Genomic DNA, 562,126 nt, shown 5'->3' with positions numbered 1-562,126 from the left:
TTCGTGTAGATACGACCATGAAATGTGATACTTTACAATGAGATCATTTAAATGCATTGTGAAATTTTTTAAAATCAGTTCTAGTGGCTTTTGATGCAAAAAATTCTTGATAGATATAAATTGCAGTAATCAAAGTTTAATACTTTGAAGGAAATCTGATGTAATTGGTTTGTAGAATATTAGTATTTTTTAAAGATGTTGAGTTGGCTTTTGACATTGCTGGGGCAGGAAAAGGCTAGTGAGAATATTAATCAGGTGCCTAATATCATGCGGTAGGCCAAAGAACTCATGAAAAAAGCTGTCGATAGAGATAGTATCGCATTTGGTATTTTCAATTGGACAACGGGCGTCAATTGAGGAAGGCCATGGATCACACTTGATCTTACCCGTCATCGAAGTAACCTTGACAGTTCTTCGCTGGATATACAAATCAATTGAGATCCATGGCTCAAATGGATTCTAAAGCTGACTCTTTCACTGCTTTCCGTCTGCTAATTTTCAATATCAAGTACAATGTTGGTTACATCTGGTACTTTTGTCCGTTTGCTCTTTTACCACCTATAAAGTCGGATTTGAAGATCTTATTTAATGAAGCTTTTCTGCAGGTCTTGTGATAACATGGCTAACCCATCTAAGCCTTTTTACTTGGAGCATCTAATGATATCAGACTTCCAATAAATTTGTTACAATTCAGCGTTGCTTCCTGTTTGAGAATCAATCCTCTTCCACCTTTCCTTCATTTTATTGGGATCAAAACCACTCCTTTGATGACGCTTTTATCACCTTATCGTCTCTAGATTGCAAATGAAGACTGTGAGCCGCGTTTTCACTAAATATGATCCGGAAAAGGAAACCAAGTTAAGAACAACGAGTTAAAAATGACACGTGAAATATATCCCATGCCGAGTTTCGAACCCATGATCGCTGGATTGGCGTAGCAATAATAATGTCCTGAAATACTAAACCATTCTGCCACCGAGCCACTTCAACTCACCAGCAAACGGCAAGTTATTTCACCATGATAACCGATAGCACCCACCAAGCAATTGGACTAGATACTCGATGATTATTTTATATTGTTCTACTATGAATCATTGCAATGCTTGCATGAATAACAATTCTAAAATTCATTATATCCACTACACACAATCATAAATCAGTGTTTAACAAAACAACTCCCATTTATTATCTTAATTAAAAACTACATAAATATTCCCATTCACTCATCATTATCACTTGTTATATTATTTTAATTTATATTGTTTAATTTTATGCGTATCGGATTCTTGGGATTGTTTTAATAACTTTATATCAGCAACATAGTTACATAAAAAATGATTATTTTTTTAAAAAAAAAAGTAAAATTTTTTTATATTTATTGCCTCAACTTTATTTATATTTGCCTGATATAAATTACAATTATTAACGTTGGAACATCATCAATTTTGAAAGGGAATTGTGTGTATGAAAATGAGAACATTTATCTGTTCATATGAGCGAATATTAAAATGCAATTTGTTGTGGATTAAAATTAATTCCGTTTAATACTTTTATTATACCGTATACGATCTACGAGAATATGATGTGCCTGAATCAATATTTTCATTTTATATTTTTTTCTTTCTTCATATGTGATATCATGTGTATGACTACATACGTTCAAGGAGAACACAGAAAAAAAGTTGTATAATTTTTTGTGTATTTCAATCTACAATGAATGAATAATCTTTTAATGAAAAATGAGTAAATCCATTTAAATTATTAAGACAACCGAATGTGTTTGGTGATGAGAGGTAAATGATGGAGGGGGGCAGGATGGATGTGAGGAAACGATGAAGTGAACAGAGATTTATAATGTTTACATTCAATTAAATTATTGCTGGGAAAAATTTTTCAAAAGTCAATAATTTTATTACAGCTGGATGAAGAGATTTAAATGTTGTAATGGAATGATGTGCAGGCTTAAGGGAATTAATGGAATTTTTTATGAATAAATTGTCTTTTACCTTGGGTCGTATGAGTAGCAATTAAGTTTTATTGCTTTCCGATTAATTTGCATGCATTTTTATTGATGATTGATTTTGGAAAGTTTTGCGGTTTTGTGGCATTTTTATGATTTAATGTGTTGGATAGAAAGTTGAACTCATTGCAACAGTTGCGAATCATAAAAACTTACAATCCACACAACAGTTGTTAGATAAGATAATTCTCTGTGACAAATATTATCTCACATTCAACAGTTGTGTGACACATAAAATAATTCTTTATGCAAAGATTGCGAACCAAATCAAATTATATGCCACATAAAATTTTGTTCGCACAACAGTTGTGTGCCATATGAAACATGTTTCACACAACAGTTGCTTACCACATAAAGCTATGCTCAGAATACCACAGTTGTACGTCACACGAAATTATCCTTAGCATATAGCAGTTGCACGTTACATAAATTTATTCTCAAAATACAACAGTTACATGCCATTTACAGTTTTTTTTTCCACAACAGTTGTTCGCCATTAAAAAATTATTCATACAACGGTTTTGCATCTCATAAAATTAATCTCAACAAACAACAGTTGCGTGTCAAATAAAACTTTTCCCATTATCCAACAATTTTGCATTGAATAAAATTCTTTTAGACATATAACAATTGATTAATCATATGCATAAAAGAATGATTATCGGCATACAACAGTTGCACGTCTCATGAAATTATTTTGTTCATACAACAGTTGCACGTCACATGAAATTATTTTCGGCATACAACAGTTGCACGTCACATGAAACTATTTTCGGTACACAACAGTTGCACATCACATGAATTTATTTACAGTATACAAAATTTTTGCATTACATAAAATTATTCATATGACAACAGTTGCTCGTCACTTAAAATAATTCTCACCATCCAATAGTTGCTTGCTATAAAAACATTAATGCATCTAGTCAATATTTCAACTTATTTACTCTCAGATCACCATAGAAACTAATCATCTAGTTTCACATGTACATCAATAATGAATCATAACCCTAACAGTATCGAACAGATTATTACCTTCACATCCGATAGTAAAATATACAACAAAAAGTTTATCGGTTTGTTATGAAATATAATAATAAAAAAATATATATATCTTGATACTTAACATCTTCATCCTCTTCAACTCATATCTCGATTTACAAAAACATCCACATCTACATAAGTGCATGAATTAAATGATTAAATTGCACTTAATCATCTAGAAACAAGAGAATATAAAGAAGAAAAATATATAGACGAGAGGGTATGCAGCAATAAATGAAAGAAAACACTTTACATATGAATAATAATGATCAATTATTTCTTCATCATCAAACTAATAACCAGCGCAAACAATATTGGTAATAATCTTGATATAATGAGTAGCTCATTTTATACTATTTTCCATAATTTATAATGAGATGAATTAAAAGTTTGAAGTATAAAAGCAAACAATGCTAGTGATATGAATAGTGTATGGAAAGCTGTGCGAGAAAAGGGATGGAAAATTAATATTGAGGCTGTGTTTTGGTGGTTTTTTGAGAATTTTCTGGTAGCTTGTGTCTTTTTAAATTTGCATAAATAAAATTGCATAAAATAGTTTCAATTTGATCCTGGAGGAAGGTTTGACCACCAAACCTCCTCTCCTTGAACACGTGCATTGTAGTGTATTGAAGCACACGAAGAAGATTCTGCCTATGCGAGAAGAAAATCTTTGTGACTGACCGGGTTGGCATCAAACCGGAAATCAGTAGATATTTTTTCTTGAGTACTTGGGTTCGATTCCTTCCATAAGTTAGTCTCTTAAACATAATAAAGAGTTTTGTCAATGATAGGACATTCACTTCGAATGATGAATGCTAGAGAAAAGGTCATTGATGGGAAAGAATTACAAGTTAGCAACACCACCCTACGACCTAGGAAAATTCCGAAAAAAATATTTTCAGTTCTGGGCTTGAACCTGAACCTTTAAAAGGAAAATGTTCAAAATTTATCAAAAATTCCAAAATGTGTATGAAATTTTCAACATGCCGAAAATTCGGGACATAACAGCATGGATGAAGAGTATAGCAGCGTTTTGGCAAAAATACAGCAGATGGCCGCCCTACCCTAAGTTTAAATTTGCAAGGGAAATGGCAAACAGGAGCACCAAAAGCCCACTTGGTGCAGAACAGAGATGAAAGAATGCAGACACATTTTGAATTTTTTGAGTTAATTGACTTTGGATTCATAATTGTCGATTTCATCGTGCAGACAGAGAGTTTGTACAAACTGAGTGACAGAATCAGCATCCCGTGTGACCTATGGTTGCAGTAAGTAAGGTGTCAGAGCCAGCAACAGAATCAGAAGGAAAGCCTTTTGCAGCAACCTAATCTCTACTTTCGAAGAATAGTTCCAGAAAATAAGTAAGGTTTTTGTCAATAATTCACAAAATGTTCAGGACATTGCCATCATCCCTCAACAAAGAATAATTCCATCGAATGTCCCTAACAATCCAGCAAAAATCGACAATTATGAATCCACAATCAATTGACTCAAAAAATTCAACAAAATGTGTCTGCATTTAATTCATCCATTGACTCATTTCATTTCAATCTGCAATGCCATTCTATTCAATTTAGATTCTTCGAACTATTGCAATTTATGCTGGTATATAATCTGGCAAAACAGAAAAAGCAGGCAACAAAAGTGTCAAGCGTGTGTGCATGATAATGCATCATTAACATTGATTATTAATGAAAAATTCATTTTCTAATTGCTGATTTAATTTGTCACAGATAATTTAATCTGCTGGCTGATTGCTGGACAATTATTGATACAAAAATAATTTTGACCAGCATGAATTACATCAGATCATGGAAAGGAAGTAAATTTTTTTGAAATATCCGAATTTTTGATTTTTATTTCCAATTCCTCTACAGATTGATTTTTTTTTCTTGTGTATTCTCACACACAGTGCTGTATGTTTGTGTGTTTTTATGCATTTTTATGCTTACTGCTTCGTGGCAGTGAAAAATTCTCTCTGAGTAAGAATGAGCAATTCTCGAGTGAGAATGTCTCTCGATAAGAATGCCGGCATTGTCTCTGTACAGCACGTAAAAAAAGTGGTTTTTCTCTCAGAGTCGAATAAAAAACTGACAGCATTTACGCTCAGCGGTTCTCTCGCCGGAGATGAGAAAACATTCCAAAGCGATTATTCAATGAAGAATTTAACTTCAGTTCAAAATTCTTACGGTTTGATATCGGAGTAAAATCAGTTGTTCTAGTAGTGTCTGTAAGTAACTGAACAACAAGCAAGAATCTTCGTAATTTCATATATATTTTGTGTTGTTGTTGCTTCTCCTCCCGATGAATGACGATGACGATGATGATGATGACGTAAGGAAAGTGCAAGCAAGCAAAATTTTTTTTTTATTTCCATCGGTTTCTTCCTACATGAATATAAAAAGATAACTCGCAGGCAGTGTTGGGTAATAAAAATTTATTCTTGTGTGTGGTGATAACTTGACAAAAATGACATTGAATAACAGAAATTATCATGCTTTGTCATTAAAAATGAGCAGTTTGAAAGTTTTCGGTATTTTTTGTGTGGTTTAAAGCCATTCAAAGCAATATTAATTTAAAAATATTGGGGAATTTTTTTCGGTGCTAATTGATTTGGTTGAGTAATTTGTGAATTTTTAAACCTCGATAAATTTGCAAACATTTGAAATTGTTCATGACATTTTAAAAAGTTCAAAAACCTACGTGAAATTGTGTCATGAGTTGATGTCTTATTTCTGTGGGTGATTCATATTTGTGATACATGACGATAATTTGATTTAGATTTTATCAAGATTTTCATGTTTCATTATATTTTTGAAATGCAATAAAGTTGGAAATAATGACAACGTGACGAGCCCCTTTACAACTTCATAGTCATTATCCCGAGTGACACAAATGAAGAAGGGTCTGCCACGGAGCTCATAAGACTCTGGTAAATCTCTATTATTAATGCCAATTGGAAGCCGCCTATTTTTGGCGTCCATATGACTGCCAGAAATGGACGACTTTTATAAAAGAGGTTTAGTGGAGCCATGTGTAAGACGGTAAGACGGAAAGACGTATGACGGTAATGAAGAAATGCCAGTTAGATGTCAAAACTAAGAATTTGTACAAGCTTTGTAATTTGACCCCTAGGCTTCAAGTCATAGTATGGTTCCAGTTAGTAAGCAAGTGGAACCTAAAAACCTCCATCGCGGAGTATTCTTCATTTGTGTTGCTCGGGATCCTCATTAAATGTCTCCCGGAAATTCAGGAAGTAGATTTTTTATTATGAAAATCTACTTATGCTTACCAAAATTACCAAATTTGCATTAAATGAATTTTAAAAAAATTTTAGTAATTTTTTACAGCCAACCCCACACAAAACTAACCTTATCTTCCATATACATCACTGAATTCTGACTCATAAAATTAAACCCGACAGCATAACTGAATCAATAAATTTTCTTACCCTTGAAACTTCAAAAAATTCTCATTCAACTCCCCCTATTAATTTCTGCTGTATATATATTTTTTTTTGCATTATTATGACATTGAAAATAAATAAAACTGAAAATATAAAATTTTGAATAAAAACAAAAATTTATTGCCATCATTCAATAAAAAAAAACAAAATCAAATTGTGTTTCATTTCATTTTAAATCAGAGTGGGGATGTGGGTAGAAGAGATAGGCTGAAGTCCACTGAATCAGGTGTTTTGCAGGTGACCCCTTCCGCAGGTTGTTACTCTACACCATTGGTCCCATCCACAGGTTTTAACCCTACGTCATTGACTAGCAATAGAGACAAATAGAAGGTCTTTTGTAGCAATCTAGGCTCCAAGTCGGATTGTGGCTCATGTAAGTAAGTATAGGTCCCTTCCGCAGGGTATCGTCTTCTGCAGATACCCCCTGGTGTTCCGATATCCGCAAACTTCCATCTGTAGAAGACGGCAACATGCTGAAGAGGTCATTGTCGGAAGGTCCGTCCATCCGTGGAAGGTTTCATCATCGGAAAATGGACCAGTAGACGACAAAACCCAACTCTGTTCCAAATTCAACTCTTTTTCATAATTTTTTTCAACAATTCCGATTTTCATTATATTTTAAACGATCTCGCAGCACGAAATCGGAATTCTTTTCATCATCGAGTGAATTTTCATGTACAGTCATTTTTCATACAGCTCTTTTTTTTTTGTTTTTTGTTGAAGGTCATGGTAAGTACAATAAATTCATTTGTCGGCGAAATAAAAAAATGCAGAATAAAAAGCTTGTTTGAAGTCTACATGGATGTAATTGTATGTGTGTAACTGACTCAAAGCAGTCGTTTTTTTTATGAAGCTGAAAAAGGAAGACTGGAAAATAATTAATATTAAAAATGCAGGCCCGAGTGACAGGAATGGAGAAGGGTATGACATGGAGCCTTTTAAGGTCCGTTAAATGTCGTTTATTGGCACCAAATGGAAGTAGTCAATTTTCAGAAGTCATATTGTCGCCAAACGAAGGCGTCTTTCATTTGGTGTTATGCTTACTACTCACTTAGGCGCACGAAGACCCATTGCTGCGCGTAGGGAATGTCTAAAGACAGTTCTAATCTTCCAGAACTTCTGCCAGTTCAGGATATTAAGTACTCTAGTTCCTAGAGATTTAACAGAGTCTTCCAGGAAGGGCGCTGTCGATAGCTACAGTTAGGCATTTGATATTGGTAATTGGCAGACGGAATTCACCGATAAAGCCAGCTTTAGACGTCTTTTGAGTGAGGCCATGCCACAGTTGATTTGTATGGCCAGCAAAGTATGTAAGTAAGTTAACGGAGCCATAGAAGCTTCATGATGAAGCCTTCTCCATATGTGTCACCCGGGAATGAGAACAGCTACTACAAGCTGGATGGTGAATGAAACAGTACAGCAACAAAAAATATCATCGCCATAAATAAATAAAAGAAAAGCAAATTTAATTAATTAATGAAGGCACAAGCAGTAAGAGAAGCACACACAGAAGTTTATATTAATACTAAAATAAACTACAGAATCTCTCTGGCGAACGTTCACAAAATAGCACAGAAAAAAAAGTAATTTATAATTCAGTATCGTAATTTTCGGATAAAACAATTAGAAGTTAAGGAACAGGCCTTGGTAACAATAAAATTAAATAAAACTTTATCGCTGGGAAATGAAAAACTTTCTCGCATGAACGCAAAATTTTATTTCTTATTTCTTTTTTTTGTGTCATGAGTAATGACTAAAGCCATATGAAAACTTTTGAGTCGCATTCTGTGAATATTCAAGCAGAATTTTTGTGCGTTACTCCCCGTCAAAAAACTCAAGTAGAAAGTCAAACAGAAAAAGGATTTCAAAGAGGATTTCATGCTGAAATGTTGGAATCTTAATAAAGGAGAAAAAAATGTTTTTTGAGTTTAGGATGGATTGGGGGTTGAAACTGTTTCGGAATGAAGGCGTTTGCTTCAGTTTTCAAAGAATCTGTTGATGCTTTTAGAATGAACGAGATCGAGAGGTGTACTTGGGTGTTTTTGTATCTAATGATGACTTGATGAGTTAGCCTTAGCCAAGCAATCTAGATTTTCAGATTGAAATAGGATCTAAGCCCAAGGACAATACAGTCATTTCAAAAATGTACTATTATTAGCCATTTTTACATGTTTTTGCTTCAAATTCATCAACCCTCTAGCTACACACATAGATTAGTGCCTAAACTTTCTCTCGAATTATACTCGAATAGTACAATACAATTAATCGATTCAGAATCTGGCACCAGATATTGACATAATCCCATATTTAAAAGGAATCCAAGGGCAGAGTAACGCCGGCATGCTTTTCAATTCTGGGATTATCAAATTGTAGTGAATGCCAGGATTGATCCTGAGAACACATTCAATTCAATCCAGAGAATGTAAACTCTTCATGCTTGCCTAAGACCGGGTTTTTGATCAATTAGTCGAGTTGTTCTTTACGCGACATCTGAGGGAGATCATGGATCACAGTTGATCTATACGGCCATCGAAGTAAGTAAGTAATCGATTTGTGCTATTCGGATATTAATTGATGACCGATATTTCATGTTAAATGGAACCATAAATGCCATTAGTATGACGTGGGAACGTCATTACGACTTGATGTGAATTTAGTTCTAGGTCACACCAAATCAATCGTTCTGATGTCATCCTAGTGCCCCGAAAAGTATGAGAAAAGTATGTCGGGCTTCAAATTCATGATTGGAGCATCGATGCTGTAATCAGGTAGCTCAATACAAAATCTATACCTCAACAGCCTACGGTCAGCTCATTAGTCCCCAATAGCCAGTTCTCTTAAACTACGTCACAAACCTTCCTTTGAAAATTTAATGAAGACATTAAAATTGATAATTCTGTATAAAAATTATGTAAATGCCTTAAAAATGTTTTAAAATACATCCTTGAACTACTTAAAAATTCTCGTAAATTTGATTTAAAAATAGCTGTAAATGTCGAGTAATTGATGAAAAATTCATGAGTTAGAAATAAATTTAGACGAAGAAGAATGAACAATTTTTTGTACCTTAAACAAACTTTTTAAGCCAATCAAAAGAAGAGTGAAGAATTTTTAAAAGAAGATTAGAAGGCATTTCTTCAGGTTCTGAAAGCCTTAAAAAAGGCCAGTACAACTTTTTTGCATTTTTATAAAAAAAGAAAAGTTCAAGAAAAAAGTTAGTTCCAGATAAAAGAGTTCTTGAAGCTTCAAACAGGCAGATTCCGATGAAAATTCATTCAGACATGTCCAAATGTACACAAAATGAATTTTGAAACAGCCAAAAAATTTAATCTAATAAAAAAATATTTCCAGTCTCATTTTATTGTTATGAAGCTATTCACACATGCACAGAGGCGTAGTTAGCAATTTATGAGGGTTTTTTGGATTTTTTTCATAAAAAACCCCAGAAAATTGAAGTTTTTTGTTCAAAAAAGGGACATGAGGTTTGGGAGGGGGACCTGGGTTGACCCCAAAGCCCCCTCCTGACTACCCCCTGGCACATGACCCTCAACTTAAATTCATTCAGTAATTTTACGCTTCACATTTTTTTTTATCGAGAATTCTATTGTAATTTTCAAGCACATGACATGCTGACTGTCACTTTTCATTATCGCATTATAAAAACGAGTCAACGAAGTGTCATGCTGTGAATGAAGGTAAAAGAATGTATTTTAATGCTCGTTAGTGGTGAATGAAAGGAATAATAAGTATTTGCACTGTTGAGGTTTTGTAGGTTAAAAGAAAAAAAGAAATGTGGTGCTGTAAATATTTTCATTTGTTTTTATTACAGTCAAGCCGAATGACATTATGTAGGTATGGTTATTGTTTTGATTGAATTAAAATGTTATTAAGGTCTTTGAGATTTTTTTGCAGAGATTTTTTTGAGATTAAGATAATTTTAGCAGAATTGTAATCAGGTTTTTCTGAAAATTCAATCTGATAGCATCAATGTTGATGCCTGGATGTTCTCTGAACTCTCGATTTATGCAAATCTAGAGACTGAGACTCAGAGACAGTTGCATCGATACTGGAAAATCTAAATTTTGGTCTTAAAAGTCCTTAGTTTTGAGGGACAAAACCATTTCTCATTCTGTTTTGATTCCATTGAGATCTACAAGTGGTAAACTGCTCGAATGACATGTTGTGCCAATGGCAGTTTTCTTGAACGGCACTAAACGTAAAATTTAATTTTTGGCGTAAAAATGAGTCCATAAACAGCTGTAATAGTTCCAAGAATGCATCTTCCCATGATACTGTGACATACCGAGTATCTAAAAACTACATTAGTGACTGTCACTACACACTGAATGCAGTGCTATTCAATTAGGGTGGCCAGAGAATTTTCGCAAAATATCCGGCTTGAACCAGGACCTTAGAAGAAAATATTCAAATTTTGTCAAAAATATCAATATTTGAATGGATTTTTCGACTTGTTGAAGAATCCGGTCATTTTGAGGCTTTATCGGGACACAGCAGTAAGGTAGATTGATGTCTTTCAAAATTTAGTCGTGCTGATGACATATGACTATCACGGAACTAAGAAGGGTTTTTGGAGTCAAATAACTTCTTTTAGTTCCAAAATTTCATCAAGTTGTCAGAGTTTTATAGCAAATTCAATAAAATATCCGAGTACAGCTTGACTACAGCCTTGACTACAGCTCTGATGATCTTCAATATTCGAGACAAAATTCAAGATAATTCAATCCAAACGAAGTTAGGACAGTGCATAATATTCTCAGATTTTTATCAATTTAAGCTGCCCTCAAGTGGAAGCATTTACAGCACTGTACACAAATATGAATATAGAGCTCAAAATTTCAGCAATAAAATGTACAAACCACTTAGTCCATGCCTAAAGTGTATTGAAAATACAATAAATATCCACAAAATAAAAATTTTTATCTGCTCTGAGGCTGTCACTGCCTAATAAAAAATTTCTGCTGTGATTTATGTAAATTTTTTTATTATTTCAGATAAATTCTTCATGATGACTCAAATTTTCTAATAAAAGTCAGTCAAAAATGTCAAGCTCATTAAATTTCAATTCTATATTCTCAATTTTATAATGCACTTAAACAATCATAAGCTGTTAAACTTTTATTTTTATGAATATTTAATGTGAAATAAATGCACTTATTTTATCTAATACACAAAAAAACTAAAGTTTGTTAGTATTTTCACACTTGAAACACACTACATGCTTAATGACTTAATATTTTCTCTATGACATGAGAATAATGCGAGTTATGAATAAATGTAAATAACATGTAACCTGTTGTGCACGTCACGTAAAATGTCATCACTTAAAAGTTCATACTGACATAATGACTTTAAAGGAACTATATCTCGGTAAATAATTTTTATCAGCACATCTGCAGAAATTTTGTTTTAATTTCTTGTTTCTTGTAAGAGATTCTTTTTTTTCGAGAGCTTTTGTTGCTATTTCCATTCCAGGAGAGAAACGAGAAATGCATCAAGAAATGTGAGGAATTGAAATTCTATGTTGAAGTTGAAGAACTGGAAATAGCGCAGTTTTTTTTATTGCGATTGAAAGGTGAAGTGCTTGTACATAGTTGAAAGGCTAGACACTTGACGATGTTTGATTTGGTTGGATGGATTGATGAGGTTTGGCTTTGCTATTAATGGAACTGAAATAAATTCTGGAAATTGAAGGAGGACTTTGCTTTTGTATGAAGGTGAAACAACCTAGAGGTCAAGTAAGGTGTTGTTATGTTAGGAACAGGAGCGTAGCCAGAAATTTTTAAGGACGGGGCTCAAGCTCCCAAAATCTTCTTCCTTGGCTGAACTCCTGGTTAGTGCAGTGCTTCTGAAACTTGACTCGGCGACTCATTATTGTTCAAAACCTTGAGATGTGTCTGAAAATGAAGAGTGCCATACTTAACTTATTCATAGAGTTCGTCCAAAACTGCAAGCCTTTAAACAAGAAATGGAAGCCTGCAACCTTGAACGACCTAAAAGTTACAGCCGAAAATTGCAGTCCTGTGCATCTAAAAAGCAGTTTTTTTGTCCAATGGACATTTTGCTTTCCCCAACTCTGCACGTTGCATGACTGAATGACCCAGGGTATATCAATGTAACATACCTAGCCATAATTTGTGTGTCGCGAATCACACAAACCGAGTTGGTGTGACTAGAACAGCGAAAAAGCATCCGAATCCAACTAGACTTTCCCTGAAATTGAACCCGGATCGTTAAAACGGAAGTTCGATGCTCTAATCACTTGACCATTGCCGCTTTTCCGGTGCTATGTGTTGATCTATATTATGCTCATAAAATTTTGAGACTGTTTTAGCACAAGGGACGCAGTCAGAAATTGTGGAAGAGAAATCTTGTGCTCCTTCCAAGCTATGCTCTCCACAGAGTCAAGAAGTTATTTTTGGATTAAGTGCTACACCTGATTTTGGCATTTGTAGATCTATTTTGAGAGTGATATCAAAGTTGAGGAAACTTGAACGTTTCCCCGAGGCGCCACTTGAGGTTTTCCTAGAGAAAATGCTTATTCCTTGCTCAGGTACACTAAATATAGGCTTATACTTTGCAAAACATCCCAACTGATAGATCTTATCTTCGAGCTCATCCAAAAAACTGCCGAGTAACCGGAAATAAAAATATCACAAAATCTTCTTGTAAAACACTCAAAAATATTCTCAAATTAAATTTTCACTTAACAGCAAAACCTCCATCATTTCCGACATATTTCGAGCATCAGCACTTTTCCTTAATTTTATTTTTCAAAAAAATGTACTAGAGATAAATTGAATGACATGTAGCAAGGCAAGACGAAGCATGTAGCAAGGCAACTCAAGTATCATGATGAGAATTGTGTAAAGGGAATCTCCTTTTTTTTCGTTAATTAGAAAATGTGCTATTCGTAGCTTCTTATTTTCATCATGATCTTGTCACTTTCCTCTAGAGGAAAATTCTCCATTCAAAAATGCTTTCGCATTTCAATTTTTTTTTCTCTCCTTTCTTTCTATTTTCTTACTCACTATAAAGATTAAAAAGAGATTCCTTTTTGTCCATGTCCATTCTGTTCAATTGGAATGTGAAAAAAAAGTTTCCTTGCTGATGATGACAATGACATTGAGGAGATTTTCATTAAGTTAATTAAATAGAACGTTTTGTATCTCTTTTTTGTCTTGTGCTACCCTTGAAATTAGTTTCTGTTCTTAGTCACATGCAAAAGTAGCAGTGATTATAGAGTTGGTATTCTGGTCGTTCCAACTGACTTAGTTGCTTCTCTGGTTTTATAGGTCAATAGTGATCATGACCTCCCGTAGGTGTCTTCTGAAGCTGCCTCTTACGCTGGGTCCTTTGTTGGTTTCTACTTGCCAATTTCCAATGCCAAATACAACACTATTAACTATAGAGCTATAATTAATAGCGTAGAAGGCAGCTGAATACTATCCGCATGCATGGATGGCTTTAGGTGACCTACGGCAGGTGTCAGGTGTGTGCTATAGCTATTCAAGAATAATTATCAGGAATATATCCTAAAAATTGGATTTTTCATGCTATGTTGGTTCAAAAATTGCATATTTTACATTACAGACCTCCTATATTTGCTAAATTTTGTCTGTATAGTCAATTATTAACAATCCTGCATAGCACAATTTGGTCAACTGATCAAAAATCAAGCATCAGTCTGCCATGGCATTGGTGTGATCACGGTTTATTTTCGGCACCATGGAAAAGTAATGACGGTCTTTTTGATCGATTAACCGACATTTGCTTCTTGAGAATGCTCTGAACCCCTCAAACAGTATGACAGCAGTTGGCAAGATGACATTTCTAGTCGTAAGGGTAGTTGTTGAGTCACCGTGTAAGTGTAGACATGATGGCCCTCTGCTGACTATTCCAATCTATTTGACGGTGGCCGCTCAGATTAATGATTATCAATAAAACTTAGAATTGTATAGATAATTTAGGCCACTGATATCCACCATCTTCAAGGATTATCGATGGACACACTTAATATTAATCCGAACTCATAAACCATTAAATTTTCCCAATTATCAACTCTGCACACTAATCCTTAATATCTCTATTCTTATTATTTAACTATACATTGTATTATCAAGATTTTTGCTCTTTTTAGAAATTTTAATTTTATTTAATTGCTTGCTTCTGGCGCCTGATTTCAGCTAACAGACAATAAATTAATTAGTTGATTTATAAAAATTTCATACTTAAACTTAGTCTTAAACACTGTTTTGACTTATTTCAATTACAATACCTGAACAAAAAATCATTTTAATTGAATTCCTTATTTTTTTCAGCTTTGACTTAAAACAATCCTGGGGCAATTTGTGGTAGTCAAGGTAGTTTTAAAGAGTGAAGGAACTCAATTTTGTAATATTATCTGACATCTTTAGTTGATGAGATGACTTTAAGCGTCTTAAAATTGAAGACTAATGAACTAAGATGTTGCAATTTTAAGAATGATGACTTTTGCTTACATGCTGAAGTTTGTAAGACTGTTTATGAGTTCAGAGTGATACATCATAGTCATTAGAGTATTAATTTGTTGATGTTTGGATGGGAAAACTTGAAAATGATGTGAAGGGGTCAGTGACTGCTGTTTTTGGGGTATTTTAAGGGGAAAAATGAAATTTAAGGCACGGGAGCAAAGGTAAATGCTGAATTAAAACAGAATGATGCATCGATTGTTATGAAAAAATGCTTGTAGGCTCCTTGCAGTCAATGACATCGATTTCTGGTGAATTAAGACTCAATTTTCTCACTCACTGATTTTTTCCATCAACCAGAGCTCGAAATCAACTCAGATTCTTATAGAAAGGACGATTTAAGTCAACCCATCTTCATCAAGGATTACTCGAGTCGATTCAACTTCATCGAAGTCGACTCGAGTCGATTCAACTTCATCGAAGTCAACTGGAGTCGATTCAACTTCATTAAAGTCAACTCGAGTCGATTAAACCTCAACGAAGTCGACCCAGAATTTACATTGAGTCGAGTCAACTTTTCCATACAAAATCCAACTCAACTTCGAGCTGCTCTTCCATCAACCAAGCTAATTTGAATCCCCATTCCCAAATAACGATGATCATTCAAACTCAATTTATCAATGGACATCACTCGTTAGCATCATCACATAATTCAGTATATAACCAGTATAAAATCTCAACTGATGACACTCATACGTCAACAAATAAAACTTTAATCCCACTTCCAACAAAAATCACTCTTAATTCAATAATTTCTTCTTGATTTATTCATACATTCATCGGGTTGGAATTGGAAGAGATGATGAAGATGGATGAAGAAAAAAAAGATGTTGTTGACCTCGCGTAATAAATAATCGGAAGAAAAAGAGGAACCAGCACACAAAAAATTAAAATTTCGTACACACATGCCATGAATTCTTTAAGAAAGAAACTTTATTTTTTGGCAGTGCTGAAGCTTTGAAGTAGAAACACAAAATACACAGAGATAAATGAGACAGACAGACAGAAAAAAGTGAGAGAATATCATAGTTTTGGGCGTGTCACGACTTAATAGATTGAAGATGCTGGATGTGAAAACAGTTATTCGGCATGAAGGCATTGAAGCCTCTTCTTAATCACTTCTAAATTTATACAATGAAAGCCAGTCATGGAAATTTAGTCTATAGTTTTGATTCTCACATGAGATGCTGATGATATGCATGCAATAAGAAGACACAACACGAGTAGATGCTTGGCATAAAAAGCAACTTTGTAAGACGACAAAAGAGCTGAAATGAAAAAAATGAAAATTTATTTTGTCGTCAGAGTGTCTGATGATCTCACATGCTCACATACTGAATGTGTCATCATCATTATCTGACTGACTATTTGAATCTATAAAACCTCGAGCATAACTGAGTGGATGAATATGAATAGAGAGTTGGACATGACGCAGGAAATGATTTTTTTATTGCCAAAAGTGAGAATATCCATCCACAAAAAAGTCTCTGAAATATCAAATTTATGATGACTTTAGGCAGTGATAAATTGTCAATCTATTCATTTATATTTGATGTATTCATGAGACATTTTGATGCTTAATTGGTTTTCTTCCTTTCATATTCCTCGCATCCCTAACAAATTTGCTCCTTTTTTGTGTTTGATTTTCTTATCATTGGAACTAAAATGGAGATGAAGACATGAATTGAGATAAAAGTTTTTCTTCTTTATTGAATTGTTCGGCAATTGAGTGCCTGTGGGTTATTGATATTGATACTTTTTTTTCCTTTGATTGTGGATAGAGTTTAGAACTCTTTTGTGCTGGTTTATTTTAGTTTTGAGTGGGTTTTGGGATTGCTTTTTGGCAGTTCTTGGGTTTGGGGTGCTTGAACTTATTAGAGGTTGTGTTGTTATGTGATTCAGACAGCTAGGCACACATTTTGTGTGATTCTGGAAGACACTCAGCATATTCATTGATTTATAGAGAATATAAAGTCAAATATGCAGCTATAAAAGTCAAAAACATAGTTTTTCAGTCAGATGACTTCCAACTCAGCTCAATACATCCACAACCATCAAAATAGCACTCAAAAGTCACTTAACTTCAATCTGCTTCCATGATTAATTGACAATAGAAATTGAAATCTTTTTATTCTATTCAAAAAACTTCTTGTTCCTCCATAAACATCTTGAAGCACCAATTTGAAGCTGAATTATTAATTTGTATGAGCATGAAATTGAAATTTTCACACATATTGGCCATTTCTAATTTATTTATGAGCAGCAATTTGTTGTATAAATGCTCAACAAATTTAAATTCAATTATGTGCTATTAATATTTAATCATAATGAGATGTTGTCGCTGATTTTAAGGCTGTGTACTTGAAAATTCATTTTTGTCAACTTTTTCATTAATTTCACTTTAGAAACAAATGGAACTGAAAAGGAAGAAGATGGCTATAAATTAGATTTTTGAGCGTCTTTTTACTTCTTCGAATTTTGTGAAAATTCTGAAAATTTAAGGAAAAATAAATTTCCATCTTCATGACTGTCGCATTTGCGTGACGATAAAATAACAGAATTAAATTCCTAGAAATGTCTTTTGCCATGTTTTTGACTTCTTTTCCCTTCCTATTCTTACATAATATATTTTTCTGTAATTCAATGAAGTTGGCGGAATCGAGAAACTTTGAAGTTCATGGAAGGTGAAAGAAGGAAAAACAAGGAAAAAAGGGGAAACAAAAGAGAGATTTTTTTGTCACATAATCAATTTTTCATACACGCCAGAATAAGACACAAGCACACACAAAAAGTGTGACAGCTTCTGTTGATTTGATGCACGCACAATTTTCCACTGATACTCTCACTCAGTATATCTGAGTCGAACATGACAAAATGTGTCGCATCGCATGTTTGTTTTTTTGTTCCGACTACATGAGAATTGGCATTAAATTCACAGTTCCTCCTCTTTTCTCTCATTTTAATGTCAGTCGAAAATCCATTCACGTGAAATTGACATATCTCATGAATCTCAATCTCTACATCTGTGTGTCTGTTTATGAGTTTTTTTGTGCTGGATGGAACTGATAATGTTACATTGATTGGAGATGGAAGTGGATCACATTTGGTTGATGGGAAATGATATTAGTTGATTTTGGAGGAAGTTTGTAGTGATTCAAGCATTACTTGCTACTTACTTCTTTGGTTGGGGTGTACGTGGGTCCGTTGCTGCGAGAAGAGAATTTTAGGTTTTGTGGCTATTGATTGTTTAAGAAGGATGGTTCGCCAGACCTCACACTCACAATTAACCATCTCCGCACTGATTGGACGGTTTGGCACAGCCAGAATGCACCAAAGGGAGGTAGAGTAGGTGCATGTGAGTGAGAGGCTGAAGAGTGCATCAATATCCTTTCCTGTTTCAAGCATTAATCCTCAAATATCCAAGGAAATCAATTTTCCATCATTAAAAAAGCAATAAAAATTTTCCTACAACTTCGATGTCTGTCAGTGTGTCTGTTTGCAACTCGCAGAAGCAGAATTTCTCACATTCCTGTTCCTTTGATACAAGAATGTTTTGCGACTGTCTGGATTTTCTTAATATTATTTTCATCGAAGTCACAATATAAATATTGTAGGATATTGCTGCATGCAGACAATCTGATATCAAATTTGAATTTTTTGTTCTCAGGAACACCACATGATGTATGCTAAAATATTCTTTATTATTTATTGTGCATGCACGTTAAGTGAGTAAAAAATGTGAATGAGAAGAACAATAACAACGACGAAAAAAGATGGAATGATATGCGAAAGTGTGTCAACTGAGCTGAATTCCATTCCAATTTGTTGTTTCAATATTCTTTTTTGCTCATATTTGCGATATGTTTACTCATACACACACGCACGTAAGCATTTATTTTTTCAATTTTGTTGTGGCAGGTTGATACCAAAAAAATTGGTAAAAATATTAAAAAACCCAGCAATATCAACAAAAAAGCACACACAGGGAACATGAAAGGGAATAATAAGAAGAACAGGCAGAAGAGATTAAGAACAAATAAATCAGAAACCTTGCAAAAAATTTTATGCTTGTTCTGAATTAATTGGAATTTAAAAGTGTTTGCCGACAGGTTTGAGGGAATCCCATCCAATTTATATGGAATTTTTTAAGGTTCTTTGGTTTGATTCGTGCTGTTTGAAGTTTGAAATTTAAGCCTGCAATGGAAATTCACTGAATTTTGGCATTTCTTAATAAACAAATTTTGACGATTATTGCCAAATGACTTTCATGATTATTAAGCCATAGACGGTGTCTAAAGCTGCATTACACACCAAACATCAATCCCGACACTCAAATGAACCTCCATAGCATCATAAACCATCTTCATTCCCACCTTCTTAATTAAACAGCTCAAAATCAAGCAAATTTAACATCTTGTGTAAATGAAATAATTAAAGAACGTTTTCTGTTATCATATTCCGAACTTTTAAACTGTTTAATGAGTCAATTAAGCTTAATGATGGTCGATAAACCTTTTTCCCATTCTCTGTTTGTCTGTTTTTTTTATTTTTAAACGTGTGGTTTTGCTTTATTACCATTTCATGAATATAAATAAGTAAGTGAGAAAGAAAGCCGCAAAATATGGCAATGAAAAAGATTATGAAATTCCGGTAAAATGAGTGACGTGAGAGCAGCGACACTAAAATTAGAAAGTTTGATTCTCATGACATTTTGCATTGCGATTCTCAACTTGCAATTTCATTTCTAATGCTTCTATTCGTTGCTATGTGAAGTGCTGTAAGGAATGTTTCATGTGACTATGATGGAAGACTTTCAGTGGAATTGTCGCTTAATTTATAAACTGTATCACATCTTTTGAAGTCTATCTAATGAGTCATACGATGTTAAGGCTGTAATCAAGACTTTATATCCATCACATGAGCTATTAGTCTACATATTTCAATTAAATTTCGACCTTAAACTGTTCAGAATCACAGAAAAATCACTACAAAAATGACTAAGTCAGCAAACATAAGACAGATTCACATGACATCTGATATTTATGCGAAGTATCTCTTAAAGAAGTAATTACTGCTTTTAAAATGAGGAATTTTCTTTGCCTCACATAATGATGATGATGATGAAATATCAAATTTCAATGCAGTGTTTGTCATTTATCGATTCTCTTAAAGAATAAGATAAAATTTCCCTCATCGATGCCGTAAAAAAATATATTTTCTTTTTTCCGATAAATGAACATGACATCCTTCATGCTGCGCTTCTCTTATGAGATGTTTTTTTTTTCGTTCCACTCAATAAAAACAAAATTTGATTGCTGCTGCCATTTCATTGATAAATATGCAATAATGTTGCTGTCATTTGTTTATCATATCATCATCTCCTATATATGTTGATAACAACCTAAAAAGCATGAATTGATAAAAATATCATATTGACGTCATTTTTACTGGAATGAGACTATTTATGACAAAAGTTGAAGGAGTGCTTCTTAAATTATGTTCACAAGTACACTAGTGTGCTCGGTACTAGCTTAGCACTAGAGTGACAAATCAATTTGGTATATAGCGAAAGTATGACGACACAACAAATTTAATCAAGTCGATCAGGCTGCGATTAGTCAAACCTGTGCCTAGGAATAAGTCTGACATTTGTGGAACTTGCTACTCGACCTGTTCCACTACGGTACACTTGATATATGGTCTACTGCATCGTACTCAAAAAAGTTTCAAAAATACTGAGTTAAAGGCTGCAATAGATGAAAAAGAAATAAACTTTAACTGTTCAGACCTTAAGGTCCATAGCTGCGCGTTTATATGCGTTTTATGGCTATTGATAGTTCAACGAGTGAGAATTCACTAGATCTCTCGCTCAAATAGTTGAAAATCCCGAGTAGAACCATATAATCGCAAGACGGCGCGTTGATGACAAAACATGATTGGTGACCTGAAGCCAAAAAGATGGCTGATTTTGACTCATTATTATGACGAACAATAAAATCAGCCAAAGAAGTACAATGCGGCATAATCACACTTTTTGTAAGCAAAATGGTTCTAAATTAGCCGAATTGGTGCCGTTAGAGCAACTTTGCGTTTCACTTCACAGTCCAGCAACGTAGCGGTGCCCTTACTAAAAATGGGATGTTGTGGAAGTTGTGTTTGTTGAGGAGTCACCTCGTGCTGTTCGGGAACATTAGTTTATGACAAGTTTATGGATATTTGATCTATTTTAAGAAGATGAGGTTTCCTTGTTGCAGAACTCAGCTTTTAGGAGACTAAACAATGACGTTACCAAGCAACAGGTTTGCGAGGATTTCAATAGCAATTCCAAACTGCAAAATTAGTTGGGAAGCGATACGTAAGTCATTGGATAATTAAACCATTGCTTATGGGCAAAAATATTATAGTTTAAGAGTCCGTTTAGGAGTCTTAAAAGTCCTTAGAAGTCCTAGGAGTCTTAAACACAAAAATACACACCAAAATAAGACAGGAACTGATACTACATGCTGCATTCATAACAATTCCATTTTACAGTTCCTTCATACATATGTTAAATTTCACTTCATAACATCACCATAATTGCTCCTGTCGTAAGTGATGATGCAAAAACATGTAAATACAGCAAACTTCTTACCTTATATTTTTTTGACAAACAAAAAGAAGCAACAGAGATGCTTCAACATTAAAATTCACTGTGAAATAAAGTAATTTGCAGTGTGTGTAGGATAAAAAAAATGAGAAGCAGAAGCAGCAGCAAGAAAAATAAATTGGCAAAAAAAAAAATAAGCTGAGAGAGAGAAAATAATCGAGTGAGCGTGTGATGGAACAAGTGCAAGGTTAACGAACGAACCACACGCATTTCAGCACCGGCTTTTTTATGAGCGCTTATGCCATAAAAAAAGTATTTTCTCTGATGTTTGTTGTTGTTGTTGACCTCGAAAATTATCTCAGTTTTTTTTTGTGTGTTGTTGGTTAATTGAAATAAGTGTTTAAAGTTAATGAATTGGAATCGATGATGATTTTTGATGATTGTAAATTTTTTTTTTAAAAATTGAGAATATTTTTAATTTAACAACAGCTATTGTAATTTCGAAATTTTGCTGTATTTTGTGTGTCAAGCGATACACGTGAAAGAAATTTGTGGAAGTATGTAGCACAATGGTCAGGTGGTCCAATGTCAAATGTCGAGATTAATATTATTATTGGCGAAATTGTAATTGAGAAAATAATGAAATAATATTTTGAATTTTAAATTGGAAATTTGATTATTGAGAATCATTGTCGATGAATTGACTTGGACACAATTTTGAGGAGGAGGCTGGGATAATTTAAACTCTGTTCTGTCTCAAAAACTCATTGAAAGACGCCACCAAAAATCTAAATTTGAGAAAATTATTAAACTGATTGAATAGCAGACCCAAATAGCAAAAATCGTTAAATCGATCTTATATTCGACCGGCACAAGGCTGGCTTCACTGTGACTTGGTGCTGAATTTGGTTTAAATCACCCTCGATCAATGAGCAGACTTGTGCTTCTCGAGGGAGACATATTTAAGCTAAATTAAGGTTGTCCACTGATTTTCAACATGTTTTCTATACTTTTTACCTTAGCGGCATTTTAGAGTTGTCCGGACCCTTAGGTGTCACCGTTTTAATATCATGATATCAATAAGTGTGCCTAAAAGAGTACAGTTACATACCAGGAGCGTATACAAGAAGATTATTGTCTTGCCACTGTTCAATTTTCGGACCCAATTCTGTAATTTACTACAGTTTTTCAAGACAAATTATTTGCGTTCCATACTTTCCCGTGGCACAACAAATTCTTATTATATATTTGGCTTACTGAGAAGCATTCTTACAAAGTTAAAAACAACGTTCAAAATCAATTTGTCTGTAAAAAAATCAATTTGCTGAATCATGTCGCTCGGGTTAATTGCATCTCAACATTCAGTAATCACCAATCATCTGCAATATTCATAAAAGTTATAAGTTGCAGGTCATTACAGCATGTAAACTTACAAAAATACATTCATTTAATGACAGACAAGTAAGCCTTAATCGCCGATAATACACAGTATGTGTGTGGTATCATCATCATAATTTTCTGTAAAAGATACATCACATTTTGCTAAATTTTAAGCCAAAGCCAGCCATCAAGCAACCGTTACGTACCGTAAAATTATTGCAAATATTCCATAAACATCCATTTGCAGACTTGACGATGTTCACGTATGCTCGTCTTCTTCTTTAATGAATTGTTTACCATTTCAAGTAAGTAGCATGAAAAAAATAATTCAACCTTACCCGTTTGTTGCTTTACAATTATAATTAATAGAGTTCTTGATGCTCATTATATGAAGAAAATATCGAAATAAATTAAACAATATTCAGTCCTGGACGGACGAGCTGCTAGACAAATCCTCCCTCGTACAAATGATATATTGAGGAAGTAACAAGCAATTAACATTACTCATAATTCATTACATTATTTGTTTATGCTTATCTCATCAAGCTCTATAAAGCTGAAAGGTATTCAAGCACCATCAAAAAGTAGTTGTTCAATTATTTTCCCCTCAAGTTGCAAACTAATTAAAATGTTTGCCAGTTTGAAGCACAACAGAGAATGAATAATAATAAAAAAATATACAAATTGCACGTACTAACTTCTGTTGCTGTTTTTTTTTGTAGCATTAACAAGAAGAAGTTGTAGTGAAAAAAAAATTATTCATTCCGTTAATCAGCAACTAGCTACGTACGTAGTCAAGTCTATAAATATACCTTAGTAGGTAAAGAGCTTGTTTTTGAGAGCATGCTTACTTTCTTCGTTGGCCGGACCGGTCGACTGTAATCCATGGCCTCCCTTATATGACGTCTAAAGCTGGTTCTATCGCTGGCTTTCTTCTTTTAACTTCAATTTAGAGAGGTTGCTCACCCTAAATATACTAGATCAGCATGCTAGTATGGTATCCGTAAGGTGTGAGAATGAGGGACCTATGCAGTCACACACTGCATTTAGCCTTACAACACAACGTACCACCCGCACCTTATGTCGGTGGAGACCGTCAATCTAAGCCAGGGGGTGGAGTCAAAAGAGGCTTTGGTTAACACAGGGTGTGCTGACTTAGCATGCAGCCATAATTGAACCAAAAGCTTAAAGACCCGTCAATCCATGCCATAAAGAGGGGCGGAGTCAAACGAGGCGCTGGTTAATACAGGTTTGATTGGCCAAGCAGGCCGTCATCCTTAAACTAAACACTTAAAGACCCAAAAAGAGAGCCGGAATGGAACTAACAACGATAACCAAAGCTAGACGGAAAAGAACTAACGATTTGAAGCTGAACAGTTTGAACTTGTGGGCGTTTTTAGAACCGGGAGCGTTGTCAGCATTGGTGCTAAAGCTTGGACACTTCAAGTGCAATATCTCAGTGTTAGGCGTCATCTGAGAGGAGCCATGGATAACAGATGATTAACTGAGAGAAGTGAGTAAGTAAGTAAGAGCATACCCAGCTTACTCTACTCTTGAAAGCACGCTCACTGCCAACTTGGGTCAAAAAACTATATCTATATATAACAAAAGATGTTGAAAAATAATTGCAGTAAATGTATTTGTGATAATGTGAAGCATAAAATCAGACAACTGAAGAGAGTTCTTTTTTTATGTACCGTTAAAGAAATTAATTGCAGTCATTGATGGACTTCAATTCATTGACTTTTTGATTCCTTTATGAAAATTATCATATTCACACAAAATTGTGTGAATATATTGTTTTTTGTTTTACAGAAATCTACTTTTTTCGATTTACTGCCTCAGCCTTGCCGAATTATAAAAAAGTTCGGTCATTCAAAGTTTGTGCTTCGTATTACCTATCAAATGGTAAAAACTACTTCATGATTGGTGCTTCCAATGCCGAGAAATCGCAAAAAATCACGTTCTGTCCTTTAGCAAGTTAGTTAGTTTCCGCGAAAACTCAATTTTAACACAAAGTTAAGACTTCCGGTTTTTTCTATCGATAGATATTGGTTATCACACGAGCTGTATAGTTTTTGGGGTCATGAGATGCATCCACTGAGGCACAAAATGCAAAAAACTGAAATTTTTTCCCTAAATATTAGCCGCTTATTCCAAAACACGTGTTTCAAAAAAATGCGGCCTTGCTTCGCTCGGCCGCAGACAATTAAGTGTATTTCTTCTATATTTTTCATGATCTAAAAATCATTAATTTATATACATGTTTTATCCAAATTATTAATAATAAATTTTATTGAGATATGGCTGATTGCATTTGGTTACAAGTAATTGAAATCTTCAGGTTGTTAGATCGAATTCTATGAAATTCTGGATTTTTTTTTTTTCATTTTTTTTTCATTTTTTTTTGAGTAATTGAAATATACACAAAAAAAATGTAAATAATAAATGTAGATATTAGAAATATCTATCCATTAATGTGCTTAATTATTAGAAAACAAAAGCGAAGTGAACAAGTTTAAATCAAAATACTCCTTAAGAATCAATACATTTAGCCTAGTTCGTATATACACAATACGAATATAATTACTCAGCCGAGCTCGTATAGTGATCTATATAAGTACTGTAATCTACCCAAGTCGGGCGAGCGAAGCTCAGCCCGGCTCGTAGAGTGATCTATATAAGTACTGTAATCTACCCAAGTCGGGCGAGCGAAGCTCAGCCCGGCTCGTATAGTGATCTATATAAGTACTGTAATCTACCCAAGTCGGGCGAGCGAAGCTCAGCCCGGCTCGTATAGTGATCTATATAAGTACTGTAATCTACCCAAGTCGGGCGAGCGAAGCTCAGCCCGGCTCGTATAGTGATCTATATAAGTACTGTAATCTACCAATGTCGGGCGAGCGAAGCTCAGCCCGGCTCGTAGAGTGACCTATATAAGTACTGTAATCTACCCAAGTCGGGCGAGCGAAGCTCAGCCCGGCTCGTATAGTGATCTATATAAGTACTGTAATCTACCCATGTCGGGCGAGCGAAGCTCAACCCGGTTCGTATAGTGATCTATATAAATACTGTATTTTCTCAAACATTAGAAACTGCATATCTATGAAAATATGTTGCCGTGAGTAGACAAACAGTTCGAGCGAAGCTCGAACATCAATAGTTCGAACGCAGTTCGAAGTTGAAGGCGTGACAATTTTCTCAAACATTAGAAACTGCATATCTATGAAAATATGTTGCCGTGAGAAAAAAAACAGTTCGAGCGAAGCTCGAACATTAACAGTTCGAACGCAGTTCGGACTTGGTTGAGCGAAGCTCCAAAATTTTTGCGTGAAAATTTTCTCAAACATTAGAAACTGCATATCTATGAAAACATGTTGCCGTGAGAAAAAAAACAGTTCGAGCGAAGCTCGAACATTAATAGTTCGAACGCAGTTCGGACTTGGTTGAGCGAAGCTCACAAATTTTTGCGACCTGAACGGAGCGAAGCGAGTGAAGGCGTGAAAATTTTCTCAAACATTAGAAACTTTATTTCTATGAAAATATGTTGCCGTAAGTAGAAAAATTGTTCGAGTGAAGCTCGAACTTTAAAAGTTCGAACGTAGTAACTGTACATGTTATACTCCATCTAAATAATTTTAGTTAATGTGCAAGTAATCATTATTTATTTCATAAATCTCTTATTTTGTTCAAGTTGTTTTATTTTTATTTATTCCTTTTCTGTACAGTTTTCTGATCTACGTATTGTGTGAATATTCTCATGAAGCGTGATCCGCTTCATTACTAGTTTTCTTTTGTTTTTTTTTCGTTGCATTAGTCCATAACAACAGTCTGTGTCTATCCGACGAAAATAAAAAAAGAGAAAGGATGGTTATCGAAACAATAATACACGTGACTGACTTCATAAAGTGCAGTTAAATTCAAAGAAAAAAATCTATGGCGATAAAAAGTAGTGTGATGGAATGTGCTTGATTGAATTAAATGGAGTTGTTAACAATGTTGCAAGTCTATCTTGTTGTGTTTTACAGTTTTTTAATGAATAAGTTAGAAAAATTTCAGGTTGTCGTACATTTATTGGAACTTGCTGCACTCGTTTTAGCTGTTTTTGAACATTTCTGGGCTACTTGAAGCACGTAGGAGGCAACTGAATCTAAAAGATGATACAATGATGCAGGAACCGTAAGAAATACTGTGAAGTATCAAGGAAATGGCACTAAAATAGTCATGCTCAATTTTAGTGACAGAACTCTTAAGCACGTTCATCCAAATGAGCATGTTCTTTATTTCTTAGAGTTTAACCATTCCTAAGATAGTCAATTTCCTGTTGTGGAGCAGATTCAACACCTTAAATTCACCTTAGGAGCCTTAAACTGTCCCTACATCTTTTTCACCCCTAATCTTCCAGTCTAGCTTCTTAGACAATCCCTAATGCACATCCAAAACTATCTCAGCCCTTCCCCAACAAAAACAAACCAAAAGCATGAATTTAACGAGCAAAAAAGATTGAGGGCGACTTAGATAGAAACCAACAAGAACAGCAGAGATGACACTGGAGATGTAAAAAAAAAATTATTTTCGTCTGAATGCACAGAATGAAATAAATTACGTAACTATTGTAGTGTGTCAGGCAGTGCTATAATGCATAAAGCATAGCACAGCTCATTATTTCCTTCTCAATTGTTTCTTTCTCTATTTCTACTGCTGCTTCTGCTTCTTCTTGTGTTACTGAAAATCTTTTGCACTCACATTTAATTAGCTGCTTTAAAACAATTAGACGAGATTTGCAGAGCAGAAGTAGCAAGCTAAATGGGAATGTTTTCGATGTATGGGTTTAAGACAAAGCTATTAATGCTCACAAACTTCTTCTGCCATTTATTTACTCAAAACGATATCTTTCTTCCGTTTTCAACATTACATAACATACAGAATGAATTAATTTCATTTGAATGAGCAATTGCTGGTAATTGAAAGAGCTCAAAAAAAGCTTCCTTTCCTTCTTTCATATTCGTACTCGCACATATTCAGTTACCACAAGAATGCTTAATTAATGCATCTCATAACTCTCTTTATGTTCTGTTACGTTTCTAATTTTTTTATGTGTTGATTTTCAAAGAAACAATACAGCTATAGACATTTTTATAGAGTCTATAGAGTTTGGTGTAGTTACTGTTTGCTAGTGACACTTAATTGAATCAGGGTTGGGTGTGGATGTTGATTTAAGAGCTGAATGTGCTTGATATTGAGTTGGAATTGTATTATATTGGGATTATGTGGCTAAGTTCATGAAGTGTTAAGGTTAGGGCGACTTTTAAGGTTATAAGACTCAGTATTCATTCTAAATCGAAGCTTCTTAAGCCTAATCCACCCGTTGCACACTTAGAATCATTGAATATCTTCTGGACTGATCCATGATGTTCCTAAAGTACCCAAGTACCTCAAAACACTCATTTAAGTACCTCAACTTCAACATCAGAATAGTTACCCAAAAATACCCCTCCATAGTCACCCATTACAGTCACCCATCCAACTATCTAGTCACCCATGACTCCAACACCCCTGAACCTCCATGAAATTCTCTACAACTTTAATAAATATTAACGAAGTGAAGTGAAATGGAAGCAGAAAAAATGTCATAATTGCATGATTGATTGTGTTAAATGCTATAAAGTACATGAACGTAATGGAAGTGCAGGAAATGAATTAAAGCTGAAAAAATGCAGAGACAATGAAAATCAATTCGAGAATCTTTAATTTATTTCAAAGATAATCAAATGAAGAAGCTGAATGGATTGAACAATTTTAATTGACAGCTGTTATCTTTTGAAGATTTTATGAAAATATTCTCATTGATTTGTGCCGCAAGAACTTCTACTTCCGTTTTTATAAAGAGTTTTTGTTGTTGATTCTAAAATTCTGATTCTGTCAGTTCTGAAAATGGAAATTCTGCTTTTATCAGTTCTATTTTGAGAATTTCTGTAAATTCAATTAATTTTTTGAATAGAAACAGTTTTGAGTCAATCAGTTCCTATTGTTAAAGACTTCAGAATTTCAACAGACACAAAAGATATTCAGCTAAGATTAAAATTCTTGCATGTAAAATTCGTCTAAAAATAGATCGACCATGACAAGATTCATAAAAGATTTGAAATAATTTTCAATACATTTTTTTTACCTTTTAAAGAGCAAGAAGCAAGACGGAGTGGAGATGGAAGTAAAAAATCGATAGACATGAAACTATTTTTTTCACAAGAGAAACACGAAAAATTTTGCGGAACTAGTCTTGAGATTTTATTTTGAGCTCATTTCTGGAGCAAAAAATAACATTTTGTGGTCATTGAACCTAAACTGATCTGTTGGCGGTTCCAATACGAAATCAAATTTAAATTTCAATGAAAATTGCCATTTTAAGGTTCAATTCTTCGTCATTAAATTCCAATTTTTTGTTCATTCATTCATCGACAATACAAAAAGAAATGACGAAGAAGCAGTTCCAATGATGCAAATGATGACAATGACAAGATAAAGGCAATAAAAGAAACGGAATTGTAAATTTTTAATTTATGGCAAATGACATGAAACAGAAACTTTTGAATAATTATTTGACTTTTGTCTCAATTTTTGTGAGAACTAAGAAGATAAAAGAAAAGAACTGAAAATGAAATTAAGCAGCACAGCATCAAAGTTGCAACAGCAGTTAAATTAAGTTGTAAAAAGTAATAAAATTGTGGAAAAATTCATTCAATGTCGATCACATTCTCATTCGTCTTCTCATAAGCCAGATGCTGTTGCTGAGATGCTCTCATGCTGCATATTTCCAAAGTAATTGAGATTGATGCTCTTACGATAAATTTAATGACTTTTTATTCCATTTCTTAGAAGCTGTGCACTTCTATTTAATCTATAACATCTTAAGAATCTTGTTTTTATGATTATAATGTGAATGGAATGAGAGGAACTAAGCAGTTCCTGAGGATATTGGAGAATTTAATTGTGGATGTGCACATGATTGCATGGAAATTGATATAGCGAATATAAAGAGTTTATTTGCAATAATTAGGTTGGGGATTAGATTTTTTAGAGTTTGTTGACTGATTGGGATTCGAACTGTTGACTTAGACATGAATTTGTGGAATTTTGGTTTAAATGTGGTACCTGGACCACCTTTTTGACATTTTTATTCCTCTTTGCAATTTTCTACAAAACATTCAAGATTTTCCATGCAGATTCAAAAAATTACTCATAATATGCTAAGTATCATCATCACAAGAACTCAAACTTCCACCAAAGACATCCCACAGAATCTCATCACAACATTGTCAGCTTAAAGCACAGACTAAGAAAAAAAATTTAAAAATATTTTCCCATAATTCTTTCATTGCTTGATTAAAATTTCACAAGGCAGTGTCTGCAGATGAGAGAGAAAGCATTGTGGATTGCCGCGCACAGCACATCCAGCACACACAAAAAAGAATAAATGCAATGAAAATATTTTTGCTCTCTCAATTGACTTAAGTATGTTTTCGTTAACGAGATGAACACGATGAAGAAGATGAAAAAAATCCTTAAAGCCACAAAGCGTATTAATTCATGCAAATTTTCCATCTTTTGCTTCCTTTCTTCCTTCACATCCTCATCCCCAATTTTCATCACTTACTTCCTTTTGTTACAATGTAAATTGTTATTATTTCTGTGAGTGAGAAAAAAAATTTAAAATTATAATTTTTTTTATCAATTTTGTTCTTTCTTATTATGGCTTGATGTTATTGCTCTTATTCCCATATTGCAAATTTTCACATTGTTTGAAGTCAAGTTGAATGACTAAAAGTGGTGCGTATGGCAAATAATAATATAGGGAAATATGAATTACAATGCAAAAAGAAGTGGAACTTAATGACGATGATGATAAGGAAATAATGAAATATTGAGATCATTCTTAACACAATGTCATGCAAATTGAGTCGCGGAAGGGGATGGAAAAAATGTAGAAAATTTTTTAATTTAAAGACGTAAAAATGAAGACTGTTGGATGGGGAACGGCAACAAAATATGCTCAGTGAATGACGTGCACACACATTGAATTAAATTTTCATAATCTGATTAACTTCTCGTCACTTTCTTTCGTACCTTACTTCTTCCTACATCTCATCACTTCTACTTTGTCGTTTTTCATTCATTTCAGCATTCAAATCCGAATGCATTTGACACTTTTTTCTTGTTACTTACTTCTGATTTGTGTTGAAATTCTTTTAATAATTTAAAGATTTTTCAGCTATTGATTCGATGCAGCTACAAGTATTTTGGTTAATGCTGATAAATTTTAATTGAAAATCGTAATTTTAAATGTCAATTAGGGACAAATTAGTAAGAATTTTGTGGATAATGTTGAATTAACTTCGGTATTCAAGATATGGATGACTAGTCACTCTTATTGTCAATTAATTGGTAGATTCTTAATTGATTTGCATTGTTGGATGAACATAGATCCGTAAAATAGTGAAATAAATTAGAATTTTACATAAATTCATTGAATTTTGTTAACTGAGCAGCACAATGTAGTCGCTAGAGCACTGGTCAATTGATGCGTTGACGAAAAGATGTAAAAGTAGCTTAGCATCACTTTTTGGATCATTTTACCTTGAAACAGAGGAGAGCAGAGTTGCCAGGACTCCATGGAAGCTTTTCCGTAATAGATAATCCAGCCCCAGTTCCTCAGTGCCTGTACCAAGTCACCAAATAAGATAAATTACTGTAAATTACAAAGAATGGTACTGTACTCAATTTGGTCCACAAAATGAAAAGTTTACTTTAAAAATCCACACCAAAATTCTCATAAAATTCAAAATCGATGATGCCTCATCCTCTACATCCATCTCAAGAACCTTGTTGCATTAGTAGCTGTATCTGCCCACCAATAAATAATTTTACGATCAAAACTTGTTTCACTTACCAAGAATAAGCTGAGAAGAAAAATAGGTAAAAAGTTGCGTAACGAGCATTATCGATTCCAGTTCTGATGCCATAAATTTTCATCAATTTTCCTCCTTCTTCTCGTTGCCTTCTTCGTACTTTTTAAGAGAAAAATTTATGAGATTGATAAAAAAATATTTTTTTGAAGAAGCATTAAAGGAGAATGTTTACCTTTTCATCCCGACATCGCATCCACTTACCAACAATTTTCTTCTCTATTTGAGTACATTTTTTATATCTTTTCAATTGAGATCCCCAAAAACAACCTTTTTTCAGCAGCAATAAATTCTTCATTCCTTAAATTTTTCCATTTTTTGAGGATCTTATGAACTCAAAACCTTGAAGTGGAATCGAATAAATTCATCATTTTGAGAAGACATAAAGCATATAGTCACAATATGTGACCATAAATGAGACAGACAAGCAAGTTGAATGGACTAGAAGAAGCAATAGAAGCAACACATACAAAAACTGAGAAATTAACATGTCAAATTACAATGAATGTACTTAATATGACTGTTGCCAATCAGATTGTCGTCAGTTTTTTATGCAGGAAGTTTACTTCCGTCTCGCGAAATTCAATTTTTTCAGTCTCAGTTGTTGCTTGATTTCAGCACTTCTGACTGTATTTGTTGGATGTAAAAAAAGTCATTCTTTAAATTTCTTGAAAAATAATCGAAATTGGAAGCGACAGAAAGTGATCAAAAATTTATGACAATAAAAGTTAGTGTCTAGAATAAGAGCCACAAAAAATTGGCAATAAATTCACGCTTTATTTATGTATTTAAAATGATATGATAATAAATATTTATGACCCTCCGGCACTAAATGTGTAATTTTCGTCTCACTCACATTACTGTCTTACATTTCACTGCTTGACGCCTCTGATGTCATCTCTGCAAAATCATTTACATTATGTACTCATTATGGACGATACTTTTTGTGTATTTGTGTTAGTTCCAGTCATCAACTGACGTCATTGTCACGCACAATTATGAAGTTTCGTGTTCTTAGTAAGGCATTCATGATGATCATGATGATGATAAACTTATGAAGTTGTAGATTCATGACTAGTCTAAATAAATTTAAGGGTGATTTAGTTCCTGTCATGGATGATGCAAGGATGGAAGTAGGAAGTATTTTAAGGGAAGTTCATGGATTGGTCAAGTGTGTTTTGGGTCAATTATTCCAATTTCAGGCAATCTTGCAAATCATCTCTTCTTACTGCATGCCCTTAATGCTATGTGTAGCTCTACTAAGGATCAACAACAAAAATCAGCAATATCAATAATTACATTACATTAATTCCAATTCCACATGCTTTAATAGCATTGCATGACGCACTTTTATTCACCTGACTGTGATTTCAGATTCATTAGACAATGAACAATTACAGTCAGCAAATAAAGCATTAAAGCTACACGATTTAGAGTTTCATGATTAATTTGGAATAATGATGATGAAATCCCAAAAATAGCTTGCATTTAGATAAGATATGGACATGAGAATATCAATTAATTTAATGAAAATATGTAAGCGAGCAGCACAAGCTTCTTCACCTCCTTAAATTTTCCATTCCATTCACTTCCTCATTTCCTTTCAATTTATTTCACCGCATAATGAAAATTGATCTTAGGTCATTGACAATGCTAATAATGTTTATGGCATTGGCAACTGTGTGATTTATCTTGAATGATGTTCATTCTACGCCTTTTGATTCTCATTCTCATTACCAATTTTCCATCCTGAATAAAATTCATTTTGGTCCATCAAGTCAGACACAAGTTAATGAAAGTAAATGGCTCTTATTAAGAATCGATAAATATTTGCTGGAAAATTTTACTTTTTTTCCTGCTCCGTCTTCAATTATTGTTACTGTTTACCGCACTCAGTCTGTGTACATGAGAAGAGGGCATGAAAAATTGCCAGACATAGAATATCATCAGCAGCAGTAGAAGCAGCAAAAAATGATTAATTAGACACACGAAGTAAGAAATATTGAACGAGGGATGCGACGAGCGTGAAATGGCATCAAATTTTTAATGAGGCATTGAATATCATTTTCATTTAATGGATATTTTGAGGAAAGTTCTTCTCATGTTTCTACAGCCATTGTCATTCTGTTCCCGTTGACTTCCAAGTCTTATTATCATGCAAACATTGTAATTTATTGGGTATTTAACTTTCACCATTTTTATTTACCAAGCAACAGCATCCAGCCATACTTACATTTTCCGATGCATGCATAAGATGATGTCGAAAGTGTCGATCAAGTTAAGCCACCATCATCAATAGCTTGTGAATGTTCTTGTTCCATTCCAAGTAGTCGAAAACAACAGAAATTCAATTCGATTCTTGTCACGTCCTTTAGTCTGTTAACATTATGATAGTATTAAAGCGTCAGTTCTTGGTCTTTTCAGCTATCTCCTATACCACGAAAATTTTCATCCCTTTTGTCGTACAAGTCAAAGTACTTTCTCTGTCTTTATGTCGTCTAAAAATAAGACTTCATGTCTCGGTTGCAGCTATTGCTGATAGCAAGGAATACAAAAATAATTTTATTTGATGCCGACAAAGCATTTTGAACATAAATCTTCCATCATAAAGCATATTCATATTTAATGGATATGAAACATTGGATATAATGGCAGAATTTGCAGTAAATTTGATGACATTTCCCCTTACTACTGATGTTATTGAAGCTTGCAATAAAATAAGAGCTGCAACATTCTTTTTATGATCTTAAAGACCCGCAATACAGTTTTCAGTTCCGTTTCATGTTTTTGAAGGGATGGAATTGCTTGTTGTGTACGGCAGGCATGGAACTAGGGAGGTATGGTCTTGTAGATCCTGACTTTTTCCCAAATTCCCTATATAGGAACCTAATTTAGCTCCAAATTGCTGGCACACCGTACCATGTGCCATCCATGCTCCCATAACTCAACCTACATCCCTGACTACGTGGATCCAAAAAGCAAACAAAAAGGATTTCGCAATACTTTCTTGTAGATTTTTTTAAAAAGAATTTTCTTCTTTTTTGTTGCCGTTTTTAAGTTCAGGAATTGCTAAGGGTCGACAACAGCAAAAAAGATAAACTTTTTTTTGTTCCTTTTTTTCCTTTCGCATGCTTTGAATTCTGAACTGAATTGTGAGCTATGGAAAAAGTTTATGAATGAGTAAAAGATATCACACAAGTTTGCTGCTTCTGCAAAGTCTTCAGGCGTGGTCATTAGTGAATCAAGATGAATCGTGTATAGATTCGAATGAGCAGCATAAAGGAAAATTTCTTTCCTTCATTATTATCGGGCAGCTTATGTGAGATGAATGAATTAATGGATGAATGCAGCATTAAGCATGCATTAAGGAATTTTACTATCAGTAGACATGTGAATGTGTGCGGATGACTGCAAAGTTATTAAATTTTTTCGTTCCTTTTGGTTCCTTTTGTGAAGAATTGTTGATCCATTGTGGACATTTTGTGCGATTTTTCATAGCAATCTTTGGAATTTTTAAAGATTTTAGTTTGAATTTTCAGTGAAATTTTGTTCAAAATTGTGGAATCTCCAGCCTTAGTTCCAATAAAAATTCATCACAAGGGAACTTTTCCTTCCTTAAAAACTTTCCCTTCAACACTGAATATGAAAATAAATAGATGGAAATAACGGATAAACTTTTTTTTTCGGGTTAAAGAATTTGATTAATCTCTGCTGACTGCATCCAAAATCATTTTATATAGAATAAATATGGAAGAGATGAAAACTGAAAAAATGCATAAAACATTTTATATTTTTTGAGGAAAGTGAGGAATAAGAAGATGATGATGAGGATGCAGCAACAACAAAAAAGTTCACTTCTGCATATTTTATTGCAGTCGACCGAAAAGCGAGAGGGTGCAGTTCATAAATTAGATTTTCAGAGATTTCAATTTAAATTTTCACAGAAAAAGTTTTGGAACTAATGAATTTTTATATCCTTATTATCTATTTATAAGGCAATTCAGGACCTCGTAACAGTTATCCTAGTGGAACTCCCCCTCAATTAAAGGGGACTCTACAAAGACCAAGCGGTCCAACTATGTCAAGTCCAGCAGGTGCAATTACAGGCGCTCAATATCGAGGTGCTAGTTGGGCACCAAGCTACGCACCGGCACAGCAAGCTTACAGATACACTACACCATTAGCACAACCGGCTTATGCATATACAACCACACAGCATACGACAGCAACTGTGAGTACCAAATTTTATTTGATTTTTGAGGCAGTCAGTGCTGTTGCTGATGCGACAGTCAATAAGAATTTGAAATAATCCCAAATCATCCATCATTGATTAATCTCTGGCTGGATTTAAATTGAATTCTGATGCTCATGTTCCTTACTGTCTTATTTACTGCATCAAGGGCAATAATGAAGGATTTCATGGTCTAGAACTTGAATGCACACATCACAACAATTGTCATTACATTGACTAAATGACTGACTTCATACAATGTCTTCATGTATTGAGTGTCCATGAGTGGATGTAGAAAAAATCAGTTACAAATGGCACTTGTCGTTCTTCTTCCTATTATTATTTTTCAATTTCATTTATCTTATTTGTCAATAATCATGTGGAAGTGAAAACAATGTTTGATGCTGGACTATGAGAATATTCAGAGGATATAACTGATTATACTCAGATTTGCAACCATACTCATCAACATGCTTCTTGTCAGTTCGGATATATTAAGAACAAGTTCCAATTTTGATGTAATCCATAAAGATGAAGAAGAAATGAGATTTACAAGAGATCAAGAAATAAATTGATGACATCTTTCTGCCTCAATTCCAGAAAGATGTTTGGAACCAATTTTGGAAACTGTGTGGATTCACAGTACAGCACACAGTGATTGCACAGTGATTGAACATTCAAAACATCAATTTCCAATATTTTAGATTCATTCCACAGTACAAATTTTTTTAAAAGAACTGACAAGTTCCATAAATTCATTTCAATCGATCAATATACATTCAATAAATCAGAACCATCCATATAGGCATAAGGAGAACAAAAACAAAAATATTAGGTGTTCTCGCTCGGAAACAGCCTCTTATGGCAAATCATTTGTGAACTTATCGATGATATTCCTTCATCTTGCCATGTAACACACAAACATGTTGTTCAATTTTCTTTTGATTTCATTCCTTCCTTATCTTGATACAATAAATCACATTCATTGATTCATTTTTATCTCATTCATTGCCATATATGTTCATACATCCATATAATATTTTGTAAGTATGAGATATATGCCTTTTAAAATGATTGATATATTCATTCCTTATCCTCACAATTTCTTCTACTTCATTCGTTCCTATAAATCCACAATATATCTTTATCTAATGGAATTTTACTGTTTTGTAACTATTTTTTACCATTGGATGTTATATGGATGTGTGAGGAAAACAATATAAGTCAAAATTTTGTATAAAAGAAAAGTGATAAAGAACTAACAGCTTGATATTCATCAAATACACACGAAAATAAATTTTCTTATTCTATCTTATAACATCCAATTCAATAAGAAGAAGTTTGTGAAATCTCAGCAGAAAAATGGAAACTTTACACATAAAGTATCAAGTATAAGAAGCAAAGCAATAATGCAATGGCATTAAAATGTGTCTCTGTCATGTTCTTATGTCATCATCAACATTTCAAGTCATGTGCATCGCGATGAGAAATATCTTAGATTCTATAAAAAGCATTTTTATTGCATATCAATTGATGGATGTGAATGTTCAATTGTTTATGATGCTTAGTGTCTGTTCTGCTCATTTGTGGATTCAAATTATGAACAATTTTCAAATCAATTTCAATTAATTACTGATGAATAAATTATTTTTTGTGTGTGGATTGTGGCACATAAAAGAAATACAGCATAAATGAGTAGAAGAAACGGAAGTTGAAAGTAATCAATGAGAATGAAGTGGATGAAGAAGTAGAAAAATTAACCGGCCGGAGATTAAGAATCTGAGAAGAGGAACTTCATTTGTTTGTATTGAGTAGTAAGAAGATTGGATGAATAATAAGCAATTATTATTGCTGTTGCTACTTAACTGCTGATGATGAATCTGTGAATGTAAAGTAAATAACTTTGGGGACGTTCGTAAATTACGTAATGCTGAAAATAGCATTTTTTGAGCCTTTTTCTCAACCAAGAAGCGTATCATGCTCTTTAGTTCTCTAGCTGACAGTCAGCATACTCACATCATATCTTGATGCCATCATACTCATTGTCTGCGACCAAATTAACATCCTATATCCTCCATACCTTAGCAAACAGTGAGCATACTCACCTAAATGAGTGTCAATCAATCAATATAGCTGAGTATGCTCAATTTTGTGTGCATATTATGTCAATGCTCAATGTCTATTCGGAATATCCAAGTCACTGTCATTATGTAATCCAAAACCTCAATCTAGCATCCAAAAACTCTTTAAATTCTCTCCAAAAAGTCTCTCTCAAAAGTACAAAACCACAAAACGATATCCAACCTTTAAGTCACTCACATCAAGTCAATAACTTTTAATAACAATTTTCTATTGCTGATGATGTAAAAGAAATAAAAAAAAACTCGCACAAAACTCAATGAAGGATGAAAGAAAGCAAGTAAATCTGATTATTGTGATCGATTTTATACATTCGTGTGTCTTAATGTAGCATGCCAGTTTCATTGAAACAACGCACATGTAAACGCAACTTTTTATATTATTGAAAATAAGGAAAAGAAAGGAAAAGTGAGAAAATGGCAGTAAGAAGGGGAAAAATGTATGGAAAGCAAAATGAGCAATAAATCCTAAAGCATCAACCTTATAGACACAAATTCACATAAAATGAATGAAGTTTCCTTCTTATATGAATACGACAAGGCATAGTCGATGTATAGGCAGCAGAAAGCTATAAATGTTGAGCTTATTATTTTGACACATCTCTTTAACATCTCCTCAATGGCATGTCGTAGATGTAGAGGGTTGGGGTATGAAAGGTAACTTTATGTCAATGCCGTACATGTTGACGTTAAGACGTTCCTCATATTCCGCATGTCATAAAAAATGGAAGCAAAAATGCACGTTTTCTTTCAATGATAAATTGATGTTTATGTTTCGAGTGCAAATGCCTGAAATAATTCAAAGTCGACTTGAGGAAGAATTATGAACAACAGTACGAAAAAAAGGAAGGAACCGAGATGATAAGAACATAAAAATTATCTTTTATATTTGCATTCCGCGTTATGCGTTATTTATTTACTTGCTGATTTACTTCTGCATGCATGAACACGACGACTGATGATGAAAAGGAATGAATCAAACATAAATATAAGGAACGCCTGGTTGCATCCATAAAACTGGATGTTATTACATCCTTTAATGTTATTTTTTGGTGGAAGAGATAATGCTCTAATCTTCATCCCCAACACGTTTTCTTGTCTAAAGCTTTAAACGACTTGTAGCATTTAAAAGTCATTTTCCTGAATGAAGCTTTGGCTTACTTTACAATTGGTCTAAAAATAGAAATGTCAATTCCGGATCCAATTTTTTTGGAGACCATCGGATTACTTACGTCAATGAATCTGTGCATTTACATTTGCCAAGCATTTTTACATGGAAAAGTTCTCATATTTGAAGTTCATGTGTAGGCGTCTGTTGCGTCATCATACTTACTTCCAATGATACATGAGTCACTAAAATTTTTCCAATTTATCATTTTCGCTCATTTTTCTTCCATTTTCATGTGATTTACGATTGAAAACAATTTCCTATTGATGTGAAGTGCTGCTTTTCGATTAATGAAATCATGTGACTTCTGTGCTTTGATGTAGCATGAATATGGCATGGGATGTGGAAGTGAAATGAAGGATTCAAGGAAATTTTAAAAGTTTTTATGGATTTTTATCAGAATTAAAATTAAATTGGATCATTTTCCGCTATTTTTGTACATTCAAGCTGTTACTTTCTCAAAACTCATGCCAAAATCATCAAATAACTTCAATTTCTAAGCACTAAAAATTCCATTTAAATCCAAAAATGTTTTAAAATTTTGAAAAAGTTTTATCGATGTTAAGCATCGAATTCCTTGTAGCATAAAATAAAGTTATGGACATCATTTTAAAAATTTGTTCCATATGTGAGCGATTGTGCTGAACGGCAAAGCTATTCCGAATATTAGCATCGCTTCATACAAAAAATGTTCAACATTGTCTTATGTATGTACAGCATTAAATTGTATGTAAGATGAGAAGCATGAAGAACATGATGAAAGAAAATGGAATAAAAGTGAGGAGGAGAAGCAGTAGCAGAAACAGAAGCTGAACAGCAGCATTTTGTGAAAATTGTTTCATGAGCTCCGAAACAATAAAGATTCATCGTATTTTGATATTATAGTAATCCTTTTTGCTTTAAACTTCATCTCCATCTCGTGCTTGCTTCCTTTTTTCACTTCAATTCCATCCATCCACTTACATTCGTTTCATTTTCCATTTATTATTGTGTTATTGTAATGTAATGGATGATAAAAAAATTGTGAATGATAAAAACAAGAATAAGAAGGAACAAAATTGGGAATGGGATGCAAAAATTGCTTTCTTGTGCTGTAAATGATGTCTCTTGTGTAACTTCATATCATGTTTTGGCTTTTTTTGTGTGTTTTGTTTCCAACATGCTGCATAAATTATGCAATTTTACATCTAAAGAAATTTTCTTATCATCATCATGCACATTAAAAAGGATAGTAAGGCAGAACAGCATCCACAGCAGCAAGCAACATGAAAAACTTTCATGCCGCGATGCACAAAAATAAGAAATCATTTTCTTTTAATTATTTAATGAATCAAGGAAGTCTGCGTAGTAATTTTCACATTTTTATTTCTGTTCCTTAATTTTTCATTGCTTTGATAACGACCAGTGAAAATATTTTCATCCTGACTTGTTTCCTGTGACTAGATTTGGGGTTGTTTGTCATTTTGTCTGTTGTGGAACTTGAAGTTGACTTGGATTTGGTATGAAGAGCTCTTGTCTGCTGAATCTTGAGCTTTAAACTCAAATCATCAGAATAAATGACCAAAAATGCGCTGCAGCCACTCCAAACTCAAAATCAGCCCCTCAAACTCACATTTTATTATCATAAAAATTACAAAATTAAAATATCAACTTTTTTATGCTGCCCAGCTCGTGCCTGTGTCTTGTTTTTTCCTTCTCATTATTTTCCATCATCATCCGTTCATTCACATACAGTCATACAGCCATAAAAGTAACAATAAGAGGACGAACAGAAACATAAAGCAGTCCTCAAATTACGATGCTGAGCCTCAAACAATTTTTCTTCCTTATCAAAGTTTTGTTTTTTAAGGCATAATTATTATTTACGTAGCAATGAAAACCTTTTTTTTGTGTGACTGTTGACTGTCTATTTCTCTCATTGGCTTATGTAAATAGAAAATATTTATAAATACGTAGTCAGCCACAACCTCATACCCTTCTTGCTCGTGCCATTACATGATGCTTAATTACAGTAAAATAAAGATGAGAATGATAGTCAGCTAGTGAGTGCGATAAAAAGGGGGAAAAAAAGTTTTTTGGTCGGAAAATTTTACAAAACTTTTCATTTTCCTTCCTTTTTTGCTCTGTGCATCAACATTAATGAAATGAAAATTGTTGGTTACATCAAAAGAAGTAGGAGATAATGTTTATGGCCCATTGAAGCCATTAAAAATGAGAAATTTTTTATAAGATAATTTTCAAGTGTCTTGGCTATTTTTAGAGGCTATAAAATGAAGTCACAAAGGATATTCATGACATGTCATGCACAATTGTTGGCATTTAAAGCTTTTAATTGAAATTCCACAAAAGTATTCAGTCAACAAAACATGAAAAGGACGGGAATGTAAACGCGACACAATAAGAATGTTCTTTATGAATGGAAAGATGCCCAAGAGGAAAATAAAAAAGAAAGGAAGTGCTTCACACTTTTTTTTCATTCCGTGTTGTGTTTTCCACCAAAAAAAATTGTGTTGACAATCATTTAACGTGGAATTATGATGATTATGGAAGTTGTTGTTATGTGCTTGTTTTGGTCTAGATGTTGATGCTTTAAGGCTGACTTCATTTATTGAGAATTTAGTCAATTCCACCCACACACACATCAGTCAATATCATATTAAATTGTAAGGCACAGAAATAAATCTCAATTTTCCATCAATTTTCAAATGTTTAGAGGCATTGCCAATATGAATCATGTCAAAAGCACAAAAAGAGCTTACAAAGGATTTTTCACAAATTAATTAAACAAAATTTTTCATTCGAAATTTTCATAATTTGTACAAGTTTAATTGAAAATTAATGCCATTATTGTCAGTTCTTAATGCCTACAGATTATGACACATTAAATTTTTGGTTGATATGGAATTTTTCAACTGATTTGCTAGTATATCATGTGCTGCATAACATGAAATCAATAAAATCCCTAATAATTCATGTCAGTAAATGCAATTTTACATAAAAATGCAAGAGGAAATGGAAGTAAATTTATGCCTGTGCGTGTAGAGCTATAAAGTGTGTAATGCAAGTGAATAAGTGATGAGCTGAAAGAAGAACTGCTTATAATTCATTAATTTCCTTTCTTCAGTGCATCTTCATGCAATTCCGCAATAATTTTCCATCCAATTCCTATTTCGATATGCAATTTATAAGTTCTTGTAGAAAATATTAGGCATGGCATGGCATTTGATGTAATTTATGGATGTGCATTCGCTTATATCTTTCTCGGTTCTTATCTAAGACATAATAAAATAGAAAAAGAAGAAGTAAGGAAGAAGAAGAAGCCACAGAATGTAATTTGTGCCAATGGCATTGCACTTAAGAACGTTAATTACTAAAGTCTTAAGTTCTGAATGTGCGACATGCACCACTTCCAATTCCATACATTTATTTACAATAGAATCATTTGGTGGTAGTTTGAGGCACACGGAAATAAGCACGGATGGAGATGAACAGGCAAGAATAAATCTCATTTGGTGGTTGCTTTAATTTACAGCTGCACATTTCACCCCATTCTCGAATGCAATCGCATTAAATACAATTTTTCTTATTAGTCTAAAGATATACGAGCATCAGTGGCACTAGAAATAGTTTGTAAAATAAGAAGTATAGAAATAGAGGAAGCAAAGACAATTAAAATGACTGCAAAAAGATATTACTATGTGTATGAAAAGGAATTTAAAGTAAAATAAAAATTATGGACTCAAATATATATCTAGTCCGAGAAGTATACATCAATAAACAGCATAAAGTATTCGTAAATACAGAAGAATTTAATTGAAATGTAAAACCTTAATTGATAATTAAAAACTACACAACAATTTCATTAAATTTCTCACTCCAAGCACTTCAAAAAAAGTGAACAGCACAAAGCATATCAATTAACGTTTCATTATTGCTGTTCTGTATGGAAACGTCTTTGTTCTCCTTTGGCGCTCTTTAAATTGGACGATTTTTGAGGAATTTATTTCAATTTTCTTTGTTTTGTGGGTGGATGAACTTCTTATTGTCATTTAAGATGATGCAAGCTTGTTCCTTGGATTTCAAGGACAGGGGATATGAGAAGGACATCTTACAAATTCACATCAAACCCTTTCCAAATTCCAAACATCGCCAGAAACTCTATTTAACCCAAAAAAGCTTCATCACCGCCATCATAAGCAGCTTTCTTGGTCATTCAATACGCCATCATATTTTGCCATGTCACCAGCTTTCGTCTACTAATGACATACTTACACAGCAATCGCAAAAACATGCGTTGATGTAAAATCAATATCTGATGATGATCATTAAATCGTAAACGTAATTCCATTTTCAGCATATACAAAATTTTTGTCGCGACTTTCATCATTGACTGTGTAATGCAGAAAGTTCTATTTTTTCAATGTCAAGTGACTTTTTATTGATCCAAAAATATTTTAAATGTAGAAATTCTGTGGCTAAATATGAAATCTATTATTTTTTGGTGGTGAATGTAGCATATGGAATTGGAGATGAGCATAGGAAAATCCATTAAATGAGTAATGAATCAAAATTTTCCTTACAAATAATAAGAATGGAGGAAAAGGATCAAGTAACAAAGACGCTAACATGAATGCAATATGGAATGTAAAGTGGGATTTGAAAGGAACATGCCACAATAAATATCCTATCCATATGCTACACACACGCTACTACTCTTCTGTATTTATACTCAATTCCATATGGCTCAATGTATTTAGTAATGTAACTGTTCAGTTCCTTCATCCACTAAAGCCAGAAGAGGAAAATCCCATTAAACATTGTTCCTTAAACTTTAAACTGCATCTAATACCTGACAATAGTCTTCTATGCATGCTACAATAATAAGAAGCAGGAGAAGAATTTTTGGGAGACAAAGATGGAAAGAATTTCATTCACGTTCCTTCATAAAGGATTTTAAAAGCACATTCGGTTCTAACAATTTTGGGAATTGCTGTGAATAATCCTCTTTTGATGTTGTGAATTACATACTTAGTTGTCTAATTTAGGGAGTTCTAGACCGATTTTATTGCATTATTTTGATGTAGTTCCATTTTGTCTTTTAATCATTTTTGCAGCATTTTCACACATGATGAATTTTCATAGACATTATGACCAGGTGTGGGCAACCTGTGTGTCGCGGCACACTAATGTGCAGTCTAAAATATTCGGAAATTCATGAACCCTATGTCGTGTGCTATTTCAATCGAGGCTTACTATCAAGGTATACAGCGATGAATAAAGCATTGTCCAGCACTGCCATAGACCTTTATGTTAACTATGCCTCACTTCCTCACCAATTTTTTATTATCAATCAAAATATGATTTACTATCACAATCATTTTCTTATTTTCTTGTGCTGTTCTTTATTGCTTTCCATTCTTCTATGCTGTATATTTTTATTATAAAATACTCAGCACAATTCATACCATCAATTATTGAGAGGAACCGCCATCGAATTCATTCAATCAATAGGCCATTTTAATTTCTGTTTGCCTGCCTCAAGTCAGCAGCTTTTTTCAAATGAATTATTTATTTATCATTAAATTGAATAATCATTTTATTATGAGCAGTAACTGAGCCATTTATGACAAGTGCCAAATCTACGAAAAATTTAATCTACAAAAGTCGAGGAAGTATGTTGAGACATTTGCAACATGCCAGAAAATGTATTACAACATCTGGAAAATTTATTTATTTTAAGATTCCTACAAAAGATTCTCCAGTGGCAGAAAATAAACATTTTATTTTGAAGGGTATTAGGTTCTCGACTTGAAAATCGATTCTTGCAATAAATTTATATTCTGACATCATATTTTCATTTATGTAGGCGGAGACGATAGCATTACTATGAGGGATTTTTCTTTTATTTTATTGTTCTTCACAATCATGAGGCACATAATGTAGGATAATAGCAATGGTATGCGTAAAGGATTGAAGGTTTTATGTTATGATATGTCTTATGTCTGTATAAATATGCACTTTATATCCCACACCCGAAAACAAAAGAAAAAGGGATGTTTGGTTTACTAGAGTTTTGACAGGTCTTATGGCTTGTAAATATAATAAAGGTCATTTATTTTGAACTGTATGTAAGGACAATCGCTTCGATAATTTGAGTATATAGGCATTCTTTTATTTTGGGTGCTTTATTGGATTTTATTAAGATCAGAATTTTAACAGGAAGGTCGAATTGTTGCCTGCTGTAAAGGTTAAGATATGTCTTTATTATTATGTTCATCTAGCAATAAAAATTTATTTTTTGTGTAATTTTTTTTTTTTGCAGCATTTATTAGGGATGTTTATGAATAATGCCGGAAGGAGGTGGGGGACCCCATGTTGTCAATTTTTTCATAAATATTTCTTTATTATTTGTATGGAGAAAACTTTTTATATCGGGCAAAACCATTTTGCTGCGAATTCTATACAGAGCAAAACCGTTTTGCCGGGAATTTTATATAGTGCAAAACCGTTTTGCTGGGAATGAACATCCCCTTGGTACAAGTAAAATTTCGTAGGACGACTCTAAGAGAATGCCAGTTAGATGGAAAAATGGACAATTTGTATAAAATTTGGGATAAGGCAAGCAATTTAGTCAGATGGAAAGTTTTTTTTTAGAAGATTCCAAGCAAGTAAGTAAGTAAGCGCCCTGGTACCCGAGTAACACAAATGAAGAAGGCTCTGCTCAAGTTAGTTTTGTAACAGAAAATGAAAGACACCTAAATTTGACAGTCAAATGGATGTTATGGTGTCAAAGCAGAAGCCAGCGATACAACTTGTTTTAGATGGCATTTAAAGGAGACCAAAGACCACAATTGACATGTACGGCCAACGAAGTAAATATGTAAGAATGGACACTAAACCTCTTAATTTGATGTGGTAATTTGATGGTCGTCAGTTCGAATTTTCAGCCATTTCTAAATGTGTGCTGTTTCAGATGTTTAGACGGCTTAAATGCTTAATGGTTGCAAAATTTAGGCAGTTTTCATTTGATGTTTAAAACAGAGGTTTAGTGAAGCCTTTAAAGTTCCGTGAAGGAGTCTGTTTCATTTGTGTCATTGGAGGTAGCATCATTTGAATAAGAAGCACAGATCAGCAAAGAGACCTGCACTTGAGAGCGGAGTAAGCTGAGAGCAACGCTCCTAAGCATGCATATCTAGAATATTTAAGGCAAGAAAGCTTATGAGAGCATGGACTGTTCATTTTAGGGTATCGATAGGATATCATCTACAGTGCATCATGACCTCAACATATGAGCCTCTAATTCTATACAAAGTAAAATTCAATTCCATCCATTTTTTACGACTTACTCCAAAAACATCTAAAGTAGCAAATTCCACAAAAAAGCACTTCAGTCCTTTAAATTAAATCATTTCCACCCTCTAAATCAGCAACACACACAACAATCCAACATAGAGACACATTTATTTATCCATCAGACATATAAAAATGTGTACATCATGGCAGTTTATTCTCATCATAAGTAGAACACGATATTTATCCAGCTACAAATCAAACAAAATGTAGTTACAAATTCAGTAGAACCATATGGATGTCTATCGTTGTAAAAATGAAATTATATTTTTTTAAGGTTCAAGTGCGTCAATTTTATGTGAATTTCTTATTTTATGATGTTCTTTCATATACATTCCTTATTTGAATTTGCCATAAAAAGTACAAACAACTGCAAATTACAAGGATGAAGACAATGTTTTTGTGGAGGCAGGAATGAAGCATGTTGAGGGGGGTAAGACAGTCTCTTTTTATTATTCTTTTATCTCTTCGAAATCCGCCTTTATTTGTATCCTTTTCATCTGTCATGCGATACTTCATACTTCATGCGAAATACCAGATCAGCTATAGGCATCAGTGCACTTGTCTATCATCATACAACCCCACATTTGTGTACATACATTGTCATCATCAAAAATTCTTTTGAGAAATGCTTAATTTGCTTATAAGAAACACATTTAGATGATGCCGCTTCCGTTTTTTTAGTTTGGTTCCCTTTCTGATTCAGTTATGTTAAGTTAGTCAATTTGATTAATGTGCCTTTATAGGGGAATGAAGCAAATGGAGAAGAAGTGAATTGAATTTGGTTTTACAATATATGCAAATTATGTTCTGTGAATGCGGATACAACAAGAAACAAGAAATTATGTCGACATGGCACATAAAAAATTGCTTCACGAATCCTTTCAGCAGTTCCTTCTCGCCAAATAATTTTCTTGTACTTCTCGCTATAAATATAATCATTTTGTATTGTATGTGAATACATAAGTGTGTAAATTTCACATACATAGTCAGCTATCAAAAATGAGAACCATTTATATCCTATTATAATAGCATCAAGCTCCTTCTTGCTTGTTTTCGATTCTGGTATTCTGAAAAAGGCAGAAATTACAACTCCCAGTGGATTTTATGTCGACTCAATTGAATGGAAATGGAAAGTCGGGGAAATGAACCTCGCGCCTTCATATTTTCCATCCGTATAACATATTGGATTTACTGATAAGCAAATGTGTGCCTCTTTTATGGATAAAAATTCTTATCATTATCGCACACCAAAAATGAGAACGTGTAGCAATGGAATTTAATGTTAAATTGGAAGTTAAAAGCATCTCATATCACAATATACTTCATGCACATGTGAATGTTAGATATGGGATAGATAGAAAAATTTAGATAAATAGATGAATGTGCGTGTGTGGATGTGAAAATATTTACAAAAAAATGCCTCTTCGTGTTCTGCACTGTAAATGTCTCTTTTATTCAAATATTCTCGAAAAATTTATTTTTTTTTGTCGTTCTATTTCAAATTTTAAGGAAAATTCTTGCGTATAAATGATGAGGAAATTCTTGTTCTGGTTGAATGCGTTGAATTTGTATTGATGGTGATGATGATGAATATTGAAATGCTTACTGGTGCTGGAGGAAATTGTTTATAGTTTTAAGAAATAAGTAGGATTTAGGAAGGGAAATTGTTTAATTTATCAGGAACCAAGTGAGCAATTTCCTCTGTTGGATCTTATGTCTTGATTTAATGCAACGATATAAGCTATGCAATGAGCATTTCATAGAAAATAAGGTTAAAGTGTGCTTTGTGCCACACTTTTTAATAATCGTCGATATCTCAGTAGGAAAGAGCACTAGACATATAATTAAGAGGGCTCGGGTTTGAGTCTCAATCTGACTATGTTATGGGTAAATTTCTCTAGAATCACGCACGATCCCTGCCGGTCACGAGTGACTACGTCGATACTATTTACAGTTTTCTAGGGTTCGGAAAACACATTCAAAAGCAGGATTTCTTAGATTGTAGACGTGCAGGCTTATAGTTTTTGGCTGTACCTTATAATTCGCCCGAGGTTTCAAGTCTACAGTTTTGGACAAACTCGACAATTTTAAAATAAGGGTCTGTGCCTTGGTAGAAGAGAAGTGATGCAAGAAACCCGAATTATAAAGCCCGAAAAACACATCGAGTTTCTTAAGGCTTCGCTTCATCACCGTATGTACGGTATGACACCAATTGGCGCTGACGACACCCACACAGCTGATTTAGATTCATTATTAAGCCAAAAAAATGTAGATCATTGTACTCATCTACTCAAGTAAATGAATCCTACTCTGAGTTTTTTTTCTAATCATTCAAACCAGACCTTAAAATGTTTCAACACGAAAATGTGCTAAAAATATCAATAACTCAACCTTGAATCATCTTCAATTGTATTTTATGTTCCCAACTCCAGGTATAATTTTCTTTTTTTCTGCAGCATTAACTGTCAGTAGCAATAAAATATAGAAAAATGAAAATTTTCTTCAACTCGATTGTTGCGTAATAAAATTTATAACGTTACGATGAGATAAGATGAAGCCTAGAACTTTTCAATTGTTCAAACAATAGGAAAAAAAAGTGTAATAACGCATGAAATATTTTACAATGCATTATGAGCAGAAGTTGCCACATTTTATTCCCATTAATATTCCCAACGTTACTTTATTACATTGCTGCTTAGATGAAGAAGGAAACGAAAAACTCCACCAATGTCAATTTCTCATGGTTGTAGGAAGAGAGAACATAGAACAAGCACTTTTGAAAGATTGTCGGTCGTAAATCATAAAACATTAATATTCACAGAAAAGAGAGAAAAAAGAAGAAAATACGGAAGAATGTCTTTTCATCCTTACACATAATCTTTTCCTAAATCGATTTTTTTTTTTCCTTGCCATATTCCTTCCATTCTTTCCATCATTTTTCTCTATTTACGTTAATTTACATTTAGATGGAATTACATTGCTTTCGAAATATAAATATGTTTATCATCAGCTTAACATCATCAGATGCTGAGAAGAATCTATATGTAGATATAGTAATGAGATATGTTTGTTAAAAATATATATAATTTTTGGATGAGGAAAAATGAAACTTCAAAAAGATCTTTTTTTGCTGATTTTTCTGGATTTTTTGCTTCTAATTAAAGTACATATATGCACAGATAAGTGATGTGAGGGTGTTGGAAATGATAGAATTTTGCTGATTTATGCTTCCTTAATTTGTAGTTAATATACAAATCAGGATTTAAACTTTTTTTCTGATTCTAAATGCTATGATCATGTTTTACTTAGAAACTGGGGATTCGGGTGCATCTGGTAGACTGAATATTCTGTAAAATATTGTTTCAGAAATCTAAAGAATTCTGCAGAATATTCGGTTGACCAGATGCACCGCAGCCAAACTGTGGCTTAACGATGTAAATGGCATCCTCATTCATTTAAGAGTTTGGTTAGATTCCTAAGATTATAAAGTTGGATTTGAGTTCACTTTCACTGTTCTAGTATGGGAGTGGATCATCTGGAAGAATCCATGGATTCCACGAATTACTCCATAATTTTCATGGATTCCATTGATTCCACCAAAAAATCCATAAATTCTATGACTTCCATAAATTTTTCCATGAATTCCACAAAATCCATGGATACAATGTAGAGTTGTCAATTATTTGGGTTTTTACTATTTGTACAAATACCAAATACCCAAATATCGAGACCCCCAAATATTGTACAAATACCAAATATTTACAAAAGTATGGATATGACCCTAAAAACATCTGATTTTTCAAAAAATTGCCTGTATATTCTCTAAAAGTAATAACAATCAACTTAGAAGTAATGAAATTAATTGTTTTCAAAAGAATAATAATGAAAAATAACTAAAATATTAACTTCTTTTAAGTCATATGATTAGGAAACTTCGACTTAAAACATTATATGCAGAGAAGGTTCGTTCAACCCTTGTTAACGTAGGTTGAATGGATTTCAATTTAATAAACCACACCTTTAACTTCAGTGCTGTTTTTAGTATTTTTGAATGACCGAATGTCTAGATCTAAGTCTATTCATGAATACAGCCATTCTAATGATAAGGACATGAAGTGCGATTTTCATTCTCTTGTTCTCGAAACCACAACATGTAATAAATTTTTATATTCACTTGATATTAAACCAAAAAATCGCTCCCAAATTCAAAAAAGGACTAAAAAACATTTCTAAAACGATAACAAATTTTATTCTTGAAGATTTTCAGGAAAAATTTTATACTTGCTGTGCATTTAACTCTTATATTGGTAGAAACAAATTATTTGGTTTGAAAATACAAATTATTTGGGGGCCCAAATAGTTTCAAATTGGACCAAATACCCAAATATTGGTATTTGTAATTGACAACCCTAATACAATGGAATCCATAGTTTCTGCTAGATGATCAGGACTCTTCTAGTATCACCATCTAAGACAGGGATGAGCAACCTATGTCTTACGGTACAATAGTGTATAGTAGAGGATGGCTCAGGTGTGCCGTGATATTTTCAAATCCTAGAAATATGTTGTTGCATCAAAAGTTCCACCAAATAGGCAAGGAGTATGATTTCATATTATAAAAATTCCACTACGGTACCTTTTTGCCTGTACACTACCAATTTTAGCTGAAGAATCTAAGTCATGCTTCATTTTTGTGCTATAAAGTGTCGAAGAATACCATGGCATAGTATAGATTGGATTCCAAGAGCTCTGTCAACATACAGTTCATGCTATATTCTACGCTATATTGCGAACATTAACTTGTCACCCCGTATAAAACATTGTAATAAGCTCTTCTGAGCACTAAGTGAATAACACTAATTTAAATCCAAAAATTTCAATGACATATTCTTATATATCATTGTCATAATTCAAATTTATTCATCAAAATAATAGTAGATTAGCAGATTTTACAAGTAAAAATTATAATATTTTAAAATCTACTCCTTATGCACAAGGATTATGTGATGTTTGAATACATCGCATATTCTATAACATTCATTTTTATCGTTCATATTCCATACTGTAAGGATAATAAACTTACATTAGATCTAAAATAAATTTATGAAGAATTAATTAAATGAAAATGATATTTGACACTGGCAGATGATGTCGGGGAGATGATGAAAATGATGATAAACGGAATCTTTATAGAATATTCTATAAATTTCTTGTAGATGTGCTGTATTTATTTTTATTAATCTTATTATTAAGTATGGCGAAAGAGTTGATGAGTTGAAGGGTTTTTAGGGCGCATTTAGAGATGTATGCATTGTCCTCTTAAAGTGGCTTCAGAAGTTCTCTGCAACTTGCCAATATCCAGTACTGTCGATTTTGCTGTTAGGACATGAATCCAGGTTATATGATTTTGGATCGCATACTTCTATCACTGAGTTTTCGAGGGTTACTTGACTATATAGCAAAGTATCATGTATTTAGGCGACATAATGCGGTTAACAGTAAAAATGAGTCGAAATCAGCCGTCATGGTGCTGTTAGGGCAACTTCCTGCCTTACCGTTGATACAGCAACGTAGCAGTGTCATACCAAACACGTTGTGCTGTTCGGGATATTGATTTAAAGCTTTCTGTGTCTCCTTACTGCAGCACTCCCAATAATACACTGTAAATCTCCCAATAATACAGGCCATTACAGAAATCCTATCCCAACAAGTCCTAATTTTTACACTTCCTCAATAAACAGCTCCATTCCACAAGTTCATCGGCCGTCCTAGTGATCTCTTGTCACTTAAAATGTCAAAATTATAAACCAATAACTTAATGGACCTTCCAATGCTCTACTAAAAATAAAAAAAGCTCCAAATCAGATAAAAATGAACCCAATATTCCGGTTCATATTTACAAACATCCCACGCTAAGGTTGTGTTTATAAAGTAAATGAATGAAAAAACCCCCAAACATAAACAGAATAAAAGCAACACATACATTATTCTCAGAATAAAGACGAACGACCCTGTTCAAACTGATTCATATCAATTCATTTGCTATCAATAAGGAAGAACGAGAATATATTCATGACTCATATTTAATCAGAGACAGCAAGCACAAAAAAAGAAGAATAAAAATAAATTTTCATTGAAATTTGACGATGATGATAAAGGCAAAAAAAAGAGACGAAAGTGATTTCTGCCTTCTGTTTCCGTATCTGTTATTGCGAGAGACGAGAGATGAAAATAAAAAAAAAATGTATATAAAAATTCAGCAATGATGATGCAGAAAAACATGAAAATCAACAGGTAAATATAAATCGGATTATTGCCATCAACACAAAACCAACCATTTTCTCTGTTCTGTTGAATGGGAAAATGAAATAGGAAGAAAAAAAGCTTGGATAGAATACAGACAGAGACTTTTGCTCTTACGCTTTAATTATTGAATTCGAATACGAGAACATTTATGTAAAATAGGCACATACATCGGTATATGTGGTACAATTTTATATCATGTTGTGTGTATGCTGTACACATTAAGTCATATAAATGTGCACAACAAAATTGTTCTCAATCCTGTACCCAAAAAAAAAGAAATAAAACCAAACATGTGTGGTTACAGATGACAACATTGTTTTGTCATTGTACACGTTCTCAAAATGCCTCCTTTTTTATCATTTTTCGAAAAAAAAAAAAATTATATGCTTCATAGTCAGCAATTAATTGGTTTCTGCCATGTCACAATTTACATAATTTATGGGCATCTCATATTCTCGTTATGTGTATTTAAATGCAGATTCTTCGTGCTCATTCTACTCTCTATTTTATATGTATGTCTCCTTTAAAATTCACAATTACCATTATTGTGGTGATATAAAATGCTAAAAATGTTTACTGTGAGGAAGAGAGCTTTTAGAGTCGGTAAATGAACTTGGAAATTTTTTTAAATTATTGTTAGGGTATGGGCATGAACCGCAGGTTTGCATTTCCTGATATTTAGATGAATAATCCTGCAGGTTTCGGTTGTAACTAATAGTTCATCCAAGGGTACAGAACTGTGCTTTTTGGCGCCAGACCTGCAATTTCGGACGAATCCTATTGAATTATTCTGTCTTGAGCCATTGATGTGGAAAATTTGGGTCGAAAAAGGCTTGACTCCCTGAATACACCCTTGCCATCAAACCCCTACGTAAATACTTCAAGAACATTTTCAGAACCTAAATTATCACTAAGAAGAGATTCCTTTTCCATCCTACACTTTCACATTTCAAAAGCAGATTTCACCACCTCTTCGTTTTTTATTTTGATGCTGTTCGTTTAATTATGATTTTTTCTAAAAATATGCAAAAAACTAGGTTGCAGGCTTAAAGCTTTTTGATTTGTTTAAAGCTTTTGGAATATTTACTTTTTAGTGGGGGTAGGAGATAGGGCAATGATCATATTGCTAGGGTGGCTAGAGAATTTTCGCAAAATATCGGGACAGTTTTGGAAAAAAAAAATCGGGACACTCCTAAGTTGAGCAATATTGGGGATCTTTTGGACTATTTTGAGTCTTATTATTCAAAGGACTAGTCAAAAACTTGCAAAAAAGTGTATAAAATAATTGAAAATTCGAAAAAAAATATTTTCAGTTCTAAACCTTTCAAAAGTTACAATCAAAAACTTGATTTTAACAATTCTTTAAAGTATTAAAAAAATGGATTTTTTGGAAAAATTGAAGTCAAATCTTTAACATTTTTTTTTCATCAACATGAAATTTGAAATGTCAAGTTCAAGTAAATGTTTACATTGTGTTTACATCTTAAATTCCTGCAAATAGTCTTTTCTTATATAAGACTTATTACATTTACCGAAAAATTGATTTTTATTTGTTTTAAAGCCATTGTTGTTGCTTTTTGTAACCTTATAAATATTTACAAATGAGAGGAAATGTTTACGGAATTATCGGAATTATCGGAAATTATGTAACGCTTAGGGGATGGAGGGAAAGGTAGCAATTTTGGTTTGGAGCTCAAAATTTGATACAAAGCATTGCGATAGGGGAGGGGGTATAAAATGTTGCTTCTTATTGTCAATCAATTGACATTTGTAGAAAATTACTTTAAAAAATTGAAAAAAATGCATCAAAAATTCCAAAAGTCTTTAAAACAGAACCTTAAGCGGTACCAAAAATAGCTCAGTATTTCTGACATCCTCAGAATCATTTCCAATCCAATTGATTCTTTCCCCCACAGCAACATCGAATAATGAAATTAATACAAAAAAATGTGGGTGTTGATAGCATTAAAAAAAGGAACAAAAAAAAACATTTTCCAATGTGCTATATTCGGTACTTACATCAAATAAGCATCTGTCAATTCCATATTGATTTCCAAAATTAAAAACTTTTTTTTTAGTTCCGCATTTTTTTTTTACTTCTTTAATTTCTATCCAATTTAAATCGAATTAAAACAGAGTGACTGAATATGCTGGGTAATACATGTGGGTGGAAATTGTTATATTGCAGGATGAAGGAAGAAGCATAAAAATTTATTTTACATTTCATTATATCAATAAAAGTGAATAAAGTGCTTAACCAAGCGAAATGAAGTAAAAAATTGCGAAATTAAATTGTTGTGGGTGGGTTGACTCACACCCCGTACCCAGTTCTCTGCGTTGTATATACTATATACACACAAAACAGTGGCACGAGAATTGGGAGGGGGAAAAATTTGTAGAAAGCTTGTTATGAGTAGCTGTAGCAGCCTCACAATACAAAAAAAATATACAACAAAGTCGAAAATTAATTTCTTTTCCACATCCGCTTTTTGTTAATCTCATACAAATTAAAAAAAGCAAATCATTTGACAGAGAAATAATGCGAAATGAAAATATTTTTCAGCAGCGTACGGAAGTGCTTTTGTAGTTGAAATTACGAAGGGTACTCGAGAGGATGGAAGAGGCAGGCGGGGAGGGTGGAGGAATAAGAAGGAATTAATAGGAAACAGTCTGATGGAAATTACAAAATAAAAGCAATGTAAAAGTGACCAGAAAGAATAAAATAAGAGCGAGTAAGGAAAGTTTGTTGTGGGGAAATGGCTTCGTGCGCTGGGAAATTTTGGAAATTTGGGGATAGGGGGATTAATAGGATCAGTAGACACGTTTGTTGATATAAATTTGGGGTCGACCTAGAGTTCTCTGCTTAGTTTCTTACTAAGTTGAGTTTATTGTACTATACTGCAAGATCCTAGACAATTTATTACTCAAACGTTACCCAAAAGCTACTTAGCACAGAACAGTAATGAAAGAATGTCAGCTCAACGGGCGAACAAAGAATTTGTGTCAGATAGAAACCCTGCTATTGTAACCTAAACTCCACAAGGGAACATGTTTGCAGTAAGTAAGCAAGTAAGTTACCCAAAGCATCAATTTCGACTTGGTCTTGTCCATTATATGGTAGTTTACTTATTTGGTGCATGGGAGGAATTTTTGAGGAAAGTTCATATTCTTCATGGAAGTGAATAGCTTTTAAGTTCAAATTTGAAACTACCTTAGCTTCTGAAGAAGCACAATTTTAGAAATAACAAGATTCAAACTGACGACCCTTTGAATTATCACAAGAGTCTGCTGGTTACTCCACAGAGGCACTTAACTGCTGCATCATCATTTTTGAAATGAAAAGTCCATTTCCATCATCAACTTCATTTAATGAATTTGTTGGCAACATCCACAAAACAAAGCTTCATTCAAATGACATAAATGTGCTTCAGAAGACCATCAACATACCCTCAGTCCATCCATAAAAATCCGCCAACTTTCCAACACACTCTGGTCGCATAAAATCACGCTAAAAAAAGACTTTTTTCAAATTTCCTGACCCACAATTACGTTTTAATAGCAGTCGTTCCTTTTGATATAATCTCTAACAAGGATAATTTTCAAGTGTTCAACAACAGCAGTAGGAAGACTGAGCATAGGGTGTAGAATTATTATTGCAAGTAATAATCATTCCATTCTTGCTCTTTCCGTTCTCACTTTCTTTATTTCTTATTTTTTTTTTTTATTCTGGTAATTCCTAAGGATAAGTTATAAACTTCTTCATGAAAATGCCCAAAGAAATAAAAAGTTGTGCGGAAAAGCTATTAACACAACGAAAAATATCCCACGAGACACGCAAAACGAGAAACGAGAAACTTTTGCCCTTTTTTTCCTCCTTCTGCCTTCTGTGTTCCATTTTTTTTGTTAAGACTTTTTCCATTCTTTTTTCTGATCTCAGATTAAGATCGCTTTAAATCTAAGCCTGTCATGCACTTAGGAACTGAGATTATATGGCCGTTCCATTATGTTTCCTTTACGCATTTCCTTTTCTTTTTTTGGCTTTTTTTTATTTTTGGGGGATATTCATGGAATTAAAATGTGGTCGGATGAATTTTTGTTACGAAAATTAGGATTGACTTAGATTTTGGAGGATTTTGAATTGGAAATTTACATTGACTGACTTTAACAGGCAATGTGATTGCTTTTAGATATTGTAGAGGTCTTTATGCACTATTAACAGATGCTTTTAACCCAATGGTGGCGGATAGAAAAGTCAACGTTACAACAAATATTTTTTTGAAAAGAAACTTGTTACAAATTTACATCAAATTTTTTGGATTTTAAAATATTTTTGACCGTTATTTTGAAGATAAATAAATTCAGTTATTTTGTGACGCAAATTCATTTCTTTTGTGAATTTGACGACAATGACGACTTAATAAACAGTGTCCATTTCGATTGCAACTATTATAATTGGAAAAACAGCATTAATTTAATATTTTCATTTCATTAAAAAACGGTATTTAAAAATTCAAATATTTTGTTCTATAAATTTAGTACTTGAGTTCTACGTTTGTTCTAAGTATAAGGCCCTTAGTTCTAAGTATAAGGCCCTAAACTTTTCTCTCCGCCACCATTGGCTTTTAACCTGTTAGGGTTATCTTGACTTTTGACTCATTAAAGTCGAATTAGACTCGATACTCGGGGACTCTTGAGACTCTTGACTGAATTTTTAGCCAGATGAGAACCAAAAATGAGGCATAGAATCAATATCAGGATGGCTTGGAACCAGATCTTCAAATAATTCGAGTTTACATCGGCCTGAGATCGAACTCGTGCCTGATTTTCTCTTAAATTCTGTTTTCCAGGGATTATCCAAGGATTTAAAGCGGTTGCTTGAAGTCTATTTACTTACTAACTTAGGGCGGCCATCTGCTGTATTTTTGCCGGGACACTTCTGTACTTTTCACCCTTGCTGCTGTGTCCCGACAAAGACCCAAAATGTTCCGATTTTTTCCAAAAGTGTCCCGATTTTTTGCGAAAATCCTCTGACCACCCTAGACTAACTCCACAGGTTTCCCTGCAGCACGTCCTGCCCATAAGAACCTTGATTTCCCTTGATTCTTCTCACGATATCAGGTTCCTTAATTTACTGATATATTTCTTAGTTACTCCTACATTTTCAAAGATCTCGTTCCTTCTTTGATCCAAAGAGCTTGAATTCGACTTGGCACTAACTTTCTGTCATCCCTATCTTCAATTCTCCCTTCACGTTCCCCAAACTAAGCGTAAATAACGCGAAACCCCACCACACAGCAACATTAAATATTGAAAGCTTGATTTTGTTTCTTAAGAATTTATGAACATTGAAGTATTTTACGCTGTGCCATTATTATAATATTCTAAAATGTCTTCATTACGATCTAAACACATTCAGTTGTCGCAACAATAGTTGAAAAGGGAGATATTGTGTGTGTGGAAGGAAGAGAAAAGGCATGAAATGCGATTATGTGAACATTATTTGCTCATTTCAATATAAATTTAAACATACTTAAAGAAAGCTCTTCGCTGTTGAATTGTAGGGTTGTCAATTACAAATACCAATATTTGGGTATTTGGTCCATTTTGAAACTATTTGGGTCACCAAATAATTTGTATTTTCAAACCAAATAATTTGTATCAACCAATATAAGAGTTAAATGTAAAGCAAGTATGAAATTTTTCCTAAAAATCTTCAAGTATAAAATTTTGCAATATTTTTTTAGAATTTTTGAGCATTGTTTTGATTAAAAATGTAATGAATACAAAAATTTAACACATGTGAAAGTCAGGATGAAAAGATAGAAAATCGCACTTTATGTCCTTATGATTAGAATGGCTGTATTCATGAATAGACTTAGATCTAGATATAAAGTCATTCAAAAATACTAAAAGCATAACTGAGAAGTTAGAGGTGTGGTATAATTCATTGAAGTCCATTCAACCTACGTTAACAAGGGTTGAACGAACCTTCTCAGCATAGAATGTTTTAAGTGACATTTCCTAATCAGAGGTTAATATTTTAGTAATTTTTTATTATTTTTCTTTGGAAAATAATTAATTTCATTACTTCTAAGTTGATTGTTACTACTAATAATACACTAAGCGTGAATATACAGGCAAATTTTTGAAAATTCAGATGTTTTTAGAGTCATGTCCATACTTTCGCAAATATTTGGTATTTGTACAATATTTGGGGGTCTCGATATTTGGGTATTTGGTATTTGTACAAATAGTAAAAACCCAAATAATTGACAACTCTATTGAATTGTTAAGTGTACTTACAATTTTAATCTCAAAAATGTCACAATTGTTGTATGTTGAAAGAGGCAGGCAGCAGCAGAGAATTCTTTCATTTCTTTTTTTCTCGTTTTTTTATTTAACTTTAAACTGCATGAATACACAATTTTATTCTCTTTTTCAAGCCTTAATCTGATGAAGCATAGGAATTTATGGATGGAGTATTCCCGAGCGATACATAATTGTAATAACACGTGTAGAGAAATAAAATTAAGAATGGGTTTATGGAAGCTTTGTTATGTGGTATTATTTATGAGGTATGAACATTTTTGTTTGAGAATTTGTATTTGTTGTTTGCACTGGGAATGGCTATATATTCGAATTCATATATTGTGCTTCATTTTGCTTATTTGTAATGGGATAGATAATATTTTTAGACTGGATATTAAAGCTAGTGTGTTAGTTTCAATATGTATCTGTATTTAGATTAAAGATTGTTTTATTTATTTTAAGGAGAATTATCATTTGTTCGAGTGAGAATGGATAATAATCAAAATGGCGAACGGCAGTAAAAACGCAAAAAACTTGGCGTAAAGACAGGGTGTTGTCAACTTGGATCATTCATGTGACAAATCTGGCTTTAAATCGACATAAATGTAACCAGATACAGAATTCCTTTCAACTTTTGCTTTCCAATGAAACGTTCTTTGAAGATTATAGAGATGTACACTCAAATGAACAGAATAGTTGCTTAATTTGACTTAATTAGACAATATGTCTAGTTCCTAGAACGAATAATGCCGTCATAATGCAATTGCCGTTGTTTAGAACAAGAATAACTTTGAACTAAATAATCGCGACACAATGACATTACTCGTCTCTAGAACTAGATATACTATTAGTCAAATAAACATCTGTTCACTCTGTTTATTGGAAAAGAGTTAAAATGCCTGCATGTTGAGTAACTGTTGCATTTGCTTGACATTGCTTTCTTTAGCTCCTCTTTTTCTAATTCAGGGGTTTATATCTCGGTACACACCTTACTTTTACGCACTCTTGCTTAATGTATACATTTACCCTTCCTCAAGGCATACACTTATCCTTTCTCCTACCCTAATGCTATTCCCTAGGGTATGCACCAAGTGAGGGTGTAGGGGTAAGTGTATACCAAGAAACCAATCCCCAGGGCATATCAAGGAATATTTTGGGATCAAAATTATCCCCCTTGAAAAAATTTCTTCAATTTTCAAAAGACATTTCCATATTTTGATTTGTTCCCAAAAAATCCTTAGTCATCCACTCTAAATTAAATTTTCACTTGATTTTCACTCAAAAATCGTCATCAACTCAACAGATAAAAAATGACATATTCATGACCCTTTCTGCAAATAAACTTGCACCTTTTTTCATTTGCCATGACATACCTAAATCAACATTCGTCGCTCGGGTACCGAAGCAAATATGAAACGGCACAGTTTTTCTATTGTATTGCATATATTCACAAACCGTAGGCATAATATTAGAAGCGAGAAAAAATAAATGTTGGGGATGATGTGAAGTATTATATTTTGACATATTTCTTCGTCTTATTCCAATCCCTTTCATGCCTTTTCCATCTTCTCTGCCTTTAATGTGATTACGAATTTTTCAGACTCTTTCTTTTTTGTGCTGCTGCTTCTCCAAATCGATCCCATATTCTTTCAATGTCATTTTTTATCCATTTAGGATCTCCTTTTTATGCTTTTAGTTTTCTTACGAATATTTAACATGATGACCGTAGTCAAATGTATGCAGAACAAGAAGTTCCTCTTATTTATTCAATTTTCTATTCATTTCGAATGTGAATTGAATTTTTTTTCCTTTTTTTTTTTTATTCAAATGCAAAAATTTTCGTACTCAAGTCAAGCTATTTCCATGGATGTTGGATCACATGCTGTGTTATGACATGACAATTGTCTAAATTTCTTGTAATAATTTTTTTTTCACTTCCATTGCTATTTATATCACCACCTTGTGCTCGTGTTTATTGATTACATAATTTTGATGTACGTAATTGACATCTTGGTGATGTTGACTGGATAAATGTTTATTTCTTTGGTGACAGAAGTAAAATGAATGAATTGTTAGCTGAATACATTTTTGTTATAGCATTTAAGCTCATCTGCAGGTATTTATGAATGAAAATGTCTTGAAGGCTTTGTCGTCAATGAAATTTTGGAATTGAGTGAGGATTTTGTGAAATTTGCGTCATAGAATGTGGATTTTTGGATGTTTTGGAATGTCCTTGGAATTTTTATTGACTGGATAACTGGCTCTTAACTTTACTAGAACGAAGGTTCAAGAAATAAAGGAAACTTCTCCACAACATAGTCTGAGTCCTCCTCAAATCTACGCCCTCTTAATTACATGTCAAGTGCTCTTACTTACTTACTGATCTGTCGATGATTGCTAGAAAGTGTGACGCAATGCTTACTTAGCCTTGATGTTTACCTTCTTATTTATACAAAGCTCATTGCAAAGCCTTAACTGTTGTATTTGACCAAGATTCAAAATCAGAGCTCGAATTTGGATTGAAGTACGGAGTTGAGTCAACTTGAGCCGACATAAAGCTCTGCTCAAAATTCAACTTACTTACTCACTTCGCTGGTCGTACCGATCAACTGTGATCCATGGCCACCCTTAGATGTCGCCTAAAGATGGTTCTTTCGTAAGTTTCCGCTTGTTAATTGTCAATGTCAACTGACAAAATTCAACAATATCCTTAAAAAACTGAACTGTGAATTAATATTTAACTTAATCCTGTAACTCAGCCTATAAATAAATCCAAGATACATAAAATAATCAGCATACAAATTTAATTTCTAAAAACATACCTTAAGTATAAACATCATTCATCTTTTAACGTCAATATCTTTATCTATTTTAAGAATTTTTTAGAAATATAAATTTTGACATGTATGATAAAATGACGTGATTGAAAATGATGGATCATCACACAAGCTACAGCATTATCACTTATTTATAGGCTAAAGCATTAAGCTTTAAAAATTTCAACTGTAAACCTTTAAAATATTCCATTAAATCACACCTTTTAAAGTAACAATTTATTCTGTCAATTTTACCCCGATAGAGCAGCAATGCTTCCATTTCCAACAGTAAAGTCATTTAAATTCAATAAATTTCGAGAATAAATTCAGAATTTAAATTCAATAAAACTACCTTTTTTGTTACGAGAGTAAAAAAACCCTTATTGAATATCATTCACTATTGATACCCACTGTTTTATGGTTCTGTCAGTTCCTATGCAAATAAATGTCATCTTTCTGTGTGAATATCTCGTCTTGAAACTCTCCCACTCACACGATATGTTGAATTTATTTTTTTATTTTCCTTCTCAAAAAAAGTTCTCTCCAAATCCTGAATTTATCAACCGAGAGGATATGGAGCCAAGATGTATGGTAGTGTAAATACAAAACAGTATAAATGAATCAATGTCAAAATGATTTGGGATTGAGCTTACAAAGTAAATAAACAAGAAGAAGGATACACTCAATAATTTAAATATCGATTTGAATCATCGACATTAAAAATAAGTTTTTTTTTTAAGGCAGTAAGTAAGGAGACTTGGATGGAATTGTTCGGTAATGATGTTCAATAGTTAGTAGTGGATTTTCATCATTTTAGTGAGGTCGAAGCCTTAATAGAAGGAACTAAGTAGAACAATTTTTATTTGAATTGGTCAAAATCTTTAAATTTTCTTCAACTTACTTCATTGTTCAGTCCCCGAACAGCACAAAGAGATTGCTATGGCACCATTACGTCACTGTATAAACGTTTCGAAGTGAAATTGTCTGAATGGCACCTTAACGACTGATTTCCATTCATTTTTATTACAATTATAATTGACTCTCTTCCTATGATGGTGCCTGACTTTAACGGGCAAAAAGCATGCTCTCGACAGCTTACTTACTTACTTCACTGGCCGTACAGATCAAGTGTGATCCATGGTTTCCCTCAGTTGGCTCCTGAAGCAGGCTTTGGCTTACCAATTACTGTCGACAACTTGCTCACCTTAAATATGCTAGAAAAACATGATCACGAGCGTTGTTCTCAGTTTACTCTGCTCTTGATCGAACGCCCTTTGTCTAATCGGGCTTGATTTAGCGCTGCAAATCCCAAAAAACACAATCTACTTACTAGGGTCCCGCTTCGTTGCTGTGTTGTCAACAAGACATGAGGAAACCCTGAATTACTGCCACGACCATCCATTTTCAGCCGATTTTTACAGTGAAAAATAATTTATCGCATGGTGCTGTTCAGATAAATTAGTGTTGCCTTGAAGCTGAATCAGAAACAACCCAACTGATTCTCAAATTCACTCCAAAACCGGCCAAAACCACATTACAATCAACCCCATTCACAAACAATCCCTTATACTCTTACATCAAATAATTGAATCGTTGAAATTTTAAGCTCGTTGAAGAGCAGCAACAAAAAAAGAATTATCTCCTTTTGTGCCAAGCACGTTGCTTACTTTTTTTCTCATCTCACTACCTACTTCTTTTCGATGAAAACTTTTTCTTACTTAACTTTGTTAGCACATTGCTGCTTTACTGAAGAGAGAATATTCATTTGGGAAAACATGTTGATTTTTCATCTCAATTCTTTTTTTCGTCTGTGCTTTACTTTTTTTTAGATGTAGCTGTAGCTGTAATTTCTGGCTGATTGAGTTATTTTTGTTCTCTTGGACGTGTCTTGATAGGAAATGGGATGTTTTGAAGAATGAAATGGGTGACTCGAATAGATAATTCAAATTTAATATGTTGTGAATATTTAGGACATTAAGTCTGTAAGGGACCAGAAATTTCGATATTTTTAGGTATCTAAAGCATCAATAAGCTTGAGTATTCTGGGATTCTTGGAAGGTAAACAGGATTATTAATTTATCGAGAATCGAAGATAAGTTCCAATATGAAGTGTTGGACTTATAGCTTTGGTATTCAAAACTGACAAGTGATACGGCATATATAAAGCCAGCTGCAGGCATCATCAAAGCGAATGTCATGGATCTTATATGATCTGTATACTTACTAAAGTAAGTAAGTAAGAGAGACCGAGAAATCTATAGGTATTGTATAGGAAGTCTACCAGAAACAGGATAATTGTGAATAGTTGCAGATTCTAAATGGGTCTCGAACACGCGTCCTATGATTTTTGATGGCATGCTCTTATCACTGAGCAATTGGAGATCATTCGAATTTATGGCAAGGCGCCTTATATAAATTGCAAACCAACTGCATCCCTATTACCTACTCCAACTCATTGATATGTCATGGACATGCTATTACAAGTACCTAGGTTTATTCCCAAGAATATTCTCAAGATTTAGCCATGATCGATTTACTCTAAAAATTTAGACCATACAAAAATTCCATTTAAAATGTGTCAATATCCATCAAAATCAAAACAATCAATTTACCAAAAAAGAATATCCCTTTTTCGATCAAAAGCAATGAAATTCACTTAATCCTTCTAAACTAAAGTAAAATAAAAGCAAAAAAATTTCAAATTTTTTTCCTCACTCGTTCACAAAAAAAAAAAATCTAGAAAGAAGTGTCTGATTGTGTTAAATGGATAGTACTGTAACATTGCATAGCTTCGCTTGAAAATCCTCAAATGGGATTAAATAAACATTAAACTTTACATTCCCATGATAAAGCTCTTCGTTGGTTCTCTCCTTCATCATCGTGATTACATGTATATACATACAGTTCTGTATAGCCTAGGGGATGAAACTTATTTTTTTACGTACAGTATGTAATTTTATGTATCGTATTAAATTATTAAAAAATTATTCGTGGAATTTTTATTTTTTTTTGGGGAGCATATGAATAGATTAAAAAGTTTTATGGACTGATTTATTTTTGGTCGGTTGTAGGATTTCTGAGAATTGGTTGAAAATTTGAGAATGAGAATGATGTTTTTGGAAGTAGAACAATACATATGTATGCGATTAGTGTGCAATTGCTGTGGGCTGTAGGTTAAATCTCGAGCGACACAAAGGAGATAAAGGTTGCTGGGATATGGTTGCGATATGAAATCTAGAATATATGGGGGCTTGTGACTGATACAAGATTGATATATCTCGGGATTGTGTCTATCTCGACAAATTTATCAAAGTCCAGACATGAGGAAGACAAGTAGTATCATCCAGGACTACATCATCGTCTATTTTATCTTGAAGATCTTGTAAATATACTATCCATTAGTTCCGTTCCCAAATAATACAAGTCAGTTAGTCATGAATCACACTAGGATGACGTGAATCAGACTTTAAACCGGATTTGAGACCAATCCGACACCAATCAAGAATTATGCTGACTTGGGCTGGATTTTTGATCGATTATCTGATGGGCTATTCGAGATTTTATCTGATTATTAGCAAAACTTTTGTTTAAGTCCCTTTTTGAGGTTTTATAGTCTCCCATGTAGGTACAAAAGGACATTTGGGCTGACATGGGTTCATGAAACCTATTTGGCTGGGTTCATGAAAAATAGGATATAGAAAGTACTGCTCATGGAATCAGGAATTTGCAATCGGTAGCCAGCGATAAAACTAAACTTACTTACATACTTACTGAACTTTATTGCTGGCTCTGTCACCTAAATTGTATAAATTCTCTGTCTACACATTCACTTGACACTCTTTTATCACTATGTATGTCCAATTCTGCCTTACTACCTCAAAAATAAGCTTAGTTGACATTTATGGCAGGTCATTTATCACCAATAATCTGTACGACTAAGAAAGGAGTCCTTACAGGCAAATATCATGCTTTCATGGTACAAAAATACCACTTTAATACCTAAAAGAGGTCTCTGTGCCTGTTAGAATAAGTAAGTAAGCAAGTAAGTAAGCATAGTCTCCCAAAATCCTTTCTAACTCCATCTTATTATTACTTTATCCAAAAAACAAACTTCCGGCTTCAACATTTCTCAACAACCCTCCTTTTTTTTACAATAGTTTAATTCCCTAGACATTGAGTACCAATTCGAAAATGTGTACACATACCAGAAACACAGCACAGAAAGAGTGAAATGAAAAAAAAAAAGTTTTCAATGAAATTGTAACACAAAAATAAATATTCTCTGAGCTCAACTGAGCGGATGAAGAGCTCGCAGCAACAGCAACAGTAAATATAAACAGTGGAAATCAGGTAAAATATGTAAAGCAAGCAAATGGTGGAAGATGGGTAAAAATATAAAAAAAATATGGGAATGAGATTGAGCAGTAACTCGTGCATCAATAATATTCGACAGAAGTAAGTTTATTATACTCGGATAATAATGAAATGGATGGAATTGTTAGATGAACATGGCAAATGAGTGAACGTGAATGTAGAAATATTTGAGTTAAATTAATTAAAAAGTTTATATTAAGCCTTTAGTTCCCTCCGTTTATGGATTAACTTTTAGTCGGTAATATTGTAAATGGTTTTATTTTTTTTTTGTATTATTTTACCAATGGAATGTTACTGCTTGTTGAAAATAGATAGCAGAATCGAATCAAAAATATCTGAAATATCCGGAGATGATTATGAAAGTTTTATGAAATGGAAGGAACAAAAAAAAAATCTTTTTTTTGCCTTATTTCATTCAACAAATGCCAATTCAATTGAATTCAATTCAATATTGCGGTATTTTCTTTTTAAACGGTACCGTACTCGACTCAATAAAAATTTGTTGAAATGATAAATTAGATGCGGAAGGAAGGATGCTATTCATAGCAAATGATAAAAAAAGAAGAAAAATCTTGTATTTTTATTCAATAGAATTAATTTCTATGAAACTGCTGACTGTAGAGTTATTATGTTTGAGTGATTTTTTTTTTCTCTTTGAAGGTAGTTGAATGGGTTCAATTTTGTATTAGAATTCTTGAATATTCTTGAGGAACTCAATATTCAATATGTTGTGGGCGGCATGAGTTCTTGATGTGTCTTGCTTCAACACTTTTTGGGGGTTGAAATTTACTTTACTCACTTCGCTGGCCATACAGATCTTTCTATAAGTTCTTGGGACATCCACGAGATGGCTTGCCTTCTATAAAATTGGACTTAAAGTCTTCATTAATTCGAGCTTCGACTTCGAATTCGATTAATTCGAAGTCTCCTACAACAGAGATTGAGGCAATCCTGATGTCATCAGCAGCAATTTTATTCCTTTCAATTATTATTAGTAAATATATTTTTCAATAAGCCTGAAATTGCAGTTTTTATTGGGAGATCAAAATACAACTGAAGTCGCCATGACACTTGGGTTAATTCTCATTTAAGTCTCGTAAAACTGTACCGATAGGCACGTTTTAATTATTCACTGTCAAATGGGTTGAACACAATTATCACGACACCGTCCCCAACCAAGTATGCATGAGAGCAATACACTCACTTCTACTCTCTGTTCTTGGTCAGGGCAGAAATGATCAGCTTCTATTTTCTACCAGCAATAAGAAAGAGTTGTTAAAGAGAATTTCTATTGCTGTATGACTAGATTCAATTTTTTCTGTATTTACTCGTTATTGCGTCGCCATTTGACTCAAAGTAATATCCTAAAAATCACAAATCGGTTAATCAGTCTAATTCTAGAAGCATACCGTCTTGACTTTGGGGTGGTTCCGGATAAATCGAATACGACGTCAAGTCCAAGTCTCACTTGTCTCGAACCAAATTTCGGATCGATTCACAAAAATTGATATTCAAGTATGATCATGCTAATCCTAAAATTGAGCCTTGATGAGTGTCTGAGCCTTGGCACCAAATAATATAACCGCTTTTCAACTCTAAAAGCGAATAATTTACTAAAAACAAACTTAATGCTCCACTGCATATAATTATGAACTTTGATCGTAAACAATCCTCAATATATGCTCAATGATGGCAGATAACATACGGAAAAATTCAATATCCATATTTTAAAGCAAACTTCAAAAACCAATAAATTCTCACACCAAAAATAGTTCCTTCATATAAGCGCTTCACTCAATTTAATACAGCAAAAAAATTTATTCCATACGTGTATTTATAAGCATATGACATGAAAATAATAATCGAGTATAATCAAATACATGGAAGCATACGATGTGAAATAGAGAAAGACATAGAAACGTGCTCATCGTTTGGTTTAGTTGAATTTAATTACACATATAGTGAGTCTTACCAAAGCTAGAACTGTTTATCATTCAATGAAACATTTCCTATGCTCTATGCTCCCGTTCCGTATATATCTCGGTTTATTTTATTTTTTCCACCGACCAACAGTAACGATTAAAAACTTTCCTTACCAACCGACATCTACTCAATATCATTCTACATCATTCACATTATACCATAGGACAGAATAAATGTCAAAAAGAGCTTAGCATGAATAACTTGATAACTGTCGTTATGTGCTTATGAGAATTGTTGCCCGTTATGTGGCTATGCAAAAATACAATAATAATAATGGACGTAAAGCAAGTAAAGACAGAGAGAGTGAAGGGAAAGAGATGAAAAGTTATTCTATGAGGCAGTGGGCAGAGATGTAATGAGGAAGGGTTGTTGATATCTTGGATGCTAGAGATGTTGAGACTTGGCTTAGTCACACAGAGGAGTCACTAGGGTACCGTTACTTAGCCATGTTGACGGTAATTCATGAAGTGGCTCGACGACATAATTACACAACGTGCTTATCGAAGTCCCTTGAAAGTCTCGGGAACTTTAAGGATCAAAATGATAAGTTCAAATTCAGCAGTAATGAAATTTTTGGATCTAGTTGGAGTCACCGTTGTAAGATGTAGCAAATTACAATTTTTGCCTTAAAAATCAGCCAAAATCATTCATCACGTAGTCGTAAGGACCATAATGACTATAATGTGCCAATACTTGGGCCTGTATAGCATAATCTGTGGTCAGACCCACAAAATTGTGTCTGATTTAGAGACTAGTTGAGCTAGTTGACCTCCATATATAATATAATGCTCTAAGGGCCCAGCCCTATGAGATGAGGGCACTGCGATTAGTTAGTTCACCTCCATACCTTACCCCTCCATACAACCCTGCCCCGAAGTCATTCCAACGAATTAAAATTTACCATAAAAAATAATGATGACAATCATGGAAATTTTTTTACACACAGTAAAATACAGACTTAAATAAAGGAATGGAAAAACTTTATTCCCATCAAAAAAAAATTGTCACTTTTAAGTGTCCCCCAGTGGTGAGTGTCGGTCATGATTTAATTACATTTTATTCTTCAAATAGGAAATATTGAAAGCAATTTAACAAATTAAAGTTCCGGAAAAAAGGGTTAAATTCTATTTGAATGTCACATGTGTGATGACGATGAATGTTAAGTAAATGAATTTTTTGAGTGGGTTAATGTGGAAAATCTCATTATGATTTTTATTCTCTATTTGATGTCTCTCTTTTTTTGTGTTATGAGGTATGATAAGCTTGAATTTGTCTACCCTCATGTCTCACTCATTTACTATTTATTGAGTGAGAACAATGAGTTTGAATGCTGGAAGGAAGGGAGGTTTAAGATGATATTTTAATTTTAGTTCTTAGACATGCTTTGTGTGGGACATTAAAGCAAATTAATTTTATTAAATTAAATTATTAAAAAATGAATTCAAATTTATACACAAGCCATGAGTTTCAGCACTTTAAGTTTTAGGCAATCATCAGACCAGAATTAACAAGGCGCAATTGATGAGGTCTCTTTTTGGACTTTTAGAGCCCGGACTCTCAACTAGGGTTTCTGGAAGCGGTTTTCTGAAAACTGCATATCCGCATATAGGCTTTTGAAAGAAAAAACCGCAGTTTTAAAACTTTATATGGAAAATATTCACTTAAATCCACAAAAAGTAAGGTTTTTCAGAAAACCTAATCTCAAGGTCCTTTTAGCTCTGCATCAAGCATGATCGAAAAAAAAAATCAATTTTCACAATTTTAATGTTTTCAGGAAATTTTGAAATTTTTGATTTTAAACAGTTCAAATTTACTAAATTTTGAAATAATCTTTGAAATAAATTTTGAATTTTTTTTTGTGGAGTTTTGAAAATTTAAATTTATCTTTTAAATTTATAGAAAAAAATTATAATTTTTCTAAAACAGATTAAAAAATTTTTAATTCAAGATTTAAAGTTATCCAAAACTTTTTAATCCTTTTTAAAATTTTGAAATTTTTCTAAGAATGTAATTAAACCTTAAATTATTCACAAAACCACAATTGATATCTCTTTAAAAAATTAAATATTAAAAACACTCAAAACATTAAATTTCCTTAACAATTTCCTTTAGATTCAGTTCATTAAACTCAAAGTTAAAGTACGTAATTAAAATGCAGGTTTTTGCTCATTATTGAGATTTTGGAAGCTCATAAAATTATGAAATTTAATTTTCTCATAATTATCATTTCCATCAACGTTTCTAGGAAAACAGGCTCAATTCTGTTATTTAATGGAAAAATCTCTTCCTTTCCATATTTTGATAATAATTAAGTCTAAAAAAGGTTTTTGATTGGCTTTCTTTTCAAATTATTCAAAATTGACCTTTAAGGCATTTCCATAATTTTACAGTAATTTTCATGAATCAAAAGCAGAATAAATTTTTTTTTTATTTTTAGAGATTTGTTGATTTCGTCTAATTTTGTTTATTTAAGAAACACTTTATGTTGATTTTTTACTTGAACTTGCTGAATATAAATAAATTATTTCTTATTAAAATGTGACGCAGGATCTAAAACTTTTCAATCTAAAAGTTGCCAGAGTTACAATTTAATTACGTCATGAGAATTAATAATTACGTTGTATTCAATCTTTTTGGAGCTGTTTGGAATGGATTTTTTAATAAATTGAAGATTTAGGTTTGGATGGGATGTCTGGTCATTTGTTGAACTGAGGTGAAGGGTCAGACATGAATGTAAAAAATTTTAAAGTCCTCGAACAAAAAATCGTAAAAAATTACAATTTTTGAAAAAATATTTAAAATAATAAAAAAAAAAGATTCAAAATTTAAATTCAAGCAGAACCCGAAATTCTCGTCAATTCTTCGAAAATCTAAATTTAGAAATTGGATCCATTTTCACTACTTTTGTAGCATAATATATACCTTTTCAAAATAAACACAACTTTAAAAGAATTCTCCAAAAAAATTCAATTTCTTATTTAAACTTAACCCAAAAAACCTAAGTGAAAAGAACTAAAAACTGAATTTTTTGATTACATCTTATCAGTGGTGTATTCAGAGAGGAGGAATGGGGTATAAGGTATGAATTTGGGGTTCCTTTTTTGAAAAAAATGTCAATTTGTTAGGATTTTTCGTGAAAAAATTAAAAATTTCTTTAAATTTGTAAGATGCTTACAAAATCTTCAAAATCTGACCCCCTCCTCCTTCTCCCACCTTCTAGGAAAATTCTGACTACACCCCTTTCACCGCAACTCACTCTTACTTCCGATCCTAAAATGACAAAAACCCATACGCAAGAAAAAAAAAACTTTTTTTCTTTATCCTCTTAACCGATCTAAAAGTAAAAATGTAAATTCTTTTAAATTGTAAATTTGCGTCACACAACAGCTACGACTCCTTTTTGCATTGAGTGAAACCCAAAAGTACATAATTAAACAATGAATGGAAAACATAATCAAAAGAGTAAAGAATGAACCTGAAAAAAAAGGGGATGAAAAGAGAAAAATCAATTGTATAAATTGAAAATTTTGTTTCAAGATCATCTCTCGTACAGGCAAAAAGTAAATCAATCCTTTAACATGTTGAGTGAGCTGAAAGGTTCTGCCAACAACAACGATGAATTCTTCTTATTTTAGTGGGTTTTTTTGTTGTTACTATCAACAATAAACAGCAACAGAGAACCATGCAAACAACTCGAATGTGAAGAAGAGATGAGAAAAAATTGATTGAAAGCTAAATCAAATGTAAAAATTTTTTTTTATTTGAGATGTAAAGTCAATCAAATGAATGAAAATAATGTGGATGCTGTGGGGTATTTTTTGGAATTTTCAAATTTGTTTGACGCAAATTTTAAAAATTTCAAAATTGCAATTTTGACAAAAGTTGAAAAAATTGAAAAAAGTTGAAAAAGTTGAAAAAGTTGAAAAAGTTGAAAAAGTTGAAAAAGTTGAAAAAGTTGAAAAAGTTGAAAAAGTTGAAAAAGTTGAAAAAGTTGAAAAAGTTGAAAAAGTTGAAAAAGTTGAAAAAGTTGAAAAAGTTGAAAAAGTTGAAAAAGTTGAAAAAGTTGAAAAAGTTGAAAAAGTTGAAAAAGTTGAAAAAGTTGAAAAAGTTGAAAAAGTTGAAAAAGTTGAAAAAGTTGAAAAAGTTGAAAAAGTTGAAAAAGTTGAAAAAGTTGAAAAAGTTGAAAAAGTTGAAAAAGTTGAAAAAGTTGAAAAAGTTGAAAAAGTTGAAAAAGTTGAAAAAGTTGAAAAAGTTGAAAAAGTTGAAAAAGTTGAAAAAGTTGAAAAAGTTGAAAAAGTTGAAAAAGTTGAAAAAGTTGAAAAAGTTGAAAAAGTTGAAAAAGTTGAAAAAGTTGAAAAAGTTGAAAAAGTTGAAAAAGTTGAAAAAGTTGAAAAAGTTGAAAAAGTTGAAAAAGTTGAAAAAGTTGAAAAAGTTGAAAAAGTTGAAAAAGTTGAAAAAGTTGAAAAAGTTGAAAAAGTTGAAAAAGTTGAAAAAGTTGAAAAAGTTGAAAAAGTTGAAAAAGTTGAAAAAGTTGAAAAAGTTGAAAAAGTTAAAAAAGTTGAAAAAGTTGAAAAAGTTGAAAAAGTTGAAAAAGTTGAAAAAGTTGAAAAAGTTGAAAAAGTTGAAAAAGTTGAAAAAGTTGAAAAAGTTGAAAAAGTTGAAAAAGTTGAAAAAGTTGAAAAAGTTGAAAAAGTTGAAAAAGTTGAAAAAGTTGAAAAAGTTGAAAAAGTTGAAAAAGTTGAAAAAGTTGAAAAAGTTGAAAAAGTTGAAAAAGTTGAAAAATTTAAAAAAAAATAAAAATCAGCCCTGAAAAATAAAAACAAAATTAAAAACAGTTTTTGACATACCACACAATAAAATATCCTAAAAATCCAAATTTTACCATCAACAAACAAACCACTGAAAATCGGAAGTCAAGTAAAAACCACAAAAAAACAATTTTTTTTATCCATTTTTTGGAATTTTTATTCGATTTTTGAAATTTTTTTATTTTGATGACCTTAAAAATTACAAAAAAAGCATTTCATCAAAATAAAGTGTTTTCACATTTTCTAAAAAAAAAAAACCAAGAAAAACGAAAAACAATTTTTCTCTTTTTTCATCATTTTCATTTCATTTTTTTTAAACATTTTAAATCTTAAATCTGAGAGGACTTAAATACTAAAAAAATTTTCATCATTTTCATTTATTTTTCTCTTTTCTTTGAAAGAATTTTCCTTTCACTTCCGCAAAAAACTTATTTTTTCTTTATCATCATTCAATATCTGAACCAGATTTTATTCTCATCTGAATGCAAAATCATTTCAACCTTTTTTCGATCAATTTTCTCGATTTTCATTGCCATGAATGTTTATCGCACTTATCGTCCCTTATTCCTTCTCTTTTTTTCATTGAAATCGCAAATTATTGAGCATGGAAATTGTTGAAGCCTTTTGAGTATCAATATTGATATTGATATTCCATCTTGATTTAGTATTGATAATGACAAATGTAGCCTGTACGCAACACACAACCCCAAATCACTTTAACTGTGTTTTCTACTTATTGTGAGGTGATTTTGTGGATTGATGGAATTTTTTCAGGTTGATGAGTACATGATGGTTAGGTTTGGGGGTTGTTTGGTTGGTATGGACACAATTTTGGGGTGGGAGGGTGAATTAAGGGAGATTATAAGGGGAAAGTAGTGAATTTAGGATGATTTAGAGACAGGATCAAAAATCCTCCATTTTTGAGTTAAATACCAACCAAATGACCCCTTTCCCGAGCAAACAAGGAGCATACTCAGCTATAATGATTTAGCATGATCATTTTACCATTAGAATCCACTAGGATCATGTCCCTTACCCTCCATCACCTCACAAATCATCCAATACTTTTTTTTACAATAATTTATCATCATTTTCCAGCATGAAAAACTACACGATGGATGGAAAAAGAATGAAAAATGGCTGAAAAATTTCCACCATTATCCATCGCCATAGTTCTTCATCCTTGAAAATTTATTATTATTTTTATTTTTTGTCTTATTTATGTGAATAACATGATTCTTTATCATTTCAATACAAAAATAGAAATATATATTTTTCAATAATAATCTCATATATTCATATTTTTAATAAATATTTTTTGTTAGGTTCACCGTATTTATTTTAAATGTTTTTTTGTTTTTGTTCTCATCAGTGGCAGTTTTTAAGGCCCTCTTTTATTAGTATTTTTAATAACTTAATTACTCATGCATGCGTATATGAATATTGTTTAGTTATGCTTTTATGAGATAGCTTTTTAAATTAATGTTGACGATAATAATTTTTTTGGGTCAAATCTAAATTTTTGGGGGTGTTTTTGGGGGGTTCTTTGACTCTCTCGGTAAGTTGTTGGAGAATTTCGGTTTTTTGATGTTTTGCGTAGCTTTGATGGGTGCTTATCTCGATTGTAGTCAACAGAAATTATGGAATCAGTTATGTATAGCAATATATCCTAACAGACAGTGAGGATACACATGTAAATGAGTTTAATCATGAGAATAATCAATAAATGTACATAACTAAGCTTGCTCAATTTTGTGAGCTTTTTCCTTGTCTGTTTAGGATTTAATACCGTCATATAGCTTTGGGGGTTGCGTATATTGACTGTCGTAAATAGAAATTAGTAGAATAAACAACATTTGAAACAAGTTGGATGAAACATAACAAAGTATACAGAACAAGCTACATATTCTGCACAACCGGATTCTTACTCGAATGACACAAATCGACAGTAGGTCGGCATGATTCTGGCTTGGTGTTGGATCAAACTGAATCGGGTACCAAGTAAGAGTCACAGCTGCCTGTGTCAGATTTTGATCGATCTACCGATATATATTATTCGGTTAAACAGCTTTTAAAGGAGATTATGTTGAATTTTCCTAATATTGCTGTCATCATGGAACTATTCTTTAATAAAATTCAATAATGTGCATCCACAGAGCTTACAAGAGCTTGTCATAGGATTTACAAAACTTTCCTGATTGAAATTTATTCAAATCTTCAACTAAATTAAAGAACATATCGATCTTTATCAACAAAATATCTCAAACTGTCCTATTCAATAACATCTCATCTCCCCAATCTCCCAACTAGTTCAAGAGAATCAACTATATCCAATTTTTATATTTTTTGCAAGCATAAAAAAGGAATTCCTATGAAGTTTCTTTATCTAAAATTGAAAATAAATGTCTATCGCCTATATACTGAGCATGGATTTTTTATAGGGATTCTTATTCTTATTTTTATACAAAAAAAACCATAAAATTTTCTTCTTTTGTGAAGGAGAAAATTGAATGATTTTTTTTTCTCATTTGATTGATGATTTTTTTTCAGCCTTCGAAAGATTGTTCCGATTTCCCATGAATTTTTCTATTTTTTATGAAGAAAACAGCGCGATTTTCTCGTCGATAGTGATGAATATTTTGGGGATTATGTGCTGGAGAGGTCAAAGTTGACTTGAATGTTGTATGGACAACGTCTATTCAACTCCATTTGAAATAAGTCAAGTTGACTCTAGCAAACTTGATCCTAATAAAATTGATTCTAGTCAATGTAATCTAATTCAAATTGATTTAGGTCCATTTAACTCAAATCAACTTGATTTAAGTCCACTTGACTCAAGTCAACTTGATTTAAATCTACTTGACTCAAGTCAACTTGATTAAAGTTAATTTGTCTCAAGCTGACTTGATTCAAGATGACTTAACCCTATATTAAAACCCGAGTAGACTACGATCTAGTCCTGCCAACTTTGAGGCTCGATATGAGCTGATTGATGTTATTTGATTGCATTTTTGAGGTACATAGAAATGCAAAATGAGTTCTTTGGAATTTTCCAGACATCAAGGTTGCAAATTACATCATGGCTACTTTTCATCAAGATGAATCTCATTTAATAGTAAGATATGGAGCAAAATTATTCTTAATTTAAGTTACTTATCAATTAATTCAACGATTTCAATGAAAAAAATGTCAGCAAATCTTCAAATTTCAATCCTCATGGCACGAACATTCAATCTTTAATATATATTCTTTTTTGGTTGATTCCAGCTTATTTTGCATTCACTTTCAATTTTTCACCATTTTTCAAAAAAAACTCTTTTCGCTCATTTTTTTTCTTACTTTTCTTTTGAAATTTAAACCTAACTACTTAATAACTAAATTGTTGATTTTTTTCATCTTCATTTTCATCTCTTATCATCAGACTACCTATAACCTAAGCATCTTGTCGTAATCTTAAGATTTTTTTTTTCTTAAATTTTTGTTCTCAATTTGATGAGAACTTAAAAATAAACAAATTTTAAAAACTTTAAAAATAGAAAAAAAAAATGTTCAGGTTTTTGGGAGATTTTTGAGGAATTTTCTTTTTTTAAATAAAAAATTTCCTCAAAATTCAAAAATTTCAAATTTTTTGGAAAAAGTTTTCTTTATAAATTTTGAATTTAAATTCAAAAACCTTTCAAGATTTGAAAGGTTTCAAAAATTTTGACAAAAATTTTCAACTTAAATTCAAAAAATCTTTCAGAATTCAAAATTTTAATAAATTTTGACATTCAATTTAAATTAAAAATTTCAATCAAAATTCAAAAAATTTCCCAATCCTGAAAAAGCAATAAAAAAATTAGCAAAAAACAATTATTTTTTTATCATAATTTCTATTCAAGTTTTAAAAACAAAAATAATTAAAAATTAAGGAAAATCGATTAATTTTCCATTTTTCATTTCTACATACTTAACTTACATTTTCAAAAATTAATTTTCATCTAACATTTTTTTCCAGCGTTTCATCTTTTTTTTCATCATTTTTAAATATAAAACTAAAGTCCTACAATTTCTTCATCATTTACTAATAACTATGAATCCTAAATATTACTCACTAGATTTTTCTCTTTTTTTTGAGTGTCTAAATGTGTCAAATGACACCAGACAATGCTTAATATGGATTTCAAAAATCTTCTTTTTTTAATACTTAAATCCTATAAAAAAGACTTTTCTTACTTTTTTCAATCATTCTCTAAATTTTTTTTATTTTCATCATCTTAAAAAATAGATTTTTTTTTTTTTTTTTCATTTTTACTTTCTTTTCATTTCCTTTTATCATTATCAGAATTGTGAATGGATGGACAGACGGTGGTAGATGGACAGTGAGCTGTGGATTTCTATTTTGCACCAAATTTTCAATTTTAGTGAATATTTTAAGGTTTATAAATTCTGTTTCTTGACTTTTGGTGGATTTTTGGATATTTTTAGAAACCCTCATTCATCTTCCTCCTCCAAATAAAATGTTCATTGTATGAAGCCTCTATTTACCTAAGATCGTTACATTTTAAACGAATCTATGATTTTTTAAGGATTTTTCTGTGGATTATGTGCAGTTTAGATTTGTTTTTGAGTGTCAATATCAAACTGTGCTACCGAAACGGCTGTAAGGAGTCGCTTCGATGCCATAAGACTCCTAAACGCAAGACAAGCTTTACTGCTTTAAGATAATTTAAAATCAATTTTACATCAATTTTGTACCATTTTACATTAACTTTTTTTGATAAAAATGATGTAAAATCTTGATAAAATTTGAGAAAATTCAGTCAAAATTGTTTTAAAATCAGATTTTCCTTTGCCAAAACGTCATTTTTGACAATTCATGATGATATAAGCTCTATAGACGAGATCAACATCAAAATATGCTGGAATTGTCAAAAACCCTTGAGCAACTTTGTTGTACCACTCGGTTAAAGCCTTGCTGTGCTTTTTTGAACTCATTCTAAAGAATTATTGTAAATTTTCAAGATTAATTCAGGAATTTCCATCAAATTTCCTTGAATTCCCCATCCTGGCCCTGTCTCCCGTCTCTCACAAATCTCACGAGACTCCAGATTCATGGAACCTCCTTTCAATTTCCCACAGCCAGACTCCAAATGATTTAATTCCATTTATCCTTATTCCCACATCAAATGAATGATTCCTTAATCCCAATTTCCAAGAATTCATAAAGCAAGTAAACAAAATGTTCATCCTTAAAATTCACACAGCTTCTCCATCCACCTCATCCCTTCATCCTTCCATTTACAACTCAGAATAATTTATTTCTTGGTGAATTTCATTTTCTATTTTTTTATTTCATTAGGTATGTAGTGTGTGTATTTTCTCAGTGACAGTTCTCTTATTAACTTTCATCTCTTTTGTTGTTATTTCTTTTATGCTTTTTTTTTTTTTTTTGGAAAATTGAGAAGAAGAATAGAGGATGTGAGGAAAAGAAATTTTGTGTTTTATGTTTATTTCATTTCGGCTTTGACGAATAAAGAAGAAAATTTTATTCCTTATTATTTTGTTATTTCCTACAATTTTTTTTATTTTACTTCCATCTAAACGCAAAACGATGAATTTTTTCTTTTGTCTCCTCTTTTTTATGATGATTATGAATTTTTTTTAGTGTGTGTGCAGTGGTGTAGTTAAGGTTTAGTGATGTCTGTCCGGAAGACACACATAGTAGACAGTACGTCAGACTGGCTAGTGTCTGATCTGGGGTTGAAATTTTGATGAAGTCCAGTCTCTGCACTGATTCACATCAATTAAGGATCAAATATTCTGCATTTTCTACGACTTGTGTCTTCCGGATTAGAATCAAATTGCAAATTTTGAGCCTTTAAATTCAAAAATTTTAGCTTTTACCCCAGGCGACTCAAAACGACTTCATTGGACAGCCATTTGGAAATTTTATGGAATTCGAAGCTCATTTTGAATCATCATAGATAACATTTGAACTCATTCCTCTCTGTGAATCTAGGATAAGTTGCACAAAAGCCTGTGAAATTGCACCTTTTACCACAGGTGGTACAAAGCTCCATTTGGCAGTCCATTTAAAAGTCACATGGAGTATGAAGGTCATTTTGGATCTGTATGAACAAATTATAGACTCCTTCTCTTTTGTGTTTTTACGGGTAAGTTGCACAAAGAACAAAGAAATTGCGGTTTTTACTCCAGGTAACACCTGGGTCCATTTGACAACCATTTGGAAGCACCATGGAGCATAACGCTTATTCGGGATCTGTATGGACAAATTAAAGACTCATTTTCCTTTGTGTATCACGGATAAGTTACATAAAGGACTATAAAATTGCACCTTTTACCCCAGGCGACAGATGGCTTGATTTGATGGCCTTTTGGATGACACAAGGAGTTTGAAAGTGCATTTGGAATCCATATGAGCAACATATTAGCTCATTCTACCATGAGTAAATCGGATTAATTGCCAAAAAATCATGGAAATTAAATATTTTACCCCAGGCAACACAAGGGTCGATTTTGTGGCTGTTTGGAAGTCACATGAAGCTTGTGTCTCTATAATAATCAGTCTTAAACCTTAGCTTAACGCACTCAACCCTCACCACACCTCTGCATATTTATTTATCATATTTCTCAGACATCAATGATGATTTGTATGAATAATGATGATTTATCCATGAGGAAAAGAAAAAGCTGATAACAGAAAGACACAGTTTTCCTCTCACATTGAGTTTTGAATTTCATTTTTTTAAAAAATATTTCTTTTTCATCTCTTTTTTTTTGTGTTTACTTTGAAGGTGGAAGCCCGCGCGCATATTTTTCATGAACAACAAACGGAGAAAGCAAAAAGTCATAAAAATTATTTTTTTTTCTCTTTTTTTTTCGTGGGGCATAAAAATTTTACTTCTGCTTAATTTATCAAAGCCAATCTCTTTAAACACTCTTCTTGTAAACTTCTATATAAGAGTTTGTTGTTGTGTATATAAGTGTGTATACTCACTAACGAGGACCAAAAAAATATTTTTTTTAGCTTCTTTCAATATTATCATTTTTTTTTGTATCTTTTACTTTGGAAAATGTCAAAAAGGGAAAATGCTGCCGAAAGGTTTTTCTTCTATTTGAAAATTTTTTCGAAGAAATTCGATGACTGAGATAAAGTTGGATTTTTGGATTTTAAAAGGATTAGAGTTTTTGGCTGAAATTTTATTCCTATTTGTTGAGAATTAGGTGTTTACTGTTAAAATCGTATCGTTAGGTTAAAAAAAATCAGTTGATTCTCTTATGTGTCATACATTCTTATGTGTTAAACATTCCGATAGTAGAATATGCCTACGTCTTGTCAATGCCAAAGCTATGAATCAGGAAATTGTATAAATTTTACAAAAATCAAATGAATTTTGAACAAGATTTAGCTTTACTTTAGCCTTAGATATCAATACTAAGAAACGAGCCATTAGTTTCGCTGAATACATTATTCTGAAAGGGCAATGATTTATTTAGATAAATTGGATATTTTCGATACTGAAAAACGGTAATCTGTGTTGATGTTGAAGCTTTGCTTAAAATTAACTAGACTGAATTAATTTATAGCAGTTATATTGACTAATTTCAGTTTTCTACAGTTGATAATCTTCAGCAGTCGACTGCTGGTAGATGTCAACTTCCTGAATAGCATAAATAGGTTAATCGATCGAAAATCCAGCTTTTTGATTTGGTTAAAATCCGGTAACAATATTAATCTATTAACCGACGTATTATATTCAAGGTTTAGTTAGCAACATTAGTCAAGGATTCTTTAGAATGGATTAAAATCAAGATGATATCGAAATATCGCAAGAATTTGTCAAAGTCGAGATATCGCGAACTTTACTGTTTTTAAGGGCTCCTTTATAATCGAATGGAATAATTTGTCTGTTTAAAATAAAGAATTAACCATTCGAGATGACACGATGCGACATATTTCATTTCTAGCTGTAATATTGGGCCCAAAATAGCCATCGAGATGCCGTCCGGATATCTCACGTCTTACCATCAATATAGTGGCATAGGAGTTGCTTAGTTGTTCTGCACAGGGGATACTAATCTTACGTACCTACTCATTTGCTTTAGTTAATGCATTGTAAATGATACTTAACCGGATTTTCGTTAATTACCGTCTTTAACATATTAAACTCTGATTAAAAGTTACTAGAATGAGCTGAAAATCAACTAATTTTGAACAAGAATTTAGAAAAATTTTAACATATTTTTGAGAATAATCTCAGAATCATACACTTTTAAGTAACGTATTTTAAGGATCTTTTTTTTATTCTTTTTAAAAAGCATCAGCCAAAAACTGTTTTACCTAAAAATAAAACCAATAAAGCCAACTTCACACCAGTCAGAGAATGGATTTTTTCATCTCAAAAAAATTAGTTTTTTTCTCATCATTGGTTTTTTTGTTCCTTAACATCTAAAAAAGAGTTTTTTTTCTTCCTTAATTCTATAGCAAAAAAATTTTTATTTAATCAAAAAAGTTTTTTTTTTCATCTGAAATCTTTCAAACACTAAATTTCATTTTTAAATCACTAATTTTTAATTTCTAAAGGTTTTTTTCATCTTAAAGATCTAAGAAAATTTCTTACAACGCTATAAAAATTGTTTTTTTCTTTTCTTTCTTATCATTTTTTTTTCACTTTTCTTATTCTTTCCCATCAATATATATGAAAATTAATGGATGTGTATGCATTTTATGAATGATTCTTTTTTGTTCTACTTTCTTCACTTATACTTGTAAAACTTCATTTATTATGTTTTTTTTTTTTTTGTTGTAAAATTCAGTTTCATCAGTGATTCAATGTGGATTTTGACTCTTCTTTTCTTAAAGAGACTTCTCTTTTTTATATATGTCTAAAGATTCTTTTTAGGAAGTCATAAATGAAAAATATAGTTTTTATATATGAAGCATGACAGTCAGTGTTTTGTGAAAGAAAATGCTTTGACAATAAATATAAAATTTATTTGAGTTGGTTTTGAATAAAAAATTACTTTTGTCAGCTATTTTGTGACTTGAAACATCAAATTTGTCATTATTCAATTTTTATGGGTGTTCATTTGGTCTTGTTTGAACTGTCACTTAGAGACAATGATCAAACTCAGCTACATAAGCGTTCGTATGACGTATACTTTATTTGTAAGCATACTAATGAGCATGCTCTTTGTATTTTTGGGTGTGTTGACTAAATTTGAATTTATAGGGTCCAATTTTTGATGCTTTTCGGTTTTTTTGGGATCTGATGTCTAGGTCAAGCCTTTTTTGATCCAGACTAGTCGAAATCAAGACTTTCGGGAGCTTTGAGACCTTCTGATAGCTGTGTAGCATATATATTAGACTTAAAGACTAAATATAGCTTTTAATTAAGATTTCAATTATGTTAGCCATCCATTGGTTATCTTATTGACCCTTATTGACCAACAGAATCCACATAATCTCAACAATCATCCAATTTTCATTCAATTCAAAGTTGTGGATCATTGTTCCAATTGGCACATATCGAAATCTCTTCGAAACGACAATGGGCAAGGTAGTATATAGTTCTAAGTGACAGCCAATTGACAAATTTGGATGTTTTCACCAATTGATTCTTAGCAGCACTAAGAATAGCCTATTGCTAGTTAAAGGCGACATCTGATGGAGGCCATGCATCACAATTGATCTGTATCAATCAAGTAAGATTGTTAGCAGTACTCAAACTTGAGGGAAGTCAACTCGAGTCGGCTGTGGTACCAAGTTTGCTGTTGTTTCGTCAACGTGTTTGCAAAAATTCAATGTGTGCCGTTCGGATGGAATCAGTTGATGATCAAAATTGATCAAAATTTACCAAAAAGTCATCAAAATACGGTTGATCATTTCAACACTTTTAATTCAATCAAGCCTTGTCAAATTAATCAATTTCATCAACTCAAACTCCTTTCCTTCCCACAAAACACCAACTCATCACATTATGCAATCAAACAGAAACAAGTGTTCAATTCCGAAATATCTAATGACTCATATTGATAACAGAATTTAAAATTAAAATAAAAGAGAATAAAAAAATCACATAAATTCTCAATAACAGCTTTTTTGATTATACAATTGAAAGGAAACGTTTTTTTAAAAATAAATAAATTTGTGCTAATCATTTTGCGATGCAACAAAATAGAAAAAATTTATTTATCTGACACTAAATTAAAGAAAATGACCAGAATTTTATGATTTAGATGATTTCTATGCATTTTTTCTTCTTAAATATCCTTTTTTAAATCGTTTTGCAATTGCAAAATTGTCAATTGCATAACATTTATTTTTAGTTTATAGTTTTTTTTTTGTTTTTAAATTTCTCAGTCATTTTTCACTTTTTTAAATTTTTTTTATTTAGTTTCTTATTGTATACAATTTTTTTCATCATTTTTTTTTAAACTTTTCACTTCATTTATTGATAAAAATTATCAGCAATTTCATATTAACAGAAAATATACCATCTTTTTTTATTATTTCTCAATTTTTTATTATGTTTCACATTCAATAGATATTTTATTTCATCTTCATAAAATAGATTTTTTTTTTGTTTTTATTTCTTCATGATTAATGCACGTTCACGCGGTAGCTTGTCGCTTGCTCGCCTGCTCATTGCATGTGCAAATATAAATTAAGTTTCTTTTTTCTTTATTTCTTTGCAAAATGAATTAATTAAATTAAATATAAGAATCAGAAAATGGCAAAATAGACTTTCATATCAAACTCAATTGTCCTTCCTACCTCCCCTTAATGCCTTTATTTTTATAAATTTCATCTCAAAATTAATTTAGACTAAATTATTTATAAAGAGGTAATTTGCAATTAAAAATGAACTAAATTTTTTAAATTAAGGAAATTTTTGATGATTTTTCAATTTACATTCCTGGAACAGCTTCTTTTAAGTCATAATTTTTCATATTATTCATGTAGTCGATGGATGATTCTGTGTGTGGAATGCGTGAATTTCAAATTTACTTTTACTTTAAGAATTTTGTTTATTTCTTAATGATTTCACGGAACTGGATTGATTATTCAGAGTGAGATTCAAATTTATCTTTTCTATGAATGGCTTATGAGTTCTGAGAATTTGTGAGTTTGCGGATTTGGAAGATGATTATTTTGTGAAGATTTAGAAGAAAGCAGGGACGTGGTATGGAATTTTTAAAGTTTGATTTTAGACTTTCTGCACAAAAATTCTCATTTATTTTGACTGTTAGAGAATCGCAAGAAAAAGGAGTTCCTGGATTGATTGTGTAGAATAGGATGACTAGAGCCGTTAACATATTGAACTTGAAGAAGTTGTACACGAACAGGGAAAGCTTTAAACGTTCTAGATGCGCGGCAAATGTCCCAGATAATGCTTAACAGATGAAATAAAGAGCGTAAATATACAACTAATTTGTGAACAGGTTTCAGACGTTCTTCATGAGCAATTGTGCACCTAAATGGTTTAGAAGCTTGCAAATCTTAAATTCAACTCAAATTTCATATGCAGTAGAGTTACATCGAGTCTACTGTTCCATATTTAATCTTAGAATTCCAAATCGATACGATTTTGTGTGGAGAAGTAGACTCAAAGAAACTCGACTCTAGTCAACTTCGAGATTTTGTTGCAAAGATCTTAATCATTCTTGGTTAAATCAAGCATTCGACAACCTTCGAAAATGTTAGTTTATGCACTTTAATGCCCAATCGTCTTCTGAATGCACACTTTAATACACTCCTTAAGAAACCCCTTAATACACCCCTTAAATAACCAAATTTCAGAATTTTGTTTCCTATAATCTGAAAAAATTATTCATAGAATTTTTACCAACTCTAAATCGTGAATGAATTTGAATATTTCGATCGATTTTTCCTTATTAAATTCAAAGCAAAGAATGAATTTGGAATGAATGTCAATATCTCGTCCCTTTAAACTACTTCACAAAAAAATGTCCCATTATCATCAATTCAATCCTCAAAACCTAAATTTAAATGCGAATCAATAGAAAAACCCCAAAAAATAAAAATCTTCATTCAATTTTTTGACGTCCTTTATCTTCAATCAATAAAACATGAAACATCTTCCCTTCTCAATTCCTAAAAAAACCCTCATAAGAGCCATTGATTTCTCATTTTCAATTATTATTTAAATATTTGGCAAACATTTCGAGAGTTTGAATGGCACTCGAAAAAAGAAGAAAAATCCATTCCGTAAATCAAATGAAGTTTGCTATTTTTCCACATGATGAAATGTCAATGAATGTCGATGATTTTTTTACTTTTTTCTTTTCATCTAAATTTGATTTATAAAAAATCTACAGATTTTGTGTCGCTTTCGGAATCGCCTTTTGAAAAATCAAAAAAAGGAAAATTGTTTGTTGATTTTCCATCACTTTTTACTTCATTTCCTTTAGTCAATAGTCATAATTAAATATCTTTTTTTTATATTCTGGTGTTGATGCATCTCATCATTTATTGTTACATCGTCCTGTTTTTTTTGTCAATTTAATTTCTTAGATACAGCTTAAATGTGTAATATTTTTTTTTGGGTTTGAGAAAATTTGTGAAAAGGCACAAATTTTTTATCTCATTTTCAAAAATCCACCTGGTTGTTTTACATCGATTATCATCATTATTTCGTGTATATTTTTTGTAGAGTGTGGGAAAAACATCATCGTGTACTTTTATTTAAATTCATGTTGTCTTATTTCTTATCGATTGAGATTCAGGGTTGGAATGATTTGATGGGATTTGATGATTTGGGCGCTTTCAATACCGGGATTGAATTATATGAGATTCCGAGAAGAATCTCGAGAATCAGTGCATATTATTTAGAGGATTAAAGTCCTAAATGTTGACATTTTGGACAATTTTTAATGCAAAAATGTTGAAAATTTTTGATTTTTTGCATTTTTAGCTCTTAAAATCTTTAATTATTAATCAGATCTTTAAAACAGAACAGCAAACGTTCCCGAGCGACACATTGGTGATAATGGTTAGTTGGGCGACGTCAACTTGATAAAATTAACCAACTTGAAGTTGATTCATCATGACGTCTTGACAACGTTGTGAAGGGTATTTCAACATTTTGATGAATTTGGTCTATCGTATGATGGTCATTTGATCATCATATGATGTCTTGGTGTCACTCAAGATTCATCAATGAACAATTAGTGCACAGTGATGCAACCACAATGCCTTATGACTGCACTTATTGTCTATTAGAGATTGTAGTGTCCTAAAAATCAAATTGAGACTTCTTTAGATTTTGCACTGATTAAACCCAGTGCCTGTCTCTTATCAAGACCTCCAGAGCCTCTTTTCTACCCAACTAATGCATTAAGCGTCAATCCTTATTAAAATTCATCATAAAGAATCATATAATATCCATCATATCACTCCCCAAACCCTGTCACAATAACAATAAAGTGAAAATTTCTTCTGAATGAGTTCATTTGCTTGAATACTTTAACCAAAATCATCTCAACAGCTTAAGTTCATTCACCCATAAGTCTGCAATCTACTTAAAAAGCTGCAAATTCATCTACAGACGAAAAAAGTCTTTTGACAATATGAAAATCAGCTTCAAATGCAAATATTCTTTAATTTTTCATCTTTTTTTCTGTTGAACTGACACCCGCATAATTTAGTTATATCCTTTGTTGGTCAGAAATGTGATGGAAAAATTGATTAAATTTTTTGAAAAAATGTTCTTTTGATCTTTCGGGCAAGTGCGTCATTACGATAAAAAAATAAGAAATTTTCACTTTCTATATGGATATCTGATTTGGTGGTAGAAATAACAGTGAAAAGTTTTGAGCGCATTTCATATAAAAAACTTCTCGATAATCAAGAATTCAAAGGATGCTTCTTCAATATATGTAGATATATACGCGTGGTATTCGTGGGAATAACGACTGTATCATGTTGAATAATTCATACATTTTTATTGCACTTTATTTGAAATTGAGCAAAAATATTCACAAAACGTGAAGTTTTTTGAAATAGAAGTTCGATATCGTAGATGTAAAGTTTAAAAGTTTATTGATCCGATTGATCGTGAAACAGAGGAAATATATGATTTTATATATATTTTACATTAGAGTACGATTGCATTAAAATAAGGAGAAATTGATGAGAAAATTCATAACTTTTCTTTTAAAAGAAGAGCATAAATTTATTTTAAAAAAAGTGGAATGTGATGTTCGTCTACGCGATGTGATGTAAAATAAAGTCAATCAATATAAAAAAAAAACATTAAATTATGAATTTTTTTGATGTTAATGACTATCATCATTTGTGAATTTTATGCGCGAATCATAAATAATATAAAATTAAATTAAGGTCAATTTTAATGACGTTTTGTGAACTGACATAAATTATGTAATATTCAGAAATTATTAATGGACGTTTTTTGAGGTTTTATGACGTCAATTAAAATGTTTGGAAAATTTTTTAGATATAAAATTTGGGCAGTCTTGAAAATTGATCAATTTTAGGGCAGTTTTGTTTAAAATAGAGGATTTTTGTGGTCTAATGTCTCCTGATTGTATCTTATCAGGCAACCATTAATTAGTCGAGACTTGCTTTGAAAATCTGAGAAATTTCCCTGATTCCATGAAATTTGAAGCTATTACGCATTTGATCAAAAATTGACTAAATTCGCCAATTGGTTGCTAACTGGTGGGTATATTGTAAGTGTTCCCGAGACTGAGACCAAGACTTCACAATCTTAAGATCGGGAAATCCCTTTTAGTCTCGGCCTCGATCTTGAAATAACGTGGAAAATGAAAATTTGTTATTGAGATAACATTTCAATGTGTGCATATGAGGTTAGCAATTGACGTAACCTTAATAGACAAAAATGCAAACAAATCATCCTCTAATGAAGCTTAAACAACCACAAATGCTATTATAGTCTAGAGACATATCTCTGCAATTCATCCTGAATAGCAAAAAGTAGCCAAAAAGCGACAAATTTTGCCAAAAAGCGACAAAAATGAGACTAAACTAGTCATAACGTGGCCATTAGAACACCACCAAGTCTTTCAGTCGTCATGGCGACATTTTATCTCCCTAGCAACTCTCAGGTGCTGCTCAGGAACTCATCTCATCAGTCAGAGTGTTGCAAAATGTCACACAAGTCTCAAATCAATAATCAAAATGGAAAAAAATTTCCCGCTAAGTGGTGAAAAAGAAAAACTTTCATATTTTCCCGCACACAGCAACATGTTCAATGTAAAGTATGTCACATAAATAATTCATTTTTATTTCGCACAAAAGTGCACATGATGTAAAAAATTTTATTTATCTTTATTTCACGTCTTCATCTTTAATTTCTTTCAAATTTTATTTAATTTTTGTTGGAGATAAAATAAACACAAGAAAAATAGGCAAAGAAAAATGAAAATCAACAGCTTGATGAGAAAATAAAATTTGTCACATGAAAATTTATACTTCCATCCGATCGCAATATTTTTTTTTTAATTAAACATGAATCACATACACAAAAAAAAGTAAAAACATTAAAAAGAGATAAAGGAAGAAGAAATAAACTGAAAATTAATTTGCTCTTTCTTCTCTCATTTTTCATAATAAATTGTTTTTCGAATACATTCACATATGTCAAATACACACATATGTCAAGTCATATAGCATACCGAACCAGATATATACTCATATATATACCAAAAAAAAAAAAACAAAAAAAAAATTGTTTTAATTAAAAAACTTTCTTTTCATCGCAATTTCATTCATTTTACTCAATTTATTCTCCTATATTATTATGTGTATATACTTATAATGTATAATTAAATCCAGCACTTAAACTTAATGTTTTCTTCTCATTCTTCTTCTCTGTTGCTGTTTTTTAAAATTAAAATAAAAAAAATTGTTTAGCCTAATTAAATGTTTCATTTCATCATCAAAATTGTTTCTTTTTTGGATGTACATGAATATGGTTGATTGCAAATGACGTCCAAGTCAGATTTGACAGACATTTGAAGGTTTTTTGAACTCACATTTGAAGATATGATCAAATGTTTTATCACAAATAGGTTAATAAGCATGCTCGTGATTAAACTTACTGGAATGGGCATCCTATCTGCATGTTAGGGATGACAATATGTAGATCAAATTTTCATTCACATTGGGTCTCAGTTTTGCATTGTTATTGGTGATTGAAATTGTAATCACAACTTTTAAAAATCGTAATTTTTGATGACCAATGCCTTAAATTGACTGCGTTAAGCTTAAACGTTTCACGAGAATGGGACGAATAAAAGAAGAATTGAACAAGAAAACATCTCCTTTTTGATGAAGGTCATTGAAGAATAATGCCTTAGAAGCCTTAAAGCTGCGGCATAAGAATACGACATGATGTCGTAAGGTCAATTTCGCATATTACAGTTAATAAGGAGACGTAATGCCTAACAAACAAAGAACTTGCTCTCGAGATCTTATTAGCATCTAATACTCTATATGAGCATGATCATAACCGATGCTCTCAGCTTACTCAGCTCTTGAGGGCACGCTCTATGCTTAGTAGGGAAGCATTATCGAATACGTTGTATTGTTCTGGGAAGTCAGAAATGCATATCGTGCTCCAATAATTTTTCAATTTTTAAGAGAGACTCTAGCAATTTCAAGATTTTCTTGTCAATGAAAGGCTTTAATCCCAAAAATTCAATTTATGCTTACAAATCTGCTCTCAAACCATTTTTACAATAGTTTTACTCAAGATTCTTATTTGATGCATCATCCATCTCTTGAACTCTTATATTTTCTTGACATCATTTGCAATCAACCCTCTCATGTACTTTATAATGAATTGAAAATAATAAAAACAAACAAACCACAATAAAAAAACAAAACAAACAAAAAAAAATTATATTATATTAAATTTGATAGGACTAGAATTCAACTGCTTTATATAATTTTTTATATCCCTCTCTTTTTTTCACAATATGTACGTATCTTTTATTTATCTCCCATATTGGACATTTCACTATATCACATGGACTCACACGTAACTTTTTACCTTCCCAATTTTCCTTCTTCTTCCTTTTTATTCTCGTGTGTTTTCCCATGAAACTAATGATAATAAATTTTGACCGGAATGAAAAAAATAAGGGGGGATTTTTTTTTGCTTTATTCTTATGTATATGTTGGGGATGATATGAGTGAGGGTAGCTTTGTGGTGTTGTATTTCATGGATTAGACACTTATGGTGTTTTTTATGGAATTTTTCTACATTTTTTAGATGTGCTGAAAATTGATGGAAATGGAAAATTTGATGAAAAATCAAGGAATGAAGTTTCTAAACTAAACTACTTGCTGGAATTTCAAAAGAAGCTTAATAAAGTTTCAAAACTCACCTAAAATATTGAATTTTCTCATCAAATTCTGCTAAAAAATCCTTAAATTTCCTTAAAGATTCAAAAGAATATTCACTGTCTAATATGGATTGCCAATGTCTCAGATAAGACTGAATGTAAGTCACGATACACGAACAATCTAAAAACCAGAAAGTGTCTAATCCTCCTCACCATTTTCCCAACATATTCTCCATATCAGACGCAACAAAAAAAGAGGCTTAATGTACTTTAACGCTCTTTTTCCAATCGCCATCTTCCTTCTTTTTTTTTGCTCAACATTATCTGTATAACTACATCATCAACTTTACTTTTACTACACACATATCTCTCTTTGCGTTCATTCTACCGTATAAAATACAATAAACATTATCACGTGCAAACCGCAATCATTTCTGCTTTTTTTTTTTACTCTCCTTATGTGTGTCGATTGCTGTTGTTGTTGTAGCTTTTATTTTGTCGATCCTAACAAATCAATATTCCCAGTTGGCAAGATTTGCTTTCGATTTGGTCTTGTTGAGATTTGAATCGAATTTAATATGGCCGCAAAATTCAGGTCGAATTCAAAATTGAGAGATTCTTGGGTCATTTTGATCGAGAATTCATTTAGAATTATTTTGATTCTTTTAGAAAATATTCAAAAATGTTTCAGAAATTTTAAAAAAGGCACCAAAATTTCTATTTTATCTAGATTATAGTTGATTGGCTAGGGTCTACTTGTAGTGAAATATTTAGATTTGAGTATAATTTCAATCTCAAATTCTTTACAAACAGCCATCTAGCGTAGCTATCAAAATGACCAAGTATCACTCAATATAGCCAGGATGAAGCAGACGAATGAAATAAGACCTAAGTGCAAAGACTTCTCTAATTGATTCAAATTCAATGACCGTCATTTGATATCCGAAAATCAAATTGAACAAATTTTGTCACCAGGCTGACTTAAGTTTGGCTTAAAGTTCGCTTAAACGTGCTCAAGCTCGCTTTAAACCAAACTTAAGTTCGCTTAAACGTGCTCAAGCTCGCTTTAAACCAAACTTAAGTCAGCCTAGTGCCAAATTTGTTCAATTTGATTTCCGTATATTAAATGGGCTAAACCACGCATCTGAAAACTGTAAAAATTGAACAATTTCAATTTAAATTCTCAAATGGCAGTCTGATTCTTAGGCATACATTTGAAAAAGTTTTGAATTTTCGGATTTCAATTCAAAAGATTGAAATTTTTTAGAATTTAATCAAAAATTCAAATTCAAAATTTTTTTTCTCAAATCTACAGCAATATTTCACAAAAGATATCCAGCATAATCTTGCCCACTGGTTCAATTTTCACCCCAAATTCATCATTCCCACCCTCTTCATACGTAAAAAGTATATAAAGCACTGCAAAAAAAATGTTTCAAAAAACATAAAAAAAAAATCATTTTCGTAAAGAAACAAAAAATGACTTTCAATTAAACGAATTTGTTTTCAGTTTTTATGGATTTTTGTTTTTCCTCTTCGTGTTGTTCTGTTGTGTGTGTGTTTGTGTGTGCATTTCAAGGTTGGCTCTTCACATAATTGAATCAATCTCATCCTCATATATATTTTATATATCTGTTTCGAAAAAAAATTTATTGTATCCTGATTTTAAAGTCAAATCCTTCGATAATTTTTCTTTTTTTTCCATCTTTTATTTTCTCATTCATTTTCTTTTTTTTTTATATTTTTCTGAACAAAAACACGACTTGACGTTTAATTTATGGCAGCATCTATTAACTTTTCTTTCTCATTTCTCTCTCTTTCATTCATTTTATTGGCATTCAATAAAACAATTTATTTTTACTTCATTTTGTTCTTCTTTTTTTCACTTTCGGTTATTTTAGGCGCCGCCAGATGAATTTTATGGACAATAAATTATAATTAAAAAATTATTATTATTAATAATAAAAATAAAAAAAAACATGAATTGGTTTCTTTTGGTAACAGAGTTCAGAGAAATTTTGACAATAATTAAAAAACATAAAAAAATTAAAAATTTTGCTAACAAAAAAAAAATTGTGAAAAATTTTCCAAAATAAAAATTACAAAAAAAGATTGAGGAAAAAATTGAACAGAATTGCACAAATCCCATGTTTTGATAGGTCTTTTATGATCTATGAAAAGTTGAAAAAATTATTAGTTGGGGTGAGGGGGGTCGTGGCTCTTAATTTTCTTTGAAATATTTGCTTGATACCCTTACAGGCTCTCGAGAGCTTGCTCATCTTTAACAAAGTAGATGAGCATGCTTAACAGATTACTCTGCTCATGAAAATACAATCTTTGCCTGCTAGGGATTGTCATGAAGATTCAAAGGAGCTTATTAAGGTAAGTTTGATGTAAATATTTCTGATTAGGCACAGATGCTCAATCTTGATTGATTTTTATGAAACATATGCAAATTATTGTGATGTATCTGCCTTAATAAACGTCCTTAATTCTTCATGACATTAGGTAATGATCAGAGCTCGAAGTTGACTCAAATCGAGTCGACTTGAGCCGATTTATGGATACAAAAATTATCCGTATTTTAGGTTAAACCCAAAAATACGCTCAATTCAAGGCTACATCATAGTTTACAGCAAGAAACTAACCTCAAATGAATGACCTACACCTAACAAACAAGAAACATCCTCACAAAATTGAGCATCCTCAATTATATTGATTGAAATTAATCATGGACGCCCTCATTTATGTGACAATCCACATTGTCTGTTAAGGTTAAAAATCCACCTTTCACAAATATTCCAGAAAAAAACTCAGAGACACACTTAAAAAAGATCCACAAATTTAATGGATTCAATAGAAATCCATAATGAATTTTAATAACATCCGTCCTCACCCACATGCTCGCCATCTCCTCATGTTACTTTAATATTTATTATTCGCAAAAAAAAATACTTTCATGTATTGTTTCTCATTTATTTTTGTTAAACTTCCACACCTAAATCATGGGAAGCTTAAGTTTTTTATTTTTAATTTTAAACACTTTGCCCTATGAAATTCGTAACACTAAATTTTCTACATTCCACATCATTTTTTTTTATTTCTTCTTATGTGTGTGATTTTTCATTCTAAATTTTTTTCATTTTCTCATCTAAATTAATCTTAAAAAAATTAAACAGAAAAAACTTTCTCAATTTTTCACTTTCTTTAAATTCCTAAATTTCATTTAGCGTCTTAACGATTCATCTCTTTTATCCGTTTCCTTATTCACTCTTTTTTTTTTGCACAATACAATTTTCTATCATCTCAATTTTTTTTTAACTGTATGTCTATTTACAAGCTCACAAGCGCAAAAAAACAAAAAAATTTAATTTTTTTTTTATTCATTCTTTTCAAGTTTTTTTTGTCTATCCTTAATTAATCTTCTCATTTTCATTTTTTTCACTTAAATCTTTATCTTATGATTAATCTCTAAAGAAAAAAAAATGTTCTTCTTTGACGAAGGGTAAGAGGGGAAATTTTGGATGTTAGGGATGGAGGAATTCTAGCAATAAAAAACGATTTTTCATTGTTCATGGAAAATGAACAGAAAAATGCTCTACTAAATTCTACGATCATTCTTTCTTCATCTTTTCTTTTTTTTAATATATATTTCTCTTATATCCTAATGCATTTTCCGATTTTTCATCTTCTTCTCTTCACTTCTTCTTCTTTTTTTTATATCCTATTTTCAATTTTCATTTTTTTTTTCACTTACACACTAAAGTTCATCATCAGAAAAAAAAACCTAATAATAAAAAAAAACAACGACAAGAAAATGTTTTTTTTTCTTTCTTTTCATTTCTTAACAACTATAGAAAAAAATCTTAACCTCAAAAATTTTTTTTTTCATGATTTTTTCAATATTTTTTTTTTATTCTCAAATACCTCGCTGCTGGCACCGGCAGAATGGACAAAAAATCCATAGATATTCCACCAGTCAGATGTGTTTTTTTATTTTTTTTCTCTTAAATCATTTTACTTTTTTTTTGATAGTTTGCAAATGGGCGAATGCAAAAATGCATCTTTTTTCACATTTCTAAATTTTTTTCTAAATTTTTTATTTTTTCTCATGAAATTTTCACCTTTTTTTTCTCTTTGTTTTGAAGAATAGAACGTAATGTGAGGTATCGTTTTGGCCAATCCTGTTTGAAGATAAAAGAAAAGAATTTTGGTTAGTTTCGAAATTTTTTGGTTATTTAAGGAACTTAATTAGCTTTATTGGCCGTATAATTGGAGTTATATTAGGAGTTCTTGTAACCGAGACCTAGGCTCGCTTTCTTGAGATTTGACGAGACCGAGACTTCGAAAAATTCGCTTGTAGTCTCGATTTCAGTCCAAATCTCCATATTAATCGGAGTGGACAAGAGTTGACTTCAAGCCGACTCCAGTTGAACTTATTGATTAGGAGTTGATTGAAATTAATTTGATCGTCTAAACGATTCTTGACTTGTCTATTCAGAGTTTTTGCAGACATTTTTTGTATGCAGTCGACTTAGAATCGAGTTAAATTTTATTTTACTCAAAATTTATTTGAAGAAATCAAAACGATTTCTTTAACTCAAGATTGACTCAAAAACAGTTTGATCAACTTTAAGTCGTTAAACTTCGATCTGAACTCAGATTTATACATAGATCAGTGCAACCAATAAAGCTCATATTTTGTCCCTTTAAAAAAGATTTAATTTAAATTGTAAGTGATGTGATGTCATTAACTTCTGTGATACTTGTAAAATTGGAGTCTGAAAATGTTGTTACAAAGCACTAGTTATGTTCTATGTAACTTAGTTAATTTTTCAAGATTATTTACAATAATTCTTAAACGCAATAAAAAGTTTGAAATTTTGAAAATTATGAAAATTCTCGGAAATTGTGAAAACTTTTTCGAATTAAGATTTTTTTTTTTTAATTTACAGAAATTATTCAAAATCATGAAAAAAACTTGAAAATTGTTGAAATTCTTCAAAATTATGAAAATTCTATAAAGTTAAGGAAGGATAAATCCCTTTAAATTATCAAAATTATTACAGAATCAAAAAATCTTTAAAAATTCTTAAATTTCTTCAAATCCATAAATTCAAATTGCTTCAATAATCTACCAATTAACCTTCTATGTATCTTCGAAATTTAAAATTTTCTCAAAAAAGAAACCTATTAATAAAATAGATTCAAGCTATCTAAAAATATCTCGATAGTACAAAAATATGTAAACAATCTTAAATTATTCGATAAACAAAAACATAATCTTATTTTCATACTATTCATAAAGCGGAGCCAAAGCCTTGAAAATTTCAATTTTCATTAATTTTCCTATATTTTTAACATCTATTCGAAAATATTTTTCCTCTACCTTTAAATTTTCTTCTTCTATTTTTACAAATATTTACTTCCTCTAGATTATGATTATTCAGCGTGAAACTTTTACAATCTAATAATAATTAAAATTAATATTCAACAATGAAAATTCAATAAAAAAGCAATTATCATAACAGCAAATATTTTACTAAGGAGGATTGTTAAAGTCACATAGAGTCACAGGCAGATTTGCTTGTATAATCTAACATAATCAGAATGTAAATTATCATAAAATACCCCAAAAAGTATCCCATGGGCTTAGACTTAATATTATACAATATTGTAGCTACAGCAGTTTTCAGTTTAAATTATAGCTACATGCTGACGAGGATATTGCTTTATCTATGAGGATTGAGAATTTCTATCTCTTTTTTTTTTGGATAACAAATTTTCTTGGTAGGTATGTAAAATTAAAGTTGATTGTGCTCGTGAGGCAGGCTAGATTGTCTTGTGAAATTGAATAATTTGTTAAAGGACTCCTAACAATCAAAGATATCGCATTTAGGGACTATAGTGAATTATCCTGAATTCTTGGAAAGAGACTGTTGATAGAGACAGCGAGGCATTTGATATTGATAATTGGCAAAGGATAGCTATTAAAAGAGCCAGCTTTAGACACCAATTAAGAGAGGCCATGGATCACAGTTGATCTGTACCGTCAGCGAAGTAAGTTAGTAAGTGACTTTCTATTTAGACGAAGCCTTACAAGATTTTAGTTGATTAAAAGTTGTCTCAACACCAATATGTAGTCAGGAACCTCATCGCAATGACGAGAACAAATTTGAATTTGACTGATATACAGTCTACATGTTTACTTATGTCTAAAGATTATAAGTTCTGATTAAAAGTTCCGGTTATGAAAAAAATGCACAATTGAAGGGTTTAAACTCTAGCATGACGTTGCATTTAATCGATTTCAAATTCATCTCGAACTCAGATTCACGCAAGGGGAAAGTATTTGACTCTCAAACTTTCTCTTTCCCTCTGACTACGCCTATGGGTCAAGTTGACCTGAGGAGACTATTTTCCGACGATTTTACGCCGTGTGCACTTTGGTTTTCTTCTATCACGCTTAATTTAGATACTTTTAATGAGAATTCGAAGTTTACTCCAATTCTGTGTGGAGTCTAGTCACCTTAAGTTGACTTTTTCCAAACTTTTTCATGTAAAATCCGCGTCGACTTCGAGTTCTGCTTTTAATTCAATCAAATCAAGCTTCTAGAGCTAATTTCATGTATTTATAGTCACTGACATCACATCACTTTAATAAATATTCAGTTAAAACATCGTACTTACCATTATACCTATAGGTTTGACTGCCTATAGCGCCTTAACTCTCTTTTTATTAATTTTTTTTTTTTGGTTTAAACGTATGTTTTTTTTTCTTAAAGATTTAAAGATTTTTTTTTTTCAAAATTTTGAAGACAAAAGAAGAGTTCTTTTGAGACAAATTCAATTTTTTTGTTTGTCATTTGATGTTATATATGGTTTTTTTTTAAATCGAAATAATACGAAAAAACAAAATTTCCGCATTTGAAATTTGTTGTTGTGATTTTTTTGTTTTTATGAAGAAAAAAAAAAGCAAAAGAAGCATCATTATGTAATGTTTATTTTGTGTTGAAATGATTTTGAGATGATTTATTTTGGCGCATGCTGATATTGAGTAGTGTAAGCCTCATCTGGCGATGCTGCGTTGCTCGCTTGATCTGATTCGCCCATTGGCATTGTGTGAATGATTGATGGCGGATAATAAGGATAAGGAGGACTGATGTACTGCTTTTTTATTAGACAAATAAATGAAGATAAAAGATTTTTTAAATTATTAAAAATGTTCAGGCATTAAGAAAAATGGAATAGAAAATGACTGTGATTCATAACTTACCGGTGAGCCAATTTGTAAAGTAGAAAATTGTGGGACCATTCCATATGGAACAGCTGTGGCTGAATCGCTGCTCATTATCATTGATACGCCTCGTGGCTGTACGGAATCTTGCTTGTAGGCTGTGCCAACGCTCAATGGTGGTGCAACATGCATATACTGCTAATTATTTTAAAATTAAGAAACATAAAATTGACTGTTAACATCGACGATAAGTCGTGTAAATTAGTTGCAATTGGGGCATTCAGAAATTTATTTTTGTTTTTTGGAAAATATCCCTAAATCTTTCTTAGGGACCGTTCACTTATTACGTCATACTTTTTCTAATTTTCAAAATTCACCCCCCTTTCCCAAGGTTAACAACAAGTGAACAGCCCCTTATAAAATTTATATCTAATAAAGTTCAGAATATCCACGAGCATTTTATCACAATAAATTAACCTCATATTGTCGGTATACAGATCCACCAACCTGTTCGTCAACTTGTTGAATTGGTTGTGCTGCCATCATGTAACCGGGAACATATCCAGGCATAGCGAAGCCTCCAACGGGTGGTGCACCATAACGTCCATAAGCTGGCATACCAATATGTGCGCCAACATTAACACCAATTCCATTTTGTTGCATGCCTGGATCGTAAGTAACGGAAACGCCTTCTGGAACTTCACGCCATGCTCGGGCATTTGGATCGGGACTCTTGAAGTTATTTTTCTTCTTTGATCCACCATCAGCGAATTTAACAAGCAATGGATCTTTGGCACCTTGCAATTGTGTACCATTGAAAATCTGAATGATTTGTTCGCATTTTTCGCGTGATTCCATGCGAGCAAAACCGACACCTGTTGGAAATTGGAATTTAATTAATGACATGTGTGTGGATTTTAACCTGAGCAGACAAGGAGCATCCTCTTGAGTATGGGTATTGGGTGTATTCATGGGTATGCTCAATTAAGTGAGTATGCTCAATAAGGTGAGTATACGCTCAATTAGGTGAGTATACTCAATTAGGTGAGCATACTCAATTAGGTGAGTGTGCTCAATTAGGTGAATATACTCAATTAGGTGAGTATGCTCAATTAGGTGAGTGTGCTCAATTAGGTGAATATACTCAATTAGGTGAGTAAACTCAATTAGGTGAACATACTCAATTAGGTGAGTGTGCTCAATTAGGTGAATATACTCAATTAGGTGAGTATGCTCAATTAGGTGAGTATGCTCAATAAGGTGAGTATGCTCAATTAGGTGAGTATACTCAATTAGGTGAGTGTGCTCAATTAGGTGAATATACTCAATTAGGTGAGTATGCTCAATAAGGTGAGTATGCTCAATTAGGTGAGTATACTCAATTAGGTGAACATACTCAATTAGGTGAGTGCGCTCAATTAGGTGAATATACTCAATTAGGTGATTATGCTCAAATAGGTGAGTATGCTCAAAATGGTGAATATGCTCATTGTCTGATAGGGTTCATGAATATGTAAATTACCTTTAGATGTGCCTTGCTGATCACGTAATATTCTGGTAGAAATGACTTGTCCATATTTTGATAACATTGCCTCAACATCCGTTTCCTTGAAATTCAATGGCAAATTAGCCAAATACAAATTGGTGGGATCTTGTTCTTGTTGCTGCTTTTTAACATTCATCAAGTTCGGACATCATTAAAAAATATTAACATATTTTTTTTTTTGGTGATGATGATGAAAATACCAAAAATATTTTCAAAGTGTAATTTATGCATGAAAAAGTAGAAGAAAATTTTTTTTATGGAAAAAAAAGAGAGAGAAAAAGGGAAACATAATTAGTAAAGTTTATAGTCAATTTTATAATGTTTCTCATAACGACTTTCTTCACTTTCTGGTTTTTCTTTATTTTTTGCACATTGCCTCACATCCTTTTCGACTCTAACTCGATAATTATGACTCAAAAATTAAAAAATAAAATAAAGTTTGAGCACTCAACATTGTGAGGAGCTCATCACGAGTGCAATTGAGGATGGAGGCACGAGAAACAGAGAAAAAACTTGTATAAATAAATCCTGAACATATTTTTTTTGTATTATTTCCTTCTCAGCACTTTTATGTCATCAAGAATTTTGCATAATTAGTTTCTTTTGAAATTGCAATTTGTTAAAAAATTTGAAAAAAAACTTTTTATTTTTTATGTGCCTTTAGCAATGTTTAAACAAAAATAAAGTAGCAGGATTCATACTGCTTATGCTGGAGGGGACAATTTTTTAAATCACTTGATGAAAAGAATTTTTTTTTTTACTTTTTTTTATAAAGAGCTTAATTTTTATAAAAAAGAGACAACGACATCGGCGTTGAGATGAAGAGACGATGGAGACGAAAAATTAGAGAGTGTGCGAGATTAAATGAGATGATAATGATGATGGGTATGAGAAAGGTAGATAGAGGATTTTTGCTGGAAAGTCATAGTTGATTGTTAGAAAAGCGCATTTTTTTGCTCTCAATTACTACATGAGTATTTTATTTTGAGGTTATGAATTTTTGAAAAAATTTCTTCTAATTATTAGCCTAAAGAAAAGCACTTTTTGTAAGGTTAACAGCAGAGCTTGAAGTCAATTTTAATTATAATTGGAGTCAAGTCGATTTGATTCGACTTTTTCATACGACATCTGAGTCGACTCCGAGGTCTGGTTTACAGTTTAAGTCAATATTGAGCTGTTCAAATTGACTAGATAGCAATAAGCTTAAGAGGAGAGCTTGGCATGTCTACATTGCTCGTTTAGGATTAAAATGTAAAAAGAGCTTAATAATGTTTCGAAATTTAAAGAATTCAAATTGAAAGGCATTTCAGAGGAGCGTATCTTGGTTTTGATCTTCTTCTCCATTTTGAACAAAATTCTTCAATTTGTTCCATTTGATTCACTACTGAAACTTGTATTCTTTCCCAAAATTAAGAAAATACTCAACAAAGGCATAAATCTGTCTTTTGACGTCATGAGAAAGTTCTTCTAATCCACACCCGACCCCATCTTTAAATCATTCCTTCTGCTCCTTGTTACGTCATCATATCATGGTACAATTATACCCCCACGACACTTAAAAGCATTTTCTTTGTCTGTTGAGGTGAGATTATGGTTTTCAATCCCGGAATTGATTTGTGTGTAATCCCAGGATTGAACTCCGAATTCAGTACATTTAGATCCCATGATTGAGAACCCTAGGTAGGACATTATTATCTGAAGACACATTATGAAGATAATCCAGTTACTTTTTTCCCAAATTGTATGCATCTAAGCTTTTTAATGAAACTAAATTGTCTTCAGGTTTCAGCGTAAAACTAGATTCGAAGTGCTACTTGCACAAAGTCGTAACTATTACAGCCTCATAGAAAAATCATAAATTGTCTAAATATTGAGGCACTTTTGCTAAGATTTCGTGACAAAACCTAAATTATGTCGCTTTTAAAAATAAAATTGAAATTATAGCTTTTAAAGTCTCCAAAATTCCCTCCTACATTTCCATCATAACCTCAAAATCAGCCTTATAATTCATCTTCCAAAGCGACATCAAGTACAACTCTAAATCATAATGACTATCATCAAAATCTCAATTCAATCTCATAAAATTACAGACTAACAAGTCATCCGGCATGCCCCATCATCAATAAATATATAGCCAAACTGCATCCCTATCTGTCCTCATTAAAATCTTCTTCAAACAAAATTTTTGTAGCAAAAAATGAGAGATGCGCCAACAAAAAATAGAAATAAAAAAAGACATCAGGGAGATAGTGCGATAGAGAGTGGATGAAATAAGCTCTTGATGAGATAAGAAGAAGCTATCGAGCATTATTCACAAAAGTTTAATTAAGGTTCGTCTAATTTATGCAATTTTTTCTCTTATTATCATTTAAGTTTCAATTATTTCATCACCAGTTTTTTCTCATAGAATTTCATTTTTTTTCCAGTTCCTTCATTTTTTTTTGGATGTACTCGAATTATTAAAAAAAAAGGTTTCTCAAAAAGTGATGATAAGATCTAATAATGAGCAATAAAAAAATATATAATAAATAGTTTATATCCGGCCGGCGCACGTCACGATGTTGATTATTGATTAATTATTTGTAATTTTGTTCCTTAAAGGTTATTCAAACTACCTTTCATTATCTGCTTACTGTACTGTATAAATAATTTTTTTTTTTGTCTAGCTATAAAAATTAATTAATTAATTAATTTTCTCCTCATTTAACTACTTTTTTTTAATTTACACAAAAAATTAAATTAAATATGAGATTAATTAAGATTCCTTATTATTATGTATATATGTATACTGTACAAAACTGGAACTGCTTTATTTTATATATTGGAAAAATGAGTAAAAAGGTAAGTCTAACTACTTTTTTCGGAATATAAAAAGATATTAACTATGTATATAATGTACAACATCACTAAAATTATTAATGTTATTATTATTTTTTATATATTTTAAGGTTATATTATTTATAATGATAAAGGATTTTACTCATTCGACTAAAAAGTTCTCTCATACTGGTGGAATTGATTATGATATAAATTTATGTATATATATATTTCATATATTAAGGTAAAATACCAAGGAAAATAAGAAGTTAATTAGATATAAATTGTATGTTTATGCCACTAATTAGTAGGTAATTCATACATCGTTGATGTTAAGGTTTTTTAAACTAATATACTTAAATACTTTACAACATGACAACATTAATTTTAACCCCATCAATTTTTATGATTAAATAATTTTTCATTTGATCTTTACAACCCACATAATGACAGGAGTTCTAGACGTAGACAATCTTATTTTTGATTAAAATTTTGAGGATTTTGAGGTTTGCCAATTTTATAGGAATTTAAGGTTATGTTAATTATATGAAATGAATTATTTCAATTAAATGTTTAGTTTTAATTTGAAATTTTCTATGTAAATTGAATTTTTTCATTAATAAATCGAGTTCGTATAGCTTGAATCGAGGGATAATTTTTGAAGGTAAGCTTAAAAAGCCAAAATTCTAAACCAATGCTTCACAATATATGCTCTGCAACACAGTTCTATGTCAAGACACGATCCGTATACCGTGAAAAGCACAAAGACCACACAAAAAATTTAAATTTTTTACCAAACTTTATCCTAAGAATTTTGTTGAAAAATTGTCAGGAGCGAGGCTCGAAGTGACGACCTTTTAGACAATAGGCGAATTTGTATGGTTTTAAGGAATGTATCTTCGTATTTGTATGGTTTTCATAGTTTTAAATTAGCAGAGTTCGTGAAGATCGAAAAAATCTTTGATTTTCCAAAATCATTTTTTTTTGTGATCTAAAAAAATCATGATTTTTTCGATCTTACGTAAATCATTACGTATGATTTTTTTTACGTAACGAAGATTATTTTCAAAATGATCTTTTCTACGTAAAATCATTTTGTTTACAAATTATGTTAATGAACAACTATGCTCATTAGTACATTAATACTTAACATGATTTGTTTCTACAGCATTTTTAGATGATTATTAAGTCGTTTTGAATCTATTTACACTACTTTAAGTACTAAAATTAGCTGAATTTTCATTCAAAGTGATATGTTCTGGATCATATATTTAGTTACATTAAGCACCTAAAACCGTGTAAATAAATTATAGATAGAGATTTCAGTTGATTATTAAGTCATTTTAAATTGAATCAAACCTTTTAAAGCGATTAATTTAACTAAAAATATGATCCAGAGCATATCACTTTGAATGAAAATTCAGCTAATTTTAGTACTTAAAGTAGTGTAAATAGATTCAAAAAGACTTAATAATCATCTAAAAATGCTGTAGAAACAAATCATGTTAAGTATTAATGTACTAATGAGCATAGTTGTTCATTAAAATAATTTGTAAACAAAATGATTTTACGTAGAAAAGATCATTTTGAAAATGATCTTCGTTACGTAAAAAATTACAAAAGTCCTCGTGTTATTGATCGAGGGACTTAAGCGCATTTTTGTCCCAGCGATCAGTAATTGATTAAAAAGTCACTTCCAGACCTAAAACACAAGATCCAGTAAGATCCAGGTCACTTCCAGACCTAAAAACCAAGATCCAGTAAGATCCAGGTCACTTCCAGACCTAAAAACCAAGATCCAGTAAGATAAAGGTCACTTCCAGATCTTAAAAACAAGATCCATATAAAACTTCCACAAATTTAAGAACTTCATCATTTAACGGATTTTCTTAATTCAAACCTCATAACGGTCAAAAAAAAAATTCAAACATTGTTCAGTAAATACTGTAAAAACATCGACAAACATTGAAAAACACTGTAAAACAATGAAAAAACGTGTTGTTGTTTTTGTTGTTGTTGTATATGAAAATGAAAAACTGTTAATTATAGTATTTATGCGTTGATTTGAAACTTCTAAATGACCGATAACCCAATAACTTGATTGAACGAAGCTATTAAAACAAACCAGAGCTCTCTACGATGTCTAGTTTTCGAGATCTCGCGTTCCAGCCGAACAGCCGAACAGCCGAACGAACGAACAAAGTGCATTATTAAGCTCCCTTTTGTAAACAAGTTTACAAAAATGCGCTAAAAAATCATACGTAATGATTTACGTAAGATCGAAAAAATCATGATTTTTTTAGATCACAAAAAAAAATGATTTTGGAAAATCAAAGATTTTTTCGATCTTCACGAACTCTGTAAATTAGCGTTAATTTAATTCAGTTTTATGTGAAATCTCAAAAAATGTTACAAATATTTGCATAATTTTGTAAAATTCATAATAATTTCCAACATAAATATGCAAAACCTCAACATAATCAATTAAACTTTCATCATCATGCCTTTATAAAGCTCTCAAAAGCACCTCTAAAAGCTTAATATACACATTTAAGCCATTGACCCTCATTAACGGTCAATTGTCCCATTAGCGCAGAGGATAGCGCGCTGGACTTCTAATGTTGTACAATAGAAGCGATCCAGAGGTCCTGGGTTCGATCCCCAGATGGGATGTGATTTTAGACCACATGTGAAATTTTTGATAAAAATTGAATTTTTTGCATTTCTTTTTGTTGAAAAAACTGTTAAATTAATTTATTTTTTTGCAGGTTCAAGGTTCAAAACCTTACAACAGATGACATAACCTTTTAAATTCTCAAAAAATTAAATCAAAACTTCGAGTCTACGCCTGGATTAATACAAAAAATATTTACAAACATTTTAATTTTGACTCCATTAAATCTAAAGCATCGAAAGCCAAAGAAAACTCAATCTTTTCCTTAGATATAATCCCAATATTATTCGTAACCAAAGAAATTATCAAATAAGCCTCATTTCAGCGCTTCCGCATGACTAAAAATTCATCTCAATTTCTCCGCTAATTCAAATAGAAAACCGAGATATACGAAAATTATATTATGTTTTTTTATTCCCATCCGTGAATCGAATTGTAAGAAACATAAGCCATAAGCATTGATAGCAGATATTTGTAATTAAATTTAACCATATCATACGACGAACACGTCTTCTCTCTTTCTATTTGTATGATTTTCATTTGATTGTTCTTGATTATTATTGTCATGTCGTATGTTTCTTTTCAATTTCTTATTTCTTCTTCTTATTCCATCTCTCTTTCCCATTGCTATGAATAGCATCCTTCCTTCCGTATCTAATTTATCATTTCAAAACAGCAACTGGGTGACAGATAATAGTAAAGAAGAGAATTCATTGAATTATGAAGGAAAATTCTTATTTTTTTTTTTTTTTTTTTTTAAAGATGACAGCAGGGGATGTAAAATGAGAAAGAAGGAAGAAATGAAATGAAAAGACTGTAAAGGTAGGTTCATTTTGAGCAACAAGAGTGGAGGTAAGGAAAAAAAAAGGTAAATTGAATTTTCACTGATTACATTTTCGTCACAAAATATCACAAAGTTATGAAAGAGATGAGAAGCTCAATGTCTAGCTATTTTTAGAGGGATACTGTAGATACTTGGGTGACACCACTCACCCTTGAAGTGGGGAGGTGAGAACTTGAACTTTCTTGAATGAGAGGGGGAGAGTTTGGATGTTGTGTAAATGGTAAATGTTGCTGTTGTGGACGATTTGGGAAGTTTAGTATTGCATTTTGTGTTTTAGAATATTTGAAATTTGTGAATGTTCAAGATTTATGGTCGACACATCCAAATGCTTGCTTTTTAAGGCTTCTACAACTTCCCTAGACTTGACATCAATGATTTGAGGAAAGTCGGTATTGAAAATGGCATTCAAAAGCCACATGACGTAGAAACAACAATGAACAAACGCCAGCTTGTCGAGCTGTGACAAGTCAAAGTGATACCAATGAAGCTTTAAGTAGGTTTAAGCATTTAGGCAGCTCAGGAGGGTTTTCTGGCTACACTCCTTAGGCAACTTCACAGAAGCATCAAATAGACAGTCCCAAATGCCTGATAATCACATAAAAAGCCTTTTTTGGAACTTTGTACTAGTTTTTAGTTCCCTGAAAGAACTCGACCTTGATCAGTCATCATTTCCTGGTAGTAGCTCTTATGTTCCTACATTTAAAAGTTACAAAAGTGATTCCAACAAAGAAAAACACTCAAGTCAATTCTTAACCCTCCTTCCATACCCCCACAGCCCATAACCTAACCTCCAAACAAACCCTTCCATCCAATTTTATCATCATGTAAACTTTTTGCTCGTTCAATTAGCAAGTTTTTCATTCATAACCTCCAGAAAACATCAAAACTCTGTTGTTAGGTGGTTATATTAAGTTACAATTTATTTTTGTTCCTACTTTTTTTTACGTACTTATACTTATACTTATACACATATGCATGAAAACATTTGTTCAAGGATGAAAAGTTTTCTTTACTCGCATGTAATTTAAAGTTTTTGTACGAAAGATCGCTTCTGTAGCAGAATAAGACAAAGTATTATGGTGAAAGTTTTTGAGAAACTGCATTGAAACGTGTCTGCAATATTAAAAAAGAATATGAATTTTATTGCCATTTATACTGTGTATAAATTCATATATTGATCGTAATGCGTGTTCTATTATCCCCTTAATATGGATTCTGTTTCACGGATCCCTTTTATGGAATTGATACCTTTATTATTGTCTTTTTTTGCTTGTTTCTAACTTCTTAAATGCTTTATTTAGCGTTATTATTTGCTATGGTTATGGATAGTTGCGAAAAATGGGAGATTCTTATTGGATTTAGGGAGTTTTGAAGTACTGGATCTTGAAATTTTGTATATTGTGGCTGAATCCATTCTTTCGAGTAACACTGAGTGATCCCGATTGACATCAAGAGATTCTAAGGGACACCGAGTGATTCCGAGTGACACCGAGTGATCCCGAGTGATTCCGAGTGACACCGAGTGATCCCGAATGACACCGAGTATTTCCGAAAGGCTCCAAATGATTCCGAGTGACACCGAGTTATGTCAAACCGCATTTTTCTTCACAAAATAAGTCAGAATCCATCGTAACAGGACCGTCAAGGCAACTTTACGTTTTTCTGTTAATACAGCGACACAGGAGTTCCCTACCGAGCATGGTGTATTGTTTGGGTCTAAAACTCTTGAAAATTGCACAAAATCTTCCTCAACTGCTCTTCAAATTGATACTTAAGCTAGCAATACCTCATATCCAAAGCTCAAACAAATCATAAGCCTTAAATGCTTACAACAAACTTCAAATTTATTGCCTTAATATTCAATTAATCTGCAACAAAACTTCAAATTCAACTTCCGAATATTTTGATAAAGTATGACACATGTTACATTCACTCATAATTCCATCAAACTTTCCAGTTTTGATAAGTCTGACACTACTTGAGAAAATTGAAATCAATTAAATTCCTTAATTGCTCACAAATCCACAAATTTGTGGTTAAATAATAAATTCTTCTTAAACGATTTTAAACCATATTTTTGGCACAAATTGCCAACTAATGTGAACTGTTGAGCATGTTCATGTTTGTAGATCTGTTACAGAGATTAGAAAACCATAAATAATGATTTATTGACATGGTAAATCTTGCAGATAGTTCAATTGTAATAATTGAATTTTATGGATGAATAAGCAATTTAAATTGAAGTTTTAATTAGGATATTTCAAAGTTTTGGTTATGATTGTTGGGCATGTATTAAGGAAGAGTGAAGTGACATTGCTGGAAGTTACAGAGTAGCTTTTCATCAATTAAAAAATTGAAAATTTTAGTCAGATTTTAATATTTTTTCTGATTTTTCAGAACTTTTCCATAAATTTTGAAGAAATTTTGTCATAAAGAGCACTTTAATCCTCAAACTACATCCTTGATGCTGAAAACTCTTCAAGCAATTACATTAAATTCTTAATGTTTAGCATCGAAAGTTTCAAAACAGATTTTAAAGTTTCTATAATTTTTTTTACAACGACACGTTTATGTTTTTATGATTATTTATAACATAATAAGTTTTAAACATGAAAAATCTTTCAATTTTTAAAGCAAAACTTTATTTTTTGCTCTGAAGCAATTTTAAATTTTTCAGACTTGTTCTTGTCATTCTGGATTCTTGTAATTTTAATGCTTTATGCTTGAATGGTCGTTTGTGTCAATCAGAAAATGGAACTTTTGAGTCTTTAGATACAAAATTTAAGATTTTCAAGTTCTCGGAACTTTGGAGCTGTTATCCAGCATGCAACTATCCCTAGCAACGCGATGAAGTCAACAGGATATCGCTAAGTTACCCTGTTACCTCTTAAAAAGTGAGGTATGGACTAAATCTTAAAATCAACAAAATTATCTCGAACAGCACAATGCAGTTGCCAGGACGCCTTGTCGTCGTGTTGATGGCAAGACTTGAAATTGCGCTGACGACTACATGACGACTTATTTTGGCTTAATTTGACGAAAGTTCAGAAAAATTTGAAATTTAAGAATATTTGAACGAATATTCTAGAATTTTAAGATTTCGGATATGAATTCCCGATGTCCGAATTTCGACAAATTCTCTAGACAGTCCGAAACATTCCTCCCATCTCAAGAATCCATCCCATAATCAGTGAACCACCCATGTTCTTCAGATGCAAATAAATTTATCTATTTTCCTGCATATATATTCTTCCATATTGTCGCTCTTTATGTTTACAGTTCAGGCAAAAGACGAAAACTTTCTAAAAAGAAATAGAAAAAAAAACTTTTTCCTTCTCACTTTGCAGTAACAAATGGAATCAAAGAAGACAGAACAAGTTTGTTCCTTTTAATGTTATATATCTATTCGCATTCATTTTAGGCATATACACTTAAAGTAGATGGAGGAAAAATGGATGTTTCAAACGAGACATAAAAGAAAAGTTTTCTTCCTCTAACACTTTTCAATAATGACGAAAGATGAGATTAATAGGCCATATAATATGTTAGAAGTTTTTTTTTTATATATTTGCAATCACACTTTATTCTATTTGAGCAGTAATGAAAGACATTTTACGTTGGTGTGACAAAAGAGGTGTAAAAGATGAACACAAGTTTTTATGTAGACTAAATGAAGGAGATAAAGTTTGTTGGCGGGTGTAGAGTTCTTGGATGCTGGAGGTGAGAAAGTTTTCGGAGGGTTGGTATGGAATTTTGAGTCTTGTGGGATGAGAAGGTTGAAGTTATTGAGAAGATTTGATTTAGAAGTTCGGATGACCATCAATTTTTAAGAGATTAAATTGGTTCAAGTAGCAAAAATTAGAAGAAGTTTTGGGTTTGTGATTTGATAAACTCAGTTAGTGAAGGGTATTCAGGCTGTAAAACTCAACACCCCCACCCACCTAGATCCAACAATTGTGGAATCAGCTCACCGAACGACAGAAATTAAAAAGGCTCCACCACGGAGCTTTTAAGGCTCCGATAAAGCTCTTTCATTTAAACCAAATGACACCAAAATGAAACTAAATAAATTTGGCATCATAATTAGCATCAGTGGCCATAATAGCCTCTGAGAGACTCTAATTGAAGTTCAGAATAAAATTCGACAATTTTTCTGGAATTTTCCAATTCTAGCCTTCACTTTCATCCCAAAATGCTTGAACATCTAGCCTTAAATCAGATCAGAACCCCAAAATTCCCAATCAATAACACAAAAATAATCAAGAAGATCTCAAAAAACTTTTTTCATCTTTCTAACTCATCCAAATGCATCTCAAATTACTCTAATTGAGAATTTCATCAGAAAATCCAATTCCAATGAACTTTAACTCGAGCTCATCATTCGAATGTCAGCAATCTGATATCAATTTCAAACCTATCAATGACATTTTGCTCAATAAAAAATTATTTCAATGACATTTGAAAAGGAATTTTAATTCAGTCGATGGATGGAGGTTGAAAAACTTTCTTTCTTACTTTTCACTGATGGAAAATTTTTTGTTTTCAATTTCACTTCCTTCGTCGCTTTTGATATCTAAGGAGACGACAAAATTCTTCATAAAGAAACGGAAGTTTGTAAAAATGGCAACCAAACACGTATCACTTTTGGATTTTGTTCCTAGTTTCATTCGGTTGCTGTGTGTAAAAGTTTTGTACAGTTCCCGCATTCATAAAATTTTTGGGTGTATATATGGGAGAGACAGGGGCTTATTAAGGGGATTAAGAGATTGAGGAGTTGTTGGGCATTATGTGTGTGTGGTGGGTACTCCAAAATTTGGCATAGGAATGAAAGGAAGTAAATATTTCATGAAAATGTCATTCGCTCATTCGAGCGACACAATATGGTCGAGAGAGACTCGATGGAAAAAGCCGAAATGATCTGTCTTGTCCCGGCATGAGTCTGGATTGCGTCTAAATCTCATACCGGCTTGTTGATGAATTTTTGGACATTATTAAGCCTTATTCTATCCATAATAGTCGAACTAGGACCCAACCAAGTCAGTATGTTCGCAATATGACTACAAGATTGTCTGATTGCACCATGACAATTAGTCATTGACCCATTTTGACACCAAAATGTGGAATTTGTCACATACCGCCCAGACCATCCCCAAAACACTTCCAACTACATCCCTGAACACCTGCAAATCCCCAACTTTTAATACATACACCTAAAAAAAAATTTTATTTCTAAGTTATGTACTCTGATACTTTAATTTTACTTAATTGGATTCATGCAGCAAACAGGGAACTTTCTCTGTATTTTCAACAAAAAAATGAAAAAAAATTCTCTGAACTTTAAATGTAAAGTATTTGCAGTAATTATGTTACGCTGTTTCGTACGTGACGCTACATTTTGTACTGCGCATTTCGCGGCAATTCTAAAAAAAAAACTCAGGAAGACAAAAATAATCAAATTTTCTTATAACCCCAACGTAAATCCCTCGCGCTTAAAAAATGATAATTTTCATAGCGTTATTAAAAAAAGCACACGTATTTAATTAGAGTTAATCAGATTTTCACTTTGCTGGCTTTTTTACTTTGTGTATGGAATAACCACATGCACATTTTTTTCAGTTCCTTCTTATTTTTTTCAAAATTTTGCATTCCAAAAACGTTTTCATCATAAAAATAAAAATAAGAAAATTTTTAGCGGAGTTACTTATTTGTATGGATGTTGAATATACACGCATAGCGACATAATCATCACAATTATGTAATGTCATTATCGCTATCGCATAAGCAAAAAGTACTATGCATGGTATATACTTATAAAATGAGATACTTGTAGAGGTTCTTAATGAGAATGAACAATTTTTTTTTCACTTTAGGCGAGATTTTTTTATGGGAAAAATTTTCCTTATGATTCATGATTTTTTTAAGGATACTTTACAAGATCTGGGGGATTTTTTTTTTTGTGTGACTAAATTAACATTTTTAGTGGCTTATTTTTGGGGAAATTTTATTAAATCTTGAAGTGGCATTAGGAATATTTAATGGAAATTGTCTTTTATTAATTTAATTTTTTTTTGTGGGAAATTTTGAATGTTTTTTAGACATTTTGAAATGTAATCTACTTAGTTGCAACTTTGTTGTGTTGCTTTGTGGTATTTTAGGTATCTAAGAGTACCAGGCAACATTGAAATCGGTTTTGAAGATTGACTAGCTGTAGCCAGCAATAAAAAAAACTTTAGGCGCCATCTAAGGGATTTCATGCCATCTAAGTGAGATATTTATGGAAATTACAATATTTAACCCTTGGTTAAGACTTAACAGACGGTAGCCAGCGATATAGACAACTTGGGTACAATCTATTAGAGGTCATGAACCACAATGGATCGGTACATCCACTTAAGCAAGTAGGTAACCCCTAGTTAAGCCCAAAACTGAAAGAATCCATCAAAATCCACCAGAACCTCTACACAGTAACACTCCAAGAACATTTACTGTCTCTAATGGCATCAAAGTAAATATGAATGAGTGAGAGAAGTTTCTTAATCTTCCTGTCGTTGAATTTTACCACTAATTACAGTAAAAATCCATTATAACACATAAAAAAAATCTATCTATGTTGCTATCTATCTATCTTATTGTCGCATAACTCTCTATGGAATGGAAATATACTAAAGATATTAAAGGAGAGGAGGAATATATATATATAAAAAAAAGTTTTCTATTAAAATACTTTCTACATGACTTTCCATTAAAATGAAGGATTATGAAACGCATACAAAAAATATAAATTTTTTTTTCTCTTATACAATAATTTTTGCTTTTTTTTTTCTTTTCATTCTATGACTATAATCTATCTATAGATACGTATATAATATAATATATTATTCACTCTTCTATGTTGGATGGTAACGGAATAATTTTTTTTTTCTCTTTCAATCTTTTCTGCATTATCATATTATAAAACCAGAACAAGGAAGTCTTTTATATATAATGAAAAAGGAATTTCTACTAAGACTACATGTAGATTGAGAAAATTGTTTCACAGACACATAATGAGTGAGTTTGAGTTGAGCTTTTGAGAAGTTTATAAATTGTGTGGCCAATGTCTCGTTTTTTTTAAACATTTTTTTTTTGCTGTCCTCATACAATAAATTTTAAGTCTTGCATGTATGGGAGTCATTGGGTGATTTAAGGGGACTGGGTATATTAAATAGCGCATTTTTTCACTTTTAATGGCAATTTTACAAGTTGTTTAATGGAACTGAATAATAGAATCTGTTTTAGGTGATGTCTAAGCCATGCTTAAAGTCACAAAGAAGCTGTATGGCCAACAAAGTAAGATGTAATATGTAATTACATCAATTGAATTCAAAATGAGAGATTAAGGCTCTATTTTTGGAAAAATGATCATTTCTGAGTTGATAACTAGACACAATGTCTCCGAGCAGGAAAGTTGATCTGAAAAATAGCTCGATATCAGCCATTCTATTCCCGTCAGAGTAATATCACGTCAAACCGTTACAACAGTGACATTAAAAACGTAAATGAAGAAGTTAAAGGACTAAAAGTTTATGTTAGACCTCAGATTGAGAACAAACGCCAAAATGACTAGGAGCTTCCATGGAGCCAAAGTTATGGCGTTTTTTAACCTAAAACTAACATTTTTAAGAGCTTTCTGCTCAATAGAATTACTCATGACTCAATGTGTAGACAAGAACGCATCAACTCCTTCAAATGCTTTAATCCACCCAAATTTACAGCAATAAACTCATTTATTACAAGACATTCAGTTCCTGCATCAATTAAAATGCGCTAAAACAATGAGTCTATAATTAAAAGCTCCTCAGTGCCTCACTCAAAAGGAATTTTCATAAAAGTACTGTGATGACAATTTTCAGCTCTTTCTATTCTAGAGTCTATTCTATTCTATTTTTTTTATATATTATATAATTTTTTTTGTCTATAATGAAGGGAGGAAGGAAAATTAATGAAAAATAAAAGAAAAGAATTAAAAAAAAGGAAATTTTCTTTTATGGATTTTAAAAAATTAAAAAAAAGGGAAGAATATTAAATTTCACACACAAAAAAGTATAATAATAGAATAACAGAAGAGAGAATAGAGTGTAGTAGTGGAAAACAAAAGGCATTATCATTTATACTGCAGCATAAGGAAGTACTTTCAATGCGATAAAAATTGTTCAAAAAGGAGAGAAATTAAAAAAAAATAGAAATGAAATGAGGGAAAGAAATGTTTTATAATGATTTGTGAAGTTTAAATTAATTAAAATGAAATTTTCATCAAAATTGCATTTCTGAATTTATTTTTATCATGTTGATGAAATGGAGATAGACAACAGAGTAAAAAAAAGCTTGACTAGATGTGAAAAATTAAATAATGGAAAATAAAAATTCCTCTCAAGAGTTATTTTCAAGCTGGATAGCTTGATGGAGATTTTATGCTTAAATTGAATTATTTCTGAAATGAAATTTTTATGTTGTTGGGAGATGGATACATCGAATGGAGTTAGAAAAATGGAGAATCATCATTGTAATTATTTACTGGATATTTAAGATTTATTGGAAATCTTTTAAAGATATTCAAGATAGAATTTTAAGAATTATTAATGATGACAATTCACATTGTAAGCAATTTTGAAATGAAGTCTAACAAATTTAAATTTCATGTAATTATTTTGATGAGGATTTTTGTAATTTTATAGATTCTAAATCGAGACAATTATTTAATTTTCAAATATCCTCGCGAATGAGAATTGTTGAAAAATTTAATAAATTTGTTTGAAAAATTTGAACTCAATTTTAAAATTTATGACTCATTAATCATATTTTTGGATCCTAAGGATTAGATAGAGCTCGATTGAAACTCGAATTTTATGCAGAGTTGACTCAACTCAAGGGCATGTATTTTGGCGTCAAACCCCCTTTTTCGAAGAAAACCTTCGATTTGTTAAGGTTTTTCGTGAAAAAATTTAAAATCTTCTTTGTGATTCTAACAAGAAAACGTCAAAATCTGCTTTCAAATAATTTCTGACTTTGAACCTAACTCAATTTTATTTTACTTCAAGTTCTAGAATCTGAAATTAAAATCACATGAATTCTTAAAAACGCCTAACATTATGAGCTATTTTAATTAATTTTCCACAAAATTTGTAAATAATTAATTAAATTTCCATCTGTAAAATTTCATAATTCAAAATCTTTCATCTCAAAACAACACAATTCAAAATAATTCAATTTCTGTATATTTTTAAAATCCTATTTTGAGCATTTGCATGAGCAAATAAAGAAATAAAAAATCTGCAGCGAAACATAATAAAAAAAAATTCACCGTAAAGAATTAAAAATATAAAAAACATACAAAAAAAGCTCATTGCCGTGAGGGAGGAAATGAGAATGAAATAAATTCAAAAAGATTAAATTTCACACTGATACTAATGCTTTTGTTTTGTCTATGCTGCTGTTGTTGTTGTTGTTTTTCGTGTGAATTAAAATGAGAAAAGAAAAGATTCTAAAATCGGATGCAAATCGATCCTTTTTTCAGCACATAAAGAAAGAAAAATGTTTTTTTTTGTTCTTCTTCCTTTGCATATTCATAAGTTTAAATCATGAGGCATCACATAACACCAACACAATCTTTTAGTTGGAAATGTGAGGTGGAAGAATTAAAAAGAGTGAAAAAAGGATAAACAAATAAATTATTTGATAGAATCGAGAAACAGAATGGCTTTTATTTTTATTATTAGCGCGATTTTTGGAGACAATTTTAAAACTTTGGAGGGCAAACTAGAGCGACGGATTTAAATTGAGTCAGTATTTACATGGAAATGTCGACTCGACGATTTGATTCAATTTGAAGTCTACTCAAGGATTTGAGTTGATTTCTAGGAATTATTGCTTATTTGCTCAGAGATGCTCAAGGATTTTTGAAATATTTTAGAATTAATCCTGTGTTTCTATGTTGTATTAGCCCAACAATATATAAGAATCTATTAATATGATCCAGGATATGACCGAAATTGGAATAGTAACAAATATGAAGCACAAATCAAAAAATCGGTATAAAATCTGACCTCAGACCGGGATGACTCTGACTTGTTGAAGGGTTCGGTTTTATCCGACACTATACTAAAGTCACGATAAACTTGTGCCGGTTTTTGCATTGATTAACTAACTTTTACTCTTCGGGCAATTAAAGACAATAAACAGGCTCACTTAAATGGGCGTGCTAATGAGTTAACTCAATCAATATAAGTGAAAATGCTTAATTTAGTGAACATTTTGATGGGTATGCTCCAGAGTTCAATGCTGATTCGTAGTCAAGTCGACTTTTTCATAAAAAGTTCTAGTCGTCATCGAACTCTTGTTCTTTGTCTGTTCATGGGGAGTCAAGACAATTCAAAATAAAATTATCTAACTAAACTCTCAATTTTCCCAAAACTCATCAGAAAATTGACAAAATTGTCATCCATATCAACTAAAATGCGCTGCATTTACATCCTCCAAAATCCACTTCATATGCCAAGCTTTTCAATTCTACCTGACTTTATTTTTTTTTATATTTTTGCCAAAATAAACAAACACACTTTTAGACTCGAAAATTTATGAACAAAAAATACTCGACTATTGAAAAAATATTGTGAAATGCCATAGAAAAAATATTCATCTAAAAGAATAAAATATGGATTAACTTTATCAAGAAACAAAGAACAATAAATTAGTATTGATATATGTATACATAATGCCGTAATACCTAGCAACTATTTTTTTTTTTCAAATATGAATGAAAAAACAACAACAACAACAGAATGCAAAGTCTCTTGTGTGTAGTCGATGTGGGCAATACTCTCAAAAGGATCATAAATTAAAATGAATATAAAATAGACGTAGAAAAAAGGCTATTTTTTGTGTATAAAGTTCCCCTTTCATATTTCACGCACACACGTACTATTAATTGACAACTAATTGTGGGCCATTGTTTGGGAGTTTTAAAGCTCATCAGTTACTATTATCAGTTATCTTGTCGTTATATTGTTCATGAATATTGACGTATATTGTTATGTATTTTTGTTTACAGAATATAAAAAAAGTTATTATATATTTACATGAATAGGGAGGGTTTTAAAGAGCATAACAGAGCAGACACATTGAATGGAAAGGTCTTTATTGTTAAATTTGATATCAATGAATGGGCTTTTATAGGAACCAAATTGTGGAGAAAAATTTATGGAATTTTGATACTATTTTTAGAGATTTTTGATATAATATTGAGGAATTTTGGTTCACTTATTGATTTTTATCAAGTTTTTATAAGATATTGTATGTACATTTAGTAAGATGGACATTGATTTGAATGTGGAGACTCCTGCTGGTCGTATTGACAGCTATTCGAGATCCTGACGTTTTAGGAAATCTGGCTATCGATCTCAATATCTATCTTGAATTTAATATGGACTGAAGTCGAATTTAGTCAAGTCTAGGTCGAGTCTAGGTCGAGTTTAGGTAGAGTCTAGGTCGAGTCTAGGTCGAGTCTAGGTCGAGTCTAGGTCGAGTCTAGGTCGAGTCTAGGTCGAGTCTAGGTCGAGTCTAGATCGAGTCTAGGTCGAGTCTAGTCGAGTCTAGGTCGAGTCTAGGTCGAGTCTAGGTCGAGTCTAGGTCGAGTCTAGGTCGAGTCTAGGTCGAGTCTAGGTCGAGTCTAGGTCGAGTCTAGGTCGAGTCTAGGTCGAGTCTAGGTCGAGTCTAGGTCGAGTCTAGGTCGAGTCTAGGTCGAGTCTAGGTCCAGTCTAGGTCGATTCAAGGTCGAGTATAGGTCGAGTCAAGGTCGAGTCTAGGTTGAGTCTAGGTCGAGTCTAGGTCCAGTCTAGGTCGAGTCTAGGTCGAGTCTAGGTCGAGTCTAGGTCCAGTCTAGGTCGAGTCTAGGTCGAGTCTAGGTCAAGTCTAGGTCGAGTCTAGGTCGAGTCTAGTAGAGTCTAGGTCGAGTCTAGGTCGAGTCTAGGTCGAGTGTAGGTCGAGTCTAGGTCGAGTCTAGGTCAAGTCTTGGTCGAGTCTAGGTCGAGTCTAGGTCAAGTCTAGGCCGAGTCTAGGTCGAGTCTAGTAGAGCTCTCTATAATATTATTCATTACTAAGCCTCTCAAGCAGCATATCGCAATCATTGGGATGCCACAATGTCCATTTGCATGAAAAATTAAATTCGCGAATAGTACTGTGCTGCTCATGAGCCTCATCCCCTCCCATCTTAACAAATTCCCATAACTAAATTGTCAGTTTACAGTACAATGCGTGTACAACAATATACACATAACTAATAAATGTACAATAATAATAATGACCAGGGAACGCAAAAAAGTTATTTTGTCCGGATTCAATTCGAAAAATTCCTCCAAATAATTTATACATATTCTCGACTGAATATTATAGCGAGAAGCCAAAATCATAGTAAAAAATAAATAAAAAATTAAACAAAAATTTCCCTCAATTAATTATGCTCATTATAAATTAGTAATTAAATTAGACTCAAAAATACTAAATTAAAATTATTATGTCCAAAAATTTATACAAGCAATTTTTTGTCCATTGAAAATAATAAGTTAAATATGTAGGTTTTAGTATTATTATGTTATGATTAAAAGTAATTTTCTAATTAAAACTTTTTGTTATTTAATATAAAAAAAATTGTTAATAATCAAAAATAATAGAGATAATAGGATAGAGATAGTGAAGGGATCTTTTGTTATGGGTCAGTATTACTTGCATGCAATAAAAAACGTACAATGGCCGGCCGATGAAGTACCCAGATACCCACTTTGGCCATCTGAGCTTGAATTCCCTTTGATAGGAGCCCTTTTACAGCTCCTTCTGCACATGCTGGCGACTCAAAGTCGACGAAGCCATAACCTGAAATTAATGCACAAATAAAAAAAAATATTTCCACATTTAGTTTTTGTTGTAGACTAAATTGTTGTTCTTTTCAGTTCTAATTTTTTCTGATTTTTTTCTAGTTTTTTTTTTTTCTTTTTTTTTGTTTCTCAAAAATGCAATTAAATACCTTTACATTTATTGGTTGTTTTATCTAAAATGGCTTTAGTTGAGATGATGGTTCCATATCTGTAATGAAAAAAGAAACAAAGAGAAAAAAACATTTAGTCACAGATGCTTGTTTTTGGTATGTTGATGTAAATGCATAAGCACATAAAAGTAGATTAAAATTTTCTGATAGTGGTTCTTGATGTAATATTGTTGTTTAGTCGGGGGGTTTATGGTAGATGTAGAATATGGGTTGTGTTGAGTATACTTGAGTATGTTTTGGAACGACTGTAGATGGTTTAAATAGATTTTACTTAGAATTATTATAAATTGTTGAAATTTTGTGAGTTTTCTAGACATTTTTAGGTTATATCAGAATCACAATTGTTCTGGATGGCCAGCAAATTAAGAGAACGATCGGAAATTACATAATGCTAAAAATGGCAGTTTTAGACCCCCTTCCTTCATCGTAACGCTTTATAACAAAACCATGGACTAAAGTTTGGGGAGTGACTTTTTACGTCGACAGAAGTTCTGCAGAACTTCTGCAGGATTTCTGCAGAATTTCTGCAGAACTTTTGCAGAATTTCTGCAGAACTTCTGCAGAACTTTTGCAGAAATCCTGCAGAATATTTTTCATAATTTTCACACTTTATCAAAAAAAAAATTCGCTCATGCCAAGACTTGAACTCATGACCTCATTGTTACAATATCCTTTACCTAAACCATTGCGCTACCAAGACATATTATTTCATATTTAAATGGTGGCAATTTTTCATATATATAGATATATAAATATTTATTTGATATAATTATTTTAATTATGATAAATATCAAGAAACTTTAATTTTTTTTCACATGATTAAAGAATAAATTTCACGAAATTATATACTTTATAAAAGGGTAGTTTATCAAAAATTTTGTATGAAATTATATACTTCACAAGAGGATATTATTTCGTAAATTTTGTATGAAATTATATACTTCACAAGAGGATATTATTTCGTAAATTTTGTATGAAATTATATACTTCACAAGAGGAAATTTTTAAGGTTTTAACTGTAATTTTTCCTTCTACAAAAATTCCTCTAGTGAAGTACATAATTTCATACAAAATTTCAGAAATTAATAATGAGAATTTAATTTATTTATCAATTCTTTAATCATGTGAAAAAAAATTAAAATTTCTTGATATTTATCATAATTAAAATAATTATATCAAATAAATATTTATATATCTATATATATGAAAAATTGCCACCAGTCAAATATGAAATAATATGTCTTGGTAGCGCAATGGTTTAGGTTAAGGTTATTGTAACAATAAGGTCATGAGTTCAAGTCTTGGCATGAGCGAATTTTTTTTTTTTTTTGATAAAGTGTGAAAATTATGAAAAATATTCTGCAGAATTTCTGCAGAATTTCTACAGAAGTTCTGCAGAAGTTCTGCAGAAATTCTGCAAAAGTTCTGCAGAAGTTCTGCAGAAATTCTGCAGAAATCCTGCAGAAGTTCTGCAGAACTTCTGTCGACGTAAAAAGTCACAATCTAAAGTTTGAATTTCGTAGCCTAACTGTCGATCATTCTCTCAACCCTTCTCCTTCTTAGCATAAGTTTGATTGAAATGTAGCTAAAGGAAATCAAAAGCAATCTTAGCATGGATTTATGGACCCCAAATCGACTCTAGTTTAACAAAATTTGATCATTTCAATCATCAGACACTTCATGATGGGTAACTCGTCAATTTGGAGAGTCAAACACCAGCCTGGCTTTGGAATATTCCCTTAAAAATCCGAAAAACCTTTAAATTGTGTCAATATTAATAGCAAGTCAACTCTAAGGGTCAAATCCAAGTCCTACATTCACATATGATATCAAATCCTTCAAAATCATCCAATTCTGTCAAGATTCTCATAACAGACAAATAACATGATTTCATGGTAATTAAATACCACTACGGAACCTAAAAACGGTATCTTTGCCTGCTTAGGTTCGTACTTATTCCAGCTCATCATGTAATTTTCAATCCCAACTTTTAACTATACTCATTATGATTGACCAACAAAACTCAAAACTCAACACAAAGTCTGCAAACTTTTTTTTATCCCAGACAACCTCCAATTCCATTCATTTACACCTCAATCAATACCTCCAATCCTCAATACCCAGGAAAAAAAAACAAGCAAAATATTAAATTTAATTCCCTCGAACTACTCACATTCATTCCACCGTACACAAACAGATTACTAAACTAAATTCGAAGCTTAAAACAAACTTTTTAATTAATTAAATTTCAACAGTTGCATGTGCTGGCTTGTGTTGAAAAATTCTACACTGAGCATCCATAAATAAAGTATATTTTTCTATGGAATTCTATTTTTAAATAAAATAGTAAACCTGAAAATGCTTTTTTTTATGGCCAAGTCCTGTTCGTACACTGACAGATGTAAAATTACACTTTAAATAAAAAAGTATTTTTTTTTATCGATTCGACTCAATGGCACTGATTGCATGTCAGCAATGCATCAACAGCCTATGGCATGATATCGAATGATTTTCACACAATGTGAATATGTTCGATGATTGAGTTAAAAGTAAAAAATATTTTATATATTTTTTTTGATTTATTTTTGGATAGCACGAAATAGGACACAAAAGATAAGGGACGGGTCAAATGAATGGGATGAGCTGTAATGTTTTGTAGATTATTTGTTAGAATATGAAAGGGTAAAAGGCAAATATTTGTTGTAATTGCATGTTGGTTAGGCTTTTATGTTGGCGGTAAGTATTATGGATTGTATGGTATGTGTTGCTTGATGTTCTAAAAATATCTTTAATCTATTTCTGACTTTTGTGTGTCAGATTCATTGCATTAGACATGTGATTGGAAGGATGAATTAGAATTGAGGATGTAGGACAAATGCAGAATGAAATCTGAGATATTGAGATGTATGTAGGTATAGCTGTCAGTTTGAGAATAGGGGCTTTGTGGTCGGGTGGCTAGAGAACGTACTGGAAAGCTGTAGTTCTGGCATTTGAACGGACTTGAGGTTGATTCCGAACAGATATCGATTTCTTGGACATTTCATGATATACTGTCGATATTCTCAGGATTCTCATGACATTATAGAGGATTCACTTCTGTTTTGGACTGAACATATTCAGTTTATAAAGTGAACAGAGCTAGAAGTCCACTTGACTCCAAATTAAATTAAATTCGACCCTGACTTTTACTTTTAACTCAGTATGCAGCATTCAATTGCATCCTAAAGACTTCCAAATCATCCACACACAAAACCAACAAATTCTCCATAAACTTGCCTCAGATTTCCATAAATTTCATCTCCACACACACATCTCATACATTAACCTCAACACAAATTTATGTCACTTAGAACCAAATCCGACAAAACACAAAAACCTCTTTTCTTTCCTCTCCTTAATTTGCAATTCATTTCGTCTTATTTAGTCAGCAGAGCATAGCAACAATCAATAAAAAAAATATATAAAGAAAAGAACATGAGAAATGAAGAGAATCTCATTGTGAAGGCGCCACACTGTATAAGTACTTTGCGGATATTCATGTGAATTTTTTTTCTTATTCACTTTTTTGTCTTCTACTTCTCAGTTTTTTTGTGTGTGTGTATGTCTTGCCTCCTTCCTCTGTGTCATACATAAACATAAAATTGAGAGTGGAAAATCTACATGTTGAAGACTTCTTTTTATTATTTAGTGGAAATGCCAAAATATATTTCGGCTGAAATTGAAGAAGCATGAAAAATATGAGGCCAATGTATGGATGCTGAGTCACTTTTTAATAATTCTTAGTGATGCGGATGAATTTTTGAGATTAAATGACGCATTTTTGGTCGATTTTTGGGGCTTTTGAGGGTTCGGCCAACTTTAAGTGAGTCAAAAATGAGGCAAACCCAATTTATATCTGATTACAGCCATCCCTGCAAGACTAATACCATTCTATAGCTCAAATCCTAGTCTAAACTCACTCAGGGGTCGTTAACTTCCTCAAAATTAGTATTCACCATTGAATAATTCTCAAATTAATATTCAATAATTTAATACAATATCCAATTTGTAATTAAAAATCAGAGGAAGTGCTCAAATATTTATTTAAAGCATATTATAATTGAATTCATTAACAAAATTATCGACGAATTAACAATACATAATTTCATTATTATTCACACAAAAATTGCAATATACAGGAAACAATTTAATCAGATAATTGAATTAAAGTAATTTTCAATTAAATGAGGATAAAGGATTACAATGAGCAGTGAATATACTTTATAGCAACACTGTTTGTCTGTTTTCATATTCACACAAATAAATTGTGTGAATATATTGTTTTTTGTTTTACAGAAATCTACTTTTTTCGATTTCCTGCTTCAGTCTTGCCGAATTATGAAAAAAGTTCGGTCATTCAAAGTTTGTGCTTCGTATTAGCTATCTAATGGTAAAAACAGTTTCATGATTGGTACTTCCAGTGCCGAGAAATCGCAAAAAATCACGTTCTGTCCTTTAGCAAGTTAGTTAGTTTCCGCGAAAACTCAATTTTAACACAAAGTTAAGACTTCCGGTTTTTTCTATCGATAGATATTGGTTATCACACGAGCTGTATAGTTTTTGGGGTCATGAGATGCATCCACTGAGGCACAAAATGCAAAAAACTGAAATTTTTTCACCAAATATTAGCCGATTATTCCAAAACATTAACACGTGTTATCCGATTATTTCGAAACAATTTTTTTTTTGTAAACAAATAAAAAATTCAGTGAACTGGATCTTACGATCTCATTTTTAAGGTCGGGATCCTGCTGGATCTTGTTTTTATAGGTCTGGGAGTTATATAGATCCTACTGGATCACGTTTTTTTAGAATGGAAGTTATATGGATCCTACTGGATCCTATTAATGGTCTGGAAATGAACTGGATCCTACTGGATCTTGTTTTTATGGGTCTGGAAGTGAACTGAATCCTACTGGATCTCATTAAGGGTCTGGAAGTGAACTGAATCCTACTGGATCTCATTTTAAAGGTCTGAAAGTATCCTGGATTCTACTGGATCTCGTTTTTATGGATCTGGGAGTTATATAGATCCTTCTGGATCACGTTTTCTTTGGTATGGAAGTTATATGGATCCTACTGGATCTTATTAATGGTCTGGAAGTGAACTGGATCCAACTGGATCTTGTTTTTATGTGTCTGGAAGTTGTATGGATCCTACTGGATCTCATTTTAATGGTCTGGAAGTGACCTGGATCCTACTGGATCTTGTTTTTATGTGTCTGGAAGTTGTATGGATCCTACTGGATCTCATTTTAATGGTCTGGAAGTGACCTGGATCCTACTGGATCTTGTTTTTATGTGTCTGGAAGTTGTATGGATCCTCCTGGATCTCATTTTAATGGTCTGGAAGTGACCTGGATCCTACTGGATCTTGTTTTTATGTGTCTGGAAGTTGTATGGATCCTACTGGATCTCATTTTAATGGTCTGGAAGTGACCTGGATCCTACTGGATCTTGTTTTTATGTGTCTGGAAGTTGTATGGATCCTCCTGGATCTCATTTTAATGGTCTGGAAGCGACCTGGATCCTACTGGATCTTGTTTTTATGTGTCTGGAAGTTGTATGGATCCTACTGGATCTCATTTTAATGGTCTGGAAGTGACCTGGATCCTACTGGATCTTGTTTTTATGTGTCTGGAAGTTGTATGGATCCTACTGGATCTCATTTTAATGGTCTGGAAGTGACCTGGATCCTACTGGATCTTGTTTTTATGTGTCTGGAAGTTGTATGGATCCTACTGGATCTCATTTTAATGGTCTGGAAGTGACCTGGATCCTACTGGATCTTGTTTTTATGTGTCTGGAAGTTGTATGGATCCTACTGGATCTCATTTTAATGGTCTGGAAGTGACCTGGATCCTACTGGATCTTGTTTTTATGTGTCTGGAAGTTGTATGGATCCTCCTGGATCTCATTTTAATGGTCTGGAAGCGACCTGGATCCTACTGGATCTTGTTTTTATGTGTCTGGAAGTTGTATGGATCCTACTGGATCTCATTTTAATGGTCTGGAAGTGACCTGGATCCTACTGGATCTTGTTTTTATGTGTCTGGAAGTTGTATGGATCCTACTGGATCTCATTTTAATGGTCTGGAAGTGACCTGGATCCTACTGGATCTTGTTTTTATGTGTCTGGAAGTTGTATGGATCCTACTGGATCTCATTTTAATGGTCTGGAAGTGACCTGGATCCTACTGGATCTTGTTTTTATGTGTCTGGAAGTTGTATGGATCCTACTGGATCTCATTTTAATGGTCTGGAAGTGACCTGGATCCTACTGGATCTTGTTTTTATGTGTCTGGAAGTTGTATGGATCCTACTGGATCTCATTTAATGGTCTGGAAGTGAACTGGATCCTACTGGATCTCGTTTTAAAGGTCTAAAAGTATTCTGGATCTCATTTTTATGGGCCCAGCTCGTATAGTGATCTATAAAAGTCCTGTAATCTGCCCAAGTCGGGCGAGCGAAGCTCAGCCCGGCTCGTATAGTGATCTATAAAAGTACTGTAATCTATCCAAGTCGGGCGAGCGAAGCTCAGCCCGGCTCGTATAGTGATCTATAAAAGTACTGTAATCTACCCAAGTCGGGCGAGCGAAGCTCAGCTCGGCTCGTATAGTGATCTATAAAAGTACTGCAATCTACCCAAGTCGGGCGAGCGAAGCTCAGCCCGGCTCGTATAGTGATCTATAAAAGTACTGTAATCTATCCAAGTCGGGCGAGCGAAGCTCAGCCCGGCTCGTATAGTGATCTATAAAAGTACTGTAATCTACCCAAGTCGGGCGAGCGAAGCTCAGCTCGGCTCGTATAGTGATCTATAAAAGTACTGCAATCTACCCAAGTCGGGCGAGCGAAGCTCAGCCCGGCTCGTATAGTGATCTATAAAAGTACTGTAATCTATCCAAGTCGGGCGAGCGAAGCTCAGCCCGGCTCGTATAGTGATCTATAAAAGTACTGTAATCTACCCAAGTCGGGCGAGCGAAGCTCAGCTCGGCTCGTATAGTGATCTATAAAAGTACTGTAATCTACCCAAGTCGGGCGAGCGAAGCTCGAACATTAATAGTTCGAACGTAGTTCGGACTTGGTTGAGCGAAGCTCACAAATTTTTGCGACCTGAACGGAGCGAAGCGAGTGAAGGCGTGAAAATTTTCTCAAACAATAAAAACTGCATATCTATGAAAATTTGTTGCCGTCAGTAAAGAAATAGTTCGAGCGAAGCTCGAACATTAACTGTTCGAACGTAGTTCGGACTTGGTTGAGCGAAGCTCACAAATTTTTGCGACCTGAACGGAGCGAAGCGAGTGAAGGCGTGAAAATTTTCTCAAGCCGTAGAAACTGCACATGGTATACTCCTTTTAAATAATTTTAGTTACTGTTCAAGTAATCTATTTTTTTGTTCGTGTTGATTTTTTTTTTAATTTTTACTTTTCTGTACAGTTTTCTGATCTGCGTATTGTGTGAATATTCTCATGAAGCGTGATCCGCTTCATTACTAGTTTTGGGTATGGAAAGGATTGTAGCCGAGTGACAAGAGTTTGAAATGGTCTGTTATGGGGATGTTGACCCGAGTGACATAAATGAAGAAGGCTTCATCAAAATTCTGTCATTAAGCCTATTTAGGAGCCATATAGATGCCACTAGATGTGCAGTGGTGTCATGAAAGGACGTCAAATGGAGTCATCTTCCATTTGACATTAACAAAAGGGCTGTGACAGAGCCTTATTCATTCATGTCGCTCGGAGTATGCTTAGAAGCCACATGGTGACCACATGGAAGCGACGGATATTTAAAGATTGAAGCAAAGCTTAAATTCGACTCAAATTTTATTTGAAATCGAGTCAACTTGAGTTGACTTTTCGATACAAAATCTGTGTCGACTTCGAGTCATTTTGTAGCAATAAGTGTATCCGATACTGAACCTTAAATGAGACAGTACCGAAGCATTTCCACCTATGCCGCTCGGAACCCTCAATTAAAGCTGTGGGTATTGTTGCTATTGTATAAATTTACTACAGCATATTCACAAAATTTGGATTCATTTTGATGAAAATGTATTGTTTCGAGGGTATTGGAAGTTTTGAATAGTTTCGAGATATTAAGGAACAATAGCGTGACATGTAAATTATATAAAATTAGTAACTAAAGTTTGGAATAATTTTGACTAGACATCAAACTGACAAATTTATCGATTTTATGTTAAATCATCCCTAAAGCTCTAAATTGCTGACTTTACATTGACCTACTTAACATCAAAATTCAAAATTTCTCAACATCCATACTGCAAAACATCTCCACTCTCAAAGTCATTTACAAAGATTATCCGATCCTCAAAAAACTCCATAGTCACCGCCAACAATCAGCTTTGAACAAGCAAAAAAATAATGGAAATTGATTCCAAGAATTTTGCCTAAGACTCATCTTCAATTTAAAAAGAAAAACAAGAATAAGAAGCATAACAAGAAAATTTGGGGAGACATCAAAGCTGTTACCAAGCAATTCAAAAAAAAATTCTCAGTTAATTCAATCAAAAATGTTCAAGCCATCAGTTAAGCAAACAACTTCAATTTTTGCAACTGTTTCTTATTCTTGTTATGTAATTGAGGACATGTTGTAAGTAAGTAAGTGAGTAAAGGCAATGAAGAATAATATCTAGGATGGATTTATTCTGTGAATAATTTTGAATATCATATTAGATTGTCACACAACATCCAAAGAATGGAAATGAAGAAGAAATACACAAAAAAACAAAAAATCTTTTCTGTATAATATCCAGTAAGACAGCAAGCAAAAGGCAAATTGGATTAAATATTTTGATCCCTTAATATTGCCGAAAAAAATAAAAAGAAAACCTTTTTTTTCTGCCGACATATCAGCATATCATGTGAAAGGCACAGTACCCACATTTCATCATCACCATACGTAACTTTTGATAAACGGAAGCATATGAAGATGGATACCAGGAGAATTTTTTTTCGGTAAGTGGATTAAATTAAACGCAATTTTGTTTGGATGATGGAGATGTTGAGAAAATTGGAAAATTGATTTGATTTCTATTTGATTGACCTAGTTTTTTTGGCTTTCAATCATAAATTTTTTGGGGTTGCTAGGTTGAATTTTTGAAATTTAATTTAATGTTGTATGGATGATTTTTGCTAGGGGTTAGTTTTGAGCAGAACTTGGAATTGATTCAGATTTCTTATGAAGTTCTGTCGACTTGAATCCACTTTTCTGACTCAAATTCGAGAATTGATGTCCTAATTTAGTCCTTATGGATTCTATGAGCTTCAAGATAAGGTCAAAATATAGTCTGTGGACAACGTTGAGCCAACTTGATGCTTTGCTCAAGCTGAACCCAGTTTGACATCAAATGGACGGATTGGCGTCCAATTTTTGAGTCCGGGTGGTCGAGCTTGCAAATTCGGTCTCTGGCAGGTGCATATCTGACTTTAAACTGGATTTGACATCAAATCGACTTGACTTGTATTCGAATTGACTTGAAGCTCAGTTCAGCATCTTAAAATTTTGACACTTATTAGCAGCTAGATAGCTTAATTAAATAAATAAACCCTAAAAAGTCAATTCAAGTGTCTCAATTTATTAAATTCTCCTTGATTAAATTCCAAACTTCTCCATCAACTTACTTTAAAATTTCAATTCTTTAAGCCTACCACGCAACATATGGATGAACAATACAAACAGATTATTACAAATTATTCTCGCAAAACATGCCTCAAAAATTCAAAAAATTCCTCTCGAAATATACACAAAAATTCTCATATACAAGGCATGATTTCTCTTAAATTAAATTAATTTAATTTATTCCATACCGAACAGTAAAAAAAATACATAATTTTTTGTTAATCCTACCACCAAAATTCATTCCAACCCTATGTGATGCCTTGATTCTTGTTAAGAACGCTTATCGTCAGAGTTGTCAAAATAAAGCTTGAAATTTTTAAGGGATTTTTTTAATTATTTCATATTTGACATATTTTATCATTCCAGATTTTAAGGCTGGATGGAAAAAGGATGTCCAGAAAGATAAAGCCTGAAATCCGCTTACTGCCCATCCCCACCAACCCTGATAAAATCGGTTGCCTTGATCACATTAGACAAAACATTTTACATAATTATGAAGCACTCATACAGCCATAAACATGTGCGTGTATTAATGCTGTAAAAAATTACAATTTTTTTGTGAAAAGGTTAAATCCTTCAACTTGCTGTACACATTAAAATAAAATTTATTTTTTTCAACTTGTTGGCATAAAAAAAAAGTCTTTTAATTATGCCTACATGCTTACTGCCTTTCATGACATAGGGGGAAGCAAGTATGGAGACGAAGAAATAACAGATTTATCTTTTTCGATGTGTTGCAATCATTTAAAGGATTATTAAACACCACATAACATAGAATTATGTTTACACACCCTCATACTAAATTAATGACGAAAGAAAAGTTTCCTTCTGATAAACTTTGTGAGTTTTTTGAGTGGCGGTTCCAGATTTCGAAGATTTTTATACTGAATAAGTAGTTAAGTGGAATTGTGGAGATTTTAAGAGAATCTTGAAGATTTTTTGGAGATTTGAATCTTGATGGGAAGTTTTGAATTTCAATGTAGGAGGACACGTGAGCACTTGATGATGAAACTTGAGAAGTTAGTATGATTAATGGAGGGTATTTTCTGAGAATTGAAGTGTTGCTGTGGTTACTCTAGTCAGGGTTTAGTTTAATATGATGATTAACAGAGTTTTTAGAATATTGGAAAGGTTTCATGATTTAAGATGAGTATTAAGCAGCTGGAAAGGGTTCTGAAGGTCAATGACATTTTCAGAGAGCAACTACACAGATTTTAAATCATAACTTTGTAATAGGATACTGAAAAAATCCAGTTTAATTAATTTTCATTATAAAGTGACCTAAAGAATGACTTCTGTTAAATTTGATGCCAGAAATGAGGCTTGGATCCGGTTCCAAGTGCACCATAGAGCAATATACCCACAAACTGAATTATGTTTTCACGAAAAGCCATTGTAAATTGAAGGATTTTATTCCAAAAAAAGAGGGAGGGGTTCACAACTTTCTTGATTACACCTACTTACCTACTACTTACTAGGGTTAAGGATACCCTAAGTAAATTGATGAACCGACCCCCAACGGGCGTTTTCGGGATCATAACCTACTCATTGATCTAAGTTTATCTATTTGCTTTAGCATTTGAGGAACAAATTAAAAAATTCCTATAAAAACTTAGAAAAAAACCCCGGAAAAACTAATTTTCCAAATATTTACTGCCTCCAACCCTCCTCATTGACACCATGCTCAATAATTCCACAGTCAAAAAGCCATTCAAACTTTAATAATTCATAAAATCAACACTCAAGATACTTCAACAACTACCCTCATGTACATATGAATTATTTTATCCACTCAGAACCCCTAAACACATTATTTAAAATGTAGCAAAAAAGAGAAAATCAAGAAAATTTCTACATGATAATAATAAAATTTGTGGGACTAAAACACGCACATCTAACATTAATAAATGTTTAATTTAGTCACTAAGTATATAGCGCGTGTGAGACAAAAACAAATTATGCAATAAAACTTTAAAAAGACATTTATAAATATTTAAAAGTTTGAATTTAACTTACTGTGAACACATATTATGTAAATCTTTATCAGTCGTTCCCTGTTGTAAACCTCTAATATATAAATTTGTTTTCGATAGTTGTTCTGTTTGTTGGGGCGTAGTACTGGGACCCATTGTATTATTTGTATTTGTGTTACTCAAACTTGTGCTCAATGTGCCACTCTGTGATCCTGTATTTGATGAGCTGCTTGAATTGGTATTACTAGGTGATGCGGCTGTTGGAACACGTTGTCCGTACTGTAAATAATAAAGAAAGATATAACAACATTAAATATACAGAATAAATAGACACAATGAAGATGAAAATGAAAGGAGGATCGACAGTCGTTTCGCATTAATTTCACAGCTCTAGATAAATGATTCACTTTTACTGTCATCAATCAATGTGCTCCTTTCATTTTTACCGTGCGTATAACACACACATATATTTTAGTTCTATAGCGAGAGGCAAGTCAGTGGGTAAATAAGTAAGTAATAATACCATTGTAAGTAAGAATAATAATCTGAAGGAGGTGTGCGTATATATTTTTATCAGACATAGAATATAAAAACACCATTCGCATACACTGATATAAGGAGGATATCAACAAAAGCTTTATGGGTGATTTATAACAATAAAATATATAAAAGTAAATGAAATCTGAAGGATGAAAAATCGTCGTCTTTTGTAGAAAAAGATGATGAAAATTAATCGTGTCAATAAAAGGACAATGGCACAATGGTTGTGTGGTGACAAGAGACAGGTAGACCGTAAATTCTCTCTTTTTTGACGACTGACAATGAATTGGGCGAATATGTTTGGAGATTTTTATCGACTAAATATTTATCTCGTAAACATAAAAAAAATTATGGTGGCATTTTTGGTGGGGGTTATTTTGTGTTTGATGGAATTGAATGATTAGTAGTTGGTCAGGTGGGGTGCTGTCCTGAATTTTGCAGTGTCATTTGAAAAAATAGAAAATGACAAACCCCAATGGACAAGATTTTACTGACTAATTGTAAGTTCAGCACTAAAAACAGTTAATTCTTTTCGTAACGTGGTTTGAAGTCCTTAACACTAGTCAAGGTCGTGTCCAGAGATGGATTTTGACTCCAAAATTCTTAATCTGAAATCTTATTTCAAGTAATAAGTCTTGCTAAGCTTCTGATACCAGAAAAATCAAGTTAGACATCATAACTAGTCAAGGCATAAAACTAGTCAGGACATACAGCTAGTAAGGGATCTTGAACCCCGAAAACCCCATGTCAACTCCCTATAATTAGTCAATTTTAAGTTACATCACTCAAAACTGTGACTTTTGGACTCAATTCCTGAATCACTTCATACAAGACTTCCATACGCTGATACACATCACCAGCCTCACTACCTAATCTCTTAAATGCTGAACATCAAACCAGCAATAACAATCACATCAACAATTCATTAGACATTTGCATTGCACACTCAAAAAATCATCAAAATACCGCCAAATTCCACCACAATCACTTCCATAAAATCTCTAATTCTCCACAAATCCGACGACAAAAAATTTCCAAGTTGTTCCTTAATAGGCAGCGATATGAAAAAAAAGCAGCAAAAGAGCAAAGTCTATTGCAATGGTAGCCTTAATTAGTACATCTTATGGCTCACATTTCCTTAAGAACTTCCTTCTCTCTAATAAGTATTTCACTTAAACTCTTATCATCAATCTTATTTCCACTTTTTTTTCATTCTTGCGAAAAAGTTTACTTCCTGCATGAACAAATCTCGTTTACTTATTTATCAAGCATTTCAAGTAAATTACAGAACAAATTAATGAACTCATTCCAACATTTCTTTTTTTCGTTTCCACAATCGAGATTATCTTTTCGTCTCTCGTTTCACTTCGTACTTATTTTTTGCATCCCTGGAGGAACTGAGAAAATTTTTATTTCCATTTCATAGATTAAAAAAAAATTCGTCATCAATTTCTTTTTTTGTAACTGCTTTGTTGCTAAGGTGCAGGTGGGAGCTGTTTGATTGTTAGATAAAATGTAAAATGACCATGTTGTTGGTCAGAGGGGAGGTCGGGGGATTGAGATTTTGAATTCTGGGAAAAGCGAATGAGGTTTTTGTCTAGAAGCACCTGAGCTGATTGAAGAATGTTGTCCAATTAGGAGGGTTGAGTGCAAAATTCCTCCTTTATATCTCCTACTATGTCATTTGTACAACAACATCCATGTGTATTGCTTGTGTCTTTAGAGCAGTGATGGGCAATCTTACTTTTTAAAACGGCACACCTTGGTGGTAAGCTTCGACCAAAACTGCTCAAGGTATATGGTTCGTGGCAATTCCAACAATTTTTAAAGACACACTAATGAGTCATGACACTCATGTTCCCCACCACTGATTTAGAGGCACCGGAACTATAAGTCAAAGTCAATTAAAATTGATTCGCATCGGATTCATCTGACTTAAACTAAGCTTTAGCTTGAATACTTCTACAATCTTTGAATGAATCCTCTGACCTCCACAAGACTTCTAGTTCCCTGTACCCTCTAATCCCATAAATTACATCCATAACATATGAACATCCCAACTTATTTGAGCAAATGTATAAATCATCAAACAATTTTTTTTTATTAGACAAGAACCAATTCCAATTTGTGACATACAAAAAAAAGAACTACAATAGGTATCGAATGCCCCACAGTAAAACCACATCGCATACATTTTTATTGTGTGTATTAAATATGAAATTCATCTCTCCGGCCAAAAGTACGACCAATAAAAAATAATTCCTTTTTTTATATTATTAAATTGGATGAATTTTAATTGGAATCGTGTCAAGCGATAAATTTTTAAATATTCATGATTATGAAATCTGATACAATTAGCCTGCGGGGACATTGATGGAAATATACATGCAAAATGATGAAAAACAACGAATTGTTCCAATTTTCATCCTCATTTTGGTTCGCTGTATTAAAACTTATTCGTTCATTGATATTAATACCCAAGTGGGAGGCAAATAAGAGTCCCAAATGCCGTTGGATGAATTCGTGCGCGTACATCAATGCATAAATTCCATTTCATTATACAATTTTTTTTTTGTGTGTGTGTGGATAAAATTGTTCCTTTTTTTTGTCCTCGTCACTTTTACATTGTGTGCTGAAGCTTTCATGGTGATGAAAATCTCTTTTTTTGTTTTTATTCTGCATTTTAATAACATTAATGTGCATTTAATTTCGTGACAAATTTAATTTTAATAAACAACGTTGAATGGGAGAAAAAAAAAATTATTACGGATTGTAAGTTTATCGAGTATTGTGGGTGGGTTGGCATTTAAAACGCATTTGAGTTGCACGATGCAGTGACATTCATTTTATGTCATGAAAATGAATCAAAATTGCTGTCATCATCTCTATTCGGCAAAGAGCATGTTTTCATGATACAAAAGTACCAGTACATTACCTCGAAGCAGTCTCTATGTCTCTAAGGGTATAGTGTCAACTTCATGCCTTGCCGTTAACATGATGACCTAGTGGTACTCCCAGCAATTGCATTGTGCTGATCAGGGCACTTTGTAATGCAAAAATTTAATTGAATTTTCATATTTATTCAAATTTATCCTAAATCATGTTATGTCCAACAAGCATTTTATGTGAAAACTTAATTTAATAAACAGAATAAAATATCAGAATTTGAGTGACTGTTTCTCAGAATTATTCATTGAGGATGATGATTTTGCTAAGCTTCATAGCTGGAAATTTCGAAATTAAATCAGCAACAGATCGCAACATCCTCAAGCATTTGCAAATCATATCCAAAAAGCATAAATTAAAAATTATTCGAGCAAAAATCCAGTCCTACGGTGGCTTAAGTCTGGGAAGGTGACGGTATCGAATCAAATCTTACTCCAAGTCAGGGTCATATCAAGCTGATGTCGAATTTAAATCGAATCCGACATCAAGTCAGAGTCACACTGGCCTAATATCGAACATAAGTCGAATTCAACAACAAGTCAAAGTCAAACCAGCCTGGTACCAGATTTCAGACCAATCAACCAACTTGTGCTACTCAAAATACTGAAAATTGCTCAACAAACCCGAAAATCATTCATAAAATCCAAATTACAACTTGATGAGCTAGCAAACTACACTAATAAACAAAATTTAATCCACAACATGTTCATACCGTTAACAGAAAATTAACGAAAAATTTTCTAACAATTCATGATTTATTAAATGCATTCCGCTATATTAAGTCATCATCAAAAAAATTCTATCATGTTCGTCTTCATCATCCACAAAATTGAGCCAAAATGACCATAACAACTCATTTGCTACGTTGTAAATTTGTTAATATGAAAGCATACATATGAGTGAATGGATGGATGAATAAAAATTAATGAATCATAAGTTTCGATGCAGAAAACTTAATGAAATACCTCAATATTTTCACGTTCATATACATAAAACGTTGAATGTTGTATTCGAAAAATATCATGCGGAAAAATAATTTTTTTTTCTTCCTCCCATGCTTCTTTTTTTCATATTTCCCATTCAATTCGAGGTCAAGTGGATAAAGTTCCATTCAAAAAATTATATTAAGATATTGAATATGTCATAAACATTACCATTGATATTATTATGTTGTGTATCTCATTAAATTTAAATTGATTTCAATTATGAAGATAAGCACCAATGTTAATTCGGTGATTGGTCGAGTTCTGAGTTCTATTTCAGATGATAAACTATTTTTGGTATAGAGCATAAGTATGGTATAGATAAGTGGTATGGAGGAGGTAAGTTATGAGCCATAGTTTATTAAAGATACAAAACTATCATAGTTTGAAGTCTGAAGTCAAAATATGATCCAAAATATTGAAAATGCAGCATTAGTTTGTGAGTTTCGGATGCTTTTGATGAGCTTATTTTGGTAGTACAGAAGATTGCAAGCTTAAAGACTCATGAGACCTTTAATTTATGAGATTCTTTACCCCAAAAACTAAAAACCCTCTAACAGGTAAATGGCATGTTTTTATGATTCAAAACGACTACTATGGTACCTTAAAAGTATCAGAGGCGGAGTTAGGCGATAGAATCAGATTTAGGCTACATCTGAGGTAGGCTATGGATCACATTTGATCTGTACGGCCATAGAAACAAGTAAAGTACGATACCTAAAAGCGGTTTCTTTGCCTTTTAAGGACCATAACCTAAAGTAACCCTTATTCATGTTCAATCTTAGATATAAAGTCTTTTGTTGTAACCTAAGCTCCACATAGGAACATGGTTGCAGTAAGTTAAGAAATATCTAAACAAGTTGAAAAATTGAGGCATTGGAATTTTTTTCAGCAATTTCTAACGAGGTGCTGAGAAATTTATTTAAAGAATATAAATAGAGTACCGACAGCTGCTTGTTAATTAATTAGTGAAATTTCGTGACATATGTTAAGTGAATCTGTGGTTTTTAAATTTTCTGAAAGCAGTGACGACTTTGGATGTGGATGTTTAGTAATGCTTAGTGAATCGTTTGAAGTTTTATATTGATTAGAGGCTTCAATGATGACAATATAGAAGTTTTTCTAGATGGCATACGACTCTAAAAATACAGAACATGTGAAGGCAGTGATATGATAAATTGGTGCCTGTTCTTTATCCAAATCGCTTAAATGAGCGTCCTCATAAGTAAACTCAATCTACATAATTGAACCTGCTCAATTTTTTGAGGATACTCATGAGCATATTCCTTGTCTAATCGAGGCCGAAACCTTCTTCATATGAGTCCCAATCTAAATCCTCTACAATTTCAAAAATGTCATCCCAAACAACAGCAATCCCCATCCCAAAAAACTCACACTCAAACCCATATTATCCATTGTACATTAAATATAATGATTATTATGGAACAAGAAGCAAGGAATGAATTTTTTTTATGCCTCAACAGATAACATGTGTATGCTAATCTCTCATTCGACTCCCTCTTCTTCTCCTATCTCTGTCATGTTATCGCTAGTCGTATGGCAAATACTGCTGTTAATACTCATGATGCCTATGCCATCCTAAAAAATTTTTTTCATAAGAATCGAGATATTATTGATATTCTTATTATTTTTTTTAGTGTCGTTACAAAAATAATATTTTTTAAATACAACAGCAGCAACAGAAGCAGCTCAAAAGAGAAAAAAATCTTTTTCTGATAGCAAAAAAAAACCAATTTGTTGATAATACAAGTAGGAAGACGTAAGATAACAAATACCATCATTATTCGAACATATTTTCGCTCTTTTTTTTTAATTCAAGAGTATGCGATGTAAGATAGGAAAGAGAATGAGAGCATTTATATATTTGTGTATAAAATGCTGGGTCTGGATAATATCAGAGTAGCAACATTGATATCAGCAAAAATAGCATATTTTTCATATTACATCTTTTTCCGATAAATGTACGACACATACGCAAGCCATAAAAGTGGTTCCAATGTTTTGAGATTCTTCCTTACTTTTTTTTTGTGTCAGAAGCATCGGAAGGATGGAAAGAAAAGTTGAACGAGATAAGTGTCGGAAAAGCCTTGAGGCTTCACAACAGTGAGCAGAGAGAGTAAAAATATTATTATTTTTAGCTTCAATTACTGTGTGCATGATGGAAATTTCATTTTATGTATACAGTTACTGTGAATGTTAAATTGAGTTTGTGATTTTCTGATTAAAGCTGAATGAGTCATATGATTTTAGAATTTTAAATTATATTGATGATGTTGCAGAAATCTGGATAATCTAGTTTATGGTTTGAATGTGGAATTATGAAGAATTTTGATAACAGATTTGAATGATTTTTGGAATAATAGCTGTTGTAAAATTAATGCGGATGATGAAATTGTTTTTTGGATGAAGAATTAAACAAGAATTTCCATCCGGCAGGCGTGACTCAGAGTTAGTGTCGAATTCGGTTTAAATCCGGCAACATGCTAGAATCATATTGCTCTTGTAACGGATTCTGGATTGATAAACCAAAAATTCCTTAAAATTTGGCGAATTCCACACAAAATATCCAGAAAACTCATTTAGATCATACTTTTTATACTTGATTACCTAATACATTACATCATAAAGTAATATATTCAAGTGACTCACAATCACATAATTTTGATTGCACAAACGTAATACATCATAAAAAAATATGATTTTGGGGCAATAAAAAGTTTATTACCAAACTATTATTTCTAAGTGAGGCTTATATGTATAGTGAAAATTAAGGATTGGACGCTTAGGATTTGTAGAAGAAGCTGTCATATTTAGAATCCTAACTACTAAAATCCTTAAAATTCTGGATACGATTGCACTTGAATCATAAAAAATGCGGGAATTCAATTTTCACGCAGCCATCAAGACACCTACAACTCTTACTGCCAACTTAGAATGTGGTGTTGCCCTAGAAGGACCATAGCCAAAAATATTCAAGAATTTTGTGATTTTTTTCTTTAAAAATTTAAGAAAATCGAATAATTTTGTTCAAATAGTAGATAGTGGGTAGGGGTAGTAGATAGTAGGTAGTAGGTTGGAGATTTTGACACCAAACCTTGATAAACCCTGCGCCCTAGTGACTGCCTTATGATTCTCAGGTTTAACATTTGCCAGAGCTCTTAGTCGACTCCAATTTGATGTGAAGTCAAGTAGACTTTAAGCTTTTCCATTTGATCTGATTTTGTGATAAACCCTGAGCAATGAAGCTTAGGCAGGATTCTTAATTACCTTTTTTGATACAAAAGTCCCCGACCGAATCTCATTTGAAAAACCTTAACTTGCGCAAAACAAGAAATTCCTGACTTTGCCCCTAATCCCGAGTTTCTACACCACGATTTCATCAACATTAATAAAAATTAGAACTGGATATAAAAATAAAAACAACAATAAAAGTAAGAGTTTTTTCTAATTAAAAATAACTTGGGCGTAAAGCTCATTTCAAAAGATTAAAAAAAATTGAACAATCACAAAAAAGGCTGATAAAGTTTTTGATGGAAAGCATTTTTTAGACGCCAGCCTTTTTTTAGTTCCTATACACGTTATTGATTCGATAACAGAAAAAAATATAACTTTTTATACACCGAGCAATGTGTATCTATTTCTATTTTTAGTCACATGCGGATGTCGAGCGCTTGCATCATTTCAAATCACGCAATTTTTTTGCGAGCCATTAAAAATTGCTTCTTTTTAATTTTTTCTATTAATTAAGATGAAAGCAGCACACAAAAATCTCTCATTTTTCATCATAATTTTTCGTGTGTTTGTACAAAAAAACTTTTTAATTTTTTCTCTAAACATTCATGCAAGAGGTCTTTCTGTGCTCGAACGCTCGGTGAATATACAAACTTGTTCCTTATGAAATAATTAAGAATTGTAAAAATAAAAGTTTTTTGTATACCTCAAAAATATCCGAAAAATGTCACGTATTTCACCTCATACAACAATGTTCAAATGCATTTCATTCTCAAACTTAAAAATTGCACAAAACACTTCAACTTTAACTACTTTTGCTACTTCAATTAAGTTCCTCTAATTGAAATTTTCTTCTTACAACACAATGCTACACATAATGCTCAGGTGTTTCAAGCATTTCTATTAAGTTTTTTTTTCTTCTTTTTTTTTCGTTAATTGCTTTAGCTCACAGCTCTCTTTTACTGCATATTTCTATTTCACTTCCTTTTTTTCACTCGTCAACAAAAGCGCAGATTTTTTTTCTGTTCCTTATTTTTTGCTACTTTGTTTCACTCCACTTATAGCTGTGTTAAATAATTAAAAATTGAAGCTTAACAACCGTTTAGCTTTATATGCTTAAATGAGCAAGGGTTGGATAGACAAATTTTGGGTGGTATGAATAAAATAGAGAATAAAATTCCGGTGTAGACACAAATACGTTATAACTTGTTGATGGCAAGTTAATGTCTAGTTCAAACGTGTTTTTATCCACTCGGGATTGAGATAATTTTGTGATTTTTGGGTCGATGTATTCTTGTTATCTAGATCTGGAATTGATAATCTGCAGCTTTGTTCGGATTCTTTGTTGGATAAGGAACTAAGGTCATTTGATTATAATCTTAAAGCCGCGTTCTTACTCTTATGACTAGTTAAGGTTAATTTAATTAAAGCGAAACCACTATGGAGCAACCTATGTACAATAAAATCTGGACTTCAATGAAGTTGAATCCAAATTGGAGTCCTGTCAATTCTGATTTAAATCTCATGATTCCCTATTTGTATTGATATTTAAAGTGTTTGCAGAATCCTGTCCGTCACAGTTGAAGAAGGCTCCGATACCGAGCCATGTGGACGCCAAACGGAGGCGACATCCATTCGGTATTAATAAAAGAGGTTAAGCGGAGCCTTAAAAGCTCCGTTGAAAAGCCTTCTTCAAAATCTTAGTTCAAATGATTCAAATAAGCAACAAGTTTTCATTCTAGAGCTCAAATTACATCATTGTAGCAACATCCAGATACTAAAGGATAAAATCACTATACGACCATGGTACCAGATCACATGAGTTCACAATAGTTCAAAACAATCCATAAATTTACTAAATTCCACCCACAAAAACAAGTAAATCACTTTCAAAATCACAAAAAAAGTCTCAATAAATTCACCACTTAGTAACCCAATTTGTCAACAAAAAAAAGAATAAATATCCAAACCTTGAACTCAATTCAGATCAACACTTTTTTTTCTCGCTCTGTGTGTTCACACCAATTGAGTATTTTCACTTTTAAATTGAACAATACGCCACTTTTCATAAAACAATAAAATAAATATATATATTTATTAAAAAGTCAATGAATCACATAAAATTATTTTTATTGCTATTATTGTTTGCAATTTATCGAAGTATTTTTATATGCACGAAAAACAGCTCATACAATTTCGGACACCGAGGAAGCAAAAAAAAATATAAAAATTGAAATAAATTACACTTTTTTCATTGTTTGAACATTCCAAAAAAAAATAATAATATGGAAGAGTAAGTGAAGAATGTCACGAAAACATTACAAGGTTGAATGCACTTCTGAGCGACGTTTTGTGGCTATTACGAGAATGGAGCGAGTGTGTGAGAGAGTGAGAAACTACACCGAAAAAAAAATGAAAAAAATTCAATTAGTGAATAAAAAAAAAAGTTTTTTTTTGTGTACAAGTGCGCGTCAAATCCAAACGGACTGAATTGGATAAATGGCAAAATAACTCTCTGCACAACTCACTCAATGCATTTGTATTTCCATTCTACAACAATACACCGAATGTTGGCTGTAACGATGGGTTTTTTTTCTGTTTTGTTATCGCAAATGATTCTTTTTTTTTTGGTGGGCGTCTTATCGCAGAAAAGTCTCTCATTCTCTATTTTTTTTTTCATTCTTTTTTTAGCTGAGATTTACGAAAGGAAGTATTAGTTCCGGTTGTCTGTCTGTCGAAAAAAATAAACTTCTAAGTTTTTGCGGGGAGGAAGTTACTTTTAAAGACAATTTACATATCTTTAAAGTTTGTGCTGGAAAGTTAGTGAAGTTCCGGTAGTTAATGTAAATTTTATGTCGAATTGTTGAGAGGTTTTATGATGTTTTTGAGTATAGAAATAATCGGGCTAGACTGTTAGACTTGAGATTTATTGAATAGACTAGAAGTCGCTTAGTGAGTGGCTTTCAACACTTAAGAGGGGTTAGAAGTTGGAAAATGGATTTTGATAGAAATATCTTTTGATAAGAAGGTGCAATAGACACTTTGGACTGATGTATGTTGCACTATCTCGAGCATTTATCTCCAAAATATAGAATTTGTAACAGTTAAGCAAAGTTCAATCGAAAGTGATGAAAATTTCATTGAAATCCGTGTAATTATTTCATTTTACAGTAGTATTGTCTTAATCATGCCTATAGATTACAATTTGCACTACCTTGAAGACCACGTAAGGTGGAAAACCGGCATCAGGTCAACTAGATGCTGGTGTAATGTCGAAAATCTTGTTAAGCTAGCTTATTGAGCTGGACACGCCGAACAAGGCGTTGAATTGGCAATAAGATGACTCAACACAGAAATTATCCCATATTTTCAACATTTAAGGTGCTCCCCTTTTGAAAATTGCCCTTTTGTGAAGGCATCTTGTTGATCATTTTGAATCCGATCTCACCAAAGACCTCCAAACTCTCATTTATGCCTTAAATGACTATGAGTTTGATTCCCTTATCTCTACCCTCAAGTCATGTAAAATCCCCATTTTCTCGACCAATGTAAGTAAGCAAGTACTACGAAACTCCCCTGATGGCAAATGACTCATACCTAATCAAATCTAAAACACAAATATTCATTATCAATTCTCAAAATTTACACAAATCAGATCCTTTTAAAAATCAAACAAAACTTATCATTACTCTCCATATCGACATCGATTCTAAACTTGACATCACAATACCCTCACAGAAAATATTCGTCATCAATATTTCACAAAATTACGAATTTACCTTATCTTATCAATCGTCATACCACCTGACAATCAATAAGAAAACCCATAAAAAAAATTTCATAGAAAAAAAAGTCAATTTATAATCTCAAAATTCATATAAAAAAATTGGTCTGAAATCACTGCACAAACACATCCATTTAACCTGAGCAGACAATGATATGATCCATATGTTACCGCTGTATTTGACATTAATCAACAAAAGAGATAGCATAAATAGGTTAATCGATCCAAAAATCCGGGTTAGAATGGGGTGAGTCTGAGTTGTTGGTGTAAATCTGATGATAGAGGCACGTCGGCTTGGTGACGGATTTTAGATCGATTAGCCAACTTGTGATTTTTGGGGATATTTTCACTAGAAATGACAAGAATCATTAATCTCTGATCTTCATGGATTAAAATCCAAAAACCCATAAATGCGCCTCACTCATCACTTAAATCCCACCGAAATCAGAAACCTCCAAACTTTTGTGCCATAATGTGATTGTTGCTAATGTGTATGGAATTCATTTTACATAAACAATCCACATGACTCAGGGAATTATGACGAGTGTGAGAGAAAAGAGCACAAAAAAAGTTTTATTTTTGTTATTTAAACGCAAATTTTTCAAAGCCTTTTAACTGCACAAATGTAAATGAGAGATTTTATGCCGTTTTTTTGTCTTGAATAGATTACATGCGAGATGAATAAATTCATGCAATTATTATTTTTTATAGAAAACAAACAATAGTGACGGAGCTGTAAACCAACACATTTGTCAAGCTTAGACATTTTAATTGATAAGTCATTTACAAACACGACTCGATATTTATGATTTATGATTATGTTGAGAAATTGGCTTGTTGATGACTCACACTGGAAATTTTCCTTTCGATAATTTATAACTTAATCTATATCACTATTCTAAGTATTATAACTAAAATAATTTTAACTATTTATTTCTAAAATCACTTCCAAGTTAACGTACAAATGGTCACTCACAGAATGAATTTTAGAAATAAAAAGCAAAAGTCACAAAAAAAGCATCATGTGAAGTACATATTTAAGCAGTTTAGCTTGTTTTTGTGAAGTAGGATGAAGTGAAGGTGATGCATATTGTCTGAATTTTGGGTTTTCTGATTTTTATGAATAAGCATATTGCAGGGAGAGGACAAGTCAGGTGACAAGTGACAATATAGTGACAAACTGGGTCGCCTGAGTTGTCCGTCCCCGGCATCTTGATTATCATAATCTGAGGCTCTAGTTAAGGCAGAATTAGCCTCCATCTCATTTTTAGGTGGTTTAACGCTGCCCTTGGGCTGGCAACAAATTCTTGGAAAGAGGCTGTTGACAGAGAGACATTGTAACATTTAGAATTGGTAATTGACAAGGGGTAGCTAGCGATAGAGCCAATTTTATATGCCAACGAAGAGAGGTCATCGATCAAAGCTGATTTGTACAGCCAGCGAAGTAAGAGACTAAGTAAGGCTGTCCATGACAATACGCTAAATACACATGGTTTAGGAAAGATGCTCAGAATCAGAATTCCAGGTGGCATTTGCATATTTATGGAAGTTTCTTTGAAAATTATCATACAGGAAGTAACGGAACTGTGCAATTCCCAATCATATGTACATATCATTCAGCATATAAAACCCATAAACCGCCCATCAATTCCACAAAACTCATTAGAAATCTAAAACCAACTTTCATAATTCACCACAAATTTTGCATGCTCTACAATCTAATATATCCAAAACACAATTTTTTTTTCCAATAAAGTCATAAAACGCCCTCAATAACTTTATATTTCACATTATTGTAATATCGCCACGTACTTACATTCAATCATTAATCCAAAAATAACTCAACGCACAGAATATCCATCATGGTATGAAAAATATAGTCCTCATTATTACCATACATTAATTACAATTAAATATAATCTGATGTCGTTTACAGATAGCATCAACATGTAAGTTGAAACTGAGAAATGCGTAAGTTGAAATTCAACGCACATATTTTGTGTTTTTTTTTGGATATCTCATACCATATATCATAAATAATCATATGGTCGCAAAAAGTCTAATTAATATTCTCATGGAATAATTTTGCATCATCAACTGGAAGGCTGAAAAATATCATGATTAATTATATGGCTTGGTTGGTGGCTTGGAACATGGGTGATGATTAATATTTTTGATAAGTTAGATGCAAGGGCTGATTGTGGGTGGATTTGATGGTTGATTGGTATTTTATGGAAATTCTTATTAGAATTTTTGGGGTCGTTTAGTAGTCAGGAGCATACTAAGAGGGTGTGAAACATGGAAAATTGCAGTTCGTGCCTTAAGCATAAGAAAATAGGCAGCAATTGACATTTTGCTTAGTAGTGTGCCTATATTCCATTTAGGATGTAGAAAGAGGATGAGCCTAGACAAAAGTAACAGCAAGCATGGCTGTTGGATGGGGCCTGATTTAAACCGAAGCCAGAATAACGCCAGCCAGTTGCCAGACTTACCGGCTCAATCACCCAACTCGTGCTATTCAACATCATACCATAAATGCGCTTCTGACCTCCCACAAAACTCTCTCAAATCTCGTCACAGACTTTTATTTTTTTCTTCAATACAGACAAGATAACCATTCACAAATAGAATATAATGAAACAACATCATGCTCAGTGTTTGCGATAACCGATAAGAAAGCAATTTAAGTCAATTATCATTTGTAACTGTATTCATATGTGTGTAGGTCTTAAATTACTACGTATGTGCATGATAAAATTCCTCAGTTCTCTCATTTCTCTCATTTTTTTGGTATTCAATTAATGTTTGACTGAGTTTTGCTTTCTCAAACAGCCAAAAAACAAAGAAGAAATGAATAAAAGTAAGTTGAACGTCACGTCACCGGCACATGCCACAATTGAGAATTAGAAGGGAAATAAAAAGATGGAAATTCTTATTTCTTTTTATGTTATTGTTAATTAATGTTGTCAAATCAATTTTTCAAGTCTGTATAAAACAGCACAAAAAAATTCTCATTATCAAAGCATTTTGTAGGCTTTAAATTACACAGAAAACTGAAAATAATAATGTTGACAGTGATTCATTGCTTACTATGCCTTTTCTTATTCTTTACATTTTGTGCATTTTAATTTCACAAAACCTAGAAATAAAGTCTAAAGTATTTTTACGAGAAAATTTTTGTAGTGACGACTAGAAAATATTTTATTTTTGTGAAAATGATAAAGAAGGGAACTGAAATGTTGAAATATTCAACATTGTTTTGTATAGTACTTTTTTTATTTTTTGAAGGAAGTAATAAAAGATATCGGATTTTAATTGTTGTTACGCATTGGACGGTTTTTTTTGGGGCTTGATTTTAAATGGGATATTGTTGAAATTAGTTAGATAAGCTATGTTGAGTGTAGGGTTGCTAAATTATTAGTTTTTAAGTGGAATGGGCTTCATTTTGAGAGGATATTTGGCATTTTGAGGTTTTTTACAAACTAGGGTTGAATATGATCTGAGCATTGATTTAAATTTGAAGTGGCTCTAACTACAGAACTAAAACTATGTTGAAATTAACCTACTGTAGAACTACAACAGAATCACAAGATTCAAAGCACCTAGATGCACTAATAATCTTCCTGAATTGCACAAATCGATCTTAAACTCGACTCGAAGTCGGCATTACTTTGAATTAGATTCAAAATAAATCCGACATCATGCTAGAGTCAAGCCGGCCTAGTTTCAAATTCTGGATCGATTTTTCGACTTCTATTCTGGCCTGATCTTGCTAATTGTCCTAAGAACAAAGCTTTGATACCAAACAACTCCAACTTATTTCCATCAATGACTCGCAAATTCCACCATTTTTAAATTACACGTTCACAAAAATTTCACCTAACAACATCCAAAAAAATTATCATTTTCAGTTAGCCGCAAAAATTATATTCAATCATTATTTACTCACTCATCCAGTCAAATTTCATTCTTAGCTGTATTTATTCCTCAAAAAAAAGAGTGTGTTTTTTTTCGCATTTCATTTTCAAAATTGCTGCTGCTTTTTCATTGTTACTAACGATAAAAATGAAGGAATTTCAATGAAAAAAAAAATTATTTTCGTTTACATAAATTAAATTTCATTTCGACTGTGTGCTTTCTTCTTTCCATTTCAATCGGTTTTCATGAAATTACAAGGTTAAAAAGTGTTTTGCTTCTTTACCCTTCTCAACGTTAGACATATCCTACATTCTAGATTCTCTAATAAATTCATGTTACACGATTTACAATCCCATGTGGAAAAATAACCATTACATCTTGATGGTTATGACTAGTTGTAAGGTTAGATTGCCTATAAGGGTATAATAACTATACAGAATAGCTATATTAGTCTATTATATGAGCCAGTATTTAAATTATACCATAGTAGTTATTAGAACTATTTACTTGTGCTACTAATAGCTATGTAAACATCAAGTGTAGCAGTACTTCCAACATAGTAAGTCACAAAGTAAACTAAAAGTGAGCAAACTAACTTAAATATTCATTAAAGGCAAATAATGTTGACATAAAACGGAATTGATTGAAATTAATGTAAAATTTAGTCACTGTGATTTTTTGCTGTTAAGTATGTTGACACATGCGATGTTTGGATATGACAGTTGACTACTAAATTAGTTGTTGACTGATCAACACTTTGTAAATGATTGAATTTCATTTGAAATTCCTTTGAACTTTGATTTTAAGATAAATTAGCATTAGTGGGAAGGATGGGGAGTCGTTCATTGGTTATGGGACGTTAATATAGGGCATTGGGGTCGGTTCACTTGTCATGTAGTATATATTGCGGTGATGGAAGCTGAGGAATTCATGAAAGTCCTCAAACAATTCAAATTGACATTCATCTACACAATTTAGCACTCCACCCCTAAAATCCAAACACCCACTGTCCAAAAAATCAATAAATTCAACAATTTCAAGCCCAATACGCTCAGTCACACTACCAAGAATCCATAAAACAATCGAAATAAATTCACAGTCACTCAAAATTGAATGAAATTCCAAAAATTAAGATTCAATAACCTCAGGCGAGGATAAGGCACAACTAATACTATTAAATCTCATTAAAGTTACATGAACCATTCATCTGCCCACAAGGCATTCACATCCACAAAAAAAAATTTGTGTCACCCTCTCAAAATACACCTTTATATTCAGAGTTATAATGACATCATCCAAAATAAAATGTGAAGTAAACAAGCAAAGTGTGAGAAAAAGCAAAGTCAAAAGTTTAAACAATTGTCATGTCATGAGCATGAACAGCATGTGATTCGATTATTATTAACAGAAAAAACTTTATTTTTCGTTGCTCTACGGAACTTTGGAATTTTATTTTATTTTTCTTCCATACCATAACTCCAATTGAATTTCATATACATAATTTTATTTCCAAAGAAATAAGGACATGCGAAGAAGAATGAAGGCAAAGAAAAAAAAGTTTAGCGATGTACAAAAAATTGAGTTGGAAAAAATTCAATTCACATTCGAATCGAAAAAATAGAAAATTGAATAAGCAGGACGACATACATGTGTATACGGTCATCAATGTGAGACTAACTGCGATCGGAAATATAGTAAGATGAACAGCACATACATTAGATATGTACATATATATATTCTATGCTATCTAACTGAAAAGGACGGCTTTGAAATTGAAAGAATATGGAATCGATTTTCGAATATCGTAATCGCATTAAAAAAATATTTTTTTTTGTTCTTCCTTTTCTGTGACTTCTTTTTTAGCGTATTTTATGAACTTTTCTGCTTGGTTTTGGTGAATTTTTTGTTTGTCTTATGAATTGGTATATTGACTGGTGTGGTAAGGATTTAAGCATTAATTCTTGTTCGTTCTACATTGCCTTTAGAGTCTGTATGGTTTCTATTGATTTTTGGAAGCTAAGGGTTCTTAAGTTTGGTGTCAGTACTGTAGGATCTGCTGTTGAAAGTGACAATATTGTTGAATAGCCCAAGTTGAACCAAAATCCGACACTAAATTCGGTTTTAATTCGACATTCAGCCAAAGTCACTAAAAAGTCAAGTCGATTGAGAGTTTCGCAACAGATTAGGTTTAAGTCCGGCTCTATGCCAGAGTGACACTAGTCTGGAGCTGCATTTTGGATCGATTAAAAAACTTGCTCCATTCTAGGTACTTTTAAATGTTGTCCTTCCACTGATTTTCCCCATAAAACCCAAAATCTCATTATGCAAGCCATAAAATACCTTCAACTCATGTTCCCATTCATACCCCTACTCATAAACCCCCCAACGACCTCCCATCCAACCACCCTCAAGCCCAATTTTTCAACATCACAAAATGCGCATTCTTGTCATGTCAACAACAGACATTTTTCACCAGTCATCCTTTTGTACCAAGTATAAAATTTTCACAATTGAAAGATGGAATTCAATGCAATGTTCCCTTTTTTTTAGTTGATCTCATTGTTTGTCGCCTTCAGCTATGTAAGCAGACATTCCGTTTTCATTCTGATATCTCCTCAGAGATAAGTTCTCAGTTCACTTAACATTTATAGTGTATATATATACCACGTACATACGATATGGTACGATAAGGTAAAGGAAGGGAAAAGAAAAAGGAATTTTTGGAATAAGGAAAGGAAAAAAATGTGGAAGAATTTTCGTGATAAATCAGCAGTTTGGTGGAAGCATGAAATTTTTTACTTCCTTCTAAGTAGAACCAGTCGATTATTGCGCTAATGCGAGAAATATTAAAGAAAAGGAAATTACATTTTTTGGATCGATAATAATATACATAAACATTAATGTACATGTTCTTTGACTCGTTTCTCTTTTTTCCTATTTATTGTTGTTGTTGTTGTCGTCTCCATATTTAGTTATTTTCATGTATTATCACTAACGTCACCATATTTAGTGAACACAAAAAGTATTAAGTAATCAATACGACGACAAAAAAATTTTTCCATTTAATATTCTATATATGAGTGTGTACATGAAGCTAAGCATGGATATAATATCTGTAAATATGTGAAAGTTTTCAGGGGGAAGGGAAAATATGTATTAGAAAGGGCTTCTTTGTGCACATATTTGTTGAATACCTGATTAAAATGTGAATGAAGAGCATGAAAATCGTTAAAGAATTTTGGGGATTTGGTAGCGATGAGACAATTTGGAGTTATTGAGGATTTATGGGAATGTAAACTCAAACGGCAGTATGTTGTTGATTGTAAGCAGATAAGGAAGTCGTAAAGTGTAGTAAAAGTGTTTTAAAACAGGCAAAATTTCTGTCGGAGCTCAAAATCGACTTGGATTTTCTAAAGCGAAGTCTACTCGAGTCGACTCGACTCGAGCTCTAGATTTGAGTTCTGGATACAGCTTGAAATTCAAACTTAGACTTATATGCTTCACATTTGCTAAATAATTGACCAAACCAAAACTTATAGCTTACTGAATCTAAAAATGTAGCAGAAAAGCCGGATTCACTCTCTGATTGTAAGGCAACTCATGATAATGAAGATGAATTGACCTTATATGCCTTAGAAATCAGCCCGAGCAGTAAATTGAAGCAAATTCAACTTCTTGTTGTCAATTAAAACAATATTTTGATGATTTACCATCAATGGGACAAAGCAGTGTAGCTTAGGCTTCTCAAAACCGAGTCTAAAACTTTGTGGTTCTGATTTCGATCTATATCTCTAGAATTTCGATCGGGAAAGCCCTAAGCAGTGCCCCAATGACTAAATTGTGTCATGAGTTGAAAATCATACAAAATATATCTCCATACCCCACTCTATACCAACTTATCATCATTTCAGCACAGAAATTAACATTAAGGTCACTAAGAGCTCTTTGCTTTGTTAATTTATTACTCGCAAAATATACCAGCTACATAATTTAACCAGCACATTTGCCAAAAATACAAGAAATCTACCCCTATGCTTTTCTTCTCATTTAATTTGCATAAAACCAATAATTCTTAACTAAAGCTTTTCATTTCATAAATTATTCAATATGGTCGTAGTCAAAAAAAATTTGCTAGAATAATCAAATGGATCTTATGGATGTTTCATTCATGAATTATGATTCCGAATATAGAACATTTTCTACAAAGTCATTCAGCAAAAGCAATTATAATTCTTACATAAATTTCGCCAAATATGGTAGGAGTTATGAATATAATATATGATCATATGTGTAGACACTTATATGCTTTTAATGAAAAGGCAAAAAAAATCTGTAAAACCAGCAGCAAAATTCCTTCAAAGATTAATAAATCATTTCATGCAATGTCATTATAGAATGGAAAATTTATGTAATTGTTTTCTTTTCTTCTCGCTTCTTTTTTGGCATCTCTTATGTGTTTATGTACATAAAATATCATTTATTCATCCAGTCTATGAAAAAATAATCACCCCCACCTCCCTCATACCCCCAGCCACTTAACTAAAACTTTCATTGTCATACGGAAGCTTTTATCGATTCCGAAATGGGATAATGGAAGTGAGGATAGAAAAAAAAATCCGATTAATTATAATCATTGAGCACAAAATATTTTATATCCGCCCACAAATTGACTTCACTCACACTCTCGGATGTTATCTTGCTTCTTAACCAATATTAGAATTTAATTAAAAGTTCATCATCGCCAAAAAAAGGCATCTTTCATTTTAAATTTACACCGGCAACGACAGTTGATGGGTGAGGAAAAAAATAAAAACTTTTTTTTCTGACATTCACTCTTATTGACATCGCTTGTTCTCGTCCTATAATATAATGATTTTTTTTGCTTGTCGTTGACTCTCACACTAACTTTGTTTTTTGTTTGAATCTTTGGATTGGAGCGGAGTTTGAGAAGATTGAGTGTGGTGTTGAGGTGTCAGTTTGACTGAGTTGTGGGAATTTAGGGAAGAAGTATGGCATTGATAGTCTCGGAAAGCACAAATTGGTTTATCGCTCAAAAATTCAGTCGCGGAATGGCGTGACTCTGTCTTGATGCCGGATTCAACCGGCAGCTGAAATACTCAATTTGGTTAGTTGATCCAAAATACGACCCCAGGGTGGGAAGAATCTGACTTGATACGCAAGACTCGAGTTTGGTACAAGATTCGGTTTTAATCCAATCCTAGGTTGGCAAGACTCTAATTTGATACTGGACTCGAATTAAATCCGGTTCCAGGTGGACAAGACTCTGACTTGGAACCAGATTCGTTTTAAATCCGGTATCATGCCAGAGTCACATCGGTCAGGTGTCATATTTTGGACAGGTTAACCAGTTTGTGCAATTCAGGAAAGATATTGAAGCAGGACACTCTGGCACCATAGAATAAAGTAAGTTAAACTCACAAAAATGGACAAAAAATGCGACTTTGTTAAGAAAACTTGCTCAAAGCGATAAATTTGGGGATTAATGAAGCTACAACTGAATGTTTTTGATCTCACAGTCTCATAATGTTGCTATGGACTTACAGTAACCCACTTCAAGCAAGTAAGTAGAATTATCCACCGACAAACCCCTCAAAATTCCATTCTCTTCTATGTTAAAGTCGTCAAGACACAAAAATTCACAACATAAGGTCATAGCACCAAAGATGACCATTTAAGATCAACGTCTACAAACTTTTTTTATGTTTTCCATGAAGGATTGGGCTACTTTTGCACAAAAATATCAAAATTCACCAAAAAACACCATCAAGATTGATCTCAAAACTGAAGTCAAGACATCATCGACAATTTATCTCAGACAGAATCCAATAAAACTTGCACAAAAAATGCTTACTTTTCTAGATGGTTATCTCCACACAACGAAATAACCCTCCAATAAATTCTCAAGTTTTATGTCAAATCCATAAAACTTTTTCTAATGTCAATAAAAAAAAATATTTGAATGCGCCTCATTAAATATTCAGCCACAAAAAATAAAGAACTGGCCATATTGTTTCTATTCGGATTTATTGGCCTATTCTTCAGCGACTTTATGACTTATTTCTTCTTTATATCGTCATAGTGAAGAGATTCTGAGACAAAACAATGTCGAGATAATTTTATGAACAACGACAATGAGGAGAAATTAAGGAAAAAGTCAGAAAAGTCTCATTAATCAGCAAAAAAGCGATTAATTTCATTTTCAATTTTTTTTATATCCTCCATCCCCACTCTATCGACTATTACTTTTATGCCACCCTCATTACCCTCATACCACTATTATCCGGTTGCCATCATTAAATGTTAGAGGAAATACCGCAACATAATTGTGCTCCGCTATTGTTCCTAAATGCCATTTTGAGGATTGTTAATGTGGTTTTATTTCAGTAATTAATTTGAATTTTTTTTTATTATTCGCTTTTCATGCTTTCATATTTTTTTCTCGTCTAAGCTTTAACTTTTGGGGGTTATTTGGTTGATACGTAACATGAATCCACCAACCATCCCTTCCGTTACTCTTCTCTCTCTGTAACAATCCCTAACAGGCAAAGAATATGCTTAAATGATACAGAAAGACATCTAGAGTACCTACAAGTGGTCCATTAGTCTTTTAGGGAATGTATCTACTATTTGAGACGCTTAACACCTCCTGTTCCCCATCCTAAGAGTGATACGTGACCAAACAAGTGAACAGACCATTAGCTCATACAGCAAGAACTCTATGGCACCTACAAATGGTCCATTAGCCTTTTAGGGAATGCATCTACTATTTAAGACGATTAACACCCCTGCCCTTGCTCCTCCTAAGAGCATTACGTCACCTAACAAGGAAACATCCCCTTAAGCTCTATATATCCATCTGCTTCCCATTCACCCCCCGAAAAAAGCATAATTGTCAATTTTATTCTTCTTTGATTTTTAAACTCTCTTAATTTTTATTGAGGTTATGGCACATAAAAGACGAAAAGGAAGAATATTTTTGTATTTAAATATGAAAATTGCTTCCACTTTGATGACTATGACTTCCATATAATACGGGAAACCGTTATTGCCTTAATAAATGAGCAATAGAGACACAACAACACAAAAAAACTGTATCTCAATGCTGAAAGCAATTTGCGCGTGATGAACTTAATTACTATAATTAAAATTCTTGTTCATTGTGAGTCATTAAACAACAAAAATTGGATTTGTTTGCTTGATATTGTTGTCGACATGATGTCGAAATATTAATGACTACTTATTGATAAATATAATTCTTATTTAAATGCATGAAACATAAATAGTCAGCATATCAAATTTTAAATAATGACATTTTTTTTTTGTTGTTGTGTGCTTGTTGTCAGTGCGTCAGTCCGTAAATAATTTATGGAGTCTATATATAAATAAAGTAAATAAAAATTTTGAGGCGATAAGGCTGATGATTTGTGGGGAAATGAAGGCTTTTTTCTGTGAGTGAAATTATTTTGCAGACTTAGATAAAATAATGGCACACAAAAAAAAAGTTGTGATGGAAATCAAGGTTGTTTGACATGATGTATGTTGATAAAAAGATAGTCGATGTTTATTGATTAAAATTTGAGGTTTTTTCGGTAGCTTTGTATTGTAGAACCGGAACCAGACAGAAATTGTTTGCAAAAGAATTGAGGAACATAAATTTTCCGAGAAGGTCGGTCAGTTCCTAATATTTTCAATTGATCTTAAAAGGTATCTTGGTAATAAAGTCAATAAATAAATATCTTAAGATCAACTTTTGCTTGCCGAATCTAGTGCAATACTGACTGTAATAACAGAGTTCATCCACGAGTTCATTGACTGTCCTACGCGAATGGTCCTTTAAATTCTTAATTTGACAATAACTCTGTACCCGATCGGCACATATTGAAATGTTGCCACCACGGCAACGAGGCGGCAGTATACTTATAAACAAATGGCAGTCATTTGGCAAAAACAACCGGATTTGCTGATCGGGGGTAGTATCAGAATGAAGATATATCAGACGTACCTAGCCATATGTAGGAAAATCTATCAGACTGAGATTAAAGTCTAGTAATTAATCAACAGACCGTAAATCTGAAAGTTTCTCTTTCTATTCCCCGAATAGACAAGATGTTCATACTCATGAGCATTTATTGAATGTACTCATAAGCACACTCAATTACCTGAGTATCCTAATTGTCTGTTAGAATATGGTCATAAGTTCGATTCCCATTAGCACTTAATCTCTCAATCACTACATATATTCCAGTCAATATAACAACTTTTCACACAATACCCACGAAATTCCCTAGAATTCCATCAATTCAGATTTCCAAAGAGCTACACGGATACAAAAAGCCAATCAAAAGACTCCCTGAAGCATATCAATTTTCATGACATTTTCCACAAAAGCCTTTTCAATAAAATTCGAAATAATCGAACTGTGTTTTAAATCCCCCAGATCTTCCAAGAATCAATTAGTTATTAATTGCTCAAAGGAAATGCCATTAATTTGAAATCAATAGCCAAGTTCCAGCAAGAAATAAAAAAAAATCGTTCAATCAATTACAAATAAATTGTCAGTTCCTGTTTGAGATTTCCTTGACATAAATTTCCATTTAAACTACCTCAAGGTCTCCTCCCATCCGTAATTTGCTATTGATTCTCGAGTTGCTCAACTAAGTCACAAATGCAGCCCAAAAAGTCGGAGACATTTTACATAAAAAACGATCAATAAATATGGAAATTATGACTTGAAAGCATGCGACCGAAAAATATAAAATAGAATATCATGTTTGAGGCATATAAACATTGATTCCAATTAAATTTGTATTGGCACATATCGTCAATGTCTCCCTCAATCATTTCGCATTGAGAAACAACAAATAAAAATTCATGTTTTTTGCCATTTTAGTTTTGTGGGCTTCAGCATGAAAATTAAATGCCTTGTTAAACGTAATCCGATTTGTTTTTCACCTGTTGATCACTTTTGTGCTTTTCGATTTTATGTCTGTCTTTTTTTTGTGTGTGTTTTGTCATGGAGAGGAACTTTTTTGGAATGAAATGAAGAATATTTTGGGGAATGTGGGACATTTTTGGGGGTCGTTTGTGAATGATGTTAATCGGAAAATGAGGTTTTGGGTCCTATTTTGCTGACAATGATGATTATTGGAATATAAATTAAGGGATAACAATAAAGGAGACCGCAAAAGAGCTTTAAATTCTCTATCACGAATACATTAAGCCTTCATTTGACTTTTCTACAGAGGTGGCTTCTATTTTGTCATCGTGACGTCATGATGATATATTTCCAATAGTGCAAAACTGCTTAAAATTATCAAAATGAGATTTAAAAGTTCAACGCTTTATACTTGCGTTTATAACCACATTAAGGTCATATGCACGTCATTCATGATGGTGACGAATATGAAAAGACGGTTATGTGACGCATTTGAATCGTTGGGGTTCAAAATTTGCAGGATTTGTTCCAGAAAATTCTGGAAAGTGCCTTTAAAAAATCCAGATTAGTGACCAAGCAAAAAACTTCAGTTTTTGAGAAGATATTTTGGATGGCACATAAGAGATGCAACCTAGAATTATCTGGATCCTCAATTTGCTAGACTTCTGCATCTTACTCACCACAGATAGGCTGCATTAGCTTAGAAAGTCGCCAGCCTTAAGCTAAGAAACTCATATTAAAGCGAAATGAACATTCCAGCATAAAAAATCATAACCCTATATAATTGGGCTAAATAGTGTCTAGAAGTGAGTTCCTCAATTTTGAACTTTTGGCAACATAATGTCCAGAATTGATGATGGTGATAATGATCAGTTCCTATTGATCCACTGTGAATCATAGGACGTTAATAAAGCGATTGAACAAATTTTTGTTCCTGGCCAGAACGGCTACTTCAAGAAGTCCAGAGCTGCACTTACTTAACTACACCACTGTTCATAACCTCCCAGTCATCTACAAGCAATCGACCCGACCCCGTACAAGGATTATAAAAATCATGAATTATGTCTCTAACGCTCAATTATTATATGCTTCACATAATTCATATTTTTATTTCCATAATATTATTTTTTTTCTGTTTGATTAAAAAAGCTTCTACATTCATCCACACGCATTCAAACAGAGGCATTTCTAATAATAGCATGATTTTCATCTAAATGTAAATCAACCATGAATAAAATGAATGAGATGAATAAAAATATGTGTATAAAGATACTGAAAGACTATGATGAGAATTTCTCTCATTTTTTTTTTTTCTACTGAATATTAATGACTTGATGGCTGATGATTCGCAGAGGCGGATGTTTATAGCATGGCTTAGCATAAGTATGTATTTTTGTGGATCGGAATATATATTGGAGTTGAGCAAAAAATTATGTTTAGCTTGAGATTAAGAGACAGTTTTGACTTTTACCACAAAAATGTTAGTCAACATATAGGCATACGAAATTTAAATGCTATGATAATATGAACAATATGTACGCAAAAAATAAGAAAACAACATTGACATTCTATTGTTGTTTACGTATATACAAGCAGCATGGATGAAATGCGCACTAACAAGGCTTTGTTCCTTCCTATTTGATAAGATGAAGACGACGACGAATGAAAATATTTTATTCGTTCATAATGTGGAATTATTGATAGATCAAGGCTAAATTTCTAATGAGAATTATGAGTGATATATTTTTTGAAGGAGGGGGATTTTCATATCCATTTTATTGAAAATATTTTTTTTTTGTTTCTGCTTTGAGGGGATTTGGAAATTTTTGAAGATTTTTGTTCAGAGAAAATATAAATTATTGGCATATTTTGAATTTATAATGAAATGTGTTCTTGGAAATATTTTTGGATGGAAATTGGAAATTTTCTTCTGTTTAACTTATTTTCAATCTAGGATTTGAATTTGGGAAGCGCACGTGGTAAAATTGAACATGGCAAAGCCATACGGCGAAAAATATGGCTCTAAGGTAGGTCTGGCTTCAGTTTATGACTGAATTTCACCAATAAGGGTCTCTCAACGTGCAAAAATAACTCTTAACAAGCATGTCCTTGATAGCTTACTCTACATAATTATACTAGATGAGCAGGTTGATGAGCGTTGCTCTCAGCCAATCCTGTTCTTGACAGCACACCCTTTGCTTGCTAAATTTCTACATTGTTCGTCTTTTTTATTCCTTGTATTTTGGAACTGTACCTCGAAAATTCGATTTTTAACTCCCTAAGAGCGTTACGCAATACATGAATTGCTCCAACAAAACGTCAAGTCATTGTAACTTTATAGCTATGCAACTTGAAAAGTGACCAAGGCGCTTACTAATTATCTTCAATTATTCGTAATCACACAGTAAATCATTAGAAACTAATCATCATCAAGTCATCCAATTAAATTACAATTAAGTCTATAATTTAGTAGAAAGGAAAAAGATTCAATTTCGACTTTATACTTGCATTTCTCGAAGTTACGGTCTTGATGAATTTTTGAGATCGAAACTGAGATTGATACTAAGACCGAGACCAAGACTGTAACCATGACTTAGACCAAGACCAAAACTGGGACTGAGACCAAAAAAAGAATACAAGGGTATTCTTCATAGTCTCGATTAGAGTTAGCAGTACTCCAATGCAGAGGCACTTTTTGAGACGTTTGGAGAAGTTCAAACTCCTAAAGTCCTGCAAATTCTAGTCTCAAACTAAAATCTTAGTCTAGACCTCCAGAATCTTTATTTTGAAGACGATATCTTACTCATGCTTCCAAAACAACCTCATAACCGATTGTTAGCACCAATACAGCCATGTATGTATAATACCCACCCCAGCCAACCTGTCTATACCTCACTCAAACTCGTCTCAATTTTCCAAGAACACCATACCAAAAATAAAACAATTCTAAAAACAGATAATAAATTTACCATAAAATGTTTAGCCTCAATACATTGGCACTTCTTATTTTATCTGTTAACAGACACAAAAAAAGTAACAACCAGCACAGAAAATATAAAACAGTACCATTTAAAGGACACACGAACCCTTTTTCAATTCACAAAAATAAAGTAAGTATCTTTCAGTAAAATAAAGTATCGAATCACAACAATGCTTAATTAAATTAAAACAATTTCTATCACTGACTGTGCGACGCGTGGGTATTACGTATTTTTTTACACCCTCAACGTGCCAACATAATTCTTTTGTTTTTACATTCACATAAAAAATTCGATCTAAAAAAATGTTTATGCTTATGTACAGCACAAATGAATTTATATTCGGATGTCCTAAGGTCATTGGTAAATCTTTTTTGTGTCCACTGGAGTCAAACTTATTTTCGTATATAAACTTGTAAACAGCTTGTAACTTGATATAGCCTCATAAACTGATGAATGAGCAATTTACGTCAATCTTTGAATTTTTAATGTAGTATTAATGTCGCCTGTGTGCAAAGAGCTTTTTTTTCTGTACGTAAAATGTAAGAAGGATTTTTGTGGTTTTTATTCGTGAAAGCTGAGATGAAGCTTGTTGTAATATGAAGAAAATGTTTGCGGTAAAATGGGTTTTGTGATTTTCGTAAACAAGTGGGAATTAAGTTGAGAATTTCAATGGAAATTCCTTAATAATATTCAAGTGAGATTTAATTTTGAAATTTCATAACACAAAAGCCATTCATTTCTAGCCACATGAATTCAATAGTCTCATTAGGGAGTTGTTTGTAAGTGATGTCAAATTGATTGATTAATTATTTGAGTCAATTTCTAGCTTTGAGTTGATTATTTCATGGGAAAACCTGGGAAAATTGTTTTGAACTATAACAAGGTACAGTAACAAACATGTGGCATGAGGACTGCTGTATGCACATTATGTGTGTGTTCTACGCTGAATTATGCTTTATACCGACCAAAATTGACATCATTCCAAGAGATTCTATCTTCTTTGACGTCATGATTGACCCATTTCGTCAGCTCTTCTTATACTAAGCTTAATGACACACGACAATGTCGTCAGAATCTCCGTTGCGTCACGAATTTGCCAAAATTTGATCTAACAAGAAATCATTACTGAGTTTTCAAGGACTCCGTGCTAAAATCCTTTAAAACTCAGTAATTACCTCTTGCTAGGTCAAATTTAGGCAAATTCGTGACACAACGTAGATTGAAAGATTTGAGCACGGAGTGTGGTACAGCAAATTTAAAATCGCAGTGCCTCCAGTTCATAAGGCTGGGCCCTTCAAGCATTATATATTAGCACGGAGAGAATACGAAGCATGGTTCTGACTTGGGACCGGAGTCTGGGGTCTCAGAATGATCGTAGGTCAGACTCACGTCAGTCTGGAGCCGGATTTTTCTACATCTAAGTAATGAAAGATGAATTTTTTAATAGGTTTGTTGAGGCTGATCAGAAATGACTTGTCATGAAATTTTGGTACTTTTGGCTTTTGTCTACATTCAGGTAACACAAACCTACCCAAAAGCCATAAATTTCCACACAACTTAATACAATGACATCATTTACAAACGCCTAATTTCAACCATAAATCTTAAAATTCCTCAAATACTCAGGATAAATCAATTAACTGAATACATGTAAATACCAAAGATAAATAACCCAAACAATAAGACCTCAAGCTCTTCTCATCTCAATTCATTTTCTCTCAGCAGCAAAAATTCTTTCTTCCTCTTATCTACACAACCAGCTAATAAATTTTCATTGCGCAATTTACAGGAATTGAAAAACATAAAAGAAGAAAATGAGAACAAAAGCGAAAATATGGATATAAATTTTCTCGAGAATATTTGAATAAAAGAGACATTTACAGTGCAGAACACGAAGAGGCATTTTTTGTAAATATTTTCACATCCACACACGCACATTCATCTATTTATCTAAATTTTTCTATCTATCCCATATCTAACATTCACATGTGCATGAAGTATATTGTGATATGAGATGCTTATAACTTCCAATTTAACATTAAATTCAATTGCTACACGTTCTCATTTTTGGTGTGCGATAATGATAAGAATTTTTATCCATAAAAGAGGCACACATTTGCTTATCAGTAAATCCAATATGTTGTACGGATGGAAAATATGAAGGCACGAGGTTCATTTCCTCGACTTTTCCATTTCCATTCAATTGAGTCGACATGAAATCCACTGGGAGTTGTAATTTCTGCCTTTTTTCAGAATATCAGAATCGAAAACAAGCAAGAAGGAGCTTGATGCTATTATAATAGGATATAAATGGTTCTCATTTTTGATAGCTGACTATGTATGTGAAATTTACACACTTATGTATTCACATACAATACAAAATGATTATATTTATAGCGAGAAGCACAAGAAAATTATTTGGCGAGAAGGAACTGCGGAAAGGATTCGTGAAGCAATTTTTTATGTGCCATGTCGACATAATTTCTTGTTTCTTGTTGTATCCGCATTCACAGAACATAATTTGCATATATTGTAAAACCAAATTCAATTCACTTCTTCTCCATTTGCCAGGCTGAGAAACTAGGCGGTATCGGCGGTATTTATATGAAATACCGCGGTATTTGGCGGTATTTCGCGGTATTTTGCGGTATTTCGCGGTATCGCATTTATAAGGTTTTATCTTTTTAATATGGGAAAACCGAGATGGAAAATAGTATTTTCCGGTAGTTTTTCACCCTGGTAAAAGAAAATTTATACAAAAATAGTCATTCCCGAGAGTTTTGAACCCTAATATTGAATATTTGAAGCGAAACTTTGCTTTTTTGAGGGGTTTTCACACTAATTTTGGAAAACTGAAAGGAAATTATAGTTTTTCAAATTTTTTTCGCCTTAACATGAAAAAATTGAGGCAAAATTCGACTTTTCCGAGAAATTTTCACCAAAATATAGGAAAATTGTGGTAAAACTTGGCTTTTCCGAGTGTTTTTCGACAGAATAAAGGAAAATTGAGACAAAATTTGGATTTTCCAAGAGTTTTTCATCATAATATAGGAAAATTGAGGTAAATTTGGACTTTTCCAAGAGATTTTCACCACAATATGGAAAATTGAAACAAAATTTGGATTTTCCAATAGTTTTTCATCATAATATAGGAAAATTGAGGCAAATTTGGACTTTTCCAAGAGATTTTCACCACAATATAGGAAAATTGAAACAAAATTTGGATTTTCCAAGAGTTTTTCATCATAATATAGGAAAATTGAGGCAAAATTCGACTTTTCCGAGAGATTTTCACCACAATATAGCAAAATTGAGGTAAAACTAGGCTTTTTTGAGAGTTTTTCGACATAATACAGGAAAATTTGGATTTTTTAAAGAATTTTTACCAAAAAAATTGGAAAATTGTGTTAAAACTTTTCTTTTTTAAGTGTTTTTCGATAATATTGAAAAATTTAGACAAAATTTGGATTTTCCGAAGAATTTTAACCATATTATAGGAAAATCGAGGCAATGTTCGACTTTTCCGAGGAATTTTTATCATAATATACAAAAATTAAGGCAAAGTTTGACTTTTTAAAGAAATTTTCATTATAATTTAGGAAAATTGGGACAAAATTCGACTATTCCGAGAGATTTTTATCCAAAAATAAGAAATATGAGGAAAAATTCGACTTTTCCGAGGTTTATTCACTTAGGATTGAGCAAACTATGGTGAAATTAGACTTTTTCCAAAGTGAAAATAGAATTTTCACAATTTTCTATTTAAGTGTTTGAGTTATAAATGATCGGCGGTATTTATATGAAATACCGCGGTATTTGGCGGTATTTATATGGAATACCGCGGTATTTTGCGGTATTTAGCGGTATTTATATGGAATACCGCGGTATTTTGCGGTATTTAGCGGTATTTGTATGAATACCGCGGTATTACCGCGGAGTTTCTCAGCCTGGTCCATTTGCTTCATTCCCCTATAAAGGCACATTAATCAAATTGACTAACTTAACATAACATGAAAGAAGCAGCATAGCATAGCTAGATGTACCAACAGCATTAAAAAGGAATTTTTATTATAAGCAAATCAAGCATTTCTGTTGTCTCAAAAGAATTTCTTTTTTTCTGATGTCAACAACGCAAATCGTGGGGATGAAAAGGATACAAATAAGGCGGATTGGATGCATCATTGTACGGTTCAAATGATGAAAATAAAGGAGGATGAAGAAGGTTTTTTTTTATATATTTACTGAAAAATCCTTCTTATGCTTCCTTTTTTGTTTTCCTCCTTTTTTTATCTGTCTTTCAAATATTTATGTTTGCTGCGTTTGTAGTTTACTGCTGTCTGAGTTGTCTTCGTTAGACAACATGGCAATGGAGGATGAAAAATCAAGAAGAAATGCAAATAAGAGATGAAAATTAAGTATGTTTATTAATAGGATGGGGGTGGGCTTAAGCGCTTGTTATTTATTGTGATGAAGTGGATGACTTGATTGGAGATGTTAAGGGTTGAAAGTATGTCATGTGATTGGAATATAGAAGTGCTATTTTCGAGTTCTGGATCAGAAATCAATCATTATCACTAGATCAACTCCAAAAGTTCAAATTTGTGATGGTTAAACTGTGAAATTCAGCATTAAAATTGCCACATGACTTGATATTGATTTTAATGGAAGTTTATTGCTTCTATGGATAAAGAACCCCCCTACGTGCGACAATGGGTCCTCGTGCCTACCAGCCAAGTAAGTAAGTAAGCAAGTATGGATGTAGAACTCATTATTCAAGAATTAGAACTGCAATGTCACGAACATGATGTGAGTTCTTGTCACACCGAGTGCTGTAAATGATTGAAACATCAGCCTATAATGGGAATCGAGCCCATGTCCTCATTAATGATAGAATTTCAGATATTCGGTTTGCCGCTTAACAACTCGGTCACAGAAGTCTTCCTATTGCTATGGCAGAGTCGCCTTTATATGGCTCGATACCCTAGATGCATCCCTAATCCACCACCTCTCATACTTAGTCCTAATATGCCACATCAGCCAGAAAAACTGAACCTCTTCCAAAAAATCCTATTCTCAAACCACAAAAAAACAGCTTCAACATTCATAAACATCCTTCTTTATTTGCCTAACATGTCTACAACTTATTCTTCTAAAGAAATCTTTCCTTTGCCCACATATTTGCTTCCTTCATCTCATTTTCATTGAATGAGACAAATCTCAAATAATTTTTTGCAAAATATGAACATGAGGAAATTTATGAGTTGAGATATTGAACCCAATTTTCATGGAAATTTCCTACACACAAGTAAATGTCGCATATACATCAATATACATAAATATTGACACGACTTTTGCTGTTTTTTTTTCTCTCCTACAAATTTTTTTTTCTTCTGCCTTCTTCTATGTATTCCATAAATTCTCATTTGTATGAATGTATTTTGGGGGTTGTTCGGCTGTTGTGTGACGTGGAAAATTGGATTTTTGGATTGAAGTGCTAGTTTGTGGTCGTAGGCTTTTGTGTGCTCCCAGGAAGGCTATAATGCTTATGCAGGTCGATGTTACTTTGGGATGAAGTCGAATTTGACCGATTTCGGGTACATGCCAGAATAATGCAGGCTTAGAGCTGTATTTGCTGTCTTTTTTCTGTCAGTATGCTTTCCAGGCTGTCACACATCCGCTTTTAGGTACCTTAGCGATCTACCTAAATAGAGCTGTCTGCAAACGTTCTCCAAACCCGGCAATGGGTCTTTAGTGCGCCATAGCAAAAAAAAAGTTCATAATCATAAAAGCATGCTCTTTGCCTTTTTAGTACACCCTCAATATGACACAAAATGGACAATTCTAGATAAAATATGCAACCCTAATATCCGATCGACCCCACAAGCATTGAAACATTTTTTTATACCCTGTCGAATATTTTACTGGAGATTCTTTTTTTGGATATAAAATAAATAAATTTTCCAGATGTTGTGTTATTTTTGGCATGTTGCAAATGCTTCTACACATATTTCTTCTTCGTGACTCAATTTTTTTTTATAACTGCGTGAAGTGAGTTTTTCCGCTCATTTCCTCAAATTTGACACTTGTCATAATTTCAGCAACTGCTCATAATAAAATGATTATTCAATCTAATGATAAACAAATAATTCATTTGGATATGCTGCTGACTTGTGCCTGGCAGTCAAAAAATTAAAAATGGTCAAATTGATTGAATGAATTTGATGCCGGTTCCTCTCAATAATTGATGGCATAAATTGTGCTGAGTATTTTATAATAAAAATATACAGCATAGAAGAATGGAAAGCAATAAAGAACAGCACAAGAAAATAAGAAAATGATTGTGATAGTAAATCATATTTTGATTGATAATAAAAAATATGGGTGAGGAAGTGAGGCATAGCCAACAACAACAAAAAAAATTAAATATGTCTATAGACGAGAGAATTTATCATGTGTGATGGAAAGGCTGCAAAAATGTTTGATTGATAAAATGGAACTCCATAAAAAAATAGCGATAAAAAATGTAAAATTTCATACCATATGGTAGAACATCAAGTCAGTGTAACAACTCATTTTCCCTCGATTCTCGCATTTTTCACCGACTTTTTTCACTACAAATTATCACAAAATAATTTCACTTCCGATAACAGTCAACAAGCTTTTTATTTAAGTTCAATTAAATATTAATTATTTTAAATAATATTTTCTATATATATACACAGCAGCGCACGCACAATGTCCGATGCCGAATGTAAATAGGAAGGAAGTGTGTCTCACAGAAGGAAAAAAAAATCGAGTAGATATATATGAATGAATGGATACAGGAGAGGAAATTCTTCACACTCAGTAAAGTTTGAAAATGAATGAGTTTTGGTGAGTAAGGAAGAAGTTATGAACAGAAAAAAAAATGATATAAATTTCTGCTTGACTTAATCGTGGTTGGAACTGCAAACAACACAACAGTCTAATAACGACTACAATGACATTGATAATATGAATCGTCGTTGTACAACAATCATTTCGCATATCGTCGTCTTCTTCGTATCCACATTCTCTCTCTCTCCCCTCATAGCAATGGATGTCGTTGTGTGAGCTATAAGCTTGCATTTGAAATTGCCATATTGCTTTATACTCTCGATAAGTGCTAATGTGACTGATATTGACATTTTGATGATATGGAATTTTAAGTCATTTTTTGGATATAGTTTTGTTAATTTTCAAGTCATTGAGACTTAGTAGACTGTAAAGAAGTTGGTGTTTAATCAAAATTGACTCAACATCCACCAAAACTTCAAAAAAAATGTTTCTATAAAATGAAGAAAAATTGATAATAAACATTTATTTTTATTGTCATTGCCAGTCTCGCGCGATTTAGCAACATTATTTCTCTCTTTCCCTACAATTTCACATTTTTTCCATCCATCCACACTGAAATTTCATCTCTCAACGTTCCTATGTGTGCGGGGCGTAAAAGAAAAAGCGCACGCGTTAAAGTCTCTTCTTTTTTTATATTTACTTTCCTTACTGTTGTTTAAGTTTCGTGCGGAACACAAAAAAAAATATATAAATGATAGAAAAAAATGAGACTTTTGCATTCACACATTCAAATAAATTCACTGCTCCTTTTTGATTCTTATTTTTTTTCTCCCTCGACATAGATATTGGAATTGTCAAGACATTTGTGCCTAACTTCCTCATCTTATTTCTATGTCACAAAAAAAGGGGAGCATGGATTCTTTAATTTAGAAAGACGACATGACATGAAAGCATGCATTTATATTATTTATGTGTGTGTGTTAGTGATACTGTGAGACGGAAGAGACTACTAAGTATGTAATTCGCAACATCAAAAGAGGATTCTTTTCGTTCACAATAAATTCCAAAATTATTGTGCTTTTAAAATCCTTTTTATATTCATTTTATGAAGGAACGTGAATGAAATTCTTTCCAAAAATTCTTCTACTGCTTCTTATTATTGTAGCATGCATGGAAGACTATTGTCAGGCATTAGATGCAGTTTAAAGTTTAAGGAACAATGTTTAATGGGATTTTCTCTTCTGGCTTTGGTGGATGAAGGAACTGAACAGTTACATTACTAAATACATTGAGCCATATGGAATTGAGTATAAATACAGAAGAGTAGTAGCGTGTGTGTAGCATATGGATAGGATATTTATTGTGGCATGTTCCTTTCAAATCCCACTTTACATTCCATATTGCATTCATGTTAGCGTCTTTGTTACTTGATCCTTTTCCTCCATTCTTATTATTTGTAAGGAAAATTTTGATTCATTACTCATTTAATGGATTTTCCTATGCTCATCTCCAATTCCATATGCTACATCCACCACCAAAAAATAATAGATTCCATATTAAGCCACAAGAATTTCTTTCATTTTAAATATTTTTTTGGATCAATAAAAAGTCACTTGACATTGAAAAAGGAACTTTCTGCATTACACAGTCAATGATGAAAGTCGCGACGACAAAATTTTGTATATGCTGAAAATGGAATTACGTTTACGATTTAATGATCATCATCAGATATTGATTTTACATCAACGCATGTTTTTGCGATTGCTGTGTAAGTATGTCATTAGTAGACGAAAGCTGGTGACATGGCAAAATATGATGGCGTATTGAATGACCAAGAAAGCTGTTTATGATGGCGGTGATGAAGCTTTTTTGGGTTAAATAGAGTTTCTGGCAATGTTTGGAATTTGGAAATTGTTTGACATGAATTTGCAAGATTTCCTCCAATATCTACTGCTTAAGGATTCAAGGAACAAGCTTGCATCATTTTAACATCAATAAAAAGTTCATCCACCCACAAAACAAAGAAAATTGAAATAAATTCCTCAAAAATCGTCCAATTTAAAGAGCGCCAAAGGAGAACAAAGACGTTTCCATACAGAACAGCAATAATGAAACGTTAATTGATATGCTTTGTGCTGTTCACTTTTTTTGAAGTGCTTGGAGTGAGAAATTTAATGAAATTGTTGTGTAGTTTTTAATTATCAATTAAGGTTTTACATTTCAATTAAATTCTTCTGTATTTACGAATACTTTATGCTGTTTATTGCTGTATACTTCTTGGACTAGATATATATTTGAGTCCATAATTCTTATTTTACTTTAAATTCCTTTTCATTCACATAGTAATATTTTTTTGCAGTCATTTTAATTGTCTTTGCTTCCTCTATTCTATACTTCTTATTTTACAAACTATTTCTAGTGCCACTGATGCTCGTATATCTTTAGACTAATAAGAAAAATTGTATTTAATGCGATTGCATTCGAGAATGGGGTGAAATGTGCAGCTGTAAATTAAAGCAACCACCAAATGAGATTTATTCTTGCCTGTTCATCTCCATCCGTGCTTATTTCCGTGTGCCTCAAACTACCACCAAATGATTCTATTGTAAATAAATGTATGGAATTGGAAGTGGTGCATGTCGCACATTCAGAACTTAAGACTTTAGTAATTAACGTTCTTAAGTGCAATGCCATTGGCACAAATTACATTCTGTGGCTTCTTATTCTTCCTTACTTCTTCTTCTTTTTCTATTTTATTATGTCTTAGATAAGAACCGAGAAAGATATAAGCGAATGCACATCCATAAATTACATCAAATGCCATGCCATGCCTAATATTTTCTACAAGAACTTATAAATTGCATATCGAAATAGGAATTGGATGGAAAATTATTGCGGAATTGCATGAAGATGCACTGAAGAAAGGAAATTAATGAATTATAAGCAGTTCTTCTTTCAGCTCATCACTTATTCACTTGCATTACACACTTTATAGCTCTACACGCACAGACATAAATTTACTTCCATTTCCTCTTGCATTTTTATGTAAAATTGCATTTACTGACATGAATTATTAGGGATTTTATTGATTTCATGTTAAGTAGCACATGATTTACTAGCAAATCAGTTGAAAAATTCCACATTTCATCAACCCAAAATTGAATGTGTTATAATCTGCAGGCATTAAGAACTGACAATAATGGCATTAATATTCAATTAAACTTGTACAAATTATGAAAATTTCGAATGAAAAATTTTGTTTAATTAATTTGTGAAAAATCCTTTGTAAGCTCTTTTTGTGCTTTTGACATGATTCATATTGGCAATGCCTCTAAACATTTGAAAATTGATGGAAAATTGAGATTTATTTCTGTGCCTTACAATTTAATATGATATTGACTGATGTGTGTGTGGGTGGAATTGACTAAATTCTCAATAAATGAAGTCAGCCTTACATCAACATCTAGCACATAACAACAACTTCCATAATCATCATAATTCCACATTAAATGATTGTCAACACAATTTTTTTGGTGGAAAACACAACACGGAATGAAAAAAAAAGTGTGAAGCACTTCCTTTCTTTTTTATTTTCCTCTTGGGCATCTTTCCATTCATAAAGAACATGCTTATTGTGTCGCGTTTACATTCCCGTCCTTTTCATGTTTTGTTGACTGAATACTTTTGTGGAATTTCAATTAAAAGCTTTAAATGTCAACAATTGTGCATGACATGTCATGAATATCCTTTGTGACTTCATTTTATAGTCTCTAAAAAGTAGCCAAGACACTTGAAAATTATCTTATAAAAAATTTCTCATTTTTAATGGCTTCAATGGGCCATAAACATTATCTCCTACTTCTTTTGATGTAACCAACAATTTTCATTTCATTAATGTTGATGCACAGAGTAAAAAAGGAAGGAAAATGAAAAGTTTTGTAAAATTTTCCGACCAAAAAACTTTTTTCCCCCTTTTTATCGCACTCACTAGCTGACTATCATTCTCATCTTTATTTTACTGTAATTAAGCATCATGTAATGGCACGAGCAAGAAGGGTATGAGGTTGTGGCTGACTACGTATTTATAAATATTTTCTATTTACATAAGCCAATGAGAGAAATAGACAGTCAACAGTCACAAAAAAAGGTTTCATTGCTACGTAAATAATAATTATGCCTTAAAAAACAAAACTTTGATAAGGAAGAAAAATTGTTTGAGGCTCAGCATCGTAATTTGAGGACTGCTTTATGTTTCTGTTCGTCCTCTTATTGTTACTTTTATGGCTGTATGACTGTATGTGAATGAACGGATGATGATGGAAAATAATGAGAAGGAAAAAACAAGGCACAGACACGAGCTGGGCAGCACAAAAAAGTTGATATTTTAATTTTGTAATTTTTATGATAATAAAATGTGAGTTTGAGGGGCTGAATTTGAGTTTGGAGGGGCTGTAGCGCATTTTTGGACATTAATTCTGATAAATTGGATTTAAAGCTCAAGATCGAGCAGACAAGAGCTCTTCATACCAAATTCGAGTCAACTTCAAGTTCCGCAACAGACAAAATGACAAACAACCTCAACTCTAGCCACAGGAAACAAGTCAGGATGAAAATATTTTCACTGGTCGTTATCAAAGCAATGAAAAATTAAGGAACAGAAATAAAAATGTGAAAATTACTACGCAGACTTCCTTGATTCATTAAATAATTAAAAGAAAATGATTTCTTATTTTTGTGCATCGCGGCATGAAAGTTTTTCATGTTGCTTGCTGCTGTGGATGCTGTTCTGCCTTACATTCTTATTTAATGTGCATGATGATGATAAGAAAATTTCTTTAGATGTAAAATTGCATAATTTATGCAGCATGTTGGAAACAAAACACACAAAAAAGCCAAAACATGATATGAAGTTACACAAGAGACATCATTTACAGCACAAGAAAGCAATTTTTGCATCCCATTCCCAATTTTGTTCCTTCTTATTCTTGTTTTTATCATTCACAATTTTTTTATCATCCATTACATTACAATAACACAATAATAAATGGAAAATGAAACGAATGTAAGTGGATGGATGGAATTGAAGTGAAAAAAGGAAGCAAGCACGAGATGGAGATGAAGTTTAAAGCAAAAAGGATTACTATAATATCAAAATACGATGAATCTTTATTGTTTCGGAGCTCATGAAACAATTTTCACAAAATGCTGCTGTTCAGCTTCTGTTTCTGCTACTGCTTCTCCTCCTCACTTTTATTCCATTTTCTTTCATCATGTTCTTCTTGCTTCTCATCTTACATACAATTTAATGCTGTACATACATAAGACAATGTTGAACATTTTTTGTATGAAGCGATGCTAATATTCGGAATAGCTTTGCCGTTCAGCACAATCGCTCACATATGGAACACAATTTTTAAAATGATGTCCATAACTTTATTTTATGCTACAAGGAATTCGATGCTTAACATCGATAAAACTTTTTCAAAATTTTAAAACATTTTCGGATTTAAATGGAATTTTTAGTGCTTAGAAATTGAAGTTATTTGATGATTTTGGCATGAGTTTTGAGGAAGTAACAGCTTGAATGTACAAAAATAGCGGAAAATGATCCAATTTAATTTTAATTCTGATAAAAATCCATAAAAACTATCAAAATTCTGTTGAATCCTTCATTTCACTTCCACATCCCATTCCATATTCATGCTACATCAAAGCAGCAAAGTCACATGATTTCATTAATCGAAAAGCAGCACTTCACATCAATAGGAAATTGTTTTCAATCGTAAATCACATGAAAATGGAAGAAAAATGAGCGAAAATGATAAATTGGAAAAATTTTAGTGACTCATGTATCATTGGAAGTAAGTATGATGACGCAACAGACGCCTACACATGAACTTCAAATATGAGAACTTTTCCATGTAAAAATGCTTGGCAAATGTAAATGCACAGATTCATTGACGTAAGTAATCCGATGGTCTCCAAAAAAATTGGATCCGGAATTGACATTTCTATTTTTAGACCAATTGTAAAGTAAGCCAAAGCTTCATTCAGAAAAATGACTTTTAAATGCTACAAGTCGTTTAAAGCTTTAGACAAGAAAACGTGTTGGGGATGAAGATTAGAGCATTATCTCTTCCACCAACGCACAATGTACAAAGAATCTCAAAAAATAACATTAAAGGATGTAATAACATCCAGTTTTATGGATGCAACCAGGCGTTCCTTATATTTATGTTTGATTCATTCCTTTTCATCATCAGTCGTCGTGTTCATGCATGCAGAAGTAAATCAGCAAGTAAATAAATAACGCATAACGCGGAATGCAAATATAAAAGATAATTTTTATGTTCTTATCATCTCGGTTCCTTCCTTTTTTCGTGCTGTTGTTCATAATTCTTCCTCAAGTCGACTTTGAATTATTTCAGGCATTTGCACTCGAAACATAAACATCAATTTATCATTGAAAGAAAACGTGCATTTTTGCTTCCATTTTTTATGACATGCGGAATATGAGGAACGTCTTAACGTCAACATGTACGGCATTGACATAAAGTTACCTTTCATACCCCAACACTCTACATCTACGACATGCCATTGAGGAGATGTTAAAGAGATGTGTCAAAATAATAAGCTCAACATTTATAGCTTTCTGCTGCCTATACATCGACTATGCCTTGTCGTATTCATATAAGAAGGAAACTTCATTCATTTTATGTGAATTTGTGTCTATAAGGTTGATGCTTTAGGATTTATTGCTCATTTTGCTTTCCATACATTTTTCCCCTTCTTACTGCCATTTTCTCACTTTTCCTTTCTTTTCCTTATTTTCAATAATATAAAAAAGTTGCGTTTACATGTGCGTTGTTTCAATGAAACTGGCATGCTACATTAAGACACACGAATGTAAGGAATTGAAAAAAAATCGATCACAATAATCAGATTTACTTGCTTTCTTTCATCCTTCATTGAGTTTTGTGCGAGTTTTCTTTTTTATTTCTTTTACATCATCAGCAATAGAAAATTGTTATTAAAAGTTATTGACTTGATGTGAGTGACTTAAAGGTTGGATATCGTTTTGTGGTTTTGTACTTTTGAGTGCTTTTTGAGAGAATTTAAAGACTTTTTGGATGTTAGATTGAGGTTTTGGAATAGATAATATAAGTGACTTAAGTATCTTGATCAGAAAAGGAGCATGGACATCAATATGCACACAATATTGAGCATACTCAATTATATTGATTGATTGACACTCATTTAGGTGAGTATGCTCACTGTTTGCTAAGGTATGGAGGATATAGGATGTTAATTTGGTCACAGACAATGAGTATGATAGCATCAAGGTATAATTTGAGTATGCTGACTATCAGCTAGAGCAAAATAAGCTTCTCGGAAGGGAAAAAGGCTCTAAAAATGCAATTTTCAGCATTACGTAGTTAACGAACGTTCCCAAAGTTATTTACTCTACAATCACAGATTCATCATCAGCAGTTAAGTAGCAACAGCAATAATAATTGCTTATTATTCAGTCTCAATCTTCTTCCTACTCAATACAAACAAATGAAGTTCCTCTTCTCAGATTCTTAATCTCCGGCCGGTTAATTTTTCTCCTTCTTCATCCATCCATTCGCCCATTCTCATTGATTACTTTCAACTTCCGTTTCTTCTACTCATTTATGCTGTATTTCTTTTATGTGCCACAATCCACACACAAAAAATAATTTATTCATCAGTAATTAATTGAAATTGATTTGAAAATTGTTCATAATTTGAATCCACAAATGAGCAGAACAGACATTAAGCATCATAAACAATTGAAGATTCATATCCATCAATTGATATGCAATAAAAATGCTTTTTATAGAATCTAAGATTTTTCTCATCGCGATGCACATGACTTGAAATGTTGATGATGACATAAGAACATGACAGAGACACATTTTAATGCCATTGCATTATTGCTTTGCTTCTTTTTACTTGATACTTTATGTGTAAAGTTTCCATTTTTTTTTTGCTGAGATTTCACAAACTTCTTCTTATTGAATTGGATGTTATAAGATAGAATAAGAAAATTTATTTTCGTGTGTATTTGATGAATATCAAGCTGTTAGTTCTTTATCACTTTTCTTTTATACAAAATTTTGACTTATATTGTTTTCCTCACACATGAAGTTTTGAGCTCACATAAAAAAAAAGACGAGCAATAAAAGTTATAACTTATAAGTGTATGTAAGAGTAGATGGGAATATATGTATATTTATTGAAGATAGGAAGCGATGTATCAATCATGATTGAGAGCACATATCTCATGTATTTATATAAGGGAATGGGAGGAAGAAGAAGAAAAATGAAATGAATATGAAATCAGAAGGCAAAGAAGAAAGCAATTGGAAGTAATGAAAGAACACGGCAGTGAAAACAAAGGAAGTGGAATTTTTGGAAGTATTTAGAGGTTAAGCGCATTTTTTGGGGTAATATCACCCTGAATGGACAAAAATACGTCCACTCGATCATTTTAAACGCCTAAAAGGCATACTTGAGTCAGTTACTGACTAACTGTAGCCATTTTCTTAGGTGGAGCTTAGGCAACAAGGCCATTATTTGTTTTTTTGTACAAATGACTTCGGAAATGGTCGGCAGAAAACATTACCATTTCTAGCCTAATTGTAGGGCTGCTACCTTTCAGAAAAGGTGCTTTGAATAGGCTTTTACCCTTTATCGTACTTATCTCGGCACATAGCTCATTCAGTTGCCAGCAATGTATTAAGCGGTAATAGAAGGAGCCACAAGAATGTATACACTTGACATTTGGTCAATAGAGACAATAGCTAAGATTTATCCAACAATATACACGATAACCTGGTGTCTGATGCTCTGCCGTCTTTCTCATGGCCTCTCATTATGCCCAATAGAACAACTACTCAAATCTATACTAATTTGGGGCGCAACCTATGGACGAGGTCATCGGCAAAAGCTGGTAATTTGCGGGAAGGGTCCTCAGTGAAAGTTAGCAATTTGCGGAAGAGCAATCGACGTTAAGGGAGACTGATAACCGCCAAAACCCGGCTTTTACCAACACTGATTCCCAAACTGCCTCCAATCATTCCCAATTCTCCTCGAAAAACCAATAACCTCTCATCAAAATAAAACAGGAACATGAAAGAAAGTACAGCAACAACAAAAAAAGTCATCGATAACATACAAAAAAACAGTTCACAAATGATTGCCATGAGAGATTGTTTCCTGCAACAAACAATATTTTTATTCCATTCATCCGTGATACATTTATGGCATCTCGTATATTATTCCTCGATATGTAATCTCATAAAACTTTAGAAGGAAAAAAAGAAGAAAATGACAATCAAATTACGATGTGCTTCAAAAATAGGAGAGTATGATGATGATAATATCTCAAAAAAATATGTAAGGAGATATAATTTTGGATATGTCGTGACATAACATGAGTGATTTTTGTGTTTTGGCAATAAGACAAGATTTTGGAACTGAGGCAGAAAAATGTTATCAATTTATTTCTTGATCCGCCTGCAAATCTCATTTTCTTCTTTATCTTTATCGATGACATCGAACATAAGAAACTTGTTCTTAATATACAGACAGACGAAATCTGTGAAAGTTCCCAATGTTTTCACTTTTTACATGTTTATTGACAAATAAGATAAATGAAAATTGAAAAATATGGACGACAAGTGCCATTTGTGACTGATTTTTTTTCTACATCCACTCATGGACAAAACATGAAGACATTGTATGAAGTCAATGTAATGACAATTGTTGTGATGTGTGCATTCAAGTTCTATACCATGAAATCCTTCATTATTGCCCTTGATGCAGTAAATAAGTAAGGAACATGAGCATCAGAATTCAATTTAAATCCAGCCAGAGATTAATCAATGATGGATGATTTGGGATTATTTCAAATTCTTATTGACTGTCGCATTAGCAACAGCACTGACTGCCTCAAAAAATTCAAATAAAATTTGGTACTCACAGTTGCTGTCGTATGCTGTGTGGTTGTATATGCATAAGCCGGTTGTGCTAATGGTGTAGTGTATCTGTAAGCTTGCTGTGCCGGTGCGTAGCTTGGTGCCCAACTAGCACCTCGATATTGAGCGCCTGTAATTGCACCTGCTGGACTTGTCATAGTTGGACCGCTTGGTCTTTGTTGAGTCCCCTTTAATTGAGGGGGAGCTCCACTAGGATAACTGTTACGAGGTCCTGAATTGCCCTGTAAATAGATAATAAGGATATAAAAATTCATTAGTTCCAAAACTTTTTTTATGATTTCATAAAAATTTAAATTGAAATCTCTGAAAATCTAATTTATGAACTGCACCCTCTCGCTTTTCGGTCGACTGCAATAAAATATGCAGAAGTGAACTTTTTTTGTTGTTGCTGCATCCTCATCATCATCTTCTTATTCCTCAAAAAATATAAAATGTTTTATGCATTTTTTCAGTTTTCATCTCTTCCATATTTATTCTATATAAAATGATTTTGGATGCAGTCAGCAGAGATTAATCAAATTCTTTAACCCGAAAAAAAAGTTTATCCGTTATTTCCATCTATTTATTTTCATATTCAGTGTTGAAGGGAAAGTTTTTAAGGAAGCAAAAGTTCCCTTGCGATTTTTAGTGGAACTAAGGCTTGATATTCCGAAATTATTGAACAAAATTCTCCGAAAATTCAAACTAATATCTTCAAAAATTTCCAAAGATTGCTATGAAAAATCTTCAAAATCACCAAAAATCACACAAAATGTCCACAATGGATCTAAAATCCTTCACAAAAGGAACCAAAAAGAAAGAAAAAATTTAATAACTTTGCAGTCATCCGCACACATTCACATGTCTACTGATAGTAAAATTCCTTAATGCATGCTTAATGCTGCATTCATCCATTAATTCATTCATCTCACATAAGCTGCCCGATAATAATGAAGGAAAGAAATTTTCCTTTATGCTGCTCATTCGAATCTATACACGATTCATCTTGATTCACTAATGACCACGCCTGAAGACTTTGCAGAAGCAGCAAACTTGTGTGATATCTTTTACTCATTCATAAACTTTTTCCATAGCTCACAATTCAGTTCAGAATTCAAAACATGCGAAAGGAAAAAAAGGAACAAAAAAAAAGTTTATCTTTTTTGCTGTTGTCGACCCTTAGCAATTCCTGAACTTAAAAACGGCAACAAAAAAGAAAAAAATTCTTTTTAAAAAAAATCTACAAGAAAGTATTGCGAAATCCTTTTTGTTTGCTTTTTGGATCCACGTAGTCAGGGATGTAGTGTATGTTATGGAAGCATGGATGACACATGCTGTCGTGTGGCAGTCAACTAAAGCTCAAGTAGGTTCCATATCCTTACTTAAATGTGGCTTTAGTGAGAAAACTAGGTTATACATGCCCATACTTCCTAGTTCCATGCCTGCCGTACAAAACAAGCAATTCATCCCCTTCAAAAATAAAACGGAACTAAAAAGTTGTATTGCGGGTCTTTAAGATCATAACAAGAATGTTGCAGCTCTTATTTTATTGCAAGCTTCAATAACATCAGTAGTAAGGGGAAATGTCATCAAATTTACTGCAAATTCTGCCATTATATCCAATGTTTCATATCCATTAAATATGAATATGCTTTATGATGGAAGATTTATGTTCAAAATGCTTTGTCGGCATCAAATAAAATTATTTTTGTATTCCTTGCTATCAGCAATAGCTGCAACCGAGACATGAAGTCTTATTTTTAGACGACATAAAGACAGAGAAAGTACTTTGACTTGTACGACAAAAGGGATGAAAATTTTTCGTGGTATAGGAGATAGCTGGAAAGACCAAGAACTGACGCTTTAATACTATCATAATGTTAACAGACTAAAGGACGTGACAAGAATCGAATTGAATTTCTGTTGTTTTCGACTACTTGGAATGGAACAAGAACATTCACAAGCTATTGATGATGGTGGCTTAACTTGATCGACACTTTCGACATCATCTTATGCATGCATCGGAAAAAGTAAGTATGGCTGGATGCTGTTGCTTGGTAAATAAAAATGGTGAAAGTTAAATACCCAATAAATTACAATGTTTGCATGATAATAAGACTTGGAAGTCAACGGGAACAGAATGACAATGGCTGTAGAAACATGAGAAGAACTTTCCTCAAAATATCCATTAAATGAAAATGATATTCAATGCCTCATTAAAAATTTGATGCCATTTCACGCTCGTCGCATCCCTCGTTCAATATTTCTTACTTCGTGTGTCTAATTAATCATTTTTTGCTGCTTCTACTGCTGCTGATGATATTCTATGTCTGGCAATTTTTCATGCCCTCTTCTCATGTACACAGACTGAGTGCGGTAAACAGTAACAATAATTGAAGACGGAGCAGGAAAAAAAGTAAAATTTTTCAGCAAATATTTATCGATTCTTAATAAGAGCCATTTACTTTCATTAACTTGTGTCTGACTTGATGGACCAAAATGAATTTTATTCAGGATGGAAAATTGGTAATGAGAATGAGAATCAAAAGGCGTAGAATGAACATCATTCAAGATAAATCACACAGTTGCCAATGCCATAAACATTATTAGCATTGTCAATGACCTAAGATCAATTTTCATTATGCGGTGAAATAAATTGAAAGGAAATGAGGAAGTGAATGGAATGGAAAATTTAAGGAGGTGAAGAAGCTTGTGCTGCTCGCTTACATATTTTCATTAAATTAATTGATATTCTCATGTCCATATCTTATCTAAATGCAAGCTATTTTTGGGATTTCATCATCATTATTCCAAATTAATCATGAAACTCCAAGTGTGTGTAGCTTTAATGCTTTATTTGCTGACTGTAATTGTTCATTGTCTAATGAATCTGAAATCACAGTCAGGTGAATAAAAGTGCGTCATGCAATGCTATTAAAGCACATGGAATTGGAATTAATGTAATGTAATTATTGATATTGCTGATTTCTGTTGTTGATCCTTATGGCTACATATAGCATTAAGGGCATGCAGGAAGAGAAGATGATTTGCAAGATTGAGCATATTAAATCCTATCTTGATTGAAATAGAAGCAATTGACCCAAAACACACTTGACCAATCCATGAACTCCCTTCAATAACCTTCCTACTTCCACCCCTGAACCATCCATGACAGGAACTAAATCACCCTTAAATTTATTTAGACTAGTCATGAATCTACAACTTCATAAGTTTATCATCATCATGATCATCATGAATGCCTTGCTATGAACACGAAACTTCATAATTGTGCGTGACAATGACGTCAGTTGATGACTGGAACTAACACAAATACATAAAAAGTATCGTCCATAATGAGTACATAATGTAAATGATTTTGCAGAGATGACATCAGAGGCGTCAAGCAGTGAAATGTAAGACAGTAATGTGAGTGAGACGAAAATTACACATTTAGTGCCGGAGGGTCATAAATATTTATTATCATATCATTTTAAATACATAAATAAAGCGTGAATTTATTGCCAATTTTTTGTGGCTCTTATTCTAGACACTAACTTTTATTGTCATAAATTTTTGATCACTTTCTGTCGCTTCCAATTTCGATTATTTTTCAAGAAATTTAAAGAATGACTTTTTTTACATCCAACAAACACAGTCAGATGTGCTGAAATCAAGCAACAACTGAGACTGAAAAAATTGAATTTCGCGAGACGGAAGTAAACTTCCTGCATAAAAAACTGACGACAATCTGATTGGCAACAGTCATATTAAGTACATTCATTGTAATTTGACATGTTAATTTCTCAGTTTTTGTATGTGTTGCTTCTATTGCTTCTTCTAGTCCATTCAACTTGCTTGTCTGTCTCATTTATGGTCACATATTGTGACTATATGCTTTATGTCTTCTCAAAATGATGAATTTATTCAATTCCACTTCAAGGTTTTGAGTTCCTCAAAAAAGATGGAAAAATTTAAGGAATGAAGAATTTATTGCTGCTGAAAAAAAGGTTGTTTTTGGGGATCTCAATTGAAAAGATATAAAAAATGTACTCAAATAGAGAAGAAAATTGTTGGTAAGTGGATGCGATGTCGGGATGAAAAGGTAAACATTCTCCTTTAATGCTTCTTCAAAAAAATATTTTTTTATCAATCTCATAAATTTTTCTCTTAAAAAGTACGAAGAAGGCAACGAGAAGAAGGAGGAAAATTGATGAAAATTTATGGCATCAGAACTGGAATCGATAATGCTCGTTACGCAACTTTTTACCTATTTTTCTTCTCAGCTTATTCTTGGTAAGTGAAACAAGTTTTGATCGTAAAATTATTTATTGGTGGGCAGAAACAGCTACTAATGCAACAAGGTTCTTGAGATGGATATAGAGGATGAGGCATCATCGATTTTGAATTTTATGAGAATTTTGGTGTGGATTCTTTAAAGAAATCTTTTCATTTTCTGGAGCAAATTGAGTACAGTACCATTCTATGTAATTTACAGTAATTTATTTTGAATGGTGACTTGGTACAGGTACTGAGGAACGGGGGCAGGTTTATCCATTACGAAAAAGCCTCCATGAAGTTCTGCCAACTCTGTTCTAGTCTTTTCCAAGTTAAAATGATCCAAAAAAGTGCTGCTAGGCTACTTTTGCATCTTACCATCAACGCGACAACAGATCAGTGCTCTACCGACTACATTGTGCTGCTTAGCCAACAAAATTCAATGAATTTTCAGATATTTCCAATTTTTTTCACAATTTTACGGATCTATGTTCATCCAACAATGCAAATCAATTTAGAATCCACCAATTAATTGACAATAAGAGTGACTAGTCATCCATATCTTGAATACCGAAGTTAATTCAACATTATCCACAAAATTCTTACTAATTTGTCCCTAATTGACATTTAAAATTACGATTTTCAATTAAAATTTATCAGCATTAACCAAAATACTTGTAGCTGCATCGAATCAATAGCTGAAAAATCTTTAAATTATTAAAAGAATTTCAACACAAATCAGAACTAAGCGACAAGAAAAAAAGTGTCAAATGCATTCGGATTTGAATACTGAAATGAAATAAAAACGACAAAGTAGATGTGATGAGATGTAGCAAGAAGTAAGGTACAAAAGAAAGTGACGAGAAGTTAATCAGATTATGAAAATTTAATTCAATGTGTGTGCACGTCATTCACTGAGCATATTTTGTTGCCGTTCCCCATCCAACAGTCTTCATTTTTACGTCTTTAAATTAAAAAATTTTCTACATTTTTTCCATCCCCTTCCACGACTCAATTTGCATGACATTGTGTTAAGAATGATCTCAATATTTCATTATTTCCTTATCATCATCGTCATTAAGTTCCACTTCTTTTTGCATTGTAATTCATATTTCCCTATATTATTATTTGCCATACGCACCACTTTTAGTCATTCAACTTGACTTCAAACAATGTGAAAATTTGCAATATGGGAATAAGAGCAATAACATCAAGTCATAATAAGAAGGAACAAAATTGATAAAAAAATTATAATTTTAAATTTTTTTCTCACTCACAGAAATAATAACAATTTACATTGTAACAAAAGGAAGTAAGTGATGAAAATTGGGGATGAGAATGTGAAGGAAGAAAGGAAGCAAAAGATGGGAAAATTTGCATGAATTAATACGCTTTGTGGCTTTAAGGATTTTTTTTCATCTTCTTCTTCGTGTTCATCTCGTTAACGAAAACATACTTAAGTCAATTGAGAGAGCAAAAATATTTTCATTGCATTTATTCTTTTTTGTGTGTGCTGAATGTGCTGTGCGCGGAAATCCACAATGCTTTCTCTCTCATCTGCAGACACTGCCTTGTGAAATTTTAATCAAGCAATGAAAGAATTATGGGAAAATATTTTATAATTTTTCTTAGTCTGTGCTTTAAGCTGACAATGTTGTGATGAGATTCTGTGGGATATCTTTGGTGGAAATTTTGAGTCCTTGTGATGATGATACTTAGCATATTATGAGTAATTTCATGAATTTGTGGGGAAAATCTTGAATGTTTTGTAGTAAATTAACTAAATTGCATAGACAGATAAGGACGCCCAAAAGGTTTTCCAGATTCCACACTTAAACCAAAATTCCACAAATGCATGTCTAAGTCATCAGTTCGAATCCCAATCAGTCAACAAACTCTAAAAAATCTAATCCCCAACCTAATTATTGCAAATAAAAACTCTTCATATCCGCTATATCAATTTCCATGCAATCATGTGCACATCCACAATTAAATTCTCCAATATCCTCAGGAACTGCTTAGTTCCTCTTCTTCCATTCACATTATAATCATAAAAACAAGATTCTTAAGATGTTATAGATTAAATAGAAGTGCACAGCTTCTAAGAAATGGAATAAAAAGTCATTAAATTTATCGTAAGAGCATCAATCTCAATTACTTTGAAAATATGCAGCATGAGAGCATCTCAGCAACAGCATCTGGCTTATGAGAAGACGATGAGAATGTGATCGACATTGAATGAATTTTTCCACAATTTTATTACTTTTTACAACTTAATTTAACTGCTGTTGCAACTTTGATGCTGTGCTGCTTAATTTAATTTTCGGTTCTTTTTCTTTTATCTTCTTAGTTCTCACAAAAATTGAGACAAAAGTCAAATAATTATTCAAAAGTTTCTGTTTCATGTCATTTGCCATAAATTAAAAATTTACAATTCCGTTTCTTTTATTGCCTTTATCTTGTTATTGTCATCATTTGCATCATTGGAACTGCTTCTTCGTCATTTCTTTTTGTGTCTTGTCGATGAATGAATGAACAAAAAATTGGAATTTAATGACGAAGAATTGAACCTTAAAATGGCAATTTTCATTGAAATTTAAATTTGATTTCGTATTGGAACCGCCAACAGATCAGTTTAGGTTCAATGACCACAAAATGTTTTTTTTTTGCTCCAGAAATGAGCTCAAAATAAAATCTCAAGATTAGTTCCGCAAAATTTTTCGTGTTTCTCTTGTGAAAAAAATAGTTTCATGTCTATCGATTTTTTACTTCCATCTCCACTCCGTCTTGCTTCTTGCTCTTTAAAAGGTAAAAAATTGTATTGGAAAGTATTTCAAATCTTTTATGAATCTTGTCATGGTCGATCTATTTTTAGACGAATTTTACATGCAAGAATTTTAATCTTAGCTGAATATCTTTTGTGTCTGTTGAAATTCTGAAGTCTTTAACAATAGGAACTGATTGACTCAAAACAGTTTCTATTCAAAAAATTAATTGAATTTACAGAAATTCTCAAAATAGAACTGATAATAGCGGAATTTCAATTTTCAGAACTGACAGAATCAGAATTTAAGAATCAACATCAAAAACTCTTTATAAAAACGGAAGTAGAAGTTCTTGCGGCACAAATCAATCAGAATATTTTCATAAAATCTTCAAAAGATAACAGCTGTCAATTAAAATTGTTCAGACCATTCAGCTTCTTCATTTGATTATCTTTGAAATAAATTAAAGATTCTGATTTTTCATTGTCTCTGCATTTTTTCAGCTTTAATTCATTTCCTGCACTTCCATTACCGTTCATGTACTTTATAGCATTTAACACAATCAATCATGCAATTATGACATTTTTTTCTGCTTCCATTTCACTTCACTTCGTTAATATTTATTAAAGTTGTAGAGAATTTTATAGAGTCAGGGGTGTCATGGAGGCATGGGTGACTAGTTAGTTGGATGGGTAACTGTAATGGGTTACTATTTAGTTTTTCTTGGTGTTACTATTCAGATCTTGTAGTTTTGATACTGAAATTAGTGTTTTGAGGTACCTAAGTGCTATAGGAACATCATGTATCAGTCCAGTAGTTATTTTAATGATTCTTAATGTGCAGCGGGTGGATTAGGCTTAAGAAGCTTCGATTTAGAATGAATAATGAGTCTTATAACCTTAATAGTCGCCTTAACCCTAACACTACATGAACCTTAACACATAATGCCTCAAAACTACAATTCTAACTCAATACCAAGCACATACAGCTCTAAAATCAACATCCACACCCAACTCTGATTCAATTAAGTGCCACTAGCAAACAGTAACTACACCAAACTCTATAGACTCTATAAAAATGTCTATAGCTGTATTGTTTCTTTGAAAATCAACACATAAAAAAATTAGAAACGTAACAGAACATAAAGAGAGTTATGAGATGCATTAATTAAGCATTCTTGTGGTAACTGAATATGTGCGAGTACAAATATGAAAGAAGGAAAGGAAGCTTTTTTTGAGCTCTTTCAATTACCAGCAATTGCTCATTCAAATGAAATTAATTCATTCTGTATGTTATGTAATGTTAAAAAACGGAAGAAAGATATCGTTTTGAGTAAATAAATGGCAGAAGTAGTTTGTGAGCTTTAATAGCTTTGTCTTAAACCCATACATCGAAAACATTCCCATTTAGCTTGCTACTTCTGCTCTGCAAATCTCGTCTAATTGTTTTAAAGCAGCTAATTAAATGTGAGTGCAAAAGATTTTCAGTAACACAAGAAGAAGAAGCAGAAGCAGCAGTAGAAATAGAGAAAGAAACAATTGAGAAGGAAATAATGAGCTGTGCTATGCTTTATGCATTATTATACTGCCTGACACACTACAATAGTTACGTAATTTATTTTCATTCTGTGCATTCGGACGAAAATAATTTTTTTTTTCTTTTTTTGCCTTTTTATTCTTTGCTTGCCCTCAAACTCATCTCATCGTCTCGTCTACACTTAAAGTTAATGAAACTAAATGTAATGAATAAAATAAAAATAAAAATCAAAAATTCAGTACAAGAATCACAAAAGAAGGGGAGAAGTTGGAATAAAGCATCAAGAAAGAAAGTATTAAAGCATTAGAAGTCAATGAATTGAGGCAGTCAATGTTGGCAATTAATTTCTTTAACGGTACAAAGCTCTCTTTTGCTCCACCATCCGTCTATACATTTGTGCTTCATCTCATCACACACATTCTCGATTAAAACTTTTTTTTTTTTTATTTTATTTTTCATTCTCTTAACATCTTTTGTTATGTTTATGTTTATGGACTGACTTCATCTCCATACATGTACGCTTCGATGTTGTTGATTAACGGAATGAATAATTTTTTTTTTTATTTTTTTGCTGTTGTTGATGCTTCTTGTTCGACGATTTTGCTTTTCGTACTACTAAAAAAAGTAAGTACGTGCATTTTTGCTCAACTCTTTCTCAACATTTTAATTAGTTTGCAACTTCTGGTGAAAAATAATTGAATGAATAAAATGAAAAAAAAAAAATGAATTAATTTTGCTACTTTTGGGAGGCATTAAGAGGAAAAGAGTTTTATTTGGTCTTGAGCAGTTGCTGAACCCTTGCGGTGAAATTTTGATAAAATTTCAAACGTTTTGTGACAAGTGGTGCCTGATACAGGAGTTTATTCGGATTTGAAGCGAGAAATGAGGACTCAAGTGACCAGAATCTGACATAGAGCTGGATTAAACCAAGCTCGACTTCATGTAACCCTCATGAAATGCTGGATTTGCCAAAATTTAACCTTACGCCAGAATTCATAAAAAACTTCAAAAGCAACTAACTTTAAGGAAGTAGGTTCAAACCCTAACATACTGAATATTCATGAATTATCAAAAATGCTGTAGACTTAGTTTATTAAAGAACTAGAAGTGAAGGGCACATAACAGTCACCTATGCAACGCTATATCACTCAAATGTCAGCAAAACGTCAAAATCTTGTAAAAATCGGCAGCATCAAGACAGCCATTTCATCTCATTCACAACTAAGTAATGAGTTTTGATTCATTTTTCCCCACGATCGTGCCTCTTGAATTAGTAAACAATTGTAGACTTTACAGACATTTTGTGAATAATTCTCAGAAGACTCAGTAATTGAGTGACATATACAATAATATTAACGTGACACTAAATTGACAATAACTACAACAATTTCCTCATAAAATTCCACTTATCTCAACGAAAAATATTTCAAAAATCTGAAACAACATTCCATAACAAGCTTGGGACATTTAATCCCAAACGAAAGAATTTCAACCGGTCATAAGTCATTTCATTTTGCATGGGATATTAACAAGCTTCATTTCATGTCCATAATTATTATTAACTTTAAAAGCTTGTCATTTCCTTTATGAACTTGAAATCAGTAATCACCTCATACACATCGTTTACGTGCGGAAAATATATAAGCCCATAGATAGACACAGGGTAATAAAGCACTATCAATTAATTATAGTCTTCATAATGTGTCTGTAATGAACAACTACCCGCAATTAAAATTTCAAATAAAGTTAAAAAGCAAAACAAACAAACACAAAATGCTCTCAATTCTGTTTTTTTCATTTCGAGGTTACGCACATAAATAAGAAATGCGAGAAATGTGTATGAATGAGCGCTCATAAAAAAGCCGGTGCTGGAATGCGTGTGGTTCGTTCGTTAACCTTGCACTTGTTCCATCACACGCTCGCTCGGTTATTTTTTTTATTCTTCTTTCTCTTCTCTTTTTTAGCTTTTTTATACTTTTTTTTCTGCTGGTTCTCATTCTACACACACCGTAATTTACTTTACTCACAATTTGAATTTTCTCTCTAGGAAAAAAAAGTTTTTTTTTTATTTTTTTGAAAAATTTACAACGTCAGACACATCAACAGCAATAATCAGGCTGAAAGTTTTATTTTTAAATGCGAGATTCGTGTAGCAAATGTGATGAAAATGGTTAATTTGTTAGGCTGTCTAGTCTGATATATTTTATTCTGTTATAAATCATGATTTTTGGGAGGTTTGGGAATGTCTGAATGATTTGATCCGGGCTTTGCTATGTTTTATTTTTGAATTCTATTGTTTTTGATGTGAAAATGCTGATAAAAAGTGATTTATTTGATGAAAAACTTTTTGAAGTGAGGAGGAACACGTGACTTTGAAAAATGTATTTAGTTTGAATTTTAAAAAACCGTTAAATTTTGTGAATCTCTAAAATTCACCTTAAAATGATAAAATATAACAAATTATCAATAAATGTCATCACAATCGCCATTTACGATAATAAAATTATTCTATCAATAAATAATCCACAAAAGTGCGCCTATATCACCCACAATTGAAATAATTTATGGACTCATTTTTCATCATATATGCGAAACAAATACACACACGCAATGATCATTTTGCGGATTTGTAAATGGAAAAGAACCGTTTAACAAAATTATTTTGATTGCACCATAAACGCTTTTTCCTTTTTACTTCTTTGACTCTTTTAGCATTCTTTGCCTGTCTCTCACTCGCTATATCGTGTACACATATGGATATGAACATTCGCACATAGTTGAAAAAAATGGAAATTGAGTTTGAACAAAAATATATAAAAAAGAGTTTCAATTGCTATTGTCGATTGAGGAAATTGAGGAAATGACGTCGATAACTTTTTTTTTATTTAATTCGCATAGTTCGCAAAATATTAAAAATTCGATGTACGTAAATACAATACCAATATGCAAATTTAGCAATATATGCGCACATAATATATTTATGACGATATGTTATCAATGAAATAAGAAAAAACAGTTGAATTGGAGCTGAATGCAAACATCTCTCGAGATTTTCGTATTTGAAGACTGTCATGTCGATTTATTCTGCACATGATATTTGAATCGAGAAGATTTTTTCCTCATTTGACGTCAAGTAAATTAAGAAGAAAACGAAGCATCATCATTGGGGTCGTTTGTGCATGATGTGTGCTGGAAATTCCCATTCTAGGACATTTACCCTCAATAGTATGAATCATACAAATCCTCAAATCACCATCCATCCCCTCTAAACCCCATACATCACTCATACACAATCCCATACTGAAATTCAATATTTTTATCAATATCGTCATCATTATAACAAGCAAGCAAATCTCTTTTATTTGCAAGTACGAGAGATGAAGTAATTACATCTCGTCGATTTCTTCGCATAAATATCAAATGTCATGTGAATCACTCCAACAGACTTCATTTCATGATTTTTCTTTATTTACTTTGTTACTTATAAAGTCTTAGAAATAAAATTCATTTTTTCAATGGAAATGAGCAGTTGCGAATCGATTTTTGCTACTATATATTGATTTTATGCATTGCTCAAGTGCCTTTAATGAACGGATGAATCGATAGAAAATAAACAGACTAATGACTGTAAATGAGTCAGTTGGAATTGCAATTTTTTTTAGTGTTATTGAGATGAAAATTGAGATGGAAGTCATGTCTTAATTAGTTGAGGTTATTTAACGGATGTTAGACATTTGTCCGCCATTTTGGATTTATTTTTCTCACTTCGAAAAGTATTTTTGAGATATCTTGTGGTTTTGGATGTTTATACCATAAAAACTATTGCCAAACTGTTCTATCCGATGGCAAAAACTGTCCTCAAAACTTTAAAGTACAGAAATTTCAATCCATCAGCAGAAAAACTTTTTTACTATCTATTCTAACCTAAAAATTCCATTTTATGACCAACCATAAAAATATTGAATCTGAAAGTCATCACGAATCAGTCATAAAATTGCATCACAATGCATTCCAAGCCACTAAAATTCTTTCATCCGTAGTCACATGAAACATTCCTTACAGCACTTCACATAGCAACGAATAGAAGCATTAGAAATGAAATTGCAAGTTGAGAAGCGCAATGCAAAATGTCGTGAGAATCAAACTTTCTAATTTTAGAAATAAGTTAAACGCCGCTGCTCTCACGTCACTCATTTTACCGGAATTTCATAATCATTTTCATTGCCATATTTTGCGGCTTTCTTTCTCACTTACTTATTTATATTCATGAAATGGTAATAAAGCAAAACCACACGTTAAAAATAAAAAAACAGACAAAACAGAGAATGGGAAAAGGTTTATCGACCATCATTAAGCTTAATTGACTCATTAAACAGTTTAAAAGTTCGGAATATGATAACAGAAAACGTTCTTTAAGTATTTCATTTACACAAGATGTTAAATTTGCTTGATTTTGAGCTGTTTAATTAAGAAGGTGGGAATGAAGATGGTTTATGATGCTATGGAGGTTCATTTGAGTGTCGGGGATCGTGTTTGGTGTGTTAGATCATTCTCTATGGCTCAATAATCATGAACAGTCATTTGGTAACAACCATCGAAATTCGTTTATTAAGAAACATGCTTTAAAATGCCAAAATTCAGTGAATTTCCATTGCAGGCTTAAATTTCAAACTTCAAACAGCACGAAAGAACTTAAAAAATTCCATATAAATTGGATGGGATTCCCTCAAACCTGTCGGCAAACACTTTTAAATTCCAATTAATTCAGAACAAGCATAAAATTTTTGCAAGGTTTCTGATTTATTTGTTCTTAATCTCTTCTGTCTGTTCTTCTTATTATTCCCTTTCATGTTCCCTGTGTGTGCTTTTTTTGTTGATATTGCTGGGTTTTTTAATATTTTTTTCCAATTTCTTGGTATCAACCTGCCACAACAAAATTGAAAAAATAAATGCTTACGTGCGTGTGTGTATGAGTAAACATATCGCAAAATAAAGCAAAAAAGAATATTGAAACAACAAATTGGAATGGAATTCAGCTCAGTTGACACACTTTCGCATATCATTCCATCTTTTTTCGCTGTTATTGTTCTTCTCATTCACATTTTTTACTCACTTAACGTGCATGCACAATAAATAATAAAGAATATTTTAGCATACATCATGTGGTGTTCTTAGGAACAAAAAATTCAAATTCGATATCAGATTGCCGGTATGCAGCAATATCCCATAATATTTATATTGTGACTTCGATGAAAATAATATTAAGAAAATCCAGACAGTCGCAAAACATTCTTCGGGTATCAAAGGAACAGGAATGTGAGAAATTTTGCTTCTGCGAGTTGCAAACAGACACACTGACAGACATGGAAGTTGTAGGAAAATTTTTATTGCTTTTTTAATGATGGAAAATTGATTTCCTTGGATATTTGAGGATTAATGCTTGAAACAGCAAAGGATATGAATGCGTCCTTCAGCCTCACACTCACATGCACCTACTCTACCTCCTTTTTGTGTATTCAGGCTATGTCGTACCGTCCAATCGGTGCGGAGATGGTTAATTGTGAGTGTAAGGTCTGGTGAACCCATCCTTGTTAAACAATCAATATCCACAAAATCTAAAGTTCTCTCCTCGCAGCAACGGACCCACGTGCACCCCAGCCAGGGAAGTAAATAGCAATAATCCTTAAATCACTACAAACTTCCTCCAAAATCACCTAAAATCATTTCCCATCAACCAAATGTGATCCACTTCCATCTCCAAATAATGTAACATTATCAGTTCCATCCAGCACAAAAAAAACTCATAAACAAACACACAGATGTAGAGATTGAGATTCATGAGATATGTCAATTTCACGTGAATGGATTTTCGACTGACATTAAGATGAGAGAAAAGAGGAGGAACTGAAAGCATAGTCGTGAATTTAATGCCAATTCTCATGTAGTCGGAACAAAAAACAAACATGCGATGCGACACATTTTGTCATGTTCGACTCAGATACTGAGTGAGAGTATCAGTGGAAAATTGTGCGTGCATCAAATCAACAGAAGCTATCGCACTTTTTGTGTGTGCTTGTGTCTTATTCTGGCGTGTATGAAAAATTGATTATGTGACAAAAAAATCTATCTTTTGTTTCCCCTTTTTTCCTTGTTTTTCCTTCTTTCACCTTCCATGAACTTCAAAGTTTCTCGATTCCGCCAACTTCATTGAATTACAGAAAAATATATTATGTAAGAAAAGGAAGGGAAATGAAGTCAAAAACATGGCAAAAGACATTTCTAGGAATTTAATTCTGTTATTTTATCGTCACGCAAATGCGACAGTCATGAAGATGGAAATTTATTTTTCCTTAAATTTTCAGAATTTTCACAAAATTCAAAGAAGTAAAAAGATGCTTAAAAATCTAATTTATAGCCATCTTCTCCCTTTTCAGTTCCATTTGTTTCTAAAGAGAAATTAATGAAAAAGTTGACAAAAATGGATTTTCAAGTACACAGCCTTAAAATCAGCGACAACATCTCATTATGATTAAATATTAATAGCACATAATTGAATTTAAATTTGTTGAGCATTTATACAACAAATTGCTGCTCATAAATAAATTAGAAATGGCCAATATGTGTGAAAATTTCAATTTCATGCTCATACAAATTAATAATTCAGCTTCAAATTGGTGCTTCAAGATGTTTATGGAGGAACAAGAAGTTTTTTGAATAGAATAAAAAGATTTCAATTTCTATTGTCAATTAATCATGGATGCAGATTGAGTTTAAGTGACTTTTGAGTGGTATTTTGATGATTGTGGATGTATTGAGCTGAGTTGGACGTCATGTGACTGAAAAACCATGTTTTCGACTTTCATAGCTACATATTTGACTGAGTATACCCTAAAAATCAATGATTATGCTAGGTGCATCCCTGGGTCATGCATACATAGCGCTTAGCTGCCTGATTCACACAACAACACAAACCCAAATAAGTTCAAGCACCCCAAACCCAAGAACTGCCAAAAACAATCCCAAAACCCACTCAAATCTAAAAGAAACCAGCACAAAAGAGTTCTAAACTCTATCCACAATAAAAAAAAGAAAGTATCAATATCAATAACCCACAGGCACTCAATTGCCGAACAATTCAATAAAGAAGAAAAACTTTTATCTCAATTCATGTCTTCATCTCCTTTTTAGTTCCAATGATAAGAAAATCAAACACAAAAAAGGAGCAAATTTGTTAGGGAGCGAGGTATATGAAAGGAAGAAAACCAATTAAGCATCAAAATGTCTCATGAATACATCAAATATAAATGAATAGATTGACAATTTATCACTGCCTGAAGTCATCATAAATTTGATATTTCAGTGACTTTTTTGTGGATGGAAATTCTCACTTTTGGCAATAAAAAAATCATTTCCTGTGTCATGTCCAACTCTCAATTCGCATTCATTCACTCGGTTATGCTCGAGGTTTTATAGATTCAAATAGTCAGTCAGATAATGATGATGACACATTCAGTATGTGAGCATGTGAGATCATCAGACACTCTGACGACAAAATAAATTTTCATATTTTTCATTTCAGCTCTGTCGTCTTACAAAGTTGCTTTTTATGCCAAGCATCTACTCGTGTTGTGTCTTCTTATTGCATGCATATCATCAGCATCTCATGTGAGAATCAAAACTATAGACTTAATTTCCATGACTAGCTTTCATTGTATAAATTTAGAAGTGATTAAGAAGAGGCTTCAATGCCTTCATGCCGAATAACTGTTTTCACATCCAGCATCTTCAATCTATTAAGTCGTGACACGCCCAAAACTATGATATTCTCTCACTTTTTCTGTCTGTCTGTCTCATTTATCTGTGTATTTTGTGTTCCTACTTCAAAGCTTCAGCACTGCCAAAAAATAAAGTTTTCTTTCTTGGAGAATTCATGGCATGTGTGTACGAAATTTTAATTTTTTTTTTGTGCCTTGTTCCTCTTTTTCTTCCGATTATTTATTACGCGAGGTCAACAACTCTTTTTTTTCTTCATCCATTTTCATCATCTCTTCCAATTCCAAACCAGTGAATGTGCTCATACAGCAACAACAAAAAAAAAATCTTTATTTATGAATCAAAATGAAATTCTTTTAAGCGGCACTTTTTTTGTGTTTTGTTTTTGTATGCCACGAGCTAAATGTGCTAATCAATTGCGAGATGACTGCATGATGTGTAATCTTTCAAGACTGACACACATTTATAGCATATATATAAAAGAATGCCCGAACAAAGTGTTTTTAATGAGACTGGAATTTTTTCTTTTTTTTTGTTAGATGTGATGACATTGAGAAGCAATTACAGCCATGGCGACATGTTGTGTTGCAAAGTGATGGCCAAAAAAAATTTGTAATTTGAAAGGCAGATGCAAGAAGAAGTTGATTTAGAGCGTAAAATTTATGGCTTGAAGTGATTTACTTGTGAGATGAAATTTTACGATAAATTATACGATTTAATGATTTTGGACACCTGATGGATATTTAATGATTGTTGATTGGAATTATTTGATAAGGATGGAGTATATGGTTGAAGGTTGCAAATTATGGAGAAATGGGAAATTTTTGTATTGAGGCTATTTTGTTTCTATGGAGATTTTGTGGGCTTATGGGGCTGTTCGATGACCAGGAGCTCCAAAAGCTTAGTGCTTGGAGCAGAACAGTGACAAAAGAATGTCAGCTAAATGTATGGACAGGCAATTTGTACAAACTAAGTTGCAGAGCCAGCAATAGAGTCAAATGGAAAGCCTTGAGCTATAACCTAAGCTCAACAGAGGAATAGAGATTTCAGTAAGTCAGTAAGTAAGGGGCCGTTCACTTATTACGTTCAGGAAGGGGAAGGTTAATCTGATGTAAAGAATAGAAGTTCCGTTCCAAGAGTTCCATTGTTCATATTTGGATAAAGTTCGTTATTCTGTATCGTAATAATTTATCGGTCCATCTATCCCTTAGGGACCATTCGGAAATTACATAACGCTAAAAGGAAAAGATTCAGAGTTCAAATTTTGGTTCATGATTTTATTGCTAAGCTGTTCATTTGGTGAGAGCAGTCTGAAAAGGTCGACCTAATTCCCGTACATCCCCTTACCTATCGAATCATTGGAATTAGTATCTTTTGGGATATTTTTATTTTTTTTTTTTTCATGATTATTGATAAGAGATAGGCATTTTAATTTACATCCTTATAATTAGTTTTTTATACTAAATTTTCCCTCATGTACTTAAAATATTCTGTCAGGCATGTAATTTCCAAGCAACAAATTGGATTAAATGTCTCTTGGGGTTTTGTTCATTTAGATTTGGTTGCTTATAAGTAGAAAAAAAATGGTTCAGTATTTTTTATGGGGAAATAAAAATCAATAATTCACTCAGCATATCCATGAATAGCTTCAACTTCACATTCAGACTTCAATTCTCAACTAATGACCTGCAGAATTGCATAATTGTTCAAGATTAATGTCATATGACCAATATACCCCCATTTCCTGTATGCATTTGATTTTAATTGTTACAGTCATGAACTGGTTCCAAAGAATTTCTCACAAGCGGGTACTGCTGTACAAATTAAATGATTTTGACTTGCTCGGTTGGTCACGTTCAAATTTAGTCTATTTTTATGCAACTACAGCTAAAATTGTATAACATTGAGCACCTTATCATGTGAGAATTTCAGTCTTATCAAATAATCATGAGACTATTTGTAATACATTTAGCTGTATGTGGATGCACACATGAAGAAATTAAATGTAAGACAACTAGCACACATGAATAAAAATTCTTTTTTTTTTGTCACATCCAAAAGACTTTCAAATTTATTTTTTTCATATATTCGTGCCTTTCAAAACTAAATCTAACAACTGAAATTCATTGTTTTCAGCCATCATGTCTTAATTAAATTAACACAACTCTCTTCCGTTTCTTCTTCGTTGTCACGACTATTCGTTGAAATGTAAAAAATTCACAGAAATTATTTTTTGGGGGACATTTGGAAATGATGTTTATGTCTATGAATGACTTTTTTGTACATTTTTTAAAGCTCACTAGAATGGCACAAGTCGGATAATTGATCCAAAATCCAGTCCCAGGGCGTCGTGATTCCGAAATTGAACCAGACCTAAACAGAACGATGCCAAGTAAGAGTCATGTCGGCCAAGAGCTAGATTTTTGATCTATTAGTCGATTAGTGCTATTCGAACCCGATTTGTATGAAAAAAAGCCTCAATTCGACTTCTAGCTCAGTTATATTACACTTGCTGATAATTTATAAATGTCTAGCATCAGAATTGAGTAACTTGTGAATGATTCTTTTATATTACATGTCTCAAATCACGTATCTTACTCAATATACAATTGAGTTTCCCGAAGTCTCAATTTCGATGAATTTTTTTTGATGAAGTTACCGAGACCGAGCCAAGACAGGGACTGAGACTAAGACAGAGACTCAAACTCATACTCAGACTCAGATAGGGACTTAGACACAGACTGAGACTCAGACTAAGACTCAGGCTCAGAATCAGACTCAGATTCAGACTCAAGACTTGACTGAGGACACAGTCAAGAACTTGACAGGAACTTAAGCTGAGACTAAGACTGAGACAGGGACTAAGACTGGAACTAAGACTGGGACTTGAACTGAGACTGCAAGGAGATTCCTCGGTCTAAACAAGTTAGCCTTGGTCTCAAGAACACTTCATATGCCATAGAACACATAAAAAGTGTCCAAAAACCTCCAGATCCCCTCAATCTCACACATCCATTACATCACAACCTAACAAACCCCAACGTCACAAAGAGGAAAATAATAATAATATATATCATATAAACTCATTGCCGGTAACACAAAAATGACAAGTTTTAATATGTAATTCACATCCATTCACAGCTTACATCATTCTCATATCAACACGAGACAATAGATACAAAAAATCACCGACATACAATGTTGAATGTTTTAAACTTTTTTTTGTCTTCTTTTTCTCCATTCCTACAACTATTTAAATTGACTCATATCATGTGATAATGAAAAGTGACAGTCGGCAAGTCATGTGCTTAACAATAAAATTTACAATAGAATATTCTAAAATACAATTTTTTTTGTGTGTGTGTGTACAGCAGCAAAATCGAATATGAAAATTGCCTGGCCTTCTCATACTTCACATACGTGAAGTTCATGTTCACATACAGCACACAACAATGAAATGAGACAGGAAATTTTTTATTAAATTAAATTCAATTTTCGACTATTTAAAAAAAATTTTTCATTCCTCTGTGAATGGAAATGATTTTTTTGTTGTTGCTGTACATCCAACTCAATGCAGATGCAAAAGAATCTTTTTTAAGTCTTTTTCATGCTTTCTTTTGTTAGGTTTCTATTCTTCTTAATCATTCCTCATCTCTTCTTCTTATTGTTTTAGAAAGTTTTCTTCAAGATATTTTTCATCTCTTTCATTTTAAATGAATTTCTTTTATGAATTTGAAGTGTTTTTGGAATTTTATTTCTTTTTTTATATTTTTTGTCTTATTTTTGGTTCTTTTCATGAGATTTGAAATGTGTTATTTCTTGTTGTGAGAATGTAGGTAGGTGGGAGAGGAGAAGGGTATTGGGTAGTTGGAAATTTTGAAGGTTAGATTGAAATGATATTCAATAGTTTTTGGATAGTGCTTTGAGAAAAATTGAATTTTTGTTTTTCTGACGTCATTGGAAGTTTTTTATCAATTTTTATCTTAAATTCTCATTTTTTATTGATTTTTCGTGATTTGTTCATCTGCAAAATCATCATTTTACTAACTTTTTTGTGCAGCGGTACATTTTGATAATAAACCACGACCAAAATTGCACATGACATGTGGTTCATTGCAATTTTTAAAGCAATTCTAAAATTTTAAAGACAACACACACTTTAAACAGCACTGTGCTAAATACAATTTTTATAAAACTAACTGGAAATCATGAAACTATTGAACAATTCATTGCACTTTCTTAAGCAAAATTAGAAGTCGACTTGAAATTATTATGGAAAATTGGAATAGAGCCGAGTCTTTTTTATTTAAATAAATGTGCACTGAACAAAGATCTCGTGCTATAATTGCACTCTTTAGATTTTAAGATTATTCAAATTACTGCCAAAAAATTCTGTTTTAAATACTAATTGAGAATTTGTTGAAGAAATTTGAATGCTAAGAGTAAATTAGAAGGTTCTTTTGACTGTAACTCACATTATTTTTAAACTAAACTCATTTATACACAATTTGCCAAATTTTTAAGAAAATTAAAAATTTAATTAACTTAAAATTCTGCTTCAAATTCTAAATAAATCACTGAAAAATAGCAGAACTTACTTAAACTTTACAAAAACAGAACTAAAACCTAATAAACTTCATATAAAATTCCAATCGACTTGAAACTCTATCTCGAAAAGCACATAGTAATAAAATTGCCGATTATGCGACACCAGGAAAACTTGGCTTTGTCTTGAAGCTATAATTAATCGAATCTGGCCCAGAGCCAGAGACAAGCTAACTTGGAACTTGATTTTTATTAACCAATTCTATGTCGTGTGTCTTTCTGGTACAAAAACCAATCTTCAACCCCTCAAATTGACTTCAACAAATCACACCATTCCCAGAATCCCCCAGAATAACTTCTAAAAATTCCATCAATTACTGAACCAATTTCTAACAATTTACTTCATCCACATCCACACAATCCAATTTATTTAATAGCAACTTTCAACTTCCGATAGTTCAAATTATTATAACAAAAGCATGAGGAACATGCCGCGTATCAGCATACGAAAAAAAACTCATAAAAAAGGTAGCCAACACAGAAAAAAAATTCCATAAAGAAGAAGTTAAAAAAAATCAGCAACAGCAGTTTAAAAAACATGAATTACTTTAATAAGCGCTCATTAAAAATAATTTTCTGGCCCGCAATTCGCCAAGTAAAAGGTCAGACATGCATGATTGTTTTTTTTCTGTTTCCAACAATTCTATTCGAGCACATTTCGTTCACATGTATAGGCTACACGACCGATGATGCGAGAAAAGTACACATTCATTCATTAAAGGTACGAAATGCCATAAAAAAAAGATTTTTTTTTACCTAAATGAGCTTTTTTTGTGTGGAATTGCTTGAAGTCAAACTTTGAATCCTTTTGACTTATTGCACTTGAGCTTTCAATGAGCCACGAATGATAAAATCACTTGAATTTGCGTTTTGTGTTGGAAGTTTGGATTTTTATTGTTTCTAAGGCCCGTTCCTTAATTTTTAAATCTCAACAAACTTCTAATTGTTTAATCCGCAAATCTTTGAGCACAATTGTCGAATATTTGTTTAAAAAACTTGAAGTGTGTATGCTGTTGGCTGTTCTATTAATTAATTAAATTTGCTTATATTTTATTTATTTATGACGACTATACTGTATAGGTTTTCATTCACCAAAAAGAACTTTATTTTTTCTTCTCTTATTTAATATTTTTTTTTTTTTATTTTTCTTCTTTTTTCATGCAGCACACACAATTTTATTTCAAGACACTACCACACTCACGTAGTCTCGAGCTAGCGAAAATATATATACTTTTTATTTCCACAGTATCAATTTAATAGATATTTTTTCATTTAATTCACAATGGAATTTTTCAACATTCCTTTAATTTTTTTTTAATTTAATTTAAATTCACGACTATTTTTTTATTTATTAATTTGAAGCTTTTTTTTGTTTTTTTGAATTCTTTTTTTTTGCTATAATTTTGTAAATTCGTATTTGTCGAATGATGACGGAACAATTTGCAATACACGATTAATTTTTTTCTTGCTTTTTTCACAGATTTTTTTATTCTTTTTTTTTCTTCTTCTCAAAAAAATTATTTTTATATATTTTTTTTGCTACTGAACTTTTATTTTAATTCACATCCGAAATTCTTTTTTTTTGCTTAAAAAAATTTTACTTTCAACTGGTTTGGCCGAAAAAAACGGAATGTAAAATAGAATTTTTATTTTTGTCTATTGACAATAAAATGAATGAAATTGGGTTTAGACAAAATTTTGCTTACGAGACTGAAAATAATTTTGCTCCGATATCAAACCGTAAGTATTTTCAACTGACGTTGAATTTTTCATTGAATAATAGCTTTGGAAATTTTTTTTTTCTTTTATTTTTCGTACTCATCTCGGTCGTGGGGAGAATTTTTTCGAGAGAGTAAAAATGCTGTCAGTTCTCTTCTCATTTTTTTTTTTTCGTGTGCTGTGTAGAGACAATGCCGGCATTTCTCTCGCTCATGATTACTCAGAGAGAGAGAAATTTTTCACTGCCACGAAGCAGCAAGCATAAAAATGCATAAAAACACACAAACATACAGCACTGTGTGTGAGAGAATACACAAGGAAAAAAATCAATCTGTAGAGGAATTGGAAATAAAAAATCAAAAAGATTCGGATATTTCAAAAAAATTTACTTCCTTTCCATAATCTGATGTAATTCATGCTGGTCAAAAATATTTTTTAATATCAATAATTGTCCAGCAATCAGCCAGCAGATTAAATTATCTGTGACAAATGAAATCAGCAATTAGAAAATGAATTTTTAAGTTGTTCATTAATAACATCAATGTTAATGATGCATTATCATGCACACACGCTTGACACTTTTGTTGCCTGCTTTTTCTGTTTCGACAGATTATATACCAGCATAAATTGCAATAATTCGAAGAATCTAAATTGAATAGAATGCAATGCAGAATGAATCGAATGGATACATTAAATGCAGACACGCTCAGATTTTTTTTGTGGAATTTTTGTTCATTAATTTCAATAATTTATGAATTCTCACATCAGCTATTGGGAGGTTAATTACTGATTGTGGGGTATTTTTGGGTAGATAATGAAGGTAGAGATTCTTTAGAGTTTAAAAAATTATAATTTGAGAAAGGCACATGGCCAAATGTGGTATCTCTACGGTAACGTGGCTCTGGCATGGAGTCGGACTTGCACCCGTCTAAGCGCTTAATTGCCTGCTGTCCTTATGGCACTTTTTGACCAAAAATCAGACATTATCTTAGGAATTTTGGATGTTCTTGAGAATTCAAAGAGTTTAACAGTCAACCCGAGCTGCACAATCCAGCGAACTGCATTTTTTGCCTATAAATTTGATCAAAGTCCACCGCCATGGTACCATCAGGGCAACTTCGGGTCTTACTGTTTATACGGTGTCGTAGCGGTGCTCTAGCAAACATGTTGTGCTGTTTGAGTGAGCTAGGCACTTCAACAGAATTTCGCTCAGAACCCTATTAATGACAACTGAGTTCTAACTTTCCTAAATACGCCCTTTAAGTCAAAACTCTGATCTTTTGCGTTACCTAACAAATTCTTTCTCTTTTACTTCATTCTTTGATATTATCAAGTACATTTGTATTTCATTTTCGGGTTTTTTTTTCTGTTAATTTGTTAAATTATTCTCTCATTAAAAGTTATTGGCTCGTTAAACTTCTATAGTTCACTTAATTAATTGATAAAAATGAAGAAGCGTATAGAGAATGCTCTGGTTGCGGTCAATTGTTTGAGAAAATATCTCAATTAGTAAAACAATTTTGAATGAGCATTTTTTGGAGAATTTCTGTTAGAATGTCGAAGAATTTTTTTCGAGTGGTTAATGAACGTAAATGAAAATAATTCAAATTTTATTCATTCACAAAAAATATACGGTAAAGTACATTAAACTGTATTTTAAACTGCAATAAATTGTTAAATCCATGAAATTTCGGTTCTATTGAATAATCACTGTAGACTAGTGTGAATAAAAGTATGAAGAAATTTAATGAATTCAAAATGGTTGGTTAGTGATGAAGTTTATGGATACAATTTACTGTGAATCTATCTTGTTGCTAGGTGCACAGATTTCAAGGATTTTTGGATAAATGTCCAATTAATTTTAATAATATTGATTCAATTTTGATTTGTATTTTGGCAATGGGACTATGAATCAGACTGAATCAGGGAAGTAGAAAGAAATTTTTGGGTTTTTTGGATTTTTTCTCGAAAAACCCTAGGGATCATGTGATTTTGCAACTCTATCCTCCTCCCTCACTCCATAGAGCGTTACATATTCAGTAAAAGATGAACAAAAACCCAAGCAATTTAATTGAAAATTAACAAATGAAATTTCATTGGAAATACAGAAGGCTTGACCCCCAATACCCTCTCTTAATACACCCCTGGACTAAATACACTCCTAGACCGCACACACCCCTGAACCCTCCAAATAGAACATTGTCCAGAAACAAAACAAACTAGAGTCTTAGCCTTTTATACAAAAAATTGACACCAATTTATGATTTATAACTCTAGAATTCCATGCATACATATATACACAAAACAACAAGATTGAGTTGACTGTCAGTATCTATTCCATTTAAATGATTTATGTGTCTCAACTGGTTGAACCAAAAAAATTCTTTTTAACAAATTAATTTTAATTTATCAACCAAAAAAACCAAGAAAAAAAGAAGAAGATTATTTTAGAAATCTTTCTAGAATTTTTTGTGTCCGGAAAGACATATGATGAGAGGAAGTTGGGAAATAGAGTCTAGAATCTAGTGTTGTCCAAATTGAGTATTGCGGTTCTTTGCGCGGCTTCAGTCTTGGTTTTCTCACCATATGTGCCAAGACCAATTTGTCCAAGGTGTGCCAGGTGTGCTGTCATAAGAGAGAACAAAGCTAGCCCATATTGACCAGCCTGACTCTAGTATAGTATGAAATTTTGCCAAATCTAGCTCGAATCAAGCCTTACACCACCCTGAGAACATGAATTCCCAACTTCTTCACACCAAATACCTTTCAAACCACATTAAAAGGTCAACAAAACCCAACAACACCGGTTATATCCAAATCTCTATTTTTTATAGCTCAACACGACCACCAAGTAAGAAACAAAAACAATAAAATAAAAAAATTAGCAACAACCGTATCCCATAACAGAGTATTTATGTAATAATCTTAGGTGTTTACACAAGATCTTTAGTTACTAATTGAACACAGCCTTACCAGATAAGACATATGAATACAAATTCCCACACATTTGTAAGTGTTATGATGATAAGAAAAGTAGAAAAAAGTAATCTGTAAATCATTTAGTAGATTCGGACCAGATCTTACGTACAGAGGATGAAAAAATAATAATAAATTGTCACTGATTGATGTTCTTATCATTAGACAATTCTCACATTGCTGTGAGCTAGTGATAGGAAGAAAATATTTAGTATATGATGATGATGATTTGTTATTAATCCTCAAAGAATCATGGCTGTGTAATTATTTATGTTACTTTTATGAGCAGGTGTGAAAAATTCTAAGAAAAATTTGTCATGATGAAGGTTGGAAGAGTAGATTAGGTGAGGGATTAAGCTTTAGGCATTGACAAGGGGGAATGATGCTTGTTGAGAATCTCAGGGAGAATCTTCTAGATGTAATTTGAAGTTGAAGTAGTTTAATGTCATGAGAATTGAGTGAATGCTTATTATATCGACAAAACTTAATGTAATGATTGAGGCAGAACTGTCGGATGTCCAAAAGTAGAAGTCCAGGACTCTTGAATTCCGAACTTTATTGAAGGCGCATTCTACATTGGGTCTTTCACTCTATGAATCCGGACTTCAATAGAGGCGCCTTCACATTGTGTCCTGGAGTCTAGGAATCCGGACTTTAATGGGAGCTCCTTCTCATCGGATTCTAGCTAACTCTAAATTAAGAATTCGGATTTTTCTATGAATCGAGACCATAGAGGCACCTGAATTTGAGAATCCTGAGAATTTTGGATTAATAGATCAGATTTTGATAAGGATTAAATCCACATACTGGTAAAATATTCTTCTTATATCCGGTCTCTTGCCTAAACACTCAAAGCTACAGACTCCATACTCTCACTCTGGCAAAATGGCCTTCATATGGCTCGATACCTCAGATTATGTTCTGATCTGTCAAATAGTAACGATAGAGAATAATGACACTGAGATATGGCTTTAGTCGACACGAAGCGGACTGTTCTAAATGCTTGTCGGAAGGCACTCTGATTATCTATGTGCCACTATGTCGTATATCGTTTTTCAAGATAAACCTCTGGAAATGGTTGTTTTACAGGCCGTAGAACCTCCGCAAATAGGCTGTTGATAAAGACATAATTGTACTTGGTATCGGTAATTACCACATCCAGCTTTAGGCTCCATCTTAAGGATGCCATCATGGATCACAATTGATATGTATAACAAACGAAGTAAGTAAGGCTGTTTTGGTCGTTTTTGTTCACATTTAGATGACGAAAATTGAAATTTACCCCACCTTGCTCAGAAAAATCATTGAAAATTCCTCAAAACTGACATTTAAATTTTCTAAATCCAAAGAAAATCTCAGCAAAAATGTTATTTAAATCCATTAAATTTTCATACGACGAAAGAGTTTTCAATTCTAATCAACTTCAATATATATTTTAAAAAAAAATCAATTTCACTGTAAAATTCATCATTTTAAAAGGTAGACTCAGCAATAATTTATTCAAATTCACATCCAATTACATGATTGAAATATTCCATTTTTGCAGAAAAATAATTTCTTTGCAGCACTCTAAATTCAATTTGATTTTTTTTTTATTTTCCACGAATTTTCACGCCTAAATTGCTACCTCGTGGAGTGCTGTCACTTAAGCTTATTAAATATTTATAAAATAACCGAAAAATGTTACTTCCAACAGGCAACAATTTTAGTGATGAAAATAAATTTCATCAGAACTTGTTAAAATGTTGTTTCTTTTTTTTTCGAGAAATTTATGCAAAGCGTCAAGTCAAGCATTTAAATAATCTTCAAAAAAAAAAGTTTGTTTTTACTTTCATTCATGCTTCCTTGACTTTTATTTCATAATACACAAAAAAAAGAAATAAGAATCATAAAATCAAATTAAGGTTTTCATAAAAGAATGTGAAAAGCTCATTATCGCACAAACAATGCAGAACAAGTATTTGGTATATATTTTTATTCTCTTACTCTCTTCATTGAATCTAATAATGTTCTTATTACAGTTGATCGAGCATCGATTTGAGTTTTTTTCTTTTCATTCTTCATCTTATTTATTTATTTATTTTTTTCTCTTATTTTTAATGCGGTTAATTCTTGGAAGCGATGATTGTGTTGTGGGCTGATTATTTTGTCTGTCTGATTGGAATACTCAGGTATGTGTATATTGGTACAGGATGATTATTTAGTGGGTTAAATCTTATTGAAGAGCTTTAAGCGGATGTTCAGTCTAGGAGTCTGATATCTCTAATAATCTAATAATATACTTTGTATTAATGGACAAAAACCCGATCTTGACCCAACTTGACTCCCATATTACTCTAGATTCGATGTAGTTCTGCCTCAGGCCGATTTTACTCTACTACTAAAACTCTACTGTATATTTGATGAAATCCAGCCAAAGACCAAAGTCAAGTCGAATATAACATAAGGCCCAAGGTGATATCCGACCTCAGTTCAGAGTAAACAGACTGAGTCGAAAAGACCTGAGCCTGGATTTAACCTTTTAGATTAATAAAGCCATATACTTTGTGGAGTTTTTCTTAGAATGTCAAGTTTATAACTAGACGAATGGCCGACCTATCGCAGCCTATTTCATTCAAAAATAACCCAAATAACACAAAGCGGAATATTGATCTAAAATCCGTTCCCAAACCGACGTGACTCTGGATTATAAGTCATGGATTATACCGGATCCAAACCAAACCCGACATCAAGCTAAAGTCACGTCGAAATATTGCCGGAATTAGGATCGATAAACTGAGTTATTCTATTTGTGTAGACTTGATAATAAACCCAAAAACCATAATAAGCCATAAGCGCCACAATCACATCACATTCAAACCCACATTTCCTGAGCCTTCATGTTTTTTTCATTTTTCATTTTCTTGGACCAAATAGACTTCAACTTTTCAATTATCTTTCGCTCATTCCAATCATCTATTTTCCAATTTTCTCCACTCCTACTATATGTATACTTAGTTCATTCGACAAATATTCTCGCTTATTGCTATTGACAGGCTTTATGTTATTTTTTTTTATTTGTATTTAACGAGAAAATCTTGTTGTGTTGAAAAAATAAAATAGGAAAAATCGATATTTCGCCGTAATTCACCTTTTTTTTGTTGTGTTGTGCTGTTCACATTTGTATCGCTTGTTTAAATCGAAAGGCAGCAAGTTATGCGAATAACAAAAAAAAAAGGAATGAAAGCTTAATGGGTATGAGGAAATAAAAGTGGCAACTGTAAGGTATTCTCTATCAAGAAGTGCTGCCTATCAACAAATTTCATAAACAATTCAGTTTGCCAATTAATTTACGGCCATGAGCTTTAGCCATTAAACATGATTTTATTTCTATCGACTTAATAACGCAAGTGAATATAGACCTGACTTCTTAATTATCTTTAATGACCTATGGCAGTAATTAAAGCATCGTGGAATGAAAGTATAAAGCAAAAATGTTTTTTCAACAAAATAATGAGCGGTAAACTTATTTTGCTTGCCTTAAAAAGCTATCGTTGAGGGGTTTTTTTTGTGGGTTTAAGTAAATATTGTGAAAAGATAAGGAAAGGAAGCAAAAAAAACGAAAGGAAATAATAAGCGAATAAAAACAGCAGCACAACAATTGAAGACGGTTGTTTTGGTTAGAACAAAATGAAAAAAAGATGGAAATAAAATGGAAATATTTACTATGTGATGTGATGTTTTTTTTTTGGGTGTCAGGAAGGCATTGGGTCTGGGAGATACATGTGTTTGAGGCTGAGGAAGGGTCTGGGGTTCCAAAACTGAGGATACATGTATGTGCTGAGAGTTTAACATGATAGTTATATACTTAGCTCACTTAAGCATTGACAATGCAACTCTACAACAAGAGACGCAACAAAAATGGATATGAGGCTGCTATCTTGTTTTCAAAATGTTCTATCAAAATTCTCATTCGAGTGTTTTCTATGATTAAACCATAATTATCGACATTCACTCAGAACAACCAACTCTGAGTTGCTAATCAGCTTGAATTTATCATTACAAGCTTTACTTAGAGTCATTCGGCAAAGGCCAAGTTATTGGATGGGGATCCATGTAATGGCTTATCTAGGAAGGGTTTCCAAAGCCGAATCCGAGACCGAATCTACCCGGGAAGTCTAGAATTGGTCTCGAATTTGTCGAAATCTAAATATCAACATTATATCATTTGGAGTACTTTATATATGACCCTTTACCATATACTTGAATAACCCTCGATAGCTCAGTGATAGAAGCATAAGTTCAAAAATTGTAGAAAGAGGGTTCGAATCTAGCTCGAGATATCTGTTGCTCGGAATTATACTTTTTCTGTTAAATCAACACAAATAATCTTAAAATATCCAATCTTAAACGCTTAATTGTTAACATTGAGCATATACGCGAATTCAGAAGCAGGGTGGTCTGGAGTCTAATAAGCTACTTATCCACACCCTTTCAATTGTCTCTATTTGGATTGTACTCTTCAAATTGTAAGGATTTTTCAATAATAATTCTCAAATTTTCAATTGAATTCTTAAAACTTCTAACTACACTTCTGGTTACAAGCATCAGCATCATCAGTTAGGTTATAAGCATAACCATCATTATTCAACTACTCAACCCTCTCTCCACAAACCCTAAAACGATCATCCAAACCAGCACTTATCTCACAGAAAAATACATAAATGCACAGTAAAAATTCTTGAGCTGACACAAATTTCATTTCATTTTACTTTTTGCCTGCTGCTCATTTCTCTTCTTCTTCCGTCTTCAACTAAGTGCGTGACATAACAGCAAATAACTGCCAGCTAAAAAGAAATGGACTTGCAAACATAGTTTTTTTTTGTAGCTGCAATAACTGAGAAAGAATGTACAATAGGAATGAGAAGAGTATAAAAAAATGTCTCGTAATGGATTTTCATGCTCTTTTCTTTCCTTTCCTTATGAATAGAAATTGGATTTTTTTTTTCGACTGTCATCCACATTGTGTGGAATGTTGAGAAGTCATTTGAATATTTCTTTGTTATTTTGAAATTGAAATGAAATAAAATAAAAAAAATGAAAAATAGGACTTTTTTAGTTAGCAATATAAATATTTCTGCTGTATATGAATAAATGAACAATATGAATTTATGAACTTGCCATTTTTAGTTAGTTGACAAATGGATGGAGACGACGACAAAAAAAAAGCCATTGTCCTCGGGATTGTTTAAATCTTTTTGTTTTATACATTTTTGTTAACTGCGAATAAGAAGTCTTCAGTAGTTCTCCCGCAAAAGAACTGATCAAAAGCCAATAACACATCATGCCATAAAGATGAGAATTAAAATATGAATGAGACTTTAATTGTGATTGCTTAAAAAGGCGCTTTAGTGATGTCGGGTGATTTACCTATGATGGAATATTCTGAGATATTTGATCTACATTTAAATAACCTTAGTCAATAAGACTTTGTAAGCTTTATTGTTGTCATACGACTTATATTAATTCCAAATTGGTATTGAATATCAATATTTCATACAAATCAGTTCTGCTATTCAAAACCCTAGGAATTTATCATTATCATCAATTAATATTTGCACATGATTATAGACAAATAGCTTTACAAGATTATAGCAAAAGTCGGTTTATAAATCCGAAATCTAGGAACCGGCTGGATTGACTCTTGTTTCTACTCAAATTTTCATTTTGCTGGTGTAATATTAATCAGAATTGCAAAAAATTTCAGAAGTTTCCATTTAAGGTGAATATGAGAATCTGGACACTTTAACACCCACATTAACCTGAACTGTCTGAACGTCTGTTTCCATTATATTGTCTGTACTCAATAAATTTTAGATTCTACACTTCAAAAGCTTTGTCTCAGACTAATTTAGTTCAAATTCAATCAGTTATTACTTCTTCTATCATCGCTGATCGTACAGGTCAATTGTCATCCATGCCTTCCCTTAGACGTCTTCTAAGACTGGCTCTATTACTGGGTTCCGTCTGTCAATTACCGATACCAAATGCAATACTAACTCTATTGACCAACTTATTATATTCAAACTTATTTAAGCCTACAAAAATATACCCCAACAGCACAATGTGTCGAAATTCATATTTTACAGTGGAAATAGGCTAAAATTAGCCAAAACGTAGCTATAAGGGAACCATCACGACTTTTTGTCATTACAGCACATCACCCGAGTGACATAATACGGCGAGCTGCATTTTTTGCTGGAGAAAAGGATCGATACCCGCTTTCATGGTGCCATCATGGCAAATTCACGCCTTACCGTTAAAAAGACATTCATAAGGCGACGTAATGGTGCCCTAGCAAAAACGATGTGTTTTTTGGGATAGTGACTGGATTGTGTTGCTTGAAATAGTCACCTGACACACCTGATTTAGTGATTAAAATAAGATTGAATTATAATTGCATTCATCAATCTTTATTGCCCAAGATATTGCCACAAAACTATTCAATCTCCAGACACTTTATTTACTTTTCCAACCAATTATCATCAGACTCCCAAAATGTCACTCAATCTCAGCAAATAATCATGCTAAATATCTCAATTCACATAAAAAGTGTCAATAAATTTGCAATATTATTTATTCTTATATTGTTTATTTCAATTTTCATCGAAAGAGAAAAGCCAATTAAAGTCATGTAAACATGATCATTTCAGACGACACCGATAGAATGCGATTTTAAATACAAAAAAAATATAAATATAAATATACACAAAAGCGAAAAAAGGTAAGAATGCAGAAATGCCGTTAAGCAACATTCCTAAACGTGTTTTTTTGTATTTAGAAATGAAATGAACAAAAAAAAAGTTAAAACATCGTCGAGTGAGAAGGCAATACAAGTAGAATATAGACAGAGACAGCGAACGACAATGTGACAAAACCAGAAGATGAAAATATTTATTATTATTCATGAAATACACTTGTAATTTCCTCAAGTCAAGTGGCTCATCTTGTTTAGACGTACACATATGTAGGAACGTTCTTTTTTTTTGCACAAAAAGGTATCATTTTTAGTCATCATTTCCATATAAATAACATACAACATCTAATACAAAGTTTACTGTAAAATCTGGATGGGGAACATGCCTACACATGTACAATATATTCCATCCTTCTTCCGAAAATGTATGACAAGAATGTGTACTAGTTTTGCTGATGAATGTAGAGCGTTTTGGGTTTTATTGTGCAAATTTGCTAATTAAATTTCTTGGAAGAAAGATGATGAAAATTTTGTTTGATTTAAGATGTTAAAATTGATTGCGTTTAAGGTTTGAAACTATGTATTGCTTACAATATAAGGCTATGAGCTTCAATTGTATACGATCACCAGAATACCCAATAGAGCCATTCTATATTACTGTCCAACAATGATACCTTGCTTATAGTCATAATATGTATCTCTGAACTACATAATTGCCTCTGTAAAGTAATCGACAATGAGCTTGATTCAAATATGATATTGTAACATGAATGTTGAAGGTTCGAATCTCAGCATTTGATGTTTATTGCACAACTTACTTAGTTTGCTGGCCATAAAGATCAATTGTGATCCATAGCCTCCCTCAGATGTCACCTGAAACTGATCCTTTCGCTTGCCAATTTACAATACAAATGCAATGTTGTCTCTGTCCAACAATTCCCTTCCATGAGCTCTATTGTCGTCCTAGTGATATTTTGCACAAGATTGAGACAAGCTTAGAGCTCTGGGTAACATTGAATTAGGCAAAAAGGTCAGGAACATTTCGTGTATCAATAACTATGCTTTCTCGAAATCCCAGTTTTTGTACAGTTTAACAGTGAAAATCGATAAACTAACATATTTAAGCTTTAAAATTGCGAAAATATTAAAAAATTCAATGAAAATTTAAAAAAAAAAATTAAAATTTTTCTAATGAATTTTTAAAAATTGACATTTAAAATGTAAATTTTACCTTAATAATTGGAATTTTCAATCCCGATCCCGACTTTTGAAATTTTCGGCCGCCGACATCAGCCTTCACAACTCTGAACGAGACCCACAAAGCTACCTTATGAATGAGAGTGTCATGTCATATCCGTAAAACATTCGAAACAAGAGGCGAGTCTTAATTTATTCGAAACTTAGGTATGCAAATTTAATTCTTGATCATACATCATCATTAGTCATGATAAAATATACTACTAATTGCACATATACACCAAACTATACAGTCAAGTAGTTAGTAAAGTCTGATTTAGTAAAGAACTAACACCAAATCATAGTCAAGTTGTTGTAACGTCTGATTCAGTGAATAGCTAACACCAAATCAGTGCAACGCTGCTCATAAGGCTTAATTCTGCTCAGAAAATCAACAATAAACACCCAGAAACTTCTGATTCTATGAAAATTTACAGCAAAACTTCAAAAAAACTTTTGCAAAGTCTCGACAAAAATCTTTAAAAAATTCTAACCTATCAAAAGTTTTCTTCACCCCTCTGCGTTGAAGACTCTATAACCTTAAATAAATTCAAGAAGCATACAACAACCCTCACCGATATAAAATATCTTGGTTGGAAAAAATTCGTACTTATTATTTTTTCATATATGTAACATTGTAAAATGTACATATCAGTTATCAAGTGTGGATGAAACGTGTATGGAATACAAAAAAAGGGGGCGAATAGCTTTTGAATTATCGATAATTGGCCTTATCATACAGGTAAATTGTAGACTTTTTGCATGCCATTATCGACTTTAGATTCCTTCATCATTATCATCATCAGCAGAGCTCGAAGTCGATATGGTTGAAGTCGACTCGAGTCGACTCGACTCGACTCAAAAACACTCGACTTCAAGTCGACTCGAGTCGACACGATTTTTTTTGAGCCGACTCAAGTCGACTCGAGTCGAGTGTTTTTTTTTCAAGTCGACTCGAAGTCGACTCCGAGTCGACTTCAAATTGCCAAGAAAAATTATATTTTCTCAATGAAACTCATTGCTGATTGCGCTTGTGAAGTATATATTTACATATAAAAATATTGCAAAATCTACTTTTTTTCAAATTTTTAGTTCTTTTTTGATGTTTTATGTAATTTACTTACAAAAATTAAATGAAATAGGAATTTCTCCAGCTTTTTACAGAAAAAAATTTACAAAAAGTGTATAAATCTCTTAATTTATTTATTATTTGTTATTTTTATTATAATGTTTTAAAATTAAAGAAGATAATCAATTGATGACTATTAGTTATTTATTTTTTGAAAGTTTCTTGCATGAAAATATCAAAAAAGAATAAATAAACTTGAAAAAAGTTGATTTAGTAATATTTTTGTTCATAAATATATGCTTCACAAGCGCAATCAGAAATGAGTTTGATTAAGAAAAAATTATTTTTCTTGGAGAATTGAAGTCGACTCGGAGTCGACTTCGAGTCGACTTGAAAAAAAACACTCGACTCGAGTCGACTCGAAGTCGATTAAAAAAAATGAACTCGACTTGAGTCGACTCGAAGTCGGATCGTTTTTTTCTCGTCGACTCGAGTCGACTCGACTCGACTTCGAGCTCTGATCATCAGCATACAACAACAACAACACCAAATTTATTACATATTTTATGAAGAAGTGCGAGTTCAATTTTGTGCTCAAATAAAGAAGAAGTTACAGGAACAAAATTATGCTTGAAATCAGGGAAGTAGTTGGGAATTGTTTGAAGTGAGGAGGAAAACCCCTCTTCACCTCCTAAAGGGTGTCAAACCCCTCATCCCTACCTGAATACGCTTCTGATTGATAATTATTAGGCGTGGGAGGAAAATTATTAAAGCTTCGATTTCAAAACAACCTTTAATTAGCTACAGAAATTAAAGGGGGTTCGTCACCAACCCCCCATTCTTAGCATTGTCCCTGAGAATCTGGAAAGATACGGGATCTGAATTTTATTGAAAATTCTGGAAGATTTTGGACACTTTTTCTTCGAAACCTTATCAAATTAAAGATTTTTGTCCAAATAAAGGAGGGTTGAGACCCCCAAAGTCCCCCTTGAACTTATGAAGACACCCCTCCATCAAGATACCCACAGTTATCCCTGAAAGCAGCAAAACATAAACACACACAAAAATTATTTTTTTTATTTTATTACTTCAAAAAAATTCTGGAAAATTTATTTCTGCTAGTCATACATGCCATTATTTATGTTCAAAGCGTTACGCAAACGGAACGAAATAAGGAAAAAAATAATGAAAAGAGCCGTCATGAAAAGCAAGTATCATAATCAGGGAGCGTAATTTTGTGCTATCAGCAAACATAAATTAATATATTTTGGTATGTGTGCTAATAAAAAAAACAGCATAAGCAGTGTGAAAAGGGCACATACTACAGATTACAAGCTAAGATTTTGATTTTTTTGCCTATGAAAAAAAGTTTATCCTTAATTAACATCGTTGGCTCTCTTTCATTCCTTATCCTTACGATTTATAAATGAATGTGACGAGAGAAACTAATGAATTTTGATGAAATTACTGCTTCCACTCAATGTCGTCACATATACAACACAGATGATACAGAACATGTTGAAAAGTAAGTTGTAAAGGCACTTAATGAGGATATTATTAGAGTTTATTGTCGGGTTTGTTGAAAATTATATGGAATTTGGACGTTTTTCGCAAGAAAAATGATGTTTGGTGTAATCAAGGCATGGTGATTTATTGTGATGAGATCAAAAGTGGAATTGGAGATGTGACAGAGGGGGTATGACGTGGTAATGTAAATAGAGCATGAGAATTGAATCTGTATAAGGTACAACTGAGAATTTTGACCCTAGATCACGAATTCTATATCAAGAAAGTCGAATTCTATATCAAGATAGATTCATGCCTGCCTGGGCTCTGACTATTGATCGATTAACCAATTAGGTTCGGCAATGAACGTCGCTAGAACTATGAAAACTGCTGTTCAAAGGAAAACCTGACTTATTGACGATAAAATGCCATTTGTTGTAACCTAAACTCTAGTAAGTTCTAATATGGCTGTCTTCTTAGATAATTTCATTGGATAAACCCTAAAGCTGGCTTTATCACAGACTATCAATAGCCAATTACCAATAGCAAGTGCAGTATTGTCTCTACAAGACTCAATGACTACAAAACTTCAAAGTATAGACTAGAAAATTCTGTTCAAAATCGAAAATTCTCGAATTGCCTCAAATTTCCATCCATACTTCAAAGAAACATCTCATCCACCTCCTAATTAAGACCAATACCAAGAAACAGTCCACCAATATTTTATAATAAATCCTTCATAACTGTAGGCATTGCCTAAATATAATCCATCATGTAGGTAGATCTGATGATTTAAAAATATTACGCTCGTTGGCATTACTCAGTCCTTGACAGTCAAGCACATAAATATGACCAACCGTCCTCAAGCACATAAAAAAAAAATTCATTTTAATTCCACCTTAATCAGCCAACCAAAACGAAGACATTAATGCATTTATTTAGTAAAAACAAACCCCCGCCGTAAAAAAAAGGCATTTTATACGCGTTAAATAAGAATTTTTTTTTTCTGAGAGGTTTTCGCTTCATCATAAATCAAAGTTGAAGTGAAGTGTGGGGGGAGGGACGGTTGGCATAACAGCTTTAGTAGATGATCAAAATATTATCAAACTTTTACTTATATGAGTGAGTGTGCACATAAGTAGAAGAAAAAGGGACTTTTTTGCTCTGAATTGAAACGGAGATGATGACTCTTAATCCAGGTTAATTAAAATTGTTTTCAACAAAAATTGTTGATTAGCTTTCATGATGAAATGAAATTTAATTAACTTTTTTTTTTATTTTTCCTTCCATTTCTTTTGCTCATCTTCATGAATGTCTTGTGATTATTATTAAGTATATTTTATATAAATTTTTTCTTGCTACAGATGATACAAATTTCATTACTGCTGCTCGCATTTAACGCAATAAAAAAAAATTGATTACGTTCGTAGAAAATTAAGCATCAAAATACAGAAGGTGGAGGGAAAAAAATCAAAAAAAAGAGACGATGAAAAATTAATTGCCATAATCAACAAAGAGAGAAAATTAATTGACTAATTAAGCGATAACTTTACGTGAAGAAATTTTTTGATTAATCAATGATGTCATTTTTCGTCAAATTGGATATTTTATTTTGTGATTGGGATGGAGTTACTTGTTTGTTTATGGCATTGACTGTTGCAAATAGTTGACTAATTGGTTTGATTCGTTAAGAGGCTATTAACTTGGTGATATTTTGTTATTTATTGCAAAGGAGTTGCTCGGTAAAGAAGCCTAGCCGTTAGGATACTTGATTTTCTTGTCTGGCATGATCGTTTAGACTCTGGATTACTATTTTAAATTCTTATGATGGCAAATGAGATTTATGGCTCTAGTTTTAAGTTTTATACTACCGGGATTGGTATTGAAACTCAAACGGTACTCAATTCCGTTTATAGTTTAGGATCAAAAATGAACGGAGCTTTCTAGAAGACCGTTTTTAATTCAGGAACATTAATTTCATCAACTTTTCAAATAAAATCACAGCTATATTTAGACGAGTGCCTGAGATGGTTCATTGAGCAAATTTTCTAGGAAGGTTTACAGTATGATGAAGCAGGCGTTAATTAAAGAATGTGATAAATATTCTTTTTAAATAATTTAAAGCTGATTTTCAAAATATTGAAGAATTTGTTCCTTTGTTTCTCGTTACACTTCAACTTTCTGACCCGTTCTTTAATCTAACGTTTTGCAGAGCTCCGTAAACGGGCCCTGGCGGCAATGGGCTCTCGTGCGGCCAGCCAAGAAACAACAACGAGCAACAACCCTGAGTTCCCAAATAAAAGCTTACTCTCATATATTAAGCAGCCGAAGTATCTAAACTTATGAAAAAATAACAAATTTGACAATGACTGGATTCGAACCGATGATCATCGAACTACCATGTCAAATTTAAGCCAAGAGCCTTTTCTATTTAACCAGTAAGGCATTTAACTATTTATATGTTCAACGAACTTCTGCTTACAATATTCTATATGCAGTTATGTGTCCAATAATTAATTAAGTCTATTCAAATGTTACAACCAGTATTCATGTCAGCTCCCGTACTGATTCTATGGTAAGTTACAATGTATTCTGGTCCGTTCCATAAAACTCTTGATATTCAATTTTAATTATATCATTCATGACTAGTTCTTACATCTAAAATTCTCTAATTCTAAGCAACATGGTGTACAACAGGAATGCGGTAATATCACTAAGATGTCAAAACAGAGAATTGACGTGCAAGCTCTGTGATGATGCCTACAAAAATAGTCAGATTTAAGGTGTTTTGTAGAAACCTAGGCTCCACATCGGAGCATAGTTCCAACAGCAGCAAATGGAAGATCTTTTGTAATAACCTAGGCTTCAAGTCGGAGTGTATACTGGTGCATACTGATTGTAATGCATGGTTTCAATAAGTAAGTAAGCATCTAATTCTCAGTTTCCTTTACTAAACTGCTTGACCTAAGAAACTAAATCCATCTTAACTTCTTATAAATCAGCAAGCCCCAACGGAGAGGAACTTTATGTAAATTTTTTCTGTTTTAACTTAATTTTTTTTGCAGTATTTGACTCATTTTCGATAACAAATTGACCATTTCAAGCTGTTAATCCACAAATATACAAAATAATATCCACAACCTTTTCCAGATATTTGCATTAATAATCTGTGACATTTAGAATCTTTCCAGAAACTCGATGCATCGAATATCAAAATTCATTCAATTTTTTATTAATTTTATTCAATTTCCAATATTTTTTTATAAGATAAACTCGTGCTAATTAGTTAAGCATATTCCCAAGAAAGGCATTATCGAATGCAAATGTGATTTATGCCAATAGATAAAAAGTGAAGTTTTTTAGCTGTAACTTGATACAAATCTAAATGCCAGTACGAAAAATTGTATCCATATTTATTCACATTACGATACGATTTTCGTGCAGTGCACAATAAGCTTATGCTTAATATTTTATTATTATTATTTCAGTAATCATCTCACGAAACAAACGGCACAAAAAAAATATGAAATTAATTTAATGAAAATGGAAAAGAGAAGGAACAACAACAAAAAAGTATACTGAATATGTATCTACAAGAACCTTGGGCCAACATCGTTTGTGAATTTTCTCATTGCTCTTTAGTTAGTATTTTTGCACATTCATCCACAAACATGTTTCGCATAATCATCGCTTTTTAATTAGTTTCTGTCACACGATAATTATTTTTTTTTTATCCTCCTTCTCACATACATAAATACATACATTCATATTGTACTATTTATATAGCTACATGCATATCTAGATTTTTCATTGTTATGCTTAACGCACATTATCCCAGAAGAAGTGGAGAAAAAAAATGTGTCGAGTAAGAAAGTCATGAGACTTGGGTGAGAGGGGAGATTAGCTTGAGGGTATTATTGGACGATTTTGTGATATTTATTTGATTAGATTAGGAAATAGACGACTAGAGATAGTGGAATGATATGAGTTTTCTGTGGATGAAGAATGTATGTATTTGGATTAAGGTTGGTGTTGCTGGAATTGTATTAAGGTTGTATGAGCTTATTATAAGTCAAAATACAGATTCGGGCCTAGAGTCAGTGATGTGCAACCTTTTTTTTATCGCGGCACACCTTGGTGGTAAGCCACGACTGAAACACGGCATTCGACTCATGACATATTCAATGTGGCAGCCTATGTCACTCAGGGTCATTTATCAGAATTCTACAGTTTTGAGCAACTTCAAGCCGACTACTGTCTTACAATTTTCAACTCGGTCGACTCAAGTCCGACCAACTAACAACAAGAATTCTCAACAACCTAAAATGCCAACTTACTACTCAGTAGGTCAACAAGACGACGCAAATCCCAAAAGACATGTTTCATATCAAAAACAGAAGCATAAGTATATTAACACAGGCGTGAATTTATGTGACTGTGAATTATTCTTTCCTTCCTTTTTATTTTAATTCAATTTTTTTTTGTTATTTTTCTAAGCTGTTCATTTCGGATATCCTTTGATGATTCTTTATGAAATTTATAAAAAATATGAAAAACTTCACCGACAATCATTAGTTCTTTATTCGTCTAAATCCATTTTCATGATGATCACTAATGAGCATGTCAACTCGTAATTAAGATGCAGTCACACGTCGATCTAAATATTTTTTTTTTATGTTACCATTTAAACCTCAAAGAGACTACACATAAATAACATTATTTCTTTCAATTTTATACACATATTTATATCACATTATACAGCATGAAATGCATGTTAATAGAGATAGAATGAGAAATGAAAAAGAAGAAGAAATGAGAGCGAAAAGAAGTCATTTTATGTCGTGTGAATTAATTTCAAATTACAGTCTGTGTGAATTGATAAGATTCGTTGCATAATAAATGTCACGTAGCTCTTTAAGCAAAAAAAAAAAGTATAATAAGAAAGAAGAAGTGAAAAGAATGAAGTGAAGGAAGAAAAAAAGGTTGAATTGAAATAATGGAATAAAGTAAAAGAATGGAGAGATACCTGAAAGGTGACGACAATGAATGCTGGGTATAATTTTGAGATTTTGTCTATACTGGAGTGAATTGAGAGGATGATAATTGAATTTTTTTGAGACTGTTGAAGGTTCGTTCAAGTTCTCGGGTGACAAGAATGTAAAAAGCAGACATAGGGCAACCGTAGTTTGGAACCAAATTACAGATGAATTTTAAGATGACTCGAGCAAGTCTGATTGACTTGGAGATCGATCAAGTCAAATTGACTTGATGTTGACTCAATCAAGTAAATTTCGATCAGGTCAAATTGACTTGAAAATTACTTGATCAAGTCAAAATGACTTGAAAATGACTCAATCAAGTCAATTCGAATTGAAGTTGACTCGATCAAATCAAATTGACTTGAAGTTGATTCGATCTAGTCCAATTGACTTAAAGTTTGCTCGCTCAAGTGAAGTTGACTTGAAGTTGACTCGATCAAGTCAAATTGACTTGGAATTGATTCGATCAAGTAGTCAAATTGTCTTGAAATTGACCTGACCATTCAACAAGACTTGAAGTTGACTCTATCAAATCAAATTGACTTGAAATTAACTCAATCAAGTCGAATTGAGTTGAAATTAGCTCGATCAAGTCAAATTGACTTGAAATTGACTCTATCAAGTCAACTTGATTTGATGTTGGCTTGGTGGAATCAAATTGAATTGAATCAACTTGATTTACATCAAAACGAGTTGATTTTGAGCTAAATTCTGTACAATTCTGACTGTTTTCTAGTACAATTCATTGTAAAATGGACTAATCTAATTCAAAGCACTTCCAATTCCCCCTAATCCAAATCACAAATCCCATCCCAAATTCAACGAGTACCTGGACTAGTAAACCATTTAAAAAAAAAACTAAAAGAAAACCACAAGACCCGATAATGTGTCAATTTGTTCATTCGAATGATGTCATGATATTTGCATAATTTATGGAGCTCAATAGCAGTATAGACAAACACATACGAATGCATGAGAAAATGCAATTCATTTTGATAAATCATTAAAGCGAATAAACAAGAAGAAGACGACAACGAAGTATTTTTTTTGCATATTTCAACAAGCAATTACTAACAGTTATAATGCGGGACTTGTATGTCATACATATTTGATTGATCTAATTGTGTCTAACACTCGATATTTCGATATTTGAATTTTCAGTTGAAAAAAGCAGACTGTTCGATATTAGAAAATGTTTATTCATGCACACATTTCGTTTATTTTAAAATGCCATAATGATTTAGATGTATTTCGACAGTCAAATAAACTTCTCAGCATTCGAAAAACGAATGAAAATTGTCATACGTCTCATGCGAGAAATAGAGATGAAATCTTCAGTTCTTTTTTGCTTTTTTTCGTTCACTTTTATTAAAATTTCATCACGTCTCAGTACGTTCTTATGAGCGAGAAAGAATTCCTCAACTTTTTTTTTGTGCCCTTCATTTTGAGCATGATTTTTGTCAAGTGATTCGAATGGAATAGGGACAGTTTGTCCTTTTAGTAGAATGAAGTAGTCGAATTTGGAAAACTGAAATTCATGCAACTTCAGAACTAGTTAAAAACAGGCTTTTGCAGCTCAAAACAATCGTAGGGGCATTGCTATGCCGCTGTTAAGTGGAAAATGCTAGTCTTGAATCAACATCAGGTCAGTGTAGAGACGGTTTTGGACTTGAGCTAGCATCATATAGACACGACACTAACTTAATGTGGCACTCGGAACAACTTGAAGTTTAGGGTCAGACATTGTTGTAATTTACAGAGTTGCAAAACAGGTGCCTGTTAAAGGCAAAAAACGTACAAATTCTTGATAATTTGTATGGTTTTGTAGGAAACAAAACAAATTTGGTTGTAAAATTGCAGCAATTGTAATATTTACGATTTTTGAATCAAAAAAAAATTGTAAAAAATCCCAAATTTTACAATACTGATCTCTACCTCAATTTTGATGTAGAATTTAGGATTTTACAGTTTTTTGCGGTATTTATTCTAAGTTAAAAGTCAAAAGGCTTAAATGTGAATAAGTTCTATTGTATTTTTTATAAACCTAAAGCATCACTACACCTAGCCAACATAGAACGTGCTCTCGAAGAGCTGAGCAAGCCGAGAGTAATGCTAGCGAGCATCCATAACTAGTAATATCACGGAATCTAGCTATTGAGAGCTGCAGAATTCAAAATGATTGCATGTCAGAGTACAATATAGTAGATTTTACATCCAACAAGAGCATATGACTTTTGTTTCATCGCAGCACTGAAATTTATCTATAAGGATTTATGATCATAACAACATCCCACAAGTCGATATCAATAAATTCAACAGTTACTATTTCTTGTAATCCATAAAGGAATCTACAATAATATAAAAAAATTTAATAAATCCCGGATATAAATTTTGAAACTTTTTATCAAAAGCACTACAAATCAATAAGCATCTTCCTCCAAACTCGTCATAGTCCCTTTGATACAATTTTTCTTATGAATGCCATCTTGAGACATACACAATTGTGTATATCCATAAGATTATAAACATACCAGAATAAGAAGAATAACAAGGAATAATAAAAAAAATTGGAACCGACTGAGTGAGTGATGATAGTAAGTTGACATAGAACTTGAATTAAGTCACATATAGATGCTGCTTAAGGAAACGGAAATGAAAAAAAAGAAAGAAAAAATTCGTCTTGAACTGTGGATGTATGTTTCATCTAACAATGCAATAAGAGATATTACGATCGTGACTTTTGTCAAGGCAAAAACAAAATATTTCTTTATTTCCCTTCTATTCCCTGTGCCATCTTCGTTCCATGCTTTCATGCTTGCTGTTTCTTATTTGATTTCTCGCTTCAATGAAAAAATTTTCTCTGTCGATTTATTTTTTTTAATACAAAATCAATTTATCAGTACTGAGATGGAGCTGATTCATTTTTTGTGCTCCATCTTCCTTCATTCTTTGACTAAAAATAAGAATTTCTTCATCCACAGGCAACAAAAAAACAGAAACGTGCTTGGGAATGTTCATGTTATAGCAATCCATCTTGAGATCACTCATGGTTGCACCTGATGTTATTGGCGCTGATGTTACTATTTTCATACTTAAATGATACATCCAGCTTTTGTTGGATATGAACCAGAATAAAAGAAAAAAATAGCAGATTTCATGAAGATGCTCATCGCAAATGTGTTGAAAAGTTGAAAGAAAAAAAAATAAATGAACGAATGACTGAGTGAGCAGTGGATGTTTATGTATTGTACAGGATGGAATAAAGTATGAATATAAGAAGATATCTTCATGAATAAGAGAAGAAGAGTAAATTGAATTTTTTGATTGAAAATTACATTATTGGAAATATGAATATGATCTATGGATGAGTAGTCAATTAGAAGTGAAAGGGTTATGGAATAGAAGTGACAATGCATGCTTATTTTGAGACATTCAAGCTCGGGAAAGGAAATCTCATTGCTGAGACAGAAACACAAGTTTGTTGCATTGACCTTGATTGGAATCCGTAATCAGAAGCCTCAAAAGCTGGTTGAGGCATAGAAGCTATGAAAGAATGTCAGCTAAACGTGCGGACAGAGAATTTCTACAGACTTGGTGGAATGACCAGCTACAAAGTCAGGTGGAAAGCCTTTTGTTGCATCTTAAACTAAACATAGGAACATGGTTACAGCAGATAAGCTTGGAGAGGAAATTTGAATCTAGAAGTGATTTGGACCCTACTACAAACTAGGTTATATTGGAATTGGTACAGCTTCACGCACCAACTAGGTGCAGCAAAGTGTATTAACCCAAAATTCATCTCCTTCATATCGTTCAAGCCTTCAAATTCCCTCTTAAATTACATCAACATCTCTGTTTACAATTCATGATCCCTTTGTAACTAAGAAAGCCTTAATAAATTCCAACTCAAGCAAAAATTAACAGAAACATTTCCTAATTTCAAACACACTTAAACCCTTTTTCGCTGCCTTGTTCAAATTTATTATTCAAGCACAATCTCTTTATAAATGCCAAAAATTCCTCAAAATATACAACGTTGTTTACAATAATTTTGTAGAGCACAAAATAAGCTCAGAAACATCCGTAATCTAAAAATATCTCTGTTTTATTATTGTCAATTTGTGAGCAGCACAAAAAGTGCACACAACATTGCTGTTCATCATAAAAATAATTTTCTTATAAAAAAAGAATGAGATTCACTGTGGGTGGCATGAAAAGCATCCTTAGAAAATTTCCTTATAATATGTGCAGCATAAACGTGCCGTTCGTATTAAAGACGGGGAATTTAATTTCTAAAAATAGTTAAAAAAATGTTAAAGCTCTTAAATATTTACAGTCGTCACTATGTCAACAAAAAATCGCTTCTTTTTTTGTCATCATCAACATTAATGTGCTTAAAAGCAAATATTCCAGTCAACTTGTACCAGCTTAGTTTCAATGACAAAATATAAAGAGCCGTGAACATGTAAAAATGTAGGAACGATAGAAGGAGATGAAGCCGTGAATGATAGCAAAACGGTTATAAAAAAAATTTGCGACTCATTTATCTTCATGACACTCAATGTGTCCATGGTGTGTGGCTTTTTTTTTAACTCCACTATTTCGTTAGCGTCTATACGCGACTGGCATATATCACCATCTCGGATAAAAAAAAATGCCTGTAAGCTATATATGTAAATTGACTTTTTCACTCAACATTCACTCATGCAGTGGTCAAATGTTATAAGGAATAAAATAAAAAAAATTTTTGTGCTGCACGAGAAGCAAAAATGTTTTAATTTTTTTTTTATTATTTTCTTTTTTTCAGTACTGAATCATTCATTTACACGTCACATGCTCTTAAATTATTCCGTTTAATGTACATAAATGAATGTGTCATGAAATGTGCTACTCTTTAGTCAACGTTTAGCGGATATTTTTGTGATTAAATGGACGGATTTTGTGGTGGATTTAGCATGATTCTGTTTTTTGGTTGATTTGAATAAGGTTGAATATTATCAAAAATGCACTAATTTTTTGACCTTTTTTTGCATAGCTGGATTAGTATGTGCTCAAATGACACACAATAGAAACAGGAATATACCAGTGGTAAGCAACCTTTTGCCCTTTTGCTGTGGCACACAGGTTGCCACCACTGGAATAGACTGCCAAAATTGTCTCAAATTTCAACTATATATTGACTGAAATTGAACCAATATCGTTGTTGAAATAAGGCTTGGTACAATATGAGCATGATCATTGTCTGTTGTGGCTTTTGCATCTACCTGACATGACGATATTTACAGACTAAGTTTTGGTTCAGAGCTCGAAGTTGAATTGAATTTTATATTCAGTCGAGTAGGCTGAAGTCAACTTTTCAAGCACTGGATTTGGTCTTTTGGGCACCGTGAAATATTGGAGCCCTAAATAATATCCTTAAACACGCCAATTTCATCCGTCCAACCAATTAAGCTGTCCATTTTGAAAATTATAAAGTCACAATATTAAAAATGCGCCATAGTAACCTCACACAAAATTGAGTTTCCAACTCGTGACTTCCAATATTATTCAGAAGTGTAAATTAAATTCACTTAAATGTCATTCTCATACAAAATTGCAATAAATGCCGGTTTTATTTGTTTTATTCAACTCTTTTTTTAATGTTTTTTCATCACCTCATTGTTGCAATTGCATATTTCAGCTGTTTGCTCTTTTTGGATGATTCCTCGGAGTTGTCGAAAAATTTTAGTTTAGGGTTGTTTCAAGGGCTGTCCCTAGCAGACAAAAAGCATACTTTTATGGTAAAGAAAGGACACTTAAGTACTTAAAACAGCCTCTTTGCATGATAGGGTGTTCTTGGTTGAAACTTAAGTGCTGAGAAAGGTATTCTTTATTTGAATTAGCCCTAATAGACATAGTTACCGCTTTTAGGTACCGGAATGGTCTTTCTGTAATATTAAAGCATACTCTTTGTCCGTTAAGGTAGGATACCATGCAAAAATTTGGGTTATAAAGTCAATTAAGCATTCGTTTAGGCATATGACTCATCATACGGTAGCTAAGAGATACAAAATGCTAATGCAAAGGTCTAACGACTAAAAAATCGTCCAATCTGCACTTTATTAATGACTATGGTCAGATAATATCAATTCTCGTGCGTCACATTTTGACTATGACGTTGTATCAGCCTTCATCGTGACGTGTTAAGAACCGACAATTAATTACAATCCCGAACGACACAAAGTAAGCAGAGTCAGTCATTTAATTTCTGAATCTAATGCAGTTTGTAAATGAAGCCTTTGTTTTTCTTAAATATGCTTCTATGTAGATAAAAATGAATATTTTAAGAACCAGAAGCACATCCTGTATTTTCATATTAACACCATCTAAAAATTTTGATATAATTTCATCTATAAAATCCAATAAGTCTTCTACAATCTTTTTTTAAAGTCATTCTCATATCCATTATGCCTGCATACTCAAGCAGAAAACAAGAAATCCATAAAATTCGTCCATAAAATCTTGTAAAAAGATTAAAAAGTGAGTAAATTTAATTCCTTCTAGCTCATTATACAAACTCGATTTTAACCCTTCATATTTCCCAAAAAATTTACACAATATCCAAAAAAAAATACTTGTAATTTTCCAAGCATGAATAAATGAACGAAATTAATGACTCAAAGCATGAATGAACACACTAAACAAAAAAATTCATTGAATATAATTTTCTTATTCATAGCTTAGTAATGAATCTGACGACAAAATATTACATAATAATATTAAAAAAAAAAACTGAAAATCTCCAACAATACCATTAAAGAGTGCACGACAAAGCTAAAGTACAAAATTGGGTTAAGTGTCCTTTCATCCACCATCACTCACACAGTAAATGTTGTATAAAAATTCAAGTACATTTCTTAAAGGGAGAAAAAAAGGTTTATTTTTTTTTTATTTTTATTCACCCTCGCCTTTTTTCATCACTAATTCTATTTGTTCCTTTCCATTCTTGTGTCTCCCACTCTCTCACTCACTCTCTATGTATATACATATCTCGTCCATTTATTTTAAAAAACATACTTGATGTAAAGAGAAAGCGAATGAGTGATCACTCTATAGAAGGAAGAGAAGAAAAAAACGGAATAAGAGGAAAAATTGGGGTTGATTTAAAATGATGTTTAGTATTTATGTTGTGAGGTGAGAAGAGACTAGGATTGTTGAATACTCCCGAGAGGCACATGATGTAGAAATGGTCAAATATACTGCCTCATGCTAAGGTTACTGTGGTTCCAAGCCAATTTGCATTAAATCCAGTCTCTAGCTAGAGTTAAGGCAGCCTAGAATAGGATTATTGGTTGAGGAGCCCCAGAAAAACTGTTCAATTTTATCGACCCTTGTAACGAAGCAGCATAATGTATTTCTACGTTTTTATTCCATTTTTTTGTTTCCTGACAATACAGCAAAGCCCTAGTGACTATATTGACTTCAAAGGGAGGAAAAGGAAGAGGTTTGACTACACTGCTGACTAAGGACAGGTCCTAGACTAGCGTGACTCTGACCCTAATCTAAATTCCATGAAATCTGGCCTCAGACTAGAGTTAACTCAGCCTGGAGTCTGCTCTACTTATAACGACACCGCTTTATGGCATCCTCATATCATATTGGTATTTTGCAGTATTGCGGCAACACAATGATGCCCTAATGACTATGTTGACTTCAAAGGAAGGAAGGGGAAAGGGCCTGGCTACACCTTTTACTATGTACTTCCCCATTTCCCTCAAAATTTGCTTCTTTAACACTCAAAACAATGTAAAATTTCAACTCAGCCTCAAATAACTTCCCATTTTTTTTCAATTAGACATCACTTACAAACAACCCCCAAAAGGAAATAATGTTTTTATTCTTTGAAAGCTCTCATTTTTTTCCCTTTGCTTTACTCTTTAAGTTAAATGAAAAGAGTTGAAAAGCAGATGTATAAGATGTGGATGGATGAAATAGATGCATGGATGTGATGAGAAAAAGGTTGAAAATGGCAATAGCAAAAGATAGAAACAGGATGTATAGAGACGAAAAAAAAATTGCTCTAGACGGGAAAAAAGAGTGAAATTTTGCTCTGTCTGTGAATTGTGTGAAAAAATTTCGTTTGATTCCATTTTTTTCGTCGAGAAAAGAAAAAGTTTTGAGAAATTAAAGAAGATTTTCTGCTTTAAAGTTCGCCTATTAGAAACATTTTTTTAAATGGAAATTTTTTTTTTTCCTTGACGTCAGAAAGTGATTTTAAGATCAAAAGATGTTTCTTTTGTGAATACTTTGCCTGGAAGTTAAAATGATATTAAAGTTGTTTATAGTTTGAAATTTGAATAGTGTGAATACAAAGGTTAAATTTAGAGCTGGTTTTTGCACAAATGTTGGTGCAGCGAATCTCAAGATGAGGTCTGAAGCAGTCAAGAGTCATACACAATCGTAAAAAGCCTAAAAATGGCAAATTTTACAGTCTTGTCAATTTAAAATTGCATTTTTACAATTTTTTAAGGTTAGAACAGTGCTATCCAATTTTGTCTGTAACACAGCACATCTTGGTGGTAGGTCACAGCCGAAACCGCACTGAACACGAGTGTGTTGCGACACACAACACTGGGTTAGAGTCTGATGCTCGGAAAAGATCACTTAGACTAGTTTGAGCTCTGTACTGAAGTATTAGTGCAACAAATCTACTAAAACTAGCCAAAAACCAACATCACGATACCATCACGACACCCTAACGTCTTGCCGTCAATACGTCAACAAAGCATTGCTTCATAAATTTCATTATGCATCTCAGGAACCCTCATAATCTTTAAATTAATATCACATCTTTAACTATAAAACCAAGCAGTCACAAATTGTCTACCAAAACACTCTCCCCTGCATCATTCCCAATATACATTCAATACACATCACATTCATCACATCCATCTCCATCTCCCATCTTAAAATAACAACAAAAATTCATCTTAACTTCTTTAAGTCCACAACAAAAACTTTTCCATTGTAATATTCACCAAAAAACCAAGTTGCATGAAGTATTACTTAGAAAAATTCATTTTTATGCCAACTCGAGCATAAAAAATGTTAATATTTTTCTTTTTTTCTATTTCTAGTCTCCTTTTTGCTCTTGAACTTTTGAGTGTGTCATCTTGACGTGAGATCAAAAAAACGATGTACAAAACATACGTAAGCGAATGTCTGAATATAAAAGATGTTTTGGGGTCGATTAGGAATGTGGGGTTGTTTAAAGGGAGGGATTTGGGAAGTATGGGATTTTGGAGGGGTCTGTGAGATTTGTGTTTGATAGACATAGAGGTGATTAATACTAGCGTTAAGGGTATGGAACTGATCTACACGTTTTTCACTGTTTTTGATCACTTTTAGCATATTTGACCATTTTAGGTCATTTTTGACTAGTTTTGATGGTTTTTGACCGTTTTTGACACTACTTTTGTCAAATTTTTGCTCTTTTTTTGGTCATTTTGCCAATTTTTTGACCATTTTGAATCCTTATGATCAGTTATACAGCGTTGATGATAGTGAAACTGACATACCGATCTAGAGAGAATATGAGGCAAATTTAAAGTAGTGTAAACACAATCCCAGACTAATTTTTATTGGTCTAATATGTCTTCCCCGGGGGCACACAACGTAGAAATGGCCGAAAATCTGGCAACAAGAAAATGTGATTACAGCATAACTCTGGGGACAGATTTCATCGAATTTGATATGAGGTCAAACTTAAGCTGGCCTGAAGCCTAATTTTTGACTATTACTCGGGTATACCTTGTGCATTCTGGGGTTAAAAGGTCAGTTGCTTACACAGGCTGATTAATTTTATAACAATATCCAATTCCAAGAGGATCTAAAGATCCCCAACCTCAAAACAACATCATTCACGGTCAACCCCCTTCTTACAAGACATAGTAACAGTAAGTGAACGATGAAAAGCAAAAAAGAAGATGAAACATCGAAGTAAACAAGATGACGTTAATGAAGCAATAAAAAATAAAAGTTTTCTTTACGACAAGATATAACTATAAGTGAATTTATTTCATTTTTAATTTCAATTAAAGATGCTCGTATGGTTTTGATGCGGAAAAAGGAGAAACTTTAAGACAACAAACACAGACATAAGATAGCAGAAGGGAACTTAACCAAACTGAGAGTAAAGAAAAGTTTTCTTTTCTCGAGCACCATCTTTGGCCAATAACAAAGATTTATCATGAGAACTTCAAATAATTTCTAATTAAAAAAGTTTTTTTTTCCGAACCACCACTTTACAAGGCAACTTTACTACTTTGGAGATGGAAGAGAAAATAAGAAAGAATAATTTTTTTTTTGTAGAAACGAAGAGGAATGAAAAGGAAAAAGTTTATGAGTGCATAAGATATATGGATTTATTTATATCGCATAGCGCACATATGTATCATCGAAATCAATTTTTCATTCATTTTTGGTTTTGATTCGGAGAAATATTGTAGGAATGGAAATTGATTTAGAATTGTCTGACTGACAGTTCAAGTGCATTCACTTTTAGTGAAGGAGCTGTGGCCTGTGAAAAGTATGAAAATCATGGCAATGGAACTGAAATTGATGCACAATGCTCAACACTCAATCTACTCAGTAGTTTCTTATAAAATTGGCTTGATATTTAATATTCGAACGAGTATCAATCCTTTTAAAGGATACACTTGGGATGAATAAGCAGTTAAAGATCAGTTCCTCAAACTATGTCCCAAAACACACCATAATCATTCAAAATTCCAGAATTCATATCGAAAAATAAAACGTTTGTGATCCACTATTTTAATAATCCATCTGGACTCCATCTGAACAGTTAAAAGTCAATTCCGAGCAGCAACGACTTGTATGACTGTTGTCTCGTTTTTCAGTTCAAAAAGGTTCTTAAAAATAACGATATAGTTATTGTTCTAATGAAACACGCTTTTGAATGACTAAGTCATATTGCTTAGGTAACATCATGGTGTTAAAAACGCAATTATTATTGCATTACTGGTAAGTGCGTGTAACATATGACCATAACGAACCAGGTTCGATTACTACACATTAGTCTACTGTTTCTCAAATATAGTAGGGCATGATCCATTAAACCACATTTCTAGTGTAAATCCACAAAATTTGTAACACACCTAAATATTTGAGTTAAATCCAGTTTGCCGTGGATCTAAGTATAACCAGTGTAAGTAAGTAAGTAGTCCTCCAGAAAATGCGTTCTAATCACCAACCACAAAACAATTCCACCACTATCCATCCCCATCATCCCTACTTAGTCCCTCTAAAAAAAAAGCAATATTATTCATGCTCGTCTATAGAAAGACTTATAATGTATGTTTATAAAACTTTTTTTTTTTCATTCTTATGCTATTCATTCTGCTCATTCTTATACACTATTCCATACACAAAACGTATGAGGAATTACAATGGATGAAAAAGTTTACGAGAAAATTTTATTAATGCGAAAAATATTAATTTTTTTCTTTCATAATCTGTTCATTTTTTTCCATAAAAAGTCTTTTAATTCATTAATTGAAATTAAGTTTGTGCAAACTCATTCATAATTATATGAAGAAAAATATTTATTCTCTCATGTCTTCAGGGGGGATACAAAAAAGTTAAGTGATGTAGGTGTTCAATGCGGATGATTTTCTGACGTATTTTCTGTGAATAATTTTTCCTATTTTATATTTGCTTAATTCATAATTATTGTTTAAGGGCTTGATTATTTATAGCGTTGATTATATATTTTTTGAGGCGTGGAGGTTGACTTGCTTCAGGATAAGGTTGTATTGAAATCATATTCACACAATTTAAGATTGTTTATTTTGGGAGTTGATGAAGTGTGTTTCCTATTTGCGAAGGTTAAAGGTGTATTTAAATTTTGGATGATTTAAGTGAGATCTGCGGTTGGTATAATTGGCTGAAATCTGACAGGGTCTACTGCAATAGAAGCTTTGTTCCCATCATATATTCAAGTATAACAAAGGAAACCCAGGATCCTTGAGAGAGCTCTCTTCAGGGGCACTTTTAGGCAGTTTTGGGGTGTTGCATAGAATTCCAACGTTTTATGTCAACTTTATGTGTTTTGCTACTTCGCCTTAAAAACCCCAGCAAATTGAAGAGTATTGTCCACCACCCCATCTCTTCCAATCCTTAAATACCCACTACGCAGATAAATTTAGCAAACTATCACTCAGTGTCTTAGCGAGGAGTATTTGGTTCCGCAGGAATTAAGTTTAAAACCCTCCATTCCGTCCCATCTCTTGGTCCTTTCAAATTTTCAAGAATATTTAATCGTGGTGCCTTGAGGAGAGGGGGAATTTTGGATCAAATTGTACATCATTAGTTGCACTTATTGGAATATTATATCCATCGACTTATCCATCGGACTGGGGTTTAGTTCAACCTCGCTACCCCTGTATCCTAATAGGATGGATTCTCTTAAGATTTGAGCAAAATCGGTAGGTTTTGGTTTAGAACTGCAGATCTGCATTTTTTACGTTTTTAATGCTTATCGTACCAGTTGGGTATGTACCTTATAGATCATATAAGGCTGCTTGGACTGCAAACCCCCTAAAGATATCAATTCTAACCTGAAAATCCCAATTCCATGCCATCTCACAATTACATTTCACAACATTAATTACATTTCCTTCAAATCATTTAACAATACAATGTATATGATTGTCTCACGATGATTGACACTTTGCATCTTTTCACAAAAAAAAAACGCGAATCAAAAGAAATAAAAAACAATAAAAGAAGGCTTTTCGGAGATCAACAGATTTACTTCTGATTGAACTGTCGCCTTTTTTTATTGCTGTGAATAAAAACAATTGTAAATGCAACAATACTTATGATATTGTTTGAAGGTCTTTGCTTGAATTGTTTGAAAATGAACAAAAGACAATAAACAGCATGAAAGAAGTAAGAATTGGAATGAGTAAGCGGAATTTACGTTTGTGATTCAATAAAAAAAAATTGTCTAACATTTGAATATGAATCGGTCAAATGTTATTTTATGGGGATAATATATTCATAACTTTGAGTCATCGATTGATTTTTTGGCTGGGATGACCAAATGACTTAAGGAGCAGATTTGTGTCGACAATTTTATTGTAGATTGGATTATTAATAGAAATATGTATGATAGAATTGATATTTTGGCTTATCCGGCAAGACAAGGGGTAGAAATGACAGAATTTATGAAATCCAGCCACAGGTCAAAGTCAAATCTAGATATTTGGTCAATTCTACGTCATGTACCTTACGGTTTACTAACTGCCCGGATAGCACATGACGTAGAAATGATTGAAAATGACAGATCGGAAAAAATCCGGCTTGACCCAAGCCTGACCAGAAGTCGAGTCGAAATTTTTGGTCAATTCTGCTTCGAGTGCCTTCTAGCTTACTAGCTGCATGTGCAATTACCTTGCCCGGAAAGCACATGCCGTAGAAAGGATTGAAAAAGACAATTTCGATTTAATCCAGCCTCAGGACTGATTAAAATAAGCCTGAGGTCTGTTTTTTGGTAATTTCTACTTATTAATTGCATATGCAGGCACCTTATCTGGAAAGCACACAGCGTCAAAACAGTCAAAAATGACAGATTCAATTATATTCGGCCTAGGGCCATCATCAATCCATTCTGAGTCCAAATTTTCAGTCATTTCTATGCCTTTTACCTTCTTGAATTCTAATTGCATATGCAGATATCTTACCCTAAGAGCAAACGCCGTTAAAATGACAGTGAGTGTCCAATTTAATGAAATTCCGATTCCAGAGTCAAGTGTGCCTACATTTTCAGACATTTTTCCAAATTACTATGTCATGCCTTCCAAATTATTGAACTTTCTCTATGGGTAAATCTCCGTAAGAATTTTCTATCAAAAAACTACGTTTTTTGTGAAATTCTCAAAAACTGGTTAATTTTTCTAGCTTTTTATACCCTTATATGGTAGAAAAAGTTAATTAAGATAGTTTTACGAATAATCCAGCTTTGTAAATGCTTTAATTAATAATTTATTTCAATTTGAAGAGCGTCTGATTGTCAACTTTACCAAAAGTCGATATTTTTATTTTCGATTTTTTTCTTCAAATATGAATTTTAAAGCTTAAAAAAGATACACAAAAGGTTTTCGCTCCTCTAAGCTTTCGTTATGTGCTCTTATTTAGTGAAAAGGATGTTTAATTAAGGAGATATTTACAAAAATCGTGTCAGAATGTCAACTTTTCGACACATTATTGCAAAACAAAATGTGGTTTAAAACATAGATTTCCGTTAAAATTTGTCTACAAACAAAATAAATTTAATTAAATAGTACTTTTAAAGATCAAATTTTAATCCTAGATCTATGACAAACAATTCTTAGTCGATTTAGAAAAATTTTAGTCAATTTTTGCAGTTCCCTTTTTACGGAGATTTACCCCTATATAAATTGATGTTTTTAACTTCACAAAATAAATTGCTAAATGACTGAGAAAATCATTCAAAAAATCTCCTCAATTCAGTAGTTATGCACACTAAAAGTTAAAGCATCCTCTCCAGCTCAATAGCAATTCAATTCAAAAAATTTTAACAATTTTCAATATTTCAACAACTTGCCAATTAAAAGTGAATTTATCAATTGAATGGAAAAACTTTTTTTTTTACTCTAAAGTATCTTGAGCTGCAATTTCCACAAGAATCCTCAAGAAATTCTTTTTTTAACAAACTTTTCAATAAGCATGAAAGAATCAATTTATCTCCATCAATTACGATGTACATCTTGTTATCTGAGTGCAAAAAAAAGCTTTAATTTCTCATTTCTGATACTTAATTCTACTTCCTATCAAATAGATGTAGTTGGAAATTGAAAATATTGAGTGCATCCTTCAAAACAATTTTTTTTTATAAATATTGATTGAAAAAACATTTCTCATTTCCCAACATACATACATGCTTGTTGTTGTAATATTGAAAATGTGACACATGAAAATCGATTTTCACAAATCATTCCCTTTTTTGGATCCTCATTTTTCCTATCTCATCATTCCCATCTTTTAGTCTATATGTTCCTTTATTAATTATTTCCAAGGATTTACGTGCCAATATCAAAATCTTGAGTGTGAACTAAATATCGAGAAAAAGATTCTTTGGTTTGAAAATAACGGAAATAGAAAGTCTCATATGATGTGGAACAAATTGTGGATGGAGAGGATAAAATTGTGAAATGGATTTAATGGATATGTTTCACTTCACCTTTTGAAGAAAAAAGGGGATGTGTGGGATGTTGATGAGATAGGAGATGAGAGACGTTTTGACTGGCTGGTGAGAAAATTTGATGATTTCTGAGATGCTGAGTCTTGTGGATCTTCCCTGCATAGTTGCATGATCCAGAGCATACCAAATGCAATGTCCCTAACCGCAATTGTGTGTTTCACAAATACACAGACTAAGATGACACGACTGTAAAAGTAAAAATCACTCGAATCCAAGGACACATCACCTAGTAACGATAAAAGGTTGTCAGGGTCGGTTAACCGACACTCCAGCCACTAGGCCAGTCATTAGACTCGAGTCACTGAGTGATACTACCTTAATTAGTCCAGAAATGTTGTCAGGGTCAATTAACCGACACTCCAGTCACTAGGCCAGTCACTAAACTCAGTAACTAGACTCCAGTCACGAGTCCAGTCACTAGACTACAGACACCAAGTGGTACTACCCAAATTAGTCCAAAAATCTTTAGAATTAGTCATTAACTAGACATTAGCTTGCCTTTAATTAGTTATATCGTCCTTTTGCCCTTTTGGGTACGGTCCCATGACAGCATCCTTTGTGTCTCTTAAGTAAAGCATCCATCTTCAACTTCAATACCCAAAATTCAACATTCCATCCCCTAAAATGCTTCTTATTCACCCCATCATCCCAAAATTTTCCAACTAAATTTCATCCCACTCTTCTTTTGCTCATTCTAAAGACTAAGTGTCATGAAAGGAAAACGAAAAAGAGAGCAGAAGAAAAAAATTTTCAATTCCATTCACATTCTTTGAAATGGATATTTCTTGGATGGTCCATGTCGTAAATTCTTATTACCTCATTTCTCCCACCCTCCATGCAATATTTTGTCACTCGCCTCGTTTTTCGTTATACATTTTTATTTTATGATTCATATTTTTTTTCCTTCTTGCTGTGCTACCTTTTTAAACTCATTGGATAATATTAATAATAAATGGGGGAGACCCACACAAATAATATTAAAAAAAAAATCTTGACACTCACAAATACAGATGTGAAAAAAGAGATCATTGATTTGCTGAATAAATTGTGCGTCAATGCTGTCCACAAAAGGATTGAGACTCTCATTTGCATAAAATTAATAGTGCAACTAGAATATAGGAATAAAGTAGAATTTACCAGAGCTCATAATCGGTACCAGTAAGCCACAAGGCATATAAATAGGCGAAAATTCGGCTTCAGGCTACTGTGAATCTTGATTCCAGTCAGATTTGATGAAATCCAGCCTCAGGCCAGAGTCATGACGGTCTGGAGCTGGATTTTTAGCTCTTTCAACGCCGTGGGATTTCTGAGTCAGTTTTTGCATAGAATAGTCGACTTGGATATGCTAGACTTGACTTCGAGCTTTAAAGTCAACTTAACTGATATTATCCGAAGATCTAGATGGGCAAGACACATTGTTAGAAGACCAGATGAAGCCAGTAAAATCTTTAAGTCTGATTTTGAAGATTGCAACAAAACACGAGGAATGCCAAAGAGCTCTTAGGAAAGGGCTGCTGTTTGAGGCAGTGTAGCACTCAGTATTGGTAAATGGCAGAAGCCGGGCAGCTTTAGACGCCAACTAAGAGGGGCTTTAAGTTACAGTTGGACTATATGACAAGCAAACTAAAGCAATTAGTAAGGATAATCTGACACTGTTGTGCTTACGATACCATGTGAGTTACCTCAGTGTCTGTTATGTATTCACAAAGACTCAAACTATCTTTTTTGGACATAGACGTCATTGATGAACAGGCTATCCAGAAGACATTCAAAAGAAATTTAAATGTTGCCATAAAAACTCAACTATTTATAGTTGTTATACATTTACGTCTGACCAAACTGATTGGAATTTAGTTGTGTATAAAAAATACCAAATATTGATGGTCATAGACGAATAACAAGCACTAAACATGATTGGCCATGTGATGATCTCTTTATTGTGACATTTTGATTGAGTCATAAAAATTTATCAAAAGAAGAAAAAGAAAAATGTTTTTGTTGTCATCCTTTAGACTCAATAAAATTTTCATTGATTGTATTTTTCAGGGAAGGGAAACGAAAAGTAGACAAGAAAATGAGAGAACATAAAGTTTGGCAACAATGGATGAAATTCTCCCTTAACAAAAAAAAAATTTCCCATTTTAAAATTCGATGAACTGAAAATCGATCGAATTTTATGTAAATTTCATTCCTCTCTCTCTTGTTTGGCGTGTGATGACACGTTTCTGTCACTATTGATGGTGATGATAATGTAGTTTGTGTTTATTTAGTGATTTATATCCTCAAACCAACATTTTGCTGTGTTCTGTATTCACAAAAATAATAAAAAAATGTCCATAGACAATTTTAAATTATGACTATCACTTGAATTATGTCGACATTAATGATACGGTAATATCAAAGTTGTCATCATGAACCTAGTTTTTGAATGGTACGTGAGAGATGTCAACAAATGAAAATTATACACGTAATAATTTTAATTTAATTTTTTTTTGCTTATTCAACCGAAGAATTTAATATTTTTTGTAATAAATTAAATACAATTATCTAGTTGCTGTTTGCTTTTGAGTAGTTGCTTAGTTCAAAAGCATGTCATTTTCATTTTCAGATATTGACATAGCTTATTATTGACGTCAGTTACTTTTGAAAGTTTTTTCTTTATTTGAAAATTTAATTTTAATGATTTTTGATGATAAAAGTTGAGCTTTAGGGAGTTGTTTTTGTTGTTAAAGGAACGCGTGCAACAACTCAGGATTGAATTGTGTCAGGAATAGTACCACAACCTTAATCCGTTCAAATTCCGACACCAACCTGGCGTGATTCTGGTATAGAGTTGGGTATAATAATGAGTAGGGTGGCCAGAGGGTTTTTGCAAAAAATCGAGACACTTTTAGAAAAAATCGGGACATTTCATAGTTCGGTACTTTTGGGGTTCTTTTTTACTATTTTAAGTCTTAATACTCAAAGAAGTAGTTGAATTACGATAGAAACTTGCAAAAAAGTGTAGAAAATAATTGAAATTCCGAAAATACAGCCCTAGTATAATTCGAATCCGGCATCATGTCTTAGGTAATTTCAGTCTGTCGCTGGTCTTGTGCTATTCGGGTTCATTCTATCTAATTTCGGGGTCAATCCCAGGAATCAGAATATTTTACTCTCCAAATTGATAACCTAACTCCAACCTAACTCAGGATTGATTGCAAAATTCAATAAAAATCGTAATAAAATAAGTCTTTAATATATTTGACGTATACATCAGTTCTAGATCCAAGCAGTTCTAGTTCAAGCCAATTGACTAAAACTTGAAGTCGACTAAGATTCTACACAAACAAGTTGACTGAACCTGACTCAACTTCAATTAAAATTCTCCTCGACTTCAACATCTTCAGTAAAAAAACAACAATCCATAATTTCGAAACTTAATTGATTTGATTATACAACCGAAACATAGCTTTACCATAACTACAAAAGAATGTCAGTTTAATAAGTTTTAATTAACAATATCAATAAACTATGGAACTGACATTTACAGTTACTACACACAATTATTTCAATATTAAATGAAGAACAAAAGAGAAAATTTTTTTTTTAATTTTTTTTTCTTTTCAATAGAGTACATACACGTGGCTTCCCATAATACAAAGCATGCCTGAACGATAAAAAATTTTGTGAATAATTAAAAAAATCTATTTTTAACATCAAAAAAAAAGTTCATAAATGCGAACTTTTTCATTATTGCTGGTTGATTTAGTTTGGCTGTGCTGATGTTGATAATTTTTTGTGATAAGACACATACATGATGAACTGCTCATACTGATATATTCTTATTTTTCACGCATGTAAAATTTATTACAGCAATTAATTCCCTTTACAAATGTCAATTAATCATTTTGAAGGTTTTTCACTCATTTTTAATGAGTTTTGTCTTTGTTTCTAGTGGAAAAAAATATCAAATTGTTTGTGATTGTAAAGATTATGAGAGTTTTTATGGATTCTTGAGTGACGCTCAGCCGGAGAACAAAATTTTTCTCATTTACAATATAAAAATGGTTGTGACGCAATCGACATTTTATGGATTTTTTTACAGACTTTTATGATAATGGATTTTACCCCTTTACGACTTTACATTGTGGTATGTATTCAGTGACGCACAGCCGGAGAGTTCTAGCCATAGAAAATTAAAACAATATGGAAACAAAACTTTTGCTGTATTTAAATTCCATTTTTCTTTGAGCATGAATTGTGGTCATTTTGGTTAGTCAAAAATTAAATTGAAGATGCAAGATGCAAATTTTCAGTTCCGAATTTCAATTAATGAAACCTCAAAAGAAGAAATTCCAAACTAAAAGATTTCAAAACCCAAAAAATAATTAAATAAATCTTCAAAAATAAAATCCATTTCCTCATTGAAAATTGCATGTGGATTCCATGCCGTTTTTTTTCACAACCAACATACACACATATAGGAAGGCACCTAAAGTGCATGCGTGCAAAAAAAAAGAAATACCATGGTTACAAGACGATAGTATAGTTTTACGTCATTCATTGCCCTCTCCTCATCCACGAGTCGAACTGAATGGCCCCCTCGTCGCATGTATACATATTTGAACATTTTTGCCAAATGAACACAAAACCGTCTTTGTCTCGGGAGTGTCTGCATTTTGTGAGAATATAGACTGGATATAATATTTTTTGAGAGAGAGGATATGCTCAATTTTTACGTGGAAATTTTGAGAATTCTCATTTTTATTTTGGCGTGTTCCTCATGCCTTATGAATATTTTAACAATTTTCCACTAGTTTTTTCAGCCATTCTAAGGAGTCCACTACTTAAAATTTAATGCAATTTCTACTGCAACTTAATAAAATTTCCATAAGAACTCCCCCAAAAATTTAGAGCACATAACTTCAAATTTCTAGGAAATAATTTAACCATTTCCTCTCTCTCTCGTCTTTCCATTGTCTGTACGAAAAAAATATATACAATTGTATTGTATTGAAAATTTAATTTGAATGCCGGCATGAGTCTTACGTGCTGTACGAGAATCGAAATGTTTTGCACCATCAATTATCCTTTTTCACTTTTGCATTTTTCAAGTAAATTAATTTAAGATGAAAATTTATCAGGCGGATGTGAATTTTGTGAATTTTGCCGACCAGGACAATGTGTTTAGGAAGGGAACCGTTGTGTCGCTGTATTACAGACAAAGAGCTAACAACCAAAGAAACCGCTTTTAGGTACCGTAGTGGTAACTGGTTTCTGTACTATGAAAGCATGCCCATGGTATTTTAGGAGGATAAAACGAGAAGTTGCCTTAAAGACAGCGTGACGGATCCTTCTTTGTGCATGCTGGGTTCGGAAATGGTAGGATGTAAACTTTACCATTCCTGTCCTGAATGTGGGAATGCAACCCTTCAGGTAGAGTTTAGATAGGCTTTTAATCAATTATTTTTAGTGCATGTCAAGGATACGTCTGATTTCGACTCAATTTTACTACGAAAAATGCAGCTTGATCGTGCCATTTGGGCACCGCTGTATCGCCGCATTAATCGTAAGATAAGAAGTTGCCCGTAGCGGAAGCAGTGCTGAACAAACTTTATCATTTCATTCCACATCTTGGTGGTAAAACCGAAACAGCTCATCTTAAACAGTTCATGGCTTTTCCAAGAAATGTTGGCGGTACACAAGTGTGTCGAACCCACACAGGCTACTCAACACTGCCCTAAAGATACCGGAGTGACGAGTTTCGTTTCATCTTAAAGACGAAATTTCAGCTTGTCTGTGCTATCTGGGTTAAAAATCAACCTAGAATAAGTTTTGGAAGTTTGCAAATTTTTTGACGATTTATTTCATTGATATTAGAATTAAATAATTTATGATTCATGAATAATAATTCTCCAATCTGTGTAGCACCACATAAAAAACTTCCAAGAAAATTCACCATAAATAGTGAAAAACCCACACACACACAGCGATCGAATTTTATTCAATTACTATTTTGACCATGACATTCATTAACTCTAAAATGATTCCCCTAAAAAAGCTGCAATTTATAAATGAAATTGCAACAACAACAAAAACAACATATTTTTAGATATTTTTTAGTAAAATTACCATCTGGCTTTTATGGTTGCTTTCATCTTTCCATGTGCAAAAAAATTAATTTTTTATTTCCAAAAAAATACCCCTCGGAAATATTTTAGAGTAACAAAAAAGCGATGGCACTAATGGTAAGAGTGGTTTTAATGCATTTTATGCTGTAACTATTTCTCATTAGTTTTTTTTTTTTGTTTGTTGCAAGCTAACCAGCTCAGCCAACAACTCAAATTTGCATATGAATGCTGTTTTAATGGTATTTCGTACAGTACAAAAAAGGGGAAAACATTTATATTATTCCAATAATAAAAAAAGTTTCATGTTGTGTAGCTGCTTGAATCAAATTTAAGTGCACGAATAAAAAAAAAGGTTTTATTGAATGTTTTGATATGTTGTATACTTTTTTTGTCGGTTGATGACTCATTTTTGGAAGCTAAATCAGGCTAATGAATTAATTTTAAGGTTTTTAGGCAATTTTAGATGCAGCTTTAGTGATCTATCAATAATTTATTGCTAAATTCAATGCAAAATTTCATTTTTTATCACAAATCCAGCCAAAGGTCAGTGTGCTTCTGACTTGTCACTGGATTCAAGTTAGACTTGGCACCATCCCAGAGCCACTCCAGTCTGATGTCGGATTATGAATCGATTGAACGACTTGAGAAGTCTATTTGAGGAAAATTGTTCAATTTTGCAATTATTGTATGAAGAAATCGCTAAATTCTACAATTTTTAAACGATTTCCCAACCTTTAACTAACATTTCTTACAGAACGGTTCCCAAAAATTCAAAATAACTCATCAAACTCCACCAAATTCATAAGTCACAACATTCCCCTGTTCCAAAACTTTTTTATTCCTCTCACTTCGATAAACATTTTCCCATTTTATCTCAGCAAAAGCGTGAAATCTGTAGGGAAACTATTCAAAACTTCATAAAAACTTTGGCAAGAGTTCAATTTTGATGGTTTGAAGACATTGAACTTTATTGTTTATCCGTAATTCAATAAAAATAAGTTTCAGGGTAAATCAACTGTTTATTGCAGTGTTTTTCAAACTTTTTAGAGCAACGGTACACTTTATACCGTCAGGACACGTTCATATCTTGTCATAAACTCGTTTTGTTTACTTCAAGTTAGCTCCGCCATAAAATATTCACAAATAATCTAGTTCTTCCTTCCAGAACGTCATAAGCGAATGGATCAATAATGTGCAATTTAAAGCTCAATTCAGCTTTAATATCTCAATTGTTTACGTCTAAAAATCATCGAATAAATTCAATTGTCTCCAAGAAAACAGTTCAAACTCATCAAAAAGTCAATCCAACTAACCCAAACAACATCACTTTACCTCCAAATCAACAACAATTACGATAAAAAATGTAAAAATAAATTTCATTAAATTTTCATTTCGAATTTAGCTTAAAATTGAACTTCAATTGTGTCGTGCATTGACGATGAAGGTAAACAACATGAAGGGTTGATGGTTTGTCAATCTTAAAGTCAGATGTAAATCTATAGAAAATGTAGGTTATTCGTAGCAATTATTCACAAAACTGTCACACTTCGTCTCTCTTTACTACATCAACCCCCATGCTTATACCATGTCTACACAGTAAGTAATGGCATAGACAAAGTCGTGTGAAGCAACAACAATAATAATAATAAGGTAAAATTCAGTTTAGTTGTCGACCCTCCAGTTTTATTTTTATAATTCCGACCAAACAGCAATTGAATTTATTCCAGTTCTCTTGTCTTCTTTTTCCTTCATATCCACCACCACCCTAACAATTTATATCGATTTTTTTTCTGTGTGTTTTTTTTATTTTTTGTGCGCTTTTGCAGTCATTTGTTTTGCCACTAGTTTGTGGTGTAACTAAATTAAAGTCTTGAACTAATTTTTTTTATGTCGCTTTCGGGTGCTTTCCAAAGCCATAACGAATGTTGCTTTTTGATTTTTATGAGCCACTAGTTTTCTCTATTCATTCCTTCATGCCATTTCGTCTCGTTCATGTTTTTTTCAAAAAAAAACTCAAACATTTATGCTTTATGCTTTTGAGCTTCTTCCTTTACATAAAAATGTGGTTAAATGGATGTGAATTTTTACTGAATTGAACTGAATGTGCCTCTTATGGACGCTTTTAATTAATGAATTTAGTATACCAGCACGTCAAACTGTATGGATGCTGATCTCTTGATGTTTAATTAAATTTCAAGTTCATGAGAAATGTCCATTGGCATATGAGGATGAAAATTGATGGGTTGAAGCACTTTTGAGTATTATGAGGATTTTTGGAATGGACATCATTTGACTGGTATGTGAAAAACTGACAATAAAGGACATATGACTTGATAGCTCACTTAGCAAGATTAGCGTCATGAAAATTAAATTTGAATTTTAACTCTCGGGTTCGAATCCCGTAAGAGATGCCTTCGACTTCTAAAATCAATCAGACATGCCCGACTGTACTACACCTTAGATCGTAACAGGGTCCTGACAGCTTAAAAACCCGTGTTCTACCACCAAAACTGCCACTGAAACAGTTTGTTCATCACTGTTCAGTGTTGATAATGAGTTTGTCTTTTTCATAGCCAAAAGCATGATATCAACATTGTTGCTAATTCACTTTCTGTATAAATTGTAAATTAATGTTCTGGATACATTGTAAAGCATTGTAAAGCAATTAAAAATCCGGCCTCAGGGCTGTGTGTCTTTTGCTTGATGGTGGCTCTGACACGCCAGAGTCGCGACAGTCAAAAGCTGGACTTTAGATTAATTAACTGATTTGTGCATTTCAGGTAGATCTACAAGCAACATACTTGATTAAACAGGACTGACAAATTTTTCCATCAAACTCAACCAAATCTCCTGCCCAAACATCACCAAGATACATGAAAAAGTCGACAAACATTTGCCACCATCATTACCACTAATAATTAGCTGTCACTTAATATTTCGGAGCTATTCAAGCAAAAAACTACACGTGAAACATTCAACATAACATTTTGTACAAGCTCAATTAGCTTTAAGCATCCCACAATAATCACATAGTTACTATGTGTAATAACACAAACCCAACTCAATTTAGATTAGGCCAAAAAAGACTTTTAATAAGTTTTTGGGGGTATTTGGTTGTTATGTAATGGAATTAAGTGTTATGATGTCTTAGACCTGATTTGGGAGGCCTTTACTGAAGTCACCTCCAAATGATGGTATGTCAACTCTACCATAGACCTCCCTTGTCCATCCCCTAAAGAACCGTCACATAACAAACGAAGATCCCCTATTGTGAATGAATATAGGAAGTAAATTAAAGCTCCGAATGTCAATCAACCGAAAGAAAATAGTCGACATGAAAAATGAAATTACAGTCAAATTACGAGTCATTAGGAATTGATTTAATTTCATTATGAGTTTTGATGATTGAGAGGCAAAATGAGCAACAATAATTCTTTTTTATTGTAATTTCAAAAAGTCATGGAAATATGAGGTTAATTTCTCATGTTTTATCAATTAATGATTATCGTGAGGTAAAGTTATGAGGAAGGAGAGATTGATATGCTTATGAGGGGATTAAATGTGATAATAATTATCGGAATAAATTGTATTTTTGTTGTGAATTTTTCGAGAGATTTTGTGTGGATTTGTTGCGTAATTTTGATGTTGTGATAACTGCTAGGTTACATGGACTGAACAGAGAACACTGCTAGGTTACAATCTTTAACTCGAATGATACATCTGTATCCAAATTGGCTTTAAGAGTGCCAAGGAACTCAAGATGGCTTTAAATTCTCTATACTCACTAAAAATTGAACATCGTATGCGAATCCCGAGCAATTTTGAAGCCTTTTTAAAGGCACCCAAAGGAAAACTTCAACTGGCGTTAATGCTTGTGTCAATTATTGAGCCTTTTTCATTTGTATTGCTCGGGTCTCTTATGGGTGGTGAGAGCGCAATATATTTTTACTTTAGGACACTTTTAGCTAAACTCCACCATGAACCATCCTCACCTTCTCGCTGTGGAGACCGTCAATTCAAGGCACATAGTGGAAAGGAGTCAAACGAAGTTGTGGCTAATGCAGGGTGCGGGTCTTAAAAGTCGAAATCCTTAAATACAAACTAAGAGAATCAATGAGAGAGCCGGTCTGGAAGTAATGTATCTCAATTGATCTGTACAGACTGCGAAGTAAGTAAATAGCTTGGATTAAGAATAAATTAGGGTTTGTCCAAAACTTCAAGCTTAAACATCCAAAACGCTAGAAATTGAGGCCTGCAATTCCTAACTGAACCTTAAGAAAATTCGAAAATTCACTAATTTTGAGTCAAAATCTATGAAAGTTTTACATAGCAAAGCACTCAAAGACCTAGTCATACAATACCCCACTATACAACACTCTTCCAACTCCAACTAAATTCCACCAATCCAATTCCCATCAACCCAACAATCAACACAAAATCGCTCACGTCTCACACAGTTATTTATAGTTCTTGAAAATTCAGATTGCCATAGCAATTACCTGATAATTACAGTTCTCAAGTCATTAACTATTTCTATACTTATCGATCACTTCCATTGGAAAGATATTTTATTTTTTTCGTGTCGATAGCATAATGAATGAATGAATGGTAATCAATAGATCTTATAATACCGATACTTCCGATTTTATTTATAGTTCAACAAGCTTCGAGCAGAAAATGAGCTGTACATTGTTAGTTATTTTTATGAATAGGAAGTTAAAAAGGAGAAAGAAGAAAAAATTCTTGTTGCCAAATCAACAGCAGTAAGGGGAGGAACATAGGAAAAAAAAACATATTTATCGGGTATCAATGGCTTCGTTTATTACAATGCACAAAAAAGAAAATATCATCAAATTAACGATAGAAATCTCAACAACAGCACAGAAACAGCATCAATAAGGTGAACTTTGCTCATTGCCTTTTCTTTTTTTTATTCTATTTCAAATTCACCAAATGGAAGTAAATTATTATTACATATAGTTATGGTACTGGTTCTCTTATTTTTGTCGATGAAGCAATAATTTCAGTCTGCTTGTAGTTTTTTTCGATAAATACTTCATATTACTGCTGCCATTATCGAACATTATGAACTTCATATTTATTTCTCCCTTATTTATTGATAAATGTGCTTATGTTGCATGCTACTTCTATTTAAAAAAATGGCACAAAGACGATGAAAATTATCGATGAAAATTGTACAACAAGATTTTTTTCTCCTTATTTTTGACTTATTAGCATTGACATTTTTACTGGTGCTTGTTGAAGTCATTTGAAGTTGAAAAAAAAACATGGAATATTTTTTTGATATCTGATATAATTTATTTTTACAATAAAAAGCTTTCACAAGACCATTAAAAAATTTTCTTTTCAATTTCGGCTTCTTTATCTGTCTGTTAGGTTTCTTTTTAATAGGGATTTAATGCAGCGAAGCATGTGGTGGTGTATGGCATTGAAAGATATCTTTTATCTAGAATTCTTCTACAGTTCTTCTAGAATTTTATTAAGGAATGATGCTTAAGTTAAATGAGAGTTTTTGAAACGACCATAATGCGACGAATTTCACTATTTGCTGTAAAAATAGACCAAAATCAGCAGTCATTGCGCTGTTAGCGTGACTATGTTGTGCTACTCGGTAGAAAAGCTTGAGGCATATAACAACAAAAAAGCATTGGTCTGCGTGATAAACTTTTAACGGCAGAATTCAATCTTAAGAAATCTAGAGGAGTCTAGAGGAGTCTAGAAGGTCTAACCGATTTTTCAATGACTTGGTCGTTTCAAATCGTTTTGTGTGATTTGCGACCAAACCTATTGTTTCAGCGTTAGTAAATGTACATATATATGTATAACATTACTTAGCATTAGTTTTCAATATTTTAATTGGTGTATTCTTCTTAAGTGTATGAGCTCAAGGAGAGATGCTGTCGATAGAGAATTAGGAAGCCAGAGATAGTGTCAGCAATAGAAGACATCTAAAGGAGGTCATGGATTACTATTGATCTGTGCGATCAATGAAACATGTAAGTAAGTCTCTAATTTGACATGACTGTAGCTTGTACCCAGATTCAATGAAATCCATCCTCAGACTAGAGTCAGGTCAAATTGAACGGGATTTATCACCTTTTCTACTCCGTGTGTCTTCCAGGAGTTATGTAGCCTCCTTCCAAGACCATTAACTAGGCTTCTTAATCTTTAAATTATCATTGTAAATCAAACAATTTTTAATCACATCCATTTTTGATTAAATTTTCACAAAAATCCATTTAATACAAATAATAGCTCCAAACTTTTCTGCTGAACATAATTTTCAACAGTTTCACAATTAAAAGCTTAATTTTATTTTTCGATGTTTCAAAAAAAGTTTAATAATTTCCCTACTAATTCCTTCAACTTCTGACAATTTTCAACTTACATCAATAAAATTTTCAAAAAATTATTTCAACATAAACAGATTTAATTTTGTTGATAATAAGCAAAACAACTGCGCAAAAAAACAAAAAAATATTAATCAGATTTATCAATATTTTTGTAGTCAATATCACTTTTTACCTCGTTTTTCTTAACTTGCTTTCTTGTCTGTTTGTTTGTTTGTTTGTTTGTTTGTTTGTCGAGGTCAAATCTTGCGATCGATTTTTCGACCACTTCTACTGCTTCAATCGAGCTGAAATTTTTCATGCACGTGTATTCTCGATGACAATGCAATATTCAAGCATTAGTTAATCACAATATTGCTTAATTATGCTATAATTAATTAATTTAAAAAAACGCTTACGTATTACGTAAATTTTACGTAAGTAACTTTTACGTAGCCCTTAAAAAGATAATTTTTATAAAATTCCAAGCCAGTCAAGGGTTCAAGTCTCAAATTTTCAAACTTTTTTTGACGTACTTTTTTAATTCTTTTTCATACTTTTTTGATAATTTATAATGTTTTAAAATAGAATTTTCCATTTTCACACTTTTCTAAGCTATTTTCCAATGTTTTCTTGGAGTTTAATATTTTTCATCACGCATTGTCACGTAAAATTTTACATATTTGTCCTCATGATGGAAAGTATCGAAAAAATTATTCCTTCATTATCAGAAATCAAATTTTAATAAAAACCAATATATATATTTATTGATAATAATATTAAATATAATAATAATATCAAGTCAATACTTTTCATTAATATTATGAATTTAACCGTTTGGTTAATGTACATAATATGTAGTGGTGGCGTAATGGTTAGAGTACAGGTTTTAATAAACATGAGGTCATGAGTTCGAGCCTAGGCATGGGCAGACTTTCTTTTTAGCATTTTATTTTTTTTTGATAATTTTGTGTTCTTTCATAGCGAAGCTTGGCCCATCGGTCTAGCTTAGTTCTTCAAACTTATGCCAAGCGAAGCTTGGCCTATCGGCCCAGCTTAGTTCCTGAAACTTATGCCAAGCGAAGCTTGCCCTATCGGTCTAGCTTAGTTCCTCAAACTTATGCCAAGCGAAGCTTGGCCTATCGGTCTAGCTTAGTTCTTCAAACTTATGCCAAGCGAAGCTTGGCCTATCGGTCTAGCTCAGTTCCTCAAACTTATGCCAAGCGAAGCTTGGCCTATCGGTCTAGCTCAGTTCCTCAAACTTATGCCAAGCGAAGCTTGGCCTATCGGTCTAGCTCAGTTCTTCAAACTTATGCCAAGCGAAGCTTGGCCTATCGGTCTAGCTTAGTTCTTCAAAATTATGCCAAGCGAAGCTTGGCCTATCGGTCTAGCTTAGTTCCTCAAACTTATGCCAAGCGAAGCTTGGCCTATCGGTCTAGCTTAGTTCTTCAAACTTATGCCAAGCGAAGCTTGGCCTATCGGTCTAGCTTAGTTCTTCAAACTTATGCCAAGCGAAGCTTGGCCTATCGGTCTAGCTTAGTTCTTCAAACTTATGCCAAGCGAAGCTTGGCCTATCGGTCTAGCTTAGTTCCTCAAACTTATGCCAAGCGAAGCTTGGCCTATCGGTCTAGCTTAGTACCTCAAACTTATGCCAAGCGAAGCTTGGCCTATCGGTCTAGCTTAGTTCTTCAAACTTATGCCAAGCGAAGCTTGGCCTATCGGTCTAGCTTAGTACTTCAAACTTATGCCTAGCGAAGCTTGGCCTATCGGTCTAGCTTAGTTCTTCAAACTTATGCCAAGCGAAGCTTGGCCTATCGGTCTAGCTTAGTTCTTCAAACTTATGCCAAGCGAAGCTTGGCCTATCGGTCTAGCTTAGTTCTTCAAACTTATGCCAAGCGAAGCTTGGCCTATCGGTCTAGCTTAGTTCCTCAAACTTATGCCAAGCGAAGCTTGGCCTATCGGTCTAGCTTAGTTCTTCAAACTTATGCCAAGCGAAGCTTGGCCTATCGGTCTAGCTTAGTTCTTCAAACTTATGCCAAGCGAAGCTTGGCCTATCGGTCTAGCTTAGTTCTTCAAACTTATGCCAAGCGAAGCTTGGCCTATCGGTCTAGCTTAGTTCCTCAAACTTATGCCAAGCGAAGCTTGGCCTATCGGTCTAGCTTAGTATCTCAAACTTATGCCAAGCGAAGCTTGGCCTATCGGTCTAGCTTAGTTCTTCAAACTTATGCCAAGCGAAGCTTGGCCTATCGGTCTAGCTTAGTTCTTCAAACTTATGCCAAGCGAAGCTTGGCCTATCGGTCTAGCTTAGTTCCTCAAACTTATGCCAAGCGAAGCTTGGCCTATCGGTCTAGCTTAGTTCTTCAAACTTATGCCAAGCGAAGCTTGGCCTATCGGTCTAGCTTAGTTCTTCAAACTTATGCCAAGCGAAGCTTGGCCTATCGGTCTAGCTTAGTTCTTCAAACTTATGCCAAGCGAAGCTTGGCCTATCGGCCCAGCTTAGTTCCTGAAACTTATGCCAAGCGAAGCTTGCCCTATCGGTCTAGCTTAGTTCTTCAAACTTATGCCAAGCGAAGCTTGGCCTATCGGTCTAGCTTAGTACCTCAAACTTATGCCAAGCGGAGCTTGGCCTATCGGTCTAGCTTAGTTCTTCAAACTTATGCCAAGCGAAGCTTGGCCTATCGGTCTAGCTTAGTTCTTCAAACTTATGCCAAGCGAAGCTTGGCCTATCGGTCTAGCTTAGTTCTTCAAACTTATGCCAAGCGAAGCTTGGCCTATCGGTCTAGCTTAGTACCTCAAACTTATGCCAAGCGGAGCTTGGCCTATCGGTCTAGCTTAGTTCTTCAAACTTATGCCAAGCGAAGCTTGGCCTATCGGTCTAGCTTAGTTCTTCAAACTTATGCCAAGCGAAGCTTGGCCTATCGGTACAGCTCAAACCTTCAAACATGTTCCAAGATTATCAAAATATTAAACTAAGTAATCATTGACTAAAAAGTTGAAAATAAAATACTTTATAAAAAAAACTTTTTAAAAAACCTCGTTTTTCGCGTGGACTAAAAAGCAAAAAATAACTTTTATTTTGTGTTGTAGAGAAATTGGTTTGAAAGTTGAGACGACAGATGAATTACAAACAAGCAACTTGATCTTATCGTATAGTTCTACAACTTAAAACGAGGGCGCAAAGCTTTGATGAAGTTCTGTTAACAAGCGCCCTCGTTTTAAATTGTAGAACTATACGATAAGATCAAGTTGCTTGTTTGTAATTCATCTGTCGTCTCAACTTTCAAACCAATTTCTCTACAACACAAAATAAAAGTTATTTTTTGCTTTTTAGTCCACGCGAAAAACGAGGTTTTTTAAAAAGTTTTTTTTATAAAGTATTTTCTTAGCACAGGATATAATCAAGGAGATATAAAAAAAATGTAATTAAATTTACATTTTAATGCTCGAAAAATTTATTTTTTTACTCTTTATTCATGCAAAAATACACGGATTTTAATACGGTAGTTACATCTACAATAGAAGTAAAAAAAAAAGCTACAAATATAACTTTTGAATAAAATTTTCTGTTGCTATTCGGGACGTAATCTCACGGAATTACATTTTCTTTACATTTCAAGTAATGAAAAAAAAGAAGAAGAAAAAACACACCATAAAATAAATATTTTAAGAGCAAGTTGAAGCAACAGTGGAACTATAAGACGTAGTTTACAGAATAAAATTGGAATTACATCTTATTTTATCGTTAAATGCTGCATAGTTATGAGCTCATTTCTTTTCTTTTTTCGAATTATAAAGTTGAAATTGAATAGAATTTTTTCATCCAATAGTTAGGGGTTGTTAGGATGAGGATTGGATGGAAGCTGAATGGAATTTTATGTTAGTTTGCTATTTAGTTGTGTCTTGGTTGATTAAGAGGAGGCTTGAGCTGTTTTTATAGCTCTATCCTTATTATTTCTTAAGATTTTTAAATTTAGAATCAAGATATGATAGTATCTTATGATTATTATTGGATTTGCATTTAGAGAAGACCTCTACAGACTATAAAACACTACCTGGAAGTCACAAGGTGTAGAAATGGCTGAAAATTCTACTTCTAGCCATATTGATTGAAGTATGAAATCGGGACAGAGTCAGGTCAACATCAGACAAGAGTTAAATCATTTTCAGACGGAAGTCAAGTCAGCTACATGCCAGAATCAAATCGGCTTTAAGTCAGCTTCAGACTTGAGTAAAGTTCAGCTTCAGGTTATAATCAATTCGGCTTCAAGCCACAATCAGTTTTATCTAAAGCCAAAGTCATATCAGCTTCAGGTCTAATTCAAGCCATGATCAAGTTGGTCTCAAGCCAGAGTCAAAACGACTTCAGTTTAAAGTCATTTCGGTTTCAAATCACAGTCAAATCAATCTCATGCCAGAATCAATTAGGCTTCAGGTCAAAATCAAGTCTGTTTTAAGCCAAAGTCAATTTAGTCTCAGCCCAGAGTCGGATCGGCTTCAAGCCAGAATCAAGTTAGTCTCAGGTCAGGGTTAAATCAGTTTCAATACAGAATCAAATTGGCTTCAGGCCAGAATCAAGTCGGATTCAATCCAGAGTTTAGTCGGCCTCAGACTAGAGTCTAGTCGGCTTTAGACCAAAATTCAAAGTTCTCAGACCAGAGTCAAGTTGACATCAATTCAGAGTCAAATCTGCTTCTATAAAGTAGACCATCTAGTGGACGCAAATAATATTCTTCCCAAAATCTTAAACAACACACTCTAGAATCCCTATCCAAAAACGATTAAACTTGATGTTTATCACCAACACAAATATCATTTGCATCATATCATTTTGCAAAAAAAGCTAAAAATGTCAAAAGCTGAGCTCAAGAAAGAGAAAAATAAAAAGTTTGATAGAATAAATTTAATCAAAAATTATGCCAAACTTGTCGAACAAAAAATTTAACGATAGGAAATAAAGAAATAAAAAAAAGATGAAAATTAAATTTCTTTCATCTGTCAATTTCTGCAATGAGAATTTTATTGAAATTAATTTAAGTTTTACGAGTCGTTTTGATGGATTGAATGAGGATAAAAAAAAGGAGAAAATAAGCAGTACAGCCACTCAATTTTATTCGACATTCCCTTCATTTCCATCCACTTCATCTTGATATCATAATATTTTCCTCTTTTTTTCTCCCGTGATAAGCAGCAACCAAATAATAATTTATCAAATTTTCAGCAGTATGCGATTGTTATAGCAACAACATCGAAAATTGTGAAGCACAATAACAAGCAATATCAACTTATAAAAAAAAATACGACAAGAATAAAGAGAGTGAGGCAATACATCATCACATCACAAAATTGATTTTTCTTATTATTCTGATAACATATTTATTTTTCTACTGGGAGTCTGCTTTTTGTGGATTGAAGTACTTTTGGGGCTGGACAATTTGTAGATTGACTTGGTGTCCTTAAGGATGTACATATGAGTTTACCCAATAGAGATGATCATGTGGATGACTAAAGATCTACTGTAAGGAGGCTGTTGATAGAGACAGTATTGTATTTGCTATTCCATATAAGGATATGGAAGCTAGAGATATAACTAGTTTTAGGCGCCAATTGAGGGAGGACAAGAATCACAATTGGTCAGTATATACCCAGAAAATGACAAATCGATCATGTTTTGACCATTAGGGTTTAGAATGTAGCTATTAACAGCTCACTGAGTCGGATATACTGGGAAGAAGGTGCGACCGGAAATCGAATAGATCGTAGGATCGAGTCCCACTGAGGGGGATCCATTAGATCTCTTAGAATCTCCTAGAAGATTAAATAATTTACTTGTAGTTCAACAGACTGAGATTCGAACCTGGAATGGCTTTATCAAATTAACAAATTTTAATTCAAGTGCCAAAGTCCTTAACCATCGCTCCACCGACTCCCTTATAACTCACTATATTAAGCCTGCTTTTAAGATATATTCCATATTCCCAAAACGACTTTCAATCTCATAAACATTTCAACAAAGAAACAAAGTGAATAATCACAATAATCATTAAAAGTTGACAATTTTATAATGTCCTGTAGCTTCTTTAAATATAGCACAATAGCCAACTGAAAGGTTTATAGTTTGCGATTAATTTTAATAGCCCCTGTCGTAAAGTAATCAAAAATAAAAATTTCGATTTCTCGCTGTTTTATGATCGCCACCTGATCATATTTCGGCCTTCAGAGACAATAAGATATTTTTTTAATGTCATGCACAGGTGAAAGGAATAAAAGAATCACACTAGGCGCCTGATGATAAGTCAGGTGAGTAATATCGGATGATAAACAATTAACTTTAAGTCGTGATCATTAAATTAGGAGCTATTAAAAAATATTTTAAAGACATTTAACTTGACACATTCTTTATTTATTTAACATGCTGTGTAGACTATGGCACCATATGGAATTGTGTTAATTTTGGAAGAGAACGATGACGTTATAGCTGGATAGGTCACACACTTGGAATGCGGACTAATGTTGTAGCTAGGGGAGAGTCACAGGCTGATTATACTGGTCTGGGTTAGAATCCACAATAAAAAAGCTGTCCTGGTACTCCAAAAGCCAGATAACGTAGGACGATAATGAAGAAATGGCCAGTTAGATGTCAAAACTGAGAATGTGCTCAAGTTTTATGATTCAGCCAGCATTAGAGTCAAATGGAGAGTCTTTTGTAGCAACTTAGGCCATTTGTAGCTACCTTGGCCATTTGTAGCAACCAGGGCTCCAAGTCAGAACATGGTTCCAATAAGTAAATTGGTAATTTCAATGACATCATGTAGATTGCGTTCTATTCAACCTCAATTTCCCTACTTATACCACACATATTCTAGCCATACATTCACACATTCACGTACATATTTTTTTGTGTATGCCCATTCTTCATAAGTGAATTTATTTCTGACATTTGCAGGAAAATAATGAAGAGAAAAACATCTTGTAGGTGGAGTTATACTTAACATAATATAAAAATGAAGACATGATTGAAAGGCACATGAAGTAGAGAGCAAACTAAACTTTAATAGAAATGTCTCAACTTTTTTCTCCTAGCTGTGAATATGATTAATTATCATTTACATTAATATTTTAATTAAATTATGTAGATGAATTCTGATATTTAATTCCTTTAATAATCTCATTTTGTGCGCTTTTCTGTGTGTCTTATGAAGTAACTTGGTGAAGCTTCAAGGTAGATGTAAAGAACTTTTGGTGATCATAATTTTTTTTGTATGAATCAATTTGAATTTTATTAACTTTTTGTGAATTTTTTTGGAATTTTAATTAATAATTTCTGATGATGTGGCTTATTAAGAAGAGAATTTCAAAGAAATGGAGTTCACGAGTGTCGGTAACAGTGGAGGTTCATAGCGCCCGGAGTTAGTTTAAAGGAAAACGCTTTGGTATTTAGACTAGGCAAGTTCAGGGACAATGGAGAAATATCAAACAGGGAACTGATTTTGGCATCATTTACCCCACCCTTTTCTTGGAGAGATTTCCCTGCATCAAAATTGAACTTTGTATAGGAATTGTAGAACAAGTGGGTCTGGATTCAAACTAAACCACGCAGGTTTTGTTGGGTGGTTTAATGATGAGTCTGAGTGGGTAATACTGACTCGGAATGACTTAGTACTTCAAAACCAAATTATCTATGTGATCATGGGATCGAAACTCGGCATGGGCTCGAAACATGCATGGGGTTGAGACTTGGCATGGGTTCGAGACCCAGCTAGGGCTTGAGACTCGGCATGGGCTCGAGACCCAGTTAAGGCTCGAGACTCGGCATGAGCTCGAGACCCAGTTAATGCTTGAGACTCTGCATGGGCCCGAGACCCAGTTAGGACTTGAGATTCGACTTCTTTTGTAAATTACAGACAATAATATCGCGAAACTAATGGTTCAAAATCCACTGTAAACTGTAAGTTTAGATTTGAGTGCGGAGGTTTGAAAACCCGCCCGTATTATGAACCCTGAGACGCATATAAAGCCGCAAAGCCTGAAACTAACAGACCTGCATAACTAAAGTTTATTTTGTTAAGCATATTGATGTATCTCGGTCTAAAAAGTAGGAAAAATTCTAGCTTAGGTCATAGATATTGATAAATCCAACTGCATAATAATTACACAGATTAAAAGCTCCAAATCAGACTTCTTTTCCCCTCAACCATAATCAGAATATAATCAAACTAAATTTTTTCACAAACAACAGCAAACAAAAATATTTTCAAAAAACCTAAAACTTTTCTGTGGCTTCAATTTATTTGCTGTTAGTTGGTCGAGGTAGAAAATAAAATAAACTATAAGCGTGGAGGAAGCAAAAAGAAGGAAAAACAAAAAAAAGTTTTCCATATGTTCACAAAAAAAATATTTCGATTCTTTTTCAAACACAACATTTTCTGCTTCCTCTGATAAACTTTTATGTGGTATATAAATAAAAATGATTTTTAATGGTCGATAGATGAAGATTCAGAATGGTTGAATATTTATATCATGTCAGTGTCACTATGGTGATATCTTCTTCCTTTTTCGCTTTATGTCTTGATCACATTTTCGAGAAATTTAATGGATATTCTAATATCATTGGACGTTTGGGGTAATAATAGATTCATATCAGGTTTTTGGATATTAAATATTTAGAGGAATAATTTTTTTGGCAGTTGTAGCTTCACACAACAGAATTTGTAGTTTGAGGCACTTTAAGAACTGAGTTACTACTTGTAGTACCAAACTCATTATACCTACAGTTTGAAGTGGGTTCTGACTCAAGTAGCCGAAACCGGTAAGAGCTATCTTAAAGCTAGACAGCTTAGGTAACTTACTTACTTACTGCTACCATGTTCCTTTGTGGAACCTAGGCTACAAAAGAAGACTTTCCATCGGACCATGTTGCTGGAGCTTAGGTAACTTAGCCATTGCTAGCTTTTAGCAAGTAAATAGAAAGTCACAATTACTAGGTCGAGATACATACAAACTGTGCACATTGCAATGACACGAGCACGATACTAGCACGATGAGCATACAAAGTAACAATTTGTGCGCGCAAGATTACGTAAAGAAGCCAACCAGATGTGATTATATTCTTATAAACCTTACAAAGAAGAGGTTTATATTTAGTACCAATAAGTACGAAAGACATAAGTAGTTCACCCAACCGAAGGTGTCGAATCTATCCCGAAAAACCGCACGGTTTAAAAATGTTGGAAAATAATATACAACGACCAGCATGACTCAACCGTAGGATCTAATTTTTGGCCGAGTCATGTTGACCAAGATACACTGTTTTTCAAATTGACACCATTAAGTATTGCACTATTTAGCACTGAATGTATCTTCAAAGCTAAGTGACAAAGTGGTCATGTAGTTGGATGTATTTGGTGATATAGTAACACATTCCTGTGATACTTAGGTACTAATCTTACAAATGGCAGCTAAATACCAACTAATTCCTATATTCTCATTGAATCCAGTTCCTCTTCGCCACAATTCTGAATATTTTCCCAATTCCCACATTACATAACATCCAAAATAAAATTCAGCACACAATCAACCACTAACTCTACTACCAATCATCACCAATATCATGTCAGCAGCCCATAAAATAACGATATATCAATAATTCATTCAAATTAGCTGCAATAAGAAGAATTTCAATTTTTCTTGCTATTTTCAAATTCAAATTTATTTCAACAATAGCCAGCACGATGCCTATGAAAATAGTTTGAATAGCTTGAAATAAAATACTTAATTTGTATTCAGAAATGGAAGTGAAACTCATTCATATTTAGATCTTATAAATCATCAGCCAATTGACAATCCGCTGTATGAATCTAAATAAATTTTTTGTGAACAAAAAAATTCCATAAAAATGACTAATCAAGTTCAAGTATAGAGACGTAGAGATTTGCATGGAGCAGCCGTACTCAAGTAAATGAAAAAAACACTTTTTAATTTATTTTAATAAATGAATCATGACATAAACAAATGGCATCTCCAATGGGATGATGATAAGATTAATAAAGTTCATTATTTTCATTTTTTTTCTGTAATTCGACGTGAGTAAACAAGTATGATTGTAGGAATGCCTCATAAATAAGAGAATTTAATTACTCATTTGCATTTTCGTCGAATAACGAAGGCAGTTCTACGTACACAAAAGGAATTATCTCAATGGAGATTCCAATTTAATTAGTATAATAAAGTCAAAATAGCTACTTACATTAGCAACAGGAGCTGGTGGTCTAGTTGGAGGCCTCAAAGCACTCTGCGGTGCTGGACTATAACGTGGTTGTTGCATGTTTATGATTTATACGTCAAGCAAGAAATAAATAGAAATTTTGCTGTACCAAATGCTGATTATGTCTTCTTTTGCCTTCGTTTATATATTTTTTTCGTCTAGTAGATCTGAAATGAGAAGCGAGAAAAGAAATTTGCAATATACTTTTTTTTATTTAAATAAAAAAACTTCAAATGTGAATGAACTTTATAACAGTAATAGCTGATAAATAGAAAACGATACGAACATTCATTTTCTCTATTTTTTGCACACTTTTTGGAGTAATTTTTTTTGCAAAGTTAATGTGATTTAAATTTTATTTTGAATTGGTGAATTGGAAATTATTGAAAATTTTATAAAAGGTTGTTGCGGTCAAATTTTAAAATTGGGGTTAAATTAATCTTAAATTGTAGAGAATTTGTAGTTTAAGGCTGATCATTTGGTAAGTAAAGAGTAGCTGCGACGTAGTAAAAGCTTTCAAAATGGAAACCAAGAACTTGTGGCGATGATTTTGAAGAATATCCCCTTCTAGTCTCGGTCTTAGTATGGGCCTCGATCTTGATACGGATCTCGGTCTCAAGAATTCGTCGAAACTGAGACTTCAGTGAACCCTGCGCAGTCATGATGTCATTAGCATTGTGCGAATCTTTCGCATATCGACAGAAGAAAAGAGAGATACAGAAACCTACCCAGGTATCAAACTACCTAACCACTCGGCCACTTAAGCCTCAGTCTCGTCCTAGTAAAATAACCAACATGTATAAGGCTCAACACTGCAGATGCCACTCCACTTAAGCACCACAATTAGATTGTCAGCCAATTGATCCTAGCAAGCCAAATTTGAGCATTCTTATAAACAAAATGGATCCCAAATGAACCAACTAAGTAGGTCAGTAACCTGGGTGTGAACCTATGAATGTTAAGTCATAATTAGATGATTTTTCGATGTTTATCTATTTACACTGTTTATATGTTTTGCGACACACAAATGACGCTAGGTTCTTCTCATTACTATAACCTAAGACATCAAACTATACTTAGTTTTGAATTCATTTCCACTGTTTGTACAGCATATAGAATAGAGCTATTTTTCGCAAACATATTCAAAAGAAATCGCAAAATGTGTCGCATTTTAAATAGGTATATTTTAATTTTCCGTTACGCATATTCTCCTTCTCTTTCTTACTTTTTATTTAGTATTATGGTCGTTGTACAGTTGGAGGTCAAGTTCAACGATTACATACTGTCACCCATAATCACGCAATGTTACTATTTTTAATCTTATGTAAAAATATTTTTTTTTTTCATCGTTAACATGCAACATTGGCTATAAAGGCATTTAAAATTGGGTTTGGACTTAATGACAATTATATTCGCTATAATTGCTATCTTTTAACACGATTTTTATGAATACTATGAATGTCTAGTTTATGTCATGGCTCAAATTACTACCTATAAAGTATAAATACTCATCGCATACCTAGTCAGCTACTTATAGATAGTGTAAATATTTTTACAGTGAACAAAGCTGTGTAATTAACGCATTTTTGCTTTGGAATTTTTGTTAGTAATTTGTAGATGTTAGAATGAAAGGTCAGTATGACCTTGATTTAGGGTTTTTGTGTGGATATTTGAGTTGGTGAGTAAAGATTTGTTGATGATATAGTTATTGGTCATTCAGAGCAAATGAATGATGAATGGTTAGACTAAGATTGTTTGTAATTCGGACCAGAGAGCAAGACTATCTAGGTGACGGCTTCAGTGAATTACGGATTTAGAGAAGCCGTTTTGGGCTTATATCAATTGGATTGATTGAGAATACTCATGATCATAGGATTGAACCGGCTTTAGATGTTCTCTTTCCTGTGGCAATTTGCTCACACGTTTTTCAGTCAAGGAATTAAGTAAGTAAGTAAGGCTGATGAGTAACACTGAACTGGTGAGTATGCTCATTGGCCCTTAAAGCGCTATATTCAATATCATTGATATTACCCTAACTGGCAAAGAGAACGCTTTAAGGTACCTAAGTGTTCTTTCTGAAGCATGAAAGCATGAATTTTGCCTGAATACTATGGTACCTAAAAGCATTTTCTTTGTTTATTAGAGTTATGTCTCATGCTATCAATGATAAAAACAACGGGTGCTGAAGCAATTCAGAGCAAGGTTTGCTGAACCAGAACCAGTATCTATCCTTTTCACAAGGTTTGGTTCCGAAGTCAATATTATTAAGTATGAACTCAGTGTCGCCAAGCTAAATAATAAGTAGGCAACACAATCATATGTCACAACTCATATTTTGACTAACAACGATTAAGTAAACAACATTGACCTTGATATTTAAAATTACTTTGAGTACGGAGTAGCGGAATAAAATGAGCAACAGTTTAAAAACCCAGAAAATGGCATGAAAGTACAGCAGACGGTCTTTTGAGGGACAAGGTCTCCCTAAAAAGACCGCAATCTGGTAATTAAACACCAAATCTCACTTTTCAATACCTCCCAAACATCACATCCACAAAAAATTCCCATCATCATTCCAAACAACAAAAAACCGAGAAGAGAATCATCAAAACAAAGAACCCACACAAGCAAAGATCATTAATCGTAAGTGTGTGAAATTTCATCGACATCCAATTAATGCGACCTTAGAAAATATTTCACTCTTCTTATTCCAGAATGTTTACATACATGTGGCTTTGTCAATGATCTTGTTCAACTGGAACCGTTCGCTTATTCTCATATTCTCTCTATTTTCTCAATTTTTTTTTTCACATTTGTTTTTGTTGCTGTTTCTTTCTTTTTGCTGACTTGTTTTCATTTTTATTACTATTTGTGAATCTATATGTCATTAAAATTGTGATTTGATTTTAATTTAGTTGTCAGATTGGTTTTCTCACTTCGTGTCGATAGATGGATTGATGATAAATGTGGAGGTAGCATAAATATTCTTCATTACATTCCATTTTAAATATTTTTTTCTTTACTTTTTGTATTTCTTATTTCTTGCTATATCGTTTCCATTTCTATTTTAGATCGGAATTTAAAAGAGAAATATTTTTGCATAATTTACACGATAAGGAAAACCGGTGATGCTGGTGACTTCTTCATTTTGTCTTGTTTCATATCAGTTGAATGGCATCAGAAGTTTAAGTTGACAACGATTTAGCTAATAGTTTGATGATGTTGAATACTGTTTTGAAGGATTTATTGATGGGAATTAATATCGTTTTGTTAATTTTTTTGAAACGTTGACAATAGCTATGGAACGTAATATTAGCTGTAAATGCCAAGCAATGCAATTGCCTGGTGTTTGCTTGGTACAGTGATGCCTATCTGGTGTACAGTGATGACTATCTGGTGTGTATTGGTCATATTAATTTTTACAAAGAATGTATATGCTCGACATAACCTATATGAAGTAGGGTTTGCTCTAAAAAAATTCTTCTAGACGTCGAGGCCGAGACTTGGACCGAGACTACAACGAATTTCTCTAAAGTCTCCATCTCAACTAAACACGACGTCGAATAATCTTAATCTCGGCAAACGGATACTCTTGGAGTGAAAGATGACGGACCTTCCGTTGGCTCAACTTCGAATATCAACCTGAAAATTTGACTGTTTGCTAGCAATGTTGTCATACTCCTCGAGAACTATATACTGTTTGTTCGACATTCCATACAGATTTAGGATTTTGTTCTGTGGTATGACAAGTGCCTATGTCGAATACACATAGAGGTATGTGAGAGTTGTTTGGAATCGAAATTCTTATTCATGCTACTCTTTTGCACGCCGGTTGGTGTTTTATCTAAATCAAATCCCGCATAAAAACAGGGTCATGCTGATCTAGGCCTGATTTTAAATCGAATAACCGACTTGTGCTATTTGGGATTGTTTGCTTGGATTTTTGGAGGAAAATCTTACCTCGAAATATATACCCCTAACCAAGCCTTAACACATCTCCAAATTTAAACTGAAACAAGCAAATTAGCATTGTTTTAATACATGCATGTTTTACAGTAATAAGTATTTGTGTGCTATTTTCCAATAAATGCAAAGAAATTTGAAGAATCAAAGATCCAGAATCATTTTGAGATACTCAATAAATCACAAAAGGCATCTCCTTTATCCCCCTTTAAAATATCAAATTATGTAGTCTAAAATAACAAGACAATTCCATAAACCACCCCACATTGCATTTGACACAGCATGAAAAACATTAAACCAAAGTAATGAAAACTGCGTTTTTCATATCAAATCTACCCAAAAAAATCATCTCATACCACAACATTCAATGCTTACAAAACTATTTCAATATTTTCATATTCAAATTAAATTTCAATTTGCACAGAATGCCATAATCGTTATGAACTATGTACGTACATATAAGTATTATAGACAAACATACACAATGAATAGAAGAATGAATGTTTTCTCATGCTAATCGTACAGAAATACAGACACTACTTGAACAAAAAAATATGAGTGCATTTAAAATATATTTTTTTTTAAAATAAATATATTGAAAAGGATGAGAAATTTTCTTATTGAATGCATCATAAAACTCTAATGGTTCATTGTTTACCCATTCAATTTACCAGAAATAATTTTTATTGAACATTTTCTGATGGAATTTTATATAAAACTATCATTAACTGAGTATTTTTATCCACTAGACGATGATGTGGATTTTTTTTTCTGATTTAAATTTTTAATTTTTTTATTCTATCCCTATCTCTGTCGTTATAATATCATTTTCTGATATTTTGGGAATAAATATGTACATAATAATATTTGCCATTTGGAATTTTCCAGATCCATAGATATGGCACTAAATTATTTAAGAATCAGAGACATGGCTAAGGTAGGTTAGCCGATTTATTCATAATATGAAAGAATTTTTAGAATATTTTTGAATATATTGATATTATTTATACAAATTATGATATTAAATGAAGCTTGTATAGCTCTTGCCACTTTTTTCTGTGAGATTGTATAGGAATCTGAAAATTATCTTTTAATATTCAAGTTTAAATGATAAAAAACTTTTGGAAGTGGAAGAAATTTCAAACTTTAATAAGTTTTTTTTTGTTTATTGACAAAACATTCAAGTTAAATTAACATTCAGAATATTCAAAATGTATTCTAGATGCCAAACGCCAAATGACTTCACTTTGCGTCATCTGATGTTTCATGACGTAATCATAAGATGAAAGAGCAAAGTCAGTAAAATTCATTTTTTTTTATCTTATCTTATCTTCTTGTTTGGCTATACAATTGTGTCAAAATTACTCAATTTGTTTGACTTCTGAATATAACTTAATTAAGTAAATTAGTACACAGTTCAATGGCTCTTGGATAATTGAACTTCTCAAAATTTCATGAATGAATTACCAACTTAATTAAATAAACATTAACTTTTATTGATGAATGAGAAAATTATAGCATTTATGATAATTTTTGGATATAAAAAAAGTTTTCAACAACCATGTATTAAAACTTAATGCTCATGACTTCATCGACTAAGTGTTAATCAATTGAATTTTTATAGAAAAATTTCTATCAAAATCAGTGGCAGATGCAGGTGAGAATGGAGGGAATTTGGAGATATGGAAACCGCATTTTAGATAGGTTTAGTGTTTGTATCTGATAGATTATAGCTTAAAGTTCAAGTCGAGAGATCAAAGAGTTCTCGACATTGTTCTTTCATTTGGTTACGTGTAGTAAAGTTTATGATTGTTGACAATTCTCAATGTTAAGGTTGGTCTCTTCGGGGTTGGTACGGTATAATACCAAACTATGCCTGAAATTACACGGCGTAGAAATGTGCACGACATGTAAAGTTAAGTTTTTAGATTTAAATAATACTCTCAATGTCGGAGTCAACATATCCGTTAATGGTACGTTATGGTACATGTGCATCAATTTACCAAACTAGCCCGAGAAGCACACAGTAAAGAAATGACCGGAAATCAGACCGAGACCAGCGTGACTCTGCTCTAGCCTCAGGGCGAATTCTATGATATTCAACTTCAGGGCAGTGTCAAGTTGATCTGGGACCTGATTTTTGGTTATTACATGTTGTGTGCCTTGTGAGTAAGTGCTCTAGGCTTCCTCGACAGCACAAATGGAATGAGAAAATACTAGCAAATTCTGGTCTCATGTCTGAAACCCTAAAGTGCACCTTAGCATTGTTCTATGTACCATAACATAGCATTCCCAGTGACATTTATCCCTCATATCCATCTCAATTGAACCCCATCCGATAACTTTCTCGATTCTTCCCTGTCCTACTCAATAGAATAGAATATAAAAGAAATGAAATATTATCGATCGACATCTAATTTGATTAAATCAAGTCGCCTATTAAACCATAACATTTTAATGATGAGATTTCATGTTATGTCTGATAATAATAAATTTTTGATGTATACATACTATGAATATTCTGTATACAACCATTCTATTCGTACACAATAAAAAAAGACTAAGATTGCTTATGCACACATCTACTATACACAGACTGTTCTGTCACACAGACGATTCTCAATTTCATTTGTGATATTTTTTTGTGCTTTCTACTTCTTATTTTTTCGTGTGTCTCCTCGAACAAAAATTATATAAATTTTATCTCTCGTCCGTATGTCGACATTTGATTTGTCTTTGATTGTTTTTTTTATATTTTCGGGTGAAAATGTCTGTTTCCCCTTGCAGAGAAACTCTTTTTGCTTTACAGTTCATATGAAATTTTCATGACTGAATTAATTACTAATTAAGTGGTTTATTTTACCGCAATTTTAATATGTATAAAAAAAAATATTCGTCATAAATATTAAAGTACAATAAATGTGTCATAAATTTTATGAAGTAACTGCATTGCTATTTAATTTATTGTGAAATTTTCATTTTTTTTCATGTTTATCTGACTGTTATTTTTTTGAGGAATAATTAACAAAAAAAATGGATTTTAATTGACTTTAAATAATTTAATTTATATGAATTGAAAAAGTGATATTTAAAATATCTTAACCTGAACTACTGTCGATGCTTAAACTAGGGCTTGTCCAAAAGGCCTTCATACAAAATACGCAGGCCTAACGCATTAAAAAAAAATCTGGTCTGGGCAAGATTAGGTGGAATCTAAACTCAAACCTAAGTCAGGCAACATTGAGCCGGATTTTTTAAACTTTCTATAGTACGTACTTTCCGGCCATCGATGGCTTCATAGATACTAAGAATGACTGTATAGAAAAAATACAAAAATTTTTACTCAATTATTCATGTTTTGCAAAACAATGACCAGCTCAGACAACCGGAAGCTACTTTTGTGAACATGATAAGTATCAAAATCGGACAATTTAGAACTGACTTGAAACCCTGGAAAATAATTAACAAATTAAAACAAAATCACCCCATATACCTAAACCATGTCAATTTAAACCAAATCCGACATCAAGCCAGTGTCTCGCAGGCTTGACACCAAATATTTGATCGATTTACCGCTTTTGGTTATTCGAGATACGCTTAGGCGTCGCGATAAAAAAAAATGATTTATGTGTTGTAATTAGTGCTCACTAATAGTGCATAATGAAGTTCCAAAAGCATAAGCCCATTAGACACATCATTTCCGTAATCCGCTAAATTATTATTATTATTATTATTATTATTATTGTCTTTTATTCATTTCTGAATTGAGGGAAAGGAAAAGCCGCCTGAACAGTATCAAAACTAGTTCAGACTGCATAAAAACCTTCCTCATCATTTCCTGTTATACGTTTACAAATACATTATGTTCAGAGATACATTTGTATCGTTAAAGAACTTAATACTATCATTAATAATTATTTTATAATTTAACGGTTAAATCAGATTTAAAATTTTACGTACTAGATTTTCAACATAAACAAAAAGTGTCTTTACTAAATTATCAAAAGCATTGTTTACGAATTAAATTTAAAAAAATTTGACTAAAAAATTTCATAAAAAAAACATTAATAAGGACTATAATATAGAATTGGACTCATCTTATTCAACAACGATAGACAGTGAATTATATGTCAGCTAAGAATTCTCAAAAATATCACAAATAGGTACTTGAAATCCAATTTAACATTATCCATTTTTTTCCCATATTAATTTACTTGTAATGTAATTTTAGGTAATTATATCATCCAAATGATTTCAAGTAACTGCTGTTGAAGCATTTGGAAAGGAACTCTTCGTTGGACAAGAATTTTCTCGTAAGGGATTTGAATGCGTGAATGTGTACAGCTTTTTTGACTTGAATTGGTAGGTGATTGTAAATATTTACACCAAAGTGTAGAATATCTTTTTTACCGTAATTATTTTTTGCAGTTGCTGATCGAAGAGTCATTCTCGTTCGTGTTCCTATATTGCTTTCGAACATCATGTTGGAATGAATAGACCTGTTCCTGCATGAATAAATTAGGCTCGCTGTATTGAGGAAATTCATCGCTCGTACCGGTAATATGTTCTCATTTGCGACTTTACTGTACATTTCTACTCGATTGTTGAGACGATCAAATCCAAACATGTTACGTATGACTCTGTTTTGAATCTTTTGGATTGGATTAATAACATTGTCTGCTGCATTGCCCCAAATAGTGATCATGTAACTGATGTGTGTTGCAAAGAGTGAGTGGTATATTTTTTTCTTTGCTCCTATTGGAAGCACGCTTTTTAGTTTCCACATTATACTAGCTGCTGACGATAGTTTAGTTTCAACATGCTTTCCATGTAAATCCCATTTTAAGTAAGGGTCCAAGTTTAGACCTAAGTACTTCATTGTCCAGGTTCGTGAGATTGTGCATTCATCATTAATTTTTATTAATACTGGCTGGTTACTTTTGGTAAATGGAGAATGAAACAACATAAAGTTAGTTTTTTTGGTGTTAATTAGCATTTTTTGACTATCCAGGAACTCTAGTATGCAATTCATGTCTTTTCTGATAATTTCGCTGATGTCGTCTTTCGGGTTGTGCTCATTGATTAGTGCAACATCATCAGCATATAGGATGATTTTTCCCGATAGTCCTTCAAGCTTTGTAATTTCATTGAAAAATATATTAAAAAGTAGACTGCCTAGCACACTCCCCTGCACGACACCGTATATTACTTCAAGAGGACTACTGAAGCTATTTCCAATTTTGACTTTTTGGTATCTCTTAGACATGTAGCTTTGTATAATTAACTCGATTTTTCCTCTTAGTCCAATCTTGTTTAGCATATTCATGAGTATTGTCCTGTCGACTAGATCGAATGCCTTCGATATGTCCAAAAAGACAACTGAAGATATTTTCTTTTTATCCAGCGACTTTCTCAAAGCACTAACTAGTTCCGTTGCGGCCGTTTCCGTGCTACTTTTCGGTCGAAATCCAAATTGGTTTCTGGACAGTAGTTTGAATTTTAGGACATAGTTCATAATTCGATTATATAGGAATTTTTCAACAATCTTATTAAATGTCGATAATATGGAGATCGGTCGTATATTGTTGATGTCGTAATTTTTGCCTGTTTTGCTTATTGGTATCACTGTTGCTAATTTAAGGGCTTCAGGATATTTTCCGCTTTTAATAATCATATTAATTAGGTGACATATTACTGGACATAATTTTGTGCTCAATTTTTTAACATCCATAGTTGATATATTATCATACCCTGGAGCAGACTTTTTCATATTCCTTATAATATCGGCAATTTCGTTCTCATCAGCATCCTCAAGCATTAATGAGTGTGGCACGGATGAAAATTTTAGGCTTTTTGTTTTTTTACTGTGGTCGTTTACTGTATCCGTTACACTATTAATGAGGAATTCGTTCACTTTCTCCGCAATCACATTTTCATTGGTAATTATTTCATCATTCACTTTTAAAAATTCCATTTTTGATTTTGAGTTTCTACCTAGAATCCCGTTCAATTTAGACCATAGTGCACGTGGGTTGTTGTTTTGCAGATGGAAATTGTAGAATTTTCTTTTTTCATTTTCGATTGTTTTACTAAGTTTCCTTGACTCAATTTTCAGCATATTATTCAGCTTAATTTTTGTTTTATGATTACTCTTAATTTTCCTTATCAGTCTCTGTTTCCGTTTAATTGCATTAAGAACTTTCCAGTTAAACCATGGACAGTCTATTTTGTTTGGCTTTAGTTTTATTCTTATCGTATTTGTACTGTCCCTTAATGCATCTTGTGTACATTTAATTAGTGTTTCTGTAATTAAATCAGGATCTTTAAGCTTCATAATCATGCAATTTTCAAAAGAGCTACTTATCTTTTTTTCAGCTATTTTGTAGTTAGTGCGTTTTATGCATTTAAATTTAGATACATTTTTTACTTTTGCATCACTAACGCTCGATATTATAATGTTGTGATCCGATAAATTAGTGTGTATTGTAGAGTTTGAAATTGATGTCTCATCATAGAAGTTGCATGCAAAATGATCGATGATTTTCCCACTGATGTTTCTTGTTGCTATGTCATTCATTACTTGGATATTATATGATCTCAGTGTATTTAGGTATTCATTCGTTGTACGGGAGTCCTCCTTAACATTTATATTTATATCTCCCATGATAATTATTCGATGAGATTGATCTTTGATTTCGTTTTCTAGATCGTAAATAAAAGATTTCATATTGTCAGGTTTTGGGGGACGATAATAAGCAATTAATTTGTAGCTTTTATTGCATGTCTTAAATATTATAGATATTCTTTCAAAATCCGTTGTTTGATTTTCCACTTTAATAATTAAAAGACCTTTTTTAATGTATACAACAAGACCTCCTCCGCTATTTTTTGCATTTCTACAGCATACATATTTATTATAGCCCTGTATATTGTATAAACCATGGGGAAATGACTTTTTTAATTTCACTTCACTAAGAATAATAATCTCAGGGCTGGCACCAAGATTAGACAGCAGATTTTTAAACATGTCAAATTTGCTGGTTTTATTTAATCCCTGGATGTTCAATTGAAGAAGCGATAGATTTATAGTTTTGTTAGCTGTATCTTTGAATTGTTTAGCTGCTCCATAGTATGTGTTTATGTTTGTAATTGATGGCGGAGGTGGCTTATGACTTGATTGCTATTGTTGTTGCTTTGTTATTTGATCAAAGTATTCCTGGACCTCAGCTAATTTGGTTTCGTCGTCTAAAATGATTTCCTTTTCATCTTTTTTCAAGACTCGAACACTGCCACGTGCATAGAATACTTTAAGCCTCTTCCCAACTATTGTCTTAGCTTTATGTATCATATTTCTGTTTGCTTGCGTCAATGACTGATTAAAATATATGGAGCATTCTTTTTTTGAGTCTCTTTTAGCCTTTATTATTCTAATTTTGGAGTTGATGTTCGAAAAAATTACTGTGAGAATTTTTTTTTTGTCAGATCCATTAAATGGTCTTTTGAGGTTGATTTCCTTCACGAATGCGTGCTCTATTTCCTTTGGGTCTATACATATTCCAAAAGATTGAATGGTTTCAATTGCCAACTGTTTGCTGTCAATCTTACTCTCATTATCATTGAATTTAATCCCATCTATTTCCATATATTTGTCAAGTTTGTCCTGTTTATAGGAGTCTATCATCTTGCGATTATCATTGGCTATTTTTGTGACGACATCAACTCTAGCATCTAGACTTTCCACCTTATTTGATAGGGTATTTACTGATGAACTTACAGCCTCCACCGAGTTTTTTACTTCAGTTATTTGATGGATCACACCTTCTCTTAGTGTTGCAATGTCTTGTCTTAATTCGCTTGCTTCTAATTTTCTGGTTGCTTCATTAGCTTTTAGCTCTTTCATTAAATCTGCTAAAGTTATTGGTGTGTCTTCATCATTCAACATATCTTCTCCAAACCCCATATCGAGCGCAGTTCTTTTATTAACTCTTATTGCTTTATGTGATGTCGGAGTTTGCATTTGTGATTGGATATTGGTTGGCTCTCCATCATTTGGTGATTTTGTAGGTAGCATATTGGTATATTATAGACTCTCACTGCTGAAACAGAGTTATGAGAAAAATACAGAGCAGAAACTTATTCAGAAGATTAATATAAATATTCAGATTTACCATTAAGAGAATTCGACTGCCTGGATCAATTAATTATTTAATCTTCAAGCAGTCACACATGCATAGTGAGAGTCTATATCACCGTCAATATTTTTGGATTTCCCCAATCTCACCAAATTATCGTTCAGAAAAATCGTTAGAAATTTAAATTTGAATTTTTGACTTTTATTCACCACCTAACCTTGATGGAAATTCACCTTGGAATGTGGCGGGGTGTTTTGATTTGCTGGATCCTTTTGTTGAGCTTCAAATTCAATTAAGTTGCTGATTCGATGATGATTTGCTAACTTTTTGACAGATTCTTATAGGTTCTCAAATAAGGCTTGTTATATGCTATAGTATTGTTTGATAATGTGTGTCTCAATTTGTCAAATGTGTCATTAAGTTACGGCACATTTTCATCTATTGTTCAGTTGGTTTTTTAATTTAATTCACTTCCTATGTCACTATTTGATGGAACTTGATGCTGATTACTAAGCCTGTCAGTGCACAATTTTGCCTAGCTTATATTTGCTATTCAAAACTCACTATTAAACAGGTAAATTAATATTAATTTGTCAGACCGATTAAAATTTACCGCCTTACTATCAACTGAATGAAAATTAAATGAACACAACAACTCTTGTGAGTCTTGTGAGAATACAAACATACTGAAGCTAGCTAGATGTCAATATACTTTTTGAATGAATTAGTCATGTGAAGTCGACAATTTTCTCATAAAATTCGGGTAGGCTTGACTTTATACAAAATTCAAGTAGACTTAATTTCATATATAATTTAAACCGACTTCTATGTATCTCTAGAATGTGAGGCCCTAAAATCCAGTCATACAAAAAAAATTTCATGAATCAACAACATGTTGGTGCATAATAATTCGTTCAGCATTCTGATATCAAAAGTGATTAATCATTTTATCATGCCGATGCTACATACATATGCCAAAATTATTTTGTAACTTGAACATTATTTTATGATTGTTCTGGATCAATGAAAGGATGAATGATGAAGGGAAGGAGGCTTGAGGGGGCGGCTCCAGGTCGGGTTGACACCAACCTCAGACATGAAACATGATTCCATTCTTGGAAGGAAGCTGATAACAGTGACAGTGTAGCACTTGGTATTGACAATTAGCAAAAGGCAGCCAGTAAAAGTGCCAGCTTTAGACGTCAACTGAGAGAGTTTTTGAATCACAGCTGACCTGTACAGCCAGCAAAGTAAGTAAGCAAGTGCATTTCGGGACAGTTGATCAATAAGAACCAATCATCATCATCAAACTAAAAACAGCCAATCCATCGTATTAATTATAAACTCAATAAACCCTCCATCTAACTTCCAAAACAACAGCAATTAATTCCCACAGCACAGCACATAATTATTTCCCTAAATTATGATAATGATGATTTTCTGTAATTTCAACTCAACCCCATTTCTAATCATAATTATCACTTCATATAAACATTCCAAAAAAAATATGGAAATCATCAAAACATTCGACCATAATTAATGACAATCACTCGACGTTGTTGTCCCAAAAAAGCAGGCAGGCAAGACAAATGTGAAAACTTCATAATTAAATTAAGCAATATGAGAGTCTCCCACCCTAGACCAATGCATCGTTAATTTTCAACATGTACAGTAGTAAAATCAATAAAAAAAATATATGGAAGCAAGTTATGACTTTTTTATGCATTTGCCATGACGGGAAAATATTCAGCTTGTTGTTTTGTGATTAATTGCTTTATGGACTAATGTTGTAGATACTTTGTTTCATCAAAAAAACAAGCCCTGACATTCATAAAAGTTGGATAACTCTAAAAAAAAATTTGAGTATAGCTCACAAGTGAAGAAAGAAGAAGAAGCTTATGTGGCACGTGATATGTCAATGTATTAATATAAATAAAACACGATAAATGAGAATGAGAAGTTGAGTTGAGAAAAAAAATTATAAGATTTTTGTATGTAGGAACAAGTCTGAGCGCATTTTGAGATGAAATTTGAAGAAATCAGAAATAAGAGGCTGTTGGAAGGAAGCTGTCGATATTGCGCTTGGTATTAGTCATTACCAAGTGGAATCCAGCGATAGAATCAGATTCTGGCACCTCCATGGAACACAACTGATCTGTACGACCAACGCAAGTAAGTAAGTAAGTCATAAGAGTCACGTGACATGAAGTCATAGAAGTAAGCATAATAAGACAAATGCCGGTCAATGAAGTTATAGACAAATTAGAGAATTGTAGTTTCATAAATTATGATTATGGCCTTCTATGGGTTGGCTGCATTCATGACTTATGTTATGACGTATTAAGGCTGTTGTTATAAACAAAATGTACGATTTCTATGGAATTATGTGAATCATATGTCTACATATGCAATTTTTTGGGTGATTCATTAGAATTTTAGTTTTAGGCTATCAGACGTGACTAAAATTGAGTCTACTCATTGTTGCATGCTTGCTTAATTAGTGTATGGCTAAAAATATACAAAATACACTAAAACTTATCTAAAAATGTTAATTAAGAGAATAAAGTAATCAATATAGCTGCCGAAAATGAAGTGAGTCATTTGCATGTTTTGGGGACGTTTGGAAATTACGTAACATTAGAAGTTGCTTTTTTAGACCCCCAACAAGCTCATGAATCAAAATTGTACTATGTAACAGAATTGTACCGGAATCGCATGAAGGATAGAGCCAGCTTTAGACGTTTTCTCAGCGACGCAATGCGTCCACGTGTACACAAGCCCAGGAAGTAAGTAACACAATTATAGCCCCACATTCATGTGTGGGTTCACACCCTTTAAATGTTACGCAATTTCTAAATATTCCCTAAGTGGTTCAGCATCTAGGTATTTTTAAGCCATCTTAAATGAAAACACATGATACTAAAAATGTCAATAATGTGACATGGTGTCAGCATCCGACAGCTTCAGCAGATAATCCAGTTTAAGTTGAGATTCATTGAGCCTTGACCATTCCTAACAGACAATGAGTATGTCATTTAAATGAACGTGTCCATGACTATAGTCAATCAAAATAATTGAGCATGTTCAATTTTGAGATCAATTTCATGAGCATGCTCGTTGTCTGTTCGGGCCTAATAGAAAGTACAGTAGTAAAAGGAAGGTCACTGATCACAATTGATCTGTACGATCAGCGAAGTAAGTAAGTAAGTAGTATTGCTGTTAAGAGTTCCCGAGTGTCTGAGGGTTCTCGACGTTCCGGAAAGTCTCGTTCTCGTTTTCGATCTCAAGAATGTTTCGTGGATGTAAGGGTAAACACTCGAACAAAATCACCCCATTTCACCTTTCCAGACCGCAAGACAATTCACACCTCCCACCTTCCATCCACCACACCAAAACAGTATAATTTGGCAATGAAAAAAAAAAATATTCGATTATGGCAAGGAAAATCAAGCAACAAAAAAAAGAAGTTGGTTCTGGAAAATCAAATTTCAATGTCAATATTGCATGCCATTTTTATTCATTGTTGCTTAAATGTGCGATTATTTACTTTAGTTTATGAAAGAAAAAATAAAGAAAAAAAAAATATTAAAACAAGCACAGCATTGCAGGTGTGCAGGTGTTTTCCCACTTTATACGGAACTTCTTCTTGTTTTCCTCACAGACTTCTTTGTCTCTGTTTTTATTCTACGTCTACTCACACAACAACAAAACGTAAAAATGTAGTAAAAAAAAAATATACTGAATATGCATGAAAAATAAAGTTCTTTAACCGGTCTAGCACACAACCAGCATTATTTTTTGTGTGTGCTATTAACAACAATAGCTCACTACATTATCATTAGTTATACATTTTTCCTATTAATTTCATTATTTTTCGTCGACAGATTTCAGAATTACGTCACACATTCTTCTTCTTTACATTATATTCAGGCATGAGTTGCATTCATATTATTTTTTCCGGTATTCTTGTTCTTGTCGACGGAGGAAAAAAGAGGAAAATTGTCGAAATTCGCAACAGCAACAACAAAATAAAATAAGAAGGAAAAGACCAGACAACATTAAAAAAAAAGGCATGGAAAACTCGTCGAGAATTTTCACGTATGAAAAATTATGCAAAAAAAAATTGAATGATTCTTACCCGAAAATATATCTCGTTTGTAAAATCTAATTTTAGATCCCAAAAAACTATACTTCTTTGTCAAAAAAATTCAAGACTTTTTGTTTTTCTTCTCGGAATTGCAATTTTTTTTGTTAATGCACAAAAAAAATTGAGAGAGTCGCCAAAATAATCCTTTAATTATGTATTATTTTCACACACAAACGGACACGGCTTTTCACACTAAGTTAAATAAAAAATATAGAAAATTTTTCCACCACTTTTCATCCACTTCACTTTTCACTTCACGACACTTTTGCTTGCTGCTGCTCGCGAAATGTGAGAGAGAGAAAAAAAGTCGACTTTTTTTTATATTTTGTAAAAAAATTGTTTAAAAGGCACCGTCACAAAAATGATTTTTATAGTCAACAATACGGTATGGATTAGAATTGTAATGGATGCCTTAAATGCACGAGATTTGACAAGACAGTTTTTTAGCCGTGAAAAACTAAATTAACTTTTTTTTGTTTGTTGGAAATGACAGTAAACTTTTTTTTGTATTATTTATTCCTCAATAAGAGGCAGACACTTTAAAATAATATATGTATTGCACGATTCGTGGAGAGAATGTTATGTTCCGATTAATTCGGATTGCTTTGTGATCCGAACAAGGTTTTGCAACTATATATGTATACACACGCTTGTCTCTCTCGAAAAAAAAAATTTTTTTTACTGCTGTCTGTGTAGATTTATACTTTTTTTTTCAGCCTTTATTTGATGACTTTAGATTATTATTGACGATTAATTTACGTGAAAAAATTAAATTTTGTAATCTTTACCAACAATTTTATGGATATAAAAATGCCTTAAGAAGCTTAGTTTAGCGATAAACAAAATAAATCTTTACAATCAATGACGTTTAGATTGAATATTTTTCCTTCTAATTTTGTTTCGACCTTAAAAACGATAAGATGCGCAAGTGCAAAATTTAAAACATCCATTATTGTTTTGGGTAAAGCATTGAAAACATTGCATTTGTGTTTTGAAAACATTGAATGAATTTTCGGTGAATTTTTCAATGTTTTGTTGATTAATTTTGATGTTTTTGGGTATTTTAATTATTTTAAAATTGTCTATTAATCAACCTATAATCCTTCATTACCCCAAAAACATCCCAAAACACCCCAAAACTCCCATTTAAAAATCACCTTGTTTTTCCAGCCCCTCCAACCCCTCAATGTTTTCTCCAATGTTTTTTCATCAGAATTATTATTATTTTTGCCGGCTTTACAAATATCTAAATTTAATGTGAAAAAACATTCATTTCCATCCCTCCATGTCTTATCCCGTTCACAAACAATGTATTCGTACATAAAAATCCTTTTAAGTCAGCAGGGAGAGAAAAAGTAAAGTAAATTCTCATTACACACAGCACAAAAGGAATTGCAAAAAAAGCTTTTTCATGAAATGAAATTGCACTTCTCTTGCTGTATTTCTCACCTTTTTGTCGTAATCATATGGAAACACTTTAAATGGTTCACATGGTGTATGCTTTGTTGTGAATGAGTGGGTGGAAAATACTAGAAGAAATAATCAAGGTTGTTTGTAAGCATGTTAATGAAATTTTTGGAAAGGATTTTTTTGAATTTCTATGGAATTAATTTTAATGGAATATTCTCAATTGAATTGGAGATTTACTTGAAGATTCCTATGATGATGTTGAAGACGAATGGAATCTGAGGTGTCGAGTCTTATGGATACAAATTTGGCAGTCCATTAGTAAGGCCTGATAAGGTACATTCATATTTTGTTCTAACAGGCAAAATCTCCGTTTTTAGGTCCCGTAGTTCTATATCAAGAAAGCATAGTCTTTGGCTGTTAGGGTAATTAACAGATCAGGAATTTGTCAATGTAAGAGTAAAACCTGGTGAAGTAGATTGAAGGACAAAGTTGGGTAGCAGATCAAGAATTTGTATCTTTCTCCTTGTGAGGTCGTAAGCTCGAATCCTACGGAAATAAAATATCTAGACAAAGTAAGTGGATCGTTAAGCCTATTCGAATAAGCGTTGTTTGTTAACTTTTGTTCAGAACTAAACTTTTATTTAAATCTTAATCAACCCTAAACTTGTCCCTAAAAATTGTGTCGAGGTGGCTGGGTGGCGGTTTGGTTTCGTGCTTCGGTGTCTAATTATTGTGATACCGACCAAGCGGTCATGAGTTCGAGAAAAATTGTTGGTATACTACGTGCAGTCGTCTGACGCACCCTCACTCGTCATTAGCCGCGAAACGCCATAGCGCAGTTTCGGATTTCAATGATTTGAATTGCTGAGTTGACGGAAAATCGCTAGGTCTAGTCCACCAACTAGATATCAACTTGCCATTAACTTGTTTTATCCAAAATTTTAAGTCGTTTGTCTAACGACACGGGTTTAATTCCAATGGTAAATGCTTTTTTGCTGTTTCTGGTCAAATCAACTTAGTTTGTATATTCACGAAACACAAATTGTAGGTACTTTGCATTGGTTTACCCTGGACCATGCAACTGTGCAATTGTGACTTAAAAGTACTAGTTTGGCAGTAAGAACCGCGGTTCTGAATTTCTTGTATTTTAGATGTGAATGTCTTCAGTTGTTGGCTGCACCTTATACCTCGTCCGAGATTGTAGACCTGCAATTTTGGATCGTCCCTAGATATTATACAATAACCACGTAACTTCCACTCATTCTATTAGTCAAATTTCTCGAAGAATTTACTGTAAACCATCAATAAAAATTATACAAACAATTTTCAATTCATTGACGAAAATGTGATGAGAATAAATGAACCAGAACTTTTGACAGCTAACGCTTCAAACTAAAACAAAAGGAACGAAAACTTTCTTTGATCTAAGATTAAATGAAAAGTTTAATTAACTTTAAAACACTTCCATTAAGTACTTTTTTTTGTTAAAGCTATGTTTTATTTTCCAAATATAAGTAAAACAATCTTATTATCCTCAAGAGCTCTTAGACTTGCCAATTTGCTGATTGAATGCATTTATATTATCAAGAACTTTTATAAGATGATTATTCAAATCCATTAAATCCAATTTCTGATTACTTCTCAATGTTAATCCAAACATTTTCTTGTAAATTTCAGCTTTTTGATCAATTTTCTTGCCAGTCATTGTCAATTTTGTTAAGGATTTAAGGACAAATTGTAATCGCTTCTCAAACAGTTCCAACAATGATAAAACTTCGTCAGCATCAATAACCAATTTGACACTTGACATGGCTTTTAACATCTTTGATGTGTCAATAAAATAAGTCAAAGCACTTTGTAGATTCTTAATCTTTGTCTGATTGCTGACTGACTCTTCAGCTAGGAATTCACACAGTGCAATTCTCTCAACTTGAACTTTATAATAATCTTTAAATTCATTAAGTGATGCAAGTAAATTGGCAGCTTTTTCATAATTAAGGCGACATAATTGCAGTAAATTTTTGCGTTTTGGCTCCTCCGTCATCATCCTTAGTGACTGATGATAGAAACTAGCTAGACGTTGATGAATCAGACCAGCACGAAATATGTAAAGTACTTGTCGGGAACTATTTGTCTCAATATCACAATACTTTAGTGCCTTTGTTAATATTTCAAGAACTTCTCTTTCCAAATCTTCAGCACTTCCATCATAATTTGAATTATCTTGCATTTCCTTTGCTAAATTAAATGTTGCTGTTGATAATTCCCATGAGACATGATCCCAAAGGTCTGGATTCTCTTTTCTATGTCTAAGTATACTCAATGCTTGATTATAGCTATCAAAAGCTTGATAATACATCTTCTTTTGCATTTGAAATGACTTTAGTGATGTAGATTCATAAAACATGTTAATATGTGCTGACAATCTGAAAAATCTACCCAAATTCAAGTGACAAACTATCAAATTTATATTATCCTTTACACCATCAAATAGTGTGACTGCCTTCATAAGGTAATCGTATGACTTCTTTGCAACTTCTCTGTAACTCATCTCTTTGGTGTCGATTGCATCCTCATTTTTAATATCGGAATCTGTATTGGCCTTCTTCGTCTCGATGTATGAGCTATAAAGTCTTTGTGCCTTGTGCATCAGTGCCACTCCAAGTTCATTGTATGCCTTAAAATAAATTACAAAAAAGTCAATAAAAATTCATCATTTAAACTTTAAATTCCTTACATTTCCAAGACGCCTGACAAGCTCAATCTGTGACTGATTTGTGTCAATTAAGCTTGTTTCATAGCATTGACAGCTCAACTCAAGAAGCTTCTCTTCATTCTCATTTGGAAGTTGAAAATCATCTTCATTATCCTTATCGTCTTGTTCCTTTTCCAGTTCCTTCCAAAAGTCTCTATCCATATCATTTTCATCCATAAATTCATCAATATAGTCCGAAATTTTATCATAATTTTTACTCATTTGGAAGTAACAATCACCAGCCCGTCCATAAAGTACACTCTTTTGAGTAGTCATAGTTGGAACGTATTTTTTAACAATATTTTCACAGGATATTGAATATCTAAGGCTTTTTAATGTTGCACCATAGTTTTTGCTATTATAAAAATCTTCAGCAAGACAAGCATAAGCAAGTGAAGCTTTCTCAAAAAGCAGCACCTTTAAATGTGTATTCCATGACTTAACATTAGGACTGCCACGCATTAATAATGATTTTGAGTCTAAATTGATATTTCCATTTGTTGAATTGTTACTTTCACTTTCTGTCGGTGATTCTCCACGTTTTGAACTTGATCTTGACTTTCTGTCTTCTTCATTCCAACCCATGGGTATGGCAACATCTGGATTTTGAATGAGATTTGGATTTTGTTCTTCATGAATGATTTGTTCCTTTTGTCTTTGCTTCTCTTGTGCCAATGAGACATCAGTTTGGAAGTATTTTAAGGCTTGAAGACCTGCTATGATGTTTTTCAACGACTCTTGTGATCTTTCCTGGATATTACCAAGCTGTAGTGGAACTGAATGATGTCCATGACTGCTGTTGCTTCCTAAATTTTCACTCATCGTTTCCTTTATGTTCTGCATAGCTGGTGGACATAAGTCGTTTGCCTTTGTATCTAAATCATCCTCAGACTCATCACCTTCATATTCAAATTCTTCGTTTCCCTCATCGGAATCAGATTGTTCATCATTGTATGGAATTTCAGGATTCATTGGATCTAATCCAGCTTGAATTTGAATGTCAGACAGGATGTAATGTGAAGTTGTTATGATTTGTGGATATTTTTCTTTTGGTAAAAGTTTCAAGCAGTTATCAAGTAGTTGTTTGATATTTCCAGCCTGCTTTGTTGTTAACTTCTCATTTGAATACTTCATGTTACGTGCTACTGTATACAGTAATATTCCCACAGGCACTGTAAATGGATTTTGATCCTCTTTCTTTTCATTTTCATCGTCGCTTTTGTTTTCGCTTTCATTGCCTGTGTTCTGCTTCTCCTGTGCGAGTAATTCGAGTGTTGTTAGGTCATATAACTTTACGACGTCGTCATTTTTAGCCTTGAAGAGCCAGTAAGTGTGACTAAAAGTGGAATTAAATTTTTTTATCAAAAATATGAATCATAGATGTAATTAATATGCTTGACACTTACCCAGCCTTTGTCGCGTTTGTTTTTAAAAAGCTCAGTATATTGTGTGCGACATTCCTGATGACTTTCGGCGAGAATCGACTGTCTTCCATATTAGGTAGATCTTCTGTTTTAATGAGTTCATATCTCTGGACAATTCCATTCAAATGGTAGCACATGAAGATTTCAGGAACGTTACACATTAAATTATCCAGCCAAAAATCAATACCTGTTAAAATGGAAATTGGCTCCTTCATGTCTCTTAGGCGTAAACTAAAATAAGAAGAAATATGATGAAAAACTCAAAAAATCAATAACATTTTCACATCTTACCTTATGCAAGGTCTTGACTGATTGCCAAATATCTGCATGTCACTTCCAATCAACATCCTGATGTCTTCAAAGTTCCATAAAACATTTCTCGAATATTGATGATTGTCTGGAATATCTTCTGGTTTGGCTTGTGGCAGTAATGCATTACTGAATGATAAGCAAGGAACGTATTCCTTTTCTTCAGTTTTCTGTGCATCCTCAATTGAGTAATACAAGAACTTTGACAGCAAGTTCTTCTGTTCTAGAAATTGCTTTGTCTTTTGCTGAATCGGAATCGACTTATCTTTCATCCTAGCTAAAACATTTTCATATATAAATGACCGCAACCAGCTCCAGTCTTTCTCGGATGACCACATCAAATACCGGTGGAGATTAAAGTCATCAATCAGCAGAGTATTTCCAACTCTGTGTACAAAATATGATAACATTCCATTTGGATCATATGCTATTTTTAACAAATTTTTGATATTTTCAGAATCGGATATGACATCAACACTTCCAGTCTCCTCAAAGAAGTCAAAAGCCATTTTAAATGACGAAAATTTATAATAATTTGCAGACTTTGGATTCTTGATTTGTCCATTCAGCCAATTTGATGGCGGTCTTCGTAGATCCAGCGAACATTCCAGTGTTGAAAAAGGCAGCTGGTCTGTGGCTTGAAATTTGATTAAACATGATGATTTTACTTCATCGGATTTCTCTTCTTCTTCCAAGTTTTCAGCCATTCTTGATTTTTCCTTGTTTGCTGACTTATTTGATAATCACATTCAGTTTTAACTAAGTATGTTCATAACACTTAAACAGTTTTGGATATAAAGGAACGCAAAAAATGCTTACTTCTAGCTATTTTAAACAAAAAAACTTCTCGAATTAATCTTGTGTTTACATTTTTTTCGCGAATGTTCTAGCAACCCATGAGAATCATAACCTCTTTAAATTCATCAAAACAATACGATTAAATTTTTTTTGTTGAAAAATTAATTTTGTTATTTTCTACGTTATTTAATAACTAAATAATGAACCAAAGGTAAGCATAAGACAGTCAACAACCCAAGAAATCACACAAATATGGAGTTAACCAGCAAACTTATCGAGAATTTGAATTATTTAACAATATCCCTAATTGAAGTAATTTCATCATCTTCCACAGTTCCTCAACATCCATAAAAACATAGAGAAATTTTAGTCTTTTGCAATTATTAAATTAAAAGTACAGAAATGGCACTGTATGTTTGGGGAAGTGATGTAAATAATGAATTAGGTAAGATTCTTTAATTTATTTCAATATAAATCCAAAAGTGACATAATCCAGGCTTAATTTCTAACAAATTTTTATCTTATCCTTCAGGACTTAGTGGCGATGACATCGAGTCATACAACACACCACAGAGAATGCAATGGGAAGAGTCTGGAAACCTGAAACAAGCTGCTTTGGGTGGACAGGTTAGTGATCCAGTTGAATCGAAATTCCAGTATGTGTATTACTTTTTATGAACATATTGGAATTGAAAAATTTTTCAGTTGATGACCTTTAGTATCAACTGAGTATGATACAGTTTAAAATAAATTGACTGAAACTTTTTTTAATCTAATTTTAGCACACACTTCTTCTCACAACCAGCGGTAAAGTGTTTTCGTGCGGCAACAATGAGTTTGGACAGTTGGGACAGGAATCTTCGAGAAAAAGACCTCGTATGTTGCAATTTCGTATGTAATACTCGAAAATTCCAGTGATTTTGATTAGTAGATCGTGTTGACTGTAGAAATTACTCACAAAACTTACAATTTTTAATTCTAGTCTGCTTATGCTGTATATTCTTTTTATTACAGAACTGATAACAGCATTGGAAAACTATAACATTACTCAAATTTGTTGTGGATATGTAAGATACCATAAAACAATCCTAAAATATTCTCTAATAATCAATACTTTTTACAGCAACACTCGGCGGCCATAAACGAATGGGGACAAATTTTTGTTTGGGGATCGAATAATTTCGGACAATGTGGACTAGACAAGAACAGCACCGTTGATTTCCTTCTAACGCCAAAAATTGTCAAGTCACTAGCCACAAAGCATATCGTTCAAATTGCTTGTGGTGAGTTCCATACATTGGCTTTAACGAATGCAGGCGAGTTGTACAGTTGGGGTAGTAACTCTTATGGACAACTTGGACTTGGATATGAGACTGAAAAAGTAACAACGCCAACATTAGTGAAATCATTATTGGGTGTTCCAATAGCCATGCTTAGTTGCGGAGCTAATCACAGTTTTGTCATTTCAAAGTCTGGTAGCATTTTTGGATTTGGTAAGAATCTTTATGGACAATTAGGAACAGCTGATACAGTCAATAAGCCATTTCCAACTCCATTACGTACACTACGTGCTCAAAATGTTAGATACATAAGCTGTGGTGATGATTTTTCTGTTTTTCTTACGCTTGATGGTGGTGTCTTTACTGTTGGAAGTAGCGCATTTGGACAACTTGGTCATGGAAGTTATGGAAATGAATTGCTACCTAAGAAGGTTCTTGAATTGATGGGATCGACTGTTAATCAAATAGCTTGTGGACGAAGACATACATTGACATTCTTACCGTCACGTAAGAAGGTTTACGCTTTTGGCTTAGGTGGTAATGGCCAGCTTGGGTCAGGAAATTACAATAAGTCATCCATTCCACAAATTGTTAATGGTCCGTGGTTATCAGAAGTTGGAGTAACACCAGATTCTGAATTAGGAATTAAGAGCATTTATGCTGGTGGTGATCACTGTCTTGTATCATTGGCTGATATTTCATCATATTCCGATGTCGACTTCCGCATACATCCAGCTGAACGACAAATTTGGCAATTAACTCCTGAATTAGCAATAGAATGTGCAAAGTCGGAAGAAAGTGTAGATTTGGAAGTGCTTAGTGCTGTTGAAATAATTTTCAAAAGTCTTGCATGCTTCAATGCCAGTTTCCTGTTAGAAAATAATGGACATTTATGCTGTACATCAAAGCATCACGGTGTTGATCTCAAAATTGCTGAATTAGCATTTGAACACATAAGAAAGATTGAGCATGAATCATTAAAGAACTTAATTTGGGAATCAATAACAAGTGATTTACTCAATTCACTGTCTGCAAACCCACCGGACGTAGAAACATTAAGGATCTACCTAACACTTCCATTATATCATGAATTTGTTAATTCTAAACATTATGCGAAACTTCATACGCCATTTTGTAAGACAATTTTAAGCTTAGAACAAGTGCCGAGAAAAGTAATCACCGGATGGTATGCATTAACATCATCTGACTATTTTGAGCGTTTAGTTGACATTTTTAAAGACGTTGTTAAATATTTCATTCACTTTGATGCTGCAAAAGTTGTTGGACAAGGAAAGCAAGTACAATTTGAGAATAATTTCTTTATTGCACTCAATATGCTGTCATTGCTGTTTCACATAAATCATCAACAACGCAAAGATAAAGTGCCTTATGACTTGTTTCATGTTCAAGAGATTACTGATGTGTTTGAGATTCGACAAGACTATTTCTCATGGTGTGCAGATCCAAATCAGAACTCATTCTATCTATGTAATTATCCATTCTTATTTGATGCAAATGCTAAGCATGTTTTGTTACAAACTGATCAAGCACTACAGATGCATGCTGCAATGCAATATGCAGCAAATCAAAGTATATTCTCAATATTTGGTGCTGTTCCTGTCCAAAATGTTTATTCAATTTTGAATGTTTCGAGAGAGAATATTGTTGAAGACACGATTAGGGAACTACAACGATTTACAAGTGCTGATCTGAAGAAGCCAATGAAGGTTAAATTTGTTGGTGAGGAAGCTGAGGACACAGGCGGTGTCCGTAAGGAATTTTTCATGCTTTTATTAAAAGACGTATTAGATACAAAATATGGAATGTTTGAATATTATGAAGAGTCAAGATGTCTATGGTTCTCAGAAAATCCATTTGAAGGAGAATCAACTTATCAGCTTGTTGGAATTTTATGTGGACTTGCCATTTATAATTTCACCATTATTAATCTAACATTTCCACTTGCATTGTATAAAAAGTTATTGAATGAGACACCGGAATTTGATGATCTGAAGGAATTGTCACCAATGGTCTGGAAGTCCATGCAGAGTTTGTTGGATTATCAGAATGATGATGTTGAAGATGTGTTCTGTTTGAGTTTTGAGATTACCAGAAACATTTTTGGAGAAACTAAGACAATTGAATTGAAGCAGAATGGATCGAATATCCCAGTTACTCAGGCTAACAAGTAAGTATGGATTTTGGTACCTAAATACATCCAATCCATAAGATGAACAGGTTGCGATTAGTCGTCTGTGTGTCTAGTTATAGGCTTGATCCCTGAACAGTACAAGTCGGAACTAAGCCGACATGTAGTCATCAGGACAAAGTGACATAGTGACATCCTAGAGACTACAACTTGCTGCTCGGGTTTATGGCAAGCTCTCCAAATGTCAAGCATATAACTAGACTTACGGTCGACTAATCACAGCTTATTCTACTCGAGTTCATAGTACTTATGTCCTGATTCTTAATATCCACAACTTAACCTTTTGTTCTCGTCCACAGAAAAGAATACATTGATCTCTATGTAGACTACATATTCAATAAGTCAGTAGAAAAGCAATTTCGTGGATTTTACGATGGCTTCATGAAGGTATGCGGTGGACGAGTAATGAAATTATTCAAACCTCATGAGCTTATGGCTGCAATTGTTGGAAATGAAGACTATAATTGGGAAGAGTTTGAACAGTATGCCGAGTACAAGAATGGATATACAGCAAATGATCCAACCATTCGATATTTCTGGGAAGTTTTTCATGAGCTATCGCCAGAAGACAAGAAGAAGTTCTTACTTTTCCTCACCGGATCTGATCGTATTCCAATTCAAGGCATGAAAGGAATTAAAATTTATATTCAACCAGTACAAGACGATCACTGCTTACCAGTTGCTCATGTATGTGCTAGTTTATTGGACTTGCCACGCTACAGCTCAAAAGGTAAAATGAAGTATAAGCTACTCCAAGCTATTCAGCAAACGCAAGGGTTCTCATTGATTTGAAATAAATGTTGGCATGTGAATTATTGATGATAATAACAAGAAATTACGATTTGTTGAAAAAAAATTTATTTAAATATGTTTTATTCTCTATTTTAACAATATTTTATGTATAATCTAATTAACTAAAACTGAATAAAGATGAGAAATATCATTTTTTCATAAAAATGTTTGGGGTTCGTTTAGGAATGATGTGCAGCATAATTGGACATTTATGTTAGAGGTCGAAATTGACTCGGATATTGTATTGTTGAGTTAAATCAACTCGATTCCATACAGAGTTGCCAAGCAGGGCATGTCATAGGCAAAAACCGTACAATTTCTTGATAATTTGTATGGTTTTTCTTACAAAACCATACAAATTATCAAGAAATTGTACGATTTTTTACAAAACCATACAAATTACCAAGAAATTGTACGGTTTTTACATGTTTTGCAACTCTGATTCCATACACAATTTGAGTCAACTTAGAGCTCTTGTCCATTATTTATGCTGCACATCATAAGTTCCCCGATCGGCACATATTGAAACGTTGCCACCACGACGACGAAGCAACAGTATTGCCTTCTCGTCTCCGTCATGCAGAGCTCAAAGTCGACTCGAGTCAACTTCAACCATAACGACTTTGAGCTCTGCCGTCGTGGCATCATTTCAATATGTACCGATCGAGGTCAACGACCCAATTTAGGTTTCATCAAAATTTCTATCAACATATCCACAACAGTCAGGATATTCCACACTCAAATCCTCTCCCAAATATTGAAATTGTCCATTTGGATCAAACATTGTCATTTGTGATGCTCTATGCATATAGCATGTCTTAATATACACATTAAAATCACGATCACATCTTAATTGTCTACATTTTCCCTTCTGCGTGATGGAACCGCCCGGTGGAATTTTCTCGCCTTGAAATTCACAATAATAAATGCATCCACCTTCACCTCGACAGTCACTACGCTTTGTATTACGTGCCATCGGCTTTTCACTGTATCCTAAGCTTGTTGTTATTGTAAACAATAGAAATATTAGCAGTGACTGCAATTTCATGTTGTTAGTTGTAAATACAAACTTAGTCTGAATGAATAAACTTATTCTAGAGAATATATATTTTTTTTACTACGTTTGATGAATTTTGTGGCTGATAACATTTGACATTTCGATTGACATTTTTCGTTCGACTTTTTTTTTTTACTTTACAAAATATAGAAAGCAAGTGTCAGGCACTTTCTAAAATGACTCCCAGATGTTGGTATATTGATGAAAAATCTGGCACCAGGCAGCGGTGGTTCTGACATGGTGCCGGATTTGAAACGAATCCGGATCATACTGAATCTGGATTTATATCAAATACGGATTAAACTTAGTCCGGATTATACGTAATAATACTTAATCCGGACTTAAACCGAATCCGAATCAATCTTAATCCGGATTTAAACTGAACCCGAATCAAACTTAATCCGGATTCAAACCGAATCCGAATTAAACTTAATCCGGACTTAAACCGAACCCGAATAAAATTTAATCCGGAATTAAACCGAATCCGAATCAAACTTAATCCGACTTTAGACCAAATCCAAATCAAAATTTATCCGACTTTATACCGAATCCGAATTAAACTTAATCCAGATTTAAACCGAATCCGGATTGTGTTGAATCCGAATTCTAACCGACTTTTGCTGTTCGGAACTAACAACAAATAATGAGGCTATCGCGGTGGGTGCCGTATTGGCGTTAGATTGGCGCCAAATGTAACACGAGTCTAAATCAGTGTTTCTCAAACTTTTTCATGCGCGATACAGTAAACTACATATCTAGTATTAATTTGATGTGTTCCTTTGCTTATCGCGAGTTAGTGAATCGCAAAGCATAATTTGAGAAGCACTGATCAAGAACGATGCTTCAATAAAGTGGTTTCTGGGGTATATCATAAGTTATACCTTAGCCAAAGAGCTTATGCAATGTGGTTGTTGATAGATTGTTGATATCAGGCAAAGAGCGTGCCTTGAAGAGCAGAGCAAGTTGAGAGCAACGGTCAAGTGCTTACTCAACATGTATATTTGAGAAGAACTAGCACTCGATAGCATTGTCTATGCCTGTTAGAGACACTAACTATTGAAAGTTGGCAATTGATATTCAGTGAAAGATCCAGCTTTAGTAAGGATTCCCGATGCATAGACTAAGACTACCCAGGAACTACTTCGGCAAACCTAAAACTTTAGGTGCCAATTAGAAAGGAACTGGATTATAACTGTTTCATAATAAGAAGGTGTACCTTACACAAATTCTCTAGCACAGGTATGGCTAACCTCAAGATGTACCCAAGGAACCAGCCCTTGTCATTTAACAACATTCGGAAGTCATTTTAGTATCAAAATTCTAAATTATCCTTAAATAACTAGCAATTAAACACAGCATTAATCCTAAAACTACCGAATATTCTCTATAAGATCCTTTACTGTCTGAATTTTCGTCCAGTAAATTTACAACTTTTCCACAGCAATCAGGATACTTTAATCCAAGATTTTCTCCTGTATATGCAAACTGTCCGTTAGGTACAAACGTCTTAACTTGTATAGACCTGTGCATATAGCATGTCTTAATATATAAACTAAAATTTCTCTCACATCTCAATTGACGACATTTTCCAGTCTGACTGATTATCTCACCAGGAAATATTTTCTCGCCTTGAAAATCACAAAAGTAAACACAAGTTCGATTATCAGCTCGACACTTTTGGTTCCTGGTATTTGTTGCCATTAACTTTTCCTTGTGCTCGGTCAATTGATGTAAATAGCCAAATGTGGACAATGGTATTAAAATTATTAGCAGTAAGTATGTCTTCATGTTGATACTCTTAAATTTATACTGACTCTAAAATTAATTTTTGATCCCTTTCTTCCAGTTCCGATAACCTTTGAACCTCTCACACGTATGCTCTCATCACTCTACCACTTCATCGTCTGTATTATTCTACCACAACACTCTGGATACGGTTTATTTATGTCCGCATCAGCTACTGTATGTCTTCCGCTAATGTTTGGGAAGCAGCCCTTAACTGTGACATCAAATTTCTTATTGCAACTCAACATTCTGCATTTTCCGATTTGATTAAGGTTGTCTGATGGAAATAATTTGGCACCATCGTATGAGCAATGTGAACCACATCTACCGTCAAAGCATCCTTCAGCTCTTGTGTTTTTAATTACTGGAGGTGGCGGTGGACAGCAACAAAATAATATTAAACTTAATAGAATTGTGAATTGAAAGAAAAAATTCATTTTGATCTGCACGCGATGAGAGTTGAGAGTGAACTAAGCATGTAGGATTTACTCAAGTTTCATTTTGTCTCTCTGAAATTATGTGTCTCTCTCGTATGCGATCGTTCGGAAATTATTCGGTTTTATGAATGAATATAAAAGCCTGTAAGTGAAACAGCGGGATGCTGCTGTTCTTTTCACCCTTGATGATATTTTTCAAGAAATCGAGAATTCAATACAAATTTCGGAATTTTTGGATGCTTTATTGACATTTTCCTTCAATTCCAAAAATGAAAATATTTTTCTTCGGAATTTCACCCAACTCAAGTAGCCTCTGAAAATTGTTAAGAATCTTAACTTAAGATCATATAAAATAATAGACATTTGGTAGATAAGCTAATAAATGTTGACTTTATCATACTGATTTTAAATTTCGGATTAATAACATTTTGACTACTGATGAAATTAAAAACTCAGGCTGGAAAATTAGACTGTGACATCCATTCCAGAGCGACATAAATGAAGAAGGGTTTGACACGAAGCATTTAAAATTCTGCTAAACTGCAGCCATATGAACGACAAAAATTGGTGTTAATAAAAGAGGTTTAGCGGAACCTTCTTCATTTGTGTCACTGGGATCAGAAGCATCGCCAAATTTTCCAGCCTGACAAAAAGAAAAAATTGAGTTGTCAACCGTCATGGATCACTCACTAATGCTAACGAGAACTGTGCATCACCAAGGAACAACTTGAATTTTCTTAGCCATATCAAGCAGGCACTCAAGGTGTCTACTTCAAGAAGGACATTTGTCCCATGTCTTTCTAAGATTTTCCACTTAGCAGTGTCTAAATCTTTGTTGCTGATGGGAATATCGTAGTTGAGAAAATTGTTTCTTAGTGTTGGAAGAGTGGCAAAAAACCGAAACCTTGCTGTTTCGCCTAATGTAGTCACTAATGTAGTGCATACTTTTGTGGTTTTAAGATATTGGCAAAAATCCTTTAAACTTTTGAAAACAACTTCCTTTTCCACTCCGTCTTTATCTAGTATTACAGCCTTTATAGATTTATCTTCTGGCACAATTTGGTTGCTTCTTATTTTGTTCATTTCTGATAATCTACTATCATTGGCTAAGCAGCAGAAGTCATAGAAATATTCGATTTTACAGATGAAATTGACAATCATCCGAAAGACATAAGCACATGAACTTTCTGCGAAAAAGTTAAATTTATCATTATTCGGACATAGTTATGAATCACGTCATATATAAGCATACTTATCAAATATTTTGCATTTCCACGACGGTCTTGAAGTCTTCTTGATTGATGGAATCGCCTAAAATCCCCTGCAAAATTAAATATTAACCCTAACAGTCAAAGAGACCGCTTTTAGGTACGGTGGTGGTTGTCTTTCTGTACCATGAAAGCATTCTCTTTGCATGTTAAGGTAAGGACCAATAAATTTTTTTATCTAAAACTTACTTCCATATTGATTTTTCTTGGTTGCGTTGAAGAAAATTGATTGAGGATTCATTTTTGATGACTGAAAAAAGAAATAAAAAAATGAGTCTATTAGAGCTCGTGAGGTTTATGTATGCTTTTACACAAAATTCATAAGTCAACACTTTTTTTTTTGATATTCCTTTTCAATTTATATATTTTTACGTTAATTTACTTTATTATTACTATTTAAAATATTTAAGAACTTATTATTCTGTGCTAATCTTAAGGAAATTTTTAAACGAACCTCACAGAACAGCCCACACGAACGAAGTGAGCTAATCATGATATTTCTCGTTTCTTCTTTTTTTCTGCTTTTTTTTCTCTACTTGATACATCGTTCGACTTAAAAAAAATACATAAACAAAAACAACAAAAATTGTGTTCGCAAATGCAAATTGAGTGTGCCTCAATGTTCATTTAACGAGTATTTTGGTGAAAATCTATCAAAAATATGAAGTGTTATACATTTTTGGAAAGGTAATGTGATTTTTTATGCATTGACAGGATTTTTTTTTTTCGATTTTTGGAAAATTTTCAATTTTCTACCAATTACATTTTCATTGATTTTTCTTTATTCCTATGCTTGATCCTAGACTATTATATACCAATGGAAAGTTTATGAAAAATAGAATCAAATTGCATTAACAACTATTACCTATAATTTATTATTACCAAAATAATTGAAATTATAAAGTAAACATTTAAGGTTAGGAAAAGTCGTGAAAAACTTTAAGAAAAATTGTGAAAATATTATAGTTTATGGACATTAATATAAGCAATAAGTGTGCAAACTTTCAAAATTTTTGAGCGATAAGTTTTTGAGAAATTATCAAAAAATTGAATTTTTTCATAAATCAAAAGCGTTTTATGCCCAAAATGACTCTATACTTAAAAATTTTCATGGCCATCCATAGGAAACCTTATTATCTTTCCAAAAATGTAATACTTACTTACTTCCTTCAACCATGTTCCTACATGGAGCTTAGGTCACAACAAAAGGCATTCCACCAGACTGTACCTGACACCGTCACCTGGTTTGTAATTGTTCACTTGAGCTGACATTCTTTCATCAGTGTTTTGTGCTAAGGAGCTTCTGGTCGAAACTTGAAGGTTTTTTAGGTCCAATTGAAACTTAAAGGCCGCGGCAAATTTGTGTTTTTGTTCAATCTACGACATTTTTTGTTGTATTTTTCTTACGAAGTATGTGCCCTATCCAGCCGTACATCCTCATCCAAAAATGCATAACACCTTGCAATATTTGGGAAATAAAAAAGTTGCTAATCGGTTGGTAACTTACTTTAGGATTTGAATGATTCAGAATTCTATGGACGACGAAAGCTGTTATTAGAAAATATCAGATTAATAATACTTGAATCAAAGTGGCTTACCTCAATAAACTGGTAATAAAGTATGTAATCCCTATCAGTCAATTGAATTATCAGAAATTTGATAATTTTGGTACTCGAAAAATTAGGTATAAAAGTCAAAGATTTTCCAGTCCTAAGCTCAGTTTTATTTTTTCGCGGGTAAGTGAAAAATGGTAAAGTGGAAAATAAGTAGTGGATTAATTGTGCTAGTGACTGTGTTGATAACAGTGATAAGTGCAGTGCCTCACACCACATTTGATAGTGATGTTGAGGAATTGAAAGATATTAAGCCATTCGCTGATGATCGACGCTTACCCAAAAATGTAGTTCCAGTGCATTATGATTTGAGTCTGACCACAAATGTTCATAACAGCGGTGATCGAGCTACTATTGGATTTGTGAAGATTTTAGTTAAAATTGTGGATGAAACGAACCAAATTGTGCTTAATAGTAAATCATTGACTATCACTTATATGCGATTGACATCTAAGGACGGTGCAATTGTTTATGATGCTGATTTTAGTCATGATACAAGTAAAGATTTCCTTATCATCACTCTCACCAATACTGATCTGTTCCTACCTGCTGGAAATGAATACATCATTGAGTTAGCATTTAGTGGAATTTTAAGAACCGATATGGAAGGATTTTATCGATCTTCTTATTACGTTAAAGGCGAGACATTGCCTAGGTGAGAATTTTTAAGTGCCTTCCTATCGCTCGTGGCCATAAAATCTTATCGAAAAATTACAACAATAACTACTGACTTGATATGATTAAAAATTGTTTACTGTTACTCAATTTAGGTACCTAGCTGCAACTCAATTTCAGGAAATATCAGCTCAAACTGCCTTTCCATGCTTTGATGAGCCAGCATTAAAAGCCTCATTTAAATTGGCACTCACACATGCATCTCAATATGATGCTGTATCCAATACGTATGGAGTTCGTACGCAAAAGTAAGAGAATTAAAAAAAGTATCAAGCACTTCAGAATCTAATCATTGTTACTTAATTTACAGTCCCGACGGCACAACAACAACAACATTCGATAAAACTCCAATCATGTCATCGTACTTGTTAGCTTTTCTGATTTCTGATCTTGCTTATCGTAGCATTTATAATGGACCAAATAATTTAGAGTATCGACTTTATGCACGCGAGGAAGTTGTTGAGAATGTTCAGTTAACACTTAAGCATTCTAGTATATTTTTGAAGCATCTTCAAGAATATTGTAATTTTGAGTATGAGCTTCCCAAGGTATATGGTGCAGCCGTTCCTGATTTTGCTGCTGGTGGTAAGTTTGATGACATTTGTTGCTTCTTATTATGATAATTTCATATTTTTTATTAATTCTCAACTATTTAGGTATGGAGAACTGGTAAGTTATCCTTGACTGTGCATTCTGCTTCATAATTTAATTTTGAATCCATTTCCAGGGGACTTATCTTATATAGAGAACCATTCGTTATTGTCGATGAAGGATCACATCCTAGAGAACTTCTCGACCATATTCGTGTAACTGCTCATGAAATGTAAGTCATTTAACTAGCTATTTAACCCTAAAATTCATTAATCAACTTTTTTTATCCTCAGAGCTCATCAATTTTTCGGCAACGTAGTAACCTTAGACTGGTGGGATAAACAATGGGTTAATGAAGCATTTGCAACACTTTTTGAGCATATGTTAATCGAGTTCACCTATCCATATGAGAATATGCGCGGTCAATTCAATATCCGAAAAGTACAAAATGCATTCAGACGCGATTCCTTACATTCAACAGAACCAATGACCATAGATAAAGAAAAGCCATTGCAGATTAACTATGATAAAGGAGGATCTGTAGTTCGAATGTTCAAACACACGACAACCGATGACTTATTCAGGGCTGTTCTTAACAAATATCTTACTGATAAGTAAGTTAGTTTTGTAGACAGAATTTTAATCTTGATGGGTTTTTCAGGCACTTGAAATAACTAATTGATGATTTTTTTGTGTATTAAGCAATCATAAAGGTGTAAATGCTGAATCATTTTTGACGGCATTTGAAGCAGTAATAGCTGAAGCTGGAGGAATTGATGGACTGAACATAACAAGAGCCTTCAAGACATGGGAATTGCAAAAAGGATATCCAATGATCACAGTGACATTCAACTCAGCCGCAAAACAATTTGAAGTCACACAGAAACGTTACTTGTCGATCTCAGAAGAGAAATTGGAAGACGACAACAGCAGCTGGTACATTCCATTGAGTTATACAACCGGTGTAGTTCCAGACTTTGATCAAGAACTCATTACTGACTTTTTCGTGGACGGAGAATCTCAGAAAAATATTTCAACAGCCGGAATTGCAGGATTTGATGGAAGTCAATGGTTCATCTTCAATATCCAACAACTTGGATTCTATAGAGTCAATTATGATGAAAGTAACTGGAGAAAGATCATTGCAATCCTCAACAGTGACAATTATGAACAAATCCATGTCCTTAATCGTGCACAACTTGTTGATGATGCCTTAACATTCGCATTCGATGGAGTTATTTCCTATGACATTGCATTTGGTGTTGTAAGCTACTTAGAACGTGAAACAAATTACATTCCTTGGTATCCAGTCTCAATTCACTTTGATAAACTTGATTATATCTTAAAAGGAACTTCACTTCATAATTCATTCAAGAGATTTGTCCGAAAAATCATGAGAAGACTGTACGTCATCAATGGACTTGAAGATATTCCATCAGATCCAATTATAAATAAACTTTCAAGAGATTTCTCTATTGACTGGACATGCAGAATGGGCGATGAGAATTGTTTGAGCTACGCTGACTCACAATTGACAAAAGAAAATCCAAAACCAGTCGAACTTGTGCTGCAATGCTATGGACTTAAAGGACATATGAAACAAAATGAATTTGTCAATATCTACAGAAAGTTCCAAGCAGCAACTGACCAGAATGATCGATTGAGATACCTTGATACTCTTTTATGTTCATCTGATCCAGAACCACTTAGTGACTTCCTGGAAACAACACTTGGTACTGGAAAAGAGTCATTATTGAGAGCACATGAACGATCAAGAATTTACAACAATATTTTGTCAAGAAGTTCAGTTGGAGTGGAAGTTCTGCTTAACTTCATGGTTCGATTCTATGATGAAATTCGTATAATGTAAGTATTGATCTTCAGATCATAAGATTTGTCATTAATCAATTATCTATGTTCTATTCTAGGAACGGAAATGTCTTTGACAGTTGGTTAACACAAGCATCAAGTCGCATATCTAGCCATGAAGATGAAAAGTTTATTTTCCAAACAATTGACCAACTTGAAGCAGCAGGCAGAACATTTGGTCCGAATCTTCGAGCGAATATTGCCAAGAATATTCAACAGAACCGTGACTTCACATCTGGTGAGCGATATCGCGACAGTTTGTTGTTCATCGATAATTTCTTAAAAGCTATTGATGACGAGGAACAGCAATTAAGATTGCCACAAACATCAGAACCACAAATGTATAGAATCAAGTTGAATGTTCCACAAATCCAAAATGGAGGTTTAGGATTCACTGGTGATGTCTCAATTGACATCATGATTAAGCAAACTACTGACAGAATCATGTTCCATTCCAAGCAACAAACAATCAATGAATTGAGAGTTTTTGATAGATTTGGAAATGAGATTCAAGTCCTTGACTTTAGCATTCAAACTGCTGGAGATTCATTGACAATTTACTTCTTGGATACTTTGAGTGCTGGAACTAAAATCACAGTCAACATCAAATATTCTGCAAATCTTTTAACAGCAAGCACTGGATTCTACCGTACATCTTATGTAGAGAATGGACAAACAAGATACTTAGCAACAACACAATTCCAGCCAACAGGAGCTCGTTATGCCTTCCCTAACTACGATGGTGAGTCTTTAATAAACTATCAATTACTTTGGATCTTCATAATTCCTTTATTCCAGAGCCTGGCTTCAAAACTCCATTCGAGTTGAGTATCACTCATGATAAGTCATATTCAGCTATTGCAAATACATTCGGAATTGACTTCGACAAGTAAGTAACTCAAAAGGGAATCCAAAAATCAAGAATATTAAATCACTTCCAATGTTTTAGTGGCGATGGAACAGTAACAACAGAATTCGAGAGAACTCCAGTCATGAGTTCATACCTCTTGGCCTTTGTCGTATCCGAATTCGCACATATCACAAATGAAGATACACGCGGAACACGTGAAACCTTGCACAGAGTTTGGACCAAACCAGACTCAATTTCTAAAGCACATTACGGTCTTGATAATTCTGTCAAGGCATTGAAGGTTTTAGAGAATTACTGTGGCTTTGACTATGTTCTTCCAAAAGTTGACTCTGCTGCTATTCCAAACAAAAATTCAGCCATGGAAAATTGGGGTATGGTAACATACTGGGAGACAGCTATGATCTATCAAGAAGACTTCAACAACATCTCGCATTCACTTAAATTAAGTGGAGTTACAGTCATTGCTCATGAATTGTAAGATTGATTAACATTTAAAATTGTTGGAACTAAAATTTAAATTCGTATATTTTCCAGGGCCCATCAGTTCTTTGGTGACGCTGTTACTTGCCAATGGTTAGTATGAACAAGATCCTCTAAAAGACAATGATCACTTAATGAGCGTGCTCATCAGTATACTTTATCTTTTAATTGAGCATACTCAATTTTGAGAGCATGCTCCTTACCTGTTCGGGATGAATTCATATGCACTTTATACAACATTGTCTCCTTCCAGGTGGAGTCAAATCTGGTTGAACGAAGGTTTTGCAACACTTTTCGAACGTGTAATAGTTGACATTTTGGAGCCAACATGGAGATCACATCACTTCATGAATGCATTTTCAATCCACAATCGTGCATTCCTTAATGACGCAAGAGACACAACCAGACCAATGACTTGGGATGTGAACACACTGACAGAAATCAGCAACTCATTTGATAGAATCGCATATGAAAAATGTAAGTAGCATTAAACTGATTCCTTAAAGAATTAAATTAAGATTCATTTTTCTATAGCTGGTGCTGTCTTGAGAATGTTCTTGTACACAGTTGGAGAAAGTAATTTCAAGAAAGCTATTCAAAAATACCTAAAAACTTAGTGAGTATCTTCACCTTTTAATCTATATTCACCTATTAACATCCAAAAATCTAATTCCAGTAACCAAAAGCCAGTCATTTCACAAAACTTGATCGACTCATTCGTCACTACATTGCGGGAAAATGGCGCAAATAAATTTGACTTCGACAGAGCTTTCAGAACATGGGAGAACCAAAGAGGCTACCCATTACTCAATGTCAAGTATGATCCAACATCCAGAGCATTCCGTCTCACTCAAGAGAGATTCTTTGAGACAAAGAAAGTCAATTCTGATGATCAAAGTAGTTGGTTCATTCCAATTAACTTTGCAACATCTTTGACTCCAACCTTTGACACCGCAATCAGTCACTACTTTGATAATGAACTTCAAGAACTTACAATTCCAATCAGCAACTTCGATTTGAGCTATTGGTATGTCTTCAACAAGCAACAACTTGGATATTATCGAGTCAATTACGATACCACTAACTGGAAGTCATTAAGCTATGCATTGAACAGCAACGAATATTCAAAGATCCACATCATGAATCGTATGCAGTTGATTGATGACTCATTTGCTCTTGCACAAGGAGGATATATTGACTTGACTATTGCTTATGACATACTTAAATACCTCAATCGTGAAGATGACTTCTTCCCATGGTACGCAGGTTATCGATATCTCAATAGTTTGTTCACTGTTTACGGCAATAAGAACGAGAAGTTGATTGTGAGTATTAGACTATACCAGCTCGATTGTTCTAACTAATCATCCAATAATCCATTCCAGAAATTCTTCAACAAACTCTCAGACAAGTTCTATAGCAAATACAAGCTTGCAACACTAGGTTCGATTCCCGATGAAAATGTCCCAGATAGATATGGACGTGATTATGCAACATACTTCGCATGTAACAACAGAAATGAGCAATGTATTAAAGATTCATATGATGTACTTACAAGATTTGCTGACGAAGGTGTTCTAGTTCCAAATGGATTAGAAAGAATCTACTGTGCTGGTTTAAGAGGAGTTGGCAAGCAAGATCTGTTCACTAAAATATGGAATATCATGTCAAATACTGAAGATGCAGCATTCAAATCAACATTAATCAATGCATTGGGATGTTCTGATGATCAAGAAGCACTTAAAGCATATCTTGATTCCTCAATTGGCAGTGGAAATAGCGTCAATTATACAACTACACAGAGATTGACAGTTTTCAATGCTGTATTATCAAGTTATTCTGGTCTTCCAGCAGTTATTGAGTTCTTAAAACGGGAACTTAATGCAGCAGTTTCTAACTATCGCACACCATTGATGACACTTCTTACAAATGTAGCAAATTCAATAACAACTGAAGAAGATCAATTGATGTTCTTTTCATTCCTATTGACTCGTCCAGAACTTACTGGCGATAACGTTCTTTCTTTATCAAGGCTCATTGCAAATAATTTGAATCGTCAGAAATCTCCTCAATATTTACAGCACATGAATCAAATCGAGAGAATTCTTAATGAATGGGATCATGGAGTATCCGATGAAGGACAAGTTTGGAGAATTCCAAGAACATCCAAGCCTACTTTCTACAGAGTTCATCTTGATGTCAGGAACATCCACACTGGAGATCGTGCTTACTCTGGTGAAGCTACAATTTATGTCGACATCCTCGAAAAAACCGATCGCATCATATTCCATTCTAAGAATCAAGTCTTCAGTTCAATCAGTGCCATGAACTTAGACACAAATACTGAAATTGTCATATCTAGCTACCGACTCACTCCAGCTTATGAGACAATCATCGTCTATTTCGCAAAGGAACTTCCAGCTGGAGCCAAAATTTCAGTAAATTTGAAATATTCAGCAAGTCTTGTGACTGTAGTGACAGGCTTCTATCAAACATCATACAGCATGTATGGAATAACAAGATACGTTGGAGCGACACAATTCGAAGAAACTGGTGCAAGATATGCATTCCCATGCTATGATGAACCTTCATTTAAAGCCATCTTCCAGCTTTCATTCACTCATGACTCCTCAGTTAGTGTATACGCAAATACATTCGAAACAGTTGTTGATAAGTAAGTCTGATATACAATAATAATATAAATTTGCAGCATTAATATCCATTATATTTCTATTACAGCAAGGACAATACAACCACAACATCATTCGAACCATCACCAATCATGAGTTCATATCTCAATGCATTCGTTGTATCTGATTTGCAGTATATTGACAATTCAGAAACAAAGGCTGCTAATGAAACTCTACAAAGAATCATCGTCCGTGAAGACTCACTTGATAAGGCTTCATATGCATTGGAAAATTCAGTTGCAGCTTTAAAAGCATTAGAGGAATATGTTGGTTATAAATATGAATTACCTAAAGTAGATTCAGCTGGTATGCCAGGAAAGACTAATGCTATGGAGAACTGGTATGTATGGACATTGATATTGCTGCAGCTTGTTGTCTGTCCAATCATTGAAGTCTTTCTGAATAATTTAATTTTACTTTCAGGGGAATGATTATGTACAGAGAAAATGCAATGATTTATGACGTTGATATTGACAACGCACCACATACCCAGAAGTTCAGTGGAGTTAGAGTCATTTCTCATGAAATGTAAGTACCTTACTAACTTTTCTTGACCTAATACATCATTTAATACTAATTTGTTCTCCACAGTGCTCATCAATTCTTCGGAAATGCAGTAACATGTGCATGGTGGAGCTACATTTGGCTCAATGAAGGATTCGCTCAGTACTTACAATATAGATTGACTGACATGTTCTTACCTGATTGGAGAATGATTGACTTTATGAATGTACTGGCTGTGCAATCAACAGCATTCAGAGTTGATGCTAGACCAACTATACGTCAAATGACAAAAGATGCTAATTCTATTACTGAAATCGGCAATTTGTTTGACAGCGTTGCTTATGATAAATGTAAGTAGGATTGTGGGTTTTGGGTAAGAGTTATTTAATAAGCATCATTGTTGCTATTACAGCTGCTAGTGTACTTCGTATGTTTGACTACGCTATGGGATCAGACTTATTCAGACAAGCATTGAACCTTTACATCTCCACTTAGTAAGTATTTTCTCTGATTAAATTTTTTTATATGTCTTGACTACAATACCTGTATTGTTCTAAATCCAGTGATCATCAACCAGTCGTCTCACAAAACTTGATTGATTCATTCAAGGCAACATTCCAAAGAAACAACTACAATGCCTTCGATTTCGAAAGAGCATTCAGAACTTGGGAGACTCAACCAGGTGTCCCATTAATTCATGTTCGTTATGACTTGGAAACTGCTTCGTTCCGTATCAAACAGGAAAGATTCTTTGAACAGAAGAGCTTAAACAATAATGATCAATCTAGTTGGTACATTCCACTCAATTATGGAACTCAAAACAACCCCAACTTTGGCACTACATTAGCCACAGACTACTTCTTGAATGGAGAAGCTGAAAAAACAATTAGTGCAAATCCAGGCAACTGGTATGTCTTCAACAAACAACAGAGAGGCTACTATAGAGTCAACTATGATGAATCAAATTGGGTTGCATTGAGCAATGTTCTTAGCAGTTCCGATTACAATCAAATTCATGTCATGAATAGAGCTCAACTTGTTGATGACTCATTCTCACTTATCAATGCTGGATATTTGAATGACTATCAAACTGCTTATGACATCTTGAAATACTTGGTCAATGAAGATGATTACTTCCCATGGTACCCAGCAAATCGTCACATCAGTCCACTATTCACCGTCTTTGGATCTAAAAATGAAGCACTCAACGTAAGTAGAAGTTCAAAATTGAACATTCCAATATTTAATGATTTAAAATTCTTCTCCTTTACAGTCCTTCATCAGAAAACTCTCAGAGAAGTTCTATGCCAAATACAGACTTCCAACTGATCTTACCATTCCAAAAGACTCCATGCCTGAACGATATGGACGTGATTTAGCAACAAACCTTGCTTGTAATTCTGGAAATGACCAATGTTTGAAGGATGCATACTTGCTCGTTCAACAATATGCCGATAATGACATCAGAATTCCAAATGGATTAGAATCCATGTACTGTCATGGTTTTAGAGGAACTGATAAACAAGATGCATTTGTAAAGGTCTGGAGAAAGATGCAATTGACAGCGGATACAACATTCAAGACAACATTGATCAATGGCTTGGGATGTACCGATGACCAAACTGCACTCAAGGACTTCTTGGAATCAACACTCGGCTCAGGAGCTAGTCAAGTCAATTATACACAAGCAGAAAGACGTGCTGTATTCACATCAGTCTTGAAAAGTTATTCATCATTGCCAGTTGTTGTTAAGTTCCTCGAGAAATTCGAACTTGATGTTATTTCACGTTATGGATGGACTTTACCAACAATTCTTAACAATGTTGCTACAACAATCAAAACTAAGGATGATCAAATCATTTTCACTGACTACTTGTTGACATTGCAACATTTGAGTGTGGATGTGTTGGCCTCACTTTTGAAGACCATGTCCAACAACATGAATCAACAAACTACATTCACAAACGCAAGACAAATGGAAATTATCAAGACGATCGCAAATGAATGGGAATTCGGTATTATTGACGGACATCAGCTTAGATTACCAGAAACATCAATGCCTGAATATTACAAGATTCATCTTGATGTCAGCAACGTCCATACAGGAGCTCGTGCCTATTCAGGAGAAGTCAGAATTGATATTGTCATGCTTGAAATGTCCAATCGCATCATGTTCCATTCAAAGAATCAAGTCATTCATGAAATCAAGGCTTTTGAAAGAACAGTAGGAAGAGAAATCAAAGTTTCAGGATATCGTCTATTCCCATCAGCAGACACAATATTGATCTACTTCGAGAATGCTCTTAATTCGGGTGCTAAAATTTCTGTCAACATTAAATATTCCACAAGTTTGGGTGTTGCCTCTCCACCACACTTATTCGGATTCTTCCAAACATCTTACACAATGGATGGATCAACAAGATATGTTGCAGCTACACAGTTTGAACCAACTTATGCTCGATTAGCATTCCCATGTTATGATGAACCAGAATTTAAGGCAGTCTTTGAGCTTTCATTCTCACATCACTCTTCAGTCAATGTCTTTTCTAATACAATGGAGCATGTTCAAGCTGAGTAAGTAATCAATGATGTTAATCTGAAGTTAATCTAACCATATTCCTGCATTTTTCAGCAACGACGGTTCTGGAACATTCACAACACACTTCAAACCAACTCCAATCATGAGTTCATACTTGAATGCATTTGTCATTTCCGATTTCGCTTATATCAGCAATGCAAATTCAAAAGAACCTAATGATCCTCTGCAAAGAATAATAGTCCGTGAAGATTCTAGAGATAATGCTAGATTAGCATTGCAAAGTTCGACTTATGCATTGAGAGCTCTCGAAGAATTTGTTGGATTTAAGTATGAAATGGAGAAGCTTGATTCGGTTATGGTTCCTGGAATGGATGGTGCTATGGAAAACTGGGGATTAATTACTTACGATCCAAATTACTTACTTTTTAATGCAAGCAGCCCACATACTCAGATCTTTGATGGTGTCAGAGTGATTTCTCATGAAATGTAAGTTAGGCTTCCTGATACTTCAGTATTTGTAACATAAATTTCATTATTCAGTGCCCATCAATTCTTCGGAAACGCTGTCACATGCCACTGGTGGAGTTACCTTTGGATGAATGAAGGATTCGCTCAATACTTCCAATATAAACTTACAGACTTATATCGTCCAGAATTTAGAATGCAAGATTACATGAATATTCTCACAGTTCAAGGAACTGCATTTATTGCTGATGCCCGTAATACAACAAGAGCTATGACATCTAGTGCAACATCGCCATTAGAAATTGGAAGATTATTTGACTCGATTGCTTATGATAAATGTGAGTATTGAAGATGTTTAAGTGAGATCCATTCCAAAATTATTTACTTACAGCTGGAAGTGTTATTCGTATGTTTGAGTTTGCCATTGGAGAGTCATTATTCAGACAAGCATTGAAACTTTATGTCACCGTCAAGTAAGTTCTCTATTTCCTCAATATCCTTTAATATTCCCCCTAATAATCATGAAATTCCTATTCCAGCAACCACAAAGCTCCAGTCTCACAAGCACTTGTAGATGCATTCACAGAAACTCTTGCCAGAGCAGGACACAACAAGCTTAACTTCGACAGAGCATTCAGAACATGGGAAAGAACCAAGGGATATCCAGTCATTAATGTCACTTACATGTCAGATATTCAATCATTCAGAATCACACAAGAGCGATTCTTCAGCAACAAGGCACAAAGAGTTAATGATGGAAGCAGCTGGTATATTCCATTGAATTATGCAACAGCTAAGAATCCAAACTTTGATGATACATCAGTCACTGACTATTTCGTTGATGGATCAGACATGTGGAATATTTTATCACCACAACATGATTCACAGAGCTGGTATGTCTTTAATAAGCAACAACGAGGATACTATCGAGTCAATTATGATGAAAATAACTGGAAATTATTGAGCAATGCCCTCAGCAGTGCTGATTATAATAAGATTCATGTCATGAACAGAGCTCAGCTTATTGATGATTCATTCTCACTTGTCTCTGCTGGATATTTGAATGACTATGAAACTGCTTATGGTATCTTGAAATACTTGGTCAATGAAGATGACTTCTTCCCATGGTACACAGCCAACAGATACATCAATCCACTTTACAGCATTTTCGGAAACAAGAATGCAGTCTTGAATGTAAGTTGCTGCTTCATTCCTCCTCAAAACTTATGCATCTCAAGCTAAAATTGAATTTTTAATTCCAGAACTTCGTCAAGAAACTTTCCGAGAAATTCTATAACAAGTACAAGCTTCCAGCTAACCTAGTCATTCCTAACGACATCATTCCTGAACGTTATGGACGCTCACTAGCAATGAACCTAGCTTGCGTTGCTGGAAACGAACAATGCTTACAAGACACACTAAAACTTGTCAACAACTATTCAAATTTCAGTCAGCCCATTCCTAAAGGATTAGAGAGCATCCTTTGCCATGGAATGAGAGGAACCGGAAAAATTGAATCATTCGCTGCTTTATGGAGAGTTTCACAAGTCACTGCTGACACTCAATGGAAAATTACACTTTTGAATGCTTTGGGTTGTACATCCGATGAACAAGCATTGTATGACTTGTTGGAATCTACATTAGGATCTGGAAGTGGAAATGTCAATTACACTTTAAGCACTCGTCAAGCTGTATTCACTGGATCACTTCAAAGTGATGTTGTAGTTCCAGTTTTTGTCAAATTCATGAACAAACATTCAGCCTTTGCCGTTTCATACTTCCGACAAACAATGACAGAACTTATCACCAGAGTAGCTAATACAGTAAGAACTAGGGACGATCAGCTTATTTTGCTTGACTACATGACAACTGTTGAAGCTTTATCTGGAGATGATTTCAAGGCAATTGCATCAATCATGTCTAATGCAATTAGTCAGCAACAGCAGAGTCAATATGCTCGTCAAATTCAACTGATGAGTCAGATATATCCATTGGAATCTTAGTGATAATCCTAGTGATATTTTTTAATAGTTTTAAGAGTTTAAGTACTAAAAGTTGTAAAGGAATTTTGTAAATAGTTATGGAAGGTTGAATGAACTGTATAATCGGTTAAGGATCTATAAATTGTCTGATTGGTGCTATAAGGTCACTTAAGAAGTGAATTGTCATTTAAGATTAATAAATTGTAATAAAACGTCTAAGTGGATAACATGACATAATGTCTAGTTGATCATTAGACCTACTGCCGGTTGTTTCGGTCGACTTATGACAGTGGACCACTCGTCATGATGTCAAGTTAATAACTAGATCTAGGCTAATGACTGTCGACCGTAGGTCTAGTTGTTAGTCGAGCGTGACAGTCAATCTTAGGTCTAGTTATTAGTCGAAAGTCACAATAGACCATAGGTCTAGCCATTAACTAGACATTTTGTCAAGTTATCCACTCGAGACGGCACCAAATGAGCAATATTACATCAATTATTAACTATTAATTGATAATGTTCTAGCTAGCTTGTTATCAATGATATAACTTTATATTAATCAAGTACCATGACTATTCATTTGTAACAAATGATTATGATTATCAGTTATATCAATTATGTTGCAAGTGCACTTGAAGTATCCCGAGTAGTTCAAATCGGTTAGTCGATCTAAAATCTATCAACCGGCAGGCGTGACCCTGACTTAGATTCGGCATCATGCCAAAATCACGCCGACTTGCCAGGGACGAATGGGAAATTTTGGAAGTTAGGGATTTGGCCCTGAAATCCACCACCCCTAAATACGCCTCTCCTGCTTGTTACCGGATTTTGGATCGATTAACCGACTTGTGCTTATCGGGTCTACCTAAGATTTGATCAAACGCTATATTTAGTATCATTTTAGACACGACCAGCTCAATAAATGTTCAAGTATCTATTTCAAATATTCCCATAAATAAATCACTTTTTAATGTCATAAAAAAATCAGTAATTTAATTATTATTGCAGACAGTAATTCGCTTAACTTGATCGATGGTTATTCCACTACTCGAGATTGTCGCGTGACGATTTGTACGCGATGACGAAGGATTACTTTCAAAAAATAATTACTATTATTTTTCAATTTAATCTTATCGCTATAAGTAGCATAGCCATAAACTGGTAATAAGACATGTAATCCCTATCAGTCAATTGAATTATCAGCGAATTGATAAATTTGGTACTCGAAAAATTTGGCATAAAAGTCAAAGATTTTCCTGTTCTAAGCTCAGTTTTATTTTTTCGGGGTAAGTGAAAAATGGTGAAGTGGAAAATAAGTAGTGGATTAATAGTGCTAGTGGCTGTGGTGATAACAGTGATAAGTGCACTGCCTCCTAAAGCATTTGATAATGATGTTGAGGCATTGAATGATATAAAGCCATTTGCTGATGATGGACGCTTACCCAAAGATGTGGTTCCAGTGCATTATGACTTGAGGCTTACCACAAATGTCCATAATAGTGGAAATCGCGCATTTACTGGATTTGTGAAAATTTTAGTTAAAGTTGTGCAGGAAACGAACCAAATTGTGTTACATAATAGAGGATTAACCATCAATTATGTGAATTTGTTGACTAAATCTGGAGCTAGTTCCATTGAAGTCACTTTTACTAATGATGCTTCAAGAGAATTCCTTGTTATCAATCCTGTAAGTCCACAAGTTGTTATGCCAACCGGAGGTGAATTTTATGTTGAAATTTCCTTCAACGGCAACTTAAGAACCGACATGGGTGGATTTTATCGATCTTTGTACTACGTTAAAGGCGAGACATTGCCTAGGTGAGAATTTTTCTTAATTTTAAGTGCCTTACTATCGCTACTGGCCATAAAACCTTATCTCATAAATTACAGCAATAATTACTGACTTAATATGATAAAAAATTGTTTGTTGTTACTTAATTCAGATACCTAGCTGCAACTCAATTCCAGTCAACATCAGCTCGTAGTGCTTTCCCAAATTTCGATGAACCAGCATTAAAAGCCACTTTTACATTGGCAATCACACATGCATCACACTATGAAGCTATATCCAATATGAATGGAGTTCGTACCAAAAAGTAAATGAACTTAAAATAGAATCAAGCACTTCAGATTCTTATCATTGTTATTTAATTTACAGTCCCGACAGCACAACAACAACAACCTTCGATGAGTCTCCAATTATGTCTTCCTATTTACTTGCTTTTGTAGTTTCTGATTTTGCTTACCGTAGCATGTACAATGGACCTGATAAGACAGAACATCGTATCTATGCTCGTGAAGAGGATGTTGAGAATGTGAAGTTGGCTCTTGTAAATGGAGACATATTTTTGAGAAAATTAGAGGAATATTGCGACTATGCTTATGAAATTCCAAAGATGTACTCTGCAGCCATTCCTGATTTTGCTGCTGGAGCTATGGAAAACTGGTAAGTTGATCTCGATGATGTATTATGCTTTATGCTACAATATAACTTAATTTTCAAGGGGACTTATCTTGTACAAGGAACAATACCTAATTGTCACTGAAGAATCACATCCTAGAGAAATATTCAACATGTGGGCTGTAACTGCTCATGAATTGTAAGTCATTTAACTAGTTATCAGTCACCCTAAAATACATTAATCAACTTTTCATCCTCAGAGCTCATCAATTTTTCGGAAACTTAGTAACCTATGACTGGTGGGATAAAATTTGGCTTAATGAAGGATTCGCATCATTCTTTGAATATGTCTTAGTTGAATTAGCATATCCAAATGAAGGATTCCGAGGACATTTCAACACACGAGCAACACAAAATGCATTTAGACGTGATTCTTTACATTCAACACAGCCAATGACCACAGAACTCCAAAAACCAACCGAAATCAACTACGATAAAGGTGGTGCGGTTATTCGAATGTTCCAATATACAATGGGCGATGAATTATTTAAAGCTACACTTAATAAATATCTTATTGATAAGTGAGTTAATTTTGAAAATAGAATCTGACAATCTTAATCTTTAAGCTTTATTTAAGTACTTGAAATCACTAATTAATTATTATTTTTTTTAGCAATCATAAACCTGTTAATACAGAAGATTTATTGAGGGCATTTGAGGAGATATTAGCTGCGGCTGGAGGTATTAATGGACTGGACATCACTAGAGCCTTTAAGACATGGGAATTGCAAAAAGGATATCCAATGATCACAGTGACATTCAACTCAGCCACAAATCAATTTGAGGTTACTCAGGAACGTTACTTGTCGATCTCAGAAGAGAAATTGGCTGACAACAGCAGCTGGTACATTCCATTGAGTTATACAACCGGTGTAGTTCCAGACTTTGACAAAGTCATCTTTACTGATTACTTCTTGGACGGAACAACTCAGAAAAATATTTCAACAGCTGGAATTTCAGGATTTGATGGAAGTCAGTGGTTCATCTTCAATATCCAGCAACTCGGCTACTATCGTGTTAATTATGATGAAAGTAACTGGAGAAAGATCATCGCAATCCTCAATAGCGATAATTATGAACAAATCCATGTCCTTAATCGTGCACAACTTGTTGATGATGCCTTAACATTCGCATTTGATGGAGTCATTTCCTATGATATTGCATTTGGTGTTGTAAGCTACTTACAACGTGAAACAAACTACATTCCTTGGTATCCAGTCTCAATTCACTTCGACAAACTTGATTATATCTTGAAAGGAACTCCACTTCATAATTCATTCAGAAGATTTGTCAGAAAAATGATCAGAAGAATGTATGTCATCAATGGACTTGAAGATATTCCATCAGATCCAGTTATTAATAAATTTGCAAGAGATTTGTCAATCGACTGGACATGCAAAATGGGTGACCAAAAATGCTTAAGCTACGCACGCTCACAATTGACAAAGGAAAATCCCAAAGCAGTCGAGCTTGCACTTCTCTGCAATGGATTCAAAGGCCTCAATAGACAAACTGAATTCGTCAGTGTCTACAGAAAGTTCCAAGAATCAAGCGATCAAAATGATCGATTAAGATACCTCGATGCTCTTCTTTGCTCATCAGATCCAAAGACAGTTAGTGATTTACTTGAGACTACTATTGGATCTGGATCTGAGTCATTCTACAGATCACATGAACGTTCCAGAATTTACAGTCAATTAGTTTCAAGAAGTTCAGTTGGATTGGAAGTTTTACTCAACTTTATTGTCCGTTTCTATGATGAAATCCGTTCTGTGTAAGTATATTAAAGCTATAGACTATAGGAATTGTTATTGAACTGATTCTCTCTCTTCCTTTAGCAATGGAAATGTCTTTGACAGTTGGTTAACAACAGCTTCACGCCGCATTTCTGACCTTGAAGATGAAAAACTTATTTTCCAAACTATCGACCAACTTGAAGCAGCAGGCAGAACATTTGGTCCAAATCTTCGTGCAAATATTGCTAATAATATTCAACAGAACCGTGAATTTACATCTGGTGCACGATATCGCGACAGCTTGTTGTTCATCAATAATTACTTTGAAGCCATTGATGACGAGGAACAGCAATTAAGATTGCCACAAACATCAGAACCACAAATGTACAGAATCAAGTTGAATGTTCCACAAATCCAAAATGGAGGTTTAGGATTCACCGGTGATGTCTCAATTGACATCATGATTAAGCAAACTACTGACAGAATCATGTTCCATTCCAAGCAACAAACAATCAATGAATTGAGAGTTTGGGATAGATTCGGAAATGAAATTCAAGTCCTTGACTTCAGCATTCAAACTGCTGGAGATTCATTGACAATTTACTTCTTGGACACTTTGAGTGCTGGAACTAAAATCACAGTCAACATTAAGTATTCCGCGAATCTCTTGACATCAAGCACTGGATTCTACCGTACATCTTATTCAGAAAATGGACGAACAAGATATTTGGCCACTACACAATTCCAGCCAACAGGAGCTCGTTATGCCTTCCCTAACTACGATGGTGAGTTGTTACTAGTTAAAAGTTGTTCTGGATCATCACAATTCCTTTATTTCAGAGCCTGGCTTCAAAACTCCATTCGAGTTGAGTATCACTCATGACAAGTCATATTCAGCTATTGCAAATACATTTGGAATCGACTTTGACAAGTAAGTTATCTAAACAGCGGTAGCTTCGGCACTACTACGTTGATCAAGTTGATGGCAAGCCTTGATGGTGCCCTGACAGCATTTTATGGATCAATATTCAAATATTAAATTCAATTCTGATATTTCAGTGGCGATGGAACAGTAACAACAGAATTCGAGAGAACTCCAATCATGAGTTCATATCTCTTGGCATTTGTCGTATCCGAATTCGCACATATCACAAATGAAGATACCCGAGGAACACGCGAAACTTTACATAGAGTTTGGACTAAGCCTGATTCAATTTCCAAAGCACATTACGGTCTAGATAATTCAGTCAAGGCTTTGAAGGTTTTAGAGAATTACTGTGGCTTTGATTATGTTCTTCCAAAGGTTGACTCTGCAGCTATTCCAAACAAAAATTCAGCTATGGAAAATTGGTAAATTTCACATAATTATGGATTGAATATAGAACTGATCTTTCACTTTTTAATTTTAGGGGTATGGTAACATACTGGGAAACAGCTATGATCTATCAAGAAGACTTCAACAACATCTCGCATTCATTGAAATTAAGTGGAGTTACCGTCATTGCTCATGAATTGTAAGATTGATTAACATTTAAAATTGTTGGAACTGAAATTTAAATTCGTATATTTTCCAGGGCCCATCAGTTCTTTGGTGATGCTGTTACTTGCCAATGGTATGTATGAACAAGATCCTCTGAAAGACAATGGGTACACTCACTTAATGAGCGTGCTCATCATTGCCTGTTAGGGATCAATCCATTTAATACTGTCTTCTTCCAGGTGGAGTCAAATCTGGTTGAACGAAGGTTTTGCAACACTTTTCGAACGTGTAATTGTCGACATTTTGGAGCCAACATGGAGATCTCATCACTTTATGAATGCATTTTCAATCCACAATCGTGCATTCCTTAATGACGCAAGAGACACAACCAGACCAATGACTTGGGATGTGAATACATTGACTCAAATCAGCAATGCATTCGATAGAATTGCTTATGAGAAATGTAAGCAGCATTAAACTTATTCCTTAAAGAAATTAATTAAGATTAATTTATTCTATAGCTGGTGCTGTCTTGAGAATGTTCTTGTACACAGTTGGAGAAAGTAATTTCAAGAAAGCAATTCAGAAATACCTAAAAACCTAGTAAGTAACTCCATTCTTAATAAATATTCATCTAGTAACATCCAAAAATCTAATTCCAGCAATCAAAAGCCAGTCATTTCACAAAACTTGGTCGACTCATTCGTTACTACTTTGCAAGAAAATAATGCAAACAGATTTGACTTCGACAGAGCTTTCAGAACATGGGAGAACCAAAGAGGCTACCCATTACTCAATGTCAAGTATGATCCAACATCCAGAGCATTCCGTCTCACTCAAGAGAGATTCTTTGAGACCAAGAAAGTCAATTCTGATGACCAAAGCAGTTGGTTCATTCCAATTAACTTTGCAACATCTTTGACTCCAACCTTTGATACCGCAATCAGTCACTATTTTGATAATGAAGTTCAAGAACTTACAATTCCAATCAGCAACTTCGATTTGAGCTACTGGTATGTCTTCAACAAACAACAACTTGGATATTATCGAGTCAACTACGATACTACTAACTGGAAGTCATTGAGCTATGCATTGAACAGCAATGAATATTCTAAGATCCACATCATGAATCGTATGCAGTTGATTGACGACTCATTTGCTCTTGCACAAGGAGGATATATTGACTTGACCATTGCCTATGACATCCTTAAATATCTTGATCGTGAAGATGACTTCTTCCCATGGTACGCATGCTATCGTTATCTCAATAGTTTGTTTACTATTTACGGCAATAAGAACGAGAAGTTGGTCGTAAGTATGAAGCTTTATAATAAAGTTACAATCACTAATCTTACCAATTCATTCCAGAAATTCTTCAACAAACTCTCAGACAAATACTACAACAAATTCAAGCTAGCATCAAAGGGCACAATTCCAAATGAAAATGTCCCAGATAGATATGGACGTGATTATGCAACATACTTCGCTTGTAACAACAGAAACGAACAATGTCTTAAAGATTCATATGATGTACTTACAAGATTTGCTGACGAAGGTGTTCTTGTACCAAATGGATTAGAAAGAATCTACTGTACTGGTTTAAGAGGAACTGGTAAATTAGAATTGTTCGCAAAGATTTGGAATATCATGTCAAAAACATCAGACACATCATTCAAGTCAACTCTTATTGGAGCTTTGGGATGCTCTGAAGATCCAGTCGCACTTAAAGACTATCTCGATTCCTCAATTGGTGATGGTAACAGTGTCAACTATACAACTGCACAGAGATTGGCAGTTTTCAATGCTGTATTAACCAGTAACGCAGGTCTTGCAGCTGCTATTGACTTCTTAAAACGAGAACAAAGTTCAGCAACATCTAGATATGGTACATCATTGATGACTCTTCTTACAAACATGGCAAACACAATCAGAAATGAGGAAGATCAATTGTTGTTCCTTTCATTCTTAATTACTCGCACTGAACTTACAGGTGATAACTTCTTGTCACTCACACGTATTATTTCAAACAATATGGACAGACAGAAATTAGCACAATATACTCAGCACATGAATCAAATTGAAAGAATTCTTAATGAATGGGACAGCGGAGTGTCAGATGAAGGACAAGTATGGAGACTTCCAAAGAATTCTAAGCCAACTTACTATAGAGTTCATCTTGATGTCAGGAACATCCACACTGGAAATCGTGCTTACTCTGGTGAAGCTACAATGCATGTCGATATCCTCGAAAAGACAGACCGCATCATATTCCATTCCAAGAATCAAGTCTTCAGTTCAATCAGTGCCATAAATCTTGGAACAAATAGTGAAATTGTCATTTCTAGCTATAGACTCACTCCAGCTTATGAAACAATCATCGTCTATTTCGCAAATGAACTTCCAGCTGGAACCAAGATTTCAGTAAACCTTAAATACACAACAAGTCTTGCAACATCATCTACTGGCTTCTATCAGACATCATACAGCATGTATGGAAGAACCAGATATATTGGAACAACACAATTTGAAGAAACTGGTGCAAGATATGCATTCCCATGCTATGATGAACCAGAATTTAAAGCAATCTTCCAGCTTTCATTCACTCATGACTCCTCAGTTAGCGTATTCGCAAACACATTCGAAACAGTTGTTGATAAGTAAGTCTGATAAATATTTTAATATAAATTTGCGGCATTAATATCCATAAAATTTTTATTGCAGCAACGACAATACAACCACAACATCATTCGAACCATCACCAATCATGAGTTCATATCTCAATGCATTCGTTGTATCTGATTTGCAGTATATTGACAATTCAGAAACAAAGGCTGCTAATGAAACTCTACACAGAATCATCGTCCGTGAAGATTCACTCGGAAAGGCTCCTTATGCATTGGACAATTCAATTGCCGCTCTCAAGGCACTTGAGGAATATGTTGGATATAAATATGAATTACCTAAAGTAGATTCAGCTGGTGTTCCTGGAAAGTCTGGTGCTATGGAAAATTGGTATGTTTGTGTTGTATCTGTTGGAAGTGCTGAATAATTTGATTTTGTTGTCTTTTATAGGGGAATGATTATCTACAGAGAAAATGCAATGATTTATGATGAAGATCCTGACAAAGTATCACATACACAAAAGTTCAGTGGAGTTAGAGTTATTTCCCATGAATTGTAAGTTGGTGCTATCATTCTATCCTGCATTAAACTAATGCCTATTCTAAATCTCCCCTCCAGAGCTCATCAGTTCTTCGGAAATGCAGTAACCTGCTCATGGTGGAGCTACATTTGGCTCAATGAAGGTTTCGCCCAACTTTTGCAGTACACATTGACCGACATGTTCCAACCAGATTGGAGAATGATTGATTTCATGAATATTTTAGCTGTACAATCAACAGCATTCAGAGTTGATGCTAGACCAACCATCCGTGCAATGACAACTGAGGCAAATACAATCACAGAAATCGGCAATTTGTTTGACAGCATTGCTTATGATAAATGTGAGTAGGATTGTAGGTTTTGGATAAGAATTGTTTAATAATCATCTTTGTTGCTATTATAGCTGCTAGTGTCCTTCGTACTTTTGAACATGCTATGGGATCAAACTTATTCAGACAAGCATTGAACCTTTACATCTCCACTTAGTAAGTATTTTTCAAATTTTGATTTTTAAGGAAGCTTGCTATAATCTCGCTTTTACTTCCAGTGATCACCAACCAGCTGTATCGCAAAACTTGATCGATTCATTCAAGACAATATTCCAAAGAAACAACTTCAATGCCTTCGATTTTGAAAGAGCTTTCAGAACCTGGGAAACTCAACCAGGTGTTCCATTAATTCATGTTCGTTATGACTTGGAAACTGCTTCGTTCCGTATCAAACAGGAAAGATTCTTTGAACAGAAGAGCTTAAATAACAATGATAAATCTAGTTGGTATATTCCACTCAATTATGGAACTCAAAACAATCCAAACTTTGGCACTACATTAGCTACTGATTACTTCTTGAATGGAGAAGCTGAAAAGACAATTAGTGCAAATCCAGGCAACTGGTATGTCTTCAATAAGCAACAGAGAGGATACTATCGTGTCAATTATGATGAATCAAATTGGGTTGCATTGAGCAATGTCCTCAGCAGTTCCGATTACAATCAGATTCATGTCATGAACAGAGCTCAACTTGTTGATGACTCATTCTCACTTGTTAATGCTGGATATTTGAACGACTATCAAACAGCTTATGACATCTTGAAATACTTGGTCAATGAAGATGATTACTTCCCATGGTACCCAGCAAATCGTCACATCAGTCCACTCTACACAGTCTTTGGATCTAAAAATGAAGCATTAAACTCTTTCATCAGAAAACTCTCAGAGAAGTTCTATGCCAAATACAGACTTGCAGCTGACGTCACCATTCCAAAGGATTCATTACCTGAACGCTATGGACGTGAATTGGCAACAAATCTTGCTTGTAATTCTGGAAATGACCAATGTTTGAAGGATGCATACTCACTCGTTCAACAATATGCCAATGATGACATTAGAATTCCAAATGGATTAGAAACAATTTACTGTCATGGTTTCAGAGGAACTGATAAACAAGATGCGTTTGTCAAGGTCTGGAGAAAGATGCAATTGACAGCAGATACAACATTCAAGTCAACATTGATCAATGGCTTGGGATGTACTGATGACCAAACTGCTCTTAAGGACTTCTTGGAATCAACACTCGGTTCAGGAGCTAGTCAAGTCAATTATACACAAGCTGAACGACGTGCTGTATTCACATCTGTCTTGAAGAGTTATTCATCATTGCCAGTTGTTGTTAAGTTCTTAGAGAAATTCGAACTTGACATTATTTCACGCTATGGATGGACTTTACCAACAATTCTTAACAATGTTGCCACAACAATCAAAACTAAGGATGATCAAATCATTTTCACTGACTACTTATTGACCTTGCAACATTTGAGTGTTGATGTATTGGCCTCACTTTTGAAGACCATGTCCAACAACATGAATCAACAAACTACATTCACAAATGCAAGACAAATGGAAATTATCAAGACAATCGCAAATGAATGGGAATTTGGAATTATTGATGGACATCAGCTAAGATTACCAGAAACATCAATGCCAGAATATTACAAGATTCATCTTGATGTCAGAAATGTCCATACAGGAGCTCGTGCATACTCTGGAGAAGTCAGAATTGATATTGTCATGCTTGAAATGACTAATCGCGTCATGTTCCACTCAAAGAATCAAGTTATTCATGAAGTTAAGGCTTTTGAAAGAACAGCAGGAAGAGAAATCAAAGTTTCAGGATATCGTCTATTCCCATCTGCAGACACAATCTTAATCTACTTCGAAAATGCTCTTAATTCAGGTGCTAAGATTTCTGTCAACATCAAATACTCTACAAGCTTATTAACTGATCAATTTGGATTCTATCAAACATCATATAGCATGTATGGATCAACAAGATATGTTGCAGCTACACAGTTTGAACCAACAAGAGCCAGATATGCATTCCCATGTTATGACGAACCAGAATTTAAGGCAGTCTTTGAGCTTTCATTCTCACATCACTTCACAGTCAATGTATTTTCTAATACTATGGAGCATGTTGTTGCTGAGTAAGTAGGCTTTAATTCTAATCCAAAGTCAATCTCACCATATTCTTACATTTTTCAGCAATGACGGTTCCGGAATATTCACAACACATTTCAAGCCATCTCCAGTCATGAGCTCGTACTTGAATGCTTTTGTTGTGTCAGACTTCACATACATCAGCAATGCAAACACTAAAGGACCAACTGAAACTCTACAAAGAATAATCGTTAGTGAAGACTCAATTGAAAAGGCTGATTTAGCATTAGAAAGTTCAGTTGCTGCTTTGAAAGCTCTTGAGGAATATGTTGGATTCAAATATGAATTAGAGAAGCTTGATTCCGTTATGGTTCCTGGAAAGGGTGGTGCTATGGAGAACTGGTAAGACAGCTCAGTCTTTGTAATGAGAGTTTTTATTCATTTTGCATAATTTTTAGGGGATTAATTACTTACGTACCAACTGCATTAGTATATGATGTCGATTCAAAGGACAGTCCACATTCCCAAGTTTTCAGTGGAGTTAGACTTATTTCTCATGAAGTGTAAGTCATACTTAATTTAATCAAATTAGGAACTTATTGAATATTCAACTAATTTTTTAGTGCCCATCAAATTTTCGGAAATGCTGTAACATGTCATTGGTGGAGTTACATCTGGCTCAATGAAGGATTTGCTCAATACTTACAATACAAGCTTACTGATATGTGGTTACCAGAATGGAGAATGCAGGATTACATGAATATTCTCACAGTTCAAGGATCTGCATTCATTGCTGATGCTCGTAACACAACAAGAGCTATGACATCTGGTGCAACAACACTATCAGAAATTAGTGGATTGTTTGATACAATTGCTTATGATAAATGTGAGTATTGAACTTAGACATGACTTGAGAATCTCAAACTAATATGGATGTTTACTTATAGCTGGAAGTGTCCTTCGTATGTTTGAGTATGCCATTGGAGAACCATTATTCAGACAAGCATTGAACCTTTATGTCACCGTCAAGTAAGTTCTTTAATTCCACAATTTTCTTCATGATAACCATCAACTTCCATTTCAGCAACCACAAAGCTCCAGTCTCACAAGCACTTATGGATGCATTCACAGAAACACTATCCAGATATGGATACAACAAGCTTGACTTCGACAGAGCATTCAGAACATGGGAAAGAACAAAGGGATATCCAGTCATTAACGTCACTTACATGTCAGATATTCAATCATTCAGAATCACACAAGAACGATTCTTTAGCAACAAGGCACAAAGAGTTAATGATGGAAGCAGCTGGTATATTCCATTGAATTATGCAACAGCTAAGAATCCAAACTTTGATGATACATCAGTCACTGACTATTTCGTTGATGGATCAGACATGTGGAATATTTTATCACCACAACATGATTCACAGAGCTGGTATGTCTTTAATAAGCAACAACGAGGATATTATCGAGTCAATTATGATGAAAATAACTGGAAATTATTGAGCAATGCACTCAGCAGTGCTGATTATAATAAGATTCATGTCATGAACAGAGCTCAGCTTATTGATGATTCATTCTCACTTGTCTCTGCTGGATATTTGAATGACTATGAAACTGCTTATGGTATCTTGAAATACTTGGTCAATGAAGATGACTTTTTCCCATGGTACACAGCGAACAGATACATCAATCCACTTTACAGCGTTTTTGGAAACAAGAATGCAGTCTTGAATGTAAGTTTATGCTTTATTACTGCTTATCTTAAGCTAATACTGAATTTTCAATTCCAGAACTTCGTCAAGAAGCTTTCCGAGAAATTCTACAACAAGTACAGACTTGGATCAAATCAAGTCATTCCTTACGACATCATTCCTGAACGTTATGGACGATCATATGCAATGAATCTTGCCTGTGTTGCTGGAAACGAACAATGTTTAGCAGATACTCTTACTCTCGTCACAAACTATGCCAATTTCAGTCAGCCAATTCCTAAAGGATTAGAGAGCATCCTTTGCCATGGTATGAGAGGACCCAACGCTTATGACACATTTGTTGCCTTATGGAGAGTTTCACAACTCACAGCTGATGCTGCATGGAAGACAACTTTATTAAATTCATTGGGATGCACAAATGATGAAGAATTATTGTACGACTACTTAGAATCAGCACTTGGATCAGGAAGTGGCAGTGTCAATTACACAACTGCAAATCGTCAAGCTGTATTCTCAGCTGCACTTCAAAGCAAAGTCATTGTTCCAGTATTCGTTAGATTTATGAACAAACATTCAGCCGCAGCTGTATCCAACTTTAGATACACATTAGGACAGTTGATCACTATGGTTGCCAATACAGTCAAAACAAGAGATGACCAAATCCTACTCCTTGATTACATTGCAACAGTTCCTGCCTTATCAGGAGATGATTTGAAGACAATTATAGGAATCATGTTTAATGCACTTAATCAACAGCAACAAGCTCAATATGCTCGACAAATTCAATTGATGGCACAAATCTTTCCATTAGATCCAGATAATGTTGATACAACAGTTGTAAGAGCTTAATCTGAGAAATTAGACAAGAACCTTGAAGATGTTGATGAAAAAATTATTTCAATGATTTGACTATCTTAGGGAATTTTTAAGGAACAAAATCAAAATTGGACCTAAAATTTAAAATTTTTAATAAAAAAATTTGTTAAAAAAATGTTTTCAAAATTTAAAGAAATTGGCACAAATTGATATAAAAATTAATCATAAATCATAAGCTTAATTCATTGCCATGTCATAAATTCATAGCTTTTTGAAAACATTTACATGTTCCATAAAATCAGGAGCAAGTTGTGTCTGGAAATTTTTTCATCAATATTTTTGGATGTTCAAATTCTTTGTGCTGATTTTTAAATAAAGTTGACTTTTTGAATTAACTGTTCCTTTTCAGGGTCCTAGAATTACATCAACAGAACCAATTGATGATACAACAACAACTACGAGTGCCCCAACAACAACTACGAGTAGGCCAACTACAACCACGAGTGGTCCAACAACAACAACAACACCGGAACCAACTGGTGATACAACAACTACAAGCAGCACAACAACAAGCACCACAACAACTACAAGCTCTCCGACCACAACGACAACCACTCCAACAACAACGACGACCACTCCAACCACAACGACCACAACGAAAATAGATGACCCAACATCACCAGAAACAAGCCCTTCGACACAAGCTTCAACAACTCCAAGTGGTTCAATGTCAGTCAGTGCGAATCAGATGATATTATTTTTGTGTGCTGTAATGGCAATCGTATTTAGAAATTAATAAGAATAATTGTTTTGTTGGGCATTTTAGATGAAAACTTAACTTTTATAGAATTGAATTGGAATATTTAATAAAGTCAATGAAGACCGATTGGGCTAAGATACGTTGGAACTAGTCATCAACAGGGCAATAACAAGCCGTTAGCTAGTTATGACGTATTTTTGTCAAATCGGGAAAGCATTAAATTATATCAAAATTGAAATTGACGTAATTTATTGAATGTGGGAGCCAGAGTTGCAAAACAGGCACCAGTCACAGACAAAAACTGCACAATTTTTTAATAATGTTTCTCACAAAACCATACAAATTATCAAGAATTGTAGCAGGTGCCTGTTTGGCAACTCTGGTTTAAACTTATACTGCATGCTACATGTGGACACAGGAGAAACTGTGGAATTTGTTACATATCCACACATTTTTACATTTGACACATTTTCAAATCACACCTGATTCTGTTTTTTACACTCTGGTGGGAGAGTCTGTATCAACTGAATCGTGGGATGGGAGGAGTGAGTGCCAGTTTTGTATAGAATCCCTAGATTTAGAAGTGTGTTTTTGGATATTTAGTTTGAAAAACCTTGGCAAATTGAAGAAGTGTGTCCAAAGTAGTTATTGACCGCGAAATATATCGCCTCCCCACTTCCATTTCCCCACCGCTCCTAAATACGCCTTGGTCCGCGATACCACTTTATTCATATTGTATGTTGATTCTTGGCTCATTCTCAACTATAAAAAAAAATTTAGCGCCGCCTAATTTTTCGCATAATATTCATTCATATTTGTCAAATGTAAAGAAGTTCTTTGAAAAATAAATACAAACTATCTTCTGCTTCATACACATTTCTTCATGCGTCATTAAGCATGTGTTCTGGAAATTTACATAATCCGAAGATGGTAACGTATTCAGAATATAATGATGCAGAGGATGAATGGATGTTAAACCTTCATATCTATACCATCATTTCCCATTGCCATAGATAGTTTGAGCATCTCAACTCTGATATTTACTTTATATCAGTGCTGCTCAACCAATTATTTTTTGCGGCACATCTTGATGGTAAACCTGGATCAGAACCGCACTTTGCATACGGTTCATAGCAGTTTTGAGAACTTTTAGAGGCCGCGGCACACAGGTTGCCCATCACGGGCTATATCCAAAACAAAACTCGGCAAAAAAAAAATCAGCAAGGCAACTTTTTTCTGTTTTATATATTTTATGTCATATTATATATTCAGCGAATTTCAGGAAAAATACCAAACTTGCTTTATTAATTCAGTCAGTTTTCAACGACATTTCATTCAGGTTAGAAGTTGACAATGAGTGACAAAATATTAGTAAATGATCCTCGTGGAGAGAAATTATTAAAAGTTTTTAAAAATTGGCTAGAAAAGCATCCTTACATTAAATATGAAGGAGAAGGTAATGAGTGATTTATATATTTGTGAATGTGTTGATTGTGAATTAAATAATGGCAAATGATGGCAGCAAGGGGATGGTGACTGTAGTATTTTGAATATCTACGACTCTAATGAACTTAGTATGAGATTTCAGACTCCATACTATTGCTATGGTCTTTAGTAATTGAGAATGTCAAAATTAAGACAATATTGTGTGGGGGATATTCACTTATTACGTAACGCTCTGACTCTGAAAGAAAGAGCGATGTTGGGCTATTTTTAAGCGTGATGGAAGGTAACAAATAGTCGGTTTTTTGTGTTACTTAATAAGTGAACAGTCCCATAGATCAAGAATTAATCAAGGCAGAGTTTGCAATATGTCATCAAATCAGACTCGGTGTGATATCTTAATGGAGTGGAATTCGGAGTATCGAGCCTTATATAGGCAAAGATATCAGTGCGAGAGTAAGGCCTCTGTGGCCGAGTGATTAGGCAGCAGCCCCAAAATTTATCTCTCTAGCTCTTTTGTGAGTACGTGGGTTCAATTCCTATCAGAACCTGATCCCTCAATCTGTCAATACGAGTCTTGATTGTTAGTTAAACAGACCCGAAGTCTGCATCACTCTTCAGTGTGTACGTGGGCTTGATTCTTACAAGAGACTGATTTTTCAATCATTTTATAGAATGCTGTCAAAATTACAATGATTCGCACAAATCTCGGAAATATATGGTCTGGTGTCCACTAAAGAAATCTTCAAAATGAAGATCTTCCTGCTCTGAATCCAAGATTCTGTTCTGATTCTAAGACTTAGTAATACTCAAATAAGATGATTTATAGCCTTTTAAGAGAGATAATGAATATGCTTGACGAGAATTCCTTAAAAACCCATATTTAAATATCAAAGCAACTTAGTTGCATTGCAATTTTTGCAAACTCATCCTCAATGTCCACAAGAATAATAATATTTATCTTCTTCAACAGACAGCATCGATGATCTTCTCATGTATTTCCTACGCTCAAAAAAGTACAAAATCGACAGTGTTTTGGAATCATTTGAATTTGCAGCAAAATTCATCAAATCTAGACCACAATTTTATGAGAATCCAGGTCCACATGATTATGAATTCACAACAAAAGATGATTCACCTGTCATATTTATGAATAAGCGAGACAGTCAAGGTCGACGTGTCTACATTTATAGAATTAAACATTTCCAGAGCTTCAAAGATGTAAAATTTTTCAGGAATGTCTTTTTGACGCCGTTCTTCATGTCTTTTATGGTTGAGACTCAAATTAATGGAATAGTTATTATTGCGGACTTTCGAGGCATCAATATGAATAAAGCAAGGAAAGTTCCAATAAAAACTATCATCGATGCAGCAAAAGTCACAAAAATTGCTGGATCCAGATTGAAGCAAATCAACTTAGTTGGAATGCCTGCATTTTTTAGGCCACTTTATGAAATTGCAAAGACTTTTACATCCTCAAAAGTCATATCCAGAATCAATTTTTTGTCAAGTATGGACGAATTATCAACAGTCATGGACGTGTCTTTATTACCAGAAGATTTTGGCGGAACTGCTACTGATTTATTAGATTTTAGTGAATTTGAGCAAGGTGTTAAGTTTGTCCATCAAATTAATAAATTAAATGTTAATTTAAGTAAAATGAAAAAGTTTGAAGGAATTAAAGACATAAAGGAATTAGAAATTGATTAAGGAAGTGATGATCTAGTAGTTAAAATGTGATAAAAAAAAATTCAAAGAAATAAATAAAAAATGTTAAAAAGCTATTTTAGAGGTCATTGATTCATTTATTATAGATCATAGAATTTGAAAATGGTAAGGTAGCCTGTAGACTAAATGTTCAAAAGGCGTGTCTTCAGGTGGCTTCATAGATCATAGAGCGTATTCTAGTTGAGACAGAATTTCATTATTATAAGGGAATATTCTAATATTACGTGATGTTAGGGCAGAGTGTGGCCGTCTCAAATTCGAGTTTTTCATCATTAGATTGTCGAAAAATTCGAACATTTCGAACTCAACTAATTTTAAAATAAAAATTAACAGTCGTTTTTGAGACAGCCACAACAGAGTGTGGGATGTCAAAAATTTGTTACAGAGAATGTTTTTAGATTTTTGTCTCGAAAAACCATAAAAAATTGAAGAATTTTATTCAAAAAAGAGGATGTTATGACCCCCAAACCCTCTTCTTCCTGGATAAGTCCTTTGCATGTTGTCTAAGTAAACAGCATTATTAGGGCCAATTAATGTCTTTCTGCGTAGTGTTAGTTAATTGCATGCTGCTTACCTGAAAGTTACGCGATGTGAAAAAAAACGGGAAATAATGTCCCCAGTTCAGCGACTTGAAGCTGGAACCAAGCCGACTTGAAGGCACTATTTTTCGACCATTTCATGTCATGTCACATGACTCATGTGGCTTTCAGGTTTGAAGACAACAAGGCGTACGATGGTTCTAAAAGAATGCCAGTTAGTTGTAAAAATGGATAATTTGAGCAGAAACTTATGCTTCATCGAACCAGTCGAAGCATGGTTCCAATAAATAAGTAAGTAACTTCTAATTGTACTATCCGATTAATCACAGCATTGATAGCATTTCAACTTGTGTGGACTGAGACTAAACCGTTGTTTTGACATTGGATTCAATATCATCAGAATCATTAGATTGTTAGAATCTCGAAAAGATTTCATGTTGAAGTATAATTCGGTGTGAATATGAAAATCTTCAATCAGCTGTTAACATATGAAAACCTGATTTACTTTGATTATGTATCGAAGATTCTCAATTTTCATGGTCAATTTGTCTCACATAAACATTTTTTGGAAATATTGAAACTTTTCTTTAAAAGTTCTAATTTTTTAAGGCTATTTTTTGCAAATTCAGTCTCCAAAAACTGGAATATGGGAAATATCTGGTATATCCGATATGCATACGGCGTAGAAAATGCTTAAAATCCAGCCAAAGGCCAGAATGACGTTGATCTATTGACGTCGGTCTATTTCCCGCTTATTATGCATCATGTACTTTCCAAAATCCTTCCTTTTAACCGGTTATAACCTTAAAAATCCACAAAAATCACAAATCATTTCTTCCATAAAAGCATCTACTCAACTAAATCACCAAAGTATATAAGCTCTCATTTCCATATTTCTTTTCATAAAAAACCAGATTTTTCAGTATCAAACAGTCTTTTGCACAGATTAGAAGTCGGCAATGAACGAAGAAACTGATGCTCGGACGGAGCAATCCTTGGATCTATTTAAAAATTGGCTGGCAAAGCATCCGTTCATTAAATATGAAGGAACAGGTAAGACTTGCGTCAATAAAAATTGAATGCTGTTGATATCAGGAATTCTGGGTTTTTTTTGGCTTGAATGATGCTCTTTTAAGTGACATTTGGTAATTCATTGAAAATTGTGTTAAGAATGAATGATGAAACAGCTTGTATCCATTAATGTCAAGGATCGTACACTATATTAAAGTATTGAAATCAATAAAAATGAATCTGGAAAGCACATGGAGTAGAAATGGATGAAAAACCAGTTACAGACCATCTTGACTATGATGTGCAGTCGGATTTCATCGAATCTGGTCTGGGACGAGAGTTAAACTGGCTCTTGACCGGATTTAGAGCCATTTACATTCCATATTCTCAAACATGTGATTTACATACTCAATAAATCTATATTTAAGCTTTTAAAAGTCAAACTTCCAACTTGTCACTAATAAATGTCAAATATTCATTCTAGACAACATCGACGACCTCCTCATGTACTTCCTACGGATGAAGAAGTTCAACATGGACCAAACTTATGAATCCTTTGAATTTGCAACAAAATTTGTTAAGGCTCGTCCACAATTTTATGAAAATCCAGGACCGCATGACTATGAATTCACAAATAAGCCAAAATCTCCAGTTGTATTTGTGAAGAAACGTGACAGTCAAGGTCGTCGCATCTACATATACAGAATTAAGCATTTTGAAAGCTTTAAAGATGTAAAATTTTTTAGAAATGTCTTTTTAACTCCGTTCTTTATGTCTTTTGTGCTGGAAACTCAAATTAATGGAATTGTAATTATTGTGGACTTTCGTGACATCGACAGAAGTAAATCGCGGAAAGTGCCATTAGAGACTGTCTTTGATGCTGGAAGAGTTGCCAAAATTGGTGGATCTAAAATGAAGCAATTCAATTTTATTGGAATGCCTGGATTTTTTAGGCCACTTTTTGAGATTGCTAAAACTTTCACATCCGCAAAAGTCATATCCAGAATCAATTTCCTTCAAAGTGTTGAGGATCTTTCAAAAGTTATGGATGTGTCAATTTTACCGAAAGAATATGGAGGAACAGCTGATGAATTTTTAGACTTTAGTGAATTTGAGGAAGGAATCAAGTTTGTCAATCAATTTAATAAATTTAGTGTGAATTTAGCAAAAATTCAGGAATTTGAGGGAGTTGGAAGTTTTAGGAAATTAGAGATAGATTAAAGGAAGTTGTTGAGACATCATATAAGAAATTCATCAAATAATCAAAATTTAAGCTTAGACAGATTAATGATATTTTAGATTCCTTAAAGATCTCGTCAATCATACCGGAAAGCACATGGCGATGAAATGTTGGAATATCCAACACCAAGCCGACTTGACTCTAGTTTGACGCTGGATATCATCGAATCTGGACTAGAGCCAGAGTCACGCTGGCTTGAGTCTAGATTTCTCATCATTTTTACACCTTGTGCCTTCCGCATCTTTAGCCCGAATAGCACTAAACATTCAATTGTTTCAGTTCCAGCCTGAAAAGGACAAAAATCATTTGAATTAGTGATTGGCTTGCCTATAACTAGTTATAACATATTTTTGTTCACTCGAGCTGCACCAGACCGGCGTGACTCTGGCTTAGTGCATAAAAACAAATTCAGCACCAAGTCAGAATCACGTCGACTTGAGGTCGAATGAATGTTATTCGAGTTAAAATTAATGAAAATTTGTAAAACAAAATTAATAAATCAAAATATAATTAATGACTTTTAAAGCATGTTTAATTAATTTTAATCTGCTAATCACATCTTTTGAACATCATTAATCATTAAAGCCGAATCCATGATCAGGCTGATTCTACGCATTTGCTTTAAAATATAGATTCAGAATTGACAATTGACGGCAACCAGCAATCGTAAAATCGCCAAATAACAACTACTATTGTGGACAACAGTAACCAACCGCCGTCACTCGACTGCTGACTGCTAACACCTGCAATTGATATTGGTCGCTTGCCGGTCACTATCATCAATGCCACAACCTCTCCAATGACAAATTCTTAAGACAATAAACCGATCGCCTACGACACATGATTCCGCCAGCGACCGGTTACCATAAACTGCCGATAATAAAACACATAAATGACCAAAAACAGTCGTTTGCCATTTATGATTCATAGAATTCTATCCAGCATCCAAGGTTGAATAAAAATTTGCAAATTAGTATCAGAATCGGTTAGCATCATTTTAATCTTACACATCCTTCAGAACTCTACAAAAAAAAAAACTCTTCAAATCCACTTTGCCAATTCTGAATGCAGAGAAGAACAAGAATCAATATATTAAGTCAGTTCCATTTAAAATTTCAACACGTGAGGTTGACAATATGACGCAAGATATATTCAATAATGATGCTCTTGCAGAGCAGTCATTGGTGCTGTTTAAAAATTGGTTGGCAAAGCATCCTTTTATTAAGTATAATGGAAAAGGTATGTAGAACTGATGGACATTTAATCGCGTTTCATAACCCAAGAATTGTCAAAATTACGGCAGTGCCAAATTTTTACTGCTTACTTCTTACTATCTTGGCTAAGGCGCACGGGGGCCATTGCCGCGTTTAAAGAACGTCTGCAGACAGCTCTATCTTCCAATAGCTTCTGCCAATTTGGGATATTGAGAACTCTTGCGTCTACTGCTAATTTTTACTACAGATTCTGACCTGTCGTCGCGACAGAGCAATGTATTGAAGAACATAGTTATACTTGCACTGCTGTAACTGACCTGGAAAGCACATGGCGTAGAAATTGATCAAAAATTCGGTTCTAGCCAATGTGACTCTGACTATAGACTAGATTTGATGAAATTGGACCTCAAATAGGAGTCAGTGACAGCTGTTGACAGAATAAGTGTTGCATTTGGTATTAGAAGTTGGCAAGCGGAAGTTAGTGATAGAGCCAGATTCAGGCAGCATTTGAGGGAGGCCATGGATAACAATAGTTATGTACGGTCAACGAAGTAAATGAGTAAGAACAAAAGTATGTCAAATTAGGCCAGATTATCACCAATTTCTACTCCGTGTGCTTCCTGTGTAATAAAATTTTTATTAGACACTCGTCTAGACAACATGACACCTGCATGAAATTCAAGTTTACGTAATTCACATGTGTTCTTTTTCTTACAGATGATATTGACGAAATTTTGCTATTCTTTTTGCGTGTTAGGAAATTTGTCATGGATCGAGCATGTGAATGCTTTGAGTTATCGCTTACTTTTATGAAATCTCATCCAGAATGGTACGATAATCCAGGGCCAAAAGATTATGAATTCACAACAGGCAAGCAATCGCCTTTGATATTTGTGAAGAATAAGGATGCACATGGTCGAGCCATTTGGATATACAGGCTGAAAAACTTCAAAAATTTTGAGAAAAATGAATTCTTTAGGAATATTTTTTTGACTCCACTTTTTGTGGTTTTTGACAAGGAAACGCAAATTAATGGACTTGTGATTATTATCGATTTTCGTGACATGGATTTGAGTAGCTTTAAGAAACTCCCGATGAGTTGCATTTACGAATGCTTTAAGTTATCAAAGAACAGCTCAGTGAGAACTAAACAGTTCAATTTAATTGGAATGCCTTCATTTTTCAAGCCAATCTTTGAATTTGGTAAAAGTTTTACGTCTGCAAAAATTCTCACAAGAATCAATTTGCTACAAAATGTTGAGGAATTGGCAAAAGTTATGGATGTGTCTATATTGCCGAAAAAGTACGGAGGGACATCAAATGAACTGTTGGATTGCAAAACATTCGAAACTGGAATTAAATTTGTCAAAACTTTTCAGAATCTTGAAGTGGATTTTAACAAAGTTCAGGAGTTTGAAGCGGTTGGAAGTTTTAGGAAGTTAGAAATTGATTAAAATTTTGGAAATTATATGGGAATTTAGGTTTAAGAATAATTATAATTTATGTTAAAATGAATCAAGTTCAAGTTAATACACTAGTGACTAGGCTGAGACACTTGACCAGTAGTTGGGCAAACTGCGGTTTTTCGCGGTACACCTTGGTGGTTAGCATCGACCAAAACCACACACGGCATATGGTTCATGACATTTTCAGACATTTTGGCACACATATTGCACACTTCTGCACTAGACAGTATAAGTTCTATTTTGGATAGAGTTGATGATATTTCCAAGTGACACATTCCGGCGATTCGCGTTTCTGGTCATAAAACTAGGTCAAAATTCGACTTCAAGACACCATCATGGCAACACTGCATCTTACGAGCAGTACAGCAGTTTACCAGTGTCCTAGTGAACGCGCCAAGCTGTTTGAGATAATTGTTTAGTTTCCCAGCCTGCAAAAATGCACAGATGTAGGAATAGGTGAAAGAATCAATCGAAATTGCCACACCACATACACACATTCGCGTATATTTACAATTTGAAAATAGAAATAAATACACAAAAAATTTGTATGTCCAAAAAAGCTCTTACTCTTATTTTGCAATAAAATCAACAATACTAACACGATCATCCAGTTCTCTCTGCTCTTATCTCTAACAAATTTGGTGAGAGTGAGTCAAAATATTTAGTCTCTCAATAAATTTATATTTAAAGACCTGATAAAATTAATTCAGTTTCTGTGTGAGAGCATCCAAAATTATTCAAGTTCTTTCAGTTCCATTTAAAATTCTGACCACTTCAGGCGCAAAATATGCCAGAAAAAATTGCAAAGGATGACATTCGGTCATTGCAGTCTTTAGAGCTCTTCAGGAATTGGCTTGCTAAGCATCCATTTCTTAAATATACTGGAAATGGTATGTAAATAAGAAGTTTGGGAGCTATTTATAGATGACATGGGCGATTTATTTAGATGACCTTGAGATAGAGATGTAGTCAGACAAATTTTAATAGGGATGATTCATACTTATTTGTTTTGTATGAAATTATACACTTTAAAGAGTAATGGGGAAGGGTAGGGTTGAATTCTTGTGTTGCTATGGCTATGCTCCTGCGTTGAGGCTGAAATGTAGAATTTTTGTAAAATTTAGTTTAGTCTCATCGAAATAAATGCAGGATTAGTGTTAAACATATAAATGTTAAAGGTATGAGCATATAAATAAAGATAGAACCGGAATATCCAGGACAGAGCTTGAAGCCGACTCAGATTTTGTATGATAATGTCAATTTTGAGCTTTGATCCCAATTATCTCGACTTGGGCAGATTTTGGAGATTGAGAATGGATGAAGAAAGTCGGTAATTATCAAGAGCTGCGTTTTAAGAATTCTGACCGTAAGGGTTGATATCTGTTGTATTTGTTCAGGAACAATTATGTCCTCGAACCATTTCCGATATTTTACAAAAAATAATATTCAATCTGCATTTAGTGCTTCTCAATCTGTGCTCCATGACACATTGAACGATGTCCTAAATTAATGACAATTCATATTTTTTAAAATATTTAATAAGGTCCGGCCAAGAACCGTAGACCTGCATTTTCTGCATTTTAGTTGCGCAAGCCTGCAATTGGACAAATTGGACGAACCTTAATATTTCCAAACTCTACATATTGATCTTTTAAATCAAAATTTATTCTAGATAACATCGATGACCTTTTGATGTTTTACTTGAGAGTCAAAAAATTCTCAATGCAGAAAACTTACGACAGTTTCGAGTTCACGATTCGATTCATAAAGTCACATCCAGATTGGTATTTAAATGCAGGTCCTGCTGATTATAATTTTACTCACCAACCAAATTCACCCTTAACATTTTTGAAAAATGTTGATTCTAAAGGACGACGAGTTTACTTCTACAAGATGAAAAATTTTGATCATTTTGACAATATTGAATTTTTCCGTGGAATGTTTTTGACTCCGCTGCTTTTCTTTTTTGACATCGATGCACAACTCAATGGCGTTGTAATCGTTTTGGACTTTAGTGATGCAAGTATAGGAAAAATGAGAAAAATTCCAGTTCAATTGATCTACGATGCTTTTCGATTAAGTAAATATGATGTGATGCGACTCCAACAGATAAATGTCATTGGAATGCCATCGTTCCTTATGCCATTTTTTGAACTTGCCAAAAGATTTACGACTTCTAAAATTCTTGGAAGATTTAATTTTTTAAATGATAAAAAGGAGCTGTCAAAGCACATAGATCCATCAGGACTTCCAATAGAATATGGAGGAACATCAGACGAGTTACTGGACTTTTCAGCTTTTGAGAACGGAATAACTTATTTAAATAAAATTCATAAATTTAATGTAAATTTAGATAAAATTCATGAGCATGAAGATGTTGGAAGTTTTAGAAAATTGGAAATTGACTGAAATAAAGGAAGACATTGTAGGGTAAATGCTGATTGATTTCATTAATATATAAAATATGCACAATCACAAAAATACGTTAAATAAAGTCTCGTACTTAATTAAAACATGTGTTGCAACTGTTTGTTTGATTAAGTGTTGTTTACAGCTACACAAATAGTTATTAAAAGCACAAAAATAGTCACCTGAAGGTCAAAAATACTTAAAAAGTTGATTTCGTCCACAATTATGTCAAAAATATTTAATTTTAATGCAGAAAATTTGGAAATTTGAGTTCAAACTCTTGTTTTACTTAACTAGGTTTTGATCCTGTCACTTTAACAGGCAACGAACATGTTCAGTTAATACTGTAATGTCATCATGGCATCATGAAAACAAGTTCAATGTCTGTTGGGGTTAAGGAACGATATGTACAGATGATTGGTCTACAAATGAGAAGCTTCTGCAAAAAGAATGCCAACAAGACATCAATAAGGGGACTCAAATTAGGAATAACGATTGGATTGGACATACGTTTCGTAAAAAGAAAGTCAGAGAGACTGCCAACGCTGGGACAGAACACATAAATTTGATATGCCGCACTTGAATGGAACCCACGTGGGAAATGGGCGACCAGGAGCTTTAAAAGCTAATTGATGCTGAACAGTGATGACCTAATGGCAGCTAAATATGCGAACAGACAATTTTTACAAATTAGGTGACAGAACCAGCAACAAAGTCAGATGAATAGCATTTAATTGAGTCAGAATTGCAAAACAGACAAAAAATGTGCAATTTTATGATTATTTGTATGACTTTGTAAGAAAACCTATATTGAGCAACATGGGTACAGTTATTCCGTCGAGCATAACGAGCAAAAATTTATTCAGCCTACAATTTCCAGTTCTCTCCACTTTTACTCTTATCTCTTAATAATTTTTGCGAGAGTTTGTCAAAATATTTAGTCTCTCAATAAATTTAATTTTAAAGACATTTAATTCAGCATCAATATTAAGACATAAGCATCTATAAAAAAATTAAATTCAAGTTTTCTCAGTTCCATTTAAAATTTTGAACACTTCAGGCGTAAAATATGTCAAATAAAATTTCAAAGGATGACAATCGATCATTACAGTCTTTAGAGCTCTTCAGGAATTGGCTTGCCAAGCATTCATTTCTTAAATATACTGGAAATGGTATGTAAATATGAAGTTGTGGTGCTATTTATAGATGGCATGGATGTTTAAATATTAAGGAATTTCGTCTATAAGGTGTGGAATTGGATTGAACCCCAAACAGTTTGAGCATCACTTCCTGACACCAAAATCATGACTGTTTACTGACTTTACATATTTATTTGCAGATAACATCGATGACCTTTTGATGTTTTTTTTGAGAGTCAAAAAATTCTCAATGCAAAAAGCCTACGACAGCTTCGAATTCACGATTCGATTCATCAAGTCACATCCAGATTGGTATTTAAATCCAGGTCCAGCTGATTATGACTACACACACAAACCAAATTCACCTTTAACATTTTTGAAAAATGTCGACTCAAAAGGTCGAAGAGTTGCCATCTACAGGATGAAGAATGTTGACAATTTTGATCATGTTGAATTTTTTCGTCGAATGTTCATGACGCCGCTGCTGTTCTATTTTGACATCGATGCACAAATTAATGGTGTTGTACTTGTTGTTGACTTTAGTGAAGCAAGCATGGGAAAAATGAGAAAAGTTCCTGTTCAGTTGGTCTATGATGCTTTTCAATTCAGTAAATATGATGTGATGCGACTCCAACAGATTAATGTCATTGGAATGCCTTCATTCTTTATGCCAATTTATGAATTAGCAAAGAAATTAACCAGTTCCAAAATTATTCAAAGATTTAATTTCATAAATGATAAAAAGGAGCTGTCGAAGCACATGGATGTGTCAGGACTTCCAATTGAATATGGCGGTAAAGCAGATGAGTTGCTGGATTTTGCAGCATTTGAATCAGGAATAGAAATTTTAAATAAAATTCATAAATTTAATGTTAATTTAAGTAAAATTCATGAACATGAAAATGTTGGAAGTTTTAGGAAATTGGAAATTGACTGAAATAAAGGAAGACATAGTTGGATAAATAAAATTTGCACAGCCACAAATGTGGATTGTAAAAAGGTATTTCTTATATTAAATTAAAACATCTGCAAATTTTTATTTGATTAAGTGCTATTATAACCACAAAAATACAACCAGACAGAGAAACAACCACATGAACATTTAGATTCTTTCTCAATTTTGTCAACCCAAGAGCTCAAAATTGACTCCTGAAAAGAACAAATCAGATAATCGATCTGCGTGACTCTCAGATCGATTAATTAGCTTAAACTGATCTGAAGCATAATCTCGCCTAATTGCTGTTGTTGGAATCGGCTTCCAGTAACGATATATCATTGCGAATACGGAAGTAAGAAGGATACAGAAAATGTATAGTTTATATATGACTCTTTGGCGTATAGTCGAATAACCCCCGATAGCTTATTGGTAGGAGCATGCGACTGGATATCGTAGCATGAAGGTTCAAGCCCTATTCGGAAAACGTTATTCGAAATTATATTTTTCAGCCACTACAGCTGTGGCAAAATTCTTGTATGTATCAATCATGTGGATCAGATCTGTATACAACCCAATACATTTGCCAGATTTATTTACAATATTTCTATGTATTGTAAATATTGTCGGGAATTACCACAAAGTTTGTGTAAAGCAATAAAAAGTTATAGACCGTAGTTTCCAAAAAACTCCTGTTCTTTTAAGGTGAAATATTGAATATAAAAAAATCCGGGAATTTCCTTTGAATCTTATACTTCAATAAATATTTTGACAAATTTCATTCAGTAAGCAACTGACAGCGAATCCGAAAGCAACTTTTTAAGATTTTGTGCCATAAAGTTAAGCATGTCAAATAAAATTGGAGACAATGACATTCGGGCCAAGCAGTCATTGGAACTTTGTAAAAATTGGCTTGCCAAACATCCTTTCCTAAAATACACTGGAGATGGTATGTAGACAACCTATTAGTCTATGCTTCATAATATCCATCAATTGCCATACTTTCAGATGACATCGATGACGTCATTATGGCTTATTTAAGAATCAAGAAATTTTCAATGCAAAAAGCTTACGAAAGTTTCGAATTTACGATTCCGTTCATGAAGTTACATTCAGATTGGTATGCAAATCCAGGTCCAGCTGATTATGAATTCACAGACAAGCCAAATTCGCCATTAATATTTCTAAAAAATCCTGATGCTGAAGGACGACGCATTCATATCCAAAGGTACAAGTATTTTGACGATTTTGAGGATGACGAATTTTTTCGACGAATTGTTTTGACGCCATTGCTGCCTGCTTTTGATATGGCTGCACAATTGAATGGTGTTGTTGCAATTTTTGACTACCGTGACGTTAATATGGGAAAGATGAGGAAGATTCCACTCCATTTGATTCAAGAATCAATCAGAGCTAGTAAAAGTGGGCTAGTAAAGCTCAAGCAGATGAACATAATTGGACTGCCTGCATTCTTTAGACCAATATTCGAAATTGCCAAAACTTTTACGACTGCAAAGATTCTTGAACGAGTTAATTTGATCGATGATGTTGAGGAACTGGCACAGCACATGGATGTGTCACTGCTGCCTAAGGAATATGGAGGATCAGCTAATGAGTTCCTGGATTATGAAGTATTTAAAAATGGAATCGACTATGTCAATAAACTTTCACAATTTGATGTGAATTTTAATAAAATTCAGGAAAGAGAAAATGTTGGAAGTTTTAGGAAGTTGGAAATTGATTGAGTATGCCTGAATAAAATTCAAAATAATTCCCAAAAAACTGCCTTGTCATTTCTCTCAAAAATGTTACTAACACAAAAGCATTCACCGTGGTCTGCAAGTTTAAATTCTCATTTGTTCTTATTCTTTAGAATCTCAAAGAATCTTCATGTCCATAAAAAGAGAGACTGCAACCAATACACAAGCAATGAATTGGCTTAATTTAATGTGAATATCAAGATAAAAACTCGTATAAACTTCATGTTCAGTCATTTCTTAAGAAGATTTTGTTCATTTAAGTTCTTAAAAAAATGTCAAATGGAACTGCTGACAATGACATTCGAGCGAAACAATCATTGGAGCTGTTTAAGAATTGGCTTGCAAAACATCCGTTCTTGAAATATACAGGAGAAGGTAAGTTAGTGTAATAAAGTGTTCTTTACAGGAAATTGAGTGTGCTGGTAACTGCCAAAAGCAGTTTGACTTACTATAAGGTGTTTATGTCATATTTTGTTGATGGCAAAAGAACAAGTGGTAGGCTTGAGAACTCATGATAACAAGCTGTTGATAGAATTATAATAATGACATTTAATATCAGTAATTGGCGTACGAAAGCCAGTGATAGAGCCAACTTTAGGAGACGTTTAGTCATACTTACTTACTTACACACTTCGCTGGCAGCACAGATCAATTATGATCCATGGCCATCTTCAGATATCACCGGAAACTAACCCAATCGATGGCTACCGCTTGCCAATTTCCAATACTAAATGCAATATTCTTTCTGTCGACAGCTTCTTTCGATGAATCCAAAAACCGTCCTCATGTAAAAGTGGTTTATAATAGTTAAAGACATGAGACATAGTAAATTTTAGGAATTGATAAGTGAGTTGAGACATATTTGGGGACATATGGGAGATAAAAGGTGAGGTTGGTGGTCCCTCTTTGGATGACCTATAAGATAAAACCTTAAACTCCAGGCCTGTGGTTCTTGCATTATTTATTAAGTGAACGACCCCTAAATTGAATTACTTACTTACTTACTTTGCTGGTCACACAGATCAATTGTCAACCATGACCACTCTAAGTTCAATTTTCTAATCTTAATCTCATTTGCATGTAAATAACTTGTAAATTGCTGCTAGGTACAACATATATTAAAATATTCTAACTTTAATTTGCAGATAGCATCGATGACCTTTTGATGTTTTATTTGAGAGTCAAGAAATTCTCAATGCAAAAAGCTTACGAGAGTTTTGAATTTACGATTCCATTCATGATATCACATCCAGATTGGTATGCTAATCCAGGTCCAGCTGATTATGAATTTACACACAAACCAAATTCACCATTAATCTTTTTAAAGAAGCTTGATTCTGAAGGACGAAGAATTTATGTCTACAAGATGAAGAATTTTGATAATTTTGACAGCATAAAGTACTTCCGTCAACATTTTTTAACTCCGCTGCTTTTCTTCGCTGACTTGCCGGCACAAGAAAATGGAATTGTGGCTGTTATGGATTACACTGATGTAAATTTAAAGAAATTCACCAAAGTTCCAATTCAAGTGATTTACGATACTCTTCAATTGAGTAAATTTGGTCTATTGCGGCTTAAGCAGCTTAACCTAATCGGAATGCCTTCATTCCTTAAGCCATTTATAGAAATTGCCAAAACATTCACGACTGCAAAAATTCTTCAACGATTTAATTTTATAAATAATATAAAGGAACTGCCAAAGTACATGGATGTGTCGTTGCTGCCTAAGGAATATGGAGGATCATCTAAGGAACTGTTGGATTTTGAAGTATTTGAATTAGGAACGTATTATGTGAATCAAATGTACAAGTTTGATGTAAATTTCAGTAAAATTCAGCAATATGAAAATGTTGGAAGTTTTAGGAAATTGGAAATTGATTGAAATTTGCGGACAAATTGTCGGTTTTGATACAATATTAATAATTAAGGAGATTAGAATTGATTGAATATTTACTTACTTACTGGAACCAAGCTTCGACTTGGAGCCTAGGTTGCTTTAAAATGCCTTTCACCTGACTCTGTTTGCTCTCTCGATCAGCACAAATTATTCATGACATCCAAGTGGCTACTATACAGTGTCCAAGTGACAATTTTCAAGTTAATTGCCATAAAAATTGCCATGTGGCCGCCATTTTACTGCCATGAAAAACTTTTGCAGATCGGGGCTATTTTTCATATTTTTAAGCAGGTAAAAAGATTTGTCATGATGATCAATAAAAATTCAAATTTTGATGATGAATAAAATAGTAAAATTATTTGACATTTTTATATTCCAGACAACATTTTAGATGGGAAGTAAGAAATTTTATTGATCGAAAATGTATAGCATTAGGTCATTCGGGTATTAACAAAAACGTTTACACAGAGTGTGGTCGTCTCAAATTAGAATTTTTCGACATTTGATTGTCGAAAAAAAACGAACATTTCGAACTCAACTTATTTTGAAATAAAAATTTACGTTACGAAGAAAAGTATAAGTAACGGTCAAAAAAAATTTAGCTCTGCGTTTACACTTGACATCGTAGAGAGCTTAGATTAACATAGTTTTGAGTTTTCTATCACTATTGTAAAATTACATCCAGAACTGTACATAAATCCGACAAAATTAAATTACAAGTTTACCAAAAATCTATATTTACAGCATTCAAACTGGATATCCAATTGAATGGATTTGTCTTCATCGTCGATTGTCGTGAAATGATTCTGAGAATTTTTAAAAAAATCCCAATGAACTTCGTATGTGATGCATTAAAAAAATATTAAAGCATGGCCCGATCGGCACGTATTTAAATGTTGTCACCTCGGCGACTAGACACAGTATACTGCCATCTTGTCGCCGTGGCGGCAATATTTCAATATTTGCCGATCTGGTGGAATGCCCTCATTTTGAAAGCCAATTTTAGATGTTGGAAAAACGTTTGCGCCTGAGAAGAATCCATTTGCTTCATACCGATCAATAAATCTTGAAGATTTGAGAGATGTTATGGATGAGTCTATAATACCTGAGAGTATGATGGATCATCACGTGAACTAGATCTTGAAACTTTGAATCAGCATTGATGCTTTCTAAATTTAGACTTAATTTACACCTTAAACTAATTTGTCATACAAACTTTCAGCACGTTTAGAATGTTTATTCGTGACAATGTAATTAAAATTACGGGATGTTTACATTTAAAATTAACAATAACAATTAACCTGTTTGAGTTTACCTTTAAGATTGACTTCCTTGCGAAAGATTGATGCAGCTGTACTAAAAACAAGTTTAATTTTTCTAAAATCAAAAATTTAAACAATTTTTTTTGAAAAAGAAGTCACAAATAGTCTCGCATTTATCTGTTTAATAATTTAGCACATGCTGATTGAAAAGAATAAATCAAACAAGCGCTTCTAAACCTTCCTTTATATTACACACTATTTATTTACAATACAAACAAAGCTTCTTTGGATGTGTTAAGTTGCAAAAAAATAAATCTTAAGCGCGAATGTTTTATTTCAACAGAACTTCAGTCTCATTACATTCGTTACTCAAGTAACAAGCAATACTCGACTATTTAAAATGGTGAAAGAAGATATACGCGAAAAGCAATCATTGGAATTATTTAAAAAATGGCTTGAAAAGCATCCGTACATAAGTTATAATAAAAATGGTGAGATTTTTGCAGACAGACTGGAGTCGATTAGGATTTTGTGAAGAAAAGACGACTCGATTAGGCTCGATTCCTGACAAAATTCGAGTCGACTTCAAGTTTTGGATTAAAGTGAAATTATTGTGTGAATATTTCAATTTTAAGTATCATTGGAATTGTGACGGCCACTGATGTTGCAACACTTGGACTTGGAAGCTATAATGTTATATATTGCTTAATTATATAATATAAGTGCAATTCTGTATTCATTCACATCTTCTTTTCTATTAGTTTCTCAAAAATTTTCACGAACCATTCATAAATTTGAGTTGAAAACTATTTTTGAATTGCTGACTAAGTTGTCTTGAGATCAACAACTTTTAAGAATCGTGACATTTTAAACATTGATGATAAATTAGTATCATTAGCCCTAACAGACAAAAAGAATGCTTTTGTGTACCATAAAGGCGTTGCTGTACTTTATAAAATAATGCTCTTTGTTTGTTTGAGTAGTCAAACCAAGTGACAGCGGATTGGCACATTTAGTTGTTTTCATCAAATGGTTGTCACTTCGTTGCTCCATATGTATACTGTACTCTGGTTTCTGTGGTGACAGTATTTCATTGAGGCCGGATAATATGGCAAAAACTATGAATTCCATTGAATTCGTGGAATTTATAGAATCCATGGAATTTATGGATTTTTTAGTAGAATCAATGGAATCCATCGGAATTATGGATTAATTCATGGAATCTATGGATTAATTTATAGAATTTGTTGATCATATGGAATTTATGGAATACATTGAATCTATCCAACATCCACAACTAAAAATGCAGTTCGCCGCATTGTGCTGCTCGGGTTCATCAGTCTTGATCAAGCTGTAATATGATCAAAAACTGACTACACCTTAAAAACCATATTCAAATATCAAATATTTGCTAATTAATTTGTATCATGATTTCATGGATTTATCAAAGTCATGAAATTGAAAAAGTATTAGCACAACGTTAGCAGATGGTAAACAGAAATCGACAAGCATTAAATTTTGCAATCTTCTAGGCTCTGGCATTTAAGAGTACTTCTTTTATGGAAAGACCAGCAAAGTCTGCTCCATACTGTTCTGTTCAATTTAATTTGAGTCCGGTTCATTTCATATGCACTTCCAATCGATCTCTTGCTTACTTACTTCGGTGTACAGATCAATTATGATCCATGACGTCAATTATCCTCTCAATTTACGACAATTGTTCTCTCAAATGAAGTCAAAAGTTGGCTCAATCGATGGCTTCCTTTGACCGAACCTATTTATCAATTTCCAATATCAAGGACAATACTGTCTGCATTAACTGTCTTCTTCTAAGTGTATTTTGGTTGTCCACAATTGTTTGCATTCGATTTCAATGTTCCAAAGTGTCAATTCCTTTGTAAAAGCAGTTTGATTGCAATAATTCAAAAATATACTAGTTTAACCTTTTTTCCTTCATATTCCAGATAATATTGACGATCTCCTGCTGTCATTTTTACGTGTCAGAAATTTTTCAATGGACAAGGCATACGAAAGCTTTGAATTTACAGTAAAATTCATAAAATCACATCCAGAATATTATGAAAATGTCACTAAAGATGACTTTGACTTTATGAGACAGCCAAGTACACCAGTAATTTTAATGAAGAATCGTGATAAGGAAGGTCGAGCTATTTACATCTATAAAGCAAAGGATTTCGATTATAGTGAGAGATTTGTACGCGGAACTTATTTGGTGCCACACTTAACAATTTATGAAAAAGAGACACAAATAAATGGATTTATTGCCATTTTTGACTTTCGTGACTTAAACTTTAAGAAATTCAGCAAGATTCCAATACATACAATTCATGACTTCTTTAAATTTTCAAAATATTGTGCCTTAAAACCGAAACAAATCAACTTAATTGGAATGCCATCATTTATGAAGCCCATCTATGAAGTTGGAAAGTCATTCACGACAGCAAAAATTTTAGACAGAGTCAACTTACTCGGTAGTGTTGATGAACTTGCAAAAGTCATGGATGTGTCAATTCTACCAAAGGAATATGGTGGATCATCAAATGAGTTAATGGAATATGAAGCATTTGAAGCTGGTGTGGAATTTGCAAACTTATTTAATAAATTTAATGTGAATTTTAGACAAATTCAGGAATTTGAAGGTGTTGGAAGCTTTAGGAAATTGGAGATTGATTGAAAATTGGAAGGAATGATCTGGTTGAATAAATTTAAATATGAAAGTTAAAGAAATGTTTTTATTATTGATATAATTTTGTACAGTTGTCTTTTCACTCTTTTCTCTCTTCTCTCTCTCTCTCTCTCTCTCTCTCTCTCCCTTCTCTCTTATCTCTCTCTCTCTCTCTCTCTCTCTCTCTCTCTCTCTCTCTCTCTCTCTCTCTCTCTCTCTCTCTCTCTCTCTCTCTCTCTCTCTCTCTCTCTCTCTCTCTCTCTCTCTCTCTCTCTCTCTCTCTCTCTCTCTCTCTCTCTCTCTCTCTGCTCTCTCTCTTCTCTCTCTTTCCTGTCAGAATGGGACTTTTGCCATGCTTGATGGGATTTCATTCTAGTTTCCCCAAAAAGTTCAAAAACTCCTGAAATTAATTGGGAATTTGTAAAAATTTCCCAATTAAGGAACAAAATCTTCTATCTAAAACAAAAGCAAATGACAATGCAAAATTAAAGACACTTTTTGAAATTAACACTGGAAATACCGATGTATTCTTCTACAATGTAATTTTAATCACTTTAAATCTATTGTGACTTTATAGGCTATTGTGGTAAGATGATTTATATATTTTAATGTCTATTTACAAGCATTTTCAAGGTTCTACGCAATGTATATTACGTTTCAGATGAAGTTTGTTTGCTTTCGATTTAAATTGGTTAGTAAGTTTTGCTGTTTGCGTCATTGGAATGTTTGTCATCTGAACAGCTGAGGTTGAAGAATCTTAACAAAAGTGGTTTTGAAATTAATAAACAGGCACGTAGACATTTAGTTTGAAATTATTTGATTTTGTCACTTGAATTTAAGAAAAACAGATTAGACAGCGGTAGGCAACCTTTTGTTTTCCGCGGCACATCTTGAGTATAAGCCTCGAACGAAACTGCACATGGCATTCAGTTCATGATATTTCAAAAAAAACTTGGCAACACACTATAGTGTCGCAACATACAAGTTGCACACCACTGGTTTAGGAGATGGTCTGAAAACGTGATTGTTAACGTTACATAACTTCAGAACGTCTCCGAATGAATTCTTACTCGGGATATCCTAAAATGACATTTTAATTATTCACAAACCATCGCAAAGACGTCACACTTCTATGACTCATTGTTATTAACATTGTGATTAGCATGTATATGAAGTGTCAAATATTTTTTCTGGTAGCTCACAGTGTAGAAATTGTTAAAAATCCAGCTTCAAACCAATTCGACTTTGGTTTGAGGCCAAATTTCATATATTTGGATTAGGACTTCCTTAAAAAATACAAAATGTAGAAATGGTCGAAAGTCCGGCCCCAGGCCATTGCGACTCTGACCCCATGTCGTATATGATGAAAATGTCTCATACTAGAGTCAAATCAGCTCAAATTCGATTTTTATGCAATTTCTACACTGTGACCATTCCAAGTTCATTTAATGATGATTGATTTGCTCAGATACACTGATTTATAAAAAAATATTAAATTTTCTTTCAGATTTTCTCAACAGCACAAATGAATGAATTTTTTTCAAGCAAATAAACACGTTTTACGTATAAACCTAAAAAATGACTAAATTATCAGAACTTAATTTACTACAGCCAATAACATCACGTCAGACTGTATGGGAAAAAGTTCAGCCAAACTATCTCTTTTCAATACTTATCACATGCAAATATGCTAAAGTATAAATATATTTAGACAGATACAAAACAATCAGTGATGTTGTCAGGGGCTGCTTACTTATTACGGAACGCTCTTGAGAGGAGCGGGGAGGAAGGTGGTTGTGATTTGGTTGTATGGGAATCTGTGTTCATGAATTGGTTTCCTGGCATACATCGACACATGCACAAAGTAAACACCTACATCTATCCTTACCCTCGACACCTATTCTTAGACCTTCACTTATCTCTACCTATCTATCTACCTTTCTATCTACCTATCTATCTTTACCCAAGACATAAACTTGCATCTATTTCTACCCTTCGCATACACCTACACCTATTCCAACTCAAGGCATAAATGTACATTTAGCCCTACCCTAGGCAAACACCTACACCTATCCATACACGAGACATACACCTGCACTTATATCTAACCCAAGTCATGTACCTACACCTATAGCTATCCAAGACGTACACCAACAATAATCCCTACCCAAAGCGTACACCTAAACCCATTTTTACTCTTGGCATCCTTACCAAAAGCTTCACCCACACCAATCCTTTCTCCTAGGATATGCCGCAGGGTATGTCCAGAATGGCGGGGGTTTGAGATTTCCCTGTATGTGTGCACATGTGTCGGTTTCTCGGTAAACACCTGCCTCTAACCAAAATATGCACCTAAATCAAGCTTTGCTCCTAGGATATGCCCAAGGATATGGGCCAAGTATATGTGTAGTGCAGTTAGTGGAGGTGAGTTGACTTCCCCCATGAATACGCTCCTGACCTTCAAACAGATAAGCCACAAACTACTCTAATATTGAAAAAATATAAATGTCATGTTGATGGATGTTAAATTTCATGTTTACAGCAGCAGTTAAAATATTTTTATTGCATCGTCTGTGTAAAAATTTGAAATAATTCATAGAAAAAGCTTCGAAACTTTTTTTTATATTTTATGTCACTTATCAATCACATTACACAAGTTATCGTTTTAAAAAAATTCAGCTCGCTATTTGATCCACAAAAAAAAAAGTAAATTCCTTATCAATATTTCTATTGAGTGTAATACACAATATTGGTAGTCACTCTTTTTGGTGCTGATTAGATAACTTTTGCATTGTAAAGTAAATACAAATAAACAATTCAACAAAATATATTAGCCGATACAATGAATTTGACACCCTCAGTTCACTTTTTGGTTCAGGTGAGTAAAGAAAAATGGAAAAGTGGAAGAAACAAGTGCTCATAGTGGCAGTGATAATATCAGTTATAAGTGCTGCGCCACATCAATCATCAACATTTGATAGCAGCTATAGATTGCCTAAAACTGTGATTCCTCATTCTTATGATTTATCTTATACAACAAGTGTACATAATCAAGGCATAACAAATTTTGGTGGAGATGTCATAATCAAATTTGAGGTTATTGAAGCTACAGATCTAATTGTCTTGCATAATCGAGGATTGTCGATTGTTGGCGTTCCAAAGATAACAGACATTGATGGAACTGCTTATGGATCATCTCATGACAATGATACAGAACGGGATTTCCTTAAGATTCATACAACAAGTGTCTTACCTATTGGAACTTACTACCTTGATATATCCTTCACCGGAAGACTTAAAACAACAGGCCCAAATGGATTTTATAGATCACAATATCAAGTAGCTGGTGAAATTGAACCAAGGTATTAACTGATAAGAAAATTATCAAATCTGACAGACTTAATCCTTTTTACAATCATATTGTGTAATAGATATCTAGCAGCAACACAATTTGAACCGACTCGTGCACGTGAAGCTTTTCCTTGTTTTGATGGTACTTAACAAATTGCCTTTATTTTAATTTATATCTTATCGATTCTTATTTATGGGTTATTTTGATAGAGCCTGACTTAAGAGCTACTTTTAAATTGGCTATTACTCATGGATTAAATTATACTGCCTTATCAAATACGGACGGTGAAAAAGAAGTCATGTAATAACTTTAAATTGTCGCTTAATGTGATGTCTAATTATTTATGACTGTTTTGATAGTGATACTGAATTGGCAATGACAACATTCAAGGAAACACCTTATATGCCAACTTATTTACTTGCATTTGTGATTTCTGATTTGGGATTTCAACAAATCACAGCTGGGAATGTTAGGCATAGAGTTTTTGCACGACCAGAACATGTTAGTAAGATGCTTACGTTGCCGGGTCTTGCATTTACAAAGGAATATCTGGATGTGCTTGAAAAAACATTTGATTTCAAATATGATGCAACTATTGGAAAAATGGACAGTGTTGCAGTTCCAGATCATGGTAGTGCTATGGAGAACTGGTGAGTAAAGGGTTGAATTCCACAGCATTCATAACCGAAAGACACACGGCTAAGGAATGGCTGGAAATTTAACTTCAGACCAATTCGACTCTGGGCTGATTCTGGATATCATCGAATCTGACTTAAGACCAGAATCACATTAGCTTATTGTCGGATTTTCGGTCATTTCCATAAGGTTTGCCTTTCGGAATACCCATTAAAAATATGCGGAGCTAAGCTGGCTTTCAGCAAGGAATTAGATAATCTTAGTAAAGATTCGGACGGTCATGATCGAATCTTTGCACAGATTCAGCTCACATCCAGAACCATGCACATGCAAAAGTCACGTCAGTCTGGTGTCGGACTTTGGATATTATCCGTCTTGACTATTCAGATTAATAACTCACAATTATTATTATTCTCAGGGGTTTGATTTTATATAAGGAACAATACTTAATATTGGAAGACAATCCTCATCCATATGATATGTATGACGTTATTGGAACTATTTCACATGAAATGTAAGCAGCAAACAAACTATTTAATGAACATTTTCCAAATATTTATTAATCTTATCATCTAGAGCTCATCAGTTCTTTGGAAATGTAGTTACATGCAAATGGTGGGATCAAATTTGGTAAGTATGAGAGCGTTTTAATGCAGAGTTGGCAGGACTCCAATGTGGAGTCCGGACTCCAAATAATAATTTAGTCCGACTCCACAAAGTCCGGAGTTTTCGGACCTTCGGAGTTCAGATTCCAAAGTCCTGCCAACTCTGTTTTAATGTTCAGGAATTCATAAATCATGTCGAGCTCAACTCAACTCAAGTTAGCTATTAGCGCGTAGTATCAATGCAGACGCTTCACTGTTGACAGTCCTTCCAAACCCTAAACCTAGTTTTAGCAATGTGCTCCATGAATAAATTAACTTCATTCGTTGACCAAGACATACTTAGACTCATTACTGCACTCAGAACTCACTAAAAACTGATTCTAATTTAATCAACCTTCTTCCAATTTCTAATATCATGTACTTCATGTGTTTGATTGTTGTTATTGATAACATGCGTTTGCTTTAGAAAATTAGAAAACTTTGCGTACGTAATTTGAAGTTGATAACAGTTTAACAAGTGGCTATTGAGTTTTCAAAAATTTCCGATACCGAGTCTCGAACCTATGGTCGCCGGTTTGCTATAAAATAATTAAATTTCAAATATCAAACCCACTACGTCACCAAGCAACTTCGATTTACAATGATCATGTGCCACAAAATTTGATATATTATTATCAGCCGGCACAGTTATTCGCTGTGACTAATATGCTTAATTATCAACTCGTACAAATTTATCAGAGTGTCGCGACGCCATATCAGGTGTATCAAAAAATGTTTTATGACGCGTGTTTGTGCTTTGTATATTCATTCAACTTCAAACTTGACAATTTACAGTCAATCGAAAGATTATTTAAGTAATATCACTGCCCATTCCTAATTTTCCATTTCTCTATTAGGTTAAATGAAGGATTCGCTACCTGGGTCGAGTTCATGTTGCCAGAACTATCAACAATGTCAAAAAGTTTAAGATTCTATGAAATGTTCAACATTCGTAAGACACACGTCGCATTTCGTGCAGATTCCCTGAAATCAACTCGTCCCATGACACATATGGCCAACACACCATCGGAAATAAGTGACTTATTTGATGATATTGCATATGATAAAGGTGAAGTATTTACAATAAAATGTAGTTGATTGATAAATTAATTCCAAAAACTGATTATAGCTGGTGCCGTCTTAAGAATGTTTCAATATGCAATTGGCGACGACTTATTTATAACTGGCATCAATCAGTACTTAAAAGTCAAGTATGAATGTTTTATTGTCCCTGATTAATTCCTTAATTTCACCAAATATTTTGTGATTTACCAGTCAGTACAAGTCTGTCACATCCGATGATTTGATAACAGCAATTAAAAGTGTCTTGCCTGAGAATTTTGCATTTGATTTTGCGAGAGCTTTCCGATCATGGGAACTTAGTGCTGGATATCCAGTGATTACAGTTAACTTCAATTCTACCAGCAAAGAGTTTGTTTTGACTCAGAAGCGATATTTGTCGGCATCTGAAGAAAGTTCGGAAGTTGATTCAACAAGTTGGTTCATCCCATTAAGTTACACAACTGGAGCTGACCCAGACTTTGAGAACAAAATGTTCACTGACTATTTTGATGACATTTTCCCACAAAAAACAATTTCCACTGAAAATATTCCAGAATTTAATGGAAGTCAGTGGTTTATCTTCAACATCCAGCAACTTGGCTACTATCGAGTCAATTATGATGAAAGCAACTGGAACAAAATAATTCAAATCTTAAACAGCGACAGTTTCGATCAAATTCATGTCCTTAATCGTGCACAACTTATTGATGATGCAATGACTTTTGCATTTGATGGAGTTATTTCCTATGACATTGCATTGGGTATTGTCAGCTATTTAAGACGTGAAACAGATTATATCCCATGGTACACAGCAATGGTTGCAGTCGATAAACTTGATTATATCCTGAAAGGAACTGAACATTATGAAGACTTCCAGAAATTTGTGAGAATTTTAGTCAGAAGGCTGTATGTTGAGCATGACTTTGAAAGAGTCAATTTGCTGTCAAATTCCGAGCAATTGGCAGTTGAACTTGGTATTATGTGGTCATGTAGAGCAGGAGATGAAAGATGCTTGGACAATTCTTACAACAATTTAGTATCAAGGAATATTTCCAAACCATTGGAGATCGCTTACATTTGCAATGGAATGAAAGGTCCAGGCAGACTTGATGAATACAATTATCAGTTTAATAGAATGGACCATTCCGTCGTTCAGACTGAAAGACTTAGAATTATTAATGGATTGTTGTGCTCAAATGATCATGAACTATTGAAGTCTTTTGTATTGACAGCAGTTAATGGTGACACATACTATCGCCGCCACGAAGTTCAAAGAATTCTTGGTGCTGTAACTCAAAAAAGTGAAATCGGACTGGAAGTCTTAATTGAAATCATCGATGAGTATTATAATGCCTTGATTAATCGGTAAGTGCTAATTTTAAGACATTTAATGACATACTTGATTCTTAATGAATTTCCTCAAATAGCACTGACGACGGATCAATCGATGGCTTGCTTGCAGGAGCTTCAAGTCGTATCTCAACTGATAAAGATGAAAAACTCATAATGGATCTGCTGACAAGACTTGAAAGGAGTGGAAAACCTGTTAAACCAGAAACAAAAGATAAAATCGTAAAGAACATCAAATTCAACAAGGACTGGGCATCAAGTCATAAGGCTGATACTGCATCTTTGTTTATCCACAATGCCTTGAAAACACTAAATGATTTCAGCAATGTTTTGAGACTTCCAAAAATTGCAAGACCTGAACATTATAGCATTTATCTTGATGTCAGCAACCTTGATACTGGAGCACTTCCATACACAGGAGAAGTCAAGATTGATGTCAGAATTTTGGAAGTTACTGATAGAATCCTTCTACACTCAAAGGATCATGTAATTAATGAGATTATTGTCACTGACAAGATTTCAATGCAGTCCATTCAAATCCTCGACTTCTATCAAAACCATGACGTAGATACATTGGCTATTTTTTTCGTTGAATTCCTTCCAGTCAACAAAATCATTGAAGTCAGTATCACATATTCAGCTGAATTACTGACAGAAATTGATGGATTTTATCGAGATTCCTACGTTGAATTTGATGAAAATCAATCCCCAAAGACTAAATACCTGGCAACAACTCAATTCCAAGCAGTTGAAGCTCGTCGGGCTTTCCCATGTTTCGATGGTGAGACTTAATGTTAAGATTGATGATCAGCATTGAAAATTCAATAAATTTAATTTCAGAACCTGAATTCAGAACAGAATTTGAAGTCACAATTCGTCATCCATCAACATACAATGCTGTATCCAATGCACCAGTCAATATGAGAAACGAAAAGTGAGTCATACTCTTTATAATTCCATTAAGAATGTATCTAAATTACCCAAAATTACATTTCAGTGACGACGGCACGGCAGACACAATTTTCAATCCAACAGCTAAGATGAGCACATACTTATTGGCATTCTTGGTGTCTGACTTCACTTTTCTTTCAAATGAAGGCTCAAGAGAAGTAGGAGAAGCACTTCAAAGCATCTACACAAGACCTGGAAAGGAAATGAATGCAAAATATGGTTTAGAAAATTCTGTGAAGCTTTTGAATGAACTTGAAAAATTCGGAGGAATGAAATTCAGCTTGCCGAAGCTTGATTCAGGTGCGATTCCCGGCAAAGGTGGTGGAATGGAAAATTGGTAATTTAAGTGATGAATTTCTTGTTAAAGCAGTTGAAATGAATAATTTTTAACTTTTAGGGGTTTGGTTCTATATCGTGAAGAAGCTTTAGTCTATGAAGATGATGACGAAGATATTGCACATGACTTAATGCAGAGAGGTGTGAGGCTGATTGCTCATGAAGTGTAAGTAATTATTAATGGCTAAAACTGGATCAATCAGCACAAGTTGTTAATATTAGCCAGGTGGCGGCCACATGACCCTCAATGCACAATAATTTTTATGGCAATTGACATAAAAATTGTCTCTTGGACGTCATATGGCATCCGCTTGGACTTCATGAATGATTCATGCTGATCAGGACAAGTTCGAAGTCGACTCAACTTCGTTTGAAATTCAATTCGACATAAAGCTCTACTTAAACCTTGTAAAATTCACTTAAACTGTATTTTTAGTGTCCACATGTTCTTTGGAAACTTAGTAACAGGTAAGATCATTCAAATCCCACTAATCTCATCACTTCCTAACTATATTCTCAATTTCTCCAATTACAGCTGAATGGTGGAATTATCTTTGGTGAGTAAACAGTCATAAAAGTATCATAAACCGTCCTTAATCTTACTTATCATTAAGGCTTAACGAGGGTTTCGCCACATACGTCATGTATCATATCACAGACTTATTGTACCCTGATTGGAACATGAAACAATTTTATTTAAGAAACATTATGTTATCTTATGCATTTTTAACTGATGCCTCCGAACATACTCGATCAATGTCGTCGGAATTGATTACAATTGATGACATTAATGACTCGTTTGATGATATCGCTTATGATAAAGGTAAATTGGAAGTATAACTATTGTTTTTGGTTCTTATCTTAATTGCTCAAATTAGAGCCATTGTCTAGAAATTAAATTGTATTTGATTTGATTACAGCAAGTTGTGTGTTGAGGATGATGCATTATACATTTGGCGATGACATTTTTAGAGATGCAATCAACAGATATCTCATGGAAAAGTAAGTTTATTGCATTAAGTCATTGATAAGCTTTTAAAATCCAAATCATTTCAGCCAATATCAATCAGTTACATCAGATGATCTTATTGCTGCATTCCAAGAAGTCCTTGACAGTCGTTTCCTTCCATATGACTTTAAACGCATCTTTAGAACTTGGGAAGATCAAGAAGGATTCCCACTCATCTCGGTTCATTTCCATCCAACTGACTCAACATTCCATCTCACTCAGGAACGATTCTTTGACAATAAAACAAGAAATGTCAATGACACAAGTAGCTGGTTCATTCCACTCAATTATGGAACTGCATCGAATATCGATTTTGAAGATACAAGTCCATCTCATTTCTTCCCTAATGGAGAAGGAAATAGCTTTTCATTTATGGATTTAACTTATGATGGTGAGGAATGGTTCATCTTTAACAAGCAGCAGGTTGGATACTATCGAGTCAATTATGGTGCAAAGAATTGGAATGCATTGACAAAAGCCTTGAACAGTGAAGAATTTAAGAAGATCCACATTGCCAACAGAGTTCAGTTGATTGATGATGCTTTCAGACTTGCTACTGCTGGATATATTGACCTCCAGATTCCATATGAGATTTTGTTGTATTTGAGACAAGAAACTGACTTCTTTGCATGGGATATTGGATTCGAGCATTTACTTGACATGTTTGAAGTCTTTGGACCACATAATGAAGCATTAAATGTAAGTTTATGGCATCTAAAATCATGCAGTTCAACTAACTTTTCCTTAATTTTCAGCTTTTCCTGTACCATATGTCTAAAACCTTCTACAACCACTATGAATTATCTGGCAAGGAATCAATTCCACAAGAAACCATGCCTGAACGCTATGGACGCCAAATTGCTATTCTTATTGCATGTAGATCCGGAAATGAAGATTGCATTCGAGACGTTATCAAAATTGGTTCCAAAGATGCTCGAGGAGAACAAAGAATCCCACCAGGATTGGAAGAAGAAATTCTCTGCAACTATTTCAGGCACACAGAAGATCGTGATGAGTTCATCAATGTCTTCAATCGAATGAATAAACTTTATGAGCCATCGACATCAAGATATAAGTCAAGACTGATTCGTGCTCTTGCTTGTACCAAAAATTATGAATATCTTTATGCATACCTTGAAACTTCCCTTGGAATGCACGAAAATAACGTCAATTATACTCGATCTGAAAAACGTTCAATCTTTAATGAGGTAGCTGCCAACCCTATTGGTATGGGTGCCATTTTTGAACTGATTGAGAATTATCAAGGACAGGAACTACCAAGTAGCTATGGTTGGTCATGGTCAACTATTTTCAAAAATATTGCTAGTTCTGTCTACACAGATCAACAAAGATACATATTCTTAGAGCATATGGGTAATGTTAACTATACTGGAATGCTTAGACAAGATATTGATGCTGGCATAAACGCTGCTGATGAAAATATCAACAACCAAGGAAAGGCAGCATTCTCTAATCAAATGGACCTTATTGTTGAGCTATTAAATAGAGAATTTTTAGAAGAAACAACAACGGTATCAACAACCACAACAACAGAACCAACAACAACTACAACAGAACCAACAACAACTACAACAGAACCAACAACAACTACAACAGAACCAACAACAACAACGACATTACCAACAACAACTACAACAGAACCAACAACTACAGCAGAACCAACAACAACTACAGCAGAACCAACAACAACAACAACATTGCCAACGACACCACCTACAACAGAATCGACAACTGCAGAACCGACGCCATCACCAACAACAGAACCAACAACGACAACAACGGTACCAACAACGACAACAACAGAACCAACAACGACAACAACAACAACGGAACCATCAACAACAACAGAACCAACAACGACAACAACGGAACCAACAACAACAACAACGGAGCCAACAACAACGACATCAACAACAACCGAACCACCTACCACCACTCCAGACAGTGCTTCATCTATTAAAATCAGTATTATTTCATTTATATTAGTAATCACATTAGGAATAGTCATACATCACTAATTTGTTAGCCAAATTTAATGGAACCATATCCTTCGTTTATGTAATTAAAGTGAATTAAACGAAATTTTAATAAAAATTGTTTAATTGAACCGACATTTTTTTTGAAAAACTTCCGTGTGGAACAGGGATTGACTGTTTATTTTGTTGTGAACTTGATGTATGTGTAGCTTGTTAAAGTCACAGATACTTGTCAAGTTTATTACTGGATGTGCAATTAATCAAATTCAATTGATCTAATTCGCATTTATTAATCCCAGAGTGTGGATTAGGGGTTTCAATCCCGGGATCCCGCATCCCGGACGTTTTTCCGGTCCCATTTAATTTTAAAAAAATTAAAAATAACACGTTTAAAAATCATGTAGTATGTCACTACATAACTGATCTAATAATTCCTACCACAATTTTAGGATTGAGATTTTGTCCCGGGATTGAAACCCCTAGTGTGGATTTCTCAAAAACGACTGTTAATTTTTTTCAAAAAATTTTCAAATTTTTTTTGACCGTTACTTATATTTTTATTTTATATTTTCTTCATAACGTAAATTTTTATTTTAAAATAAATTGAGTTCGAAATGTTCGATTTCTTCGACAATAAAATGTCGAAAAATTCGAATTTGAGACGGCCACACTCTGATTCATCCTGAACGGGAATAGAACCTTGAAACTCACAATTGCCGGTCAACTGCTCAAATATCTTCTTTTCAGGCACATTTGATGTCTTATCAGTCATTGAACTCATCAAATTAAATCTTGTCCTAGGTTATGATAGAAAAGCCAAAGCTTTTGATTGATAGCTGATATCATGACGAGCTTTAACACACTTCAGTCTATCTATACATGAAAGTCACTTTAGATTAGGCTTACTAATCTCAAAAGCAATACAATCATATACAATTTGGGAATATATATCCACACAATGACTTTAACACCCTCAGTTCGCTCTTTGGTTCAGGTGAGTAAAGGAACAAAATGGAAAAATGGAAAATACAAGTGGTCATAGTGGCAGTGATAATATCAGTTATAAGTGCTGCGCCTCATAAACCATCAACATTTGATAGCAGCTATAGATTGCCTAAAACTGTGATTCCTCATTCTTATGAATTGTCTTTAAAATCGGAAGTACATTTACAAGGAAATACAAATTATGAAGGAACTGTGAAAATTGAGGTGGAAGTGCTTGAAGATACGGATGTTGTGACTCTACATAGCAGTAAACTAACAATCGGACAGCTTAACATTTTGCATCAAAATGGAACAATCGTTAGTCAAGCACAAAGTCATACTTTTGACATCGAAAGAGATTTTTTGCAAATTTACACTTCAGACCTGCTTCTGAAAGGACAAACATATTTCTTGGAAATCAGCTTTAATGGCAATCTCGAAACCAAAACCACAAGTGGATTTTATAGATCGCAATATCAAGTAGCAGGCGAAATTTCACCAAGGTATGTACTGATAAGAAAATAATCCAAATAAACAGTCCATTAAGTAATTCCTGATAATCTAACTTACTAGATATTTAGCCGCAACACAATTGAAGCCTACGCAGGCCCGTGAAGCTTTTCCTTGTTTTGATGGTACTTTAATGGTTATCAATATTAGTGTGAATTTATTAACTATCTAATCATTAATTCCTATAGAGCCGGAATATAAGGCGACTTACAAAATAAGCATTACACATGGATCAGATTATCATGCCTTATCACATACAGTTGGCGAGACAGTGGATGATATGTAATTATATTTAACAAGGGTCAGACACTCGAATGTACTTACTGTACTTACTGTACTTACTGTGCTTACTGTACTTATTGTACTTACTGTACTTATTGTACTTACTGTATTTACTGTACTTACTGTACTTACAGTACTTATTGTACTTACTGTACTTATTGTACTTACTGTGCTTGCTGTACTTGCTGTACTTACTGTACTTACTGTACTTACTGTACTTACTGTACTTACTGTACTTACTGTATTTACTGTACTTACTATACATAATGTACTTACTGTACTTACTGTACTTACTGTACTTACTGTACTTACTGTACTTACTGTACTTACTGTACTTACTGTACTTACTGTACTTACTGTACTTACTGTACTTACTGTACTTACTGTACTTACTGTACTTACTGTACTTACTGTACTTACTGTACTTACTGCACTTATTGTACTTACTGGAAGCATTGTACTGTACTTTTGGAGTGTCTAACCCTGGATATTTAATCAGCAAACAATATTACTTAATAATTTTATGGACCATTTAATAGCGGCGATGGATATTCAGTCACAACGTTTAGTGAAACACCAAAAATGCCAATTTATTCAGTTGGATTTGTTATATCTGATTTGGATTATTATGAATATCCAGGAAAGCGGAGATACAGAGTTTATGCTAGAAGCGAACATTTGGATAAGAATTTTACAGTACTTCCACTGGTTTATTCGATTAACTTCCTTGAGACATTGGAAGAGACATTTTCATTCAATTATAGCGAAGTTATTGGAAAATCAGATAATGTAGCACTTCCAGATCATGTTAGTGCTATTGAAAATTGGTAAGTACAGTTCTAATTCCGTTAATATTACTCTAAAATGGGATATATTTCTCTACAGGGGAGTGAGTTTGTATAAAGAACAGTTCTTCGTTCTGGAAGATCAGCCACATCCTGAAGATTTGTACAATCTGGTTACATCAATTGCTCATTCAATGTAAGTTCATAACAGATATCTAAATCAGTGACTCAATGTCGGTCAAAAGCCTTCAAATAACTAAATGGACTGTATTTTGTGTTCTGTTCCTATTTAGATCTCATCAGTTCTTTGGAAATGTAGTTACATGCAAATGGTGGGATCAAATTTGGTAAGTTTAGCTACTTAAAAGCACATGGCGTCAAAGAGTCGGATTCTTGGAAGTGTCACGTTGTTCTGAGGACAATACTTACTGACGTCATGTGCTTTTCGGGTTGCTAACTTCTATTTTCTCCACAGGCTCAATGAAGGATTCGCAACATGGCTTGAACACAAACTTCCAGAAATCTCAAGCATGACAAGTGCCATGAAATTCGAAGACTTCTACAACATCCGTAAAACTCATGTTGTATTCCGAATGGATTCATTAGAATCAACACGACCAATTGCAACTGATGGAAATACTCCTTCGGAAATTATGGCATTACTTGATGAAATCAATTATGACAAACGTAAGTGACTTAAAGCTGAATAATATCCATTTATGAATTACATATTAATTTGTTGCAGCTGGTGCTATTCTAAGAATGTTCTTAAATTCGATGGGAGAAGTTCCATTCACAAAGGCAATTTCCAAATATATAAGTACCTAGTAAGTCATAAAGATTTTATGCTAATTCCAACTAATTTATGTCTGTTAATTCCTCAGTCAGTATGAATCAGTAACTTCTGAAGACTTGCTCACCATCCTTGAAGAGTTTTTGCCTGAATCACTCAACATTAACTTCAAGCATGCATTCCGCACTTGGGAAATGAATAAAGGATATCCAATGATTACAGTCAACTTTAATTCTACCAACAAAGAGTTCATTGTGACTCAGAAGCGATATTTGTCAGCATCTGAAGAAAGTTCGGAAGTTGATTCAACAAGTTGGTTCATTCCGCTAAGTTACACAACTGGAGCTAATCCAAACTTTGAGAACAAAATGTTCACTGATTATTTTGTTGATGGACATCCTCAAAAAACAATTTCCACTGAAAATATTCCAGAATTTGATGGAAGTCAGTGGTTCATCTTCAACATCCAGCAACTCGGCTACTATCGAGTCAATTACGATGAAAGTAACTGGAACAAAATCATTCAAATCCTCAACAGCGACAATTATGATCAAATTCATGTCCTTAATCGTGCACAGCTTATCGATGATGCAATGACTTTTGCATTTGATGGTGTTATTTCCTATGACATTGCATTAGGTATTGTCAGCTATTTAAGACGTGAAACAGATTACATTCCATGGTACACAGCAATGGTTGCATTCGATAAACTTGATTACATCCTTAAAGGAACTGAACACTATGAAGACTTCCAGAAATTTGTGAAAATTTTAGTCAGAAGACTGTATGTTGAGCATGACTTTAATGAAATCAATAGCTTAACACCTACTGAACAATTAGCAGTGGAACTAGCGATTGACATGTTGTGCCGACTTAGTGATGAAAAATGCTTAGAAAATGCATACAATAACATGAAATCTAGAAGTTTGCTTAAGCCTTTAGAGACTACATACATCTGTAATGGAATGAAAGGAACAGGAAGAGCTGATGAATATGAACATTTATTCGACAGAATGGACAACTCCATCCTACATACTGAAAGACTTAGAATCATAAATGGACTGTTGTGCTCTAATGATCCGGAACTATTGAAAAAGTTTATTTTAACAGCCATTGATGGTCAAACATTCTACAGAGAACAGGAAATCTACTCAGTTCTTGAAGGTGCCGTAAAAAGAAGTTCAATTGGATTGGAAGTTCTTGGAGAAATTATTGATGCAAATTATTATCAAATTATTGAACGGTAAGTACAATTTAATTAAATTTTAAGGCAGTAAAGTTCTGAATTTACAATTTGTAGCTCTGATCCTGGATTCATCGATGGACTTCTCATAGGAGCTTCAAGTCGTATATCAACAGCAAAGGATGAAAAACTGATCATGGATATTTTAACAAGACTTGAAAATAGATCCAAAGCTATCAATCAAGAAACAAAAGATAAAATCTTAAAGAACATAAAATTCAACAAGGACTGGGCAACAAGCTCCAAAGCTAACACTGCATCTGTTTACATCCACAATGCCTTGAAATCATTTGATGAATTTGGAAATGCTTTAAGACTTCCAAAGTTAGTTAAACCTGAACATTATAGCATTTATCTTGATGTCAGCAACCTTGATACTGGAGCACTTCCATACACAGGAGAAGTCAAGATTGATGTGAGAATTTTGGAAGTAACTGATAGAATCCTTCTTCACTCGAAAGATCATGAAATTAATGAAATCACTGTCACCGACAAAAGCTCAATGCAGTCCATTCGAATTATCGACTTCTATCAAAACCACGACGTAGACACATTGGCAATTTACTTCATTGACTCAATTCCAGTAGACACAATCATTGAAATTGACATAAAATATTCTGCAAATCTGCTAACAACGATATATGATGGATTTTTCCGGGACTCTTATATTGAATTCGATGCGAATCAGTCGCCAAAGACCAAATACTTGGCAACAACTCAATTCCAAGCTGTTGAAGCTCGTCGAGCTTTCCCATGCTTTGATGGTGAGACTTAATGTTAAGATTGATGATCAGCATTGAAATTTCGATGAATTTTATTACAGAACCTGAATTCAGAACAGAATTTGAAGTTACAATTCGTCATCCATCGACATACAATGCTGTATCCAATGCACCAGTTAATACTACAAATGCAAAGTGAGTCGAACTCTTTTAATTCCATTAAGGAAGAGTATAAAATACCCAAAATTACATTTCAGTGACGACGGCACAACAGACACAATTTTCAATCCAACAGCTAAGATGAGCACATACTTATTAGCATTCTTAGTGTCTGACTTCACATACCTTTCAAATAATGACACAAGGATTGACGGAGAAGCACTTCAAAGCATCTACACAAGACCTGGAAAGGAAATGAATGCAAGATATGGTTTAGAAAATTCTGTGAAGCTTTTGAATGAACTTGAAAAATTCGGAGGAATGAAGTTTAACTTGCCGAAGCTTGATTCAGGTGCAATTCCCGGTAAAGGAGGTGGAATGGAGAATTGGTAAGTTTAGTGACGAATCTCTTGTTAAAGCAAAATTGGCAGGATTTTAATGTGGAGGCGCTTCCACTTGATTCCGGACGTTTGGAGTCCAGGCTCTCAAAGTCCTGCTAACTCTGGTTGAAAATAATAATTTTTGTCTTTTAGGGGTTTGATTATATATCGTGAGGAAGCTTTGGTGTACGAAGATGATGAAGATGAAATATCACATGACTTGATGCAGAGAGGTGTAAGGCTGATTGCTCATGAATTGTAGGCTTAATTTTGAAATAATCTGCAGTTTTGCTAATAAATTCTATTTTTAGAGCACACATGTTTTTCGGTGATTTAGTGACAGGTATGTAGGAATACTTTGAGTAGAGAAACCATCCTTAATTCCGAAATATTCTTAAATTTCAGCAAAATGGTGGAATTACCTATGGTAAATAAATATTCAATCCTTACCTAACATTATATCAACAATCTCTTTATCATCCAGGCTCAACGAAGGATTCGCCACATTTATGGCATACTACCTCACAGATCAGATCTATCCAGAATGGCAAATGAATCAATTTTACCAAAAGAATGTCATGCTTTTCTATGCTTTCCGAACGGATGCATCTGAGAGCACCCATACAATGTCATCGGATCTGCTCACAGTTGAAGAGATTAATAACTCATTTGATGATATAACTTACGATAAAGCAGGATGTGTATTGAGGATGTTGAACTATACTTTAGGTGACGAGACTTTTAAGGATGCAGTCAACAGTTATCTAACCAAAAAGTAAGTCTTAAATGAGTAAAAATTCAATAAATCCTTAATAACTTCAATTCATTGCAGTCAATATGGATCAGTTACATCAGATGAACTTATTGCTGCATTCCAAGAAGTCATTGACAGTCGTTCTCTTCCATATGACTTCAAACGCATCTTTAGAACTTGGGAAAATCAAGAAGGATTTCCACTCGTCAGTGTTCATTTCCATCCAACTGACTCGACATTCCATCTCACTCAGGAACGATTCTTTGACAATAAAACAAGAAATGTCAATGACACAAGTAGCTGGTTCATTCCACTCAATTATGGAACAGCATCAAATATCGATTTTGAAGAGACAAGTCCATCTCATTTCTTCCTTGATGGAGAAGGAAATAGCTTTTCATTTATGGATCTAACGTATGATGGCGAGGAATGGTTCATCTTTAACAAGCAGCAGGTCGGATATTATCGAGTCAATTATGGTGCAAAGAATTGGAATGCATTGATAAAAGCCTTAAATAGTGAAAAATTCGAGAAAATTCATATATCCAATAGAGTTCAGTTGATTGATGACAGTCTTAATCTTGCATTTGCTGGATATATTGACATGGAAGTTCCATATGAAATTTTGTTGTATTTGAGACATGAAACTGATTATTTTGCATGGGATGTTGCTATGGACTACTTTAATAGAATGTTTGATGCTTATGGACCTAGAAATGAGATTCTTAATGTAAGTTGAAGGATTTTATGCTGTTTTAATTCTTAATTTTCCATATTTTCTAGACATTCGTGTACCATCTGTCCAAAACCTTCTATAATCATTATGAACTGTCTGACAAAGAAGCTATTCCAAAAGAAGAACTTCCAGTTCGTTATGGCAGACAATTAGCCAACGCCATAGCTTGTAGATCTGGAAATGAAGAGTGTATTCGAGATGCAATTAAATTTGGTGCAATGGATGCTCGAGGAGAACAAAGAATCCCACCAGGATTGGAAGAAGAGATTCTCTGCAATTATTTCAGGCACACAGAAGATCGTGATGAGTTCATCAATGTCTTCAACAGAATGAATAAACTTTATGAACCATCGACATCTAGATATAAGTCAAGACTGATTGCTGCTCTTGCCTGTACCAAAAATTCAGAATATTTGTATGAGTTCCTTGAAACTTCCCTTGGTATGCATAATAATAACGTCAATTACACACTGGCTGAAAAACGAGCAATCTTTAATGGCGTCCTTAAGAATCCAAATGGAATGTTTGCAGCTTTTCAACTTATTAAAAATTATAAAGGACAAGAAATACCATCCAGCTATGGCTGGTCGTGGATCGAAATTTTGAAAAATATTGCCAATTTTATATACACAGAATCAGATCAATTCCGTTTCATCGAGCATGTTGTGAGTATTAACAACACCGGAATTACTAAAGAAGACATTGAAATAGCTGTTATGGCCACAAGTAAACATTTACGTGAACAGGAGCAGCCTCTAATCTCAAAACAAATGAGTTTGATTGTAAGACTTCTTAAGAGGGAATTTGAGGTAACAACACCAGCTCCTGACACTACAACAACAGAAGTTGCACCTACAAGTTCAGATCCCACTCTTGGATCGTCATCAACAGAAGTTCCAACAACAACACCAGACAGTGGATCAAGTTTGAAAATTAGTATTGTTGCATTTGTTGTGGCTATTTGGGTTGGATTGAGAGTTTAGTTGAATAGGAATTGATGTTGAGGTTGAAGGACTTGTTAGGATTAGTTGGGAATTAAGTGATGACTTACTAGCTTCTCTGAGTGGACAAAAATATGTTATAACTAGTTAAAGGAAAATTAATGTCTGATTAATGCTTTGGTGTGCAACATTTTTCGTGTCTCGGAAACAAACACTATGCGCCACGACACACATGTTGCTCAGCACTGATCTAATTAAACAAAGTAACGAGCAACATTTTCTGTGTCACACAACAAACACTATGTGACACGACACATAGATTGTTCACCATTGGTCCAGTTAATGTAGTTGTGGGAAACTTTGTTTGTGTCACGGCACAAAAAATATGTTTAACGACACACAGGTTGCTCAGCACTGGTTTAGTTGAAGAAGTAGCGGGCAACGTTTTTTGTATCACGACACAGACTCTGTGTGTTACGACACATAGGTTGTTCACCACTAGTCCAGTTAGTACATTTGTGGGCAACCTTGTTTATGTCACAGCACACAGCAGCCTAAGAGCAATATTTAGGTCAAACCCGTGTGCCACATCTCACAGGTTGGCCACCACTGATCTAATAACTAGTTCTAACAGCCTTTTGTCCACCCAACTTCACAAATTAATAATAAAACCCACAAATTTTCTCCAAATTTTTTCGTCTTTATTTCTGATTTTTTTTTACAAATTCTTAACTTCTTGTCGATTTTTTCTTCAATAATAATTACAATAAAATTTCTATAGAACAATTAATGTGAAGAAAATAAAAAAATTTCTTTACATAAAAAAAATGGCAGGAAAATTTTTTTTTCTTTTATAAAATTTCTACAAAAGCAGTGGAAGTAAAAATGTTTTTTGTCAGCAAAGTTGAATATTCAGCTTAATTATCCAATTATCAAGTCGACAACAGACAGCACGTCGACAAAAATTCATAAATTCAATAATCGTCAATAATTCAACTCGATAGTCAACAAAACATTCATATAAAGGAGATAAAAAGGCTTAATAGATTGATCGGCAGCATATAAATTTAAATTTAATTACGTTATGACATTAATATTAATAAAAGAGAAATTATTTTTCAGACTTTCTGCTTACAACAATATGTACGGATGAATTATTTGCATGATTTTGCAGAAGAGTTGGTGATTGGATGACTGTTGGGATTTATTTAGGCCAGTGTATAGGAACACTAAATGGTTTTGGCAAATTGTCGAATTGTGACCGATTACTGGAAGCACGATATCAAGAACAGTTATTGGACACTAAGTAACCATGAGTACGAACAGACACTTATAACAATATGAATGTAAATCAGCCATCACGTAGTCGTTAGGTAACCTTGATACTTGCCCTCAATACGACAAGCATACAGTTGAAGTTGCCCAAGCAGCATAACGTTTTGGCTAAGAAACTGCTACGTTGTCGTATCAACTATGTCACTCAAAGTTGCCTGGACAGCTGATTTAAATTTTTCTAGAGAAAAATGCGGTATGTTGCGATGTGTCAATCGAGTAATCTTCATTAATTTTAATTTAAATTTTAATTTTAAGTACGTATACACTTACTTTTTTCATACCATAAATTGAGTAGGTTAACCAAAAAGCTCAAAAATATTTAAATTTTCTTAATTTTATAATTTATAATTTGAGACTTAAATGAGAATTTTGAAGTTTTCTAACAATTATTGAAGGTTATTGTCTAGTTCATCTACCCGAATGGACAAAAACTTGTTTGAACTAATCATCAACTAGACATTACCTAGTTAAAATGTATCACTGTCCATTCGTGCTGCCTAAGACATATCAGGTCATATCTACCAGTTCATCATTAATCAGCAATCATCCACCGATCACCAACCCTGATTTTTAATCCATTACTTCTTTACAAAAATCATTTGAGTATTTCTTAATATCAATAAAACATTTAATATAATATATTTATATAAAATTTCATTTAAATTTGATGGGCGGCAGTTTTGCAATGACTAAATTAAGTTGTGAGTTGAAATTTCAACATTAATTTCTCTTTGAAAATTTTTAATTTTCTTATGTAAAAAAAAATTGAATCACATGATTAATTTCAATTAATTTGAGTATAATTGCTACATTTTATAATTTAATTTCCTAAAGTCGTTGAGTACTTGATGAATTCGTGGCCCATGACGATTGATTTCTAGGTGTTAATCTAATGGAATTTCCATCTTCTTCTTCTACATGCTCATAAGCTTGATTTACGGCACCGGTTGCACCATAAATTGTATGATTTGCAACGCCATTTGAGTTGAAGAGTTCCTTAACACTCATGCCGGCATTTGAACTACGTACTGGACGACTTGGCAGTTGAAGATTGTTATTGTGCTAAAAATTAGGTTAAGATTGTTAATGAATGGCATTTTAAGGGAATTCAGTTAAGTAATGACCCTTCTAAACCCATCTAGACCAGAATAGATAAACTTAGACCCATCTAAATAAGCCTCGATCACCCTAGACCAACTATTACCCGCCTAAACCAGTCTAGACCAGCCTAGACCAGCCTAGTACAGCCAAGACCAGCTAAGACCTTCCTTGAACCGCCTTGACCCACCTAGATCAGCCTAGACTCGCGTAGACCAGCGTAGACTCGCCTAGACCAGCCTAGACCTGCCTAGACCAGCCTAGACCTGCCTAAACCAGCCTAGACCAGCCTAAACCAGCCTAAACCCGCCTAGACTCGACTAGATCGACCTAGATCATCTAGACTCGCCTAGACCCGCCTATTTCCACCTAGACCAGCCTAGACTATCCTAGACCCGCCTATACCAGCCTAGACCCGCCTTGACCCGCCTTGACCCGCCTTGACCCGCCTAGATCAGCTTAAATCCGTCTAGACCAGCCTAGACCCACTTAAACCAGCATAGACCAACCTAGACCAGCATAAGCCTATCTAGACCAGCACAGACCCGCCTAGACCAGCCTAGACATGATCAGCAACCTTCATACTTACATTTCCTGTAATTCCATATTCATTATTAGCTCCTAATGTTTGCATTTGTGATTTTCTCTTCTCAGCCATAACCGAGTTCTTTCGAACCTCCAATGCACGAATTGTTTCAGCTCTCATTGTCAATCGTCTTGTTAAAATTGGAGTTCCTACATTATTCTCCTCATTAGCTGCTGTCAGTTTAAGGAAACGCTTCTTAAAGGCCACATCAAGTGTACCAATTTGTCGACGCGGTTGTCGAGCTTTTTCGAGATTTTGAATTGTTTTACGACGTGCTATTCGATCGGGTCCACTACCGGAATCATTATCGTAATCACCATCAATACCTTGCAGTCGTTGCAAGTTTTTGACAATTTCCACCGCATGCTGTAATGAATATTAAGTATGAATACCCACAGAATGTGCTGAAAATGCTTTAAAACTCACCTTGTCTATCAATGCATCTTGTGACAATTCCTCAGCCTTCTTATTACATGACAAGTTCAATTCAGTTGATGCCAAAATGTGTGAAATAGTTCCGAAACGATGGAACAACATGGCAGTAAACTGAATGACCAAAATCAAGGCAAAGAAGAACACAAATACCAAACCAATTGGCTCAAGTTGGAGATATTCTTTCGAGATATGAACCTAAATTATTGTCATTGACATTTACGGAGGATTGGAATTTTAAGAAAATAAATCAGCATTAGATATTTGGAATCGGATTCTAAATAATATTGTGAATTAATTTAATATGATTAATAGCGGGATGATGAATGAGTCACAAAATATCCACATAATTAGTTCCCAAATTTTTGAATAAATTTTGTTAACAGGATTTTTTTGGCCAAAATTGGTATGGGGGTTTGTTTTGTGATTTTTGTTGGTCGAATGAGATTCTTATTGGATTTGCTTATTGGATGTGATTTTTTATGTGATTGTGCGTCTTATAAGATCGATCGATCTTATGGATGTTCGGTCTATATGCCTTTTTAGTGTATGTAGTTTAGTAACCCGAATAGCGCAAGTCAGTGAATATGCCGTCACCAACCGGCATGGCTCTGACATGGTGTCGGATTCGGATTGAATCCAAGACATCAAGGCAAAGTCGCGCCGGCTTGGAGCTCGATTCTCATCAATTAACTAATGTGGGCTATTCGGGTAATCAATGTTTGATTTTTTGAGAATCGAAAATTGGATTAGTTAAGATCCTCACGACTAGGTCACTGAAGGTGGTCCAAAACTAGTCAATTTTACAATCAAATCTCATTGTCTTGAGTTCTCATGATAAAATTGAGAGTTCTCTACACTTTATGCTACATTGCACTTGTAGAGTGTCGGCCAACAAATCTTAAAGACCTGAGTTTGATTCCAGAGAAAGTCTGATGAGTTTGGCGTACTTTTTCGCTGTTTCTATTCACACCAACTCGGTTTGCGTATACGTGATTCACAAATTGTTGCTAGGTACATTATATTGACAGACTCTGGATATTGCACTTGGCAATAGTCTAAGTACAGTCTAAGGCAGTAGTCAAACACTGCCATAATCTGACATTAAATCCAACAAATCTCATTCGACGTACAAAAATCATCAAACCAATTAAAATTAATCTTATTTCTGTACAAATCTTTTGTGTTAAAATTTTCAAAAAACTAAAATTAAATAATAAATTTTTGTCACTTGTGGGAATTGTGTGAATTATTTGCGTATTTATAATGAATGATGATGAACATAAATTTCAAATGATTAGTAATGAATAATGTATGATGTGGTTATGTGTATGTTGGTGTATATTTTATGTGAATTATGTATGACAAATATGATTGATGTTGATTGGCATTTGAAACAGTTATTGTTGTTGTTATCACATGTATAAGTTATAATGTCAAGTCACAAAATGTTGCATTTAGTCAAAAAAATGTTTAAAGGTCAATTTTAGCATTTGGACATCAAAAATGAGACATTATTTCTCAAATAGAAATTTCTTCTCATTTTTCTATGTCTGTTATGCAGTTATGGTTGTGTATTATGAGTACATTATTTGCATTAACAGATTGGAATTTTTTGAATTGAAGGAATTTTTGAGGTAAAGGATTTTTTTTTCAAGCAAATGTTTGGAATCTACTTGACATTCTTTTGTGGGCAGGGTCCGAATGGTCTGCATGACATGTGGATCAATCAGACAAAACACTCGAATGGTGTCTAATTGCCTATTGCTGATTTAGCATATTCTCATAGATCTTGATTCATAAATTAGCTGCCGACTCTAAGTAGATACAAACTTTATGTCTGTACCTAAATTAAATTGGTTATAGTGACTGGTGTTAGAATTGGGGTTTTCCGAAGACTCGGACTCGATGAATTTTTGAGACCGAGAACATGACTAGGACCGAGACCGAGACAACAAGAAAACTCTTCGAAGTGTGGATCTCAACAAACCTCAAGAACGCGTCAGGGTCTCGAGATCCCTTACTAAGAATATTATAGAAACTAAAGGTTGATGGGCAGGTTGACTGTACATCTCAATAGAGCTACTTTGACAAAACTTTGAAGTTAACAGCCTAACTCAACTAAAGTTTGGTAACTTTACAGTCATTGAAGTCTTTCTATATGAAAGTAAATCATGAATTCAACAAAGTAGCCACAAGTCACCAAAAAGACTGCTGGGTATGTAAATGAATTTTGTCAGTAATTGCTTCAAACAATTAACAACTTAAGCAACAACCCCAAAAGGCATTCAGCTCAGAAATGGCCGAAATTAAGCTCTAGGCTATCGTGACTCTAGCCCCAGGCTATGCCCGACGAAAAATTGCCAGAGAGCAGAGTCAAGTCATCCTGGAGCACGATCTTTGACCATTTCTACATCGTAGGCTATTCGGGAATCCAGCTGCCTTAATGAACAATTCTACCAGAAACTATATACTTAAAATTGACACTCCTATCATAAATCAACCAAGTCACATGTCTACTCACAGTATGCAAACCATAAACTTCACACCACACCCTGCCCAATTGCAACTTAACTCAATTTTTCATCAAACGTCAAGTAAATATCGCACATTATGCACGGATAAGGAGCATTAATGAACATTAATCTTAAATCCTATTTGAAATAACATATTTTTGTGCTTATAAATTATTCACCAGCCTTAATATTTTTTATATAAACATTAGATAAGAATCCAGATAAGGAAAACAAACTTAAAGTATGATTAACAAAACACAGTGGAAATAAAATAATAAATAAATCAAAAAAGTAAACACAGCCTCACTCATTAATCCATTAGTTTATGGGTAAGAGGTGAGAGAAGGAAGGTAATTTTTATACAACAACAAGCCAAACCCCAGTGGATGTTTGGTAATATAAGGGGGTGGTAGGTCAGTGGTGGGCAACGTTGTGAGTCTCGACCGAAACTGTACACGACATATGTTTCATGGCACACTAGTGTATCACGGCATACCTTAGTAGTAAGCCTCGTAATAAACCGTACACGGTGTAAGGTTCGTGTCGTTTGGCGGCCTAGTTAGCCGTATGACGTATCACTAATACACGTGTCACACTAATGTGCCATGTCACCAGTAGACTAGTCACAATATTGTTCCGTGTCACTAGGTAGGTGTGCCACATTAGTGTGCCGTATCACTGATAGACGTGTCACACTAATGTGTCGTGTCACTTGTAAATGTGCCACACTAATGTGTGTTGTGTCACTAGTAGACGTGTCACATTAGTGTACCATGTTACTAGAACATGTGTCACACCAGTGTGCCGTATCACAAATAAACGTGTCACTATTGTGATAAGCCACTATAAGACATGTCACACTAATGTGTAATGTCACTAGGGTGCAGTGCAACTAATGTTCCTCGCCACACAGGTTGCCCATCACTGCGGGGTAGGTTGATATTATCACATTGGGGATATTTAGCATTAAACCTCACAACTATTATTATTCACTCTAAATTATGAGGTAAGGAAGAAGATGAAAGATAGAGGAAATAGTAAGAAAAACAAAAAAATTATAAAATTTTGGCCAAACACATTAAAAAAGTTAATTATTTTTCAAATTGTGTGTGAAAAAATAATTAATCAAACCTCAGATGTTTCCTCAACGAATGTAACATTTATGCGCGGCGCCAATGGCCACAAAATATGAAGTTTATCTTTATTAAGTTGCAATAAGAATACAATCAGTACGAATAATGCGTTGAACATGAAGAAGGCGAATACTGATTTGTTTCTTAACTCTTTCAAATCGCTTGCTATGCGATCCTGTTTATGATGCAAATAAATACGTTAAATATTCAGCGATGCCAATTTTTTTGAATTTTGTCAAATATTTTTGTGTTTAATTAATTTAAAAAAATTCAAATTTTGGTCAAGAAGTAAAAAATTTTGTTTTTTTGACAGTCCAAAAATGAGTAGAGTCGGAAATAAAATAATATATATATTTTGTAGTGTGTAGTTTGTGTGTAAGAAGTTAATGAAAAGCAAAAAAAAAAGAAGAAAAAAAAGAAAAAACAAAAAATTAATAAATATTCTTTAAATGGGACATCGACAGTCACAGAATCGTAGCAACAAAAGGTATTCAAAAATATTTACGGCCCGTTGATTGATATTTACATGAGATATATACCTAAAACCTCTAAATTTGGTGAGTAGAAAGCAATAAAAAACTAAATTATAAGCTTAACGATTGCAACACAGTTCGATGTCCCTAAAAGCATTTACCTCTTGGGTGATTTCATCATAGGTAACATTAATACGTGCAGAGATGGGCCATTTAACATGTAAATTATCCTTATTTAATTGCAATAAGAATACAATGAGGACAAAGAGGGCATTAATCATGAAAAATCCAAATACTGATGAATTTCTCAAATCTTTTAAGTCGTGAGCGATACGTGCCTAGTATATAGAGTTTAAAATATTACTTCCATTGTTTAGTAGCATGTTCAGATGTCCAGAGCTTGAAGACGAGTCGGATTATGTATGGAATCGAGTAGATTTGGGTCAATGCCAACTCGTATTTTATATGCCGTCGATTCTATTTGGATGGGAGACAACTCGATTGTCTACGGCGTCAAATCGACTTGGATCGACTTTTCTATACAAAACCCAAATCGACTTGGATCGACTGTTCCATACAAAACCCAAATCAACTTCCAGTTCTGACCATCCCCAAACAAAAGTCACTCACCTGTTCTTCCTTATCTTGATCAATTGGATATAAATATTTATCAATCAAATCCTTCCAGAATTGAATTTCAGCACTTGACAAAAAGTCAACTTCACCGTTCTTCAAATCAGCATCTTCAATCCAGTATGGATTTGTAAGGAAATCTCTTTCATTTTGTGGTGCTGTTGATGTGTCCGATTCTGAATCTTCACTACTGCTACTGTCAAATTTGATGAACAAATTAATATCAGTTAGACTCACCAGTCTACAGGACTTACCTATCTTCCTCAGATGCAACTTCAGCGACAGATCCTAAATGATGATCCTTTGATCCAGTTGATGCCGTTCTCCTACGTCCATGATGACCAACATGTGGATCAATATGTCTCTCAATGCTATCAATCTTCTTCTTCATTGTATCCAATGAGTCAGCAATATGAATCAATTGTGCCTTTTCATCACTCGTCTTTCCATGTGTACATAACAGAATTCTGAATAATCCAGCAACTGAAATGTCGATGCTACCTTCTTCATCATTACTAGAACCGACACCGCCTTGAAGAAAACCGAGAAGTGATTTTTGTTTTGCTTTTTTTGCCACTTCTTCTGCCTCTTTCTTCTCTTGTTCCATTTCTTTCTTTGTTTTCTTAGCGACGACTTCACGTGTTCCCCATGAGACGACATTAAGATTGATAATTGAGTAGAGAATCAACAACAAGTACATAGATGGAATGGATAGTAAATAAATGATACCGGCCGCAATACACCAAAACTCTTGCGGATGCAGACACGCCGCTATAAAGAACGACCCCACCATAGATATCAAGAAGATAGCCGATGGACTTCCGATACCGTCCTCGCCTAACTGTAACGCCGTACCGACAATTACAGCCATCATAATCAGCGCATATAATGTGGATAGAATTTGTGCCAAAAGCAGTTGAATATTTGATTTACATGTGAAGCAGACGAACATGAACAGGAATATAGGAATAATGTTGTAGTAGAATGATGTCCAATTGTCAATACGGAAAGCAGCGACGAAAGCCCCCACCAACATAAGAAAGATCGTACCAGGTCCAAGAATTGTACCGCCCATCAACAACATTTGATAGAAAACGTACAGCAATGAAATGTTGTCATTGACCTTAATTGTTCGTTTATAGTCGGCAAGCAAGTCCATAATGTTAGCAATTGTAGACGGTACCCAACGACGACGTTGATTATAAAACTCGTTGAAACCTTCTGGACAGTGAGTATAGGCATCGGAAGCAGCTGAATATTCTACACGATATCCTCTTTGTAGCAGTAATGTACATAACCAACGATCTTCACCCTGATCGTATTGGACATAATGACGAGCTTCATCAGATCGTGTTGTGTATTTCTTCATGACATTGTCATCCATCAAAGCTTTACCACGGAAAAGTGAGAAACATCCAGGCGAACAGAGTACACATCCAATCATATGTTCGGTAGCTTTTTGCAGCCAATGACCAATAGCATACTCGAATTTTTGATACCACACCATAGGACCAGATCCAACAGGATGAATACGTCCACATGCTGCTCCTAGATTTTTATTCTTTTTCATCAAATCGACAAGAAGTGTCACGGCATTAGGCTGGAAATCAATATCACCATCAAGTGTCAAAAGGTATGTATTTTCGGCAATAACATCTTTTCTGTCAACACTAATTGGCAATTCCATTAATCGATGACCAAGCAAGTAGTACATGTACATCACTTGAGACCATCGCTTACGATGTCTGATACGATCCTTATCTTTTAAATGTGCAATCATCTTTGTCTTTCCAGGCAATGTCCATACAAGACGACCGCCATATGGTGCTGGATATTTTTTCGGTGCTCTCAAGCGAATTTGTGTTTGATGGACATCCGAAGCGGCTTCATCGAGAGTGTTGACAAGTAGCTTCACGAATCTATTGACTTGAATGTCATCGTCACTATGATCAGAGATTTCAAAAGCGTCATCGAAGAAAATGTGAGCTGCAAAAATATTAAAAATGTTCAGCATCATTGACTTTGGATTAAACTTTCTCACATCAAGCTTTTGTTTGCAATTTTCAATGCAATAACGCATAATTAAATGCTGGTTATCCATCAAAAATCAAATAAAATGAGAGAGCAAGCACTTGTTTAACACTTTTTTAAGTAAATAAATGCTCAATGCTACTCAAAATCTACTTATAATGCTTTAACCAAACTTTCTAATCACAAAGCAAAATACTCACTTTCAAATTCATAATAATCAGGATCAACAATTCTCAAATATTTTTGTGCCACACGACGTGCACATTGATCTTCATCAAGTCGCAAGACAGACTTCAAGAACTCTATCATCTCATCTTTTGTCTCATGCCACATTGTTGCACATGTATAAATTCTCGTAATATGATCACTAGACTTGACATTTGATTTAGGCATAGCTGATCCATCCGTATGTACGGATATTGTCTCATAATATTCATCACCTTTTTCTTTCTCAATTTCAGCAAGATCCTCTGTCTTAACATCAGCTTGATCATCACGTCGACGATTAAGTGCCATAGACTGATCAATTAACAGTGCATTATACATTGGTGATACAAACAATTTTTCCGTTGTTGCTAAACGTTCACATTTAGGCATCCATATGTGTAATGTAATCCAAAATTGTGAGAATAACCATAAGAGCCATGCCCACGCCATTTGTTTTGATGCTAAATCGCTTAGTTTAAATACTGGTGGACTTTCGAAAAACAAATAGTCGGGTATGGTGCCATGATAAAAGCATGGATCACTGCTGCGTATACCACATGCAGCGATTAATAATGATATTGATATAGGAATTGTTAGATTGACTGGAAATGCATAACTGAAGCCCTGAATTAAGATTTTACATGCAAACTTTCCGAAAATGTAACAGACGTAAGCAGCAAGTATTTGAATTATGAGCACATGAATAACAGTATTATATGAAGCATCAATCTGTATAATATCTCCAATTTGTGATGCATCAATTAGATCAGGAAGTGATTTACCGAAGGACGTTGTTAATTCTTCAACAACAATCTTGTGTGGACCGAAGCCTTTACTGAACAGACTAAAGATGTTTGTTGGGTCATCACCCTCAAACCATTGTAATACAATGATGGTAAAGACGAAGATCATGATCTATAAGAGAAAAATGGGTAATAATTTATTATGATGAGTCATCGAAAAAGTCGTGTTACATGCAATTATGTGTTACATACCTTCCATACGGACAAAAACATGTAAGCAAAGTATCTTGTATATCTTAAATCTTCCTTTACACGTCCCAATGCACGTATCATCGAGAATGGACTCTGTATGGATACATAATTCTCCCACCATCCACATGATATCATTATAGCTGAGACAGGTATCATCCATAATACAGGACGATCTTCAAGCATTGGCCATACAACAAAACTTGTTACTTGTCCGGCAACAGCTGCTAAATCCATTAATACTTTTGCAGCACGTTTACCTTCCTTTGATGTACGAGATAAAAGGCCAAGAATACCGGGTATGACACATACACAGTTCGTCAACATCGCACCTTTTACGGTATCAAGTTCTGGAAGTACAACAAAGAACAACAGAACTAATCCCGAAGCATGAAACGTCTCCATAAGAAATATGAATAGAAAATGTGATTTTTGTGGTAATTTCCATGATTTGAAGAAACATATACGAGCTGATCTGATAAATGCACCAATTTCAGGTACAGAAAATGCAATTATTATTGCCCACATCCATGCGACACGTTCCTCTTCGGGCAATATTGCTATAAATTGCTTATCGCGCGCCAAATCTTTATTACAATATTGAATTTTTCTATCGCGTTTTAATTGAGCAGACATAAATAGTACACAGCCTTTTGCAATAACACCTCCACACAGAACAAGTATAAATGTTATTATATAAGCAACAATTTTAAGTATTTTTGCTGTTATTTCCATGCAAGCCTGATTGGCCATTGAACCGGAATCGATTTTGATCGGTGGATCTCGAAACACGTCCCATCCTTTTGTTTCTTGAACTGTACGCGTACTGCAATGAGAATAAAAAGAACAGAATGAACAATAAGAATCTTAATCTTAAATCTGTGCTTGTCTTAAGTGTCTCGAATGATTCAACCTTTTATTTTCAATTAATGGAATTTCTTCATCCTCGTCATCGTCATCATCATCATCATTACACACTTCATAATGATGACTATAGAAGCTTGGAAATGTTGACATATCTGACTTCATTTCTTTGCCTTTAAAATGCCTTCCTTTTGTACTAATTGTCATGTATCAAACACCTAATTCATTACTAAATCTATTGACTTAAATAACTGACTTTTCACTGTTCAAACAACAAAATACACAGCACGTTCGAACTCATCAAATTACGACAGTAAACTGCTTGTTCGATCATTTCATTAGTTATTACGAATCCACCAAAAAAAATACAATAATAATGGAAATATTTAATGAAATTGCTTAGGTGGATGTACTAAAACTAATTGCTTTGAAGTGATTTTTTTGCGAGGGAATTCGGAAATAAGTTTGGTGTATGAGTGGCTTCTTATGCATACGTAAAAAAGAAACTGAAAATTTTTATTTAAAACCAACGTCATTTAATTAAATTATAGTTCCCCGGAAGTGGATGATGAATATGAGCGCATATTTGTCTGGGTTTTTGAAAAATTATGAGAAATTTTGTTATGGTTGGGTTGATCATAAAGTGATTTGTTCATTTAGATGCTAAAATTTTGGGTATAGAGAGTTTTTGGAACAGAAGTCAAGTATTTTGGTACTTAAGTTGAACTTTTATCAGTTAGAAGACATCCCTTTGTGAACCTCAAGCAGAAATGTTATCGAATGTGTGGTTCGAAACCCAAAAATGTCCATAGTAAATTGAGAATTGTTAAAGACCAAGGGCCAGAGTCTCCAATTTACAATACTGTACTTACAATACTTACTATACTTGCATGGAGAGTGTCTGACCCTTGTTAAAGACATATAGAACAATCCTATCTAAACAGTGTACCGTGGTACACTAGTGTATCGAGGACATGAACCCTATACCATGTACGGTTTCAGTCAATCCTTACCCACCAAAGTGAGTCGAAGCTCGAAAAAGTTAGAAAAACACCGAGAGACATAAGAAGATGCAGACCTGAATTTAATATAAGGATATTTCAGTCTCGGTTTCAGTTTTCTCAAGTAGCCAAGCCAATTAATCGTTTGAATTCATTATGTTGTCTCATGCTAACTTAAAACTAGCTTCATAATAATCTGATTACTAGGGATCAGGGTTGCAGCCATAAATGTTTTGATAACCAGGAAGGGAAGGAAGTGCATTTTACTTTTTCAAGTGAAATAGGGTTTAAAATGCCTTAAAAAATTGAAGATTTTTGTCCAAAACGAAGTAGAATTGACTCTAAAAATCCCTTCCTGGATCACATCCCTGCCCTTGTGATCTGTACCCCAATATCTATTATCCAATCAACATAATCAAAGTATATAAAAAGCACAATGTAGATTGTCAACAACCGATCAAATTTCAATTTTCAAATCACATTCACCATGAACCTAACATGACACAAATACTTCATTCCAACAACAAACTATCAATTTATTCAAAAGACAGACAATCCGTCAAAGAAACCGCAATATTTCACAACCAACAAGTTTATTTTCAAATCAATTTTTTACTTCTTCTTTATTTGAAAATTAACACATTATTTAGTGTGTAATTACCAGACGTGCACTACATATGAAAACGTGATTTATTGTTGTACAAATTGCCAGCAGGCCCTTTACATCTATATTCGCCTCTGTATGATCGATTAACAATTGAAAGCCAAAGAGAGTGAAAATTTCAAATTAATGAATGAATTGATAGATTTGCGTAAAAAAAAATGTGAAACTCGGCTTTCCATTATTATTATTTTTGCGCGATTGAATAAATAAAATGAAAATAGTGAAGAAAAAAACAAATTTCAATTATTTTTTAATTTTGTTGTTTGGACTAGACAATTTACGATTGACGTAATCGGAGCACGAAAAAGAAAAATTTAAATTTTTGTCGGTGTGTGGAGCTGTTGACAAATAATGCATTGAATTTTGAATAGGAACTTAACTGAAGCATGAGTGGTTTAAGGAAGCTAAAACCAAGCATTCTGTCATTGTGCATTATGCATCGGCGCAGCGCATGATTATCATCGATGTTTCAGAGACTCGATTATCACAAATCGGTTAATCGATACAAAATCCGACAACAAAGCATCTTAATTCTGGCATATGATTGGATTTAAACCAGATTCCATCAAAGAACAGAGTTATGCCAGCCTGGAGAAAGATTTTTGAACGATTTTCCAATGCAGTTCGGGTCTCTGTTACCACAAAATGCACTGTTGCAAGCGGAGCTCTATTCAGGGATATGTATTTAATGGGACCGATATAAAGCCCATACAAGCTTTTACAAACAACACTGGAAAGTTGAGGGTGGCATCCTCTCAATCAGGATAGGAATGGTGAGATTTGCATTATGCCATACTCAAATCCAAGATGAGCAAATGAAGCTACGAAATGCAAACAGGATGATCGAAACGTTTTTAAGACTGAGGAATCGAAAATTTGAAGTTCTGGTCTTGAATGGATGTCAAAAATTGGTACATAATACTTAAGAATACTCGTGAGACTCACGAACTGCATACAGTATAAAATTAACCAAAAATGCGATCTCAAGTCAATATGACTCTGTCTCTAAGGAAAAAAATAAAATCCTATCTTAAACTAGACTTCATACGGTCTGGATTCAGATTTTCGACTCAAGACCGACATGACTCTTGCTTAAGATTGGATTTTATCGAATCTGGTCTGTATCCAAAGTCATGCTGACATCAAATGCTTTCCGGAAGAATTTCGTGACATAGAAAAGTAATCTTTTGACAAGGCACGAGCCTAAAAGTCTTAATTTGCAATAGACATTATTATTATCCTAACATAACTCCTGCCGTCATCGACATTTTTGGATACAAGAAAGTGTAGCAAAAAAATTTACCTTAACCTTTATAAACTACACAAAAATAAATTTTAAATATCATATCGAATTGTGTTGTAATATCTCTGAATTGTGAATAATCAGCTGCAATACATCGACCAATAAAATCATTTTTTGCGTTGGCTGAAAAGCCAAACCAAAGATATTCCGCCTGCCTCAACGTATTTTTAGGTCAAAATGAAAGTAAAAAAATGTGAGAAAAAAGAATTTCAATTATCCAAATTTTTTGATCTATTTTTGTTACATCACAGCCTATTTTGAACTTCCTAAGCTACTTCTTTTGTGTTTTACCGAGACATGAAGTAACGTAAAAATTCCATAAATATCTCAAATTGTGTGTTGAGACCAGAAAAATTAATATAATTACATACTTTGACGAATGAATGCATATTCATGGACTTAAAAATGTCTACAATTCATACCCATTTAATTTATCTCTTTTGCATAACACTTCAAGCCCTATTTTATTAGCTTATGAAGTTCCAAGGCAATAAAGTCAACGTAATAATTAAGCATGAAAAACGATACTTTGTTGACTTACAATGTTGTCGATGATATTTAATAAATATATTAAGATGGAGATTATTTCTTTTAAGAATTTATGTAGATCATGACTTTATAGCTGTGCTGTGAACATTCTGAAAGCTAGCAATTACATAATAATTATTAATTGCTTTAATTCAGGTATTAAAATGAGAATAAATACAAAATATTATAATTAAGTATTCAAAACAGTGTAAATTCTTAACCAGCTGACATGGATTGGGTGGTCTACAAACTAGTAAAATTAGTTCTATTATTATAAGTAGTTTGTAGTCTGGAATGTAGTGACCATTTGTAGATTCTTGTTTAATTAACATTGTTGACTCAAAAATTCAGTAGGAGTCATCAAGATCTTAAATATAACAAATTGGGAAGCACTTTCCTCTAGAAAAACCGATGCTAAATACAGCACTTTGATGAAAAATAGATTTAAGAAATCCGTAACACAACCTAACGGTTAATTACAAATTAATGAATTTTTAAGAAATATCACAAAAGATTCAGTACAATTCAGTGGTTTCCGGAAGACAAAATGTGAAATAAAGGCTGAAACAGTGGTTTCAGGTTAGCATGATTCTAGCCAGTGTCGAATGCAAAATATCTACGTCGTGTACTTTCCGAGGCTACAGATTGGCTACCGAGCAACACAACATAGTCGATGAAGTTCGTGACGATCAAAAAATGTTAAAATTAATTGAAGGTAACTTGACTTCTTCGAGACGTCTATTTTTGACCATTCAGATCAATAATGGGCTTCTATCCTTTTTTTTTTCGCGAATCACCTCGTCGCCGTGGTGGCAACATTTCAATATGTGTCGATCAGGTAAACCACCGGCTTCATAAGTTCACAAGAGTTTCAAATTTACTGCCTAATCACTCGATAACTCGAGACCCTAGTTTCATATTGCCCCGGTAAGACGAAACTCAGTTCTAGGGTAGATTTTCGCCGGTCTGTGTCAGAATTTTTGAACATTTTCTACGTTCTGTGCTGTCCAGGTTGCTTTATTAGCATAATAATGCCTCGATAACCCATATTCTTTAATGCTTCGACATATCACAAGCAGTTAATTAAGCTTTAAAATCATTCGAAACCGGGAAATCGGGAAAGCACATTTCCAAAGTTTCAGAAACATTATTTAAAAATCAAAAGCATTTAATAATATTACAAACAATCCAATAATTAATAATCCACGAAATCAGCCTTACCAACCATTTTTAACACTTTCATTTTTCTCCTACATAATTCTATCAGAATTAAAATGAAGCATTAATTTCTCAAAAACAAGTATTTCCTCTTACATACACCCATAAAGACCTTTATAATTAATTGCCTACAGTCTAAGTCCAGCTCACCATCAATGCTTACTTATAAGAGAGCGGAAATATTGTGAGAAAAAATAAAATAAAAAGTGAGATTATGATTGTATTCCATTTATTTCTCTACCTATATTATCTCGATGTGTTTATCTATCATCATTTACAGTCACTTTACTCTACATTTTTGTGCCTCTTTTCGCTTTTTGTATGTATCATTTCGTTTGTTGTTGTTGCATTATGCTATGTGTTGAAGTGAAAGTGAAACACAAGAAAAAAAAAGCGTTTCTGTTGCTTTATGTAACGTAAAGAAGTGGAAAAGAAGGAAAAAAATAACTAAAACAAAGCTTTGAGATATTTCTTCGTGCATGTTAAAGTGCCCGAGTGACACAAATGAATGAGGCTTTGTTACGGAGCTTTGAAAGCTTTAAATGGAAGGTAACACAGTTTGACGACCTTATAGCTTTAAGGTTAGGGGCCGTTCACTTATTACGTTCGCTTTTTAGGGGGGGGGGGGTCTAGGATTTTGTAACAGCCTCAACCAAAAAATTTTTTTTTTAACGACATTTTGTAACAAGGGGGGGGGAGGGGGTCTAGAAATTAGTTTTTTTGCGTAACGTAATAAGTGAACGGCCCCTTAAGTTTTTAGAGATTTAGCGGAACCATTAAAAATTCGTGACAGAGCCAGAATTGTAAAACAAGCACCTGCCACAGGCAAAAACAGTACAATTTGTTGATAATTTGTATGGTTTTGGTAGAAAACTATACAAATTGTGCGTTTTTGCCACAACCAATTTGACAATTTGCTGATAATTTGTAGAAAATTTTGGTAGAAAAACCATACAAATTGTGAGGTTTTTGACTGTCCCAGATGCTGGTTTTGCAAATCTTTTCGGAGCCTTCTTCATATGTGTCACCCGGGCTGTTCGAATAAGCAACATAAAGAAATATTTTCGCTTTTATTGTTGTTGTTTATGCTTTCGTATGTAGTATTTTAAAAGGGCTTAATTACCATTGTGTGAACTGTGAAGGTAAAAAACATTCGTCTCGACGATGTCAATAATTTACATTTATGAGCTTTTTGATTGTTTTTGTTATTGAAACAAATATTGATGTATTTATTGTAAAACAAATTTGAATTTCCTCAAGAATTTGTAAATCTTGTTTGGCTAGTTTCGTTACTATGCATGCAAAATTTTTATTTTTTTATTGTTTTCATACTCGTTACGGGTGATTTTAATGCAGAGGTATAGTCAGGAAATATTTAGGAGTGTTTTGGGGGAAGCGAATAGCAATAGGGAGGGCAACTGTGTCAAAGTTTTGGGTGTTCCATGTAAAGCTCGAAGAAGGCTCGAATTTATTATGGAAATCTCGATTCTAGTCGATTAAAAAAAAATCCAAAAATTCCATAAAATGGCCCGAAAAGCACAACATGTTCGTAAAAACTGCACTAGGTCAACATATTAACGGTAAGACAAATTTGCCCTTAACGCAACATTCCTGAACAGACCGATGCAGCAAACTTCAATTTTTGCCATTAATATGATTTGAAAGTTGACGCCATGTTGCCGTCAAAGCGCGGTAACAAAACATTGTCCCGGAGTTGCAAAACAGGTGTTTGTGACAGGCAAAAACCGTACAAATTATTGTTAATTTAAAGTGTTTTCCTCCAAAACCATACAAATTATCAAGAATTTGTACGGGTTTTGCCTGTCATCACAGGCACGTTTTCGTCCAAAACCATACAAATTATCAAGAATTTGTACGGTTTTTGCCTGGCACAGGCGTCTGTTTTGCAACTCTGTAGCGTCTTATCAATTACATTCTGTTATTAATATGTTGCTCGGAATCCTACTAAAAACCCTACAAATCCCTTTCATGCCCCACCTTAAAAAACTCCTACCTACACCCCTGAACATTACATACAATAAAAATCACATTGTATAATCAAATTCTGTTCGATGTCGTGCTTTTTATTGCACTGTCCGTAAACTTTTAAAATAAAATTATCTATTGATATAAATCATACAGACCCACAAAAAAAAAGATCATTATGAAACAGTTTTATGTTTCATTTAAATTGAATGGAAACAAATATTGAATTTTATTGATTTTTTTGAAAGGGCACTGATGGATATGATAAAATTTTTGATGGGAATATATTTTTTATGTGATTTACTTCAAATGCTGTAAATGTGAGAAAAATTTTTAACATCTTTGTCTGAAGTTGATAATGGAATTTTTTTGATTGAGTTGATAATGATGCTGGAATGTTTGAAGAAATGGACGTGCTAATGGGTATGAAGCATGAATGCTTAAGACCAAAAATAGATTTTTCACTTTTTGAACCTGAGTTAAGACACGTAACTCAGTTGTAAATAGCTACAAAATTGAATTCTAGGTATTTTTAGGGTTCGGTCAAGATCCGCAAGCCTGCATTTTCTGAAATTTAGATGCACAGATCTGCAGTTTGATTGGAAATAATTCTTGGAAGGAAACTGCTGGTGAAGACAGTGTAGCACTTGGTATTGGCAATTGGAAAAGGGCAACTAGGAAAAGAGCCAGTTTTAGATGTCCACTGCGAGAGGCCATGAATCACTGCTGATCTATACAGCCACCGAAGTATGCACACCAGCGGTGAGCAACCTGTAAGCCGCGGTACACCAGTGTAGTGCCTTCAAAAATCATTGGAAATGTCATGAACCTTATGTCGTGTGCAGTTTTGGACGAGACTTAATCGAGGCTAACCATCAAGTTGAGCCGCAAAAATAAAAGGTTGCCCATCACTGATGTAGATCAACAGTTATTGTCTGTACCTCAGCTGTAGCTTATTGTTCGTTCAAGACTGCTCTTAACAGACAATGAGACAGCTTTTAGGTCTCAATTTTCGGTAAGACCAACATAGTGTCTTGTGCCATTAAATCATGTTCATTCCCTGGTAAGTTTCAGATTTACGTTTTTTGCCAGTTTTTTGTCTGCAATCCTGCAGTTTTTAACGAACTCTAGGCATGATTTATGCAAAAATGTTCAATATTCTCTGCACATACTCTTAAATATCTGTATGAAACAATGTAAACTTAAGAAATTTATGGGAGGACTAAAATCAACATCGTGATTTTTGCATAAATGTAAATTTCCTCATAATAATCTCTTGTTAATCACAAATTACAGTAATATTTTCTCAATTATTGGAAACATAATATTAAACATCACGTCTTTATAATTTTATATTTTTTTAATTCAAGCTACGATGAAAAGGAGGACAAGATATTGTTGAATCACTGATATAATTTTGCAGTGTAATATCTCACTTATTAAGTCGGATGTCATAAATATTTAAATTTTATGAATGAAATGATTCAATATTAATGAATTGATGAATACAGTAAGGAGGAACAAGCAGAAGATAATGAACCTCAAAAGTTTTACTTTTCATTATGCATTTTTGATCGGGTTTCAATACAAATTAATTTGATTGATTTTAATACGGTTGGCTAAGTGTGTCAAACTGAATAGGGGGTCTGAATATGTAATTGTATAGGTAGTCAAACTGAATATGATCCTGGTGCCCTGCTCTAATTCGGTCCGATAGTCTCAAGCAACATAGTCCCTAGGGTGGCACTCTGAGTTGTGCCAAATCTCTGAAATGACGGCATGTCATTTTATAGTGTGTGTGAAGTACGTTGGTCCAAATTTGAATTTCAAGATGAAACATCAAAAGTTTTGAACCCACGTTTGTGACATGGTTGTGCCAAGAAAAATTAAGTTCGTTATAGTGTGTTGTTCGGCATTAATGCATGGTTTGAAAAATGTTAAGAAAATCAATCAGGGCATTAAAAATTTGGCACCAAATGACGGTTATTAAAAAAATAAAATTTTTCACAAGATTTGAAGACAAAATCGTTTCTAGCAATATCACTTTTCGTTGAACTCCTGAAACCCGCCCTCTGAATATTGAACATCATTTTTACCAGACTCAATATCCCGAGAGATAAAGTGTAATCGCTGAAGCATCTTTTTGTCATCATGTTGAAGACAGAACATTAAAAAGACATGAACACACCCGGGCATCACTTGGGCGTCACTTAGTCGTCACTATTCCGGCTATTTCCAAAACGATTTTTACAATCAAAGGCAAGATCTGATGCAGCATGCCACTCGGGTATGAAAAATTGACATTCAAACCCATGCATCATTAGCATGCATTTGTCATGTCTCATCATATTGATGATCACCATGCTTCAGTAGTGATATTAGTCATTGATACTTTTGTTTGTATGCTTTAAAATTTATAGATTTGAAATCAAAAACAAAAGATGAATCGTTATTGAGACACATATTGATAGATATTTGCCAATCTATTCAAGCTTCACACATCAAATTATAATTAAATAAATAAAAAAAATGATAATTACCTGCCACCATAAATATCATGGGTGAGTGGGGTGCTCTCATCATCCGAAAAATTTCCATCGTCACTCTCACCGCCAGGTCCCGCCTGAAGCGGCCGATGTCTGATTGCAGACATCGTATTAACTCGTATTTGTCACCGTTTTTCCTTCCTTATTTGCTCACTATAATTATAGAAGAAAATGTAATAAATAAAAATTATTTCATAATCAGCAAAAATTACTCAGCAAAATTTAAAGTTATGGCACAAAAAGGCACAGAAAGTAGCAATTATTTTTTTGTAAAATCAGTAACAATTTTTTTTTTGTTTTCACAACTCAAGAAACTCACAATTAAAGTCTTTACTATCAATCTATCTTGCGAGGGTAACGAAAGTGAACTGGTTCGGGGAAGGCTAAATTGTAGTCGATCAAGCCATGCGCCAATACGTAAATATGAAAAAGTATTTATTTATAAAAATATACGAAAATAATATATGGAAGTGTAAGTAGTGAATTTTTGAAGTATTGATGATTAAGACGCATATTTTATTATGAATTTTCGGAAGGAATGAAGGAAATCAAGCAGTCAGGATTTTATATGACTAATTGTATGACTAGTTCTGGGGACGACAAGCTGCATCACAATGATATTTGTCATTTTTTGTATTAGGCAAACTTGGCAAATGACGGCTAACATATGTGGCTTCAGACGCTTAGATCCACCTTACGCTAGCCTCACATGCTCACGATTTAGATCATCAATCCGAGATACATCGTAGACCTAAGTAACACAAAGCTTTAGTTACTCCAGGGTGCAATGAGAAAGCCATTCTTTAATTCATGCTAAAAGACCCAAGGAACTAGCCAGACCGGAAATAACAATGACGTACTTGACATCTAACTAATTAAGTCATAACCTTTCCTATGACCTTTTGATTATGGTCCTGATGATGATTTACTAATAATCAATTGAGAATCATAGCAATTTTGTAGGGTTCAGCCAAAGATTGTGGAACTACATTTCCTTTAAGCAGTTTAAACAAGATGAACAGATCAGTAAAATTCTTCAATTTTTAGAGATACTTTACAATGCGTTCTAAGTTGCAGTCTTGCAATAAATTCTGCAGACATCAAGTTTTTGACCAAACCCTTCAATTTAAGACTAGTCTAGGGTAGAGGTGGAGAAGTTGAGATTTTGAATCAATTATTCGTGTTACGTAATAGTCAAGACTGTAAATCTTTAAGCTTAAAAACTTCATTTGATCGAGTAAGACAAACTGCTCACAATTCATCACCCCAACCAACAAAAAAGTGCTGTAAATCAGACCAGAATGACTGCTTTTTGCAGGAACTCGCTTAAGAAATAAGAGAAATAAACAGCAACACCAAAGAGAAAAAAATATAATATAAATTTAATATAGTTTTAGTGTGCAAGGTCGTCAACGATCGATGCCAATGGAGTGTAAGTATAGCATATATTCGCAACACACAACAGCTCAGTCAGGCGAGAGAATTTTTTATTTTATTTTTTTCTTCTTGCATGCTATTGAAATATGCTTTTAATTTCTATACATACTCAATTTATTGGGTAGGGTATCGAGTTTGCTTATTTGTTGTCATTTCATATTACTAGATGTGGATATATATACGAATTTGCGATTAAGAAAGTTTTAAAAATCTATTTCATTATTTTTCTTTTTATTCAGTATATTGTGAATGCAACCATAAAAGCTTTTTTATGATTGGATAATGTAAGAGTATATCCATAGGGTCATATTATAAAATATTCAATATACAAGCATATCAATGGTATTTTTTTGCACGAATTTTTTTCATTTTAGTACGCCGATTTGCAATTAAAATTGTTGCTTTTTTGTCAGATGTATATAATAAGAGGTTTTTAAAGCACTGCGGGCAGTTCTGTAGGTGAGATGGGTGTGTATTTAAGTATAATTAAATGTGATTTATGTCCGTAAAGATCAACTTTCTTTGAAATTATGAAAAGACATTAACATTTAAACTCACAAAAATAAAGATTTATTTGAAAAAACTCAAAATTGCTTTCAAATTCATTTTATTCCTCTCAGTGGACTTAGTTAAAGTCAGAATTAAATGTTGGTTTCTGCTCAAAAGCATTGATAAGAGCGTGGAAATTTGAAGAAAAAACAACGAACTTTTCAAAATCAAATTTTAACGGTCAATTGATATTTGAAACATCTAAAACCTCACAAACGACATTTTCAAAACCTTATAAAAATGACAATTGTAAGGTTTCAGTAGAAAAAATTAAAAAACGCGTTCGCAAGTCAACAAAAAGAAAAAACCTAATTAAATCCAGTAAACAGTAAGTTAAAGTTAATATCCTTAGCATCACAAAGCTAACATCCTTAACGATCAACAATTAATCTTCAACTCAACCCATAGAATCACCCATAAGACAATGGACAGAGATTATTCTTCTCTCTTTACATTCTGCAAAATGACAGCGGACCATTTTTCATTGTGATTACGAAAGTGAAACACATACGGGCACAGCTGCTGTAATGAACATGGCTAGACACCCAAACGACAATCATTAATTCCTTATATCGAGCCTAGGCTTGCGATATATTGCACGTTTATAACTTTTTCTTCCTGCTCTATATTTATAATCATTTTCGTTTCGCTGCGTCACATGGAAGTTATTTTAAACTGGTTTATTTTGTCAGTGCCTTAGTAACTGACTTGTAATGTTAAGAAACTTGAAACTGCATTGTGCTTGTAGAATTTCATAGAAAAATCGAATTAAAAGTTTTTTAATAACAGCTTTTTTGCTGTATTTTTTACGCAATTTCTTTGTGAACAGCACAAAGTCAAAATGGATTTAAGGATAGGTCGATGAGGTTGTAGTGTAATAAATAGGTAGGAAAGCAAAATTGTGTATAAAAAATCTATTTTGAATGTTTTTTTATTGCCTTATTATGAGGCTTGAACATAAATTAGCATTAAAATGCAGAACAAAATTACTCTCGATTATTAACCCGGATAGTGCATTCAACCAGAAAAATTGTTCTGTTTTTTTCTATGATTTATGGTCGATGATTAATCTTACTTTCCTTGAGCTACATACAATTTCACACAAAATTCAGTCATTTTCTCAGCAACACATAAGGTAAAAAAATTGAATTTTAGTGAGTAATGATGATGACGAATTGGATATGGAATATCCTGACCTTTAAGTATCGCATTAATAAATTCTGCAAACTTTGCATACATAATCGGATGATGATGAAGTTAAACGAAGCGCTAAAATATTTTTTTCTTCCTTCTTTGTTCGTCGTCATCATTAAGTGTTGATGAGATTTTTACAACAATTTCAAGTATGTCATTACAAATAGTCACTCATTTTAGATGCTGACAAAGAGAAATCAGATTAAAATATAAAAGAATTACGGATAGATGAGTGTAAATTGTGATTTTTTAATAAAAGGCTAGTTTTTATTAGTCAGAACATCTTACCCGGAAAGCATATGAGGTTGGAATTACTGGAAATCTCTCCCCAGGTTAGACTAACTCTGGCTCTACTCCAGATTCGATGAAATCAAACTGGTCAGAGTATTGTGTCCTAACAGCCAAAGAGTATGATCTCATATTACAGAAAGACCACTACGATATCTAAAAGCGGTCTCTTTGCCTGTTAAGGGTCTGTCTAAGTCCAGATTTTCATCCAATTCTAAGACATGTGCTTTCTGGGTTAACGCTTTAGTTTCAAATAAGAAGATTTCTCAGAAAAATTCTAAGTAGTTAAAAAGGTTCTCTTTGTTGAGATTAAGAAAAGAATTAAGTTTTTTTTTATTGGACTATAAAATTAGCCAGACATTTCAATTTATTCAAGATTATTTTAATAGAATTGAACAGGACATTCCAAGAATTATTTTGTTATTAAATGCTGAGTAATCAATAAAATGTTCATGGGGTTTCTTAAGAAGCTTTCTATAATGTATAGATAGATTTGTATTACATTCTTAAAGTATATGGTTAGTCATGACTGTACTAGTTTGATTTGAAATAATTATGACTTTTGTCATTTCTTGCAAATTTGAAATTCCTAATTTACAAAAGTCGTAAGAGCGGTTTCCATAGCAACTTAGAGCACTCTAAGATAGGATGTATGGCAGGCTACGGTCTACCATCGTTGGGTTCGTTAAGTTGCTCTAGAACAATTGCAGACAACATTTTATGTACCACGGCATACATTAGTCGTAAGTCACAACGGAAATCACACACGACATGCAGCTCATGACATTTCCAAAGATATCGGTAACAGACTAGTGTTCCAAAGCACACAGATTACCCACCACTGCTATAGAAACCGAAGATGAGATCAAAGTCGACATGAGTTTTGTATGGAAAGTCGACTGGAATCGACTTTGAGTTCAACAACTTGACTCTAGACTAAGGCAGGATTTCGTCGAATCTAGCCTAAAATCTGGCACAAGGCGTTTTCCAAGGAGGTATGTGCACTTCGGGTTAGGAATCTTGGATATCTAGAAATTGCAAATTGATTTCACTTTTCCCACTTGCTCTTTATTAGTAACATAACCTAAATTACTCCATTTTTTGTACAGGATGTCTCAATAATAAAAATCACATAATTAAACAATTTATGAAGAAATTATCCACCATCATTACTTAATTAACCAGATTTAGAAAGTTAAAATTCAACGATTTCAGTCATCTTGAACACCTTGAATGTGAAACTGATATACATTTAAGGATAATAAATAAGAAATTAAAACAAGTCAATTCAAGATAAGATGTTAAAATGAAAATGACATGAAGGCGTTGAACCTGTTCAATAAACCTTCATCTGATCAACTTTTATACAAGAATTGTGTTCTGCATATTTATTGAACTTTCCAGTGATCACGGAACTTTTCCTTGCATTCTACTTAATCACTGAAAGCACAATAAATATAGCAACAATGAACAGAACATCAATAAGTTCTCGACAGATACTGAGGCATTAAATTCCGGACATTATTTCTTTATTTTAATCAGCAAACTATAGTATGGTCGATAATTTACAGTCTAAGCAATTTGTAACATGCACATAAAAAATGCGATTAATTCTTCCTTATTTTAATGACATGCATGCGTTGGCATGAGTCAGAATATCTGCCTCGAGGCAGTTGATGTAATACGTCACGCTCTTAGGAAGCGAAGGCATTGTATGCTCTATGATACAAATAGGCAACTTCTATGTACCGCAGTGGTCTTTCTGTAAAATTAAAGCATACTCTGTGTTTGTAAGGGTTGATTTTGTTACAATTCATGAGTAGAGATGCCTCGGTGGCAGAATAGTTTCGTACTTCCGTACCTAATTATTGTGATACCGACCAAGTGGTCATGGGTTCGAGACTCGGCCGGAGTCTGTCATTTTTTGAATTATATGCAGCGGAAACGCGGCTCACAGCCTCACTTTGTCGGCAAATGCAATAAACTGACCAAAGTGTCATCAAAGGAGTGGTTCAGATCCCACTATAAACTGAACTGAGTGCAGTGGTCTGACGTACCACCTCACTAGTAATAAGTGAATGACCCCTTTAATATTGTAACAATTAACATCTACTCATTGATCCACATATGGCCTATTATTCGATATTTAATTTTTAAATCATCACCTTGTTAAATTCAATTAGAATCGATACAGATTAGCACGCTCTATATAATTAAGTTAATAACTGAAAAAAAAAATCATATCTCATATATTTATGACTAATTATTCCTTATATGTAGATCACAAATAGATTTTTAAGCTTACTTAATTACCAGACTTTATGATCCTCTTAGTAATGCACTATGGATTAATAAGATTAAATTACAAGGATTATATGTAGTAAAATAGAAATAAAAATAGAAACAGCAGCTATATCGGTAGGGTGTAATCAAGGCAAATACGTGGATTGTTACATGGATTATAGAAGTAATAATAATTGAGATATTAATAGACATGTCTATAGACAGAAGTTGTTGTGATTGAGTGAGAAATGTTATTTCAATTAGTAATAAAGTAGCAAAGGGCTCAGAAGAGGTTGGCAACCTTGATAGGCCATGACACACCCAAGTACTAGCAACAGCTGGGATATTACGCGACACACCCACAATTGCCACAGCATGCTGGTTTCCCACAACTGGTCTAAGTTAATTGAAGAATTATGGCTAGCCGCGACTAAAACCATACACAGCATACTGTTCATGGAATTATTAAACATTTTTGGAGCTATACAAGTTGTCCGCCACTGGATTAGGGTGGATCCATGATTCAAGCAGAGAATCCCAACAGTAAAACATTTAATTACTAGACTCGAGCTTGATTGTCTCTAAATATTCCCGAAAATCAAGAAAATTCGATCTACAAGTTAATCCAGCATCGAAATAACTACGCAACTAATTAACAGCACCAACAATTCATATTTAAAATATCAAACAAAACGAATCTAATCAAAACAGATCTATAATGCGTAAAATGAACGTGTACGTGCCTGAACATTGTATAATATTAAATTAAATCCAAGCCATTTTCGTGCTAAATACGATTATGAGATTTTTCATTAAATAATTCAATCGATCATTAAATTATGCTAAATGCCATAACATTTGAAAATGAAACTTAAATTGAATTTATGTTATTTAAAATCCCTTTGTTGATCTTGAATCTTAAATGGATATTTGCTATTTATGGATATGATGTGATTAACATTACTTATGAGATGTAATCTGATGTTTATGATTCTAATTTGTGCAAATTTTTATTATTTTGTGCAATCATAAATCATAATTAAAACATGAAGTGTTTTTGCTAAAACAGATGATATTGTGTCCATGAGGAAGGAAATTTCTCATGAGTTCATTGCTAAAAAAGATTGATTGTTGTGCTGTGTGATCTTGTCTGACTATTCATTATGTCCAGGTTGACTTTTATTGCGGAAGATGGGGTGAGGGATGGGATTGTAATAATATTTTTTGATTTAAATGCTGTCAACGTTGGTCAAGCCAATTTTTGGTGATTAATGGAAGTGATATATTCTTGGTCCAAGCAACACAAATGGAGAAGGTACTGTCATGGAGCTCTTAAGGCACTGCTCCAAAGCCCTTTTATTAACACCAATTGGAAGTTGCTTTCATGTCGAGTTAAATGGACGTTACACACGGATGACTAAGAATTCTTGGAATGATGCTCTTTGAATGCTCTTTCATTTGTGTTACTCGGAATAGTCAAACTTATAGGTGTGGTGCTGTGACATGATAGAATGCTAAAATATAAGTCAATATGCAAAAATTCACTCAAAATCCTTTAAATTGATTAGAATTCGTGTAACTTGATAGTTTTCCTAGCAGCTAATGAATAGCACACCTAAATTAGCATATATCAATCAATATACTCAATTTTGTGAAAATACTCATTAACATGCTCAATATCTGTTCAGGTTAGAACACCTTCAAGCCCAATCCTAACTATATCATGTCCTCTATTCAAACCAGACTCAATCTTTAATAAAAATTCCTCACAAATAGTAACCAAGTCACATTTTTGTTCCGCACAAAACACTTGTACCCAACATAATTACCATTTTTATTTTTCACTTCCCGTTCAATTCTTTTCACATCATTCCGTATAAAAACTCATTTTAAAAATTGTTAGAAACTTTATAATTAAATAAATTTAATAAATCAAGTATGGAAAACGTCTATTGTTGCTAAAAAAAACTACTTCTGTCATCAAAGATGACCTTTACTGCTTCTATGTAGATTAATATCTATTTATTTAAACATAATATGTAATTTAAAGACCAAAAAAAATTATGGAAAAAAATGACTTTTCTCACGATGAAATCTTCGAAGCCTGCTTTTTTTGATTCAGTGAGTCATTGAATTTAAATCGAGTTATAAAATGACCTTGACGGATGCCGCAACGAACTTATAAGTCCCTTATTTCATCTGTTATTGTCATCGTCGACATCATCCTCATTGTCGAACAAGCATGTAGGAAAAGAAAAATCTCAAGACTGATTCTAATTGAACAAAAATGCAAAATTAAATGTCGATTTGGATGCAAAGGCAGCAAGGAAATTACAAATTGATGCTGTTGAACTTTAACAACTGCATTCTTAGATTTATTAGCATGTCAGATGATTTTAATTACTTTCAGTTAAGCACTAATTCATGGCGATTTATAATTCAACCTTGACAGTCAAATTTAAAATAAATTAAAATATTCTTAGCTTTAAATTGAAAAATGCTAGTCGATTTACGCTATAGCATTACTTTTATTAGCAATTGATAGCAAATGGATATTAATTGTAGTAATAAATGGACTTTAAGTAATGCAAAGTGAAGGGTTGGGTTTTTAATTTACTTTAATTATTTGCTGATTTGTCTGATTGTCGTGGTACTTTTAGAGAAAGGAATGGAATATTGAAAAGCTTTTTAAATAAGATTGTTACTAAGATAGCAATTTTATTGATCTTGTTATTTCTATTTTAATAGTTTTGTAGAGTAGAATCAATAAAGATATTTAAAAGCAATTCTTAAGAAAGTTATAAAAATAAAATCTATAAAATGAGTATGGACATCTGCAGAGGATTCCTATTATACGTTTATATGTTTCTGTAGGTCTGAACTGTTCGACAAGCAAAGCAAGTAAATCTCAATGAAAGGTTCTCGAGACCAGAGACCAAGATCAAGACTTCTTAATCTCAGTCTGGTGGTTTGTTGAGACCAAGACCTCGATACATTCACTTGTAATCTTGGTGAATACCGAAACTTTGGGAAAATCAAATGTTTAAGCCCAGTGGACAAAAACAGTAGAACTAGTAATTAACTAGGCATCAACTTGCGCTTAACTAGTCATAGGGTAAGCCAAATGGTGCTGATTTGACGATTATAGATCTGTGAGCTTTAATTAGGGAGTTTTGATGCATTTTTGACTCGTGTAGCTCGAAAGAGTTAAGAGAGCAATTGAATATCTACTTTTATGTAAGATCAAGCCCAAAATTGATATCAATCTAAAATATTTGATTAATTTTGTATATTTAACCTATTTCTATAATTGAATCAAATGGTCAATAAATTTACGAAACTGCTCTATATGGAGCTCACATTAATCATTTTTGATTATCATAAAGCTGCCAAATAAAAATCAATAAAATTCGATCGAAAAATTAAACTTTGCCAAAAATAAGATCCAAAATTCCCTTGTACTAATTAAGTTAGTTAACACAAAATGCAAATTATTTTTGAAGGATATCCGATCTCTTTCATTTCAATAAACACGAAAAAAATGTGAAACAACTCAATAATTTATACACATCATGTTTGCAATAACAATCCACACTTTGTAATTCGTAAGATTTTTAACAATATTTCATGAATGAATGAATTCTTATTGACTCATATATCCAAAATGTAAAGAAAGAAGAGAATTAACCTTAGCATAATACAAGAGAAATAACGTAATGTGATTCACAGTAAAGCACAAAAAAATTGTATGCAATCATCATCGTTAAATGTCATTTTTTTATACAAACTTAAAGTCAAAGAGAATAAGAGGAGATGAATGAAATTGTTTTTACTTCTTTCTCACTTTTTTCATGTACAGATGATTAAGTCATTTTCTTTTGGGAAGAAAAAGATGTGTTTAAATGTTAGCTTGGAGTTGATGTGCATGAATTAGGCGCAGATTTATGAATATTAGAGATTGTTTGGCCGGAACTTGGAATTAAAGGTTCATAATAATCAGGGGGAATGTGGTATACCCGGAGCGTACCATCGAACATTATGCCGTACCTACAGGTGCACCATTGGTACAACACAGGTATATGTCGTATTGATACGGTAAATGAATAACTCTTCGCCATACCAAGTGTACCATTTTACCATACCAACGGTGTACCTTTACCGTACCATACCATCACCGAAGTATTCGACCTCAGCATCTTTGTTTGAAAGTGTAAGTCTGAATTTCCCCTTATGGATCGTACAGAGTGCAGGCAAAAATGGTTCCCAAGAGGAATCTGATCCTCTTTTCTCCAAAAATCAACAGATTCAAACCAATATTCTGAACCATCCCATAATTTAAAGCAGCGTTGTCCAAACTTTTGTGTCTCGACTTTCCTTGGTATCGCATACGGTATGTACACAGTATACAGTTCATGGCAATTCCAAAATATTTCGGTGTCACAATAGTGAACCACAGTTTACAGTTTGGACAAACTAAACCAATCTTAATCTCCTAAATCACATTACGCAAAAATACCGAAACAGGATGTGGATATGATTATAAATATATCATCTCAAACGAATCACCCAAAATGAATTTAAATCAGCATTTTTTTATGCAAAAAGCAAGTTGAAAAGTCTCATTCACACGGGAAGTTTGATTACATAATAAATTTTATCATTATATGCTTCTTGAATAAGTGTTGATGTTTCTATTGATATATGCATTACACGTTTATAACACAATAATATCTCATAAGATGCCACAGCAGTTAATAAATGGACATTATTACTATTCAAAATGAGAAATTTTTTAAAATATTGCCAAATAGGCTGAGACAAACAGACAAATTGTTTGTTTTGTAGATAAATTATAGTTTATAGTAAGATGGAGTATTATGGGATAGTGTATTAGATAGAGTAACGTGACTCCAATATGGCTCTAGCGATTTGGTGGATCTAACTCATAGCCAGAGTCATGTCTGGCCTGGTCACACATCCCTGCTCTCAATAATTGATTTTAATTGCTAAAGATCCAGAATACAATATAAAACTGACATCGTTAGGATGGTGTGGCTTATTACGGCCAAACACAGCCATCACGATGCAGCCAGGTCACTTTCATGTCTTTCCTTGTCTAGAAACAGCGAAAAAGCATTCTAATCCGACAAGACTTTCCCTGGAATCGAACCCGAGTCGTTAGAGTCGGTTGTCCGACACTCTAACCACTACACCACTGCTGCTTTTTCCCTGCCTTAAACGAAACTGTGCAAAATTGACTAAACCATGCTTCTCAGACTCATTTCAATATAAAGTAAAGTTAATTAACCAATTAATCAAGCATAAAGCTCTTAATGTGGGATGATGAAGATGAGACAGAAATAAAATAAAGTGCAAATATTTAAATAACGTCTCTTTTTTTCTATTCATTTGTCAAGATTTGTCTATGTAAAATATTTAATTTAGAGTTTACATACCCACGGTAAAAAAGAATTATTTTCACAGTACATTGCTCTTAATCGTATGTCATTGCTGGATATTGATAATATTCTTATTAATTCATGTTTATTGAGGATGCATTCAAACGAAATTCATAAATTTCACACAGTATGGAGCACCTAATCATCATAATTTAAGCTCAGTATTCGATTGTAAAATTTAATTGCATTGCCTTAATGTTTAGTGATATATAAGCATGATCCGCGGATGACCATAATGTCATTATCATAAGTTATGACCATGTAAAGAGAATAAAAGTCAATGTAAAGTCAGGAAAAGGAGTTGCATGATTTATGGCATGTGAATATCCATATTAAATCGATTTAATTCACTCAGTTTGATTGTTGGCGATTTTGAAAGGTTACAAACTTATGCCAAGTGTCGATTAAGCATCTTCACAATTTATTAACTAGTAGGTCGGCAAGTCAAAGCATTTAAACTCCATTTTAAGCTCTAATTTCTCAAAAAGGCATCCAAAATTACCGACATTGTGTGAAAAATTGCACTGATGAGCACTTCCATAGCCTTGAAAAGTGAAAATTTTGTCACATTTTGATCAAGTTAAAGGTCGTGTCCAAAACTGTCATAATCTTTATTGTAAGTACAACATTTTTGACACGGCAAATGTTCATTCTTAATTAATTTATTTCTTTTCACAATTATTTAAGGTCACTGTCAATGTAGTTGATGGTTAATTTAAGCAACAAGATGTTTAATTAATTGAGTTGGATTAAGGTATGCTTATTTTGATGAAGAAGGGCTTTTAGAGTTTGCTGATGAAGACTTAGCAAATACGTTGTCTCTGCGAGTTTACTTGGAAAGCAGACAACATAGAAATGGACGGAAATCTACTTCCAGGTCAACTTGACTCTGACACGAGATCGAAATTCATCGAATCGGAACCTGCGCCAGAGCCTCGTTGGTTTAAAGCAGAATTTTTGTCCATTTCTACTCCGTATGCTTCCTAAACTAATTTTCTTTGATATTTTAGTCTAATAGATGAATTAATAAACCTCAATTCTCTCATGATAGCATGAATGCCCTTAAAAAACAGAATATCTTTATACCGAACTAATTTGACCTTACAAGACATTCTTAGAGATTACTGAAGTCCAGAAACACAATAATCTATGCATAACGTAAATAATACAAAAGAAAATCTTTACAGCATTCCATTTTTAAATACCTGACAACTTTGTCGTGCACAAAAGCCATATTGAAGAAGCCGTTCAAGCATCAGTGAAGCTTCACTTGCATATTTGCTTTTTTAACACAATATTCACAATTTTAAAGAGATTTTTTAAAATTCAAACTGAATGAAGATTCTTGAATAAGGTTGCTTTGATCGGTTTAAGGCAAAAATCAACTAGTTCTAGGGATGACTAATGCCGTTTACTTGAGATATAGTCGTTCATCTAGCTTTAAGGATGACTAATCCATCCGTCCGACATTAGTCATCTCTTGATTCGGCTCAAATCCGACATCATGGCAGAGTCACGCCAATCTAGTACCAGAATTTGGATAGATTAACCGATTCGAGCTATTCAGGTCCCTTCCTTTAATTTTTAATTCCCAAACAAGTTTTAACCATCAATTCATTAATAAAATTGACCAAACTAAACGAATCGAATCCAAAAACATCTCCTTCAACCTCTTCAATTTCAACCTTGATAACAGAGAGTCCACAACGATATGAATGATCAAAAGATAAAGTTTTTAATTTTATATTTGAACATCTTCATTTTTAATTTACGGTCAAATTGCATGCATGCAATGCTTTCGCTTAAAATCGATTATAAGCAAATAATGTTTCATCATCGAAGCAGAAGGTTTAATGTGTTTAAACATACATTAAATGTGACCATCGCGTGCTGCATTAATTTGGCAAAAAAAATGCTTAAATGAAATATAAAATTCATATTCATATTTGACCTTTCATTCATTCCTTCTTCTTATTCTGAACATTTTTTGTTAAAGTTTAGCACGGATTATAACTATCGAAAAGTGATTTGGCAATATTTCTTTCGTTGTTTCGGTCTTTGGTACTTTTTACTTTTTATTGCTATGCATTAGTGGTGGGTAACCTGTGTGGTGCGGTGTAGGAATCGATTGGAAGTGCCATGAACCGTATGTCGTGTGCCGTATGTCGTTGGTATTGCTTACTTGCTTACTTATTGGAACCATGCTCCGATTTGGAGCCTAGATAGCTATAAAAGGCCTTCCATCTGACTCAATTGCAAGCCGAATCACAAAGCTTGTATAAATTCTCAGTTTTTACATCTAACTGGCATTCCTTCATTACCGTCCAAAGCCACACTACTATTTTTCACTCTGGATTCCAACTAAAGGCAGTATAGCAATCTTGTGTCTCTCCCCCTGCTACAACATTATTGGTATTGGCAATTAGCAAATGTCAGCCAGCAATAGACCCAGTTTTAGACGTCAACTGAGGAAGACTATGGATCACTGCTGATATGTACGGCAAGCAAAGTAAGTAAGTAACATTCCGTGTGCTGTTTCAGTCGAGCCACAAAAGTGTACCACACCACACAGGTTGCCCACCACTGCTATACATTAACAGAATTCATTGATATAAGGAGAGCTTGTCTAACTGGATTCGCCAACATTTGTGTCGTGTCGTTTGCTGTACACACCAAAAAACAACTCTTTTGAATTCATTTTAAATAAAAGAAATTTTATTTTTTTGCATTCAAATTCGAATTTCGATTAAAAAGTAAAATTTCAACACAACAACCAGCAGAGATTAAACCAGCAGTGTAACAATTCTTTATGACAGAAATTGACCATAAAAAATGTATAAAATAAAAGAAAATGATTATTATTGAGTTTAAAGCACTTTCTATGTGCACATATTTTGTGTTTAAATCTTGCTCGACCAGCAGCTGCCGACGACATTTTAAAATAATGTGTAAAAAGAAGTCACACACAAAAATCACAACTGTTACCGTTTTTTGAAAGTAAATTTACGTTTTTTTTCGCACACAGTTGCACAACCTACAAAATAAAAATTTACACATTGGAAGTAAATGTCAAAAAAAAACTAAAATTGTATGAAGATGTTTGAAACGCAATTGAATTCATTCGTCGGTAGCGTTATTAGGTGTATTAAAATATGCATGGAAGTTGAAGGAATTCAAGTGGAACTAAAGGGTTTAATGCAAAGTTATTCGTCGTTCTGCTTGCACAGTTCGGTTCATGTGTTGGGTGCAATTTTAAGGTATTTGGCACAAAATGGGGCTTGCTTGCATATCGACAAGGATATACCAGAACTCGAAATCGACTTGGTCAATTTTACCCGAATCAACTTTTTTTGATCCTGGTCAACTTGACTCGAGTATCGTCGACTACAGTCAAGCTCAATCGAATTCGAGCACCAGACTATAACAGGATCTGGTATATCACAATTGCTTTAAGACATCCTGATCATCACAAGTTGGTTAATCGATCCAAAATTTGATTCACCAGGCTGGTATGACTCTAAATTGGTGGGAAGTACGGCTTTAATCCACAAACGCCAATCCAGAGGCATGCCAGTCTAGTTTCGGATTTTAGATCGATTAACATATTTGTGCTGGTCGGGTATAATACATAAAATCCTATTCATTGTTCTATATCCTCTAATTCTCTAATTTCATACTTCACTTATGATCAACCATTCAAAAACGTTAAACAAAAAAAATTTCATGAAAATCACAAACATTAGCTAATAAAACTTTACAACCAGCACAAATAAATGTGCAGCATTTGAGGCAAATGGCCAATAATTCGATACACAATGGCTTCCTATTAATAATAAAAATATATATAACTTTTCGGCATCGGAATTTTATGGTTGAATGGATTTCGTGCATGCATTCATTTTGGAATACATAAAAATAACGCAATTGGCACAACTTCTGGTTAGTCCGCCAATCAAACATGAAAAGAAAAATTGAAATGAATTACAAACGATTTCAATGAGCGGAATGATTGGAACCAGATTTGAAGGTATGGGCATTATAAGTCGAGAGTGACGAGTGAATAATAAAAAAAATTTCCGGTATTAGAGTAAGGCACAATTTTTTTTTGTTCGGGTTAATGCTCCTACGCCTTAATATAATCGATACATTGTAGCACTAATAATAAGAACTAATAGATTTTATGTGCTAAACATTGAGATTATCTCGTTTAATGTGTACCATAATTTGCATTGTTTATTCCTTCCATACAAGCTTTCCATCTGATATTACTGCCGTTGCTGTTCTTTGTTTAAGAAGTATTATTTAGCACCCAACTCATGATCGTTACAAATAATAAACGACATTCCATTTTATTTTTATATTCAATTGAAAGTTACTTTGCTTGCATGCATGGATATCATTGTGGAAGGTAAGTGTATCATGTTGCAGAAATATTTTAGTTTTAGTTTCTTTTTCTACTTCTTATGCATTTAGTATGAAATTATATCTAGGCATTAGCAGCTGACCATACTAACTATTCACTGTGTCTTGCTGGACAAGTTTGAATTGGGTTTTGCGGATGTTAATATTGTGAATCTGAATCGTCCACACTTTAAGAAAGCATTAAAAAGCTGATATATGTAGAATATTAAGTGTTCAACCACTTTATCTATGTCCTGAGATTTATCAAGGATCTCAAATAACTAATTATCGTTGTGATATCAGAGTATAGTAGAATCTAGTAAAATTTTGAGCATCGAGTCATATGTAGACGAATCTGTCATGACAACAGTCAATTGACTTGGCAACAGACTGGATATCACTTGTGTCAGGACGTTGATTCAATTCCTACCAACGATCAATCCTTCAAACATTACAAAGAGTATCCGAGTGGACATACATAACTAGGTAATTAAATAAGGAGTCTTTCCACTAGTCTGTAACTAATGATTTAAATTATACTTGTGTCCAATTGTATAGATCGATCCAAAGAATTCACTGTCTACCGTAAGCAACTAATAATTGACGGACAAGTAAATGTTTTGTCTTTAAATAGTCAACTCCCCACTTAGGATATTATCGATATGACAAGAATTCAAACAATGCTTCCTACATTGCAATCACATTTAAAATCTGAATCCTTACGTGTTACCGTTGTGCAATGTCCTCATACTTATTTCCCCTTAGTTCCACAAAGATTGAGTAACTGTTCTCAATCCTGCTAGGTGAATGACTAACAAGATTAATGACTTTCATACCAACTGTGTTAGTCATCAATATTATTAAGCAACTCGGTAACCTATTGATTTCTGGTTTTTTTTTTTGCATACGATTCTTGCCATTTTGAAGACTCTTTGTCATTGTGAACTTTGAAAGTATTTACACGTCATTAGTTGATGACTTATACGCTATACTTATTAGAAGCTCTTAGACGTTTCTGAAGAATAGTTTATGGAATTTTTTAATTAACCACTTGGAGACGACTTGAGACATTTAAAGACAGTCTTAGTTCAGGCTCCAAGTGTCCTTTAAATACAAGAATGTGAAGCCAAATATGAACTAGAATCAACATTGTAATTCTGATGCAAAATGCAGCAAAATTCAAATCCAGAATTCAATCCAAACTTCTCAAATTGTTTTCAGTTCCACAGCTGTGCTTAATATTTTTATTTCTCCTCGTCGATTCGACTTCTCTCCGAAGTCTTCAAGGCCTCGGTTGTGTAGAAAACGAAATCCAAAACAAGAATCAAGACTTCCAACAAAATTGTATTGTTTTGTGTGAGCCCACACTTGTAATTACTGCTCTCATACATTTTGCTGCTGTTTGGTGCTGCTGCTGTTTTTATTTTGAAGAAAATTGCATGCTGTCATGTACAATGCTTCACACCATAAAAGTTAATTGACAATCATCACTTCTTAAAGCGTAATTGTGTACAAGCATGAAAGGAAGTTTACTCATAGAACTGTAAAGTTCAACACGAAAAATCATCGAACATAGAATTTGCAAAACAAAAAAATCAGCAATGAATTTAATGCGTTCTGTCGCGTCAGTGTGACTGTATCGGTTTACCGTTTTATTTATTTATATTTTTTCTTTTCTTTCATGACATGCCAATCCACATACTTTAAATTGCCAATCACGTTGTGCTGATAGGGGGGAATTCGGAGATTGTGTCTAATATTATAGGAAGTGCTGCTTGTTTTTGAATAGGAAGGTACTTTGAAGGCACAACACATGACGTCGAAATTGCTAAGAAAAAATTCAGCTACAGACATACTTGACTCGCCTGAGGCCAGATTTCGATCGAATATTTGCCATGTGTCTTCCGGGCTAAGTGTGCCGTCACACTTCTCGTGACACACTTAAAGCTTTTGGCGATACACAAGCTTAGTGATGCCAACTTTTAATTTTTTGCGGAACATACGGTTCATGGCTTTTTCAGACATTTTTTGTGGCACGCAGGTTGTCCACCACTACAAAAGCTGCTGGGTCACGTGGTATAGCTTGAGAAGTACTGGATTCATAGTCGACTACATTATCAATTGTCATACTATTTATTCTTACATATTCCAAAATATTGAACAATTTACCTAAACTCTAATTTTTGGCACACAAAATTTATGAACGACTCCAAGCAGCAAGCAACAAAAATTGAAAAGAAATTCCGATAGAAAACGAAAGAAATTTCTCTCCGACAACATGAAAAAAAAGCATCAAGAGATATCTCATAAATTGTATTATTAAAAGAAATTTCTAGCGCTGACAAGCCGTGTTGTGTCGGCAAAATGTGAGAAAGCAAAATAAAGCTATGAAAAGCAAAAGTGAGTATCATCAGCAACACTCGAACGAGAGTGAAGAGCAAAAAAAGAAAAATATGAAATATTCCGGTTATAGCGGAACATGCAATATGTATTTAATGTGTATATACATTTGAAAATGTGTGTTTTTAGGTAAATTTATTATACATGATTGTGTTATTTATTCGAATATATATGCTTGTTTCACCTTATACCTCGATCACTCATGTGAAATATTATTGAGATTTTTTTGTTGTTTCTCTACTGTTTCTTAGTTTTTACTGCCGAATTTCATTAATTCATTATTTTACTATCAATCTTACTGAAGATGGTAACCCTACGGATGAGTTTATATCAGAATTGAGTTTAAATTCTTGTTGAGATAATGTCAACGGTTATTTTATATTCAAATTAGATATGAAACTACAATTAGTTGATTTTCCCTTTATGGTTGTTAATCCCCTCAAAATAAATATTTGGGTGATTCTCTGAATAAGTCAAGTTCGTCTAATTCGTGTCTCAAAAACTACAAAATTTGCTTCATAGAAAAACATTACTTTAACTTATTAAACAAATTAACTAATTGTTAAGTTCGGTATAATAATAATTATAATATCTTAATCTGTCATGATTTTGTATTGTTAATCTATAATTCCTACAAAAACAAAAAATCAAAAAATGAATTTTCTCACGGATTAGGAAAAAAGTTTCTCGGAATCACTAAAATTTCAATTTTTCTCTTTAATTAAGGATTTTTGCAGCGTATAAAGAGCAATAAACGATAGTTTTCGGTGAAATACACTGGAAATAGTAAGTCAACCATAGTGACATATAGAATAAAGTGCAAAAAATCCATGTTGAAAGTCGGAATTTGATATTTTGATTCCGAGAAACCGGCATAAAAATTGAAATATTTAATTAAATAAAGCATGACCGAAAAAAGTAATTATACAGAAATAAAGATCTGCACAAACCCCGTAAGTATATGTAAAGAACGGAGTTATAAAATTGCCAGATTATGAGAAAAATTGATTCAAAGACGAAAATTTTGAAAAAATTTATCCAAAGAAACACCCATTTAGTTTGTTTTTGATCTTCAAAGAATGAATATTTAGTTATAATTTCCAGTTCAAAGCTTCTAAGATCCTGGAATTGAAAGTTAAAGACACGATGTCAACAATTATCTTTAAGAAGTCATTCAAATCAGGATGCAGACAATTCTAACTTTTTGGTAAAACATCCAGAGGTAAAAAAATAGAATTTGGAATTTAAATTGCTTTTCAACTAAATTATCTTTAAGATCATTCGCTTATTCGTCCAACATCAAGTTAAGGAAAACAAGAAATTTCTAGATCTCAGTAAAAGTACGTCGAAATATTCAGAAACATCGCGAAAACTTCGTAAGGAACCACATCATACATTTTTTATATACATTTCTATCTCTTCACGAATCTATTAATGATATAATCTAAAATCGAAAGCGATTGGACAACTTACAAGTAAACAAAAAATTTATATACGATGAGAAAATACACTTGTAGATTTGTAGACGGAACGGTCTCTTGAAATGAAGCACGGAATGAAACAAGAAAAAAATATCGTTAGGTCCAGCTGGTTTTTGAGCTATTTTTATACACTCTGTAATATGAACGGTTCACACTTGACATTTTTGTTTTTTGCGAATATTAGAAAAGTTGTTGTGCGCATGAAAAATGCTGCTTAGCGGCAACAGATCTGTTACTTTATTTTGGATTTAATTGTCAAAACTGTTGAAAATGTCTAGTGAAATTAAATCTCATACGATATCGTATGATTCACGCAATTGTATTGAGATCTCAATGATTTCTGCTGTGAATTTGCAATTTCGACTATTTTTCATCTTTGACTCACTAATCACAACTCCTACTGTGATTCATAATAGACTTGTTAGGTAGTAAATTGAAATTATTTAATTAAATTATTATCCTTGATTTGATTTTATGAAGCTATAAAGCTGTTAACGAAATGAAAAATTTTGATTGTTATTGCCTACATCTTAAGATGCCATTTTGAATAACAGTCGATGTGCTTTATAATGCTTTTGAGATAATGCCATACACTTTAAATAGAGCTGATATTTTATGTTGATAATGAACAATCCTTCACAAAATGGAACAATTTTGCAGATAATTTTATAAAATCTAGGAAGGTCTATCGGAATTCAATCAATGAAATAACTTAATAGACCATTAAAATGATCATAATTTTGTGATATTTGATATGAAATCAAATAAAACTGCATTAGACCTCAAGAATATGGATATTTTTTAAAATTTGATTTAATTCACGTGCTTTTAAAAAACTTGATTCAAATATAAACAAGAACAAGTTGCTAAAATGGAATTTTTATCGCGACTTGCTTAACTATATTAATTTCCTATATATAGGAATTTTCTATTTCTGCATTCTTGATGAAAATGGTCAAATACCCTGTTGAGAATATTTTAACAGTCAGTTAATATTCAAATTTTATTGGCAACTTTTGAACTAGAATTAGTTGATTTTCCCCTTTCATAGTTGTTCTTTTCTTCTTATTGACATTTTGGTCTATTTTTGAACTCCGAAGAATAAACATTAACATTATTTTAATCAATTTGCGATCAACACAAGCTTAGTCTATATCCTTGCATCCTCAAAGTTTCCAATGAGTTCTTTGAAAAGTGATGCAAGAAGATAATCAGTGCATACAATTCTCATTTGAAGTCATTGACTATTTGAACCGATGACATTTCGAAAGCTCTTTATAATCTCGCTTTATTTCTTGCTAATTTTACAAGAAATTCCCAAGAATATTTAAATGTTCTCAATTCTTACGTACAATCATTTGCATATGATCTTCCCAGAAAGTCATTTTCTGTGTCTGCTCTTGAGAATTATTCATTCCACTTATTATTCAGACAGCAAATTAGCAGAATAAATCTTAATCAAGCTTTAATATCCTTAATCTCTTTAGAAAAAGACTGCAAAACTTTTTAATTGTTAAAAATTAATCAAAATGTTGTTTAAAATTCAAATTCTTTATTAAAATTGAAAGTTAAATCTGAATTTGATTCATAAAATTAATTGAAATTCTTAAAAATAATTACTTTATTCCTAAATGCCAAAACGTTAGTAATTCAACATTAATTCCTGATCATTGCGTATAATTTAAATTCCAACAGCTACAAAATAGATTTGACTCGATATTCTAAAACCGGATTTCTAATATTTCTCAAAAACCACAAATTAGTCCACGATTGGCACTTGCATAATCAACTTTACATAATTAATTAAATATGTATGTGTGACTAACTTATTAAAATTAGCATCAGCTGCAGATTTAGTCATTTCTTTGTGTCTGATCAAAGTGGAAGAAGTTGACACATTTCAATGAAAATTCACCGCCTATATACAGCACAAGCCACAGCATTTCTTTGTATATGCTTAATTTACTTCCGCAAAGCACAATTTGTGTCGTTTTTTGTACAAGAAAATTTAATTATTAGTCTTTCAGCCTTGAAAATTGTTGCAATCTCCTTAATTAAGTTTAAATCATTGTCAGCACATATGCTTGATAATTAATGCGATTGTCGGATTCTTGTCCGTATGAAACTAAGAACTTATCTTAATTCCTGATATTTTTAGAGGATCAAATTTATAATATTGTGACTTTAGACCTTTTATTGCGGTTTATGTCTTCATACTGTCTGCAGAAGCTTTAGATACGAGACTTATTGCCACACATTAACTAAAATTGGATTTTTAAGGAATTCTGAACCAGTTTGTTCAGTGAAATCAGAATGTTGCTAACTTAAAGGAGATTTCTAGACGTTCCAGGTACAAAAACTGTGACACATCATGCAAAAAACCGGTCAAAAAGCATTCAACCGTCCCATAAAACCTGAATCATATCAAAACTAGTCAATATATCTTAAAGCTCAATTTATATTCATAAATAAACTTGACTTTTAGCTGCTTATAAAAATATTTCACACTTTCTATGTTTAAACTTACTAAGCAGTAGCTTACATTTTTTGATTGATTTAAATAACCTTAAAACTTCTTCTCTCTAATTAGCAAATGCAGTCGTTTCACGTAAATATTTGAATATTTTGCTATTACAAAATGCGTATGGAATAGAAACTCATATGCTATAGACTATGGTAAAACAAATAAAGCAATTTTTTGTGGTTTTCTTGTTGCTCACTATTGTGAAACTGCATACAAATAGAGATTTTTCTATCTTTATACTTGATAAAGGAAGAAAAAGTGGAAAAATCAAGTTGAAATTATTTTTGTGTGTGCAATTAATTGCAAGAAAGTTTTTCACATTTCTTTTGTGCTGTAAAACAAATTTTTCTACATTTTTTCGTTTCGTTCCGAGATGAAAAATATGAACAAAAACAAAAAAATTATTTTCTCTTTCTAGAGCTTCATACACAGCACAGAGAGAAAATTATCGATGATAATGTAAATAGATAAAAGTAAGTAAATGCTTCCATGAGCATCTTTGCTGTTATTATTTTTTGTGAAGCTTCATTTCAAAACATAATCGATTTTTTATGATTTCTTTTTTAATTCGTGTGAAGGAAAAATCACTTTGGTTGGGTGCTGTTGAAAGAGCTGATTCTTGAGCTTTTTCGATTTTTGAGTTCATTTTAGGTGTACTTAGATCAATTTGCTTTAAAAATCGATAAAATTTGAGTGTTCAAGTTGAGTAACGAATTTTAATTGTAGGTTAAAACACAAAAATGTTAGTTTTTTCAAAAAATAAATGCTTATTCATGTTAGAATCACTAATAACTGGTTTTTGCTATCTTTTTTCATCAATCTAACTAAATTTTTGAATGGAATCTAATTTATTTAGGGAAATATTTGAAGAAAAACTTTCCAAGTGAAGAACACATGTTTTTGAATTTTCTCGAATTTTTCAAATTTCAAATTTAACGAAATTTTCAAAATCTTCAACTTTTTAGCTAAAAAAATCAAGATTTCCTCAAAATCAAAACAAAAGAAACAATTTGAAATTCCAAATAAAGACAAAAGCTCCAATGAATCACAAAAGACTTTCAAACTTGTTGCTTAGCTTATATTTTCGCAAACAAATCAATGGATTTGAACAGAAAATATATATTTCAATGTTACATACTGGTTAATGTATCGATTTGTAATCATAAATTTTTTGTGTTCATGGACATTTACAACAATGAGTATTTAATAAATTTTTATGAAGCAATACTTTTGGTATTTGACTCTAATTCATAGCGGATTATTAATTATGTTGACAGCGATAGTCATTTATGAATTAAGTAGATGATGTCGTTGAAAAGAAGACAATTATAAATGCAAAAGGTTTTACATTTTCCACATAACTTCATTTTCCTTTCATATATCATGTCGGCAATTATAATCTGAAGAGAGAATTAACACCATGACACATATCATTAAACTTCTTTTTTTTATGAAATTTTACTTTCCATATGTGCATAATGTAGAGCGAAATGAAAAGAAGAAGAAAAGAAATGAGAAAAACTCACTGAAATGGTAAAAAAAAAGAAAAGAAAAGAAAAAAAATCCAAATTCACTTTCAAAAAGCCTTGAGATTGTGTGTCTCTCATTGAAATTGTAAGACAATTATCCAAAAATGATTTATGAGAGACTTTTTTCATCCACAATCGAGAATTGAAAATTGTCTATTAATGAAATCGAAATGAATTAAGTTTTCAAAATTTAGCTATATGCTTGACTTGATCTAAGACCGAGATGGATATGGTTGGAAAATTGAATATTAGGGTGTAGTCTGGTAGAGACATAGCCAGACAGTGGGTTTAAAAGGGGGGCGATTATTTTGAAGAGTTGAATTTTGAAAAAAGAGCTTTTTTAATCCAAGGTCATTTGAATTTGAGTGCTAAAAAATGTTTTCATGAAAATCCTTCTTAATTTAATGTTTTGATAGCTTTAATTAACTTTAAACAGTCACTAAACATTTATTCTTACTAAATTTTCAGCTATTTGACATTGAAATGCTAAATTAAGACGAAAAATTGAAGTTTTCTGAAATTTTCATTTGGTATTTTTCTGCACGGATTAGGAAAAAAAAGCTCAAAAAAATTACTGTCACCCAAAAAATCAAGCAAATAATCGAAATATCTCATTAATTAACGATATTTGGAACATAATCTTATAATGAAAACATAGCTTAACTCGAATACTATATTCCTGTATATTTATTATGTGAATTTTCCCTTTAGTTTCTTCGGAATTTCGATTATTCGGATGAATTTCGATTTTGGGTGACAGTAATTTCGACACAAGAATTCAAATAACTTAATTAATGATGAGTTTAAATGACTGTAGTAGAGAAATTACAATAGTATTTGCCATTTTGCATCGAACCATACATAAACATCATGCTTCGTAATGCAAAAATTATGAGAAAAATCGATTCTTCGGATAATTTTCAAAAAACGCATCCAAAATAATCGCCCAGGGGTCTGCACTTACTAATGACACAATTTTTAAAAAAAGCTCGATTTCTTAAAATTCAATTTTAATTTTTATGGAATTTCTGAACAAATCTAAACTTTTTAGAATCCATTTCTCAGGAGCTGATTTTTTTGATGCTGGTAGGGTAAAGTACAGGTTCACCATTTTTATAAACTATGTGTTCAAGTAAAATGTTTTAGTTTTGGTGTGGTATGATTCCCTAACATTCCAAAATGGAAGAAATCGACTTTTTTTAGTTGGGTTTCTCGAAATTTCAATTTCAAAGATTCTTTGAGACCAAAACTGAGTTTATTAGGAAATTCTTCGAAGTCTTAGTCCGGTTCTTCAAAGAATCTCGGTTTTGATAAACCTCAAGATCTAGACTAGATCATCTAGTCTGTCAAGTCTTGGTATAGAACTCCAGAACTCTTCCTGATTCCTATTTGTAGATTAGCTAGTTGTTAGTTAGATTGCCAACATTGAATACAGAACAGATAAAGTTACTTAGAATACACTATGCGAATTTCTTAAAAATTTGACCTAAACAATTTATTTGCATAACTTTTAAAAGCATTTATTTAAATCACTATGAACACACATCTACATATTTAATAACTTTCAGATTTTTTTACGAAATTTCAATTTCATCGACGATCAAAAGACTCAAAAAAAACTGTTGCGAAATTTTTTCCAAGGTCGTAGCAAGTCTTTTTAACGTAATCGCTAGGTGGTCTCATACGAATTCTCATAAAATCAACTTTTACAGTCTCAAAAAAGAGTTCTGATCTGATCTTATAAAAAATAATTGCTACACAAACGCAAATTGCTACTCGGTACGGTAACAGAGCAACAAGACAAAAAGGTAGGAATCTGTGCATAAAAATGATCTTTTGATGATGTTTCGACTTACATTTTATTTGTTGTTGTTTTTCTATTTAATTTCTGTTATGATATTCTATTTTATGCCTGTATATTCCTCTTGTTGATGTGTCTCTCACGCGAAATATAAGTTGATCTTTGTTTATTCTTCCACTCTTTGAGCTGGATGTCGTTTATTTGTCGTAATAATGTGATTGGAATAAAAGACCTTTCACAAAATAAAAGAATACTTATTATTTTCTTTTATTGCTCTGCTATGCAATACATTGGCATGAGCCAAAGATATCCAAACGATCACAACCACATTTTAATATATTTTTTTCTGCTTATAACTTTTTTTTTTCTTTCAATTTCTTTTCTTTTTGACTTTCTGCTTACAAGAAATTAACTTTTTTTTCTCTCAACTTTCACACTGAAAATTTCTTTTTTTTTTTACTTTTCAATATTTTGTTTAATTCCTAATCAGATTATGGCTTTTAAATTCGCAGAATTATTGCACAACTTGGTAAAATGTCAACTTCTTTTTTTGTGTCCAAAAAATATTTAAATTGGGTTACGACTTTTAATTTTTTTAATTCCAAGAAGGTCTTTAAGTATGCGCGCATAAGTTGTCTTACAACTTTATGTCTGATCGCGAGCACGGTTTCCTTCCAACTGACTACAACTGTGTATTGAATAATATGTCTTACAACATTTCATCCAATTTTTACTATATTCATGGCATACCTTGATCGTGTTGGAGAAGAAAGAGTTGAATTTGCAATGGTGTGTAAAGCATGGCTTGATGAAAATGTGTGAGGGATTTGTTTTGATCAAAAAATAAAAGCTAATGTTGTCGATGAGAGAGAAGATTTATGTGTGCATATATGCACAGCTAATGCATTTTATTTGCATTCTTATGAAATTCTTTTCCGTTTTTTTAACAGCTGAAAAATTTATGCTTCCTGTGTTTACCTAATTTACATAAAGTTTGCATAATTTAAATCTTAAAAAATTGATTTTCCACTTGCACAGCTAAGCTATGCTATTTTAAGATTTTATAATTTTGCAACCTGTTGAAAATCTGTTATAAAAATGATTAACGGTTTTAAATAATTTAAAATTGTGCAACGATGAAAAAATTTAAATTTTTATGACAATTTTATAACAGTTCTAAAAAATCTTTGATTTTCAGCTTTATTAGAGCAGCTAAAAGGCTTAAAGTTAGTGTCTTATAATAGACAACACGACCACTTGATAGCTTCATCAATTAAAACATCAAAATAGTCAAATTGTCAATAAAAAATTCGAATTCCTTCTTTTTACCGAAGTGACCGATTTCTTGAATGTAAAATAACGATCAAAATAATTTTGAATCTAAAAGTGCGCGACAAAATGATTTGCATTTTTGCGGACGAATCTTAATTCTTCTCATTCTCAAAACTCTTGGGATGATTAATAGTAAAATTCCATTCGGATTGTGTCATTTTCACATTCTCACCTATCTGCGTTGTTGAAATAGCATAACGGTCTTTTATTTTTCAAACTTTCACATTCCCTCTAAAATTCCGGACATACAGACAAATAGTGACCAGTGACATTGTTCATTAAATAGTTGAAATTATGGAGTTCGTATACAACAACTTTCACAAATAATAAAAAGTCGAATTTAAAGCGGAAAAAAGTGTCTTTTAATGTAATTAATGTTTTTGTTTAATGTGAGTAGCATAAAAGAATAGAATAGAAATGTCAAGTACGACATCAGCGAAGCGAATAAAGTTTGTGAAGGAAAATGAATTTAAAAACAAAATAGCTGAAAGTGGCTTTCATTCAGAAATCGACTTATCCAGCAATACATCAAATGACTTTTCATTGCCAGCCGTTAAGAGAAAGAGCCTTGTTCCTAGACGAACAAGTTTACAGCAAATTTCTCTTAATTTAACATCAGAAAATACGCAGCAATCGTCAGGCTATTCATCGCTTTATTCTTCTTCTTCTAATATAACAACCACTGGATCAATATCATCATTAGGCAGAACATCGCGTACGCCAAAGAAGAGAAAATCAGAAGTTACAGAAAGCGATGAAAACTTTTATAATTCATTCCAATTTGTATCACCAGTTAAAATTCGTAGACGGGATGTCGATGACAAAAATTGCGCCAAATTGGTGCTTAAAGAGAAATGCAGTAGTGAGAACGTGATTCTATGTTCTACGCCAATTCGAACACAAAACACAAAATGGGGAAAATTCCGTAGTTTTCATCCAGAAAAACTACAATCTGGAAAGAATTTAGATAATGCGGAATTGACTGAAAAGTTAATATGTACGCCACCGATCAAATCGCTTGCCGAAGACTCAATTAATTTGAGTAATATAGATTTTTCGAATTTAAGTGGAAATTTTACAAACAGTAATATACAGCAAGACATTCCTGCGAATTTACACAATTTATGGACTGATGATATTAAGCAATCGAATAGTGTCTCATTAAGTGCATGCATAAGCACATCAGAATCTCAGGTCAAATCAGTACAATCGACATTCTCGTCGTCATCAAACAATTCCTCAAAATCCATTGAAAGACGTAATTTCTTTAATGGACGTGCAAAATTTGACATTTTGGGAACGCTGCATAGCAATAATGATATTGCACTTAAAGAAATTCTCAGCTTTATGGATGCAGCGAGTCTCGTAAGTCTCTCACATGTCTGCAAAGACTACAGTAACATGATCAAAGATAACAAACTATATAATACAAAGCGTAACAACTACCTCAAAAAATGTAGAGAAATTAAGGAAAATAAAGTACCATCGAAGCGTAAAGCCTTAAATTTTACAATTGAAAATGATAATATCAATGAATCAAGCATTCGGGAAAAGAAGAAAAAGAAGGCTTTCGGACATTACAATATTAATTTAAGTCAAGTGACAAAACAAAAGACTCCATCACCTCCACAAAGTCCCTCATCACGTCGATTTAATGAATTTCAAAAGGTAATGATCCATAAGCATATGTTGGTTCCTTAATTTCTAATATTTGTCTCATTTTCTAGCTTATTCAATCGAATAAAACATCAACATTCAAGCGCTGTCCACGATGTCGTAAGCCAGCAACAATAAGCACCATTAAAATTCGTAATTCGCCAAGAAAGAAGAAGACAAGTAGCATTTTGAAATTATCGACAAGTACGGGACGTGTACAAAAGAGATTTCGAACAACATTCCTTTCTAAGACCAGTATTCCCGAGAGCTTCCATGAAGCATTAAATCCACATTACGTAACATTGTCACATATTGATGAAGATTCAAGCCGTAGTCCACAACGATCAAGTAGCTGCGATTCACCAAATTCATCCGGAAGTGACGAATCATGTGAAATAGATGAGATTTATGAATATGGTATATGTACGGGTGCTGGATGTAGTTTTAAATTTTGTGTAAAATGCAACTGTAAATATCATCCACGACGAATTTGTGGAGATTTATCTCCACCATCACCATCACATAATCAATCGAAAACAGTGGCCGGAACTAAAGCAAGCCGAAAATCGCTTAGACGATTGAATTATTGATTAAAATATATATTTTGCTATGATTTTTTTCTACATTTTTTAGAACACATTTTTAAATGATTTTTTTTTCTTTTCTTGGTAAAGTGGATTAAGATTTTTTTTTCTTTAATTAAAGACTTCATATTATAAATTTAGATACTTTTTTGATATCATCATTTTTTTATTATTATGATTAATATTTAATTAGAAAATCAGTTTTTTGATGAAACTCAGATGTAGATCTATTTTTGACAATAATGTGTGGAACAAATAAAAAAACTTGATGCCCAAAGTGTGATAAAAAATAAATAAATTTTGTTTTTTAACTGTCAATTTGAATTTAAAATGAAGCGAATTCAATTTTTCAGAATCATAAAAACCGTTAAATTTTATTTGAATTTAATTATGGTTTGAGTCTTGGCTATTTTTGAATTATAAAATATCGTTATAATTTACATTATATTTAGTTCAATTTTCAACACATAATCTCTTTGATGACGGCGGTTCCAAATCAACATCATTCGCATCTAAACTCTCACAATTGTCATTATCTGGCTTCTCTTTTAGCTCTTTTTCTAGCTTAACGATCTTATCTTCAGCTACCTTCAACTTTTGCTGGAGGTTAATTATAGTTGTGGTCAGTCCTTCCATGTCAATGTCAAAATCTTGGATAATTCCTTCAAATTCTGAATGTGATCTCTTTAGTTCCTCATTCATATTCTTTTGAATTGCCAATTCTGTCTCTAGCTTTGCTAGTCGTCCATTTGAGATCACTTTGCCGAGTTCCTCATTTTCTTGATACAGCAATCGACATTTAGCCATCAATCTCTTTCCTGTATTTGAATCAGGCGTGAATTTCCAGGCAGTCAATTCATTTTGTGTATCTTCAAGTTTTGCTTTTGTGGCTTTCAGCTCGTTCTTTAGTTTTGTAAATATTATGTTGCTGAAAATAAGGATAAGTACTTATTATAGGTATTTGGATGAGTTTTAGTTAGTTTAACTTACACCGCTGGATCAAACAATGTTGATGAATTTGAATCAATTTTTCTGTACTTTAATTCATTCAGCTGGTTCAGGAAGTCAAGTTGTTGTGTTGAATTGAGTTGGTTCCTTCTCATTAATAGCTTCTCTCGTCGCTGAGACTGTAAATTTCATTCAATAAGTTAATTAATAATTTTAAAAGTTAATTATTCAAATTTTACTCACTTCTTTCAATGCTGCCTTTAATTTCTCATTTTCATCCTCAAGGACCTTGCATTTAGTATCCAAATCCATGCTTTGATCCTCCATTGTATGTTTGTTGAATGAATTATAATAAATTTATAATTTACCTATTTAAATGAACTTTTTGTTTATCAGGGAGAATCAACTACCTACGAAAATAGTTTTTGTTTTCATGCATAGTTGATGCCCCTTCAAATTCAAACGTAAACATTGAAATATTTTATTCATGCTTGAAACATAAAAATTAACTTAATTATGGTTTTACTTACTAATACACTTCTGAAACTAGAGAAACGTGCGAGGGTAAGTAAAATGCATCTAATTACGCAACTGTCATTGCTAATAAATCTCTTTTATTGTCAGAAAATCATCAAACCAAAGCGTTTTCTTGATACTTTGCAAATCACCGTTAAAGTGAGTAACAATTTCACAGTAAATCCAACAATTTCATGAAGTACTTAATTATAGGGTGGACATGGTGGAAATGGAATGCCTAAATATGGCGGTGTAGGTGGTCAAGGCGGTGCTGTTTATCTAAAAGCAAAGGACAAATGTACATTAAAGGAACTTTGGAGAAAGAATCCATCAAAAACTATAGAAGCAGGAAATGGCGAGGATAGCAGTAAAATGAGACTTGTCGGTAGAAGAGGAGCTGATCAGGAACTTGAGATTCCTTGTGGCGTAACTGTTATTGACAATGAGACATCGAAAGTTATTGGTGAATTGAATGTAGAAGATGAGACATGCTTAGTGGCTTCTGGAGGTAATTTCTTGATTTCTTGGCTTACTACGTTATGCAAACTTATTGTATGTTATTTTAAAGGTGCGGGAGGCTGTTCAGGAAGCAATTTTATAGGAACAAAAGGACATGTACGAAATATCACCTTAGACCTTAAAATCATTGCTGACATTGGACTTGTTGGATTTCCAAATGCAGGCAAAAGCACTTTATTGAAAGCGATATCAAATGCAAAGCCGAGGATTGCATCATATCCATTCACAACAATTATGCCACAAATTGGTGTTTTAGAGTATTCAGACTATAGACAAATTACAGTTGCGGATCTTCCAGGACTGATTGAAAATGCACATAAAAATATTGGAATGGGTCATCAGTTCCTTAAACATGTTGAACGTACACGATTACTCATGTTAATTGTGGATATTAATGGATTTCAATTAAGTCAAAAGCATCAGCGAAGAAATTGCCTCGAAAATGTTTATTCATTAAATAAGGAACTGGAACTTTATGACTCAACATTACTCGAAAAGCCATCAATATTATTAGTGAACAAAATGGATCTTGACGGAAGCATAGATACATTTATAGAAAATGAAAATTATTTTAATGACTTAAGTTTAGCTGTAGAAAAGATTTCTGAAGACATCAGACCTGAAAAGTTACTCAAATTTGAAAGAGTAATTCCAATATCAGCGAAAAAGTATCAGGAAGTAGACAAAGTAAAGGAAGAAATTAGACAAGTCATTGATGCTCTAGACAGGAGGAATGCTGAAGATGTAGAGACAAAAATAAACGAGAAACTTAGGAAAAAATTAATGGAGCATGGTCCAAAAATGGTGTAAATAACTGTAAAACTGCATTAAAGTAATAAATTATAGAATTTTTAAATTGATATGATCGCTTTTTAACAGTATTTTGAATTTTGAATTTGAATCTGAGCGAATTCCAATGAAAGGGTTGTGTCTTTGCTATTTGAATTTCAGGAAATCGTTAAATTTTAATTCGTGTTCTAAAAATAACGTTCTACAAAATTTTTAAATTTATTTAGACTAGAAAGCATTTGAATTTTTGAGACCCGTTAATTTATCATCAAATTTTAGAACATAAGCTCAAAAGTTATCAAATTTCAAAACAATAAAATTTATTTTTTCTCCGTAATTAACAATTATTTAACTGTTTTAAACATTTTATTAAGTTAATAAATGTTCATTAATAAATAAAATACTGAGAGATCATCAAATTAAGACTTTAAAATGTAAGAAAATCAATTTAACAAAAGAATTCAGTTCGAATAAATTATTTCACAATTTAAGGGACCATGAACAAGATCAGAATGACGAACAATTTTCAAATCCAATGATAGAGCATTACAAAGATCCAAAGCAAAATGCATTCATTGAAGACGGTCTTACAATCGAGACTATTAAGGAAAAGAATCCTCGGGTTTGGCTTAGTTATCCGGTAAATCAGATATAAATTGACTTACTTCTATACTTGATTGATTTCTCATCTCTGACCAGCAAGGACTCAAGAAAAATGCAATCCATAATATTATGAAGCAGTTTGGTCGCGTTGTCAGCATCTTTGTGCCTTGCGATTTGGGCAAAAAAAGCAGCCGAGTATTCGCTTTTGTTGAGTATTCTACATTTAAGGAAGCTGAAAAGGCTATCAGAGAGATCAACAGCTCCAAAAAGGACGGACTTGATATTGTAGCTGATTTTGCGCACACAAAAGCTCAACCAAAATTATGTCAAGCTGAAAATGTTCCACAATTGGCACCCAGAGTTGAAAATAAGGAAATTGCTGAAGAAGAAGTACCAAAAGCTTCTATATTTATTAATTTGGACAGTTTTAAATTCGATGATTCTACTGAAAAAGTGTCTCAATTTGAGTATAAGGGTCCAATTACTGCAGATCTAAATGACAGAGAACAGAAGTATTTGAAGAAATGTGCAGAAAAGTCTTTGGGAGATTACGATGAACAAGAGGTAGGCATAAGTTATTAAGGAATATAGTGCTGAAGCTGTGATTCCAAAAATAACAACTTTTCAAATTCAAATTTGACTAATTTCATTTTAAAACCGTATAAATGCAAACAATTTAAACCATTTATATGGTTTTATTTTCAAATTTCTTAAATCCGTTACAAATTTAATTAACTCTTTAATAATACACATTAATTCTCAGGATTGCTTAGAATACAACATGATGTTAAAAGAAAGTAATTTCCTAACATTCTATTGCTGTGTCTGTGACCTAGAAGCAACTTTACTCTGTGAAGAATCTCGTCGTTATTTCTGCTCAAAAGAATGCTCTGATGTGTTCATGAACAAGCAACCTGACGATCAAATCGAAAGGTATCACATCCAACAGTTAGATAAAGTTTGTCTCACTGCTATAATTAACGAAAAATCAGTTTATGTTCGTTCGTACAATGAGGATTTGAATTTCATACTCGAAACTGTTTTTAGAAAGGCAAAGAACTGTGAACCATTGAAGGAAATGCCAGTTGTCAATGATCAAGTTATTGTCAGTCTCTTCGACAGCTTCTATCGTGCAATTATATTGAATATAGATGATAAGGAAGAATGTAACATTTCTGTGCTGGTTAGATTAACAGACATTGGCAATACAGCATGTGTTAACATCAATGATGTTTATGAGATGAATGAGGAATGCATGAAAATCAAGAAAATTACAACAAACGTTATCCTAAAGAACATAAATGTTGAAGCTATCAATATGGACGTGATTGAATATCTCACAAAGTTACTATACAATAATACAGAACTGATCATCAAGGATATCGATGAAAATGGAGTGGAACTTAAAGATAACAGCACAAACTACTCAGTAAATGAACAAATTGTCAAGTCATCAAATTTTGAGCACATCAGCTTCGAAATTGTTGAATCAATGAATACTGTTGCTGATTTAATTCCAGTCGGAGCTAATCAGAAACTATATGTCGTTAATGCTGGAATATTAAAGACCATTGGTGGCATTTGCTGTGTTTCTGAAAAGTATGTCAAAGATTTTCATGAATTTTATCGATCCATAAATGCTTATGGCAAGAAAATCGATCCAAAAAGTTATGGAATATATGGCAATAAGCCTTTATGCTTAGCAAAATACAACAATCAATGGCATCGTGCAATCGTCAATAATGCAAAAGGCGACGGGAAACCAGAATGTGTCCTTATTGATCTTCAATTTGTCTGCAAAATTAAAGTCGAGAATATTTTTAAAATTCCGGAAGTCCTGGCTAAATTTCCATTTTTAACGGACATCTACAAAATCGATGGATATGACACAGAACAAACAAAATTTTGCGATGAAAATGTCATCGAGAATGATTTTATTTATGTTAATAAGGTAGAAGTTAAGGATGACATTCCTATAATTCATTTTAATTAATAACAAGTAAGTAACAAAGTTTTAAGCATCAATATCAAGATGCAAGACTGCCACAGGCTTATTATCTTTTGGATTACCTTTATATAATGACCAAGTTCCTTTAATAAAATCAAATATGCCTACACAAATTGTTTTTGTACCATATTCTGATTTACATCTAAAAACCCAATGTTCATCGTGACTTGTGTCGCCTAACATCTTAATGATGTCTTCCTTACATTTCGGTTCTGGAAAATTTGTCAATGTTACGTATCTAGCCTTTGTAGCACGCATATAGTAGTCACTATATTCCTGTATATTCAATCTTAAATAATGATTGCACCGGATATAGCTTCCATCTCCAGATACTTTAAATACATCCATTTGTGATTGATAGTCTATTGCTGGTCCGACTTCGATGTTGTTAAAATCTGATGTATTATTTTTGCCAATAAACTTCATATTTACAGAAAATCCATCAGCACTTCCACATCCTGCATCTTTAATTATTTCCATTGCTTCTTCATAATTTCTGGCCGTTAAGAGTTGTCTTGTTATGAAATGGCGTGCTGGGAAGATTGAGAATTTTTAAAGAATTATTAACGGTTTTTCGAGATTTAAAAACAGAGAAAATAACTGTTTTTTGAGATTTGAAATATCAAAATGATGGTTAAAACTATACAAAAGTTTGTTGGTTGTTGGATGGTTTTGCAACTTTTTGATTGCTTTTGTTTGGTTTTGATAAACATTTATAAGGTTTTCAAATAAATTTTAGGAAATTAAAATCTACTCACGTGCTTTGTTGATCAGCAACGTCTTTGCTACTAAAGTATTGATCGTCAATCTGAAAAAATTTGATTTATGTACGACATGATTGCATAAAAATGATAACAACAGCCTACACTAATCCGTGGCTATTATATCCCATGGTATATCCACCAATATGTCCTGGATAACAAAGTGCTGTGAATTTTTCCTCCTTAACTTGAAATTTTCCATAAGGCTCATCAGAAATGACATTTGCAGACACTAAGTAGAATGTATTTAAGCTTTCATTTGCAGCGTCTTCTGTATGAGTCAGAAAATGTTGAGAATCAGTGCTGTTGTTCAAATATATTGTAGAACATCCACTAGACTCAATTTCACTATTATGCTGATTCGTCACGTTCGGTAAAATTTCATCAAAGTGAAACAGCATTAACTGGAAAGAGACATGACTTGTTATTTATGCTGACTATTCAGAACAGATTACCGCACCTTATAAAATTCAGATTCTGATCCGTCAGCAATTCCTTGAATTTCATTGACATATTGTGGATATTTTGCTTTAACGAAGTCTAAAGTTTGGTCATAGACCTTTCTGCCTACAGCTGATTCATAAATTGGAAGTAAATATTCATTTAATTGCTTTGAGGAACTGAGAAATGTCGAAATATGCGATTTGAATGTTCGACCCTAAAATATTTAGAAAGTTTTGAGAATTTATTAAGGACTTGACAATAACTAAACTTACCATCTCATATCCACATTCATAATGTGATCCTGTGACATATAGCACTGGAATTGAATGCTTTCTATCAGCTGTATCCATAATTTATTACACAAAATTCCTTAGAAATCAAAAAACAACTTGTTGATTGCCCAAATATCACTAGAAATGAAAGTATGTACTTCAAAAAGAAGTAGAAAGATCAATACAAAACAGAATTAAGATAATGGAAATGTTTCAAGTATTCACGTGGAGATGGCGAGAAGCTTAGTTAAATGAGAGTTATGCTGTTGCTTAATTTGACAATTTGTAGCTTACTGGATGACAATTAAAGCTTAATTACCTGAAATTACCTATCCTACGAGCCTAATCTCAAAAATTAGCAGTTCCATACAGCAACAGACATTCATAAAACATCATTATGTCTTAAGTTAATTAATAAAACGTGTAAACAAAGGAAGGAAATTAAAAAAGATACCTTATCAAGCATATCCATAATTATTTTCCCCAAAAATCTGCATGTCATGATATATATTGCTTGATAAAATCAAGAATGATAAGCTTTAAATGGCCACGTGATGATTTCATGTATTTTGACCGTTATTTTTTGAATTTGAATTTGTCATAAATTTGAAATTTTCTCTCAAACATTCCAATACTTCCAGTGAATGAGAGACAACAACTGGGAAAGTCAGACAGCATTCCAAGACATATTCACACCAATTAATCAATTTAAAGGATGTTTCGGAATTTGAGTTATTGTAAGCAACAGAACTGATAATTCAAATTGAGTTTTATGCTATAAAGTTGAAAATTAAATCCAGAAAAGTCTCAAATTGATAAATTACGTGAAAAAGTGATCAAAAATGCAATAGACGTAATAAAGCAGGAAGTAAACTGCCATTTCCAATAAATTAGTCATCAACAATCGACGGTGTGAACATTATTTCCATTAATTTTCGTTATGACTAATTAGTTTAAGACATTTTTAAAAAATACCTTTATTTAAGCTGATAAGTTGCCTTAAATTTCATTAAAAATGAAGATAAATGAGAAGAACCTATATACATTTGCGAATAGTAAGCCTGTCGATCGAGAAGGTAAGCAGAAGTGACACAAAATTGTGATTGTCAAGTTTCATAATAAAAAATTTTTCACAATAACAAAAAAATATCTTTATTGCTCATTTCAAGGCTATTTATATTTCAAAAGAGACACAAAATTCAATAAGCGATGGTTTGTGCTGAAAGGGAACTTACTTTTCTATTTTGAAAAGAAGGGAGACAAAGAACCATTGGGGCTGTTACTCTTAGAAGGATGTAAGTTCAAATTAATCAACTTCCTGGAACATCCAGTTGAAAATGTCGATGTCCTTCAACTGGATCTTCTTATTCAACACAATATCCATTAATCAACTCTTTTTATTGCAATTTTAGGCACAGTGGAATTATCAGCAGAAGAAGAATCCCAACAGTATTGCTTTCAAATTCAATTCATGACTCCAGGTGACATAAGAACTTACTACATGTCTGCCGATTGCCAAACATCTATGGAAAGTTGGATGAAATCCATAACATGTGCAAGCTACGATTATATGAAATTAATGGTTGCTGAATTACAACGACAGTTGGAGGAAATTGACAATAGGAATAAGAATCAGACACTTAATAAAAATGAGCCAAAAACGCCCGTTAAGCCACCGAGACAAAGACAAAATCCATTTAATAAGCTACCATCCAGTTCAAATCAATCATCTCATTCAGCCGCAGGTAAATTACAGCAATTTATCTCTTAACTAACCGAAATGGAAATTTAATTATTTTAATTTGGATGTTTTTATTTTCAATTAAAAAAACTTTTTAATTTTTATGTTAACTGCTTTCATTTTCATTACTTGTTGGCTGACGGTTCATAACTGTGATGATGAAGCAAAAAAAAAATCATTTGCTCTGAATGTGAAAGATTAATGCTTATAATTTACACTTCAGCTGTATATTCATCATAATCATAATTTTTAATTTAAATATCATCAATCATTAATTTCTCTTATCCCAGACAAAACTAAATGCATCACAACAGATCAGTTGGAATCAATTAAGGACGAATCAGTACTTGATGATAACGATGATCTTGAGGACCAAAAGTCGATGACTGTTACCTAAACTCGGACTAAAACTATACCCTATTAACTCAAATTAATCCCTCTGCGCGAAATGGATGATGAATCTCAACTACTGAATAATATTAATAACATCAACAAACAAAATACCCGGAAGATTGAAGTTGCATCCAGAAGATTCATTTAAAGCATAGTCATAAACTACATTGCTCTATCATGTTTATTGTGATGATTTAGTCATTTGTGGACGGTCTTGAATCTATTAGATTAGAAAATGTGCATAAGTCAGCTTTTCATTGTCAGTTTGCTTCTCAAAAAATCCATTAAAATGTAGTTATAGTAAAGCTACTTTAGGTACCTGTAATAGAGTATATTGAGGCATATCATTAGGCTTGCAATCATGCGTAGATAAAGAATTTTAAAGTATTAAGCACTTATGACTATTTGAGACAGTGTCAGACTTGCATGCTTACTTATCTATTGATTAGTCTTGGCTTGAAGTCGACAAGAACTATGCATGAATTTACCATGCAAGATTAGAGTCGACTTCATGCTGAATGAGTGTGTATTAAGCCTGAAGACAGTCGATAACTAAATTAAGATTAATTTTCCATTTTAAGAACTGGAAGTAAGAAGACCCACAATTTGGCAAGTGCTGTATGATACAAGTGATTACAGCATCAACACTGATGTGCTTTAAATTGACGATTTCTTGCGATCAACTTCAGTTCCGGATAACAAAAATTATTTTAAATATAATCGATGTGATATGAAAAAATTGAATATATCATTTAACCATTAATATGCATGAAAGCTGCTCAAATTTATTGGCTTGAAGTATTATTTTTTGATCGTCTTGTGAATGTCCTTATGGCCTGATTTCGTCCCTTATTTTTTATGTTTTTGGAGCAAGTTTAAAACTTTTGTATGAGCAAAAATGCACTAAGTATAGTTTTAATAGCTTTACCTAATCCCACTTATTGATTTCTTATTTTTTTTTATTCTTTTTCTCTTTATCTATCGCAGTCCAAAGATCTCCAAATCATAAACCGCTCGAGTCGCATTTTTAGACTATAAAATTAAATACCTAGGACAAAAAAATACGTTGAATTTTTAAAATTTTAGAACAAAAAGAAATATATATTTTGGCTTATAAAGGAATTGGAAGTGGATTCAAAATTATTGAAGTTGAGAAAATCGGAAGCTCAGTAAGGAATTTGCTCATATAAGGTTTTGAAATGACAGGAATATTGTAGTTGTTTAAAGTTACAGAATGCTTCAACTAAAGCTTTGCTTAACTTTGTGCGATTTTCAATAATTAAATTTAATTTAGAGCATCACAATAGCTTATTGAAACAATATAAATATAAATGTTCTCTCAAATTCATAACTGTTGTAAGGTTTTAAATAAAATAATTGTGAATTTATAGTGTTTTAGTTCATTTTAGCGATGAAAATATTTGAAAACCTCACAAATGTTTTATGTCAAAACTGTTGTATGGTTCGTTATAGAAACGAATTTAATAGTTCCCTAAGAATCAATGTTTCAAATGTCCTATAAATGTAAATTGTAATTCAGTATTGAAAAACCATATAAATCCAGTTCAAAATTAAGGATCAATAATTTTAAATTCAATTCCAATTCATAATCAATATCAAAATTAAGTTTTGTGATCTAAAATGCTAAAGAACTTACATAATCGAGAACAAAAAATCTATCTATAAATTATATCAAAGATTATATTTTTATTTTATAAAAATGTTTGCTTTCCTGACTATCTCAACTACCTATATGCTACTTTCACTAATGATATCAATAAGGAATAAATAAAACAGTTATTCATATATCAAAAAAAACGAGGTTTTGTGCTACTTAATTACTATTAAAGTATCTTTGTTCCATAAAATATGTTTCAGTTATTCACTTATCTGTTGTACAGCAGAGTCTTTGTAGAATATCATTTTAATTACAGATGCAATGAGATAAATTACTGATAAAGCTATAAAATAGCAACCAAATATTAGGTATTGCAGTCGTATGTTAAGATTGAGCCATGTCATAACAATTAATGTTATGATGGTTTGGAATATTAAAGCTATTAATGTATTGATACCGAAAATTAGGGCAAAACTATCATCGGCAAGTTCTTGTGCTACAAAAGCTGTTGCTAATGTTATCATGAAACTAAATATTACACCAAATATAATATACATTGAATACGCAACGTAAATCTGATTAGTTTGCGATAATATTACAATCATGATTCCTTGAAGTAGTGAGCACACAGTCAGCACCCACATGTCATATTTCCTGAATGTTTTGCTTGTTAAAAATCCAGCAAGAAATGCACTCAATGCACCGAGAGCTGTTAAAATTGCCTCAACACCGGCATTTAATAAATGATCTCGATCCTCTACAGCCATCCATAAAATTTGTACGTAGAATTGCACCAAGAAGAATCCACCCATGGCTAATGCCCACCAGAAACTCCATTGGACAACAGTCGGATTAGAATAAGAGTCCAAAAAGTGCGTCCATAGCAATGATGTGGCTTTTCTGGTTGAAAATCTTGATTTAAATTCTTTTTTAGTATCAGAATGCGTCGAATTGTCTGTTCCATATGAACTGTCGTATGTATCATGTTTTGGCACTGAATAAAAGTACAGACTTCTTCCTACAGATGGCAACGCAAAGCCGACAAAAAGTGATATCGTCTGGGCTGTAATAGAAAATGTGAATCAATCTGTCAATTATTATGAAGTAGCAAAGTTCAAATTAGTTAACATAACATGCAAAGCTATTAAGAAATAGATGATAAATATTTGCACTGTCTCAATCTAACTAGTGTTGTTTAATAGTCTGAGAAAATCGTGATCATGTTGTGAATTGATTTAATCGTTTCTAATTGAACGGAATCAATTGGAATTTGTAATTCAAAAACATCAAAACAAAGCAGTCATAGAAAAATATTTGAAATATTTGTATTAAACAAGTAAATCTTGTGGCAATCACTTAACAAATGATAAAGGAACTATCAAGGATTATGTTCAGTATGGAGAAAGCTCAAATAGCGTTGGATCAGTCGATGGAAAGTCAAATATTTACAAGATCAAAATAAATGTGAATTTGTGTCTGTATCTCAAAGATACAGGAAACCAAGAAATTCAATTCACTTCAGATGCAAAGGATCTGATGTATTACTACTTAAAAGTCAATAATCATAAATCAAATTACACAAACATCATCCAGAAATCCAATACACAACTCACCGCCAAGTGTCAGGTAATTTAAATCTCTCAAATTCATGATACCAAACGAATATAAAGCTTGAGCACAAACGCTCGCAGAAAAGCGGCCGGTTAAAATTGCTGCTCTTGCATTCCCTGTCACTTTTTGATATTGTGCCTTCTCCACTTTTGCATACATATATCTGCAATAAATAGTATATAAATAAATATAAAGAGAATATGTGAGCAGATGTGATTGCACATTCATTCATATAAATTGGAATGTGTCGTCTGAGAGACAAACTTACGTGTAGTAAGCAACTTCGGCGGCAAAATAAAATCCATAGAAGAATTGTGAGACTTGAAGGGCAAACAATGATGTCGTCCACAATAAAATCGACCAAATAATGATGCCGGCAACTGATGACGCAATTATAATTGGCTTATATCTGGCAATAAAATGAGGAAGTTACAGGATTATGTAATGTAATACAAAATTGATTAATTTACCTTAAAATGTCAGTTATTAAAAATACAATGACTAAAAGTCCTAACGTAGAATAGGTACCAATTGGATATACTTCAAAATTAACTTGATCTTCAGTCACATTTCTCCATTCTCCTGTTAAAAAGTCAGACACAAAAGGTTCCGACGGCCGGAATTCTCGAAAGAATCCAAATGTACACAAAATTAGCGAAATACGAAGCCACTGTTCCATGATGCACTCAATTAGCGACTGAATGATAAGTATTTTGCAATTATCTTAACTTTTCATTATTTATCAACTTTCTTATCTATATCTTATGTCCTTTAATTTGTTTTTCTGTAATTTTACAGATTATTCCAAATTTGTTGATATCCTATGACTTTATGTTCACCCTGTTTTATTTATATCACGTGTTTTTGTTTCTAAATGATACCGAAATAAGCCGTACACAAAAAATGAAACGTGATTCTACGCAAGATTAACAAAAACCTTTATTTTTTTTCTTTTATGTCTCACTTAGTTCTGAACTCTTCGACTTTAACTCACCGAATGTCGAGAGAGAAGAGTAAACCACGCTTATTCTCCGCCAATTGAAAATACTTTGTTATCGGAATTACGCAAGTATTTTTCGCTGACTGGGTGATTCTGTGGCAGGGATTCTTCATGTTTTCTTGAATTGCGTGACATTTTTTGGGAGTTTTGTGGCTCTGTGATGAGAGAAGTCATTGGTTGAGTATTCAGGACAAATTAGTTGTATCATTTTTACCCAATTTTTTCGGAAATTCTGTTTTTGTTCCCATTAATCAATCCCTAACAGTTTAATCTAATTTCAAATTCTGATATTTTCCAAAATATTTCCTGGAATTTTCCAGTAAAAAAGTTCAAATTCCAAGTTTCTTCCAATCAAAAATTTGAAACACAGGAAATTTCAAATTTAAATTAACCGTTGCTTTCAAATAGACTTCGTTGAAGCTTTAATGTCGTTTTATCGCGATGTTAAATAAGTCAACGGCCTTTTAAAGGTTTCATGATGTCTCGACTTAGATATACAACACAATACCGGTATATTTGGAGGTCAATCTTGTCTCAAAAACGCTTTTGAAGGTATTGATGACTTTAGAGGGTATATTTAAGCAAGATTTATTAAAAAGGTATGGCTATTATCATGATGTAAGAATCTTATCATAGAGTAATTTGAATGTCAAGACAGATCGACGATTGCGGTGCTTATATTCAATATACAGCTTCCCATAATGCTGTCCAATAATTCTGCGAATCCCACCTGACTCTGTTACTGTTTCTAATCACACGTGCGTACACACCACATCACATAGTTTAAGAACCACTGATATTCTAATCGAACACATCGATAAAACTATAGTCATTCATACATTCGCGAAATTCGCTCAGAGAATCTTGAGAGAATTTACTAATATTTTGCGCTGAGAACACAGTAAATAGAAGAAGCCGTGCATACTCAATATATACAGTGAGTCGAGAGGTCATAAAAATCATATGAGACGCAGAGAACATTACATTTTCATGGTCAAAGACGAAATAAGCACGGGAGAAGCGCGAACAGTTCTAAATAGCACTTTGTAGGTGTTGCTTCTGATTCAACGATTTTTTCTCCGTACTGTGCAAAAATAAGAGATTTAATTACGTAATTTGAATCTCAAAAATAAGTATAAAGGAAGATAAAAATAAAATCTTGTGACTATAGGGTAAAAAATATAATTTCTTGCGCAAAACGCAGTTGAAATTTTTAAATGTCCATAACTTTTGAACGGAAGCATGAATTTTACCAAACAAAGTTTAAAAAAAATACGAATTTCGCGAATTTTCAGATTCCTTAAGAAAAATATTTTTAGGATGCTCCATTGCTTCAAAAATCGATCATTTATACTGAATATAATTTCTTGCGCAAAAAATATAATTTCTTGCGCAAAAAAATATAATTTCTTGCGCAATTTTGGACAAGTAGGCGATTCATTTTGACAACACAAAACTTGAATTTTCGAACGATTTATCCTCCTTTCTTACGTTGTTTTGCATCCAAATGGTTTGTGGATGCTTCTTGATTATTTTAAAAATATTTTAGAGGTTGAAAACGCGAAAAAATTACCAAAACAAAATTTTCAAATTTTAGTGTGCAATTTTGGACAAGTAGGCTATTACAAAAAAATTTTGTTGTGATAATTTTTTCGCATTTTCAACCTCAAAAATATTTTAAAATGATCAAGAAGCATCCTTAAACTATTTGGAAGGAAGTCAGCGTGGTAAAAGAGGGTAAATAATCAGAAAATTGAAGTTTTGTGCCATCAAAATTAATCGCCTACTTGTCCAAAATTGCGCAAGAAATTATATTTTTTTGCGCAAGAAATTATATTCAGTATAAATGATCGATTTTTGAAGCAATGGAGCATCCTAAAAATATTTTTTTCACGGAATCTGAAAATTCACGAAATTCGTATTTTTTTAACCGATTTCGGTGTCAATAGAGTTTATCGTTGAGAAGGCATAAGCATTTAAAAATTTCATGTCAGAAAAAAAATTTTTTTTTGATGAATTTGTTCGCGCAAGAAATTATATTTTTTACCCTACATTTATCTAGTGTGTGATATAGACAATTATAAAAATAATTATATTATTTTTGAAGCAATTTTGCAATAATAATAATCGTGACTATATATTCGTTGTGCTCTATTTACCTGACTCAAATTAAGTGCAAAGTGATAAGGCAAGCCGTCTAGCCAACACAATGGAAGAACAAACAACACAAAGTGAACTCGAAATGGTTAGAATAAATTTAATGAAGGTTAAAATTGATTATTAGAAGATTGAAGAATAAGGAACTCACATTTGTTCAGCAATTATATATCATTTCTACGCATTTAGAATTATTTTTAAGGCATGAGTTAGTCGATGATAAACATTTGTTAGATGACTTTACCCGAATAACAATCAGTTTTTGTCGTCATACGAGAGAGAGAAAAAAACCCCAAATGATATAAAAAAATAAAAACAAACGATTTGCCGCAAGTGGATGTATAAAGCGCTGAATCGTTTATAGTGATCAGTGAATTAATTTTTAAGGAAATCTGGTTTCTTAACTGTTATTTATTGACTAACGGTTAATTTTAATTTGAAAATTCATGGAAATTTCCATTTAAAAAATTGCTATTCCAATGAAATTTATGATTTAAATTTCAAAAAGTCGTTAAATTTTCGAATTTATTTTGACAGTTATTAAGCTTTAATTTTAAATTTAATTCTTGGAGGAGTGTCCGTAACCTAATAAATAAACGGGTCCCCATATTAAAACTGTAAAGGCCCATAAAACTAGAATACAAAATGAGATTCCAGCAAGACATAACGATGCCACTAAAAGCGTGCAAAAATGCGGACCAATAAGATAACTAACATCAAATTCCTTTTTATTCTCATTCTTCTTTTTTAGATATCAGACAACGACAAGTTCAATGAACGCTTTTTTCGTCTCCGTCAAGTGAATAAATACACAGATTGTTCCTTCAAAATTGAAAATCGTGTAATTAATTCGCATCGACTAATTTTGGCCGCATCATCGCCAGTATTTGAAGCTATGTTTTATGGCGCACTTCCACATGACTTAACCAACTCGATATTAATCACCGATATAAGCTACAATACGTTTGAATTATTCATGGACTTTATATACACCGGTGAATTAAAATTAAAAGAAAATGATGAAATTGACTGTTTAGTGTCGATAAGCTATTGTGCTCAAAAATACCTCATCGATGAATTAAGAAAGTTGTGCGTCAAGAAACTCGGAGAACTCCTTAATCGTCAAAATATTTTCAATTTTCTGGCCAAATCATTTGAATATCATTTAGAGGATGTTATATATTCCTGTCTTTATTTCATCGTGGACTTCATCGAATCCGGAGCCGGTTTTTGTAATGCGATTCTAAATGCAAATGAGGATGCTCATTTGTCACCGCAATGTTTTGAATTTTTGACGAAAAATCTTCTTGATTATTTTGGTGATCGTGATGATATTTTATGCCTTATCAAAGCCTGGACAATTAAGGCATGTCATATTGATAACATGACAGCATGTGCTGAATCATTGGCTGTGAAAACAAAGCTTTTAAATCTCGAAAATTCATTATGTATGAAAATTATTGGACTTAAATCAGGATTTATTGACGTCACGTCAAGTGAACGCATCTCAAAGAGCTTTCATCGTGTCTATTATAAGCCAGTTCGGCCACTCATCATCGAAAAAGATCAACTTAATTTTGATGTTAATGTCTCATTTAAGAGATTCGTAGCTATAAAATCTCTAACTGTAAATTCTCGTTTAATGCCTGAACATTTTGATATGTGTGATAATATAAATAGTCAAACATATACAGAAAATTTGGATGTTGAGATATTTGATAAATGTAGCAATAAGTCGATCTACAAGCAACATCATATTATTGAAAATATTGGATTTAATGAATCCTTTAGACTTAAATTTAATGATCGTATGATCTTATTTCCATATCATGCTTACGTCATAAAACTCACATGGAACGGTGATACAGCTATTGGCTATGAATATCCAAGGGCAATATTCTCATTAATGGAGAAAGGTGGAAGTGATGGAAAAGTTGATTCCGATGGAAATCCACAAAGTATAGTCCAGTTTCATGAGTATAATTATTGCTATAATCTTCCATTTGGTTCCATCGTTCAGGGCATATTTTATGACATTATCTCATAGTACAGACAGTTGAGCTTAAAACGACAATATTTAATTAAGACTATAGACATAAGAATTATTTCTTGGCTTTTTTTTGCATTGATACATACAAAAACTATTTATTTTTCTTCCATAAGTTCTTTTTTTTTTTGTCAATTATGGTTAATTAACATCTTCAAAAAAATGACGTCATTTTTACATTTTTTAATAAAAAAAATTATATAAAAAAAAGTACAAGATGAGGAAGTCGATTGAATACGATTAGCAGATGAATGTTAAAGAGTTATTTAGGCATATCCAATATTTACTTTTCATTGGACAAACTGGTTGAGAATAATATTGATTGTGGATTAAGCTTGGATCTATGCTTTGTAGGGTGTTCTTTAGAGTATATGAATTGACAATCTGTGACATGATTCTATGGAATCTGACTGTGTCAACCTGAGTAATCAGAGCGTTATAAGTTCAGGCAAGCCCGAACAGCACGATGCTGCGAATTTCATTGTTGGACTTGACAATTAGTAATCAGTAATGATCTCATCAAGTCACCCTTACGTCTTGCAATCAAAGAGACGTCATAGCGACGTCACTGGAGTGCTTGGAAAACTTATAAGCACGCTGAAATCACCCTGAGCAGCCATATCTATATTTTTATCGATTACTATACTGGCTGGTTTGCGATACATATCCAGACAAAGGCATCGACTTTAAAATCTATTTAAGACAGTAATTCTGTGAAAATTAATTTTTGAGATAACTGAGAATTTTAAGAGATTTTGTAGCTTAAAAGGTGATTTTTGTATTTCTCAGAAGTCTTAAGGTTGGAAAAACCTCGTCTAATTTATTAAGGTATGTTCGTAGATATCATCTGTTATTATAAGCTGCTTTCATACAGGAAATTTTAAGTTTCTTCAATTTCTCTCAAGTAAAATGGAATTGTATGGTTTTCAAACATTTTGAATAAAAACCGTTATTCAGAAATTCAAATGATCTTAAAACACTACAACAGTTTTTGAATAATTTGTATGGTTTTCATTTATGAATTTCAAAAGACCGTTGAAAAATCTTTAGAGAATCTTCAATTTTAAGAGCAAATATTGTTCAAATTCCATTGTTAATCCGAAAATGTGTAGTTTGTCTTAATAAACTCTACATTGTCAAAAACTCAACCGCGTGTGCTTAATGCTTAAAATTCAGAGAATATTAAAATAAATTCCATTCGTATTCAGTCGACTGCTTTCAATCAATTGCTTCACAAGAAAATGAATAAAAAAGAATATAAATCACAGACAGAAAGGAATTAAAAAAAATTTGAACAGAACACAATTCTTCATTTTTTTACAATAACAACAAAAATAAAAAGAGTTTTTTGAGAAGAGGTATAAGAATTAAAACCGGTTTTTAGACTAATCTTTCCGTCCATGATTCCTTAATTAACATTAAAAAAAAATTCGAAATTTAGGTAATAATAAAAATTTTCACTTTTAATATTAGTTAGGCTTTTAAAAAAATATTTTTTTTTTATCTCTCATATATCTTAATAAATTTATGAAAAAAAATCTTCTTACGTCGTTCTAGCACGTACTTATTAAAAACAGAAATGATTTATACTTTTTATCAAAAATAAAGAAATTTTTAATGATTTTTCTTTTTTATTGGAAGGAAATGAAGTTGCCAGGAAAAACATAAAAAATTATTAAATCCATTTTTTGATCAGACCAGTGAAATTATTAATTAATTAATAAAAAAAAAATGCATTTTTTTAGGAAAAAGTTTTAAGAATGAAAAAGGATTTTTACAACTTTTTTTCATATTTTTCCAATGGAAATTGTGTAGAAAAAAATCAACATCAACAATAGAATGTTTTTCTTATTTTTTTTTTGTGTGTGTTTAGTCTGAATGTGCTGCAATTTACTTGGTCTTGACCTTCTTTTGGTTCACATTTTGATCAGCCTCTGGTAAATCTGATTCCTTCTTGCTCTTCTTACTTGATTCGCTCTTCTTTTCTGATGATTTAGGCTTTTTCAGGAGTGGCTTAGCTGAACTTGAGGCTAATTCCTTTGATTCGCGCTTTGATTTAAGGAAGGATGTAATGAAACGGAAAATTAAGAATCCTTGAATGGTGAAGGCAATAACAAGGCCCAACATGCCGCGTGTTGGATTTGTCTTTCCAATTCCGGTGAAGAATGTGAGGAATGAAAGGACTAATGTTGAGAATGCTGTTATCAGGAAGATGATGTTGTTGAAAATGCGGACTAAAAATAGATTATTATAAAATATCGGTCAGTCAATGTTCATAAATCATAATTTGATAATCATTATTATTATAGTAAATATACTGATAATGTTAGGAATGTTATATAACTTGTCATGAACTCTTGATAAAAGCTATTCATTTTGTGGTTTTTAAATCAATTTTTCGTTCAAGTCTTGAGTTTTTCAAAAATTCAAAATTTAACGAATTTCAAAAATTCAAAATCAAAATAAATTTCAAATATTTTAAAAACGTTAGAAATAAATCAATTTATCTTGAGTTCTTAGCATCAAGTTGTAATAATTTAAAATCTATACTCACATCTAGCGTATTTCTCATCCTTGTCAAAGACCTCGAGTAATCCGAATGTGTGTGAAACAAATTCACTGAAGTAATGAAGAGTAAGAAGGACAATAGCTACACGACGATAAGCAAAGAAGTAGAAGAAGCCAATAATAAAGAGTCCAGCAATGGAATGTTGAATCTTAGGTGATTGCTCGTCTTTCTTAACTTTTTGGAAATATAATTCTGGGAGCATATGAAGATAGTAGGCCAATTGAATGATGAAATAGAGCTTGTGCAAGAATGTCATTGGATGAACTGGATAGTCAACCCAAAGTTTTGACATATTTTCAGCATATCGTTCACGGAGCATTACTTCACCACCCCACAAAAATGAAATTAAGTAAAATACAACAAGCTGTCCGGATTCATTGAATCGTGAAAGTTTGAATTTTGATAGATGAAGCTTCTTTGAAACTTTCTAAAAAATATGAAATAAAATTGGAATTATTACTTTCAACTGCTTTCATCTTATTTTGTTTAATTATCTTACATCTAAAACATATTCCTGTAAGATTGCGTGCATAATAATGCAAATAAGAGTGTAGAAGAACACGGCAGGTCCATCTCTCCAGCCTGATTCGTATAGAAATGGTTCACCTCTGTATAAAATAAAGAGACAGTAAAATTATTATCATTAACGCATAATCGTTCAGGCATGCAATTAAAAATAATGGTCATTGTCGGACGTTGAGGTTGATTTCAAATGATTAAATGTGTACGAAAAACGAAACAGATGTGCGAATAGTACAGTCACGAAACACATATGAGTAGATTCCTTTTTTGTTTACATTGCTTACACATATAGAATGTTTACAGAAATAACGGTTCAGTGACCTTGATGTTTCTGTAGTGTTCTTGACTTGCAAGGTTGACTTTCTTTTAGCCTACATGCTTTGGTAATTGATTCTTAAGATATAATTGAGATTGATTTCATGTGAATTTGTATGGTTTTCAATACATTTTAAAAGAATTTGTATGGTTTTAGCTTAAATTTACATGGGCTTTGTACTGTTAAAGTTAAATTTATAAAGCCGTTGTACGGTTTTTTTTTGCAAAGCCGTTGTACAGTTTCATCATCATAAAAGCAACAATCTAATAGTTTACATACAGCAATGATCAACAGAAAATAATCAAATTGAGTACTAATCGTTTCGGAAATGCGGTACGCATCATCACATAATGATGACTAATCAACTTCCACGCCTGATCATTACCGTCCACGCATGCATATTAAAAAGTAATGATAGTAATTAATTTACCTAGTAGCAGCATCGGTTGGATCGGTGGCATTATGTCCCATAACAATGAAAATGCTAGCTAATGTACTAGTTGCCTAAAATAGAGAGTAGAAAAATGTGTAAAGGAATTTGATCCACTTCATTCATGTGTACAGACGTAAAATTTCATATCAATTGTATGTCACAATGCGTACATTTTTCGTTCATTCATGTTATTGTAAATGAGGAGTAGAAGTACTTTTTTTCGAAAGTGATCAAGTCACTTTAAATTACGAAATGTAAGAGAAATATGAGGACAGAAGTACAATAAAAAAAGAAGGGAGCAAAGAAGAAATGTGTATGTGGAGCAACTGGAGCCGTATACATATAATATTTTTTCTTTTCCTCTTTAACGTCTCTCGCAAAATCTATATGTATGCTTAAACACACTATACTATAATACGTAGACGTGGCATAAGATTTTGCCACATAATTCAAGTTTGGAGATTTTTTTAGTAAATTTTATGAATGAAATGCTGATTGTGACATCCAGGAGATATGTTCTTTTATCTGATAAGCATATTTGATGACGGAAATCTGTTGAATATGATGATAATACACATGTTACTTACTTGCATCATTAAACCGACGACAAAAACCATGGCTACACAACTAACAATATCTGCATGATTTTGAATGACAAATTCATGACTTAAGATTGGTGGATTCTTTTTATCCTTCTTACTACCAAATGGTTTCGTTCTTAATGCTGATGACATGGCTTAAAAATTAGATTTAATCTTGACACTTTTACACGAATTTAATAAATTTTCTTTAAAAATGATGAAAAAAATTGTGAAGAAATGTCCACTTTAAATTAACAAATAAAAACACAAACTAAAGATCTGTGCCGAGGTATTTCTAACAACAATCTATTCGCTTTTTGTGCGCTATTTTAGCGAAATTTAATTCTAATATGTGATGATGTTGTTCCACACACACTAAACTTTTCGATCTCTCAAAGCGAAATGTTGTTTTCGAACTATTTGAAACATTTATGTCCGTTATGCTACTTACCAATCACTTACTTACTATTAATCAGTTGTCATTTAACTTCAAACTTGATATTTAATTAGTTTTGAGTTTTTATTTTCATTTTAGTAAATTTTATTCAATTTTGACGGTTACTTCCAATGGAATTTCAAATTTATGGAAATTTCCAATAAAAAATTCAACGGAAAATTATAATTTAAAAAATCGTCCTGAAAGTCTGGCAACATAGCATTAGTTCATTTATAAATAAAGTCTAGCGATAATCTGATTTTCATTAATTAAACTAGATATGTTTCTTTTAAAGCTAATTTCATTTATATACAGTACAATCGTTAATTTAGTGTGGTTTCTCAGCAATTTCACAATCTTTTTAATTCATTATTTCTTCGTGTTGATAATTTTATTTTTTTTAGTGTCTAAATTCATTAAATTAAAGTCACCGCCTATTCCAAAGTTGTTTTCAAGTAATTCATTCTGTATTGCATTTTATGGAGGCATTTTTGATGTTCCTGAAAATACTAAAGCTAGTATTGAATATGTAAGTTCGATTTTTCATTAATTTCCATATATGATTATAATCACATACTTTTCATCTATTTAGAGCATTTCTAAGCACTGCCCTCGTATCCTTTTAAGTTTATCGATGACGCAATGTGGAAAACTCGTGGTGCTTGATAAAGAGACATTAGAGAAGGTCAATATTCATAAGGATGTCAATAAAGTGACTTATAATGAGATTAAGGACATAGATGTATCTTCAACACATCCACTTGGGTAATCACTCATCACCTTATTGATGATTTCATGATTCTATAATAATTTGTGTGACTTTCAGCGCTCAATATGGTGACCAAAAAATTTTGACACTCGATTGTCTAGTGAAAATTGTGGAACCGCTGAATGACGATTTCTATGTTATCCTTCATGCTAAATGTGGAAGTAACGCAATATTCTTAGAGAAACTGAAGCAAGCAATAGCCACTCATGAACCATTATTTACCAAAAAATTCATTTTATGTTCAAATTCGCCACTAACTATTTATAAAGTAAGTTAATTAAACTATAATTGTGCCTATATACTTAATGTCCTATTTATAGTTAAGGAAGTTATTCCCGAATCTCATGTGTGCGATTTGGATGGATAATTTATCAAGTTGGCGTTCATATAAGCGACTATTTAGACTATTCAACTTTTTTCGATCGATTTATGACGTAATTTTACGGAATCTAATTACACCCTTAATTGGTGTCCACCTAGTGTTCATCCACAAGGATGAATTCAACACGTAAGTCAAATCCACTATCAAATCTATTAATTTAGTTAATGAATGTCAATTACAGCCACATATCGGAATTATGGCAGAACTATGACGTCGTTCCGATCGTCTATTACGTGAACTCACCAAGTGAGAAGAGATATTACCAGAATATCATCAAAACACCCTATTTAACGGCAAGTCTACGTTCAGAGCCACAAATTATTTTTAACTCACAAAAATCGTAAATTTGCACTCACAAAATAATCGTATTTTTGACAATTCAATGTGCTACAATGGACAAAATCATCTTTTTGAACAATTTTGCAGTATTTTACAACCAAAGGTTTGAAATTAATCAACGTGTCAACTAATATTGTACAGTAATGTCCAAAACCATACAATTTTTTTGAAAATCTGACAAACTACAAAACCTTATAACAGCTAAATAATAGAATTTGTATGGTTTTGACATGATAATCAAATAATTTGTAAGGTTCTAATTCAATCCAATTTTTTTGATAAGAATTAAGGAAGAAAATGGACAAGTGCTTTGAACTTTTTATGCGCTTTTTTGGAGCACAGTTATATTAGAGAACAATTAGTATTTTTGACAAAAAGCTTTTAATTAGTTTGCAATGATTAGGCATTGACAAAAGAAAGAATTCTCAAAGATTTTTGCTATTATTTAATTTATAAGTTACAGTTATTATTTTAATTTATTTCATATCTCTCAGGCAGAAATTTACACAAAAAAAAATGTCATCAAAAGATCTCTCTAATGCCATATATACTTTAATGATGATGATTTTATCCGTACTTTAATTTAAATTATTTAACAAAAATTTGTTTTGCATTTTTTAATTCGCAGAAAATATTTCTGACCTAACGAGTGATTAAGCATGCAATAAAGTGTTTTTTGAGAAGCTAAAAGTGAAAATTTTGTTTTAATTTCAAGGACGCGACCTTGGCACTCAATGTTCGTGATGCCAACAATTTTGTATTAATCAGGTTCTATAAATAGCAACACGCATCAAGGAAGTAATTTTCACTTGATTTTCCCGCGTGTCACATTTTTTGGGGAATGCAAAAGAATAAAATTAAAATTTATTAGGAACAGTTGTTGCTTTATTTCAATTTTAAGGGAATATTCAATACAGTCTACAAGCCAGTTGTGGATCTAACAAATTCACGAATCGATGGATGTTCCAATCTTCCGTACACAGCAGGTGCTGAGTTGTCGCCACATCGGATCCTAAATAATTATGAAATTCTTCAATTAGGGAACCATTCGTCAATGATATCACCCACAAAACCCCAAAAAATATGACGCGTCACTATCTAAACTCAAAATTGCAATAACTTACGATCCAAAGCTGACATATCCAATTTGATGGACACGATCAGTCAATAAAATTCCAGATCCACTGTCACCATCGCAGCTATCATAGAAATCAGCAGTCACACAGAACATTCTGTCTGTAATTTGATTTTCCCAGAATGGACCGCAACCTGTATGATTCACAATTGTCTGATTCAACTTTTGAAGATTAATTGGAAGTGTTCCAAGATGTGTACGACCTAATAACAGTTATACTTTATCAACTGCATATAATTGGATATAATTCAAAATTTACCCCATCCGGCAAGTGAAACGACTGTGCCTTCACAAACTCCACAACATGCAGACGAGCATGATGGTGGCAAAATTGTTGGACGGACAAAGAGGGCATCTAAAGGCGTGGTAGGATCAACTTCAATCACACTTACGTCATAATCCCAAATTACTTGGCCTGTGCTCAATCTAATAGTACGATATTGTGGATGATTTATGTAACGTTCAACAAAGAAAAGGATTCCGCCTGTAAGTCTATTTGTTGAGTTGCCGTAGAGATTGATGAGACTTGGTGGTGTTGCTCTATCCAAGCAATGAGCTTTAAAATAACGGATTTTTAATATTTGAATTTTAAAACCATACAAATGTTTTATTTAAATTATTTGAAAACCGGTAAAAATTCACCTGCAGTCAATGCCCAGCTCCTTGAAATCACAGAAGCGCCACAGAAAAATCGTCCACTATCGAGTAATGCCAAAGCATGTGGAAAATCAGCAATATCAGCTGTCTCTCCGTTCACAATTCTTTCTGAAATGTCCCGTGCAAATGTGGCACCTGCCAAACAAAAAATCAATACGATTTGGAGCTTCATGCCGACAGTCAATTATTAAATCAAAACTAAAAATTATAAAATCTGAAGTGCTCTTTAAATATACTTTTTAATTATCTTTAATGTTTTTTGGATACGTTATCTAAGGATTAATAGGAATTTCTAAATATATTTGTTATCGGTTCTTTCAGTAGCTGTTATCTTAGTTTCCCACCTTATCATTGATTGCAGGATTGAACTTTAAATTGATTTCCACATCTAATCAATTAGGAATGAATTTGCAGGGACGATTTGTGGGGTATGTAACGTCAGAAATTTGATAATAAAAATTTAACGGATTTTGAAAATTCAAATTTAGTATTTTGAACAAATAAAACATTTGTATGGTTTTGGAATTGGATAGTAATTTTTCAAAAATCATGACTTTATTGGGTCCCATAAAAAATATCTCAAAACATTTCAGACAGCCTTCCTTTCTTTTAATTGCAGCCAAATTCCATTTTCAGGTCTCAATATCAGTTCCGAAATAACGACAGGTTCAAATCCAGGCATGACACTCAACTCGAAATGTCTCAAAACTTTAGACACTGTGCTCTTCATTTCCAACATTGCAAACTTTTGACCGATGCAGTTCCTGTAACAAAATGACATACATTAGGTATCATTTGAGTCTGTGATAGAACATACCTTGGACCAGCACTAAATGGTGTATACAAATAAGGATGTGATTGTTGCTTATCAGATGCAAATCTTTCAGGATCAAATTTCAATGGATCATCCCACAATGTTGGATCTCTAGCCATAAAGTAGGGACAAACACCAACATTAGCTCCTTTTGGAATCATATATGGACCTGAAAATATCAAAATTGTAGCTGTTCCTTAATCCTTAATGTCAAATGACTTACCAATCTGTGTATTTTCTAGCATTTTCCTTCCAAACAATGGCACACTTGGGTAGAGTCTCAATGTTTCCTTAATGACCATTTCAAGGTAGTTCAAGTCATTCAAAAGATTGATAGTTACAGGTGTAGTTGTGTCAGTTCCAAGGACATGAATTGCTTCTTCATAAGCTTTTTGCTGAATTTCTGGATTTTTGGCTAAATTATAGAAGCAAAATCCAAGACCGCTGCTTGTTGTGTCATGTCCTTCAAACATAAATGTGTCAACTTCTTCCCGAATGTCCATATTTGTCAATGGCTTGCCATCAATTGTCGAATGAAGAAGAACATCCAAAAATGCCATTTTCTTCTTAGCTCCAATGTCCTCGTGCTCATCCTTTTTGTTGTCGGTTTGTTTTGATTTCATAAGCTCTTCCCGACGATTCACAATCACACTGTCGGTAAAGTCATGAAGAATTTTGACAAGCTCATCATGTCTTCTCTTGCTTGGTGTCAGATTGAAGATGAAATTGGGTCGGAGATAAAAGGTGAAAATTCTCATCATCAGCATAAGAGTTATTCTGAAAAGATAGGGTAAGTTATCAAATGTTGGGAATTGGGTTAGTAAGTCTTAGTGACACAAGGCCATTGTCCGGAGGTCGATGTCAAATTGAGTTCTCTAACCCTAACAAGCAAAGAGTTCGCTAAAGGTACCTAAACCTTCGTGATCTTTCTGTACCATGAAAGCATACTGTTAGGGTAAAACCAATTGAAAGTTGTATGAAATCATATACTTCACAAGAGCAAGCAGAAAAAAGTCATTCAATCGGTTTTATATCGAACTGGAATCGAATTCAAGTCGACTTCGACCTCGTCAAGTCTAAATTGTCCCACTTAACATGATAAGGGGCCGTTCACTTATTACGTTCGCTTTTTAGGGGGGAGGGGGGGTCTAGGATTTTGTAACAGCCTCAAACAAAAATTTTTTTTTTGTAACGACATTTTGTAACGAGGGGGGGGTCTAGAAATTCGTTTTTTTGCGTAACGTAATAAGTGAACGGCCCCTAAGTACTTACTCTTTTACAGCTTTCACATATACTGAGTCTGATTTAATTTGTGCCTGAATGTCGATACCCATTGCAGTTTCTGTGTAAAAAAAAAAAGTTTGTTTGATTAAAGACTAGGATGTTAATAGAGTCGAATGAAGAAAGGTCAGGAGAGGTGATGCAATCAGGTTGACCATCTTGACGACGTGGCCAAGAGTGCCATCACAACATCTACAACACATAAGTAATTATGTTGTGCTGCTTGGAGCATTAGACTTCTATACTTAAGGTTCTATTTTAGCGTTTGAAAAAATTTTGTGGTATGCCACAACCGCAACACACACAACATGCGATTCATGGCATTTTCTAAAATTACACGACACACAGGTTGTCCACCACTGTTGTATAACCAAGTATACTTAAGCAACCGACTTTACACAATCTCACTTTCCCAAAACAAAGCAAATGTTTATCAAATTTAGGGGTATTGACCAAACTTTACCTAAAGATATGATAAGAGAACCAGTTCTTACCGCAAATGTTATCCAAGGCACAAAGTGAAATTAATTCAAATACATCAACTGGCTTTCCATTTGACTTCTTCAAATTCTGTATGAAGATGTTGCTGTGCTTGTCAAAAACTTCCACAAATTGATCCAATATTTTAAAATGGAATGCAGGCGTGATGGCCTTACGTCTTGAGAACCATTTCTTGCCGGTGGATGTCAGAAGACCTGTTGCGATCCAGTCAAGTAGGAAGTCATATTCGCCTGCTTTGTCGATTAGCTTTTGACTACTTAAAATACTTTCGACTAATTTTGGATCCATTATTAAAATTTCTGGCTGTGGTCCAAGCATTAAGCATGCAATCCTTGGATGTTTTTCAACAATATCCGTGAGCTTTTCTAGCAATTCTGATGGTGATTTACCCATGAATGTAAATGCATTTCCAAAAATTGGCCATCGTCTTGGACCAGGAAGTTTGGCCGCTAATGCTAATGTCTCACGGAACTTGGTATAATACCATCCAAGAAATATACAAATTGACACAACAAAGAACAAAAGAAAGTCCATTTTGTTAAGCAGTCAAACTTGAACTGTAACTTAAGTATGAAATATTTATCTTCCTGATATTATTTGATCCTGATTAAAGCCCCCCTAGCGAAAATCACATCGTCATTGATAAAAGAAGTATAAACTTGAGATTGTTTTTATCACGTTTGTAATGCACTAGCATGTGCAAGGTGTTATTGGATTGTAGAATGACTTAGCCAGGATGAGGGTCTTGAACTGAATTATCTTGAGGAATCGATCATGTCCATATCCTGTTATTTTTGAGTCTCCTGGATCTTTTAGAAAAAATTGTAACGGTGAAAATTTTAAATTTAAACGAAACATTTGTACTGTTTCAACCGTTGAAATTCAAAACTGAAATGTTCGTTAAAAAATCAACATTTTATTAATAAATTCACTTTAATCTCTTTATAAAAGAATCCACAATCCATACACATGTCAATATAAATATTAAGCAGTCAATTGCTTTATCAAAAAATTTACGACTAGCCAAGAATAAGAAGAAATTGCCAAAACTTTCTGTAACTTGATGAATTTCCAAAATCCACAATTAAGCAGCCTTTCTCTGTTTGAGTTGCAGCCAAATTCCATTTTCAGGTCTTAAAATCAATTCGGATATAACGACTGGAGTGAAACCCGGCACCACAGACAGTTCAAAATGTTTTAAGACTTTCGCAACTGTAATTTTCATTTCCAGCATTGCGAACTTCTGACCTATACAATTCCTGAAAAATTAAATTTTGATAAGAAGTATGTCAACAATACGCAATAAATTTAAGTAACCTTGGACCCGCACTGAATGGTACATAAATATATGGATGTGCTTGTTGCTTATCGGATGCAAATCTTTCTGGGTCGAATTTAAGTGAATCATTCCACAATGCTGGATCTCTAGCCATATAATATGGACTAACTGCTACATTTGAACCTTTTGGAAGTAAATATGCACCTGCAAATTAGAACAGCAAATTAAGTTGTGTCTACAACAAATTTAATGTCACATACCACATTGAACATTTTCTGAAATTTTTCTTCCAAACATTGGTACGCTAGGATAAAGCCTTAAAGTCTCCTTAATGACCATTTCAAGATAGTTAAAGTCATTCAATGTTGTTGTTGTGATCGGTGTGCTGGAATCATTTCCAAGGATATTCACAGCTTCTTCATAAGCCCTTTGCTGAACTTCAGGATTCTTTGCAAGACAATAAAGGCAGAAAGCAATTCCACTGCTGGTTGTATCATGTCCTTCAAACATAAATGTATCGACTTCTTCACGAATATCCACATTGGTCAATGGCTTTCCTTCAATTGATGAATGAAGAAGCACATCCAAAAATGCCATTTTCTTCTTGGCTCCAATGTCTTCATTTTCATCAATAATGTTGTTATTCTCATCAACATTGTTGTTTTTGGACTTAAGGAGTTCTTCACGTCGATTAACAATGACTTTGTCTGTAAAGTCATGAAGAATTTTGATCAGCTCATCTTGTCGTCTCTTCGTTGGTGTCAAATTGTAGATGAAATCAGGACGGAGATAAAAGGTAAATATCCTGATGATCAAAAGTGCTGTGATTCTATTGGAATGGAATAAAAGTAATTGTAAGTGCTGTTTGGGAAGGATAAAGGCTATTCACAAATGACGGCTATGTCTGTTGTATAGAAATGGAGATATTAGGGCTGTTCGGATCCGAGCGACACAAAAGAAGAAAGTTCAGTCGTAGAGCTTTTAAGGCTTCACTTAAACTCTTATACAAACACCAAATGGAAGCTGCCTTAATGTAGAGTCCAAATGGCGACCATATGGCTACCAAACAAAGGCATCTTCCATTTGGCATTAGACAGGTTTAGCGAATCCTTAAAAGTTCCGTGACGGAGCCTTTTTCACCTGTGTCACTCGTGGGACTCATGTATTGTCAGATGATTAAGGATGGAGATTGCAACCTAAATGTATCACCGTATCACCAAACAGACTGTTATTGCTCGTCATAAGTGAATGACCACATCCTTAAAAAATCATCCTTACTCCTTTACAGCTTGCACGTAAAGCGAATCAGATTTGAGCTGTGCCTGAATGTCAATTCCCATTGCAGTTTCTGCGTAAACAATAGAAAAATACTGATTAACATACAACTATCAAGACACATAACATTGTTGCAGAAATTGAATGTCACACAACAAAGTTGCAAACATTGAATGTCACACAACATTCGCACGACAACAAACCTTCAAAATTATATAATAGCTGGGAGATTAAATGGGGTATTTTCTTAGCAACTTAAGGTACAGATATGATAAGCGATATCAGTAATGAAAATCTCACCGCATATGTTATCCAAAGCGCAAAGTGTAACTGGCTGAAATACATCGAGTGGCTTTCCATTTGATTTTTTAAGAATATCAATGAAAATGTTTGTGTGCTTATCAAAAATGTCCACAAATTGGTCCAAAATCTTGAAATGAAATGCAGGCGTGATGACCTTACGTCTTGCGAACCATTTACGACCAGTTGATGTCAATAGACCAGTTCCAATCCAGGGCATAAAGAAGTCATACTCATCTGATTTACTGATCAGCTTTTGACTGCTCAAAAATACTTCTGCTAATTTTGGATCTGTTATCATGACTTCAGACTGTGGACCAAGCATAATGCATGCAATTTTTGGATAATTCGCAGCTATTTCATCGAATTTAAGCATCAATTGAGCTGGTGATTTTGCTATGAACAAGAGTGCATTTCCTAAAATTGGCAAACGTGGTGGACCTGGCAATTTTGACACAAGTTTCAATGTTTCCCGGAACTTGGTATAGTACCATCCCAAAAAGATACAAATCGACACAATAAAAACTAACAGAATGTCCATTTTTCCCTTCTGTCTCCTTCAATTGAACAGCAAAGACTGAATTAAATTTTGTGAAGGTAATGAGAATTCGCTCACATAAGATTGAACCTTTATCATCCTCGGGAGTAAATCATTACCAATACTAAAGTAGAATAAAATCAAAACAAATCGTCATTAAATTTGATAAGTACATGAACTTGAGATAAGGTTTTAATCGTCACCGGCGAAAGAATCGCGTCAAATTGCGTGCTGTGGATTTACGGATGTATTTGAAGATGTATAGCAACGAAGGGACACTTATTGCACATTTTGGAGTAATTTGACATCCTGAATGTTGATGATGATGATTAGTTTCTATTAATCCCCTGTGAATCATAGGGATTTAATAAAGCGGTTGAATAGGTTGAATGTTTGACATCCTGAATGTTGGATATACTAAAATTGACCACTCGGGTTGAATCCTTTCACCTAATATGCGAATTGGACATACTCAATTAAATGAAGATCAAAACACCTTGTGTTGCTTTAAATAGCAATTACTGTTGACTAGCCGAAGATAGCTCGAACAGCACACCGTGTTTGCGTAGTCACTGCTTTGTTATCGTTCTAATCACAAGATGCAAAGTTACCAACACGGTACCGTGACAAATGATTTCGATCCGTCTTCATAGTGAAAAATGCAGTTCGGAGTACTGTGACGCAGAAAACGATTCTCTTTCAGATAGTTAGTCACATGCAAAAAGCACATCTACGGTTAACTTGTTATCCCTAAGCTGCAAGACATTAACAAAAATTATTATCAATCAGCAACCCGAACGGCACAATGCGGTGAACTGGAGTGGTAGCCGCCACGGTGACGTTAGAGCAACATCCAGTCTTTCCGTTAATATGGCGAAGAAGCAGTACCAGCTGACCCTAACAGGCAAAGGACATGCTTTCGTGGTATAGAAAGATCAGTACGGTATCTAAAAGTGGTCTCTTTGCCTGTTAGGGTAACCGAACACCTTGTGCTGCTCGAGTAAATAAAAATCCACAAATCTTTTTTACTTGACTTAATTCATTTATTATGAAACATTACAAAATTTCCATAGATAGATCTTAGAAATGACCAAATCCTAACAAATTTAATTATAATACCTACATTATAAAATCATTCATTTACGATATTGTCTGCAACAATCCTAAGATATATCGACCTAAATCTTCATCCTGACTTTCCCAGCTAACACAGATATTTTTATCGGTACTCTCTTCATTAAGCTTGACAACGACACTTTCAATTGTAATTGACTGTCCATCGACAATTTTGACTTCCCATGCTGATAGTCTGTCTTTCATTAATGAGTGAATTTCTTCAATGATTTGGAAATTGGACGATGCTGCTTCAAGTTTAATTAGAGATGAGAACTTGATGACATGTCTGTTAATTCCGTTGAATTCCTTCCATACTTCAGGTAGATCCATTAAGATTAATTTGCCATCTTTCATGGCTAAAATTCCATTAAAATATCGACGACGTTTTGGATCTGGCGGTTGAGCATTATAAGCTTTAAGTTCCTTCTTAATTAAATTTAATGAACATTCGATTGGTATTCTTAATGGTGTCCTTATGACACATGTTTCTCCATTTGCTGGTGAAAAGCAGTCAATTTTAAATTCTTCACGAATTTTGTCTTTTAGAAATTCCATTTTGGCTGCTTCACCGTGGACTAACAGGACATTTCTTGGCTCACAATTAGCAATCAGTTGCATAATTCCTTTGGCATCAGCATGTGCACTGAAACTCATATATTCAACAGCCATTTTGACCTCCACGACTTGTCTATTCTCAAATTCAACCTTCTTTGCTCCTCCTAAGATCTTATGTCCAACAGTTCCTTGAACACAATATCCAGGCATGATAACCATGTTATTTTCATTTGGTGCCCATTTTTTGAAAATCTGTAATGACAATCCAGCATGTAACATTCCAGGTGTGGCAAATACAACCATAGATCCTGGATTATCAATGTATCCTCGATCAAATGGCTTAATATGCTTGAAATCGAACATATTTCGTTGAACAAAAGTTTTACGGATCTTTTGATTTGTCCATGTGATGAACATTTTGTAATAATTGTTTGCCTTTTCAGTAAGACCTAATGCAAAATAAATTGGATATTTTAAATTCATCCGTTCCCAATACGTTTCAAGTAGAATACACAGCTCTTGAGCTCTTCCTAATGCAAATACTGGAATTAAAACTTTTCCACCTTTCGCTACACATTCATGAACTTTTTTGAGGAAATCTGTTTCACGGCAACGCTTTGAGTCACGAATTGTTGTTGCATATGTTGATTCTGTAATCAATAAGTCTGGCTTGCACTTATCAATCATTGCAGCACCAAGATGTCTATCTGGTGTCATATTATAATCTCCTGTGTATACGACAGATTGATTTCCAACACGAATCCAAAACATTGCAGCACCAAGTACATGTCCTGCATAATATGCTTTAATTTCCATATCATTATCAACCATAACTGACTGATGAAGTGTAACGGCAGTGACCTTTTTCATGCAATCTTTAATCATTTGAGTTGTGAAGAAATTGGATTCGCCTTTTCTTTCGACAGCAACTTTTCTCATGTCTTCTAATAAAATTGGTGCAATAGCTTTTGTTGGATGTGTCATGTAAATTGGCCCTGTATAACCAACAATTTCTGTCATGTATGGTAGTGCACCGCAATGATCCAGATGAAAATGTGATATAATTACACAATCTATGTATGTTGTCAATGGACCTTCGAGAGCAACATATGAAAAATCAGGAAATCGTCGTTCATCATTAAATCCCATATGCATTCCACAATCAAGCATAATATTCTTGCCGCCCATACTAAGTAAGATACAGCTTCTGCCGACATCCTGACCAGCACCCAAACACGTTACCTTTATATCAGGCATTTTGTTCAGCGGATGTTATTTCAAATGTTAAGTCTATTTTCAACACTTCTTCAAGGTCAGTTCGGGGAATTTTTGGTATTAAAAACCTGTTATTGACGTCGATGTTCTTTCTATTTGTTTAATGCTGTAAGAATGAGGAAATTAAGTTAATTTTTCGATAAAAACTTTTAGTCACTTACTATTTTTAGCTTTAAAACATTGTTGAATATTGCAGCTACTGTTTAAGATCCAATTTATAACCAAGATTTGTGTATTATCCTCCAGAAACTATTTATTTTTGGCAAATAAACGCTTCCGAGACTGTGATTGATTTGTAAACAACTTTGGCATGCGTTCTGCAACTTTTGATGAGAGAAGATTTTTGAATTTTTAAAAACCGTTAAAATTATGAGCTGTAAGTTTTGAAAAGCTTTCAACGCTGTAAGAAGAATCAAATGAAATTGGATATAGGAAGAACAGAATTGACGTCAATTTAATTAACGAAGTCCAATTTACAGATGATCGTTATATTTACTGAATGGTGAAAATCCTCAAAATAAGCATCTGCTGGATTAATTAATTAGGATCATTTAGCTGCAAAATATTCCTGGAATCAATATCAATGACTAAAATTAGAAAATCATTCTCATCAAATTAACATTTTTTTCACTTTATTTTTCAATAACTCTTTCCTGACTACAAAATACATTCATTTCTTTTTTTTCTTCAATTTAACTTATTTTTTTATCATTCTCTATTAGATTATATTTATATATATTTTCTTTAATAGCAGTGAGATGTCAATTCATCATTACATCATGTTCTGACAAAATAAAATCTCGATTGATTTTCTTCATGAATTTCGAATATATCAAATGAATCTATGATTCCACAGCAATGTAAAATTAATTTATTTATGCTTCATTTTGCACAATACATAAAGGTATTTCATTTATTTATGAATTGTAATGTTAATTCATGCTTTGTTAATTATTTGTTGAATTTTATGAAATTCTCAGGAACTGGAAGTTGAACTTTTTTGAAGCTTTTTCAATTAAAGTCAAAATTTTCTAATTTGTATGGTATTTAAGAGTTATCAAATTTTGAATATTAATGTTACAAAACCACACAAATGTTCATAATTTTAAAAGAACAGTACAAATTCAGTCAAAAATGAATCAAAACTATGCAAATGTTTTGATTAGAGTAAATATTTGAAAACTAAAACCCTTCAAATGTTTCAAAATTAATCGAAAACCATACAATTCCAAAGAAAATGGACAATCTTAACTTGAATTTCGTTTTAAAAAATCAGCTTAAATGATATTTTCACGATTATCTTAAATCAGCAAATAATAAATCACTTCCATAGAATTCCCTCAAAATCAATTCCAGTTCCTAATAACTTCATTATTGCATTCATACCAAAATTCATTCTAAGAACAAACTTCGTTCGAAGAAAATAAATTAAAAATTCCATGAAAATTTTTTGCAGTTAAACAATTTTAACTTTCTCATCATTTGTGAGCTTAATAAAGCCAGTACTATTTGTATGGTAATGTATGTATGTAGATATTCAATAATATATTATTTTCAATTAGCACTTTTATTTGCAATGATTACGAATTGATAATTTTCATCTATAATCATTTCAAATTTTTAATATATTTTTTATTAATCTCCCATTTTTCTCGCCTTATAGGATTTTTCATTGTTTATCATTCTATTAAGGAAAATAAGAAGGATTTCCTCAATTTATTTCATTCTATTAAAAAGTTTCTTATTTGTTTCTCAAATTGTGTAATTTCATAGAACCCTGCATTAGACAGAATGTGATTTCTGAGACTTTTTCCGATTTTCCAGTTCCTTTAATTTTCCGAGAATTGGAAAATCGGAAAAGTTTAGAAATTTTTTTATCATCATCAACCAAATTTCTTTATTCATCACTATAAAAAACGGCAAGGAGGAGGAGAGAAAAGCTATAAATGTCCAAAAATTATGTCCGACTATTCGGTACACAAAAAAGCACTTTGATCTGTTTGGGTTTCCTTGATAATAAGTTCATAACTGGATATATGGAGGTTGAGTGAGATTTTGTAGGAAATTCGTTGAGATTACGTTCTAAGCTATCAGGTTTCTTTAGAGATTTATTTCAGTATTTTGACTTAAACAAAGAATTTTATACAATTCTAAATTCTTTCATAATCGATGATGCTGATAATAAAGTTCAAAAGTACAATAAATCAAGTTTTTCTTGAAATCAAATCCAGACTGGCAAACTAAGCGGGAATAACTCTAAATTCATAGAAATATCGATAAATATTACCAAATACTGCGATAATTCATGCAAAAACCATCAATACTGCCTAGTTTGTAAATCTGGAATCAATTGAACCTTAAACCATCTTGAATTTGGCAAGTTTTTCTTACAAAAAACTTAAATTTTTTTGAATCGTTGTGAATTTAAAGCTAAAGGTTCTCGAGATCGTTAGCCAGAAGAGTTCTCAGTCTGGGTCTGGAAATTTGTAAAGACTTTAAAGTCATTTGTAGTCTAGATTTAAGTCTCGAAAATTCGTCGAAACAGAGTCTCCGGGACGCCCTATCTAAAACCTTTCAATTCCTATTTTTAACCGACCAGGAGCATAAGTAACATTGAGCAACACACGCAACTTGAGGTGAGTTTACTCATTGTCTGTTAGAGGAATACCTCATAAATCCACAAAAAATCTCAATCAACCTCTCTATCATCCAGCACTTCTTCATGCTTTTACAAAAAAATTCTGTTTTTTAAAAAGGGATAAAAGTCCATCAAAATCACTCACACAAACTTGATGATGATTTACTTTATGGATAGGATAGAAAAATTCTTCTCAGTATGAAAAATAGGAAGTTGGGAATTTTTTCGTTTAAAATTCGTTGGAAAAATGGGATATTAGATATTCAATTTATTTAGTTTTTCATTAAATTTTTACTATTTTGTATGATATTTTAATGGAATTTTTCTTTAATATTTAGTTTAATAATTAATAACTTCTTTTTTAACCAGTCTACGTTTTTGTATTTCTTTAGTTATAATTAATATAATTTCTCATTTCATTTAAATTTTAATAATTGACTGTGTTTGTTTTACATAAAAAATTTCTTCATCATCTTCAATGTCAACACTAGTTTTTCATTTTTTTATTAGTAATGTTATTAGTTACTATAATATTATGCAATGTTGAATTTTCCGGAGAGTTTGAATTTCTTCAAGATGAGGAAAAAGTTTGGTTCAACTTTTGCTGTTCTAAGGATATAAAATTGAGTTTGGCAGAGTCGAATCGAATCGACTTAACCTGACGTTTCCAAACAAAATGCGAGTCGATTTCGAACTCTAGAGTTTGTCAAGCCAATTGTTTGAATTCGAATTATACTTTAGTGTAGTGGGATTTTGGTGCGAATCCTTGTCATAAATCGACAATACTCAATAATAAGGATCGAGAAATTTCGAATTCTGGTAGAAATCGAGCACAAGTCTCACGAAAGAATAAAACAGACAATCAATATAATCTTAACAACTCGACCTCTGAAAGCTGCCTATCTGCCGCACTGAATGAAGTGTCTTTATATGACTCAATAGCTCATTATTTTCCTAACACAGCAATCTTCAAGTCCACTCAACTTCATGTAAAATTTGAGTCGATTTTGAGTTCAAACAATCTTAAACTTTAATCAGATGCTATATAACATTTACAATTGCTACATTGTCTATAGAACCAGAATCATCTTATTTTGAAAACTTTCAAACTCTCCAGATTGATACATATTAGAGTTGAATCCTCTTATTCGCGCATATATTTATTAGAATAATCGATTAAGGAACAATTTTCCTAATACTTCTTATTCCATAATACAGATTGAAAGGAAGGATAGTATGAAAGTCAACAACTGAAAGCGTTTGTTTCTTTTTTTATTTTGTCAATATAGAAATGGAAATTCGAGGATTTTTTTGACATCAATTTCGATGCCAATTTTTGTTTTTTTATATCTTTGAGGCGCTTCATGTCAAAAGTGATTTTTTTAAAGTTTTTTTTTGTTTTTGTCTTACGTTCTTAAAGATTTATACTTTGGTCAGAAAAAGTTTTATATTTTGATAAGTTAAAGACTTTTTTTTCGTACTTCAATTTTTATCTTTTTTTCGTACAAGAATTCATTTATCTAAAAATATTTTTTGGTCAATAGATTTTTTTCTCAGTTTTTTTCCTTTAAAATGCTGCATGCAATTAATATTTGATTGAAATATGTTTCATCCACGTGAGTTTTTATTTTGCTCAGCCCGAGCGATGTAAAGAAATTTTTTCCATATTTCCATATCGAGATTTTGATCATCAAATTTGACTTCAATATTTGTTCAATCGTATTGAAAATGGTTGGAAAATGTAAAGGAGACGTGAGCAATGAAGATCTGATATGATGATTACAAGATTTTCACTTTAGAAATGGAAATTTGACATTTTTTTAATTTTCACATGATTCAAAATTGCTGGACTTTCTTAAAATCATCCGTGTTCTTCATTAATCAATTTTCTAGTTCTTAGATCGATTGAAATCACGTTTTTATTGATATTTGTGATGTATTTGAGTTTTTTGACTAATTTCCTGTAAATTAACCTCAAAATTGCCTAAAATGATTTTTGTCTTGCAGTTTTAAGTGGTTTTTGTTAGAAAGCAACCCTTTATATCAATAATTTGTCCATAAGGTATCAAAAAACTGCAATTTAGTTCAATATACCTGCAGATCTTGCTGATATAACCTCAAAAAATCTCGTATCACTCGGGCTAAATGCACAACAACATTCCAAAGTATAGAAAAAAATATAATAATAGCAATAGAATGAAAGTGTGTAAGATTAATAACATGGGAAATTTGATAGGTACGCAAAATAATAGATAGATATCGCGGAAGAAGATGCAAATGAGTCTAATTTATTCATTAAATGAGAGCATGTTAGAGAACGTGCTTTGCTTATTATTCAAAAAGAAGGTATTGTTTTTGATAAAAAAATATATTTTCATTATTATTAATTTTCGTTATATGCTTTTTTTCTTTAATAAATATATGTACCTATATGAGTTTATTCTTTATCATATAAATTTAAATGCAACTTTCACTTTTGATAACTGTGTAATGTCTTTTTCTACTATGTTTATTTAAATATTTAACAAGCGCATTTCTTCAATTTTTCTTTCTTGTGGATTTTTTCAAATTTCTTTATGAACAGGAAATTGGGAAAGTTTTATAACGGATAAATTGAAATTTGAATATTTTGTTATTTGAAAATCTTACAATTCCAGATTTTATGACGGATAATTTGAATATTCTCCAATAAAAACCTTACAATTCCAAAATTTCTTTTTGAATTGTTGAAATACGTTAATTCGTAATTGGAATTTTTTTAAACGATTTTCATTAGTTTTATCGATCGATCTGCCTTTTGATTTGAAAGAAGTGGCAAGTTCCAACCCTGGAAATCCTTTACAACATTTGCGTCAATCGATATTAATCCATATAATAAGATCTAATGAAAAATATACAGTTCAATTTAACAATTGGTCGCTAATTCATACTAAATACTGCAAATTTCAATTCATCCACTTAAACATCCCAATTTAACTGGATTATATCTTGTTTGCCTTTGCCTTGATAGCTTCTCAATTCTCACAAATTTACTTAATCCTGTCAAGAACGATTTTTTGATATAAAAAATAAAGACCACAACCATACTTATTTGTTTTGCATTAACGTCATTCAGTATCAAGGACAAAAGCAACAGAAGATACATCCTGTTCCAAAAAAATTTATTTAAAGTTGTTTTGCTGAGAAAAAATTAAAATTTTCATTAATTTTATGCATTTTTTTACTAATTTTTGGTGGAAAAAATCTCGTTAAATTTACCTCAATTTACTTCCAATTCATGGTATATGTAGGTAAAGCTATAGTTATGTCTCATAATATGATTTATGAAAGCTAACACAACATGGAAATATGTCGAAATTTTTCATCCAATTTTTCTATTTAAACGCCACACAAAAAATTTTTTCATAATTTTTTTTATTTTTGCTTTTCAACTTTTTTTTTTTTATTTATTTTGGCAGCTATAACTACTCGCTTAGGAGATATTTTAGTCAATATTATTACTTTTTTATCCCATTAATAATAAATTCAGAGACATCAATCAGTATAATTCTGCATGTTACGGTATGCTGAGTTACTTTTTTTTGTGATTTATTGGGCATTTATGGCGAAATTAATTTTTTTTCTTCTAAACATTTTTGTGCACTTTTAAATTATTTTTCCTATGTTTTTAAACATTTCGTTATGTTTTTTTTAACCCTCTTAAACATTAAAGCTTCTTCCTACAAATGCAATCCAATTTAACTTTTTGCTTTTTTGATTTTCTAATACGAGAAAAATTTGAACTTAATGTGGAAATTTTTTGATAATTTTGAATAGGCAATGGTCGGGAAAATTATTTTTGTAGGTAGAACCATATAACAGTATGTTTAGTTAGTCAAAACCTTACAATTTCAAAACTAGGGAATGTCATTTCGTTGTAAAACCATTCAAATGTTTCTAAATTGAATATATCAAAACCATTCAAATGTTTTAGAATTTGACCTTTCAAAATCATTCAAATTCGTAAGTTTTGACTAATTTTATTTTTTCAAAATACCAAAACATCAAAGTTCAGACACGCATTTAAGAATTATGCAAATTTCGTCATTTGAAAGAATTCTTCATTTTCCAGATGAGTGTCTGAGGCTTGATAAATATTTAGGACTCGGCCTAGAATCACAGATCTGCAATTCATGCATTTTGAAGTCCAAATTTGGAATTTTTGGTTGTATCTTATAGTTTGTTCAAGGATACAGACCTGCAATTTTGAACAAACAAAATATTCCCGAACACCACAAAATGTTCGCTAGGTTATTAACTTTGTCGCCTTATTAGCGATTAGACGCGGAGTTCCCCTAATCTGATAGTTCAAGATAAATCTTGCAAATTCCCAAAATTACATCCAACCATTTCCGACAGCAAAAACTCATCAAAATAACAAACATAAAATTTTACATCCACAAAAAAACCTAAGTCCATTTATGAAAAAGTGTCGAGTTTTTAAGCCAATTAAATGCGCGCATTGAAATCTTTAGTTTTTTTTTCATCATCATAAACTTCATAATGTAGCCGATTATCATAGAACATTTATCTATATAGAATAGAGTGACAATAATAGTGAATACACTTTTTACTTCCTTAATTCATTTCTCCTAGGATTATTCATTGAAAAAATATTATTTTGGTGCATTTTTCTTTAAAATTTGATTTTTTCATCTAACAACTTTGAGAGAGATTTTTGTGAATTTTCTAAGATTTTCTTCAATATGAATTGAAATTTGATATCGTTGACACATTGAAAGCATTTTTATGTTTAAGAATGAGTTGTCCTTTAAATTATATCAAGTCTGAAGCAAAAGTTTATGGCTGGATATCCTATAAATAAAATAAAAATAAATTAAAAATGTGGAAAAATTAATAAAAAAATAAAAAAACAACAAATTTAAATCAGTGGTTCCATAATATTGTTTAATCATCTTTTTTTCACTTTTTATTAATAATTAAGGACCTTAAAAATTCTAAAAATAATAATGATTCGCAAAATAAATCATAATTACATCATAAATCATACAAATAGTAATAATAAGGAAAAAGTGAAAAACTAGGCAAAATTTTTTAATCATAAAAGTTATCATCATAATAAAAATAAGGAATAAGTATTGTAGTTAGTTGTTTTGCTTGCCATTTCATTTAAAATGTAAAAAGGAATAATGATAAACGTATCACAATTCAGTATATAATAAACATATTTAAAAAAGCATAAACTTTTGCCTTCGACTTATTTCTCTCCACAAATTATTATTTTTTTTCAAGTCTTTCTCAATTTTCTTTACTTCATAATTTCGAGTTTTTCAAGGATAAGGAAAATTGATTGACAACCAGATGGATATTCTAGGCTTATTCTGATGGATTCTATACTTAGTGTACTTGAGAGTAACACATCAAACTAACATAAAGCCTAGAATTGAACATTTTTGTTGAAATTGTCTGTAAAAACTCATGAATCACAATCAGACTCAATTGTCTGTGAGCTTTAACTCAATCATCTGACATCCTGTAGATCTACAGATACACAAACATGAGATGTAGCCATACAAGCCTCATCTGATTGAAGATATTACTCAATCTCAATTCTATAGATCTTCAGAACGATACACATCAGATGTCATCACTCCATAGCCTAACAAGTTCACAATCATCTGGTTGAAGATGTCACAAAATCTCAATTTTCCTTAAAAAGTTGGTCGATATATATTTTTGAAAGATCTCTCTCCCAATTTTTAATATTTTTTGCTTTTTTGATCTCTTTTCGATAATTTTTTTTCTTTGTCCCTAACATGCGACACAAATGCATGACTATATTAGTTATGGATTCAATATAACATTATGATTAATATTATCATTTAAATAGAAGAACATAAACCTCTGTTTTTTTATCTGCTCATCTTCTTCATTTCTTAATAAAATAAAAAATTAAAATTTCAACAATTTCTCATTTTTTTTTTAACGATTTCACAATTTTTTTATGCTTTATGCTCTATCCAATAACATTCTTGATTCACTACTACAAAAAGTTTCTTTTTTTTCTCTTTTAAATTAAATTGCGAAGACATTTTTTTCATGCAACTTGCCAAAAAAAAATCTTTAAAACTAATCATACTTCCCTATAGTCTTTCTATTAGTTTTGCCATATTCTTTTTTCTTATGAAACTTATTAATTCAGCATCCAATATAATTTAGTCTATTATTTTTTTTCAGTTTTAAAGAAACTAAAAACTTTTTCCTATTTCTTATTCTGTTTCCTTTCAATTTCTTTTTTTTTACCATGAATTATGAAATTTTTTTTCAATGAATGACTTTTTTTCCATTACTATAATTTTGCTATAATCGACAAAAACAAAAAAATTAAATATTACATATCTCCATGATTATCATCGTTAAATCTTTTATATTAATGAATTTTAAACGAACGCCCAACACTCGAGCGTTTTTATAACAAAGTCTTCTTGAGGTGCTAGCGGTTCGTTTGAATATGTGCTACAGCTCTGTGATCTGCCTTGATTTAAGTCACCGTCAAGCCATAGACCGAATCTGCCACTGTAAAATTAGAGAATTGACAATGTTTGATAAAGCTCTTTTATATGAATTTCAATCAGATTTCGAAGTCAACTCGGATTTTGTATAGAAAAGTCGACTTCAACGACGGCAGTCTGATTCCATTAAAATCTACTTACTCTCCAGCACCAATTGCGAGACTTTCAGGATTGCCTTTAATAAAGTACAAATTCTCTCCACTCCAATGGAATACTTTGAAAGTTGGATTAAATTTGTATAACAATGATTCACCAGTTCCATAGAAATGATCTGACACATGCAGTGAGCATGATGTGAGTGCACCAAATACCTAAAATAATACCAAATAATAATTATTATATTAGCAGACTGTTTATATTATTTCGTAGTATTTGATCAGTTGCTGTTCCACAAACATTTCGTAATTAATCGAAATGTCGACTTAAAAAATTTGAAAGTAAGAATAATTTAAACTGGAATTTTAGCATTCATGACTTCAAACTTTGGAAGGCACTGATCTAAACAACAAAAGTCTTTGATTGAGGTTCACACAGAGCTTGAGGTCGACTCAGATTTTGTATGAAAAAGTAGACTTGAGACGAAGTAGAGTCAGATTTTGTATGGAAAAGTTGACTGGACTCCATACGATATCCGACTCGATTTCGAGCCCTGCACGAGTGTCCACTTGACGCTCTGGATTATAGTCCACTTCCAGCACTAAACTAGAACCAACTTCAAGATCTATGCCTTCACATCAACATCCATCAATACTTACATTATGATCTGTATCTTCAATAACAATAAGAATAGGACTTTCGAGCTTGTGCATTTTTCTGTAAAGCGAATTTAATGAGAATCCATGAAGTGATGTACTGAATACTAATGACCATGAATAGCCTTCTGCTCGTGCGGGTAAATGTCCACAGAGTTTCTCTCTATAATTAAAAGAATGACAAAGGTTAGAAAAATACGATAAATGACATCATTTATAGCTCATACCTGTGTTCTTCACTTAAAATTTCTGTTGCTCCAATAAGTTCGGGAATGGGTACATCCTGTTCGAATGAACCAGCTGTGAATAACGATGCATTTCGATAATCATCTTTGCTCATCGACAGAACCTGTAATTTTGATGTAAAATAAGACTGTTAATTATATTTTGTGTGTGAATTTTTTATGCTGTTTTTTTTTCAAGATTATTTCTGAGTATCATTTGTGGTGGATCTGACATGAAGCTTGTTATTTAGTTTCAAATTTTTTTGTATATGAGTGAACTATGACATTTGAATGGCTTTGATATTTACAGTGCTGATTCTAAATATGACTATAAATCTTAAATTATCAACAGAATCACTAAGCAACAGCCAAAAAATGACTGAAAAATATTTGCAGAATCAGCTTTTTTTTGTATTTGGCTTTTTAATTAATTTTATCCGCATGAACTAATCAAATATTTACTTTTTTTGGAAGAATTCTGTGAATTTTTTAATTAAAAGCTTTTTTAAATAGATGCTGCTGCAGTCTGTGTACTGATAATTCACAATTGATCTTTGTTTATAAACAATTTGACTGGAGTTTAACCCGGCAGTTTATAAATTAGAACTGATTCTTGTTTGACTGAAAATTGACAAATGTTAGAAATTTTGGAATGTATTTTAAATTAAAAATTTCTGAGAATCATCAATTTTCTTCAATTTAAAAAGCTCTAATTAAGCTTAGCATGAGTTATCGATAAAATTACCACCTGCTTGAGTGGCTTATTTAGCTTACACGAGCAGCATAATTAGGTGAACCTCATTTTTTAAACAGTAAAAATGGGTCGAAAACAAAAGTCCCGAACAGACAAGGAGAATCAGAGCTCGAAGTCTACTCGAGACTTTTGTACTCCTTGTACATTTTGAGTCAACTTTGAGGACCATATTCATGAGTATGCTCACAAAATTGACTCAAAATCGTCTGTTAGTGCGTCACGGTGTCCATTCTACGTTTTACTGTTAATACGGTGACATAGCAATGCCCTAGCAAACACGTTGTGCTGTTCGGGATAAATGTGGTAAGTACTAAAGCTCGAAGTCGACTAGGATTTTGTATTGAAAAGCCGATTTGAATCGACTCGAACTCATACAAAATACGAGTCAACGCTCAGCTCAGGTTTATACATGCTCATTACAGGGTCTAGCCTTATGACCCTTTAATCATCTACGTAACCCTTTAGACCAATATTTTATAGTGGGATCCAGACCACTTATACACAGATTTATGCTAAATTCATATTAAAATTTGAAACTAAATTGTCCACTTCATTGACAGATATTTTTGAATCATCTAAGAATGTAACGTGATGAATCCTATCGATTCAACATTCAATATATTTATAATAAAGAATCCATCTAAAAGGTATCAAATGCAATTAACCACACTCAATAAAAAATCATAAACAAAAAAACTGGTTCATCAATAAATAATAGCAATAAAAATTAACAAAAATGTATGTACTCTTTTAACTAATAGTTTCATCTTCATTATGGTGTATTTGATTATTTAAGTATCTGCAGTGGTGTGTACGAAAAATAAATTCAAATAATATTGTTACTTTAGCTAATATTTAATCTAATATTAGCCAATTCTTATTTTTAAACACTTTTATTTTAAGCCAACAATTCAATTCCAGTGTTCTGATCCGTATGTAGGAACGATTCCGATTGCAGTGGAGTTTTAATTAAAATATAATCATTAAAATTTTTTTTATGATTGTTCAATAATTATTAATAATATTATTTTCGTTTTCACTGATCTCAGTTCAAAGTTTGTAAACAATAACATTTAATAAGTAAGAAGCTATCGCTTGATATTTTGCATCTGTATCAGCCAACGTAAGTATAAACTCTGAGGTAATTTTTGTTTTGTTTTGCAAATAATGGAATTTTTTTTGCTCAATTTCAAATTTTTCTTATTGTTGCTTCTGTTATTCAGAGAAAGAAGAATAAATTTCGTTATCAGCATGAAATCTCGCAATTTTTTTCTCTCACTAGCTTTTCTATTGTTAATGTTCACTTTTCATTTTAAACGATTTATATCGAACAGAGGTTCCATTTGAGATATTCTCGCGTGATAAATTCGTTACAGTTTCATTGCTATCAATTGTTATTACTTAGCAGTATCAGTTAATTAATCTGCAACACAAGCTTTCTTATGCTGTTATTTGACAATGACACAATTTCATTTTTGAATCTTTCGAGATAATGAAATTTAATTCGCTAAGCCCTTGACACTTTTATTCGGTTTGATTGCACATTTTTGAGTAAATTTGCGTAATCTCGATTTTCTTGTAAACAAAAATTGTTATCAGTTGTGGGAAAATATACTAAATCGAGGCAGGGGATGTTTTCTTTGAATCTTGAACTGAAAGGTATAGCTTATGACTAGAAGGGGTGTATTAAGGAGGTGAAGGTGGTCTAACCTCCCACACCCCGCATTTAGGAGTCAGGGGTGGTCTAACCCACTCCTCCCTTTTTGGACAAAATTCTTCAATTTGCTAATGATTTTTTTTAAACAGAAAACCTTAATTTTTTCCCAAACTGACCTTTCTGCGTAACCCCCTAATAGGTAAGATACCACTACGTCATCGAGTTGATGACACAACATCATAATGACATGATAATACCCTAGCAGCTGCTTTAGGTCTAATTTTACATCAAATTCAAATCAACCACATCGTGCCGTTTAGAAGCTTTCCACAGAAAATCCTAAAAATACCCCAATTTCATCCTTTACAATCAATTGTGCTCTATGGAACACGATATATGATCCCATTAAGAGAATGTAATGCATTCAATTAAAAGCTGTCTCAAAATGTTCAAATCATTTGTATTATTAACTACAATGCAACCGTGCATGCAACATATCTCGATATTCTAAGCAAATCGGCATTATAGAACCTCAAAAGCTCAGTCTATCAATTTGCATGTAGATTTTTATCTTACAACAGAATGAATTAAATGTTTTTTCTCTGTTCTTAAAAGCATACCTACAGAATAATTTGAAACGTGATAAAGATCCCATATTAATTATTTAAATGCGCAATTTTACCCACTAAGCAATATTTATACTTTTTTTTGCCTTATTTACCCGCGCGGGTGAATGAAAAATATGATTTTTTCACGATAACAGAAGCCTATGATTATTATTTAAATATAGTATATTAAAATTATTTATGGCAAAGTTGAAATTGCTATCTTTAATAATTGTTGGATTAAATTCGCAGTTGTAAGTTGATGCTGTGTCATTATATAGAGTAGTCTTTAAATTGAAAGTAGAGAGGCAGCAGCAGTTCAATAAAAATAAAGAGAGGTCACAACATAAAGCTACTGTTAAGAATTTGATTGAATTATCACGTGTTTAAGATCATTGAGCGGCAATACTTTTGTGATACACAACTGGAAGTTGACTTTCTATTCATTAATGTGCGCTTTGAAAGGGGCTCGATTGTATGAGCTTTTGTGGAGAATAAGCTTTGAATTTACTTTTCATTTGCAACATTGTTGTACCGCCGAAATCCTTTGAATCGTATGACATGTCATGTCGTGACGCGTGACATGTGTCGTGACACAAAGAAATCTGGACAACACTGATTTTACAGCAATCATTTATGCTGTTCAGATTGTTATATTGGACATAAAAACACCTTCTAAAATTAAAACATCCTGCGGCATCTAATAAACCTCCTCAATGTCCAATTCTAATGCACTTTATGAGTGTCAAGAAATCAGTCCTTTCATATCACATCTAACACGCTAATCATGTGAGCAAATTCATCGTTTTAGAACTCAAATAAAGAGCCTCAAGCAAGATTATTTGCTGATATCAAATTGCTTGTACACATGACAGCAAATTAAACCTAGCACGTTACTTTACACGTTATAAAAAACGAACGTTGCTTTTGTGGCGCGCGCACGCACTCAATAAGAAATTGAATAAATTAAGTATTTGTTTGAATATTTTATTAGCATCAGAAACATTTTTATCACACGCATAATTTGAAAAGTAAATTAATAGAATTGTAAAAGTAATTTATAAATTGATCAGCAGAGATCAACAAGATATAAGCAATTAAGATAGTGAATTTGAATTTGCATAAAGTAATGGACACATGTCCATCTAAGGTAAACCTAATCTCGTTCTAATGTCAAAACATATTTATCAATTACGACAATATCCGTATAAAGAATTGAATGATTTTTTTTATTGAATTTCGTATTAACATAACTGCATGTATCAATTTCAATTTGTTATAAAATGTATATATCTGCCCTTAAATGACATCCCTGCAATTATATCCAGCATAGCATTTACGTGCTTATCGAAAACTTTTATTCATCTTCTCTTAATTCCGCATTGTTTTCACAAATAATTTATTTTATTGCTATTTCGCTCATGATGATTGATTAATTTACTATGTGAAAATTTTTCAGTTACCCCAGGTATTATCATCAGCGTGCAACATTTATTCTTTAATACTAGAGCAGTATGATTTCAATCATGAAGGAAGTAAGGTCTTTTTTGTGAAGCTTGTGTAGATTAAATCACGAAATTCGTGACTTTTTATTTTCGTTTTACGATCATGACGTTGGTAAAATGGAGTTTGGAATGGATTGTGTCACAGAAAGGGCTCTGAACCTTGAATGTAATGTCGCGAGCATTGTGCGAATCCTTGTCATATAGACATCATTTTATACAATTATTAAGAAATCAGTCTAATGTGGGAAACGACCCCACTTATTCATAAAAGTGTGATACAGATTTCCGGTCTGCTGCCTAACTATTCGGATAAAGAAGCCTTACTTACGTATTGACCGATTCGCCTATAAAGGGCTCAATGCCCCAGACCCAACCCTACTCAGACACCCTTTTAATTTATATTCGACTCTAACTACAATGCATGAAATTGAATTTACGTTGTTGTACTTAAAGCTAATCTAGAATTATCCCCAAGAGTATCACCGACATTCAAATCTCAAAACAACGTAATTTCACAGCAATTTTCATCCCATTGTTCATACAAAAAATGACATAAAATTATAAATCATCAGCGATTATCTCCAATTTAAAGCAAATTCTCTGGAGAACAATTCAGAAAAACTAAAAAAATTATAAAACTAAATAGACATAAATGACAAGTGACTCTTTATGTACTTGAATCAAATCGATTGCACTATAAATTTATTTCATTGCATTTCCACTATGTTGCATGTCATGTTAAACAACGAATTATATTTTGCGTCGAACTTCACAAAGGAACTGACTTTAACATGAGAAATCGCACGACTTTTTGGAAGCGGTGTGATAATAACTTCAACAATGAAAAGAAATCAAGTTAAAATTTGTTAAATAAATATCAAAAATTTGATAATTTCCTCGGTAGTCTAGTGGTGAGTACTCAAATTTTATAATCAGCCTTAAACTCAATTTTAATAGCAAATAAAATCACCTTAGTTGGATGACATAGTGGACTTAGTAATTCACACATTTTTTTTTCGACTGTTGGAGTTACTTTTTCTTTTTAAATATGATATTGAAATTCTACAATTTAATGTTCTTGTGACTTTCAATGTTAATCTAATTAAGTTTTATTTTTTTTAATGTTCACTAATTGCTCGTTAAATTCTTTTATTAAATTATCGATTATTTCACTTATTAGAATGTCTATAGTCACTCCATTTGTCACTAATTAAACGGTAATCAGTTCCAATTTCAATTTTTGAGATTCTTTTTCACATTTTTTCCTTTGTCAATAAAAATTTTGTTATTTTTTGCTGTGCCTTTATTTTTAATAAATCAGAGCTGTGAAATTAGCACTTCAACTCTCTTCAAAAACATATGACTGAATGAAATATAAAGCTTGACAAAAAAAATATTATTTGTTATTATTGTACAACTATCTACAACACACGATATCAGTCACATTTGCAACTGTATATTTTAATACAGAGCAGTGATTTCATAGACTGTGTGAGAATTTTTTGTCGTCTTTTTTTTTATTCAGTGAGAGAATCTGCTTTATTTTGTCATATCCAATACAGTTCAACATGATTTACACGATTTTTTTCGTAACTAAAGCCACCGATAATCGTGAAATTTCTATTTGATGGGTACCGTATTTACACTAATAATGACTGAAAGTGATATCGTCATTTGAATAGCTGTCGAAAAGTCCAGATACTAGTGAATCATTTCTGTTGATGTCACACGTTTTTGATTTCAAAATGTTGTAGTTTTTTGTCGTCAAACACACATATACATTGTAGGTTATGGCATTGGGAATTTACAAAGGGCAGCCAGCTAGGGCAACTGATAGAGATACCATGGATTACAGCTGATCTGTATGGCCAGCGGGACCAGAAAGGTCTAATTACGGACGTAGAATCCGAACAACCTGCAAGCTCTGCACAATGCAAAGACACGAGTACGTCATAAGACCTGATGTACCATGCAATGTCCCTAATCACAATTCGTTTTCGCTTGATTCCGTTAGGAAAGTCATCCATCGAAGTAAATAAGTAAGTAGTCATCGTACGAAAATTAAGAGCAGAAATGTGGCAATAATAAAATCGCAAAATTCAGTCACCTTTTAGTCCCTTTTTGTAGACTTTCAATTTTAATTAAATTGATAAAGAAAATATTAAATGTGTCATTGCAAAATTCTTGTCTTTCTACATAAAAGATGACTTTTCGTCATAATGAGGTGATAATGTTAGCGCATTTTTCAAGGAATGTAATTAATCCAAAAGTGTGACTAGCTTAATATCTTTGAAAAATTTAACATCCAATGTCTAGAGGTAGTTTTATCTATGAAATCATGGATAGACTGATACCTTAGTCACCTTGTCGGTGAACTTTCATCAATTGATAGCAAATGTCGTATGGATGATGAAATATTTTGATGACAAATGTTTGATAAAATTAGCAGACAAACGATGACACTTATCGACTTGGGGAAACTAGCGCAAACAGGTAAATAGACTGCATTTAGATACCGTAGCGGTTTTTCTGTACCATGAAATGCTCTTTACTTCTTAGGGGAGGTAACCAAGACAGTAATTGAGCCAAATGGACACCACTTTGTTGTAATTTAAGCTTCACATAGGAACATGGATACAGCAAGTAAGAAGGCATTTATAGACAATATTATACCCATACCCAACCTCCAAAACCTCCCGTACGCTGACCCAATAACAAAAATTTTTTAACGATCGAACTTTAATCCGCTGATAAAATTCTTTTCGCATGCTCATTAAATTATTTCATAATCAAGCAATTTAAAGAATTTTTTTTTCAACATTTTTAGTAGGGCAATGATAGAAGATTACAATCAACAACAGTCATATATGTGCACAGTAATGCACACAATGATTGTTTATGAAAATTGAAAATTCCAGAATTAAAACGTGTTATTCACATGAATTGTGTAATAGATAATTTATTCGAGAATTTTATTTTTCCCATCATTATTGTAGAGAATAATTCTTTAATGTGACTGAATTATATGAAAATATTTGAATTTATGGCTTGGTTATGCTATTGAACTTTGGTACAATATTCGGAAAAAAATAATTTTTAATCAAATTTTTAGCTATTTATTGTAGATCATTGACATATAAAGCTTCGCTAGGATGATTCGAGGCTAATAATTGCTTAACGAGTGTGGGTGTGTCAGAACTCTCGCTCAAACTTGAAGTTATTGCTTACAGTGAGATCCGAACCACTTCATTACTGCAGTATTGCCTGTAGCCTTGCAAAAGAGGCTGTGAGCCGCGTTTCCATTACATATGATTCGAAAAGGACAGCTCTATTGAGTCTGGAGCCTATGATAGCAGGGTCGGTATTGTAACAATTAGATAACGAAGTATTAGACCATTCAGCCACCGAGCTCCTTCGACTCACTCATAAATTTGTAAAATACAATGTATTTCGCTTTGCGATGAAGACAGTCAATTACTTGAGGTCCACGTTACATTGTAAGTACATCAAATACATCAAGCTATACTTTTCATAACTCTAATTGATATAGTTATGCATAATTAAATAAATTATTGACGTCGAGTTGCTTTGATTTTTCGTCCTTTAAGTACGTTATATGACCGATTCTCAGAATAAGCTATTAAAGGAAATATTAATAAAAGGTATCAAAAGCACATTAAAAATACTTTCGATAATAACAACCAGAAGGTATAACCAAATAATTATAGCAATTTGTTCATTACAATGTATATATGATATTGGGAAATCCGTTACTGTATAAGTGATTGTACGCGATAGTCACCTAACTATTTCATAGTACTTGCTCTTGATTTTATATTATTTTTTTGGTCTACATTTCACAACATTTTTTATAAATCCCAATTGAATCAGCGATTAGCAACCCATAAGTGTCACATTTCTACCTCAAATGATTCATTTGATTACTTCATTTTATAATCAATGTCGTGAATATGCAATTAAATTTTAAATAAATGTCAATAAATCATCGATTCCGTTCTGGCTTTGAGCAATACAGTTCAACATGAATATATATGGATAGAGAATAATATTTTAATAAACTTTCAATTCACAATATTTCCATTTAATTTTTAATGACTTTATTTTTTAATACATATGCCGTCTTATTCTGAAGTCTTTTGTATTAAATACGTATATATGCACATTCAGCACGAGCAATTCATCAACGTCAAAGAAATGAACATATTGTTTACAGGACACATTACTTCCGATTCTAGATATACATGTCGTTTTACATTTAGCTGTCAGTCATTAACTTTTATTTTGAATGTAGCAGAAGCGGATTATACCGTAACAGTGACAGACACTAGTTTTAGGTACTGTTTAGGTCTTTCTGTATCATGAACGCATTTTCTCTGCCTAACAGGCATTGGTGTTTAGAGGAAGTCGAAATCTGAACAATTGTCAAGTGTATATCTTGTGATATCCTCTGATGCCGTTAGCAATCGAGGTAGCAATGTGTCGGGATAAGTACGTTAAAGGATAAAGGTTAAGACTTTTCAGAACACCTAGTCTAAAGATTAGCAACGTCACAATCAAGCTAAGGATGTTAAGTCAGCAGAATATGTACATAGAAAGTCAAAAGAAGCGGACTAGTCTGAATTTAAAGTCATTCTCTTATTCAACAATCTAATTAGAATATAACCAAGCCCATAAGCTATGCCCCTGATCTTTGATACATGACAAAAAAGATACAATAGAACTTAAATGTATTGCATTACCGGTTGAGGTTTCTCAATTCTACTTGATATGATCGATCCGTCGTCATAAACTTGAAATACGCTATATTCATTCTTCAGTCTTCGATCATCTAACGGCGGTGTTGGTGCTCGTTGCTTGCCCATAATTCTTCGTAGATATATTGGTCGTCCGAATCGATGATACAATTGCCAGCCCCATTTTCGACCGGCAAATGTTAAGGCAGCACTAATAATTATCACATATATAAACCACATTTTCTATTTATTTTTTTGTTTAGCTTAATAAAGCTTTCGAATGTTGTCAGTGTTGTGGCAAGCTTTTGTACACATAAATCATTTGTTTTACATGAAAATGTGTCTCGGCTAACGTTCTGAATAGAAAATAATTTTACACTCAATTTTTAGCGCATTTTTGAAATTTTTTTCAAAAAGGTAGCTTAATAAGACACTTTGTCTGTTCGGCTGCCGATAAAAACTTTTTAACTAGACATCGTAGAGAGCTCGGAATGGTTTTAAAAGATCAGTTCCATAAAGTTATTGCGGCGCCGGCCATTTAAAACTTTCAAATCAACGCAAAAATAGTATAATTAACAATTTTTCATTTTCATATACAACAAAAACAACAACACGTTTTTTCATTGTTTTGCAGTGTACTTCAATGTTTTTCGATGTTTTAACAGTGTTTACTGAACAAAGTTTGAAATTTTTTTGACCGTTATGTGGTTTAAATTATGAAAATCCGTTAAATGAAGAAATTCTTAAAAATCTAGTGTGATGACTTGGAATGAACTGGATCTTATTTTGTGGGTCTGGAAGTGACCTGATTCCTACTGGATCTCGTTTTGTAGGTCTGGAAGTGACTTGGATCCTACTGGATCTTGTTTTTTGGGTCTGAAAGTGACCTGGATCCTACTGGATCTTGTTTTGTGGGTCTGGAAGTGACTTATTAATCAATTACTGATCGCTGGGACAAAAATGCGCTTAAGTCCCTCGATCAATAATACGAGGACTTTTGTAATTTTTTGTATGTCTAACGAGTAGAAAAAAAAGTCACGTGAAGGTTCAGTGAACCTTTTTAAAAACACAGAAAAAACTTTGTTTACATGAAATTTTCTTATTTTTGAGTCACTTTTTATCGTCTATGACTTTATTTTAGTTCCGATAACTTCAAATCTTCAATAAAACTGCATGTCATATGATCGCTATTTCATTAAGTCAATACTAAATCCACAAGTGTTAAAACTTCTTTTTCTACTACTAGAAATATATATTTATTGCCTTATCGGCAATTTTCCCATTCACAATTTTACTAACACATTGACATGCGCATTAATGTTGCTTATTTTATTTTTATGATTGAATTTTCCATAAAATTTTATTATTTTTTTCACAAAATTTTTGTCATTTTTGATGTTTGAACATTAAATCCTTTTATTGCTTATGCTGTCTACGTGATAAAATAAGCAAGAACTTTTTAAATTCACGAATTTTAAATTTGATATTTAAGAAAACCTTCGAAATCGATGAGGTAAAGAATAATACTGAAATGATATGCGAGAGGAAATTCTCAATTTTTTTTACTCTCTGAGTGAATCTCGTCTATGTATTGACATGAGAGAGAGCACAAAAGCTCAAATCACGTCAATGTATTTGTGAGAATCAAATCTTGATGAACCTTGCTAATCAACTTTATGCTTGATAATTTCCGAAGATCTTATCAAATTTCGGACAAATTTTTTGTTTACATTCGTCGAAAAATTACTTCAATTATCAGCAATTTGCTTAGAGGATTTAAAGAATTTTTTTATAAAAATTCACACCAAATAACGAGAAAAATGTGTCAGAAGTAAATAAATAGACATACGATCGCGCGACATTTTATTGCGACTCACAAATTTGAATAATTCGGAAATAAAAGAATATTGGAATAGCCGGATACGAATGAAGAATGGAATTCGTTATTCATAGAACATTTGTTGTTATTTTGGCAGAAGATTTTGGCTTTTAAATCAATTTTTAGATCCTATTGATATATTTGAATGATAATGTTGTGTAGGGTAACTTGAACAGCAAAATTTGGTTGATCGATCTAAAATCCGGAACCAGGCTGGCTTGACTCTGTCATAGTGTTGGTGATTTTAAGTCAGAGTCACGTCGACCTGACATCAAGTCAGAGCAACGTCGGCCAGAAATTAAGTCAGAGTCACGTCGACCTGACATTAAGTCAGAGCCACTCTTTCATGATCCCGGATTTTTGTCGAATCCAGCATCAAGTCAGAGTCTTCATCGGCTTGATACCGGATTTTAGTTCGATTAACCGACTCGTAATATTCGGCCGAATTTTATATTTATTTAATATCCTTGAAAATGCCCCAAGCCTATAGTCACCCCAACTTAAGTCGCGTCTCTGTAAAACTTAAAATCACATCCAATTATCATTCTAATGTTGACAAATCGGCGACAACTGTATGAGATTAAAAATTGGAGCTTTAATAATTTACGTGAAAGTGTTAAAATGATGCTGGTTATCAGGATTTCATAATTTGACATTTACGAATGAGTCGAGTTAAATTAATTAATATACATTAACAGGAGGTGGATGAGAAAGTCTAATTAACAACTCTTTAGCTGATGATTAAGCTTTTAGCATTTTTACTTGCACTATTTTTAACTTTTTTTTAATTGAGGTCGTTCGATTACGATGTAAAAAAAATGTTTCAAATGCGTATGACTCGAGCAAATATCAAGCTGAGAAAGAAGAAGTACATTTGAAGGACCTTCGAAAAACATTCACAAAAAAAAAAAAATAAATATTACTAACCGTCTGGCTAGGTCATTTGGCAAAGAAGAAAAATAAATAGTTTTGTGTCTCACAAATTGGCAATAAAAATATTTTTTATCCGCAAAAGCATTTCATGACTATTCGCACTAATGCACTTCCATTGTGTACTTCAACTTTAGAATTACAACAATGGCTGCTTATTCCACAAAAAGAACTATACCGGTAGTGGATTAATTTACATACAAAACTTTATCAAGTTTACTTTCTATTTAAGCATACGTGCTTAATTATGATTTATTTGCATTAAGATTGTGGAAAATTTCAGGAATATATTTTGTGAATGCTAACAAGTTTAACTATTTAGCGTCAATTGATATCAAATTAGTAAGTAAGACTATTCTTCCTGAGACAGGTGCTCTTCTTGGTAGAGTAGCAGTAACTTAATTAGATAAATACAATATTTAAATGAATTTGCTTCAAGATTTTTCTCGGCGCCTTAATTAAGAATTTTTTTAGCATTAGTAGCACTTTTTGGAATCTAAATTTACTTTGTTTACCTTTGTAACGCATAAAATCACTTTATGATACTGTATTTTAAGTAAATTAATTAATTTAATTAAAAAATTGCACGAACTATTTTTACACAAAAATGAAAACATTCCAGGAAAACTGCAGGACAATTACTACGACTTCCAGAAGAATTCTTTTCCTTCCAAAAATTTTATTTTGAATTTTTAAAAACCGTTGAATTTTAAATTTTTAAAGGTCGTTAAATTTTGAATCTTCAAAAATCGTTAAATTTTAAAAGTCGTTAAATTTTAATTTTTGAAACTCAATTAAATCTTCACTTATCTCAGACTTATTTCTATCTTATGACTTATTTCATCATATTGATTAATTTATTCACACCCTAATATTACTCAGCTCATCAAACATGACCAAACAATCACAATATATGCACTTGAATATGCAAATGATGATTAATATTCAATGATTCTTTTTTGTCATGGTAATTACATCTTAACAACAAGATCTTCTTTAAGACAAAGAAATGGAAATGAGGCATTCTTTTGTTCAAGATTTACTTCATGTTATTTTCGTCTTTTTGAGGACAGTTTTATTGACACATCTGCATTGCTTGACGGATTTATTTAAGTTTTAGAAAGTTTTGCGGATATTTTTTTGGTGACTTTTGAGTGTAGAACCTTGGAATTTATTGGGAGAATTTGTGATATTTTAATGAAATTTAAGCGAATTTTATAGCCATTTTGTGATTCTTTTAAATTAAAACTATACAATTCCCTGAAAACATTTGAAGTGTTTTACTGGAATAAAAGTGTTTTTTTTGGTAATTTTTTAGTACAAAACCTTACAATTTCTTAGGAACATTTGTAGAGTTTTTATAGAATTCAAATGAATTTTAACGGTTTTTGTGATTTTTAAATGTAGAACCTTACGATTTCTTAGGAACATTTGAATTGTTTTCATTTTAAATGAAGTCTAGCCGTTTTTAATGATTTTTAAATATAAATTTTAAATTTTTTGGTTAAATTTGTAGATTTTTAGTGGAATTTATAAGGTTTTTGTGTAAAAAAAAATCAATTGGAATTGAATTTAATAAATCTTAAATTCAAACGTTTTAACCAGAATTTTACAAAATTATTGGCAATAATAAACATTTTTCTTCAGCACTATCGCATGGCTTAACAAAGCCAACATTTTTTCAGCATCGTTAACAAGAAAATTATAGGGTTGATATGATAATCGCATATCTCCTCATTATTATTAAATGATAAATAATACTGTTATTTAATGACTATGATTTTCCATTCTTTACCGCTTATTTCTCCTTCATTCATTCATTTTTCATTCATATATGATGAAGTGTAGACATCTCGATGAGAATTTTTTGTAAAATATTCACAGAAATAACAATTGGAACACATAAATTATTATTATCGTCAATTTTACATTTAATTGCGTATTTTTACATACAAGAGTTCCATTATTGTAATTATATTAATTTACCTTTGTCTTAATAAACTTTGAAAATTTCTGGAGTTTTGATTTTGACATGATGAATAAAATTTAATATATTTTTAAGAATTTCAAGCCGGTTTTTGCACTTTTTATGGTTTCTTATCACTTAAATGACTGGACTGCACTTGATTGTCGCCAAAAAATAATGTCATTCACTATCCCTTCATTAATTAATTATGCGCATTTTCATTTAATTTTATTTTTTTTTCTGTTCCTCACTGAGGAGCTCACAGACGATACTAACAGAAGATTGACTTATTTTAATAAAAAACAATAATTTTTTTTTCCTCCTTCTTCTCACTTCTTCTTTTAATCAAACACAGTAAATTTTTTAAAAAATACTGAATACAACAGAAACTTAGATATATTTACAATACACGCTACGAAAAATAAAATATAACTTCTTTTTTTCATATGTTCACCGCTCAAACAGTCGATAGTGTTTGACTAACGACTGTCTGTGAATGTTTTGCGACTATTCAAAAAAATTATTTTGTTTTCGTTTTCATTTTTTCTTAATTTTATATATTTATTTTATTTCTGTAAGTACTGCGCGTACTGCCTTAAAAATTCAATTCATTTTGTCGTAGACTTTTTGTCAATTTAAAGTTTTTTTTAATTCAGCTAGACGACTGTGCTTTTAATTTACTTAGACACGGTCATTTCTTCTTAGCCATTTCAATTTATTAATTACTAATCGAGTGACGAGATTTATTTACATTTGGAAGTACTGTAGTTTGATCGTTGCCACTTTTTTGATTCGGATTTTGTTGGTGTTTTTTGAATTTAAAGGAATTGAGGATGTTTAATTTAGAAAAAACTTTTCGAGGTGGGTCAAGGGGTTTGCAACTATGAATTTTGAAAATTTCTTCCCAAACCGTTGATTTTCGATTTAAAAAGTCTAAAAACGTTGATTTTTAATTGTAAAATTCCACAAAAATTGGTTTTTAATTTGAAAATTTCAAAATTTGATTTTTAAGCTACAAAATTCCAAAAAAGTTGATTTTCAATTTAAAATCTTGAAATATGTTGAATTTCAATTTAAAAGCTTAAAATTCGTTGAATTTCAATTTAAAAATTTCAAATTCTTTGTTTTTCAATTTGAAAATTCCAAAACCGTTGATTTTTAAGTTTCAAAATTTAATAATTCCAATGACCCCTGAAGTTATCTCACAATTTTTATACCTCAATATTACTCAATTCTATTGTCACTTGCGGTTAACTTGTGGTTATTACGAATTATTAATTTTATTTTCAAGGCTGACAAAAGCAAAAAATTAATTATTTGCACTTATCAGCTTCAAAAAATGCTCATAAAAATATTAATTCACTCTCAAAAAAAAACTATTTTTATTTACCTCAAAGCTATTAATATCATCGACCATTTCAAAAAATATGAATATCTGCCTCAACTAGTTTAGAAGTTTATTAACTTATTCTTCTTCTTTTTTTATCTTCTCTTTGTGGAATTTTAACAACCTCTGTTCGAACGTCTTTAACAATTTCTAGTAAATTCCACAAATTTTCTTATGAATTCCACACTTAACGACTTTAACGCACTTATTATTAATTAATTAACTGCATTAAATCTCATAAAACTTAATTTTTTTTTGCAACATTTTAACTGAGTTTCATGTCGAAAAAAGAACGCACTTAAATAAATAAACGTGTTTATAAATAGAATTTGAGTTGTACACAATCGGTTTGTATTTTTCTCCTCTGCAAGACGTGAACCAGCAACAACAACAAAACAAAGTATTTCTCTCAATTAAATTAAATTCTCATCATGTGTTTATGGATCAGTTGAGTATATTTTTTATGAGAGTATCTCAATAATGTATGAGTACAGCATCAATATGTTGGTACAATATAAACATATTACATAGAAAGTTAGGTTATGTGAGTATATTTTTTTATTGGAAAAATTAAAAGCTTTTTTTTTAGCGGTGCAAATAAGTTTATCATATACATATGTATAGTGCAGTGTAGACATAAAAGCATTCAAGTATTTATCGATATATTTTTTTTTAGCTGGGAAAGACTTTTTCTGTATTAAGTATGTTTAATTAAGGATCTGTAAGTCAGGTTGAAGCAGAGTTGCTTAAGAACAGGCACCTGGCACAGGCAAAAACCGTAAAATTCCTTGATAATTTGTATAGAATTCTTACAAAACATTACAATTTCATAATAATGCGCATGGTTTTTCTCATAAAACCATGCAAATTATCAAAAAATTGTACGGTTCTGTAAGAAAATCCATACAAATTATTGAACAATTGTACGGTTTTTGTCTACACCCGTCTACACTTTCGATAATTTGTATGGTTTTGTGAGAAATACCAAGCGCATTATCAAGAAATTGTACGGTTTTTACCTATGTCAAGTGCCTGCCTTGCATCTCTGAGTTGAAGAACTAGAGTAGCAAGAGTTCGTGTATATTTAAGCAAATATATATATATCAGATAGGATAGAGATTATTATATATAAAATTAAACTTCATCTATTAACGCTCTATTGGTGCAGTCAACAGTCATTTCAACTAAACATAATCAATAACTTAAATAAAGGAATGTAAAGAAACTTAAAAATAAATAACAATTTTGAATTTTGAATATTAAAACGAGAAATAACTTGCATAAATTAACATTTTTCTAAAATAAAACAAAAAAAGTAGATATACAACAAAGAAGATGGGTGATGAGTGGATACTGTTACTCAAAAAATGTTTAAATATTCATACAGCAATCTGTCATGATGATGAATTTGTGTCGGACACAGAAAAAGTTATAATTAGTCTTAGAAGCATTCAAAAAAATAAAATTCTTTTTTGAAAACCTCGGATGAAATTTTGTATTATTCGTGAATAAGATTCGAACTTATGATCTTTAGGATTCTGACTGACAAGGTTTGACTTAAGTTCTCAAACCACTGATTTCGCTAACTTTTAGAATTTAGAAATGGCAAAATATCAATATTAATATTGATTAAGTAGCTTTTGATAAAAAGGATCGGTATTTTAAGTCTTCGACTGGATTGAACCAATTGGTATTAAGATGCCTAATTTAAAATCGAATGACATTGTTTTTAGAACTTTTAAGCACAACGGTTAATTTGTGCCTATTGATTTGCTTTCGTTGACAGCAAAACGAAATATTTTGCCAAGAATAGTATAAGATTTTAACGACTTCCGTGTAAACAACTTGACATCATGTTTGGTTAGTTTTGGTGTTTTGTTGTTTGATTATTGAGTATCAGACCTAAAGAACATTCTTTGTCGCTATCAAGATCGGGGTTTCGTTGGAAATATCAGATTCTTACTCGAAATCACAAACAAATTTCAATTAAGAGCACGAAGTCGACTCCGATTTTGTATGAAAAAGGCGACTTGAGTCATTTGGACTCAATCTAGAATTCAAGTCGACTTCGAGTTCTATTTCAATTTCAATCCCGAAAATTTTCAAGGAACGAATCTTTGAGACCGATACGACATGAACGACATAAATACGAAAAATAACAATTTACACGGAATGTCCCTTAGAAAAAGTCATTAGTCGACTAGAAGTCTAGTCATTAATCAGAAATTATGTCAAGTTGTCAGTTTGGCCTGTTTATTTTCAGATATCAGGTTTTAAATTCTAATATTAGGATTCTAAACGTTCACTAAATTTGTCTCGCGTTGTGTAAAATCATTGAATAATCAAATAATTCTGAAGTATGAAATATTTAATTCATTTTTAAGTAACAATATCCTCTTCAAAAATCTAGGGTTCGCCCAAGAAACGCAGGTCTGCATTTAAGATGCACAAAACCTGCACTTTTCGACTGTACCTTAAAGTTAACCAGAACTTAAAGTCAACTCCGATTTTGTATGGAAAAGTTAACTTGACTCGAATTTTAAACGAATTTTATATGAAGTCGTGTAGATTCAACTGACTTTTCTATACAAAATCGGAGTCGATTTCGAGCTCTGATATGAAATATAAGGCATAGTAAACTTCGAGCTCTAGTTCATCCATGACTGCAGACCTGCAATTTCAAACGAATCCTCGAAAAATCCCCATCAATCTTGTCCACATCATAACTCCTAATTAACTTTTCCCAAATCATATAATTTCTCTATGAGAAAAACTCAAAAAATAATCCACACTGTCTAAAGTCATTCACATCTAATTGTTCCATAAATGTGTTTTCATCTCAAATCATAAGTAAAATTAAAATTTGTGTGCAGTTGAAATGCAAAATTTTCTAAACGAGAAATTCTTACAGTAAAAATTTTACATCACAACTAGCCATAAGACATAAGAAATGGGAAAAAAATAAAGAAAAGCTCATAAAAGAAGCCAACAATTTTAATTCCACAGTTGCAAAACAGGCACCAGTCATAGACAAAAACCATACAAATGTTTGATAATTTGTATGGTTTTATGAGAAAACCGTACAAATTATCAAGAAATTGTACGGTTCTCTTATAAAACCATACAAATTCTCAAAAATGTTCGGTTTTCGCCTGTAACAAATTCCAGTTTTGCAACTCTGATTTAAACATTTTTTTTTTGTCATGAATTTATATCATCTAACATCCAACAAAGTTCAAAAACTAAATGAAAAATAAAGTTAATTAAGTAAAATCATAAAACGTTCATTTTGATCATCTACTAGGTTTCTATTAGGAGTGTTAACTTGTTGAAATTTTTAAATTTAAATCTATGAAAATTAAATATTTTTGTTTATTTTTGTAGTCTTTTTTTGCATTATTTTTTAAGTCTCTAACCTCTTCTAATTCATTTCCAGCTTGAGTTTTGATTATATTGTACGTTTTTACGAAAGGAGCCTTTAACAGCTGAGTTACGTAACGGATTAATTTTTATTTAATAACAAAACGTTCATTTATTATTTCGTAAGAGAAAATTAGAAAGATAATAAAAAAAATGAAATAAGAAAAACACACTTTTAGAGAAAAATATTTCTTTTTTTTTTACGGATTTTTTGGTTTTGGGAATTATTGTGAAAATTTTGTATGAGATTCATATTATGAGTACCTGCATGACTTTTGTTGTTTTGTCCTGATATCAACGGGTTATCATGCAACTTAAGATCGTAGGACATGGGTTCGAGTTCGAGGATTAAAGTGTAAGGATACACAAGATATGATTAAGTGATATATCTAAGCCATACAATATCAATACCAGAGAAATTGGCTTCAAATTATCGAAATACTTTTGTAGTGTCAACTCAGTGAGAAAGAATGCTCAGTAGCGCGAGTAGCTAGCTCAAGTTACTGAGCATTCACACAATGAGTGGACTCTACAACTCTTCAAACCGAAGCTTTGGATTTAATTTGATTTAAATGATCAAAATGTTCAAAACCAACTAACATAGATAAAAATAATATTGATCAGTTCTGAAGAGTCCTTAAATTGTCAAAATTGATTGAAGGTATGAATTGACATCAACTTTCTTAAATATTATCTTTTGAATACCATAAGTCGGTTAATCGATTCAATTCCGGCATGAATTTCATGGTACTGAATGTAAACCGAATCCAGCACAGTTATATAGCCGAATTCAAACCGAGTCCACCGCCTGTCAGGCACACCGGTTTAAAACCATATTTTTGATCGATTAACTGTCTTGGTTTTTTGGATTTGACCACTCTATCCAATCCCCATTAGAATCTAACAAAATTTTCACAATAAACCACATATTCAACACTTTTGGATGAGGGAATCATTTTAAAAATGCTTTAATAAGAGGGGGAAAAAAATTTCACTTCATAAATCATTTCAAACGAAATTTTTCCTTTTACGGAATCAACTCACCTCCCATGATTCGCGAGTATATTCACCAATCTCTTCGCCGATGTCGAGCCCATCCTAAACATTAAAAATAAGATAAAATGTCAGAAAAATTCACATGTTTGCATTTTAATTTCTTTAAATTAACATTTATGGCCGATAAACTTTAAATATACATAAAAATTGATCTCACCTTGCTGGACGTTCTGTTATTCGTCCATTCAGTATCATGCTGAATTAGCTCAAATCCACGTGCCTTTATTGCTTCTTCGTCCAATTCACCATAGAGCTGTGGTACCCAAGCACCTATGAATCTATAAAGTTCATCAACCCTAGACGGAATCAAGCAACATGTCAATTAATTAATCAGTGCCTCTACCTTAATCATCAATACTTACTTATTTTTAGGAATACTAAACCAATATTCAGGACGAAGCTTATTTTTGCCATATGACATAACTGTTGTTGGTAGTGGTGATGGCTTTCCAGCTGGACGTCCCATTCGTAATCTTAAATACATTGGTGGATCTTGACATGCACGAGCTGGCCGCGGTATAAGTTCTATTTGTTGCAAAAGACGAGATTAAAATTGAAAAATGGAAGAATTTAGTAATTTGGATCGTAATTTCTGATTAAGATTGGCAATTTGATTAGTTGAGGAGTTTTGAGGATAGCTCGTAGTCAACTTTGGGACCGTTCAGGTATTAAGTTGCAATAAGTTAATTTATCCCTCTGCTTATCTCCCTAAACGCAATAAATGAACGGTCTCTTGAATTTTAAATGACTTTTCTATTGAAAATCTGAGTTGACATCGAGCTCTACTTTGGAGTTAAAGTCGAATTGATCCGATTTTGTTGTTTAAAATGTAGCTTTGACGTGAAGACATTCCTAGCAAAGGGTTTGAAGGAAATCATGTGTAATTACATATGAAATCGGTTTCTAAGACGAGGGAACAGTCAATCTGTCAGTCTTGACGAGCAGTATAAGTGAGTTAATCGATTCGAAATCCAAAACCAGACCTGCGTGGTTCTGGCATGATTACGGTTAATCGATCCGAAATCCGAAACCAATTTAGCGTCACTATTGCTTGATTAAGGATTTAAAACGAATTATCATTAAGTTTGAGTCACGCCGGCCTGTGGTCGGATTTTCGATCTATTAACCAATTTGTGCTACTCGGGAGTGAAAATGGTTCAAATGTTGAATTTTGAGATTAACAATCAAAAGCATTCCTCAAATCTGCACCCAAAAGTAGCTCAGTACCCAACAAACGGATCAAATCCAAATTTTAACTCCAAAATAAATCCTCAAATATAAATTTTATTTATATTATTCCAAAAATATCTCCCCTTAATTTCATAATCAATCAATAAAATTTTTATGAGTTATAAGCAAATTTGCATACAAAACATTTTTCATAATGACATAACAATGAATATATATAAAAAAGCTCATAAATCGTGCATTAAATAAGCTAAAAGCTTCTTGCGTCATCACATATCCATCATAAAAATATTATTTCATACAATTTTGATGCAATATACCTAAAAAATATTTTCACGACTGGATATATATTGTGTGACAAATGTTCAGTACAAATGTGCTATATTTAAACTTTTTTTCTTGTTGCTTTTTCAAAAACTAATTAGCAAAATTTAATCATCAGCAGACTTTTTTTGTGAAATGCAAAAATGTGGATGCATTAATTATTGCCACAAATGCCTCGTGAGTGATAAGCAAGCTGTCAGTGTTGTTTGGTTGTGAGCGTGTATGTGTTACATGTTAAGACATTCAAATCACAAAATTAACTCAGTCTACAATTAAATTACTGACAATCTTCATGCATTTGAGATAGTTTTTGTGTTGAGTACGTTGACACCAAAATTAGATATTATTAATGTTTACTGAATACGACACAAAATATGTTGTGTAAATAATGAAAAAATTATTGGAAATGAAAAGCTCGAAGTCGACTTGATTTTTGGATGAAAAACTTTAAATCCATACAAAACCCAAGTCAACTTCCAGCTCTGGAAAAACATAACTGAAGTTAAATGGAACTTAATTTTTTTTTATTGCGAATAAATAATGAGGGAACTGATGACTAGAGGGATAAAGGGAATAAATTGAAAATATCCCACAAAAAATTATGAAATTTTAAGACTTGGTAATATCAAAAAGCAGGAAACAAAGTGCAGGTTTCTCACTTGGGTAGGTAGGGTTAGGGATTTTTTTGGGAAGATTTGAGAAGAGTTAAAAAGGTTTAATGGGAAGAAGCTCATTATGACGCGGATCTAATGTCTGTTGTGGTAAGCATTTGTGAATCCTTGTCATATAAAAACATTACCATGTAATGATCAGCAAATCATACAACAAACACTCTATGTAATGAATCCTTTGGCTGAAATCAAACTCAGGTCTGCACAAATGAGAGGAATGGTTTATTGATTAAGCTCTAGGCACCCACAGAGGTCTTACTATTACACTGGACATAGAATCTTTTTTCATCTTCTTTTTCTTAGAATCACAAATGGCTCCAGTTGACTTCAAGCTCTACCTTAAACTGTTCTGAACAGCACATCGTGTTCCTAGAACAGCGCTTCGTCGTTGTGTTAGCAGTAAGACATGAAGTTGCCTCGACGACACTGTTTTAAGCCTATTTTGTGATGAAAAATTTGGTTTGCCACATTATGCCGCTGTCTTCCGGTGTATATCATGAAATACATTTGAATGGAATTTGCAGACATATTACAAGGATAAGGATCGTGGAAATTATGAATTAAAGCTTCAGAAATTATTGATGAGTGATTAAAGGAAGTTTGATTGTCAAATCAAGCAAGTTAATCACGCCAAATGAGAAACCAGATTCACAATGAAAAATCATAATTAAGACAAATGAAAATCGATACTATGTGATGTGACACCAATTATGTTGAATACTTTAAGATATATAATAAAGTATAAAATATGTAATTTTTTATGATAATGTTGAACACCTACCAAGATTTTCGAGTTGTGGAAACAACGGTGCCTTCACTAGAATATTATTTTTTTGAGTCATATATTATTTTTTTACTGAATTATGTGTTTGTATGTTCCTTATAATAAAGTATTTTATGTCTTATGATTGTCTTGCTTTTTGTTAACAATAAAAATTTTATAAACATTAGAAAGAAATGTTAAATTAAAGAAAAAAGAAAAATTTCTAACAGAGATTGTGCCTGTGCCATGCAGGCTAGTAAAGCCTTAAATTTTGTTAATTAAGAAATTTTTTTTTAATAAATTAAAAATCAAAAGAATTTGAACTAAATTAGAACGATTTTGCCATGCCAAAGTGTTGTGGAATTTTTAATGTGCTTAACGTAAACTAGGATTCGAAAATGAAGATTTAAAGTGCATTTTTAACAGCTTTTTAATATTGACTGGTTTGTGTCTTGGATCAGATTTGCAATACAGCTACCGGTCACAGGCAAAAACTGTACAATTTCTTAATAATGCGCACTATCAAGAAATTATACAGTTTTTGTCTGAAAGATGCCTATTTTGCAACTCTGTCTTGTATAAATCTTAATTATCCAAGTCCCAAACCTATATTATTCCCACCTCAAGAAGTTTTTCTTGAATTTTCCTTCAATTAATATCAAAATTTGAAACTTTTAACATTCATTCTAGCTCAAAAAAGTGGCAAGAATGCATTAACAGCTCCTTAACTTCATATTTATTACCAAAAAGCTAAATAATTCAATATTTAAAGTCAAAGTGAGGTTAAATTCCCTAACAGCACTCAAAAATGCACTTTAAATTAGAAACATTTTCCATCTAACGAGAAACTTTATATACGCATGTGTTTTCTATCTCCTAGATCATCTAATTCTCATTTTTCATGAACTAAAACAAAATTTTGTCTAAACTTTTGCTAACATTTAACGAGAAAATTTGATGAATCTTTTGTTTTTTGTGTCATTTCCTTGAAGATTGAATACATCATTATCTATAAACTTTACGGATCTTCGCAAAGGAAATTAATCAAAAAATTTGACATTTTTTAAAGAAACAAAATTTGAACGAGAAAAAGGATAAAAAGATCTAAATAACAAAAATAACGTAAAGACAGAAAGAAGTTGCAGAAATAACAATAAATATTGATACTTACTATCAAAGCTTACAAATAATGCTGGCATATCATCAATTGACACCATTGATCTATAATCTAATTTCGGAGCTTGAGGCTTTTGAGGTTTATTTGATTGCGATGATGTTGCTGAACTGTCCGATGATGGATGAGATCGTATAAAAGTTCCAATTGATGATCGTCTGAAATAATGAAGAGTAAAAAAGGTTTTTTGTGATGAATTTGTAAGGTTTTGATAATTATTTCGGTAACATTTGTACATGTATACTTATAAATAAGATTAATTAATTATTATTGATTAAGTCAGTGTTGGGTAACCTATAATTATTCGCGGCACACCTTGATGGTAAGCCGCTACCGAAATCGGACACGGCATACGGTTCATGGTATTTAAATGTGCAACGGCCCACCTTGATGGCAAACCTCGACCAAAACCGTACAAAACATACAGTTTATGGCATTGCAATGTGCCGCGGTACACCTTGATGACAAGTCTCGACCGAAACCTTACACGGCATACGGTTCATGGCATTTCAATGACCAGGTTGCCCACCACTGAATCAAATAATATACTTAAAGTGATAAGCGATATATACAGATTTTTTTTTTTGCATAGCTTTGCTATTTTAAATTCACGTGACGAAATTGTACACAACATCTATCTATGAAAATTATAATATATAAAGTTATCTTGCCAATATTTATCTTCCTATCGTTCTATGCTAAAATAAAAACTTTTGAATAATATTTTAAACTTTCAATCGTGATAAAAGTTATTGAGTGGAGCTTTATTGGAAAATTATGGCTGACATTCCTAAGTTTTACGACTGTTTGAACAGTTGTGGAATATTTTTGATACACAGTTGATGGTGATTACAGAGAAATGCAGCGTTTGTTTCTACAAGACGTGATACTAAGACTAAGGAATTTGTGACTAGGAACTATTGACTATTTATTAGAAATTTCCAGCAGTCGAAGTCGACGTTAGTTCGTTAAAAATTGCATGAAATTTTTTCTGCTAGTTTTTTTTCAATAAAGCCACTTGTGAAGTTTAACATTTTTAAAAAATTTCTATCGGTTCTTAGCGAATTGTTGCGAACCATAGCATGAAGTCGACTCGACTCAATTGAAACAAGTCGTGAACTCTGTTTGAATTCAACCTCTGGAAATTCCACTGGAAGGAATTGTTGCGTTTTTATGGAAAGATTCTTTAAAAATTTAACGGCATTTGGAATTTGAAAATTCCTGGAAGCTTCTAATATTAAGTTCAAATTTGAAATAATCGTTTTTTTTTTTGTAAGGAGAACTTAAAAGCTTCATATCCTGTTGTTCTCTCAATTAGACACTTGATGCTAATGTCTATTGAGTCGTCTATGGTTTTCTTTGGACATCTTAGATCGTCTTGGTTGTGCTAGGTCATTTAGACTGTATTAAGTCATCTAGACTAGACTAAAGTCGTACCAAGCCGCCTAGACCATACTTGGTCTTCTAGATCGTCTAGACCTTACTGGTTTATCTAGTCCGTACTAGTTCAAATGCTATTTTGATGGAAACGTTCCAAAAAAACTGTCATTAGTCGATCATAGTTCTAGTTACTCACTAGCCAATAGTGTCAAGTGCCCACTCTAATCTAATAAGTTTCTATAACTAACACTATCCACAGTTGATGTAACAAACTTATATCATACATAATATCAATAAACGAGGAAGAATAATCATACATAGGCATCAGCTGTTACAATAAATATACACATATTATTCTATATAAATTCTTAATAAAAACATCAGGTGCAAGTACGAAATGAAACAAAAAAATAGGGGCGGAAATAACAACAAAGAAAATCATAAGAAAAATAAGAAAAAAACTGTTCATTTGGTGCTGGACAACAAAGAATTAAAGAGAAATTTGACTTTAGTTCTTTTTCGCTTACCCTGCCGATGATTCTTTAAGTGAATCTTGATGTTGAGTTTGATTATTTGGCGGAGGTACTGGAGATCCGCCACTTTCTTCAGATGGAGTTTTTGATAAAAACAAATTGCCTCCAAATTCGGAGACCAATGTGATGGGCGAGCTTTAAAATCGGTTTGGTATTTTTTTTTTGGATTAAAATTTTGAAAAATATTTTGTTCCATGAAATTATTATTTTTCGTGTATTTAAAGGATTTATTTGGTTCCAATGCAAAAAGGAATTGTGTGTGGATTATGTGTTGTGTAAATCAATTCAAAAAAGGTCCAAATTTTGTGTATAAAATGCGTGATTTTATCAGTGAATGCAATCGTAATGACAATTAACACCGGATTTTGGTTAAATAGTATGTAAAGGACATGGATATCACTTAGATATTTTCTCAATAAATTCCATTAATCCGCATGATAATTCAGAATAAAAAATAAATTAAATTACGTCACTCAAAGTTTTAATTACCTTGAAAATACTTTTGAAAATACACTTTGATTAGAATCACTTGTTGTGGGCGCTGAGTCGCTGTCTTTGCTACCTTGCTCGCCAGTCAGACCTTCCACCCACGATAATGGATATGATAAGCGTTTAAGCATCTAGAAAATTTACATAATCGTTATTAAATATTCATGAGAAAAACTTTTTTAAATTAATTAAAATTTCATTAATGCCGAAAAACTTTTTTTTATGGATTTTAGGCAACAACACAGTGACGGTTCTCTCACCTTATTCTTCTTAACTTCACCAGTTCCTTTATCAGCACCAGAATTTTCATTATCTTCAACACTAAAGCTAACACTGGACGTCTTTTTTCGTCCATCACTGTTTGTGGAGACTGTATCGTTACTATATGATGATGTGGACATGGATTTTGTATCGGTTGATATTGATGTTGGTGCTATTGTCAATGGTGGTACCCAGTCTGAACTTAATACAATGTCTGCATCACTATAAATCTGTTTGTGGATGGAAAAAAGTTCAAAATTAATTTTAATGCTTAATCCCAAAACGGACATCCTTACTTTTTTAGTTTGAACAACAGGAACTGTTGGTATAGCATCTCTTATATCAATTCCACTATCATGACATGATGTTCTAGTCAATTGATTTTCTTCATTAACATCTGCTGCCAATTCAGCATTGTCTGACTCTTTACGCTCTTCAGATGATTCCTTTAAAATTGCTTCCTCATCATCCCCATCCTCTGATCTACATTTACATTGTGTTCTCAGTCTTTTTTCATTTTTTTATATAATTTAACAAATAATGGATTTTATGACATGTGATGATGATAAGCAACATAAATTTATGCGGATACAGAAGGATTTAAAATAAAATTTGGGGGAAAATTAAAAAGAAATAAAAAATTGATAAATTAACAAAAATATGCAACAAAAAGCAAAGTAAAGGATTTGTGAAACTGAATCAATTTTTAACGAACTTTTTGAATTTAAAATCTACTTGACAAAATTCGAATCTTACAAAAACGTTAAATTTTAAAATTCAAAAATTAATAAAATTTAAAATAGAACGCAGAACAAAAGTGTATAATTAACAAATAATTAAAAAAGCTAATTAGAATGAAGCCTAAAATATCCAAAAAAAATGTCAAATTGATTAACAGTTTTACAAATGACGCAAATAAAAGCCATTAAAAATGATGTTAATTGGGATAAATTAATTAGTGACACACTAAACCAATAAAGATAAAATGCTTAAAATATATTAAAAACTCAAGTTATGTTAATGAAAATGTGAAATAATCCTTTCAATGTCCATTGCCTACCTATCTTTTTTCGGTATGGCCCAATGTTGGTCAAGGAGACTTTTTCTCCTGTTTGCTTCATGCTTTATCGCATCAAACTCGTCATCTTCCTCTGTTTTTGTATCATCCTTATCGTCCTTCTTTGTCTCATCATTTGTCAACGAGCCACGACCACCACCGCCAGCACTTTCAGTTGAATCAGCATGAATTTTCTCAATTGGCGTCACAAGATCGCGATCAAAAGCTTTTGGAAATGCATCGCCATCATCACGTTCTGTTGAACAATTGCTTTCTTGATCAACTGAACTTCCAGCACCTAATTCAGGAAAAGTTTCGTCCTTAACAAGCAATGAATCTTTACCAGGCGAATGTGTATCACATCTATTACATGGTGGTGGTTTTGGATAGTAAACTTCTGGCTTTTCACTTGAATTATTAGTATTATCTCCACTTCCAACGCGCATATGAGCAATATCATTAAATATGGCAGCATTAACAATAAATTCCATAGGTGCAATAACTCCATAACTTTCAGGACCATGTTCAATAACTAAAGTATCTGAGACATTTGGATCAAACATGACAGCATTTGGAGTGACAAGTAAAACTCCACCGACAACTCCTTGTCCATCAGTAATGTGCCGAACATTAAGCTTTAAGAATCGTTGAATTACTACTGGATCATCTTCTGACTGATTTGGTGTTAGCACACGTTCTGCGTGACCAGGTTTTGGTGATGTTGGTCTCAGGTTGTCAAGAAGGTCTAAAAATATTAAACAATTAACATAATTAGCAACTGAGTCAATAGCTGTATGTTTTTCATATTTTTTTACCACCAGATTTCAAAAACACTACGGACTTCATAGTGAACAATTAGATTTTATGCCATTACAACTGTTGAAAGACTAGTTTTCAATCATCAATATTTATTTAAGTTAGATAAGGAGAAATTAGACACGTCGGAATTTTTCTATACCAACTTCAACCTTGAAAATCACTGTTTTTACGCTTTTACCAATTTTATTCAACTTTTATCAAATATTACTTAATGAAATATAGCACAAGGTTGATTATGCTCACAGAACAAGTCAGTTGACTTAATAAACAAACTGTATCTCAGCTGTATTTCGATAAAATTTTCCGAATATTGTTCTTTTTTTTGCACAAGAAAAATTTATTTACTTTTTAATACTTTCCAGTGGCGTTCCAAGAAATCAATTTAAAAATTAAAATTCCGTTACAACAAATTGTACTATTAATTGATTAATAACTAGCTGACATTAATTGTATAGTCAACAATTAATCATTTTATAATAACATAGATTATTATCAAGCTTTATGAATCACAAAAACACGACAACAACGTCACTGGATAATCATATGATCTGATACAAGTAACTTGTACAATAAACTTGTATGTGCGATTGCGCAAACAAAACATCATTGGTTCAATAAATACAAAAACATTCGTAAAGAATACTGATGATTGAAATAGAAGAAGGAATTTATGTTCATTTTTTATCGCGCAAATCAGCTGTCGGACTTGTGAAAATCTGTTTTATTCAACGATGTTTATTTGAAATTTTCCAGAATTTCCAGATAATTCCAAAAATTTTTGCTTTCTTGGACAAAATGAATGATTTAGTCCAAGTAATTTGTGTAAAATCTGGCAATAGGTATGAAAAACTTTTCATTTGGCCTTCAAAAAGCTTTCAAGAAAATTTTTCATTCAACAACAGCAATAAAACAAAAAAAAAAACTTACCCTTTTCTTCCTGTGGAATATCGTCAGTATTATTAGAGCCTTTTCGACTCTTTTCTTTTGAAATGTCTGTATCACCGCTCGTCTCACTAGAATTATCATCATCCTTAATTTTTGACTTATCAGGCACAAGTAATGTCTGTCCTGAATAAATAAAGGAGCTGCCTAATCGATTAAGTTGAGTTAATTCCGAAGGTGTGGTATCAAAACGTGCAGCAACTGATGTTAATGTATCGCGATCTTTAACTGTATACGATAATGTTGGAATCGGTGTTATTGAACCTGCATCATGTTTAAAATAGAAAGGGAAAAAAATTAGAATGATTATTACGCGTTTGTTGTAGCATAGATGAGCAGAAAAATACATAATTAATTATAATGGGAATTTGAAGAGCTCCGCGTGCGGTTGGGCTGTTGTGGTTTTGAATTATAATGGGAATTCTTTATGCAGAATTTATATCAAGGATGCTAATTATACACTTTAAATAAATTCTTTTAAAGCTTAACAGCAATGAATTTAGTTTTTATGGATAATAATAATATTAGGAACTTGTAGTATCAGCAACATGGATACCATTACGAGTCAAATGAATGACAAATGACAGCCAAATGGATACCAAATAACAGTCACTTGAATGTCATACAACAGTCACTTGGATGTCATACAACAGTCACTTTGATGCAATATGACAATCACTTGGATGCCAAATGACAGTCACTTGGATGCTATATGACAGTCACTTGGATGCTATATGACAGTCATTTGGATGCCATATGACAGTCACTTGGATGCCATATGACAGTCACTTGGATACCATATGACAGTCACTTGAATGCCATATGACAGTCACTTGGATGCCATATGACAGTCACATGCAATCAAAGTAAATAAGTCAGTTGCACAAGAGTACCATCATTTTCTGGAGTGCATCGCGATATCACTGTGCTAACGTCAAGAGGCGAAGTTTAGAAGTTGACGTCGCGTGACGCCTGATTTCAAACAATTTCAACGGTTGCAAATGGTCCGACGCATCATGCCAATCGGGATAGTCTTCCAATTCCTATTAACCTTTTCTCAATCCCGCCATTTTAACATTAAAAAAGCTCTTTTTCCAGGTTAAAAAGATGAAAAAAAAAATCATCCACTTCCGAAGAGATTTCATAAATAATTCAAAAGTAACAACAAATAACCCCCAGCAAATCACATAAAGAATCACAAAATATAAAAGTAGCAATAACAAACGGAAGCTCCCATTAAATTAAATCTCAATTATTTTTGAGATTTCAAACCATCTTTTAATCTGTACATAATTTTTTTGAAATCACAACCGCTCAAGGATAACAAAATAAGACTGCCAAAAACATCAAAAAAACATAAATTACCTTTTGAAGACAACCGATCAATGCTTTCGAAACGTCCTTCAACTTTTGAACGTAATGAGTCCAAATCTACGAATGGCGCAGATAAACCATGATCTACGCTACGCGATTTGCTCCTGAAATGACAAAAAAACAGTTTTGCATGAGAAACGCATAAATAAATGAATGAATCATGTTGCAAAGTCACGTGACAATGCCGCGACTGTATTAATAATATTTGCACAATATTCACATATTTATTGCTAGTCATTTTTTCGCTCTTTTCTCTCTCTTATTATGCCACACATATTTTCTATGCACAAATACTTAAGTAAATCCCCAACTCACACGTATGGATTCGAATTTCATGTTTTGCTTATATTCGAAAATAAAAATAAAAATTGTGCAATGCGAAGGTTAATAACATTAAAAATATCGTGCATACCTGCTGCGATCGTTCAATAATAAAAAAACTAGGAGAGAAAAGAGCAACTGGACTCGGATAACTGTAAACATGATACCTAAGTGTCATAATACAATTTAATTTATAAATTGTAAATAAAAAAGGGAATATCTCTCGCATGCATGCTTTTAAATCAGACAATATACTCAATTGTATGTGTAATGGTTTCGCTCAATCTTTTTGCGGCATGTGGTTAATGACCTTCAAATCGAGTTTATTTATATTTATATGTTTATAGCATTTCGATATCGAGAATGCAACAACCGATTTAACTAAATCTGGGAGAAGACTGGATATTATTTAATGAATAATAAATTTAAGTTCTCCTTACATGGACGGAATGGATTTAATTTTACATTATAACTGCCATTAATATCGTTGGTAATGTACGATTTAGCCAAAGGGGCGGAAACTCAAATGTGAGGTAACAATGATTTTATGTTTCTTTTTTTTATCGCAAAAAAATCTTAATTATAGTGTTTTAGTAGTGTGAATAGGTGGACGGGTAGAGTGTTGAATGGTAAAACACGTGCAATTCGTGATTTGATTGGACACTTTTGACCTGCTGAAAGTTCAGTTTTAATTCTTTTTTGAAAAAGTCTTTTCTTTCCATTTTTGCACTATTTATCAAAATTCGAAGCTTTTAATGACCATTTATGCACCATTGTGCAAAATACATCAATATATGAAATAGAGATCGTCAATCGTTCCTGATGGGAATTGAACCCATACTCTTGCACTGGCAGTTTTGCATTATTTTTGCTTGATATTTTAGACAAATTATACTCTGACAGAACCACAATAAGACAGACAGTCATCCCTAGCACCACAATAAGGCCAACCTCATTGTTCGACGTTAAAATGGAACGAAATCCGCTGATACGATGCCGTCAGGGCCACTTTTTGCCTACTCGACTACCATTGATAAGGAGACACAACACTACTCAGTTAGTAGAATTCAAGCAAACAAGATGTGCTATTCGGTCTTAAAAAGTCCAAAAATGAGATTTACATTTAGAAAAATCTATTAAAAATTCTACAGAAGCTGAGCAGCTAATAGTCCAAATCAGTTACCATAGCAGGCAAAGAACGAACTTTCAAGGGCAGGATAATCTGGCAATTTATTGTGAGAAAGCTTTCTTTGCTGTAAGAGTTTGTCAATCCAAAATTCGGAAACAAGGCCTACTTGTATCTGGCATGGTCCCGGATTCGGCTTAAGTCTCTCCATCAAGTCATAGCCATGCTCGCCTGGTGCCGGATTGTGGATTCATCAACCAAATTGTACTATTCGGGTGATTCAAATAGACAAAATTGCTCGAAGAAGAAACTTTTACTAGCTTCATTCCAAAGAAATAACTTTCAAAAGTTATCCACCCTCAAATTCAATGAAAAAAAGAAAAAAAGATTGTTACATAGTTTAAATTATTGTGCGAATTATTTTCCATCCATTTATTACACACAATTTCATAATTTTTTGCACGTTCAGCAAATTAATATTTGCTCCCACTCACTCCTTCACACGAGTTTTAGTTAAGTTATATATGAATATTTTTTTTGGAAAACATTCAATGTCCGTTTATATGAAATAAAATGAAATGAGCGAGGCTTTATGCGAATTGTACTTATTAATATTCTAAACCATGCCTGAAAACGTTTCGTTTTTTTTGCGCCTTCTCTTTCTCCTTCATGGACTGTGTTTTGTGTGCGTATATCGCGATTTGCTTAAACTTATGTCCATTTCCGTCTTACATACCGATTTTCCTTTATTTATGTCTGAATTTTTTTCTTTTTTCATTAAAAGTTTACTTCTATGATTGTTTAATTAAAATGTATAGCGACACCGGGTTTGTAAATTAAAAGCACGAGTTTGAAAGTTTGTTCTGTGTGGGGGAGGAAATGTGAGCTTTTAAAGGAAATGTTAAGGATTCATTATTAATTTGGAATATTCTTTAATAATTAATTTTCAACTTTTTGTTGATTTTTCAATTTTCTTAAAAATTTAACGGTTTTTTAAAATTTGAATCTAAAAGAAAAATTCACCAAAAAATTTCTCCACCTCAAAATTTGTTTTCACAATTTTAATTAAAATCGACAAGAATTAACAAAACTTTTCAATTATATCGACTAAGAAAAGCAGCAAGGATCAAAAAACAAAAACAAAAAACACGTTTTCTTATTGATTGTTTTGTCTTTAAGTTTTCTTTCAAAGCATTTCTCGGAACAATGACTTTTGAAATTTCTCATTAATTCTCCTTAATTAGAACCGAAAAACTTTTTTTTGAAGAGTATTAAGGACTGATTAACTATATTTCCATTAGCAAACTGAGTTATCGATCCAATAAACTTCAACAAGACAAGAAACATATTGGATGAAAGTTTAAAAATAAATTAAACAAGACTTTTTGAAAGACATGAAAAAATAAATCTTTCATCAATTAATTTATTTACAAAAAATTTATTGACCCTTTGATGCAGTGTTGTGCAAACTATGTGTCACGAAATGCCTTTGTGGTAAGCCACGGTCGAAACAGCACACGACATGTGGTTCATGACATTTCCACACTAGTATGTCACGCCAAACAGTTTGCAACACTGCTGTCCAAACGTTTTGTACCACGCCACACATTGGTGCTAAGCGACGGTCAAAATTGCACACAACAATCAAAATTGCGGTTCGTGTCACTTTAATGTGCCACGTTACACAGTTTGTAGCACTGCTCTAAATTTTTTGTGCCTGCTGTCTACACTTTTTTGTGAAAAGGCACATTTTAGTGGTAAGTCACGATCAAAACCACAAACGACATGCGGTTCATGTCACACTAATGCGTCGCGACCCACAGTTTCAACACACTTTTCCAAACTTTTGTGTGCCATTCCCCACCTTTGTGGTAAGTCACAGCCAAGACAACACACGACATGTGGTCCATGTCACACCAATGTGTCGCATCACAAAGTTCACACAACACTGCTTTAATCAAAGACAGAATGAAATATAAGAAATTCTTTTAATCTTCTTTTATGTTGACCCCAAAAATAAATATATACAAATAATCTTTATAACAACAAGAATTTATTCTCAATCGACTTTACATGATACGATGCGCAAAAGGATGTAAAAGAAAGAGAAAAAAAGTTATGCATATTTTTGACAAAAAAAAAATGGGAAGCATAAAAAGGGAGAAGAATCACATCTTTTTTATTATCATAATTTTTACGAGTATCATTCAATCTGTTTATGGTTGACCTGGGTCGATTCAAAACAATCTTTTTTGTCCATATTGTCATTCTTGTGTACAGATGATATGAAGTGAAATCGTTTAAGGTGAATCTGTAATGTGCGAACAGTTGATGCGGACGTTGATTCGAAGAAATTTGAATCATATTTCGAATGTTTTTTCGGAAAAAATCCGCCATCTTGAAAAACATCAAAATTTTTAAAATTTTTAGTTTTTCATGATTTTTAGCTTAAATGTTTCATTAAGATCAAGATAAATGATTTAATTATGTTCATTGAAGCTTTTTAAATCATTTAATCGAAGTTTAAAACTAAACTTATCAGCTTAAAGTTAGTTTTTTTCAAAAATTATTCCAAATTTTTGGTTTTGTTTTCATTGTTTGTTTACAAACATTCTAAGAAAACAATGAAAAGCTTAAATTTCTTTAATTAACTTTTCTTCATTATTTGAGACTTTTTCTTAAATTTTTTACAATTATTTAGTTTAGTTTAAGCATAATCTTGCTTTAAAATCAATAATTAAACGCTAATATAGAGTTTTTTTCGTTTAGATTATTAACGTTCATTTGAAATTTAAATTTGTTTCCGAAAATAAGAACCATTCGAAATTGAAATTCCGAAAATAAGAACTCGTTCGCACATTACAGAGGTGAATGACAAAAGAGCATTTCTAGTGTATGGTAGTTACAAAAGAACTTTTTTTTTTTACGTGTTTACAAGAGCATTTTCAAGACAAATATTAAGAATGTGCAGAGAATGTGTATGGCAGTGTATGTAAACATTTATTTGGTGACTAGATGGCGAACAGGAATGTTGCGGTAGCACAATGGATAATAATCTTTGTGCTGTTGCTTTTGTATGTTTGTCTTGGAACTGTATTAAACTAGTTTTGTAATGTAGAAGAGATGCTTTAGACTTGAACAGTATACGTCGGGGAATTGATCGAAAAACCAACATCAGGCTGGCGCAATTTTGACTTGGGGTCGAATTCGGTTGAGATCTGGTACTATGCCAGAGTCATGCTGTCCTGGTGTCAAATTTTGGACCGATTAACCGACTTTTGATATTTGAGACTCTACGAAGCTGCCAGCGAAGTAAGGAAGTAAGTAGATAGAAGCTACAGACTCAAAAGACACATGGCAGGAAGCAGTTGTAAATCCGGCTCCAGGCCGATGTGAGTCTGGTCTGGACAAGTGTCACGCAACAATCCATAGACCATTTTGTGATTTTCATCAATATTAGGATTATTCACAGCACTTATTCACCCAAAACTGGCACAAAACTATTCCAAAAACTCAAAACCCTTCAAAAAAAAAGCTAAAAACAGTGACAAAGAATTTTTTATAGGCAGGCCTTTCTTATTCTTCCCGAGACTCTTCAAAAAAGAAGAAAAGAATTTGCTCCCATTCAAATCTCGAAAGAATAAGGAACGAATGAAAGGGATTGAGATACAAATAAATAGTAAGTTTTGTAGCGAATGGCAAAAAGAAGAAAAAAAAACGTAGCAGATGGAGAAGATTGCCTTTTTATGAAATGGAGCACTTATAATGGTTAAAGAATCGATAAACCACAGCAAAAAAGACTCTTGTGCTTTAACTATTTCGTATAAATGACTTTCATCCTCTGAACATTTGATTCCTAATTCATTTATGTCTAAAAATATCGTCGCGTTAAGCATGTTCAGCTCTTATCATCATCATGATACTTATCGTTGATTTTTTTAATTTAATTTCTTTTACTTTTTATCATAAAAATTCATGCTTTTGCATGTCGTCCCCGTAAAATAATTGAAAACGTGCTTTTAAGCTCATCTTTTCGATTTGTCTCTTATGTGATAAACTCTAACACAAACACAAATATTAAGAATATTCTCGTCTTCTACCTAGTTTTTTGCTTTTAATTCTCATCATAATTTATTCTCTTTTAATGCTTTGTTTAGAAAAAAATCTTGTTTTTTAGCTAGTTTTTGTGAAGTTTAGTTTGAGGTTAGGTTTAGTCTGACTGGATCATAGATCAGAGGTTGACATCCTGGATGTCGCGACACACTGATGCCACTTGTATACCACAGTGACATGTCTTTTGCGGTTTCGATTGTGGTACACAAACAATGTGTACCATGCCACACAACAGTTGCCTACCACTGTCACTTAGAAATGCGCCTTCCATCCTGACCTCAATGCGGCTGTTTTCTATTAGTTTCTCGTCTTTCTCGCATCGACATGGTCGGTAAACATGCAATTCTTTACGAAAATAAGACAGAAAGTAAAAAAGATGTTGGAACAAGCTTTTTAAAATGTTTTTTATGAACGTTTACAACCTATACATAGTTCCATCGAGAAGAAAAAATGTAAGTGAATTTACCGCTATTCATCATTCTCTTAAATCAGATTTATTTTCTATAAGATCTTTTATATTACAAAAATTCTTTAACTTCAACTACCTACGCAGCAAAATTATTCATGAATGATTTTCGTTTTTTAATAAAAATATAAGTGGTTACTAAAATTGCCGATGGAAAAAGAAGTAAAAAGATAAACTGGATGACAAAGAATCATTATTTAGCTATTTTAGAATCTATGATGACATAAATATGAATTTGGAAGAATTTTTATTGTTTATTGATCAATTATTTTGCTTAAAATAAAACAAGTTTGATTCTTGGTTTTTAAAAAACAAGCTTTGCTGTCTGGCTAGTTTTGACAACAATCGTTTCCTTATTATAGGCAATGTTATTTGATTTTTATGATAAACTTCCTTAAAATTCTTGAATTTCGGCACTAAAAATGTCTTTTGGAATGCTAGAAGTCTCAAAAATATCAAGAATGTTCTACATTTCCTTATGAATCACTAGACAGGACGAATAGCGCAATACAGTCGCTGTGACGTCGCACTGACGGCAAGTTATAAAGAGTTTATTTGAGATTTGAATAATATTTATTGTACATAGTTGAACACCCTTTATTGATACTAAAGTTTAGTTTGTTTTTGGCAAAGCCAGAGAGGAAGGAGAGCTAACCGTTTTCTGGTTCCAATACATATGATACGATGTTCTCCCGACAGCTACGTGACGTCAAACTCTGACCCACTTTTACGTCAAGCAACAAAAATTTCCGCATCATGCTGTTCGAGCAGGTTACAAAAATCTTAAAATTCAGGAAGCCAAATCCATAATATTCATAGAATTCACTCCCAAAATACCAAACTAACTTCCCAACTCAACAGAAACAAACAAAAGCAGATAAAAAATCGCATAATTCATAAAAAGTTGTGATCCAACAAAACATTCCACAAATTTATCACCACAATTGTCTGTGTCATGTGCATTAGAGATAAATATGAGCAGAGCTATTTTTAGGTTAGACTTCCTTCTATGAATTTAAATTTTATTAAGACATTCTAATCGATTTGACTGAATAAAAAGTCATTCGAGACAAAAAAGAGCTAAATTGTTTGAAAATTATGACGAGGAAATCATGTGATAGGAAGTTACTGCATGATCTTTACAAATCGATAAGGCTTTGACTCAGAAGTATTTTTTTAATTATTTTTTTTGCGTTTAATTGAATCTAAAAAGAAGTTTTTTTAATTTCAGAGAAAAATAATTTCAAGGCAGCCGAACTGGTAGCCATAATACGTAAGAAGATTAGCATGCTAGACATGTAAATATTAAAATTAAATATTATGCATCTGAAAAAAACGTGCAAAAAGCTTAATGACAATCAATGTCTAGTAATAAATGACAATGGGGTATAATGAATCACTTTATATTACGAGGTGGATAGTAGCACACATACAGTAAGAATAGAAAAAATATCAAATCACACATTAGATTCGTATTGAAAACAAAAAAAAAATTGTCCACAGTCCCGGACAGCGCAGGGTGTTTGGTAGGGTACCCGTGCGTCGCTGGCAAAATGCGAAATAGGCAGGAACGTGTTTATGTGGGAGGTTAAACAAGAGTTGCAAAACAGACACCTGTCACAGACAAAAACCGTACAATTTCTTAATGATGTATGTAAAGAAATTGTACGGTTTTTGCTTTTGACAGGACCCTGTTTTGCAACTCTGGGTTAAACATCATCTTTTTCGGGAAAAACTTTTTCTTTTGTATGAAAAGGGGTTTTCAACTATGTACAATAAATATTATTCAAATCTCAAATGAACGTTATAACATTGGCATCAACAAGGTGTCTTGCCTCCTACAACAACAACGTTATTATCAACAAGGGCCTGGAGGCTCCAGGCAGATACCCTGTTGGCATCATAGCGACTGATTCAGACCCATTTTACAGCGAAAATTGAGCAGCTCGGGAGCGCACTCAAGTTTTATCATGCCATGTAAAATTAATGAATAATTTTAAAATTCTTGACATCTTTTGTCTAAAAATCCTAAACAAGACATTCAATTTTCCGTCAAATCGTTTCTTAATTGCGTTGTTATTTTTAAACTCAATTGCTTAATTCTTTTTGATTAATTATCACTGTCATAATTTGCATATTTTTACTGAGAGAACGTCTTATTATTATTTCATATTTTTATACCTAGTCATGGAATTTTTTTGAATTGTTCAATAGCTTTAAATGTTGAAATTTCTACAAAGTATAATTTCATAAAATTGTCGACCTTGCCTTACATTTCCATTCAATTATTATAATTCCCTGACTAACCATAAACCTTAATCAGCAAGCATATCTCATTGGATGTACAAACAACAACGCTATTTGATCCATTTATGTGGAAAATATGTGATTTATAAAGTGCGTTTTTCCCCCTCATTTTATGTTAGTTCGCATTTCAAACCAGAGTTGCAAAACAGGCATCTTAGGAAGACTGAAACCGTACAATTTCTCCATAATTTGTATGCTTCTATAAGAAAAACCATACAAATTACCAAGAATTTGTACGGTTTCTGCCTTGATTCTTGAGCGAATTCTTGATAATTTGTATGGTTCTATAAGAAAAACCATACAAATTATCAAGAATTTGTACGGTTTTTGTATGAAACACGTGCCTGTTTTGCAACTCTGTCTCAAACTAATTTATATATCTTATCTACCCATGATGAAACTACGCTGTTCCTGCCTAACAAGTAATTTTATTTAATTTACAACGCAGCTGTGTCTCTATTTTTATCGATTTATTCCATTATTCATTTGAGCGATAAATGAAATAGTAAACACAAGAGCAGCAATATGTAAGGACTTTTTGTTGTAAATGAAGAAAATTTCTGGGGTTTTAAAGCTTAATGGAGTGAGCTTTTCCGCACATAAAAACAAACTTTTCTTATGCTTCCATTCTTCGATTTTGTGTCATTGAATTTGGCATACTTCAAACATTTCACTTCTTTTTTGCTTTTGACATTTCAATAGTGCTGAAATTCTTGTCATTTCCCTACTCTCAATGAAATATCACAACAACAACAACAAAAAAGCGACCTACATCATCACTGTCATCAATACCGTCATCATCAAAATATACTTATTATGTGCATTGTGATGGAAAAAAAGAAAAATTCATCGTCAACTTTTTGATATTACCGCATTGCAATAAAGTTTTCAGTTTCTTCCTTTTTTGCTACCGCAAACAACGATTTTAACTTTTTTTTTTGTTTAGAAAGTTTTTTGAGGAAAACTACCGTTGTTTTGGTCTATTGAATTAATAATAAATGAATTTTTTTAATCTAAAATTTTCGATGGATGAGAAATTAAGAATAGATTCAGTTTTAGTCAAAATAAAATGTAATCAATTGAGGAAAAATTATAAAAATTGAATTTAAATACTAAGAATTGAGGTTCAAATCCTAAAAATTACAAAGAAATATTTTCCGTGGGAAGTAGCGAAGAAATTTTCTTTTTTTTTTTTTCAATTTTTTATGTAAACTCCAAAAAGTTTTGAAATTATTAAAATCCATTGCTTTTCATAATCTAAAACCCTACATTCAACTTTCCTAACTTCTAGTCTTCATTCTTATTTTTGACAAAATTTTCTCAAAACCTCAACCAATCTGAGACGTGATTCCATATTCTTTAACTAAAGACATTTCATAGTTCATAGTTTAGTAGTTTTTCATAACATTTCTTGCTTTATCAAGCATATACACAAAGTTTTGTTTGATCAAGAAAAGAAAAAATTCTCTTTTTGAGGTTTGCATAGCAGCAATAAACATGTCGCATCGTTCTTATTTTTCTTTCATTTGTTCTACATTAGAATATTTGCCCGAGGAATGGAATTGAAAGAGTCTTTGTCATGTTTTACTCCTTTAAGGGTTCGCTAAGGACAGAGTTGCAAAACAGGCACCTGAGACAGGCAAAAACCGTACAATATCTTGATAATTTGTATGGTTTTTCTTGCAATTATCGTGAAATTGTATGGTTTTTGCCTGCAACTCTACCCAAGGACACAATGACTTATTTCGCCCGTCGTATAGACCAACTTGTGATTCATGGCTATTCTTAGTTGACGTAAGAGAGTCTCCGTTACGACTTCTTTAAAGCTTGATCATGGACACATTTAATTATTAAACTGAAAGTACAGATCAATTGTAATCCATGACCTCGCATTTGGAATAACACCAAATGAAAAACGCCCCCGTGTGTCTTCCAAATTGCAACCTTTTAAGGCATTGCAAGACATACTTTTATTTTCGTGTCACACCTTTGTGGTGAGCTACGACCGAAAACGCAACATACTTTACAGGACATTTCTAGAAACTTTCGATGGCTCACAGGTTTGCCGCGACATATATGTTGCCAATCATTGCTTTAAGGATTCGTGGCGCATTCATTTATGTCGCTCGGGCAATCATACCACATATAAACATAAAATTATGTCATGTAGGTATATTTAAAAGAAAGAATAATTCATGATTTGAATAAAGAATGACATTAAACGCAAATTTATTTGTTTGTCGTTTTGTTTTTGAGAAATTTTCATATATTCAACTTTTTTTCTGTTGTTTCTTTCATTTCCTGGACTTTTCGCGTGTGTTTATTTGTCAGCTGATAAGCTAGAAAATATTAAACTAGCACAATGTGGTGCCATCACAAAACATAAATCTCGCTCACACTTTTCGCTCCTTTGTTTTGTGTATTTTTTGTTCTCCTTTTAAGCAATTGTTAGAATTTAAATTTTAAGCAATTCAATTCAATTCAATTGTATTGTGTTGAATTCAAAAGCTTACAGCAATTTTGTTAAATAATTCAATTAGAATTATTAGACGAAATATGGATTTATTGAATGAATTGATTCAAGAATTACGGAAAAATGTGTCATTTAGTCGTCAATTTGTTGAATTTTAAATTCAGTTCATGAAAATTTAATTTAAGCGAATTTGAGGAAAGCCAGAAAAAATATTTTGTTAAATATCAACTATAATAAATTCATAAATCAAATTATTCGACATTGTGAACAATTAGACACCCAAACCGGATTTTGCAAAAAAAAAATAATAACAAAATCTTAATGAGGTAGATCAGTAAATAGTGACGTAGTAAGTGGATCAATAAATTCCTTAGGGATTGTTTACTTATTATGTTACAGAATAACGAACTTTTTTTGAAAAAAGGATTGGTGAAATTCTCAGAATTTCTATTGTTTAATTGGAATTTACACCTGCTCCCCCCTCTTGGGGAAAAATTATTGAACGCCGTCTTGATTCTTCAAAATTGACCGAGCTGATCGTCAAGTTTGATACAATATTACTTATTTTATTACTTGAGAATTAATATTGAATTTAATTTAGAAAACCTGTTTTTTTTGTTTTCGTAAATTGTTTGTTAAGTTTTACATTTTCATAGAATTTTGAGTATCTGTTGCGTATTATTATTTAATGCGATTATTATATGATGGCATAACTTATTAAGATTCTGTCAAATTGTTCTAAAAGTTGAAATTGAGATTTTAAAAGAAATGTCTCAATTCGAGGTTTTCAAAGGTTCAAATCCTTTCAAATTTGATTAAAATTTTATTTAGGCGTTTTCCTACATTTTTTATCTTTTTTTTTTTTTTTGAACAAAAAGATGAGATAATCATTAAATCAACTATTCGTCATAAGTCAGCTTATTTTTTTTTAAATTCTACTTAAATACAAAGATTCAAAACGAGTTTACCTTAAGTAAATGTGCAAATTACTAAGAAGTTAATTAAATATTCAAGTAATTACAATAAATTCTACTTTTTAAACACACTAACTACAATAAAGAGTTAAATTAATTACTATTTTAAGCATCAACTACTAATAATATATAAAAAATCTACATAAATCCTTACCTTCTGTAAGGCGGCGGTACCGCAGCTTTATCGTCTGATAATCCAATAATTCCAGCATCCTGACTCGATCGTCTTGACCTTTTCATCATTACAACAATTTCAAATTATACACACAAGTATGTACAGCAATAATATTTACGATTTGTATCAAAAATTAAATAAATAAAGACAGGCAAACATGCGTAGAAATAAAAAGAAAAAAGAGAAAAAATAAAATTAAAAATAAAGAAAATAATACAAAAAAATTGCTTATCGTTTAGTATCCGAGACATATGTCAAGCAAGTACATAGTTTTAGGTATAAAACACGCAAAGGAATGAAGGAATGCAATTAGGTATGTTAAAATATTCACAAATGTATGCATTAATAGAACATGAAGGAAAAACTTTTATTTTTAGACCAGTTGGAGTCAAACCAGCACCGGTAAATAAATAAAACATAAGGAAAGTTCATGAAGGGATTTAGAATCTGGATAGGAGGAGTCATGAAGGGATTTGGGGAATAGGAATAAAGGGAATCACAAAAGCAATCTAAAATACATCTAATAATCAACAACAGCATAAACAGAGTTGCAAAACATGTGTCTGTGACAGGAAAAAACCGTACAAATTATTGATTGTTTACTTCCAAGACAGTACAAATTATTGATAACTGGACAGGCAAAAACAGTACAAATTATTGATATTTGTATGGTTTTTCTTCCAAAATAGTTCAAATTATCAATAATTTGTACGGTTTTTGCCTGTCTCAGACACTTTTTTTGCAACTCTGAGCATAAATGAATACAAAATTAAAAGTAAACATAACAGACACGATAAGTATAAAACAATCAATTTTTTAACAGCTGACAATGATGATGAATAATTTTTCATTTTTATACAGGTATGCTTTGGTCATGTGAATTGATAAAAATGAAATAATTTCGTAATTCACACACGCATACACCACGATTTAAAAAAATTTTTGCAATACCTTCAGGCATTGAACAATATAATCGATTGTACATAATAGATGATTGAATGGAATTGAATGTATAAGGAAGAGAAGTGGACATTGAACACAAAATAAACAAGTATATGCATTGACATGTGGCAGACAAATTATTTTCAATTGATTTTTTTTTAAAAAACATTTGTTTGTTTACTTCCATTGACTTTAATCAGACGTGTAGACAACAAAATGCCAATGGAATTTCTTTTTGACCTTTTTTCACGTCGAATATGTAGCAAAGCATTCAGGCATCAAGCAAAAATTGAAATATTTTTTCCATGCTAATCGGCTTAAGAAAATTCAAGTTCAAGTAGCTTACTCATTCTTTCATTATAATCTGCATAAATACACACAATTTTACCTTCACCTTTGAGTTCTTTTTTCGGAAAAATAATAGAACCGATAGTCCTTTTACATACAAATGGATTTCTACCCTACATTTGTTTAAAACAGGGGTGGGTAACCTGTGGAAGGAGGCACATGAACTATGGGTTCCTGATGCCGATGCCCAAAACTACCCAGGAAGTCTCGAGACTTCAGGATACCTTAATATCAACCACATGCTATGCGTGTTTTCAATCATGTCTTACCACCAAGGTATATCAAGGTACAAAAAAAGTTACCAACCCCTGCTTCAAAACAACAATGTTCAAGTTTCAGTTACGTATCAATATGTGAAGCACCACAGAGTACTACAATGTAGGGTTGGGCAAAATCGTATTCGAATATATTCGAATACAAATATTCGTATATTTTATGCGAATATATTCGAATACATATTCGAATACGCATTATTCAAAAAAATTCCGTTGCATTTGGTTTCTTCAAAGAGTAATTTCTAATCGCATTTGTGAAGTATGTAATTTCATACAAAAGTTGATCAAAAATCCTTTTTTTGCTTATTTTTGGCAAAAAAGATAAAATTTTAGGATATTTGTGTTAAAACATGTATCTATGACTTAGAATAATGCTCTTATGAAAGAATGATGACGCATTAATGCAATTTTATTAAGAATTTCTAATTTTTTGCCTAAAATATTCAAAAAAAGGATTTTTGATCAACTTTTGTATGAAATTACATACTTCACAAATGCGATTAGAAATTACTCTTTCAACAAACCAAATGCAACGGAATTTTTTTGAATAATGCATATTCGAATATGTATTCGAATATATTCGAATATTTTTTTGATCATATGCGAATATATTCGAATATATTCGAATATTTGCCCAACCCTACTACAATGTATGTTTTAAGTCTAAAATCAATAAGAATTGTATGTTTTGAATAGCTTCCTAGTTGTAGAAGCTTTTGAGGTTAAATTTTTTTTTTCTAACAGCACCCTTTAATGTAAGACTCTAGGGATTATAAATTGTTGCGTGCTCCGAGTTATAAATTAATATGATCAAAATATTTTCAATTTATCTTCAAGCAATTGAGAATTATTGATGTTGGAAAACTCGATGTGAGGAAAAAGTTTTTAATATAGCATCATTTATAAAAAGAAAAATATGACTATAACTGACTAGTTCATGATAAAATTCTATCAATAAATTAAAAAGCATTCGATCCAATAACCATAACAATGGAATTAAAAGCTTGAGGCTTCTAACAATGCATTACTTTAAAAGCTCTTTTTTTTTATTTTTTACGTGAATGAATGGAATAGAACTTTTATGCTAGAAATAGATTTATATGAATTTTGTATGATTTAAGTATGCCTCGTGCTTACAGCAATTTATGTGCTTTTTATTTTCTTTCGCTTTTTTTTATTTCAATAACTCATGAAAAAGTGATGGCTGAGGACATTCACGTTCGCACATTAAGAATATTGAACAGGAATTTTCGATCGTTTAAAAAAAAACTGAATCAATTGTTTGCCTTTCTCATGCAATACCAATGAATAGATGTTTATCAGAATTTATGAAAATGAATTGAGTTGCTGCTGAGATCGATATACTTTTTTTAAAGGTTATGAATTGACTCGTGACTAGACATTTTTGGGGCTTTTTTAGGATTTAAGAGATTTTCGATATAGAAACCAAGACTGGTTCTCTTAGCTTGTGTTTAAGAATGGTGACTTGCTAGGCCAAAGCACCCTATAATAAGCAGCTTGGAGAAACCAGAGCACGAAGTCAATTTGAATTTTGTATGGAGTCACGTCGAGTCAAGTTGACTTTTGCAATATACAAAATCGAAATCGAAATCTAGATTTGATCGACCGAAATTTCGAGAAACTCTATATAGGAGTCCGGTTCAAAAATCTGTACTGAGATTCAAACTCATGAGATCTGATTTGGAATACAGTTTAAGGTAAAAAAATATTTTGCGTCCCACAGCGATTGGAGTTGTGCAATGAGTGTTGTACAGTGAAAAAAGTTTAAGTGAGAATTGTGTCACACTCTCTAGTAAGCCTCCGGTAGCTTAGTAGAGCCGGTAATTGCACTTGACATGTAATTAAGAGGGAGTGGGTTCGAGTCCCACTCTGGGTTATATTGTAGGGAAATGTACTTTTTTCCCTAGAACCTTAGAAGAGGTTGCAGAGCTCTCTACAGCTTCTCTTGGCAAGCCCTAGTAAAATGGCAGGTTGAACATTTCCCCCTTGTCCCCTTATCAATTTGATTCACCTTAAAACCAACAAAAAAGGATCAAAATAGCAACAACAAGCAAAAAATGTCAACAATCATGTGAGAAAAAATTCATTTCAATCAGAAAAGTCGAGAAAAAACACACAAAATATGAAAAATAAATCTATACAGAAAAAGTGTTGAGCTGTATTTTAATGGGCATTCTCTATTCTATTATATCATGATGAAGAAGAATAAATGAATGAATGAACACACAAAAAAAATGAATTTTTTTCAACATTCAATGATGATGTGAAACTTTTCTATATATTTCTTGGCTTCCGGAGATGCTTTTTTTATGGCTTTCACTCTCTTACCAATAAAATTCCTTAAATTTTGACACTTGACTTTTCAATGGCATTTTTCACTTCCTCGTTTTTAGTTCTACCTTGCACAGAAATTTCACAAAAAATAATAATAAATCTTTTGTTCCGTTTTTTTTTTTATTTTCAATAGACACACAAAAAATTATTGATTTCGAAAGTATATTATGACTCAACTCAACTTATGTCAAGTTTATCTTATCGGATATTCTCTTCTTCTTTTCATTAGATTTATTATAGCATGATAGTTGTTACGAATGGCGCAACAGCATTGATTATAGATTTATTTTTTTTTTACACAATATGTTATTCTTTTTTTGACTTCCACGTTATCGATATCAAGTCCAAAAATTATATGTTCCATAAATCAAAACACAATACTCTATTGTTTGTGAACTGTAAGCCTTTAATCACGTTATCACTTATACTTAATATCATAATTGTTACAAATTGAAACTTAATAAAATGAGGCTTCTTGTTTTGGATTCACATGGCTGTTGATGAAATTTGACAATTTTTGGGATTGAAACTTTTTGGATATTAGCACTGATTTGTCTGGAATATTTCACTTTTAGTGATCTGACTTGAGTAATAAATGATCAAAATTGAGCAATTTTGGTTCAGGTTCCGACAATTATTGATCAGATTCTAACAGAAACTAATCTGATCTTGACCTTTTCGACTTCTTTTATCCACTAGCTTCTTCACAAAACTAAGTACGCCTCTCTAATCACGTAATTGAATCAACGATTTGATTCTATCAAAAATTCTTTCATTTCTCTCAAAACTTTCCACAAATTCTCATATATCTTCATCAAATGATCTCATTTCTCTCTCTCATATTTCTTCTTATATTACTAATCTTTATGAAAACATTTACATGTTGGGGTCGTTCACTTGTGATGTAACCCAGGGTAAACGAATAGAGAAACTGACAGTTAATCTTGTACGGTTTTGTACGAATTTTTGAAATTCAAACATAAGTGCGAAAAGCAGGACAATGCTAAAAGCAGGACACTATCTGTTTACACTGGGATGTAACGTGACAAACCGGCTGCATTACCCACACACCCTCCCCTTGCTTTCCATAACAAAATGTCCATAGAGCAACATGTCGTTGCATGAATCTTAACAGAATCTACATGACAGTCCCCCTACACCCCTCCTTAAAAGGTTACATAACAAGTGAACGACCCCATATTCCCATATGACAATAGTAAACACAGACAATCATGTGCTAGTACAAAGTTTCATCCTCAAAAAATACAGTAATAATAATAGTAACAAATGTTGAATTCCAAGTTAAATCAATCAACAAATGTCACGTGAATGTGATATTCTATACCCAATTTTACGTTCATATCGTCACACACATTAGAAACGTAATTATCGTCTTCTTGAAAAAAATTTAAAAATATAAATTTTTTTTCGTTATCACTCAATTAAGAAACTTTTACAATGATATGCACACATGCCGGAATATGTAATTATAAAGTAAATTACTGAATTTTAATTTGAATTTGAAATATTGGATTGCGCGTTGCGAATATAGCGACTATACAGCATCTTTGCTTTTTGCACTGGACTCGCTTTTTGGTATATTTTAGAACTGTCAATCAATATTCAATTAACGATATGATGTGAAATATCAATAAGACTTTTTTTCTTCATTTTTTAACATTATAATAAAGTTAAGTGAGATAATTTGTTAAGAAAACGAATATTTCAGGGGATGGTGACCTTGATAAAATTTGCAGCATAGCGCCACGAGTAGAGCATGATTTTGCAGTAAATGGATTTTGTAAATAAATCGAAGGTATTGCTTTTTTGGATTTTATTTGGAAACTTTCGGAAATTATGTAGCACAAGAGCTGGAAGTCGACTCGATTATTATATGGACATACAAAATCCGGGTCGACTTCGAGCTCTGCGAACCGGTTTAGAGAGTTGGAGGATACTGTATGGAAGCGCAAGCCTGAAAAGCATAAGCCGGTAAATCGATCCAAAATCCGACATCAGGCTGGTTTGACTCTGTCAAGGTTTAAATCGAATACGGCGTCAAGTCAAAGTCGGCATGGGACCGAATGTTTGATCAATTAATCGTTTTTGCTGAATTAGAAGGCTGCTAGTCACACACCCGGAAAGGTAGAAGAAAGGTCACACGAGGTAGAAATGGTCGAAAATAGGTCTCTAGGCTGACTTGACTCTATTCTCATACTGGATTTTCACGAATCTGAACTTATTCCAGGGTCAAGCAGGACTAGGTCTAGATTCATGCTAAACTTGACCAGAGTAACGCTGAACTAGGGTCAGATTTACATTGGACTAGGGACAGAGTCACGCTTGCCTGGGGTCGGATTGTCGACCATTTATCCGACCTGTGTCTTCCAAGACAATTCATCATTTCACCATCAAATCTCTTGTCCCCGGCAATTTTCCTTCAAATTATTCCAAAAGTGTGCTGAACAAATTCAATTAAAATCTCACGATTTCTCACTTAACACCAAAAAGTAGTGTACGGACATTAGTCAAATACTTCTTGGATATTTCTAGATCATTTGTTCCCATTAGCATTTTATATCATCATCCCTTGATTCACATATTCTTATTTACTGCCGCATTCAAATTTAACCGTCATAAAAATTGATTCTAACACGAGTCGACTCGTGACACATGCAAAGATAAAATATCGCACTATTCGTCATCAATAATAAAAGAGATCAGTCTACTTTATTGTCGCTCACTTTTTTCATTTGATTTTAAATCACAAATATTTTGATTGATTCACCGACAGTAAATCATCTTCCGTCAAAAGTTTGCAAATACGCGGCGATTAAATTATTATTATTTTTTTGGGGGGGCTTTTTTTATTATTTTTATGACACTAACAAATCAAGGAGATTATATCTACTTGTGTCTTCTTTACTTTATGGTTTTATTTACTCCGCGCTTTTCCGAAGCTGCTAAAATACTGAACTATAAAATATTTCTGTACAACTGATAACAAATTTTATTTTTTTCTCAAAGCACTCGTTTTTTTAAAGCCGAGAAAAGAAGAAAAAAATATGGAAAAAAAGTAAGTATTCCGCAATTGAGACTGTGAGGTGTTGTCACATTATTGTTTAAGTTCACAAAAATATTGAACTAAATAAAAAAAAAGGTGTAAAATCTAATCAGTAATGCTATACGATTGGAGGTTGGTGTGGAAATTACTTAATATCATTTTTGTTTGGGGGATTTATTGAGTTTGTTGTTGATTTTTGAAATTGAATATTGATTTGAAATTCAATTTTCATCTTGGTGTAACCCAAAAAAGTTTTAGAAATTTTGATTCAGAGTTGCGCTTGGTGCTTCGCGGATAATAACTGTTAAACAATTGGGGGTAGTCAGACTGGTGTACTAGCCTGCCAGGATATTCAATCCGGGGATTGAATTAAATTTAGTTCAAGGATCAATCCCGGAATTCACCCTAGCATGCAAAGAGCATGCTTTTATGGTACAGAGATGCAACTGCGGTACCTAAAAGCGGTCTCTTTGCCTGTCAGGGTCAGTATATTTTGATCTCAGAGTTGGAAACCCTAGTGAGAATCAGAAGCACTCTTTTGATGACATTCCTGTCTCTGATCTACAAAGGATGACTGTGAGCCACATTTCGACTACATATGATTCGAAAAAGGATAAGTGAAAATTGTCTCCTGCCGAGATTCGAACCCATGACCGCTTGGACGGTATCACGATAATTAGGTACCGAAGTACTAAACCATTACGCCAACGAGTCACTTCGACCTACTTGATGTACGCAACTAGATGTCAATATAGAGCATATTATCAATTTCTCATAAGATCCTCATCTCAATAATTCAACAAATCAAGATTTACATCCCACGAAACATCCAGAAATTGCTCAAAGCATTCAACTAAATGCTCACGTTTTATTCACCCTATAAAATCAAGACCATAAAAAGCCTATTTTTAAACTACAAAAAATACTTGTTTTCTAGTGTTCCGTCAATAAAAACTAAGCTATTTCGTCTGTAAGATGACATTACATGACTTAAATTCGATTGTAAATCATTTCAATGAGTTTAATGCATTTCACGAGAATTCTAAATCGAGAAAATTTTTCGTTAATCAATGAACAAATAAAAAAAAAAGTTTCGTGCTCTCAGATAAGGTTTGTAAACAAATAAAAACAACATCACATATATGTAAGAGTACAGAGACTTTAGTTAGATCCTATAAACAACACACGCAGTTTTTGTTTATGTTTTACAAGATATTCCGAAAATTAAATGTTATTTTAGTAAAAACATTTTTAATTTCAATGTCAAATGACAGTGAACTGCGCCTTCACCTTTGTTCGCATCAGGCCATTCATAATTTATGGCTTCTTTTTGGAAAGCTGTCCCATGATACGACGCTATTAAGCCTGTATGTATTTATGAAATTTTTTGCACTGTACTCGTATAGTTTTTATCACAAATAAAATTGCCACACCATCATCCAGAGCTCCATTCGAAGCTCAGTGAATGAGTCAAATCTGTGCCCGAGATAACACAACAAACGATGACTGTGTCGAGCATTTTTACAATGAACTTTTGGCATATTTTTATATATATATAAGACAAATTTTTATGGGTTGAAATTAATGAATGGGGAATAACGACTGAATCTGATATGGTGATATATTGTCTTTTGAACTTAACGGAGTGCAGGCTGTAGCGTGGTGGGGTTTGGTATTTTTTGGGGGAATGGACGGGTATGATACGAAAAGTATTCACACTCTGTGTTATTGCCTAATATTTTTGGTGAGAAAATTTGCTGGAACATTTGACGTTTTAGGGAAACAGCTGCCGGCGCATTTGAGGTTCGGTCTGCACAGGAACGTAGCCCAGCAAATTGAAGATTTTTGTCCAAATTTTGGGAGAGGTGCCTCACAAGCCAACCCCTACCCCAGAATAAGCCTCAGGATCTGCATTTCATATGCGCAGTCTTGCAGTTTTTGACAAACCAAAGAGGAATTTAGATGTGATTCTCCAATATTCTCACAGAACAGGGCGAATTCGGACCCAATTCGCTTCAATTCGCTAAAAATTCAATCGATTCTTGGAAAAGCCCAAGAAGACCTTGATCAAATTTGTATGAAATCTTATACTTCACAAGCATTTGCAGAAAAATCTCAAACAAATTCAAAATCAGTTTTTAATCAATTTTAAGCGCTGCCTTTCCCAAATGTAAATGACCTCAAATAAGCTCACTTCACTAACGCGTCTCATAGAAGAAAATAATGGAAAATATTAAAGCGCTTTAAAAGTAATTTAAACAAAAAGTCATTTAGTCATAAACCCCACACATGCGTCCCAACAATGTAACTTACTATACGAACAGAATTGTAAATAAATTTAGTCAGCTGCACAGAAAATACACAATTCATTCTTATTATATTATTTTCGAGCGTATGATAACAAAATAATATACAATATGAACGGAACATAGAGAGAAAAGAAAGAAGATGATAATAAGTTTTAAATACGAGCAAATAACGAACGCACGTATACCACATATGCATTCACAAAGCTGACATTCAAGATAGATCCAGTAAATATTTGAATTCAATATCACCCACTCATCATTCTATAATTCATTATTATTATGTCACGCATATATCCATCAATCACATCAATTCCCATATTATTATTAAAATTTTTTCATATATAAAGTGTAATACAATCAATATTCAAGGGCACTTTGCACTTCAACTCAAATATGCTCTTATAATGACGATAATAAAAGATTTAGAGAGAGAACAAAAATAGAGATTGTATGGATAAACAAAAGAAAGAAGCTCTTATTATTTTATATATAATAAATAACACTTAATAAAAAGCACTTTAAGGCAAGGACAAACAAAATTGTTGAGTTTAAGGAAAAAAAAGGCTTCTATATTTTCTAGATATTGGAACTAATTAAAAACTAGAATAGACATAGTCACACGTGACCGACGGAAGCGCATTTTTCTAAAATATACACAATAAACATCAACACCGCATCAAAAAAGCTTAAACTAGTAGAGTAGTTAGGCGGTAGACATACGGACGGATAGACGGACGGATGGACAGATAGACGGACGGACGCACAGATAGACGGACGGACAAATAGTCGGACGGACGGACAGACAATACCATCTTTTCCATGAAGAAAAATTCGCTAAACATGATAAGATTTAAGTGAAAAAATTGAATTGGCAATAAAGAGATTAGTCATTTGCTATTTTCATTGTCAACGGTACACGAGTCATGATTGATGGATATAATGAGGTATGAAAAGTAAATTAAATTTTTTTTTTTGCAAAAATATTCAGATGAAAAATTAACATTTTATGCGGATAAATTTGTTGGAACGACACTTTGAGGACATTCACTTCTGTTTTTTAGTCGGTAATTAGGAGAGGTCGCATGTATTAAATGGCAAAGACCATGAATTATGGATTATAGTCAATGTCAAATTTAGAATTAGGAAATGAAAGGATCGTGATGGTTGTTGAAAATGCATCATTAACCTTAATTTTAAGTGAGCTGACAATTTACTCGCAGTTTCTGAGAATTGTCAATTTATTCGGAATTTCTGAGACTCGTTGAAAAGAATTCACAATTTAGTGACAATTTCAAGAGAATTGTCAATTTATTTATGCATCAAAATGCAAGTAAATTGACACAAAATATGCGTTTTAGTTACAAATATCCTCAACCAGACGCCCACAACCAATGATTAATTAACTGTCATAACAAATTCAAAATCCAAAATTCATTACCTATTCTTCAAATTCTCCGGTACAAATATATTCCACCATGAATGACGCTTTTGTCGTATGTAGGCGTCATAATGTCCATTTGATATTCCATTACTTGTAAAATCAATTTCATTACTCATTGATGGTAGTCCCTTACGTCGTCGTCGTTCCATTTTTGTAACCCATGAACTACGACGACGTTTCTTTTCCGTTGTCAATACCTCATCAGAATCATCTTGTGTTATTGTAATTGTTATATTTGCTGGCGACATTGGCGGATCATTTTCTGTATCTGATTCTGATGTCTTTTGATATTTTTCTCGTTTTTCAATTGGCGATGACGATGCTTCTTTTGACTGTCGATAAATAAATTACTATTATTATATGATAATCATAAAAAAAATGAATTGACGTGATGACATAGAAGGACGTAAAGGACTGATTATGATTAATGTACATGAAAATAAAAACACACCTTACTATTACGTCGTCCAAGTATAGCGGCAAATGAGCTACGTCTTTTACCACTACCATTCTTATTTGTATCATTTTTATTATTTCCCATCAACAATCCAATTCCCAATGAGCTACGTCTTGATGACTTTACTTTCTTTTCAGGCGCTGGCATATCCGAATATGTTGGCGACGGTAAATTTGAATCAGAATATTTTCTTGGTGCTGTTATATGATCATCACTATTAACATTAAGCATTCTTGATGGTGAATGATTACCATCTTCTTCATCAAGTGCCATTAATGTTGAATCCTTCCGAGGTCGTGTTCTACCCGGTGCTTGTAATATGTTTGATACTGTCGTTGCCATTTTTAGATTTTTTTATTCTCGTCACTAGTGTCTTTTCACCCCGTATGTGATCGAATTTATTTATTTTCTTGTTTTTCTATTCACAAACTGTAAAAACATAAATACGCATTCAATTCCCATCCAAAGAACAAAAGATAATAAAAAGCACGAGATTTTTTTAAAATTTCACTCGCGCGCGTATATTGTCTTCTAGATGAGGCAGTGTTGTCAATACAGTGTGCCGCGGTTCAGTAATATGGAGCCGAAATCACATGAACAGATGTGAACCTTATACGATGTACGGTTCTGATCGAGTCTTACTACCAACGATACTAATAAGCAGTCAAAATGTCGTGAACGATTGTGAACCTTATACGATGTATGGTTCTGGTCGAGTCTTACAACCAACGACACTAATATGCAGTAGAAATGTCGTGAATGACTGTGAACCATATACGATGTATGGTTCTGGTCGATTCTAATGACCATCTACACTAATATGCAGTCAAAATGCCGAGAGTGGCTGTGAACCGTATACGATGTATGGTTCTGATCGAGTCTTACGACCAACGACACTAATATGCAGTCGAAATTCCATGAACATCTGTGAACCGTATAAAATATACGGTTCTGATCGAGCCTTAGGACCAACGTGTACCGTGACACAAAATAGACAACACTGACTTAATGTCATCAATGGAGAAAAGTTCTAGCAAAAATAAGATTTTCTCTCTCTTATTTTCAGCATTATTCGTAGTCAATAGCAACAACAACAAATAACATTAATTTTATTTTATATGATTTTGCCTTGGCATTGGCATATAAACGATAGGAAATACTGTTAAAGCAATAGTAGCAATAACATCACGCTCATCACTACGGTAAAAATTTATGTGAATAAAGTTATGTACGTGACTCATGTCACTTATATAAAAAAGTATCATTTTTTGTCTCATTGTCGATCGACATGTCTCTGCTTATCATTCAAGCGAAGGGCTTCAAGAAAATATCTTGTTTTGTTTCATTCTTTTTTAAAGCTGTATTGGAATTTTTTTTACAAGACGTTGAATATTGAATGGACGAGATTGAACGACTTTGCTGAAGAGCTTTAGGGAATTTATGAAGAAAATTTCTTCGTCTTCTTCGTTTTAAACTGCTTATGGCTGTATTGAGAAATGATTTTTTTTATATCTTTATTATCTTTAAAGAGCTTTTTAATTTTGCATTAAAATTTTATTGCATAGATTGAAGGAATTTATGTAGAATTCCTGGTAAGATCTGGAGAATACCATTTATTAAGTTGGTTAATTTATTAGCTGTACATGATTCTAAATACTAAGAGAAAGACACAAGATATGCACGATGTGGTGAAAATGGGACGAAAACAAACGTCTTCAAGTTGCCGTTAAGGCGACTTCATCAAGTCAAGAAGAAAACGAGGATCGAATTACAGTGCGCAGTACGGAACCTTACAATTTCTAAGGTTCTTGATTTCCCTAACAACATTGCTCGAGTGGGACATGGACCCCAACGCAAGGGAGCACCCCTTAGGGTATGGGTCATCCTAAGATCACTTTGAAGGATGGTATTAATAAAGATAGTTTTGGACATGGTATTGGGAATAGCCAGCCATAGAGGCATCTTTAGCCGACTCTATGCGAGGTCATGGGTAACAATTGATCTGAACAGTCAGTAAAGAAAGTAAGGGACTCGAACCCACGTCTTCTAGATTACATGTTAACTGCTTTTACCTACTGAGCTACCAGGGACTCTTAGGGAGAGTGGGTCATAAATCACACTTAAAGCTTCTTCTCTATCCAGACCTCATTGCCCAGAACTTTTATCGTTATATTGAACCACAACACAAATCCAAAATGTGCTATTTAGTACTAATATTAAAAATATATTTAAAACAATTCAAATGTTTACTAGATTCAGGTTTGTTTCCTTCAATTTTGTTTTATTATGAAACTCATATGCGTATTAAAATTAAAAACTCATAAACTCTATTATACATTAAATAATTGACCTTTTTGAAACTTCATAACTCATTTAATGCACTACAATCAAAATAATAACATTAACTCTTTCTGCTTATACCCAAAATGAACTAAACCAACCAATAGCTTAACACAGAAGTTGAGAATTGTGCTCATATTTTTAAAACTAGTTCAGATTTTAAATTTAGTCTATATATGTATTTTTATTATTAGAAAAACTTGTTTCTCTTCGGTGCTGCTAATTCACTTTTGAATTTTAGTACCATTTAATGCTGCCTTACCATTCTTGCAAAGTGTAAAAATGGAAAAAATTTAATTTTTCTGAAGTAAAATTTCATTAAACTATAACTTTTGTACTTTGCGGAGATTATGAAGAAAAATACTTTTAAGTGCAATTTTAGATGTATCGCAATGGATAAAATGAAGTAAATTAAGGATTAAATTGCATTTAAGGTTTATGCTGAATTTCATTGTTGTTATGAAAAAATGTAGGAAATTAGAGTAGAAATAAGAAGAATTTTAATTAAAACAGTAAGGGGGCGTTAACTTGTTATGGAGTAGCGATCTTGGGGAGGTTCAAGGGCGTAGACAGATGAATAAGTGGTCGGTGAAATGGCATCAGTGGCCTAAATGGAAGAACGTCGGCCCTATGTTCCAAAGATCCTAGGTTTAATCCCAGGTCTCACGTCTATTTTTCATTGCTTTTTTTAATTTTACTGTTCGAGTTATGAAGCTCAGTTTATGTGTTTGGTGCAATTTTGAGGTCTTTGGAACAAAACGTGTCTCCTGTAAGCATATTCTAGAATCTGGATGATTTTCTTTACGAAATATTGCGCTTACGAATTAAAATTGGATACTTTGTAGGGTACATCAGGTGTTACGGACGCACTTGTGTCCTAGCAATTTGTAGAGCTTGCAAGTGCATCAGATCCCACTATAAACTAGAGGTTTATTTCTATCATGAGGCTAGCCCCATCAAACATGATATATAAATACGTAACAACTGAACAGTTCCCAATTAGATCACTCAAAAAATCCAAACAATTCCAAAACTGCGCTCTAAAGTACCCCATAAAAGGTCAACATAACTCTCAACTTCCATAACATACAAGGTGAATGAAATTAATTACAAATCGATTGATTGAGAGGAAAAAAAATAATAATATTTTAAAGGGAATTAACGTGTTTTTTATGATCAGCATGAAATTTAATAAGACAGTAGCTATTAGTAAAACAAAATCATTGGAGTGTCATTATTGCACAAAACAGAAAAAAACTTTTTTTTCACTTATTTCTGTGTCTGCAACAGAGAGACACAATGACAACAGAGACACAATGACGTCTATGTTGCAGACACACATTTCATGCAAATGCCGTTAACATTTATGCCATTCAAAAAAAAAAATTATTAAAATTAAATTATTTGCACATGTCCGCATGTGATCATGAAATAAACCTGCCATACAAATTTCATTCACAATGAACGTGGAGTGAGTGAAAAAAAAATGATTGATTTACTTTAAGACATTGAAAGTTTTACTTTTTATTCGATTATAATTATTGTTCAATGAATATCATGCAGTTTCAGGAAGTTTACTTCAATTATCCATAAGATTTACGTATAATGATTTCAAATTCATCAATTTTATGTGATTGATAATTGTCATTTATGTGACTATAAATTATTCCTTAATTTTTTTCATAAAATATTGACCACCAATGTTGTGCGTCAGATGTGAAAAATCCTGCATGAATCCAACACATATTATACACTATAATTAATTTATGTACGCACTCATTCATTTGATTGAATGAATTAAATTATTGCAATAAAGTCATTTTGTTCACAATTATAAAAAAATTTCCATTTCTCTCTCATTTTAGTGTTTAAAAATATTAGCATAAAATTAATGATTTTTATTATTGCTGCGTGTTATACATATGATGTTTTTAATTTGTCCATTGTAATTGTTGGACGTAGGCTATTTATTTATTGAGTGCTAGAGGGTATTTTTTTGTGATCAAAATTGAGTATTGCTTGAGGAATTTTAACTGACATTCTTGTCAAAAAGATTTCAGAGATTCTAACAAAAAAGCAGTTTGCAATGAATCAAAAATGAAGCATTCATATCGGAACAGAATATGGTAGACATTAGGACGCCTATACTACACTGCTCTGTCGACAATAGTAAAGGGTATCCTAATAGCAAGGGGTAAATATGCCCTGTCGACAAGATGTGAGGTTGCCCTTACGGTAAGAGGTATGGTATCATAGCGGCAAAATGTTAAATTGACCTGTCGGCAAGAGGTAAGAGTGTCCAGAAAGCAAGAGGTCATATTGCCTCGACGGCAAGAATTAAGGGTTCCCTGATGACAAGAGTCAACGGTACCAGATGGCAAGGGGTAAGGTGGGCCACTATAATAGAAAATGGTACCCTGATGACAAGATGTAATGATGTCCTGAGAGTAATAGGCAAGGTTTCCCTGACGACAAGGGGCAAAGGGATCCTGACGACAAGGGGTAAAGATACCCTGAAGACAAGAGGTAAAGACCCTGACGACAAGGGGTAAAGGTACCCTGATGACGAAAGTGTGCCCTAACGGCAAAAGGTAAAGGTACCCTAACGGCAAGATGTAAGGGTCATCCAGTGATGCATTGTGTAACTAAACGAAGTGAAGGACTGTACGCACTGCAACCCCAATCCTTCTATTCCAAATTACCAGCAATCAGAAGTATTTACCCACGTGGAATAAACATTATTGCACTTCTAATAGAAAATATCAGCATTATTCAATCTAATTTATATGCCTGACATTCTCGACGGTATTCTATACCGTAGAATTTTAATTACATAATTAGATGCACTTAACAAATGGTGAGATAAATAATAGTACAAAAATATATATATTTTTAGATAACGTGTCTACATATCGACACTTGACGGTAATTATACTGTCGATATACACTTAATGTGTTCCTATATAATTTGAAAAATAGATAGTGATGTTGATTCTCAGCCGTATCTATCTCTATAAAAGTACTTTCATTGTGAGCACTTCACAAATTTTTGTCTTTTTTTTGCGAAGCTTCAAAAAAATGTAATTTCAAAGAGAGGAAGTCAATAACTGCGAGATGTTTACATGACACAGCTCGTACAAGTTTACTTTATGTTCTCCTTTTAAGTGCTATTTTCAGTGATTTTTTTTTTTTTATTTACTTTTACTCAACTTGAACTTGCTTTATGACATTCCGAAGGTAAATATTCCTTTACGCTTTTGTGAGATAATATAAATGGATGAAGGAAGAGAGAAGTTAATAGCTGATTGCATAGCTGTTTGCATGTAAAATTGTGTGATATACATTCAGTTTACTTTTATCTTGATAATCTTGCATACGCAATGAGATAATTAATAATATTATTATTATTTGTTAAATATATAAAGCGGAACTGATATCAATGTGTCAATATCCTCGTACTTTTAATGGATTTTATTTTATTTAAATTAATATTTTTTTTACTTGGTTATTAAATATTAATTGATTGATGTTAATTTTAATGAGTTTTTATGTGGTGCAGTGGCGGGGTGCAAAGAAAGCACATGGCGTAGAAATGTCCAATAATGTCGCCTAGATCAACATGACAGTGGCTCTGATCTAGATTCTCATGAGAATCGTCCTCAGGACAAACTCAAGCCGGCATAACACTGGATGTTAGTCCAATTCTAAGACGTGGGGTTTCTGGGGTAGAACTATATGAAGGAGGCTGTCATTAGTCTCATATAGGGATGGAACCAGACAGGATATAGGACACATACCGACTTACAAATCCATTCTAGGAAAACATCCTTAACTAACTCCTAACTTGCTTATAACGAAAATTCACGAACAAGCCCGAATAGCACATGTCGGTTAATTGATCCCAAATCCGGTATCAGACCGACGTCACTCTGGCATGGTGCCGGATTCAGATCGAATCTGTCAACAAGTTAAAGACACTCTAATTTGAGGCCGAATCTTCAATCGATTTTCCAATTTGCACTACTCGGTAAAGCTTCAAACTTCCTTCTAAGCCCACATTTATTTACTGCCAATTTTCAATTCTCAATTCTCCTTTTCCCTTTCATCCTAATCTGTATTCGACTCGTAATGTCATATTGTTATCACGAAATGGAATTTCAAATAATTTCTATCGTAATGTTGAAAGCTTTTTATGCTGAAAACAGTCTGCTTTTTATTGGAATTTGACAAAAAGGAATGATGGAAAAATTTGCGATTCAAATTGCTTCTGTTTTGCCTTTTTTTTATATATTTTTCTGTTCGGGGTCAATTTTTATTATCAAGTGAAAATTTCTAGAAATTAGCATCAAGGCAATTCTCGAATAATAAAAAGTCACAAATAGCATCAAAATATTTCTAATCAGCGTTGACTGACGACTGCATTAATGAGCATGTAATAAGCCCGAGTAGCACAAGTCGGGCAATTGATGTCGAACACTAGGTCGGCGTGACTCTGGAATTGTGTCCTATTCGTCTTGAATTCAAAATCCGACACAAGGCTAAAGTGACTCTGACTTGATGTCCGATTTGGTTTAAATCCGCAATCCGGTACCAAACCGACGGGATTCTGACTTAGTGTCCGATTTGGTTTGTAGTCGAAATTCGGCACCAGGATAGCTTGAATCTGACTTGAAGTCCGATTTGGTTTGAATCCGAAATCTGATACCAAACCGACGGAATTCTAACTTGGTGTCCGATTTGGTTTAAACCCGAAATCCGGCACAAAACCGGTGTGACTCTGACATAATGTCGAATTCCACTTGAGTCACCAAGTCTGACTCCATCGAACACCAATCATGAATCACCCCAGCCTGAGATCAGATTTACGATCAATTAACCGATTTGTGTCATTCGGGTTATTTTATGGCTGGTTCACGTCAATGTTGACGGTACATTTAATCATGTGAAATATTAATATTTAACGATAATTTAATTGCTCATTTTATTTACGGACATCTGATTCAATTTAATTTTACATGCAAGGTGAGAATCAATATGCGCGCACACGAGAGAATTTAATGATTTGCATAGAACGAAAATACAGAGCGGAATAAATGCATAAGTAATGTTGAAGCTTTATGCGCCTTTCGAAAAATAAATTTGTAAGGCAGATTCTTTGACGTACTAAGTAATCTAAAGCACTTGGATTTGATGTATTATAGCACAACAAAAAAGGATTCCGAAAAAGGTAAAATTGAGTAAACAAAAGCTACGTAAACGATTTTTTTGAAAGTCAACAGTCTACTGATAATTGAATGAGATTTTTAAAATGAGAATGTTTAAAGGTTGATATGCGAACGGAAGTCAAGAAGGCTATTAATTGCTTAAAATTTGTGTCATATAGTCAATTAATCAATGATTTTAATCTTTACCCATCCGAAATTTAACCTTAAACTCTTTTATGTGGTTATTCATCCACATGATAAGACTTATCTTAATTAAAAAAAAGTACAATTGTTATCGCTTTTCTCTGTGCACACTTCTAAACACCTGAAAATTGACTCAAGTGTTTTTCAATTCCATAAGTGTCGAGTTCAATTGATTGATGAAATGAGAGATTTTTTTTTTCATGAAAAGCCTTAAATCTTCTTGAAATTTCGATAAAGATTTGAAAAGGAAAATATATTTTTGTGTGTGGGAATTAAAATGGAACCTTTAAATTAAGATTCATTAATATTACTGCTGAGTTCCAGGAAGGATTATTTCTAGTTGTATCTAAATGGTTTTCAAGCTTTATGCCGCTCCTAGTTATGTACATTAAATTGTTAAAAACAAAGTTTCAACCTGTTTTCGGTTCAAGAAATCGTTTAATATTTGTTGTAATATTTGTGTTAAAAATTTCTATTAAGCACAATAAAGTTCCTTAATTTGAATTCAGTAATAATTAATTTCCGGATGGATATCCAAAATATTTGCCTTCATATGTGATGTTTGTTCAAAAATGAGAAGATTCAGCGATGAGGAAACACGTTTGGATTAAGCATGCCCTGAGTGACACAATGTGACAAAATCAGCTGTCGCAATACCGTCAGAATTACTTCATGTCTGACGAAGCGGAGTCTTACTGAGCACATTGTGCTTTTCGGGAAACAGAAATGCCAAATAAAGTGTCATTGCTGGGATAGAATCTAAAATTTGGTAGCTATTAACTAGCTAAACGACGAACCGAAGCTTCAAAAGCTACTTGGCGTATAACAGTGATGTAAGAATATCAGCTTAAAGTGAGAGCAGATTGGTTGTACAAACTAGGTGGCATACAACACCAGAGACTGATGGAAAGACTTTTATTGTGACTTAAACGAGTGCGAGGTTTCAGTCAGGGCTCAAAGTCAACTATTATTTTGCATTTAAAAAAAAGTCGACTCGATTATTTAAAAAATTTGAGTCGACTTAAAGCTTAGGTTAAAGTAAATAGTAAATAGTAAATATTAAATAATTTATTAAATATGCCACAAGCTACAAAAATTAAAAATCATAATATAGCTCCAAAAAATCTAAATTAATTAATAATTCTCTCTCATGAACAAAAATTTGTGAATAATTCACTTTCATTTAAAAAAATTCCCCATCAAACTGACAAAAAATCAATTTCAATAGTTCCATTTAAAATTCAATGTATTTCTGATAAAATCACATCCCAAAAATCTATTTCCATTGCAAAAATTGTTAAAGTTCTCCTCTTCAAAAAAATCATATAGTTATACATATTTTTGAGAGGACACTAGAGTCATTCGAAAGGAATTGTATGACTGGAAGGTCAACAGACCCTTGACTGTGAAATATTTTAATATACAGCACGAGCTATCGAATATTTATGTATATTTTCTACAAATTTTTTAAAAATTATCATATCTAGCTGTATTTAGGTTAAATCTTAATGAAATGCAAAAAAAAGTATGAAGCCAAAACATTTGCAACATGCCAGTCTAAATATAGCGAAAAATGGCTTACACAATATTCAATTGTTAAGCTCAATATAGAACAACGCTTAGTTTCGTAAAAAAAAAGTATTGAATAATCAATGAATATTATCAGCAATAATTGTCACATTGTTGTCCTCATGCCTGACCATTTTAGAGAGACAATACTTATTGCCTTCATTCGTAAATATCCTTTAAAAACTTTATCATGAGGAAGTGAGCTTTCCTCTCTTTTACAAATGTGAAACACATTTCTATTTTTATATTTTGTTTTAAAAAAAAAGGGTCAAAGTCACGAACAACAAGATTCAAATCGACATTTTATGTTTATTATCCAATTCTTCTTTAACTCGTTTTTTTTTGAGCTTCGCATCTCTACATGTTTGCAATGTAGTGCTAAATTTTTATTATACATACATTATTAGCGTTTTCAAGCGTGCATAGTATTAAAATGGAATGCAGATAACTTTTATTTTTTTTTTGCTACTAATACCTTAAAAGAAAGATCATTGGATTATTTCATTCTCGCTCTTTTTTAGAGCGGCTTTATAGGAAAATGGAGCTTTTTAATTCAGTTTGATCGAATGAGTGGCTGACTCTAAGAGGCATGGAACATGCTCTTTAGTGCTTATTCTAGTGTTAAGCTCCTAATTGAGGATGCTCACGAGCGTTATTCTCAGTTTACTCTGCTCTTAAGACTACGCTCATTGTCTTCTAGGTTGAGACACGAGATCTCAACAACCTGGCATCATAGAGAGCTCAGGTTAGCTTCATACTATCGAGTTACTGGCTTATCGATTGGTTTGATGACTATGAACCACGATTAAATGCTTTAATTAATGATTTTTCAAATTTTACATGCAAACAAATGAGGGTTCATCCATAACGGCAAGTCTGCAGACACGAATTGCAGGCCTATGACCTTAGACGAACTATAAAGTAATGTCAAAAGCTGTATTCCCGCGCATCCTAAATGCAGGAATTGGCAAAATTCTAAAGAATTAACTTGTTTTTAGCAGAGACTAAAATCGACTTGAATATTTCATGAAAAAGCCGACTAAAGTCGATTCGACTCTGTTCAAAATCCGAGTCAACTTCTAGTTTTGGTTTTTAGTTCGTTGAAAATTTGAATCTTTTTTAACTCGTTTCTCTTTACTTGCTTTCTTGTCTATTTTTTAACTTTTAACTCTCATATAATAATTGATCGTTATTCTTTGTGCAATTTTTAACTCATTATCTATTTAGAAAAAACTATTTGAATTAAACTATGCTTAATTTCTGTTTATCAAAAACGATTGCTTGTTAAAAATGCGCTTAAATCCCTCAATCAATAACACAATGACTTTCAAATGAAGTGATTTATTGATCACTTTGGATTATTGATAATGCGAAACTTTTGAGATTAAAAAGTTTTGTAGAATTTTCTTATTTGTACATTTAAGCTTCATAAATCTGTATTTTTTTATATTGCTTATCACTATTTTTTTTTCATTGTTAGAAAAGTTTTTTAAGACGTGCAAAAAAAAAGTTTAATCACGAGATAAAATAAGAAAGGTTTAAATCTAAAGTCGTCGTTGGGAATTTGACTTTAAAAATGGGAATTAACTGTTTGTCATCAACAGGATATCCAAAAAAGAATTCTATTTATAAGTCACTGAATATACAATGCTAATGACGATCAAATTAATTTTTAATGCCAAACCTGTGAGGAGTAAACAGAGAAAAAAAGCAACAAAATAAAAAATTCAAAATTCAGGTTTCTTGCAATTCTGAAATTTGATACAGAATATTTTGTGTATGTCACAAAATTCTATTTCTAGAACATGGGTTAATGTGAAATATATTGAGGCTGATTTAAAGCCAATGGGTGCTAATTTTGATATTTTTTAATAATTTTTTTGATTAACATGAATGTGGAATTTCGTGGAAATTACTCAAATTGAACAATCAATGAAATTAATCAAGCCTGGGATTTCACGTCGCTTAGTAATAAGCTTTGCTCCATTGGATGAGTGAGGAGCAAGATCTGGACAATGAAACATCTTAGAAAGCTCTAGTTTGAAGCATTAGCTCTGTGCCATCGAGTTATTTGGGTATCGACTGGTTTAGAAGCTCAAAACCATTTCTATTCACTTTAATTAAAGATTTTTTATTAAATAAGGAAAAAGTAATTTTTTAAAGCGTTTTTCTGATGCATTTAAATTTTAAAAAACCGTTAAAAATTTGAATTTGAAAAAGCCGTTAAATTATTAATTCAAATTCTGTTCTCTGTTGCAAAAATGTCCCAAAGTCGCACAATAAGGTCGAGCACTATTTCTTAATTATTTTAATTAATAAATCCCCACATCTGGCATTTCTTGGCCAACCAAAAAAACAATCAAAATCGTAATTTCTCCAAATAATTATTATAATTTGGTTATAATTCTTTGATTTTAATGACAATTTGTCACGACATATTTTGATTCAATAATACAAGTTCATTTATAAAGAGTTACTCAATACTCGTGCTCAATTTTCAGATCACATGCGAAAATTATGTGAATTTTTTTATTTTGCCATAAAAAAAATTTTATATGACCTAATTCTGCCTCATAATGGATTAAATAAACAGCAAAAATTAAGTGAACACCGCCAAAAAAAAAATCAGATTATGAAATACGACTAGGAATTTTTTTTAATTCAGTACAAATTCACATTAATGTATAACAGAGTCTAATTTGTTGTACAAAAAAGGCAAAAATACCGCTATTTCCGATACTTGTAGCACGCGCAATTGATCTTATGCAATGATCTTATTGTAGTCAATTTTTTAAGAATATTACGTTATATATTCGCAGCGGCAGGCAAAAAAATCACAGAAACCCATTCACTCAGTCACCTAGTCAGTAAATAACACAATGCATTTAAATATCAAGTTTTTTTTTCCTATTTCTTCTTCATCTTTTATTTCTCACTGAATCATTAGACATTGACTGTGTGTTTAATGAACTTTTTATTTCACTTTTTTTGTATTGTATTGAGTAGCGGTTGAGAGAGAGTAGAAATATCATCTTAAAACTAATATTGAATATATATCTATTATTAATAATACACATTAGAGCTTTTTGTTGCTGAGTTTATTCATTCATGAAATTAAGTTTCACTTGTTGTGCACTGATTGTTTAGTGAACCACTTTTTTTTTATTCATTCCGTATGATTTGCGAATATCAAGCGAATGTGCATAAAGTAGGACTAATCGCGGTTTTTAGATTTGGTTTGGTTGGATGTTGTGGCGCATTTGGATAGAGTTTTGTGGATTTGTATTGTGATTTAGAGTTTTTTTTTGTCAAATTTGACAGGATCAGTCTCATGGCATGCAACGGTCAAGTGCTCGAAGTCGACATGAAATTTTGCATGGAATTTAGATGATTTGAGTCGACCTTACCATTCAAAATTCGAGTAGAATTCAAGATTTGCCATGATCTATTGTAAAAACTTAAGATGATCTATGCATACATACTGGATCTAGGGCAAGCCATCTAAGGCACATCTATAGAGCAGACGTGAAACCAGGAGAGACCTGGGTTGCACCTGTATATGGGTAGCAGACGTATGGTCAGATGAGGCCCTCTAGGATGGTTCATTGGGTATATCTAGCTTACGGGCAAGTAGCCAAGGGGCCCAAACCAATCCCCATCTCAACTTCAACCGAAAATTATTTATTGTATACTTCATTGATCTAGGGTATGTCTAGGGAGCAGACACCTAGCTAGGGGTACATTGACACCAGCTTCCCACTTTCTAGGATGATATTTTGCAAACATATTGGATCTGAGGTACATTTAGGAAGCAGGCATGTACCCAAGAGAGCAGGGCATTAAGACCCCAGCATTAAGTTTCCCTCCTAGAAATCCGAACTCAAAACATCACTACATTTTCCGTTACTTTTTTTTACTCTCAATTTTAGCTTTCATGTGAAAAAAATTCCCATCACAAATCCACACGTGATCGCAAAATACAAAAAAAAAAAGTCAAAACGTCAAAAGGCTAAATTAAGTTAAATGATACTAACAATGAGATTAGTAACAGTTCATAGTGCTCACATAATACTTCATAATCGAATTTTAACATCTCGCTAAAATTAAATTTCACATTAACAATGAAAATTATTTTTGTATTTTTTCAATTAACTGATCAGAAAAGATTTTTTTTTTCTGTTTAGTCATACTAAAGCTGACAAAAACAACGAAAAAAATTTATTCGAAGCAAAATGTGAAAGTCTCACTTTTTTTTTCAAAAAAATAATATTAAGCGCTATTCATAATATTGATTGTAGACCATACGCTTGATTTCGTGTTAACTAAAAACAACATAAGTGAGAGGAAGAAAAAAATTGTAACTAGTTGTTGTTGTTGCTACGCTCTTTTCTCGTAATGCTGCATTTTGGATGGAAATTCGTTTTGTTGCTAGAAATTTCTGGCCACAGCCAACTGCTACTGATACATTTTTAATGGCACGTATTTGAATGAAAGAAGTTGGAATGTTTGCGGCGAAAATGAATCTTTTTCGGTTTTTTCATGAAGCATTGAAACAGTGGTGAGCAACATGTATGTCACGTCACACTAGTGTGCCGCCAAATGTCTTTGGTATTTTTCGTGATACATTGAAGCTATGGTGGACAACATGTGTGTCGCGACACACTAGTGTGACGCCACATTTCTTTGGTATTTTCAAGAAACACTGAAGCAGTGGTGGGCAACATGTGTGTCTCGTCACACTAGTGTGCCGCCACATTTCTTTGGAAATGCCGTGAACCGTGTTTCATGTGCGGCTTCGATCCAGACTTACCACGAAGGTGTGGTCTGTGAGAAATAAAAAATTGCCCACCACTGCACTGGAGTATGCAAGAGAGAAAAAATAACATTTTTTATTGCTTTATGCTCATTGATGGTGAATTGTAAGTTCAAGCGATGCTAATTTGAGAACGTGAAAGAGCAACTGAGAGAAGAATTTTTTCATAACCAAAAGGTTTATTATGCAAATTGGAATTTCTCTTGTGCAAGTGGAATTTTTTTGTGGAAATTGTCGACATTTAATTTAAGTCAATTTAAAATATTATCTAATTTTAAAAATTGACAATCAATTTATGTGAAACTTAATTAAAAGTTTCCTATTTCTATAGTCATATGATCGATAAATTAAGACCACCAAGTGTCGTAAAGTCACATTGAACTTGTCATATGACTATCACAAAAAAAAACCTCAAAAGCAAAACAACAAAATCGAACTTTTTAATTTCCTATATCATTGAGGTGTTTTTGACCACATAAGTGTCACGAGAATTCGATAAATTTTATTTTTTGGCACAAATAAAAAGAAGTCTCTCAGCTGAAAATTGACCCGGAAAACAGATGGCGTAGGATTGGGTGTTAGGTGACTTGATTCTAGATTTTGGAGATTTTGACGAGTAAGGGATGGTCCAGAATCGTCTGAAATGGCCAAGAATGATCTGAAATGCCCGAGAATTGCTTAAAATTACCGAGAATCGCGTGAATTCACCGAGTATCATTAGAATTTGTCTGATATGGTCGAAAATAGGCTGAAATGGCTAAAAATCGCTTGAAATGACCGACAATCGTCTCCAAAGGCCAGGACTATCTTGAAATGGTCAAGAATCGTGTAAAATGACAAAGACTAGCTTTAAATTGTCGAGAATCGCGTTAAATGACTGACAATAGCTTTTAATGACAGAGAAACGTCTAAAATAGCCAAGAATCAGCCTACAGGTCGATTTATCTCTAGCTTCACCCAATTTCTTCGAATCTGGACTGGACAATGAGTCACACTGGCCTGGACTCGAACGTTCAGCCATTTACACACCATGTGCTTTCCGGGGACAATGCCAAATCTTATCAAACCAAACAAATATGATTTAATGAACACAATTTTCACAAAAAAAATCTAATTTAATTTGCACATCACACAGAAATACACCAATTTATATTCAATCATGATCAGTCGTCGACACTGATAAAATATGTAAAGAATTATATTGTTTGAAAGGTGAATGCATATAAATCAATTTCACTTTCACAAGTGGAATGAGATGAAGCATAAAAAAATATTGCGTTCAGATCCTTTTTTAACATTCGCAATTTTTCCTCCTCAATTCTTCTTTCAATTCAGTTGATTGATTCGTTTTTAATTCACCGCCAATTTATCATTCTTTTCATTCCATTCACTTGTGCTCTTGCCGAATTCAACAACGGCTTGCAATGATGTATATAAAAACCAAATCATGACGGCATATCCAACATGAGACATAAAAAACTTTTTCTTTTTATAGAAAATTTGGTTCATCATTTTTTTTTTTTTTGGATGTCACAGCTTGTGGTATCAGTAGCAGTCATGCTATTTCGATCATCTTTTACTTTATTTACTCACAACAACAAGAAATAATAATAATATTTCTAATCTATTATGTCTTGGATATTTAATAAAGATAACTTTTTTCTTTCACTTCACAAACTTATTTTTATTTTGCAAAAATTTCACGTTAATCAATAAGTTATGACTCTTTATCATGTCTAGACACAATTCTGGAAAGCTTTTTTATTTTTTGGCAAATTTTTTTCACTTTTTTCCAGTTTAATCTTTTAATTCGCGAAGTCGAAATTTATAAGATATTTTTTTAAATTCTTTATTTTAAAAACCACGAAAAATTCCTTTAATTAATCTTCAACTTCATACAATCCACGGTTACGTCTTAATTCTTCGACTTCTCAAATTGGACTGTTGCGCTCAATAAACAACAATAAAGAAAAAAAAAACAACGGAGACGCTGAACGGAGTTATTTGAATGCCTTATTTACGATACGATAGTTGTGTTATAGAGAATATTATGGATAGGAGAGTGAGCAGCTTGTTCAATACAATTATAGATAATGAAAAAAATAAAAATTGTATTTTTTTTTTTTTTACTTCTATTTATTTCACTTCTCTCCTATATGCTACATGTATTTGAAACAACAACAAAAATTTGTTGTTGTTGCTACATGTCTATTTCATGTTACACCGTCGTGTTTTAGACTCGACACTTTTGCATTATCATTTTATTTTCGATTTCATTACAATACCAATGTTAAGTTTCTCACTTTTAAAAATTTCCTAATTCACGAATCACTTAAAATTTCCTCATAACTGAAGCATTGATGATGCTTTTTGGGGTCTATAGACCTTCAACAATGTGACATGCAAAAAAAAAACTTGTTGTGAGGATGCCCATGTGCTTTTTTCCATAATGTCAAGCAATCGGTTGATTTATCTCGCTCAATATTCGCTCTTTCTCTTGAGTAAATAATTCGACTTTATTACATTGTATTTATGACTGCATTTTCATGATATAAATGGTATGCACCTACACACACAGAACAACAGTCATGGATATATATGCTGAGAAATTGCATACATTAAGATTGAGTGTAAATTTCTTAAGATTCTTGCATATGAAACTCATTTCAACTTATACACACAAGAACTGAGGTTTATCCAACCATACACACATCAAAATTAATCTGGTTTGTACATTATCCACCCAGACACATAACAGAAAGAGATTGACCCATCTACATCAAAATTGTTTACACAGGCACATGCGAACATATATGAATTCACACAAAATTAGACCCATGTGCATATATCGTGGGGGAAATTTAATCAGTCAAATTAGATCCAAAATGTAAAAAAGTTACCCAAAAATAAAAATAAAAGTAACTTTTACCCACACAATATACTCTCATATAAGCATAATACATTCATACAATCAACATAAGCTCATACATACACGTATAGTTGACTCACATGCAGAATATGTGGTCATACGCTTGCAAATGTATTACATAGAAAGCATATAAAGTTGATAGATTCATGTACCAAGCATAAATTCATACAGAATGATAAAGGGGCAGTTTGGACATTATGGTATGTGAAAAAATAGTTTGTAGAACGTTCCCCGTCCCCGACCCCTCTATAGCTGTTACAAAATCGAAGAATCCCTCCCCAAAGGGGGATCGGGCCGTGCAATTACCAAGCAACGGCACGTAACGTTCTTGAGAAAGGAGAAGTAGGGAGAAGCGAGGGAGGAGGGGAGGTAGGTGTGCTCGATACGCGTCAAACAATGAAAAATAGAGATTTTGTTGGAATTTACGGAGGAGTAGCTAATTGAGCAAGTTGAAGAAATAGAGATTTCAACAAAACGGGGGGAATGGGTGTGTTGAAATTCGCTTGCAACTTGCCGACGTAGCCCTCAATAGAGGGTATTTTTGCTTCTGTATGTAGAAGGGGGGATGGGTGTGAATCGGATCGAAAACGTCGATTTTCGGCAAACGTAAGTGGAAGTTAAGTTACGTAACTAGTGAACGACCCCCTCCAGCCTATAATGAAATAATGATAATCTATCATCGTGATGAATGACTCTTTTGCAAAATTGCATAGATTTTTTGTTCATATCTTCATCTCCGTCATTCTTTACATATCGGGTACGATTGCTTAATCGCGTTTTTTTTTTGTTAAGAAGAGATAATTTGCTGCTGATTGATTCCGGGTCACCCACCCGACACAATTCCGCCCAATTATGTGTGTCACATTCGCCCAATTGGGCCCACTTGGGTGCAACATACCCAATTGTGCCCAATTGGACTAAATTTCACCTAATTTTGCCCAATTGCACTAAATTTCACCCAATTTCGCCCAATTGGACTAAATTTCACCCAATTTCGCGCAATTGTGCAATTAAAAATATTGGTAATTAGTGTGCAACACAAATGGGCCCGATTTTATCCATTTTAACCCAATTTTGCCCAATTGGGTGAAATTTCTACCAATTATGCCCAATTTTATCAAATTTCAACTAATTTCATCCAATTGAATCAAATTGAAAAAATTCAAGATCTAAGATGATATATCTATAAAGATATATGATGTATAATAATTAAAAGAAAAAGGTTTACACTGTCTGTGCTTCACTCTAAAGTTTAAGGAATCAATGTAGTAGTTGCCTAATACTGAAATATGGATGTTGAAATAAAATAAGGTGTTGTAGTTTTGAGTAAAAGTTAGAAGTAAGTTTGTGGAAAAAGTCTTAACATGATGCCAATTTAGCTAAATCGGGGATATTATTGACAGTTCTGAGGATTTTGCTATGAAACAGTTAAACGAATTAGAACTGATTTAACTTTTACTTGAGTAATCTGATTAAATGAAGATTTTTTTTATAACAACAGGAATATAGAATTAATAACTATTGATTAAACTTAGATGATGATGATAGAACTAACTTTTTTGATAGTTAACGATACTTAAAGGTGTTTTATGACATTTCAATTTTTTTAAAGATTTTTAAGTCATAAAGCTACTAAAAAAGTTGCTTTGTTGTGTTTTATTAATATGTAATTGAATATTTTTATGATTTTGAACCTTTCTAATAAATTTATGATGCTTAATAATATTTTACACAATTGCGAGAAATTGGGTGAAATTTAGTGAGCTTAGTCGTTCGAAAATTCAGTATCAGAAATGTGAAGTAATTGGTTATTTTCTCTTTTCCTGGATATTTAGGGTAATATTTAAATATACTTTCTTGTAAAGTTCTAAAAAACGGACATTTTGATGTATAATATGGTAAATAAAACACTATAATTAAGCCGAAATTTGAAAAACAAACTTGATTTCTGACACTGAAAATTTGTTACTTAATCTGAATTTTTCGACAAAAAATGCTTGTAATTTTATGAATAATGATTTCTAAGGTACAAAAATTAGTCGTACTGGTTCATTTTTCAATGCTCTACATTGTGAAGTATAAAAAGTTAGCCTAAAACCTGTTTAAAGTAGTTAAATTAATGATTTTTTGTAAAAACGTTAAGAAATATTCGAATTTTCCATACAAATTTTTCTGCGTTTACAACAACAAAAATATTCACAAAAATTCAAAAAAAATTAAAATTAATAGCTTAATTTGTTAATTAATGAACTGGAATAGAACTATTTATGTTGTCTTTTTGTGTTTTGGTACTCAGATTATTCAAAAGAAGTAGTTTTTTAATGTTTTGAGTGATTTTAGTAAATGGAACTTTTTTTTCGTCTAATCACTAGTGCAATTGGGCAAAATTGGGAGAAATCCCACAATTGGGAGAAATTGGGTGAAATTTAGTGCAATTTTGCAAAATTGGGAGAAATTACACAAATGGGAGAAATTTCACAATTGGGCAAAATTGGGTGAAATTAAGTGTAATTTTGCAAAATTGGGAGAAATTACACAAATGGGAGAAATCTCACAATTGGGCAAAATTGGGTGAAATTAAGTGCAATTGGGCAAAATTGGGAGAAATCCCACAATTGGGAGAAATTGGGTGAAATTAAGTGCAATTGGGCAAAATTGGGAGAAATCCCACAATCGGGAGAAATTGGGTGAAATTTAGTGCAATTTTGCAAAATTGGGAGAAATTACACGAATGGGAGAAATCTCACATTTTTTTAATGCATTTATATGCAATGAATGGTATGCACTTAACGACTTTTGCCAAAGTGCAGTAGTTGGTTACTATGTGACTTGCTAAAATGTTTTAAGGGCAGTTACGATCGTGTAACTCTGCTTTTTCCAAAATAAATAAATTAACAAATGTCTTCATACCCACTCATAAAATTATTAAGCACGTTTTGATTTTTTCATGTACGTTAAATGGTTATGGTTAACTAGACATTAACTAGACATAAGTACTGTACACATGTCTAGTTAAATGGAACGTTCCAAAAATGTCATTAGTCTAAGATACGGATAGTTACATAGGCTAGTTTATTGGAAAGTAACTAGCCATTGATGGGCAAGTAAATGGCAAGTCTTTAACCAGATGTATGTCCACTCAAGCATTAATATTAATGCTAATCATATCAAGACATTAAAAAATTTTTTACATTAAAATAAGTAAATCTCCAGAGTTATTTGAATTAAAGCCGTGAACAGGCTGGTGTCAAAATAATATTTATTGAATTGTAAAACAAACTACTTTTGACATAGAATATGGGTATTAGATAGGGGAAGGTCCTGCTTAAGTTTCAGATCGATCGGTTACTTCCTGTGCTGGAACTGACCAAATAACTAACTTCTTGAGTGCAACTTTTTGCAGGAAGTAAAGTACGAAATATTCCTCTCAAGGTGAGAGTTCAAATCCTACCAATGACAACTTAATATTAAACTATTTGAACTGAGTTTAATAAACTCAATTGACCAAGTTTGAACTAGTTTATATATATCCGAGTGGACACGTAACTAGTTAAATACTTGACATTTACTAGCCTTTGAATTACCAGTTACTTACCAATGAACTAGTCTTTGGAACTTGACATAGCGACGACTAATGACATATTTGGAACGTTCCATTTAACTAGACATATGTACAGTACTTATGTCTAGTTAATGTCTAGTCAACCATAACCGTTTAACGCATACGGAATTTGACAAAAAAAATTATGTGTTGATATGAATTTATTTGTTAATTTAATTATTTTGGAAAAAGCAGAACGGAAATTACACGTTCGAAGCTGTCATAAAAACATTTTGGCAAGTCTTATAGTAACTAACTAATGCACTTTAGCAAAAGTCGTTAAGTGCACACCATTTATTGCATATAAATATATTAAAAAACTATGCAGAAAAAAAATTTCACTTATAAAAGTGATTTCTGATTGCACTTGTGAAGTATATGGTGTCATACAAATTTATTTCTGTGATTTCTGCTTGCCCTTGTGAAGTATATGGTTTCATGAAAATTTCTTTACAAATCAACTTTCCATATGTCTAGTTAAAGTCTAGTTAATGTCTTGTTAGATTGTCAAGACATTTTTGGCAAGATAAATGGCTAGTTGAATCATGTCTAATACTAGATATAGACTAGCTGCGTCCACTCGGGTATATAATAATAACATTTTTATTAAAAGTTTATTTGAATTATTACTTAATCCTTTATATGAGTTGTTAAATTCATTTGCAATTTAACGTACCTATATTTTTAATTTAAATATTATTGTTTTGTCTTGGTTTAATTTCATAAGCTTTAAATAATTATTAAGTTTATTTCTCAATTTAAAGAAAACGCTAGCTGACCGGCTTAGAATAAGCAAGATGATTTTACAAAAGTAAAAACGTTTTCCTGTTTTTCGTAAAGAAATCCAATTGGGTGAAATTAGTTTAAATTTGATATAATTGGGCATAATTGGTAGAAATTTCACCCAATTGGGCAAAATTGGGTGAAACTGGATAAAATCGGGCCCATTTGTGTTGCACACTAATTACCAATATTTTTAATTGCACAATTGCGCGAAATTGGGTGAAATTTAGTCCAATTGGGCGAAATTGGGTGAAATTTAGTGCAATTGGGCAAAATTAGGTGAAATTTAGTCCAATTGGGCACAATTGGGTATGTTGCACCCAAGTGGGCCCAATTGGGCGAATGTGACACACATAATCGGGCCCACTTGGGCGGAATTGTGTCGGGTGGGTGACCCGCACCCCTGCTGATTATGATGACGATGTTTACACTCATTAGGGGAATGTTTAGATGTGTAAAGTGTGTGGAAAATCTGAAGAATAACAAGCCGTCAACTTTTTTTTTTGCTTCTTTTTTTCCATTTAAAATTACATTTTCTCTCTCAATGATATCTCATGAGAAATTTCTGCAAGACATTGTGGATGAAGAAAAGTGAAGAAAAAAAATGCTTTTTTATTCCTCCGTATTTGTGTGTAGTCAAGTCATTTTATATTCTGTATGATATATTGAACTCAAAATGTTGAAGATGGAAATTTAATTTGCATAATTTTTTTTTTCTTTTCTTTCGAGCACAGTTTTGTGACATAAAAATGCGATTGTGTAGTCAGGTGAAGTAGTTAAGTGAGATGTTGAAAGGAATTTTCAGCTTTAAAAATTTATGTAAATTCAAAAAATGCGCTTTAAAGAACTAAAATTCTACATCGATTATTTTACTTGCGATTTTCAATCCTATTTGTATGCAAATTCTTTTTGCGAGGGTTAAAATCACTCAGTGTGAAGTAAAATTAATGCGAATATTATTGCGGTGCAGAATAAATATTTTTTATGTTGGAGCAGTTACACTTGGTATTTTCGACTTTTCACTAATCATGATAGCGAAATATTTCATCGAATATATACACAGGCATTCTCAAAAACCAATCTTAGGGACCATTCTCTGATTACGTCACAGAAGTGGTGAGCAACTTTTTAAGCGTCAGGGCACACCTTGGAGGTATGTCTCGATCGAAACCGCACACGGCAATTGGTTCATGGCGATTTCAAATAAATTTGGGGACACGTAAATACACCGCACCAGACAGGAGGGTAACCTTTCCATCACATAATAACGAAATTCTTCAATAATAAATAATGAAACTCTCGGAATTTCCATTGTTCAAATCTGATTTTCGCCCACTCCTCCATGAAAGTAATAATTAAGTGATTAGCCCCTTATCGATACGCTCTATTAAATTGATAGAAATTTCACTTTGTTATCGCAAATTTTACAATTTTCTTTATCATCATCATGAATTGAATGTTTCCAAATTTAGAGACGCAAACACGTCACAGGGACGATTACTTGATATGTAACCCAAGCTTTTTCACATGCCCCTCCATCCCACCCATAAGAGCGTTACGTAATATGTGAGCGACACCATAAGGAAACGGTTCAAAATTGTGTCACACTTAGAAGGAGTATGAGCTCGAAGTCGACTTGGATTTTGCAAGAAAAAGTCGACTGAAGTCGACTCGACTCCACGCAAAACTCGAGTCGAATTCGAGCTATGGAAGGAGTGACTTGGTTTATATTTTGGTTCATAATTTTGTTTCAACGGTTAACGTGAGGGGAGGTGGGTCCAGGGAGGCAGTCAGAAATAAGAGGAAGAAAAATAGCAAATTTTATTATACAAATCGCAAATATTTAGAGGTTTTTAGGTTTTTTCACGAAAAATCATAACAAATTGAAGAATTTTTTCATAAAAAGGAAAATGAAGGTTGAAAGGAACGTCTGACTACGCTTCTGAGATGGACTCCTGAGTGGGACCTAAAAAACCTATTTTTAACGTTACATAACTTCCAAACATTCCCTTAAACGATATTAAATTTCAATGAAGAAATTCGCAATATTTGTTATCAAAGAATTCGTTTTTTTTTTTTTATTGACACCCACATAATAATCGAATCCATTTAAGCATTAGAAGAGCAATTTTCGATAAAAGAAAAATTCTTTTTTTTACCTTAATTGAGAAATTGTCGTCACTCACAAAAAAAATCATTTCAATTTCACTTCAGTAAACTCAAACTGTCGACATACGAATCGATTATCAGATTCAACATATATTTATAGTTATATGAATCCATATAAAAAATGACGACATTTGGGTGATTTCATGATTCAAGCACAAATTTTGGTTCCTTATACTCATCCACAAAAGAAGGCATGTAGCTAAACTCAATATTTCGACACTAATCGCTTTATCGATTTTCATTATCTTTTTTTTTTTTTTTTTTGGTGACAAGACAGAAAGAAATTGGAAAAAAAAGACGAAAGTGAAACATGAAGAAAAAATGAGAAGACAAAAAGCACAAACAATCTTCTTTTGTTTTTTTGAGGCTTTGTCTCTATCGTGTCAGATGATACACTCTCATCTCATAATGTTTCTATGACAATGAAAAAATAAGAAATTAAACTTTCACAAAAAAAAATGTATTTTTTTGATTAAGCATGAAATGAAATAAGACTAGTTGTAAAAGAGATGCGTAGATGTAAGGAACAATGAAATTGCTTTTTTTTTGCTATCTCGTTTATTAAATGCTAATAAGGAAAAAGAAGAAGGAAGAAAAAAAATAATCGATTTTTTTTTGTGGCTTTGATAAATGAGATAAGTGAAGATCAGAGGAGAGAATATTCTTGGATGAGAAAAGTTTTTTGTAGTTTTGTTGTAATGTGGAGTAAGTTGAGTGGAATGGAAATTTTGTTGAGAATTTTTATGGACTAGTAGCAGAGACACAACATTAAAAATGTTTCAGAACACAACGAATTTCATTTTTTGCCTTATAAAAGGACCGAAAACGGCCGTCATGTTGTGGTCAGGACAATCTCACGTCTTACAATTCTAGCGGCGACGAAACAGCGTCTTAGCGATTGCATCGATGTACTAGGAATAACCCGAGCAACTCAAAATAATCTCTAAGACACCGCTTCATCGCTGTCCCAATACCAAGACGCTTAGTTGACCCATATGGCAATCTACGGCTGATTTCGACTAATTTCTTTAGCGAAAAATAATGTTCGAAGCATCATGCTGCCCGAGATAGTGAACCATAGTAGCTTAAAGGTGAATTAGCTGAATATTTCGGAATCTAGTTATAGAAACGACTTTATTGACTACAGACAATTATGCAATCAGGCAGGTGGTCAATAATTATTACTGAGCGTTGAAACCTGGCGCACACTCACTTGTTAAACAATTAATAGCCACGAATCGTTATAGTTTGGATTTCCTGAATTTTTGGAAGTTCTTGGGTCTAGGAAATTCTTCGAATTCACGGACTCACCAAGTTTCAAAATCGGCTATTCTTTGTATCAGTTTCAAAAGCTCCTAATTCTAATACAAGTTTAAATCTCATTATTCTAAAAAACCTGTGAATTACTAATGTTTTTTTACACTCAAAACAATAGCAGTTTATTATAAAATCAGCAAAAATTTCTAATAAATAATAACATATCAATCAATGCATTTTAATTATGTCATTAAAACATACTTAGTAGATAACACCACAAAAACTCGTTACATCAAAAGTCCATCAATGTTAACAGAAAACAAAATGAATAAGAATAACATTGAAAGCGAAACCAACACTAATCATTATATACATATCTGTTACACAACAAATAAAGAAAACAAACCCTTATCAGGTTCTCAAATTCGAAATGTAGAAATTTTTTTTTTCCATCAAATCATTTTCGATTCCGCTTAGTAACTTTCCCCATAGTTACTGTATTATTGACATGATGATAAGGAGAATTTTCAATCTTGTTTTTCATTTAGCATCGTTTTTCAGGCTGAGTTCTACCGAGTAGCACAACGAGTTCTCTGAGGCTCACAACGTGAACCTCACTACATCGCCGTACAGCGAAACGCGAGGTTGCCTTGACGGCACGTGACGGGCAATTTCGATCCATTTATAGTGAAAAGTGGGGTTCATCGCATTGTGTTGCTCGGGATCTAACATTAGAACACATACTCATTCGGCCTACAGTTTTTGCATACGAAATTTGTCGCAAGTCACACAAAAACCTTGATAAATTTCTAACCATTTCAAATTAAGCCAAATGAAATCAATTTTTTTGTGGTTACAAAAACTTGTTAATTTGGTTCTTTGATTATATTTCCTAATACGTACCGCAATATCTCACTTATCGACTTCACAATATACTTTTTTTTTTGAATGATCATGTCATTTCAACAATATGTCTTGAGTTTCTCTTATTGCAATTGCAAACTTAGCAAATAAATAAATATCACAATAGGTTATCAATTCATCACAATTATCGTTAACCCAAATTTTTTTTTTTTCATCTGACTAATGATTTTGTTTACTCATTTCTTCATGATGCTCTTAAAATTTTATATTTTTCTTCTCTATTGGGGTCGTTAGCTTATTACGTAGGGTAAGGGGAGGTTGCAGGACGGTTGAGACTTTGTGACACTTCAAAAAAGGGATTTCAAGGAGGGAGCGGTCCAAAAAGTGATTTTTTTTGTGTTACATTAGTGATGGGCAAACTGTGTGCTGCCGTGCCCATCATTGCGATATAGTTCCATGTACAGTTTCGGTCGAGGCTTAAATTTAAAAGACCTATCCAAAGGCTATTGCAAATCTTATTGTGGATTTAATAAATTAATATTGATTTCGATGTGATGAACATGAAGATGGATTTTGTCGTTTGTCAATGCAACGTACCAAGCCACAATTTTGTGTGTCCCAAATGTAAAAACCCAGTTAGTGTGACCAGAACAGTGAAAATAAAAGCGTGTAAAAAACACCCGAATTCAACTACACTTTTCTCTGGGATCGAACCCAGGACCTTTGACAAGGGGTCAATTGCCTACTTTGAGTCGATTTCCCGACTTGTCAATCAACTAAAGATCATTGCCACTATTTTGCTGCTTGTTTGCTTCCACTGCGTTACATAATAACTGAACATTCCCTTTCCAACTTTGATTAATTGCTCATCAAGCAGCAGCCGCAAGGAAGCTCATATTCACTTTACCCCTTCAACAATCGTGTGGCGATTATAGTAATGTAAACAGTAACAAAAAAGTCATGCAAAAATTTATTTATCAACTTCTGTTTGAGTTTCATGGTCAATTACATCATAATAACAACGACGACATGATTACTTTTTTTTTCATTATGCCTCTCATAGCAACCATTTAAGCATTAATATATATGCATAATCGAGATTTTCTCACCCTCAATAAGAAGAAAAAAAAACACAAAATTATTATTGTACATAATTTTATGACATTTTAATAAATCAGCTGCTACTTAATGCTGTCTAATATTTTTTTTTTTCATGACATACTAAAAATTTATTTTTTATGCGGCTGCTCGACCTTCATTATTGACATTTTTCGCTAGACCGCAAAAAAAAAATTGTTGCCCTTTTTTTACCAAAAAAGATATTTTTTTCTGGCTAAGGACGATTATGAAATTGACTTTTAGTCGTTAATGATTGCTGGTCTCTTTATCAAAAGTAGGTCATTTTATCATTTTATGATAAAATTAGGAACAATGTGAGTTTCTAGACGTAGGTTGACGTTGTCTTGAGGCAATGAGATGAATTATGAAAGGATTTATTATGAATTTGTAAAATTGACTAAAATTAGAACATCGTAATTCATTTATAACGTCCGAAATGTTTTAGGTGGGTGGATCTAATTTGTAGAATGGACTGGCTAGAGAGTGAGCAGATGTTGACATTAGGGGGATGTTTGAAAGTTACGTAACTCTAAGAATAGTGTTTAAAAACCGGAATATGTAGCACAAATCGGTTAATCGCTCAAGAATCTGGGACAAGGCCAGTGTGACTCCGACTTGGTGACGGAACCGATTCAAATCTAGGAGCATGCTAGTCCCGATATTCTGGTCGATTAACCGATTTGTGGTATTCGGATTTGAGCTGTTAGTTAGCTGATACCATGTCATTTGGTATCGGTAATAGGTGGACATAGTCGAAGACGTCTAAGAGAGGTCATGGATCGCAATAGATTTGTAGGATCATCGAAGTAAGGAAGTAGATTCTGATGAGACCCTTCACGCCCTACCGTACCGCTTTGTTACAAAATCATGTCCCAAAATGTAAACTATTTAGACAGATTGTAAGCATTCCTATCCATTCACTTCTATCCCTAAGCGTCACATACTTTACGAACGCTTCCATGAAGTAAAATGAAAATTGACGTCACAACGATGTAACTTCATCATCATCTCAGACAGATTAGCTAGATATCCCTCCATATAAAATTCATATTAATTCACAAAAAAAAATTTCTCTTCATTCCCAAAGTACCTTTTTCTTTATTCCTAATGTCCATCAATTGACGATCATAAAAAATTAATGCGTAATTTCTCATTTCTCATCGATGTACTTAAGTGGATATCTAAAAATTTCACAAAATTGTATAATAAAAAGAATATCATTTTTTTCGTACTTTCTTTTTATTGCCGACATCCTTTTCTTTCTTGTCTTAATCGATCTAAAATTATTATTATTTTATCTTTTACTGCATTTTCATTCGATTGGTCATGATAAAATAAATTAAAGTATGGCTCATTTGACATGTTTATCATTGTCATAAAAATATTGAATAAATCGATAGAGCTCGTGTAGCGAGTTGATGAGGATATTGTGCTTGAGGTGTGAATTAATATTAAGGATAAGTATTTGCTCATGACAATCAATGCTTGTCTTGATTATTCTCTTTAAATTAATTGATATTGACTGAGTTAATTAGATTAGTGATTAAGAAGTAATTAGATCAGTGGTGGGCAACCTGAACAACCTGGACAATCTGGATTCGACAAGAAAGAACGTATATGGCTGAGGTGCGGGGGAAGGTAGTTGGTTTGCAAATAGGAGTACAATACAGGTGTTCAACGCCCTTCGGCCTAACCTACCCAAGTAGTACCAACGTTCACCTCCCCGTGGTGCATTTATGGCTATGCCAAGCCGCTCAAGCGGTATTTGGGGTGGGGGCGAGTTTTGGGGGTCAACCCTCTCTCTACAAACCAATTTTTGGGTTCGAAACCCCAAACCCATCCATCCCCCATCCCTATCATCTCCTCACATCTGCCAACCCCTCTGCTGAGGTGTCCCATCCCACAAAACAGCTAACCCACCCCTGCATTAGACGCAAAACTTTTGAAAATTTCCAATTAAAACTTGATTAATTTAATTAGTGGCATATTCAATAATTCAACATTTAATTAGAGTCACTAACGTCAAGTGGTCAAACACATTCTTAGCAACAATGTCTATTCAAATAATTTGCATTTTATCCCAACAGAGGTCAATTTCAAGGAAGAATCTACTATCAATTTATATCACACAATTAACAGCCAAGTAAATAGCCATAAAAATAATGTTCTCAATTTTCTTTTTTAATCTTTTTTAACAAGCTTTAATAAATTAACAGCGAAAAAAACATGAAAATCGGCACCTTAGGCCATTGAGAACCCGCCCACATACAGCAAAATATTAAAAGCTGGCGTATTAATTTTTGCAGGTTGATTAATTTCATAAAACATTTATATTCAACATCGGACGAATCAATACGGAAAAGGCATTGACAAAAAAGTGCACATTCCGTATTGAATTGAGCGAAAAAAAATCGATAACTTGACACAATGCTGAACATTTTAATGACAGTAGAAGGCAGACAAGCCGAGAGAAATTAAAAATTGTGATTTAAAAAAATTTAGAGTCGTTTATTTAATTCATTATATGCATCTATATGTACGTGATATTCAACAAATCTTGTACTTTATTGTTATTTTTTCACACTTTACGTTCGAGAGCTTTTTGCACGTTTCAACAGAAAAATTCCAACTTTAAGGATTATACTAAAGTAAAGTAAATATGAAGCATGTACCAAAAAATACATGGGAATATAATGATGAGAAAATGTACATATATGTGATGTACATGTTATGCGTAAAGTATTAAATAATAAAAATATTTTATGAGAATTTTTTTTATCAAGATTTTAAAGGCAAATGTGACAAAAATTACGGCTGTTTATCATCTTATGGAATAGGGATTCAAATTTAGGATTTATATGAATTTATTATGGAGAATTTTACTATAAATTTATACATTGTATCTAATTTTGAGCAATATTCTATCAAAAGTTCTTCTTATGAATCATAAATTTAGGCAAATCAAAAATGTTAGACTTATTCTAAGATATGACTTGTCACAATAACAACGGTAGCTTAACCACTAGGCTACAGGGACCTCATATGTATCCCACTAACAGAATCGTTTATGGATTATTGGTTCTCAAACCGGACTCTAAGTCTCAATCTTGAGTTTGTCGATACCAAGACTTCGAATAATTCACTTGAAGTCTAGATCTCGGTCCCGAAAATTAACCGAAATCAAGACTTCGCAAAGCCCTTCTAAGTATGGCTCGATGCCCCAGATTCCACTCTTTTCAGACACCACAAGACTCAAAGAATTGCAAAAAATCAAATTCAGTCCACAACTTTCCTTTTCAGTTTCAAATAACAATCTCTTTAAGGCTAACAAACGTCTCTTTAAAGACTTAATTAAAACCACCCACCTTCGTCATTGTCCTCGTTCACAAATTAGCAAGAATCTGATGAAAAGGAATTTTTCACAAAAGATAAACTCAACAAACGTTTACTCAACATTTTGAAAAAAAAATCCATTTTTGAAAGCAATTAAAATTTCACACCGAAAGCTTAATTAATTTTGATACGAATTATTAAATATTTTTTGCTTCTAAAGGAAAGTGATTTTCTTGGAAAAATTAACGACAACAAAGTAAGTAATTGTTTTACATGCTATTTTATGAATTACTTTACACGTTTATCAATTATGATGACGACGAAGAAAACAGTGAAAAAAAGTAAACAGAATTTACATATTGTAAATTTATTACATTATGGACACTAATGGAGCGACATTAGCGAGCACACAAAAGTACACCAGCTAATTTTTTATATTTTATGAAATATGTATATTCGAAGCAGAGTTGGTATGCATTCCAAACGGCTTAATTCAACCATCAATATGCCGTCAGAGTAACTTCGAGTATTGTCGCTAATACGGCGACGTATCGCTGTCCAGCTAACACGTTATGCTGTTTGGGCATGCAGATATAATTGGCGAAATTCCTCCAAATACCGGCTTGTTGCCAATTTTCGGAAGGTGACCCCTGCAAGTTCCCCATTCCATAAGTTGCACACCCCACCAACTCTGTTTCATACATACATACATTTTCATGCAATTTGCATAGTTAATTGAATTAATTTTATGCAACACGTTTGGGTCATATTTATTGTGTTGAAAATAATTATTACAATGAAGTGTCATTTAATTAATGATAATTTAATTTAGTACAAATTTTTTTACATAAGAAAAAAATATTTATTATCCCCTAAAAACAAATAGCAATGTGCATCAAGAGCATGAAATTCAGGGTTAAAATGTGTTATTGTCAGGTGAATGGCAACAAAAGTTGAACGATTTTGCATGATTCTGACAACAGCTGACAAATTCACAGTTATTTTCTGATGAAGGATTTCAATTTTGTGCAATGCATGGAAAATTGTCGGTGGTTATGGCAGAAATTGGGCTTTTTTGTGTATGAATTGAGAATTTGGTTTGTTGGAGCTTGATAGAAATTAGATATAGGCTTTCACGACATAGGGAACGGGTGGTAATTTACATCCCGTCAAGCGTTCCGGATATACTGTGAGACTGGGAAGTCTAGTTAGCGATTAGTGATTTAAAACTTCGATCTACATCTCGAATTAGAGCTTCCATACTTATAAAGCTGAGAACAAAGGACGCCTTGTCTGTTATTTTTCCAGAAAGTTGAAAACACAACAAAATATTTATAAATAAACAAATCAACATCTAATTCCAGCATTTAAGCTCTAAACTCAATTTTGTTTTGACAACTTTTCTTGTTTTCCTCGTCTCGATCAGTTCAATTCGATGCACCTCACACGTAAAGTGACAACATGCATCACACCGACTAATAATAATGTTGTTTTTTTTATAAACTATCATTTTCAACTTATTATTTACTCAATCACGTGACTCCGATCGATTCGAATTTAAATTCAGTCAGATATGTTTGTTAATTATTTTACATACCACTACAGCATGTCACAATCGATTATTTTTTTTTTTCAATATGTTTGTCATTACTTTTTCAGTCGATATTGCAAACAAAATTCACCGTTCATGCATTCAATCTACTTCATGCATCATCGTTGTCGGCACTTTAATCACTCTCTGTCTTCCCTTATTTGTGAATCAAGCAGAAATTTTGCAGCAATGAGTGGTTTTGTTGGATATTCAATGTCGAAGGATGAAAAGAATGAAGAATGTATAGGCAATGAGCCAACATTTTAATGGGATTCATTTTCAAGAACAACACTCAACCTTGACAATGACAATGACTGTGGCTATGTAGCGAATTTTCAAGTTGGGAATGTCAATAAGTGTAGTGGGGGAGATTCGATGTGGATCGACCAGGATTAGAGACTTTATAAATATTTTTAAAAATAAGTCTGCTACTTTATTTAATTAAATCAATTTCGTCGCTTGTCCTGATGTCAAAAATACAATTTCATTTCCATTTTTATTGTCTGCCTTTATCCACCAGTAGCTCTATAAACAGATTTACATAAGAAATAGAATTTATTGTTCGTCCTTTCATTTTTATGTCAATTTATCAGTCAATCAGTCAGTCCATCAAGTCATTAATCTGTCTTAGTGAAAACAACAAGCATAAAAGAGAATCGAAGAAAGAAATGAAAGTTCCTTGAACCTTGAACATGAAAAGGAAAACATTAACTGAATGAATATCGCTCTTTTAACCATAGGCTATTAAAGAGATTTACAATATTCTTAGTGGTAGCTCAAAAGCATTGGAATATGATGCGAAGGAGAGGCGGAAGATAACATAATGGAAAAACGAAATATACCGTAAATTTCATTTTATTACTACTTACTGTGTGTAGACATTGTTATCAAAAAAAGCGGTGAATTTTCATCATAGAAGAATGAGAATAAAATATAAAAAATAAGATTCAGCACATCTTTAGCAGAAATGATTTCCTTTTTCTTTCATGGATGTTGTGCCTCATAAAAGAATATAAAATTGCAATGAAAGGAATAATAATAAACGAACGTTGACATGCTGTTTTTATTATATTTCATCCATAACTTTATCCCATCCACCTATTTACTTTATATGGGAAAAGTATAATTCCAGATAATGAATTTCGAGTGGGACTCGAACCTAAGATGTAATGATCTCCAGTTGCATGCTCTTACCACTGAGCTATCGGGGAACAATCAACTATATATCAAAGTGTCATATATAAATTACATATTTTCTATACCCTTCTTACTAATGCACGCCGAATGACATGGCGTTGATAGGCCATTACAGGAATTCAATTCTTACATAACAACATTGAGCATTAAGCTCGTCTGAAATGAAGAATACTGGCAGGGACGTATAGCCAGAAAGCCTTTTGGGGGAGGAGACTCGACCCCTCTAAAGCTCACTCCCCTGACTAAATCCCTGGGTATAGGAATTGTGTAGCCATTCATCCCCTAAACTAGTGTTTTTGTGTCACGGCATCTTGGTTGTAAGCCGCAAATGACATGTGCTTGATGACAATTCGATAAAAGTCGGCGGGGCACTGTTGTGTAGCGGTACAGTCTAAACAGCGCCTTAATTTGGCCTTAAGCTGATTATTCAGATGGAAGGCGTTATATAGAGGCTTAGGCTCCATATCAGAGCATGGTTCCAGAAAGTAAGTAAGAAAGCTGATTATTCCTTATGATATTAATAAATATTAATCTATTTTTGATCCAAAAACCAATTTTCAAGACACAATTTAACATCCCTAATAAAAAAATCCCAGCAGCTATCTCAAGTTATGATGTGAATAATATACAAAACAATTAAAATCTTCACAGTACCTCCTTCAGGATTACATGTGCCTGAGCAATTTCTCTCAACATTAATTTTTATTAGCATTAAACGCTTTTAATGTTGAGCCACTTTCATTGAGAGTAAGAAAGCGAATAAAAAAAAATGAATGGGAATGAAAAAATTCTTAAGCGGAATTAAAATGGAACTACATGCATAAAATGTAGAAAAATGTTTCCTGTCATCATTTAAATGATTATTCAACTCTCTTTTGTTTTACCTTTTTCATTCTCATTTTTCCCTCATCCCATCGCAATCTACCGAGTCATTGTATATTGTGTAGATGGTAATTGCAATTTATGTGATTCTTTTTTTTTTATTTTCAAGTACTTTAAATGAGCAGACCTCGTCATAAGGATATCCAGTGAGAAAGAAAAATAAAAAATGAAACGTTTGCTTCGTTTCGCCTACACATTGCGCACGAAGAGAGAAGAAAAATAAGAAAATCAACAGTAATGGCAAATCATGAAAGTTTCAAAATATAAATTATGAAAGTTCTCGACCTTATAGAGTGACTTCAGCGCATTATTGCCTTTTCTTTTGAAAATTAACAGTCGAAAAAAATTCAAAATTTCAATGTGCTAAAACCACGTGTTTTTCTTGTATGGAAAACTAAAAAATCATTAATTAAAGCATTTAATCATGGTTTTAAGCTACCAGACTAAGTGATAAGCCAGTAGCTCGATGGAACGGAGCTAATGCTTCAAACCAGAAGTCTCTACGACATCTGATTGCTGAGATCTCGAGCTTCAGCCAGCTAGCAGATCAAAGTGAGGTTATAAGCATAATTTTCCTCAAAAAAACGGTAAAAAGAGCTTGAAACGAAAGCAAATGTAGCAAATGTGCACAGACCAGTGAGCACCATTTTACCTGTCAGAAAATGAGGGAGGCATTTATGACGGCCTGAGAAGGATATTGTATATGAGTATGAATAACGACCTATGTATGGTGCATATAAATAACAAAAAGAAATATATATAAATTATCATTGCAATGCTTCCTCGGAAAACATTTTCATGACGTTTTTGTTCGTTATTTTAACTTACTTTACTCTCTCGTGATGGCTCAAGGTTACAACTTAACAAAAGCATAATTCTTCATTATGATACGCAATTTCCGCAATAAATAACCAACAAAATATTTTCTTCCGTCCACCCCGCTAAGTCTTGATGGTTGCAAAAGCAAATGAAAGAAATGTTAAGATAAAATTTATGAATTCTTTCCTCACTTTTTTATTTTAGCGTGATTTTTTATGTGAGTGATGAAAAAATTGTTTTCAGATTTTCCGGTAGATTTAGATTTTTTTTCTTTTTTGTTTAATAAATAATGAAAATTCTGACAGTCAGATTTGGATTTTTGCAATATTTATTATGAAGTCATGAGTGCTTATTGATTGTTGATATTGAAGGATTTGATATTAATATTTTGAAAATTTATTTTTAGGTAAGTGTTGAGCAGTGCGATTTTAGATGCAATTGAGTTCCTACTAGATCCTCCACCTTTTTTTCAACCCAGGATTTATCTCGTGGTTCTTCAAACCCAATCTCGAAGTTGACACACTAGGTACAATTGAGCTAATGCCAGGACCCCACTAGACCCAGATCCACTTCCTTCCTTCTCACCAGAATACATCTCAGACTCCTACAGATCCGATGTTGAAGTCGATACACTTCTAATCGACTTAAACCAAGTCAACTTCGAAAAGATTTGAAGTCATCAATTCGACTTGACTTTAAGCTTTATTTGGTAGGAATGGGGAGATGGTATTAGATTTGGGCGGATAAAACTCTTCAAAAAGGAAAAATTCTTCATTTTGCTAGAGTTTTCAAGGCAAAAATGCAAAACCTATCCTCAATTTTGACGTTAAATACATAAAGATTTTAAACTCCCTCAAAAAATTTCTGGGTTCCCCCTTGGAGCTCTGTCATTGACAACTATGACTAGAGTGTTCAATTCCGGGATTGATTCTCGGATTCAGTACATTTTGAACCCAGTATTGAGAACCCTAGCTATTCCATAATCCTTTAAATTCACAAGAATTTCACTGCGCTCACTACTACCCACATCCACCTTTAAACCACTTCCTTATTTCTCTTATTTTTCCATTTATTTCTACTTTTTCCTTTTTACGTCATTAGCTTATTTCATTTGTTTCCTTTAAGATATAAATTTTCATTCCTCTTACTTCCGTTTATTATCTTTACTTTTTTTTCTATTCTTTACATATTTTATGCGATGAAGCCTTCAATGTGACATGCTTAATGAAATGAAACATGAGTCTTGTTAACTTTATACGCAAGTATGCGAAAGTTTTTATTTATAATAAATATATTTATTTGTTCACTTCTAGAGTCGACTTTTATTATTAAGAAATATAAAAAATTATTTAAATTTAATGAAGTGAAAAGAGAAAAAAACACGAATAAATCACTCATGCAGCTAATTGCAATTTATATTTATTTTAATCATTAGCAGTAACAATTTTTTGAATTTTATTTTGGATAAGAAGATGTGTTAATTTGCTAATTATGATGAGTGCGTCGTTATGCTTACATAAATTTTATTTTTAATGAAAATATTTATTTTTGAAGAGTTTTTGAGTTGAAAAAACAATTGAAAAGTGAAAAAAATCTCAGAATTCGAAGTCGAATCGAATTTTGTACGGAGCCAAGTCGACTCAATTCGACTTTTCCATACAAAATCTAAATCAACTCCAAACTCTGAAAAAACCTTAAAAAAATTGAATTTCAAGCTTTTTAAGAAGAAGAATGTTGTGGTATCCTTCAAGGATCTTAAAAAGAAATTTCATAAGAAAACAAGAAGGAAAAAAGTATAAAAATAACTGCAGAGGAAAAAAATATCATTTTCGAGTCATTAATCTTTGTGTCTGTTGAAATTTGCATTGGGAATTGTTGATTTATTTACATTATAAAGTTTCTATTTATAGCTCAATTTAACTTTTGGGCTTTTAACATTCAAACATGAAAACTTTGAGGAAATTGGAAGGAGATCTACCTTAAAAGCTATCGTAAGTGACTACTGCAGTACTTTAGCAGTGGCGCCATCAATAAGCACCTTTAAAGAAGGTATATATAGGTAAATATCGTAAACCTACACAAAGGGGCTCGGTGGTGGAATGGTTTAGTACTCCGATACATAATTATTGCAATTCCACCGACACTGCAATCATGAGTTCGAAACTCAAAATAGGAAATTTTTCGCGAGTACTTTTTCGAATCATATGTAGTGAAAACGCGGCAAATAGCCTCATTTTGTACGTCTCAGGCTGTATTGCCGTCAATAGAGTGGTTCGGATTAAACTAAGAAATGTAGAACTAAGTTTTTGAGTACGGTGGCCTGACGAACCCTCACTCGTTAAACTGTCAGCCCTCATTGTGGTAGCCTTGAGACACATAAAACGAGAAGCTTTGCTGTATATACATTAATCCAATGGGACACGAATTGCACAGCACAGTAACCTTCACTGCACATGAATCCACAGCACAGCTACCCTCACTGCACATGAATCTGCAGCAAAGGTTACCCTCACTGCACATGAATCCACCCTTTGGTCTCGTGACATATATCACTCAAAACATAACAAACGGAAAAGAAAAATCGAAAAATCATCTACAATATACAATTTTCTTTTCTATGTGGACAGAATGGCAATGATGATTATTTTAATTAATCAAATCCAACAGCAATTAATGGTATTTAATCAAGAATGTCAAAAGCATAATGTTTCGCATCACGTAAGAACGAAGAAAATGTCTTCATTTGTGAACAATTTAACATGAATAAATTAATGATATGAATATTTGTCGTATTTGATAGCATAAGCATTTGGTTTACGGAGAAAAAAATGTCTTCTGGCTTTTAAAGCATTTTTTTTTTTTGGGGAAGGAAAAAGCTTGAAAAGCATCATTAATTTTCTATGGTAGTTTTTATTCTCTTGTTTTACTTGATGAAAAATCACAAAATCGTACTTTAATTCTTAGAATTTGTAAAATATTTGATGCGTAATTGGCGCCATTAAATTGTTATTAATTGAATTTAGAGAAGAGCTTGAAGTCGGGTTGGATTTGTTTAATGATTTGACTTCAAGTTAAAGTATTAAGAGCGGGGATTAATGGTTTTCTCATACTTAATATTCGAATTAATTCGAGAGTTTTTATGAATTTTACTCGGTACTTGATACTCGAGTACTGGAAAGTCGATTGATTATCTATTTCCGATTAAGGCTTTGATTAGGTGATTGATAAGTTGATAAATTCATAAGGGGATGTTCGGAGATTACGTAAGGCTTAGGAGGGAGGGGGGTGTCATGATAAAAGAAAAGGGAGTGTAATGCTAGCTGGGGAAAGAGTGTAACGATTACGAGGGAAGGGGTATAACACTAAGGGAGGAAGGAGTGTAACGCTTAGGTGGGAAGAGAGGTAGCGTTTAGGAATATGAGATGTAACGGATACGGATAAGAGTTGTGTAACGCTTAGGAGAATGGAGGTTTCATTGTTCAAATTAAGGTTCATGATTTTGTTACAAATCGTCATGAGAGGGTCTAAAAACCCTATTTATTCCTTTATATATCCGAACGTTCTTCAAAAAACATGTTTTTATATCACCGCATTTTTCAAGTTTGAACAAACAAAATTACACACACAATATTGTCATCTAGAACAATATTTTAATTCTATTCTAATTCTATAAACTAAATTTAAGTGCTTGGAATATTGGAGTATTTTTTAATGATTTACTGTTATGTCTGTTAAGTATGATTTTGTGATGAATGGATTTAGGTGTCACATAAAAAAACAGATAAATTTCAATTATTTTTTTTCACTTACTGCCAAGTAAGACTGCTACTAATCCCATCGCGTAAACGATCACGTAATGATCGTTGTCGACTTGGACCCGATCCCGTTATCATATGATGATTATCGTTTGGCGATGAGCTAAAGAATTTCGTTGGACTTAAATGTTGTTGAGATTCAGAACTAAGTGAATGAGATGGCGATGATGGTTTAAAACCCGGACTAAATTTGCTTAATGGTGAGGAGCGTTGCTTTGGTGATTGCTCATCACGTGACGCAGCCATTTTTTTATAGTTTTATTTATTATTTATTATTATTATTTAAAAATTCTATTCTGAATTTCACTTAAATTCGAGTTATGATGACTTTCCAAAATGATAAAAATAATTATGTGTGGGAAGTCTTTCTATTGACTTAAATTCATCTCAATTGACAATGGAATTGGAAAATTTTTCTTTTTTCTTATTAAAAAATTATCAATTTTCTTTATTTTTCTTGTAACAATCTCCAAACAGAACGAGATAAAACAATAATTGAGTTGAAGTATGATAAATTGATGAGAAATGACGGAGAGAATTTTTTTATTTTTACGAGATGATAAGCGTAATGTAAACTTTTTTCGTTATTTAATTGACATAAATATTGAGTTTATCTCTATTTCCTTCTAATTGATAAAAAAATTTCGCTCTCTTTTTTTGTCAACTGTTTTTAATTAACTTTCAATGTTTCTTTGTCATCATGTTCACAGTTATATGATAGGTCGCAATAACAATGCAAATTACACTCTATATTGATTAATTTAATTGGATATTGATTATATTATTCACTATAGTACACATAATACATTATAATTTAATATTTATTATATATTTAATAGAATTAGGTTATAAAGGAGGAAATAAAACAACATTAGAATTGGAAAAGCTATCCTGAGTGACAAAAATGTTTTATGGTGGTTTTAACGTTTAAATCAAGAAATCTTTAATTTTATATTGCAGAGCTCGAATTCGACTTGGATTTTGTATGGAAAAATCAACTTGAGTTGACTCGATTCCATACAAAATCCGAGTCAATTTGGAGCTTAAAAGTGTTGAAAAAGCCATTTGATATTGAAAATTGGCAAATGGTAGCCAGCAATAGAGCTTTCAGTCTCTTAGGGAGACCATGGATCACAATTGATGTGTACTACCAGCGAAGAAAGTAAAAATTGTAAAAATCTATTTGTTTTGTAGCTTATCTACCAAAAGTTTCTTGTTGGACTGCCAATCAAATTCTTGAAATGATAACGTTTCTAGATCAAGGAGAGTGGAGTACGTGTTGTAATGAACGAATATATGACAATAATGTTGATATAAATTTTGTTTTCAATCTATAAACACGAACAGATGATACCCATGAGTATGCTCAGCTATATTGATAGAATATCAGGATGCATGGTTTGAAGCCTAAAGATTTTAAGGTTAGTTTTGATTTTTTTCTTGAAAAACCCTAACAAATTAAAGAATTTTGTTCAAAATGAGGATTATTGACCGTCAAACCCACCCTTTCCCACTTCCCGTGTTGAGAGTACTCATAAGTTCAACAGATCAACGATCAAACAGTGCCGTTGCAATAAGCAAACCCTACATTATTATACTCATGAGTACGCTCATTTAGGTGAGTTTATTCATTGTCTGTTAGGGAAAGTTACTTATGCTTAGACAGTTTAGTTTTACTTCTAACAAGCAAATATTAGAACCTTTTGGACTTAATTGGCTATAGAAGTTCTAATAAAAATTGTATTCGATGAGATAAATTACAATTCATCAAACTAAAATCGCTCTAAAAGCTTTGATTTCTAAACAGTTTTGTCATTCAGGATAATAAATAGTAGGTAAATGTTTAAAGATTTAAGTGTATAAGAAGTAAAGATTAAATAGATAAAGGATTATATAGGAAATATATAGAAAATTTTAAAAAAATTGTCAACAAAAGCTTCAAATTTAGAATTAACTTAATTAGCAAAAATATAATTTTGTGTCAAATTTGTTTGAGTTTATTAAAAATAATTTTTTATCTTAAAATGTGCTAAATTAAAAAACAAAGAGGAGTCATAGAATAATTTGCAAAATATTTAAAAATAAATTAAACAACAAATAAATATTGACAATCGAATTATCAAGTATTGCTTAAAGTAAAGCAATGGCAATGGGCACTTTGAAGTAAATTATCACTTAATAATTATGGAAAAGTTTTTTGGTTCACGTTAGAAGTCTAAATTTAGCATTTCTTAATGAAGCTGAAAAGGTGATGAATAAATTAGTAAAGAAATACGCTAAAAATCTGAAAGCATCACCATTTGACCAAAATACAATAATTAGTCAGGCTTGACTTTAAGTTTTTAAATAAAATCCGCCAATAATTAAAGAACCAAGTGTTAATTGAAGCTAAAAATTTCTAATAATTAAAATAACAAACACGAAAGAGACTCAAATTAAATAATGGAAAAAATTAAATCTGAATTGGTGTTTTTGCAAATGAACTGGTAAAATATGTAAAAATTTGCTGACTTTTGTGTATAAAATTTAATTAAATTATAGGAAATCGAAAGACATGGGGGAGGGAAAGTTTAATAAGCAATTTTTTTTATAATTTTTTATGATTTTATATTTTTTTAATAAATTTTTTATAGCCCAATTCACGATAATAACCTGGAAATGAAAAGGAAAAAGAACAACAAAGAAAGATATAAATAGCAGAAAATTAACAAATTTAATATTTAAATCCATTTATATATTGAGAATAATCTCATTAATGAATTGAAAATGAGTCCATTGAACTTGAAAATAATTGAATTTTTTTTTGAAAATTAACCGTTAATTTTGAAAAATTAATTTAATTTAAATATGGATTAATTGTTAATTTTTTCTAAGGATTCTCGAGACTGATGCCAAAACTACCCAAATAACATAGTCCTGAATAGCTCAAATCGGTTAATCGATCAAAAATCCGGTCCAATTTCAGCGTGACTCTAACTTGATATCGAAATAGATTTAAATCCGGCACCATGTCAGAGTCACGCCTGCCTTTGTGCCGGATTTTGGATCAATTTCCCGAACTTGAGCTATTCTGGTGGTTGTCTCGGTCTCATCCTCGGTCCCTGTTTCGAAAATTCATTGAAATCCAGACAAATTTAATTTCCATAGACTCATTTCCAAAGCATACCTCATATTTACTTATATAAAATCTAAACAGAAGCAACATCAGCATCAAATAAGCATTAAATAATTGTGCAATATATTTCTCATTCAAAACAAAATTCTTCCACATTCTCTCGAAAATCGATATTTTTTGGCACGATGGTTTATGATTAAAAGTTCTAAATGATAAAGCACACATAGAAAAATTTTTTGCCGCGAGTTAAAAGCAGCCACAAAACAACAGACAAAAATTTATTTATATTAAGCTCGGAGATGTTCTGTTTTACATCTAATTAGCTTCCAAAATGAAAAGAGACGAACAACCAAAGGCGTTAAATTAAACACTTTTAAAATCACAAAAAACCTAATAATTGAAAACTTCAACAAAAATATATAAATAAATATGCGGAAAATAAATTAAGGGGTTTTATTTTTGCTCCAAAAAGAAAATAAAAATCACGTAGGAATAAAATAAAAACCCCAAAAAAGCAGAGGAGTAAAAAAAATTTGTATCTTTGAGCTTTTGCAAACCGCACTACATAAACGGAATACTAATAAAATTTTACGTTAATTTCGTTATACAGCTTTTCATCATAATCACATTCACTCTAATACATTCACGATTCAGACATAAAATACACAGATGAGAGTAGGAAGAGATTTTTGCGAGATTGTGATACTCAAAGTTTATAAGAAATTTCGATGAAATGTAAAATACACAAAGTGTTGTGGGTTCAAATCCTAAATTTAAATTTCAATTTTTAAGTTCTATGCATCGTATTTTTTTTTCTTTTATTTTCTACTAAAGTTTAAATTCTTAAAGCTCAAATCTTATTTTTGCCTCAAAATATAATTAAACTACTTCATGCCTCTATCAACAAATCCTAGTACAAGATTTAATGTTTTCATTAACAATTTAAAATTTTAATTAACATGAAGAAAGTGATTTGCTCCCTTTTTGTGCCTCATGTTTATAAATTCTCACGACCACAAAGATGAAAAAAAAAACTTTTCCGTCTTAGATTTATTATTTTAATTTAAAGCTTCATTTTATGAAAATATTTTCTGTGTTATTTTATTTTTGGTATGAGGGAGTCGTGAAGTGATGAATTAATTCAAACAAAAAATAAAACTTTATACGATATGAAAAGCTCTTTTTCATATTTTTTTGCCCCTAAATATTTTCTAATTCTCGCATTCAATGGAAGAAAAAAAAGTTTTTGTTGAAGTGATTCAGTTTGAGACAGGAGAGAAGCATTCATTAGCGAATATTTTAATGAGATTGATATGATGATTTTTTTTTACATTTTGAGTAATTAATGAGATAAATATAAGGAGTTATTTGGATTATGATATCAAACTTTTGGCAGAAGTGGAGTTTGAAAGTTTAAATTTGAAGCTTTAAAACACTTCAAGATCTTATACAATTAGTGACAACAGAGTTTGTAGAACTTTGAGAGAACTGACTAAGCAGGTTCAAAACGACGCCTTCATGTGGATTCCATATTGCAGATCTTTAGATGGGAGTTGAAGTGAGTCGGTGGCGGAACGGTTCAGTACTTCGGTATCTAATTATTGCAATACCCGACTCGGTGATCTTGGGTTCGAGACTCATCAGGAGCACGAGAACTTTCACTTGTCTTTTTTCAAATCATATGTAGTAAAAACGCGGCTAGCAGCCTTTCTGAAAGTAGTTCCATAAAAAGAGTGATTCCAATTCCACTATTAACTGTTGGTTTAGGTCTCCAATGAGAGGATCTGCCGTGAAACGCATTCAAACGCTCATTTGGTTAGGTCTGAGCAGCTACCATAAAGCATGAATCCAACAAAATCAAATCGATCTATACCCAAAAATATGAATATACTCAACGCTAGGGTTTCTGATTAACCGCGTTTTTTCATAACCGCTGTTATGCTGTTATGAAAAAACTCAAAACAGCTGTTAACGCGGTTAACAGCGGTTATTGCAAATTTTTAATAATATCACAGTTTTACTACGTTAATGAGCTTTTCATTGATATATTTTCTTTTTATTTGCCTCGTATGGTTAAATTAGGTTATCTAAACCTACAAAAGTGAAGAAATTAATCAAAATCAAAGAAAAAGAATAATTTTTTATGATTAAACTGAAAACTTGAAAAATAATTCCCAAAAATCTTTTCAGTTTTTCAAAGGAATTTTAGCCTAAAATTTTCATCCAAAACTCGCATTTTCTTACAAAAAAGAGAGATCTCAGAAAGAAATTTAAACTTTTTTATTAAAAGCCTTCAAAATTTTCTTATTTGAAGCCTTTACATAAAAAAAATGACGTTAACAGCGGTTAATTTTCAATAACCGCTGTTTTGCGTTAACCGCATTTTTAGGTAAAAAACCGCTGTTATGCTGTTAACGGTTAACCGCTGTCAGAAACCCTACTCAACGCCTTCAATCAACAATTCCTCATACAAACATCATAACTTGAAATTCTCCTCAATAGCATTTCCTTTTTCAAAAGTAATTAAGAAAAAAATTTTCCGTGCAATTTAAAAGTTGTTTATAAAGGAAAAACATCAGGCAAAATGGCAATGAAATGGGAGAAAATTACAGCAAACGTTTAAAGGCACAAAAACATATTAAAAGAATAAATAAAATAACATAAGAGAAAATTGTTCACCGCCGCTAATCTTTTATCACACAATTTAACTTAAAAATGCTTTACAAAAAAAAGGGAAGAGAGGATTTTTCTAACAGCAATTTAGTCCTTACGTAAGCAACAACAGTTACACAAAAAAGTATATCTAAAAAGGACGGAAGTTTTCAGCATCATCTATTCCACCTCATGCTTTTTAAAATGTACACTTATATGCTGAAAAGCATACCTTGTTGTTATAAATGTTTATTCCTTTACATACACATACTTATAAACATTTTTACATACATCCCCATATATACATACAACAGAAAAAGTCATTAAATTATTCAAGATTTTAATCGTTTCCCTGTTTTATGTCATACACATATATGTGATTATTCAACATATGATGTATAATCATCATGTAAGGACAATGAAAGCGCATTCATCAGATAAACAGAAGAATAGAAAGGAAAAGGAATAGAAATCAATGAACAGAATCGAGTACATATCAGAAAGTGAAAAAAATGACATTTCAATTGACCGACAATTCTATAGATCAAGTTTATTACTGAGAAGGTATGTTTGGATCAAGGATGTGGGAGAAATTATCAACTAAGCGGTTGAACACTGTTTTATTGTAGGTTGGGTTCAATAATTCTCTTATCTAACTGGCTTCAAATCAATCAGATTAAGAGAAATGTCCAACTATTGGACAGCAACTGCTGCGGTCGTTATGAATCCAACAAATCACTTTCCAGTGCTGAACAAAGGAAACGTTCAGTTATTACGTTACAGATTGTCGAGCTTTTTTCAATGGAATTCTGGGAATTTCTTTTGTTTACATCAGATTATGCTGTAGATATAGACAGTGTAGCACTTGGTATAGAGAATTGGTAAAGAACCGCCAGCAATAGAATCAGTTTTAGACACTAGCTGAGAATACCATGCATCACAGCTGATCTGTACGGCCAGCAAAGTAAATTAAGTAAGTACACCAGATCTTATCCTGGATTAAATGTGTAGGAAATGACCGTAAAGTCCTTATTAGTCGAGCTGGCAGAAGATCTTGAAGAATAGAGAAGGCAATATAGCAGCGAAATAGTGACAATGGTCAAGTTGGTTAGGAACTCGGGCAAAAAAGAAAATGCTTTAGATGTTCTCTTGGCACGGCCAGTGAAGTATCTAAGTAAGTACATACGATTTGCCATTCTACCTTTGCTGAACACAATAACTACACTTCCCTTAAACAGCCACCCAAACCGTCTATTTCACATATGACCCAGTCCGTCAAATTAAAGTCAACAAACAATTTTCCTCAACAACACAATTTGAAGATATTTCTTGAAGACCTGAATAAAGTAAAGGAATGTAGACACACAGAGACATAAGATGAGTATCACAAAAGGGCATGTAAAATTATCCCATTTTTTCCATATTGCCAAACAAGAATGAAACAAAAATAATAGGTAAGAGAGGTAAGGCATCAAGAGCCCTTTTTTTCCGTTCTTTATCTTCTTTTATGCAACAATACTTAAAATGATGAAGTAAAAAAAAAAGTCTATATAAAATGAGGAAGATGTAGATAAAGTGCGAAATGAGAAGAAAAGAACAACACTTCAAGGTCCTTCATTCCTGTAGCATATCTTAAATATACGCATTTATTTTCCCAAGATATTTATATAGAAGAGGAAAATTCCAAGGTAAAGAAAAAGGAAATGCTATACTTTTTTTTCCCATAGTACAAAAATTTAATTAAAGGGAATCCTCCTGGCTGCCTTTTTTTTTTGCTCTACACTTTGCTATGCTCTATGGAATGTTCCATTTGAGAAGAGATGGAAGTGAAAATAATCCGAGTTGATTGAGTTAAAAGTACCATTCACCACTAAGGTACTATTATATATCATTTCCTTATAGCATGTGCATATTTATGGGAAAAATTTGATTACTGTAATTTGTATTAGCACTATTGAAGAAGTGTTAATGAATGAGGAGGTATTGAAAGGACATATGTAGTACTGACTTTGATGTTGAAATGAATCTTAGATTCAAAAGATATTGAATAGTTTCCAAAAGTCTAGGTTTTGACGAGTTTTCGAGACTTAGACCGAAACCATGATAGAGACTGAGACTTCGAGGGAATACTTCGAAGTCTCTGCCTTGACGAATCTTTAGATTGAGGTTAGGAAGTCTTGGTATTGGTCTCTAGAACCCTCAATATTGAGAGATACTATAAAGCAACTAGGAAGGGATACATAATCAACAAGAACAACACACATTTACCCGAAAAGCACCAATCGGTTAATAGATCAAAAATCAGCTCCCTAGCCGACGTGACTCTGACTTGGTGGAGTCACAAGTCGGCGTGACTGTGACTTGGTGGAGTCACAAGTCGGCGTGACTGTGACTTGGTGGAGTCACAAGTCGGCGTGACTGTGACTTGGTGGAGTCACAAGTCGGCGTGACTGAGACTTGGTGGAGTCACAAGCCGGCGTGACTGACTTGGTGGATCTCACCGGCCTGGTTTCAAACTTGTGATGTTCACATCACATTCCTATTTCGAAAATTACAGTTGTCTGTCTACCTTTACTAATCTAATCTTCATCTTCGTACTCAAAACATGTAGCACTTTCAAGTCTTACCTCGAGCATGCAGCGTGAATTCTTTACCCATGCATAATCAAGCTAAGAAGCTAGTCTTAAAAAAATATCTTGATTCTAAAGCTCCATCGCAACACTATCAAGTACATTTCAAGATCAAAATTTTTGTTTACACGTGTATTTTATGATACAATTTTTTTTTAGAATAATAATCATACTTTAATACATTTTCATGTTATTTTTTTTACGAAGCTACTTGATCTTATCTTTAATTTTTCTTCTTCCTTCATTTTTAGTTGACATTAGATTGAGGGAAGAAGTAAAATTTTTGGTGAGACATTAAGAAGAAACAAATTCAACCTTCAAGCAATGTGGAGGAAGTGAAAAATGTAATGAAAGGTAAGTATGTCGTTAAAACTTACTCTACATATTTTGTAGTAGTTGGTAGTTTTTAATGTGGTATAATTTCAAGGTTGAAATTTTTGAGGATTGGTGGGAAATTCCTTGGTTTGGTGGGGTATTTAACCTGGAGTTTTGGGAAATTTTGGAATTCGAAACCACAGCTTAATTGTGGATTTCTATTAGAATTCTATGCTTTTATGAGCTGTTTGAGCATATCGACGATTCTTGGCTCGATATTCATCTCCCGAATAGCACAAAGCGGTTAATTGATCAAAAAGTTCGACTTCTGATCGACGTGAGCCTAACTTAGTCCCGGAATAGCTTTAAATTCGCCACTATGCCATAGTCAAGCTGATCTGATGCAAGATTTTGGACTGATTACCTCTCGTGTGCTACTCAGGTCAACTTTGAGGCTCATAATCTTCCAGAGATTCCAGAATTCGATGTAATTCATACCATAAGCTCTAAAGTGTCGCATGCTCAGCAGCATACTTAAATGAACTACAAAACCACAACCCATACTTCATTCTAGACCACCCCTAACTTGAAACTCGAAGAATTTGACCTTTACTTTATTGAGTTTTACTAAAAATACGATATTCTATCTCAAGGAGCTCCCCTCACCATGCCTATCATCCACAACATTGTACTTTCGCCATTCACAACGAAAAAAATGTAAACGCCTACATCACAAAAAAATTGATTCTATAAGCAGTAATAAGAAGTACTTGAACTTATGGAAATTTGTGCATGATTATCCCAAACAATTTCCTACAAACACGCATCTCAAAAAAAATGTAAATTTGAGTCTTGTTGAGACTCCGAGCTACATGAGACATGATTTTATGTTGCATACATAAAGACACTCCAATTTTCATCTGAGAGGGAATACGAATGAATAAGAAAATTGTCATAAGATGTACGTAAGAAGTAGACAATTTTTCCCACATATCTCAATGTTATCCGCAGCAAGGCAAAAAAAAAAAAATAAGAAAAGAATGAAAAGTATAACAAACATAATCATCATTTATGATTTCCTCCTCTCTGCTGTCTGTTATGGAATTTTTTTTCTATTTCATTTATGCCTTTACGTACAGCTCCTCATTTTTGTATTTTCACATGAAATGACATAAAATTGACAGAAATATATAGAATAACGATAGAATGTGAATAGCTTAATACCCGTTTTTTTCTGAATATGTTTTTCAAATAAATGTGTCTATAGATGGATTTACATACATACAACCAAAATATCGTATGATGTAATAGATAGAATATTAAGGGAAAGATATACAAAAAGCACTAAAACTCGTGTACGAGTATCTACGCTACGATCCAATTCATGAAATTCGAGTGTTATGGGACACATGGTGGGAAAAAAGAAGAATAAGAAGCACAAAATATTGGAAACCATGAAAATTCACACAAAACCGAAAAAGGAGAATATATTTTCATCAATAAAATTATCGATTTTTCTTCATTTTTTTTTCTTCCCTTTTTTTTGCTCGCCATTTCTCAATTCTTTTGCTTTGATTGAGTTGAAATATCATTGAGAACTCATGATTTATCCTTGAATTCTTTATTTTTCACAGCAGCAAAAAATTAAATTAATTTTTATGATGAAAAAGTTAACAAGCAGGATTCCATACATGTATTATGTAATGCCATAAATATGAAACATTAAAAAAATTCCCTCACATATTCCAGAGCTTCAAATATTTACATTCAAAAAGCTCATATGTATCAACAACAACAACAAAAAACACATTTCAGCAATCCCATTAAACTTGCTAAATGAAAGCATGTCCAAAAAATAAAGTGAGCTTACACAGCATTGAACTTTACACACATAAAAAAATAAGAGAATCTCTTGTTACATCAATTTTAGAGAGGGAGCTAAACGGGGGGCTTTTCGGTTGTGAAATAAGATGTGCGAAAGCTTCAGAAACAAGATTTCTTTTTTTATATTTCTTTCATCTCCTTACATCAGGGATGGATCAGGGGCGTGGATAGAAATTTTTTTGAGGTTATTTAATTTTTTTTTAGGTATGAATCGAAATCATTTATAGGCGTTTAACAAAATCCCAACCCTTACCTCTTCTTAGAGTATTACATAACATGTGAATGGTCCTAGGGGGTGCTTGTGTTAAGCAAGTTTGATAGGTCCTGGAGGGTTTTTGGGTTTATCATGGATGTGGATAGGGAGGGGGATTCGACGGCGTTGGTTTGATCAACTCTAGGGGTTTTTTGGGTTTAGCATGGATGAGGTGTGGAAACAGGGAAAATCGGCAATGGTCAAGTGGTTAGACTACCGTTCTAACGACCCGGGTTCAATCCCAAGGAAAGTCTAGTTGGATTCGGGTGCTTTTTTGCTGTTTTGGTTACACCAACTCGGTTTGTGTGATTCGCGACACACAAATTGTGGCTAGGTACGTTGCATTGATGTAGTCTGGGTCATGTAGCGTGCAGAGTTGAGGAAAGCAAAAATAAGGACAAGTGGTGAGGTAGTAGTGGATGGAATCCCTTTTTTCCTAAATACGTCTCTGATTTACGCAATATAGACAATTTTACTACTAAAGCTACATCGGTTTAGCACGGATGGGTGGGAGTGTGGGTGACTTCGTCCCCCTGAATACACATCTCCCTTCCACATTGTAGACACTTTTATTATATAATATACAAGACATTGCACACCCTCAAAAGACTTTGTTCTAGAGATGAGAAAAAAAGAATATTATTATTATGAAGAATGTAATCTTAGTGAGGATTTTCAAAAAAGCAACGCATAAAAGCTTTCTTTCTTTCTTTTTTTGTTTCTTCTCCTTTCATCTTCATTCAACTAAGTAATGTTCAAAGTTGAGCTCCTTTTTTTTCGGGTGGAAGTCGAATGAAATATAACGCAACAAACGTAGTAAAGAATAAAATGAGGAGAAAAAAAAAAGTTTATTTCGACATATTTTACTTTTAATGGTACAAAGTTTATTAATTTGATTGCACGTTGATATCTTTTTTGTTGGTAGCAGTTGGCTCATTCATATATATTTGCATTAATGTAACTCAATTTACTTTTTTTCTTCTTTCTTTTCTCTCCTTTTACTGCAATAAATTCACAATCTGCTACTCTGTGAGTTTTAATTTCATTTTAGCGTGTTTTGGGTTAGAAATGGAGGTTAGGTCTTCATTTTGGTGTAAAATGATTGAAGCAAATTTTTTATTGATTGCAGTAATTTGTCTTTCCGACATTATATTCTTGTTATTATTTAAGCATCTAGCATTCCCGACCAGTATATTGATGGTAATCTCAGTTTTACTATCAAACGATAGGTTTAAAATGGGAAGGAAACTGCGTTTACTCTATTACGTGACCTTAGGTGTATTGATTCAATGTACATAACACAGTTTGTGTGTCACGAAAGACAAATCGGGTTAGGAATGCCGTGAAATCCCCTCCTTGCTCATGTGTCTCATTCGAACCTCCTTGCTCATGTGCTACACTCGACCCGGTGCCCCGGTTAGGTGCTCATATGCTACACCTGAGCTCATGTGCTACATCCTACCCGGAAGGGTACACTTAACAGGAGCTCATGTGCAACACCCCACCCGGTAGGGTCCAGCTAACGGGGGCTTCACCGAGTAGGGTGTGGTACATGAGCAAGGATAAGGAAATAGATTTGAGACTTTTGTCTTCAAAAACTCTATCAAACTGAAAAAGGAAATAAATATGCCCGTCCACTTCATCCCTCTAATAATGCTCCTAGTCACACTACCCCTCCAAGATATTTTACTGTTAGCACCCAACATGGCAAACAACGTTCTACATCCCGGGATAACAAATGTTTCGCACACAGAAATCTCAATCAGAAAATTACTCAATTAACTAAAATATTTCCGCATCTGATTCAAACAATATAAAAAAAATGCGCAGAAGTCCCTCAACCCGCAATACTAACTTCTATATAATTTTCCATGTAATTGCAAACGTTTGCAGAAATAAAAGAAGAAATTTTTTTATATATATGTATCCAAGCATTTATATACACTCAATCATTAATTGATCGATCGATCGATTTTACAATAAGAACGCTTCATTTCAATTTCCACCCGTATACCCATCAAAGGTATCCGTGAAATATAAATTCAAAGATGTGGCAGAGGAAATTTCTTTACACTTCAAAAGCTTTGCTGCTCTCCCAACGATTTGAAAAAAAGAATGTAAAAAGGAATAACAATCGGATGGGACTGATTGTGGGTATGAGATATGAAAATACGTTAAAAAGGAATGAAAGGAGTTGAAAAAAAGATGTGTCAATGTTGTCAGTTTAAATGCAATTTACATCACTTTCATTTTGATTGCTTGAGAAAAGAAAAAACAGAATGTGATGAAAATGAGAAGAAATGATGCTGAATTCTCATATGTAAAGTGAAATAAATATCATCACATTTAGGATGAAAAACGAATAAAATTTTTAAATTATGAGCTTCATCATATGTTGTTGATAAAAAGGAAAACTTTTTGGATGAATGATGCATATTATTGTCATGTGGTGTTGATAAATTGATTGAAATAGTTGAAAATGATAGCTTTGGGAGATGAATTGCAGATTATTTGTACATAGAATTTTGCAATATATTTCATATTGACTATTGATGATGTAGATGATGTAGAATTTAGAAAACAATATTCATAACAGGGTTTCGAATAACTATCAAAGTTCCAGAACACATGGAGAGAATCTGTCAATAGAGATAGGATTACATTTGGTATTGATAGTTAGCGGACTGATGCTAGTGATAGAACCAGCTTTAGAAGACGTTTTAGAGAGGTCTTGGATTGCAATTGATCGAAACGACCAGCGAAGTAAGTAAGTAAGGATTCAAATGAATTTAGGCTCTAGTTTCGATCTTCAATTGGCATAGAGTGATACTATTTGGTCCGTTAGTGAATTTCCTGACCTATTCCTCAATCTACTATTGCCCAAAGCTCTAATTTCGTGTTGATCTCCCTACATTAAGCAGTTAAAGTATCTAAACTTCTGAAAAAGCACAAACTTGGATATGACAGGATTCGAACCGACGACTTGCGAGTTACCACTCAAAATTTGAGCCAAGCAACTTGTCAATCACTTCATAGAACTAGTTTCTAAGTGTTTAACTTGGTAATTTCAGATATATTCAGTTTAAGGATGTAAACCAACCCGAAAAGACAAGCAGCATGTTTATGAGCATGCTCAATTATTAGTTATTGACTTTACTCATGAGTAAGCTAATTTTTGTGAGTATGTTCATTGTTTGTTAAGGCAATGAAAACTAAAATACCGTTCAGTGTCCCTGCCATCACAAAACGATCTACCATCTGCAGAATAGCCAGATCTCTCACAATACCTTCATCATCACTTCAATGAAAAACGTACAAAATATTCTGTAAAGTGAGTCGATGGTATAAAATGGTTCAGCAAATGAAATTGAATTTCAATCGAAAATTGATGCTGTTTACTAAGTGAATGTAAACGTGAGGTTTACATAATATGGATAAAAAGTAAAAAAAAAAATTGAATAAGACTCTCATATATACACATACACAAAGATATAGTCATTTAAATTGAAAAGAGAAACAAAGAATAAAAAAATTGAAAAGGACCATCTCGAAAATTGAATTTTTCCTCTTTTTTTTTATTTTCATCTTTATCGGATTTTGTGCTTTCAAGCAAATATTAAATGCGGATAAAATAAACTTTTTTCAAATTGTTACAGTAAAAAGTGCTGTAAGCGAAGAGCAAGAATCGTGAAAATAAATCTCATATGTACATAAATTTCACAATTTATACAAGTAAAGTTCTCAAAAAAACTTACAAGAGTTGTTCTTCCTTAATCAAATTACAACATTCTTTACATCACATTCAATGTCGTGACTTTCAAAAGGAAATATTTTCAATAATAAATAAGAAGAAAAAAATAGTCTCACGAGAATACATAGCGAATTCTCAGAATTATCGTCTACTTTTTCGCAATGGTACATGAAGGCAGAAGTCATAAGTAAACGTGTAAATGTTATAGAGCGCGCATACGCACCGAATTTTGTAAGTTGTGAGAACATGTTGTGATAATAGTGATAGTGTTCGTTATTTTCGGATGTAAATTGAAAAATCTTTCGTTCTGTATCATTCCTAAGTTTTAATTAAATTTGGATCGCAATGCCAGTTGTTGTTTGGGATTGCAAAAAATATTTCGGATGTTTAGTTCTCTTTGTGTTGATTAGAATTGTGTTTTGTTTGGATTTTGATTCGAGTTTGAAGTTGTTGCAGTTTGGAGATTACAGAGCATTAATTATGAGATTTATGGAAGGGTTGTCAATGTCGAGATTAGTCCTGAAGCCGAGGTTGGGATAATCCCGATTTTAAAATCCTAAATCCTTTATAACCAGGACATCAGGTAGGATTAGATGATCGAGCAGAACTCGAAGTCGACTAGAGCCAACTTCGACCTCTCTGTACGAGTTTGATTCTCAATAAACAGAAGCTACAAGACAATTTTGTGTCAAAAAAGGACGAATCCTACCTAACAGCACAGAGAATATGAAGATAAAATTTAAACTATATTGAATTTGTGAGCTTTTTATGTGAAACATTTCTTCTATTTATCCAAAGACATTTCTGTTATTATTGTTGCTGTGCTATTACGTCTTATGTATTCTTCAATTGTTTCATATCTTATGATGCTCTCAGAAATTGAATGAATTGTCAACAAAATGTTATTCTTTTGGCATATTCACAGGGATATATGTAAGGTTCTATTGAATATTGAGGACCTTAATCTTAATTAATAGATTTTTCATTGACAGTATTCCTATCAACTATACAAGGGATTATTGGATTTATGATGTGGTTGGATACAATGATAAAAGCTGTGCAATGAACAATGGATATAGAAGAAGGTTTAACCAAGTGTGCTTTGTGTCACATTCCCTAGCAACCCCTGTTAACTCAGTAGATAAAAGCACTTGGCATCTAATCAAGAAGACGTGGGTTCGAGTCCCAATAGGACGATGTTGTGAGGAAGAGTACTCTAAAACCTTAGAAGCTGTATGGTTTCAAACCAATGCTTAGGAAACAATATTACATGATATGATTAAAGCATGAAAATCCATCATTTCCTCTAAATAACGACACACCCCTGCACATCACATTACATAACTCTCTCTCAACAAGTTCCATCGACAAAAATTCTACTGACAACGAAGAATTAAGTGTCTCGACATAAAGGCATTTTCTGGGTGATTCTCTCATCAAGCTTGAACTCTAACATGTATTGCTGAGGTAGAAAAATGGAATTAAATGGAAAAAAGAAAATGAGAAAGTTTTTCACCATACAATAAGACTTGTCAGTGCCAGATTTTTTTCTCATGCTGAAAAGTGCTCCTCTCCCATCAACTAAAAGCCAAAAGAAATTTATTCTTCATCACTGCGTTTCACTCTCGCAATTTTTTGGTTTATGAGAGGAGAAGAAAGAAACAAAATGGATAAGCAGAACAACAAGTGAAATATGTGAGGAAAAAGGAGGAAAAAAAATTACAAAAAGAAAGAAAATTGTAGTAGAACAATGGTTTGAACGTGCTGTGCTACCTCCTTTAATAGTATAGAATATTTGTGTTAGTATTTTCTTTCGATAACAGCTTAGCTCAATGTTTCATTTATTTCTGTGCCTTACATTCTGAAGGCTCTTCACCCATTCCTTCTTATTATATTCATCGTTCTTGTACATTTAATTTGATGGAAGTTAATGAAGCAGCAGTTAATACTGTGAACATATATTGAAGATTTTAACAGAATATCCCAAAAGAAGTACTTTAAGCATGACAGAAATTCTCATTAAATGCATACTAAACTCAATATATTAAAGAATTTATGCTTCAGAAGAGAAATGATAAGAACGAGAGTCATTTTTTATTTATTTATTTACTTATGACTACAAAAAAAAAAAAAAATGAAGAAAAATTTTTTCTTGTCAGAAGCACACAAAATAGGAAAAATGAACGTTCGCTTGTGGAACGTTTTAGGGAAGCACTTTTCTAGCATGTGAAATATTATGTTTATTTATGTTTCAAGGTTGACAAATGCTTCATTTATATTGCACAGGATGAATAGCATTTTGAGGAAATTTTCATGTTTAAAAAAAAATTTTTTGCATCACTGACGTTGAATAAACTATTTTTTTCATGGATTGCCCACTTGGGATTTTTAAAGATGAATAATTCATCAGGGACACACTTTTTGGCTATAAATCTTTCAGAAATTTAATATTAAGAAGTGAGCACGTAAGAAATTACTGAAATTTAGTAGAATTAATGGATGGGAAAAAAACAAAATGGCGGCCAAAGAACTCTTTTTGAGAGGCTGTTGATAGAGATGATGATTAATTTGGTATTTAGCGATAGATCCAGTTGTTGACGTCAACTGACAGAGGAACTAACTAAGTAAATTCTAAAATACATCATCAACCCTGGATCACCCAATTACTTTTTCAACGGATTCCCCAAATCAAACATCCACAACCAAATAACTCATCAAAAAATAGAATCCATAGTAATGTCATCATAATTATCTTCTCAGTTCATAACAAGCAGACAAAACTTCCATATCTGTTCTCAATAACAACCACTCTAATCACTCAAAAAGCTAAACGAAGAAAAAAAAACTTTACAAAAACGAGAATGAAAGCATTCAAGCAACAAGAAATCAAATAAAACATATTTCGTTTCTCATCTCGCGTATTTTGGATGCCAAAAAAGAAAAAAGCAGAAATAATGGTGCTTCATAGGATATATTCCATTCATTACACCACCACCATCATTTTACATAAAACTTTCTCAGTACTGCCAGCAATTTAGCAAATTTATTCCATTTTGCATTTTGAAGAGTCTGAATAAAGTTTTTTTTTCCTCCATAATATGAAAAATATTAATGTTTTTGTCATTGGGCTCGTACAAATATAAAAGAGGGCTTCCCTAGCTCATTCGTATCAACATATATAGAGCTCTACAACTGAAAATGTGTATATGAAATCACATAAAATGTATGTGTACGCAGGTTGACAGTGTTGTTAAAAGGGTTGTATGAAAAAGACAGACTTGAAGCTACAAGTGACAGTGAAGAAGGTACAGTTTGGTTAGACATAGGCAATGTTGCTGGAGTTGACAAGTTTAAGGGGCGAACTTGAAAGACACATGGCGTAGAAATGACCAAAAATCCGGATCCAGAGCAAAAAGACTCTTGCAAGAAGCCAGATTTAATGAAATCCGACCTCAGGTTAGAATCAAGGGTGTTTTTGATCAAATATTCGGCTATTTCTACTCCGTGTGCTTTCTTGAATTGGATTTATTGAAAAGGACGCTAGAATCCTTAATATCCCAAACTGGCAGAAGGTTTCGAAGGATAGAGCTATCTTCAGGATATCCCCTACGCGCGACAATGGGTCCCCTAGCCAAGGAAGTAAGTAAGTCCTAGGATTCATGAGATTTGCAATATCTAATACCGATCATGTGAAAGTCTGTCAATCAGGGAAATTATAAGACCCTGAAAGTAGGTACTAAGATGTATTGATTGTACTAGATTATTAAAAAATTCTCCTGGAAGGAAGCTGTCAATAGAGACAGTATTTACAGCGTTAGAGCCAGAGACCAGCTTTAGACGTCATCTTAGGGATGCCATGGATCACAATTGATCTGTTCGATGACCGTAGTAAGTAAGTATTAAGGAATTCTGCAGTATTTTGTTGTTTAAGTCAGTAATTTTATTTTGCAAGGGGAAGCTAGCGATAGAGCCAGCTTCAGGCGACTCCTGTGGGAGGTCATGCATCACAATTGATTAGAACGACAAGCGAAGTAAGTAAGTCAGTAAGCTAATGAATCTGAGGATAGAGGATCCAAGAACATTCAAGGTCAACCCCTCAGCCCTTTATTAACATACGTCACACTAAAGGGGACTAAAGCTTAACAGGGTTAACTGGTTACCCCAATTTAACAACACTGCAGGTTGACATACAACCGTCAGAAATGAAAATAAAGCGAAAAGAATAAAAAGAAAATTATTTCGCGATTCATCCTTTTCTTATTTCTCTTATTTTTTTAAAAACAGCTTTCATACCCGACTTTAGTGTTGGCGTTTATAATATTATAAGGGTATATATATGGTGGCAAGTGAAGATTACGATAGCAGCATATAAAAGCTTAAATTATTTACAAAAATTGCACACGAAGACGAAATGGGTATTACTTTTTATCGATTTTTCTCGTTTTTTTTTTTTTCATTTCATTCCATTCTTCTTTTCTCACCCTTGAGTAGAGAGAGAGTGCGGGCGATGAGGAAGGAAAAGAATGAAAGAAAAAAAAGCTCTGGCAGCTCGCGACGATGGTGTTTTGAAAAAGGAAGAATAAAAAAAAGTTGTGTTCTATAAAAGAAAATATATGGATATGACAAAAAAGTTTTCTTTTCTTTTTTTTCGGTTTTGGTTTGTTATGACGCAGAATATAGGAGAGAAGGAACTTTTTTTATATTTTATCATAGCAACGAATAGGAACGGAATAAAAATGAAAACAACAACAAAATATATGGGAAGAGAAAAAAAATTTTTTTTCTT

The 562,126-nt window shown here is 32.9% G+C and overlaps 28 protein-coding genes, 4 long non-coding RNA genes and 1 other non-coding gene across 75 annotated transcripts; 21 read left to right on the top strand and 12 right to left on the bottom strand.

The window, feature by feature from the left end:
- Positions 1 to 92,518: 92,518 nt before the first annotated feature.
- On the bottom strand, positions 92,519 to 271,142 carry shep (alan shepard). 18 transcript variants are annotated; one of them, XM_070653880.1, is made up of 11 exons: positions 270,334 to 271,142; positions 254,083 to 254,267; positions 174,861 to 175,097; positions 130,719 to 130,954; positions 119,010 to 119,062; positions 118,761 to 118,852; positions 99,591 to 99,732; positions 98,546 to 98,943; positions 98,108 to 98,266; positions 97,522 to 98,001; positions 92,519 to 95,015 (listed from the first exon to the last, which is right to left on the bottom strand). In XM_070653880.1, the coding sequence occupies exons 2-10, from the start codon at positions 254,158 to 254,160 to the stop codon at positions 97,864 to 97,866; spliced, it is 1,533 nt and encodes a 510-aa protein (XP_070509981.1). In that variant the 5' UTR covers positions 254,161 to 254,267; positions 270,334 to 271,142; the 3' UTR covers positions 92,519 to 95,015; positions 97,522 to 97,863. The 18 variants fall into 18 exon arrangements, with proteins under 18 accessions (XP_070509981.1, XP_070509975.1, XP_070509969.1 ...); XM_070653874.1 differs by having other exon boundaries at positions 99,591 to 99,735; positions 119,004 to 119,062; positions 270,334 to 271,140; XM_070653868.1 differs by having other exon boundaries at positions 99,591 to 99,735; positions 118,728 to 118,852; positions 270,334 to 271,140.
- TRNAR-UCU (transfer RNA arginine (anticodon UCU)) lies at positions 105,013 to 105,104 on the top strand. Its single transcript is given in 2 exon segments — positions 105,013 to 105,049; positions 105,069 to 105,104. It is a non-coding gene; the product is annotated as a tRNA-Arg (tRNA).
- On the top strand, positions 256,938 to 270,000 carry LOC139101018 (uncharacterized). 2 transcript variants are annotated; one of them, XR_011545506.1, is made up of 5 exons: positions 256,938 to 257,072; positions 257,172 to 262,425; positions 262,492 to 266,958; positions 267,035 to 268,787; positions 268,852 to 270,000. It is a non-coding gene; the product is annotated as an uncharacterized lncRNA (long non-coding RNA). The 2 variants fall into 2 exon arrangements; XR_011545505.1 differs by having other exon boundaries at positions 267,035 to 270,000.
- Positions 271,143 to 273,219: 2,077 nt separating the features above from the next.
- Positions 273,220 to 277,123, bottom strand: LOC139101004 (erythroid differentiation-related factor 1). The gene is made up of 4 exons (XM_070653834.1): positions 276,223 to 277,123; positions 275,914 to 276,162; positions 274,490 to 275,843; positions 273,220 to 274,429 (listed from the first exon to the last, which is right to left on the bottom strand). The coding sequence occupies exons 1-4, from the start codon at positions 276,945 to 276,947 to the stop codon at positions 273,287 to 273,289; spliced, it is 3,471 nt and encodes a 1,156-aa protein (XP_070509935.1). The 5' UTR covers positions 276,948 to 277,123; the 3' UTR covers positions 273,220 to 273,286.
- A 7-nt stretch (positions 277,124 to 277,130) lies between these two features.
- Positions 277,131 to 281,470, top strand: Herc4 (HECT and RLD domain containing E3 ubiquitin ligase 4). 2 transcript variants are annotated; one of them, XM_070653836.1, is made up of 7 exons: positions 277,131 to 277,249; positions 277,373 to 277,483; positions 277,571 to 277,665; positions 277,821 to 277,914; positions 278,053 to 278,105; positions 278,162 to 280,506; positions 280,827 to 281,470. In XM_070653836.1, exons 2-7 carry the CDS (start codon positions 277,441 to 277,443, stop codon positions 281,317 to 281,319), a joined length of 3,123 nt encoding a protein of 1,040 aa, XP_070509937.1. In that variant the 5' UTR covers positions 277,131 to 277,249; positions 277,373 to 277,440; the 3' UTR covers positions 281,320 to 281,470. The 2 variants fall into 2 exon arrangements, with proteins under 2 accessions (XP_070509937.1, XP_070509936.1); XM_070653835.1 differs by having other exon boundaries at positions 277,821 to 277,929.
- Positions 281,471 to 285,850: 4,380 nt separating this feature from the next.
- LOC139101019 (uncharacterized) lies at positions 285,851 to 286,459 on the bottom strand. The gene is made up of 3 exons (XR_011545507.1): positions 286,321 to 286,459; positions 286,056 to 286,116; positions 285,851 to 285,919 (listed from the first exon to the last, which is right to left on the bottom strand). It is a non-coding gene; the product is annotated as an uncharacterized lncRNA (long non-coding RNA).
- A 1,122-nt stretch (positions 286,460 to 287,581) lies between these two features.
- Positions 287,582 to 292,611, top strand: LOC139100887 (aminopeptidase N-like). Its single transcript, XM_070653660.1, has 13 exons — positions 287,582 to 288,134; positions 288,250 to 288,402; positions 288,465 to 288,739; positions 288,811 to 288,823; positions 288,882 to 288,977; positions 289,039 to 289,359; positions 289,448 to 290,611; positions 290,674 to 291,356; positions 291,413 to 291,503; positions 291,564 to 291,959; positions 292,020 to 292,058; positions 292,219 to 292,442; positions 292,500 to 292,611. Exons 1-13 carry the CDS (start codon positions 287,614 to 287,616, stop codon positions 292,580 to 292,582), a joined length of 4,059 nt encoding a protein of 1,352 aa, XP_070509761.1. The 5' UTR covers positions 287,582 to 287,613; the 3' UTR covers positions 292,583 to 292,611.
- A 360-nt stretch (positions 292,612 to 292,971) lies between these two features.
- On the top strand, positions 292,972 to 314,951 carry LOC139101030 (uncharacterized). The gene is made up of 41 exons (XM_070653893.1): positions 292,972 to 293,290; positions 293,351 to 294,639; positions 294,705 to 294,995; positions 295,079 to 295,183; positions 295,247 to 295,509; positions 295,572 to 295,653; positions 295,723 to 296,368; positions 296,433 to 297,733; positions 297,792 to 298,184; positions 298,239 to 298,501; positions 298,555 to 298,636; positions 298,703 to 299,357; positions 299,426 to 300,165; positions 300,752 to 300,804; positions 301,441 to 301,963; positions 302,089 to 302,241; positions 302,304 to 302,591; positions 302,650 to 302,745; positions 302,807 to 303,127; positions 303,220 to 304,380; positions 304,445 to 305,127; positions 305,183 to 305,273; positions 305,402 to 305,692; positions 305,752 to 305,856; positions 305,917 to 305,955; positions 306,062 to 306,285; positions 306,344 to 306,425; positions 306,485 to 307,133; positions 307,191 to 308,479; positions 308,544 to 308,834; positions 308,895 to 308,999; positions 309,063 to 309,325; positions 309,388 to 309,469; positions 309,532 to 311,466; positions 311,525 to 311,821; positions 311,878 to 311,982; positions 312,043 to 312,305; positions 312,367 to 312,448; positions 312,504 to 313,158; positions 313,216 to 313,974; positions 314,363 to 314,951. The coding sequence occupies exons 1-41, from the start codon at positions 293,105 to 293,107 to the stop codon at positions 314,747 to 314,749; spliced, it is 17,568 nt and encodes a 5,855-aa protein (XP_070509994.1). The 5' UTR covers positions 292,972 to 293,104; the 3' UTR covers positions 314,750 to 314,951.
- A 1,115-nt stretch (positions 314,952 to 316,066) lies between these two features.
- LOC139101029 (retinaldehyde-binding protein 1-like) lies at positions 316,067 to 317,866 on the top strand. Its single transcript, XM_070653892.1, has 2 exons — positions 316,067 to 316,169; positions 317,130 to 317,866. Exons 1-2 carry the CDS (start codon positions 316,067 to 316,069, stop codon positions 317,864 to 317,866), a joined length of 840 nt encoding a protein of 279 aa, XP_070509993.1.
- Positions 317,867 to 319,317: 1,451 nt separating this feature from the next.
- LOC139100893 (retinaldehyde-binding protein 1-like) lies at positions 319,318 to 321,199 on the top strand. Its single transcript, XM_070653666.1, has 2 exons — positions 319,318 to 319,476; positions 319,919 to 321,199. The coding sequence occupies exons 1-2, from the start codon at positions 319,383 to 319,385 to the stop codon at positions 320,653 to 320,655; spliced, it is 831 nt and encodes a 276-aa protein (XP_070509767.1). The 5' UTR covers positions 319,318 to 319,382; the 3' UTR covers positions 320,656 to 321,199.
- A 2,881-nt stretch (positions 321,200 to 324,080) lies between these two features.
- On the top strand, positions 324,081 to 325,867 carry LOC139100895 (uncharacterized). The gene is made up of 2 exons (XR_011545481.1): positions 324,081 to 324,244; positions 325,027 to 325,867. It is a non-coding gene; the product is annotated as an uncharacterized lncRNA (long non-coding RNA).
- Positions 325,868 to 326,754: 887 nt separating this feature from the next.
- Positions 326,755 to 328,001, top strand: LOC139100890 (alpha-tocopherol transfer protein-like). The gene is made up of 2 exons (XM_070653664.1): positions 326,755 to 326,935; positions 327,103 to 328,001. Exons 1-2 carry the CDS (start codon positions 326,833 to 326,835, stop codon positions 327,837 to 327,839), a joined length of 840 nt encoding a protein of 279 aa, XP_070509765.1. The 5' UTR covers positions 326,755 to 326,832; the 3' UTR covers positions 327,840 to 328,001.
- A 581-nt stretch (positions 328,002 to 328,582) lies between these two features.
- Positions 328,583 to 329,618, top strand: LOC139100889 (alpha-tocopherol transfer protein-like). Its single transcript, XM_070653663.1, has 2 exons — positions 328,583 to 328,785; positions 328,845 to 329,618. Exons 1-2 carry the CDS (start codon positions 328,683 to 328,685, stop codon positions 329,579 to 329,581), a joined length of 840 nt encoding a protein of 279 aa, XP_070509764.1. The 5' UTR covers positions 328,583 to 328,682; the 3' UTR covers positions 329,582 to 329,618.
- A 109-nt stretch (positions 329,619 to 329,727) lies between these two features.
- LOC139100892 (alpha-tocopherol transfer protein-like) lies at positions 329,728 to 331,826 on the top strand. Its single transcript, XM_070653665.1, has 2 exons — positions 329,728 to 329,971; positions 330,742 to 331,826. Exons 1-2 carry the CDS (start codon positions 329,869 to 329,871, stop codon positions 331,476 to 331,478), a joined length of 840 nt encoding a protein of 279 aa, XP_070509766.1. The 5' UTR covers positions 329,728 to 329,868; the 3' UTR covers positions 331,479 to 331,826.
- A 1,280-nt stretch (positions 331,827 to 333,106) lies between these two features.
- On the top strand, positions 333,107 to 335,503 carry LOC139100894 (retinaldehyde-binding protein 1-like). The gene is made up of 2 exons (XM_070653667.1): positions 333,107 to 333,246; positions 334,720 to 335,503. The coding sequence occupies exons 1-2, from the start codon at positions 333,156 to 333,158 to the stop codon at positions 335,448 to 335,450; spliced, it is 822 nt and encodes a 273-aa protein (XP_070509768.1). The 5' UTR covers positions 333,107 to 333,155; the 3' UTR covers positions 335,451 to 335,503.
- Positions 335,504 to 338,315: 2,812 nt separating this feature from the next.
- Positions 338,316 to 351,379, top strand: LOC139101028 (putative aminopeptidase-2). The gene is made up of 28 exons (XM_070653891.1): positions 338,316 to 338,803; positions 338,873 to 338,934; positions 339,003 to 339,093; positions 339,153 to 339,443; positions 339,848 to 339,943; positions 340,006 to 340,059; positions 340,931 to 341,142; positions 341,203 to 341,284; positions 341,349 to 342,500; positions 342,563 to 343,266; positions 343,326 to 343,419; positions 343,483 to 343,773; positions 343,834 to 343,938; positions 344,209 to 344,240; positions 344,308 to 344,329; positions 344,387 to 344,595; positions 344,693 to 344,774; positions 344,829 to 345,480; positions 345,537 to 346,810; positions 347,783 to 348,265; positions 348,336 to 348,397; positions 348,461 to 348,554; positions 349,094 to 349,381; positions 349,440 to 349,535; positions 349,633 to 349,686; positions 349,815 to 350,026; positions 350,085 to 350,166; positions 350,224 to 351,379. The coding sequence occupies exons 1-28, from the start codon at positions 338,334 to 338,336 to the stop codon at positions 351,377 to 351,379; spliced, it is 8,502 nt and encodes a 2,833-aa protein (XP_070509992.1). The 5' UTR covers positions 338,316 to 338,333.
- Positions 351,380 to 351,437: 58 nt separating this feature from the next.
- LOC139100888 (aminopeptidase N-like) lies at positions 351,438 to 355,757 on the top strand. The gene is made up of 9 exons (XM_070653662.1): positions 351,438 to 352,139; positions 352,199 to 352,292; positions 352,355 to 352,645; positions 352,790 to 352,894; positions 352,948 to 352,979; positions 353,042 to 353,063; positions 353,121 to 353,411; positions 353,469 to 354,120; positions 354,174 to 355,757. The coding sequence occupies exons 1-9, from the start codon at positions 351,512 to 351,514 to the stop codon at positions 355,107 to 355,109; spliced, it is 3,051 nt and encodes a 1,016-aa protein (XP_070509763.1). The 5' UTR covers positions 351,438 to 351,511; the 3' UTR covers positions 355,110 to 355,757.
- Positions 355,758 to 355,782: 25 nt separating this feature from the next.
- Positions 355,783 to 402,625, bottom strand: kkv (hyaluronan synthase-like protein kkv). 8 transcript variants are annotated; one of them, XM_070653651.1, is made up of 10 exons: positions 402,015 to 402,625; positions 376,608 to 376,766; positions 366,507 to 367,329; positions 365,505 to 366,426; positions 363,528 to 365,259; positions 363,271 to 363,469; positions 362,802 to 362,978; positions 358,513 to 358,716; positions 358,090 to 358,452; positions 355,783 to 357,464 (listed from the first exon to the last, which is right to left on the bottom strand). In XM_070653651.1, the coding sequence occupies exons 2-10, from the start codon at positions 376,718 to 376,720 to the stop codon at positions 357,231 to 357,233; spliced, it is 4,767 nt and encodes a 1,588-aa protein (XP_070509752.1). In that variant the 5' UTR covers positions 376,721 to 376,766; positions 402,015 to 402,625; the 3' UTR covers positions 355,783 to 357,230. The 8 variants fall into 8 exon arrangements, with proteins under 8 accessions (XP_070509752.1, XP_070509753.1, XP_070509757.1 ...); XM_070653652.1 differs by lacking the exon at positions 362,802 to 362,978 and adding an exon at positions 362,166 to 362,342; XM_070653656.1 differs by having other exon boundaries at positions 363,271 to 363,466.
- A 938-nt stretch (positions 402,626 to 403,563) lies between these two features.
- Positions 403,564 to 405,829, top strand: LOC139100907 (serine-rich adhesin for platelets-like). Its single transcript, XM_070653680.1, has 2 exons — positions 403,564 to 404,959; positions 405,019 to 405,829. Exons 1-2 carry the CDS (start codon positions 403,709 to 403,711, stop codon positions 405,535 to 405,537), a joined length of 1,770 nt encoding a protein of 589 aa, XP_070509781.1. The 5' UTR covers positions 403,564 to 403,708; the 3' UTR covers positions 405,538 to 405,829.
- A 42-nt stretch (positions 405,830 to 405,871) lies between these two features.
- Positions 405,872 to 406,806, bottom strand: fl(2)d (female lethal d). Its single transcript, XM_070653890.1, has 3 exons — positions 406,723 to 406,806; positions 406,522 to 406,658; positions 405,872 to 406,459 (listed from the first exon to the last, which is right to left on the bottom strand). The coding sequence occupies exons 1-3, from the start codon at positions 406,804 to 406,806 to the stop codon at positions 405,985 to 405,987; spliced, it is 696 nt and encodes a 231-aa protein (XP_070509991.1). The 3' UTR covers positions 405,872 to 405,984.
- A 129-nt stretch (positions 406,807 to 406,935) lies between these two features.
- On the top strand, positions 406,936 to 408,374 carry LOC139100959 (GTP-binding protein 10 homolog). The gene is made up of 4 exons (XM_070653745.1): positions 406,936 to 407,043; positions 407,104 to 407,154; positions 407,209 to 407,503; positions 407,564 to 408,374. The coding sequence occupies exons 1-4, from the start codon at positions 406,996 to 406,998 to the stop codon at positions 408,322 to 408,324; spliced, it is 1,155 nt and encodes a 384-aa protein (XP_070509846.1). The 5' UTR covers positions 406,936 to 406,995; the 3' UTR covers positions 408,325 to 408,374.
- A 270-nt stretch (positions 408,375 to 408,644) lies between these two features.
- On the top strand, positions 408,645 to 411,015 carry LOC139100938 (protein vreteno-like). The gene is made up of 4 exons (XM_070653728.1): positions 408,645 to 408,737; positions 408,796 to 408,943; positions 409,003 to 409,470; positions 409,670 to 411,015. Coding segments are annotated over exons 1-4 (1,848 nt in total). The 5' UTR covers positions 408,645 to 408,735; the 3' UTR covers positions 410,900 to 411,015.
- On the bottom strand, positions 410,824 to 412,548 carry LOC139100939 (beta-alanyl-dopamine/carcinine hydrolase-like). The gene is made up of 5 exons (XM_070653729.1): positions 412,392 to 412,548; positions 412,136 to 412,333; positions 411,781 to 412,079; positions 411,673 to 411,722; positions 410,824 to 411,447 (listed from the first exon to the last, which is right to left on the bottom strand). Exons 1-5 carry the CDS (start codon positions 412,467 to 412,469, stop codon positions 410,921 to 410,923), a joined length of 1,152 nt encoding a protein of 383 aa, XP_070509830.1. The 5' UTR covers positions 412,470 to 412,548; the 3' UTR covers positions 410,824 to 410,920.
- A 761-nt stretch (positions 412,549 to 413,309) lies between these two features.
- Positions 413,310 to 415,623, top strand: LOC139100937 (sesquipedalian-1-like). 3 transcript variants are annotated; one of them, XM_070653727.1, is made up of 4 exons: positions 413,310 to 413,467; positions 413,561 to 413,686; positions 413,804 to 414,136; positions 415,513 to 415,623. In XM_070653727.1, the coding sequence occupies exons 1-4, from the start codon at positions 413,407 to 413,409 to the stop codon at positions 415,554 to 415,556; spliced, it is 564 nt and encodes a 187-aa protein (XP_070509828.1). In that variant the 5' UTR covers positions 413,310 to 413,406; the 3' UTR covers positions 415,557 to 415,623. The 3 variants fall into 3 exon arrangements, with proteins under 3 accessions (XP_070509828.1, XP_070509827.1, XP_070509826.1); XM_070653726.1 differs by having other exon boundaries at positions 415,107 to 415,623; XM_070653725.1 differs by having other exon boundaries at positions 414,423 to 415,623.
- A 583-nt stretch (positions 415,624 to 416,206) lies between these two features.
- Positions 416,207 to 420,956, bottom strand: LOC139100933 (thiamine transporter 1-like). Its single transcript, XM_070653720.1, has 4 exons — positions 418,225 to 420,956; positions 418,023 to 418,163; positions 417,757 to 417,917; positions 416,207 to 417,206 (listed from the first exon to the last, which is right to left on the bottom strand). The coding sequence occupies exons 1-4, from the start codon at positions 418,431 to 418,433 to the stop codon at positions 416,404 to 416,406; spliced, it is 1,314 nt and encodes a 437-aa protein (XP_070509821.1). The 5' UTR covers positions 418,434 to 420,956; the 3' UTR covers positions 416,207 to 416,403.
- On the top strand, positions 419,676 to 426,002 carry LOC139100931 (BTB/POZ domain-containing protein 9-like). Of its 6 annotated transcripts, none has more exons than XM_070653717.1 (3): positions 419,676 to 419,926; positions 420,929 to 420,999; positions 421,663 to 426,002. In XM_070653717.1, exons 2-3 carry the CDS (start codon positions 420,964 to 420,966, stop codon positions 422,956 to 422,958), a joined length of 1,332 nt encoding a protein of 443 aa, XP_070509818.1. In that variant the 5' UTR covers positions 419,676 to 419,926; positions 420,929 to 420,963; the 3' UTR covers positions 422,959 to 426,002. The 6 variants fall into 6 exon arrangements, with proteins under 6 accessions (XP_070509818.1, XP_070509816.1, XP_070509815.1 ...); XM_070653715.1 differs by having other exon boundaries at positions 419,677 to 419,926; positions 420,862 to 420,999; XM_070653714.1 differs by having other exon boundaries at positions 419,677 to 419,926; positions 420,817 to 420,999.
- On the bottom strand, positions 423,014 to 427,781 carry TRAM (translocating chain-associated membrane protein 1). Its single transcript, XM_070653722.1, has 5 exons — positions 427,386 to 427,781; positions 426,796 to 426,869; positions 426,027 to 426,135; positions 425,513 to 425,954; positions 423,014 to 425,192 (listed from the first exon to the last, which is right to left on the bottom strand). The coding sequence occupies exons 1-5, from the start codon at positions 427,530 to 427,532 to the stop codon at positions 424,849 to 424,851; spliced, it is 1,116 nt and encodes a 371-aa protein (XP_070509823.1). The 5' UTR covers positions 427,533 to 427,781; the 3' UTR covers positions 423,014 to 424,848.
- A 248-nt stretch (positions 427,782 to 428,029) lies between these two features.
- LOC139100935 (glycerophosphodiester phosphodiesterase 1) lies at positions 428,030 to 430,002 on the top strand. Its single transcript, XM_070653723.1, has 5 exons — positions 428,030 to 428,344; positions 428,408 to 428,580; positions 428,642 to 428,852; positions 428,905 to 429,092; positions 429,148 to 430,002. Exons 1-5 carry the CDS (start codon positions 428,096 to 428,098, stop codon positions 429,308 to 429,310), a joined length of 984 nt encoding a protein of 327 aa, XP_070509824.1. The 5' UTR covers positions 428,030 to 428,095; the 3' UTR covers positions 429,311 to 430,002.
- Positions 430,003 to 430,162: 160 nt separating this feature from the next.
- On the bottom strand, positions 430,163 to 431,302 carry LOC139100936 (trypsin 3A1-like). Its single transcript, XM_070653724.1, has 4 exons — positions 431,083 to 431,302; positions 430,700 to 430,996; positions 430,430 to 430,643; positions 430,163 to 430,317 (listed from the first exon to the last, which is right to left on the bottom strand). Exons 1-4 carry the CDS (start codon positions 431,267 to 431,269, stop codon positions 430,224 to 430,226), a joined length of 792 nt encoding a protein of 263 aa, XP_070509825.1. The 5' UTR covers positions 431,270 to 431,302; the 3' UTR covers positions 430,163 to 430,223.
- A 312-nt stretch (positions 431,303 to 431,614) lies between these two features.
- LOC139101026 (cytochrome P450 4V2-like) lies at positions 431,615 to 437,110 on the bottom strand. Its single transcript, XM_070653889.1, has 10 exons — positions 436,548 to 437,110; positions 436,251 to 436,320; positions 435,233 to 435,801; positions 435,011 to 435,176; positions 434,787 to 434,952; positions 433,687 to 434,239; positions 433,184 to 433,253; positions 432,135 to 432,688; positions 431,915 to 432,080; positions 431,615 to 431,861 (listed from the first exon to the last, which is right to left on the bottom strand). The coding sequence occupies exons 1-10, from the start codon at positions 437,086 to 437,088 to the stop codon at positions 431,687 to 431,689; spliced, it is 3,030 nt and encodes a 1,009-aa protein (XP_070509990.1). The 5' UTR covers positions 437,089 to 437,110; the 3' UTR covers positions 431,615 to 431,686.
- Positions 437,111 to 438,104: 994 nt separating this feature from the next.
- IntS11 (integrator complex subunit 11) lies at positions 438,105 to 440,356 on the bottom strand. The gene is made up of 2 exons (XM_070653739.1): positions 440,193 to 440,356; positions 438,105 to 440,137 (listed from the first exon to the last, which is right to left on the bottom strand). The coding sequence occupies exon 2, from the start codon at positions 440,011 to 440,013 to the stop codon at positions 438,226 to 438,228; it is 1,788 nt and encodes a 595-aa protein (XP_070509840.1). The 5' UTR covers positions 440,014 to 440,137; positions 440,193 to 440,356; the 3' UTR covers positions 438,105 to 438,225.
- Positions 440,357 to 447,595: 7,239 nt separating this feature from the next.
- On the bottom strand, positions 447,596 to 543,056 carry mtd (TLD domain-containing protein mustard). 10 transcript variants are annotated; one of them, XM_070653838.1, is made up of 19 exons: positions 526,568 to 526,584; positions 504,246 to 504,680; positions 503,792 to 504,126; positions 493,040 to 493,117; positions 481,097 to 481,209; positions 479,717 to 479,995; positions 477,974 to 478,715; positions 477,210 to 477,420; positions 476,913 to 477,143; positions 476,653 to 476,783; positions 474,248 to 474,408; positions 473,095 to 473,130; positions 470,493 to 470,655; positions 470,288 to 470,426; positions 470,119 to 470,172; positions 450,221 to 450,342; positions 449,997 to 450,156; positions 449,383 to 449,552; positions 447,596 to 449,245 (listed from the first exon to the last, which is right to left on the bottom strand). In XM_070653838.1, the coding sequence occupies exons 2-19, from the start codon at positions 504,591 to 504,593 to the stop codon at positions 449,110 to 449,112; spliced, it is 3,609 nt and encodes a 1,202-aa protein (XP_070509939.1). In that variant the 5' UTR covers positions 504,594 to 504,680; positions 526,568 to 526,584; the 3' UTR covers positions 447,596 to 449,109. The 10 variants fall into 10 exon arrangements, with proteins under 10 accessions (XP_070509939.1, XP_070509938.1, XP_070509941.1 ...); XM_070653837.1 differs by lacking the exon at positions 526,568 to 526,584 and adding an exon at positions 519,975 to 520,313; XM_070653840.1 differs by lacking the exon at positions 526,568 to 526,584 and adding an exon at positions 519,975 to 520,312 and having other exon boundaries at positions 477,210 to 477,396.
- Positions 500,080 to 505,512, top strand: LOC139101011 (uncharacterized). Its single transcript, XR_011545504.1, has 2 exons — positions 500,080 to 500,176; positions 500,526 to 505,512. It is a non-coding gene; the product is annotated as an uncharacterized lncRNA (long non-coding RNA).
- Positions 543,057 to 562,126: the final 19,070 nt, after the last annotated feature.

Source organism: Chironomus tepperi, unplaced genomic scaffold, assembly GCF_022539635.2.
Source record: "Chironomus tepperi strain 1889 unplaced genomic scaffold, CSIRO-AGI_Ctep_v1 contig_73, whole genome shotgun sequence".
Classification (NCBI taxonomy): Eukaryota; Metazoa; Arthropoda; class Insecta; order Diptera; family Chironomidae; genus Chironomus; species Chironomus tepperi.
This window is presented reverse-complemented; position numbering and strand designations above follow the sequence as displayed.

Coding starts and splice junctions, on each gene's coding strand:
- LOC139100935 (XM_070653723.1), top strand. CDS start 428,096: ATGTTTCTTTTAAAGCTAATTTCATTTATATACAGTACAATCGTTAAT. Junction 428,581..428,641: donor TCTTCAACACATCCACTTGG/GTAATCACTCAT, acceptor TGTGACTTTCAG/CGCTCAATATGGTGACCAAA. Junction 428,853..428,904: donor CGCCACTAACTATTTATAAA/GTAAGTTAATTA, acceptor TCCTATTTATAG/TTAAGGAAGTTATTCCCGAA.
- LOC139100939 (XM_070653729.1), bottom strand. CDS start 412,469: ATGGATACAGCTGATAGAAAGCATTCAATTCCAGTGCTATATGTCACA. Junction 412,334..412,391: donor ATGAATGTGGATATGAGATG/GTAAGTTTAGTT, acceptor TAAATATTTTAG/GGTCGAACATTCAAATCGCA. Junction 411,723..411,780: donor TATAATAGCCACGGATTAGT/GTAGGCTGTTGT, acceptor AAATTTTTTCAG/ATTGACGATCAATACTTTAG.
- LOC139100887 (XM_070653660.1), top strand. CDS start 287,614: ATGGTAAAGTGGAAAATAAGTAGTGGATTAATTGTGCTAGTGACTGTG. Junction 288,135..288,249: donor AAAGGCGAGACATTGCCTAG/GTGAGAATTTTT, acceptor TACTCAATTTAG/GTACCTAGCTGCAACTCAAT. Junction 291,960..292,019: donor ACAGTCATTGCTCATGAATT/GTAAGATTGATT, acceptor TATATTTTCCAG/GGCCCATCAGTTCTTTGGTG.
- LOC139101026 (XM_070653889.1), bottom strand. CDS start 437,088: ATGGACATTCTGTTAGTTTTTATTGTGTCGATTTGTATCTTTTTGGGA. Junction 434,953..435,010: donor CCATTCAGTGCGGGTCCAAG/GTTACTTAAATT, acceptor TTAATTTTTCAG/GAATTGTATAGGTCAGAAGT. Junction 433,254..433,686: donor TGCCTTGGATAACATTTGCG/GTAAGAACTGGT, acceptor TTTTTTACACAG/AAACTGCAATGGGTATCGAC.
- LOC139100893 (XM_070653666.1), top strand. CDS start 319,383: ATGAACGAAGAAACTGATGCTCGGACGGAGCAATCCTTGGATCTATTT. Junction 319,477..319,918: donor CATTAAATATGAAGGAACAG/GTAAGACTTGCG, acceptor TATTCATTCTAG/ACAACATCGACGACCTCCTC.
- LOC139101029 (XM_070653892.1), top strand. CDS start 316,067: ATGAGTGACAAAATATTAGTAAATGATCCTCGTGGAGAGAAATTATTA. Junction 316,170..317,129: donor CATTAAATATGAAGGAGAAG/GTAATGAGTGAT, acceptor CTTCTTCAACAG/ACAGCATCGATGATCTTCTC.
- LOC139101030 (XM_070653893.1), top strand. CDS start 293,105: ATGAATCGTATGCAGTTGATTGATGACTCATTTGCTCTTGCACAAGGA. Junction 293,291..293,350: donor ATAAGAACGAGAAGTTGATT/GTGAGTATTAGA, acceptor AATCCATTCCAG/AAATTCTTCAACAAACTCTC. Junction 303,128..303,219: donor AATAAATATCTTATTGATAA/GTGAGTTAATTT, acceptor TATTTTTTTTAG/CAATCATAAACCTGTTAATA.
- LOC139100937 (XM_070653725.1), top strand. CDS start 413,407: ATGAAGATAAATGAGAAGAACCTATATACATTTGCGAATAGTAAGCCT. Junction 413,687..413,803: donor GCTGTTACTCTTAGAAGGAT/GTAAGTTCAAAT, acceptor TTGCAATTTTAG/GCACAGTGGAATTATCAGCA. Junction 414,137..414,422: donor ATCATCTCATTCAGCCGCAG/GTAAATTACAGC, acceptor CTCTTATCCCAG/ACAAAACTAAATGCATCACA.
- LOC139101028 (XM_070653891.1), top strand. CDS start 338,334: ATGGAAAAGTGGAAGAAACAAGTGCTCATAGTGGCAGTGATAATATCA. Junction 344,596..344,692: donor TGATATCGCTTATGATAAAG/GTAAATTGGAAG, acceptor ATTTGATTACAG/CAAGTTGTGTGTTGAGGATG. Junction 349,536..349,632: donor ACATCAATTGCTCATTCAAT/GTAAGTTCATAA, acceptor GTTCCTATTTAG/ATCTCATCAGTTCTTTGGAA.
- LOC139100936 (XM_070653724.1), bottom strand. CDS start 431,269: ATGAAGCTCCAAATCGTATTGATTTTTTGTTTGGCAGGTGCCACATTT. Junction 430,644..430,699: donor CGTTTCACTTGCCGGATGGG/GTAAATTTTGAA, acceptor AACTGTTATTAG/GTCGTACACATCTTGGAACA. Junction 430,318..430,429: donor GGATATGTCAGCTTTGGATC/GTAAGTTATTGC, acceptor ATAATTATTTAG/GATCCGATGTGGCGACAACT.
- LOC139100889 (XM_070653663.1), top strand. CDS start 328,683: ATGTCAAATAAAATTGGAGACAATGACATTCGGGCCAAGCAGTCATTG. Junction 328,786..328,844: donor CCTAAAATACACTGGAGATG/GTATGTAGACAA, acceptor CCATACTTTCAG/ATGACATCGATGACGTCATT.
- LOC139100959 (XM_070653745.1), top strand. CDS start 406,996: ATGGTTTTACTTACTAATACACTTCTGAAACTAGAGAAACGTGCGAGG. Junction 407,155..407,208: donor CTTTGCAAATCACCGTTAAA/GTGAGTAACAAT, acceptor ACTTAATTATAG/GGTGGACATGGTGGAAATGG. Junction 407,504..407,563: donor ATGCTTAGTGGCTTCTGGAG/GTAATTTCTTGA, acceptor GTTATTTTAAAG/GTGCGGGAGGCTGTTCAGGA.
- IntS11 (XM_070653739.1), bottom strand. CDS start 440,013: ATGCCTGATATAAAGGTAACGTGTTTGGGTGCTGGTCAGGATGTCGGC.
- mtd (XM_070653838.1), bottom strand. CDS start 504,593: ATGGCAACGACAGTATCAAACATATTACAAGCACCGGGTAGAACACGA. Junction 504,127..504,245: donor TTGGACGACGTAATAGTAAG/GTGTGTTTTTAT, acceptor ATTTATCGACAG/TCAAAAGAAGCATCGTCATC. Junction 470,656..473,094: donor TCCACAACTCGAAAATCTTG/GTAGGTGTTCAA, acceptor TGCAACAAATAG/AACTTATACCGCGGCCAGCT.
- LOC139100890 (XM_070653664.1), top strand. CDS start 326,833: ATGTCAAATAAAATTTCAAAGGATGACAATCGATCATTACAGTCTTTA. Junction 326,936..327,102: donor TCTTAAATATACTGGAAATG/GTATGTAAATAT, acceptor ATTTATTTGCAG/ATAACATCGATGACCTTTTG.
- LOC139100894 (XM_070653667.1), top strand. CDS start 333,156: ATGGTGAAAGAAGATATACGCGAAAAGCAATCATTGGAATTATTTAAA. Junction 333,247..334,719: donor CATAAGTTATAATAAAAATG/GTGAGATTTTTG, acceptor TTCATATTCCAG/ATAATATTGACGATCTCCTG.
- shep (XM_070653863.1), bottom strand. CDS start 254,160: ATGCAACAACCACGTTATAGTCCAGCACCGCAGAGTGCTTTGAGGCCT. Junction 118,853..119,003: donor AACAACCAATAAATGTAAAG/GTATTTAATTGC, acceptor CATTAATTTCAG/GTTATGGCTTCGTCGACTTT. Junction 98,267..98,545: donor CTGTATACCGACAATATGAG/GTTAATTTATTG, acceptor TAAAATAATTAG/CAGTATATGCATGTTGCACC.
- Herc4 (XM_070653835.1), top strand. CDS start 277,441: ATGGCACTGTATGTTTGGGGAAGTGATGTAAATAATGAATTAG. Junction 277,666..277,820: donor AAGCTGCTTTGGGTGGACAG/GTTAGTGATCCA, acceptor ATCTAATTTTAG/CACACACTTCTTCTCACAAC. Junction 280,507..280,826: donor CCAGTTACTCAGGCTAACAA/GTAAGTATGGAT, acceptor TCTCGTCCACAG/AAAAGAATACATTGATCTCT.
- LOC139100938 (XM_070653728.1), top strand. Junction 408,944..409,002: donor GGGTTTGGCTTAGTTATCCG/GTAAATCAGATA, acceptor ATCTCTGACCAG/CAAGGACTCAAGAAAAATGC. Junction 409,471..409,669: donor GAGATTACGATGAACAAGAG/GTAGGCATAAGT, acceptor ATTAATTCTCAG/GATTGCTTAGAATACAACAT.
- kkv (XM_070653651.1), bottom strand. CDS start 376,720: ATGTCTGCAATCAGACATCGGCCGCTTCAGGCGGGACCTGGCGGTGAG. Junction 365,260..365,504: donor TGATTATTATGAATTTGAAA/GTGAGTATTTTG, acceptor ATATTTTTGCAG/CTCACATTTTCTTCGATGAC. Junction 358,453..358,512: donor AAGATGCATTGATAGACAAG/GTGAGTTTTAAA, acceptor TATTCATTACAG/CATGCGGTGGAAATTGTCAA.
- LOC139100892 (XM_070653665.1), top strand. CDS start 329,869: ATGTCAAATGGAACTGCTGACAATGACATTCGAGCGAAACAATCATTG. Junction 329,972..330,741: donor CTTGAAATATACAGGAGAAG/GTAAGTTAGTGT, acceptor TTTAATTTGCAG/ATAGCATCGATGACCTTTTG.
- TRAM (XM_070653722.1), bottom strand. CDS start 427,532: ATGTCATCAGCATTAAGAACGAAACCATTTGGTAGTAAGAAGGATAAA. Junction 425,955..426,026: donor TACAGGAATATGTTTTAGAT/GTAAGATAATTA, acceptor CATATTTTTTAG/AAAGTTTCAAAGAAGCTTCA. Junction 425,193..425,512: donor GGATGAGAAATACGCTAGAT/GTGAGTATAGAT, acceptor ATCTATTTTTAG/TCCGCATTTTCAACAACATC.
- LOC139100931 (XM_070653717.1), top strand. CDS start 420,964: ATGGAAGAACAAACAACACAAAGTGAACTCGAAATG. Junction 421,000..421,662: donor CACAAAGTGAACTCGAAATG/GTTAGAATAAAT, acceptor CTTCTTTTTTAG/ATATCAGACAACGACAAGTT.
- LOC139100933 (XM_070653720.1), bottom strand. CDS start 418,433: ATGGAACAGTGGCTTCGTATTTCGCTAATTTTGTGTACATTTGGATTC. Junction 417,918..418,022: donor GCCGAAGTTGCTTACTACAC/GTAAGTTTGTCT, acceptor TATTTATTGCAG/ATATATGTATGCAAAAGTGG. Junction 417,207..417,756: donor AAATTACCTGACACTTGGCG/GTGAGTTGTGTA, acceptor TTTCTATTACAG/CCCAGACGATATCACTTTTT.
- LOC139101004 (XM_070653834.1), bottom strand. CDS start 276,947: ATGGCTGAAAACTTGGAAGAAGAAGAGAAATCCGATGAAGTAAAATCA. Junction 276,163..276,222: donor CAGTCAAGACCTTGCATAAG/GTAAGATGTGAA, acceptor TTCTTATTTTAG/TTTACGCCTAAGAGACATGA. Junction 274,430..274,489: donor TTGTCAGGCGTCTTGGAAAT/GTAAGGAATTTA, acceptor ATTTATTTTAAG/GCATACAATGAACTTGGAGT.
- LOC139100888 (XM_070653662.1), top strand. CDS start 351,512: ATGGATATTTTAACAAGACTTGAAAATAGATCCAAAGCTATCAATCAA. Junction 352,140..352,198: donor AGCTTTCCCATGCTTTGATG/GTGAGACTTAAT, acceptor ATTTTATTACAG/AACCTGAATTCAGAACAGAA. Junction 352,895..352,947: donor AGGCTGATTGCTCATGAATT/GTAGGCTTAATT, acceptor TTCTATTTTTAG/AGCACACATGTTTTTCGGTG.
- LOC139100907 (XM_070653680.1), top strand. CDS start 403,709: ATGTCAAGTACGACATCAGCGAAGCGAATAAAGTTTGTGAAGGAAAAT. Junction 404,960..405,018: donor GATTTAATGAATTTCAAAAG/GTAATGATCCAT, acceptor CTCATTTTCTAG/CTTATTCAATCGAATAAAAC.